Source organism: Neofelis nebulosa, chromosome 16, assembly GCF_028018385.1.
Source record: "Neofelis nebulosa isolate mNeoNeb1 chromosome 16, mNeoNeb1.pri, whole genome shotgun sequence".
NCBI lineage: Eukaryota > Metazoa > Chordata > Mammalia > Carnivora > Felidae > Neofelis > Neofelis nebulosa.
The window spans coordinates 38,401,327-38,958,432 of NC_080797.1; the positions used below are offsets into that span (position 1 = coordinate 38,401,327).

At 44.5% G+C, this 557,106-nt stretch overlaps 9 protein-coding genes, 2 long non-coding RNA genes, 2 other non-coding genes and 1 pseudogene across 38 annotated transcripts; 8 read left to right on the top strand and 6 right to left on the bottom strand.

Moving 5' to 3' along the window:
• The first annotated feature begins 594 nt into the window (after positions 1-594).
• On the top strand, positions 595-31,298 carry SP2 (Sp2 transcription factor). 6 transcript variants are annotated; one of them, XM_058705462.1, is made up of 7 exons: positions 595-610; positions 17,797-17,876; positions 18,593-19,567; positions 26,081-26,393; positions 28,074-28,248; positions 28,492-28,685; positions 30,046-31,298. In XM_058705462.1, the coding sequence occupies exons 2-7, from the start codon at positions 17,814-17,816 to the stop codon at positions 30,144-30,146; spliced, it is 1,821 nt and encodes a 606-aa protein (XP_058561445.1). In that variant the 5' UTR covers positions 595-610; positions 17,797-17,813; the 3' UTR covers positions 30,147-31,298. The 6 variants fall into 6 exon arrangements, with proteins under 6 accessions (XP_058561445.1, XP_058561441.1, XP_058561440.1 ...); XM_058705458.1 differs by lacking the exon at positions 595-610 and adding an exon at positions 3,694-3,796 and having other exon boundaries at positions 17,800-17,876; XM_058705457.1 differs by lacking the exon at positions 595-610 and adding an exon at positions 3,704-3,796.
• A 6,411-nt stretch (positions 31,299-37,709) lies between these two features.
• On the top strand, positions 37,710-43,380 carry PNPO (pyridoxamine 5'-phosphate oxidase). Its single transcript, XM_058705463.1, is given in 8 exon segments — positions 37,710-37,895; positions 37,897-37,975; positions 38,862-38,986; positions 40,390-40,489; positions 41,346-41,399; positions 41,627-41,755; positions 42,054-42,124; positions 42,355-43,380. Coding segments are annotated over 8 exon segments (783 nt in total). The 5' UTR covers positions 37,710-37,839; the 3' UTR covers positions 42,524-43,380.
• A 3,679-nt stretch (positions 43,381-47,059) lies between these two features.
• Positions 47,060-52,615, bottom strand: PRR15L (proline rich 15 like). 2 transcript variants are annotated; one of them, XM_058703646.1, is made up of 2 exons: positions 52,346-52,615; positions 47,060-48,211 (listed from the first exon to the last, which is right to left on the bottom strand). In XM_058703646.1, the coding sequence occupies exon 2, from the start codon at positions 48,180-48,182 to the stop codon at positions 47,880-47,882; it is 303 nt and encodes a 100-aa protein (XP_058559629.1). In that variant the 5' UTR covers positions 48,183-48,211; positions 52,346-52,615; the 3' UTR covers positions 47,060-47,879. The 2 variants fall into 2 exon arrangements, with proteins under 2 accessions (XP_058559629.1, XP_058559630.1); XM_058703647.1 differs by lacking the exon at positions 52,346-52,615 and adding an exon at positions 51,429-52,293.
• A 7,689-nt stretch (positions 52,616-60,304) lies between these two features.
• Positions 60,305-68,968, top strand: CDK5RAP3 (CDK5 regulatory subunit associated protein 3). 3 transcript variants are annotated; one of them, XM_058702498.1, is made up of 14 exons: positions 60,305-60,434; positions 60,660-60,705; positions 62,742-62,873; positions 63,150-63,250; positions 63,614-63,662; positions 64,334-64,512; positions 64,709-64,845; positions 65,063-65,207; positions 65,604-65,714; positions 66,122-66,197; positions 66,836-66,924; positions 67,778-67,983; positions 68,336-68,507; positions 68,618-68,968. In XM_058702498.1, the coding sequence occupies exons 1-14, from the start codon at positions 60,429-60,431 to the stop codon at positions 68,681-68,683; spliced, it is 1,515 nt and encodes a 504-aa protein (XP_058558481.1). In that variant the 5' UTR covers positions 60,305-60,428; the 3' UTR covers positions 68,684-68,968. The 3 variants fall into 3 exon arrangements, with proteins under 3 accessions (XP_058558481.1, XP_058558482.1, XP_058558480.1); XM_058702499.1 differs by lacking the exon at positions 63,614-63,662 and having other exon boundaries at positions 60,341-60,434; XM_058702497.1 differs by lacking the exons at positions 60,305-60,434; positions 63,614-63,662 and adding an exon at positions 60,443-60,572.
• Positions 68,969-84,584: 15,616 nt separating this feature from the next.
• On the bottom strand, positions 84,585-84,691 carry LOC131498695 (U6 spliceosomal RNA). Its single transcript, XR_009255565.1, has one exon. It is a non-coding gene; the product is annotated as a U6 spliceosomal RNA (small nuclear RNA).
• Positions 84,692-105,525: 20,834 nt separating this feature from the next.
• Positions 105,526-115,422, bottom strand: COPZ2 (COPI coat complex subunit zeta 2). Of its 3 annotated transcripts, XM_058702500.1 has the most exons (10): positions 115,277-115,422; positions 114,443-114,517; positions 112,774-112,855; positions 112,136-112,227; positions 111,624-111,679; positions 110,833-110,910; positions 108,476-108,527; positions 107,828-107,866; positions 107,070-107,187; positions 105,526-105,866 (listed from the first exon to the last, which is right to left on the bottom strand). In XM_058702500.1, the coding sequence occupies exons 1-9, from the start codon at positions 115,385-115,387 to the stop codon at positions 107,116-107,118; spliced, it is 657 nt and encodes a 218-aa protein (XP_058558483.1). In that variant the 5' UTR covers positions 115,388-115,422; the 3' UTR covers positions 105,526-105,866; positions 107,070-107,115. The 3 variants fall into 3 exon arrangements, with proteins under 3 accessions (XP_058558483.1, XP_058558484.1, XP_058558485.1); XM_058702501.1 differs by lacking the exon at positions 107,070-107,187; XM_058702502.1 differs by lacking the exons at positions 107,070-107,187; positions 107,828-107,866 and having other exon boundaries at positions 108,488-108,527.
• A 585-nt stretch (positions 115,423-116,007) lies between these two features.
• On the top strand, positions 116,008-119,026 carry LOC131496812 (uncharacterized). 2 transcript variants are annotated; one of them, XR_009254648.1, is made up of 5 exons: positions 116,008-116,180; positions 116,461-116,561; positions 117,812-117,900; positions 118,526-118,657; positions 118,907-119,026. It is a non-coding gene; the product is annotated as an uncharacterized LOC131496812 (long non-coding RNA). The 2 variants fall into 2 exon arrangements; XR_009254649.1 differs by lacking the exon at positions 118,526-118,657.
• A 5,638-nt stretch (positions 119,027-124,664) lies between these two features.
• On the top strand, positions 124,665-136,870 carry NFE2L1 (NFE2 like bZIP transcription factor 1). 7 transcript variants are annotated; one of them, XM_058705566.1, is made up of 6 exons: positions 124,665-124,844; positions 126,660-127,682; positions 132,398-132,613; positions 133,025-133,114; positions 133,340-133,498; positions 134,297-136,870. In XM_058705566.1, exons 2-6 carry the CDS (start codon positions 127,173-127,175, stop codon positions 135,665-135,667), a joined length of 2,346 nt encoding a protein of 781 aa, XP_058561549.1. In that variant the 5' UTR covers positions 124,665-124,844; positions 126,660-127,172; the 3' UTR covers positions 135,668-136,870. The 7 variants fall into 7 exon arrangements, with proteins under 7 accessions (XP_058561549.1, XP_058561548.1, XP_058561550.1 ...); XM_058705565.1 differs by lacking the exon at positions 124,665-124,844 and adding an exon at positions 125,066-125,191; XM_058705567.1 differs by lacking the exon at positions 124,665-124,844 and adding an exon at positions 125,482-125,596 and having other exon boundaries at positions 132,431-132,613.
• A 6,710-nt stretch (positions 136,871-143,580) lies between these two features.
• Positions 143,581-173,531, bottom strand: CBX1 (chromobox 1). Of its 3 annotated transcripts, none has more exons than XM_058705582.1 (5): positions 173,025-173,189; positions 148,794-148,970; positions 148,287-148,464; positions 147,622-147,716; positions 143,581-145,079 (listed from the first exon to the last, which is right to left on the bottom strand). In XM_058705582.1, the coding sequence occupies exons 2-5, from the start codon at positions 148,931-148,933 to the stop codon at positions 144,935-144,937; spliced, it is 558 nt and encodes a 185-aa protein (XP_058561565.1). In that variant the 5' UTR covers positions 148,934-148,970; positions 173,025-173,189; the 3' UTR covers positions 143,581-144,934. The 3 variants fall into 3 exon arrangements, with proteins under 3 accessions (XP_058561565.1, XP_058561563.1, XP_058561566.1); XM_058705580.1 differs by lacking the exon at positions 173,025-173,189 and adding an exon at positions 164,624-164,834; XM_058705583.1 differs by lacking the exons at positions 143,581-145,079; positions 147,622-147,716; positions 148,287-148,464; positions 148,794-148,970 and adding an exon at positions 171,308-172,321 and having other exon boundaries at positions 173,025-173,531.
• Positions 173,532-173,627: 96 nt separating this feature from the next.
• Positions 173,628-183,071, top strand: SNX11 (sorting nexin 11). 5 transcript variants are annotated; one of them, XM_058705577.1, is made up of 8 exons: positions 173,636-173,717; positions 175,988-176,047; positions 177,034-177,088; positions 177,526-177,612; positions 177,917-178,017; positions 179,871-179,966; positions 180,194-180,406; positions 181,523-183,071. In XM_058705577.1, exons 3-8 carry the CDS (start codon positions 177,047-177,049, stop codon positions 181,794-181,796), a joined length of 813 nt encoding a protein of 270 aa, XP_058561560.1. In that variant the 5' UTR covers positions 173,636-173,717; positions 175,988-176,047; positions 177,034-177,046; the 3' UTR covers positions 181,797-183,071. The 5 variants fall into 5 exon arrangements, with proteins under 5 accessions (XP_058561559.1, XP_058561562.1, XP_058561560.1 ...); XM_058705578.1 differs by lacking the exon at positions 173,636-173,717 and adding an exon at positions 174,374-174,506; XM_058705576.1 differs by lacking the exon at positions 175,988-176,047 and having other exon boundaries at positions 173,628-173,717.
• On the bottom strand, positions 182,798-184,901 carry LOC131498366 (uncharacterized). The gene is made up of 2 exons (XR_009255404.1): positions 183,914-184,901; positions 182,798-183,361 (listed from the first exon to the last, which is right to left on the bottom strand). It is a non-coding gene; the product is annotated as an uncharacterized LOC131498366 (long non-coding RNA).
• A 7,702-nt stretch (positions 184,902-192,603) lies between these two features.
• Positions 192,604-473,760, bottom strand: SKAP1 (src kinase associated phosphoprotein 1). 3 transcript variants are annotated; one of them, XM_058705572.1, is made up of 13 exons: positions 473,434-473,638; positions 440,321-440,426; positions 413,892-413,917; positions 395,412-395,528; positions 242,627-242,704; positions 241,689-241,772; positions 238,711-238,835; positions 235,619-235,682; positions 233,268-233,459; positions 223,640-223,690; positions 215,581-215,681; positions 195,602-195,710; positions 192,872-192,999 (listed from the first exon to the last, which is right to left on the bottom strand). In XM_058705572.1, the coding sequence occupies exons 1-12, from the start codon at positions 473,477-473,479 to the stop codon at positions 195,609-195,611; spliced, it is 1,092 nt and encodes a 363-aa protein (XP_058561555.1). In that variant the 5' UTR covers positions 473,480-473,638; the 3' UTR covers positions 192,872-192,999; positions 195,602-195,608. The 3 variants fall into 3 exon arrangements, with proteins under 3 accessions (XP_058561557.1, XP_058561555.1, XP_058561556.1); XM_058705574.1 differs by lacking the exon at positions 195,602-195,710 and having other exon boundaries at positions 192,604-192,999; positions 473,434-473,760; XM_058705573.1 differs by lacking the exons at positions 192,872-192,999; positions 195,602-195,710 and adding an exon at positions 200,868-203,689 and having other exon boundaries at positions 473,434-473,641.
• TRNAE-CUC (transfer RNA glutamic acid (anticodon CUC)) lies at positions 330,176-330,248 on the top strand. Its single transcript has one exon. It is a non-coding gene; the product is annotated as a tRNA-Glu (tRNA).
• A 47,806-nt stretch (positions 473,761-521,566) lies between the features above and the next one.
• On the top strand, positions 521,567-522,023 carry LOC131496970 (phosphatidylinositol N-acetylglucosaminyltransferase subunit P-like; annotated as a pseudogene).
• The last annotated feature ends 35,083 nt before the right edge of the window (positions 522,024-557,106 follow it).

Here is a 557,106-nt window from a genome sequence, read left to right on the forward strand (position 1 = left end):
CCAGAAGGAATCTGGAGCTTCCTAAGGGCAGAGACTGTGGCTCTGCATCCCTTTCTCCCTCCCTCTGGTGCTCTCTCACCCATCCTTGGGGACAGATGCATTCTCTGGTACTGATGAATGAAAGGGAGCAGCTGCATGCCAAAGGGAAGGACAAGGAGAATGTCAGGAAGCAGGAAAAGCAGGGGAGAATGAAGAGGGAAGGGGGTGAAGAGGCAGACAGGGAGGGAGAGGTGAAATGGAGGTGGAGGAAGCTGGGCCTGGAAGAGAAGGGAAGTCCATGAAAAGTGTTAAAAGGATGCAGTCGTTTAGTCAGTCAACAAACACTCTGCACCTATCACATATCACACAATGTGCTGGGAGTGGAAGGTGCAGTGGTGAATAAGACAAAATGGGCTTTAAGGGGTGGCGGATGGGGAGTTTGCAAGTGAGAAAGGGGGAGAAATTGGCCACTTAGAGCAAGAAGAGGCTAAGCATAGTTGGAAACAAGAAGGGAAATATCACAGAGAGAGAGAGAGAGAGAGAGAGAGAGAGAACCTGCCTCCAGGCCCATCATTGGGTGAGACACAGCCAGAACCACCTGTCGGCCCTGGCTCCGTGAAGACCGAGGCAGGTAAGCTGGGCAGGGGAGAAATTCAGGAAGGGGAGGGACAGGAGTGGGTGGGGGTGGAGGGTCAGACTGTTCACAGTTTTTCACTCGGGCACCCACAGTGGAAAGATGTCTGTGCTACGAGTGGTTCTCAACATTTGGCTGCCCGTTGGAGTCACCCGAGGAACTTCCAAACACCATCACCAGGGTCCCACCCCCAGAGATTCTGATTTTCTGGCCCTGGGATGGCACCTGGACTTCAGAATTTATTAATAGCTCTCCAATGAGTCTAAAATGCAGCCAGGGAGAAAGCAAGCATTAGAAGCTGGCTGCCTGGCCTCCTTCCTCTCTGGTGAGAATGGGGGCCGTCTTGAAAGAAGCGACCTGTGGGAAGGAAGGGAAGTTGTACGGTGCTTTGAGGGGGTTGTAAATGAGGCTCAAAGACTCCAGTGGTTCTGACAAAAGGATAAGGGGCTCCTGAGAAAGTGCCCCCTTCCTCGGCTATGCCTCTGGTAAGAAAGGAGCAAGATAGCCTGGAAAGAAAGAGAAAACAAGGCAATGGCGGTCTTTAAAAGGGAAGAACAATTCAAGTAACTCAGACCTGCCGAATTCTCTGTTGTTGCACCCTGCTCCCCCACCCACACACATGCACACTTCCCCCCACCCCCTCTGCAGTCTTCATGATGGGGCCTCTGGGGGTGAGAGAGGCACAGCTGCCACAAAAGGTTTGGCAGTGGCCCAGCAGGATATTCAACCTCACCCCCCCCCCAAACTCCCTGCACCCTAATATAGCTGAGTCACTGAACCCGGGTGGAGTCCTCTGCTTGACAGTGAAGCAATCTGAACTTGAAAAATGGCCTGGGAACAGAATGTATGGTTTATATAAACAAGTCCTATGTAGATGTAATTGTATGCAAATATTCATTCTTTAACTCAACATACACTTCCTGCCAGTCCTTTTGTACAGGTTTCAAACCTTCCACTGCAGCTCACAGTGTATGTAGCAGGGGACAGACGTGAAAATAAAAGTGTAGTGTTAGCGAGTGAAGCCCTCTGCAGTCTAGAGAAGGAAAAAAGCTGTGGTTCAGTGGGAATTAGGTGTTCAGAGTTTGAGCAGGGTCTTGAAGGATGTTCAGGAGTTTACCAGGAGACAGGAAGGATAAAGCAGGAAGGGAAACAGAAGAGTAAGTGTTTAAGAAATGCAAAATATTTCCTTGAGGCAAAAGGGTAGGATCTGTAGAAAGGGAATAGGGTGGGGGAGGAAAGATACGCAAGTGTGTGTGAAGGACATTCTTTGCCCCCTAAAAAAGGAGTTTGGGCTTTTCATCCAGAACGGCATAGGGAGCCGATGAAGGTTCTTAACTAGAGGAGTGATAGCTTTTTTTTTTTTTTTTTTTTTTTTTTTAAATTTTGAGAGAGAGATCAAGCGGGGGAGAGGGGCAGAGGAAGGGAGAGAGAGAATCTCAAATGAGCTCTGAGTGTGGAGCTCCAAGAGCTCTGAGTACTGAGTGTGGAGCACCAAGCCCAACTCGGGGCTTGATCCTACAACCCTACAAAACCAAGAGTCAGATGCTCAACTGACTGAGCCACCCAGGCACCCCGAAGGAGTCTTGCTTTTAGAGTCTTGTTTTTCAAAGGCGAAGGCTGAGAGGGGTAGACTGGAAGAGAAAATTAACATTTATTCATCAATTACTGTGTACTGGGCATTGGGCTCTGTATTTTATTTGGTCACTCCAACCCTTTATGATAGCTTTTTTCAAGCTGCCAGTCAAGATCAAGAAAAGGAAGGAAAAAAAGGAAGGGAGGGAGGGGGGAAGGGAGAATAATAGCATAGAAATTATCAGGGCGTCGCGGGTGGAAAGGTTTAGTATTGTTTTTGGAAACTTTGCTACACATTTTCACCTGAGTTTTAGGGTACTGTGTCGGGATTCAAATGTTATTTCTCACTGCGGCTTATGGTGTTTTAAAAAAGAACGAGAAGCCGCTGCTGTAAGGTGTAGGTGTGACTAGCCTTATTTTGCAGGTGAGGACATAAGGCGCAGGGAGTTTCAGTACCCTGCCCCTCTGTAAGTGGGATGTAAATTTCAAACCCAGGCTGGTCTGAAGCCAGCGTGGATTCCTGCTCAGTAATGCCAGGCAACCTGCCCAAGTTACGCATGTACAGCAGACCTGGGAAAAAACGTACCCGGGTAGCGCCTCCCAAGGGCTGTATGTACTCACACAGCACCTCATTCAAGGAGGTAAATCGGAAAGGCCCAACTCTCTGTCCGCCCAAGGTGCTGGACAGAATGTATATTCCAAGAGTGCCCTAGACGCACAGAATCGGATTATGAGCGGCAGCCCCGGGAATCTCCTTTTAGAGAGCTTCAGGTGATTCTGGGTGGACCGCCCGTTGTGGCGGGAGGGGAGGGGCGGGTCGCTGCAATAACTAGGTGAGGATGAACAGGGGCTTGAACTGAGATGGCGAAATAATCCCTTCTCTCAGAAGTGTCACGTAGCCCAACTCCCGCTATTGTGTTTGAACTCCGATGCCTCGCGGTACAAAGTCACCTGGGGGCTCATTTCCCTCTCCCGAAGCGATAAAGGCGAGGGAAATTAAAAAAAAAAAAAAAAAGGCTGGTGGCTTCCCACTCACCAGCCAAGGGCTTTGAGTAGCCGAAAAGCAGGTGGCTCCCGCCACTCCAGGGCGACACTAGATTGAGGTGTAAAGTGTGTACTATTTATAGGGCATTTCTGGGCCTCACCCTAAGGACTTCTGATTGGCTTTGGGGTAGATCTATCACTCATCTTTTGGGTTCGAGGTGGGTGGAAGGTCAACCACGACCAATACAAAACCACTCCTCAGCTAAGCCCCTCCCCACCTAGCTTCCTGTTGCTGTCCATCAACCACCTCGTAGGCGGGACTTCACGTCCCGCCAATTGGCTGGCGAACATGTCGTTCACTGTTCAGTAGGTTTCCGGTTGGTGCCCTCTACTGTCCATCAGTGACATTTCACAAGTCTATTGGCCAAACCAACGTCGCTCTAGACGCCTCTCTCTGATTGGATACTAGTGCTGTCGGTCCCCAATGTACTGAACTCTTATTGGTGAACGCTGCCGTCGCTCGGGCGGTGGCGGGCTCCGGGATTGGCGGGTGCTGGGCGGGCGGTGTCAGGCTCTCGGTGGCGGCGGAGGCGGCGGAGGCCAGGGAGGAAGATGTCGTAATGAGCGGTGGGTCCTGACCGCTGCCGGCGGGGTCTTTCCGGCCCCCAAGGGTCGGGAACACGGGCAGAGGCCGCAGGGAGGGGAAGCCGGGGCCGGGGGTTCCCCCCTGGGACCGGGCCTGGCGCCGGGGCCCGGCTCCGGGAGGGGCGGGGGAGGGAGGATTCCCGCCCGGAGGAGGAGCGGGGCTGGCCAGCCGGGCGGAGGCACCCGGAAGGGGGCGTTCGACTCCCCGCCCCCTCGGAGCCCGCTGGGCGGGAGGGCGGCGCTTCCGGGGGCTGGTGAGAGGTGCGGGCACCCGGGCGTGCCTGGCACCCCCTTCACCCAGTTGCCTACCCACCTCAGTGCTTCCGGCCTGTGGACATAGCCTGGGTCTGCTCCGAGGAGGCGGCCCACGCTCCTCGCGCTAGCCCTGTGTTGGGGGACCCTCCTGCATTCTGACTCGGTACCTACCGGCGATTCAGGGCCCTCCCGAGTGCAGAGAGGGGCGAGGGAGTGCTTAAAATGCAGACGGCGCCAACCACATGGGCACTGCGGGGCCTAGAAGCCAGCCTGGTTCCCGATATACCCCAATGGAGAGATGGTGTGTCAGGACACGAGGGCACCGCCCCCCCCCCCCCCCCCCAAAGGGCAGATGACCTCTTGCCTTAGACTGCGACGTGGACATAAACCTCGTAATGTTTTCACTTGGGTCCTTGAACACCAGCTAGATACCCGCAAGCTCTTAGCAGAATTATGAGCCGTTTAAGAACTTGCTGACAAAGCTCCCAGCCTGTTAGCTGATGCTCCGTCGGTGGGACTGCTGAATCCCAAAAGCCAGGTGCAAACCTAAGGAATGACAGAAGAAATAAAACGGATATTTACTTTCTTTCTCCACCCTGCCTCCATCCCATTGCTGACTTTTGGTTCTCAGCCTCCTACCCGTGCTTCTTGGCTTATGTTCCCAGTGGCTTTCTAATTTTAGTTGAAAAGGAACTGTGTCTTCTCTTTGGGCAATTGAGAAACCTGTCCTCACTGCATTCCTTGGTTTTGACTCCAGTATACCGTCATGTTTATTTCTTAATTAACTTGATCCAGGGGGACTCCATCTGGCTTTTCTCAGTGCACATTCTCCCAAAGTTTGTTTCTTCTTGAGGCTACTTCTTGCTCCCTTATTTGTGGTTTCCTAGAGAAAGGGAGGGAAGAGCTTGTAGATCTGCTTTAAGCAAGGAATTGGCTCACAGTCCCCCATTACGCTGATTTAATTGCAGAAAAAAAGGTGATGACTGTTTCAAGGTATACTAGCATGCACTGTCTACGACTTGGCATGCTGTACCCCAGAAGGCCTTAAGTATCACAATGGAGGGCTAAGCGTTGAGTTGGTATTTTGGATAAGGTTTTTAGGGCTAGAAAGTTTAGGGTGTTGGCCAGTTCACAGAGAGGTTGTTGAGGGAACAGTGGTGAAGTCAACACCGTAGAAGTCATTTTGATTAATAACACAAAGAAGCCTGTTGTCTGCAATAATGAATATAACTGCAGTGTCTTGTTTTGTTTTAAATTCTTGTGTGCGATGAAGGGGGCGAATCTGTCAGACAACCTATCAGTTGGGCTGATGATGTCAATGTTCCAGTGGCTTCCAACAGGCATTAATACCTGTTGGAAATGGATTCTCATTGGCTGGGGCGATTGGTAAGTTTTCTAATTCTGGTTCTTCCGCTTGGTTGTACAGAGGCTTAACCCCTCTTCATTTAAAAGCAGTAACAACAAGGAAAAAAAAAAGCCGGTCTGACATAATTATAAACTCCCTGAGCTAGGCTGCTAAAGACACAATGTCTTTGCCAAGGAGACCCAAGTGGAATTAGTTCATAATTGGATCCTCACCTCACTGCCCTGTAAGGGGAGCTGGCTCCAGGAGGAAGAGTTTGGCACCAGTGTTGACAGCACATAGACTGGCCGGCTTTTTTCTCTCAGATTCTATTAAAGTTTGGGCCTCCGGAGGCCTGTCGGAGAGAAGCTGAAAGAAGATTTTGGCAAATATCTGGGTAAAGGAGCTTCGTGGCATAATAGCATATAGGGCAGTTCATTTTGATATCTTGTCCTTGAACTTCCTCGTTCTTTCGTTGATTACTAGCAGCCCTTTGGAGAAGTTGCAGGGTCCCTTGTAGCTTGAACAGTCCTTTACAATAGGCATGTGATAATTCCTGACTCTGCTTTCAGAGAGTATTGCCCAACCAGGGCCCTCATGAAGACATCCTAAGCTTGTTGCCACTGGTCGGTAGACCCTGGTAGTGGCTTGAGTTCAGCAATCTTCTAGACCTTTGTCACCATACATTTCTATGATGGAAATGTAGCATCTTCTTCTGTGACTTACCTTCACCCCCTCTGTTCTCTGCTTACCCACAAATTGGAAGGCTTGCTTCCAAGGATAGAAAAATGTAGTAATTAAAGTGTATACAGAGTATTAGAAATTGTAGAGATGTGAACTCTTCTGAGTTTAAACAATTATGGGGTCTAGTCTGAAACCTTGCGGGCTGAAGACTTGAAGTAAAATGTATTTGGAGAAGCGCCAGTACTTATGAGTTTGGATAGCTTAACGGGATTAGGGGACTTCTCATAAGTTCTAAACGAGGAACACTTGACCCACATGCTGGACTGAGAGGTGGACATCATTATGGAATGAATTCGTTGACGTTTTTGCTTATCTGTTTTTTGCTACGAATTAGGAGGGTAAAAACATGGGGCATTACCAACTCCAGGGCACCGTCAGCCTAAGTATCGGGAAAGGATTAGAGATTGCCCTGGAAGAGATGTTCCCCCGTGGTACTGGTAGATTTGTCCTAGTTGACAGGATTCTGAAAGGGAAAACTGGTTTTTCCACTGCCTCACGCGATGCTAGAAAGAGAACCTAGGAGCAAGCTCAGTCAGCACTCACTGCTTAGCTTCCCCCACACGGCCAGGAGGTGCTCTTTCTGGGTGCTCCGAGGCCGTCACCGGCACAGGGCATTACCGTGTGCTTCTCATCAGGACGTGCCCTGGGGAGCCGAGCTCTGCTCAGGAGCAAGGGAGCACAAAAGGGCTGAGTGCCCAGGTTAGATGCTGTTCAGTCTGTCCCCGTGAACGGCTTCGAGCAGTGTTGAGATGTCCAGGCTGTTTGTGTCACCGGAAGAGCATGTGTGCAGGTCCAGCTGTTTGCATCCCTCCTTTGGACGTCTCATTCCTTAGCTGCAGCTGGTGTCAGCTTCAGAGTTGTGTGCTGTACCTGGCCGGAAGCCTCACCACGTCGTAATGCCAACGTTTAGCTTGGGGGACTGTTGTTTTTGAGACTGAGGGCTCTGAGATGCCGGTTTGCCCTTAGGCCATGACTTAGGCTGTTAGGTGGCCTCTTTCACCTCAGCCACGGGGTGAAAAGTGGCCCAGGAACGAACAGCAGACTCTGGCCTGCCCACTGCCAAACGTCCTCTTTCTAGAGCTTCCTCTTTGGCGTATTTGTTAGCTTTCCCCTGGGGTTCAGTGGAGTCATGGAGCGGCTTCCCAGAGAGTGTAACTAGGGACTAAGAGACAGCAGGCAGGGCTGTGTGATTGAAAGTGGAGTATTTCTGCCCCTGGCCAGTGTCGGGCTGAAGGCTTCTCATATTAGCCTAAAGACAGACCAAAACCTTTCCCAGCCTTCCCAACGGTAAATGGTAAGCCAGCCCTCTCTTCCCAGGGGAAATGAAGTCAGTGCTCATTTCACAACTGGTCCGAGCTGGGGATGAATGTGGGCGTGACTCACAAGTAAATGTGCCAAAGCAGAGAAAACACGTGTTTGTACACAGTGGTCTTCTAGGGGGAAAAAGTGTATCTTGGTTTCTTTTTCTCTCCTGTTCCCTAAGAGCGGTCTGGGACCAAGTATTCTTTGTACCATTTCCTGGGACTGCTCTGGGTCCCCACGCACTTCTCCAGTGTCCCTTCCAGTACCACTGGCTGTGACCCAGGCAGGATGCAAACTAGCAAATGACAGTCACATTTCGAGAAGGCATATTCATATAGCCAGCCCTCATTATCTTAACTCATTTGGAAAAGAATTCCCCTTCCCTGGTGCAGGTTCATTGAAAGAAGCATTGAAAATCGGTACCTGGTGTGTGGTGATGAGGTGTGTGCTTTGAGATCTTTGTCCGGGTGCAGGACTGGACTGTGCGGGTCTGCACACAGGCACTTGTCCCCGCGTGAGGCAGTGGGCGGGCTTGGGAGTTCCATCTGGGACAGCATCAGCTGAGCTGACCTGGCGGGTGGATTCCAGCCTCGTGCCAGGACATGCACATCTGTGGGTTTTCTCCTATGGTTCTTAAAACTCCATTTAGGCTCTCCCACTCTGCAGTCTCCAGGATTCATTCACTCATCCATTCAAAAAATATACACTAGGCACCTACTATGTGCCAGGCAGGAGGGATACATGGGTGGGTAAGGGAAGGAGAAGTTCCTTGCTTTAGGAAGCCTACATCTTAGTGGGTGACAATAAATAAGTAACTACTGGATATTAGACAATGAGAAGTGGTACGAAGAAAAAGAGAAGACAGAAGAATGTGAAAGGGTGCAATTTATATAGGGTGGTCAGGGAAGGTTTCAGTGAGAAGGTGACATGTGAGTAAAGCCACAGAAGGAGGGGAGAGATTGAGCCATGCTCAGTCTGGGGTGGGGGGCGGGGGAGGTTGAGAACTCAGCCAAGGAGGACAGCAAGTGCAAAGGCCCTGAGAAGGGGCTGTACCTAGTATGTTGGAAAGCAGCAGGGAGACCAGCGTAGCCGAAGTAGTGAAGAGGAGGGACAGGATAGGTCAGATAGGGTCCTTATGTGTCACGGTGGGGACTTCAGTTCTTACTTTGAATGGGAGACAGGATGCTCTTGGGGGGCTCTGAGCAGAGGAGTACTGTGATTTCACTTAAGTGTGATGGGTCTCATTCTGGATGCATGTTGAGAGCAGACTGACAGGAACAAGGTCACAAGCCCGGCCAGGAGGCTTTTGCAGTTAACCGAGTGACAGATGATGAGGATCTGAATCTGGGTGATAACAGGTGGTGGTGAAAGCAGTCAGATTCTGAATGTATTTTTTACTTTCAAAATGCATTTTCTACCTTGAACCGAAACACTGTTTGGTGGCTGTCATATGTAGAGTGTGGAAAAAAAGAAGGGTCAAGTATGCCGTACAGGGTTTTAGCACCGAGCTGCTGGAAGGACAGAATTCCATTCACTGCACGGGGAAGTTTGAAGGAGACACAGAATTAGGACGATACCAGGCATTGGTTAGATCTGAGATGCTTGTTGACATATCCAAGAGGAGGTGTCAGTAGGCAGTCGGATATACAAGATATAAGTTTGGGAGTCATCGTCATATAGAACCTGTATGTTACTGGTTGTTAAAATGCTGTGAGGCTAGATGAAACCGCCCAGGAAATAGGTATAGACAGAAGAAAAATAAATGCTGAGACTGCACCCTGGGGCAACTCAACCAGTGAGAATTTGAGAGGAGAGGAGGACCCGGCAAAGGAATACTTTGAAAAAGTAGCTAGAGACATAGATCAACCTGGCAAGTGTGTTCCCGAAGCCAAGTGTAGAAAGTGTTTCAAGGAGAAAGAGGGGTCAGCTGTCAGATCAACACATAAAATAAGGTCTAAGAATTAACTGTTGGATATAGCAACGCAGAGGTCACTGGTGGCACAAGCAGTCTTTGTGGCATGGGCAAAAACCTGGAGCACGTTCAAGAAAGACTGGCAGGAGAGGAATTAGGGGCAGCACTTATGGGTACCTCTTGCAAAGGGTTTTGTTTGAAAAGGGGAGAAATAACAGCTTTTAACTGCTGAAGGGATTTTTTTTAATGTTTATTTATTTTTTGAGGGTGGGGATGAGAGGTAGAGAAAGAGACAGAGAATCTGAAGTAGGCTCCAAACTGTCAGTGCAAAGCCCAACGTGGAGCTTGAACTCGTGAACTGTTAGATCATGATCTGAGCTGAAACTAAGAGTCAGATGCTTAACCAACTGAGCCACCCAGGTGCCCCGGGAATTTTTTTAATTTTTGTTGTTGTTGTTGGAGAGAGAGAGAGAGAGAGAGAGAGAGAGAGAGAGAGAGAGAGAGAGATGAGGAAGGGGCAGAGAGAAAGAGAAAGAATCCCAAGCAGGCCTGCAGTGTCACCACAGAGACTGACACGGGGTTTGAACTCACAAACCGTGAGATCATGACTTGAGCTGAAACCCAAGAGTCAGAAGCTTAACCCCCTCAGCCCCCAGGTGCTTCAGACTGATGAAGGGAATTTTAACTTCCTGATGAAATCGTGGGCCCACTAAGAGGCCTGGCCTGAGCCGCCTTTGGCCTGAGGCATTAGCAAGCCGCCACTCAGAGTTGTTCTCATTTATGGAAAGTCAGTGAAGTTCCTTTTACCCTTACTGAGCTCCTTTATATGGTTATTGTGGTGCTGGAGGCTTGCTTGTCTGCAGTTTGGTGTTTTTAACCACCAGTGTTGCTGCTCCCTCCGTGCAGGCTGGTTCTCTCAGCCCATTTATGAACTCCCTTCAAGGTCCAACTTTGTTCTCTAAAACCAGCCCCGGCTTGCTTTTCCCTTACCAACTCTGAATTCTTCCAGGCCAGGCAACTGGGAGAAACTGTTCTGTTGGCTTCTGGCCCAGCTGAGCTGACCAAAATAGCCTGCAGAAGGACTGTTTGTGCAGAGTGAAATTCCTCCAGGGGAAATACCATAGCGGATGGCCAAGAAGGCCATGGTAGGAACCCATGAGGCCAAAAAAGAAAAAAGAAAAAAAAAAAAAAGCCAGGTACCGCCAAGTCCTGGCTATGGAGTTTGACCCAAGTTCTCTCTAGAGGGAAAAGAGCTTCCTAAAGCTTATTGTGGTATTTCTTAGGTCCCCTTCTCTCTCATTCCCTGTGTCTCAAGAGTAATGTTCTCAAGTGAAAGACCAGTGGAGCGGCCCCCAGTCTGATGGCCAGGGCTTCGGGGTCCTGTCTGAGGCCTCCTCCTGTTACCGGTGCTTCCTGAGCCAGGCCATTGGAAAGACCCCTAGGACAGACACCACTCATTGCCCTGTGATAGGGGAAGGGGCCTGTGGGACCTTTACACGGGCATACAGCACGGGCTCTTGCCCCAGACTTGGGGGTTGGGAGGGAAGAGGTCAGGAAAGATCTTCCCTGCTTAAGTGAATTATAAACCGAGCTCTAAGGACTGGAGTTAGCCAGACAAATGCCAGAAAGAGCAAGCTTAGTCTCCAAGTGAGAGAGGGCGTGTTGTAGTTCCAGAAATGGAAAACACTGAAGTGCCTGTGGGGAGAGTCTGAAGAGCAAGAGATAAAGGAGAGGTAGAGGGGGAGGGGCAGAGTGTTTTTGGCTTTTATAAGCTTATCCTAAGATCATCTGAAGCTATTGAAAGGTATAATGGGGGGGGGGTTGGCGGCTGGATGGGATTTGCATTTTATTCTTTTTTCTTTTTTCTTTTTTTTTTTTTAATTTTTTTTTCAACGTTTTTAATTTATTTTTGGGACAGAGAGAGACAGAGCATGAACGGGGGAGGGGCAGAGAGAGAGAGGGAGACACAGAATCGGAAACAGGCTCCAGGCTCCGAGCCATCAGCCCAGAGCCTGACGCGGGGCTCGAACTCACGGACCGCGAGATCGTGACCTGGCTGAAGTCGGACGCTTAACCGACTGCGCCACCCAGGCGCCCCGGGATTTGCATTTTAAAGATTCTTCTGACACTGATAGTGGAGGCTGGATTAGAGGGGGCCAGGCCAGAGGCTGGGGAGCCATTTTGAAGACTCTGGGCAGTATTCCAGGCCGAGCAGAAGGTGGTTAGTGCCAGGGTTGGGGCAAAGGGGATGGAGAGTGGTGAGTGGATTGGAGAGAGGTTTATATTTAGGAGATAGACTCATGAGGGCTTGATGAGTCATAGGCAAAGAGGATGATGTTCAGGTTTCCTTGTGATTGGAAATACCAGACAGAAGTTGGTTGCCCCAGAGACTACTATTATTCATCGAGCCCGCAGGCACTGAAGGGCCCCTGTGTTGTGTGTAGCAGTGCAGTGAAAACCGGCCCGCCCTCCCCCCCAACCCTTCTGCCAATATCGAGAGACATTAAGCCTGTGATTATTTAATGGGTGGCGAGTGTTACCAGAGGGGTTAACCTCATCTCAGGGGTCTGAGTAAATGACAGCTGGGTACATAGTGGGCTCTCAATAAATTTTTCTGGGGAAAAACCAGGCTGAGACGGGAAGGGTGAGTAGGTGTTAGCTAGTAAAGAGAGAAGAAAGAGCCCTGAGCAAGGAAAGGTCAGTGGCAGAGATGAAAGCTTCAAGGATCTGGAAGAGGGCCTGTGGAGGCCGGGGATGAGAACGCTGGGGAGAGGATGGGCAGAGGCTGCAGCTCGGTGTGGGAAGTCCTGTGGCCCGCCCAAGTGGAAGGCTCACAGAGGGCCGGATGTACCCTCCTGCCCCTCAGGAGAGCTGGGCCACATGCAGATCCAGGAGGTGGCAGTCTGTGGACAGTACCTGGAGCCCTGTGAGTGGGCATGGTCACCTGTGGAACAGGTATTGGGTGAGAAGGATGGGTGTTGAGGAACAGAACCCGAAAGGGGAAGAGGAGGCTGGAGAGATAGGAGAAGATCCATGGGAATTTTGAGGCGTTGGGAATAGTCAGGGTCAAGAACTGCTGACGAGGGTCTGTTGGATCTAGCAGGGAGGAGGTCTTGGGTGACCCAAGCAGGAGCAGGGAGAGCAGAGAGCCAGGGTCAAAGTGCTGATGCTGCTGCTCAGGGAAATAAGCAAGTGAGAAAGGAGGGAAACAGTAAAGTGCCGGCAGCTTTTCCACCAGGCCTGTACAGAAAGAGCCCGGAGACTCAGGGGCTGCTTCTCAGCTGGTGTTCGAACTAGACTGGCTTCCAGTCTGGGGAAAGGAAAGTCAGGGGTGGTGCCATCAGGCCCTAGACCCCACCCCACCCCCCAACCCTCCAGTCTGGAAGCCTCCCTTGATGCCCTTGGCATTCCTTGGAGCCTGAGAGAGCTACTGTTGCTTGTGTAATAAATCACTGTAAAACTTCACCAGCCAAGGGACTGTTGGGAAAGTTCTAGCTAACCTGAATTAATGAAAAGTCTGAATGGCACAACTCTGAAAGGAATGCAGCTTTTTCTTTCAAGAACACTTAGGAAATCCCACTCACCAGTGCTGCTAAGTGTAGGTTTCAGTGACCGGATCTAAACTGCTGTTAAAAGCACGCAGTACAATTGAAATGGTCGAAGTGGCATAAAACAATTACGTGGTTTTGCGCAAGAGTCCCTTTGCAGTCTTCATACGCTATTTAGCCTCCCTTTGAATAGTATGAAGACAAAGTTAAGCACAATTTATGTCCAAATTACACATTTTAAATATAAGGTTCCAAATTAATGAGGTTCTAAAGTACCTTTGATCATCGTCTTGCAGTTACACATCTATGCTTGCTTCTGAACCACTTTTCATTTCCAAACACCCAACTGGAAATGCTTCTCTTTTCCCTTTCATGGTTAATCCCAGGATATAGTTCTCCAGTGGTAGGGAGATCAGTCTCTGTTTTGGTTGCCCAAGCCTGCAGCCGAGGGGCCACAAAGCTCTGAGTGACACTAGGAGAGATGCTTACAAACACTGGTTTGAAATCTAGAGGGTTATTTCAAGAGCCAACTGGGGAGGAAAATGAAACCAAGCCCAAATGGTACAAGGTCGTTGCGCACCAGCAGGCTGCTTCGGTAAATGCTGCTGTAACTTCCTAACTGAAGAATCGCTCTGAGCCCAACCTGGTCTCCAAACAGTTTGAGTCCAGGGTAACAACAACTGTAGAGGGAGAAAGGGAGATGAGTAAGAAGCTCGAGGCCTTTTTTCAAGTCGTTTGCACTCTGTCCCATTCTAGTGTCCTTCTATTTCAGAGCAGAGGATGTCTGCGGGAGTCAGTCACCAATTTTAGCTAAGTGAACCTGAGCCCAGGGGAGCCTCCTGGGAGAGCCCCTGCCTTCCCTTCCCATCCTTGGCTGCAAGTAACTCATTTTGTGTTTTTAATCGCAACATGGCCTGAGAATTGAAAAAGTCTTATAAAAGTTCGTTTAGTCCAGCTTCCCACCCCATCTAGACATCCCATCTCTGACAGAGACACACATCCTGCCTCTGTCTAAACGATTCCAGAAAAGGGAGAACATTACCTCAAAAGGCAACGGATTCTATCTTTTGAAAGTTTTCCCTTCTATTAATCCAAAATCTGCCTTCTTCTTTTTTTTTTTTTTTAAGTAAACTCTGCCTGCAATGTGGGGCTCAAACTTATGACCCCGAGATCAAGAGTTACATGCTCAACTGACTGAGCCAGCCAGGCATCCCCAAAATCTGCCTTCTTGAAGTTACCACCCTAAAGTCTTGAACCACCTATGGGATAAGTCCCCTGGTGGATATCACTAGTCTGGCATCCTGGTCATACCATTGCTCCTGTCCTCTGACCAAGCTCCAATTGAAAATGCTCCTTTCAAAATGTCCCTCAGAATGAAAGCTGACACTCCAGATGTGGCCCAGTTGTGCAGAACGCACTGGGACGATTAACTTATTCTTCTGTGATTGAACTTTTGGAAATTCAGTCCAAGATTGCAGTAGCTTTTTTGGCAACCACATCTAGATTCTATTGCCTCCCGTTTAGCTTTGAGAAGAACCCACTGGGGCTTTTTCACAGGAGAGCCACTGTTAAGCTCCGTCTTCCTGTCCTGCATGCATGTGATTTTTTTTTTTTTTTAACCCAAGGGCAAGATGTACTCAACTACAAAGTTTAAACCACTGTTTATTGATTACCCACTGTGTGCTTGCTGCTCTCCGTAGTAATTATTGATGCCTCCTAGAATCCCAGGAGGTGCTGTGCCCTTTGTCTTATGGCGCAGTGAGGCTGAGAGGGACACCCCCGCCACCCCACAGGTGACAGCACAGACCCAGCTCTCATTTAGGTCTGGATGGAGCCTCGTGCTCTAAAAGCACTGCACATACTAGTTTTTAAAGATCTCTGAACCCTAATACTGACACCCATTGTATTTATAACCCTCAGTTTTGTGGCATCTGCGAGTTGAACTTGCCTGCTTGGTCTTTGCATGGTTTTCCAAACTTCAGTGGTGAATCGACTACTCTAAAGCCACGTTTTCCAGCCTCTAGGGCGCAGAACCAATTTAGTGAGTCATAGCCAGCATTAAAAAAAAATGAAATAGAGTAGAAAAATACCCAAGCACATCACACAGAGTAACGTAGATTTTGTTTCAGGAAACTCAGTGCCTGAGCATAGGACAGGGAGGCGTGTGGGTGCGCGCATACTCAGTCTTTATGTAAATTGTTTTTATAACTGTGGTTCGTGGTCAGAATGCTTTGAACATCACTGCTCTAAAGGAAAAATGTTTTTGAGTCAACTTAGATTGTCTTCATTAGAATGCTGCAGCCTTACTTAATTGTGCACAGAAATCTGTTTATCAACTCATTGATCTAGCTCCTATAAAATTAATTAACTACAAAAAAGCCAGTAAGAATCACATCAGCAACTTCCTTCTGGGAGGATGACACTTGATGGAACCCGTATCGCGGCTGTCAGCAGCAGCGTGCCACAGCCTCGACACCTCAGGCTCCCTGAGCTGCAGACGCCTACCCTGCAGCGTCTAGTGCAACACAGCCCTCCCACGCTTCTTAAGAGCCGTCATCCCTCACTTTGCACAAACGTGAATTAAATGTGCAGAATTAAGTTGTCTTAATTAGCCCACGCAGTTAGAGCGGCGCCACTTGGCACTGGTACTGCTGTGAAAACACACACACAGGCCCCGAAACAGGCAAAGCCCGGTAAAGCAGCAGTCACCCAGTGATCTCTATAGCATGCGTTCATTTTTAAAAGACCATCACAGTGAAAACACCGGAATAAAACATTCTGGTAGAAAAAGCACGGGTCTCCCAGGAGAAGCTGCCGACCCTTGCCCTGGGGCCCACCCCTGAGTTTGAGACACCCTGGTGGACCTTGCAGCAAACTCCCCAGGGTGTGTGGATCTCAGCCCTTTTAGGTAGAGGCACATTCAGCTTAGCCCCCAACCCAGACTGTCCTGCCTGTGTTTTTGTTTTTGTTTTTGTTTTTTTCCTTCTCGTTTATAAGGATATTACGAAAATTTCAGTCAGATCCCTTGTTGAACTAAAACACACAGCATAACACCCTTCTCTTGGTGTATCCATGCAAAACCCCAGGAAACAAGCATGACTCATTTTTTTTGCAACCCTGTGCTTATTCCTTACGATCACTGCTTCCTTACTGCAGTAATTGTAGCATGCGGTCATCTGTTCTAGCATTTTGCCGAGGATCAGTGTCTGTATTATTGCAGGATCTCCTAATACGATTTTGCCTAGAGCAGCCCTCTGGCTTCTCATATACTTTGCGAGTGTGCCTGTAAAGTCTTACTCTGGAGTGCAGTTTGTGTGGCCCTAGGGCCTGGAAACCATTGAAGGCATCGGTCTTGCTGGCCCATCGTCTGTCCTGGGCTTAGTTCCTTCCCCTTGACTTTTTCTTTCCCTTCCCCCTACCTTTCCCGTGGAAGAATGACTCTCCGCCAGAGGCCAGCCTAGACGGAATGGTTTGAGTAGTTGCCCTCTCTCCATGACTTCAGTCCTCTTCCCAGAAGATCAGGGGGCTCGCTGCCTTCTCCAGTCTCCAGACTAATAACCTGGTTTCTGTACTTCCTGAAAGCTACTTTCCAGAGGTTCAAGGTACAAGTCTCACTGCCCAGTGCCCTTCTCCTTAGTGACTTATGAACTACAAGATGGCATAGATTCTTTGCCCCAATTCTCATGATTTCCACTTTACTTATATTTCTCTTAGATCGGATTTAAGTTCAGAGTATTGATTCCCTTTGTTACTTCCTCAGCGTTCTTTAGTTTTCTTTATTTAAAATTTAAAAAAGCAGAATAGAGTATATTCATTGTGGGAAAATGAGAAAATCCAGGAAAACAAGGAGAATAATTCTGAGTCAAATGAAATTCTACCACCAAGGGATAATGGCCTTTAACATTTCAGCATTTTGAAAGACTTTTCCTGCTGTACTCCTATTTAGAAATATAACACATTTAACAAAAATAGAGTTTACTCTGTTTTCATTCTTTTTGTTATATTCAGTCATTAGTTCTAGTCTTGGCGACACCTTTGGGGCCATACCTACTATCCTATATAAATTTGCTTAAAGCAGTTCCCCATGTGCTGAAGATCCATACCTGGGCCGTTGTGCCTTTGTAATAAAGGCTGAGAATAAAGCACCTAAGGTTTCCTCATGGAGCAGGTGTGTCCTTGTAGAGATCCTGGCTGAGGGATGCTTCTCTCCCAGGCTGGCTTGGCACCTAGCTTTAGCAAGAGCGAGCAAGAAGCTTGGGTTAGAACTAGGGAGTTAGCTGCGGGGGAGGCGGGAGGGCGCCTCCAAATAGGGATTCCGATCTAGCTAGGGAGAGTCAGCAGTACCCTGTAGAGAGAGCTCCATTAGGTGACTGAAGCTGCCCTTGGTATAGTCTTGTATCGTCACGTTCTCCCAGGCTTTATGATGGCTGGAGACAGGACCAGCTGTCCTCACAGCCCCAGATGGCCAAGTTGGAGGAGAGGAAAGAAGGTCATCTACTAACGGGCACCTGGGTGGCTCAGTCGTTTAAGCATCCAGTTTCAGCTCAGGTCATGATATCATGGTCAGTGATTTCGAGCCCCGCGTCAGGCTCTGCGCTGACAGCCCAGAGCTTGGAGCCAGCTTCAGATTGTGTGTCTCCCTCTCTCTGCTCCTTCCCCACTCACACTCTTTCTCTGTCTCTCAAAAATTAATAAAGTTTTTTTTGTTTGTTTTTTTTAAAAAGAAAGGTATAGGGTTGCTAATCTTGAGTGGGGAGATGTGAGGAAAGGTTAACATCTCTTGGAGAAGCAGCAGCAAAGAGGCGAAAAGAGTGTCTGAGCCAGTGGGCTTGGGTTCTGTTCCGGCATCTTGTGCATTGTTCTGTCTCTTTCCTTCCAGCAGGTCCACAGACCAGCATGGCTGCCACTGCCGCTGTCAGTCCCAGTGACTACCTGCAGCCCGCCGCCTCCACCACCCAGGTGAGTGGGCAGTGGCTTCTGAGGGTTGGGGCTGCATCGGCCTGGAAGCACTCCCGGAAGCCGACTTTAAACCACAGCCAAAAGCTCTGTACTGGCTAGGATACGAGACCCGGGAAGGTTTGGTTGTCCACTTTCTCTGAACTAAGAAGCCAGGGCTGCTTACCTAAGATGACACAGTTGACCCGAGGGAAAAGCAGGGTTAAACTCAAGGTCTCTTCCACCAGACCCCCTGACCATAAAAGGGAAACAGAGGCTGTGTCCCTACACAGAGGCTCTGTCCCTGTAGCCTCAAAAGAGCAGCCCTCCCCACTTTACCAGAGTGTTTATTCTTCCTGTTGGCCCTCCCTTCCTCTTTCCCTGCCTCCCTTCCTCAGCCCTTCCTCAGCTGAGGAATCAGGGTCCCCTTCACCCCTGTGATGGGCCCATGGACTTCTGTCTAAGAGCTGACGATGGCTCCATGAGCCCTAAGAAACAAGGGTAGTGGGAAGTAAGGGTGTTAGTTTACCCTGCCATGGGGGCTTCTGGAGAGTTCCTTCTTGAGGAAGGCATTGCCCATTCTTTCTCCCTGAGAGAAAGCAGAGCCAGCAGGGAGGGGGAGGATGCTGGCACCCTGCCTACCACAGCGGCGGCGAAGAGCCTGCCAAGGGCCACGAAGGGCAGAGGGTGGCTGGGCAGTGGGTTCCCACCTCACTTTCTCTCCGCCTGTTCTCTCGCAGGATTCCCAGCCATCTCCTCTAGCCCTGCTTGCTGCAACATGTAGCAAAATTGGCCCTCCAGCTGTTGAAGCTGCGGTGACGCCTCCTGCTCCCCCCCAGCCCACGCCACGGAAACTCGTCCCCATCAAACCTGCCCCTCTCCCCCTCAGTCCTGGCAAGAATAGCTTTGGAATCTTGTCCTCCAAAGGAAACATCCTTCAGATTCAGGGGTCACAACTGAGTGCGTCCTATCCTGGGGGGCAGCTGGTGTTCGCCATCCAGAACCCCACTGTGATCAACAAAGGGACCCGGTCAAATGCCAATATCCAATACCAGGCGGTCCCTCAGATCCAGGCGAGCAATTCCCAGACCATCCAGGTACAGCCCAGTCTCGCCAACCAGATCCAGATCATCCCCGGCACCAGCCAAGCCATCATCACCCCCTCACCGTCCAGTCACAAGCCTGTCCCCATCAAGCCAGCCCCCGTCCAGAAGTCAAGTACGACTACCACTCCTGTGCAGAGCGGCGCCAGTGTGGTGAAGCTGACAGGTGGGGGCGGCAATGTGACGCTCACGCTGCCCGTCAACAACCTCGTGAACACCAGTGACTCCGGGGCCACCGCTCAGCTCCTCACGGAGAGCCCCCCCACACCACTGTCTAAGACTAACAAGAAAGCCCGGAAGAAGAGTCTGCCTGCCTCCCAGCCCCCCGTCGCTGTGGCTGAGCAGGTGGAGACGGTGCTGATCGAGACCACTGCGGACAACATCATCCAGGCAGGAAACAACCTGCTCATTGTTCAGAGCCCTGGTGGGGGCCAGCCAGCCGTGGTCCAGCAGGTCCAGGTGGTGCCCCCCAAGGCCGAGCAGCAGCAGGTGGTGCAGATCCCCCAGCAGGCCCTGCGGGTGGTGCAGGCGGCATCTGCCACCCTCCCCACAGTCCCCCAGAAGCCCTCCCAGAACTTTCAGATCCAGGCGGCTGAGCCGACGCCTACTCAGGTACCACACTCACCCTCTGCACCTGCCTCCCTCTCCTTCGCGCCGAATGGCTGACGCTCCGTTCCCCCTGGGCTTGCTCTGGAAGATGGTGCTGCTGCATTTCCCACTTTGACCTGAGTGCTAGGATTCAGCATCGTCTGGGGTGGGCAGGAAGTGGCCATTTGGGCCGGCAAATGGGCTCTCTTCGGTTCATAGGGCTACATACAGCTCATCCTTAGAAATAAGCCGAGATGTCCCTATATACCTATACCGTGGTCCAGTTTTTCTTTCAGGGAGTCTTTCGGAGGATGGGTAGGGGGCAGATATATACTTTTTAATAGTAAAGTTCGTTTTTTTTTTTATTATTATGGAACTACATACTCAGAACGGTACAAGAATGAAACGAATTTCAGTCAGAACCATAGAATTTGATGTAAAGCAAGAAAATTCTGGTCATTGTTAATGACAAGAAAAAAAACAGGGAGACACAGGCCAGCTTGATGGCAGGAACTCTTAGGCTAGATTCATCTGTGATGCTAAGAACTTCAACAAGAATGTTCTTATTGGGGGCTTTTATTAAGGTGTTGTATTACTCTGGAATCTCTTTGGCTCTGTGTGAGTTGGTTTTATTCTCTGTGTATGCCTACTAAGTGCCAGAGATGGGGCCTGTGCTGCAGATGGAGAACCTGGAACTCAGGGAAGTTAGGAAGTATCCAGTAGCTCATGGGGCATAGGTGACAAGAGCCAAGATTCAGCTTGAAGTTCTGACTTCAAACCCCACGCTCTTTTCTGCTTTTCACTTTGACTTGCTGGGTCTCAGTGGCAGGTGCTACAATTAAAATTGAGGACAAGGATTTTTTTTTAGTACAAGAAAACAGCTCCTGCCGTCGAGGAATTTATCATGCAGTTGTCTAGAGAGAGAGAACCAAGGCATCACGGTCAGTGAGAGTAGGGAGTTGTGTCCTCTTCCTGGGTGGAAAAGGAGTGCCCTTGAGTTTGACCTGTGGACATGGGAGTCACACAGGAGGAAATCTGAGGTCTGCCTTAGAGTGCCTCCTCCTTTCTGGCACATTCTGTATTGTCAAGTGATTTTCTTTAAACTGTTTAATTTACGCATTATAATATCTATGAGGTTTCATCATCAGATCTGCTGTACAGAGGAACTGAGGTGATACCTGCTCAGGTGCACACATCTTGGCAGTACCTCCCCTCCGTTCCCTGAGGTCCCAGATCTTGAGATTGATGGAGGCAGGGCTTAAACCTAGGTCTTCCTAAGGACATAATCACGCAAATGTGCATAGATTTAGCTACAACATTATTTTATATTTTATTATTTTTAAAATATTTTTTAAAGTTTTAATTAAAAAAAAATTTTTTTTAACGTTTATTTATTTTTGAGAGACAGAGAATGAGCAAGGGAGGAACAGAGAGAGAGGCAGACACAGAATCCAAAGCAGGCTCCAGGCTCTGAGCTGTCAGCACAGAGCCCGACACGGGGCTCGAACTCACAAACCATGAGATCATGACCTGAACCGAAGTCAGACGCTTAACAGACTGAGCCACCCAGGCGCCCCAGTTTTAATTTATTTTTAAAAGAGCGAGAGAGCATGAGTGGGGAAGGGGTAGAGAGAGAGTGGGGGACAGAGGATCTGAAGCGGGCTCTGCTTTGCCAGCAGAGAGCCCAATGTGCGGCTCAGACTCACAAACCGTGAGATCGTGACCGGAGCCGAAATTGGATGCTTAACTGACTGAGCCACCCGCGTGTCCCTACAACATTATTTTAAAGATAAAATAGTTTTCCAGTATCCTCAGGTGCTGTATATTATACCACTAATTCTCTGTTAACTGTAGATGTAGGCAGTTTCCAGTCTTCTAGCTAAATAAATTCCTAAAAGTGGGGCAAAGGATATGGACATTTTTTTAAAAAGGCATTATATTCTGATTCATACATGGGCAGTTCACGGTCAAATCTGGCCCACCCATCTGCTTTCATAAATAAAGTTTAATTAGAAAGCAGACATGTCCATTTGTGCTGCATTTGCACTACAAGGCAGAGACCTCATCATGACCTACAGAGTTTAAAATATTTAGTATCTGCCCTTTACAGAAAAAGTTTGCTGACCCTTGCTCTAGATTATGAACAAAAAATGTTCTAGTAACAGAAACTACAGATACACGGAAAATAGCAATTAATGTGCAAAAGGGGCACATATGAGAAAATTGGGGATGAGAACTGTGTATTCATTAAGAGATGCTGTAAGGTTTGTTTCTTTGCTTTTAACTGAGAAACACAGTCTCAGATAACCCAGGAATTTAAAAACAGCACTAATCAAAATCCCAGCAGGACTTTTTTAACAAATAACTTTTTGCCCCTGAATCATTTGAGTTGCCACCACAATCCCTGTCACTTCCAAATGTTTTATAGAAAGGGTCTCATTATTACATGCAAGGACATTCTACATAACGACAGTACAACCATCACACCTAGGAAATTAGCAAAGAAACATGCTAGCATCTAGTTTAGAGACTCCACTCAGGTCTCAGCACTTGTCCCGATAATTCCGTTATGGCAAAAGAGTCTTCCCGCGTAGTTGGGAACTACATGCATGTAGTTGTCATGTCTCCTTAGCCTCCTCCGGTCTGGAACAGTTCTCCGTCTTAACTTGATGTTCGTGACCTTGACATTTTTTTTAATGTTTATTTATTTTTGAGAGAGGGAGAGAGAGCGCGCATAAATGGGGGAGGAACAGAGAGAGAGGAGATGCAGAATCAGAAGCAGGCTCCAGGCTCCGAGCTGTCAGCACAGAGCCCGATGTGGGGCTCGAAGTCACGAACCATGGGATCACGGCCTGAGCTGAAGTCAGCTGCTTAAATGACTGAGCCACCCAGGCGCCCCTAATTTTAATTTAAAATAATATATTTTTTTTAATTTTGAGGGGGGAGGGGCAGAGAAAGAAGGAGACACAGAATCCAAAACAGGCTCCAGGCTCTGAGCTGTCAGCACAGAACCTGACACAGGGCTCGAACTCACAAACTGCGAGATCATGACCTGAGCCGAAGTCGGATGTTCAACGGACTGAGCTACCCAGGTGCCACAACCTTGACACTTTTGAAGGCTACAGGCCAGTTATTTGTAGAATGTTCCTCAGTTTAGGTTTGCGTGATGTTTCCTCATGACCTCTGGGCTGTGCTTTTTTTTTTTTTTTTGCAGAAATACAGAAGTGATGCTGTGTTCTCACCATATCCTAAAAAGGGTGCATGATTTCAATTTGTCTCCCTACTGGTGACAATTAAAGTAGCAAATATGTTCACCAGATTTCTGCACCTTTTTTTCTTTGTAGTGAAGTAGTATTAAGAGGAAGATACTTTGAGATTATGTAAATGTCCCATTCCTCATCAGACTTTTGCCCACTTGCTTTAGTATCTTTTATTAGAAGAGATTTTCTTAAAATTAATGTTTTATTTTAGAAGAGGTTAGATTTCCAGAAACGTTGTAAAGGTAGTGCAGAGAGTGTCTGTTTACCTCTCACTTGAGTTTCCCCCAGTGTTAAACATCATACATTACCAGTACGTTTGTCAAAACTAAGAAACCGACATTATACAAGACTGTTACCTAACTCCAAACTTGACTTGGATGTCACCAGTCTTGCCACTTATGTCCGCCTTCTGTTCCTGGATCCAGTCCACATACCATGTTGCACTTAGTGGGCACATCTCCCTGGGTCCCTCAGGTGATAGCTTCTTGGTCGTTATTTTCCATGATCTTGACAGTCTTGAGGTGTATTGGTCAGGTATCCTACAGAATGCCCCCAGTCTGGGGTTATAGGTTTTTGCAAAGAATACTACAGAGGTGAGATGGCCCTCTAATCACATTATATGAGGAGTACACGATGTCCATATGCCATCCTGATGATGTCATGTCCCTGATGTTAACCTCTGTTGCTGGTTAAGGTCGTGTTTGCTAGGTCTCTTCATTGAAGTTACTACTTTTCCCATTCTCTGTTCTTTTTTGTTTTTAAGTTGATTTACTTATTTTGACAGAGAGAGAGAGAGAGAGAGAGAGAGATAGATAGCATGTACGCACACAAGTTGGGGAGGGGCAGAGAGAGAGACAGAGAATCCCGAGCAGGCTCTGCACTGTCCATGCAGAGCCTGACATGGGGCTAGAACTCACGAACTGTGAGATCATGACCTGAACCAAGATCAAGAGATGGACACTTGGGACACCTGGGTGGCTCAGCTGGTTAAGCCTCCGACTTCAGCTCAGGTCAGTTCTCACAGTTCATGAGTTCGAGCCCCACATCAGGCTCTGTGCTAACAGCTCGGAGCCTGCTTCAGATTCCGTGTTTCCCCCTCTCTCTCTTTCTCTCTCTCTGCCCCTTTCCTGCTCACGCTCTGTCTCTCTCAAAAATAAATACACATAAAAAAAGAGAGAGAGAGATAGACACTTAACCGACTGAGCCACCCAGGCGCCCCTCTCTGTTCTTTGGAAGGGAGTTGCTAAGTCCTAATATGGGAGTTGCCCATATTCATGGGCAAGAGTGGGGGTTAAGAATTAAGCTCTGCATCCTGGAAGAGAAAGTATCTACGTAATATTATTGGGAATTCTTCTATAAAGATGACTTTTTCTTCTTTATTTACTTATTCAATCATTTATTTCTAGCAGTAGAGGGACTCATGTATATCTATGTTATACTTTGGGTTATAATCCAGGACTGTGTTATTTATTTTGTTACTCACATTGGTCCTACCCTCGGCCATTTGGAGCTCTTTCGGGTTGGCCTCTGTATCCCCTGACATACTCCCATCCTTTTCTCTTTTAAATCAGCTGTAAATATTCACATACTATGAAATGTACCCTTTTAAAGTGTACAACTCAGTAGGTTTTAGTATGTTCACAGAGTTGTGCAGCCATCCCCACTGTCTAGTTTTAGAACATTTTCATCACCCCCCACCAAAGAAACCCTGTACCTTTAGTAGCCACTCCTCCTCTCCCCTTTCCCCCAACCCCGCTGGCGACCACTAATCCATTTTGTGTCTTTATGGAATCGCCTATTCTGGAAATTTCATTAAATGGAACCTTACAATAGGTGAGCTTTTGCAGTCGACTTGTTTCACTTAGTAATAATGTTTTCAGGGTCCATCCCTGTTGTAGCAGGTTCTTCATTCCTTGTATTTTCCTAGCCCCAGCCCTGGGGTGGATCATTCTTCCCAGGAGTCCTGGTTCTGATTGGAAATTGTGTCATTCTCTTCTCCATCTGTTTATTTATGTCAATAGGGACTATTAGGTCCCCATTTTAGCCAGTGGGTTATAACCCATTAGCATTATTATTTTGATGTTCAGGTTTTCCCATATTTGGCCAATGGGAGACCCCTCAGGCTGGCTCCCGTGTCCTCTTCCCATGACACCACCATTCTTGTACCTTCGTACTTTCTGGTACAACAGGTGTTCCAAGGTCTTGCACTTTCCCTGCCCCCAAACCTGGAATCAGCTCTTTCTCCAAGGAGCCCTGGTTCCTTTTAGTGGAGCATGAGTTTTAGAAGCTGAGACCTGGGTGCTGGGTGAGCTCATTATCCCTGGAGTACTGCTGCTCCCAGCCTCTCTCAGTGGACACAGCCAAGAAGTATACATAAATATACATAAGTACGTACGTACACATATATGTAATACCTACATAGATAAAGATACGGACACGCACATACCTACATATATTATCACACATTTCTATCTCTGTTTCTCTATATTGAAACCCAAGAGTTTCCACCATTACCTCCAATTCCTGTCCAGTGCCACACACTTTATTCTAGATTCTCCCTTCCATATTTGTAACCATCTTCTGTGACAGAACCCTTGCTTCCATTAGCCTTAATATACCCCTTTCTGGATCACTGCCCCCTGGATTTCACCTCTCCCGTGTGGACAGGTGCCTGCTGGGGCTGCGACACCCGTGCCAGGCTGCTGTCATCACTGCCCCACAAATGCCCTCCTCGTCCCACTCAGGCTCTAACGTGCATATTTTTAAGGCTTTTGATAGACCTTCCCACATTTCCCTCCGGTAGGCCCAGACCACCTCACAACTCCTGCTCCTGACATAAGAGTGCCCGTTTCCCTGCTGTCTCACCAACAGTGAGCATATTTTATTTTTCCGTCTTTGCCAATCTGAGGTGGAGGACAACTGTTCCTCATCGATCGTGCCTCCTAAGAGCTATTTTCGTTTGGCGGTCATTCATGGTGCATCTTTTGTGAAGTTCCCATTTAGCTCCCTTCTAATTCTCTACTTCTGACGCTGGCGTTGTATCTTTCATGCTGAGGAAATTCGGTGTTTGGTTTCCAATCAGTCGTCAGCATTTGCCACCTTAGTGTGGGGATGCCATCGACAGTGTGTGAATGTAGGTCTGGGCCAGCTGGGGAAGACTTGGGTGGGTGAAGAGGCACCCCCACTTCTCACTTGGGTGCGGAGGGATAACACTGTTCAAAATGCAGGGGCCCACCCTCTGCTGGGGCACTGACCCTTTTTCTCCGGCCCTTCCCAGGTCTACATCCGTACGCCTTCCGGTGAGGTGCAGACGGTCCTCGTCCAGGACAGCCCCCCAACAACAGCTGCAGCCACCTCTACCACCACCTGTAGCAGCCCTGCGTCCCGTGCTCCCCATCTGAGTGGGACCAGCAAAAAGCACTCGGCCGCAATTCTCCGGAAAGAGCGCCCCCTGCCAAAGATCGCCCCCGCTGGGAGCATCATCAGCCTGAACGCAGCCCAGCTGGCAGCAGCGGCCCAGGCCATGCAGACCATCAACATCAACGGTGTCCAGGTCCAGGGCGTGCCTGTCACCATCACCAACACCGGAGGTCAGAGTGGGCCCTTGGGCCAGGGTGTGGGCAGCAGGCCTGCTCGCCTCACCCCTGGGAGCCGTGGGCCAGCCCGGGGTTCCCAGGAACCACAGCGAAAATACCGCCCATCATTTGCCTGGTCCCTTCTAGCTTAAGAGCATGTCCACTTGGTCCTTACAGAAGTCCTAGGAGATAGTTTTTGTTTTTTGGTTTTTTTGGTTTTTTTAAACGTTTGTTATTGAGAAACAGAGACACAGCATGAGCAGGGGAGGGGCAGAGAGAGGAGGAGACACAGAGTCTGAAGCTGGCTCCAGGCTCTGAGCTGTCAGCACAGAGCCCGAGGCGAGGCTTGAAGTCATGAACCGTGAGATCATGATCCAAGCCGAAGTCGGACGCTCAACCGACTGAGCCACCCAGGCGCCCCTAGGAGATAGTTTAAGACGCGTGTTGGCCCCACCTGACAGCTGAAGACCTTGAATATGATGGAGAAATAAGATGTACTCAGGAAAGCTCTCCAGCTAACATACACATGCAAATTAGCATGGTACAGACCAGAGAGGGATGTTCAAGGGAGGTTCCAGGTAAAGGGACTTGAAAGAAGGCTCCTAAGAGGAGACCTTGAGTTGAGTTAACAGTTAGAAGGAAAGGAGGGAGCCTTTGGCAGTGGGAATGGCTTGCACTACACTTCAGCTGGGTGGTAATACTTGGCAGTATTTGCAGCGCCACGGCCCTTGCACGTAATCAAAGGAACATGGGAGCTACCTAGCAGAATGGTTCCTGGTGCTTTAGCTGGGTGTTCTTAATTTTTTTGTTAAAGTTTTTTAGAAATTTATTTATTTTGAGAGAGAGAGTATGTGAGTAGGGGAGGGGCAGAGAGAGAGGGAGAGAATCCCAAGCAGGCTCCATGCTGTCCATGCAGAGCTTGACGTGGGGGCTCGAACTCAAATGGCGAGATCACGGCCTGAGCCAAAATCAATAGTCAGTGGCTCAACCATCTGAGCCACCCAGGCGCCCCCTCGTTGAGTGTTCTTCAGCTGGGTGAGGAGCACTTTTCAAGCCAGTGGGAGTTCTCTCATCCTTAAATGAATTTATGTCACTCTGGTTTAGAGGCATAGGATTGAATCCACTCAGAGAGACACCAGTGTTAGGTCAGTGACACTCCCCATGCTTTGAATGGCTTTATGCACGTTGCAGAGGACTTGATTTGTCCCGTTTCCGCACTCTTATTAACAAAAATCCCTGGGGACGTCCCTGAGGGCAGAGTTGGTACCTCACAAGGGCCTGAGGTTGGAGGCGTTTCTGAAGAAACACTCCAGGACCACTCAAGACAAGACCCTTCCCCACTGAGGTCACGTGGGCAGAGTCTGACACCGAATTCTGCCTGCGTAGTGTAGTGTCCAGGACACTGCCTCGGAGGTCGACTGCCTGGGTTCAGACGCAGCTTCTACCAATTATTACCTATGACCTTGATATGCCGTTGAGCCTCAGCCTCAACCATACAAGAGGGATAACAGTCTCTAACTCAGGGGGTTATGAGGGTTAGATTAGTTAACACCTTTAAAGTCTCTAACGGGGTCTCTGGCACCTGACAGCCTCCCAAAAGTGCGAGCCGCTCCAATGATCATCTGTGTCGAGTGCAGCAGGGAAGAGGGGCGCCAGGCTTCATGACCCTGAACGCTGCCCCCCTCTCGTCCACAGGGCAGCAGCAGCTGACGGTGCAGAACGTCTCTGGGAACAACCTGACCATCAGCGGGCTGAGCCCCACGCAGATCCAGCTACAGATGGAGCAGGCGCTGGCCGGAGAGGCCCAGCCCGGGGAGAAGCGGCGCCGCATGGCCTGCACGTGTCCCAACTGCAAGGATGGGGACAAGAGGTGATTCGAGGGGGAGGGGCCACGCCTCCAGCCCGGCACGGACCCTGTTGCCCCGGCCCTTCTCCGGGACGCAGGTGGGAGAGGGGTGAGGTAGCAGCTGCCTGCCACCCGTCCCCCTCACCTTTCCTGTGCCCTCCGACCTGACCTCTCGTCCTCTCTCCGACCCATCCTGCCTCCCTCTTCTACCCCCTCCCTTTCTCGGCTTCCCACCCACTCCGTCCCCACCCTCAACCCAACTCCCAGGTCTGGAGAGCAGGGCAAGAAGAAGCACGTGTGCCACATCCCCGACTGTGGCAAGACCTTCCGCAAGACGTCCTTGCTGCGGGCTCACGTGCGCCTGCACACCGGCGAGCGGCCCTTTGTCTGCAACTGGTTCTTCTGTGGAAAGAGGTTCACACGGAGCGATGAGCTCCAGCGGCACGCCCGCACCCACACAGGTCTGTCCCCTCCCCTGCGGCACGCTCCGGGCCGCACGGGGTGCTTCCGGCCTCTCCCTCAGCCCAGATTCCCGGCCGCGCTGAGTGAGAGCTACGCTCTCACTTCTCGGGGGGTCCAGGCCTACCCAGGAAATTCTTTCAGGCCAGTCCTTTACTGTAGCGTTTCCCAGAGTGATGCCATTCACGTTACGCAGCCTCGATGACGTCTGCCGTAGCCGCACGGTTATTTATTTAAGCCCTGCTGTACCGTGCCAGCCACTGAACAGTGCGTGTTACCAATGGACTAACTTAATCCTTATAACGACTCTGTGGGGAGGGTTCTTTATTATGCCCACTTGACTGAGACATGGGGAGGTGGCCGGGTCACCAGGCCCTCTGGTTCCCAGGTCAAAATCTCTTTTTTTTTTTAAGTTATTTATTTTGAGACAGCATGAACAGGGGAGGGGCAGAGAGAGGGAGAGAGAAAATCCTAAGCTGTCAGCGCAGAGCCCAACACAGGGCTCCAGCTCACGACCCGTGACATCATGACCTGAACTGAGATAGTTGGACGCTTGACTGACTGAGCCCCCCAAGTCCACGGTCTAAATCACTGTCCCACACTGCCTCTGCTACTATCACTTTCCAAATGATTTTCCTCAGATTGTTTCACTGTTTTTACTCCTTTATGTCTAGTGCAATATTTTTGGCACCACAGGCTTGGTAATAGTTACATATTTTAATGCACTGGCAAATAAATGCAAAACTATAAAGTAGAACAGTGTTCATCCAGCTACTACCTAACACTGTCGCGGGCATCTCCAGTGGCCCGCGGCACATGCTTTGAGAACCACTGCCAGGGCGAGTGTCTCCAGTGAGCAGACCCCTGGCCTGGGACTAAGGATGGGGCACGCGACCCGAAGCTACAGCCCCTGGCCAGCCACCCTCCCGGGGGGAAGAGCAGTAAATATTCAGAATGGCAGCTGACAGGTCGGTGGGCAAGTGGGGTTTTTCGGCAAGTGGGTCAGTCACAGGGACAAAGATCAGAAGGAAGCAGGTGACAGCCCTACTTGGGAAGAGTCCTGGGTGCAGGTACAGGGACACAAGTACAGCATTTCAGGCAAGGGACAAGGGAGGGGAACAAAGTAGACTGGGAAGTGACGTCATGTGGGGGGTGGAGAGAAATATGAGAAGTATGAGCTGCCAGAGGGTTTAGGTGAGTCGACCACAGGGAGCAAGCGTGTAAGCAGGAGGCGGGTAGGTTATGATGACAAGGCAACGCCAGCTTTACAGGGTGCCCCTCACACGTCACATGCACCCCCTCTTCCGGGCTGGGACAGCGTCCGCACCTGGGCTCTGAGTGACGCGCATCTCGTCTTCCCAGGGGACAAACGCTTCGAGTGTGCCCAGTGTCAGAAGCGCTTCATGAGGAGCGACCATCTCACCAAGCATTACAAGACCCACCTGGTCACGAAGAACTTGTAAGGCCAACTGAGGCGGGAGGCCCTGAAGATACAGTCCCCCGTCTGTGTCCTGCCTGGGCCCCTGGTGGAAAGGAGGCTCCGGGTGCCCTGGGCCACCCTCAGCCCCTCCCTTCTGTTCTGCGACCGGTCCCATAGGAAGGGGCTCCGTCGCCCAGTGCTCACCTCCTTCTGAAGCCCCTTGGCTCTGCCCTGGCCCTTCTCTCTCACCTCGAGCTCCGGCCTGCCCAGACTGTGGACAGTGGCCGTGCCCAATGAGACGTTCTAAACCAGGACGAATGGGAACCCTTATTTCCAAAGGAAAAACATGAATTTCACTCCGTCGAGGAGCAAAGTGAGCCCCCCCCCCCCCCCCGGACCCCGTCCTCTCCCCCCCAACACTGCCGGAGTCGCATTGTGCCATGCCCCTCTCTCTCCCTTCCCCGGCCCCGCCAGCCACCCAGGACGCCCCGGGACCCTGTCCCCAGGGCACGGCCGGCATCCACCTCCCGGGAGGCTCACGGGGCTGCCTCACGCCACATGCCACATGCCCAGCCCTGCCACCGCCCTCCTCCAGCACATTCCAACTTTCTATTTAAAAAGTCGAGCTATCCACTGATGCCCTCTTTTTCTATGGAGAACGTTGCCTTATACTCTACTTCAGATGATGAACACTGTGTATTGTGTGTGCTTTAAAGTTTTATTTAATTGCTCCCTTCTTCCTGTCCTCGTTACTTGCCTCCCCCACGCCTGCTTCAGTTGAGGGTTTGGGGGGCCATGAGGAGCGTCGGGGTTTTTTCTCTCTCTAGCAGTTTTCTTTTCTAAAGGACACAGCATTTCAACTCAAATCTGGATTCAGATGAAAACACCTCCACCTCCTGATCCTCTGCCCTCAACCCGCCCTGACCGGCCCCAGCCCTACTTGTGTATAGTGTATATTGTATAATAGACAATTGTGTCTACTACATGTTTAAAAACATATTGCTTGTTATTTTTGAGGCTTTTAAATTAAACAAAAATCCAACTTTATTTTTAGTTGTAACTGCTTGAGGTATGTTTTATGAATTAAGTGACAGATTTGTTATCCTTTATTAACGATGTACTTTGTTGGTCAGCACTGGGCTGACAAAAATTTTTTCTTGCTAATAAATTTAGTTGCCTGAGGCAAAATCTGCAACTTGGCAGGTGCAGCTTCTTTGATCTTTTACCACAGAGAGCTGGAGGGGCGGCGGGGGGGCCTCCAGAGGAGGGAGCCCTGGCTTCTCACGGCAGTCCACGCTGGGACCCAGGCAGGACCTGCCCTCCTGGCCTGAGCAAATCCAGGCCGCAGCCTGAAAAGGACCGCGGCCACACGGACCTCCTAGCATTGGCATGCAGCCCAACAGCAGCCGGGTGGGACCTCGGGGCAGGGCCTACTGTAGGTGTTCCCGCTTCCAGAAGCCAGCTTTGCGGGAATCAAAGCTGGCACGCTCTGCCTGCAGACTCGAGTCACAGCAATGCCTTCCTTATCAGCAGGCGAGTTCCTTCCACTCCCCAGTCTCAAGAGGAAGGCTTTGGCCTCAGAACCTGTTAGTAGGAACTGTTACTCTGGGGGAGAGAGCTTAGTCCCTTCCCAGAGGCTAAAGAGTCTGGAGAAAAGGCAATTTCTTAAGGGCCAAGATCCCTTTCCAGGGCTGGGACCCCAGCTTTACTCAAGAGAGGACCCTGGCCACACATTCCATTTTTCCTCTGTTCCCCGCCCTAGCACCCCAGAGAGAACAGCAGGTTGATTTTGGTTTTAACAAGTGCTGCAACTCTGAAATTCTGGTGGGGATCTTGGGGGAGCAGAGCTGTGAGAAGGACAGCAGGGCACATGTTTAAACCTAGCAGGGGCCAGAAGAGCATCCGGGCTGAAGGGACAGGTGAGTCACATAGACAACGGTACGTGCTTTCCTTTCAACAACGACACCTCTTACGCTCAAAGGGACACAGCCAGGGATGCTGTTTTGCAGGAGTGGCAAGGCTCTTTTTTTTTTTTTTGAGCTATCCATTCCCTCACTCTGTTTCCTTTGTCACTGGTGGCCTGCATTTGTAAGCAGATAGCTTTTACTCAAAGCCAATCCACCCTCACGTCGGAAGAAATAACAAGGATATGATCTCAGACGGATCATGGGTTCTCTGCCCCTGACCACTGTACACAAACCCTTTGGGTGAAACCAGACCTGAATGTGCTCTGGCACAGAAGCCTCTCGACCAGCCCCCATCACTCCTGTATCTCATCGCTGCACTGGCAGGAGGAAGACGCGGGGTGGTTTCTCTCACTCACGTGTGGGTCACAAGGCTGGAAAAAATGTCTGGCTGTGTTCTGAACTGGGATTGGTGGAGAGAAGGGGATTACTAATAAAGTGGCCACTTTCTGCCACATTCCCCCCCCCACCCCCCCCCACCCCCCTAGCTTTGCTCTTAGTCACAAAGAATTCTCCTTTCCTGGGAGTTGATTCCAAGCCATAGGCTTAATGCGTCATGCGCAGAAACTGACCCAACTCCCGGGCATCCTTTGGAAGTGAGGGTGCCAGCCCCCGACAGGCAAAACTGCCTTTTGGCACTCGGGATTTCCCTTCTTCAGGGAGATACTCAGGTTCCACAGTCAGGCCTGACTATCTCTGCTTCCTATGGGATGCCTGAGTCAGATGGGGAGTGGGAGAGTGCTCTCTGCCCAGTGTGGGTGATGGCATAAGGAAAGAACAGAAGGACCTGGTGGCGAGTTAGCCCTCATCTGCCTTAGTTTACTGGAGAGTTGCAGGGGCAGGGTCTGTGGATGGCGTGATGTAGCCCAAGCGCACTCCAGGGCACCTGATAGGCCCTGGTGGAAAATCTGGGGGCAGGCCACCCCCAGCAGCTCAAGAGTGTGGGTCACGCTGCCCGAGTTCCCTCCTCTGCCCCCTTCCCTCCTCAATGTCGTTGGCATCAAGTCCCCCCTTCACTGCCCCCCTCCCTTCTGCTCAGTGATGCTCAATACTGGGGCTCTTTGATCCCAGGTACTAGGATTACAGGCCTGGAAGGAAAGGGGACTGGGTCCCTCCTTTCTGAGACCCTCCTTCCTAAAGGCAAATCCAGGCAAAATACCTTAAAAACAAACAAAGAAAACAAAAAAACAAAAAACAAAAAACCCAACTAAGCCAGCAAATAGAGCTCAGGCTTTCTTCAAACCTCAGTCCATCTTTACAATCACCTTCTGAAGGCCCTTTGAGGCCCCCCGCTGGAGAATGACCGAGAGCCACCTGCAGCCTCTCAGGTCCCCATACCCACTGGGGGCTCATAGCTGATGGAATGCGGCTGTGGTCTACACGGTGGTGGATTCCAGGAACCCTAATTCCGTGATTCACTGCCTTGGGGGACCTCTCGTGACCTGACCAAGGTCTTCGGGGTTGGGATGAAGTCACTAAAGGAAGTGCATTCATGTTGGTACAAGTGGCAACTAGGTTTCCTAGTGAAGGAGCGGAGGAGGGAAAGGAGGAGGCGGGAAGCGAGCCTGGGAAAATGGACTCCAGAACAGGGACGGGCAAACCACAGCGGGCAGGGCAGAGGATCAGGGCTTGAGGAGGAGAGTCAAACACTTGTTCATCGCCATTCTGGGCGGGAGGAAATGAGAAGTGACCACAGGTCAGGCCAAAAGCAAGGACCAACCAGGACTTCTCAAATGAAACTAAGAAGCCACCAGGTCATATTCCTTTGGGCCTGCCTGGAACCCACCATCAGGCCCCCTCCCTCTGCCTGTGGCCCACACTCCAATGACCAAGGGAGCCAGGGCTGATGCCCTAAGCCTAAGCCTTAGAAAGCTTAACATCCCTCCAGGCAACAAAAGCACTTGGCCCTGCTCCCACCAGGCGCAAAACCCCCCAATGTCCCCCCCCCACCCCCCGCCATGCCTAGCACCCAGGTACAGAGAAGCTTCACAAAGGCAGTTTATGCACAAACGTTACAGAAGAGCGTTTCCTGGCTGTGACTGAGCAGGAGCCAGAGACAGTAAGGGATGTGGTCCCTCCCACGAAGGTGCTTCTGATGAGGCCTGGGGCTGCCCATGAATGGACGTGTTTGGGAAGTGACCCGTGAGCACACGCAAGGGTTGTGAGGGCTTAGCCACACAACCACAGGCAGGACACTAGGGTAAGGGACAGCCTCCTCTCCAACCCACTGCAAGCCTCTGACGACCCGGCCCCCATCTAGGCCCCCCAGTGACCACACTACTCAGGGCTCAGGTTATCTGCTGGCTGAGTACCAAGTACCCACCCTCCTGTGTGTCCTCAGTGCACCCCAAGGCTGGACCCAAGAGTGCCTGAGCTTAGGGCCCCCAGCGCACCCCATCTGGCCTGCCATCGGCCTCCTGGAAGGCTGGGCGCTACATTTTACCGCATCACGGCCACCTTCTTGGGCCTCCCACCTCCCGCCATCCTCCTTAATTCTCCCAGGCCCTCTTCCCTTCTCAGACATTCTCATCCTCCCCCATGGCCTCAGATGCCACCTCAGCGGCTCATGACGCCTAACCCTGTCTCATCAGCCTAGACCTCCCGCCTAAGCTCCAGACATGATTATCCAACCTGGCCAAACATCGGTGTCCCATATACCCTCACGCTCCATGGGTCCGACTGGCTTCATTTCCCCCCAAAACCTCCTCCTCCAACATGCCCCACTTCAATGAACAGCACCACCTATGTTTTCTAAAGTTATCATGGTGAGTGGATTCCCTCCCCTCCGGCGGCGCCCCAGACTCCGGCACCAGGCTCCCGGCTCCCAGCTTCTCCTTAGACAACACTGCCGAATCTCTCAACGTCTCCCTGTCACTGCCTCGCCCTCCCTTACCCACCACCCACTCGGTCACCAGAGTCAGATCCCCAAACACAATCACTGAGGTCCAAGTGAAATATATAATTCAACCAAACAATTAGACTACAAGGTGACATAAGGACATAAATGCAAAAGCCCCGGAAGAAAACAGGCGAGGCACAGTCCCCAAACCCGTACCCAGCCCTTTGTTTCATATTGAGAAACCAGTGTGCCTCCTCCGTACAGTGAAATATTACAATACGTTCTCTTTTCATTTAAGACTCTCCCGAGGAAAGATTAATAATTTTACAAAGTTGGGGGAGGCAGGAGGGTGGCAAAGTGTTTAAGAAAAAGCAGTAACCATAAAAAATTCATTTCTCCCACGCAGACAAAACCCCTGCTGGGGTTTCGGCAATAGCAGCAAGGCCAGCCCCTCTCCAGTTTGCGCTGCAGGGCTGTTTTCTGATCCAGACACCAAATCCCACCAGGCAGAAAAGCACAACACAAGCCTGCTTGTTATTTTCAAGACAGAAGGGAAAATCTAAAAAGGCAACCAGTTGCAAACTTCCTGCCTAATCGCCAAGGATGGGAGAAGGCTGCTGGAATCTAGTACTTTTTCTCTCCATCTGGTCTTAAAAAACAGAAATTAGACACTCTGGTTCAACAAGAGCAAGAAGGATTTAAAAAAAAAAAAAAAAAAAAGAATCGTTGTCTAAAAGCCTGACCCTTTCCACTGCCTGATCTTCAGCAGGTGCACGAGCCCTGCCTACTTGTCCAGCCTGTTCCTCACCATCTTGCTCTAGGAGAATCACACTGTTTGTTCCACATTTCCCTAACACTGTGCCTTTACCCACATCGTTCTCTCTTCCCGACATGCCCGTTCCATTGTCTATCTGGCAAACACTCAGTAAGACAAATCAAATGTCTGCTCCCTTTACGAAGCCTTTCTGACTGACCCCTGGAGACCGCTTTCTCCTTTCTGCTCCCCTTTACCTCACAGAGATAACTGTTAAAGTACCTGTAACTCATCAGCCTTTAGATCTGCTTCCCCCTATAAACTACAAACCCCCTGTGGGCAGGAAGCATGTCACTTTCTTCATCTCAGTATTCTCAGACCTAGCTCAGTGCCTGATCCAAAAGAGGTCTTTAACAAAATGTCTACTGAATGAATAAATATCTATACTGAGCTCTTGGCTCTTAAGCAAACCATTCAGATGATCCTAGTCTTGTCCCAGAGTCCCCAGGTCCAGGGTAACATAGCCCAGGAGTGCTAAGAGTGGGGCCCCATGAACAAAACCATCTGAGTTGAAGGGTGCTAATGACCGCTTACACAAGTTCAAGTGCATGCACTTGGAAGGAGTGGAGACAGCAACATTCACAGGTGGGAAGACAACCTCAACAAGAAAGTAAGTCCAGTCAACTCCCTCAGTCATGTTGATGGAGGAAAACGATGTAGCAAAAATTTCCAACCAGCGGAGAATCCATAGATCAACATCATTAGGCTTTGAGACATGTATTATTTCATTGCAGTAAATTGGTCTTCTAGATTCCATTTGGCTCAAGCTACAACCATATAATAAAAGATGATAGGTATCTAATGTTGGGCTTTATGAAGCATCACACTTAGTAATGCAGACACCTGGGTAGGGCAGGAAGTTCCCCTTACCTGGCACAGTCCTGGGGTGCCTGCCTAGATGGCTCTGGCAGCTTCCCTTCCTGATGTTGGTGGAAACCAGGACTACTGAGAAGACTTGACCCAAGGCTGCCCCAGCCAGGTCAAAGCCGGAATGGGTACTGGTAGGTTTTTCCATTTCTCAGCCCTGTGTCCACAGCCTGGAAGTGGCTTTGCACAGTCACTTGCTCCCCTGTGCCCCCAGTTATGGCTGGCATTGACATAGGAACTAGATTCCAACTAGTACCTAGGAAGGGCAAAATGTGAAGAAGGGAGAAACTTGGCTAAGAGGAGGGAGGCCCAGGAGGGGTGGGGCTGTGGTAACCTTTCCATCTAGCAGAACACTGACTAGTGCGAACTCCACCGCATGAAAGGAGAAACCAAGAGCACCATGAAAGGAGAACCCAGGGTTCAGAGCTGGACAGGGAAGATGGCTCTGGTCTGGGATGGCTTGATCCCAAATGTCTCTCTTCCTGCCTTTCCATTCAGCAGTCTTCCTTCCCACCCCACAGCCTCTTCCTGACCCCACTGCATCTCCCCAGACTCCAGAGAACCCCACTCCTACCCCACCCCTGCCCCCCTCCCTGCCCCATAAATACGATCAGGCACAATACACAGTATCCATCCTGTGCGATCCACAACTCACTTCAACCTCTCCCACCCAATTTCTCCTAACTACATTGCCCCTCCTGTGTCTCCCTATCACCTGGCCTCAGAGTCTGGCCCCTAACTCCGTTTTCCATTTGTCCTTTCCCTGCCCCACCAGCTTCCCTCCAGGGACTACTTCCTTCACTAGGCTTGCCTCCAGGCACCTGCTAGGAGCCAGCCATTTAACACTGACCACTCCCTTTAAGCCCCCAGTGACTCATTCCCCGCTCCCAGCCTGGGCTGCTGCCGTCCCTATACCTTTAACAAACCTCCACGTGCATGTTAACGGCGGTGACAGCATTTCCTTGTGTCTCTGCTCCCGCCCCCGGAGGCGCCGCCCATTGGCTGCTGGGTTCTTCTGCTCTCGCTCTAATTGGCCTCGCTCCCGCAAAACTCCAACCAATGGCCTCTCCGCACCTGTCTCCCTCCTCCGACCCTGAGCGCCCATTGGCTCTGAGGACTTAGTACCTGTTAGCCGGGCTTGGCAACTGGAGAATTCTTCCTTCCCCCGGGTAAAGTCCCAGGCTGAGAAATTGGTTCCGAACCCAACGGAACCTGGCGCCGGGCGACGCCGGGTCACGTGGCTGGCGGCCTCATGACGTGCGGGCTGCGAGGCGTCACCGCGACGTTCGGGCAACCTACCGAGCGGCCCCTACCTCCACCACCTGTGCGGTGGCGGTGTCGTCATGGACCTGGGACCGATGCGCAAGAGTTACCGCGGGGACCGAGAGGTGCGGCCGCCGCCGGGCAGGGCCTCCCGCAGGGAGGGGTCCCCGCGTCATCCCCCGAGGGGAGGGGAGTTTGGGGTCACCCGCGTAGGAGAAGGGTGTTCAAAGACAACCAACAGGGGGAGGGGCTCTGGGGAAACAAGGATGAAAAGAGGCAGCAGGTCACAGTGGGTACGCGCGCGAGCTCTGGAGGCGGCCCTGGCTGGGATCCTGCCATTCACGAGGTGCATCTCCTTGGGCGATAACTTAACCCCTCTGGGCCTCAGAATTTCCTCACCTGGGAATTGAGTACCTTACTCAGGGATATCGTGGACTTTGATATTTGCAGAGTGCTTAGAACAGTGATAATCAGCTTCTAAATATTTGATAAGTGACACATGGACGAGGGGTACTGCCTCAAGGAGGTGGGGAAGAGAAAGCTCCAGCTCTCACTCACTGCCTGATTCAGCCCCTTCCCTTACCATTTCCAGAAGTTCTTTTGCTTTTTCCTCCTGAGAGGAGGATCCAACAGAACTGTTTAGGATTTGAGGCCAGAGCCACCGTTTCTAAATCTGGTTGTGTGTGCGTATTTCCAGAAGTACTTGTTAAACATGCAGTTTTTCCTTAAACCTCAGACCTACTGAGAATTTGGGGTGGGGGGGGGGCGGAGCCCAGGAATGTGGCTTTTTTTTAATGCTCCCCAGGTGATAGGTTTGACACCCTAATTCATCGATCACTAGCTATGGGACTTGGCAACTTATGCCATGTGTTTATGCCTCTGTCCTCACCTGTAAAATAGGACTAGCAGAACATGGGTGCTGTTCTTTGTTTTAATGAAAAGTGCCCGGAACAGTACCAGGTACACAGTAAGCGCTGTATGTGTTTATTAAATAAAAGTCTCCTTTCTCAGGCATTTGAGGAGACTCAGCTGACCTCCCTGGACCCCGTGAAGCAGTTTGCTGCCTGGTTTGAGGAGGCTGTTGAGTGTCCTGACATAGGGGAAGCCAATGCCATGTGCCTGGCTACCTGTACCAGGTAGGCATAGCTGTGGGCCCATCTGTGAGTGGGTACAGATGAAGTAGGAAACTTAGGAAACTCTCAACTTAATGGAATGCAAGTTTATGTTATAGCTACGTTATTGGCATGCTGGGTGGCCTCAGGCATGTTGCTTGTCCTCTCTGGGCCTCCGTGCCCTTACCCGTAAACGAAGATCACACTTCACCTAATTCCATTTCAGTAATAAAATGTACTGCCTCATTTATCTCTGCTCTTAACGCACCTCCCCCCAGCACCTCTGTCTTTCTCATCCCTATTTACCCAGTTCCCATCTGCCCTTTAAGAGCTACCTCTCCTGGGGGGCACCTGGGGGGCTCAGTCAGGCTTCCAGCTTCAGCTCAGGTCATGATCTCACGGTTTGTGAGTTTGAGTCCCGCATTGGGCTCTCTGCTGTCAGCGTAGACCCCACTTCAGATCCTCTGTCCCCCTCTCTCTCTGCCCTGCGCACGCACTCTCTCCCTCGTTTGCTCGCTCTCAAAAATAAACATTAAAAAACAAAACAGTTACATCTCCTGGAACCTCTCCATAAAGCTCCCTCCCTCTTCTGAAAGCTAGCACAGTGCTTGGTTGTATTATTTATTTAACAATCGGTCATATACCCCATGAGACACCTCTTGTATTAGCCTGTTATTCAACTCTTCCTTTCTCCCCTTTATCAAAGTGTAAGGCCTTAAAGGCAGGGCTCTTGTTCTGTGCCCCTGGATATCCCCCAGAGCTCTGAGCAGAGACCCTGGTATAACCACCCTTTCTGTGATCACTAAGCATTGGCTGACTGCAGTATTGCTGGAGTCCGCTAGGACTGCTATGATAAAGTACCACAGACTGATAGGCCTACCCAACAGAGATTTTATTTTCTCACAGTTCTGAAAGCCAGAAGCCCAAAATCAAGGTGCTGTCAGAATTGGTCCCTAATGAGGCCTCTCTGGCTTGTAGATGGCCGCCTTTTTGCCATGTCCTCACATGGCCTTTCCTTTGTGCATGCAGGGAAAGGAAGGGAGAGAGAGATCTTTCTGGTATCTCTTCTCCTCTTCTCATAAGGACACCAGTCCTGTTGAAATTAGCGTCTCCCCTTTATGACCTCATTTAACCTTAATTACCTCCCTCAAAGCCCTATCTCCAAATATAGTCACATTGGGGATTAAGGATATGGGGGGGACTCAGGGGAACACAAGTTCAGTCCATAACAGGCCCCAGGCAGTGATGTCATACTTGCACCTCTAGGACAAATCCCCGAGGGCAAGTGGGAATGGGTAGCCTGTGTGCCCTGACAGTGCAGAATAAGGGGGCACAGGTGGGGGGTGCTCAGGGGAGCATCTGTGGAGAGGGGTGGTAGCAGGGACTGTGAAATGGGCTCTGATCACATGCTCTGATCTTTGCCCCAGAGACGGAAAACCCTCTGCCCGCATGGTGCTGCTGAAGGGCTTTGGCAAGGATGGCTTCCGTTTCTTCACTAACTTCGAGAGTCGAAAGGGAAAAGAGCTGGTGAGGGTTCACAGTAAATCCTCCCGGGCCTGCAGGGTCCAGCCCTCGCTTCCTCCGTCGCTTTCATATGCCATCCCTGCTCCAACCCATTTGCTGTCTGTGGTTAGGCACCGTCCTGCCTGCGGGCCTTTGCCCTTGTCCTTCTCTTTGCCAGGAATGAGGGCTGCCTCTGACCATCCCTGTCATCTGTTTACCTAACTACCTAAGTCCCTCCTGTCCCTTCGGCTCTCAGATCCAGGAAAGTCCTCCTCAGTTCCTGTGCTACATCAGTCACTGTTCACTGTCGTTATAACTTGTAGCTTTACTTTCTGCCCTTTTTCCAGTTTATAATTGTGGGTTTATTTATGTGGTCATGTGATTTGTATTTGTCTCCTCTGCTAAACCCCCAGTAAGCTCTGTGGGGACAGAGGCTGCATCTGTTGTTTCTGTTATTCCCACCACCACCACCCCCAGCACTTCTCCTGACGTCAAGCCTAGAGCTGATACTCTGTGCATTCTACTCATGAATCCAAAGGAGTAGCCCTCCCTGAGTCCATGCCAGCCCCAAATGCATTTCTGGGGACTTGCCAATCTATGGATTAGAGACCTGGCAAGCCTCACTTTGGAGTCCACATGGCTTTGGTTCTCAGCATAGCTCTACCACTTACTGTGTGAACTTGGGCATGTTACTTAACCTCTCTGAGTCTATCTCCACACCTGTAAAAGTAGGCACACCTTTGAGGGTTTCAATGAGATGCTGTAGTGAATGCATCCGCTGGGGGCCTGCGTGCTACAGACTTCCTGCCTTCTTTCTGCATAGCGGAGGTGTCCTCCCTGCTGTTCTGCTGGCTGACTGTGAATTCTCTTTCATTTTCAGGACTCCAATCCCTTTGCTTCTCTTGTCTTCTATTGGGAGCCTCTCAACCGTCAGGTGAGTGAGCATTCCCAGGACAGCCTGGGGCTCATGATGGATGAGCCCCGTGGAGGTCCCCAGGCCAGGCAAACATCCCACCTCTCAAATACCTCTCAGGGAGCTGGTCTAGTTGGGGTCAGCAGTGATGGGCCGGTGGGTAAGGAGAAGAGAGAGAAAGGAGGCCTATGTTGGAAGGCAGGGCGGGTGGTATTGAATGCTGTCTAGCCAGGGCCATGCCTGAGCAGGTGCGTGTGGAAGGCTCTGTGAAGAAGCTGCCTGAGGAGGAGGCTGAGTGCTACTTCCACTCCCGCCCCAAGAGCAGCCAGATCGGGGCCGTGGTCAGTCACCAGAGTTCTGTGATCCCTGATCGGGAGGTGAGTTGGGCCCCTCCTTAGTTCTCCGGGTGGCAGGGGCCTTCGCTCCTCCCCAGCAGCTGTCTCCGGGGATGCCAGGGCCCTCCCTCTTTAGCAGAATGAAAAGATGGTCTTCCTGGGGAAGTAAGGATGAGTAGTGGGGAAACTGGCTTCCTTCGTCTGACCCTCCAGTGGGACTGTGCTCCCAGAGGCCAGCCTGCCTTGATTACCTGTGTCCCCAGTGCCTGGCACACAGCACGTGCTTAGTAAATCGTTAGTAAGTGGTCTGGGCCTTCCTCCATTTCCTTCCCCTGGACAGTATCTGAGAAAGAAAAACGAGGAACTGGAACAGCTCTACCAAGAGCAAGAGGTGCCAAAGCCAAAATACTGGTGAGTGATACCTGCTGGTCCTTCAGCAAGGGGCACCAGAACCCTCATGTTTACTCACAACCACCTTATCTGTGGAATTACAGATCTGTTTCCCCCTGGTAATCCTCCTCAGATGCATCCCAGCAACTTCCTTCAAGGGGCCCTGGGATGGGGACTCGGGGCGGGGGGCCCTGGGATGGGGACCTGCTGGAAAAACGCACAGAGCACGAACCCACTGCTTCTCCTTGAAGGGGTGGCTACATCCTGTACCCACAAGTGATGGAGTTCTGGCAAGGCCAAACCAACCGCCTGCATGACCGGATCATCTTTCGGCGGGGCCTGCCAACAGGAGACTGCCCTTTGGGGCCCATGACCCACCTTGGGGAGGAAGACTGGCTCTACGAGAGACTTGCACCCTGACTTCCAATCTGTTCGTGCCAACCAGAGCTGAGGCCGAGTGCTAAGAGAGGGTGTGGGGTCTGGAGCCAGACCCTTCTAAACTCAACCCATTTCCCTCCCTACCCCTTATATTTAAGGCTCTCCAGAGTTCAAGCTCCAAATTCTGTATTTTCAGTTGGCTTTCAAGTAGGTGGTCTAGTAGAGTAGATAGACATTTACAAATGGGAAAAAAAGAAATCCCACAATTATGTTCTTGACCTTGAATGTGATTTATTGGGAGAGCTCCCTCAAGAGGTAATAGCTGGTGTGATTCCCTTTTTCTGGTGACCCTGAGAGGGCCCCCAGCTGCCCTGTTACCAGTGTGACTGAGTCATACTGCCCAAAGCTGATTCATTCCAGCGTAAGCACCTGAGCCAGTCTAGCCAATCGTTTTTTTCTTGTCAACAATTTGAAATTTGAAATGAAGAGATCCAGAGTCTGAGAGGCATTGTAGCCAAGTCGTTAATGGCAGCCAAGAAGATACAGCCTCTAGCTGCTGCTCTTGAAATTCCCTGAGTGACCTTGGATCCCTTCTCCCACCTCTGGGTTGTGCAATTCCTCCTCCCACCTCAAAACACCCACTATCCTGTGGGGGGTGGGGGTGGGGGGAGGAGGAAAGGAAGAGGAAGGGAAGAGGAAGGGAAGGAAGGGAAGAAGGAAGTTAGGAAGGAAGTTGTTTGGCGCTTAAACTACCTAGAATCAATTTCTGTTGCTTGCAACTAAAGGAGACTTAACTTATTTACTTGTGTACCCTACTGATAACTGCCTCCCATTATCTGAAGCACCATGATGTGGAAAAGAGATTAAATTTATTCTCTGGAGCTCCAAAGGAACCATAAGTGGAAGTTGCACGGAAGTAGATTTCATCTCAATGTGAGGAGAGACTTCAAATAGCCAGGACTGCCTAAGATGGAGTGGACTACCTGTTAGGTAGCAAGTGTCTCTAGAAGTATTCAATCCCAGGTAGTCAGGAGTTTTATAGAAGGGATTCATGTGCTGGTACCTATCAGCCCGGCAGATTTCAAGCAAGCTTTACTTTCCATGCTTGTTTATGAGAATTATATCTGCGTGTATATATACATACACATATATATTTCATTTTCCAGATATAAACTTGTTATAGGGATTATACCTTTCTGACTACTCCTACATCCCCTTCACCTATCCCCACCCCCCCCAACTCTACTGATGATGACTCCTAGACACTGGTTTTCTTCCATGCTGGAATTACTCAGGGAGCTTTAATCAGATGTGATTTAACTGGCCCGAGTGTGGTCCGAGCTTTGGGAAATTGAAAAGCTCCCCAGGGAATTCAGTGTTGCCAAAAGTCGAGAGCCTCTGGTTTAGATCCTTGCCACTCGCAGTGTGGTCCACAGACCAGCAGCAGCAATACCACTTGGGAGCCCCACACTCGTGGATCCCATTCTACATTAAAAAAAAAAAAATTTTTTTTTGACCTTTATTTTTGAGAGAGAGAGAGAGAGAGAGAGAGAGAGAGAGAGAGAGAGAGAGAGAGGGTTGGGGGAGGGGCAGAGAGAGAGGGAGACACAGAGTCGGAAGCAGGCTCCAGGCTCTGAGCTGGTCAGCACAGAGTCCAACTGGGGGCCTGAACCCACGAACCACGAGATTGTGGTCTGAGCCGAAGTCAGATGCTTAACCAACTGAGCCATCCAGGCGCCCCCCCCCCCACTTTCTACATTTAACAAGACCGCCCCCCCCACAGGTGACCCTGACCTCCAAACCAACGACCTCCCATCCTCACCATTGGATTCTTCATCAAGGCTGGGCTGAGCCCTGTGCTGAACTGTATTTACTTTTCCTGAGCTCAAGTATGGTGGCCAATGACAACCTGAATGAATGGCTGTGGAGGGGAGCCAGGCTGGGTAAATGTTTGCTGTGACTAAGCCAGGACCAGAGATCTATTATCTGTGCACGTTGGCATTGAACTTGCCAACTCTGTGAACTGCTTCATTCCACTGTGTGGGTGTGTGCCGCGCGTCAGGGTCACGAACCGGCTTCTCCAAGGGTGGCCCTCTCAGTGCTAGTCCCCCTCTGAAGCCTGAGTGCAGGCAGGCTCAATGCTAACCCTGTGGCCACTGTAGGAGAGGGCGCTGGGGTGCATTTCTCTACTTTGCCTTGTTATTGGAAGCTGTGTATCCCCCCCACCCCCACCCCCTAGGTGTGGGCCTGGTTTCAGCTGTTCCTTTCCTGTTCTTTGACAATCACTGTGCTAAGTCCGTAATAAAACTTCATCAGCAGTGTGTGAGATGAATATGCAGCCTGGCCTGGCCTCATCCCCACCACCCCAGGGAAGAGGGGAGTTGGGGAATTTAAGCCACACCTCCACTCCCTAGAGGTTGGGCGGCCAGCAGGGGGAGCCCGCCGCCCAGGGTTGGCCCCTTCTGGGCAGTGCAGGCCAGTTCTGGCCAGCCCCTCCTGCCTCCCCCTTCCCCGCCTTGGGTCATGTCCCAGTGAAACTGTGGTCGATAACCCGTAGCCTCTTGCAGCTCCTGCACATATTTGCACTCTCGGTTCCTCCTCCTCCTCCGGCCTCGTGAAAGCTTGCAGCTGCCTCCCTCCGACTCCCCGGCCAGCCAGATTTCCCTTTGGCTTTTAGTATGCACCCACCACCTGCCCCCAACTTAGGGAAATATGTGGGGCTTCCCTGGAAGATTCCTGTGGACATCACTTTGGGGCTGGAGCAGGGTCTCCCGCACAAGGCAGAGGGGCCGTAGACCCTCTCTCCTAAGAGGGGTAATGGTGGCAATGCGGTGCCAGCATTGGGTAGAAGCAGGGCTTGGTGCCCCAGGGCCCAGCATCATCCCCAAGCCCCACCTCCCTCAAGGAACCTCAAGATGGGCTCAAGTGGCAGGTTCCTATAGTCCGGTGTCTCAGAAGACACTCAGCCTTGAAGGCTTGAAGGCTTTCCCCCATTGGTGCCAGAATCAGGATTCCAAACCCCAGACATTGCCCCCTCCTCTCCCAAGCGGATGAGAATCAAGAGTGGAAGGGGCTGTGTGCAGCAGTCATGTGCACAGGCCAGCCCCGGCTTCAGTCTCAGCTCTGCCATTGCAAGCAAATGGCTTCACTTCTCTCCGCCTCAGCTAACTCAGCTGGAAAATGGGGAGGACAGCACCTGCCTCAGGTGATGAGGGGATTGAATGAGGAACCTCGCAGAGTACTTGCCACAGGGCCTGGCCCATTGTAAGCTCTCTGTAAACCTTGGCTATTCACAGTGGACAGGAAGTCAGCTCCTCCGTGGGACATTTTATGGATTAAGTAATTGGATGGACCCTAGAAAGTTCCATGTGGTGAGAACGATAGGGGAAAAGGCCTTGGGGAAGGCAGCACCTGAGTCAGCCTTCCTTCCCTTCCTCTGGCTCCTGGTGTCCCTCACTCATCCTCAGAACTCCCCCTGGCCTGGGTGAGGCCACCCAACAAAGGCCCCCTTGTATAGGTCTGTTTGTTTGGGTAATAAATTTCCCTGAGCCACACTCCCTGGGGTGGAGTGGCCCAATAGCCTGCAAGGAACTGACCTGGAAGCTGCAGGACCACATTGTTTGGTTGCCACCTTGGTTTCTCCCTGTTCCCACCAAGAGCTCCAGAAATTTGTCCAATTTTTTCTAGTTCCCAGCTCCTGGGGCTTGAGAAAGATCTGGACCTAATAGCACAGGGAGCACACTCTTTCCTCCTCCTTAAACAGAAACTGTGGGCTATGGTGGAGTTCTTTAATAAAGGGAAACCAATGTTAACTGAGCACCTACTATAGGACTATTTATGGGACACTTCATATTGGCCATTCCCATGAAATAGGTACTATAACAACCCTTTTTACAGAAGAGGAAACTGAGGTAGAGGTTCAGAGAACTTTTTTTTTTTTTTAATTTTCCCCAAATCACCATTTTTACTAAGCTATGGAGTGAGAATTTGAATCGTGATCCCAAACCAAACCCCTGCGATTTGGGGGTCAGTCTCCAAAGGTCTCCTCCACTCTCTTAGAGCTCCTGATGCTCTCTCTGTTGACCAGAAGGAACTGACCACTGAGTTGAAACTAGCCCCTCCCTTTGCTATATTTTCACATTGGGGACCCTTCCTTTGAAAGAAAGAGGAAAAGAAAGAAATAAAGAAAGAAAAAGAAAGAAAAAGAAAGAAAGAAAGAAAGAAAGAAAGAAAGAAAGAAAGAAAGAAAGAAAGAAAGAAAGAAAGAAAAAAGAAAAGAAAGAAAGAAAGAAAAAGAGAAGGAAGGAAGAAAGAAAGAGAAAGAAAGAAAGAAAAGAGAAAGAAAGAAAGAAAAAGAAAAAAGATTTTATTTTTAAGTAATCTCTACACCCAACCTGGGGCTCAAACTTACAACCTGGAGATCAAGAGTCACATGCTCTACCAACCAGCTAGGTGACCCCTGGGGATCCTTTCTGATGCTTGATAGGAACACTTTGAGCACAAAGTTCTACTTTACTTACACGAAGGGAGTAAAGGCATTAGAAACGGGCCTCAGTAAATGTAAGACAAAAGCATAAATAGGTTCTCTGCTTTTGCATCATCGTTTATTACAAAGAGAAACCTACAATTATCTTTTTAAGCAAAGTTCAAGGCTCCAGGACTCATCTCTGGGGCCTGTCCCTCTTAAATACTAGTAGGAGAAGGGGAGAAGAGAGTTAGCTGCTCTTAGCTCCTACCAACGCTCCCTACCCCCTCCCCGAGTGCAGCGCCCTTTGAGGATGTGTGCGGGGAGCCATGGGGTCCCTCGCCTGGCCTTCTGCAGCACCACCCAGCGTCCTTCTCTCCCCGCACACCTGGGCACCAAGTTCCAGGAAGCTTCCCTCTTGTGATGGAAAGTGAGCTCAAGTTCAGGGTCTCCACCTCCTCCAGCTCCAGGAAACCACCCCATCATGTGGCTTCTGGAAAATTCACTCTCAGAATTGGTCCAGCGAACAGTTACAGGTAGAGAAGGTAGAGGGAGCAACTGAAACTCACCCTTGACCCTGTGCCCCTGGAGGAGGTGAAGTCTGTCTGCTCCCTCTCTCCATTTCTTGCCATGCCCACCTCCCTGCTGGCACCGCCACAGCGAGGAGGGCTGTCCTTCCTGGGTGGGGCTCTCATCCTCGGACTGGAGTGCTTCTGTATGTGCTGGGGGACGTGGGAGAACCCTGGGATCTCCCAGGCCTTCCAGAAAGCTGGGGTATATAAATACAAACCTAAAACCAGACATTTCCTGCCAGCAGGCATCAACTGCCCCCACGGCTTCAGCTGTGGCCAAGGAGGCCAGCGTGGCAAGCTCCTGTCTCAGATCCGGCTGACGGCAGGAGTGGGGAGGTGCTAGCATCCTCCTTGGCCCCCTTCACTGTCCTTTGTCTTCCCTGTCATCAAAGAGGTTGGGGTTCTCTGCCAACGTGGCTCGGACTTTCTTCTTCTCCTTGAAGCGGCCCGAATTGGAGACTTTGACATGCTTGCCCTTTGTGTTCTTGTCCACAATCTTCTCCAGGCGGGTGTTAAAGTTGCCGTCGGGGCCTCCGCCCTCGGGCCCAGGGGGCTCTGCGCTGCCCTCTGTTTGGGCATAGGTGTCGGGGATCTCATAGAGCACCTTGGGTGTGGATTTCTTTTTCCGCAAGAAGGTCAACTTCCACCAGCCCACTTCGGTCATGGCGTTCCCCGAGCCAAGGGTGGGGCTTTCTGCAAGAGCAGGGTGGGACAGTGAGAGGAGGCAGTGGGGGAGCAGGGGGGTACCTCGGAGAAGCCCTCTCCAAACTCCTAATCATGGGCTATTTCAATAGTCCAGGCCTGAAAGAATTGAAGGTGAAGCTGAATGAACCCAGGAAGAGAGGGGAGAAAGGAGCCTAGGGAAGGGGCAGCCAAGTGGACACCAACAGGCCAAGGGGCCATGGGACAGCCACATACTTTTGCCATGCAGGGTTGTAGGGAGCTTTGAGATTCCAGGCCCCTCAGGCTGCAGGGAGGTGAACGGCTTGCCTGGGTCACCCAGCACCCAGGCCACTGACACCCTTCCCAATTTCTTCCCACTAGGCCACCAGGCCCTGCCGCCAGGAGCCGGCAGGTGGTTGGCTGGTATCAGATGGGTAGAAACACCCTGTGCATTTTGTTTAGTATTCATTATAAAATAAATAGGATTTACAATTTTGAGAGTAATTTGGACTTCCCAGTGGGGACCAGCAGGAGTGAAGGAGCTATTGCATTTTTCCTGAGCGGGAGGAAGCTCAGGCCGGGAGTGGGAAGTCCTGGGGACTGTACTAGCCTGTGACCTCTAGCAAGTTACTTCTCTGGCCCTCAGTCCTCAGCTGTCCCTTCCAGCCCTAACATTTAGCTCTAACGTTAATCCCTGCCCACAGAGGGAGGCATGCTTTGCAAAGTAAAACATGGTAACGGTAGTAATTATCGAGGAATGGTTCCTTTCCCCACCTAGCTTCCATGAGGACAGGAGTTTGCAGGGGAGCCAAAAGCTTGGAAATCTGGAAGGTTTGGTGAGGCCACAAGGTCCACATGAGATACAGTTTAGACCAGGCTGGACCCTCCATAAGGTACCCGACAGAGGTGGGGCTTGGAGGCTAGAATCCAGGCATCCCCACTGACAAGCGATGCGTCCTGGCTTGGCCTTGTCTTCTACTAATTTCCACACAGATGCTGTCTGAGCTAGTACGTGTTCTGGGAGATGAGGTTTCCTGGACATCGTTGCTGGTGGGGGATGGTGGGTGGAAGGTGGAAGAAAGAGACAGCAGACTGGAGGAATTCAGAGCAATGGAAGGGCAGGCAGAGGGATGACAGATCAAGGCATCTGTGGGCCTGGAGAGGGTGGTGGTCTGGTTCTCAGGACTCTGCATGTGGCTGTGAAGGGTCCTGGGGAGGAGCCAGTAGCCACAATATACCAGAAAGCTCGATGGTCAGGCAGCCCAAGCACAGGCAAATCTATCACCTCCTTTTTTTTTTTTTTTAAGTTTATTTATTTATTTTGAGAGAGAGGAGGGGGAGAGAGAGAGAGCATGAGTAGGGTAGGGGCAGAGAGAGAAGGAGAAAGAATCCCAAGCAGGCTCGACACTGTCAGCGCAGAACCCGAGGAGGGGCTCCAGCTCACAAACCGTGAGATCATCACCTGAGCCGAGATCAAGAGTCGGACACTTAATTGACGGAGCCATCCAGGCGCCCCGTGTGTTACCTCCTTTTAAAAACCAATGGTCTTAGCTACATTTTCTAAAAAGACCAGAAAGAAGTATGACAAATGATTAATAGTGATTTTCTTTATGGAAAAGGAATTGGGGGTGTTTTCTCCCTGTATTGTTTCTGGTTTCCAGATCTTCCCTAATGAGCAAGGATTTTTTTTTTTTTTTTTTTTTTTTTTTTAAGTGGGAGAGCATATCAAATTTGGGAAAAACAAAAGCGGGATGCTGGTCTAGGCTTGGAATGGATTGAGTCCCCGCCTCCATGGCCCCTTGCTACTGGTGCCCCCTGTCCCGCCATATACTCAGCCCCCCGCCCAGATCACATGCCTGATGAATTCCTTGCTACCTCTTTGGGAAGCAGATCCCACATGGCCAGCTCTGTCCCTCTAGCTGAGCTCAAGTAGCAAGAGAAGCCCAGGGGAGACCTTGTGCAGCTCCCACTTAGAAAGTGAAAGGGGGTGAGAGTGGCCAGATAAATACTCTCAGGGCACCCTGGAGAGGTGAGCGCACAAAGGGGACAGCCTGAGAGGTTTGCTTTGGCAGCTTGCCCCCCACCTGGGCTTAGCACAATCTTGCACAGAACTTGGTGTTCCAGAATGGGTTTCCGGAAGGAGTTGCGGGGAGGGCACTTGCTTGGCCTGTGGGTGCCCAGTCGCTGCCTGGTCTGGGGCAAGGCCCGTGACCCCCCCACCGCCCATCCGGGGTTGCCAAGGAACTCAGAGAGGGGTGGAGAATCCAACTCCTGAGCCGACGATAACCATCTGACTGCCCACCCCCTTGAGAGAAAGTGCTTCTGCCTGTGCCGGCTAAAATACACCTGCTTTAGGGGCACCTGGGTGGCTCAGTCGGTTGAGCATCCGACTTCGGCTCAGGTCATGATCTCCTGGTTCATGAACTCAAGCCCCACACTGGGCTCACTGCTGTCAGCGCAGAGCCTGCTTTGGATCCTCTGACTCCCTCTCTGGCCCTCCCCCTCTCATGCTCTCCCTCTCAAAAATAAAAATTAAAGCAACACAAAAAAAAGACACCTGCTTTAGCGGGTGCTGCAAATCGGCATCCATGGGGCTTAACTCTCCCTGGAATAAAGGAAGTGACCGATCACAAGGAACCTTATCAGAAAACCATACAGAGAGATGGGAATAGACCTTGGACCCTGCCCTGGGACCTCCACCATGGCACCAAGTCATCAGGGCCCTTGTCTGCCGGCCTTGAACTCTGGGCTAAGATGGTTTTTGCTGTCCGTTCTGTCCGAGAGGACATAGAAGCACCGGTAAGAGATGTTTGCCCCTTTCAGCAAGACTGACGTATGAAAATCCAAACAGAAGAGATAAATTAGAGGACTGTTTATTTTACAAAATAACCAAACTATAAGATTATTTTAAGTGGTGAGTCACCCCAAGATAGTGTAAAATCTGATTTGCTTTCAATCAAAAAAGTGATGTGATATGGGGCGCTTGGGTGGCTTAGTCGGTTGAGCGTCCAACTTCTGCCCAGGTCATGATCTCGCGGTTTGTGAGTTCGAGCCCCGCGTCGGGCTCTGTGCTGACAGCTCGGAGCCCAGATGGAGCCTGCTTCAGATTCTGTGTCTCCCTCTCTCTCTGCCCCTCCCCCACTCATGCTCTGTCTCTCTCTCTCTCTCTCTCTCAAAAATAAATAAACATAAAAAAAATGATGTGATATCGAAAGCTATCAAACATCGGAAAGAGCGATATACTTACAGCCACATGCCCACGCCTAATCACAGAAGGTCAGAGGAAGCAGGGGGCAGGGGGTGTCCTTGGGTTTTCAAGCAGACCCAGCATTTGGTGACATGTGGTGGGGCTATGCGGTCTGCGCGCACAGGGCCCTTAGCTGGCCAAGCTGAGGGCTGGGCCCTCGCCCTGGGGCCCTGCAATCCATGGGATGATAGAAATCAACCCCTGAGGACGCGAGTTAGCTGCATCTCCGCTGTTTGCACAGCTTTGGAGCCCACAAAGGGCCTCACAGGATAGCCTGCCACCACCCCCCACCCTGCCTATGACAGCCAGCACCCTGGTGGGCCTGTGGCCACCTAGGACAGGCCCCACCACCCTAGCTGAGTTCCATGAACTGTTCCAAGGGCCTTGTCCAGACTGAACCAGGCCCCTTCTGAGCTGGGACAAGTTAACCATTGACAGTGTTGGGGGTGGAGGAGTGGAGGGGACTTGAGGAAGTGAGTCAGCTTCTATGCTTGAAGACAAAACCCAGAACCCCCCAGCCCCTATCCTTCTGCAGGGCCCCTGATGCCATTTGTGCACTCTGGGTAAGACTGGGCTACCCTGGATAGGAACAGAGAGATGTTCCTACCAGACGGCCAGAAACATCCTCCAGGCTGGTGGTGGGGGTGGGGGGTGGGTAGGCTCCAGCTTAGTAAGAGTTAATACAGAACTGCTCTGGAGGGAAACTTTCCCAGAAAGAGCTCTGCTGGAGGCCTGGATTAACTCCAAGAGCCAGTGGGATGAGTCTCGAGTGCTGCCTGCCCACCTAGGGGAGAGATGGGAACCAGCCCGCCTGGGTTCCCCCTCCCAGTTAGTCTTGTCAGCCATGGAAGTGGAACGGAGTGCCCTGACTGGGCTCTGTGCCTTGGTTTCCCCACCCCCTCACCCTCTGCCTGTACCTGTAATCCTGGCTGCTCCGGGCTGGAGGTGAGACCTTCCTTAGAGAAGGAGCTGAGCGTGGCAGCTGCCCGGGAGGGAGACTGGAGGAGGTAGGGGTGCCTCCAGGGTGCCGCGCCAGGCAAGGCTCAGGCCAGGAGAGCTGGGTAGGAGCAGCTGGATGGCAGGTGCAAGAGAAACAGGTGCAGGAGCGGGTACCTGCTCCGCTGCGGCTCCAGGAGTCAAGGTGAACCTGAAACCCAGCCCCTCCCGGCTAAGTAAACAGAAGCAGAGGCCGGATCAGGCTGATGAATATTCATTACCCCAGAAATCCAATCCCAGTGCCCCTGCACCCACCCAGAAGTCAGGGTCCTCCGGGGATCGCCTAGGCAGGAAGAGGAAACCCCAAGGGAAGTCTGGGGCAGGAGGAACAAGGGAGCCTCTCTCCTCAGTTTCCCCACCCTCGTGGGCCTGGCTGCACCCCCCAGCTGTAGCCAAGGTCACCCTCACCCATTTCATGCCCCAAAGAGGGTCGGACCCTCTCCATCACGGACCACATCTGGACGTGGCCCCAGGCACAACCGGGAAAGGGTTAAGCGCCGCCGTTGTTCCCCGTTGGCCGGGTGGGACGTGGGATGGGGTGCACCCTAGCTCCTTTGAACTCCGGAGTCGAAACCAGTCCCTGGTTAAACTGGTTGGCAGACCGGTTCCCAGGCTGTCCGCTCCACCCCAAAGCTCAATGCTCCTCTGGCGGGCACTGGGTGGGGGGCTGCGGTTCCCTCTTTACCTGAAGGGCCCCTCCTCAGGGTGGGGGGTGGTCCCTGGCCCCACCTTGGGCCAGGCTCTCCAGACCCACCCATCCTCAGACATGTCCATCACTTAGAGGTAGGCTTCAGGGGCTGTGAAATCAGATGCCAGTTCCACGTGCGTGGGCAGAGGGGCATTTGTTTTTCTGATACTGGATCATGCTCCTACTGTACTCTGCAAAGTACCACTTCATGCCCCTTCCCCCAAACTTCCAGGGGTCCATTGCACGGGCCTTTGGTGGATGTTATAAAGGGGGTAACACCTGGGGCCAGCTTTCTGGGAAGGAGGAGAGATGGGGCTGTGGCGAGGCCGGAAGAGAGGGAAAGGCGAGAAGGCAGAGCATGCTCGGGCAGGGTTAGTCCCCTCACTGACCCACCCCCTCCTGCAAACCTGCATTAGCCAAGGTGGTACACAGCGTTCACCCAGGGCTGCTTTCACATCAGGCTCCGAGCCTTGGAGCAGGTTATTTTGCCGCCCCCCTCAGGTGGCCTGTCTGTGCTGGCATTCTCTCCCCTAGGACAGGCATCGCTGGAGAGTGAGGAACATCCCCTGTGTGTTCGGTGTCCCTGCAGCTGTGTGTCCCAGTGCGGCCTGGCTTAGATGCCCAATTCACCCACCCAGCTCCTTCCTCCAGGGTCTGAGTGTGTGCCAGGCTCTGAGCCAACTACTGGGTAGAGAAAAGGCAGACGATCCCCCTTTCCTTGGGCTCCTAATCCCCTCAACCAACCCCCAAACTAACCACCTCTCACATCTGCCCTACCATTTCCCACCCTGTTTCTACTTGGTTCAACTTCTCATGGCCTTGTGAGTTCATATTCTCCTCCTTCCTCAACAGCCCCCCTACCTCTCGGCCTCAAGTGGACAGTCCTTCAAAGGCCCCCCTTGGCCCATAGTGGAACCCACTTGGCCTGGCCCTCTTAGGATGGGCCTCTGCAGCTTCCTCTCCCAACATGCCATAAATCCTCTCACTAGTCCCTTTCTCTGCCTACCTTCCTGGCCAAAGAAGCTGGGATTAGGAGTGCATGCTGTGTTCCTCCTCGGGAATGACCTCCTGTGTAAACTAAGACAAACCTGGGGGGCCTGGGTGGCTCAGTGTGTTTGTTAAGTGCTGACTTCAGCTCAGGTCATGATCCTGCAGTTTGTGAGTTTGAGCCTTGTGCTGGGCTCTGTGCTGATGGCTCAGAGCCTGGAGCCTGCTTTGGATTCTGTGTCTCCGTCTCTCTCTGCCCCTCCCCTGCTTGTGCTCTGTCTCTATCTCTCCAAAAAAATGAATAAACGTTAAAAAAAATGTTTAAACCAAGACAAACCCCTATTCACCCCTCAAGGCCTGAATTAATTAGTATACCTCCTATGCTACCAGGAACTTTTTTATTCCTTCAGAGTTTGCTCATATGCTATTTAACATGATATATACCATGACTGATCATATGGGTGTATGTACACACATATATACATATATAGTATTGTAATGATCTATTCATGTATTTGGCTCCCTTAGAGAATTTTATCTCCTTGAACCAAGAATTATCTGCCACAGATTCAGACCTGACATAGTATGGACTTAATACAAGCTTTAAAACGCAAATGAGAAATAGAAGTCTTGTCTTTACCCTAAGAAATTCTTAATCTAGCTTGTTTGCCTTTTTCCCACAGTCCCTGGGTCAGGCAAATGTGAGAGAAAGCCCATGTGATTTCAGCTACAGCAGGCTTGCTGTTAATTATCATCTTCCCAGGGGTTTATGTGAACTCAGGATATTATTTTGCAAGGTCCGCCTGCCTCTAGTAAGAAGTCTACTTCTTGGGGTGCTGGCTGGCTTGGTCGGTGGAGTGTGCGACTCTTGATCTCGGGGTTGTGGGCTTGAGCCCCACACTGGGTGTGGAGATTACTTGAAAATAAAATCTTATAAGGGCACCTGGATGGCTCAGTCAGTTGAGCATCTGACTCTTGATTTGGGCTCAGGTCATGATCCCAGAGTCACGGGATCGAGCCCAGAGTCAGGCTCCACACCTGGCATGGAGCCTGCTTGAGATTCTCTCTCACTCCCTCTGCTCCTCTCCCCCACTCACGTGTGCTCTCTAAAATAAATAAAATGAAAAAATAAAAATCTTATTTTTTAATTTTTTAAAAACATTTTTTAATGTTTATTTTTTTGAGAGAGAGACAGACAGAGCATGAGCGGAGAAGGGGCAGAGAGAGAGAGACACACACACAGAATCCGAAGCAGGCTCCAGGCTCTAAGCTATCAGCACAGAGCCTGACGCGGGGCTTGAACTCAAAAACCATGAGATCGTGACCTGAGCCGAAGTTGGACGCTTAACCGACTGAGCCACCCAGGAGCCCCTAAAAATACAAATCTTTAAAAAAATAATATAGCTGTCCCAGGAAGGTGCCCACAGCTTTCTAGATCCATCACTTTCTCTGAAAGCCCCAACTCTTTGAGAATGGACATCCCATCTAGAAGAGAACAAAAGAGGCTAAACACTCATCCCAGCTCAAGTGTTGGGAAGACACTGGAGGGTCAATGAGATGGTCACTACCTGGGGTACAGCAACCAAGGGTCAGGGCACATTTCCATCTTTATTAGAAGGGGCTCCTCCTGGAAGCACTCCTGCCCACACTCCCTGACTCCAAACTCCAGACCTTTCTGATGCCTGGGACCTGGGGAGGGTGGGTGCAGAATCCTGTTCTCTGATTCCCACACTGCAGAAGGAGCCCGAATGAGAACTGCAGTGGGCAGGATTCGGTGGATGCCCACCTGTGGCCGGCCCCTGGAGAACACCACCAGAACCAGGTGTGGGCCGTGGAGTCTCTGGCCCACCCTTCAGACAGGGACCAGCCTGGGAAATCAGGCCCCACCCTTGGCCTTTAGGAGATTTATTTCTGGGAGGAGCTGGGCTGGGAGGGGAGTTTGAGATAAGGCTATAAACTATGAATATTTTCTAAACAGGCCACTTTATTGCTTTATGGTGTTTTTTTTTTTTTAACCTTTAAATGCACCTCCCTAAAACCAAGTTCAAGTATGATATTCCATATACAAACATGCAACGTGCACGTTTTCAGAAATTTGCCCTTGTTGAGTGAAGGAAGTAAAATACACCTAGGGAGCCCCAAGGATCTTGGGGCCCTATTGTGGCACGAAGACACAGGGACCATTGGGTTACAGCTGCAAGCAGTTCAGGGGGCTGATTCTAAGTCCTGAGCTGTGGAAGGAGAGATGACGAAAAGAGCTGGAGAACGTGTAACCCTCCCCACTCCAGACCAAGTGACCCCAGTCCCCACTCATTACTAAATGGCTGCCTGCACATGTCACACCTCTTATTCCTTTCTTTACAAGCAGCCAATAAGCACCTGACTTCAATGTCAGGTGTCATGAAGCTGGGGTTACCCAGATGAACAAGCCTGTCCTCGCTGCCCACAAGGTGCTCACAGATGAGGTACAGAGGCAAACTAAAGAAAAACTAGTCTCCGGGGCTTTTAGCCCAGCAGGCAGACACACACACACACACACACACACACACACACACAGCATGGCTGTGAGCAAACACACAGAAAACATGGACCATATAGTAATAAACATAGGGTGGATAAAAGAAATGGATTATTTGAATGTCAAGGGTAAGCCTTCTTTTTATGGCTATTGCAGGAAGATAAGTAATAGGTGTTCTTGCCCAGAATGAGGTGTGGTAAGAAGGAACTTTGGAAAGGGGCAGGGACTGCAAGGGTGGGGGTTCCAAGCTTCTGGCACAACAACTGGGGGAAAAGATGAGAATCAGGCCAAAGGGGAGGGAGAAAGAGACCCGGGGCTGAGATGGCCAAGCAGAGTGAATGGGGTAGGCAGGGCCTCGGGAGAAGCCACATCCCACGGAGAACAAGAATGCAGGCTGGGGAGCCAGACAGGCCTGGGTTTGAATCGCAGCCCCACCAACTACCAGCTGTGTGAACTTGGACAAGTTACTTAACTAAGCAAGATCTGGCTAATAATAGTACCCACATTATAAGGTTGTTGGAAGGATCAAGTTAGATAAAGGCTTGTAAAACATCTACACTGTCACGTGGCACACGGTTATCACTTAATAAGAAAGCTAACAACAACAACAAAAGATAGTCAAGCAGCCTGCCTGCAGGCTGCCCCAGGGCTCCGTGCTTTCCTGTCCAAAGCTGGCACAGGCCTGCTATGCCCTTCTCCACCTCCCCAGTGTCCCATCTCCTAAATCCTCAGAGGATCATGAGAATCACAGTGAGGCATCCCACATGCCACCTTCCGACCGCTGGCAGACCCCCAGGACCCGATGCCCCAGATGCCAGACCACATATGTTCTTCTCTGCCCATAGGCCCCGAGGTTCTCTGTGGCCTTTGGAAAAGGACAAACACTGCAGAATGCCGCCCCAAACCCACACTCCTGTGCTGTCTAGGGCAGCCACCGTGAGCTGAGGCCAGCGGCCGGGCAGAACTATTCTCAAACATCCTTCTGTTCCACATGAGTCACCCCGGGGAGCTGTGGGTGGGGTGAAATGCTGGTGGTCTCTGCCTCCACCAACTCACCCTGTCCTGCTGTGCCCCACCTGTTGGTTCAAGGAGGAGAGATGCACCTTGAGGGTGGGGCAGGGCCATGCTTCTTGGGGTGTCCCAGGGAGCCAGGAACACATAGTTGGAACCCAGCAAGTGTTTGTTTAATCATGGGGGGGAGTCCCAGCAATTCTTACAGCCTGAGTCAGGACTCTGAGGTGGGAGCCAAATTCCCATGAGAGAGCCCTGAAGAGGCCCTTAGTTCTGCCCAATGAGCTATATCCAGGGAAATCTTTCAATCCATGTTGGAATAATGATGATTAGGGGTACCTGGGTGGCTCAGTTGGTTACGTGTCCAACTTCGGCTCAGGGCATGACCTCCTGGTTCCTGAATTCGAGCCCCTCATCAGGCTCTGTGTTGACAGTGCAAAGCCTGCTTGGGATTCTCTCTGTGTCCCCTTCTCTCTCCCCCTCCCCTGCTCTCTCTCTTTCTCTCACAAATAAACAAATAACTTCAAAAAATTTTTTTTAATTAATGACGATTAATGTTTCACACACACACACACACACACACGGTCTTCAAAGCATGAGAGATATATTAAAGCATGTTGTAAAATGCAAAGTGTTATATACGTCTAGCATGTTTATTTATGTAAGCCTGTAAACAGAAATACCAAGATAGTCAAGATAGGTGCTAGCTCCATGTTAAGGAAACTGGCTGGCAGAGAGGTTATGGAAATAGTCCAAGATCTCCCTGGATGGAAATCTAGGTCTTCTTGTTGCTATAGCACACCACACAGTTCAAGAACAAATTTTTCTGAGCCCGAAGTGCTGTGCTGGGGCAGAAACGGGGTAGGGTGGGGGTGGTCCTTTCCAAAGAACCAGCCAGAGCCTCCTGGAGGAGCTAACATCCTGGAAGAGGAGGGGCCCCAAATGGCACACCCAGCCCTGTGAGGTCCCTGGTAATCTATCCTGGGCCCACCCAGTCTCTTCCTCACTCTACCCACCTCTTGCCCAATCTCATGCCTTCCCTCAGCCTCAACTAGCATGTGAACTTCAGATCAGTCAGCTTGTGGCTCTCCAAAGCTGCACCCTTAGCCCCAGGGCTCCCCCTGAACTCCAAAGCTATAGACCCAAGTGTCTCTTGCACACTTTTTTTACATGGGGGCCTCCCAGCACCACTAACCTGGTAAGTTCAAAGCCAAGAACCCCGCCTCCCCAATACCTGGTCAGCATCCTGCATCCCTGTCTCAGTTGGTGGCACTCCTAATCCAGCCACTTTACATGTCATCCTTGCTGTCTATCGCCCCCATCCACACACCCACTTGATGGCCAAGTTCTGTCCATTTCCCTCCAAAACATCTCTCAAAGCCAGCCCTTCCCCTCCTCCTCATGCCTTGTCCCAGGTCACTGACCTCTGCATGATAACTTCCAGATAGTCTCCCTGTCTCCAGCCTTATCTCCCACGAAACCATCCTCCTTGCAGTTGATTTGAACAGGTCCCTCCCTGCTTCAAAACCCTTCAAACCCTCCAGTGGCTCCTCTCCGTCAGCGGAGGTAAAGTCCAAGTTCCCTAATGAGGCTCCTCCCTATGATATGACCTTTCCACTTTTACGGCTCTTCTCTGGCCACTCCTTGCCACAAACCTTTTACTGCACAGAGGCTGGCCTGCCTTCCCGGCCGCCTTCATGAGTGTGAGACCTGATGCAGGGCCCCTCATGAAATTCTTCAACTTTTTTTTTTTTTTTTAATTTTTTTTCAACGTTTTTTATTTATTTTTGGGACAGAGAGAGACAGAGCATGAACGGGGGAGGGGCAGAGAGAGAGGGAGACACAGAATCGGAAACAGGCTCCAGGCTCCGAGCCATCAGCCCAGAGCCTGACGCGGGGCTCGAACTCACGGACCGCGAGATCGTGACCTGGCTGAAGTCGGACGCTTAACCGACTGCGCCACCCAGGCGCCCCGAAATTCTTCAACTTTTTAACAAGGGGCCCTACATTTTCATTTTGCCCTGGACCCCACCAATTATGTTGCCAGTCCTGCCTGCCTGTTGTTCCTTGCACCCCTCTTGCAGTTTGTGGCCTCCATAGCTTTGTCTGGACGGTCTCCTCCACCCGGAACACCTCTCCCCACAGGCCCCTCTTTGTGTAGCCCTTCCTTTAAGATTCAGTTGAGGTGTTCTCTTTGGAATGCCTCCCTTGACCCTCCTTCCACCCCTTTCCTGTCCTAATCACACAACACATAGCGGTGCTCAACACACGTCTATCAGATAAATTGAATGGGAAGGTAAAGTGTGACAAGTGCCACAAGTGTGCGACGAGCAGTAAAGCCAGGCAAGGCAGGAAGAAGGCATTTCTAACGGCTTACAAGGCTCCAGGGTCGGCGCTAGGACCCTGTCTGCAAGCACAGTAATGCCTGCACCGTAAACCCCGCGCCCACCTGGCCGGAAGCTGTCCGGACCAACTCTCCGGCGCCGTCTGCCGTGATCTCGCAGCCCCTGCAGCCTTTTCTCGGCGTCCCCGCCCTTCTCCAGCTCTGAGCCCGCCTCGCGTCTCCCATTGGCTGTCTTCGGTTCTCCCGCCCCTCCCGAGCTCAGCCATTCGGAGCCCCGAGGTGGGTGGGGCTTGTGGCCAGGGGTGGAGCGCGCGCCCCGATTGGCTCGGAGGAAGATGGCGACGTGGCCCGAGGAGGTCCGACTGTGCCAAAACTGAGGCTCGGCCAGGCCTGCTCTGGATTGGTTGTAGGTGGGGCTGACTTGGGTCGCCGGCCGGAAGCGGAAGTGGAGGAAAGATGCAGGTGTGGAGACAGGAGCTGGGGGAATGGGGCACTGGTCCGTCACCCCTGGACTGAGCTCAACCCGTCGGTCCCAGACCCGCTTCTCCGGCCTCCCTCCCGGGTTCGGCCCTCCCCGGCCCAACATTCTGGCCCCTCAAGGTGGCCGTTGGGCCCCGGAAATAAGCGCGCGGGTGGCACGCCCCCTCCCCGCGCTCAAGCCCCGTTTCTCGCTGTGTTTCCCGCCAGGACCATCAGCACGTGCCCATCGACATCCAGACCAGCAAGCTGCTCGGTAGGAGGGGACGCCCTGCGCAACCGCTGTCAGGGGGAAGCCCGGCCCATTGCCTCCTGTTGCCAACAGCTGGGAGCCGTGACGCCCCAAGGCCCCTTACCACTCGCCCTGTTCTATGCCCTCTGCGGTGGCTACCTGCCGGCGCTAGGAAGAGCGGGAAGGAACCATTCTTAGTCTGTACTTGACCTGCGTCTTCTACTAACACGTCATTCCTAACACGTGTTGTTAAGTCATTCAGGCATCAAGAGAGTAGTGGCTTACTTTAAAGACGGTCAGCTACTAAGCAGTAGATCTGAAATTGGAACTTAAGTTTGTCAGCCCCCAGGGTCGATGCTTTTTGTATGAAAAAAAAAAAACTTACTTTCCTTTCGTTTTAATTCTTTTTTTAAATTTTTAATTATTTTTGAAGGAGAGAGAGAGCATGAGCGGGGCGGGAGAGCAGAGAGAGAGAGAGGGAGACACAGAATTCGAAGCAGGCTCCAGGCTCTGAGCTGTCAGCACAGAGACTGATGTGGGGCTTGAACTCACGAACTGTGAGATCATGACCTGAGCCGAAGTCGGATGCTTAACCGACTGAGCCACCCAGGCACCCCTACCTTCCTTTCATTTTAAAAGCTTCCATCTCCCCTTGATTTTAGGAGGAAGAGAGACAGAGATCCAATTGGGAATAAAGACCTTTTAGTGGCCAGGCCATCTCCCTGCTGCCAGTATCTGATCTCTATACCTCCTCAGTTCAGAGCCAGGCAAGGACCTCTTCATTATGACTTTTCCAGGGCGAGTGCACGGCTCCTGGATTTTAAAATGCTCATTGGATGAATTGATTTGATGCTAGTTTAGTCATTAAGATGACCTCTGTTTGACTACCTCGTCCCCTTCTAGTTCTATGACATCTACAGAATTTTTCTCTCGGAAGATTTTAGAGGAATACAGCAGAAGCAGTGTAAGTGATAGCTAGCGTGGGACCCCAATGTTTGGCTAGTTGGCAGGTGTACTAACAAGGGCAAGGTTCTGGACTCACCACTGTGGACCATTCGGTCAGTCCTGTGCAGTGGCCACTTGATGGAGCTTCTGTAGTGTCCTTTCACATTTGTCCCAGTTCTGCAGCACCTGTGCACTCTTGCTGTATGAGCTTGTCATTGGTCATAGGAAGGACCAATGGAACAGCAACCATTCATTCAGAGTTGGCTCTACCAGGTGCTGTTTTAAGCACTTGACATTGTAAAAATGATTTTTACTAGGATTTCTCGAGTCCTTGCCATGTGCTAGGCACGGTGCCCCATGTTTTACTTTCATTCCCTCTTGTGTCCAGTACCGTATTATCCCCATCTTACATGTGGGGAAACCAAGGCACAGAAAGGTTAAGAGATTTGCCTAAGCAAATTGATAATCAGAAGCCAGGACCATGTGATGGCAAAGCCTAGCTCTTAGTGCTCTCCTCCTGAGGAAATGTACATGGCTCTCATCCCCCCACCCGCTCTACTAAAAACACAAATCTGGGCTCAGATTCCAGGAGGTCAGTCATATTGGTATTCTCGTGGTGCCAGGTGTTACCTAGTCTGTAGGGCGCTGTAGGTATTAGGGGCTTTGCAGTTGTTCATTCATCCGGTACTTGGCATAATCATCTTGTATTTTCCATTGTCACGGTTAATCCCAGCCCTGAGGAAGTGGAAGTTGAAAAGCATCCTCTGTCAGTAAGAAAGATATAATTACTCATGGAAGCAAAAATATTATGGAGAATTTAGAGCAGTCAAAAGTGGCACTTTGATGTCAGGACTAATTCACAGTTTTTCTTTATCCCTGCACGGAGGCAGTTGCTCTATAAAAGTCACACTGCGATGAAGTCAGGTTGCTGGAGTCTGTTTAACGCCAAGGGTCCCTTTGAGGCTCTCTTTATTCCCATCTTCCCGTGATCCCCCACACCTTAACCAATATGAACACAACTTTTAGCCAGTGTCTTAGCGTATTTCACTTGAATTAGTGACGGCGTTTTGGCTGTCATGAGTGGGAATGCTATGATTTGGGTGTTTCTCACATAGACTGGCTGGTCGACAGACGACACTGCAATCTGAAATGGCAGAGTCTGGTGTTGACCATCCGAGAGAAGATCAATGCTGCCATCCAGGACATGCCAGAGAGCGAGGAGATCGCCCAGCTGCTCTCTGGATCCTGTGAGTGATTTGGGACTACATTGCTGGAGCCCCGTCTTTCCTGGAGCACTGTATATCAGCCAACCTCCTCCCTTATTGTTTAGCTTTAGGACTAATCCCTAGAGAAAGATTTATTTGGGGGGGGGGGGTACATGCTAGTTTCTTCCAACACACAATGGTGAAGGGGAAAGCTATGCATGCTAAGATTCTCAGCACATTCATCAGTCAGCCATGTGCCCAGCATAGGTGGGCAAGATACTATAATTCCCAGAGTCTTTGCTCTTCCTTGCTGTCTAGACATTCACTACTTCCACTGCCTAAGGATCGTGGACCTTCTCAAAGGCACCGAAGCCTCCACAAAAAATATTTTTGGCCGGTACTCTTCACAGCGAATGAAGGCAAGTGTGGCTGAAGCCGCTTAATGTGCAGCCAGACCCATCCGGTCTACAGGGTCAGAGCCTCTGGTCTCGCTGAGGGTCCGGTGGAGATGCCTACATAGCATATTTCCTGAGCTTTCCGTCCATCCCCAAAGTTTATACCAAAAGTAGATCCTACCCCTGGGTTTCCATTTTCAGGCCTGCTGCTTTGGGGAATGCTCATTGGCACCACGTTGTTAAAATGAAGTGGGTGGTCCAGCCAGCGTTACGTAGAAAGGCAAGGGGTTTGCGTCTGATGTGATGTGAAGGCTGTGTGCGGCTTGAGCTGAGATGTGGCTGCCCGAGTGCTATTCCGGCTCACTTCCTATTTCCGTTCTTACCCAGGATTGGCAGGAGATCGTAGCCCTGTATGAGAAGGACAACATCTATCTAGGTAAAGTGGCCCAGCCTGGGAGGCTGGAGTCCAGGGGCAGCCCACTCCCAGAGTTCTGGGACACTAGGCTTCCAGGAGGCACAGTCCGTGTGGGGGATGAGGCTGGGGTATGAGTGTTTGCCAGGTGGGCCAAGAAATTCCCCAAAGAGTGTTGGGAGAAAGTGGAAGATCAGGCAAGTAGGGGGCTTTGCCGGGCCTGACCAGGGAAGTATGTATAGACCCAACCCCACTGACCTCTTGGTGACCACCTCCCCCCTCTTCTCCACTGGGCAGAGGAAGCATGGGTCATCGGGAGGCCATATTGGATGCCTGAGAGTAATTACAGGGCCGATTGTACTTCGGGGTATGTTTCCCCCAAGTATTAATAATAATAATAGCTGATGCTTACTGAGTATCTACTGAATGCCAGGAATCGTACTCCTGTTTCATATGGATTCTGTTAGTCCTCGTGGTAAATATTTTGGCCCCTATTTTACAGAGGAGGACTGGATTGGAGAGGATAAGGTGGCTATGTGAGGTTCCACGGCTGGGAAGGGGAGGAACGGGGTGGGCGGTGGGGGGAGCCAGGCCGTGCTCTCCGCTGCCAGGCCTCGGTGTATTTGTGCGTGTCCCAGGGGCATGCTTGCCTTGTGGTGTGGGCGTCTGGGGTGAATTTCCTGGGCCCTTCGCAGTGGAACTCTCTAGCCTCCTGGTTCGGAATGTCAACTACGAGATCCCTTCGCTGAAGAAGCAGATTGCCAAATGCCAGCAGCTGCAGCAAGAATATAGTCGCAAGGAGGAGGAGGGCCAGGCAGGGGCCACCGAGATGCGAGAGCAGTTCTACCACTCATGCAAGCAGTACGGCATCACGGTGAGCAGGGGGGCTCCTGGGGCCTCTTGGCCTGAGCCCAGCTCCTTGGCTTCTGGGAAAGGTTCCCTTCTCGGCCCGGTTGCACCCTTCCTGGGCCAGTGTCTCACCCATCTCCAGTCTCCGGGCATTTTCTTTAACCCACTGGGCTCCGCTTCCCACCACTCCTGTCTTAGCCTCCCTCGTCCATCCTCTTTAGGGAGACAACGTCCGGAGAGAACTGCTGGCCCTGGTGAAGGACCTGCCGAGTCAGCTGGCTGAGATCGGGGCCGGGGCCCAGTCTCTGGGCGAAGCCATTGACCTCTACCAGGCCTGTGTGGGGTTTGTGTGTGAAAGGTAAAGGACCTCTTTCTCTCCAGCAGCGGGGACAGTTGACCTATTTTTCCTGCTGTCCTCTCTTCTCTGCTTGTGTTTTCGGACATGACATTTGAGTTTAATTTTACATACGTGAACCTGTGGAAGCCTTGCCCATCTGGCCGCAGGGCTCAGGGTGGCGCCCGGTGGGGGCTCTGTGAGTGGGCAGTGGGAGGGTCAGTCTGGTGCTCCGTTGCAGCCCCACAGAGCAGGTGCTGCCGATGCTGCGATTCGTGCAGAGGCGGGGAAACGCCACGGTGTACGAATGGAGGACGGGGACCGAGCCCTCTGTGGTAGAGCGGCCGCACCTCGAGGAGCCTCCTGAGCCGGTGGAAGAAGATGCGGTAAGACGATAAGCGAAGTGAGAGCTGCTTCCTCACCCCCCCCCAACACAGCTCCACCCCTCCCCACCCCACCCTGACTGAGTTCAGAGTCTCAGAAGGAAAAAAAGAAGAAACTATACATAGAAGGGTCCAGGGGGGCCCTGTTCCTTTAATTTTCTGGCCTCCTTGAGGCCAGAGTGTAGATGAGCACTGAAGAGGCTCAGTGAGCCTGTTGGCTTTAATCTAGGAATCCTTCGGCCCCGTGAACTCTGAAGTCGGGCGGTCCTTTGGGGAGCGCGGAGGCCACTGCACTTGAACAGTGTGCCAGTGCCCCTTCCGGGGGCAGCTGAGGCCCCTGGGGAAGGCCCCTTTGCTTTCACCCACTTTCTTTGAGCTAACACTTTTTTCCCCTTCTAGATTGACTGGGGTGACTTTGGGGTGGAGATGGCTTCTGAAGGGACGGACTCTGGCATCTCTGCCCAGGCTGCCGAAATTGACTGGGGCATCTCCCTGGAATCGGACTCAAAGGTTAGGACGCTCTCACAGTCCATCCCTCTGAGCACTTTTCTGTGGTCACTGCTTTGGTGATAAAAGAAGCGTTGTCTGTCTCTAAAGGCATTTCTTAAAGTCCCTAGCTTTCAGACCAGATTGGCAGGGGGAGGCAGTTTCCACAGTGACATATCCCAGGTTTGACATTTTTCTCCTGGCATTTGGGGCAAGGTGTCAGGTACAGGCAGGTGGTAATTCTAAGCAGGGATGAGAGTGGCAGCATACATGGGCCCCCTGCCATCTTTACCACCTGTGTCAGGGCTGTAAGTCCTTCGTACAGTTGAAATGTGTAGGCCTTGGACTTATCAAGGGCTTTGGTTTATCCCGGCTCCCTTTGCTGGGGAAGATTCTTGCAACCCTGCCAGGGTTCTTTGCTTTCTACCCAGGAAACTGGGGGCGATGGGATAGACTGGGGAGACGATGCCGCTTTGCAGATCACAGTGCTAGAAGCTGGAACCCAGGGTAAGTGCAGCCCTCCCTGTAGCCCTGGCAGAAGTGAGTGCTCAAAAGCCAGCCACCCTGCCCCTCACCCCAACGTGTCTCTAGAAACAAAGAAGAAATGCACTTGCCAAGATTGGGCTTCTCACACATTTAACTGTTTTCTCAAAATCTTGATGATGACGTGAGTGTGGAGGAACATTATAAGTCTGGAAGCTCTCAACTTTTGAGATCTCAGATATGGGTCACCTTTCCTGGTGGGAGGTTCCTGGAGGGCTGCTGGACTTGGAGGTGTGACCTGACCCCCTGCCCACTGCTGGAGAGGATGCAGCAGCGATCTGAGCCGCTAGAGGGCGGTGCAGGATGAAACTTCGCGGCCTACCAGAGCAGAGGAGGCCTTTCCTGGCCCTGAGCCCAGCTCTGCGGGGGGGCACCCTCCCCCTCCCTCCCGCCCCGTTGTCACAGACTGGCGGCCTGTAGTAGTGGCTGGTAGCAGTGTCCGGTTAGGGAAAGGGTAACCCTATCCTCCTGGGATGAGATCGATAGTAGCTTTAGGGCAATGGGTTTGTGTCCATATTAACCCACCAGAACCTCTCGAACTTGAGGGTCTTTTTCTGTGGTCCTCAGCAACTTTATCACTTCTCTGTCTCTCCTCCTGGCAGCTCCAGAAGGTGTTGCTAAGGGCCCAGATGCCCTGACACTTCTTGAATACCCTGAGACCCGGAATCAGTTCATTGATGAGCTCATGGAGGTACCTTCGTCCTCTGGGAGGACGCTTCCTCTTTGTATTAATCTCCGCCTGTTGCCTTCCCAGTGGACTGCTGGCTGGTGAGGTCCTCGTCAAAGTTCTTAGTCCCCACCTATTCCCTTTTCTTTCTGCCCAGAGAGGCCCCTCTTAGCCTCCAGGACGGAGAAGGACAAAGGGATCAAGTTTCTAAGGTAGAATAAGAGTGACAAGACATGCGGCTGGTTCCCAGATTCTTCCCAGCCTTTTCTTAATCCAGGGCTTCTCAGATGTGGATTCCTGTTCCCTGAATTTCATTCCTCACAGAGAGAAAATACCTTCACTGGGGCAGAGAGAACCCGTTGAATCTGTGTGTCCTTATTATCCATACACTGGGAGGAAGGAGAGGTGTCCAGGGCTTGAGAGGGCCTGAGATAGGAGTAGGGGACAGAAGAATGACAGTGAGAGGCTGCCTCAAGGTCTCACATTATAAATCTTTTTTTTTTTTTTAATATTTTTTATTTTTGAGAAAGAGAGAGAGAGAGTGTGAGCCGGGGAGGGACAGAGAGAAGAGAGAGACACAGAATCCGAAGCAGGCTCCAGGCTCTGAGCTGTCAGCACAGAGCTGGACATGGGGCTCGAACTCAGGCACCGTGAGATCCTGACCTGGCCGAAGTTGGACACTTAACTGACTGAGCCACCCAGGCGCCCCATCAAGCTCTCACATTATAGTTGCTAAGTTTTTAGCAGTAAAAGTATTCAGAGGAAATAACACCTTCTCACCCAGAGTCCAACCCTCACGTCTCATTCTTGCGTTTTGAGCATCTGAGAACGTCTGAGTTCTCTTCTTGGTTTCAACCAGATCCTCTTCTGCCCTCAGCTCGAGATCTTCTTGACCCAGAGAGCCGTGGAGATGAGTGAGGAGGCAGACATCTTGTCCGTGAGCCAGTTCCAGCTGGCTCCCGCCATCCTGCAGGGCCAGACCAAAGCAAAGATGGTTACCATGGTGTCGGCGCTGCAGGATCTGATCGGCCGGCTCACCAGTCTTCGAATGCAACACCTGTTTATGATCCTGGCCTCGCCAAGGTCTGGTTTCCCCCTTGACGTCGGGCTGTTCCGGAGCGTGATGTGGGGCTCTGCCGTCTTGAGCAGCCCCGACTCCTTGTGTTCCTCTTCTCCATGACCCCCCAGAGCTCTTCTCTGCCTCCCATAGCGGTGCTGTCACGGTTGGGATCAGGGGTTGTCTTGGGGCAAGATGGCTGTGCTTCCCAAGTAGGACAGGGGAGCTGGGAGCACTCTACCTCGCAAAGGAGTTGAAGGGTGTGGAGGCTGAGAGGCCTGCTAGGGATTTGGTTTCCTGAGCCTCGCCTTGCCCAGCAGCTGAACGGGGATGCTCGGGGTTGCTCGGCTGCACCCCTTACCTGAATACCCTGCACAGGTATGTGGACCGAGTGACTGAGTTTCTCCAGCAGAAGCTGAAGCAGTCCCAGCTTCTGGCTTTGAAGAAGGAGCTGATGGTGCAGAAGCAGCAGGAAGCGCTTCAGGAGCAGGCGGCCCTGGAGCCCAAGTTGGATCTGCTGCTGGAGAAGACCAAGGAGCTGCAGAAGCTGGTGAGACCGGAAAGGCAGACCTGCCAAGCAGGTGGGGGACTCCCAGTTTCTACACAGCAAGGCACCCCTGCCTCTCTGCTTCCCACCCACTTGGTACCTCTGTCTTTCAGATCGAAGCTGACATTTCCAAGAGGTACAGTGGGCGCCCCGTGAACCTGATGGGAACCTATCTGTGACAGCCCCCACATTCTACCTTCCCGGCTTCCCAGCCTTCAGGAAGGGGGGTGCGACAGCCAGGGCTGATGCGGCAGGGCCCTTCCTGGCCAGAGACCAAGTGATTGGAGGATGGAAGGCCGCATGAAGGAGCCGTCACCTAGATGGCGACCTTGACCCTCACTGTATTTTCTGGCAAGAAGCTATCTTGATTGGCCCTGTTGCCTGTCAGCCTGCAACCCTAGTTTCTGGTCCTTCTCATCATCTAGTTGGACTTAATAAAAGAGGAAGAGACTCTTTCTTCACCACTGACAGTTTCTGCTTCTCTGGGCCTTGAGTCAAGGCCGTGCACCTGTTTGCCTGGGCTTCTTGATCGAGTGGGTTCCCTAGGCCATCAGCTGTTCCTGTGGAGTCCTGGGTTAGAGACTCTCCCTCTTTGCCTCTGGTGACAGGGAGGGCCCCCGATGAGCATCTACAAGTGGTTCAGCAAGCTCTGGGGTAGCTGAGTCTGCTGGGCCCCTTTCTCTCCATGGCCAGGCCAGACTGCCCAACTTGGGCCAGAAAGCCAAGGGGAACAGTCGAGTGGCAGCCTTGTTGGAGCCAGCGAAGCTGTATTTTCCTTTTAATCACAGCTCACCTCCAGGCAGGGGGAAAATGCGGTTTGGGGAGGAAGGGTCTGATAAACAAGGTGGAGACAGGAGTTGTCACCTTCACTAGCCGCCTGTCCGCTTCCTGCCCGTAACTGCCCACACTGTGATTGGGTAGAGCCCACCCCGGGATGGCGCCCCTCTCCCAAGCCACCTACCCATCCCCATTTCCCAGGAAGGGTAGGGGTTGGGGGTGGCCGGCAATTCGATTTTAATTTCATAGCAGAGCAGTTGATTCATGGCTCTTTGTCGCTGGCGTTGACTCCCGTAATGACTTTCCATCAAAATGAAAAGTGGAGTGACACCACTCATTATTCCTGCTGCTTGTTATCTCAGTTCTGGGGAGGGCCGCCCCCTCCCCGCTGCCTTTCAGCCGTCCCGGACAGTGAGTGATGGCCCCTATTAATCACCGACCCCGCGGACTCCGGCGGACACACGCTATCCGAAGGAGAGAGAGATAAGGCAGCATGAACTGCTCGAAGCCGCTCCTATCAATTAATGTCAGCCCGTCGCTTCCCCCCAATCTTTGCCTGTTCACCTCCTTTTGGAGGAATTGGGGGCTGGAATTAGTCTAGGAATTGGAAAAGGGAAAACATCGGTGTGGAATGTCGAGGTAAAACCGTCCTTAGGGTCGAAGGACACAGAGGGGACTGCGCGGGCTGCACCCTGCCCTCGGCCGCCGTGAAGGCGCCTGGCCTAGGGGGCTGTCTGCGTCTCTTCGTCCCTTTCCCTCTGAGAGGGTGGCCGCCAGCTCCTGCCCCACCTGTTCAGCTGCCGGCTGCACTGGCCTTCCGGCCTGCCTCTTGCAGCAGCCATCAGCTCACCGAGGCATGCCGCCCTCGCCCGCTCTCCTGTCCCTCGTCCAATCACCAGCTGCTACACAGACACTATTGCTTCCAGGCACCGTGAGGTAGGGAGAAGCCCTGTGGGCCACGTGACTGCAGCAGGCTGGGTTTGGGCCTCAAAAGCTCTTGCTCCTCGTCCTTCCAGAGGGGCACCTCGCCTGCCTTCTCTGCCCTGCCTGGGGCCAATGGCAGGAAGTCACACAGGCTGAGGTTTGGCCATCTTCGCAGGAGGGGAAGTGGGTTTAGATAAAAAGGGTTCTCTCTGCAGATTTTGGCCACGTTGCTAAGCGGTGTGGTTAGGGGACTGTTCTCTCTCTCGGAGGGATTAGGCCTGGTTCGCTGTTTACCTGGTAAAGCTAAGGCCCACTCCAGGCTGGTGTAAATTGTTTCTTAAAAGCCTTTAATGGGGCGCCTGGGTGGCGCAGTCGGTTAAGCGTCCGACTTCAGCCAGGTCACGATCTCACGGTCCGTGAGTTCGAGCCCCGCGTCAGGCTCTGGGCTGATGGCTCAGAGCCTGGAGCCTGTTTCCAATTCTGTGTCTCCCTCTCTCTCTGTCCCTCCCCCGTTCATGCTCTGTCTCTCTCTGTCCCAAAAAATAAAATAAACGTTGAAAAAAAAAAAAATTAAAAAAAAAAAAAAAAAAAAAGCCTTTAACCCCATAAGGAACCTTTAGCTCCAGCTGCCTTTGGCCCGGGCCTCGCTTCCTGGGGCCTCACTTTCCCGACCACCCTGACACACCGAGACCCTGCCTGGCTCTTTTACCCCGCGGGAGAAGAGTCGTGCAGATCCGCCCCCAGGTCTCCCCTAGCAGTTGGGTTCCTGCTGGCTTTTCTCTGGCTTGCCTGACAGAATCCATCATGGCGATGAAACGAGTTAATATACACAGGGGCCTTAGAGTGGTGCCAGGCACAGAGTAAGCGCTCCTGGGCAAATGCGAGCTCATTTCCGGGGTGTGACGTAATGGCGCGGGACCCTTCATCCCCGTCTAACTTGCCTTCCTGGAAGGGAATGGTGAGAGGCTCCCTTGGAGCTTGAGGACCAACTTCTGAGCAGTCAGGTTTCTGGGGCTGCCAAGAAAATGGCAGAGGGGGAGGGGGAGGAGGTGGGCTGAGATTTTCTGTTAGTTTGATGTGAATTGTAGTGCCAAGAGCTCCCCCTGCTTTTGTGTTCACTTTTACGCCACCTTTTTCCAGAGAAGATTTCAGGCTGTCACCGCTCAGCCAACTGGTCACCCTGCTTCACTTTTTTTTTTTTAAATTTTTTTTTTACATTTATTTATCTCTGAGAGACAGAGCACAAGTGGGGGAGGGGCAGAAAGAGAATGAGACACAGAATCTGAAACAGGCTCCAGGCTCTGAGCTGTCAGCACAGAGCCCGATGCGGGGCTTGAACTCACAAGCTCGAGATCATGACCTGAGCAGAAGTCTGATGCCCAACCAACTGAGCCACCCAGGCACCCCCGGTCACCCTGCTTCAGACAAAGAGGCAGAATCACTTTTCTTAGATCCTCCCTCCCTGCTAAACCCAGCTGCCTAGGCCCCACCACCGGCTCTTGGCTCATGACCGTGACCATGCGCTGAGCGGACTGCTAATGACTGTCCATCTGGGATCTGGCTGCCCACTAAGGGCTTGCCAAGGACATCTAGAACCAGTTTCTCATTGCCAGTGTGGGGCAGGGGTTATCTGCGTCATCCACACAGGAAACCTCACCCATTGAAAGAATTCCCTGCTTCAGAGAACTGGCCTGGAGCTGAGGACCAAAGGAAAGCCATCCCAGGATGGCAGGAGCTGACTGTGGCCTGGTGTGGAGTCCTGCTCACTCACTCGTGCGCACCCGCCCCTCCCCTTTCTCTCCCCCTCGTTAATTCCCCAGATGTTGCTTACACAGTTTCTCCTCTAGAAACACAGGTCCTGTGGCTCTTCCCTGCCTCTCTGACACCTGCTTGTCCTGTTACTAATTTTTATTTCATCTTGTAATTGCCACCTATTATCCTCTCCTCCGCACTCCTGTACACGCACGTACAAAATCTGATAATGGTAATAGGTTAGGAAGAAAGCAAGCAAGGCGTCATGATGATTAGCACGTTGTCTAGATCCGGACGGCCCGGGTCAAATCCTGTCTACCATGTGATGTTGGACACGGCCCAGGACCTCTCTGTGCCTCATTTCCTTCACCTATAAAATGAGAACAAGAGATACTACCGCCCTCCGGGTAGGGAGCTGTGGTGTATACAACACCTAGGCGGTCCCTGGTCCAGTAGGACTCCAATGTCAGCTGTTGTGAGAGGGGATGGACCAGAAATAACCAGGACTGAGGTTAGAAACTTGTGCTTGGGGCCTAGCTGTGTGTCTCAGATATCCCAGCAGGTCCCAGACCAAACTCATAATCTTCCCCATTCTGTCCTTCATCCCTCTCTGATATTTCCTATCTCTGCCAATTGGCAGGCTCCAAGCCTCTGTTTTGTCACCCCAATCATTCCCCTGCTTAGAAACTCTAATGCCCCCTTAGCTCCCTAAACTCCTAAAGTGGCAGGCCAGCCCTTGGTAATCAGATCTCCATCTCCCTTCCAGCCTGGGTATCCATCCAAGACACCAAACCCACATGTGTCCCCAAAGCCCCAACCCTCTTCATGGCCCTCTCAAGGCCTTCCTGCCCTCCCCCCCCCCCCCCCCCGCCCTCCTGGGCTCAGATATGACCCAAATACCTCCCTCTGTGGACATTTCCAGGCTCTGACAGAATTAGCCCCTCCTCCTCAGCAGCATCCCTGAAGCCTCGTGGAGATGCCCTTCAGAGCGCCTGTCACCACATCCCGGTGACCTCCTGACATCTGTGCCCCAACCAGAGCTGCCTAAGGATAGGGACTGGGTCTTGCTCACTTGTGTGTCCCCGTTGGAATCTCAAAATTAACTTCTCCGAACTTCAGTTGTCTTCACGATCTCTAAAGTGACTTTGACCTCTAAAATATTACGAGGCTCCCCATGTTAGCATGGCTCCCCAGTTTCATGTGGCTCCCCAGTTAGCAAAAAGGAAGAGTCCCACAGAGCACTACAAGTTAGGAAGAAAACTGGGTTTAAGTAGGCTTTTAAAATGGACCGGTGGTCAAACTAAAATTCCCTTCTGCATGCTTTCCAGTGAGAGCCTCTGCCCTGAGCATCATCTGGGCTCCTTCCCTCCTCTCTCCCTGCTTAGCCGAGGGCTCTCCTAGAGAGCAGAGGAAAGGGCTGTTGTCCTACCCTCTTGGAGACACCACAGCTTCTGCTCCGAAGCTGGGGCCAGTCCCCAGCCCCCACTACTGAATGGGGCTCAGATGCCTTCCTGCCCCCACAGATCCCAGAGCCCAGCAGGAGGGTGTCAAGCCGGCCCCAGGGCTTCGGAGGCTGGCCGGGGTGCCAGCCGACCGACCCGCAGACCCGCCTGTCCTCCAGGTGCCCTTCCTCACAGATGATGGGCAGGGCCTCCCTGAGTAAATTGGCCCTGAGTAAACTCTGCCTGCCACCCCTCTACTCATTCCCCAGGCTTCAGAGAAAACCAGTTTGAATATTTAAACTTCTCCTGTGTGTCTAATAAAAAGTTCTGCACTATTTAACGGCCCAGCTATCCATTACTGTCGGGAGCTGCCCTCTCCCTCCCAACCTGCCCCTCCCTCCCTCTCGCCCAAACCACGTGCAGCAAAGCCATTTGTCAAAGCGCTCCCGCCGAGGGCTGCGCTCGGCTGTGTCTGGAAGGACAAGCCGCCCCACAGGGGAAGGTGGGAATGAATAAAGGGGCTATGCAAATTGCTGCTTAATCTGCAGAGAAACACCCAGGCTTTGGGGAGACGCTCATTACTTCTTTTAACTGTGATTAACGGGCAAATTAAACCCAAGCCCTTAACTCTCTCCTGGCAGAGGACTTGAACGCAGAGCCCTGGGCTGGTGAGGGTGGAGGGAGGCTCTGACCTGGAGCTGCCGCCCTAGGGGCTGGGACGGAGGAACATGAGCACTGCCCCTTAACCTGCCGCAGTGTTGTCACACTGTCCATTGTCGGTGGGGTTGGAAGGAGGGAGCCCCAATGACAGGGTGAAGATACACTTGACAGGGGGAAGGAGGACTTGGTGGTCTCTTCGGGGATTTTTTTTTCAGCCCCTCCAGAAAGAACAGGTAGTGACCCTGGGATTTGCTGCCCTTCTTTCCCCCACCAAAAAAAAAAAAAAAAAAAAAAAAAAAAAGGACCCTGGGTGGCTCAATCTGTTAAGCGTCTGACTTCGGCTCAGGTCATGATCTCACAGTTTGTGAGTCCGAGCCCCGTGTCGGGTTCTGCGCAGACAGCCGAGAACCGGGAACCTGCTTTGAATTCTGTGTCTCCCTCTCTCTCTCTGTCCCTCCCCCGCTTGTGCTCACGTGCTCGCTCTTTCTCAGTATCTCTCCCTCTCTCTCAAAAATAAATAAATAAACATTTAAAAAAAAAAAGGCAAGAAAATCTCTTGGGCCTTTGCCACAACAAACTGAAGATATGACCTAAAAGGTTCCTGGTCAGACCAGCTCCAACCTGGTCCTGGAAAAGCATGTACAAGGAACCTCCAGAGGTTCAACTCCAAAACTGACCTTGAGGCTGATTAGGACAGGGGAAGGGGGAAGAGGTAAAGGAGAAAGGTGTGTGTGGGGGGTGCTTTCATGGGACTAGAGACCTGGGAATAGTCTGACGACAAGTTACACAGTTTATAGGCATACACAGGGAGATACCGAAGTTTACTCCATCTGTGTGTGTGTGTGTGTGTGTGTGTGTGTGTGTGCGTTCAGATAATCTGACCCAGCTCATAACACACAGTTGACCACTTTAACCCTTTTCGAGTGTACAATTCATGGGCATTAAGTACATTCACATTGTTGTGCAACCATCCCCACCACCCATTCTGTCTGTTTTTGCAGGTGACTGAGCCGTTCTGTAACACCTATCATCACCTCTAACCAACAGCAACAAGCAAAGCAGAACTCGGAAGGTAGGAAAGTTTTGCTTGAAATCGAGACAATTGGGGAACGCCCGGAGGAACTCTGGGGCGGTGGAAGCAGAAGCCTGAGGCTCCAGAGGAGGTTTGGGTGGAAACCCTGTAGGGACTCCCCGTTAAACGCAAGTCCCCTAAGCCTGAGTGATTAGGAGGTGAAAGATGACATACAACGGTGACAGACTGTCTGTCAACCTGACGGGGCCGTGGAGAGACGTGGCCCCGTATTTTATTTTGTCGGAGAGTGGATCAGTAGGTCTGTCATAGAAACCAGGCCTGACAGCACGCTCAGTGACTCTGCTCCTTTTCCTTAACTCCTGCAGCCCAGCTCCACCATCTATTAAAACATCCTGGGCTGTCAGGGATATTAAAAGGCTCTGTCACTCCTTCTTAAAACAGTCATAAATACAATCTGGACATGAGCATTTGGGCAGGAGCCCCAGTGCTGAATGGGAAGAGACAACAGCAGGTAGGCCTGCCTTTCTTGACAGCTGAGGCTCTGGCACCATTCAAACAGGGACCCGTGGACTAATCTCCTTTTTCTCTCCAATACAAGAATCAAGGCCGTCTTCAACATCTGCTGAGGCCTGGCATTCTGAAGCCACTGCTCTCGAGGATGGGATGTGGCCTTTGTTAGCATGAACACAGCCCCCCCCCACACACACACACACCCCGACTTCTCACTGGTGCCTGGTGCACTGAAATAGCACCTGTTCTAAACGTCTGCTTGTGCAGCCCTGCCCCCTAGGCCTCCCCAGGCAGCGCAATGGGGGAAGGAACAAAAAGGTAATAAGAGAGCCCTAAGTTCTTCCTCCATGATGGAGTTTGCCTCCGGTCTCTCTTCTACCTTCCCTGCCCCATGTAACCTCGGGGCTGACCTACCTCGGTAGGAAGAGACTTGTTGGGGACCAGAAGCCGACCTGAGGCTTTCCAGTGGGTTCCCCCACTGGAATGCAAGCTGGAACTTGTAACCTTGCAAATTGGAGGACCCCAGTCAGTCTGGAATCCTTGAGTCTCTCCAAGCTATGAGATCACAGCTCTTTCTGCCCGGGGACTGCTAGCCTGAAAACAGAGAGGCCTCTTCCTTTCTATGTATTTGACAAGAACACGCGGTCTCTGACTGCTTGCTGGGAGCTGGCGCCTCTTTTCAAGAGGATCCTGTTTGATGGAGGGGGTTCCTCTGGCTCGCAGCAGTCGTAGAGCCCAAGATCAGGCACAATCAATCCCCTGGCAAATTCTGACACTGGGCTGCATCTCTGTCCAAGGGGCTGGGTATTCACCAAATGCCTAGTTTGCTAAAACATACCACAGGCCCTGTCCGTGACCTTCTGCGTTGGCATCAGGGCAGCACCCAGGACCTTGGTGCCTTGAGCTGTCCTGTCTTCTGCACCCCCAGTGTGCGATGGCCAGAATCACTTCCCATCCGGGGATTCCACTTAGCTTTGGCTATTTTTTAAACCACGGAATGTGGTGTTTTCAACAAAATTACCTTCTCGGCAGCTTTTTCCAAATAATTCAAGTCAAGAAGTGTCAGATTGTTATCTTTTCTTTCTACAGTATTTATTAAAAGCCTGCCTTATTTTATGGTGCCGCCCCAGAGACCACAACTAGCCCCGTGTGTGGAGGGAAGAGGAACACAGGTTTCTACCTAATACAAGGAAGCCCTTTCTGACAGCCAGAGGTGCCCACAAGGCCCAAGTGAGGAAGTCACCATCACGGAGGACCTTGGGCTGACACCGGATCAGTATCCGGTGGGGCCACCGCAGAGGTTGGGCGATTGGGTGGATGTGACTCTGAGATTCAGTGGTTTGGGGTACTTGGTACGTCCAGGAGCTGGACAAGGCCTAGCAGCTGTTCACCAGCTGCCTTCCATGTGGCCATCTTGCAAATTTACTCCCAGATGGTCGGACCCGTCACCCTCCAAGGTCGTTGGGCCGGCTGCAGGGTAGTGGGCCAGCCCTTCTTTGCTCCAGTAGCCCTCAGGCGGGATGTGGAGAGGAGGAGAGAGGTGAGAAAGGAGCAGAGCTCTCTCCTCTCTCGCTCATGGGGCTTCCACTGCCCCCCTCCCCCACCCCCCCTTCACCTGCCCTGCATTGTCCCTCCCTCTTTTGGTCTCTTAACCCTCCCCCCATCTCCATGGCGATAAAAGGGGAGGTGGGGTAGGCTGTGCCCTGTATTTTGAGTCGCTCCACAATAGCCCCTTTCTCTGGAGACACAGGGGCTGCCTGTGGAACTAATCTCCCCCTGCCCATCAGCTCACAAAGGACCAGGGAAGCCCCTCCCTCAGCCAGGCCGCCCTCGGTGACCCCAAGCCCGTTTCCGGGTGCGCTTCCAGCCCTCCGGGGCCTGCAGCTGGGCCTCTCTCACGGGATCCTGCACGCAGGCGGGGTTGCCCCGGCTGACCTCCCCCGAGGACAGAGGTCAAGCCCCTTCTCGGGTCTCTGATGTGATTGGAAGGTTGCCGAGGCAGGGGGACGGGGAGGAGAGGGGGAGGGGACCTTCTCTTTTAATGTAAAATTGAAAGACTCCCTGTGCCTTCCTGTCCGTGCCTGTCTCCGGCGGGGGCTGGGTCGCCTGGCCTAGGACTCCTTAGAAATCTGGGCGTCTTAGAAATGGGTTAAACCCCTGGCAATGGAGCCTGGTCAAACCCAACCCCAGAATATTAGAATCATAAAAGTCTGGGCATGGGAAGTGGGAGAAACCGTCTAGGGCAGCAAGACTCGGCCCTGGGTTTGATTCTGGTATTTTCTTGCTGTGGTGGGGTTATCTAGACACCTCTGGGCCTTGCTGCGCTCATCTGCAGAGTGGGAACGATACTCGTACCAACCTGACAGGTACTGTAGCAGGTGAGGTCATGCATGTGACATGATCTCAGCCTAATGCCTGGCTCACGGAAGGCACTCGGGGTACCATGGCTGTGACTATATCAGGCAGGAAGGAATTCCTAGGCTGAGGAATCCTCCTTAGCTCAGGCCAGGGCATCCCCATCTCAGAGTTAAAGATGGGGAAGGCACCCCCCCCCCCCCCCCCCCCCAGGGAAGAATATTCGAGGCAGGGTAGCTGGTGGGAACACAGACTGGGAAGTCAGAATGGTTGGGACTCAGTCCTACCTCCCCCACCTACCAGCTGTGACACCTCACTTTCCTCATGTCTACAATGGGGATAATAATAGTAACCACTGCATAGGGTTATTATGAAGATCCAATATGTTAACACACGTAAAGTGCTCAGAAGGGAATCTGGCTTGTTGTCCACGCGATATAAACATTACTTACGATTATTATTGATGTTATGATCATTGGGTCTCTGTGGGCCTGATTTCCAGAAGGGCGCTTATTTCAAATATTCAAAGCCTTTGTCCCTACAAGTCCCCTCTCTTTTCCATGTCCCATGGCATGTTCTGATTTCCGGCAAGGAATAATATATGATCTCTCTTACTTGCTTGGCTGATGAAAAAATGCACATTCTGCCCATATAGACAGCAGCTCTAAACAAGGGACACAGCTAACCCAGAAGGGAGTAATTGGCCTCTTATAAAACAAGGCCAAGTGAAAGATAGGAGTTCAGAAAGGTCGAGGGAGGTCTGGCGGGAGCTGCCGACAGCTCTCCTAACCTGCCCGACTTATTACCGGAATCATTTCAAGGGATAATTTAATGTTCTCCCTCTGTGGCCCTGTTTGCTCCTGAAGGGAAAAATAAATAAATAAACAAACTCAACCACCCCAACCAACACATGCTTTATGAGAACATCACTTACTAGTTTTTAATGGCACCGTTATTAATATAACCGTCCCGGCACCTCCCCTACCTCTGATCATGGGTGAATTATGAATTGTGAATTCTGATCGCTGCTCCCATTACTGCAAACATTTCCACCCGGTCCTGACGGGAAGAGAGAACCAGACTTTCATGTGTAGGGAGAGCTCAGAGGCTGGAGCCTGGTCTGCTCCCCAACCCTGGGAGAAAATTCAGAGAAATGGGGCAGGAGAGTGAGAGAGAACTGGGTGGGGGGGAGGGCGGGGAAGGGCAGGAAGATAGCCTGTCCGGGTGTGTTGGTGGAGAAAGAGCTTGACCACATGCCTCTAGTCCTATAACTGAGCCCAACCTCTTACCTTCCAGGACCTCATTTCCTTCTCCTATAAAATAGGGATTTAAAAAAATTTTTTTTAAATGTTTATTTACTTTTGAGAGAGACAGAGTCCAAGCAGGAGGAGGGGCAGAGAGAGAGGGAGACACAAAATCTGAAGCAGGCTCCAGGCTCTGAGCTGTCAGCACAGAGCCCGATGCGGGGCTCGAACTCACGAACCGAGAGATCACGATCAAGTCGGACGCTCAACCGACTAAGCCACCCAGGCGCCCCTAAAATAGGGATTTTTAAGACTTCTTTTTTCCCTTGGCATTTTTAAGCATTGATGATGTCCCAGGCATTGTGCTAAATGCTTTATCTCATTTAACGAATTCTCAGAACGAATGTATATAATACTAGTTTTGTCCCCACTTAGTCGATGAGGCAACTCAGGCACCAGATGTGCAGAAGCCCGCCTGAGGTCACACAGCTGGGATGCTGGTTTACAACCTGGATTTGTCTGACTCCAGGGCCCAAGCCTGTAACTCTTAGGCGACACTGCCTTTCGGGGACAGTAACACCTGTCCCCCTACTAGGCAGGGTGGGGACAGTCAGATGTGTCCGCAGGAGTGAAAGGGCTCTATCAACCACACAGTGGTCTCACGGTGGTATAGAAGCATTTCCCAAAGGAAAGCAAAAGAAGAGATTGGGCTGGGGTGCACTGAGGTTAGAGCGGGGAAAGACAGCAACATCCCAAGGGGGACTGAATTTAATTTTTATTTTTTAGAGAGAGAGAGCGTGCACATGAGTAAAGGGCAGAGGGAGAGAGAGAAAATCTAGAGAATTTCTTTTAATGTTTATTTATTTTGAGAGAGAGAAAGAGAGAGCAAGTAGGAGAGGGGCAGAGAGAGAGGGCGAGAGAGAATCCCAAGCAGGCTCCGAGCTGTCGACACAGAGCCCCACATGGGGCTCAATCCCGTGACCCAGGGATCCTGACCTGAGCCGAAACTGAGAGTTGGGCGCTCAACCGACTGAGCTACCCAAGCATCCCAAAGGGGACTGCATCATAGCAAAAGTTACTTTGGAAGAATGCGTTATAGTTGATTTCATTTTAAAACTGTGGACAGACAATGAAAGGAAGAACACTCTGTCTGAGTCTCCCCACCCCCACTGAGGGTGTCTTTATTTTGCTCTTGCTAGGCCCTCCTCAGAGGCTCTGAGCTGAGCAGGACTCTGGTCTAGTTGAGTGGATGAGATGCGTCTTCCTGCTACCCGGGATCCTGGCACCACGCAGAGCTGATGGCCTTGAGAAGGTGAGGCCTCCCAAAGGTGAGCTCTGGGAGTTCAGCCACAGTAGGGAGTTGGTGGAGCTGGCACCAGGGCACAGAGGTGGCCAGGAGCTGGGGAGGGTGGGGACAGACCCCCCACATCTTTTCTGGCCTGACCCGGGTTTGCTGGCCACAAGGGACAGCCTCAGGCCCAGGCTGGCTGCTGAGTACTTGGTATTCTGCTCAGGCCTTTGCGTCCTGCCTCCCGGCTCCCTGCCGGTGGGGCCTCCTCCCCCGGCCCAGCCTGGGCCATGCATTATCCTCGCAAGATTGAGGACCTAATGGAGGCGATCAGCACCCGGGGGAGCCACTCCATCCAGGCTCTGGAAGGAGGGCAGAACAGTGCTAGCTGGCTCCTTTACCTACCCTGAGATTGGGGTGCGCTTGGAGGGGGGGTGCTTGGAACTGAGGAGGGGCTCCCTGCAACCCCTCCCAAGGGCTCTGGACAACTTCAGTACATACAGGAGGTGACATTGCAACAATCTTTCTCTTCCTCTCCATGGGATACCCTCAGTATCTGAGGTCCTCGTGGGGAGACCCCAGGCACTATCAGCTTTCTTGAAGCACTTTCTGCTCGCTTTGGGGAGGGCAGGCTCCCACCTTCACCCCACCCCCGCCCCTGCCTGCCAGCTGGCCAGCGTTGGGGCCAGCCCTCCATTGCCCATTGTTCCTGGCTCTCCTCCCACGGTGGGAGGTGGGGAGCTGGGCCTGGTCCCCCCACCCCCCCCAGGTCGGTAGCGCAGGGCAGCCCCTCCCCCTTCCAGGCTTCAAAGGCCTGGAGGGACTAACCCTTGCCACTGTGGGGCCTCCTCTCTGGGAGCAGTGGGGGGATGGGGGGACAGCTGCCCCCAAAGCAGCATTCAGCAGCTTCCTGGGAGTGAGTAGAGCAGGCCAGGGGGTGATCATGAGCATGTAGGAGGTCAAATGCAGGGAGGTCCTGAGGCAGACGGCCTGGGAAAAAGCCGGGGGATGGATGGGAAGCTGCAAAGGTGATGTAATAACGCCAACAGTGCATTCCTACAGAGAGCAGTCAGCCCTTCCCGAACACTCACGGCGAGCCCGGTGCTGTGTTTTCCCCTCGCCTGTCTAATTTCATCCTCTTGGGAGCCAGTACTTCTAGAGAGATTTTGCACAGAAGGAAAAAATCAGGCTCAGAGAGGTTGGGTAACTTACCTGGGCTCACACAGGAAGAATCTGAACATATTTGGACCCACATTGTCTGACTCTGGAACCTTGCCCCTAACCACAGTGCCAGGCCACTGTAACAGGCAGCCCGGAGGAAAACTAAATGAGTGATGGGCACCCCCTCCAAAACACTCACCTGACTTCATGCACATCACCAGGATAATGTGTTTCTTGCCAAGGAACATCCAGGGATCCCAGGGGTAAATGTTTCCACTGAGCCCACATACACAGTGGCTTTTTTATATACTATATTCTTTATACTATAGGGATTTTTTTTTCCTTCTCTTTCCAGCCCTGCCCCCACCCCCACCTCCACCCCCACTCCGCACCCTCCCCCCCCCCCCCCCCGGACTTCTTACTCCTCTTCTTCCCAGGCTAACATTCTCTCCTCTTACCATCTGCTCCCAAGATGACAAACCCTGCCCACCTTGCTTCCCTAGGGATGGACGAGTCCAGGACTCATCCCTCCCCCAGGTGCTGTAATTTGAGGGGCTGCCGAGCTGGAATGGACCCAGGGCCTCCCCAGGCTGCCCTCCCGCCACTGTGAGTTGGCTGGCCTCTGCCCTCTGCCCTCTTCTGCCATTAACCCTGTCACCTGCCGGACATCAGCCCCCGGGCCCGGTCTGTCATCCGTGGCCAAAGATGGATGGGGGGCGGCTGGGAAGCATAAGTGGCGACCCCTTAATGAGATCTGGCGGGGGAGGACTGGGCTGTATCAGGGAGCAGCAGGGCCAGGTTGGCAATAATGGTCCTTGTTGAGCGTGACCCATTTTCTTTCTGTGGAGGGGAAGACAGTGGTGTGAGAAGCCGCAGGACAGGCTTGGGGGCCATAGGATTATGTTGCCACCCACCTCCCTCGACCCTCCCTCCCCTCCACTGGCAAACCAGACTGGAGCAGGAAGAGATGGGCAGAGGCTAGAGGGAAAAAGATGACCCCCACCCCTCATTCCTTCTCCTTGGCACTGTGACCCCAGCTCCTTGGGAAGAAGCACAGTGACAAAGAATCCCTAGGAAACAGGAGACCGGCTGCCAAGGCAGTCCCAGGAGACTTCGGGGTCTCCTATCCATGTGCAGAGAAATCAGAGGGAGGGAGCCTCTGCGGGGTGTTGTCTATATAGTGGGGAGCATCTTCAGAAGTGCAAGGAAAAGGTTCTTTGGAAGCAGGAAAAGAGTGGGATGCAGGAGTAGGGGGAAAACATTATTGGACAGTTGCCTACACATTCCTCCCTAGTGGTTCATAGGATTTTAAAAGGAAGAGATGCTAGAAAGCATCAGCTTTAACCTTTCTTTATACAGATGGGGAAACTGATGCCTAGGGAGGGAAAGAGGCCCACCCAATTGGTGGCAGAGCCAGAGCTAGGATCTGGGGCTCTAGAAGATCAAGCTCCCTTACTTGACATCCACCTCACTCTCTCCTTGCTTCTTACCCAGGAAGAGAATATGAGAGCTGCTAAAATAATCATTCTTGGACTTGTCTGAAAGGGCTTGTTCTTTCCCAGTTCCTTCCTGCTCCCCCCTCAACGACATAGATGGCATCGTTCAAGGAAGGGCTTGCAGCAGGTCTGGGAGACAGACCCGGGGAGGGCAAGGTAGGGTGCCTCCTGAGATCCGAGCCAGGAGTGGGGAACGATTCACTCCCTGAGGATGAGAATGAGGTCGGTGGAAAATAGGGCCCTTTGAGTTTGAGTTTAAAGCTTTATGATTTGGGGTGAGTTTTTTATTTCTGCCCCCACGAAGAGGAAGGAGAAGCACCAAGTAGGTGCCCGCAAAGGTTGGCTTCAAGACCCTCTGACCTTTATCTGGACATATCTGCTGCCACTCTATCCCCGGAGCCGTGGCCTTGGCTCTGTCTGTGATGATTTTTGGCTTCCCCTCTCCCCCAGCTGCCTAGGGCAGGTTGAGGAGGATTGGTATAGTGTGGCATCCAGAGGTTGGGTGTCAGGAGGACACTGGTCCTGGCTAACTGTGTGACCCTCAGCCGTTCGTTTAGTCTCTCTGGGCCTCAGTTGCCTTATATATTATTTATTTATTTATTTATTTTTAAACGTTTATTTATTTTTGAGACGGAGACAGAGCATGAACGGGGGAGGGTCAGAGACAGAAGGAGACACAGAATCTGAAACAACAGTTGCCTTATATTTTAAAGGCAGTGCTAGGGGCGCTTAAGTGGCTCAGTCGGTTGAGCGTCCCACTCTTGATTTTGGCTCAAGTCATGATCTCACGGGTTCATAGTTTCCAGCCACGCATCAGGCTCTGCGCTGTCAGCGCAAAACCTGCTTGGGATTCTCTCCCTCCCTCTCTGCCCCTCCCCCGCTTGTGTGCACGCAGCATACGTATGTGCTCTCTCTCTCTCTCTCTCTCTCTCTCTCTCTCAAAATAGATTAAATTTTTTAAAAAGACAGTGCTAGACGGTGGTCTGCATACTTCTTTTATTTTTTTTTAAGCAAACCTTTTGCCCAACATGGGGGTCAAACTCATGACCCCGAGATCAAAAGTTGCATGCTCTACTAACTGAGCCAGCCAGGCTCCCCTCTTCACACTTCTTTTCTTTTCTTTTCTTTTCTTTTCTTTTCTTTTCTTTTCTTTATTATTATTTAAAACATTTTTTTTTAATTTTTTTTTAATTTTTTTTTTTCAACGTTTTTTATTTATTTTTGGGACAGAGAGAGACAGAGCATGAACGGGGGAGGGGCAGAGAGAGAGGGAGACACAGAATCGGAAACAGGCTCCAGGCTCCGAGCCATCAGCCCAGAGCCTGACGCGGGGCTCGAACTCACGGACCGCGAGATCGTGACCTGGCTGAAGTCGGACGCTTAACCGACTGCGCCACCCAGGCGCCCCTAAAACATTTTTAACAACAGGTGTAGTTACGAAAACATGGAACCCTTCACGAATTTGCCTGTCATCCTTGCACAGGGGCCAGGCTAATCTTCTCTGTGTCCTTCCAATTTTAGTATATGTGCTGCCGAAGCAAGCACCCTTCACACTTCTTTTATTTTATTAAAAAAAATTTTTTTTTAACGTTTATTTATTTTTGAGACAGAGAGAGACAGAGCATGAACGGGGGAGAGTCAGAGAGAGGGAGACACAGAATCCGAAACAGGCTCCAGGCTCTGAGCTGTCAGCATAGAGCCCGACGCAGGGCTTGAACTCACGGACCACGAGATCGTGACCCGAGCTGAAGTCGGCCGCTTAACCGACAGAGCCACCCAGGCGCCCCCACACTTCTTTTAAAAAGAACGACCAGCACCAGGTCTGCCGAGGGCTTCCAAGAGCTTTTGATGTGCATTTCCCAACTTTGCCTCAGGTGACTTCCAGTTGGTAGTTTGAAATAGGGCTTTGGTGGGAGTATTGGCACCACAGAAATTGGCAAATGTGCCAAATCGGGACTTCACAACCACCCACAGGCCGCTGTTCCATTTTACCAGCACACCACAGACCAGAACTCTAACATGCGGTATAAAAACAGAAAAAGAGCAGAACTGCTTTGGTTGAAGCAGGAGAGCCCCCTCCCCAGCAGGCTTTGCCCAAATCCGGGACTTGAAAACTGTCATACCAGGAGAAGCCTGAGATTTGCTCCAGCTCTCAGTTCTGCGGGTCTCAATAATAGGCCACAGAGGATACAGAAGGGAAATGCACAACAATAAAGAGGCTTGGGTTTTACAGCTGCCTTCGGCCTTGTGGCAAGTCAGCTTTGAGGGGCCAGGAAGCGACTCTGGGAGATGCTTGATCCTGCAGGCCCCCGAGGCCTTGTGGTGGCCTCGTGGTGGCCTCCGAAGGTCAGGTCGGGCATTCAGGAGAAGTCTTATACCAGCAGGTGTCTGAGAGGCAGGAGGAGGATGAGACTGCCTGGGGGTGGGGGTGGGAGGCATGCCACCCATCTCCTCTCCCTGACCTCCCCAACCCCGACCTCCTGGGTGAAGGGATGTGACTTGGGTCCATTCAGGCACGGAGAGAGCTGGAACCTTCTTGGGGAAGCCCAGTGGACTTCATCAATATGTGGTGGGGAGGATACCAAACAAGAGAGGCTGAGACCAGAAATCAAAGGCAGGGCTCAGCCCTCAGCTCCAGCGGTCCCTGACCTTGACAACTTCTGTATTTCAGTAATGTTTTGTGGGATGGGACTGCTAAACCAGGGTTAAAATCATATTCATTTTCAATTTGGTCTTTTCAACAAGGAACATAGAGGGTGGTCACCAGGGATCATAACCTCATTCAGCTAGGAGTGAAAGGACCCACTCAGCAAAGCAGGTTTCACTCCTACATTTGCCCAGGTTCTGTGAAGAATATAGAAGTCAGTATTCCCAAAGCTTGCTTTCTTTCAGGTTTATTAGAATCAGCCAGGCTGATTCATTCTTGCGGAGGGGGCGGAGGGGGAGAAACGCGCAGAAGGAAAGAAAAACAAATATTTGCAGCTGAGAGAAACCTGACATTTAATTGAGTTGTTTCTAAATCTGCCAATCACTAGAATTACTAGGAAGATTTTAAAAATACAATGTCTTCCCCCGGCCCCTAAATTTACAGATTTAAAAATCTCCGATGGTGGGGGAGGGGTTCTGGTGTTTGGGAGCCATTACATTCACTCTCCTGGCCGTCCACAGTGGAGACAGAGACCATCAATTCGACTTTGTCTCCTTTCTTTTTAAATATATGTATTTATGGGGGCGCCTGGGTGGCTCGGTCGGTTAAGCGTCCGACTTCGGCTCAGGTCATGATCTCACAGTCCGTGAGCTTGAGCCCCGCGTTGGGCTCTGTGCTGCCTGCTCAGAGTCTGGAGCCTGCTTCAGATTCTGTGTCTCCCTCTCTCTCTGCCCCTCCCCTGTTCATGCTCTGTCTCTCTCTGTCTCAAAAATAAATAAACGTTAAAAAAAAATTTAAAAAAATATGTATTTATGTATGTGTTTATTTTTAAGTAATCTCTATGCCCACCGGGGGGCTCCAACTCATGACCCAAGATCAGGAGTCACATGCCCTTCCAACTGAGCCAGCCAGATGCCCCTGACTTTGTCTTCTTTCTATATCTAAAAAAGATATCCTATGGTTAACTAGCTAGAAATTAAACAAAATTTTTTTTTTAATGTTTTTTTTTTAATTTATTTTTGGGACAGAGAGAGAGCATGAACGGGGGAGGGGCAGAGAGAGAGGGAGACACAGAATCGGAAACAGGCTCCAGGCTCCGAGCCATCAGCCCAGAGCCTGACGCGGGGCTCGAACTCACAGACCGCGAGATCGTGACCTGGCTGAAGTCGGACTCTTAACCGACTGCGCCACCCAGGCGCCCCAAACAAAATTTTTGAAAACAGAAAATAAAAATAAAAGAGATTTCCCTCATTCTCCCTTAGCAACTATAGGAAGAGTTTTAAAAAGTTCCTCCCTGCAGCCAGCCTAACTCCCTGCTGCATTTCTAACGCTCTCATCTGCATAACTTTACTGCTGGCTTTCAGAGTTTGCCTCCATGCTGAGTGTTCTGGGCTTATTTCTTCATTCTGCAAGAAAGGATTCAGTACCTACCAATCGCCAGGTCCTACAGGAGGTGTTGGGGAGATTGCGGGGAGTGAAATAGACAGGGTCCTTGGCCCTTGCCTTTCAGCCTTGGGAGGGAATCAGAAATAAACTAGCAACGTGCGGATGCTGGGAGAGGGGAGACAGCGTGAGGGTTAGCGTCCTGAAGAGAGGAGGGCACGGCTGTGGCCTCAGGATCGTCTGGGGAAGGAGGATGGGAGGGCAGGGATCATAGTTCCTGGCCGAGAGAACAGCATATGTGGGGCTCAAGTTAAACAGCAGAGCGGACCTCCAAGAACCAAGTGGAAATCCATACAGCTGGGCATTGTGCTTCCTGAACCTTTCTGTCATTTCTATGGCCCTTCCCAGAAACCCCTCTAAGCTCCTCCATGACGCTCTGGGCCCTGAGGAGCGAGGAGCCCACAGCAAGACAAAGAACTTTTGTCTGATCAGCTGAGCTATAATGAGACAATGATCCCCAGGACCCTTATTTATGCATCCAGCATGGAGCTTTACTGATGTAAGAGCAGCACCGGATTACTGACTCACAGTCAGCCATGCATTTTACAAGAATTCCGCAATGTCTGTCTTGGATTTTATTTCTGCCTAACTTCCCTTTCAGCTTTCTTTTTAAAAGCCTCGCCTCTTTGCTGTCTTTGTACTTATCTCTTTCTGAAGTGGAACAAGTCGAGAATATGCGGGTTTCGGGGAAATCTGCTGTCCCCAGGGTCCTTCTCCAATGAAATGCAGGTCAAACTGAGATTTGGAGTTGAAAGCCGATTAGTGTAAATGTTCACATCTTAGAGAGTCTAACTAATCTGCCCATCAAGGCTGCTGATCCCATCCTGTCTTATTTGCTGCTGGGGGGTTATGTGTGGAAGGGGGGAGGCAAGGACGGGTGCAGAGTCAGCGCCAGTGATGTGCCAGGCAGAATGGAATCTTTGCACGGTGGCTCCTTGAAAGGGAGGGTAGCAGGGAGGGGGCAGATGCTGAGAGGCTCATGGGAGCCGTGCCAACAGATGGGTCTGCCTGGGTCCCTGACTAAACCAACTAACCCTTCCTGAGCCGATCCGGATGCGGGGCCAGAACTCATTATTCTTCCCTGGGATCCCGAGTGACGCAATAGGGGCCACGAAGGAATTCACTGGTCAATGCTAGTTGGGTGGGTGGGAGTCCGGAGGTTAGGAAGGGGCAGGCACGGGGGCGGGGGGGGGGGGGGTTGCTTTGATTAAGCCCATGGGAGCTGAGCCAGCCGGGCAGAGAGGAAGGATTGCTTTGGCATTCTCCTGCAGTTACCAGGCCTCCCCGCCTGCCAGGCTGCTGGTGTGCAGAGCCCAGCCCCCTCCCCAAAGAGCCCCTGAGAGGGGCCAAGAGAGGGGGGAAGGCCACCCGTGGCCTTGTGAGGCTGAAGCACAAGCTCCTTCCTCAGCTGCCAGGGAAGAATTTAATTACCAATTAAAGCCCCCTCCATCTGTTTCGGGCCTGCCAGAGAGCTCTCTCTACCCTTTAATTACATCTCTGACAACAATTTAACTCAATTAGCTGGTAAACACAGCAGAATGCAGGCAACCCAGGGCACCCTCTTGTCCCTGCCATCTGTCTGTCCGTCTTATGCTTTCCCCACTCGCTCTCAGTCTGTCTGTCCTGCCCCTGCTTCCCCCTCTCCTTTTGGCCACCCCCTCACTTTGCTCTTTTCCTTCTCTCTTCCCCAACATCTCTTGTCTGTCTCACACCAGCTGGGTTCCACCCCCCCCCCCCCACCTTTGTCATGCCACCTTCCTTTCCCATCTGCTGTCTGTCTGTCTGTCCCTATCCCTCTGTTCTGTCTCGTTCCGTCCATTCCGTCCTTCTCCGCAGGCCGGTCTCCAGGGAGCCCACCTGTTCCCTTCCTTCTTCCAGGCTTCTTTCCTGCATTTAACCAAACCCACCCCTTCAACGTGTCTTCTTGGAGTCTCCTCCCTGGTTTGTCTCCCTAACCTTTACCATCTCCTTTTGTTTCGTCCACGGAGCTCAGACAAATGTGAGTCCGAGGAATAAGAGCTACCATGTTTTGAGGCTGTCTTTTGCCAGTCCCTGGCTAAGAGCTTTATGTATTTTGTTTTGTTGAATCTTCGCAAAAATTCTATGAAGTAGGTATCATACTCCCCACTCTGCAAGTGGAATCCTTGATGCTTTGGGGGATTTTGCAACTCGTGTGGGATCGCAGGAGGGGAGCAGCTTTGCAGATACCAGAGAGGGCCTGAGTATTTGGGGAGAGGCTCCGTGTTGCCCAGATGAAGGGCAGAGCAATGGGTCCCCAGATAACAGTGGATGGAAATTAGGGATGACTTTTGAGAAGCTAACCTCTATTTCTGGTGGAGGGAGGCTTCCAGATTCTAGTTTGCCACAGTGTTGAAGAAGTTTCTCAGTCCCCTGAGGAAGTAAAAATAAATAAATAAGTAAATAAATAAATAAATAGGACCCCAAGGAGTAGGAGAGGAGAAAAACAAGTAGGCTATAATTATCCTAGCAACCCTCCCCTGGAATGAGAGCGGGAGGGCGGTAGAGAAGGGCAGCCTGATCCGTCTTGTGGACAGGCAGGGACATGATGGAGACCCCAGGTCAGCCAGGTAGTCACATGGCTGCGGCTCAGGCAGACCCCAGCCAGATAAAACTCATCTGCTTTCTTCTCCCGTCCTTCCTCGGCTGACTAATCATTCTTCCTGTGATTAAAACAGAAAAGAATTGGGGTGGGGGGGTGGTGGGGGGGGAGACTACAGCAGAGAAGGGGAGCCTACTTCTTATCTCTATTTTCTACCTTCCTTTGGTTTTAAGATTTGTAGTCCTTCCCCAGAAGTTAGTTTCACTTGGGGTTTAGAACCCATACGCCTTCACTCAGCTTTCTCCCACCTTAAGCAGGAGTGCTGGGATCCCAACTAAATTCCTCAAGTGCAGGAATTGTGCTCTGAAAGAAATGCCAAATATGGGCCGGGGTCAGCATGGCTAGGGAGACTGTTACATCACCTAGAATTTTCATCGTTAGTAATCTGTCAAGGGGAGTCCTATTCTGCAGGTAGATACGGAAAGTTCTAGGCTGAGGCAACCAAGGGGCAGAGAAGAGAAGCAGAGAGCACTCCAAAGGAGGTTCCTTGTTCAGACTTCCCAAGCCTATGAAAGCACTGGGTTTGTGAGCAGTTTCTGTAAACATGATCTAATAAAGACCACAGAGTAATGAGGCTAGTGGGTTTTTTGTTTGTTTGTTCTAAACAGACACATGATTGCCTAGAATTTCAGAGTTCAAGGGACCAGAGAGGTCTATTCAATCCAGGGTCCTTCCCGCTGCAAGAATTCTTATTACAGTAGCCTTGAAAATGTCTTTCTTTGAATACTTCCTGTGACAGGGAACTCACTATCTCACTATGTATCCCCTTTCTATATTCAGACTGGTTTAATGTTTAGAAAATTATTTCTCATATTGTCTCACCATAATTCCCATCCTTCTGTCCTTATTTTCACCTTGTGAAGTGATGGAGAATGTGTAAACTTTCTCCCCAGTTCCGGAAGCTAATCGAATGTCTAGAAGGCAGCTAATAGGAACCCCGGAGAGTTTAGCCATCCCTAGTTCCTTCAGTCATTCCTCAAATGCTCTCATTTCAAAATCTCACTATTCTCTTTCCTTATGCCTCTTTTCATTAGCAATGTCTTTCTTTATACATACTGCCCCAGGCCTAAAATGAATGCTCTAGATTAAGTCCAATGGGCAGAGGACAGAGAAAGACTATCACCTCTCTTGTTCTAGAGACTGTACTTTTATTAATGCAGCTCTGAATCTATAATTTTTTTTATGGCAACCACAGATCATAGTAGCCTCTATCAGCCTATGGAGGTTACAGTCAACCAAACTTATTTCTTTGGGTACATGCCACCTTTAGGCCATGTCCTCCTCATCCCTACTGAATTATTAATGCTTTTAGTGACAAATAGGAAACATATCAGTTAACCCTTTTAAATTTAATCTCATGCAACTTAATTGAACACAGATGGAGCATTATCACATCTCACTGTGGTCGATTTGGGCCAATGTTCCCATCCTACCAAGGTCTTAGATCCTGAGCCCTTCACCCAAATATTAACCAGCTCTGTATCATCCCCAGGTCTGATGACCTTGGCTTCCTTCCATGTCTTCATCCAACCCTCCATAAAGTGTCAAAGAGTACTGTGCCTTGGGGCGCCTGGGTGGCTCAGTCAGTTAAGCGTCTGACTCTTGATTTCCACCTAGGTCATGATCTCATGTGAGACTGACCCCGCGTTGTGCTCTGCGCTGACAGTGTGGAGCCTGCTTGGGATTCTCTCTCTCTTCCTCTCTCTCTGCCTCTCCCCTGCTCACACTCTCTCTCAAAATAAATAAATAAATAAACATAAAAAAAAAAGAATCCTGTGCCTCCTGAGAGGACTATTTTGAAAGAATCAATGTCTAAATGAGTCTCTCTCCTTCAAATGGAGGCCATAGTTGGGGTGTTTTTTTTTTAAAATAACTTTCAACTTTGATAAATTTCAAACTCAGAAGAATATCAAAAATAGTACAAAGAACTCCCATATGCCCTTTACCCAGACTCATTCACTGTTTACATTTACCTGTTTGCTGTATCCTTCTCTATCCACATGTGTACTTATGTATTTTTTTCCCTGACCTTTTTGAAATTTGGAGACATAACGTCCCTTTAGTATTCAGTTCCTAAAAGGCATTCTCTTGCACAAATAACCTCAGCATGATGATCAAAACCCAGAAATTGAACACGGCTGCAAGACCACTATGTAACTCACAGTCCATATTCAAATTCCATCAACTTTCCCAGTAATCTCCTTTATAACTATTCCCATCCCCACCTTCCTCCACCTCCAGTCTGGGCTCTGATCCAGAATCATACATGGCATTCAGTAGTCAAGCTCTTTAGTAGGAGGCGATGGCTTTATTTCAACACTTTGCTAAAAGCAGTTTGGAAACTTTTTTGAAAAACACCAGCCTACGAAAAACAGTGAAACCATCCCACCTCCCAAGGATGAAGATCGAATACCACCGAGGACAGCAAAACAAATGTGTCGCAGACTCTGCAGGCACTTCCCGTGAAGACTTCGCCAATGTTTTGCGCCATGGAAACATTTGGAACAAGTGCAGCCACCTGATGAGGTAACTTTGGAGGGAATATCCTCAAAGACAGGCAGGACGCCTAGGGCATTTGCTTCTAAATTTGCCTCAATCCATGATAGTCAAACTGCACACCATCTTAGAGTTTCAGTTCCTGGAGAACAGAGACAGGATGATGGGCACACCCTTCTTGGTTCATTTGTTGAAGCGTCCCGCTGCTGGGGCTAAGCCCGGGCTTAGTCCCCCAAAAGGGCTATTTATACTTGCCAGAAGATGAACCTTTCCCCTCTAAGGTCAGTCACGAGGGAGGAAGGGAGGCAAACGAAGATGTACGGGGCTATCAATTCCCAACAACTCAAAACATGTGTCAGGCTGATGGAGGGTGGATAATGTCGACTTTCCACCAGGCTGTGCGGTGGTCGGCTCAACGCAGGCTCCAACGAGAACTCAAGTCAGTGATGACCAGCGTTTCTGTAGATCGTCTCCCTCGTGCTAGGTTCAAAGCCTGAGATTAGAGCCCAGTATATAATTGCTTCCCTTTCTCCCTCTCTTCCTCACACCAGTGAGGCACCAAACCTTTTCACGCATCTCACACTTATTCTTTCCTCTCCGTTCTGGTCCAGGTCCTACTTTGCTGGCCCCCCGGGCTCCAGTCTCTCTTCTATCAATTCATTTGATGTATGTACTACCACTAGATTAAGTTTCCCTTTAAAAAACTCTATCTATCTGTCTGTCTATCTATCTATCATTAATTTCTCCATGTCTATATTCAATACTCCTTAAGGTTCCACGTCCGTCTCTCACCCCATCTCTTATGGGGATCAGGTCCCCATGGCTCCTTTGGGGGAGGGGTGCCTGGCTCCAAGTCCTGCAACCCTTCCCTCTGGCCTGAGTGTTGAAAGCATTTGGCATCCATTGAGCACATAACCATTAGACACAATGCCATACACTTTACTTGGACTAAGTCAGTTGTTTCTTCCACAACCCAGTGATCTAGGGATATTATAATCCCCGTTTTACCGATAAGGAAACCGAGGCTCAGAAAGGCTAAGGAATTTGCCCGTGATCATCCACCTAGGGAGTGGAAAAGCCAGGATTCGACCCAAATGGTCTGAATCCAGAGCCCCTGCTCTGAACCACCCTGCTATGGCTGTGGAGAGGACATTCCACCCACCCCAAGACTTTAAATAATGATGCTGATGATAGTAAATAATATTTTTCTAAGGAAAATAGGGTTCTGATCTGCTCAAGCAGCTTTTCCAGTGTTTAATAGCTTCATTCTCGCAAAGCACTTGGGAAGGAAATATAAATTCAATCCCTTTTTGTATGAGAAGATAAAATGAGCCGCAAAATAACATTAGAATTTCGCCTGGTCTTTAAAGGGCTACTTTCTTCTTTTCACTTTGTGTTTTGGCAAGGGATAGTAATGAGGAAGCCTCTAACCTCAGAACAGTCTAAGTCTACAGACCGTCTCCCGTGTTTCTGAATCCCAGGCCTGGCCAGAAATCTGTAATTTTCGGCCTCCACCATGGCCAACGCCACTCCCCATTTCCTAGTGAGCTGGGGCTTAGGGGAATTGGGTGAGGATGGCAGAAAAAGGGTCGGGTTGTGTTTTCTTCTAATCGAGGTCAAGTTTGGGGTTCCAGTGGGGCCCAAAGTCCCCCCCATGCCTCCAGAAAAGAAGACACAGAAAACAGGAAACATTGTATGTGTTCAGTCTGTGTTCACAGAAGACATCTCAGCAAGGCAGACCCTATCACAGCCAGCTGATGTCACCAAGACAGGAGGGGAAGATGGAAGAAAGAAACAATGGAAGAAGAGACAAAGGGAGGGAAAATGGAGCAAAAAGTGAAGAGTAGAAATACGGTGGGGGAGGGGGCGGAGAGCAAAGGGAAAAGCAGAGGACAGAAAGAGGGACAATTCGAAGCCATCATCTTTTGCCCACTTCCTTTCCCCCATCCCTACCCCCAAGGGTGAAAGCCTCTCGCCCCTCCCTGTAATCCAGAGGGGGACACAGATCCTCAACCTCCGACTTCCGGTGCCGTCTCCCCGGGTCCAGAGGTTGCAAACGGGGGAGGCTTGCAAACAGTTTGCACGATTTCTCTCCGGTTTCCCCAGGAGTTGCCCTGTTCCTGGGGCCATTCCTTTCCCTGCAGCCCTCGGGGAGCTCCATCCCCGCAGACCCCAGCCAGGCTCCAGCCTCCCCCCTCTCCCCCGTTCCCCCAGCTCTCTGGAGGGGCTCGCGTCTCCCCGATGCGCTCCGGTCTCTGTCTGAGCCATCCATCAAGGGTGGCAGGCTGAGGGAAACATGAAAAAGAGCCTATTTGGCTATTAACATCCCCTCCCGCTTTGTTGTCTCTCTCCTCCCCACTCCCCTTCCAGCCCCCCACCCCACCCCTCCCCTTCCCCTTTTGCGGGAGACAAAACCAGACTGACAGGCTGAAGACTCAAACATTAATCAAACTGCGCTCCGGAACAACCTTTCCCTCGCATTAATAAATACATTTGCGGCCCCTCATTGGACAGTTGGCCTAATTTGTTTCTTTTTTGCGGGGAGGGGGGAGCAGCCGCGCCCGCGCCCCCCGGCTCCCAGCAGCCCCGTGCAAAGCAGATGTTCCGCCGCGGACGCGGAGCTGCGCCGAGCCGCGCGCCCCGGAGGCCGCGGTTGTCATGACGACGGCCGGGCCGCCTGCTGTCGCCGAGCACGCTGTCTCGCCCGCTCAGTGATTACCTCCATCTCCGCAGCGTTCGCCATACGGCCCGGCTTCTAATCAGATCCCCTCCCCTCCCCCGCCTCCCGGCGGCCCAGCGGAGCCCACCCTCCTCCGCCCAGCGCAATGGCCCTCCAGCTCCCACAGCCTGGGGACCGGTGAGAAGGGCGGCGGGCGCATCCCTGATGGCCCCGAGGAAAGCCGAGTGGGAGAGACACCCTGCACTCGCTGCTTGGGGATGACTGGCCCCAGTTGGGAAGAGGTTCTGTGCACCTGAAGCCACCTTTGGTGGCCCTGGACAGCCCCCATTCCTCCCACCCCCAGCGGCCCAGCCCCAGTACTGTCCCCTGGAGGCTCTTCCTCCCCCCCTCCCCCCCCCCACTTCTTGGTTATGTTGAGGCAGGTCACCTGAGGTCCCCAAGAGAGGTAAGCCAAGCAACCCTAGTTCCCCTTCCACCTGGGCAGGACTCTTCCACTGCGATTCTGAAAATGCTAGAAATGGTTTCTTCTGCACAGACTGGGGGGTAAGGTGGGCTCCTGGAGCGGTCAGAGCATTTGTCCAAGCCAGGCCCCTTGTGCTAAAACCCAGTGTTTTCTCAGACTAAGGGAGGAGTAGAGAGACACAGGTCTGGTACTCAAATGATGCAGCCTGGCCTGACTTTGGCCCATGGTTGCTTTGACCTCCTAGCCACCCCACACACCAAATGCTTCTCATGCCCCCAGGCTGAGGGGTTTTGTTTATAGGTGATCTCACATGCACTCCCAGCAGGCAGCCTTGCAAGCGATGTACTGGGTTCTTTCTCCAGGCTTGCTAGTGGGCAAGGGGCAGTTGTAAGGCCTCAGGGCCTTGGGGAACCTGGAAGTCTTTCTCCCACCCAAGTACTAACCAGGCCAGACCCTGCTTGGCTTCCGAGACCAGACTCTGGAGGTCTTTCTATGGAAAAGGGAGAATCCTTTCCTTTAGACTCTGAAACTTCATTACAAGACCCAAACATCCCTTTCCAAACATCTGTGGCTTCAGGAGAAACAGGGTAATAACAGAGGCCACAGACAAAAGAGGACAGAGGGGCGAGGGGTGAGGCCAGCCTGGAAAAAGAGCAAAACATGTGGGAGAGTGTTGCGAGGCTGTTGGTGCCGATTCCACGTTCCAGGCTAATGCACGAGCCAGGAAGTCCAAGGTGGTTGGAGCAAAAAGCAATCTGGTTTAGAGGGAGGGACCCCCTTGGAGTGATGAGAAGGAGGAAAGTTCTCCTCCGCACCAGGAACAGCTTACATAAACACTCCCACGGCATCCAATATCAGCCTCCTCCCATGTTTGCCTGCAGAGTCCCGGAGCAGTATCAGCCAATGAGAAGAAATGCTACTCTGGGCTCTTTCTCCCGAGTCTACTAAGAATCCTCATGTTAGAGCTGCAAGGGCTTTCCGAGATCTAAACCAATCCTTCATGTTACGGATGACAAAACAGAGACTCAGAGAGGGACCATAACTGGCCCAAGATCCCCTACCTAGCAGATAGTGGGACCTCGCTTTGCTCTCTGCTGTGGTGGCTGCTGGTGCCCCTCCCTTTCCTCTCCCAGAGGCAACTAACTGACTGGGAAACTGGTTTCCAAGAGGCACAGGCAGAATCCCAAAAATTTCAGGCCTTTTTAGCCGGGTCGTCACTCTGTCTGCAGAAGACCTGTCACCTGAAGGCAATGCCACTGGAGTGACAGCTCCCATTGGCCCTGGCCAGCCTAAGGCCTCTCTCGGGGGTGGGGGGGGGGGGGTGGGGGGTGGGGAAGGAGCTTTGGTGGGGCCTCCCTCAGTCGATTGTCTGCAGCTCTGTCTTTGTCTGTCTGTCACTCAGAAGTGAACCGCTGGGGGGAGAGGTCAGACTGGTTGGTGGAAAGGGAGAAAGAGGCCTGTCCCTGTCAGTGAGGGGTAGGGAAGAAGGCAGGAGGATGGTACAGATTCTTCAGTCTCTTCACCACCCCCACCCCCACCCCCCAACTCCTCAGCTCCCCTAGGGAATTCCAAGCTTTGCTCATTTCAGGACCAGGATAGCAACTGCCGGCAAAGACCCTTCTCTTCCTGCCCTATGAAATCTCGGGTCACCATTGGAGATCTACTCGCTTACCCTGCCGTGTCTGGAAGAAGGGGCTGCCAAGGAGTCTGACTCAAACCTCCTAGAAAGGGGGTTCATTGTGCCCCCCCCCATTCCACATCACCACCTCTTTGACTCCACTCCGGTGCTTGTCGGTCTCCCTGCCCTGCCTGCCTCCTCAGAGTCCCCAGGCTCCCCCATCCCCCCACTGCAATCCCACACAAATCCATCCCCTGAGAGCCCCTGTTTTCAGGCTGCCCCAGCTTCTCCTGTACACTGCACATCTCCCCAGATTGTGCGGTTTCCAGTCTCCCCTTGCTCCCCCTGCACACGAATCCACCTCCCCAGCCTCAACAGTTTTCAGGCTTCTCAGTCTCTGCCCCCCCTGTACACGAACTGTTTCCCCAGATCCTGCTGTTTCCAGGTTCCCCCATGTTTCCCCGGTATACAAATTGGCCTCCCTGGGTTCGGCAGTTTCCAGAACCCCCTTGCTCTCTCACTAGGCAGTTTCATCTCCCCAGATTCAGCTGTTTTCAGGCTCCCCTCATTTGCCCTGTACACGGATACCTCTCCCAGGTTCTGCTGTTTCCAGGCTCCCCTATTTCCCTTGTACACGGATCAGCCTCTAGCTTATGTTGATCCCAGCTGCCTAAGGGATTCAGCAGGTTTAAGGAGAATGGAAGGAAGAGGTGAGTCAGGAAGAGGAGAAAGAGTAAGACTGCCATCAGGGAAGCTCCTTATTTCTCTTGCGAGCTAGAGCCCTAAGCAGCTTGCATACAGCAGTCTCTGGGCCTCTGGCTCTACAAATAGATCCCTTGAGCCGGTCTGCCCTGGGACACCCCAATTCCCTCCTTCCTGCTGCTGCCCAGCCTCTGAGCTTTAAGTTGAGCATCCCCTGGGGGGCCCCCCATCTTGGAGGGGGTGCTCATGATGCGCGCAGGATGCAGGCAGGAACCCTCCTAAGTCCTGGGCTATCTCTCAGCCCAGCCTCCTGGTCTCTCCCCTGCTCCCCCCGCCCCCATGCTTTCCCAGCTCCTTTTTGTCTCTTTCCTACCTGCTGCACCTCAGCTTCTCTGGGTGCATTCAGGTAGAACTTCAAGAAGACCCCAAATGCACTCCCTCAGAACAAAAGAGGTACAGACCTAGAGACGCCCGCTTTTTTTTTTCTTTTAGTTGTTTTCCAGGATGGAGCGGTATTAATTTCACGTCCTGGAAATTCATTCTGTGCCCGGACTACCATCCTGGCACGCTTCTCCAGGCTTTGTAAACACTTGTTCTGTTCTTGGTGCACAAAAGCAGCCTTCCTGCCTTCTAATCCTTGTTGGGGTTTGGGCTAGAAGGGGCGGTGCGAGGCGCAGTGTTCCACAAGGTTTTCCAGGATTCTTACCTTCTCTGATTTGTTTCGGTATTGCCCCCAGAGTTTCTCACGGACCCTAGGGAAGTGTGTTTTGTTCTCCCTCTCCCTCCTGCACTCACATCCCCACCTACCCACCCATCAGCCTAATCCCCGCCATTCTGACTCTCCACCTGGCTGGTTCCAGCAAATATTCTGGGTTCACAGGGAACACATAGGAATGGCAGGCCCACGGAGTCCAGGAGATTGTCCTAACAGAAGAGAGATCTTTCTTCCAACTGAAGCTCGCACCGTGGTTCAAGACCTCACTGCTTGTGCTCCCAAGACCACAGTAGCTTTAGTTTTCCCCAGCTGTCAGTGGGGTGACTCACCCCACAGCCCAGGGAGTGCAAATAAAATTACATATGCAGAGGAAACAGAATTCTTTTACCTAACATGGCAAATAGGAGTTATTCACATAAGTCTTGTAAGAAGAAATCTATGTAAAAAGCTTTATATATATTTATATATATGCTGAATATATATTCTCCTTCCTCTGTTTGAAAATAAATGCAGTGGGGGGGGGGCACTCATTTATTAATTTCATTATTTAAAAATTTCTGTTGGAGTTGCCGTACCTGGAAACCATACAGACTACCTGTACACACTTGTCAATTAACATGTAGTCTTCAAATGGATGATTTTTTTTTCATTTTTTCAGGTTTATTTATTTTATTTTTATTTTTTTTAATTTTTAAAAATGTTTTTATTTATTTTTGAGACAAATCATTTTTTTTAAGCTTTATTTACTTTTGAGAGAGAGAGAGAGACAGAGAGTGAGCGAGGGAGGAACAGAGAGGGAGACACAGATTCTGAAGCAGGCTTCAGGCTCCGAGCTGTCAGCACAGAGCCCGCCGCGGGGCTTGAACCCACGAACCACGAGATCATGACTGGAGCGGCAGTAGGATGCTTAACCAACTGAGCCACCCAGGCGCCCCTCAAATGGATGAATTTTAATGTGTGTAAATCATACCTCAAACAATCTGATTGAAAACATGCAAGGAAAGATGTGAATTGGGATTTTGAGTCAAGAGCCCTATTTTTGTGTGTTTTTTTTAATTGCCCAGGAAGGCAGTCCTTGTGGTAAGTCTATTTGTAAGTGTTAGATTCCAATGTTCTGCCGAAAGCAGGGGGCAGCCGGGCAGAGAGAGGTGAGCAGGGTTTCGGGAAACCTGTCACCTGTTAGCTCTGTGACACTGAAGAAATCACCCTTTCAGCTCCCCTTCCCTCGTCTGAGGGTCTCTAGCTTGCTGTCCCATAACCACCCAATTTCCTTTTTCTACCACAGAGTATAAACTTAGTTCAGTGCCCAGAGCCCCTCAGCCCTCTTGCCCAATCTTCAGCTACCCTAAGGAGTGGGGCCGGGTCTCCAGTGTTGAAAGGGAGATCTGGTTTTCTTGACAGTGTATTTATCAGAGTCCCTGTTTTCTCAGTGCAATTGTCCCTGGTTCCTAGGGTCCTTCCCCCCATCCTTTCCATCAAGAGGCTCAGGCCTCTCTCTCGTGAGATGCCCCCCAACCTCAAGCTTCTGTTCAGTTATCTAGGGATCTCTAGGAACGGACTCCTGCTCAGCACTGCGGGATAACTGCCGCTGGGTAGGTGGTGAAGCCCCTCGATCTGGTTCCTGCAGGCTTTCACTGTCTCATCCCGATCGCAGCCGGGCAAGAAAGAAGTGGGCCTTGTCTTACAGCGCCATCTTCTGGGCAGACCTGTGAGAGGCGATGCTTGCAGCCATTCAGAGAAGGTGGAGATAATTTTTGGTGTCAGAAGTTTTCAAAATCTCATCGGCTTCCCATAACCAAGTTCTGAATTCTGGCCTTTCCCAGTCATCTCTTAGGAGAGAATGTTCCAGGAGGCTCCTCCCAGCCTTTTGAACCCAGGGCTGGACCCTCTGGAGTGGTAGGGATGATTCCTAACCCACCGGACCCAAAGCAGCTGAGGCCAGTCTCTTCCATTCTGTCAGTGAAACCCTGTCTCTACTTAATCTGCCCCGTACGTCCCCAACAGACCCACCTCAGTAACCCCTGTCAGTCACTAAGGAGCTGTTGCCTGGGGGTAGGGGCCTCCACGACTTTCAGAATTTCTTCTTTCCTCAAGTTTTTCTGGATGAGGGCTCATTGCAGCCAGGAGAATAAGATACATATTTCAATGCCTTAAAAATCAGGTGAGGTGTCTGAATAAAAAGAAAATGTGGGTCTGGTCAAACGGAATCAGGTGGCTCTTTTTTTTTTTCAGTATGTGTGTGTGTGTGTGTGTGTGTGTGTGTGTGTGTTTTCAGACTGGGAGTAGGTGAGGATGATAAGAGGGTACCAAACATATAAGCTACACTGTGAATTTATTACTGCTTAACACACATTTTAGGACCTAAATATCCAAATCATTGTCCCTAACGAAGTGGTCCCTTTGGAAGCTCTGTTTTGGAATGATAACCTGGAATTATCTGAATTAATTCAAAAGCACCAACTCAAATTCCGAATCAAACTCTGAATGGAACTCTGATTTTTGCAAGCTGTTTGGTGAGATCCTCAGCCTCAGTGGGTGGCGCTGTTTTAGGTAAAGAATGAGAAGTGGGTGTAGTGAAAACGATTGCCTTCTGTGAGTCATACACTGATCCTAAATTCTTGCCTCTTCAATCCACATTTCACGTTGCTCAAAGAGTCTTGCTCAGAACACGGAGTTGCTATCACTTAACTGCTTGAAAAATCTTCAGTGGCTCCCTATAGCCTTCTGAATATAAGCCAGGCTCCTTGGCTCTGTGACTGGGCAAAAAGCAACGGGCAACGGAGTCAGACCCGTATGGGCTTCAATCTCACCTCTGTGCCATGAGGCAAATTAGCCAAACACTCAGGTCCCTCAGATGTAAAAAGAAGGCTAACGGTATCTGCCTTGTTTGGTTGTTTTGAGAACTATACTGTTTCTGGGGTGGACAGGATAGTAGTAAACTCAGTATGTGGTCATTACTCTTCGGCACATGGCATTCAACACTCACCTCCATCCAGGAGCCACCTGTCTAGGCAGAAGTCTCCTGTCTCGACACACCCCAGTCTTCCTCACAGAGATGCACATACCCATTCCAGCTACATTTACCCGCAAGTCTTGAGCCAAAGATTCTCTGCCTTCTGCTTTGCAGATAATATTGTTCCCTTTGTAGTGTCTCTTTCCCTGACTTCTTTCGACAGAACAAACCATGGTGTAATACACCATCTCCTCTGTCAATATTTACAATTTCTGCATATGTAGCTTTGTTCCCAGTCAGATCAGGAGCTGTGTCTTGCAATTCTTCTTAAAAGCTCCCACCACCTTCCAGCAAGGTGACCTGCTCAGAACAGAGAGCAAATGCCTGTTGAAACAATCTTCTCCAAACGAAAGTGAATTTATTATTATTATTATTATTATTATTTTGCATCAGTACTGCTTTTCTTACCAAAGGGTCCACCTTGGGGAACGCCACTCATCTACCTACAGAGTATAAAGTCCACATGTGCCTCACAACGGCTCTCGTTTCTTTGGATCCTCATCTATGATATTTTCCAGTTTTAGTATTTAGTATTTATACATGTCAAAACCATTTTCTACTTTTACCCTTCCACCCCTACCCCACTGCCAAGTCTGGAGTCTATCACTTGCAAATCAGTCTCCCTCTCTTCTTTCCCTAGTACCTGGCTCACGGCAAACACTCAAACACTTGAATGAATGAATGAATGAATGAATATAATGCACGAATATTGTTAAATGAAGGAGACCCTATCTAGAGGGAAAGGGAGGCCTGTAGGTTTGTGCCAACCCTGTTTTGGGTAAAAATTTCAACTTTGCCTACATCAGGTTCTGGAGTTACAGTGGTATTTACTGGAAATTCAGAGGTAAGATTTCTCTCTCTCTCTCTCTCTCTCCCTCTCTCTCCCTATAGTTTCTAAGGTAGATTTAGGGCAGAAAGTGTGAGCTTAGGCGGGTCTCTAGTTCATCCCCCGCCTGGTTGGCTCCTCCTTAGCGGATCTGGGCCTCCCAGCAAAGACATCCTCTGTTCCGCGACGGTCCAGCCAACGGGGAGCCATCCATCACTGTCTTGACGCAAGCCAATCCGACCAGCTCTGCCTTCCTGCCAGCCAATGGCCAGAAAGCTGGGGGCGCGTGTAGAGGGAACTGGAGCCACCAGCTCTGGGTGGCGTAAAGGGGCCCCGAAGGCCTGGTGGTACCATGTCCCTAGCCCGGTTTAGGTGCGGCGAGTGTTCCTCCTGCGAGCAGAGTCCTGGGGCCAGTGCTTCTGTGTGCGCCCTCTTGTCTGGACCCAAGCCAGACAGTCTCGATTTCTGACTTGCCCCGGTGCCCATTCTGCAGGAGAAAGGGAGCGCCCTGAAGTCCCCTTCCCCTTATATACTCGAGAAACCCGCTGGGTCGCCCAAGAGGGCGAGGGGGAGGGGGAAGCAGAAAGACGGGGAGGGCCCCTAGGGATGAGAACAGACTGGAAAACCAGGCTTCCGCGGCCGCTCCCGCCGGGAACCGCCGGCCGCCCTTCCCGAAACCCGGTCCCCGGCAGACGGCGCCCCCGCCTGCCGGGTGCTGCGCGCTCCCCTCTGCGGCGGCCGGCTCCGGCCCGGGGCAGCGCTAATGAGGCGATCTGCGGGAAAGCGAGTGCGGGCGGGCGGGCAGAGCTCTAGGCAGACCGCCAGGCCCGCCGTTCTGGCGGCTCCGCGGGGCTGCGGGCGCCAAGGGGCCCGGGGACGCAGCAGACTCTCCGTCTCGGCCCCCCGAGGGCCGGGCCAGCAGACTTGAGATCCCCGGGAAGGAGCAGCGCGCCCTCCCTGCCCACACTGCCCGGCTTCCGCTGCCTTCTCAGCGCCGTCCTCTCCCCGCCGCGGGCGTGGGTCGGCTGCTTTGCTGCAACCCCCTTCCCCGTAGTCCTTTAGTCACAGCGGGCGAGAACACCTTTCCTGTCGTCTCTCTGCGTCACTATGCCCCCCTCCGCTCATTCCTTTTAACCCAGTACAGTCCCTGTGTGGCCCTAGGTCAGAGGGCGCGGGAAAGCCACCTCTCTCCAGCAGTTCTCCTTCCCGAGCCGGGCTTTGGGGAAACTGCTGCAAACAGTTTAACTTTCAGAGCCTCTGTGTTGCCCCTCCGTAAAATGGGGATAGCATCGCATGGTCCACAGGAATTCGGTGAGGCTGTTTGTGTGAAGGGTCAGGACTTCCCATTCCAGTCCCTGCATAACTGGAATTACAGGGCCTGGGCAGGCGCGACCGGGTTGCTAGGAAGCTAATTTGCCCCTCTCGACCTTGCGGTCGTTTAGAGGCAGTGGATGGAGCCGGGCACCGGATGAGGCCGCATATTTGCCAAAGTATTCGGGGAGAACTTCTCACTTCCCGTCGCCACACTGGCCCCTGAACTCTACAGCATTTAACTGCATATTCTTTTTTCCCTTTCAGAGTTGCCTTTTTGCATTATTTACTGGAATGGGTTATGTAGACAGTGCCTACAATGTATTTGTTTATATAACTATATCTTTATCATTTTCTCTAATTACAGAAGTAGTCATGGCCATTATAAATATCCAATCTTAGGGTGTTTTATAATGTAGGACGTGGTAACCCGCAGAGACAGCTTCTATTAACATCCAAGCCTCGCTTCTCTCTTACTGTAGTGGCTGGCAGAAATTCGTGTGTCCGAGCTGGCACGGAACTCGCAGGGCGGGTCAAGCGTGCTGGTTGCCAGGGCAACGCCCTGTTGTCAGGGATAGGAGGCCCGGGAGGAACTTAGGAGCAGGGGGTTGGTCCCGCCCTGGAGGCGGAGTTAGGGGAGCAGGACCCGGAGGGAGAACGTTTCCTACCTTTCCCTCCAGGTGGCGCTGTAGGATCGCGGATGCGGTCCTGGGGCGGGGCTCCCTGCGGCGCCGCGTGCCGGCGAGGGGCGGGGCAGGGGCGGGGTTTCGGCAGGGCGTTTACCTGCCAGTTGCTCTTAAAAAGGTATCGAGGTCCCTGAGCTGTCCCGGGAGGGACCCTTAGGCACTGTAAAGGACTTACGTACAGAGACGCAGAGAGGGTAGGCGTCAGAGAAAGGGAAAAACGGACGGTTCTGGGACGAAGCGAAAGAAGGGGAGTCACGTCTCCTAGGAAGTCGCTCCACCTTCCCGTTTTCCTCTGGGATCCCCGCCCCCTGCCCTTCTGTCCTCATCCTCCGGACCTGCAACGCTTCATTCACACCCTCTGGAACTCACTGGGTGCTCTGGACACACACGCATGGTGGGGGCTGGTTGATGCTTCCTCGCCGCCAGCCTCCAGGCCCAGCCATGGTACGCTTGCAGGGCTCAAGTGCCGAAGCTGTATGCTAGTAATAGGAATTACGCAGTACGGGTCAAGCCAAGAAAAACGGGCGTGTTGTTGCTCAGTTTGTCTAGAGGAAGCCTTACGCCCTTCCCTTTTGGAAGCTGGGAATGGAGAAAATGACGTAAAGAATCCCCAACAGGGTCACTATGTGTGTATCATCTTTTGTATTGTTTTCCCCAAATGTGCGCCATATCACCCATTAACACTTTTTAAAAAAATTTTTTTTTAATGTTAATTTTTGAGAGAGAGACAGAGCATGAGCAGGGGAGGGGCAGAGAGAAAGGGAGACACAGAATCCGAAGCAGGCTCCAGGCTCTGAGCTGTCAGCACAGAGCCCGACGCGGGGCTCGAACTCACGGACTGTGAGATCATGACCTGAGCTGAAATCGGACGCTCAACAGACTGAGCCACCCAGGTGCCCCAACCCATTATTTTGTACCGTGCCACACAATCATATTTGGCTCTTCTCATCACACACACGGGGCTCCGTGGTGTTAGTGTCACACCCCCTCAGGAAGATAAATCGTCCCCTTTCCCTTGACCCACCCCCTTCCCGATCGCGACCACAGGGTTACTGCTGGGACACCCTGGCACTGGGCATCCTGAAGATGAGCCACAGGGAGTGCAGGAGCCCTTATCAGAACTTATACACACTTCTCAGGCCAGGAGAGAAGGAGACCATTGACAGGAGACAAAGCAGGTTTATTAGGGTTCTGGGGCCAAGGATGCCTAAGGTCTGAGTTAAGGCAGCTCAGCTGGTTCTCATGGCCCAAGGGGCAGGTCAGGGCAGTGAGAAGGGGTGAGTCACTTCTGAAGCCAAATCTTTGCGTCTCAGAGTCCCTGGCCGGAGACCTCAGGAGTCAGTTCTGGGAGAGCCTAGGGGGACAGAGGGGTCTCTCCTCTCCGGAGGTCTTTCAGCTTTTGCCAGGATTGGGGAAATGCCCTGGGGGCAGGGAGCCCTGAATGCACAGCCTTCATTTCAGTAATGACCATTTTATTTGTTCCTTGGCAGACTGAAGAACCTGGGGGATAGGGAATAAGGTTGAAAGAATTGAGAGGGGGACTATCAAGCGCCTTAACACTGCAGTGAGGGCCAGGTCTACGAGCCCACTTTTCCTAAGTGTCCCTGTGACCCTTCGTCACTAGGTGGCACCAGCTCATCTCCGCCAGGCTTAAGTGGGGCTAGGCCAGCAACAGAGCAGTCCAAACTGGCTGCAGCCAGCTCCCGGCCCAGGCCGGAGCCTGCCGGGCCCTCCACCGATCGTGCCTCTGCCGCCCTGGGTGTGGCTGCAGGCCCCGTCTACCCACGGCACGCCATGCGAGCGCCCGCCCACAGTGCCACGTCTAGGCAGAGACTAGGCCCAGGCCAGACACTTCCTGTGCCCGGACACCTCAGCAAACCCCTAGCTCTGGTCTCAGCTGGCAGTGTATCCTCAACACCCCACCCCAACCCGCTGCTGATGTGGCACAGCTGGCAAAGCGGGCTGGCCCAGTGCTGTCCCGGGACACCTGCACTCAGATGTGGTCATTCTCACATCCTGCTGAGGAAAACTGCCTCGGTCCGGGACTTCGACAAATGCATTCGACTGTGCACACACAGTGGCAACACGGTGGGGACCCCAGGTATGTCCTTCAGTTCATCCCTCCAGCCATCAAGCCTCATTCCCCTCCACTGAAGTCCCTTCTTCCTGCACAGTCCCCCTCCTCTCTCGGAGACAGCCCGGCCCTGGGGTTCTCCTGTAGTCCCAGCCAGAAACTTAACCTTCCCCTCATCTCGCATTCACTACCTACAGCTCCCTTGGTTTTTTTACTCAAGAATTCCATTAACTTGCCAGGTCTTCATTCTTTCCCCTTTCAGAAAAAAAAATAGAGGAGCTGGGCTAAAGAGCTTTCCATGCATTTGCTTTTCTGATTCTCATAGTAACTCTAAGAGGAGCATCCTGTGATTATGTGGGGGCCCCGAGAGGTTGGGTAACTTGCTGTGGGTCACCCAGCTTGCAGGGGGTAGGGCGGACCGTACATCCTGGGATGTACAGGATACATCCCCACCGCGCCTGTGTTCTCAACTGCTCTGCTCATTGCTCTCCAACCTCTTTCTGGCCTGAAAACTGCCATGTGGCTCCCTCTTCCCGGTAAGGTGTGAGGAGGCACCGGGAACTGGGAGGAGGGAGCCGCACGGTGGTTTGCTGGAGCAGCAAAGGCAGTAAAGGAAGGGGGCAGCACACCTGGGGCTCCACACGGGATGGCTTGGGTCCATCTCTGCCTTAGCTATCACAGCAGGAGGTAGTTAGTGCACGAGGGCAGGAAGTTCCATAAAAGCAGGATTAGTCTGGGCAGAGAGACCTGTGGGCAGACAGAATGGAGGTCAAGCAGTCGGCCTGACAAGCAGGAAGTTTGCACAGCTGTGGAACCAGTCAGGCCACAGATCCAGGAACCGGCGCCCGGCCGCACATGCATCCCAGATAGTACCATGCAGGAGACTGGCCGGGACGGGCTTTTCCACAACCAGGTCATTCAGGGGCAAGGTGGCAAGTGGCGAGTGGAGATGGTTAGATCCTGTCACAGATTTGAGGGTCCCTTCACAACCCCAGCAGAAACCCTGAACAGCAAGGGGTGAGGTGGTAGGAAAACTCCTATTTGCTATCCCTTCTGGGTTTGGGGGCCCGTAAGTCCCCAGAATGCTTTGGGGGACAAGTGACCCAGCCATCTCCGGCGTGGTTGCTTACGACCCTGGTTTTTCAGCCAACTACACTAAGCCAGATGAGGTGGGTTGCTAGTAAGGCATGCATCATTTATTAATGCCCAGCTCTGTACCATCTTGGAGACTCTGGAAACCTCCACTGACTCTCTCTGAGAGACGGCCTGTCACTGCCTCATCCCTTCCCTCCTGCACCCCTAACTTCTCAGCCTCGATAGTCCTCCTGGGTGCCCCTGGGAGGCTCCCTCTGTCCCATTCCTGGCCAAGGCAGACAAGGGGGCCTACCTGGGCCACGCTCTGTTCAGTCAGGCTGCTGTCATCTGCCTGCGGGGAAGCAGTGTCAGAGAGTGGTCAGACCAGGAGAGGGCATTGGGTAAAGAAAGGGAGGTGAAGGAAGGGAAAGGGGGCTTCAGAAGAGGTGGTGGGGTGGTGCAGTGGTTAGGGGAGCCAGAACTGCACCTGTATCACCGGTGAGGGGAAGCCCCACGGCCTGCCACTTGGAAGCCAGGACCCCGGGGCCTGTCAATGGGTGTATGGGGAGCAAGGGCATGAAGGGAATAAAGATGGGAGAAAAGGTTTCATCCAGACATGAGAAGCCAAACTAGGCAGGGAGGGTCTATCTGTACCTCCACTGTCCAAACTCAAGGCCAAGGCAGCCATCTGGTGCCTTTTGGTGACTTTCTTTCTTTCCCCAGTCCATACTTGCCACTGGGGAGGATGGTGAGGTACTTGGGAATTCTAAAGGGGGGAGGGCAGGAGGAGATCGCTTGCACCCCCCCCCCCCCCGCCAAAAAAAAAACACCTAGTAGTTGCTTCTGCTGGAAGAGCCTGGGTTCCTAGCATCCCGCCTGCACCAGGAGGATAGGAGGTGGGGAGGGTGGCAAGGGCAGCCTGGGGGAGATGGGAGTGAGGGGCATGCAGGAAAATTCTTACCCTAAAATTCACCTTCTGGATCACTTGCTGGGGGTCGCTCTCCAGAATCACACTACAAGAGAGAAACCAGGAGGAAAATCAATGCCATGACACTCCCCTCTGCCTCTTCTCCCTGCTAAGCCTCCTCCCTCTGACCCCCACCCCCCTCACTGCATCCTGCAGCGGCCCCCCTCCCGGGGGGTGGGGGCCCTCCCCCTGGTATTCCTCAGCCAGAACTCTCCCTTACTATGGACAGCCCTCAGCTTTGGTTCCTCTCCACAGCAAACCTGGTCACACACTTGGTTGTCACTGGGCAAAAGCTTTGAAACGGGGTGAGGGCAGGCTGGTCTAGAATGGTCAGAGGGTCAAAAGCAGAGACCGAAAACCTTTGAGCTCTGAAAAGTTCTATTTGCATTCTGGGTGTAGGGAGGGATTCAGATGCGGTGAAGGGAGGCCCCTGGGGATCCCATTTTGTTTCACTCTTATTCTACACCACAGGGCCATGCTGTACACGAAAGTAGCGGGACAGGTAAAATAAGAATCTGCCTTCCGTTTCGATAGACCCAAGTTTCAAGGCTTTGCTCAGTTTTGCTCAGTCTTTCACGACACAGCGGGGGCACTATGAAGCTGTTGTGAGGATGCTTCAGGGTGCAGGTGTGAGGGCTGGTCACTGTGGGTGGGACAGAGGCAGTGGGATTGACTGAGTGCCCCTCTTTACTCAATGAGGCTCCTCCAATGCAGATGCTGAGTTTTTCTTTCATACCAGTCCCAGGGAAGTGAACAGATACTTCTCGAAGAGCTTCTTCCAGGCCCTGTCACTGGGGCACCTGGCAGCTCCTCACCAGAGATCCTTTCACCCATAAGACAGAAACATCCCGGGGTGCCTGGGTGGCTCAGTCCGTTAAGGGTCCGACTTTGGCTCAGGTCATGATCTCGCCGTTAGGGAGTTCGAGCCCCACGTCGGGCTCTGTGCTGACAGCTTGGAGCCTAGAGTCTGCTTCGGATTCTGTGTTTCCCTCTCTCTGCCCCTCCCCAATTGGTGCTCTGTCTCTCAAAAATAAATAAACATTAAAAAAAAAAATGCAGAAACATCCCAGCCAAGGTTCCAGTTCTGGCACTGTCTCAACTGACATTCCCTGATTTTCCTTGGAGGGAAACTGAGTTCCTCAGGGGGGCTCAGAGACCTGGAGGCATATAAAGCTTACATCCTCCCTTCCAAGGGCTCTTCCAAGGCCCTGCACTTCATTTCATATTTGTAATAGTGTGTGCATTTGTGTGTGTGCGCGCGCGCGCGCGCCCGTGTGTGGCTGTGTTCCTTAAGGAGGTTCCACCAAACTGCATACACTTCCGGTCCCACGAAGCCTGGGTCTTATCCCACTCACTTTGGGGTTCTGGCAATTAGCACAAGGCCTCGCCTCAACGGGCAGTCGACAGAGAGGGAAGGAGGAGGGAAGGAGAAAGGAGTCCCGCCATACCCCATCTCCCAGAGTGTGTGTGATGGTACAGTGTCGTGGAAAGAGCACAGTCTCTGGAACCATGCACATGGTGTTTGATGCTGGCCCTGCTGCTCCCTAGTCATGGGACCTTGGAAAGGTCCCTTGAATTTCTGAACCTCTGTTTCCTCATCTCTAAAATAGATGTTATGAAAGAGGCATGTTTTTAAGGTGATTGGTTTCTGTCATCCTTTGCCCCAGAGCCAGAATTTCCTTTTCTCCCTCAATATCAACGCCCCACCCCATGGAAATTCACTAATCAACCCTTCTCGCAAGAGCTCCCGGCTTCCCACGAACATCCTAGCATAGCGGTAGCATAGCAGTTTATTGAACGAGAGCCCAGAGCCGTGAACTTCACCTGCCTTGCCTCATCGAATCCCCACAGCCTATGAGGAAGGTAGTCAGTCCCCTATCCCCATCGGAAAGATGAGGAAAGGAAGGCTGAGGCAGAATGAGCAGTGGCCCAGGTCACGCATCTAGCTGAGGTTGGAATGGAGCTCTAAGAGCGGGAGGTATGCAGGCAGTAGGGAGCAGGATGGAGATCTTCCAGAGAGGGGCAGGGGCCTGTGCTGCCCCTTTTTTTCTGGGCACTGGAGATCAAACCATTCCCCCAAACCCTGCCTTTCAACAGTCTGCCAGAGTTCAGCATCAGATGACTTTCTTGTTTGCTTGACTTGGGCCAACATTGAAATCAACCTCCATCCTCGTGAGTGGGGTGGGGGGATGGGAGCACTGGGAATATGCCGGGGTGGGGGGCAGGGAGGGAAGAGTTGGCCAGAGAGCCAACAGGGTGCTTGGTACAATCTAGTGCTGTTGACCCTCAAAGGCACCTCCTGCTGTGAGTGTCCCTGAGCAGCCCCTCTTCTCTCCGGCCCTGGTCCTCACCCGCCATCCACAATCTCGTCCAGCACCAGGAAGGCTCCGTCCATGTTCTCCAGCAACCAGCGCTTCTCCACGTTCTTCCTGAAGGTAGACAAAGCTCCTGGCTCTGAGGAGCTGCGTTTCTGCCTAGATGAGGCAGACTCTCGCTCCTTCCACCCATCCCCCCACCCCACCCCCAACAAGCACTGGGGAGAACACCAAGGGCAGTGAGGGAGCGCCTAGGCAAGGGATTCCTGAGCAGAGGACAGGTCTGCTTCCTCAGGCCCTCCTCTGCCCGACCTCCCACACGCGGGACATTGACATTACACCCCCCGAGTGACCCCTAATGCATTTCATGGCTAGGTTAGATGTCACAGCCATACTATACTTGATTGTCTCGACTGTGGACATTTATTGTTGGATTATCCTGGTTTGCTTTACCCAAGCCATGTTCACTGGGATAGATACCAGGTATCTATGGGGAGATGGGAATGGGGAGGCAGTGAAAACCACCCTGGACTTCAAGGAAAAAAAACAAAATGGAATTTGGGTCTCTGTTCTGATGTAAACAGACTGCAACCTCAGGCAAATCACCCAGCTTCTCTGGACCTCATTTTCTGGCCAAACCCTCCGGTGGCTCTGCTCTAGGTGATACCGCAGTGGTCCCGGGAAGGGCAAGGGCCTCGAGGCGGATGCTCTGGCTCCAGTCTTAGTCTTTTGGGGACTTCAGGAGGAAAGCAGAGGAAGGGCCCTGCCTCTGTGATCTATCAAGGCCTGGGGGATGAGGGCCTTGGAGGGCAGAGGACCTCACTCACCTTAACACGTGGTTCAGGGACTCAAACAGGCAGGTGAGGACAGACATGAGCATCAGCTGAGGATGGGTGGAGACGGGAGGAGGAAAACACGAGAGCTTGAGGTCGAGAAGGCCAAACGGAGAATCCAGAGCCTACCTGTGTGGGCAGCTGTCCCTTTCCAGAGAGGACAGGGCTGGAGACTGAGTGCAGCTGGACCTCAGGCGTGCGTGCCTCCCTGGCATGGGCTGAGAAGCACTGGAGTGCCCCACTGTGGGACACTGAGTGTACCCTTCCCCAGTGATATTTTAAGGAAGAAGCAAAGACTCCCTGCAGAGGACTTCATTTCTGGTTCCCAAGGACACTAAGAGGCACCGTGGATATGTACCATCCCAGAAGGAGCCACTTCTGGCTACTCCCCATCCCCCAGAGCCTAGAAGGAGGGGTACCAATGAGGATCCTTCAGAACCCAGCTTCTACCCCGGAGCCCGAGCCGTAGACAGACCCTCCTCATCACCCCAACCTCCTGAATTCACCTCATTCTCGCGGGAGGAGCCCACCACATACAGGAAGAGGTCAATGCTGCTCTTGTAGACGATGGTCATGCCCCCGAAAAATGCAATCTCACCTAGAAGTGGAGGGGGCTTTCAGGTCTGGCCACCTCTGCCGGGTCCCTCTTCCTGATCTCCAGCTCTGCCGGTCTCCCCCTTTTTCCTCCTCTTTCCAAGGAACCCTTGACAGGACTAGCGCAAGGGACACTACCACCGGGCTGCTGTGTGTCCTTTCCTCCAGGCTCTACCCTATTTCTAGAGATCACCTCATTCTGAGGAGTCAACAAATCCAGTGCAGGGTTGACTTCTACCCCCCGCCCCCTCCCCCCCCCCCCCCACTATACGCAATGCCTCGTGGGGACATACAATGCCACTGGCCTCTTCTGCCGAGAGAGAGGTCTTGCCGTGTTGGGGGGTGGGGTGGGGGGGTAGAGCGGGATCGGGAGTGAAGGTTCCCTACAGGAAGGGAGAGAATAACAGCTGGGAAGGAGAGGAAAAAGAACCTCTGAGAAAAAAGGGGGTGGCCTGTGGGTACGTATGGCTGGTAGGGACAGATGTGTCCAGATGGAGAGGACGGTGAAGTGCATCTGAGAGTTCTGAGCAAGGAAGAGGCAGACACTTACTGTCAGTTCGGCTGGTCTTGCTGAAGACATTTTTCTCAAAGGCCATCTGCTCCTTCAAGGAGGGGAATGTATCATCATAATACTATGAGAAAGGGAAGGAGAAGGGGTGACAGGTTTCCACAGAGCCTGGATCCTCCCTGGACGGGTGGCAGAGAATGTAGGTGCTGGCCAGCCAGAGCCCCATCTCCTCTGTTTGTTGCCCTTTAGGCCGTATGCTCGCTGTTTCCCCATAGACACAAATTTTAAGCAAAGAACGTCATAAGAAGTAGAGGAATTTTAAGCCCTGCCTTTCGGAGCCCTCTCCTGATTTCCTGGCGACTTTTGGCCATTTGGCAGATGTGCTGTGCGCTAAGGACTGGGGTGGCAACTAGGTCCCACCGTTTCTACAGGAAGTGGAGTCTGCAGGAAAGATGGCAAGAGCCAGCGGGCCCTTGCGACAACCATCACCGTCATGACAGCTACTTTATTATCCCCATTTTGTTGATGGGGAAGTTGAGGCATGAAGAAATCAGATGATCTCTCCCAACATCTCCTAGTTGTAAGGGGCAGAGCCAAGCATGGTCTGACTGTAGACAGGGGAAGGCTAAGTATTTAAGGGAACGTTCCCAGCACCCACCGGCTAACTAAATCAATGCTTTCGTGTTTGGCTTTGGTGAGCCCGGTTCTCTGACTCAGTTTCTTAATCTGAACAGGGATGGGTCCTGCTGGGAGGAGGCCCTAGAGCCTAGGCATTGCTGATCCACGTCTGATCATCTGCTGGAGCACAGTGTGGTCGGCTGAGCTTTCAGCGTTCTGGATGTGGATTTTGCCACTTGATAGTCCCTTCTGCAGGCATCTTAGTCGCCTCCCTGCTGGCCACTGCTGTGGCGAGCAAGCTCATTTGAATACCAGGAAGACAAAAAGTTTCAGTCCCAAACAAACAAACAAACAAACAAACAAACAAACAAACCTAGAAGGCATTTCTTAGCTAGTTGAGGTGCCATAGCCCTGCTGTAGCTGATTGTGTTGACGACAGACATTAATTTTCTGGATTATCCTAGTTCGGTTCCCCCAGGCCACGGAGGACAGATACCGGACAACTGGATGGTTGGCGTAGTGAAAATCACCCTCCCGAGCTTCAGGTCGGAATACCTGAGTTCAGATCTGTGTTCTGATAGTGATACTTGTGACCTCAGGCAACTCATTTGGCTCTCTAGACCACATTGTCTTCATTTATGAAACAAAAGAGTTGGATCGTCTGGTCTCTAAGATCTCTAAGCTACGTTCTCAGACTTCTCCGACTAAATCCTCAGTGTTTACCAAACTAGGAGAAAAGTGGAGGTTGCCTCTTTAGAGTTGGGGACTAAGACTCCTTGGTTCCAAGCTCAACACTCCACTGACCCCTCAGGAGGTCCATTCCATGCCCAAGGTCCAGCTGGCCAGTGGAAAGAATGGTAAGAAGACATTTCAGGGAATGTGAGTGGAAAGAGGGGACTTCAGGGGCCAGCAGTCTGACAAGGCAGGAGGATGCACAGAATGATCTTTGGAGGGGGTCTAAGACCCGCTGCTCTGAATCACAGAGCCTACAGTGGGGTCCTCCTGAGAGGGGAGTCAGCTGGGATGGGGACTTCTGTTTTGGGGGCTGGAGCACCGTGTGTTCAGGGGCCTTCTGGTGAGGGTGGGAGGTTACCTTGGCTAGGAGGCGGTGTCCGTCATTATCTAGGATGAAAACAGCCTTGACGGTGTAGAGGGAAGGTTCCTGCAACTGACACCAGGGGAGAGCTCCGTTGGCTCCTGACTCAAGGCAGACACCCTGCCATTGGCTCTATGGCATCTGCTGGCCCCAGGGGTCCATCCTCAGGCTCCAGCGACCCCAAAGGTCCGCAGCTGGTTCTGGCCCAACCCTGTGCTACATGGGCCAACTCCAGCGCCTGCTCCACTCCCAGGCAGATGTTCCACTGCAGGCCCCGGGGGGGCGCTGTGCCCAATGGGTGCAGAAGGTCCGTCCGGGCCCAAGTTCTGTCATGCACTGACTGCTCCAGAGCCCGAGTCGGAGTGTATCACAGAACCTGGGCCGGGGGGACAGCGGCGCCGAGCCTCCTCCTTCCAGCGAACCCCGGGCCGAGGCTGGACCCGCGCTCTCAGCGCGCCCCCAGCCCCCTGGCCCGGGGAGGGGGGCTCCAGAAGCACGCACGTCAGCCGACGGCCCGTGGGACCTGGAGTCCCGGACCGCCGCGCCACTCCTCACCCCTCCCGGCGGAACCTCGGGCCACCCCCACCCCCAAGCCGTGCCCATCACCTCTCCGAACTGATCCAGAACTTCACCCCACGCGCGCTCAAGCCAGGCCTCCTCGCGGGTCCGCGCCCGTAGAACTTTTTATCCCCTGCCCTGGCCCGGGCCCCCTCCCTGGGCGGGGGCCCCAAGTTCCCGGGCGCGGGGGCGCGGGCCGTGAGTTGGCGGACCCCCCCCCCCCCCCAGCCCAGCTCCCGCCGCCCGGGACCCCGGCGCCCGCCCGCTCCGTACCCGCAGCCCCGCCGGCTCCCCAGCTCTGGCTGGCGGCGCCGGGCCCCCGGCCTGGGCCGCCGCGGCCCCCTCCCCCGGGTGCGGACGTGGCCAGGCCTCCGGCCGCTGCATTCCGCTCGCCGCCTCGCGCTGACAGCGCCGCCCGCCGCCCCGCCTCCGCCCGCCCGGCCCGCCCCCCGGAGGCCACCGCCTGCGCCGTCCCCGCGGCCCGCAGGCCTGGCGCCCTCCCCCTGTGCCCCGCTGTGCGTGTCTTTTCCTGTTCCCGGTGGTCCTTTCCTGCCTCTTGCCCTCCCCGCTCTGCCTTCCCGCCCACTCCGCGCTGCGCCCCGCAGCCCAGCTCCCTTCACCCCACTCCTGCCCTCTCTCCTCCTCCTCTCCTCGCTCCTCTGGGTTCGGCCAAGTCCAGAGCTCTCCGAAGCCTCAGGCTGCCCCGGGACCAGCCCTGCTTTCCCCTCCTGCCTCCCCGCTGGCCCGTGAGTTGGGTTTGCGCGGGTGTGCGCAGGCTGTCCTGGGGCCAAAGCCCAGTTTTGTCTCTTGACGCCTGGTAGATAACTCGGGGACAAGTATCTCGAATCATCCTTCGGGTCTCAGGGGAAGGGTCTAGGAGTGAAAGCAGACAAGAACAGTTCTGGGGAGACCCTTTTATGCAAAATACTTTCTCCCACTCCTCAGGAAGGGAGCCGAGGTCCCTTCCTCCCCCCCCCCTCCCCCCCCTCCCCCCCTCCGCCGAATCTCTCAAGACACAGGACAGTTTGTGGCAGGACAGATGCCTAGCAGCACGAGTGCTTCACCAGGCATCAGGCGTTGCCATGCTTTGGTTTCTTTGGTCTAAATATGCCGGAGTTCAAACTTTCACTTCCGGATACTTAAGGCCAGTGGGAAATTCACACTCCAGAGGTACAAAGTGGGTGGTACTTACCCGTTTACCCCTAACAACACCATGCAGGTATTTTGCATTTAAACACTGTTACAGGCGTTACCAAATGTAACTCACACGTGTGAGGGAGGTACTGTCACCCACATTTTAAGGGGTGGGGAGATTCAGGTTTTGTGTGACCTTATCAGGATGGTGCAGCTAATAAAGACTTCAGTTGACTGGGGATGGGAACCAGGGTTCAAGCTCAACGTTGGTTGTCCCTTCTTCTCAAGGCCTCTTACCCTGTGTACTGTACTCACTCATCCAGATGCCTGTCAAGGGGACTCTCCCTCTGCTGAGAAAGATCTTCTCACTATTCAAGTGTCACCTTCATCACCAAAGGGAACCTAACCCATGGAATCTAACTTGGTAGGTCTCTCCTGTCACATTCTCTGTCTCAGCACTCTATTTATTTAATTTATTATTACTCTTTATTTATTTTATTTTTTTAAGATTTTATTTATGTATTGTAAGTTTATTTACTTTGAAAGAGAGAGAGCTGGGGAGGGGAAGAAAGAAAGGGGAGAGAGAGAGAGAGAGAGAGAGAGAGAGAGAGAGATTGAGAATCCCAAGCAGGCTCTGCACTGCCAGCACAGAGCCTGATGCAGGGCTTGAACTCATGAACCGTGAGATCATGCTCTGAGCTGAAATCTAGAGTCAGACACTTAACCAACTGAGCCACCCAGGTGCCCCTTATTATTATTATTTTTTGAGAGAGCGAGAGGGCACAAGTGAGCGGGGGGCAGAGAGAGAGAGACTCTGGGATCACCCAAAGTGGGGCTTGTTTTCACTGAAAGCAGGGCTTTGCTCACTTGAAGTGAGGCTCCTGCTCACCCTAAACATGACTTGAGCTCACCCAATGCAGGGCTCGAACTCACAAACCACTCACAACCTGAGCTGAAATCAGATGCTTAACCGACTGAGCCACCCAGTTGCCGCTATTTTTTTAAAATTTTCAGGGGTGCCTGGGTGGCGCAGTCGGTTAAGTGTCCGACTTCAGCCAGGTCACGATCTCACGGTCCGTGAGTTCGAGCCCCGCGTCAGGCTCTGGGCTGATGGCTCGGAGACTGGAGCCTGTTTCCGATTCTGTGTCTCCCTCTCTCTCTGCCCCTCCCCCGTTCATGCTCTGTCTCTCTCTGTCCCAAAAATAAATAAAAAAATTTAAAAAAAAATTTTCAAACCAAATTCATCTTTTTCTTTCTTTTTTTCTTTTTAAGTTTATTTATTCTTTTTGGGGGGGAGGAACAGAGAGAGAGAGAGAGAGAGAGAGAGAGAGAGAGAGAGTCCCAAGCAGGCTCTGCATTATCAGAGAGGAGCCCAACAAAGGACTCAGACTCACCAACCTGTGAGATCATGACCCGGGCAGAAAACAAGAGCTGGCTGCTTAACTGACTGAGTCACCCAGGTGCCCCAAGTTATTATTATTCTTTAAATAGGCTCCATGCCCAATGTGGGGCTCGAACTCATGGCCCTGAGATCAAGAGTTGGATGCTGTACCAACTTGAGCCAGCCAGGGGTGCCTCCCTAGTGATTTCTTACATTGTACCTTTCTCAATCTCTGAATATCGTCTTTATGAATTTACTTACGTACAAATGTGTATGGTCCTTCTCCCCAACAGGCTTTGAGTCCTAGGAGAACAGAGATAATGTGTCTGTGTTGGTCACTGTGGAATCCCTGGGGTCCTGGACAGGGCCTCCCATGTGACAGGTACTTAATAAGCATTTGTTGGGGTGCCTGGGTGGCTCGGTTGGTTGAGGGTCTGACTCTTGATTTCAGCTCCTGTCATGATCCTAGGGTCATGGGATAAAGCCCTCTGTCAGGCTCTGCACTCTGCCCGGAGCCTGCTTGAGAGTCTCTCTTTCTCCCTCTGCCCCTCTCCTCCTGCTCCTACTCTGTCTTTATAAAATAAAAAAAAAAAAAAAATTTTTTTAAAGCATTCGTTAAGTCAATGAGTAAATGAATTCGGGATGAGGAAGATAGTACATAGTCACAGACTACCTATTTTATTTTATTTGTATTTTTTTTAATGTTTATTTTTGAGAGAGAGAGAGACAGACAGAGTTCAAGCAGGGGAGGGGCAGAGAAAGAGGCAGACACAGAATGGAAGCAGGCTCCATGCTCCGAGCTGTCAGCACAGAGCGTGACTCGGGGCTAGAACTCACAGGCTGCAAGATCATTACCTGAGCTGAAATTGGACTCTCCACCAACGGAGCCAGGCAGCCGCCCCCCCACCAACTACGTATGTTAAACAAATAATAATAAAAACATGCTTATCAGTGAAACCAGATTTTACGTGCTGCAAAAATGTTTATTGAGTGCTTACCGGGTACAGGTACTTTTCCAGTCATTGGGATGCAATCGTGGACAAAGCAAACAAAATCTTTGCTTTCGTGGAGCTGATATTCAAGAGTTTGTGTGTGTGTGCACGCATTTCTGTGGGAAACAGAGGACACAGATAAATTAGGTATTACGTGAGTTGGTGATGACTGCTAGGAAGAAAAATAAAGCAGGAATGGGGATCAGGAATGTGAAGGGGTGTGGAGTGAGGGCAGAATGCCACTTTCATTAGGGTCATTTGAGAAAGTCTTCAAGAAGGTGACATTTGAACAAAGAACTGAAAGTGAGAGAGCGAGCCATGCAAGCACCTGAGGAAAACATCTGCCGAACCTCTTTCTGTGATGATTTAGAAGACACATCTGAATCTTTCTTGCAGGCTATCAGAGTTATAATAGTGAACATGAATCAACACTATTTGGTGCAATGGGGGAGAAGACGCAGTCTTTTATTTGTTTGGATTCCAGATCATCAGAAGTTATGTCAACGGTCATGCTGGCTCGGTATGTAATAAAAAAAAAAAAAAAATACTGATTTGATTATTTCAATGCCTTAATGGTTTTGGCAGCTAGTTCATTTTTAGCTCATATTTACAAGGACAGCATTGAAAAGCCTCCAGGGGGCATTTCCTAGCCTCTGTGTGGCATATGGTCCCCACAGTGGGAGAGGGTCAGCTTGCAGAAGAGGGGAGGGAAGGAGGCCAAGGAAGTCAGGGGACTTAGGGAGCCTGTGTGGCTCCAAGGGGAATGGGGGTGGGGATAGGGGTGGAGGTGGGAGAGCTGGTTACAGGACAGTCGACTAGAAGGCACTAGAGAGGGGCATAGGGGCTGGGATGAAAGAGAAGGCCCTGGAAGGAAGCTCAGGAACCACAAAATCCTCCTCACTGCCGCCTCTTCCACCTTGGTTGTTGTTAATCCTTATAATCACCAGGATCTCTTTACGTGTTTACGTGCTGTGGTGAAAAAGTGCGTTCAGAGGCCTCAAGTTGAACTTTTCCGGGAAGAGATTCTCCCCAGTGATGGTTCTTTCTCTAAAGTCTCTCAGCAGAGACCTCAGGATTCCTTTCTGTCCTCCGGGCCCCCAGGGTGCCCCTTTAACGTGGTTCTATGTAAAAAATACCAGCTCAGGGAGCCCAGGGGCAGGTCAGTGTCCTACAGAGCATTGTCCCAAGAGGACTTCACAGCATAAGCCTGGCAGCACCTAAGAAGCCTGCAAATGTAGCGGATGGGAAGCAGCTGGAGAGCCTCCCTGGAATGAGGAAGCCAAAGCTGTGTTCAAAAAGAATGCAGCCTCTTATTTCCCTGCTCTTTGCTCCCTTAAGGGTGGGTGCCTTTGGAGATGGGGGGGGGGGGGAGAGGGGGATGGACGGTGAGGGGCTGGGCACAGCTCTAACCAGCTAGAGTCGGAATGGATTCAAATGGGCTCCCCTCTGGGCCTTAGTATATCTTGGAGGTGAGGCCATTTTGTTTCCTCTGACTCACTCTCCTGCTGCCACATTTCTGTGCTGTCCTAGGATTTGGGCATCTGTTCTTGTGTGACAAGAAGAAACAGCTCCCTTGGGTAACAGCCTCTCTCTCTCTTTTTCTTGCTATAATGTCAAGAGGGGGAGGTGTGTGTGGAATGCGAGGTGTGGATGTGTGAGCTTGTGGCATCTTCCAGAGAGAAAACGAAAGCTTCCACGCTCTGTCTGCAGGATGAATTTCCAGTTGACCATCCTAAGGACAGTTCACGTTTCTTCAAGGCGTTTGGCCTTCTGTGGGATAATAAGGTTGTAGAGTGGGTGGAGAGTTGGGCAAGAAAGGAGCCTCATGCTCAGCGTTACCCAGTCACAGGTGGCTTTGTTCTTTATTAAAAAAAAAAAAACACAAAACTTTTTTTGAGAGAGAACGAGCGAGGGGGGGGGAGGGGGGAGTGGCGGGGGGTAGGGACAGAGGCTCTTAAGCGGATTCTGTGCTGACAGCAGAGAGCCCGATGCAGGGCTCAAACACACCAACTGTGAGATCATGACCTGAGCCAAAGTCAGACTCTTAACTGAGTCACCCAGGCACCCCCATAGGTGGCTTTATACACAGGATCTGACTTTTTTTTTTTTTTTTTTTTAAGTAGGCTCCACGTTCGGGGCACCCGGGTGGCTCAGTTGGTTAAGCATCCAACTTTGGCTCAGGGCATGATCTCACAATTCATGAGTTCAAGCCCCACATCGGGCTCTGTGCTGACACCTCGGAGCCTGGAGCCTGCTCCAGATTTTGTCTCCCTCTCTCTCTGTCCCTCCCTGTTCACGCTCTGTCTCTGTCTCAAAAATAAACATTAAAAAAAAAAAAAGTAGGCTCCATGCCCAACATGGGCTTGAACTCATGATCCTGAGAGCAGGCGTTGCATTGCTCTACCAACTGAGTCAAGCAGGCACCCCACAGGATCTGATTTTTAAACCTTGTGAATCTGTATGTTGTTATCTCCATTTAGCTCAGGAGGGCCCAACAAGTGAGTGGGAGAGCCAGATTTTTGAACCCAGCTCTGAGTCCAAAACACCCACTCTTCCCACCTCACAATAGCACCTCCCGAAATTTACCCAACATTGTTGGGGGACAATGTGGTGAGACATACAGAAAGGCTGAACTCAGCTTCATAAATTGTTACCAAGACGTGAATGAACAATGAGGTGTTTTCATTGGCTAATTCCAGGAGGAGGGCATTTTAGGACTGGGAAAGAAAACATCCTAAAATCAGGTGGGGATTCGAGTCTGTGCTTGTGCATTACCACTGCTGTTCTTTTTTTTACCCAATTTGGATTCTTGCTCCGAGCTAACGATTCTCTACTTTGGCTGCACATAAGAATCACCTGAGGAGCTTTTACAAAATCCTGATGCCCAGGGCTGCTCTGGGAGATTCAGACTTAATTGGTTGGGGGTGGGACCTGGGCATTGATATTTTTTACAAGCCCCCCTGATGATTCTAATGTGCAGCCAGGGTTGAGAAGCAATCTTCTAAGACAGCCGAGGAAGAGGTGCACAGGGAAGAGGCCGGTTTGCCAAGAGCTTTACCTCTTTTGAGGGTTTAATGGTAACAAGCTTGCTAATGATGTTTACCATGTTAAGAAAGGAGGCCAGATGTCTGGATTAGGTGGAAAACTAATTGATTTCTTTGCAAGACATGCTAACATTTAGTATTGACAGGATGTAATCCTAGAATCTCTCAGAAGGGCTGTAAGGAAATCTCAGGCAGTCATCTATTACACTCCCCTGGATTAGATGGAAGTTGGAGAGTGAGGAATGTTTATATAGATTAGCAACATTTCAAAACATTTTTTAAAAAAGGAAAAAGAACGGGCAACCAGAATAGCAGAAAGACTGGATTTCCCTTTAGGGGAAAAAGCAATTCCTGCTATTCCAGAAGAAATGCAATCCCTTCTCTGAGCGTTTCCTGGCAGGTGTCCTCCTCCCAGGATGACTGGAGGATGGATGTGCCTGCTGGTGGCAACAGCTTTTTCCAAGGAGGAAGCCGGGTCAACAGGGATATAACCCAGATGAGTAGATAATTCAGTGTATAGTTAGCGGGCTCTTCGATTACATTAAATCCCTGTGCATTAGAACGAACTCTCTTCCTGGCTTCCCACTGCCTTCTCTCCCAAGCAGTCTCGAGTCACACGGGCAAGGCCTGGTTTTTCTGATGGCTCTCAGCCTCTCCCTTAGGGAGGGGAATGCATGTGCTCACTTTTTCCAGTGGTCTTCTCAGTCTGATTTAATGGATATACCAGGACTGATGACACATCAGCATGGGATTGTTCTTTTGCTTCTTGGGTAATTGTCCTATTAACAGCTGTCCAAAGCAAAGGAGGGGGAGAGGATGCCAGGGGAAGGGAGGGCGGTGGCTTCCTCGCTGAAGGACACACGCCCTGGATGTCACAGGGTTAATCAGTGCGTTCTGGGAAGGAGGTTTGCACCTGCTCAGACTTGATCTGGAACTCTAGACTGAGTAGAAGACAGTGTTTTGATCTGATCTTCTCTTGCTACCCAAGGGGTATTAAATATCCAGGACGCCCACACCCTGCCAGGCCTAACTGCCTGCTGCTGATTGAGACCGTCTCTACATCTATATCCTCCTCAGCCCTTGCAATGGGCTGGCTGTTCTTTGTCTTTCGTTCTTCCTTCCCACCCTTGAGTAACTGCTGAGCAGGAAACTTTATCCAGTCATTCTTTAACCCAATCATACGGTTCCTGATCCACCTCCCTCCCACTGTACGTTCAAAGAATTATTATACGCATTGAAGCGCGGTACTAGAAGTTGGCAGGCAAAAGGAAATGACAGGGACAGAGTGGGCACAAACAAAAGACTTTTCCACACCTCTCCCATCCCTTCTCTAGGGATTAACGAGCCCCTCCGGTTCTCCGTGCTTGCTACTCCCTTGACTTCCAGGACCCCAGAAAGGAAAGGAGAGGAGATGATGGGTGAGTGCTATCTCCACAAACTCGAGTCCTTCAAAGTGACCAAATGAATTCAGGCTTTCAAAGTGACGTGACGATATCATGTGTTATCTCCCCAGCGTGGCCTTCCCACCTACAACTGCCATTTCATTTCAGTGAATATACTGAATATATACTGAATATATATACTGAATATTTACCTTCATGGTCTTATGAATTCAGGGGCTTAACAGTCCCCCATTTCCTTGGCAACGTGCCATGTCCTTTAAAACCACGTCTTCCACGGTATTAATTTCTGCTTTTAGCAGGAACTTTTTAAAAAAATGATCATTTATTTTTGAGAGAGAGAGAGACAGAGGGTGAGCAGGAGAGGGACAGAGAGAGGGAGAACGGAACCGGAAGCAGGCTCCAGACTCCAAGCCATCAGCACAGAGCCCTACGTGGGGCTCGAACTCATGAGCCATGAGATCATGGCCTGAGCTGATGTCAGATGCTTAACAGACTGAGCCACCCAGGCGCCCCTTTTAGCAGGAACTTCTAATCACAGGCCTGCCTGCTTCAGTTCTTCAATTATTCAGTTTATCGTCTATTTCATCCCTGGTACTGCTCTCAGGTTTTGGAGACTCAACAGTTAATGCACAGAATTCTAGTCATCATGGAGTCTACATTCTAGCATTTGCTGGGAGACAAATGGTAAAACGAATAAGAAGATGTGGTCTCTGAATCAGAATCTTCCAGATGCAGAAGTACCTCAGCAGTTTTTTAAGGATTGGATGAATGGACGCTGGTGTACATTTCTGAATGAAATGTTAAAAGTGCTTTAGAATCTGCGAACCGCCCCAAAGCAAGCCTCCTAACTCTAGAAACATCTGAGGATTCCATGTTTTTATCTGAAGAGTCAGTGGTTGGCCTTCTCCTTAGTAGTACAAGAACCAATGCTTTGCCCACTAGATTACAAGGAGCGTCCTGGGCTCAGGCATTTGAGTTGATGCCTCTTTGTCCCACAGCTGAGAACAAAATACTACGAACTTCAACTCAGTGATTGCCTAAAGGTGGTCTTGGGACTAACCGCATTAAAATGACCCAAGTCGCTACTAAGCAGGCAGGTGATCAGGCCCTTCCCGCCGCCGCCCCCCGCCCCCCCCCGCCCCGCCCGCCAGGGCTAAGTGAATCAGGATCTTTGGAGTGAGGCTTCAGAGTTTGTAGGTTTGACAAGCTCCCCGAAGTGATGCTGGGGGAGAAAGCAATGTTTGAAAACCACAAGGTTGTTGGCTAAGCGAGATAGGCCAGCACCTGAACGCGAGGAAAGTTCCTGAAAGGAAAGACTAAGCTCCGTGGTTGGATGGACTCGGGAGACAAGACGGGGAAGAAGAGCTCTACAGGGTATTTATATCACGACGAAAATAGCTAATTATGCCACATCCCTCCCACCGCCAACGTCCCACCAACGTCGTGGAAACCCGCCCGCAGGGCCATTCCCGCGATGCGACCCTTGCCTGGGACCTGCGACGCAACCATCCCTGACTGGCGCGGGTCGCGGTGCCAGGTTCGCACAGAGCGGAAGCAGCGATAGCGGTTTCCGCTGCCAGCATTCAATATGGTGGCTCGAGCGTCGCCGCCGCGGGAAACACATGCTCTGTGTCCCGCCTCGGCCCCCTCAGGTCTCGCCGGACTTTTGCAAGTCACCGTGGGAACCTTCTGGGGGGGAATTCCGCGCTCCGGCAGCGATACCGCCTCTCACTCCCGGCCCCAGGCCCTCATCCCCCGGCCGAAGAACGCACTAGGAGCCATCAGCTTGCACACTTTACTCGGCGCCCAGCCTGTAATACCTCGGGCGGCCGACGCACGGCGGAGAGGCCAGAATGCCGGGCTCTAGGGCCTTCGCCCCAGTTATTGGTGAGCCCACGCCGCGGGGCGGGCCTACGCGTCCACTGGGCCATGGGCCATGTCAGTCTTGGGAAATGGGGAAAGGGAGGAGGAGGAGACACGCTCAGCCATTGGGCTCTTTCGGCTGTCAATCAAAATGACATCCGGCGAAGGCCGCGGTCTCGGCTCGTTGATTGGAGAAACGTGTTCCTAGGAAAGACGCGGAGGGCGGGCTTCCGAGTGAGGTGGGAGGAGGGGGCGGGGAGGGAAGCGGAGGCTGGGGAGCTCTAGGCCGGCCGGTGGTGGCGGCTGCAAGGCCGGGACTCGGGCTGAGGGCCTGCTGTGGCGGCAGCGGCGGACGCCGAGCTCTGCAGCGGGTATCAGGCACACTCCTTTTCCCGACGCGAGGGGCGTAGCGCCGCGGGGCCGAGGCTTGTGGGGTGAAGGGCGGCGGGGTGGAGCCCAGGGGCAGGAGGCGGGAACGGCGGGTGAGCGAGGTTCGCGTCGGGCCCGGGCCCTGGGCCTGGCTGGGAGGGGCCGCGAGGCCGTGGAGAGAGCCTGCTCGGGGGTGGGTTGGGCTGGGGAGGGCTGAGGGCGCGAGAAGGCGTGGTGTGAGGCCCGGGCCTGGACGGGGTGGGGCCATCCGGACGGAGGGCGGGGTGGGGTTTGGCTGTGAGGGTGGGTCAAGGCCGGCCGGGTAGCACTTGTTCGCTGTTGCCCCAGAAGGCTAGAAGCCCAGGCGCCGACAGCGGGCATGGCGACTTGGTCCCAGCCGGACTCGGGTATCCGGGGCGGGGTGGGAGCGGGCTCAGACCAGAGGCCTCTGGCCTTACTCCGTCTTTAAGGGGCCTTGTCCGGTTTCTCGAAGTTAACTGTCTCTTGGGGGGGTTTTAGTCATAAATTGCGTGAGAATGGGAGGGTCGTGCAAGCAAGAATTCTGGGTCGCAGTTTTGTTTACTTTAACCAAATAAGGGGTGTGTGTGTCCGTCCGTCTGTCCGTCCCTCGTCCCCCTTAAGATGAAGTTGGTAGGTGGGTCACGACAGTGAAGAGAGTTACCTTGGTTTATGAGGTTAATGGAAGCTGAAAAGTTGAGACTAGAAACTGAAAGGCAGATTTACTCCCTCCCCACTTGGCTAGCTGGCTTGAGAACTTGGCCTTATCCTTCTATTTTGGCTCAGAAGGTCATATGAATGAAAATAAAACCTGCCTATGCAAATTATGGGTCGAATAATCCTGCCTCACCACCTCACCCCTCAGTAGGCTCAGCCCCCCTTTTATGTGAGAGATAGGAAAAGGAATTAATATTTTAAAGCTGGGACGACAAAAGGCATTATTCTTTTTGCCAAGCGGTGTCCTGAACGTTGTCCTCGTGTCCTTTTGCGCTCTTCTGTCACTAATAGCCTCTCTCTCCCTTTAGAACTGGAAGGGACAGGGGTTGTGGATAGTTTTCTCCTGAGATGGGGAATCAACTTTTCTTTAAGATAGGAAATGGGCTTCTCGGGCTAAAAATAGAAGCTGGGTAGTGTGTGGATGAAGTGGGGGAGGGTTGGTAAATCAGACCACATGTAAAATATTTTGGATGCCCCGGGCATTGTCTGCTTATCCCAAACAAGCTACCTTTTAGGGTATTACACATTTAATATCCAGAGACTGGGATCCTTTGTGAGCAGTATTTTCCTTTCGTAGTTTTCCTGCTTATAACAGATTTTTGGTTTTTGTTTCTCTGGGATATTTTTTCAATAAAATATAAAAGTGGCATTTGAATGTGTTTCCTGCCTTCTGCCTTGATCATGGTGTGAAAATTCTAGAATCTTATCCTGTTGCTCTTGTGATTCCCATTTCAGGTTTCTCTGGAAACCCCCCTGGTAAGTGTGGAGGAGGCGGGACACTCTGACCCAAGACAAAAGGCCTGTAGCTCCAGCCAAAGAAAATAAACCTTAGGGAGAAAGAAAAAAAAAAAAAAAAAAAAATCCATCAGCTGTTCCTGAGAACAGCCTGCAGTGGAATCCACAGAGAGGACAACTGACGTGAGTGAGGAAATGACTGTATGTGGACTGTGGAGACAGTAAGTCACGTGGGCCCTGAGGGCCTGGACTGGGTTAGCAACAGTTGTATGTGCAGAGGTGAGGTATCGAGAAGGGAAAAGTGAATGTGGTCTGGAGTGTGGCCTTGGCTTCACAGGGCGTGCTTTCCTCTGAGGCCATCCAGGAGCTCAGCCCCTGTGTTCTGCCAGGGTGGGATACAGGGTTTGGCCCTGAGGAGGGTACCTTGCTGGCTGGAGCAGCAGAGCAGTGGCCTTGATTTGTCTTTTGGAAGATTTAAAAACCAAAAAGCATAAACATTCTGGTCCTTCAGCGATGCTTTCTCTGAAGAAATACTTAACGGAAGGACTCCTCCAGTTCACCATTCTGCTGAGTTTGATTGGGGTGCGGGTGGACGTGGATACTTACCTGACCTCACAGCTCCCCCCGCTCCGGGAGATCATCCTGGGGCCCAGTTCTGCCTATACTCAGACCCAGTTCCACAACCTGAGGAACACCTTGGATGGCTATGGTGTCCACCCCAAGAGCATAGACCTGGACAATTACTTCACTGCCCGGCGGCTCCTGAGTCAGGTGAGGGCCCTGGACAGGTTCCAGGTGCCCACCACTGAGGTAAACGCCTGGCTGGTCCACCGGGATCCGGAGGGGTCTGTCTCTGGCAGCCAGCCCAGCTCAGGCCTTACCCTCGAGAGTTCCAGTGGCCTCCAAGATGTGACAGGCCCGGACAACGGGGTGCGAGAAAGCGAAACGGAGCAGGGATTCAGTGAAGATTTGGAGGATTTGGGAGCTGTAGCCCCTCCAGTCAGTGGAGACCTAACCAAAGAGGTTAGTGGCCACATGTCGGGGTGGGCGAGAGGGATCTGGGGTCGCAGGGGTGGGGTGGTACCGAAGGAGCTTGGTCATGGTACTTGCCCTGTAAAGATCAGTGGTTGGGCAGGGGGGAGGTGGGGGGGCTCTCAGGCATTGTTCGTTGACAGGAATGAGCTGAATTGTCTGACCGGGGTTGGGGGCTGGGAGCATTTCCTTGTGTTGAACCATTGACCCACCTCTAAATGTACCGTCAGAGCAGTGGGAGGTTCCTAGAACATGCCAGCGTGTTTACTGCTTGGATTTCAACATGACTGCTGGAGGCCCCGGGGTGGGGGAGGGAGTCATGTTGTGATGGGCTTTGATGCGGTGTAGATCTGTTGCTAAGACACAAATAGTTTGTGGACTCTTGCCTTGTACCTCCCCCACGTCAAAACACACATGCATATCCTGAAGTTCTCCTCCTTTGTGGTCAGGCCTGTTGTAAGGTCCTTGATAAGTCGGCTCTCCTGGGCCTGAGCCAAGGGGTAGATTTAGATAGTTACTCTTGGCCAGGAGAGGGCCAAGGCTCCCATTCCTTGCTGAAGGCCTGTTGCAGGGAGTAGGGAGCATAGGGCTGGGAGCTAGAAGCTGCATTCTGCTGCCTAAGTCCACTTCCTTTGAGCCAGCAGAGATCTTTAGCTCCTGACATGTGGCTGACATACTGTTCTGGGCAGAAAGTGAGGCCCTTGCCTTTAACGATATGAATGGCTCCTGCTGCTCCTACCTCACCAACATGATGATAAGACTACTTTGAGCTCTGTGTTTGGCCCTGGCCTGCCGCTCGGCCTTCAGGAGCTTCAGAAAAGGTCCGCTGCACTGTCCTGACCATTAGGGAAAGAGAAGGCTGGATTGCGCTGGCCTGGGTTTTCCAGAGCTGTGAGTCTCGGGGAGGGGGGCTGGGTATGTAAAAAGTTTTACAGGTGCTGCAGATCTTGGCTGCTTTCTGCCCACCAGTCAGACCAGGCTTTGCCTCCTGTCCTGAATTCAGGCCTGTTCCTGAGCTCATTTCTTTGAATGCTAGTGACTGTCAAAGCGTGTGGCTTCCTCTGGGCCAGTGGTCTTCAGCTGGGGGCGATTTTGCCCGTCTAGGGGTATCTGGCAGTGTCCAGAGACGGTTTGGTTGTCCCAACTGGAAGAGCTGCTGTTGGCATCTAGCAGGGAGAAGCCAGGGATGCTGCTACACTTACTAAAAAGCATAGCACAGGCCCCAAACACCGGATCGATCTGGTCCCAAATGTCCGGTAGTGCCGGGGTTCCTCTGTGCTCAGCTGGCTCGTGCTGGGTCTGCTTTGAGAGGGACTAGAATTATCTGAGCATGGGAGCTGTAAGCATTCCTTACCTTGTAGTGCCTCATCTATATTTTACAGAGCCACTGGGAACTTCGGCTTTTTTTCTGCTTTCTCTGACCTTTTCGTTCAAATGGGCTTTAGTCTTGGTACCGTGGTCTGACGAAGTATGCCTCCCAGCCTCTTCCGCCCGCCCGCCCGCCCTGATGTTGCTCCCCAAGGGTGGTGTGACTGGGCTTGCTCCTGGGCGCTCTGCAAGTGTAGCTCCATTCCTGTTCCAGCTGGGAGCTCTCCTGGGATGGGATAGGGTGGGATGTTTGGATGTAATTGGAAGGGTTGGGGCAGAATGGGGTGGGACTTTGACCCTGCTTTCTTCCATTTTTTGGCCTTCATGAAGGTTGTGTGTTCCCTGATTCCAGGCCTTCTCTCCTCCCATTGGGGGGTTGGGGGTGGGTCAGCATTAGGGGCCTAGACTGGGCGTGGGGGAAGGGAGGGTTATTACGTGTCCAGAACAACATTTCCTCAGCAACTCCGGGATAAAAATACCCGGGTCCAGAGCATGTGACAGGCGCTGCTGGAGCTGGTATTATCCCCGGGGTGGCAGCGCTCCCCCGCTGCCAGGCCGGTTCGATGGACAGCCATAGCCCAGGCCCTTGTCAGGGATAGGATTCCCCTCGAGGTTGGCGCTCTGCCCAGCGCAGGGGGTGGCTTGTGTACAGCTCTTCCCCGGCGAGGAGCAGTGTGTGACCAAGGAGAACATACTGTCCCTGACCTGACCTTAGGCTCAAGGGCTGCAGCAGTGAGGATGGAAGTCAGAACCGTGATCCTGATTCTGTTGGCGGCTTTCTCCTTCCTTGCTTTAGAGATGTGGGCCAGGGGTCAGGCAGAAGAGAATGCTCTTGAAAAAAGCTGGGGTAAAGCGGGATCGTGGGACACAGTTGTGGCCAGGATGTTGCAGAGCACTTGTCTCCTTCAGTGCTGGCCTTCGGGCTTGTGTCCCTCTTCTCTTGCTCGGAGCTAGGCCTGGCCGGCCCTGTGTGCAGATGGCTTTCCTTCTTCCTCCCTTCTGGCCTGTCGTTGGGTGACCGAGCCCCTGGCTCACAGCGGGGCCGGGTGCACTGGGTTCCTGCCCAGCCCAGCTTGTGATCCTTGGGCTTCAGGATGACCGGCCACAGCCCTTCTGAGAAACCGGAAAACTCCTTCCACTTCCAGGGAAGAACTAGATGCCCCCAAAAGCTGTGGGAGTGGTTTCTGCCCAGTCGTGAGTGGGCTGGGTGAGCAGGATGCGACAAGAGGGAGAGTGGCACCCCTTCCCCCCAGTGCTCTCTCACTGCGCCACCCCGGCTGGCTGACTGGGCTGGGTGGGGCTGCCCGCCCCTGGGTGCGTCTCCTTGAGGAGACGGAGGCGGCCCAGGGATGGGCTGGTTCCTTGCGGCAGCTTCTCCAGCTGCCCTGGTGCAGAGATTGGCTCCCGGCTGCAGCTAGGTAACAGGCGGTGGGAGGGGATTGGCTCCTTCCGCATCTCCAGCGGAGACTTGGGGGAGGAGATTGGCTCTCGTCGCAGCCTAGGTAACGACAGTGGGAGGGGATTGGCTCTTTCCGCAGCCCAGCTGCTGACCTGGGGGAGGGGATTGGCTCTCCGCAGCCTCAGCAGTGACCTGCGGGGTGGGAGGGGGAGGGGATTGGCTCCTTGCTGCAGCCTAGGTAACAAGTTTGGGGGGCGTGGGGAGGGGGAGAGAGGGAGGAGCGGGAGGATAGGCCCCGGAGGGAGCTTGCTCTCCTCTGCAGCTTGAGCACGGAGCATGGGGTGGGAGTCCCGTCTCACTGCAGCCTCTGCGGTGAGCTCAGGGTGGGGGCTGCCGGGCGCCTGAGTGGAACTGGGGTTGTGAGGTGGGAGGGGGCTGCTCAAGGATGGAGGAAGGGGGCTGGGCTGGGCCGCCCAGGCAGCAGCACGGGCGGGGCACCCTCCTCGGGCCCCTTGGAGCTAGCAAGGGGCCACCCTTCCAGCCTGGTGTGCTCCCTGCAAGCCAAGAGCTCCTTGCAGCCCCCTGTCCGGCTTCCCGGCACCAGCTGCCCTGGGGCTCATCTCGCAGACCATGACCCGCCTGGACCGCAGCTCTCACAGTGGTGGGGGCCATGCCAAAGGGAGCCGGCCCCTTAACTCTTTGCTGGCTGGTCACCGGGTGGCCCAGCCCCCCTCTGCTCCTGGGTCCAGGGCTTCTGTTCAGGTTGGTGTATGTGGGGGAGACTAAAGGGAGAGGTACACCTGGGAGGTCTTAGGATCTGGGAGGGTTTCGGTGGGAAAGGGATACCTGGTCAGGGCTGGGGAGGTGGGTCTACTCTGAGGATGTTGCTTTCTGGAAAGTGCTTTTTTACTCTCTGAATGGAAGGCAAGAGTTCAGGGTTTCCTCGGCCACAGGGGATGGCATGTGTAGGAAGCCCAAATGGCTCTTACTTATTGGTGTTCCGTGCTGGTGGCAGTGGGGGTGGCAGTTGGTGCAGGAACTGATCAGGAGCTACCAGGGTAGAGTGGGAAGGAGGCATTTTGGTGCCTGGGGTGGCAGTTGTGGCTGAGCGGTGATGGGGTCCACGTCCTTGAGTGGGCTGGCTGACGGAGCGTCAGTGAGTCCCGGGGTGTGGCGAGGGAGTGAGCGCGCTCATGTGAGGGGACACCAGGGGCCGGCCTTGGCAGGGGTGGGGTGCCCAGTGAGGATCAGCTGACTGCCTGAGGCTCTCTGGGGACTGAGGCGGCTTGCTAGGAGCAGCTGAGAGTGGGGATTCTGGCAGGGATGGATCTTGAGGTGAGCCTGGGCTTTAAGAGTTGTGGGTGTTCTGCCTTACTCCTTCCTCAGCCAGGGAAGGGAGGATGGCCGTAGGAAGGGCTGGAGACAGCCTGTCGCTGTCATTGGTTGCATCAGGTGGTTGCAAATGCAGGGATTTTCCTCTCTGGCCCACCCCACCCCTTTATGCAAATGAAATGGCACCATAGGCTGATGCAAGCCTGGCCACCGGGAAGCAATTCTGCATGACAGTTCGCCCTTGCTTGGCCTGGCCAGCATCCTACAAACCCAAGTTTTAAGGGATTCCCATTCCCAAAATGAGAAGTGTCTCCTGCTTCCCCCTTCTTTTCTTGTGTCGCCTGCCTGTGTCTCTGGTCCTAAGCCCACAGACTTGTGTGGGGATGGTCACGCTGGTAATTTTTACTAGCTCTTGTTTGTGGGCTTTCCTTCTTTCTTTCTTTTTCTTTTTCTTGAGACCGGTATCTGGAAATGGATGAATGAAGCCTTGTTGGTACAGAGGGGACAGTGGCTGGGAGAGCTGCCCCCCACTCCCAGGATTTACCAGGTTGATGCTAGGAAGGGCCCTTGGATCCAAGAACTAAAGTCATGGCGATCTGTCTTTCAGGACATAGATCTGATTGACATCCTTTGGCGACAGGATATTGACCTGGGGGCTGGGCGTGAGATTTTTGACTATAGTCATCGCCAGAAGGAGCAGGATGTGGACAAGGACCTGCAAGATGGAGCGGAGCAGGACGACACCTGGTCAGGCGAGGGTGCAGAAGCTCTGGCACGAAACCTGCTAGTGGATGGAGAAACGGGGGAGAGCTTCCCTGCACAGGTACCTTCGCCTCCGCCCACTTCTAGAAACCCGTCCTCACAGAAGGCAGGTTCTGTCTGTGGGATGAACCTGAATGTATCTTGCGGGTTGGGTCTCTAAGTCGCTTGGACTGAGGAAGGGGGAGTGGATGAGCAACAGAAGCAGAGGGGCCAGGCCTTGGTAACAAACAGCAGAGGAGGCAAAGCACCTAGCAGCTTCCTGTTTGCGCGAGGACGCTTCCACTCTCCCTCCGTTCTTTCCTGGAGTTTGGGACTCAGGGCCAGCCGTTAGCCCGGGAACAGAGGGAGAGTGCAGGCCTGTAACCATACACGTCCTCCTTCAGCTTCCCCCTTGGAAAGGCTGGGGAAGAGGCCTTGGCCCGCAGGCAGCCAAGGCCCAGGTCAGTCAGACTTACAGTTGCTGTTGCCACAGGTGCCTGGTGGGGAGGACCAGACGGCCCTGTCCCTGGAAGAGTGCCTTAGGCTGCTGGAGGCCACCTGCCCCTTTGGGGAGAATGCTGAGGTGAGCAGGACTCCAGGGAGAGCCCACTGAGCCAGCAGGGTGGCCTGCACACCGTGTCCCCCTCTGCGGCTGCCTGAGGGGCCAGGTCCTGGTGCTGGCCTTGTTCTGGCTGCTGGGGGTGAACTCAAAGGAAGGAAGAAACAGAACCTCAGGTGGTAGTCTCTGGGAGGAACGCAGAAGGTGGTCTTTCCTTCGCCTCGTTAAAGCCTCTGTGTTTTGCCCTAGTTTCCAGCAGACATTTCCAGCATAACAGAAGCAGTGCCTAGCGAGAGCGAGCCCCCAGGCCTTCAGAACAACCTCTTGTCTCCTCTCCTGACGGGGACAGACTCGCCATTTGATTTGGAGCAGCAGTGGCAAGATCTCATGTCTATTATGGAAATGCAGGTAGGATTATTAAAATGGGCCACGATCCTATCGGACAGTGTGGGGAGTGTTTTAGCGCTCAGTTGCTTTTCCACCTCTGGAAGAGAAAGTAACGCTTTTCTCTGATCTCAGGGAAGTGGGGACACTGAGGGGTCATTGTCCAGGTGTCTCCTTGGGGTACGGGGTAAAATCAGGATTGGGGTTTGGGTTAAAACCCCAGGGCTGAGCCTTCTAAAGCAGGACCGTCTCCTTGGTATGCCTTCTTCCTTTCCTTTAGGTAGGCAGTCACTCGACTGAGTGCTTCCGGGGCTTAGCATTGATAAAACTAGACATTCACACAGTGCTTTATAGCCGTTGTCATCTTTCCTGATCCTTACAGTCGTCTAGTTAGCCCTTTGTTGTTTTAAAGGTGAGGAAATTGGAACTCAGAGAGGTTAAGCGATGTGCCCATGGTCACACAGCAAGCAGTGCAGCTAGGTTTTCTCACTCCAAGGCTGGTGTTCTTTTGAATGTGTGGATTTTGCACCGAGGAGGTGGGCAGTGTTAGGTGTTCTCTTCCTCTCTCTCCGAGGTGGGGGGGAGTCTGGCCAAACACAAGCGGGAGCCGGGTAGTCCTGCCTTGGGGTGGGGTCTCCAGGGAGGAACCATCTCCGCCAGTGGACCAAGCAGGGCCAGGAGCTGACCCCTGGGCTCTGGATTCCAGTGTGTCGCCCTTGTACCCATGCATCCGTGCCTGCGTCAGGTGCCCGCTGTGCCCCCAGCCACACTGGGGGAGGGAGTCTGCTCAGAGTGAACGGTGGTGCTCTTCTCCCCTCCCAGGCCATGGAAGTGAACACTTCGACAAACGAGATCCTGTACAGCGCCCCTCCTGGAGACCCCCTGAGCACCAACTACAGCCTTGCCCCCAACACTCCCATCAATCAGAATGTCAGCCTGCATCAGGCGTCCCTGGGGGGCTGCAGCCAGGACTTCTCTCTCTTCAGTCCCGAGGTGGAGAGCCTGCCTGTGGCCAGCGGCTCCACGCTGCTCCCGCTGGTCCCCAGCAATTCCACCAGCCTCAACTCCACCTTTGGCTCCACCAACCTGGCGGGGCTCTTCTTTCCACCCCAGCTCAACGGCACAGCCAACGACACAGCAGGCCCCGAGCTGCCTGACCCGCTGGGGGGCCTGTTAGACGAAGCCATGCTGGACGAGATCAGCCTGATGGACCTGGCCATCGAAGAGGGCTTTAACCCCGTGCAGGCCTCCCAGCTCGAGGAGGAGTTTGACTCTGACTCAGGCCTCTCCTTGGACTCCAGCCATAGCCCTTCCTCCCTGAGCAGCTCAGAAGGCAGCTCCTCTTCCTCCTCCTCGTCCTCCTCCTCGTCCTCCTCTTCTTCCTCCTCGTCCTCTTCCTCGTCCTCTTCCTCTGCTTCTTCCTCCTTTTCTGAGGAAGGTGCTGTTGGCTACAGCTCTGACTCTGAGACCCTGGATCTGGAAGAGGCCGAGGGCGCCGTGGGTTACCAGCCTGAGTATTCCAAGTTCTGCCGCATGAGCTACCAGGATCCGTCTCAGCTCTCCTGCCTGCCCTACTTGGAGCATGTGGGCCACAACCACACGTACAACATGGCGCCCAGCGCCCTCGACTCTGCCGACCTGCCGCCGCCCAGCGCCCTCAAGAAAGGCAGCAAGGAGAAACAGGCCGACTTCCTCGACAAGCAGATGAGCCGTGATGAGCATCGAGCCAGAGCCATGAAGATCCCCTTCACCAACGACAAAATCATTAACCTGCCCGTGGAGGAGTTCAACGAGCTGCTGTCCAAGTACCAGCTGAGCGAGGCCCAGCTGAGCCTCATCCGCGACATCCGGCGCCGGGGCAAGAACAAGATGGCCGCCCAGAACTGCCGCAAGCGCAAGCTGGACACCATCCTGAACCTGGAGCGGGATGTGGAGGACCTGCAGCGCGATAAGGCTCGCCTGCTGCGGGAGAAGGTCGAGTTCCTCCGGTCCCTGCGGCAGATGAAGCAGAAGGTCCAGAGCCTGTACCAGGAGGTGTTTGGGCGGCTGCGGGATGAGAACGGGCGGCCCTACTCGCCCAGTCAGTACGCACTCCAGTATGCCGGGGACGGCAGTGTCCTCCTCATTCCCCGCACCCTGGCTGACCAGCAGGCCCGGCGACAGGAGAGGAAGCCAAAGGACCGAAGAAAGTGAGCCCGGGAGGAGAGGGGGGTTGACGCTCACCGGGACGGAAACTGAAGGGCTGGGCCTGGGCCTGGACCTGGACCTACAGCGGGGACTTACACGCCTTCTTATCCAACAGATCTTCTCAGATGGGAGAAACTGCGGGTCAGTGGACAGGAAGAGGAGGGCGCAGGCGCTGTCTGGCTCCGCTCCCCCCCGGCGGGGGTGGGGTGGGGCGGAGGTGGCCAGACCGTTTGGGTGGACGGGGTCCTCCCCTGCTGTTTCCTTTGAGGGAGGGGGTGGTGCTGGCCTTGCTGGAGGCCGACCGAGGGGAAGAGGGAGGACCGTGAGAGGAAAGGTGTAGAAAGTCTCATTCCTGGAAGGAAGGAGGGATGGTAAGGGGTAAAAACAAAAACAACAAAAAAAAAAAACCAACCCCAAAAAAATCAAAGCGGGAAGAAAATCAAAGGGCAGGTTAAAGGTCGGCTCTGGCCAGGATTCCAGGCAGCGGGATTTAGGTGGGACTAGGCCACAGGCACCAGTAAACCCTACTTCACCCCACGGGAGGGTGGAACACGAGGTGGGATCTGGGAGGGGCTCTGTAGGCTCCTGCTGCTCCTGCCCTGTGGCAGCCCTGAAGGGGAGCCTTGGAGGTCTCCTGGAATGTTCTCAGTCGTTCGGGGAGCCGCTGGGACCCAACACTGGCTTGGAGGGTTTGGGTCCAAGAGCAGGGTGAATGGGAAAGGGCCGCGAGGCCCCAGTGTCGCAGCAGCCCCAGCACCAAGCATGTCACTCACTGCCCCGCCACTCCGTCTCACCTGGTGCCCAGTCCCCCCTGAGCTGAGGCGCCCCCAGTTTCCATCAGAGCCTGCATGCCAATGCTGTCCTCTTGCCCCTCCCCGCCGCCTGGAGCTCTTGTGCAGCTGGGGTGCCGCCTTGAGGAGGGGGGATGATGTGGAGAAGCCAGGCAGCATTCAGCACAACACTGGGGGGTGACCCTTCCCTCAGGTCTCCCCTGCCAACCACTGGGCATGTCACTGGAAGACAAACCACAAAACCCAGCAACAAAAACTAGTCCTCTTAGAATTTCTTGCGCTTTGATTTTTTTAGGGCTTGAGCCCTGTATCACTTATAGGGTCTAGAATGCTTGTGTTGAGTAAAAAGGAGATAACCCCAATATTCAAAGCTGCTAAATGTTCTCTTTGCCATAAAGACTCCGTGTAACTGTGTGAACACTTGGGATTTTTCTCCTCTGTCCCGAGGTCTCCGTCTGCTTTTTTTTTTTTTTTGGGTTTCTTTCTAGAATGAGAAGTGCATGTAATGGGGGCTGAGAGCACCTCCCCCTAGGCTCTCGGCCACGGGCTGCTTCTCCACACCCCCATGTTAGCAAAGGCCCCAGGCAGGAGGACTGCCTGGGGGAGGCAGAGAGGGGAGCGCCAAGGTGGCCAGATGGTTCCAGGACCACAGTGTCTTTATTTTTAACTGTTTGCCACTGCTGCCCCCACCCCTGCCTGGCTCTGGAGTACAGTCAGCCCCAGACGAGCAGGAGTGAGTTGTTGGGGGAGAAGTACTGAATCTCCTCCCCTCCCCGCTTGGCAGGGGTGAGGGGTGCATTCTAAATGAGCAGTAGGGATAGAAGGCACGAGCCTGGGAAGTGCTTTTATAAATTATTTTCCTTGTAGATTTTATTTTTAATTTATCTCTGACCTGCCAGGGAGAGGGGAGAGAGAGAGAGAGAGAGAGAGAGATGCTGTGAGCACATGACAAAATAAAATAAAATAAAATGGATGATTCATTCTCAAGTGCAATTTTTCCCTACTTTGAATAAAAAACCCTGACCCCATGAGGGGAGGACTGGCCATTGTGTGGCTAAGGCAGAGCTTACAGGGGAAGGTGGGTGGAGAACAGGGGAGGTTGACGATGAGGAATTTAGAAAGACAAAAAGTCTTAAGTGGGTATTAAAAGAAATCTTAAGTGGATATTAAACCTTCCAAGCTGGCGTTGGCACCTCTCTGCAGGGTTTGCCAAGCTGAAGCCTCTGGGGAAGGATTCCGAGTCCTTTTGGCCGCTTTCTGCTGGGACTGGGCTAGGCGGAGGTGCCCTCACCTGGTCCAACGGTGCGTTCGCCTGTGAAACGCCGCATTTTTAAATCTTGACCACGCTGTTGCTTCTCTGGTGGCCCCACCTGCCAGAGAGGCGCAGCGCATCGGAGGGCGGTCACGTCAATGACCATGAAAACCTGGGAGGTCGACGAGACCAGCACATGCCAAGCGCGGGCGCTGGCGTGTGTCAGCAGGGCCACAGAACCGGGGAAGCAGGAGGCTAGACTCCAGGGGTGAAGGCATCAGAAAGCCTCCCCGGCTGAGGTGAACAGACTCTGGTCTCTCTCAAAACACCTCCTTTAATACCAAGCTTCCGAAAGAGCTGAATGCCCCCAGGTACTTCGTGCTTGCTGGAACCGCCACCACATCTTGGGGTGGGTGCTTAGCAGACGCTCACCCGGCAGCCTGTGAAATTACTGGGCGAGGCTTAGGACCAGAAGCTGTGATCCCCATAGTGGAACCTGTGATCTTGAACTCCAGTGTACCATCCGGCTTAGAGCAGCAGTCCTTCCATGATGCTACTGGAGTATCCCAAGGGGCGGGACAGAATTCTGGGAATGACATCAATTTGTTTCAGTTTACAATGGCCTTTTAAAACCGCCATCTCTAGTTGGAAAGCGTCGGTCATCTCAAACAAGAGCTCTTTCCTAGTTAGGAGTTAACTAAGGTCTGTAAGCCATACAAAACCAACATTCTTAAAAAGAGAAGGACTAAACATTAACAACTTTAATTCGTGCTGGTAAAAAATACAAATCACGTATAGAAGAGTAAATCGTGAGAAGTAAAACTCCGGAGAGTCCTGTTTTTGTATCCCTTCTAGAAATGTGTATATGCATTTTTGTCTGTTTAAGGACACGATTAGGCTGTAACTTTTACCTTGTTTTGCAACTTTTCTAACCTAACATATTTAAGTATTTTTCGAGAGAAAAATTCCTCTCACCCTGTTTAGTGTTGCCCCTGGCCTGAGAAAGTATATTTTTGTCTCTCCTCCCTGCTGTCCCCTTACGGAGAGATGCACAGTTATGTCTAGGATCCCGCTGATTAGCTTGGCTTTGGGCCAAGTTGGTCAGCACTTGCTGTGGGGTTGACCTCTTTTTGCTGCTGGCAGGTGGAGTGGGTGCTCCGGCTTCAAGGCTTCTTCTGGCAGGAAGATCTGAGGACTCAAGTAAGGCCTGTCAAAGAGCTGCTGCACCTCCGACAAGAAGTGAGAAGGGGTCTTAGACTTGGCAGGGAGATGGACAGGCCTCAGAGTTAACTGAGGACCAAACTTCCGGGTGAGCTGCTTGGGTGGGGGCAGAAGCCTGGCTTTACCTTGGCTTCAGCCTAGGTTCCATTCAAAGAGATTTTTTCCCCCACGTCCTAATTCACGTAAGCACTGGGAAATAGGCCCATTTCCAGCCTCTGCCCTGCACAGATCTCACCAGTGGAGCTGGGGTCACTATTTCAGGGTCAGTAAAAATAGGAGAGATCCAGAACTGAGGGGAAATACAGTGATCTAGGGAAGGTTCAGTGTCACCAAGACTTGGCCTCCATGGCGGAATCCCTGCCCTGACTAGGTAAAGCTGAAGAGCAACTAGTCAAACAGCCAGCGGATGGGAAGTGCTTTCCCTGGAGCCCTGACTTCCTCGGGCAGCCCTCGGCCCTTTTACAAGCCCCAACTACACCAGGCCTTGCTGCTTCTTAGGTTTCTTTGGCAAATAGCTGGAAAAACAAGTGCCTTACAGGAGAATAACATCCCCACCACCTTCATTCACATCTCCTACCTCACCCAGCAGGCAATGGCCTAGAGCTCCGGCTTCAGCTCCAACTAAGCAGTTGCATGGCATGGCCAGCAAGAAGCTCACTTCCTCATCAGCACTACCCACCTGCAAGCACAGGCACCAGATTGCTGGCTGCCTCCCTGGAGGTCCTGTTCCCGACCAAGTGTAGAAATTCTCTAGCGAAACCGACGTGCTTCATTGTCATATGAGTGGTTAACCTTGTTTTCCTATCGTCCATCTGGGACAAGAAAAGGATGCAGACCTTCGGTTTGTCAAGGTAACGAGAACCTTTCTTTCACCTTTTACTTTTTTCTCAGAGGCCAGCGATCCTCCTCGCCTCTAGTTCTGAACTTCGTAATGCAGACGGAGCATGTGGGGACTTGGGATGCACATGGAACTTAGCACCCGATTTAAGTTTTGGTCCTTGCTGTGGCCAGGACTTTGAAGGTTCAGGTCGGCCTGACTCAGCTGAGATACAGAATTTAGCGCACAAAATTGTCTGGAGGAGTGTCTGGGCCCCCACTGAAGAGGTGTGTTCTCAAAATCAGTTGGATAGAAACCCTGTCTTCCTTTTTTGAGTACACAGACATTGCAGAAACTCTTAAAGCTGGTTTCTTTTCCAGTCTAACTGCAGAATGGAGATGGGCCGCGTAGTGCTTATTACTTAATTCCAGACGTTCTTTCAACCAAGGAAAGAAAACCTAGTTGGAGAGAGGCAGAGAGAAGGCCGAGGAGTTGGTGCTCCGCCTTTTGTTTTAAACACAGATTTAATTAGGCTAATTCAGTTGTCTTAAACCTTCCAATCCTCAACTAGGGGTGCCAGCAGTAATTTAAACAATGGGCCAGCGTCCCACAGCTGGGCCCTAAAGTTGCCCAGTGTGACCCGAGGCTCTGCAAACAGGAAATGGCAGGATTGGTCAAAGTCAACTACAATTTTAAATTCCTTGTGGGGTAAACAGTGGCTTTGGTACTATCACAAACCATCAAGCAAACCAACAGCGCAGATCCAGACGTACTATTGAATATGTTAACACAAACTAATATAAACAAAAATTACAGAACTGAACCATCAGCATCTATTGTAAACTTAATGTTTCAGCCTTGCCTCAGAGTCCTGCTGCCTCACTGGCCTAACTAAGCAAAAAAAAAAAAAAAAAAAAAAAAAAAAAAAAAAAAGCCTTTAGAAACAATACTTGCTCTACCTGCTTCCACAGAGCAGAGCCAGCTACACTTTTAATTCCGGCGCAGGATGGTTTTCTTTCAGATTTCGTTGGCTTTCAATATCCAGCAGTGTACGCAGCAGGAAGCTCCCAAGGCCGAGGTCAATTAAAAGTCATCCATAGAAGAGAGATCAGCAATGGTGAACACATTGGTTAAAACAGCAATAACTTTGCAAGAAAATCTCTGTGCCGGACAGTCAAGCCAAGGTGATGCGCAGATCACGGACTGAGGACTGTCAGGGGAATCTTAAGCTCTGCTATCATCAAGCTTCCTTAACCACACACCAGGACACCCGGATGCCTCTACTTGATTGCTTCCTACTGCCGAAAGGCAAGGTGAAGCCAAGACTCCTTCCTTTACTAAGCTGAATGCTGGCTTGGTAGTGGAATTTGTATTTCAGTCAAGTTCTAGAGGAGGGGAAACACCGAGCCTGACTTCATTCAGTCCTGTCAGCTGTAAATACTTTTTAAAAGAGGACATCCTCATGAAAAGATCCAACTTGCACGTGAGATCAATACTAGATCAACCAATCAGGCTAATTTGATCTCACGTTCAACCCGGGTCCCTACATAGTTTCGGATCTAGAACCGTTGTTAGAAAACCTGGATTTCAGAATTTCAGTCCCACCAAATTATTTTGGAGCAGCAATTTCCTCAATCATTTTCCCTTTCTCTGTGACAGAAAAGGTAACTTTGTAGCGCACATTCCCAGTGCCATAGGCCATAAAGATGTGCTAAGCATACAATGGCCAGACACCAAATGGCCATGTTAAAATCAAATTGAGCTGAGTTGGAATGAGTTCTGGAATAGAACACTGTATCTGAAAATAAGTACTTAAAAACTCAACTATTAAAAATTATTTAAAATTGGCAGTCAAGGGGTGCCTGGGTGGCTCAGCCAGTTAAGCGCCAACTCTTGATTTCAGCTCAGCTCACGATCTAATGGTTCGTGAGTTCGAGCCCTGTGCTGACAGCGTGGAGCCTGCTTGGGATTCCCTCTCTCCCTTTTTCTTTGCCCTTCCCCCACTCATGCTTGCTCTCAAAATAAATACTTAAAAAAAAAAAAAAAAAAAGGCTTTAAAATCCGTAGTCAAAACTTCCAAATGACATTGAAAAGCAGAAGCGATTATTCCTGAGCACTGTCAGTTGGTAGAATGCCTCTGTGGTGGTGACACTGTCCATTTACTGCACTAACTTGAAGCTCAAGACCGTGGAGGAGCAAAGTAATTGGCTGGCTCTGCCAGTGGAGGACACCCCAGATGATGCTGTCACCAAAGGAGTAAACTAGCCTCCTCTCGTGATGACTGGGGTAATCCCCTCTCTCCTCTTCAACCCCCGGGTGAGGAGTCTACGATGGCGCAGCTCCGTTGAAGCCGTCCACATCGCTTTCGCACTGCCTGAGGCAATGCTCCCCAATACCTTCTGAAACCGATGTGAGACTGCTTGCGCCTAGGTCTTGTCTTTTCGACATCTCTGCATGCATTTGTGGCTTCCACGAGTACTTGAGAAAAACTTATCCTTGACCCTTAACGTAGACGTGACAGTTGGCTTTCAAAGAGACGAAACTGACCATCTAGCCTCACTTCAGTGAACGTCGCATTATCAATTTCGGCGTCTTCCCAGGGCAAGAATGGTATGGTGTTGCGGGAGTTCAGGAATGCCAGAGATGACAGGTGGGCTCCAAAGGTTAAGACCAGGGCTAAACAGCAGTGTCCTCCGGACACACACCAAGGCTGGGGGCTAATTTCAGTGCATCTAATGATACACAACAGAACCGGAACGTCTCTGTCCACCTCACCCTCTCTCCACTAGCAACTGATGGCTCTGCTGCTGCCAACCACAAGGACGTACCTAGGCCTCTGCACAGAAAGGCCTCCTCCCCAGCTCCATTCTGCCTTGTCTCCCCAAACTCCTAGGAGGCTTTTTTGTTTTAAAAGATTTTAAGTAATCTCTACACCCAGCACGGGACTTGAACTCACAACCCTGAGATCAAGAGTTGTATGTTCTACCAACTGAGCCAGCCTGGCACCCCAAGGAGGTTTTTTTGAAAAAAAATATTTACACATCGGTTCATTTGGAACAAATGCTTTGTACTAGTGAGTAGAGCTATGATGAGCTTCAGTGGAGATCCCATTTTCCCTTTTAATAAATAACAAGGGTGTAGTCCCATTTTGGCTCTAGAATCATAGGCAGAAAACCTGTTAAGAAAGCAGATAACGGGTGCCTGGGTGGTTCAGTCAGTTAAGCGTCAGACTCTTGATTTTGGCTCAGGTCATGAGTTCACAGTTCATGGGGTTGAGCCCTGCGTCTACCTCTGTGCTGACAGTGGGGAGCCTGCTTGGGATTTTGGGATTCTCTCTCACTCTCTCTGCCCCTCCCCTGCTTGTTCTCTCTCAAAATAAATAAACTAAAAAAAAAAAAAATGGATAACGTTTTAATTCAGTGATCAAACACGAGGCCAATTCCTGTAAACTTTGGAGTTGAGCTAAGGTCACATAAATCTACAAAATACATGAGCCAAGAACTAAACCTAACTCAAAAACCCACGTTTCCAAACTTATCCTAGTTTGGAAGTGCTAGCAGGTTACAGAGCTAAATAAACCGTTTGAGCAATATGAAGACAGAATGATGTGACATTCTTTACACAGTATCTGTAGCAATTGTAAATGCTCAATAAATATTTACTATATAAATGATAAGACCACTCAAAGATTCAGGCCAGGCAGGCAGGAGATTTTTAAGTTTACAGTGTTCAAGAAGTAAAACCAACTGTGGAAGTTGCTTCCTTATAGGCTGAACTTAAAGGTTATGAAAGGCAAGGAGGGTTTTTGGTAGTACTTAATCAAGACAGAAATCAACGATTATAAATCTATAGTTTTATTAAGACAAAAACTGACAATGTGATATGAAGTTTACATTTAAACAAAGTTTTCACAGAAACCTAACACATGCCTAAAAAGATTTTACAATGGAGTTCTAGATACAGGTCTAGACGATGTCAAGAACTGATGTATCTCTTGATTCAAGACAGCATTTTGGGTATTAGTTAATTCTTAGGATTAAAAAAACTTTTTGTTTTGGGTTTTAAAGTGAACCACTGCCCCAGTATGAAAGTTTAATCTTCTCCTGAGACCAGGGCTTTTGCAATCACTCAACTCTGTAAGTGATTCAGTGAACTTGTGCTGTCAGTGACTGAACCCTGCCACCAATGATTTCAGAGTTCAAAGTTCAAATAACAGGCTCCAAGAGTTTTCCACCCTAAGAGCGTGGGCCCTTGTCTTTTTCTACTCTCTCACCTTCTATGCCACCCTCTTCCCTTCCCCAAATACCTCAGCCAGTGGCTTGGATGGACAAGCTGACGTTTAAAACTTCATAATTGGAAAATAAAGGGTCTTATCAATTTCAAGAATTAGCACCTCTAAAACAGAACCATCTGCCTCTGCATACGCTCCAAAAAGACCTTCCCTTTTCAACCAGTTTCCTTCCCCAAAATGGCAGCTTTGGTAATTTATTAACTGGCTTAGTCCTCTGCTGGGAACAGCATTAAGCTCAGGCAGGGAACACCTTGGCTTATAAGTTTCAGGCATTCACAGCTTTTGAAGTCTCTCACAGTCCTCATTTAGGTTGCCAATGACCTTTTTGAAAAGATAAAATATTCTGGACACAGAACCGAATCACCACAAGTTTGTTCTTTCCATTGTTTCACCATTTCCCCAATCAGGCCCCAAATTTTAACAAAAATGATCCTACCCATCTCCGTTCCTTCCCACCCCCGACCCTCCCACCCCCAAATAATACACCAGTAATAGCCAAAAACTACACACATGCTACGCTGTAAAAATGCAGAGTTAACACTATTGGGAAGAAGGCTGTGGGTTGTGGAGATGCGCTTTGAAGATCTACAGTATCTTTTGCTTTCCCACACACCCATTCTGCAAGTTCTGTCCTTCATGGAAGGCCCTTTGCCTTTCTCAGCAAAGTACAGAATGGGCTGCCTTGCAACACTTCTCCTTCCCCTCCACTGGGATGGGTGTGCAAACTACACAGCATGGAAAGGCTTTAAAGCACTTGGGCTGCTGTAGGGCACAGAAACGATACTGGCTCTTCAAAGGACATCTTCTCAAGCCACCTCTATGGTGCCAAGACAAGTAGAATTCCTTCCCTCCCCACTTGAAACCCACAGTCAGATGTGACAGGGGCTGGTACTCAGGAGAGTTAATTCTTGTCATCTTTTTTGTCATCATCCTCCGAGGGGTAAGAATGCCACGTCAGCCTTTCCTCATAGAAGGATATGACCACCTGTGGGCACTTGACATTGGCTTCCTTGGCAGGGACTAGGTCAGCCTCATCAGAATTTTTCCTGCAGAACAAAGCAGAGAGACTTTGAGACCAGGTGCTGGTGGTCTCTTGACTTGGATCGCACAAGGGATAGGGCTTTAAAAGTATTAATTCAAGAAGAGTAGCCTAGGGAAGGGTGATAACATGGCCCAAGCAGCATTTAGTGGAGTGACATCCTCAGAGATCTTCTACTGAAAATCCTCTCTGGGTATCTTTGTTAAAAGCTAAGTCACTTAACTCAGTCTATCACATCTGAACCTCGGCAAGGCCACAAAAAAATCATGACTCTCAGATTCTTGAAGAGCAGAGAAAAACTAGGGGCACCTGGGTGGCTCGGTTGGTTAAGCATCCAACTTCGGCTCAGGTCATGATCTCAGTTCATGGGCTCAGACCCCACATCGGGCTCTGTGCTGACAGGCCTGGAGCCTGCTTCACATTCTGTGTCTCCCTCTCTCTCTGCCCTCTCCCCCTTGCACTCTGTCTCTCTCTCAAAAATAAATAAATGTTAAAAAACTTAAAGAAAAAGAGAAAAAGAAAGAAAGAAAGAAGAGAAGAAAGAAAGAAAGAAAGAAAGAAAGAAAGAAAGAAAGAAAGAAAGAAAGAAAGGAAGAAAGAAAGGAAGAAAGAAAGGAAGAAAGAAAGAAACTACTATAATCTTCCCAAAGTCATATCTCAGCTGCCATGAACCCATGGAGACATCTCAGCTTTGTAATAAAATGTAATACCATGTTGGATAATAAGATTTAATACCATTGGCTCTTGCCAATGCACTGACTCATAATTACACTGTTTAACATTACCAAATGCCATGCTCACACAGATATTCCACAACTCCCAGGTGCTTTGAAATGGTGCTTCAACACTGGGAAGTAGAAAATAAGGGACTGTTACATAATTCTTTATATTTTTCTGAATTTAAGATGGTCTCAAAATGTGAAATTCACATACATATCGCAAGGGACTTAGCAGTAAAGCCACTGGGAATGTCCTAGATGGGAGCAGTAGCATTAAGGCAGATAGCAGATATATAATGGGATCTGTGATGAGGCACCACCCAAAACTTCCACAACTCGGCAACAGGTACCAAAGCCAGAGAGCCCCAAGGAACCAGGGTTGACTAAGCTGGTAAAATAGGCTGTTGAACAATGGACTGAAGAGAATGGGAGGGAAAAGGAATATAACAATATGGGAGCCTGAAGCAGGCTGCCCTTATTGACAATTCAACACCTTCTGAGGAAAGTTCAGTCATTTTATGGCCAAGAAATATTTGCTATTTTGGAAATGGACAAGTATCTCAACTTTCCAGGAAAATAACCTTAAAGTGAACTTGGTTTTATAATCACAATCTTACTATTTCAACCTGTAGTGTTACATTCAGGTAGAACCTTTACAAACAGCAGTAATTCAATTAAAGGAGTGTAATCTTAAACAATATGGAGATACTAATGTAACCCAGAATGGTCACATGCAGACAGAAAGTATATTCTAATTGGACTGTAACTCCTGGTATTGATCCTTCCCCCCCCCAGATGCAGCACCTTAAAAATGAACTTTTCTCCTATGGGCTAGCAATATATCAGCTAAAAGATGATCAGATTCAGTGAACACCTAGGGAATGCATAATAAGAAAACAGAGTTTCAGCTAATTGTGACATAGGCTTCCAGTAGTGTCAAAGTTAGGCCTCTCTGGCCACCTTCTAAACAAGAGGAATGAAGAGTAGATATGAGTTTCCAAGAAGGGTCTAGACTCACAAAAGGACAAAATCCTTAGAATGCTGCCTTGACTGGCAGAAGTTAGGAATTATTTACTCCTACATTTTTTTTAGGACAATAATTGAGACCCATGTGGGGGAAGAAAATAGCACAAGCATTTTTCAACAAGCAAGAAATAGGGAAGAAAGCCTTTCTTTTGGATAGAGTAGGGGGATTTTAGAGAATTTGGGATTAATTACAGTTCTTAAAATTCTCAAGACAACTGTTTTCATTAAGCCGTTTCATGGAATATTACTACCATTGGTATTTATACTTCTGGAAGGAAAAAAAAAAGCCTTATTCTACACTCAGTATAGTAAAGGGGACTTGCTGACCCCTACTGGCTGATCCTGGAATTACACAATTGGCACAAATGAGCAAGGATCTATCAAGGACAAAGGAAGAGCTACAGAAATTCTTAACCCTGAAAAGTTAACAGAAAACATCTGATCCTGGGGCCAGCCCGATCTTTATTAAGGAGGTGGTAGAAGGGGAGGGTGGTTCAATCACATTTCATATCTTTTTCCTTTATTTACAGAAGTGAAATGTGATTCCTCCCCACACCTTCTCCATTCTGGATTTTCTCCCACCTCCTAAAAAATGGGCAAAGACTGAGAATCCTAAGGGCCCCTACCTGTATAACTCATGAGTCCAGGTTGGCAGTCAGGCCGAGGGTCACTATCGAAGGACTATGCCATCTTAAAGATTTCACACTTGGGCGACTGGAATTTCGAAGGTCCAGCTCTTTTCCTCTGGCATGGAACAGATGGGGAGAAGAAAAAACCACCACACAGAGCCACTGGCAGACTCACCATTTCATCAGGAACATGAGTTCTCCACTGGAGTCTGTAGCTCCAATAATCCGCTCTGGCTCCAAACCCCGGGCAAAGCCTCGTGGCTTTTCTGACTGTGAAAACCAGATGAATGGAACAATTTTAATTATATGGAATTGTTATCCAGACTGGAGTCATTCCGGTTTCTCTGATTAATATAATGACACTCTTGCCAATATTCCACCAATACCTTGGCTCCAAGTCACAGGCCTTTTTGCATCCTTGGGTGATTCTTCCATCAAGGTCTTAAGGTTTCCCCATATGTAAAAAGGGACATACGTCTTAAGCAAAATAAATGTTCACAACTGTTTCTTCCCCTTCAGAAGACAACTTACTTTAAGGTACTGAATAGATGAAAATAGCTACCTTACAGTTGTAATGATTACAATACTGAAAACGATCTTTTTACGGGAATGAATTTAGTTGCACTTCTTCCTGAACCTCAGATAAAATAAGTATAGATTAAGTGAACCCCCAAAACACTTTGAAAGCATTAGCATATCTAAGATTCCAGAAGGAATGAGAGATGGCTGCTGAGGTCCAAGAAACAGCAGAATAAAAGTATTTAACTTTAAATTTAAAGAGTTTTTAGTTTCTTTGACAGCAGTAGGAATTCTAGACTAGTAAAAATTTTCTCTCCTTACCTCTTCTTTCTTCTTCTTTGGTTTGCTCTCCTCTCCCTTATCTTCAGAATCAGAGTCAGCTTTGCGCTTGCCTCCCTCTGATTTATCTGTCTCATGTGCTGTTTTCTGTGACTGTAGAAATTCGGCAATGAGATCAGGGCAATCCAGGTTCTCTTCTGGCTCCCACGTGTTATCCTCACTGAAATCAGAGGGCACAGTGAGTCACACTTTCCACTCAAAGTTAGCACACTCATACTAAGGAGACGCACAGGATGACAAGAGCTGGTGCCCTTGGAAGAGAGGAGTTAATGATGATGAGGAACCAGATTTTGTCCAAGATCAAGAACTTGGTAATGCTGAAATTTCTTGGTGGGCGGGAGGGGAGATAAGGGACTTTTAGACCATAAGCCATGGAGGCCAGGCCTGGGTCACACTACATATTGGAGCACTCTAGGCCTTGCACATTACTAGACTCCTGAGAAAGTTGGTGACTACATGGATGGATTTAGCCAGGTTAATGAAACTTACTCTGAGAACCCCTTCCACTTTAGGAGGTACTCCACTTTGCCCTTTACCACTCGACGGTCAAGAACTTTTTCCACCACATATTCCTCTTCCTCCTCTTCTAGCACCTCCTCCACTTTCTTCTTGTTTTGTTTCTTCCCCATAGTGCCCGCCAGCTTTCTGGTCTAAAGGGTGACGCTGCTAAAGTGACAAAATAAAAAGGGCATTAGGGCACACTTTTCTTGGTTAGGTGAATATTCGGATGGTTAGAAACCCAGGGGCATCACTGATGACTTTAATAGTGCATCCTTGTATTACGTATTCCACCTTTTCGGCTTCAGTAAAAAATAAAGTTTTCTAATATGTTCTGATATGAAAGCTAGTTCATAAAAAGCCCCAACCAATCTCACAGCAAAACTCCTTTATTCTTGCATAATCACCTAACACTTTTATACCTATTCTAAGTTAAAAAGTTTCCAATACCCCTTTTAGTATAAAGCATGGCATCTAAAATGTTATTCAATTGAAAGTAAGAGTCCTAAAAATAAGGTATAAACATTAAACTTACATACATATAACCCTCTGATTCATACTTTCATCATATCACTAGACTTCCAGCTTTTACAGTGCGAAGCAGCTTGTCCTATTTATCAAACATCTGGTTCAATTTTCCCCTTTGTATATGCATATATAATACAATGCATCCCTCTGCATTGTTACAACATCCTCTCCTGAGTCTCAAGGTTCTTTTTTTAAAAAGTTTGTTTATCGGGGTGCTTGGGTGGCTCAGGTCATGATCTCACAAGCTCATGAGTTTGAGCCCCACGTGGGGCTTGTGCTAACAGCTCGGAGCCTGGAGTCTGCTTCGGATTCTCTGTCTCCCTCTCTCTGTTCCTCCCCTGCTCGCACACTCTCTCTCTTTCTCTCAAATATAAACATTAAAAAGTTTTTTTAAAATAAATAAAATGTTTATTTATTTTGGGGGGGGGGGCAGAGGGAAAGGGAGAGAGAGAATCTCAAGCGGGATCCGTGCTGCCAGCATAGCCCGACACGGGGCTCAAACTCATGAAACATGAGATCATGACCTAAGCAGAAATTGAGTTGCACGCTTAACCAACTGAGCACCCACAAGGTTCTTTAGGTGGTCTTTTCCAAATGCCATCAATGATTTACAATGTGAAAGTTTCTTCTTCGTTTCTTATTCTACTTAGCTTATTTCTGAGGTTCAGAAAGACTTATAAAAATGCCAGAATGACCATGAAATTCTCTAATTGGGGCACTGCAATAATTTGGAAAATGAACAGGAAAAAAAGAGATAGTTATCACAGATAATAAAACCTGAGTTAATTCTTTTGTAAAATACTTCTTTAGGCTGAGTGACTTCTAAGGATTTTTTCCAATGCTAAAACTCTAGTCCCCTATAAATCTATTTTTAGTCCTTCAGATACAATTCGGACAGCTGGCAGGCTTAAAGCCATTTGTTTACCAATTTGCGTCAGTAGGTGGCGCCATAAGATACCAACACATCAGAACTGATCTACAAAACTGGCCCCAAATCTACAAATTCAGGGATCACAGCTGCCACAATGAGATACAAAGAATCAAGAGAATGGCAGATAATTCAAGCCAAATTACTACCATCTATGAATTTAAGATAATGCTGATTTGGGGCTAAACTGGTTGTTCATCCTTGGGAAAAGGAGTCTTACTTAGCCTAGGTAGAAACTCTTCTAAATATACTTTAGGGGTGCCTCACAGCTGGCTCAGTCAGAACAGCATGAGACTCTTGATCCCAGGGTTTGAGTTCGATCCCTACGTTGGGTATAGAGTACATAAAAAGAAAATATTTAATAAACAAACTTTAAAACTGACATGTACAGAATGTCTTTTTGAAAAAGTCCACTATAGTCCATATGAAATATAACAAATTTTCATGGAAGTCAGGATCATCATTATGAATCAGTTAAATTATCCACAGAAATTTTGGTTTATACTGAGATATTCCCATGTCTGCATATATGAGCAATGTGACTTACTGAAACATTTAACTACTAGAAAATCTGGACACTGGTGGATACTGGAGATTCAAGAGAATAAGAAATGCTTCCTGCCTTTCTGATGCTTAATGTCCGATAAGAAAAATGTAGATACCACTTCCACTTAAAGGTATTCTGAACTTTTGCAAGGTAGCACGAAACACTGTTTTCTGGAGTGCTTTTAGTATGGTCTAAGGCAACACCTAAGCCCCACCTTTACAGAGGGGTTCAGAACATTACCTGTGCTCAGGTAAGAGGCATCTTTTCAACCCTATTCCTTCTCCATTTACATACTGAAGAATCTGCTTTGCTTTCCTTCACCCCCCCACCCAGTCCCTCTATCTTTTAGAGAAAATGCCACACGTTTTCCCTTCCTTCTTTTACTGAATCAACTTATCAGTGGATTGCAGTTAGCTTCATGTGCCTTTGATTCAGAGGCTGTGTGTACTTCTTTCTGGAGGGAGATGCTTTCAGGTTTTCAAATTTCTGACTGCTATATGGCAAGTGTTATTTTATGAGGAAAGAAAAATCTAATTTCCCTTCTGGATTGTGTTTCCTTCCAAGAATAAATGCTCTCTATTCCTTGCTTTCTTCCACTGTGAGTTGAAGAGGTAAAGCAGGATTCACTGTCAGTCTTTGGTTAACATGCAGAGAAAAATAAACTGACCATCACCTTTAGATAACAAAGGTTACCACAACTCCCTGGATTAATTTGGTCTTGGACATTGGAAGATACTCCCTTTCTCAATTGATGGAAGGAAAATAATGGGTTATAGACCATGCAAAACAGTAATTGTTCCCTAATAACTTCTCTACCAAGTAATTAAATTTAAGAAAGTAAAGGAAAGGCATTCTATCACTAAGGCTTCAGAATCCAGAGTTATTTAAAGCCCCGTGTTATCCACATTAATAGTTATACTTGTCTCACAAAAAGAAATAGCACTGAATACTGCCGACTGTCCTACTATGAACCAAAAGGATCAGGACAGCTTCTGGTTTATCTCTGGCTACTGTAGGCCTCTTCTCCCTGTATCATTAGCATGGTCCCAAGGAGGAAGAGTCATAGAACAGAACAGTTTAACTAGCTTAACTCACTGTCTTGACAACTCAAGGGGTGCCTGGGTAGCTGAGTTGACTAAGTGGCCAACTCTTGATTTCAGCACAGGTCATGATCTCACAGTGTGTGCTTATGCCCAGCATTAGACTCTGCACTGAAGGCATGGAGCCTGCTGGGGATTCTCACTCCCTCCCCACCCCTCTCTCAATATAAATAAAGAAGCTTTAAAAAAAATAAAAAAGAAGAACTCAAAAAAGTGAAGAATAAACAGACTCCCACTTCTCTCTGAGCCTTTTTTAAGGAGAGAGTGAGTGGGGAAGGGGGAGAGGGAGAGAGAGGCAGGGAGAGAGAGGCAGGGAGACAGGGAGAGAGAGAATTTCAAGCAGGCTCCAAGCCCAAGGTGGCGCTCCATCCCAAAGACCTTGGGATCATGACCTGAGCTGAAATCAAGAGTCAGAAGCTCAACAAACTGAGCCAACGAGATGCCCTTCTCTGAGCTTTTTTTTTTTTTTTAAATCTTTTTTTTAATGTTTATTTATTTTTGAGAGAGAGAGAGAGAGAGAGAGAGCGAGAGAGCGCAAGCGGGAGAGGGGCAGAGAGAGAGGGAGACACAGAATCCCAAGCAGGCTCCAGGCTCTGAGCTGTCAGCCCAGAGCCCAACGCGGGCTCGAACTCCCGAACCGCGAGATCATGACCTGAGCCGAAGTCAGACGCTGACTGAGCCACTCAGGCGCCCCTCTCTGAGCTTTCTTAACTGGCTCATCCCAGCATCTACCTCAGGTACCAGATTCTTTATATTAGAGATTCTCAGCCAGGCTTCCCAATTTGAGTTTTTCTCTTATTTATAGGTAGTTCTATGGGGGCCTGAATAAGCAGTTTGTTAAAATCAATGTAGAAGTTGATTAAAAATGCAACCCACTCTTCCTATAGAATCTATCACCTTCAGAGGAGCCAAGAGCCCTCTTAAATATTACGAGTCAATTCTCCTATGGTTTCCAAAAGGATTATTTCAAGAGAAATCCTCCCTGAATATGACAGTCTCCAAACACTAGCAGGGATATCTGGAATTGAGGACTCTCAATTGGAATTGCTTGGCAAGGAAATTTCAAAGTAACTCAAATCAGTGTAGTAGCACAATGGAAAAATGCCTTTCATCAACACAACTTGCCACTCCCCACCCCCACCCCCCAGGCATCCTGGCAACCAAATTATGGCATCAGTTAGAGAACATGGCCTATGAACATGGATGATCATAGAACATTTATGTCAGAACTATTTATGACAAAACATCGAAGAGGTGTACACAGGGTGAAAAGTTCCTGATTAACTCAAATCTTAATGTTTGGACAGGTCTTCTTAAGGCTTATGATGTTGCAGATAAAAAACCTAGAGTTGGGGTGCCTGGGTGGCTCAGTAGGTTGAGCGTCTGACTTCAGCTCAGGTCATGATCTCATGGTTTGAGTGTGATCTCTGCGTCGGACTCTGCTGTCAGCACAGAGCCCGCTTTACTTCGGGTCCTCTGTCCCTCCCCTCCTCTCTCTGTCCCTTCCCCCATGCTTTACCTCTCCCTCTCTCTCAAAAATCAACAGTAAAAAGAAAAAAAAACCCAACAAACTAGAGTTAACTAAGCTGCTATAACTTTTATCTAAATATTTACTGAGTCTGCCACATTTTAAGATGCCTAAAAAAAATAATACACTTGTATCGAACTTTAGAGTTTACAAAGTGCTACCTCACGTTACATCATTTGATCCTTCAAAACCATCCCGTGAAACAAACCACTGAGATGTTACCGACACCTCATAGATAACAGATTACAAGAAATAAATCACCTAAGGTCACATAATTAACAGAGCAAGCACCTCAGTAAGGACAGCAAGGCTGAGTGAGCTAAGGGCCCTGCTGCACACACACAACTAGGAGCTAGCCACATATCTGTAGGAAGTCTTCCCTTTGGCCTGTACAAGAAAAGGACAGAGGTCTCTTTAAGTGGATCCTTCCTACAGTTTGTCATCAGTAAATAAGGAAGTGACTGATAATGATTTTCTTTTGAAAAGACCTTGTTGGGAATGCAAGCTGGTACAGCCACTCTGGAAAACAGTATGGAGGTTCCTCAAAAAACTAAAAAGAGAACTACCCTATGACCCAGCAATTGCACTACTAGGCATTTATCCAAGGGATACAGGTGTGTTGTTTCGAAGGGACACGTGCCCCCCCATGTTTATAGCAGCACTATCAACAATAGCCAAAGTATGGAAAGAGCCCAAATGTCCATCAATGGACGAATGGATAAAGAAAATGTGGTATATATATACAATGGAGTAATTATTCGGCAATCAAAAAGAACGACATCTTGCCGTTTGCAACTACGTGGATGGAACTGGAAGATATTATGCTAAGTGAAATTAGTCAGTCAGAGAAAGACAAAAATATGACTTCACTCATATGAGGACTTTAAGAGACAAAACACATGAATATAAGAGAAGGGAAACAAAAATAATATAAAAACAGGGAGGGGGACAAAACAGAAGAGACTCATAAATATGGAAAACAAACTGAGGGTTACTGGAGGGGGTGTGGGAGGGGGGGATGGGCTAAAGAGGGTAAGGGGCATTAAGGAATCTACTCCTGAAATCACTGTTGTACTATATGCTAACTAATTTGGATGTAAATTTTAAAAAATAAAAAATAAAATTAAAAAAAAAGAGGGAAAAAAAAAAGAAAAGACCTTGTAAGGTATGGCTGTTAAAAAAACCAATGATTATGATTCCTAATTGGTTACTGGAATACAAAGGTATTCATTGTTAATTAAATCAGGAGGCAGTAACAAAGCATTGGTTGTTAGGGCCCCAGCAAGTCTTTGGAATCTTTTAAATCAACAAGTGCTAGATGGTGCAGATTTTGTGAAGTTAAACACCTACCAAGGAGGCTGAAGACAGCACGGAGAAAATGCCAATTTTAAGAAACCAAAATTTATCTATAGTGTCCCAATGAATCCAGGAATGATGTAAATCTGAAGCAAGAGTCATGAACTCATAGCTCTTTCAAGAGAAAAAAACCCACACATCCTCCACTAAGGCAGTTAGAAGCTAGAAAACAGGAACAATGCTACTTGAAAGCAGAAGGCAGTATAGTATCAGATACAAGGCATTTTATTTTGTTTTTGAGTAGCTGGTACTGATTTCTTGCCAGCTTGAAAGATCAAATTCCAGGTGTCAGTACAAGGTAACAACCACAGACCTCTGAAACCAAAGCAGTAGGGCTTTTAGCTAAATGTTAAGAAAAAGCATTCAGAATGTTGGTCTGGTGAGGTGACCACCTTTACTAAGGAAGAATTCATAGGAAAGCAGACTTTGAATAGAGTTTTCACCCATAAGAATCAGAATGACCTACGGAGTTTAAAAATACAGATACCCAGATCCAATGACATAGAAAGTACGGTGTGTGTGTGTGTATGTATACACACACACACACACACACACACACACACATATATAATACACACATACTAACCATAATATAATGTATTCATATTCAATTACAAAAATATTTAATGTAGGAAATTACAATTCCTTGGCCCAAAACCTGTCAGCCTATTTATGTTTTTTTTTAGTGTTTATTTATTTTTGAGAGAGAGATAGAGCACGAGCGGGGGAGGGGCCGAGAGGGAGACACAGAATCTGAAGGAGGCTCCAGGCTCTGAGCTCTCAGTGCAGAGCCTGGCATGGGGCTCGAACCTATGAATTGCAAGATCGTGACCTGAGCTGAAGTTGGATGCTTATCGGACTAAGCCACCCAGGCGGCCTAGCCTGTTTATGTTTCTATACATAAACACAGATATATATTAAGTGAAAATAGATATTATAATCCTACAATTTGCCTTTTAATAAAACGTACTATATCTTTGACACTGTTCCATAAAGATCTCCATTAAAAAAATTTTTGTAATGTTTATTTGTTTTGAGATTGAGTGCTAGTGGGGGAGGGGCAGAGAGAGAGGGAGACTGGAGAATTCAAAGCAGGCTCTATGTTGTCAGCGCAAAGCCTGACATGGGGCTTGAACCCATAAACCGCAAGATCCTGACCTGAGCCAAAGTCAGATGCTCAACCAACTGAGCGCCACCCAGGTGCCCCAAAGATCTCCATTCTTAACAAGCTGCACAGTATTCCATATTGTATGGACACATCATATCTAACCATTTACCAAGTGATGAAAATTTGGGTTGTTGCCAATTTTCTATTATTACAATGTTCTTTGAACATGGCATCCTCATCTTTAAAACCTCCTTAGCAGATCTGTATGACTCTAGATCTTAGGGTCATGAGTTCAAGCTGGGTGTAGTTTGCTTAAAAATAGATAAATAAAATAAAAAGCTCCTTAGGTGATTTGATGCATATCCTTGGATAAAAGCCATTGCTAGAAGAGGATTGGCAGAAACTACATTCCTCAGGTGAAATGACACAATTACAGATATAAATCAATTCTCAGAGTTAGCTAAAAGGCAGGTGAACATTTTACTTTCTCCATCCAATTGAGAATTAAGACTGGAACAATAAACTAACCAATGTTCGTGAAAACAAAACGATCTCTGTTTCACATTCAACATCATTCAATCTAGATTTTTTTTTTTTTTTTTGCTACTAGCAATTGGAAGAACACTGCTTGAAGGATCCAGGATCCTTATATAGTTCCTTCCACCAAAAGAAAGCTAGTATGAGCACCAGAAAAGTCCCTTTCCTGTCCCTACCTCTCAAAACAACTTTATGCCTCTAGGTAGTTATATGTATTTGCTCAGTTTCCTAATAAGCAAAAATAGTATAACAACCCTCATGGGATTGATGCCTTTGAGGTGAGCTTTTATGACCTTCTAGGATTAAATCTATTTATATATTTGCGTATATGTTCTACTTCATTAGATTACTGCTTCAAGTTTAAAGATAGCTTTCGGAAGCCCAAAATATTAAGACTCAATAAGAAAACGGCACTTCCATCGGGTGTATAGCTGAAATTCATGCCTAAGTTTTTAAAACCAGAGAGCAACTCCAGAACACACTCAAGAAGGACCCAGGTCTGGCTGGAACCAATAATGACGAAAAAGAGAAACCAAGATCTCATTTCTAGAAAACCAAGACAGAAGAGCTGCCAGAGACTGAAAAATCACATTTCATATATCTTAAGTGTAGGAATTTCTTCTGCTCTTCCTTTTACCTGGCCTATACAAGAAAATGGCAAAAGGAATTTATCTTCCTATGAAGACAGATGAGAGAGGTGAGAAAGGAAGTTCTAAATACAATGGAAAATGTCAACAAAATGGTTTATTTGTGAAAATAATTTTAAGATTTCTGAAGATCAAATACCAAATACCAAAAATCAGTTTTGATGATCCAAATAGTAAAGTTTTATAACAAACTTTAAAAGTTGAGATTTCAGGCTCAGTTTTCTTTTTTTTTTTAATATTTATTTTCGAGAGAGACAGAGATAGAGACAGAGCACAAGCAGGGGAGGGGAAGAGAGAGAGACACACACACAATCCAAAGGAGGCTCCAGGTCTGAGCTGTCAGCACAGAGCCCGACGTGGGGCTCGAACCCACAAACCAAGAGATCACAACCTGAGCCAAAGTCGGGTGTTTAACCAATTGAGCCGCCCACATGCCCCACAGACTGTTTTTACATACTAACTTTTTAAAAAAGGCAGCCATCCAATTAAACGAACAATGGTCTAAGTATTCATAGCACATTTATTGAGTTCAAGACAAAAATGACAATCATCCTTGATTTCATTCCACTCATCTTCCATATCTAGCCTCTTATTAAATCCTATTTAGTATGTATCTTAAATATCTTTCAATCCATACATTTTTCTAGCCCTACTACTACTATCATCCTATTTGCAAGCCATCATCATCTCTTGTTTGGGTAACTCCTGACCAGATTTATTCTCAACACTAGCCCCTCATTTAAAATGCAGGTTTCAGGGGGACGCCTGGGTGGCTCAGTCGGTTGAGCATCCGACTTGGGCTCAGGTCATGATCTCACGGTTCGTGAGTTCGAGCCCTGCATCGGGCTCTGTGCTGACAGCTCAGAGCCTGGAGCCTGCTTCCGATTCTGTGTCTCCCTCTCTCTCTGCCCCTCCCCTGCTCATGCTCTGTCTCTCTCTCTGTCTCAAAAATAAATAAAACATTAAAAAAAAATTAAAAAAAAAATAAAATGCAGGTTTCAGGATGCCTGGATGGCTCAGTCGGTTAAGTGTCCAACTTCGGCTCAGGTCATGATCTCATGGCTTCTGAGTTTGAGCCCCACATCGGGCTCTGCACTGACAGCTCAGAGCCTGGAGTCTGCTTCAGATCCTGTCTCCCTTTCTCTCTCTCTCTGCCGTTCCCTCACTCGCACATGCGCGCGCGCTCTCTTGAAAATGAATAAGCATTAAAAAAAAATAAAATGCAGATCTCTTCATATCATTACGTGTGGGCATCTGAGCTGAAGACCACTACACCTAACCTATCAATCACAATTACCTTGCCCTTTGCCTCATTCTTTCATTTGACCAATTCCCTTACCTAAAATGTCCTGTTCAGGAGCTTTCCCGAAGCCTCAGGCTAGGTTTAGGTTAATTCTTCCTATGAACACCCTCCTACAGTATTCATCATTTAACAATTATCTTTTTGGTACCCATTATGGGTAAGGTGCTAGACAAAGGGGGTGAGCAACAAAGACAAAAATCCCTAGTCTCTTAGAATGTGTGCGCGCGTGTATGTGTATATATATGTGTGTATGTGTATATATATATATATACACGTATATATATGTATATATATGTGTATGTGTGTGTATATGTATATACACATACACACATGCACACACACATATACATATACATATACATATACATATACTTGTGATAGTTAATTTTATGTGTTATACTGACTGGGCCACAATGCCCAGATATTTGTTCAAACATTTAGAATTTATTTTCTAATGTGGACGAGTGCCATGAGTGAGCATGAGTGGGGGGTGTGTGAATACATGCATTTGCAGGCAGAGGAGGGCACGGACAATAAGCAAGAAGATATTGTGATAATTGCTATAAAGGAGACAACTCAGCAAAAATCAGAAAAACACACCATGTGTAGGGAATAGTTGGTTCCAAGTCCTAAAGTGAGAAGAGGTTGCTTTATCTGAGGAACAGAAATGTGGCCAGTTAGAAAGAGAGGCTGAGGAAATGGCCAGTAAGGATGAGGTAATTACTGTGCATATCACTCCCCACATCACTCCTTCTCTCATCTAGCCCCTTTTTCCATTATTTTCCTATTGCCTCTTTTGCTTCTAGCTTAGGTTTAAGACCTAGGCATTAATAACTATAAGTTTCTAACTACAACTCTCCCAGCATTTAACACTATCTATTAAAAAATAAATAAAATTAAATAAAATAAAACCAATAACAATTTACTAAAAGCCAGAGTGGAATATAGGGTGACCAACTCACTGGCGAAAGCACTGAGAGGTCCACATTGCAGGAACCCTCTCAGACCCAGGCAAATGGACCTATTTGTTCAGGCCAGTGGGATATGCAGACACACAAGAATCACAGGCTTTTGAGAATCCCTTAGTGGTGAGTAATAACAACATAGTAACAGCTAAAATTTACTGAATACTTAAAACAATGCATATAAAGGCATTCAATTCTCACATCAACTCTATTAAACCCACTTCACAAATGAGAAAACTGAGGCTTATGAAGCAAAGAAAATTTCCCAAAGTCCCCAGAGCCAGGCCTGAAATATAAATACAAGAAAACAATGCAAGCTGAACTTCATTTCAACAAGAGAAATGTAAGAGTATATAATAATTAGCAAAAGAAAATTAAGCAAAAATAAGTAGCCACAAAAGCACCATAGAGGCTTGGAAGAATGAATGACTAGGGTGATCAGGAAAGAGTTTAAAAAGTTGGGATTGAAGCCAAGCTCCAAGAGTATTTGAAAAGGTGGATTGAGGAGGGCAATTTGGCTTAAGGAACGGTGGTGAACAAAAGCAATGAGGTATGTCTGAGGTAGATGGTGTGTAAACCAGTTTGGGCAGAGTAAACTAAATAGTAAAGGTAACCACTAAATAATTTTCTACAAGGCCCCTTCTCCTTAAAACAAAGACCAAACTCCTCAGCGCAACACCTAACACCCTTTCATTCCAACCATTCCATACTTCTACTCCCTCACAAAACCTACACTCCTGTCAAAACTATAAACTGCACACCGTCTCCACAAAAGGCTCTGCTCATTATTAAGTGATCCTGCCCAACACCAGCAGTCAAAATCCTACCCATCCTTAAAGATAGGGCTTAAACAACCCTACGTCCATGAAGCCTACTCAACCTAGCCAACCACTGTTTCTTTTTTCTCAGTTTCCATTGTTTCTACTTTTTGTAATATTTAAAAAAATTTAGACAGAGCCGTGACAAGGGGAGGACAGGATGGGAGGAGAGAGGGAGAGAGAGAGAAAATCCTAAGCAGGCTCCATGCTGAGCATCCCACAACACTGGGCTCATGACCTGAGCCACAATCAAGAGTCGGATGCTCAACCAACTGAGCCACACAGGCACCCCTCCTTCTGTTTTTAATTCAGACACTCAATCAAAGATAGGTCTGGGCCCTGTGTAACATGTTGAACCCTGTATGGGCAGGAAGGATATATGTCTCAGATGCCAAAAATCAGGGAAGAGAAGTCTAAAGCTGTCAGCATTTTAGGGAATAATCAGTAAAATCTGATCTGCAACCCCAAAATGGAAAACAAGAAAGAAGTACACCTTTGTTGAGCATTAGCAACTACATACCAGTCATTAAAAGGCAGGTGAAGGCATGTGTAGTATATACTCAATTTGTAGTCCTCCTGACTCATGTTTCTAAACTGCTGTTAGTCTGTTTGTTAGCTATGACTGTTTGGGAGGTAAATGCTTTCCAGATGGAAAACTTTACTGAGCAGAAAACAACTTGTGCCACAAACCCAGTAGCAGGAATTTCATTTTTAAAGGAATAGCTGCCCTTGAATTCCAGGATCTAGGACTAGAATACTGGTGTGCTAATCAAATTAAAATTTTATCTGAGCTCTATCAGAAAGTTGGCTATCCCCTTTCAGGAGGCTGATGGGGATGAAACTACAGATACAGCTTTGGGTTAAGAGGCCACAGGGATATGCAAATATTAGTAGGACACAGTGATAACTGGCAAGTCTTTTAGTTTAAGATGAAATAAAATGAGAAAGCTGGACCAGAATTACAGCTAAGTTGGAAATTTTTTTTTAAGTTTATTTATTTATTTTGGAGGGGGGAGGGACAGAGAGAGAGAATCCCAAGCAGGCTCTGTTCAACCGACTGAGCCACGCAGGAGTCCCAGCTAAGATGGAACTAAAAGCAGTGACCAAAGCATTCACAGATAACAAAACAAAACCAGATTATTGACACTAACCTCTCAAATACCACAGTTCTGTTAGGCTCTCAATGTGTTAGCTATTATTAAAGAGAAAGGCACAATTTCACAGACAAATTAGGTTACCCCCCCTTGGTCAGCAAATCGTAAAAGTGGGCGCCTGGGTGGCTCAGTCAGTCGAGTGTCCAACTCTTGATTTCGGCTCATGTCATGATCTCATGGTTCCTGGGAATGAGCCCTGAATTGATGTCCATGCTGGCAGTCTGGAGCCTGGTTGGGATTCTCTTTTCTGCTCCCCTGCTCGTGTGCACACGGTTTCTTTCTCTCTCTCTAAGTAAATAAATAAACTTTACAAAAAATCATAAAAGCTGAAAGCAGTAAAGATTTAACACAAATTATTCAATTCAAATACTAACAGGATCTGAATTTTGCCCATATTTGAATAACTTTTCCAATTTTGGGAGAGGCTATTCACTTTTTCAGTAGACATCACTATCTGGAAATACAATTGTTTTTAAGTTTGTTTGTTTGTTTATTTAGAGAGAGAGAGAGCTTGAGTGGGGGAGGGGCAGAGAGAGAATCCAAGCAGAATGCCAAGCTGCACTATCAGCGTAGAGCCCGATGTGGGGCTCAAACTCACCAATTGTGAGATCATGACCTGAGCTGATACCAAGAGTTGGAGGCTTAACCGACTGAGCCATCCAGGTGCCCCTGGAAATACTATTTATTTAAATTTATGCAAAGACCCCAAAAGATTTTTCAAGATACTTCTAAAACAAAATATTCAAATTATATAGCTTGCTGTTAAAATCCAGAACCTGGGGCCTCTCCAGGTCCTCACCTAAGGTATTTTTAAAATGGTCACTTGCACAATCTGCACACCAAGCTGAGTACATAAAAACTAATAAGACAGGGGCGCCTGGGTGGCTTAGTTGGTTAAGCATCCAACTCTCCATTTTGGTTCAGGTCATGATCTCACGGTTCATGAGTTCAAGCCCCAAGTCGGGCTCTATGCTAATGCAGAGCCTGTTTGGGATTCTCTCTCTCAAAATAAATAAAACTTAAAAAAAAAATTAACTGTTAAGACAAACATGCCAAGGACAACAGTTATACTCTACCCAATGTTATTGATCAAAGACAGGAAAACTAATTATATAAATGCACATTAATTCATTCTGCTAACACACGGAATTCTAAGAAAGGATCTCAAAGCCATATACTCAACAATCTATAAACTACCTACATTTAGATGAACAAGAAGCATAGCCCCATTCTATGTGAGCCCACATACTAGCCATTAGCATTTTGTTCCAAAAACTCTTTAGAGAAATAACCTATGAAGTGAAAATCTATCAAGCCTAATGCAAAATCTGTTATACTACCAGAGATAGTATATAAAAAAAGGTGAGATTCTGATGGATAAACTACTAGAGAATGACAAAAGTGAATCAATTCTTTTTAAACGGTATGAAGTGAAAAAGAAACACTTTCCTGGTCCCTAAAATGGGCACAAGGTATAATAGTTGCTTTTTATTTTTTTAAGCTTATTTATTTGTTTTTAAGTAATCTCTACGCCCAGTGTGGGGTTCAAACTCACGACCCTAAGATCAAAAGTCACATGCTCTTCCAAATGAATCAGCCCAAGTGCTCTTATATAACGGTAGCTTCTTTTTAGAGGTTTGGTTAGACAATTACCAGTATCTTCCAGTCAAAAATGCAGAAGTCTAAGGTATTCTTACTTGGTCCCTTTCAATCAAGAAGCTAGAAGCACCAGGCTACACACTATTTACATCTTTAATGAAAAACAATTCAGGCTACAGCAGCCAATCAATGAAGAAAAATGGCACCAAAAGGAAAATCGGAAATGAAGACCCTGAACCTGCCCTAAAGCTTTAGTAAGGTGCTACCAGTTCCAACAAGTTGCCCTTTAACAATACTACTTACAATATAAATGTCTGCAAGCACCTAGGGAGGAACACAGGTACTAATTTTCCAAAATATTCATGCTTCTATTCCAAAACACTGGACCTTTTCAGAGCTATTCTAAACTGGTAGCATGATTCTTAATACAACTGAGGAGGCTATCCTACCCCTGACCAGAGTTTCCAGTACAACTGACCTTTTGTAAACTCCACCTCAATTGAGCTAAACCAATACAAGTCCGCAAATAAAGCCGTCCATGAAAAATCTTCATTTGAAGCTCTGAAGAAGTATTGCTCATTTTGTATTCAAATTTTCCAACAACAAAGAAAGGCTGGCTAAAAATCACAAGAGCCTATGAAACAAATCTCACGATCTCACAAACTTTTCCTCTTTGTCTCCCCACTTCCCACATCATTTCACACTCTCTCTCACTAACTTAATTCCTTACATGTGAACTCATCTACACATTTCTATGATTTCACTGCCCTTTGCGACCAGTAACGATCCCAGATAAAAACTTATGGAACTAATCGTGAAATCAAAGCAGAAGCGCTACACTTGGTATATTAACTCCCTGAAAGGAATCAAAGAGTAAAGATAGCTGAAAGCCTAGACAAGAGGAGAAATCTTGTTTTCATCCTTTCTGCACACATTCTTTTTAACAGCCTCCCCACCGCGTGAGGAGGACCCATCGGGAAGCAAGGCGGCCCCTTTCACACCTAACTGAAATACTCCCGGGGCCTCCGCCCTATTTACCCTAACAGCTCCTCCCCTTCCAGATCCAAGCCAGGCACCTCACCGCCCCTCCCTCTCCTAGCCCCCACTCCAGGTTATCCAGCAGATGATCTCCCCAAGAAGCACACCTTGGGCTGCCCAGCCCCCTCTCCAATTTCCTCGAAGTTACTTCTCCTTAGCCCAGCGAGCGAAATGCCTCTGACGGCCCCAGCCAGACCCGATATTCTCAGACTGCGTTCGAAACCGAAGGTCTCGCAGCCGTCAACCCTCTCCACTCATGTCCAAGCATCAAGGTTGCCCAGCCTGTCCCCTTCCCAATTTACTCAAGTGTTTCCTCCCCAGCCCAACCCAGCAGCCGCGCACCCAACCACGTAGCATTGTCTTGTTGGTCTACCCAGGCCCTGAGGAGAGACCCGCCAGTGCTCGGCCCACCCCGAATCGCTTCTATCTCCAGCTCAGGATACGCCGCCCGCCCCGCCCTCTCCATCCTTCTCGCGCCCGGCGCCCGACCCCCGCACCCGGCGGAGAGCTTCGCGCGGGAAGGGGTCGGGACCCCGCGCGTTCCTAGCTCCCGACCTCGGCCGCAAGCGCGGCCCCTCACCTAGGGCTACCGCTACCGCCGCCGCTACCGCCGCCGAGCACCTCCCCCCCGCTCCCCGCTTCCCCTCCTTCAGCGGGCTCTTCACCTCAGAGCAGCGCCAAAGAGCCCGAGAGGAATCGGTGCCGCGCTAATGGCGCGTCGCGTCGGGCCGGCCGGGGGAGTGGCGCCCAGAAAAGCAACAAGCCGGTGGCCGCAGTCGAGCCCCTCACTGAAGCGGCGTACCGCAGGCCCCGGCCAACGGCCCTCCCCTCGGACGAACAAAAGAGCCTCGCACTCGGCGCTACCCGCCGCCCACACTGCGCAGGCGCGACGACCCTCCGCACAGTACTGTGGGACTTGGAGTCCATCCCAGACTACAAGACCCAAAGTACTGCGCGCGTCCTACACAGCCCCGCGGAGTGTGCGCGGGGTTCGGGGAGTTTTAGTTTTGTAACAAGCGCTCGAGAGGCTCTAGTTTAGAACGTTGCGACCTAGGGAATTAGAACGTATGGTTTTACGAGCGAGCCCCATGATGCTTGGTACGAAAAATCAACCACTTCTGGACAGTTCACGTGAATCCTTGACATTTTTGAATCTAAAGAGGTTTCTCACCAGACCTTAAATCGCCAATAATCTCTGTAATCCTCAATTTCTGCCCCAAATCTCTGTAAGGCTCCTACTTCTCAGTGTTTATAAATTACTTCCCCTTCAAAGTCTTGCCTGATTCTTTAGACTAGGTTAGGTTCCCCAGGTAGTTTCCTCATCAGGGCCTCCTGACTTCTCGAAATTTTTCGTTGGCTGCGCCAAGCCAGAGCTCTAGTGCAGAACCCCCTTATCTCCGTGAGCACTCCTCACCCAGCCACCTCCCAAGACACCGAGAAAGGCAAAAAACCATGCTTATTCTTCGAGACAAACTGTTTAGTTCTGCCTTCAAGTATCTCGCTGTGCCCAACTCTGTTCATATGGAAATTCAGTCTCCCATAACGTTTACCCCACTTTATTGTCATTAATGTCTGTTTTGTGTTTTCTAACCTACTGTAAGGGCAGAAACCTTGCCGCCTCGTGTTGTTCACCACCCTATACTCAATGCCCAGTACAGTCCCTGGCATACAGTTGTCAAGCAATATTTGTTGAATAAATGATTAAGTGAATTAATGAAATGTCCTACCTGACAGAAAGGGCAGGTGATCAAGCTTTCCTTCCTTCATCTCTTCACATCAGATTTGTGGGGTTTTGGTTGGATGTGCTTGTTTGTTTTTTAACTCTTTTGTGCTTCTTTTCCCTATCAAATCAGGAATAGAACTACCAGAAGATGATTTTTTTTTCCTTCTTTACTCTGAATATTCACATATCCTCCTAATCAGAGGTAAAGAGGAAAGGCAACCAGTCTATTGTACTCCACTTCAGAATGCGGGAGCCTGTGTGTATATAACAGTTTTGCTGAGCCAGGCACTGTGCAGGGCTCTGGAGAATTGTCATGTAAGAAACCCAGCTCAACAATATCATAATACTTTTGCTAAGACCGCTGTGGGAGAACAGGGAAGAGGGCAATTCTTCCTGAGACCTTCGGTTGGGTGTCTATGAAGAGGCAAAAATTCAGCTACTTACTCCCTCCTAAAGTGTCCTGTTCTGTGTGTAATAACTTTAATGATGAAAAAATTAATTCTAATAATATAAGCTACATATTATTGAGTGCTTACACCAGCACTAGGAATTCTCTTAAGGTCTTGATTAGTGTTATTTAATCCTAAGCAACGCTGGGAGGTGGGAAGTACTATTTCCATTTTACGGAAAAGGCTCAGAGGTTGTAGAATCTGACTAATAGCATTCATCAAGAAAGTGGTGGGATTGCAATTTGATGTCATGTCTGACTCCCAAACTATAATTCTGTCTACGTGAAATGCTGCCATCCCGAATTCCTCATATTGAGCTGAATTCGGCTTTTCCGTGGAAATACCACCTACTCCTCCTAGTTCTGGGTGTGTGGCTGTACACAGTTCTGTTCGGTAAACGGAATTCCTCTTTCATACTCCTTCTAATATTGAAATTCAGCCTTTATGTCTCCCCCCCACCCAAGGTCTTACTTTTCCAGGCTAAATATCGCCATTTTCTTAAACCGTACATCATAGGAAGACAGTTTTGGGTCTACCTTATCTAGTTTGTTATTAAATCCTGGCTCTTTATATGGGTATTTCAAAATAGGGGGAAGTCATCACTGCACAGCTGTTCTACACCATTCTTGAATTAAGGGAGTCAAAGGTACCTTTTCTTTTTAGGTAGCAGAGCACCTAAAAAGGTGGTTTATGTGAATCTGCAATCAACTCAGAGCTCTCTTGTTAATGATCTATTCTGGAATTCTGCCAGGGATGAATGTCAAACTCTCAAGCCATTAGGCAACAGTTATCTTTTTTGAAAATCTTTTAGGATCAAATGGGTTTAGTTCTTTTCTCTTCCCATAAGAATGGTGGCATTTTAAGTTATTCAGACCCTCAGAGTTTCTTTTCCTTCTAAGGGCAACAGCAACTCAGTCATAGTAATCTTGCTCAAGACAACATTTGAAGTCACATTGCTCATGCCCACAGGAAGTGTGTCTCTCACATGAAGTTCCTAAAATCTCAAGGAATGTGGGGAAGAGAGGAAGTCTGATGCTGCAAAAAAGAACAAGGACTTGGAATCAGGCTGAACTGGATTTAGTTCTGTCTCTACTTTTTGCCTGCTGCGTAACTTTGAACAAGCTCCTTAACTTCTCTGAGCCTCAGCCAACAGAGAAATCTGAAACATGGAAACATTACCTAAGACCTACCTTGCAGCATTTCTGTGGGATGGACTGTAATGTATAAAGGGAATGCCTGTATATACTGGCACTAATAAACAGTAGCTATTTTAGGCACAGCACATAGTTGCTTCTCATGTGATTTAAGGAGTGGGGGAAGTACAGAACTTTTTTTTTTAATGTTTGTTTAAATGTTTATTTATTTTTGAGAGAGAGATAGAGTGTGAGAGGCAGAGGGGCAGAGAGAGGAGTCACAGAATCCGAAGTAGGCTCCAAGCTCTGAGCTGTCAGCACAGAACCCGACGCGGGGCTCGAACTCATGGACTGTGAGATCATGACCTGAGCTGAAGTCGGAGGCTTAACCAACTGAGCCACCCAGGTGCCCCAGTACAGAACTTTTGAAATATTTTCTTCCCCACTGTCTGAAATTCTTTATTTCATTTTCCCCCAATCTTTAAAATGATGGTAAAATATACACAACATAAAATTTACCATCTTAACCATTAAAAAACTTTATTTTAGAGACAGTGCTAGTGGGGGAGACGGATGTGGGCAGAGAGAGAAGCTTCACACTCAGCACAGAGCTGGAGGCAGGGCTCGATCACCACAGCCCTGGGATCATGACCTGACCCAAACTCAAAAGTCCAATGCTCAGCGTTCTGAGTCAGCCAGGAACACCGCCCCCCCATCTTAACCATTTTTAAGTGTACAATTCAGTGGTATTAAATGCATTCATAATGCAATGCAACCATCATCATCATCCATCTCCAGAACTCTTTTCATCTTAAAGACTGAAACTCTATACCCATTAAACAAAAACTCACCATTCCTCCTCTTCCTAACCTCTGGCAGCCATTATTCTACTTTCTAAGATTTGGACTACTCTAAGAATCTCATATAAGGGGAATCGCACAGTATTTGTCTTTGTGTGACTGGCTTATTTCATTTAGTGTAATGTTCTCAAGGTTCAAATGTTACAGCGTGTGTCAGAACCCCCCCTTTTTTTTGAGGCTGAAGAATATCCCTTTGTATGTATATATCACATTCTGTTTATCCATTCATCCATTATTGGCCCTTTGGGTTACTTCTGCATTTTAGCTCTTATAAATCATGCTGCTCTGGGGCGCCTGGGTGGCTCAGTCGGTTAAGTGTCTGACTTCAACTCAGACCTCAGCTCAGATCATGATCTTGGGGTCTGGGAGTTTGAGCCCCAAATCCAGCTCTGTGCTGACAGCTCAGAGCCTGGACCTGCTTCGGATTCTGTGTCTCCCTCTCTTTGCCCCTCCCCTGCTCACACTGTCTCTCTCTCTCTCTCTCTCTCTCTCTCAAAGTAATAAATAAACATTAAAAAAAAAAACATTAAAAAAAATAATGCTGCTCGGAACATGGCCTACAAATATCTTTTTGAGACGCTGCTTTTAATTCTTCTGGGTGTTAAAAGACAAAATTCAACTAAGAAAATTTAAACATTAAATTGGCTTTATTCAATGATTATGAATCGGGCAGCATCCCATCTAGCAAGTAGAAAGGGGCTGAGCATAAAAAATAGAAGGCTTAAAAAAAATTTTTTTAATGTTTTTATTCATTTTTGAGAGACACAGAGAGAAAGAGTACGAGCGGGGGAGGGGCAGAGAGAGAGGAAGATAGAATCTGAAGCAGGCTCCAGGTTCTGAGCTGTCAGCACAGAGCCTGATGTGGGACTCAAACTCACAAACTGTGAGATCATGACTCGAGCCAAAATTGGACGCTTCACGGACTGAGCCATCCCGGCGCCGCTGGAAGCCTTGTTTTTTTTAAATCTCTACGCCCAACACAGGGCTCCAACTCACAATCCTGAGATCAAGAGTCATATGTTCTACTGACTGAGCCAGCCAGGTGACCCCAAATGGAAAGCTTTTATAGACAGAAGGTTGGCAGGGATGAGGAAAAATTAGATTACTTATCTTTCTTTGGGAGACGGAGGGGTCTTTCAGGCAGATTGCCTCACTGGTGCCCACAAGGTTACCTCACTAGCCTGACCAGTTAAGAGTACATTCCTGGGAGGGGCTGAAACAGAAATTAGGTTAGATTTTAAGTCTTGGTTTGTTGACACGCGCTGAGCACGAGTGACTCCATTTTGGATCTGTTTTTGGCTTGTTTAACCCTTCTTCAATTCCAGAAGTGGAATTCCTGGATCATATGGTTTTAATTTTTTGAGGAACTTCCAAACTTTTCCACAGCATCTGTACTACTTCACATTCCCTCCAACAGTGCACAAAGGCTCCAATTTGTCCACATCCCCATTACTTGTCTTTTTCTGTTTCTTTGATAGTAGTCATCTCCTAATGGGTGTGAGAGTCTTTGTTTCATTTTAACTACTACTTGAAATTCTATTGTTAAGGATTTAGTCATTTGGGGCTAACAAGGACTCTCTTTTAAAAGGCAAATATACTTGAGAGCTATCTGTCTTTCTTACCTCCCCTGGTCAGTGTGATTCTCACGTGACTTCCTGGTAGTTACTAGACTCTAGTTAAAACCTATACTTCTCAAATCTTGCACCTATAGCCTTGACATTGATTGATTTTCTCATGCAAAGTGCTAACTGCCTGAAGAAGTCCTAGCATTTTAGGTATAATAAAGATTGGCCCCATTATCAAGTGTTAGAAATTACAGTTGAAAAAATAAGGTCAATAAAACATAAGATATGGCACTATGAAGCCTTATTGCATTCAAATTGTTTAATAAATTATTGTTTAATATTCATTTATTTATTAAATTATTTTTTTAATGTTTATTTTTGAGAGAGAGAGCACGCAAGCAGGGCAGGGGCAGAGAGAGAGAGGGAGACACAGAACCCCAAGCAGGCTTCGGGCTCTGAGCTGTCGGCACAAAGCCCGATGCGGGGTTCAAACCGACAGACCGTGAGGTCATGACCTGAGCTGAAGTCAGACATTTTGGCGACTGAGCCACCCGGGTGCCCACTAATAAATTTACCTAAAAACATTTATTGAGGGGCGCCTGGGTGGCTCAGTCGGTTAAGCATTCAACCTTGGTTTGGGCTCAGGTCATAATTTCACAGTTTGTGGGTTCGAGCCCCGAGTTGGGAGTTGGACTCAGTGCTGACAGCATGTGGAGCTTGCTTGGGATTCTCTCTCTCCCTGTCTCTGCCCCTCCCCTACTCACGGGACACATGCACTTTCTCTCTCTCTTAAAATAAATAAACTTTAAAAAATAAAATGAAAAAAATAAAGACATTTATTGAGTAACATATGAGGCAATGATGCTAAGCCCTTATATTACGTATAATATAAGGTCAGGGTGTTTTCCTGTTTGGCTCACTGCTTTATTCATAATGCCTACAGCAGTGTCCAGACCCATAGAAAGGGCTTAATAAATATTTGATGAATGAATGGATACATTCTGCAGATATACTCTGCGGTTCTCCAAGTGTAATCCACAGACTCTGGGAGTGCCTAAGGTCTAAGGGAGTCTGCAAGGTCAGAACTATTTTCATGATAATATGAAGACATGATTTGCTTTTTCACTGTGTTTACATTTTCACTAATGGTGCCAAGACAACAGCAGGTGAGATGGCTGCCACCTTAGTGTGAATCAAGGTGCTAGACTCACGGTATTCTCTTCTGCCACACCTATGCAATAAAATAATTAAGAAGCCATTTTCAAAAATTAAAAAAAAAAAAGCCACTTTCAGGGTGCCTGGCTGGTTTACTCTGGCTCATTCAGTAGAGCATGGGACTCTTTTTTTTTCAACGTTTTTTTTTTTTTTTTTTAATTTAATTTATTTTTGGGACAGAGAGAGACAGAGCATGAACGGGGGAGGGGCAGAGAGAGAGGGAGACATAGAATCGGAAACAGGCTCCAGGCTCCGAGCCATCAGCCCAGAGCCTGACGCGGGGCTCGAACTCACGGACCGTGAGATCGTGACCTGGCTGAAGTCGGACGCTTAACCGACTGCGCCACCCAGGCGCCCCTTAGAGCATGGGACTCTTGATCCCAGGGTTATAAATTTGAGCCCCCTGTTAGGCATACGGTTTACTTAAAAATCTTAAAAAAAGAAAAACCACTTTCACATAAACTATGAAACAGTACAAATAATTAATTTTGCGAAATCTCTCTTCTGGAGTATGTATCTTTTAAATGTTCTGTGTAATGAAATGGGAGTTTTACATAAAACCCTTCTGCCACTTACTGAAGTATATGGTTGTGTGATTGAGATGTGTGAACCGAACGAGCTTTTTTTTCCCCCCATAGAACACCATTTTTTCCCATCTAAGTACTAACCAGGGCTTACCCTGCTAGTTTCCAAGATCGGGAGTGTTCAGGATGTACGGACATGGACTTTAGAACACAAGTTTTGTGGGGCACCTGGGGGGGCTCAGTCGGTTGAGCGTCAGGTTTCGGTTCAGGTCATGATCGCACGGGTTTTTGAGTTTGAGCCCCGCGTCGGGCTCTGTCCTGACAGCTAGGAGCCGGTTCCAATTCTGTGTCTCCCTCTCTCTCTGCTCCTCCCCTGCTTGTGCTCTGTCTCTCTCTCTCTCAAAAATAAATAAATACACACTAAAAAAAATTTAGAACACAAGTTTTGCTTGAAAGAATGACAGGGAAACTATAGTTATTCAGACTTGCATATTTGAATGAAATGAGCCTGGCACATGAAAGAAAAGTGACTTAAAGTACTTTTGTCAATGATAAAATTTGAGCTTTCAAGAAAAAATTGTAATTTTGCAAAAGGTGTTTGGTATCCACCAAAGGGAGCTTGACAGCTTTCCAAGATTTTTGTGATGAGATCAATGATTATAATGCATGTGATTTTTTTTAATGTTGAGTAGTGAAATGCATCAATATTTGGAAGATCTGCATAATTCAGTAAACCAATATTTTCTGAGTGGTTTCAGATTCCCCATTGCAATTAATCTTTAAGAAATTACCGTTTGTTGAGTTTTGCTAGTATCCACAGTTATTGGAGAAGGCTAAAAATACTCCTTCCTTTTCTAACTATGTATCTGTGAGAGACTGGAGTTTCTTCATTTCCTAGACCAAAATAACATAGCAAATCAGAGAAAATGGGGAGGAAGTATGGGAATCCAGCTGTCTTCTATTATGCCAGACGTTAAAGAGATTTGCAAAATTGTAATGCAATGACACTCTACTAATTTTTTGGGGGAAGTGTAGTTATATTTCATAAAACATATTAACATATATTGGTTTATTATTATTTTAGGTGAATTAATACATGTTCTTAAATTTCTCAATTTTAATTTCTAATCCAGTGAATATCCCACATAAACAAACACTCTTAACCAATTTTGAAGAATGTTGGGGTGCCTGGCTGGTTCAGTCCTCAGGACATGGGACTCTTGATCTTGGGGTCGTGAATTGGAACCCCACGTTGGGCGTACGCTTTACTAAAAAAAAAAAAAAAAAAAAAAAAAAAAATGTAAAGGGATCCTGAGACTAAATGTTTGAGAAAAGCTTTTCTGAGGTTTGTGCATAACCTCCATTCTACAGATGAGGAGACTAAGACTTAAAAAGATTTAGGATCAGGTTAAGCCCCCACAGTCCAGTGTAGTGCTGGGTATTGCACCAAGGCTGTCTAAAGCCAGAGCTTGTATTTTGTGACCCTTTTTCCTTGACATTATTATCTTTGCAAAAATTACCTTTAAACAGGTTGTTAATAGACGTTTCAACAACATAAAAAAATCATGATATCCAACGTATTTTCTTTTTTACTAACCAGCTGCGCGATTCTTCTTTGGGCTTGTTTCCGCGAGTCAAACGGGTGTTTGCTGGGCCATCTCAGTTCGGTTTTCGCTCTGACAATCCCTGGTTTTACCAACGTGAGTTGGTCAGTGGGTTCGCCCGCCCTTGATAACTCCGCGGGGGAACTGCAACCCAGTGGGTTCAAATGGGGAAGCTCTCGGGACTTTGAGACATTCCAGGAATGTGGGCGTTTTCTTCCCCGACCCTCCCACACTCCAGATGGCCCTCGGCCCGACAGAAACGAAGGCGACAACCTCCTCACATCTCCCGGTCCGGGGACCCTCTTTCGGACCTTTAATGACGCCCCCTGGCCGCTGATTGGCTGGGCCTGACGATGACGAGCGGGACACGGCTCTGGACTGGCCGTCAGAGCCCACTCACCGCTCCTCATCCGCGTCCACTCTCCAGTGTCCCGAGTGAGTCTCAGGGGGCCGGGACTCCGGCCGGGGACTGGGCGGAGCGAGCGCGCCGCCTCCGGAGCGGGAATCTCCACTAAGAGCTCCGGCCTGCAGGGGCGGGGCGTCCTGGGCACCCGCGATTGGCGTGGCCGGGAGCCTTCTCCCGTCGTGCACCGGGGCACCGGCCACTTACCCGGAAGGAGAAGCCGAGGCTGGCTCTATGGTGCGGCGCTGGCGGTGTCGCTGTGGGGAGTGGGTGCTGCTCTCAGGTGAGGGGTCGTGGGCGGGACCGCGGGGACAGATCGCTGCTCTCCAGTGAGGCTTGAGCGTCCAGGCTGGCGCTTGGGGTTTTGACGTTTTAGGGAAGAGGCTGTCTCACGTCCCGGGATGAAGGCGGGTGCTTGCTCCGGATCCAAGGAAGGAATCCCGGCTTTTCCATTTGTTTTCAAAGTAGAAAGCATCTTTCCTTTCCACTCCCCAAACTGAATCGCCAAAGGAGAAGAAGGGTCATGGGGCCCTTTTGCTCCTAGTTCGTTAAGAATGGAGAGGGAGTGGTCAGAGTAAAAGAGTTTGGGGACAATTACCCAAACGGCTAGGGGTAGGAGTAGTGACAAGTATTTTACGGGGATGGAGGCGGTTCTTGCTAGAGTGTGGTCGCCTTTGTGATTTACCTTCCATGTGTAAAGAGTGGCAAATTACAAATGGACAGAAGGATGGAGTGGAGCTGCTTGGTTGGGAATACACAGAACTTGGTCAGAAAAGGGAGCATTCTCTACCACGTGTGGGTGTTTAGGCAGGAGAGCTTTTTGAGTTGCCATCTGGCACCAAGGGCTCAAGAACGAGTAAGAAGGGATAGGAGTCTTGGTGGCTCAATATAATTTTATCACCTGATGTAAAATAAATGTTTTTTCATTTATTTTGAGAGTGGGAGAGAGAGAGAATCTTAAGCGGGGTCCGCACTATCAGCGCAGAGCCTGACGCCTGGCTGGATCTCGGGAATTGTGAGAGCATGACCTGAACTGAAATCAGGAGTCAGATGCTTAACCTACTTGATTAAGGTGTTTTTAATTTGTTTTTAACCTCTTTTTGAAGTAGTTTAAATGGGGGTTAAAATGGTGGGAAAGCCTTGAATTACTACCTTGAATTGTTAGGACACTGGAGAGCTTTACAAGGAATCTGCTTTGTATAAAGCAAACAACTGGATTCTTTCCGGAGATATTGGTGCTGGTACAGATGGAGAAAGAAAAGGAAGCTTTGGATATGATTGAAAGGACCCAGGAAATGCAGTTAGTGCGGAGTGGGATGCATACGTAGCTGTAGCTGAGAGGATCGCTGACTTACCCTTATTTAGATGACCTGGATCCATCTCCCAGATCACGAGCCAAAGTTAAAGAACTTCCTCCTTCCCCTTCACAGGCAGAACTGAGCATTTCCTTGTGAGGAGTGGCATCTATGCGGAGGAAGCTGATGGAGAATAGTAGTTACTAGAAATTATTATTTGGAGTCTGGGTTTTTGTATTTGTTCCAGTGTCTCTGTGTTTAAGGGCAAGTTACAATCGAAACTTTGTTGGTGCCCTTTAAAGTTAGATTGAAGTATACAGCCTCTTGGGGGTGCTAGGATTTTTTTTTTTTTTTAAGCGAGTTTATAGCTATTTGTTTCTAAGTGGTTTTAGCCCCAAAGGAAAGGAGAGGGACTTGCACTTGGAGGTGGTGGAGGGCCCTATACAAACTCTACTTGAGCCTCAGAACGATGACCATTTAATTACTAAATTATGGTCCTGAATTTGGCAAACCTTTCAAGGCACAGGAGATGTGTTGAGCCCCACTGAGTGTATGAATGACTATGATTTCCTTGTCCTCATCTTTCCCATCATTACATTTGTGAAAAAGACACTTCAGAATATTGAACCCTCTGCTTCTGTGCTGACAGTTTACCAAATGGCTGAAAAGAGAAGAGAACATTTTATTATTTTTTTAAAAATCTGAGGTGGTTAACTGTTCACAGCTAGTCGGTCTGTTCTTTTCGGTCACAGGCATATGACTGCTTGTATCGGAGATGTTATACTTTGGGCGTTACGGAATTGGAATTTCCTTTCAGTTCAGGACCCCTTTGTGACGGTGATTTCATCAGATGGAAAAATCAGATTGTCGGCAAGAATACGAAGAGGGTATTACGGTCACAAAAACTCTGGTTTGCTCAACAGTGTAGCCCAATCCTGTCACATACCACGCAGTTTTGTCTCTGTGTGCGGTGGCTAGGGTGGAGAGATCTTCTGGTATTCTGGAAAGAATTGGGAAAGTTGTTGGCTCTGCTAATTTCGTGGTGTAAATGAGCTCCCCTTCTCTTGAAACGTTAGCCTTGTGTTAGCAAAACATAAAATACAAAGAAACTCATTACACACTCTTCTAATGGTAAGGCAGAACTAATAAGAGAATGTGTTTCAAATTAATTGTAGGACTGTAAAAATGAGTGGGTGTGTGAATGGGCATGGGGGGTGGGGAGGAGAGGGAGAGCTTAGAGATAGTCTTGTTTTCCCAGGAGCCAGCCTGGATCATTTGTTGGCAGTACATATTGGCTGAAGTCAGTTTTCATTTCAAGGTAAATTGGAAAGGGAAATTAAACCTTATTGTTCTGCTCTTAAGAGAGGAGAAGGGGGTGGAGGCGGCAGCCAGGGTGGATGCTGTTGGAGTGGTTCTAGGAGTAACAAGATTAGTGCTGTATTTTAACAGAAGGTGACATCATGGGCCCCTTTGGACTCGAGTAACCCTGTGCTGTAGGCTTCATGGTCCCCTTGTCGGAGTGGGCGATGTCGCTGCACATGTAAACTGCCACACTGGGGGAAATCAGGGGCTTAGGCTTTAATGAATCTTTACAAAGGAGCGGAAAACATCCCGAGCCGACCTGTGTGCAGCTGTGGGGTGCTTGGGCAGAGGTACAAACCGGATAGCATGTCGAGAGAGGAAATGATTGGGAGCCATTGGCTTGGGTTCCGGAGAATAGATTAGATAAAGGAAGGTTGCCACTGGGCAACCCACTCAGGTGCTCCCGGAGCTCTCCAGCTCTATGATTTACCTCTGGGTAGGCGACTGTAGGCTTAGCAAGACAAAGAGAGACTTTTAAAAGCCTTGGTGTTTGTGGGGCGTGGTTGCCTCTAAACCACCAGGAGGGGGCAGTGTTAGGCTCGCTTGCTAGGGTGTGTAGAGTGTGCCGGTGAGACACTACTGTCACCTGCAATCCTCAAGCAGAGGTTTTACAGCTGAACTTGCCTGTTCTGGCTGCTGGAGGTGCACACTGCACAGACCCAAACCTGCTTTGGCTGGAGGTGGCCTAGTTAAGGGTTCTGGCAGTGGTCTGCACAGGAAGTCAAATCATCTGGGTTTTTTAGCTTGGCACTGAGCTAACAGGGGGCGGGGGGGGGGGGGGATTTTTTTGCTTCCTCTTAAGTTTTACACGAGAACGAAAAAAGTTGCCTGGGTTTTCCCAGGGGTTCAATTAGGAATTTTCAGGGTTTTGCCTTGGTGAAGAGTGATAAGAACAGAGGCATACTAACCGTGATTGTTGCCCTGTCTTCTGTCCCTTATCAGATGTTTTCTTCCAATGGGCTTTTGCTGTAGGATGTTGGAAAACCAAGAGCAGGAGGTAAGCGTGTGGTCTCCAGGAAACAGGTGGGTAAAAGTTTGGTGGGATTTGGGAAAAGATGCAAATCATTGCTCCGTGGTATTGTACTGACAGTAATACCTCGGGGGTGCTGATGAGCTCAAAATAAAGGCAGGAGAAGGAAATCCATAGTAAAGCCATACAGGGAAATGAGACTCCATTTTGACCTTTTCCATTCGCTGGAATATGGTTGAATGTCACATTCACGAGGGCAAGGATTTTTGTCTCTTGTTCATGTTCTGCCCCCAGTGCCTTAGACCCGAGTCTGACACATAGTGGGTGGTCAATAAATCCTTGTTGAATTGAATGAATAAATGAATGAAAGTTGGTGCTGATTGGAAAAATCTGGCCACCTGTGTTGTCAAAGTTGCCTTACTGTGTGGCTGAGCCAAAGCTGAAGGAGCCTTTCTTACCTCCAGGAGGTGATCACTGTGCGTGTTCAGGACCCCCGCGTGCAGAATGAGGGCTCCTGGAATTCTTATGTGGATTATAAGATATTTCTCCACGTAAGTGCATCACACTTTTGCATTGGGATCAACACTCTCTAGCACTGAGGGCTAGTGCTGAGGCAGAACCTTTTTGTGGGTATTTTGACAGTCCGGAGACAGAAGAAAAGGAGGGAGGAAGGGCATGAACTTGAGATAATGGGTGAGAGTTGCTTTCTGGCTGCCTGGTGGCGCCTTGCTCTGGTCACAGCCCTTGATCAGGCCTGATGGCTTGGATCCTCCGTCAGAGGGACCATGGGGAGTTCATGTAAACTTGGTCTTTTTCTACCTGTTTTTTTTCTTTTTCATGTACTTCCTCCTGTAGACCAACAGCAAGGCCTTTACCGCCAAGACGTCCTGTGTGCGTCGCCGCTACCGTGAGTTTGTGTGGCTGAGAAAGCAGCTACAGAGAAATGCTGGTTTAGTGTGAGTTTGCTTCTGCTTCTTTCTTGGATCTGAGACTGGTGCTTATGTGAGAACCAGAGTTTACATGAAAAAACAAACAAACCTGGCAACGTGTCAGGCACTTAGGAAATTGAGAAATGTGTTCTTAAATTATGTTTTCAAGTCAGTGGAAAAAGTAAAGGCAGAGTTCTTATTTCTAGTATTTTTGACCTAACAAAGTCATACAAATATCAAAAATATTTTTCTTTTTTTATATGCATATTCATCCAGGGCTAAACAAGTGTACTGCTAGCATTTTATGTGTGCGTGTCACTGGTTATCAGACACCTGTTAGCACCTGGACTTAACGTGACCAGTGGTGTTCCTGTCCATTTGACCTGTAAAAAATCTTAATTTTTTTTTCTTTTTTGTGCAGAGAAATTTTCTGAGAGACGTAACAGACTGAGGGCCTTAGGGAAAGTAGTACTGTTCACTCCTCACTTACACCATCCCAAATAAGTCCTAAAACTGGAGACAGTTTAGAACAGAATGCTCTGGGGACAGGTGGCCTGTGGGTGCCCGAGCCGGTTAGTTAACATGTGGGACTGATGAAGCCGCTGTCATGGGTCAGGTCCTCGTTGCCAGTTGGGATTTCCTCTGACGGATCCTGCATCCTATTGCCTGGCCTGTTTTTTTTGTTTTTTGTTTTTAAGTCTATTTATTTTAGAGAGAGTGAGAGTGTACGCACGCACACGTGCGTATGGGTTGGGGACAGGGCAGAGGAGAGAGGGAGACACAGAATCCGAAGCAGGCTCCGGGCTCCGAGCTGTCAGCACAGAGCCGGATGCGGAACTCGAACTCACGAGCTGTGAGATCTTGACCTGAGCCGAAGTTGGATGCTTACCCTACTAAGCCACCCAGGGGCCCCTGGCCTGTTGTTTTTTTAAAAAATATGTTCATAATAGAAGCTAGGGAGGTTTAAAGAATTTGTGGATGGCTTGCTACAACTCAACTACTTTTAGAAAATTCTAAGCATGTGACCTGCTTGGGTTGGAGGAGGTAGGTCTTAATTTACATGCAGGGACCCAGCAGGCTCCACATCTCCGTGTCCAGGTTTCTTCTTCTTCTTCTTTATTTATTTATCTATCTATGTATCTATTTAATTTACTTTTAAAAATTTATTATTTTTGAGAGAGAGAGAGCGAGAGAAGGGCAGAGACAGAAGGGGGACAAGGATCTGAAGCAGGCTTTTGTGTTGATAGCAGAGAGTCTGATGCGGGCCTCGAACTCACAAACCATGAGATCATGACCTGAGCCGAAGTTGGACACTTAACTGACTGAGCCACCCTGGTACCCCAAGTCTTTTCCTTTTTAAAATAAGAGCTGACAGGGGCGCCTGGATGGCTCAGTTGGTTAGGTGGCTCTTGGTTTTGGCTTAGGTCATGATCTCTTGGTTCTTGGGTTCGAGCCCTGTGTCGGGCTCCATGCTTTCAGTGCAGAGCCTGCTTGGGATTCTCTCTCTGCCCCTCTCTCAAAATAAATAATGCACTTAAAAAACAAACAAACAAAAAAACCCTAAAAGCTGATGGTGGGAGTGGGTTTTGTAAACAATGTAGTATAGCAGCAATGAAGTTTTGAAGTCATAGATGTGATTCAAATACCAACTCTGCTGGTTACTAGCTGTGTGACATCGGGAAATTTACTTAACTTCTCTGATGGTGCCTGACACATGGATGTCCCGCAGTCGGTATTAGCCTTGCCCCCCTCCCCACCTTATTAAAAGCTATGTGTATTGATTTGTGCCTCTTTTTAGGGGGTTTCCTTGCTCAGGGGGTGGAATGACTGTCTTTAATGTCACACTCATCTTGGGTGTTCAACATTATGTGACCCCACAGCCCTGTACCTGAACTTCCTGGGAAGTCAACCTTCTTTGGCAGCTCAGATGAGTTCATTGAGAAGCGCCGGCAAGGTCTGCAGCACTTCCTGGAAAAGTGAGTGGGCGTGGTGGGCTAGCACCTGCCTCTTGCGGGTGGGCGGGGAGGGGGAGGGGGCCAGGCAGGATGGTCCCTTTGAATAGACAGGCACATTTATGGTAGATGCCTTTCTCGCACCCCCATACCTTCAGTGCTCCCTCAAGCCGGAAGCTCTTCAGCAAGTGGGGCTGGGGAGGGCAGCTGCTCACGGTGATGCTGTGTTGTACGTCCTGTGTTTCCCCCAGGGTCCTGCAGAGTGTGGTCCTCCTGTCAGACAGCCAGTTACACCTCTTCCTGCAAAGCCAGCTCTCGGTGCCTGAGATCGAAGCCTGTGTCCAGGGCCGAAGCCCCATGACGGTTTCTGATGCCATTCTTCACTATGCTATGTCAAACTGTGGCTGGGTCCAGGAGGAGAGGCGGGGTTCTTCTCACCTGGCTAAAGGAGACCAGCCTAAGAGGTACTGGAGCTCTCATTTCTGAGGCACCAAGGGCTAGGACTACTGTAGCCTGGGCCAGTGAGGTGTCCGTTGGATAGAGAAAGTCCTGTCACGGCATTGGTAGCCTTTCAGAAGAGGCCTCCTTCCCCTTGTGCATGGTTTTCTCATCTTGTGCGCTAGGGTCTGAGCATCTGGGCTACCTCGTCCCTGGGTAGCAGGCTCTCCTATTGAAACTTGGGGAAAAGAAGAGAAGACTTTCTCATTCTGTTCTTTATTTCTCTCCCCGCCATTTTATGTAATTAATTAATTTTTTAAATGGTTATTTTATTTTTGAGAGAGAGCATGAGCAGGGGAGGGGCAGAGAGAGAGGGAGGACAGAGGATCCGAAGTGGGCTCTGAGCCGACAGCAGCGAGCCCGATGTGGGGCTCGAACTCCTGAGCTGCGAGATCATGACCTGAGCTGAATTTAGACACTCAACTGACTGAGTCACCCAGGCACCCCCCCCTCCCCCCCGACTCCCGCCCTGTTCAAGTAACAATTTTGGGGCACCTGGCTGGCTCAGTCAGTGGAGCGCGTGACTCTCGATCTTGAGTTTGTGAGATCAAGCCTCACATTGGGTTTAGAGATTACTTAAAAATAAAATCTTATAAAAAAAAGTAACTTTATTGAGTTATAATTTACATATTTTAAACGTCATCCTTTTAATGTTACAGTTAATGTAGTTTTTAATTTGTTCACAAAGTTGTGCAACCGTCAGTCACCATAGTCCATTTTAGAACCCCAATTTTTATCATCCCCAAAGAAACCTTGGACCCATTAGCAGGGACTCCCCATTTTCCCAAACTCCTAACCCCTGATGAGTGCTAGTTTACTTTCTGCATCTGTGGATTTGTCTGTTCTGAACATCTCACACAAGCAGAGTCATACGAGGTGTGGTCTTTTGTGCTTGGCTTCTTCGACTCCGCGTTTTCAAGGTGCATCCGTATTGTAGGGGGTTTCAGTGTTTAATTCCTTTTTATGGCCAAATAATACTCCATTTGTATGGCCGGCCCACCGTTTGTTTGTTCACTGTGCTTATCTATTGATTTTTGTTTCTCTGCTCATGCCCTTCTTTTTCCCGTCCTGTCCTTTCCCAGTTGCTGCTTTCTTCCACGATCGGGCAGGAGGAGCTCTCCCTCACCACCTCCCAGGGAAGAAAAGGACCATTTCGAGGTGTGGGCTCCCGTTGTTGACTCTGAAGCTCCTTCCTTGGAAAGCCCCCCTCTGCCACCCTCCCCCTCGCCATCATGCTGTGATTTTACAAGACCCGATGAGGGGACATCTGCTCCTCAGCCAGTGAGGAGGGCCATGGCAGGGGACCATGCTGTGCCTTTGGACCCTGGGCCGTTAGAAACGGTTGTGGAGAAATGAGCTCTGGTCTGAGCCCTGGGTTCTGCTCCAAGGCGGCAAGGGGACTTGCTGGGGTGGGATCGGGCACAGGGTAGGCGTGGGCAGTTGGGCCACTTAGTGTCTTACGGTTGCCTCTGCTCAGGTTGGTTGCACAGAGGCGGGTCGCAATAGCTCCTCAGGCTTCCTCCGCAGGATTAAACACTGTACAGTTGTAAGGTAGGCGTAAGGCCCACGGGCTGTTGGTTTTGCAAGGAAACACTGGGCGGGGGGGTGGTATATTTACTCCCCTGGGAGCTGAGTTTCTTTAGATGTTTGTTAATGGACCCCAGAGCATTGCCTCAGGTGACTGGTTTTGGGGACCTGGAAGTGGCAGATTTTAAGCTGTCCTATTGAATACTGACCCAACAGAAACACTTGCGTAGTTGTATTCCCGGGGGCTGTGTTTTTGCTGTGGCCCTTGGAGCACTTTGTTTCTGGGAGGCTGGCCTCTTGCCTGCCTCCTTTGGTGGACCAGGGGGTGAATGTTGATTCTCCCACCCCCTCGCTTGCCTTCCTTCACTAATCCCACGGAACGGAACAGTGCTGTGACTCCTCTGTCGCCGGGGTTTCCCGCATATCCTGAGACCTCTGTCTCACCGCGTGGGGCCTGAGATTCATGAAATAGCTCATGGCCATCTGCGGAAGAGAAGCGGTCGGTCACAGCCCGAGGAAAGGCAACGGCTCGGGGTTTTGTTTTAGAAAAGGCTGTCCTGGGTCCTGCGCTGTCGCTCTCTTTTCCGGTTACAAAGCAGAGATGTGACTGTGTTTTCTGCACGGTTAGCGTGGGCTCCTTTCTTTTTTGAATCCTTCTCTTCTCCCTGAGTAATAGCCTCCTGCCCCCGGGGCTTCAGCTACCACAGTGTCCCTCTGCTGTGTTGCTGTGTTGCAGGGAGGCCGTATGTTCAGTCCAATGGGGCGCAAGGGCTTTGTCTGTGCCTGGAGAGAGGGCTCTGGGGATGGAGGTGAGGAACGACACGCCTTCACACAATGAGGCGTTCTGCCCTCCTGCTGCCATAATTCCTCTCCGTGGAGAGCCGAGCGGGTAGGAGCCGAGTGCCGCTGGCGGTGTGCATTGCGTGGCGCTTAGGTGTGGGTGTGGGTGTGGGTGTGCGGTTCTCCTCTCGCCCACCCCCCCCTCCTCTGGCCACCGCGCCCTGTCTGCGGGCTCCTTTAACACCAGCCTGTGCTGTGGGACTGTCATGGCATTTAGTTCAGAGTTGAGGGGCTTTGGCCTGAAATAAAATTCCAAGTATTTAAGACGGTTGTTGCCATTCGTGTCTAACAAGCTGTAGCAGAGGAGGAGGGAGGGAGGGCTGGCAGTAGTTGCTTTCATAAATCATGAATTTATCAGCGTGGAAATAACGGTTCAGAGCCGGGGGCCGCAGCTCTCCGGCACTGTGTGTGCCGCGCTAGTCCACTGCTGAAGGAAGGGTCGTCTTCTGGAGAGCCAGGATCCGGCTTTTCTCGCACTTGTGGGCATGAACCTTGTTAGGGATAATTTACCTGCTGCCGCTTCCGTCCTCGCAGCCTGTCTGAGGTGCCAGGTGCTGAAAGAGAAATAAAGTTTGTCAACAGGCAGATGCAGAGCCCTGGCTGGGACCCATCCCTCTTTCCTGCCCGCCTCCCCTGGGTCTCTCCTTTATATGATGCAGCGGAGCAAGGCGAGGCTAGAAAACCTACAGAGGCAAATCCAAAATGTCAAAAGAAGTTCATTTAAAAGGGGAAAAAAACTCCATACGCAACCCTCACAAAAACCCGACAGATGCTAAGCTAATGGCATCCGCTCTGCCGATTGGTGGGGATGACTCATGAATATTAATGAGTCCAATGCTCCAAATGGTGCAGCTGTGAACCCAGCTGTGCCTGAAGCTCTCTGATCTCGAAACTTCCAGACAGGAGCCGGAGGTGGTCTGTGTCAATTCCCTACTCAGCCAAAAAACAGCAAGCTGGGTTGGCCTTCTTCTGTTCGCTCCTTTTCTTCCTGGAGTTGGTGCTCAGCAGCTAGTTCTGCCAGCAGGGTAGGCTGCTGGGACGGCAGGAGCCGTTCAAAGACACGGATGCGATTTTTGTGACTCCCGGCTTTTTTAACGATCCATTACCAGCAGTGCGTACAACAGCAGCTCAGTTAATCCAAGGCCAGGCGCCATCCCAGCACCGTCTTGTGCACAGTTGAGTGTATGCCATGGGAGATGTCCTAAGAAGGGAGGGGAAGAGATTTTCTGATGCGGGCCTGGAGTTGCCAGGAAAACAGCAAAACCAAAGTTTCCTCTCCATCCAGGCAGTGCCATTGGCCTGTCACGTTTTACTCGGTCCCTGCGTGTGCTAAGGGCCGGCTACCAGGGCTGGCGAGCTCCGAAGGGAAGACCGGGGAGCCCCTGGGGAGAGGGGCTGGCCCAGCTGTACTCAGCTCAGCTTTTGTGGAACTCAAGTATTTTGCGTTTGAACTTAGATTTGAGCTGGGCTCTGTGCCTGATGTAGTCACCTTTTTTCTGACTGCTGCTTCTGTGGCCCAAGTCTGGTCTCTCCTGTTACCCGGGATAAGTGTGCTCATGCTCATGGCTTTCATCTTGTTTGGTGGATGGAAGGGTGTGTGTGTGGGTGTGGGTGGGCGGGGGGGAGGTAGGTTTTCTTGTATGAAAATAAGTCTCCTTTGCATCCTCTGGCTTGACCTCAGTGTCCAGTGAGGAAGGCAGGGCAAGTACTATACTCATTTTCTAGCTAAGGAAACTAAACTGTGGTTTTATGGGGTGGCTGTCTGGCTCAGTCAGAAGAGCATGTGACTCTTGTCCTCCGGGTCATGAGTTCAAGCCTCACGTTGGGTATAGAGCCTACTTTAAAAAGAACAATTTTTTTTTTAAAAAAAGCATGTTTTTAATTTATTATTTAGTTAGTTACTTAGTTAAAATTTATTTATTTTAAAAGTAAACTCTACCCCTGACATGGGGCTCAAACTCACAAGCCTAAAATTGAGAGTCACGTGCTCTACCGATTGAGCCAGCCAGCCCCCCCTAAAAAACATGTTTAGGTGTTGGGAGAGCATATTCATGTGAGAGTTACTTTCCAAGCTCTGAAAGACCGGGTGTTTGTTTGTCCCTCCCTCTCCCCCCCATTTATTTTTAAACTAAAATAAACCCACTGCTACTCAAGGTAAAAAAAAAAAAAAAAGTCTAAGTCCACTTGCACAGCTTTTTGGAGTTGTCTCAGAAGTCAGAGCCCCTCTGCAGTCCTCAGCTTTCTGACTGTGGAGGCCTTAGATCCACACCACCAAGTCCTAGACACCTCTCTGGTAGCTTAGTTTGGGAGGTGATCGTGACTCTGACAGTCTGATCGGACATTAAGTTAACTGCATGCTTGTGAATTTGTTTATATTCGCAACACCTTAGGGGTGGGGAGGACAGTGAGCCAGGAGGATGTGAAATGGGGTCGAAGGGAGAAATGGAAATAGACCAGTGCCTGGCCTGCCTCACGGAGGCCGCAGGAGCATTCAGTCAGGGACCGGGGTGGCATCTGCAGATTTCTGTGTGAGCAGCCAGCTGAGACGCAGCTGAAGCCAAGCAGATAACCAGCGCTGCGCGGGACGGTGACTTCCTCGGTCACGCCTGGGCACTGATCCCAAGCAACCTTCCTGGGCAGCCCTCTGCCAGCAGGACTCAGCTCTGTAGAGGGCATGTCACCTGGCTCAAAGTAACCTGTCCTTGAATTGTGGATGAGTGTCCCCCCCCCCCTTTCCTATTCTCCTCACCCCACTCTACCTTCTTTCCTGAGGGTGTGCCCACCCCATTTTGGGAGCCCCCCACTCACCTCTTCTCATTTACGCCCTGCCCTAGCTCTCTTCTGTACACAACGCTGAGAAACCACTACAAAGACCACGTATGCATTTGGCTTACCAACAGGGCAGTAGGGGCCACTGCTAGCATGTTATTAGAGAAATAACTTCTTGGGAAAAACCAGTTCCACTTTAGAAATGGCTAGATTTGGAGTGGTAGCTGGAACCTCACATCTCAACATCTAATAAACACGGACAGTTTATGCTCCAAAGGATAACAAGAGCCACACTTTTTAGAAGACAGAATGCTCCTGATTCAATGAGCAAAGTGAATAATTTTACTCCCTTCCATTCAGGGGAGACCTGGTCCACTTCCACCAGCAAAGGAAGAGAAAAGGGAGCATTTACACAGCAGTAAAAGGGGCAGGAGTATTAAGTAGAGAGGCATGGGAAAGCCAGAGTGTGAGAATTAAGAGACTACCTGAAAGTCTTTTAAGGTTTTTTTTTTTTCCTCCCCCAGAAGTGCAGGAACATGAGACGCTTCTGTAATCTTTGGATTATGGGAAACCCCCTGCCGAAATTTCTTAATCTATGGCTCTTGCGTCCCTCCTTCCGTCAAGCACCTTTTCCTTCAGACCATCCGTTTCCAAGGGGCCAGCTAGTTTAGATCCTTCCGTAAGTGCTCTAGCCCTGTGTATGGACTTCCCCTGGTGGCTAAGCTGGTAGGGGAGGCCAGCCCCACCGGCAGCCTGACCCAAGTCCCTTGAGCAGAAGGCCCCGAATAGTGAGAGCCCAGGGCAGTTTGTTGGAGGCAATGCAGGTTGCCTGCTATAAGCTACGAGACTTAGATATATTCTACCAATTAGGGCACATCTGTTCAAAGTGCTGAAAGGCGGGCACTGTCTCTTTAAGAGCCATCCCACTCCTCTCCTTGAGTGATGAGGGCTGGGAGCACAAGGGAGTCGAATGCTGATTAAACAGTCCTACTGCCCAGCTCTGTTAGAAAATTACTGTAATTATGATCCAGTCCCAGCAGAGGGATGAGTTCCAATCCTGCTAATAACCCTTCCAGGTGCCTTGGATTCGGAGCCCAGGGGAGGCAGCATTGACAGGGCTCTGGCTGGCACCAGGGCCAGCGATGGCCTTGCTGTCTGGCCCGTGCGGGCAAAAACAACAAAGGCAGTAGACCCCTCATCCTGTCTTGGCCTCCGGAGAGAGCAGTAGGTTTTGGTTGTGTTTTATTTATTTATTTATTTTTAGTTCTTGACAGAGCTGCTAGGAGTTATTTTGCATGAGAAAACTTCCCTTAAAAACTAACGTGAAAGACCAGGAAGGGTAATTGCAGCTGGGAGATGACAGGTGCCCTGACACTTGCCACTTCTGCCTGAGGACCGCCCAGGCCTACCCAGTACAAAGCACAGGAAACCAGCACCCCCCATGGGCTGCACCTGCCCTCGTGCCGTGTTTCAGTGAACTTGGTTTCTTGCTCTGAGGTCGTACACGGCATCTCGCTCAGTCCTGATCAAGAGTTCTGATCACGGCTCCCCTTGTAGATTTCTGCCACAGGAAAGGGAAACAAGGATCACAACCGCAGAGCTCAAGATGTGAGACACTGGCACGCAGCTCTCTAAATCAGCAATTACAGGCCCATTCAGTTGCAAACATTTTTGCACTCAAATGCTCTCCCCCTGAGCTATACCCCCATTTTTGCAAACATTTTTGTAGTGGAATCTGCAGCAGTGCAGGCAAGCAGATCTCCATGGAGCATCGGGGTTGGCCTGCTGGTTCTTAGACCCTGAGGAATTCATGGCATTTTTACCCTAGGTCTTCCCAACGTAGCAGTAAGCTTCTATCACTATAATCCAGTGGCTAAAGCACACACTTCTAGAAGGCAGGACAGTTTCTCTGTGCTTGGCCCTACGCACACCAATGTCCCAAGACCATGGTTTTCAACCACGGGGTATTTTGTTCCCAGGGAACATTTGGCGCTGTCTGGAGACAGTTTTGGGTGTCAGACCGGGGAAGAGGGGGTGAGTGGGGAGGCGTACTACCAGCGTCTAGTAGGTGGAGGACAGGGATGCTGCTGAACATCCTACAGCGTCCCCAACAACATGAAATCACCTGCCCCCAAGTGTCAATAGTGCCAGGTTAGGAATCCCCCACTAACAGAAGAAGTAGTAAAGCTCCAAGTTCTGCCCCGCCCCCGCACTGCCCTAGCGATGTCGAAGAAATGATCTAAAATCTCCAGATGGCAGGTGCTTTCCCATAGGTGGGGTATGTCAGTGACAGGCCCAGCGGGGTGCCGACCCATGGGAGGCATCCAGTACGGGCGGGCGGGTGGTGTGCTTGTGCCGCCTGGGGGGAGGGGGGTGGGAGGTTCGAGGCAGAGTAAGGCAGGAGTGTCTGACCGCAGGTAAGAGGGAAGTGTCTGTAGCGTGTTTTCTGTTCTCTGATCTGATGACGGGATAAAAGAGGGCCAGCTGCTCACCATCAGGTTAAGAGCGTCTACAGTAGAGCCAGATGCCCTCTTTGAGGACCAGCACTAGAAGTCTCTTGGAACTCGCTCCCATCACAGGAGGCAAGGGAGCAGCACACTGTTGCCCAGGGCTACAGACGTGCTTCCCTCCGTGGCGCCTTGCCAGGTGGAGGGGTGGCTGGCCGCGATGGGGCCCCGTGACGGAACTGAACACACACAGCGGCCAACAGCCGGCCAGCCCCACGAGCAGCCTGATGCCAGAGATAGCGGGCCTCTCGGAACAGCCTAGGCATCAGGAAAAGAAGCCTAGTTGGCAGAGTTTGTCTAGGAACTGGGCTGGCAGGGGAGGACTTCATTAGAAGGAATTTCCCAAGTGTCGTATCCGGAGAGCCAGATAATCTGTCTACCGTCCACTCACTCCCCAAGTGACTGGATGCCCCATTTTGCCTGATTTTTAGGGGGACCTCTCATCCTGGTTTATACCTGTGGTCTTGGCCACAATGATCAATTATCAATAACTCCCCCTTTTGTCTCAAAACAATCTCTGGGAAATAAGTTATATGGTCACCTTGTTAATTCTAGTTCAGTTTCCTCTAATACGATAGTTTTTTTTTGGGGGGGGGAGGCATTACATTTATAAAAGATTTTTGTACGAAGTGGGCTACATCTGAAAATGTATTGCTAATTGAATCCTATAGAGTTGCAAAAGAACGATTGATTCACACTAATAACAACAAAAACCTCCCACCAAAACAACCTGTTTTCTGAACAGTTTTTGATAGGGAAATAGGGAGAACACTTCAGATCCCTTGAAGAAGAAAAATCTCTTTTGAGTTGCTAAATTTCAAACTCCCTAACCAATCTCTAAATTCTAAAGGGAAATGAAATGGCTGGGCGGGAGGGAAGGGGAAGGAGCAAGGGACTATGGTAATCCACAACCTAGAAAATGAGTCTGAGTCACTGGGCTGTGTCGCAGGGATAATCCTCTGTGTAGATGGCTGCTTTTTCTAAATCAGCTCCACAGATTTTGCTGGTGCTCCAGGAATTAGCAAATCAATGCCATGTAAGATTTATCCTTCCAGAGCCACTCCTGGTGGGGAGACCTGTGGGGAGGGCTTCTCTTTGGCCAAAGATTAAAGCACCTCTGAACTTGTCATCTGAGAGTTTTGTTCTTATATGAAAACAAAACAAAACAAAACATACTTTGGTTTCTTTCTTTCTTTTTTTTTCTTTCTTTCTTCTCTTCAACTCCATCTTTCTCAGACTGGTTTTTAAAGGCAGGAATGTACCCTCACCCCTTCCCCCCTGCACATGCGTGATCTTGCTCTTTGCACGGAACCACTGCTTCATTGTGATGCAAGTGACTGGCACGAAACGTAGAATTTGAAAATGTGTCGCTGGAGGTGTCTAACTGCAGCCCAGCTCGGGTGATTCAACAAGCAGAGCAGCAGACTGAGAATTTCCGGGGTTGTTCATTGTATTTGCTCTTTCCCGGGCAGATTCTGTGTGATTTTTGTCCAAGTCAACACCTTTCAGATCCTCAGCTTTGCCACTTGCAGAGACTGATGGCAAATGAGGCGGTGCAACTGAGCAAGCTAAAAAAAGAAGTGAACGCTAACTTGAAATCTAGGCAGTTCCTCACAGGCTATGTTGAGATCAAGTATCTGTCTCCAATGGGAGGGGGCGTGTCTCGTCAGGTCCAACTTTTGCCCTTGCTGTCACTTTAAAAGGAATCAGACTGTCTGAATTTAGGAAATGAGCAGCAAGAGGAATTCCCTTCTCTTTCCCATTTTGTATTCGCCAGAGAAACAGGTGCAGTGGGTTTTGAGTTAAATACAGATTTTCTAAGAGAGACAACCGTATGAGAAAATTTAACATTGAGCTGGTGCAAAACAGTGTCTGTGCTATTTTGCTATACGGATGACAGAGAAAACACACTAGGAGAAAGTACTTTTAGTGAAATGTAGCTGAAAGGCTGCTTTCAGAGCATTTAGGATTCTCAGATATCAGCTTGGACAATGCGAGCCAAATGGTAGCAGCCCCGGGTCAGATTATCCAGTGGATGTCACTAAGTTAGTTGTTCTCGGATGTTAGGCATTCTCAGTAAGTTATTACTTATTTACCTGTAAAAGGCAGATATACATTTGCTTCTTAAATTCAGGATCTTGGGGCGCCTGGGTGGCTCGGGTCATGATCTCACAGTTCGTGGTTCAAGCCCCGCGTCGGGCTCTATGCTGACAGCTCAGAGCCTGGAGCCTTCTTCAGATTCTGTGTCTCCCTCTCTCTCTGCCCCTCCCCTGCTCATGCTCTGTCTCTCTCTGTCTCAAAAATAAATAAAAACATAAACATTTTTTTTTTTAAATTAAGGATCTTTCTGTTCTTCTTTTCCTTCCTTTACATAAAATCAGGAAAGGGAAAAAGCCTCCCTCTCCTATTTCCCGGGCCAGAGCAATCAGTGGCCATCAAGAAGCCATCCTACATATAATGTGGTTAGATATGCGGTCTAATGCCCCAGTTATCCAGATAGTAAGGTGGGGCTTTGGTTAGCGGAGTCAGAGAAGTGGTAATCTGATTAGCCAGTTGCTTTCTGAGGCTGTTGGTTAAAATAGTGGCTGTCAAATTGAGTGGGAGCAGTTTTGGTAGGTGTGGCTTAGCTTCAGACAGACTGTAGGAATCTACTGCTTCCAAAAGGTCTCCTTTAGAACTTTCTCCTAAAAGAGAATGTCCTTCAGCCTGTAGATAGTCTTATCAACCCATCCGACTTCCTCTGTCTTTTCCTGTAACCATGTCAGAGATCGCCAGATGGCTATGGACCAAATTCCTGATTAGTCCATTTGTTCATATCTTTGAGGGCCAATCTAATTTCTCTTTCTGCTGAGTTTTACAGCTAGAAGGATCAGAGTCTGAGAGTTTTGTTCTTGCAGTTGATGGGGGTGCCAAAGACCTGCACAGTATGGCATGTGGTTATTTCCTCCGGCCTCCAGGCATAGAAGAAACTATTGCACTAAGGGGGATTTTGTTTTAAATGCTGGAAGCCAATGACCATGATACTGAGAGGTTGCTGAACTGTGCAGAGAGTGAAGTTACCTTGACCTTTCTCCTTTTTCATCCCTCTTCTGACCCTGCCCCAGAAACCTGCTCTTCCTCTTCTGGTTTTCCCTTTTTTGGTGTCTCATTCACACAGCAGTGGCACAATGGTGCTCTCTCCTCTTAGCCACCAGCCTTCTAGCGTTGGGTCCCTGGGGGTTCTTTAAGGGAGGGAACACTCTGGGGGCATAGAGGGGTTTCTATTTGCTTCCTCCGGTGAACACTTCAGAACAATGCCCATTGTGCTTACCTGTAGGTTGGGATTGGTGCAAAGCTTCCTGAAACGGGAGGCAATTGGTTGTTTTTGGTTCATCTGCTCATCTGCTGCCACCTAGTGGTTCAGTCTCCTTTAGCGCCCTGTGTAAAGCAGAGGGCACATTATCAACAGTTCTGTATTGCCTTTTATCTCCCTTTTTTTTGTTTTTTCTGGCAGACCCCATTGTCCCCTTTTCTTACCTCTTTATCTTCTCATACACAAAAAGCTTCTTCTTCTTCTTCTTTTTTTTTTAACTCCCGGGTCAGGCAATCTGGAAATGAATGGCTGTCATAAAATGTTCTGAGAAACTTGGGATGCATTGACAGCTCTCCAGTTTCCCTCTCTTGGTGATGTGAAATGGGTGTCTTACTGCAGGGCTAGAATACGGTTGTGGCAGAGGTGAGGAGGGCTATTGCCATTCCAGGACTGCTCTGAATAGGCAGTTTCAGAGGTAAAATTTCTAGAGCTGCTCAGTTGTACATTTTCCAAAATTTCTTGCACAGTGAGTATGGCCATAAATGATAGCTAAGCCTTATTGAGCAGTTACTACATGCCAGGCGTTGTTCCAAGTATGTTACATGTGTTGCCTCTTTAATTTTCCTAATGACCCACTGAAACAGAGTCCCCACTAGATTCTAAGGTGGAGAAATCAAGGCATAAAATGTCAAGTAACTTGCTTGAGAGAACATATATAGTAAATGGGGAACTGGGGTTTATTCTCATGTTCTCAACCACCTTGCTTTGCTGCCTCTTCAAGACACAGATAACCTGAGCGCTAGGTACAGACAACAGGGACAAGAACGGGGCTGTACACACATAAGACCTCCTCAAAGCACTTCCTTGGCCCTTATCTGGGGCTTGAGGTGCAAGACGCACTGTGGTTGCTCACCGGGGTCCAAAAAGGAACTCTCCAACGTGCTGACTCCAAGGACTTGCTTCTAGCCCTGTCTCATTTCACAGTCAGCATGTAAGGAAAAATAACCAAGTATGCAGCCAGAAGAAGTCTGAGAAGCCAACCAGAGAGCAGGCAGGCCTGGGTTCCAGAGAGGATTCTGCCCTGCAAGATAACTGCAAGTCTCCTTCTCTGCCTGAGTTTTTGTTTTCTCTCAGGCTATCCTTTTGTCCTTTGTTTGGAGGTGGCAAGAATGCCTGGAACCAGCACTTTGGATACCACTGCAAAAAGAAATCTGACACTGTCACGTACTGCAAGGAACCAAATAGGAAGTTTATTTATGCTTTTCAAATCAGCTGAAACAACTAGCAACGTCCTCCTCCAAAGGTTTCCTTTTCCCTCACCTTCTCTGTGACACGCCTGTGGAGAGGGCAGGTGTGGATGTGGGGACACATTTAGAGGTGGGGTGAAAACAAAATAAAGGTGGGAGAAAGTACAAGGCAAGGTTAGCAACAGATCTGCTGACTCCGCCTCTTCCCACTCATCTTGCTGGCAGTTTGCAGTGACCGCAAGGTGTCAGAGGCTTGGGTCCATACAGTCAAGAGAAGAGTCCATGGTGTTGGCGGGGTGGCTGGGGAGGGGGGGCGGATAGGAACTCCTGATGAGCAGTCTCTTCAAAAAGGCAGGGCAGAGACAAGGATATGTGTCCTAAAGGAGGAAAAATATAGAAATTTGCTTTTATGATGCAAAATAAAGAGGGTATAAAAGGGCACAGAGTAAAAAGTGTCTCCCTCCTACCCACAGTCATGCACTTTCTCTGTCTTTGGAGGCAACCAGTGTTATTGTCTCTGTCCTTCCAGAGATATCTTCTACACATAGAGGCAATTGGAGACTCCCCCTGCCCCCCCTTTTAAAAAAAATTTTTTTTAATGTTTATTTATTTTTGATAGAGACAGAGACAGAGCATGAGCGGGGGAAGGGCAGAGAGAGAGGGAGACAGAATCTGAAGCAGGCTCCAGGCTCTGAGCTGGCAGCACAGAGCCCGATGTGCAGGGCTCAAACCCACAAGCCACAAGATCGTGACCTGAGCTGAAGCCGGATGCTCAACCAACTGAGCCACCCAGGCGCCCCTCCCCCTGCCCTCTTTTAAAAAAGTAATCTCTAGGGGCGTCCAGGTGGCTCAGTGGGTTAAGCATCTGACTTTGGCTTAGGTCACGATCTCCCAGTTTGTGGGTTTGAGCCCTCCGTCTGGCTCTGTGCTGACAGCTCAGAGCCTGGAGCCTGCTTCTGATTCTGTGCTCCCTCTCTGTCTTCCCCTTCCCCGCTCACGCTCTGTCTCTCTTTCTCTCTCAAAAAAATCAGTAACATTAAAAACAATTAAAAATAAATAAAAAGTATTCTCCACACCCAACGTGGGGCTCAAACTCATGACCTTGAGATCAAGAGTCACGTGCTGTACCTACTGAGCCAGCCAGATGCCCCTGGAGACTCCCTTTTTACACAAATGGAACAAATTAGTCTACCCTACTTTGCTGCTTTTTTTTTTTTTTTTTTTTTTACCCCCTTACCAACAGTAGTGTAGAGAGCTTCCATTTCTTTTTTACTGTTGCATTGTATTTAATTCTATGAATGTGCTACAGTTACTTGGCTAGGTCTCTCCCAGACATTTAGGGCATTTCTGGTGGTTTGCTATTACAGACCGTGTGTGTGTGTGTGTGTGTGTGTGTGTGTATTTTAAGATTTTATTTTTGAGTAATCTCTACACCTGATGTGAGGCTTGAACTCACAACCCCGAGATCAAGAGTCACATGCTGAACCGACTGGGCCAGCCAGGTGCCTCATGTGTATATCCTTTTGTGCGTGTGCAAATGTAGCTATAGGATTAACTTCTAGATGTAGAATTGTTGAGTCAGAGAGAATGAGGAGATAAACGACACTGTCATTAAATGACAAAGCAAAGTAGAGTGAATCTGTTTAGATTTGACAGCAAAAGCCTAACTCTTCTGCATTCATGGCCAGGAAATGAAGTCCTCAACAGGAAAGTCATACAGTGAAACCTTGAGTGACAGGCCTGAGCTGGTGCTTTACGGTTGTACAAGGGCATCGCAGAGTAAGATCTATACTTATGTATCTCCCTAAATGAATCCATGCAGCCGCTGCTGCACACTAGAGTGGCCCTGGTCTGGAAGGTTCCAAGGACAGTCTGTGTGTCACTGTCACACAAGCTCCCATTTTAGGCCGGAAGATGGAGCTCGCGACACCATGCTAGGGTGGGTACCCTCCAGGGCCATCTTAAGTCTAAACAAAAGCCACGAGGTTCCAAAGCAACTCCTACTGCTACCCCGCCCAAAGCAAGCACTCACTCCACTGTTTTAAATATGATGTGGTTCGGGGCGCCTGGGTGGCGCAGTCGGTTAAGCGTCCGACTTCAGCCAGGTCACGATCTCGCGGTCCGTGAGTTCGAGCCCCGCGTCAGGCTCTGGGCTGATGGCTTGGAGCCTGGAGCCTGTTTCCGATTCTGTGTCTCCCTCTCTCTCTGCCCCTCCCCCGTTCATGCTCTGTCTCTCTCTGTCCCAAAAATAAATAAAAAAAAAACGTTGAAAAAAAAAATTAAAAAAAAAAAATATGATGTGGTTCTTGCTCATAAAACACAAGCCATGTTCTTTATTACCTAAAAGTTAATTTGATTATGTTTCATGGGAATCCTCATACTGGAGTCCTAGTCTTGGCTGGTCATATTGTAATATGTGGGCATTTGGGGGAAATGGTGCTCTGGATTTGGGAACAGGGGGTAAAGAAACCCAGACCCAGTCTTGTGGCAGAAATTCCTAGTTGTTCCCCAGTATGCATTCTCCCCTTTTAATTTATTAACAAATCCTCTCCCCACTTCACTTTTAAGCTGGACACAGGTTCTACCTAGAATAAGTCTTATCTGTCCAACTTCTGGCCAATGGAATGCAAGCAGGGGTGTGTGCGGCATCTGTGAAATGTCCTTAAAACAAGCGGTTGTGCCCTTCTTTCATTTTATCTTTCCTGCTGGGCAGGGTACAGACATGATAGCTGGAGCTGCGGCATTCGCCTTGGGCCGTGAGGTAAGCTTTAGAATGCTGGCCACACACAAGAGGAGCAAAAAAAGAAGACATCTGGGACCTGATACCTTGGATCATTAACCTCCAGATTTTTGCAGAAGAGAAAAATGAAATTTCTATGTCAATGAAATCATGAAGAAAAGCCACTTCACTGGCAATTCTTATTCTTCCCAGAGAAATGACGGCATGGCCAACAGACTCCTTGGCAATGGTTCTGATACCTGGGCTTCATCTTTCTTCCATCTCAAAGGCAGTGGTGAGATACTCCTTTGGAACAATCCCAATGAGGCTGTTCAGTTCTCCTACCCACCAGCCATACATGTTATACTCCTGAAACAGGAAAAGAGGATGGTTTCAGCTGGAATTTGGTCACGTTTCTGTTCATCTTTTATAGCGATTGCATGGGACACAATGTTGGGTGATTTCTTTGTCGACACTATCAGTCTGACTTGTACTGGCACCACGGACCCTTCTTGGGTCCATGATGGGATTATTATCCCATCAGGGATTATCCTCTGATGGGATTATTAAATTAAAAAAAATCATCTAGAGAAAGAAAGCAAACCCTTCATTTTGTTATCTTCCTGTTAACAATGTAAACCTCGTATAGGAAATGCCATTGCATTGTAAAAAGCATGTCTTTTACGAAGCAGAGTGGATTGGCTTCTTCTGAGAAAGTCGGGCACGTCCGAAATGCCAGAGCACTAAAGATACTCAGGGAATCAGGTCACAGTTCAAATCAATAATATTTACCACGCATCTTCCATGTGCAAAGTGCTGTTTGAGTTCCCATGAGGTATGTAATGATGGATCAGAGCGTTGCTTGCTCCCCAGGAGTTTATAGCATATAGAGTAATGGGCTTTGGAGTCAGACAGACTGGGATCTAATCCCCACTTGGTCATTTTGTAGCCATGTGACCTTATGTTCTCCTAGCTTACGCTTCCTTTTCTGTAAGAGCAGGGATAATATCTCTCCCCTCTTGTTGTGGGAGTATAATCGTCTGATACATAGTAGGTGCTCTAAACATTAGATTCTTCTCCAGGAAGAGGTGGGAGGTTGATAGTACCTCAGTAATGACAGGCAGGACATAAGGGCTCCAGAGAGGGGCAAATAAGAGAGGGAATGAAAGGGTTTAAGAGAAGGGTCAGTCACAGGGCTGGGAGTGGAGCATCTTGAATACAGAAGAGCTTTTCCAAAAGCACAGTGGGTGTTAAACATTATGGGAGTACTTCTGAAAGCACCAGAAAATATTTTCTTTCTTTTGATGGAAGTAAAATTTAGGAATATATAGGCAATATTTTGTATTCTGGTTCAGCTGGCTTTGGGGTACCATGAAGCTACCTGTCTGCTTTTTGCACCCTTGGCTGTTGAATTCTAGGAAAAGAAACGAAAAGAAAGAAAGAAAACCAGGTTGGTGACACAATAAAATTCCAGGATAACTGGGCATCTTTCTGTTTCTTTTTTGATAGAGTATCTCCCCACCTCCACCTCTGCCTCCCCCCTCCTTTTCAGCGGATGACCTTTTTTCCACCTTCAAAAAGGAAAGAGAACCTGTCAGATGTGTCAACTTTCAGCCACCAAAGAGGAACTAACCTGTACTGACAACCATCCCTCTTTACCATTGAAGTGGAGGACGTATCCCTCCTCTGGTTTAAAGACTCTCTCCCCACGTGTGCTTGGGTTTAAGACTATCCCTCGCTACGTGCCGTTGTAACTCTTCCACTTCCTTTATTTCTCAGAGATGAGATTCTGTGGAGTCCGACCTCGGCCTCTATTGTAAATGGCTCCTTCCATCAGCACAAAATGTGTTCAAGTTTCTTTTGTCGTTGAAAACACTTATTTTTTAATATTTTTAAAAGCTGAGTTTTCTTTATCTTTTTAAAAAACATTCATTTATTTATTTTTGAGAGAGAGAAAGAGAGAGTGAGAGCGAGAGAGGCAGAAGGAGGGGCGGAGAGAGAGGGAGACAGAGAATTCCAAGCAAGCTCCACGCTGTCAGCACAGACAGCGTGGGGCCCGAACTCACAAACCATGAGATCATGACCCAAGCCGAAATCAAGAGTCAGAGGCCCAATCGACTGAGCCACCCAGGCCCCCCGAAAACACTTATTAAATAGTTCCCACCACATGTCCACTTCCCATTTCTTTTTTTCTTTTTTTTTTTAAACATTTATTTATTTTTGAGATAGAGACACAGAGTGTGAGCAGGGGAGGGGGAAGAAACAGAGTGGGGGAAACACAGAATCCGAAGCAGGCTCCAGGTTCTGAGTTGTCAGCACAGAGCCCCACACGGGGCTCAAACCCACAAACTGCGAGATCATGACCTGAGCCGAAGTCGGACGCCTAACCGACTGAGCCACCCAGGTGCCCCATCACCTTCCCATTTCTACTAGCCTATGCCAACTGCTAATTCACAGTCAAACTTACTGAAAGGGTTTACTTCCCTTTCTACCCCAAGTTCTTGCTTTCTATTCCATCTCCAAGCCACTCTTCTCAGGCTTCTGCTTCTATCACTCCACTTACACATTTTGTCCGTGGTCGCCTACAACCTCCTTAATTCCTCAGACTGGATGGTACTTCTCAGTCCTTAACTTACTTGATCTTTCAGCAGTCCTGGCACCATGGACCCTTCTTGAGGCATTTTCTTCTCTTAGTTTCTATGATAATTACACTCTCCTGGCTTCCCTCTTACCTCTGGTTGCTTCTTCTTGTTCTCCTTTGCAAGCTCATCTTTCTCTACCCCTCCTTTTCATATGGTTGTTTCCAGCGTTCTGTCCTGGCCCTCTCCTGACTTAACTGCACTTTCCCTGAGCAACCTTATAGACGTCCATGCTTTAGCTGCCATGTAAATGACTCACAACAATAGCTCCAGCCCAGATCTAAGTGTTGGATCCTAATACCCAACTGCATATCTATTAAGCTGCTCAAACTCAACATATCCTAAATGTAACCTCTCATCCTGCTTCTGTCTCCATTCCCACCCCCAAACTATCTTTACTTCCTGTGTCCTCTATCTCAGTGAGTGGTAGCACCATGCACTCAGTTAATTAAGCCAGAAAACCAAGAGTCATTTCCAATTTCACCCCCCTCTTCCAGTCAGTCCTTGAGTTCTGCAGATTCTTTTCAAAGCGTTACTGGAATCCATGCACTTCTCTCCATTCCCGTTGCCGATACCCTAGTCATGTCACTGTCATCTTTCATGAGGACTACCGAAACACCCCCCCACACTGGTTTCTGTATCTCCGTTCTTGCCCCTCCAATCTTGTCTTCATTCTGCAGGCAGACTCATTTTAATGCACATTGATAATATCGGTGCTCTGTTGAAGCCTTTAAGTGGCTTCCCAATGACTTTTGTCAACGTCTTGACAAGGTGGACGAGGCCATGCGTGACCTGGTCCCATCGACTTTTCAGCATTGCCGTGCACCCCCTAAATCCAGTGGACCCTTAGTAAAACAGACTTTGTCTCACTATTCCCATGGGCCACAGGCTCTCTTATCTTGGAGCCTGTCCTCTGTCTGTTTAGCCTCTCCTGCCCTCCTCCCTGTCATGGGGCTCCCTCCTAAGCAGCCTTCAGATCTCAATTCCTGGGTTGCTCTAGACTCTCTAGAAGCCTGTCCTTGAAACTCTCTGTGTGGGGGCCCCAGCTCTGTGGTCCACAGTACTGTGCCCTGTGCTTCCCCAGAAATGAGTTCATCACCCTGCCTTGTATCAGTCTGCCTTTGTCTCAGAGCCAGTCACTAGCTGGAAAGTTCTGTGAGAGCTGGGACCTTGTTGGTTTTGTTTGCTGTTGCACTCCCAGCACTCAGCATGGTACCCGGCACAGAATGGGGCCAAAAAATACTTGTTCAATGAGGTTATGAAGAAATGAGGGGAGCATTGGGACTTATTCTTTCAGCTGAGCAGATTTAGTTACAACTAACTCCAAGATATTCCCCTGGTGATTAGACTGGTTGTGGCAGGAAGAGAGCAACTGCCTTTGGAGACACTTTCCCCAAATGGCTCCCTAAATACCATGAGGAGAGTCTCAAATGCCATAACAAGTGAGACTGAGTTGATCCTAAGAAGAGCAGGGAATTAGCTTTTGAAAACCAGTCTTTTTTAAAAAAATTTTTTCTAATGTTTATTTTTGAGAGAAAGAGAGACACACACAGAGACAGAGAGAGACGGAATATGAGTGGGGGAGGGGCAGAGAGCAAGGGAGACACAGCATCTGAAGCAGGCTCTGAGCTGTCAGCACAGAGCCTGATGCAGGGCTTGAACTCACAAACCATGAGATCATGACCTGAGCTTAAGTTGGACGCTCAACCGATTGAGCCACCCGGGCGCCCCTGAAAGCCAGTTTTAAATAAATGAATGTGTCTACCACCCAGCACGCCGTCTCCCCACGCCTTCTCATTCCCTTCGTCCCCCAGGCCAGCTTCTCCCTACTGTCCGCGCTGCCTTGTGGGAAATTCCCCAGAGCTCCTTAGCCTCTGCCTGTCAGGACAATTTAAGCTCCTCTCCGTACAAGTTATGTTACTGTCCATTTTCCAACACTAAAGTTAGGACAGTTTCCGCCTGATGTTTTCTTGTGGTGTTGCCTTTTGTTTAGCGTGTTGCTGGAACACCATTTCCAATAAAGCCTTGCTGTGAAGGGGAACACATATTCTGTCTTCCTCTCTCACTGTTACTCACAAAAACCCTAGCTTTACTCTTCTGCCTCCTCACAGGCAGAGGGTGGGCACAATGTTGTTTGACAGTCTTCTGCTCGAAGTCAACTTTCTGAAACATGTGTGAAGCGTGGTCTTCCACCTGCCGCACGGCGTCGTCTTCATCACCTGAGGGGCTCAGATCGGGCATTCCCTTCCTAGGGACGGGCCAAGACACCTGACTCTGACTCCTGCTTCGTCGCATCCGCCTTTGGCCATAATGCCAGGAGCAGGGACTAAGCCTCGGGAAGGCGCTCTCTGCCAGCTCGAAGAGGGTGCAAACAGGGAGCAGATGAGCCTCAGCAGGACACCTGCTAAGGCCAGGCTCCCAGTCGGCCGGCTCTCGCTCGAGGGGAGCACTGACCCTGCCGACCGCCGATGTAGTAGCCTTACCACAGCGGTGAGACCCGCAATGAGTGAAATCAACTCTTTGCCCTTCAAAACAAAAGAGCAGGCAGAGCGTAAGGAGGATGGCGCCATCTCAGAGACCATAAGCATCCTGCTGTGGGAGCCTAGGAGCTTAATCAAAGCACCTACAGGTCTCGGGATCTGACTGGCTTTTCCAGATTTCATCCCTTGGTTGGAGATGCAAAAAGGGCTGCAGGGCCTGAGATGTGTAAAGCATGAATGGAAAATTTCTAGCCTTCTCTTCCGCTACCACCCCCCATGCATTGCCCCAGCCCAGTCTGAACACCACGAGGTATTTTAAAATAATTTCTACTTTGATGAATTGCTGGGGAGTCCACAATTGCTCATAATCAAAGGGAGAAAAATGCAGATGAGATCCGGCCGAGAACTATCACCACCAAACGTTCATTTCACTGCACAGTGCCAAAAAGAATTAAAACAACATTAAACTCACAGCAATCATGTTTAAGCCCTCGTTTCCAAGTGCCAAATTGCACCACTCTGGATCATACAGATGTTCGTTAATTATGCTAATTTTTATTAAACTATTAAAATGGAGAGAGTACTGGCTCAGCCAGGCAGACCCCGGCTCTGAATGAACTCTGCTCTTGTCTAGAGGTGCTAATTTACTGCATTTTTATGAAGTTGCTGATCCTTGGATTTTAGTTTTGAGATGGGAGAGAGAACTGAATTCTTGGGATCAACGTTTTCAATGAAGTTTGACTTCTTGTGCCCAGATGTTTTGAAAAACCAGAAAAAGTGCTGAGATGCTCCCGGGAGACCTAAAATCCTCAACGTGGAAGTGTTTCTACCTCCAAGGTGGGGATATGTGGCCATGATGTTAAGGAATCAGAACTGTACAGGCTCCTCAGTCCTTAACTCTATATACATCATGTATGGTAGAGCTAAGAGGTTAATTACACAAAATTGTTAACTGAAGATGCTTTAGATAAGAATATAAAAAGCTGTTTTTTTTTTTTTAAAAAGGAACCAAACCCTTAACATAGGCACTTGCTTGTCATCACAAAGTCTTTTTAGAAGCTTTTCACTCAAAAATAGTACGACGTGTGGTTTGTTCTCATCGTTATTATCTTGAGGCTTGATTAAATATCCGTTTCCCTCAACACCAACCCTGTCCCACCTCCTTGAACTCCCCAGATGAAGGGATCTTAAAAGTAAAGGTTGGTTATTTGGACTCCCTTATCTGGCTGGACAAGCTATTGGCCTAGATGAGCAGAACATTGAGTGAACTTGAAATAGACACAGCGCTCACCATCAGCAACAATCAGAAGTGTTTATGGGGATTGCACACTGCCATAAAAGGATTTATGCTGCTAATCTCCATCAACAAGGAAAAAAAACCCAACCCTACCAAACCTGCCATAAAAAGAACAGCAAATTCTATAAACAAAAAGCAGTATGGCCACCAACCACGGGCACGTTGCACAGCTTGACTCTGCCTCCAGTGGTTTCCTATTGCTGTTTATGGTTTCAAGACTATCATGGACCTCCTCAGCGCTCCTCCTGTCACAGGGCCCTGAGTCCCTGTGTGGTGCTGCAAATACCCTGTCAGTAGGTGTCAGGGGATATCAGGGGGAAAACCAGCAGGCGCCTATCATAAGCCTTAAAAGAGATTAAATACCCCTACTCCATGATTGCTACATTTTAATTTCTCTCCTCCCTGCTGGTTCCTATTTGTATAAGCTCTTCCATGGCTCCCCTGGAGTAGCACAGACATGACCTGGAATGACCATCCTGTCTTGGGATAAGAATTCAATTTCTAGGCTCAGTGAATCCTAGGCTGTTCCAACGAAAGGAAAGCACCACCCTCTAGGGCACAGATTCTTAAAATGGAGTCTGCGAACCCCTGGCCTGTCCACGGATGGACACGAAGGGATCTTTGAGTTCCTTGAAATTGGTGTAAAATTGTGCGTGCACGTGTACATGTGTCTTGTCCCTGGGGTGAGGTCCAGAACCTCTGTCAGATGCTCTAAGGGTTTGTGAACCCTCTACAGTTTATGAACCAGTGCTCTTGGGGGAAAATACAATGATCTCTCTGGCCTGGATCCACACTTTGGCCCAGTGTGGCCCTCTCCATCCACCCTCTCCCCAGCCTCCGCGTTTAAAAACACAGCGAAAGGAAATCAGGAATCCTTGTTCCTGCCATGCTGGCTTTCTAGGCTTCAGCCTTCCAGCTGCAGAAGAGTCTGTTCCTTCTTCTAAGGCTGACCAGGCTTGCTCATTCCTTCTAAGGCACCGTCTTTCTCTCTCTTTTTTCTTTTATTATTGACATTTACTTGATGTACAATGTTATATTACTTTCAGGTGTACCACCAAGGCCCCATCCCTTTAACTGTGACTTAAAAGTTGTGCTGTCTTCTCATGGCTCTTGTTCAAAGCCACATGATGGCTTTGGGAACAAGCCGCTTGATGCTGTCTACCCTGAGAATGCTCCTAACAGAGATGTTCTCTGCTCACCCTGAGTTGGGCTTCGATAAGCCTCCATGGAACAAGATTCCCGGAAAATGTCTCACATTTTGTTCTTTTAACCATCAAAGTTCACTGTATCAGCGCTTGTAAGTAAGAGGATTCCTCTTCAAGAGAACAATCAGTCAGCTCCTGACATGAGAGATCGATAGGTACCTGATATATGTATGGGAAGGGCCAATGAATCACAGAATTATTGGTTTATGATTGCTTATTTCTTTTATCAGTGGTTCTGCATCTGACATCATCATAAGTAAAGATGGGAAATTCGAATTCCTAAGCAGAGTAGATTGTAATATCCCATGGTCAGCCAAAAACATCGTATTTTTACTCTTGGGTTGGCCCTCAATTTCTCTACTCCTTAAATCCAGCTTTGGAAATTTAATGCTTTCTGAGGATGTCATAAATTATTAAATAAATTGAGGGCTCTAACTCAGCGCCCTTCCAACTGCTGAGGAGAGCAAGGCGGGGGACAGGGATCGTTCACCAAAGACAAGCAGGTGCCTGCTTTGCAGCATAAGAGACATTTTGCAGAAGGAAAAAGGAAGTGGTCAGTCAGGTGGACGGTGGATTCGTGATGTTGGAAGCTGTCAGAGGACTGACTGGAGCACTCAGCGCTCCGCTGAAACCTTGGGTAGCTTGGCTGCCTCCCTGGGCTGTTTCAAACCATGGTTTAAGTTCTTGGCAATCACTTTCTCTTTTTTCCATTATTCAGGGTTTTGGTCTATAAATCAGAATAAGAATGAATTGTTAAATTTGTCTCATTTGAACCAGTTTTATTTATTATTACATTTCAGGGAACTTGCTAACCTGGAGGTTGATGGGCCTGGACTGGGGAGGAGGGAAAGGTATGTGACAGTGTGAGAAAGGGGGCCCGGAAAGGCTGGGTGGTCAGCAACAGCAGGTGGGGGGGGGGGCGCATGGTGACAACTGTACAGCTAAGAGTTGGTGTTCTGGGGAGGACTGTGTCAGCTAGATGGAGGGTCCGAGAGCCCTGGAAGGCAAAGGGGGAAATTCAGCCTCAAGTCTGGAGCTCATGTCCTAAAACTGGGTGTGAGTGGATAATGATCACGTCGAGGCCAGGCTGGTATGCAGGACCCGCGCACAGACCGGACATTGTTGGTGATGACAGTGTGTGCAAAACACAGACTGTGCACGGCAGAAAAATCGTGAGCCGTGAAGGAAAGAGGGAAGGCGGGAAGAGAAATGAGAGGAAGACACACACGACTTGAACTTTGCCTAAAAGAGAGAGGAAGGATAAAGGGAAGGTAAACACTCCGCAGATGGGAGCAAACAAGGCGCCAAGTGCAGAATTCAGGAACAATAGAGACGGCAGCATTTCGGCGCTGATAGAATTGTGATACCATGTGAGACCGGCGTATTAATATGTATTCCATAAACTGTGCGGCTCGCAGCTCTGCACCGCTCTGTTTTGCTCTGACCGCAGTACCAGCCTCAGGCACCACAACACAATTTGGAAACAATGTGACGGAAATGTTTAATCTGCTCGGCCCATCTGTGCTGCGTATTTCTCCAGATCTCCCTGAGAGAGGCGCCTTGAATCTCCACATTGCCTTTAATATTCTCCTAAATCACCTCCCCGCTGCACTTCAAGGGCCATTGCTACAATATCACAGGTTCATCTAAAGTGCAATGGGGAGGGGGGGGGCAGGGGGAGAGGCGCAGGCCAGGATATTTTTTATTTTAAAATAATTTCCAGAGATCGTCTTTTCTGCTTCCTTAAAAAAAAAAAAAAAAAAAAAAGAAAAAAGAAAAAGAAGAAGAAACGTTATTCAACGATTGCCGTAAGGTTATTGAGGTTGTTTGGTACAAAACAGGGTAGGATAGAGTGGAATCATTCTCCAAAGAATTATTTTTATTAATCTCGATTCCCTCAATTGGACTTGGAAGGGGGGCGAGCAGATGGTTGTTTTCTCTTATCTCTTTTTCTCGCACCTTGCGAGGGTGATGTGCTCATTTGGGGCTGGTGCCTTCTCTGCTTTATGCTTAACTCTGCCCTGCTCCACACAAAGCCATCTTGTTCAGGATAGGTATGCTCTCGGTCCCTGGTCAACTAAATGCCCTCACCAGAAAGGGACGCTGTCTGTGTTATTAATTTCAGCTTAAAACCTTAGGTTTTCTCTCTTAAGGTACAGATGTTGAGCATCAGATTTCTGCCTTTCCCCCACTTGATTCTGCCAGATTCAGTGACTTGGGGCGAGGGTGTAGGAAGCTGGGGTAGGTTTCGGAGAAAGAGGGGATGATAAGTCACCATGTTCCAGACCTTAGACAAATGAAAGAGAGTTGCACATCACCAAGAAAATTAGGATTCCTTTTGCTTTGTGAATTAAAGAAATGAATAATTTAATCCTCAAGATTGTTCCGGCGAGGGAAAGGCAACGTCCCAGTTGCGGAGCCCTACAGCCTGTCGGTGTGTTACATCATCTGCACACATAGGCGTTTCCATGACAACCGCTTATAGCTTCATTTCCTGAATCCCTCTAGGGGGTGTCACAGCCAGATCCACCTGCTTTTCACCCTACCCTCGGTGGGGTCATGGTAAGGTCGCCAGAATAAATGAACGCGGGTACTAATGATCTGTTTACTGCTGTTTATGCTCTGTGTGTGTCAGGGGCACGCACATTTAGAGAGCTCATTATGGTTGCAATTAGAATGCACCATCGCTAGATATTTAACTCCTTTTTCTTTTAAATTAGCATTTTAATAACATTCTTTGAGCAGAGAAACAAAATGACCATTTTTCACGGACAAACTTCTAGCTGTAGGTGCAACTTTAATGGCAAAGTTGTGAAGGGGAAAGAAGGGAGGGGGAAAAAAAAGGCCATTTTTACTACTTTCACCCTCCTCCTTACCAAAAGGATATTTTTATTTGCTTTCTAACACACTCAATTTCCTAAATTTGTTTTGAATCCAATTATTTTGGGTGGTTGAAAGTACCGCACTCTTGTTGGACGGAAATTAGCAGCGATTGAAATTAACTTTCTATGTGACCTGTGAAAGGGGCTAAAATAATTACAAGTGTGTATAAGAAACACTCTCTCCAAAAGACCTTTGCTGCAGGATCAGGCTGTGATCCGAGGATACCATTATTGGAATATCTTTACACAGCAATTGCAAGGGCTATTTTCTTTAAAAAGGTGATTGCAACGATTATTTCTGTTTTAAAATTCTTAGTATTGTCTTATAGAGGATAAATGATGACAAAAACTTGTCATTAGACGGAGGATAAATAAGCAGCAGAAAGAATGAAAATAACAGCACGGCATCATTTGCCCTTTAAAAATGGTGAGGTCTTGAAGCACCAAAAAGCAAGAGAGAGAGAGAACAGGAAAGATACAACGCAGAGACCTTGCCAGGCTCAGAATGTTCCATAAGGCACTGCGTTTTAGGAATCGGCCAGCACCTTTGCTAGGTGTTTACGGATGCTCTGTTTGTGGAAAGTACAGTGAAAAATAACAATTTGAATGTTTCGATTATCTTTCCCAGTCCGTTCCATTTTCGTTATTTATTTCCTATAAATCGGGACCTTGCTGAACATAATTCTACAGACAAGGAGGTGGATGGGACAGCCAATGTGAACGAGGAGATAGATGGTGGGTGCGTGTAAGATAGATGCTATGCGTTTATGAAAAGGAGCAGTATGTCTGCATGTGAACATTCACAAAGTAGAGCAAGCAAGCGTGTAAGCTATAATGGGTATTTATAGGTGGGAAAAAAGGTGCAAGGAAGATTGTATGGGAACAAGCGTACCGCGTCTGAAAAGGGGGTTGCTTTTTTCCTACCCTCTTGGAATCCACGTCCAAGTTCTGCTAAGATGTCCCATGCTTGCTGCGGCTCCAGTGAAAACTCAAGCCTTTCCATGACAACAGATGGGGGGCTCTCACAGCCAGAAGACTCAGGAGGTCAATAGTTGAAACGCAAGAGTTAGAAAGCGAGATCTTTATCGACATCAAAACAATCCCACTAAAAAACCCCAGAACGATAGGAGGAAAATATTTAAAGACACAGCAGGAAAAAAAAAAAAGAGCCTTTATAAAAATGCAGGTTTAAAAACGTTTATGCTGTTGTATCAGCCTAGTTGCACCTTAGAATCTGCCATTTCATAAATAAAATACGGATGGCATAGACTATAATTTGGTGATAGCTACCCCAGGACATATCTAGATGCACTTCTGTTATTTTAATTAAATACTGCATTATGGTTTGTGACAACTACATAGCTACAGCGTAAATGAATTCGGAATTAAAGTGTTACTTAGGCATCCAGTAATTTTTGTTTCATTCCTCAGTTTTACAAAGCAAATAGCTATAAAATCAAGATGTTTGCTCATTTACAGATGGAGCAGGATGGTTGTTGCTGGGTTTTTTTTTTCCCCCCTCCTTAATCCTCATGCACAGAAAGAAGACAGAGCTCAGAGTCTGGCTCCCAACACTCATAGCTTATGAGCCACATCACAAAGAAAAACACATCCTCTTGACTATAATGTGAAATGCTGAATATTAATTGCTGGTATTATGCTTATCTTTCTAGCCGGGTTCTGTCTTTTAACAATTATTCTGATGGGCTGCAGTCTTGCACTGCCAGGAGATTTTTCTCCTTTGTTTAACAGTTAAAAACCTATTTGATTTGATTTTATTAAAAAAGAATCTTAAAGTTCACAATGTTCCTTGGAAGTTTTAGTATCTGGAACTCTTCCCAAATACAGAATATTAGTGGGAATAGTGGGAACGGAGAAACTGCCAAAGATTTTTGCTAAAAAAAAAATGTATATTTCTGCATCTAAATGAAAAAAAATATTTTTCATTCTGGCAATATTAATGTTTCCTTAATGAAACTGGAGAGGGCATTACAATTTGATATAATCAATCGGTTAGTTTAAATGTCACTTCACTAGCAAAATCATGAGAAAGGTTCAGAGTATTCTCATCTAACAGGCACAGAATTTTCACTCAAAATTAATATGGTAGAGTAAAAGGATTTTTGCTCAAATCTGAGGATTTAATTGTATCTTTAATGTGTCATATGTCAAGAAGAAAGTTTTTAAATAGCAAGTTTTCTGAAACCATTGTCTATTATTTCTCGTTTGAGGATCAATATGATCTTTTTATTAGCCCTTAAATACCATACGTCTGGCAGTGTCTGCTAATTCCAGCTTTTCTCTGTTCTCACCAATTGCCCCAAGCCCCCTCCCCCGCTAACTAATCCTATAAACTGCTTGGAAGTTACTGCCCTGTATGTTTGCAATGAGGTTATAATTGGCTTTTAATATTTTGCTAGTTGGGTGGGAGAGCTGGATCCATACACTACCAAGAAATGCTGGCAGGCAGAGGTTTGGGGAGGCTGAGCTCCTTTTGAGAAAATAATTACACAGAAACAAAGCTTTTGTGACTCCTTTTAAATAGAGCATCTCACCGAAATGTCATCCAGCCTCTTTGGCAGATTAGTGAGGAGTTTATTACTAAATCTCTGTCTAATAAACGTGCAGTTGACTCTGGAGGAGCCGCTTGTTATAATACTGGCAGTGGGAAATGGAGAGAATGTCACAGTTAAAGACACAAATTTTCCCCATAATATATTCGAATGGAAACCTCTGAATCCAATACTACATGGGCATATCTAATAAATTCACAATATTTCAGTCTCAACAGCCTTCACCGGTTAGTTTTAAAGATTTATGTGGTAAAAAATTACTCAGTGATGAATATGGTTTATTCTGTGCAGTATTGGAGGTATAAGGAATTAAACTACCGTCTTTAACAGTGAATTTATTATTACCTCTGTCAAAAGACGAAGCCTTTAACAGCATTTGTTATAAATTCACTGCAAAATAAATGGCTGGAATTTTTTTGCACTGGAGCTGGTAAAGCATCGGGCGATTCTGAGCATTAACCTAACCCTGCCATGGCTTATATGGTTCTAGGTAAACATTTCTGTCTGGGCCTCATAGTTAATTATCTGATTTGGGACTTTCCACCTGACTGAAAGGTGTGTGTGTGTGTGTGTGTGTGTGTGTGTGTGTGTAGAAAGTGAAGGCTCCTGTCCAGGACAACAGTTTTAGAGTAAGGAGAGTAAAGTGGAAAATGCCAATCTTACTCTCTTTAAAAAAATGGGTTTTACAATAAATGGCCAGAGTTTGGAAGTTAGGGTTGATATGCAATTGGGGCTCTTGTTAGCAGGTTTATATGCATGCATATGCACACACACACACACACACACACACACACACAGAGGCATCCTCTCCCTTTTGTCCTCTCTTGGAATGGGTGTCCCCTCATTTATAAAAATTACCTGGAAGGAATGAGGCTGCCAGGGTTTGTTCTAGACGATTGGTTCCTGTCTGGGGGAAAGGAATGGCCTCTACTGAATCTGACCGGTGTATGACCGTTGCCTTCCAGCTGACCCCAAATCCCATTCCCATCCTCCTGACTCTACAGACTCCCATTGGGGTTATTAATGAGAGAAAACACCACCATCATCATCATCTTCGTCATCACAGCACAGTGTGGACCTGCTTGTTAACATGAAATGGGGTGGTGGGGACAGGTTCTGCTTCTCTTTCGTATCATCATAAATAAGAAAAGATATTTTCCGATGGTATCCCCCTCACTCTCCCCCTTTGGTTGGGTCAGAGGTGAATAATTGCTCTTTGACAGGCATTGATCAGTTTCATCACACTGTTTGGGCAGCCTGTGCCCCAGGCCTATATTCTCCCCACTTACTACCCCTGCATTACCTCCCAAATAACCCGCCCATCCCCCCCCCCCACTCAGCCAGGCTGAGGGTAATGGTGCCTGAGGAAGTCCTAAATGGACACTAGATGTCACCAAACACCTCCTTTCCCTCAGAGCCCTGAAATTTAAAAACCAAAAAAAAAAAAAAAAAAAAAAAAAAAAAAGAAACCCAACCCTTCATTTAAAGCAATTGAAGGAATTAACTTCTCTCTTTTTATGAGGCTTGTTGTCACATTCAACTAAGCACACTTAGAAGAGCAAGTACGGCTGCATTCAGATAATTTTTACAACATACAAATCTCTTCTGGAGGAGAGGGGGTCAAGGGAGGGGAAAAGGTCTACTCTCTTTAAGTAGTCCTTTGAGGGAGTGGGTGGAGAACACGGGGCTTTAAAAACCCTATTATAACAGACATAACACAGTCCAGGTGTGCCAGGAACAGACCCGCTGCATCCAGATTACAAGCAGCTGGGTTTGGAGCTAGGATCCAGCCTAATTTTAAGTAGTTTCAATCCCTCACTAGGTGCTAAATGTCACTCAGGGCGACAAAGTCGGTCTATCCTCATCCTCATAAGGCCCAAAGCCTTTTGACAGCATCACGAGTGTGATGGTAAACTTCACTTTGCCTGTAAGGCTCTCTGTTTCCATGTTAACAGCACTGGCAGAGAACACAACAAAAGTGTGGTGTGTTTGGTCCATGAGAACATCTTCCCGCCCCAGCTAAGCCACCATATAAATATAAACCTTCCGTGGTACCCAGCTGGTTGCTCCAAGGCCGATCGCCATGGGGTTAAGTAGTTGGGCAAATCTTTGAGGGGTCTAAGGCCAAGAACTGAGGCACAGCACATAAGCCCCAGAGATGTAGCCTATTGACTCAGTTTACCTTAAATAGAGGATCTCATTTAGGGACCTTGTCTCCTTTCTAGTCAATTGAGAAAGAGATTCTTTTTCTCTCTTTAATTTGCCCTTATCTGCTGGAGCATAGGAGGCTTAATTTTTTTTTTTTTTTTTTTTTTTAGATTTTATTTTTAAGTAATCTCCACACCCAACGTGGGGCTCAAACTCACAACCCTGAGATCAAGAGTCCTTCGCTCCACTGACTGAGCCAGCCAGGAGTCCCCAGGTGGGTTAATCTTTAAATGGGCGTTTACTGAAGTTCTCCCGCACAGCAGAACAAGCACCTTTAGTCCTTAAGAAAAAGGTTTCCCTAGTGAGAGACCTAGGAGCCAGTAAGAGAGTCACTTCTCTGAAAGTTGGGACTTGTGACTCATCTTATCCAAGTAGGGGCTTTGTACCTCCCTTTCTTCCACTTAAAATAAATGCCCATAGCAGTGCTGGTCCACAGAAGGGTCTTAGGGTCTGCAGATAAAAGGAACTAAGCCAGGGCACAGCGTTACTGCACGGAGGGTGATTCAGCACCTGCCCTGTCATGCCTGGTGCCCAGGCTGAATGGATTTTTGGAGTACACCTGTTGTTGAACCCCTGCCAAGTACTGATGGCCACTAACCCCCAAATCACTTTTCCCCGCTGTTGATGTTTGGAATGTCAGACAGGACTGAGCAGCAGCCGGCGTGTATTTCAAACACAGCAGATGGATTTTTATATTAGCTCCTATTTCATGTTCAGGCAGAGCGACCGCCACACTAAAACCGCAGCCTCAATGCTGCCGAGTTTGCTTCTGTGAGATTAATTCTGTGAAATTAATTGGGACAAGATTGAAAAGGAAATTAAAATGCAGCTGAGTGAACAGGCCTTTCAAACACCTTTTTCCTGCTCTATTCAAACTTGAATTCTGCGGTGGTCGCAGGCATCGTGGGAAGTAATTTACGAGAGGCAGGCTCTCCGGAGCCATCGGTTACGTATGAGGAGACCTGCACAAGCGCCACAATCTGGAGCCACTGAAGAGCGCTAAACACCCCGCTGTGGCCTGAGCTGCGTCCCTGCAGCGGGTGGAAACGGAGCTCAGTTCTTGGACCAGAAAAGGCTGTTCGGAATATATTCGGGCCCAGAGAACATCCGCTGGACGCACAGATCGGCTTCGTTATTAAAATCTCCCTTCAATATATTTTAAGACCCAAATTGGAACTCGGTGGATTAAGTGGGCACGAAACTGCATGGGGCCTAGGAATGGATGGCTGTGTTAGGGGAGGTCAGCAGGGCTGCTGCTGCCTGCGCCCCGTTAGTTACTGTTTCAGAGCTTGGATATGTGGCTCTGGCCTCTCATCCAACGAGAAGTCTGAACAATCCATCAATTTTGTCAGTGACACAATCTCTCAGACCAGGAAAGGCTACATGGGTTTCCGTGTAGGCCTCTGCACTAGATGGCTTTCTACTTCCAAGTAAGAAGCCTTTGTGCTTTTGGGTGTCTCTATGAAGAGTTCTCGGTGGGACAGGCTACCTGGTTTTCCTCCCTCACTTCACCAATAATTTACTGCACGCCTAGTATGTACCCCGTATTGACCCCAGCAGTTTACTTTATTGTTAGTGGAAAAGAGATGAATGTAATAACAGTTGCCTTTTCCTAGATGCCAGGTACTTCTTGACACACACTCTCTAGGGCAAGCATCAGAACCCCTATGAACGGAAGTTATTCCCATTTTTACAGATGAGAAAGCTGAAGATAAGCAGGATTGAGTGACTTTGCTCAGGGTCACGTAAGTAACTCATCTGTTACTGACCAGCTTCCTTAAGAATAGGACAGGCGATGGGTATTTGGTATCTTTCTTACCCAGCCAGGCATCGTCTCTGGAAATTTTATTTTAAAAAGGACAAATAGCTCTCTTTCTGGGATCATTCTTGCCTAAAGACCCTAACAGTCTCTCCTGGCCCTAGTGTTCTAGGATTCAAGGTTGGGTCACGTTTGGGCAACTACTAACAATAGCAGATGCCCAGGAATAAAGCCCCCACCCCACCCCACTTCCTCATCCAGGGTCCACTGCCTGTTCTTAGCCTGCTCCCACCATATTTCTTTTCTTTTTTTAATATATCTTTTTTTTAAGTTTATTTATTTATTTTGAGAGAGAGAGAGAGAGAGAGAGAGAGAGAGCAAGCAGGGGAGGTGCAGAGAGGGAGGGAGAGAGAGGATCCCAAGCTGGCTCCGCGCTGCCGGCTCAGAACCCCACGCGGGGCTCAAACTCAGGAACTGTGAGAGCATGACCTGAGCCGAGACCAGGAGTTGGATGCTTAACTGACTGAGCCACCCAGGTGCCCCAACATATTTGTTTTATCATGCAAAGAGAGAGGGGAAAGCCAGAGGCATTTATGAGGGCCCAAAACAAAAGAGCTTATAATTGAAATTTTTAAATTCATTTAATCTGAATACATAATTAAAGCTAAATGCATTTTTGTGTGGGATTTCTTTAGCAGTTTTGCGGGATCTGTCTCATCATGTTTACAACAGGAATGCTTGAGGTGGAAGGAAACTTAGAGGTCACCCAACACAACTGCCTCATTTTACAGGTGAGGAAACTGGTCGAGGCAAGCTGAGCTGCCCCAGTTGTGTCTTGTCTTATGTTTCTTGGGGGAAATAGACTTCTCCAGGTTCCTAAACCAGCAGGCCTTTCTTCCCTTAACAAAGGTTTTTCGGTCAGAGAGAAAAGTAACACGTAGATTTCTGGATACCATTTTTCTGGACTAACCTCGACTTGAGTCAGTTCTTTTCCTCCAGGTGTGAGAGGCAGGTTGCAGAGGATAACTGATTCCAACAAATCAAGCCGGTTGGGGTTAAAGTGGAATGAATTTAGGATTCATATGAGAAAAGAAAATTGCGGAGGTTAAGAGTTATTGAAGGTCTGAATAGACAAACAGCTAATGGTAGAGGGATCTCCTTTCCTATCTGTCTGAATTGTTTCATTTGTGCTTCTTAGAGGCAAGGGAATGGATTGGGTGGCCTTTTAAGGTTCCTTCCTGTCCAAGGACTGTTATTGAGTTAGGTGATATAATAAAGGTAAATCCAATCCGAAATGTTCCCCAAGCCAACGTTAAGTGGAATGAAGCTTTATGAGGGAAACTCCAGTTGAGTTTCTAGCTTCTCATTTCCTCCTCTGACATGCAGGGATTAACAACATGGAGAAGGGAGGCAGCTGGTGTGGCTTTTGGGGGGAGAAATGCGCTACAACAATGGTAAGGGATGAAAATAGACTTACAACCCTCCAAAAGATGGAGAAAGAAACCAGACAGAACCAGAACAGCAACGTATTCTCCCTGAATCAAACTTTGATATATTAGCTTTCCGTGAGGGGGGAGGGGGAGGGGGATTGGTTAAAAAAAAAGGTAGGGGAGGCTCTCCATGTTCTTTGGTATCTCTTAAAAATACAACAGCCGTGGTAACTGCAGACAGCTCTGTACTGCAGGGAAAGTCACCCCACAGCCCCTTCTAAATGGAGGAGAGGGACCCCCAGTGAGAAGCCATTAACAAAGGCAAAAAAGACATGCAAAACAAACAAAATAATCATGACCGAGAGAGAAGGCCAGCAGACAGTCTGGCTCTGTTCTCCCCCCTCCTCCTGCTGCAGGCACCTCAGACAATGTAAACAGTTAATTTGTTCACCTGCAGGCTCTGGGCAAACAGAGGCCTGGTCACACCTGAGTGGATAACTCGATTACCCCTGTAATGCCAGCGTGGTAATGTACACAAATTCTATTACAAGGCAAACCTTGCTTTCGGGCATTTGAAATACCAATCAGGCCAATGTCCACTCCCGTCTTTGCTTCCAATTTATTCTTGGTGTATTGGAGCTGCACCAGAATGGCACCAGGATAGCACTGAATTAGGGCCTGGAAGAAATCACTAGAAGATTGTGATTTCAGTCAGCAGGGCTTGCAGGCTCCCTACTCTTCTGCAAAAGGTTGGGGTCTGAATTTGGTCCTCGTTCTAAGGGGACCGGTTGGAAACACTCAAAGGTACGTTAAGTCAGCCCAGTCTGCTTCCTAAGGCCCTTATGGTATATTTCAAATTGAGACAAACCCTTGGCCATTGATAGAATAAAGATAAGTGGCAAACGATGAGTTAAAAATACAATGGGTTTTCAATTTGCCTTTACGGAATCCACACACTAATTAAAGAGCAAGGTGTGTCTATTCCAAAAATGTGTTTGATTGACCTCATAAAGAACTTTTTAGGAAGTTATTTCAGGGACAGAACCTATTTCCTTAGCTCACGTATATAGAATATGTATAATCTTTCTTTATAAAGATGATGCTACTGATCCCTCAAACAGTAGCCTGTGAGTTCTGAATCTTCTTCACATTAGTGATGGATCTGCGATAATCTATCCTTTTACTTTTTCCTAATTCTTTTATGATCAACAACACTATCTGTGAGAGGGTTAGTTGGGGCTAGGGGTTAGTTAACTTTATGACTGAGGAAGAGAATAAAGTTAGCTGGCCCTTGTGGGGTTGGATTCACTATCTTGACCTTATCAACACTTGCTCACACCAGTTGAGCCAACTAGCTCTGAACTCATCATTAGTATACCGCAGTCTTCTTTATCTGTAAATGACATAAAAATGTGGTTTACGGAGCCAGAATGTTTTCAAGAGTATTAATACAGTAATAAATTATGTACATAATGATGACCTTTTAAGCACCATAAGATCCTAAAAAGAATACATTTGATTGGCATAGTTTTAGTGTTATGTCTACTTTATTGCATTTTTAAATTTGAAAATTAGTTCCTGAACCTGAATTTTCAATTAAGCTTTTCCCTAACAATTATAAATCAGTGGGAATTTATGAGTGAGGGAGACGTATAATACACACAAGAGAAATGTATGACATGGAATGATTCTGTAGTTATGGTGACTACATCATCAAGAATGAAAAAATCGACATTTGATCCAAGCCCCACACTCTATGTCCTTACCTTGCTCAGAATGTAGATGAGGTCACCCCGTTGGAAGGATAGTTCATCTGGCTGGTCACCGTGGCAATCCCATAGGCCCTGGTAATAATTGGTATAGTCCACTGATCAAAGAGAGGAGAAATCAAAGTTAAAAGGACTCTGTCTTTTTCCATAGAGTCCACATTTTTGCTGCAAATGGAAACCAGAGTTCTGATATTGCCCCTAGGAAACCTAAGATTCAGAGGGGTTGGGATGAGATACAGCCAAACACTCAGCATGAGCAAAGGACTGTGGGAAAAGGAGATCATTAAGTAACATTAAATATTTACAGATCACCCTTAGTCAGATGCTATTCAACAATATGACAAATACATTCATTTATTAATAAAAGAAAATCAGGCAGGTAAGTTTTTGCTTGGTTTGTAAATAAGCAGTGCAGAGATTTCCTGCCAGATATTTTTTTGATCCAGGGCCTCTAAACTATCCAGTGCTTCTCTTCAATGTGCATTTCAAGGAATGGGATAAATCTCCGACTTTTGCCCGTTTACTGAGAGGCTGAGTCAGCCCACATGCATCTGTATCACAGTCTCCCATGTGGGTCTCTTCCGTTACACGGGAAACTTCATCCTGGGCACTTCCCACCCAGGTACTATATGAGGTAATCCCCAATAAATACGGTTAGGAAGAGCCCAGGCTTTAAGTGGAACCAAGGGGGTGTCTCATCCATTACAACTAAATTCTGGGTGGGCTGGCCCTTTTCCAGCATCTCATTTGTAGACCCTGAACATGTCTGCCAAGATTTATCTGCAAACCCCCAGGGGGACAGAAACCAAAGTGATCTGCATTAAAAATGAAAGCAACTGAAGACGACACACCAAGCTTTTGAAGCAGCTGGGGAGATTTACTGGGCTTCTCAGCAAGACTAGATGGCAGTGATGCCACAGGACAGCCATTGATTCTTGGCAATGAAGAATCTGTATTGATCTTCTTCTACCCGGAAAGGTTAAACACTAGAGCCCAAAGTGGGAGAGGATCTGGGGATTTGAATGGCAGGAGAGCTAATGCCCACCAGACCAAGGATGATGTGGCTGCGCCACCATTCCTTAGGATGCTATGCGTGAGCGCTGTCAGCAAGACACCCACCAAAAATGAGATTCTTATTGATGGCAGTCGGGAGTCCTGGCTTCTGATGAAAACCCAAGTGACTTTTGGGCACCCTATTAGCACCAGTTTCTACCTTTCCCTTCATTTGTTTTGACCCTCCCGGGAGGAAGGATAGTGCTGGTCCCTGAGGATGAGGACAGGTGGAGGAAAGCAGGTGGGTGGTGCGGGTGGGCGGAGGCCCTGGCTATGTTTGCTTCTTAAAATGCTCATTCCTCGCTTACCAGCAGTTCAAACAACAAAGGCACAGGAGAACCAAATCCCTGTATGTCTAAGAACTTTAGTAGGAACCTTAAAGTGCGCAAAACTCGAGGAGGGACAGAGCTATGTAATTAAGGCTCGGATATTGCAAACAGAAGTAAAAATGTTAACCATATAGAAATCAGGCATGTTTCCCTTTAAAAGATGATTGTTTATATATGCAGTAGACGACAGAGGGCACAGCTACACTGGAAATCACAGAGTTAAGAACGTGTTTGGAAGAAAAATACACTGCGAGAAAAATGCTAACTATTGGAAAGACAAGGCATGTGTTTTGGGGGATATCAGGGCATGGAATAATAGAGAAATATCAGTTCCTGAAGAATGAAAATAGTTTTCTCAGAGGATATATTAATGTATTTTTTAGTCATAATGGAGTTGATTAATCACCTGAAGATTTGGACAGAATTATAAATGAAAAGTATATTGACATCAATATTCTTCATGCATTTATATATTACAGAGAAAATGATTTTATAAGAAAAGGTTTTTATTTTTATTAAAATTTTTTTTTAATCTTTATTTTTGAGAGAGAGAGAGAGAGAGACAGAGTGCAAGCGGGGGAGGAACAGAGAGGGAGACACAGAATCTGAAGCAGGTTCCAGGCTCTGAGCTGTCAGCACAGAGCCCAATGCGGGGCTTGAACTCACAGACTGCGAGATCATGACGTGAGCTGAAGTCAGACGATTAAACCGACTGAGCCACCCAGGCACTGTCCCCGACCCCAATTTTTTTAAACTTTATTCATTTTTGGGGCGCCTGGGTGGCGCAGTCGGTTAAGCGTCCGACTTCAGCCAGGTCACGATCTCGCGGTCTGTGAGTTCGAGCCCCGCGTCAGGCTCTGGGCCGATGGCTCGGAGCCTGGAGCCTGTTTCCGATTCTGTGTCTCCCTCTCTCTCTGCCCCTCCCCCGTTCATGCTCTGTCTCTCTCTGTCCCAAAAATAAATTAAAAATGTTGAAAAAAAAAAATTTAAACTTTATTCATTTTTGAGAGACAGAGAGAGCCAGAGTGCGAGTGAGGGAGGGGCAGAGAGAAGGAGACACAGAATCGGAAGCAGGCTCCAGGCTCTGAGCTATCAGCACAGAGCCCTACTTGGGGCTAGAACCCACAAACCGTGAGTTCATGACCTGAGCCAAAGTTGGATGCTTAACCGACTGAGCCACCCAGCTGCCCCTATAAAAATAGATTTTTAAAACGCAACTTGACATTTCTGAATGGTAAGAAGGCTAACAAAGTTGTCTTGGCTTTTTCTGGCCTAGCAGATGGTCACTGTGGGGTACTGTTCCCCATGTGCCTGGATATGGGATAACTCTTAACATTATGAGTACTTTTTGGGTATATATGTAAACATCGATATTGGACACATAAGACACCAGGGAAGAATACCTGGAAAAAGATCTATTCTAAAAGCACATGGAAAGCAAGAAGCTAGGAGGAAAACAAAAGCCTTCCAAGAACAAATATAGAAAATGCCCCTGGTTCTTCAGAAGCTAAAGGCTAAAAGAAGATAGAGCTCAGGGATCCAGCAGATAGTTTACCCAGCCCAAGAATCAGAATCGGCAGAACTAGCACCATAAAAGCAGAGCTTTGAAAAATAAGCCGAATGAAGAGCTAGATATGGGGAGTTGCTCCCCAAACAGAGGTATTCTGGTACTGGGAAATCAGTGAGGAGGAACGCCTTAGCTGGACGAGACTGGGCCGTGTGCGTGCAGACATCCCGTTTGACATATGTGTGACTCACCTTTATGTGAATGTGTGCACACGACCTCACTACATTCCTTCCTTGGCATTCAACAGACACATACAGTGCACTTACAAAGTGCCGGGGACGGTGCTCGATGCTGGGAATTCCGCACTGGCCACACACAGAGTCCCTGCTCTTAGGCTGCCGTCCAGGTGGGCAGGCACCGGGACACAAAGAGTCGCACAGATATTTACTTATTTATGATTGTGATAGGCCTTCCAAGGTGAAGCTGAGGGTGCTGTGTATAATAGGGAAGCTAACCTCATGGAAGGCTTCCCAGAAGCTTTGGTTGTGTTATAAAAACCTGACCAAGAGTGGGTAGAGGTAAGGCGGAGGAGGGCTTCATTCCTGCTGCTTTGCCTCAGGAAGGCCTGGGAGGCCTGGAAGTTTGCAGGGCCAGTCCAGCTTCTCCCTAAACTTGCTCAGGTCATTCTATAAACGAGGGAATGCATGAGGAGGCTTTGATGTCTTGAGATCAGTGAGGAATTGGGAGCCTGAGAGGGAGGATTTCCTCTGTGGGCTGGACCGAGGCTCCTTGAGGGTTACATTACTCTAGCAGCAGTCTGAGATCAGAAATGGTGCAGCATTCTGACCATTTAATTAATTCAAAGCATCCTCATGCTCATTTTGGGGACATTATTCCATCTAATTATTTTTTTTTCCAGTCTGTCCATTTGGAATGAAAAACAAAAGAATAAAGCTTAATGCCAGCATTTCTCAACGTCTCTCCAAAAAAAACGTAACTCTGCACTAAATAAAGCCTGGTAATTCAAAAGCAAAGCACTAATATATTCAGCATAAAACAGACAGAGGACCTAGAGCAATAATGACACCACTAATAACTAAAACAGTTATAACAATTAACAACAATTACAATGATAGAGAAGCTAATGGGTATGATCACTGCATTTAAATTGCTAGCAGAGCTGAGAAGGACTTTTTCTAGAGAAAAAAAGGGGGGGGGCAGCATCTTATTTTCTTTACCCCACCTAAGAGAAGCTAAGCTCCCAGCAAACAAAATGTCATAGGAAGAATAGTGACGGTCTAAGTTTACAAACATATTGTGTTTTTCTCTCTTCTCTAGGTGTTTGTTGCAAAGCATTTGTCATTCCACACCAAGTTCTTTATAACCAGTAATAGTCATTTCTCCTGTAACTGAAGCCAGGTTGGTACTACTGTTGACAGACTCAGAATTTGAAAATAAACCTCTATGACGTGGAGAGTTCTAAGGTAAAAGGACCAGGATACCTTTCTGCCTCTCTTCCTCCTTAGGAAGGGCAGAACTGGACTGTGTTCCTTCCAGAGTTCAAATGTCACCTTGGGCTTTTGTTTGGGAGACACTGGGTAGCTACAGAATTCAAACTGTGAACAAGGAAAAGAGGCTAAAGGCAGGTCAGCATGTTGTTTACATTCGCTTGATGAGCCAAAGGACTGTGCTACTGAGGCCTGGCAGTGGGTGCAAATACTCAGCAAATTATGGAAACAAGAGACAGAATGAGAAGATGGATAGAGCCCGTCCTTGCTAGACCGTGGGTAGGTGAGAAATGGGCATAGAAGGCTAAGGCAGTGACCCATTGGAAGAGACTTGAATATTCTAAGCCAGGCCGGATAAGCCCACCATGTTCATTCAGCCCACCAAAGCAGACTCAGTCTGACACCGTATTAACCATTTCAGAAGGAAAGGTATAAAAAAATCTGCCAAGTTCCACTGACGATGATCCCAGAACAGGAAGAGCAACTGAACATTGCCATTTGCTTGTTTTCATGGCCATTTAACCTTGAGTTTTGAAGTCACTCTGGTCCTTAATGTTGTAAGTAGGATCTTGAAGTGGAGAACATCCACAGATCCTGAGTCTCATCTCCTACGCTCCTTTTATTGGGCCAAAACTGTAGCTGGCTGATGATCAACTCACATTTGGCCTTGGGAAACAAGCTTCAAAAAGTAAGAGCTGCAAATACCTCTGTAGCTTCCCTCAGTTTCTTTCATGTGATCACGCCATTAGTAGATGCTAAAATGGAAAAAGTGTCTCAGAAATGGAAGGTCATGAGTGACCGCTTTTCTGCCCTGCGGAAATTACTACATAGGGGCTCCTTTTTTGGCTGACTTTGCCCATGATTTTAGAGTGAAAACAACTGTTTCGAGATCTTTCTTGGTCAGATATTTGATGTACTTAAGAATGAGCTGTGCCTCCAGCTTGGCTTTTTATTTGGCATGGCATACCCAAGCCAATGGCCAGTAGTTTTCATATAAGCAGCACAGGATGAGTTTTATTTTTGGTTACCTGCACACTGCCTTCTCATGATAGGGGAGATAAACTCTCATCACGGAAGACACTTAGTGTTAGACTGTTAGGCTGATGGGTTGCAATTTAGTGAAAATCTGAGGTGCTGAAGAGTCACTCATTAAAATAACCCTGTTACTAACAGTCATGCTGTAAACTGAGCTCTTTATAGATTGAACAATCAATACGACAAGGCTGTGATAGATTTTCTAGGTAACAGAATAAAATAAAAGAAATTACATCTTACAGGGTCATTAACACCCAATGAGGATAAACTGAATTCCTTTTTTCCTCCTCTTCTGATAAGATCTAGTTGGGCTTTAAAAATGTTAGCAATTCCATTATGGGAAAGCACAGAGTTTCTGGGAATAGGATCTCTGGAAGAGTTCTGGAGAAAAGTATGTGGATTTTAAAGGTCATCCTGCTAGTCATGGTATCTTTTAGGAGAAAAGTCATCCCACTCCCCCCCGCCCCCCAAAGACATGTGACACCTGAGAAAAACTAAGTGAAGCAAACCTGTGTAGCTTGTCTATTACATAAGAGTGCACACTGTCCTAGAAGTCCCTTCATATTCCCTAGAATATGCCTTCAGGGGGCTGCCCACCCTTCCCTTGGACCTCTACGTTTTATTGTTATAAAGCTAAGAGATGCCATTTGGATGCTCCGTATTTGTCGCCATTTCTATAGCTCCTTTGGAGAAAAGGCACTGTATAAATTCAATAAATAAATAAGTAAACACAAATAATAAAAATTCCTGCCTCAGATTCTGCAGAGAGAGCAAAAAGTCCTCCTCTGTTTTTTAATCACTAAGTCACCAATCATTATAACTGGTGGGAAGTATAAACATAAACCATGGAAGCATATTTAGAGCTCACTACACTTTAACAACACCTATTTTGGAGGCAGGAAGCATGAGGAACAAAAGGTTTTTTTTTTTTTTCTTTTTTCTTTTTTAAACCTACTTGAATTAGAGCCATTGGAACAGCTAAGAAATAAACCTCTCACCATCCCCCCACCCAAGACAGAGCCTCAGAAAGAAAGGTGGAAAGAGGAAATGGGATGAGGGAGGAGTCTGAAACTGAATTTCAAATGTTTATTTATTTTTGAAAGAGAGAGAGAGAGAGAGAGAGAGTGTGTGTGAGCAGGGGAGGGCAAAGAGAGAGGGAGAGAGAGAGAATCCCAAGTAGGCTCCATGCTATCAGCACAGAGCCTGATGCAGGGCTCAATCTCAGGACCCGTGAGAACATGACCTGAGCTGAAATCAAGAGTTGGACACGCAACCTACTGAGCCACCCAGGTGCCCCCTGAAACTGAATTTTAGACTTTTGCTAGAGACTGCTGCTTCCTGAATGGAGTTTAATATAAAGTTGGGCACAGGAAGCTTACAGTTTTCCACCCCAGCCTGTCCACATTAGCTGTTTTTCCTGCACTGATGATGGGAGTTGATTGAGAAAAGCCATGGAACATAGATTGGTCAGAAAACAGATTTTCTGTTGGAATTCTGCACAGCAAGTAGGAAACAGTAGAAAATAGGTTTCAGAACGGACTTCATTCTACGTGTTAATTATTATGAAGCGCTTACAGAGCCACACTAATCCCATACCACCCTTGCCCCAGTTCTTTCTTTCTCTCCTGCTTTGGCACATGACTTCTGATGCCATCTCTTCACTGTCTTTTCTCTCCCTGGGAGAAGTTGGGCACTTAAATGAAGTTAGGTCCTTCACTAAGCCTGTTACGTATTCACTTCCCATAGAACATGAACCTTAGGAGAAAGGGGACTTGCTGAGTGGGTAATGAAGAGAACAAAAGGCACAAGAAAGGAAGAGAGAGGAGAATGGGAAAAGGAAGGGCCAGGGAAATGGAGAGGGACCAGGGAGGGAAAGAACTCCTAGGCTTAAGACTTTCATAGAATCTCTAAGAAAAAAAAAAATCAGCTAGTATCCAAATCAGCCACAATTTAGGCTCTGCTGATGGGATGAATGTCCTTGAGGTGGACTTTGTGATTCACATTCCTTTACTGACAAGGACGGAATAGGTCCTTGGTCCACTTAAGAAGGCTTTAGAGGGGCATCTGACCTTAAGAAAAGATGGGCTCACTAACAGCCTAAAGCATGGTTAACAGTCTGGGATGAATAAGATGTGATTTTGTATTCAACAAACCTGTTACATATTCATTTCCAAATGTGCCTGGAATCAAAGCAGGCCATCAGAAGTCAGCATCACCAAGCAATTCTATCCTTCACCCCATGTTCACTTTCCAGATCTGACACATTTCCATTCCCCTCTGAACTCGCAATCTCCGGGCCTCTCAGAGAGGAGACATTTCCATTCTTTCCATTCCCAATCCTCTGATCTCTTAGAGATGAGGCAATTCTATTTTCACTGTACTGATTTAGGAAATACTGATAGGAAAAAATAAATATCTGCTTTGGTTTCCTACCCTCTGTCAGATAAATCTTAGCTGTTCTGGGAACATTAATTAAGGTGAATGGGTGGCTGCTTTTAAGGTTGAGATATTTCCCTATCCAGTCATCTTATTTGGGGCTTCTGAGGCCGACACACCAGCACCCTCTTAATTAGTGAAGCCCGAGCATCCTACCCAGTGCCTATATATCTGCGAAGCTCTCATACCTCCTTTATGTGGAGTCCCATTCTCATCCTCTTCCAGATCGTGCTCTTCATCTGAGGGGATAAACACCAGCAGCATTAGCAATTAGTGGTCAAGTCTTATACTATTTATGCCAACGGGGGTCTTCTTTTTCAGAGCTCAACGTGCTCTTTTCAAGGCACTAATTGGTCTTTTATTAAATTGTTTTTTTTCCACATTTTTATTTATTTTTGAGAGACAGAGAGAGACAGAACACAAATCGGGGAAGGGCAGAGAGAGAGGGAGACACAGAATCCGATCCGAAGCAGGCTCCAGGCTCTGAGCTGTCAGCACAGAGCCCGATGCGGGGCTCGAACTCACAGACTGTGAGATCATGACCTGAGCCGAAGTCGGACGCCTAATTGACTGAGCCACCCAGGCGCCCCTCTTTTTTTTTAACAGTTATCTCCCATCTTAAAATTGGCCCTTCTCCTTCCCTCCTCATTTATTTATTCATAAACATTTTTAAGTGCTCACTATATGCAAAGTGCTACGGTAGGAACTGGAGATTGCTGCAGTGGGTAAGACTGGCGGGGTCCCCGTCCTGTGGCGCTTCCAATCCACTGGATTATTCAGGCACTAAATATCTCTGTCATTGAAATCTTAATCCTTTCCCTCAAGCTCTTTCTCCTCTCCTTCTAGAATTCTCTTCTAAATGTCTTGTCTCTTTGTAAGTGTAAGCATCCAGACTTACAGTGTGTGTGTGTGTGTGTGTGTGTGTGTAGCTAAGCATGTGTTTAAACCCTCCATGATTAATTAGTCCTTAACGTATCAAGTTTTGTTCAGCTGTAGCAGAACCTGGTCATGTAAGTAATTTCATGTTCCTAGTACTTGGGGCTTGTAGTTATCTTTTTACTGTTGTTATTTAGCCTGCCTTGTTCATTAGAGTGTAAGCTCCTGAGGGCAGTTGGAATGGTCTTTTAATTAATTGTTGCAGGTACACAATGGGTTCTAAGTCAGTGCTATTGTCTAACTCTGATCAAGTGTTTATAGGGTCAATGTCACCACATGATTGGCTTGTTTCTTGCCCTCATTAACCTGTTTCATCTCATACTACCTGATAACATGGGAATTGGGCCTTTAGAAAGAAGGCATGAGCATCAGAATCATATTAAGCCATTTTATACGTGGAGTAAAATGAGCAAAAATACAGTTGCTCTTCTCCTTTTCATCACCTCAACTCCCTCACACACACACACACTCTCTCTCTCTCTCTACCCCCCCCCCCGCCACACACACATACACACATGGACACACACACACACACACACACACACACACACAATGAATGGGGCATAATAAGCAACATTTTGAGGGCTGAAGACTTTGGTTTTTTTGTCCACATATACTTTCTCTCCCTGGGAGTTGGGGCACTTATCTGACTGGTTTCCCCACAGTTATGCCATTAAATGAAACTTTGGAGGAGATGGCTTGGGGACAGTTCCTTTTGTTTTATTTATTTTTTATTTATTTATTTTTTTTAACGTTTATTTATTTTTGAGACAGAGAGAGACAGAGCATGAACGGGGGAGAGGCAGAGAGAGAGGGAGACACAGAATCGGAAGCAAGCTCCAGGCTCTGAGCCATCAGCCCAGAGCCCGACGCGGGGCTCGAACTCACGGACCGTGAGATTGTGACCTGAGCTGAAGTCGGACGCTCAACCGACTGAGCCACCCAGGCGCCCCCCTTTTGTTTTAAATATAAGTTTTACAGAGCAATTTGAATTCTGGTATGTCAGAGTGGGGGAAGTAAATTCTAAGCTCATGAGTAAGAAGAAACAGCACAAAAGTATATGAGAGCACTATAGAACATTAAAGAAGTAACTGATTTCGCACACAAGATGGATGATACGGTTTCCATGCAAAAATAAAAATTAAGGGATCGGTATTCTGGAGAAATGAGTCATATGTCACCAAGATTAAAAAAAATACCAGGGTCGCCTGTGTGGCTCAGTCGGTTAAGCGTCCGACTTCGGCTCAGGTCATGATCTCACAGTCTGTGAGTTCGAGCCCCGCGTCGGGCTCTGTGCTGACAGCTCAGAGCCTGGAGCCTGCTTCGGATTCTGTGTCTCCCTCTCTCTCTGCTCCTCCCCTGCTCATGCTCTGTCTCTCTCTGTCTCAAAAATAAATAAAAACATTAAAAAATTTTAAAAAAATACCATACACATAACCTATATTTGCCTTAAAAGATTCCGTGGGGAAAGATCCGTGGGGAAAGAACTCAGCTCCTCTTACCTTCACATATGGCTTCACAGCAGAGAATTTCCTACTTCCCACCTGTAGTGCTCCCCGTCCCTCCCCCATCTCCCCAGGAGGGATAAAGATGTGAGATAATGGAGGAGTGAAATCAAATATCGGAAATAGACCATGCTGAAATAAATCACGTTAAACATCATTCTTTGCACATTGTCTTCCTATCACTTGCCTACTTCCTTCCTTCCTCTGCTATGATGCTTTTCCTTTTTGACATGGGACCAATTTCACAGGATTGAAAACGCTAGAAGAAGAGTTGGTGCGGCATCCGTTCTTGAGATACCCAATGATTTGGACAGGGAGCATCTCTTCTGCTGATAACCAAACAACTCAATCACAAAGACCAATAATTTGCTGTGCTTAGGCACTTTTGCAGGGAGGGTTTATTCTACCTCTGCTGTCTGTGCACAGATGTCTCTTCCTCCCAATTCTAATCAATGTAAATTGGGTCAGATCTCCGCTGTGAATTACAAATTGGATCCGAAGTTGGAGGGTCACCGTGCCTGTGACTCCACCTCCTTCCCACCACCATTAGATGGGAAGCTACACCAAAGATCTTTCCTAAATAAATCAGACTTTATTGTAAAACTCGGCCACTGACGAGACATAACCTCATTAGCATTGATTTTAAAATAAATTATTGAAAGTGGCTTGCCTGCTCTTTGCATTTGTAAAATAGGAGAATGTAAATGTATTTGCAATGATAAAAATGAAAACTAAACTTGATTCCTTTATCCTTTCAGGCAACAGCACTTAATCTAGTCATGATATAAAAATGGGAAAAATAAAAATCTGTTCTACGCAGTTCAATTCCAGACCAGATACTCTGATTTCCATTGCGCCTGTGGAGTCACCTAGAAAGAAAGCAGAACGCTGGCCATAGATCTTGTATATCATTCGCCACCATTACTAAGCTCTTCAGTGATGGATGGGGATGGGGAAGCTGTAATCCCCACATCTGTTCTATCTAACGTTGACCTTCCCGGGTGGCTGAGAGTGGGCTCAAGTCAAGAAGGCTAGCTACCGATGTGAGAGGCTGGGTGCTGTGCCTTTGAAAGTGTGAGTATGGAGGTATCATCAACATAGTGGAGGCAAATGCTCTCTCTATAGCTGGTTGTGAAAGGCAGAACCTCTCAGCACCTTCCCAGCTGCAGGGGGGCGGGGGCGGGGGACAGCACAATACAAACAGAGAGGCATACACTTTACCTCTGGTCCTTCGACCAAATCAAACTGGCATCCTTCAAACGCCAACGCTGAGAAAACTGGTTTCATGGCAACAGAAAGAAATGTCTCTTTGCTCACAAAAGAGGGTGGGTTAAACAGCTAGATTTCTCATTTTTTTTTTCCATCTGTAAAATGAACCTGTCATTTTAAAGAGATTCTTTTGAAAAAAAATTTTCTTTAGGCTAAAGAGCTTGTTGAACTTCTTTATGAGAATATTAGTAGGCATTTTAGTATTACATCTACTGGAATACATCTTCATTTAAGAGAGAATTAAAATTTATGTGCTAGCTCAACTTTAAACAGTAATAGATTATAATGGTCCTTGCTCCTAACAGGGCATATGGGACCCCAACCTTACATAGGTTTTAAACAATTAACCTCTGAAGATTACTGTCCACTTATTACGCTAAATGCTCTACTTGATTCCCAAATATCTCATTCCAACTGGGAAAACAGTTGAGGAAGATTCTGTTAGTTGTGTGAACATGTAAGAGAACCATGGGGCATCACAAATGAGCATCAGTATCCAGAGAGTTGATTTCAATCAACAGTCTTGGCACAGTGTCAGGGACACTAATGAGAGGCTGAAAAGAACAGGACACTGACTCCACCGTGGAGGTGCAGAGAGGGGCTGGCTTCCCATGACACCTGGCTCCTTTCTGAAGCACTGCTGTGACACCGGCTTAACTGAGAATAACATTAAAAAAATGACTAGATCAGAAAGAGGGAAACCACTTCCCCCAAACAAAGCAAGGTGACAGAAGCTTAAAAAATGCCAAGTGTATCAATGTGCAACCAGATGTCAAGGTGCTCTGGTGACAGACGCAAGAGAAATGCAGATAGACTCAGGGTATAAAGAGAACGTGCAGGAAAGTGGAAATAGAAACCACTCCATGGCATGCACAGATATGCTATAAATCTGTGGGTGTTATAGCACCTCTTCAGACAATGCGGAAAAAATGAGCAAGATGCTAATAACACACTTAATCCTCTGTTGTATAGTTGGTAATCTAAACTGTTACTTGAAAATATTTGCATCCTATCTCTGTGGTATGGGTCTTGATGTACAAGATATTAAATCCAATTTGCGCTAACAGCAGCAAGTGGAATGCGCTGAATTTAATTCCACCAATAATAATTGAGCACCTACTAATTGGAGGAGAAAGACCTGAATATAGATCACCGTGGTAAAGGCTAAGACGGCGCTCAATTCCTGTTGAGTATCTGGGGGGGGGGGGTCGCTAAGGAGACATGTTTTAAGCAGAATGCGTAGGGGGGCTTCATAGGGTGAACTCAGGGAAGATATTCCAGGTGAAAAACAAAACCAAACCAAAAAGTCGGCATGATTCTGGTGCTGGTCATGGTCATGATCATGGTCATGTTCTGGTTTTGGTGCTGGTCAAAGAGCCCTTGTGGCTAGGGCCCAGTGTACATAGGAGTGAGAGAGAACCCGGCCAGGAAGCTTAGGCCTGATGATGGCATTGATGCTTTGATGGAGTGTTGCTTTTCTTTGAAATTGAAAAATCTCTTCTTCATAAACTTTGTGGTTTATTTATTTATTAAAACAATTGTTTTCATTTTTATTTATTTATTTATTTGACGGGGGGGGGGGAGGGACAGAGAGAGAGGGAGTCACAGAATCTGAAGCAGGCTCCAGGCTCTGAGCTGTCAGCACAGGGCCCAATGTGGGGCTTGAACTCATGAACCATGAGATCATGACCTGAGCTGAAGTTGGATGCTTAACATACTGAGCCACCCAGGTACCCTGGTTTTCTTTTTTTAAATGTTTATTAATTTATTTTGAGAAAAAGAGTGTGTAAGCAGGGGAGAGGCAGAGACAGAGAGGGAGGGGGAGAGAGAGGGAGACAGAGAGAGAGAGAGAGAGAAATAGAGAGAGAGAGAGAATTCCAGGCAGGCTCTGCACTTTCAGTGCAGAGCCCGATGCAGGGCTCAATCCCACAAACTATGAGATCATGACCTGAGCCAAAATCAAGAGCCAGATGCTCAACCAACTGAGCCACCCAGACACCCCTAAACTTTGTGTTTTTGGTGTCTGTTTCTTTTCTTTTCCTTTTCTTTTCTCTTCTCTTCTTTTCTTTTCTTTTCTTTTTTCTTTTTTCTTTCCTTAGACCCACTATCACCATTCCCTCTTCCTGTGGGTCTGGACAACAGTACAGGGGGAAAAAGAATTTCACAGAATGCTTGTTTTCATTTGACTTAAATTAAAAAAAAAAACACCAGTTATATGCTTTATTATAAAGCAATCTGGTTTCTGGTTCTGTAATAACCCTCCCGGGCAGTGTGGGCAGCATCGGAATGCACACAGAAATTCCTAGGGAGAACTCTATGTCTCTCTTCCCGTTTGCTCTCCTGAAAGCTCTCTGGAGAACAGAGCCAGATTCTGTTGTCACTGCAGCTGCTGTAAGGCCCCAGTTAAAGCTGTACAGTGGTCTCTGGCGTCTTGCTGGATCCCAGCTTTGAGGCCCCAGACAAAGTGAAACCTGATAAAAGTTGTCCTTTTATGGAATATTGAATCACAAAACTGGGCCTGTGCTAGCCTGTAAAATAATTGCAGGGAGGGGTGAGAGACGGCTCAGAAAAGCCTCCTGTCTCCCACACATCGCTTTAAAAGCATTTCTTTGTGGCGGGTCCCTACAGTTTAATTTACTGCAAATGAGATCTTAAAAATCAAGGGCCCCCATATGCTCAACACGGATGTTCAGAAATCCCACTGGATACCAACCTTGAAACCATATTACCCAGGACTAACATTTTTGTGGTCTTGGCCGAAAACCTCGAGTGCTCTGGTTTTCCCTCATGGGAAGGACGGTGCCAGCCACGTAGCAAATGCTAATTATCCCATGATCAATGTGATGTCGCACATTTAATTTGATGACCCATACATTATTCTGATTAGGAAAAAACATTTTTGTATTGACTTGGTATGTGTGATAAGCACTTTTCTCTCTACTAGGAAGCTCACTGAAATTATATTCTGGGAAGGAGACCTCACTTCCATGGTCTTCCCATAGAGACAAGGAGGCTTCTGTAGGCCCCAGCCCAAAGGGGAAGGAGGGGCAGAACCACCAATGCTAAGTATCTTCCACAAAGCACATTTACCTGTTATAATGAGACGAATGTTAGGAGCCCAAGTCATTTGACTTCGGATGGGTATGCAGTGTTAGCACAGCCCAACGTTCCCGCTGGCCGTCCCTCCACCCAGCACCTGTCCTTGCAGTAAAAACGGGCCTGAGCAGAAGGTGCAGTCCACACGCCATCTGCTCAGGATTTTCAATTTCACCTGCTTCGTACGTATAGCTGAAAATGTCCAACTGGACTGTCTCAGGTTTGGTTGGCGGGGGTGTGGAACTAGCCATTCCTCAATTTTTCAAGGAGGTAACACTTCTTACTTACACACCACCAAATTACTAGTAGCCAGCCTTTACTGAGTACTCACAGTATGCCAGGGCTCGGTTCTAAGTGCTTTATACACTACAGTTCCAGGCTTCTCACAGCCTTTCTCTGTGATAGGTACTATTGTTATCCCCATTGTACAGGTGGGAAAATCACACACAGAGAGGGCTAATAACTTGCTCAAGGTCTTACATAGCTAGCAGGTGGCTGAGCAGGTGCATTCTGACTTAGAGCCAGCACTTTTACCTGCAGTATCTTGCTGTCTCTCACCTGCCGCTGCTTGGTAGATCTCGTGAGATGGAGCAGTGGGTAGGTAACGCCAGGCCCCCTCATTTTCCCTTTCACTTCCTCCAGGACTGGTAGTGCGGCACTTGTATAAGGAACAGAAACTTCAGAGGCAACAAGCTGAGTGTGTGGATGGGAGGCTGGGTGATGGACACTTGGGGCTCAAATATTCATATCACCATTCAATGCCAATACAGCCCACCTCCAGCGCTGTCTCTAAAGGCTGTGATGGATAGAGGCTTTCAGGAGAGAACCTGTTGGCTGGGTACAGCACCGTCCTTTGGAAACTTACAAAAGCAAGTAAGTTGCTCTGGCTCTCTGCAGTGTGGTTTCCTCACGTTCAAGGGACGGTTGTGGTGAGCAGAGGCTATGGCTTTCCTGGAGAAAGCAGACCAGTTGCCATGCTCTTGGAGCCCACCCCAACATCTGACCTGGCGTGAATTTTGGAGGAATGCCCTGGGACCCTCGGCAGTGCCGTGATGGCCACAGGCCGGAGTTAAGGAGGCAGGGGAAGAACGGTCTTTAAGAAGCCAATCACACACTCATCGATCCATCGTCTGGAGTAAGGTGATGGTCTCAAACTCATCTCGTTTCCTGAGGCTCCTTCTCTTTCCTCTCCTTTGCTCTGAGCATCAGCCCCCTCCTCTCTGGCCTCTTTGAGAACTAAACGTAGTACATGAAAAGGCCCTTGTTTGCTTCCCACAAGGCTGAGTGGTTCAGTGAGGTTTTCCCAGAGCACTCTTCCACAGCTGTGACCCAAAGCGGAGTGTCACCCAGCTATTTCCCCCAGCCTGGACGGGAGTGGGTAGGCTATGAGCTCCCTAAGAAGATTCTGGCCAACTTGGGGAGTACATCTCCTTTTAGGGAGTGTTGTGAATTAGATCCATTTCTGCACCCTGCTGTTGCAATGGAGCAGCCTGTGAAAGGGAAGATTCTCAGAGGAGCTGTGTTTTAATGTAGCAATTTGATTCAATTTTCCACTCTATAAAATTACCCATCACTGCTCGTTGCTTTCTAACAGACACCTTCACTCTTAATTTAACAATCCTATCGAATTCTGCCAGGGAAATTGGAAAAATTTATCACCTGTGAAATTTTATTTTCCTTTGGTTGTATCTGTTTTTGTAAAACTTCATTAACGACAATGACTTGCTGAGGAAATTATCATTTTTTTTTTTTTTTAACTTCAGACACAAGAAATGGCTCGACCTCAACCAAGATATCATTTGCATAATAAAACACAACAAAAAGGCAGGGGAAGTCGGGGCTGGCAGAGGCTGGAAGTGTGAGGAGGAGAAGCAGGCCCTCCCAGGTGGGTGGGGAGGTGGGTGAGGTCCCCAGCAGGAAGGAGCCTCGCAGCCACAGCCTTGCTCCTTGACTCAGGAAGCAATGACGTGGCTCCCCACACCCAACCCCCGCCCCCCAGGGAAAAGGCGAATGCAGTGCTGACAGGATTGGACCCTCTTCTCAGGAAGCCTTGAAATGCCAGTTGCTTACTGACCGTGCTTTTTAGCAACCAGCCCTGTCTTCAGGGGCCCGAGTGTTAGATTCACCTTAGTTCCTAAGTTCATCTGGGATCGAGGTTTCACTTGCTATAAATTTAGGCTTAACTTGAATTTCTCAGCAGAGCACTGAACTCCTGGCAAATTTCCACAGGAGCGATCTTTCTGAATGGACTTGAAGATTCAGCGTTCCTGTGGTCTAACTACCTCACAATTAAAAGGCTCAGGCTTCGGTTTTCCACAGTCTGACCCCCACTGTGCTCTGCGCTGTTCAACAGCTGCTGCCGTTCCCACAAGAAGTGGCTAGGAGGAAGCAGTGATGACTATACGTTTTTTGAGATGCCAGCTATCACGCCTTTGGAAGAAAAGAAATCTGTACCTGGGCTTGCTGTAATGGTGGGCAGAGGAAACAGGTTTATGTGTAAGAGATGCGATCTGACTTGTGGTGTGTCTGAACTAGGTCCTCCTGTGTTGTGCTCCGTCAGGGTCTTCTCAGGTTACGCAGAAGGTTTGTCAGCACTGATCTATGTCCCTTCAGGCTTCTGATATCCCCTTCATCATTTTGAGACGACTTTACCTTACTCTCACATTTACACAGACAAGAAGTTGAGACTAGAGAGTTTTGATGACCCAGCTCAAGATCCAGAGCAAGCCAACGGAGGCCAACGTGAGCATTCTTGACTCTTTAACCTCGTTGCCGTGTGTGATAAGCTACTTCACATGGCAATGGTGAAAGACACTCCCTGATCACTTCATCCTGCTCCCAGAGCTAGGGAGAGCCTCTGGACTGGGGATCATGGAGGTGCCACTGAAGCTTCCTTGTACTCTTTTCTTCAGAGATTTGGCTTCCTCGGGAGGTTTCAAACTTATATTCTTCCACCAGGTCAAGAATTTCTAAAACTAATGGAAGATAACCAGAAGATAAAATTTCTCACCTGGTAAGACTTCATAAATATCTTCTTCCTCCTCCTTTGTGGGCTCTTTTAGCCCCACACTCCCAGGCAAGATGACGGGTCTGCACTGGGAACTGGAATTCGGGGAGTCAAGGCCATCAATATCGTCATACATCTCTTCTTCTTCCTCCTTTTCCTCCTCCTCTTCATATGGAATGGTTAAGGAGCTCAGATCTGCCAGGGCAGAGATGATAATGAATCAAGACGGGGAGAAAAATAAAAGAATAAGGCAGGGAAGGAAAGAGGGAGGGAGGGAGGGAGGAGGAGGAGGAGGAGGAGGAGGGATGAGAATAAAATATGTCAAAGGAAAATGAAACACCAGGTTAAGTGCTGTTATTTCTAATGTGGGCCTCGGTGGCAGGAAATCTACAGAAAAGGCCAGACTAGCACCGTGTCAGGTTTAAACCGTCAACATAAATCCTTCCTTGCAATAAAACTTGATCAGGATAAAGCAGCTCTGAAAAGTAGGAGTGTGTGACTGAGTGCATGAGGCGAAGGGAAGAAAATAGGCCAGAAGAGGAAATGCCAGTGTGCTGCACACTGTTTGCCAAGTAGAAAACTGGAAGGGTGAGTGATGGCCTGTGCTTCTCCAGGGGGCACAGAGCTGTGGGGACTATGGCAGCTTCCACAGGGTAGCTGGGCTGCCAGAAGCTCATCTCCTCCATGATCTCACTGCGGAGTGTCAGACAAGTTTGTTTATGAAGAGGAAAAACCGGAAAAAGTGGAAGAAAGGGAGAAAGTGAGATACAGAAAAATGTAACAGTAATGCAAGACCAAATAGAATGGCTGAGCTGTGTTGGTTACCATGCCCTTTTGCAACCGCACAGTCTGGCTGACCTCAAAGTAGGTCATCGCACAGAGGATGTTGAGCCATTGCGGCACTGGGGAGCACAGGGCAGGAGAAGGAGATTGGTTTTTTATTTTAATGGGGAACTGGGAAGGTTCGTGCTCTGATGTCTAGGACAGAATGCTCTCTGAAACCCTGCTGAGGGGCCTCTGCAGGATGGGCGAGTGCCGTCAGGGTACTCTGGGGAAGGAAAGGATGGAGAGACATCTAACGTTCATTTCAAAACACTATAAAGCTGTTTGGCTTGATTAGGCATTTAATAAAGATTTTGCAACAATTTTCATCTGAATTCTGGTGCCACCTCATTTGAGGAAGGGATCAAAGACACATTTGTGGCTTAAACCATATGTTATTATTTTGTTTGTTTTAAAATAAAATGGAATGAATAATTTCTTCAATGTGGGATTCTGAAAGTACCACAGGGTACAGCTCAATAAAGCTGCTTTGAGTTTTATTGAGGCTTACACACTTAGGGGTATATTACACGCATAAATCCAAGGCACCTAGATGAGAGTGTACCCTGTAGTCTCGCCATCAATGTTCATGTTTGCCTAGTTCCAGTCTATTATACGTGACGCTCTTGGTAGATGCAATAGTTTGTTTTTGTGATAGCAAAGGCATAAACCGAGTAAAATAGGCAATTCTTGTAATTAAAGCTCTGGTGCTTCCTTCTTTTTCTCCACAATAAAATCTCACAGCAGAATAAAAAACAGAGACGAAAAGGCTCGGTGTTTTTGGGTTGATGTGCTCCTCCTTAGGTCTTGGCCCATGTATAAAGTTGGTGTTTCTGCCTTTCTGCAGCGGCAGGGTCTTGCCATGATGGCGTATCGTGGGTTATCTGATGCCAAGCCACAGACTCAAGTCGGCTACCTCTACCTGTCAGGCCACTCCGGACTAGACTTCCAGGGCCACTGGCACCGCTGTGCCTGCAGGTCGGCCAGCAGAGGGCACTCTAAGAGTGGTCATTTAACATCTTCAGGCAGGAGGACTTCCCATCCCAAAGCAAGGAACGTTTTACTGTGGTTTGGGAAAGAACAATTTGCTTCTAATGTCCAATGGCCATGAAGGCCACTTCGATGAGAATAGATTTCTACTTCTTACTAAGTTTAAAACGAGAAGACTTGGGACCTAAATTGCGTCTAGGCAACTTTATGTTTGATATCACAACTTTCCTTTCCAGAATATAAGGGGTTAGAAGACACCTAATTGAGCTAAGCTGGTTTTCAAAATCTCCTTGTCTAGTGGGTACGGATATTACAGAGGTCATCTCCACGTTGATTCATACTTGAATCAACTTGAATCAACTCCACGTTGATTCATTACTTTCTGATTCATACGTGGTACTATTTGTTGTTATAACATAAGGCTGGTAGAAGGGAGAACAAGCAGATAAGAAGTACAGATTGAAGGCTGTGGATTATATTTATGCAATATAACTTCAACTGCAAATCCACTTAAGTATTGTTTCTGTAGTAATGATACTTACCCTTTAACAAGAAACTTATTTGATCCACCCAGTCTCTGGCCTCAGCTGGATTAGCAGCTGTAAACTAAAGAAAAATTAGTGAATTAATTTATGACCTTCATGAATTCATAAAATTTCCATGAATCCCATAGGGAAGTTCAAAAAGGAGAGCCTTGTGAGTTAAGTTGCGGAGTCAAGTTGAAAGCTCAAGAATCTCTGCTTAACTATTTAGAAAAAAGACCAAAATCTTACTCAGAGTGATATTTCCCTTCAGCAATTCTGTATACCCAATGTGGACTACTATTTGAGTCCGGACATTCATGTTCATGTGCATTCATTCGATTATCCATGCATTCATCAGACATTACTTTCAGAAACGTTTACAGGAAGAAAAGAAAAAGCAAACCAAAATTCCTGACTGCAAAGAACAATGCATCGGTTAGGGAGACAATATACACACTTGTGATGGGAACACTACAAAGAATGTTCATCTGGTAACAGGTAGATGCTGAGAGAGCAAAGGAGCACTTACTGTCACCTGGAGTAAGCCAGAGAAGCTTGTTGAAGTAATACTGTTTTGGTTGGATTTTACTTATTTATTTATTTTAATGTTTTTTTTTTATGTTTATTTATTTTTGAGAGAGACAGAGAATGGATGGGGGAGGGGCAGAGAGAGAGGGAGACACAGAATCCGAAGCAGTCTCCAGGCTCCGAGCTGTCAGCACAGAGCCTGATGTGGGGCTCAAGCTCGTGAATTGGGAGATCATGACCTGAGCAGAAGTCGGACGCTCAACCGACTGAGCCACTCAGGTGCCCCTGTTTTGGTTGGATTTTAAAAGAGTTGGCAGAAACTGCCTGCTGGAGGGAACCATGTGCAGAGGATTAGGAATGAGTCCATTGTGTATGGGGGAAGGAAGGCAGATCAGCTTGACTGGAGGACAGCGACAGGTGATGCCGGAGTGCTGCAGGTCAGGGATGAGTTGATGAGAGGGGCTCTGAGTACTAGGAGTTCAACCTAAAATGCAGGCAATAGGAAACCACCGTAAATTCTAGCAAAAGGAGCAGGAGATTCTTTCGATAGTTGTGGGTAGGAGGGGTTTGAACAGGGAGGAATGGGAGACAGAAGACCAGCTAGAAGGCTATTTAACTAGTCCTCTGGGGGAGGTGATGAGGATGGCCATTGTGATGGCTGTGGGAATAAGTAAGAAGGCAAAGATCCAAAAGATACTGTAGAGAAAGAATCCACAGACCATGGTAATGACTTGGGTTCAATGGGCCAAAGAAAAGAAGTAAACAAACTCTACATTCTGATTCACAAAACCAGCCAGTCAAGCAGCAAGCCTTAGTAATTTTTTATTTTAAATGAATCAACTTGAAGTGACTGTTCCTGAAAAACATTTTTATCATCTGGCCATTAGGGTAAGACAAAGATATGCGCTGTGTAAGAAACCTAGATTCCTGCTTAATACTTATTAATAGACATTGTCATTCTTGATTTCTTAAAAACTCATTTCCATAAAAAATATCTAAGGAAATTGATTTAGACTTGTCATATAAATTTTTATCTGGAGGAGGCACCATCAATACTGAATAATAAAAATAACTTAGAAACATACCAAGTATATTCATCTATTACGTACATATCTATAAAGGATTCTCTAGCAAAGTTTAGTGTTAAGATAAAAAATTTGCGGGGGTGGGGGGCGCCTGCGTGGCTCAGTCAGTTAAGCGTCAGACTTTGGCTCAGGTCATGATCTCGCAGTCTGTGAGTTTGAGCCCCGCGTCGGGCTCTGTGCTGACAGCTCAGAGCCTGGAGCCTGCTTGGGATTCTGTGTCTCCCTCTCTCTCTGCCTCTCCCCCACTCGTGCTCTGTCTCTCTCTGTCTCTCAAAAATAAATAAACATTAAATAAATAAATAAAATTTTGAAATTGCATATTGAAGACCTAGGTTGTTTTATCAAAACGGGAGTTAAGATACTGTAGAAACATAAAACGATGGGTACTGAGAGCCATCTGAAGAGTCAAAGGCTTACTCAAGTGAGTGATATTAACCTTAATATTAACCTTAGCATAGCTTTTCTCGTTTTCCATAAGTTAGCTAAAGAATGGTTTTAGTGGGGTGCCTGGGTGGCTCAGTTGGTTAAGCGGCCGACTTCAGCTCAGGTCATGATCTCGCGGTCCGTGAGTTTGAGCCCCTCATCGGGCTCTGTGCTGACCGCTCGGAGCCTGGAGCCTGCTTCGGATTCTGTGTCTCCCTCTCTCTGACCCTCCCCTGTTCATGCTCTGTCTCTCTCTGTCTCAAAAATAAAGGTTAAAAAAAATTGTTTCAGTAAAATCGTGATAAGATAAAAATTACTAACAACCAGGAAATGATATTTGTACACATACACACACATGTAAAAATATATTTTTGGTGAAAATCATGACATTCCGTTATTCAGAGCTTTTTATTCCTTTAGTTAAATCCACTACTTATTATATTACCTACTATATCATATCAAATATATAAAAATGAACGCAGTGAAGAATCAGCCTTTCCCACCCCAGAGCAGATCCTCTAGTCCCTCCAGTTATCACTGTTACTACTCACTAATCATTGTCACCAACATCTCAGAAATCCTTCCAGAGATACGCAGTGTGTCTACACACAGGAAGATTATTTTGGATAGCGAGATGAATATGGGAAAATAACTTATTTTTCACTCTACAGTCCGATTTTTCTTTTTCTGGATGTCATGGAAGGAAGCGAAGATAATCAGGGAACGAGTAAAGAGAATGGGAATTAAAGCGGTGAAGTTAGAGATGATGAATGAGGAACTGGGTTGTGTGCTGCAACAGACAAGACTCTCACCTATGGAGTGAGACCAGGAAGGGGAGGGGTGAGGAGGTGGAAGCCAACCAAAGGCGGTATCTAGGATGAGAGTGACCACACAGAGCAGGAGGGAGGGCACCACATGGCACAGGTGAAGACATGTCAAGAAAGAAGGTCTTGGTAAGAAGTGAGCAGGTAATGAAGAAAGGATGGAACGCAGCATAGCACCCCCAGCTCGCACACAAACGTGGAGCGAAACTACAAAGCAGTGAGGACCAACCGTCTCCTCGGCTCATCCTACCTCATAGCTGCGCCTGTCCTGGGAGGTCAGTTCAAAGCAGGATTCTTTCTTGGAATCTTTTCGCAGGTGCGGGGCCATCCGGACACTGTAGTCCTTAATGAGAAAGGTCCCTTTGGGCTGCTTGCCTGCAAGACAGGAAAACCCCCTGTGTCCCTAGAGAAGATGCGACCAAGGGAAGGCGTCCTCTCTGGTATGTAAGCTAAAAGCACAGCAACAGCTGTTCCGTCCCCGAGGAGCCACGATAGTCAAGGAAAGGTCATTAAGGAGGCTCAGGAAGGGGCTACTATGACAGTGAGGCAGAGATCACTGCCAAGCTGGGGAAATGCAACATGAAAGGTTATTTTGCCAGAAGAGGACAACGGAGATGGAGAATTTATTAGAATGTTAAGAGATCTATAACAACAGAAAGGAGGAATTATTACAGCAGGGAGAGTGTGGCTGTAAACGTGAGGCTCTTGAAGGCTATTACAGAACCCTGCAGCGTTATTTCTATCAGGGCCAGCAGAGCTGACATTTGAGGGGAAGGGCCAGCAGCTCGGGGGCATTATAAGTTCCCGGGGTCCCCTCCTATGCCTTGTGTGGTATTTGGGCTAGACCGCTCTCTACCTCCTGCTGGTCCGGAGGGAATTCATGCGAGAGGGAGAATAATTAAAACTCAGTATTTTGTCCCCCTTCCCAGAAGTCAGATTGGGAAGTGGCATTGGGTGATGCGGAAGGAAGGAAAGGACCCTAAGGGAGGGAAAGGAGAGACCACCCTGGCTGTCACTCTCTTTCTAAAACATAAAATACTAGGAACGGGAAAAGACGGGGTGGTTCCCAATGATTTTGTGCCCTCCTGGTGTAGTTCAGGCAGAACATACAGAGGAGTGGAACCACAGTGCCTGGGTGATGATTTGTGTCCCGTTATCATGTGGAATGAATTGCTGAAGACATGCTTTTTGAGGCTGATGGTGATAAGGTGGCAGTGGGATGACAATATTAGGAAAAGAAAAGAAAAGAAAAGAAAAAGACTCCATCCTTACCTGGTCGAGCTAAAGGAAATACACACAAACACTCACTATGTCCTAAGAAAATGTCTTGGGCACAATAAGAAGTAACTGGCGAGAAGGGAGCCATGCAACAGTGCTTTCTGACACGGGAATCTTTTTTGTTAAAGTATCTCTCCTTGTTCTAACTGGCCACTAAAATGTTTTGTTGTTTCTTTGGTCACCAGGTTTTATTTCAGCCTGACGGCAAAATGGTCCATAAAAATCTCCAAGTCTCTCCCTCTCCCGCTCTCTCACCTTGAGTATAGAGGATTCGGAATGAATGAACGTGACACCTGGTTTTATATCCAGATATGCCAACCACTTATTTAAATGCAGCTGGCATGAAGAAGAGTTTTACAATGATATACATGGTATATTAGTTTTAAGGTTTAAAATAAGAAAATTGCCCCTGGCGGGCTCGTATATGCCTAGGATTCAGGGAACAGATTGTGGTTGCTGGCTCGGATGGTGGTCTGGGCGTCGGAAGGATGCTGGGGGTGTGTTACTCAGGTTTTGAGCTATGCTGCTAAGATCGCCAGGTAGGGCTTCACACTTCACCCCTACGTGGGAAAGTCTCTGAGGAATATAAAAGGGCAAACCCAAGACGAAGCCAGCGATAACCTGTGGCAGGCAGAGAGGCAGCGTGAGCCGCTGGCCTTGAAGCCCAAGCACAAATCTTAAAGATGCCAGGTCACCTGGCAAAGGTGCTGTTCTTGATGCCAAAGTCACGGCAAGTCCAAAGGCAATTGGGTAGACATCTGATTATTCCCAAGACTGGATATCTAGGCATTGGGAGATGCCTCGCCCTGGGAAAGAAGGAAGAGAAGAGGAACGGGGAGTGACTGGAAGGAAAAGGAAGGGTGTGCTCTGAATCACTGGCCTCTGTGCCGAGGTGGCAGAGCCCAAGGAAAGTCCCCACAAGACCTGATGCTTTGCAGGAGGGTATCCCCTCTTTGCAAGTTTGTGTTCACTGACAGTGATCATTTTTAGGCTTTGTTTAGTCGTCGCTGTCTCCGGTTTATGCTTATATCCTCTGTTTCTTCTCGTGAACTTAGTGACTGTGCTAAGCACGGATGGGAGGCCTTCTCGGGAGAGCGTATGAGTGGTGTGCTTGATTGACTCAGTGGTGGCTCATTTAGAAGCTGCCTCTGGCCTGAGTCAACACTTCACTGCTGCTGCCATCTGGCTGGAGGGTGTCTCCTGGGCACAGCAGCCATTTGGGTCTCAACACTCCACGGCTCTAGGGATGTCCACGGGACTACTTCCCAGCATTCCACAGGATGAAGTTGAAAGCATAATCTTCGAGAGTCTGGACCCAAGGGTTCTGTTTCTGAGCCATTGGCAAGCTGTTTAAATCTTTCTCACAAGTTTTCCCCCCAGTATTTTAACTATATTATTAATATCCATAAAGAGTTTGAGATTCTTTAAAAAAAATAACAAAGTGTTCAACCTTGATAATATTGTGTTATTAGTCATAATATTTTTTTTTAACGTTTATTTATTTTTGAGACAGAGAGAGACAGAGCATGAATGGGGGAGGGTCAGAGAGAGAGGGAGACTCACAATCTGAAACAGGTTCAAGGCTCTGAGCGGTCAGCACAGAGCCCAATGCGGGGCTCGAACTCACGGACCGTGAGATCATGACCTGAGCCGAAGTCGGACGCTTAACCGACTAAGCCACCCAGGCGCCCCTATTAGTCATAATAAAAGACAACCTTTTGACATGCTGACCACACCGTCCTAGTGTTTAAAGTGAAAATAATTTCTAAATTGGCATCTGAGTTTTTGGTGACGGACAAGGTATTACTTAACAGCCTCTTTCAGTCTCCCAAGCATGTCCCTTTATGGGTGTTAGTTAAGGACTGCTATCTTGAGATCTAAGTGCTTGAGAATTTACGAAGTGCTTGCATCCAGGAGTGAGCTGCTGCTGTGCAGATGAAGAACACTTACTTTTCTCGTTAGCATAGTAGTAGAAGAGGCCTCTGCTGATGACACACCATCGTTTCTGCCATTCCGATCCAAAGAAACTATGATCTAAACGGAACAGCAGTAAGGGGACATAAATTCAGGTAACTACAACCACTGAAGAGTCCGTAAAGTCCAACAACACACAGTCCAGTGTGTTATTGTTTTATTTCCTAGGTTAATGGACTGTAAAACCCTCCCGTTCACTCCCGCAGGTTATCCCATATTGACTCAGAGTCCAGAGGGCTCGCTCCGTTAAAGGTCCAGATTCTACACGGGGTTTGCCTGTTCTGACCTCTCACAGCTGTCTCGCTATTTATCTTCCTTGATATCTTTCAGGTTCTAATCTCATCCAGTGCTTTTCAAATTCTCTATGATCCCTTTATGCGGTGCCTTTTAGCAAACCAAACTGATGCTCAGGCCATGGGCACAGGAAAGGCTTTCTTTGTACTAAAGCCAATTTGCTTTTTGAGTGCTAAACTTGGGACCCCGGGCCTAGGATGGCGGTATCTATTCTCATCCAGTGAGCGATGGGTCAAGAGGTGGGTTCCTCTGAAACTTGAAACTGGGCTGCTTCACACAGGATATAAAATGATACTCTTGGCAACGGTTTTGCTCTATGGGAGCACACGGAGAGATGAGAACAAGAGTATCATCGGCAATTCATTCAACAAGGATTTATTAAGCACCTGTTGTGTACCAGGTGAGCAAAGCAGAACCAGTTCCTATTCTGACGAAACTCACAATCTGCTGAAGATTTGGGGGCTGCTGGACTACACCAGACTTCTCTCTTGCCTTCCTTTTGGTCTCCCAGCTCCTGAGCGCAGAATTGGGCATAGAGACAGCACTTTCTACATTAGTCCTTTTTCCTCATTTCCCTTCCCTTCCTGGGCTGTTCTGAGACCTGTGGGTCTGATCAGTACCTTTGCTTTTCTTCTCCAAGTATCCTTGCTTGATGATGTTATCCAGCTCTTGAGCTCCTCTTGTGATGTCTTCCACTCCTGAAAGGAACAACGGCAAAAATGCTTTGTTGAAACCTGGCAGAGTTTTCATTTATTTAGGCCACTTTAGATAATCTACATTAATGAAGAGGGTGCAGAAGGGCAATTGCTTAAGCACAGCACAAAATAAGATAATTTTTATATGATTGGGGAAAAAGCGTAAATTTTCTTTCTTCCTCATTATATCTAATGCTAAAATCACTTACAATGATCTAAACATACATTAGTTTGTGCAAGGGGAGGTAGCCTAAATATGTACTGATTGGCAAGAAAAGGACTCCAGAGAATTAAGAATTTGCAGTGGAGATAAGCTCCAAATTGGATAACCACACTGAGATCATCAAAAGTCAAATGAATAGCTACCAGCAGAGAGACGCTTTAGTGAGTGATAGAGTTCACCATAGACGCAGCCACCTCCGTGAGAGCAATAAACACACACTCACTCTTAAAACACACACACACACACACACACACACACACACACACACACACACACACCAAAACACAAAGCCACCTAGTGAACATAAATTGTATTAAGTTTACACAAAGAAGGGCTATGCAAGCTGCACTGACAATAGCCACCAAATCCTGGTTTTGTCCAAGTATGGGAAAGAGCCTAACAATGGTAGAAGCCTTACCAAGAGAAGACTCTGGAATTGACATCAGCCTTTAATCGTATGCTGCTAACATCCTTGACTTTCAACTAGCCTTGTTAGGTACAAATTTATTGAGAAGTCAAGATCCTCATCCATCTTTCGCCACTAAGGTGTATACTTCTTTTATAGAAGAGAGGAGTAAAGGACAAAAAAAGAAGGGATTTATTCCTTAAAAAATCAAATGAAACAAGAACGCAAAAAACTCTTTAAAAAAAAATATGGGTCCATATTTCTTTTTTCTTTAAGTTTATTTATTTTTTTGGTAATCTCTACACCCAATGTGGGGCTCGAACTCATGGCCCCAAGATCAAGAGTTGCATGCTCTTCCGACTGAGCCAGCCAGGTGCCCCCAAGTCCATATTTCTTAATTAGGAGAAATAAGGAAAGTGGGCTGGCAGGATCCTAATGTTTATTGTTTTTAGTCTCCAAAACCAAAGCTCCTTTGGTTTCCCTTAAAAGATTTAGAAAGCAAAACAAAATACAAACCAACTGAAGGGACAACCACATAGGAATCAACTGGGTCACCTATACAATATCTTGAGACTTTTGGGTGAAGTAATTTTTTTTTTTTCAATTACACGATTGTTTTTTGAAATTTTCAATAACTAACATTTATTCAGTGGTGGCTATGAGCTGGCAGTTTACTTCTTGCTTAAAATATTTCTTGTTTAAAAATATGGGGCGCCTGGGTGGCGCAGTCGGTTAAGCATCCGACTTCAGCCAGGTCACGATCTCACGGTCCGTGAGTTCGAGCCTCGCGTCAGGCTCTGGGCTGATGGCTCAGAGCCTGGAGCCTGTTTCCGATTCTGTGTCTCCCTCTCTCTCTGCCCCTCCCCCGTTCATGCTATGTCTCTCTCTGTCCCAAAAAAAAAAAAAAAAAAAAAAAAAAAAACGTTGAAAAGAAAAGAAAAAAAAAATAAAAATAACTTAAGAATTTTTTTATTTTAGAGAGAGAGAGAGAGCACGAGCATGTGTGTGAGCAGAGGAGGGACAGAGGGAGGGAGAGAGAGAGAGAGAGAGAGAGAGAGAGAGAGAGAGAGAGAATATCTCCAGCAGGCTCCACACTCAATGTGGAGCCTGACGTGGGACTCGATCTCATGACCCTGGGGTTATGACCTGAGCCGAAATCAAGAGTTGGACACTCAACCGACTGAGCCATCCAGGCGCCCCTAAAAATAACATTTTAAGACAATTTAAAATGCAACTAAGATTACCTTTTGCTTCTAAGTTGTTTTGAACTTAGTTTTAAACAGAGATCTGAAGGGCTTTTCTTTTTTAGTGTGTCTAAGTGCCTGATTCTTTCTATTTGTCCTTATTGTCAACTTCCTTGTTCATGGACTATTTTCATTGGTGTGCTCTACGGTTAGCGAACTCTGTGGCTGCTATAAATCCTCCCAGATGGGTCTCAGGGTGCACACGTGAGATGAAGAGCAGCAGAGGGAAGTTCATTTGTCTAGGACCCTTTCATTTCTCCCACCCTTCTGAAAATTCTAATACCTCTCTGGAAATGCTCTCCAAGAAAATAGAAACTGATCTTATGGAGGGTGGAGTGGCTGGGTTGAGGGCCTGATATGGTTGAGAAGGTCCTTTGCAGGAGAGCCTATCCTCTCTGCAGCACTATCAAAAATTGTTCTTAGAGGCCTAAAAATTAAATGAAAGACACGGGAGATGAGAAAAACAGGATCCCCTAAGCTTGGAGTTTCTATTTCTTCCTGCAGTTTTTTTTTCTTTTCTTTTTCTTGTTTTAAGGTCTTGTTAAACTTAGAGACACAGATTCTAGTTAGAGATGCCGAGAGTCTGAATCATAAAAGACATGTTAAACGTTCTATTAGAATTCAAACCTCCTTTTTTAATGCAAATCTAAATGCCATTTTATGGAACATCTATAATTATGAAAATGGGAAGACATTGCCTCGTGTGCGGGGAGAGTCTGTGAGTATGAATATTACATTAATGTGCCCACACCAGCTCACTGATCCTGCTGGCAGGAGCATAAAAAATGCTTGAGTGAAACTTTTATTTAGATGTTAAGACTCCAGGCCCCAGCGGGGTGACAGAGACAGTCCCTGCGAGTTGCCATCAGAAAGAGAGCTTGAATTGAATTACCCAGGGGGGAAGGAAGTAGTGATGAGCACTGCTTCGCTTATTTAATTTCATTTACTTTCAGTACATTATCAGCATGAGGCTTTTCTCTCCCCACCAACCGAAACCCAAGAATGCCACCACCAAGAAAACAAAGACATAATGCTGCAGAGACGTTTGAACCTCGAGTCACTAATTCTAGGAAACTAGGGTCACTACCATCACCGCCTTCTCTCCGAAAAGAGTCACACTCAGTTTGCTGAAACTGGGCAAAAAGGGAGCTGCTGACTTTTCTCTCTTGGTCATTCACCAACAGATTCTGAAGAGCTAGAGATATGGTATTTTATGTGCTGGGTTTTTGCAAGATGTGTTATGTTGCTTTCTTATTAGAGGGAATCTGTACTAAGGAACTCTCTTCCCTGGTTTCCCTTATGGGCAGTGGAAAAAATGGGATGAAGCGAAGGTGAAGTTTGAAATGGCTATGGAAAACAATTAGGAAATCAAATCAAAGCAATCTCTATTCTAGCGATTGTCTATTGTGTGCAAGGCACTGTGTGGGGAGTCTAATGACAGAATTGTTCTCAGTGTAAGTTGACACTGAGCTCAATTTCATTAGCTCCATGATCTATCAGATAAATCCAGACAATCAAGATGGGAAGCCACTGTGGCAATCAAGCTGTCTCCTACTTCGGTGTCAGCTCAGTGTCCTAATGATCAAGAACCAGTGATCTTGAGGACGCACCACGTTGGCCATGGTCCCGGGGTGATGAAGTAGGAGGAGCCTTGTATGCCTGAATCCACACCTACTGGCAAATGAACAGGTCTGCAGAGCTACTTAATGTCTAATAGGAAGCATGTAAATGCTTTGTAGGATGATAATAAAAACAGGAAGAAGCCACAAATAATTGCACGGGTTGCTATTTTAAGGCCAAAACATTTATATGTAAGTATACAATTTTTAAAAATAATCGAGCCTTTTTGTCCATTACCTGAAAAACAGATATCACCATCTTAATGAAAAAAATAGAAATGATTTAGATTTGTTGGGAAGAAATGGCCTTCTTGGACAAACCTAAGGGTGCATCACAGTGTATCAGCACAAAACAGAATTACATTCGTGTCATCATCTCTCTCTACCACTGCACTTAACTAAATCTCCCAGAATAGCCCATATAAAGAAAAGATTCACTTAGCTGAAGGATGTGGGGCCGTAAAGATAAGATCAGCAGAGAAGGTGTTACCTAGAAGTGATGGCCACCCAACTTTCGTGGCAGATGAAGATAAAAGAAATTCTCGGACATCTTTCTCTCCTCATCCAGATTCCTTTAAACCCTTGTATCCCACCCATACCCAACTCTGCAATAAAACACGACGGACTAGGATTCCGTCTCTCAGCACTAAACATGACTCTTCAGTCAGCTATGGACAGCAACAACAATGGGGACCTTTTGAGTGTGATACATTTCCATAAAGCAGTCAATAAAAAAGACATGGGAGCTTATGTGAGTCACGGCTTATTTAATCAGCTGCGTTCTAGCCCACTGAGAAAAGAGAATTGGAGAAATCACTTGGCAACACCACAGCACAAGGCTAACAGTACAAGAGGCCATGCAATCTCGTTGCAAAAAGGTCACAACCCCTGCAGAACCGGGCAGGTGCCTGTGAACTTCCCTTAGAGGCAGCTGGCTGGTTTCTTGCTAAGCCAACCTGAAATGAAAATCGATGATTAAGAAAAAAAAAAGTTTTTTATGTTTATTTATTTTTGAGAGAGAGAGACAGAGTGTGAACAAGGGAGAGGCAGAGAGAGAGGGAGACGCGGGATCCAAAGCAGGCTCCAGGCTCTGAGCGGTCAGCACAGAGCCCAACGTGGGGCTTGAACTCACGAACCACAGGATCATGACCTAAGCTGAAGTCGGATGTTCAACCGACTGAGCCACCCAGGTGCCCCAAATCAATGATTTTTTAAAAAAACATCTTTTGTTCAACTGCCACCCCCCCTCCCCCCCCTTAAACTGTGGACTTCTCCCATTGTCCCTTTTCCTTTTAACCCAAGTTCTTTCCAATTGTTTGGAAAAAGGGACCAAACTCCAGCCTAGAGACTGAGAGCTACCAGGGGTGAATTTCAGGCAGGGTGGAGTTTATCGGGTTCCTCCATTAAAGTACCTGTGATAAGGGCCCCAGGGGATTGGGTGGATGAGGTTGGAGAAAATCTAATATTTGGAGGCGGGGGATGACTATGTTCCATCTGGTCATAGATGGTCTAGATGGTCTAGATGGTTCCATCTGGTCTAGATGGCTGGTGTACGTGCATTGGCAGACGGGTGACAAACACACAGTTCACAATGCCTCAAAATGTACAAAGGGGAAGAAAGTATTGCAGGGAGGGTGAGGGTAGTATTCTGGCTGGTGGTCGCTGGTCCTAAATCTCCTTTGTAGTAGGTTTCTGTGGCCTTTGTAAAATACGTTCATTACAGTTTTCCCTCAGCTTCTTGACCGTCTGGGCTGCTTTTTTGCCTTTTTTTTCTCAGTTTTCGGGAGCCAGTCAGTAAGTGACAGTCAGTCTGAGGTGTCGGGTGTGTTCAACTTTGAAGCATGACACTAACAGGGAAGTTGGTTTCGCAGACTCTTCCTCCCTTAGTCTCTTGGGACAGCCTCACAGAATTCTCTAACTTCTGTGGTTCTATTTGCTACCCGCCTCTGTTGACACCTTCACACTTTCCTGCCATTTTGCTTCACTTATTAAGGAATTTACACCAACACATGTGACACATGTGAGGTGAAAAATTCTAAATCATGAATAATAATTGACTTCGGATCGGAAAGTTTCAGAGATGCAGAAAGACCGCTCAGACGGCTTTAATTTCGTGGAGGAATAACTGGGATGCAGAGGAGAGGAAGAGGAGGGGACTCAAAGTACTTGGTCAAACTCTTCAACAAGCTGTGGCAGAAGAAGCTAGAAAACAAAACAAGGGGAATTAGAGCGAGACTGAAGGTCTAGCCGTAAGCAAACCAGCACAGGAGACAACATTCAGGAGATCTTGATGGACTCTTGTCGGCCCTCAAACTTTTTAAGGTCTTAAAAAAGATCTGTTAATTCAGGTTACTGGATCTGGCAATCCAGACCAGACTATAAAAATCTGTGGAATAAACCTTGTTGTCCTGAGGATAAAGAAAATTCATGAGAGATTCTAGGCCAATAAGTAGTACTAAGAAAAAAGGCAGATAATTGATGAGGGGAAAAATTAAAACTAGGGGCGCCGGGATGGCACAGTCCGTTAAGCATCTGATTCTTGATCTCGGCTCAGGTCATGATCTCAGTTTGTGAGTTCGAGCCCTCACATTGGGCTCTGTGCTGATGATGCAGAGCCTGCTTGGGATTCTGTCTCTCCTTCTCTCTGACCCTCCCCCGCTTGTGCTCGCTCTCTCTCAAAAATAGGGGCACCTGGGTGGCTCAGTCGGTTAAGCGTCCGACTTCGTCTCAGGTCATGGTCTCGCGGTTTGTGAGTTCGAGCCCCGCGTCAGGCTCTGTGCTGACAGCTCAGAGCCTGGAGCTTGCTTCAGATTCTGTGTTTCTCTCTCTCTCTCTGTCCCGACCCCACTCACACTCTGTCTCTCTCTCAAAGCTAAATAAATGTTTAAATAAAAATAAAAAAAAAAAACGAAAAAAAGAATTAAAACTAACGTGTTTTAATGAAAAAACCAAATAAACTTTTAATCTGCATTTTATAAAGCGTGTTTATATCTCATTTGAGCTTCACAACAGTCTGTGAGGTCTGTATTATTATTAGTTCTTTAATAGCACTCTTTATGAGTGCTCTTTATTAGCACTTTACAGACCAGGAAATCTTTTTAAAATTTCTAAAATCTTTAAAAAAAATTTTTTTTAAACATTTATTTGTTATTGAGAGACAGAGCATGAGCATGGGAGGGGCAGAGAGAGGAGGAGACACAGAATTCGAAGCAGGCTCTAGGTTCTGAGCTGTCAGCACAGAGCCTGACGTGGGGCTCGAACTCACAAACCGAGAGATCATGACCTGAGCCGAAGTTGGATGCTTAACTGACTGAGCTACCCAGGTGCCCCAGGAAACTGAGTCTTAGTGAAATTACTGAACTTGCTGAAGCCTGCTCAGTTGGAACACCCCATGCACTTTCCACCACCCTGAGCCTGAGTTGAGGAGATGCACTCAGGGTGGCTGAGGAAAGACAGGGTCTGCCAGCCTCACTCTCCCACAAAAGACCCCATTTAAGTACAGAAAAAGAAGCAGACAAGTGTGTGGTTATTCTAATACTTGATGTCAAAAAATTATTATTACTATTTTTACAAATAATTTTTAAAAAATACAATTTATTGTCAAGTTAGCTAACATACAGTGTATACAGTGTGCTCTTGGCTTTGGGAGTAGATTCCCATGATTCATCGCTTACATACAACACCCAGTGCTCGTCCGAACAAGTGCCCTCCTCAATGCTCATCGCCCATTTTCCCCTCTCCCCCATGCCCCCCATCCACCTTCAGTTTGTTCTATTTAAGAGTCTCTTATGGTTTTCCTCCCTCTCTGCTTGAAATTATTTTTTTCCCCTTCCTTTCCCCCACGGTCTTCTGTTAGGTTTCTCAAATTCTACACATGAGTGAAAACATGATATCTGTCTTTCTCTGACTGACTTATTTCAACTAGCATAAATATCCTCCAGTTCCATCCATGTTGTTGCAAATGACAAGACTTCATTCTTTCTCATTGCCAAGTAGTATTCCATTGTATATATAAACCGCATCTTCTTTATCCATGTAGGGACCTCATCAAGATAAAAACCTTCTGCACAGCAAAGGAAACAATCAACAAAACTAAAAGGCAACCGATAGAATGGGAGAAGATATTTGCAAATGACATATCAGATAAAGGATTAGTATCCAGACTCTATAAAGAACTTACCAAACTCAACACCCCCCAAAATTGTTTTAAGATACTATATTTATTAACTTTTTTAATGTACCGGCTGACTAATCTATGGAATTGCTTTCCAGGGCAGGTCTGTGTAAAATCCAAGAAGTCAATAGATACACAGTACGGAGCACAATAAAAGAACATATGAGAATACAATAAAAGGATACACGGGTAAAGAAAATACAAGAGGAAGCCACCTGGAGCTCTCACAAATGGTGCTTGGTCACCAAGGTTTGGAAGATGTCTTTTGATGCAAGAGTGGTATCTAGAGGAATGGTATCCAGTGTAGGGCTCAAGCAGGAATCTTGAACGTGATGTATTTACTCTTTAGGGAAGAACACTTGGTTTAAAGAGAAAGAAGATTTAGAAAAATGTTTGTTTTTGAGAGACCGCAAGTGGGGGAAGGGCAGAGAGAGGGGGACAGAGCCTGATGTGGGGCTCGAACTCACGAACCACGAGATCATGACCTGGGCTGAAGTCGGATGCTCAACCGACTGAGACACCCAGGTGCCCCAGGAGTTAAGATTTTTAAGCCAAATACCCCAAGTTGGTTCCTTTTCACAAAACATTCCATCAACAATGCCAAGCTACAAGGTAACATATGGAAACTATGACAACTCATGGAGGATGAAGAACCTTCTTATTTCTACAAAGAGGCACCACACTAATCGTCGGAGGGGCCTGTGGTCTTAGGGGATGCTCCTCTTCCATGTCTTCACGTTCAGTGGGATTTTACTTGTAAGAAGTGAAAGAATTAGAAAAAAGCCCTTCCAACTCCAGGTATGCTAACTTCAACACACTATTTCTAGCATCTAAATAAATGGTAATAGTAATCAGCAGCATCTTCTAAGTGTACATATTTCACTTTAAAAAATATATTTTTTTAACGTTTGTTCATTCTTGAGAGACAGAGCGTGGGGGGTGGGTGGGGCAGAGAGAGAGAGAGAGAGAGAGAGAGAGAGGAAGACCCAGAATCCGAAGCAGGCTCCAGGCTCCGAGCTGTCAGCATAGAGCCCAACGTGGGGCTCGAACCACAAATTTTGAGATCATGACCTGAGCCGAAGTTGATGCTTAACCGACTGAGCCACCCAGGCGCCCCTACATATTTCACTTTAAAGAATGACTCACTCAATATAATAATCCACTAAGTCTCAATCATCGAATCATGACACAGTGGTGTTTTTGATCAATTGAAGGTGTTAATCTACAGGGCAGAGATTTCAAATAATTCCCTTTTAGAATAAGAATGGATTCAAAGTTTTTCTTACTAATATCATTCATCTGCATTCTGATATGCTTTCTTAAGGGAAAAAGCCAATCGAAAAATATTTATAGCTTATCTTACTTATGCTACAATCTATGGTACTAAATACATCAGATGCACTATTACAATGGTGGGAATCAAGAGCTCCTCCAGTGCTTTATCTCCTTGAGAAAATCGTGTTTCTTCAAAATCACGGGTGTTCCATGGAAGTGGGCCAAGCATATAAATGTGGGTGGACATGTGTCATGGTGGGAAAAAGGCTGAGAAGTCATGCGATCTCCACACAAATTGTTTAACTCAGGAAGTCTCTTGTGTCTTCTGATTTTGTTCATTATGCGTACCTGTAACCCAGCACCCTCAGCTTTATTTTTATCCTAGGAATCCTAGAACCACAAAGATCCAAGCTACCTGAAGTCTCTTTAGTAGCCAAACCACAGTAACTGGCAATCATACAAAGTGAGAATCCTCATACAAATCCAGGCAGCAAGGCTTCAAATGGCCTTGCGACTCTAATAAGTAGGTAGAGAGGATGGAAAATGCCAAATCATCTTTTTACAAAACTTTGAAGGATCACTGTATTCCCTCAGGTCACCATTAGATAGATATGTGTCATTTAAAAGCATATCTATAAAGTGAATGACAAAATATCGTTTCTAAATCTATTTATTTACTACTCCGCTGGGCTGTGATAAGAACACGGGGGAAAGAAAAGAAAAAAGAAAAGAGCCTTGCCTAGGTTTGGAAGAATTTTTTTTAAATTTTAAATTGGTTTACCTTCTATTTGTCTACCATACTGTGGCCAGAAGTCATTTTTCTGAAACACAGAAGTGGTCATGTCACCTTCCTGCTTAAAGCTAATGGTTCCCCATTACTTATAGGGAACCATTACAGGGTGGTATCGAATATCACCGATCCCTTATAGGATGAAAATCAAACTCTCCAGCATACAAAAACTTTAAAATATTTGGTCTCACCGATTGTCCAGTTTAGTTTTCTTCTAAGCCCCATACCTCCCAATGCTCCAGCAACAGTAAAAGTAACAAACTGCCGCCTGGAACATGCCATGTACTGTACACTACAGAACTTTGCTCATCTGTTTTTCCTCTTTGGGAATTCCTCTCTCTCTTTCAAAGTAGGGCATGCTCCCCCTACCCCCTTTTAAGTTTGTTTGTTTGTTTATTTTGAGAGAGAGAGAGAGAGAGAGAGAGAGCCCTGTGCTCAAGTAGGGGAGGGGCAGAGAGAGGGAGAGGGAGAGGGAGAGAGAGAGAGAGAGAGAGAGAGAGAGAGAATCCCAGGCAGGTTCTGCACTGATGCGGGGCTCTAACTCATGACCTGAACTGAAATCAAGAGTCAGCTGCTTAACCTACTGGGCCACCCAGGCGTCCCAAGGGTGTCTCTTTTAAGACTCAATTCAAATATCACATCTTCCCTGGATCTTTCTATTTTTGCCATGTAGAATTATACACTCCCTCTTCTGTGTTCTAATGCCATTTTCTATAGGGCATTATTATAGCACAGTCTTGGCTCCCAGGGGCCCTTTTCCCCAGTACTCTCCAGTCTTGACTTAGTTATTATGTAAAGCTACTATGAACAAGGGAATTGAAAAGGGGCTACTGCTGCAAAAAGGAATACAGCTGTGGGTCTAGGTAGAAGGCAGTAGGAAGGATAGCCTAGAAAGGGGAATGAGGGTAAAAGTTGGTCTTGCATTCGTAGGTGGAGACATGACACTACGGAGGAAATTAGGTGAACAAACATCATAGCACCTGGATTGAGAGGAGGGAACAAAGAAGAATCCAGTACACCTGTGCACCTAGGGGGACGGGCCAGTGTTTGCACCACAGCTGTCTAGTTAAGGAGGGTAAGAATTAGACTGAGGGGCAACCGGAACATGGGAACAACTGAGACCCATCGCAGGCTAGGGCTGTGCCTTAAGTAACTGCTGGACTGATATGGGATTAAGAAGGATCCTTCCCTAAAATACACCACAGGAAACGCTGAGGAGTTCGGTGCTAATTATTTAATTTCTTGACACTTAAAGAAAGGCTGCTGGTGGGAAATCTGGTCCCTTTCATCGAGGGCAGTACAATTCATTATTCATTATTTCTCCCTGTATCCCCAGGGGCCTCGTACACACAGTAGGTGCCCGAAATATGTGTGTTAGGAGAAACTGCAACCACTTCTAGCCTGATGGGACTTGTGGTCTAAGCAGGCAATATGGGAGTTGAATATTTGTTAGATAAGTCATATTCATCTAAGCCACAAATGGTAATTTTTGTTCTGCTGTACCTCACAATTTTAATCTGAAGGTTGGTAACGTGAAATAAGAAGTTAAAGAGGCAGAAAGAAGCGTTAGCCAAGACAGCAAGGAGGAAACGGGCAGTGCAGAAGCCGGGATGAGTAACAGGACTGAGAATGATAGGAAGGGGGGCAAAGAGAATTTTGGGGGGAAATTGGGGAAAAAATGCCATGAACCTCAACTGGAGAGAATGAAGTTTCTGAGACTATTTCACAGCCTCACCGAGACCCTGCTCTCTTCACCTCAGACCTCATCATCAGCTTCCGGAGAGCGTCAAAGGATGGGATCTGGAGGAAGCCAGACATGGGCAGCAAAGGGCCGAGCCACATGCCAACACCCTGACAAAGGGATCACCAAATACTTCTCAGAAATAGCTGTCGAAGGCAATTTTTGAGCTACAGGCCTTGAGTGGCTGAGAACTTGACCTCTTCTCGTAGCATTTCCCCAGTCTTATTATTTCTCTGAGGAAAAAAATGGTATTTTTCTCTTTGGTCTCCATTTGGTTTGCATCCCATACGCTAAGATCCCATGTGTGTCGGAACACTTCATACTGCTGCTGGTGAACCCCATGTGGGGATTAGCGTACCAGGATCCTGGAGTCTCTATTGTAGTTACTCTCCAAAAACAAAAGATTTCAAGGAGAAGCCAAATGATACCAATTTTGCCTTCTCTGTGTCTCTCTGGTAAAAGACATTCAGATATCATCAGAGCGCTGCATTGAGAAAACTTTTAAAGCAAACAAAGCAGAAAATCAAAAAGGAGACTCAGGAACTAATTATTGTGATTCTCCGGGGGTTTTTCAGGGTGGGTGATCTAATGAGAACTCACACACCCCATCAGGAAGGACTTGATGGGAATGCAATGATCTTAGCAATGTGGCTTTGACCTGGTATGTATCATCTACTGGACAAAGTGTCACTCCCCAGCCAGACCTCACTCCCAGCCAGCTCCCTGGGTGTCTTTGTACAGCGGCACACGATCAGGGACAAAAACGATGCTATGATAAGGAACCTCTAGGGCAAAAATTGCCTCCTTTCCTTATCGCCTCCTTCCCTTGTCAGTTACACATTTGAGATTTAAAATCTTTCTTGAATCTCCTGTTTCACCTGATAAAACTCATGTAAGTTTGAAGTAAGTCAAACTTTGTAAGGAAAAAAATTAAAGAGGGGAAAACGAGGGTGATGTTCCTAGACCCAAAAGTTTCCAACCAAATCACCAAGTCTGTAATTGCAAAATAAAAACACTAAATCTCAATATCTATTTGCACAGCTCATTAACTAAGGGCTCACACTCAGCAAACAGAGAGAGAGAGAGAGAAAAAAAAAAGAACCTTCAGCACCAAATACATTTGGAAAGTTACTATGGAGACCTGTCTTTCCCTGGATCTAAACTAGACTCTGTCACATTCTGCTAGGCTGCTGTCAGATGCATCTGTCTGTCTGTCTTTATTGCTTATTTAGAAAGTTGCAAATCTGGATGACGCAAAGTGTCTTTTGTCAGACCATGCTGGAGAGAGAAAGAGAACATTCCTTTCCCCACTGAGCATTATGAACATTATGGCAGGCACTCGACCTGCTCTGCTACTGGGACAACATGATTTACAATGTGAAAAGGGAAAACCTAAATCACCAAGTAATGAAAACATTAAAGTTAATGCATCACAAGTGAGGAATTTATTACCATTAACTCCAATAAACAGTTATAAAACACTCGTCCTTTCCTGTCCATGCACAGGGACACAGACACTGGACTTCATTAAGCTCAACTTTCTTTTCTTCCTCACTAGACCAGTCATGTGTGTTTGAACCAACCACCATTTATTGTTAAGTGGACTGGTTCATTTTCCAGGACTGCAGAAAGCTGAAGGCACATCCATTTTGCTTCACGGTGCTTGGTACAGACGGATGAAATAGCAAAGTTTAGAAGACATGAGCTCGGTGTTGCTATATAAGTTTATTTAAAAGTCCCTAAAATGTATGTCTGTTAAAAGCAGAGTAGCTCTTCTGAGCGGCCCTTCTCAGAAGCAGGTATATAAGTAATAATGCCTAGCGAGGAGGGTGGCATATTGGATGCCAATGCACGTCAGGTGCATTTAGCTGAATAATTTTTCCCTTGTTATTGTTTGGTTTAGCACCTTAGAAGCCTCAGATGGAAACCCATTTCCTTCCGACATTTTTCTCTGTCACAGGGGCATACCAGTTTATTACCTTAAGGTTGTTCATGAACAAAAGAGGCTGCACATATTGGATGGCTAGGGTACATTGGTTACGGATTCATTTGTTTTAGAGGAAAAAAAGAACCAAAGTGTCTTTTTGGAAAGCCAACTCTAATTGTGGAATTGCCTGTGTGTGACAGACAGGAGAGGCAGCATGAAATTCAGCCTTTCTGGACCAAATAGTTACAATGGTATCAATGATAATAGTAATACTTTACATTTGGATAGTACTTTATTTAGTGTTTGTCAAATGGTTTCCTTTATGGCACCTCGTTGATTCTGATACAGATAGAAAGGCTTTACCAGTCAAGCCTTTGGAGGCTGAAAATAAGGCTCAGAGAGGTAAGTGACTTTCTCACAAAAGCTTGAAAGGAGAGTCAAGACACAGACTGGTTATTTTTTTTTCTTTTTTTAAGCTCCAAATCCGATACTTCTTTTTTTTTGCTACACATTTTACATAATGAATTGTGTTATAGTCATAACTATAACGTAAAGTCAAGATGAAGAATGTGTTTTTAATTAAAAAAAATTTGTTTGATGCTTATTTTATTGTTGAGAGAGAGAGAGAGAGAGAGAGAGAGAGAGAGTGAGGGAGAGGCAGAGAGGGAGGGAGACACAGAATCCGAAGCAGGCTCCAGGCTCTGAGCTGTCAGCAGAGCCCAACGCGGGGCTTGAAGCCATGAACCGTGAGACCGTGACCTGAGCTGAAGTCAGACGCTTAAAGACTGACTGAGCCACCCAGGCCCCCAGAGATGAAGAATGTTTTAATTATAGGTTTCTTGGCCCAGATTTCATGGTTTTTAGGAACCCTTTCTGCTAAGCATGCCTACAGCACCAATACCGCCAGATGGAGCCTGGGAGTTGCTCAGGACGTCAGCCCCAAATGGGGACTTGATCTTTGGCCTTGCTAGGGAAGAGGTGGGCGCCTGGATGATTTCCCTGTCTGAGGCTCACAGGGATGTTTAGCTCTGCCCACCGAGTGGACTTGCTGGGCCTCCCATGAGCCAGACTGCGCAGAACACATGAAAGAAGGGGCTCGAGAGGCTCTGGTGCAGAGTCTGAGCAGCATGTCCTGTGTTGCCAGAGCTCAGGTTTCTGCAAGAAAGACCAACTGCTAAAAAGTAGCATAGTTTAAGAAGGTAGTGATACTTAAGGGAACTCTTTTACACTTTATTTCATCACATCTTTTAGCATCTGTGTAAGGTTCCCTAATGAAGAACTCTTGCCTGGGGAGATCACGGGCTCTCCAGTGGTGACAGAGCAAATGACCTTGCCACTCATTTTACAGATGGGGAAACCAAAGCCCTGGCAGCCAGATTATGTGACTCACCCAATGATGTCATTATGTGACTCACCCAACGATGTCATTATGCGGCATTACCCAAGGCAATGTGACTAATTTGTTGTAGAGTTGAGAAGAGAAATAGAGTTTTCTGACTCCAGCATCATATCACTCTTTTGCTCCCATCATTCGGTAAGCTCGGCACAGGGGGTATAATTTCTGTGGGGAAATGAGACCAGGGAAGTCCCAAAGCTGGGACACACAGTTCGGTGGAGAGTGAGATACCATCCTGAGAACAGGTGAATTAAGTAATAGTCCATGTCCTGAACACCGAGGTCCCTAGCTTCCTTTTACTGCTCATTTCCAAGAACCTTGGTGGTGGTGTATAATGGCACCGCTGGGAGATTCATGGATCTTCCTCTGGAAGAATGAATGGCTTCAGAAAAAAGGCCTACATCTACTGATGGTTGGGAGCAACCATCTTAAGCAAAAAAGGTTGGGTTCTCCCTTATCACTCTCAATCTTAGGCTTTCTAAAGTAAAGCCCATCGGTTGATACATTCCACCTTGGCACACAGAAGTTTCGGTTTGCATTTTGGTGCCTCACTTTTAAATATAAGCAGGGTCTAAGGATCACCAGACTTTGCAGAAAAGCTTCCAACATGCAAGACAAAGACCAAGACATGTAACAGATTAAAAGGTTAGGGGAAACAGAGCTAGGCTGCAGAAAGTAAAATGAAAAAAACAGAGCAAACAAACAAGCCATCATTAATATTCCCAGAGGGATGAGAAGACATTGCATCCATGAGATAGGATGCTTAAAAAGGAACAATGAGAGAGCAAGAAAGGAGGGTCAGAAATTCAATATATGACAGCAGAAATTAAAAACAGAATCAACAGATGAGTTGGAAGATATAATTGAGGAAATCTTAAAGAAATTGGGCAAAATGATCAAGGAAAGGAAAACAGAAGTGATAAAAATATTAGAACATAGAGGGGTGATCTATGTTCTAGATCACCCAACTGGGTGTCCCAGTTGGTTAAGCATCCAACTCTTGATTTCAGCTTAGGTCATGATCTCGTGGTTCGTGGGTTCAAGTTCTTGCATCAGGCTCCGAGCTCACAGTATAGAGCCTGCTTGGGATTCTCTTTCTCCCTCTCTCTCTGCCCCTCCCCTGCTCATGTTCGTACTCTGTCTCTAACACATAAAAATAAATAACTAAACTTAAAAAATATTAGAATACAGAAAGTAAAAAGAAAGGAGTGATCAAAGAAATGATGAAATTTCTCAAAATGAAGAATATGAGTCTTCTGATTGAAAGGGTCCTCCATATTCCCAGGATCTGAATGAAGAGAGACTCATACCTTGGTAATCACTGTGAAATTTCAGGACATGACAAATAATGAGAAGCTCGTAAAAGCTTCTGAATCAGGGGGAAAATAGGTCCTACACAAAGAACGAAGAATCTGAATGGCATTGAATTTTTCCACAGCAACACTAGCAGCTGGAAGTCAATGAAGCAAAACTTTCCAAAATCTAAGGCGAACCAATTTCCATTAGCATTCTTACACCCAAACTGTCAATCAAGTGTAAAGGTAGAATAAGGAGGTTTTCAGACACGCACAGTCTCAAGAAATCTCCCTCCTAGAGAAAGGCTGCCACTAGAGGAGGTGCTCCACCAAAATGAGGGAGAAAGAAGGTGATGTTAAATCCAGGAAACAGACAAAGGCAAGTCCCAGGGTGACAGTTGTGCCCTGGACCTCCAGAGCAGCCATCCAAGAGTGGGGAGGAGGACAGAGGTCTCCGGGAGGGCTGCTCCAAGAACAAAATGGAACTGATGGGCCATCTGATGCATTTGACCATACGGAAAGTAGTAGTCAGAGGAATACTACAATTCTGCCACGAAGCTTTGGGAAGAATTTGGGATGGCGACTTAGAAAACTAATCAAATGAAAAAGCCGAGGCATTTACCAACTCTAGAAAAAAAACAAAAACAAACAAGAAATAAAATGTAATTACAGAAGTTTATAAGGGTTGGCAGTAAATAAAATCTGCATAGTTAAAATAATCTAAGCCCTAAAACTAAACTAACTAAAAATGATGGTATAATCACGTTGGGAAGACGAAGGGAGGAGAAGGGAGGGTCGGGGTGAGATAAGTGTGTTAAATCCTCCTCTGCCACGATATGAAATCAATACATAATGTCTGAAATTGATAAATCAAAAAAATAGCTGTATAATAATATTATTTAGAAATGTGGAAGTACACACCAGAACTGATGAATGAATTGAAAGGGCTTGCCTCTGGAGAGCAGTACCCCAGGATTGGGGAAGGTTGACTGCCTGCAGTTCTATAGTATTTGATTTTTCAAAAAACATTCCAAGTGGCTGAATATACAAAATTCTTAAGCTTGATATGAAGGGTCTCTGTCAGAGGAATCCAGAAAAGAAAGAAGAAATCTGTATAGAATAAAGAGAAACAGTTTTATTAAAAACACTTAACACAAAGCCATGTTTGAATTAGGTTATCATTTGAAGAATATTTTAATAACCTGTAGTCTCTATGCAATGCCAAGACTCATTTGCAACTCTAATCTTGTACTTTGTACCACAGGTCTAAATTCTGCTCAAGCGTTTCCTGCACTGCAAGGGAACCCACAGAAACAGGTGCCTCCTTCCACTGGAGATCTGTTTTATTTCACAGGTAACAAAGGGCATGCAATTCCATGATGAAATTTGGGGTCGGAAGCCCAGGAAATAAACTTGCACTGCAATTTACAGAATTGTATTGTATCACTGGGCACGACCAGAGTTGGATGAAGTACCTGCAGATACAATCAAATCAGGAAAAATTTATTTGGAAACTACCACGTGGAAGGCATTGTGCCAGAGAGAGAATTCCCAGGATGTCCTAGAAAGACAACTTCGGATCAGTGCAAAGACACAGAGAGTGCAGACGTGATTTTAATTTATAGGGTTGGAAAGGCACAAAGCCATAAAACAAGACACTTGTTGTCCTGCCTTTATGTTAAAGGTTTCGCCTTTTTAAAAAATAATCAGAAACACATAATCATCATTCTTGACATAAATTACACTTTAGATTGGGGGTGGAAATCCTGTTTTAAGAATAGGAAGGGAAGGAAAAGTAAAACCAACTGCATGTAATTTTTCAAGTGGAAACAACGGCAATATGAAGATATATGGGCGTCAGACCCATTGATAAAGGAAGGAGGCTGTGCTCTCTTACCTCTTGTAGTGTCACTCCTGTGACCTCTAGCATTTGCAATGCTTTGATTCCACCTTGCCCAAGGGACCTGTGAGTACGGGGGAAAGGGATGAAGGATGCCTATGCCTGACCTCACCTTTACATTGTCTAAGGACTGAAGGTATAAATCAGCTTTCCCCTTGAAGACGTGAGTGTCAGAAGCTCATGTGAAATGCTGGAAATATTAAATGATGTCCCTTAGGGTTTTATTGTTACTCAGTTTTCTCCTGTAACTGGGAGAGCTGTTCACATGAAGAATACTCTCCCCCAGGACCTCAATTTGTATAGAAAATGAAGTATGAAACTCCAACAACTTCTTGCCACTTTGGAAAGAAAATAAACAATTAGTGGAGGTTGCACTTAGTCTACTGGTCCTGTGATCTCTCTGCCTGTTCTTGGAGAACAGTTCACACCAACAAAGGTGTGAGAATGCCTTCATTACACATCCTCATTTCCAGGATGATAAATTTGTGATGGTTAAAAAAAAAAAATCACCATAGAGAATTCAATGTGTTTTTGTAATGAGGAAAAGCAAAAGCTCTTCCTTGAATCTTATTTAGCACAGGAAGTATGCTAATAATTAGAATTGAGGACTAAATGCCTGAATGCCAGGGCCCCATTTCTAGCTCAACACCTTCCTCTCTTCATCAAAGATTTGAAGGACAGCTACACAAAGAATATATTCCCTATTACAGAAACATGAATATTCATTTGTATAGAGCTTTACAATTTTTAGAGCACTTTTCAAACCTCTTATTTAGTTCGATTTAAAAAAAAATTAATGTTTATTTTTGAGAGACAGAGAGAGAGAAGACAGAGAGAGAGAGACAGAGCATGAGCCAGGGGAGGTGCAGAGAGAGGGAGACACAGAATCTGAAGCTGGCTCCAGGCTCTGAGGTGTCAGCACAGAGCCTGATGCGGGGCTTGAATCCACAAACTGTGAGATCATGACCTGAGCTGAAGTCGAATGCTTAACTGACTGAGCCACCCAGGCACCCCTAGTTCGATATTTTAAAAAGTTTATTCCTTTATTTTGAGAGACAGAGTGACAGAGAAGGTAGGGGAGGGGCAGAGAGACAGAGAGGGAGAGAGAGAATCTCAAGCAGGCTCCGTGCTGTCAGCGAGGACCCCGATGTGGGTCTCAAACTCATGAACTGTGAGATCATGACCTGAGCCAAAATCAAGAGTCAGACAATTAGCCAAGGAGTCACCCTGGCACCCCTGGTTCGATTTTTATAATAGCTATATGAGGTAGATATTTACAGAATCTGGGATGAGAGGATAAAAGTAAGAAGAAACCACTTCAACAGCTGAGAAGAGAGACCAGTGAATTATTAAGGATTTACCTAAGACCCTGCAGAATCCTAATAACTCCAGGATTCTAAAACTTGGCCAGATGTATGAAAATATTGATCAGCCTGCCCGGCTCTGTGCTGTAATAGAGAACCGATCTCTAAATGACCCTCTGCTCCATGTTTCAAGATCATACGAAAGGATATTCAGAATAGTGTAATGTGCTCTTTTAACACGAGTTCTCTCGCCATCTAACTTGTGGCTGAATTGAGGATGAATGGCACTACTTCTCAAGGGGGCAAGAGAAAGCGTGAGGGCTGAGGGGGATTCCAAACAGTATTCGAGGAAAAATGAAGAAATAAGGTTCTTCTTTCCTCCAGAAGCCTCATCTTCTGAAACATGCCCAGTGATTTAAAAAAAAAAATTTTTTTTTTTTTTTTAAGTAACACCAAGTCAAATTGGTGCTGCTTAAATAGTATGTGTTTCAGGGAATTGGAAAAAGGTCCCTCTTCCAAAATACCCTCTCAACTGACTTCCCTAATTCCTGATGTTCCACCATTCAGCACCCATTCCCTTAGATGAAAGCATAATTCCCTGTTGGAATACAAATGCCTCTGGGAGAGGTTGTACATTAAACGAGGCATTCTCACCCACTGCGTGGAAACAAACCGGTGCATCACAGATCACTGGCGGAGGAGGTGCAAAGTTCCAGCTCTCTCCGAGACGAGGCACAGCCATTTGTAACTATGCAGTAGGCCACTGAGCAGAGCTAACTGATAGAAGCGTGTCCAGCAGTGACTTATCCATGAAGCGTGTACGGCTGGTGATGCTGCATGGAGCCATGATCAATCATTAGCACCTTAGAGTGGTGGTTCTTAACTGCAGCTGCACATCAGAATCACCGGTCAACCTTTCAAAAGATGTAGATACCTGAGCTGCACCCTAGATATGCTGAATCAAGATCATCTGGAAGTCAGGCTAAAGGCACGTTTGCTTTTGCAAGGCTCTGTGGATGTTCTGAATCTCAGCCAGGGCTGAAAACCACAGCCTCAGAGTGAATTTGTGGGTTGGGCCCTTGCCAAACTAATGGCTTGCTGGTGTGCCTTGGTGAGGTTGGCCCCCAGGTGGGGGGCCTGGACGCTGAGTTCCAAAACAGGCGGTAAGTGGCAAGAGAGGTGCCCTAAGAACAAAGTAACCAAAGACGACCTGGGTAAGAACCAAGGCAACTTGTCCACATCACAATTTTGACAACTTACTTTGGAGTATCAGTACCAAAATTTGAAGAAACAACCTTAATCTATAAAAGTTCCGACTTGTAAAAAAGGTTGGAAATATCAGGATCTATGCTCATATAACTCCAGTTTATTTCATCCTTTCAAATGGCTGAAGAAGGCACTTATAGTCTTTTCCTTACTGTTAGTATGTTTTCTCAACCCATGTTTTTTTTAAAAATTTACATCCAAGTTAGTTAGCATATAGTGCAATAATGATTCCAGGAGCAGATTCCAGTGATCCACCCCCTACGCATAACACCCAGTGCTCATCCCAACAAGTGTCCTCCTTAACGTCCCTTGCCTATTTAGTCCATCCCCCCACCCACAACCTCTCCAGTAATCCTCAACTTGTTCTCTATATTTAAGAGTCTCTTATGTTTTGTCCCCCTCCCTGTTTTTATATTATTTTTGCTCCCCTTCCCTGCTGTTCATATGTTTTGTATCTTAAATTCCACATATGAGTGAAGTCCTATGATATTTGTCTTTCTCTAATTTCGCTTAGTATAACATCCTCTAGTTCGAACCACATAGTTGAAAATGGCAAGATTTCATTCTTTTTGATTGCCGAGTAATATTCCATTGTATCCATATACACCACGTCTTCTTTATCTATTCATCCATTGATGGACATTTGGGCTCTTTCCATACGTTGGCTATTGTCGATAGCACTGCTATAAATATTGGGGTGCGTGTGTCCCTGGGAAACAGCACACCTGCATCCCTTCGGTAAATACCTAGTAGTGCAATTCTGGATTGTAGGGTCTCATCCCATTCTTTAAAGTCACATCCCTAAGTCTTGCCCTACTCAGTATGTCCTTGGTTATCCTCCAAAGGGAGTCCTTACCAGGTGAGTTAGTTTGGATTATTTTGGCCAGGGTGACAGAAAACCCCCAATAATAAAGGCCTTAACAAAATAGAAGACAATTTCTTAGTCAGGTATAATAAGAATGGAGGGAGGCAGTCTGGAGATGGCGGTGTCTCCACTACCTTTAGCATGTGATTTCTTCCTCATGGTCCATGCTGGCTCCAGCTCCAGCCCAACAGGAAGGAGGGAAAGGGCCAAGGAAGAGAGAATCACCCTCCCCTTGCCGGTAAGGACACTGTTGTGTGACGTGTCTCCACTGGTCAGAACTTAAGTCACATGGTCAAATCTAGATGCCAGGGAAGTATGGAGGCAGGGAGTTGCTCTGGGCGGCCACGAACCCATCTAGAAATGCAAAGAAAGGGGAGAAGGGAGACTGGGGGCCAGCTGGCAGTCTCAGCCACACTGGGAATTGTGCACACAGCTAGAGAAGTTCTGGTGGTCACCTTCTGAACCTAGAATATCCCACCGGAAAGAAAGCAAATGAGTGTGGTAAGAGAAGGCTGCTTATTAATTCCAGGTGTTGGGTAATTTGTGGTGATTAGACGAAAGTGTTTTCCACTAATGAAGAGTGAGAATTTGTTGAAAGTAGTTATCTGTGGCCCAGGATTCATAACAGAGGCCTCAAATAAATGAAGTGCCTGGTTTGTCTTTTGAAAGCTTATGTTTCCTCTTGGAATTATGTGATTCAAAAGTCCACCTCTTGCCTAACGAAGGACTGGAATGTGGTCCTTCTTGTCTAAGTCCCTGGAGTCACCTTCTGTAATCTGTCAGGAGCACAATAGCATACTAGGCAGTGGATTTCCTCACCAGCTTCTAGGACACACAGCACTAACTGGGAGAAATGCTAATGTTAATTTCACATACAAATTCTGCTTGGATGTGCTTAAAAAGATTCTGATCAGTGAAAAGGTGTATTTTCCCTTGACTCTAGGACTCCACGCGCACATGGATATGTCAGTACCCTCCAGTTGTGATTGATCTGAGAGTGCAACCAAAACAACGCTGGTCTATCCAAACAGCATGTTATCCGAATGGCATGTTATCCGAAATACAAGAAATCTGTTTAGCTCTATGGCTGTGTTTGGATTGCTTCATTGACTAGGATGGTTTTAAAAGTAAAGCCCTGCTTTGTTTCCCATCTGATCTCCCTAAATCATCCAATAGAAGTGTTTCCTTTCTTTGTGTTTCTCATTTGTCCAGCTGATTGAATTGTATGGCCAGTTAGCTCAGTTAGAGAGGGCATGGTACGAACGAGACCAAGGTCACACGTTTCATCCCTAGATAGGCTGACTGGTGTGCAGAGTAAAATTCTGTTCCATGACGAGTTGATTGCTTCTCTATCCCTGGCTAGCTGTTGTGAAAGAATGCAAGCTTTTCAAAAGGAGGATTTAGTAGGAGAGAGTGGGTGTCTCAGCAGAATTAAGCTGTACTGTTGGAAAAACTCTGCGAAGGCCCTTACACAGAGTTGATGGACCAGAAGTACATCTATACAAAGAGGAGCACAAAGTAATGAAATGAAATGGTCCCTCCAACAATAAGTCATCCTACTTCCAGGAGATGACGACCCAGAAGCACGGAGATTGAACTGCCACATCAGGAACGGGGAAAGAAAGCTGGAGAAGCAAGAACAATCGTCATATTCGCAGGCTAGGGTTCGGAGCCCTTCATTTCCTGCTTCCTGCTTGAGCCAGGACACCACATTCTGTCTCCAGTTTCCCACTCCACCTCCATGTTCCCCACCTGGTGGTGAGTTGTCATGATGATGCGGAGGAAAATCATGTTCAAAACAGGAATAAGATTTGCCACCGCTTTCACCTGTTCCAGATAGAAATGTCATGTCTCACCACAGGAAGACTTCTCCCGCTCTTATCAAAGACCTGTCAGTCTGTCCACACAAGCGGGAGAACAAATGTGTTTTTTATCCCTCTGTGAACAAACGAGACTCAGCACCTGCGCGGCACTCAAGGGTGGCTGGCCCCTCGTCCTGACTCTGAGCCGGCTGCTGCTCTTGGGGAGAGAAAGTAAAAATGATTGATTCAACATCTTAATTAAGATAAACAAACACAGAGGAACGTCAAATAATAGACCTGACAGTTTGAAACAGACTGAAAGTACAGCTTAGCATTTCATAAAAGAAAAAGCGTTTGATGTGAGGACGGCAGTTTAATAATTTGTAAATATCACTGGCTTGGTATTATAGCTAATCCAAATATTTTCATTTCTCGTCATATGTTACCCTCTGCTGATGGCTTCTCCTCTTCAACTTACAGCTTTTCACCCTGGAGCCTTCGACAGGGGTGGAGAGGAGAGGAAGAGAAAGGGTCACAGGTTCTCTGTGGAATGTGAATTATATCATCAACTTCCTTTCTACTTTCTGATTCAGATATTCCCTGGAAAATACCACCGACCAGCCCAAAGGATTTATTGCCCTTTTCATCACTTCCCCCACAAAAGTATCAAAATTTGATCATTGTAGCTTTCCATTAGCTTCGGACTGTTTTACTAATTCTCTCTTCCTCCAAGTTTTCTCCTTATTCCTAAAATGTAAGGAAACAGGGTAATGGGACAGCCATACCACTGTAGGAAAATTATAGTGTCCCTATAATGCTGTTTTTATATGGTAAGAAGTAATCAGCTATAGATCTATGGCCTAAGAAGGTGTTTAAAGGCACTAAAGTCCTAGAAAGAAGGGTAGTTGGAGGTAAGAGTATCCTTTTTAAATTTTTATTAAAAAAAGTTTTTAATGTTTTTATTTATTTTTGAGAGAGAGAGAGATAGAGAGAGACAGAGCGTGAGTGGGGGAGGGCAGAATCCAAAGTAGGCTCCAGGCTCTGAGAAGTCAGCACAGAGCCTGACACAGGGCTTGAACTCGTGAGCTTCGAGATCACCACCTGAGCCAAAGTCGGACACTTAATCGACTGAGCCACCCAGGCGCCCAAGTATCCTTTTATTGCAGTTTATTTATTTATTTTTGAGAGATAGAGAAAGAAAGAGAGACTGGGGGAAGGGTACAGAGAGAAGGAGAGAGAGAGAATCCCAAGCAGGCTCTGTGCTGCCAGCGCAGAACGCGACTTGGGGCTCAATCTCACAAACCGTGGTGAGATCGTGACCTGAGCTGAAACCGAGAATCAGATGCTTAACCAACTGAGCCACCCAGGCACCCTTAAGGGTATCCCTTTCAATGCCTGTGTCTCCCACTGAAACACCTCTGGGTGGGCACTGAGGTACCAAGCAGAAAGTTGTGACAGCAGTCATAAAAAGATGAATATGGGAACCTCCCTGGTGGCCAGAGCATTGTGATTTAGCTCTTGTGAAAAAAATTCAGAGAGGGGCGCCTGGGTGGCGCAGTCGGTTAAGCGTCCGACTTCAGCCAGGTCACGATCTCGCGGTCCGTGAGTTCGAGCCCCGCGTCAGGCTCTGGGCTGATGGCTCGGAGCCTGGAGCCTGTTTCCGATTCTGTGTCTCCCTCTCTCTCTGCCCCTCCCCCGTTCATGCTCTGTCTCTCTGTCCCAAAAATAAATAAAAAATGTTGAAAAAAAAATTAAAAAAAAAATTCAGAGAAAGAGTAGGCAATGTTACCAATCTGTTTGGAATTTCCAAGGGTGCAAGTCAGAACACAGGTCTGATCAGGCAAAGCTGGAGGAACACCACTGGGCAGACAGAGGCTTCTTGGGTTTTTAAAAAGGTATGTAAACAGGGAAAGGTGGGGATGTGGGCCCGTCAGGTCAGCCTGCAGTCAGATGTACTTCTAGATTCGGGACAAGACCATTCTCTTGTGGCTTTTCCATTCTTTTTGCTGAGGTTGTAACAGCAGCATTTAAACAATTTTTATTATTATTATTGTATTTTTTTTTTTTTTATGGCAGTCGGAAGATACCAAGGCCAGGCCAGAGGCCACGCCGGGCGGGTGTGCCGGGGCAGGGACCCACAGAGGGGAGCTGCAGTTCTGAGAATCCTCCACAGGGAAGCAGTATGAGATCAGGGTTTAGGCAGAGGTGGCCCCGGCCTCACCAGCCGTCCCTCATGCGGACTGAGTGTTCTCCTTCTTTCCTTCCACTGGGTGCCGAGGTGAGTCCCAACAGGGCAGGCTCACCTTCCAGGAGAGGCCCGAGCCTCTGCGGCCCTCACCACAGCCCTCCGCCCCCTGGCACTTAAACAACTGGCTCCCAGAACACTGCTCTGTCTGTGCGCTGAGGGAGGCCATGAGGGCTCAGGACGCCCGATTCTCTGAAATGGCCTTATTTTAAGCTGCTGAGTTCGCATCACTGCCACGGAGAGGAAATCTGCACGGGGGACCTTAGCAACACGGCAGGCACGTGTTTTCCTTGGCAGTCTCTATTCTGTCAACCTCTCCATGGCTGGATAACTCTTGACATTTCTTAAAAAGGAATCTGTTCGGTCTTTGGCACTCTTCAGAAAATCGTGTCAGCAACAACTTGATTTTGTCTGAGTTATAGGGAGCAATACAATGTTATGGGTAAAACTCCTAAACAGACAGTTTACAACTTCGGTTCTATCTTGACAATGTCCTGCTGATATATTGTATGATACCAGTAAAGCCACTACTTATCTTCCTTGCTTATAAAATATAAATAACATCTGACACTTTTCTGATAAGTCTTAAGAACTACAGGTGTTCCCTGCTGTTCCTTATGAAACCTTTGGTAAGCTGAGATAGAGTAAAGCCAAGACACGATTAGCATTTTGTAAAAGTGAAAATCTCTTCAGGTTTCTCTCCATTACTGCAAACAGGTACTAATGTAGGTCTTTCATCAATGCAAAGTGGTATAACGTGAACTTTCAGAGATTGGGGGAGACTGGAAACCGGGGCCTGGGACTCACGAACTGTGAGATCATGATGTGAGCCAAAATCAAGAGTCAGACACTCAACCGACTGAGCCACCCAGGCACCCCTATCACACGTTTTCTAAAATACGTTTACTTTAGTTGACAACTTGGCAAATATTACATGTATCGGATTTAAAACTTTTCTAAGAAATTTAAATCGAAAACTCTTCTAATATAGTAAGCAGAAATTCCATGTTCAGCATTTCATATGGTGAGAGTAGAAGGGAGGGAGTAGGGGCTAAAGTCTGTATTTCCCAAAATTTATCTCAGGTAGCCTACCTCTTATCACACAGTTTATTTCTTTACCTGAAATACTTCAGAACTTAAATGTTTCTGCCAAGTTTGAGAAGGTGTGTGGTATTGACTTCTTGCTGATCTCATTTTTTTTCTTTATGGTCTATCCAAACCATTTCAGACCCTCTAAATCAGTTACCTTTCTTTTAGGGACAATCAACAGAAAGCAAGCAGAGGAAAAGAAAGAGAGAGAGAGAGAGAGAGAGAGAGAGAGAGATTAACACTTGCTCTCTCAGTGGCCTCCCTCCCAGACAGGTTGATGCAAATATGAACAAAAGAGAAGTTTCTGGAAAGACCTGTAGCAGGACTGCTCTCAAGACTGGATCAGCAGCAGTGCTAGATAACTACAATTGGACAATTTTATCCCTCTGGGTCATAAACTAAGCTAGAGAGGTAGAGCCTGAGACACATATAAACAAAATGGAGAAAACAAATAAAATATTGACTCTGCTGGGGCGCCTGGCTAGCTCAGTGGTTAAGCATCCGACTCTTGATCTCAGTCAGCTCAGGTCATGATCTCATGGTTTGTGAGTTCGAGCCCCATGTCAGCCTCTGTGCTGACAGTGGAGAGCCTGCTTGAGATTCTGTCTCTCCCTCTCTCTGACCCTCCCCCGCTCGTGCTCGCCCTCTCTCTCTCTCAAAATAAGTAAGTAGGGGCGCCTGGGTGGCTCAGTTGGTTGGGCGGCCGACTTCAGCTCAGGTCATGATCTCGCGGTCCGTGGGTTCGAGCCCCGCGTCGGGCTCTGTGCTGACAGCTCAGAGCCTGGAGCCTGTTTCGGATTCTGTGTCTCCCTCTCTCTGACCCTCCCCTGTTCATGCTCTGTCTCTCTCTGTCTCAAAAACAAATAAACGTTAAAAAAATAAAAAAATAAATAAGTAAATAAATAAATAAACTTAAAAAAATTGAATCTCTTCCCTGCATTTCATCCCCTAAAGATAAGTCAACCAACTAGCAGTGGGAAGAATGCTATCGTCATAATACCAATTCATTTAAATTTTTCATAAAATGCAGTACCGTGCAGTTCTGGGTACAGGCCATGTGCTTTCTCTTCTGGACCTAACATGACTAGGAATTATTAGAAATTTGGGTGATGCTACATCTAAATGAGTTTTCATGCCATGGTTAGGTGATATTGTTAGGGTCTGTGTCACTCATGGTTTTGTGTCTGTCTAGAAAAGGTTAGGCAAAGGTAAGAGAAATACAGACGCCCACCGAAGCATCTCTTATCAAAGGGAAACTTGTTAAAGAAAGATTTTAACAGCTCAAACTACCTTGGAGGCCAATAAAAGCACCAAAACTGATTATTAGACCATGATCTGAGGTTAGAAAAAGGACGCCGGCCCTGACTGATTGGAAAGCTATTGGAAATAAATAAAAAGGCTACATTATGTGAAGCGGAAGGTCACAGCGCGGGAGCATCTTGAAAAGCCATAGGTGCACTGATTACATTTATCACGACATTAGTGAGTGCTTTGTGTGTGGCTTGTTTTTGCAGGTCTTTTGTATGAGATATTTTTAGATAAACTGATTTCACAGAAGGGGAGGAAGGTAATAAGTGTCACATTGTGTTAATACACGGGCCCCGCACCTTTGGGATCACATTTGGTGCAGGGCACAAATGAAATGAGTTTGGTGGCCTCAAGCGAGACCACCACCAATAGCTATCCTTAAACAAAATCACAAATCATTCGCCGGCAGCCAGGATCAGAGACCTGGAGCTGAGACGGCAAGAGTGTTACAGGTCAGGGGGAAGACTTGGGCAAGGAACTAGCTGTCACCTCTGGGTCTCCAGCCTGGTTCCAGCTCAGGCCACCAACAAACCATGAACACTAACATACGCGCTGATTTTACGACCTCCCTTTCCTTGCCAAACCCCAAATGAATATTCTCACAAACATTTCATGAAGCCTCCCTTATCTAAGTCTTCATTGCTCAGCCAATCCTGATAAGAGTAATGTCATAGTCACTACGAAAAGTAGTCTGACTTTTCTTGTGTTACGTGTTCTTAGCAAAATAATGAAACTTGTTTGTTCCAGGGAATTCTAAATCTAAACATTGCTTGCTCTCTCTCCATCAGTGAAAGGCTTCCTGATGAAAACACAGAGAATTAGAAAACAATGACTCTGTGAATGACATTTACAGAGATCTCATACTGGAAAGGGCACATTTTATGGTGACTCTGTGTCAAAAGTGTAGTTTCATCAGAGGACAGGAGGCAAAAGAAACAGGCAATCAATACTTGGGCCTCTGATATCTGAACTGAGAAAGAAAATCATTATCCTGTTACTTTTATTGTGGCATGATGCTTGAAATACTGCACCTTGTTTCCATAATAATCCAATATTTTGGGGGTTGCAGATTAACAGACCCCTCCTACGGGTAGCCATGTGAAATTGGAACATAAAGCAGAAAGGAATGTTCACACACACACACACACACACACACACACACACACATTTTTGGTGGGAACTTGGTGAAAGGCAGATTGAGAAAGAAAAACGTTAACCTTTTGAAAAAATACAATAATCCAATTTCCTATTCATATTTATCTAACAGCATATGTTTAATGTCTGAGTTTTCAGGATTATTAGTAAAGGGTTCCTCATTTCCAATTTTGGGGCAAAAACACACAGATCTCCAAGAGTTAAGAGTCCCCTCAATATTAACAAGGTTACTTGGACAGCATTTTCATCTCTGCATTTATTGAAGATTGCTCCCTTGTTAAGAGAGTAAATGAAACCAAGGTGGGAAGTTGTGGAATCTGACATTTGATTTTTTAAAGATAGCTGTACTATTCACTTCTCACTGGCACAAAAAGCAGTCACTGAACTTGAATTTTTTGCTGATAAAAGGAAAGGAATTCTCATTCACAAAACTCTATGAAACTCTTATGTATCCAACTATACCAGTTCTGTCTACCTGCTTCCAATATGACTGTTTATTGGTCAATATTTTCAAAACACTTCAAGACAATTAAACCCTCCCCTCCTCTAGATTTCAGCACCCAATTAAAAACTCTATTTGAATACATATTATGGAAAATGGGACCATATTAGTCATATGCATGTTGCAAAAACAAGTACAGCTGTCCTCGACCTAACTTGCATACCTTTGTGGGTTGGTATCTTAACCCAGTTATTTATTTATTTTTTTCCTCTTGGAATTATTATTGATGGGATGATCATTGTAGTCATGAAGTCATGACCTGCTTTTCTAGGCTGTAGACTGCAGCCCCACGGAGAGCTAAGTGGGTCCTTAATGAACAAGAAAAGGTTATCATGGCCACGCATGGTGTCTCCCAGTCATCTCTGTCTACAATCTCCAGCAGCCACCGATAACAGTTCAAAGTCATGCAAGTACGGGCAACGGCTACCATTTCGTTCTTCACGGTGCAGATGTTCTTGTGAACCCATGGCAAATGCACAGCAGCAGGAGGAGAAAAGCATATCCTCAGAGGCCTACTCCATCCAGGCAGCTGATTTATTCCAAGTGAACACACTATTCTCCACAAAAATTAAGATTAAGAAAAAGTGACAATACTAAGTGTCACTAAGGATGGGGAGGAACTAGAATTTTCACACACTGTTAGTAGGAGTATCAATTGAAAAACTGTTTGGCAGAATGTATTGAAGCTGAACCGTCAGATCCAGCAATTCTCCTATGTACGGACCCAACAGAAACACCAACATGATGTGCATCAAAAGACAGGTATAAGGACGTTCACAGCAGCATTATTCATACTATCTCCAAAGTAGAAACAACCCAAATGTCTACCCACAATACGCTAAGATAAGCGAAATACTGAACAGCAATGAGAACAAGGAACTACTGCTACATGCAAAAACATGGGTGGTTCTCACAAATACGATGCTGAACGAAAGGATCCAGACACACAGGAGTAGATATTGTGTGACTCTGTTCGTCTGAAATTCAAATACAGGCAAAAGGAATCTAGTGGTAGAAATCAGAGTAGTAGTTACTTTTGGAGAGATAGTAATTGGGAAGGGGCACGGAGAAAAGCTTTTGGGGGTGCTCGTAATGTTCTCCATTTTCATCTGGGTGGGGATTACATGACTGTTTGCTTTGTTTAAAAAATGACTGAGCTCTGTAATTGCGATGTGGGCATATTTCAGTACATACGATATACTGCAACTAAAAAGTTAAAAGAAATTATCAGTGCACTTTATTAATTAATGCCTTTGTCAGGTTCTGAAATACTAGGAAACAAAGGAAGAATCACTAAGGCAGTTTCTCCTTGAGTGAAATTTACCACAGAATTATATTTAAAAAATTCCAGAGAAATTATATAGGCATTGTTAAAAACTTTCGTGTTTCTTTGCCTGGAGCTCTTAAGAGTACGTGGTGATTTGGTTTAGACTTTGATGTATTGTATCGTGCATTATATCAGAGGTGTTATAAGGAGGGTGCTAGCCAGCTATTATGTTTGTGCAGCCATAGGAAACTGGCTTAAATTAAAACAGAAACAACTTCAGCTGGACATTAGGAGGAATTTCTGGGCCAGGAAGTTAAATGATTGTGGAATCAGAATTGCTATGTATCTTGAAGAAAAGAAGGAAAAACCATCTGGCAGGTGGACGGATCATAAGATCTTTCAACTCTTCAGTTCAACAGGAAAGGTGGTGGGGCACCTGGGTGGCTCAGTCGGTTGGGCGTCCGACTTCAGCTCAGGTCATGATCTCACAGCTCGTGAGTTCGAGCCCTGCGTCGGGCTCTGTGCCAACAACTGAGAGCCTGGAGCCTGCTTCAGATTCTGTGTCTCCCTCTCTCTCTGCCCCTCCCCTGCTCATGCTCTGTCTCTCTCTGTCTCAAAAATAAAAAAAAAACAAAAACAATAGCTAAGGTGGCAAAGTTTAAAAACCTACTCTTCACAGAACTTATTACAATGTGTGGTAAGAGTAAGTGTTCAAAAATATTAGTTAGCTTCACTGTGTCACTATTAATAATACTTACAGAGAGCACGGCAAGTTTAGAGTTTTATCCCTAAACTTACTCACCAACAGTGAGATATCCCTAACTAAGTTTTTCTCTGTGAATCTCAGGCGTCTGCCCCTCCTGATGATAAAGGAGGAAGAAAGCCCAACTGGTTAACATGTATAAACTGTACTGAGTCTGTGATGACTTGTGCTATGTAAATATAAAGAATGATTATTACCATAAACCCAGCCAACTGCAACACCGATGGTGACAGAAATGTCAATTTAAATGGTGGTAGCTTGGAACTCTTACCATTGGCTCAGGAATGAAATCGCTTTAGGCACCCTGGGGCTTTAAGTAGAGGGAATCACCAAAGGACTGTTAGGGAGCTATGCTAGGGTAAAGGAAGATGGGGGGTTTGGAGGAACCCGTTAGCAAATGTGATAAAAAAGCATCTCTCAAGGGAACACAAAACAATAATAGTTTTAGCTGTCATTTTGAGTTTTCTAGAAGTTTTCTTCCCTTTGATGATCTTCCTCCATACTCCTAAACTCTTGCTGCTGTTAAAACTAAACCAAACCAAAACCAAACAGTAGTCCAGAGATGTAATTTGGTTGTTACAACAACCACCTGCCAGATGGTTTTTCCTTCTTTTCTTCAAGATACAACAACTTGGTTGTTGTTGTTTTGAGCTGAAATATACTTGGCTAACATAGGAAATGCATCTAGAAAATATTTTTAATGATTTCTAAAATGTCCTCTTGAAAGGTGCATGGTTCGAAGTCAAGGTCTTCAGTGTTAAAGTGCTAGCAGGTTTTTAACTCAATTCCCGTGTGGTTTTAGAGATATTGGCATTCTAAAAACTGCTGATTCTTGCTTGGTAAATGGGAACTGAGTTACAGCAACCAAGGTCTGAAGAATCAGAAGGAGATTTATGTCCATAAAAACCTATGTAAGAGAAAAGTAATTATGTGGAAATCTCAAGGCCCTTCTAGGTTTTCTAACTTCTCTGGAGTGGCTTTCTGACACAACCAAGGCACAGGTGCTCAGTTATAAGCAACGTTGCAGTCCTCTGAAATATATGACCAATCCCCTTACATTCTGGACACTTTCTTAGTTACTACTGAATTTCCACCTTCTATGCTGCAATTATACCCTGCACGGTAGACCGCGATGTCCTCTCCGCAGGCATCCATGAGCTGCTGAACACTGAAGCGTGGGACTAATGTCCTGTGTGCTTGTATATCTATATAAGCCAGGCCACAGGACAGAAACTTCTGCAAATTTCCACAAATCAAGTCTAAAAGAACTATCACATATATTCAAAAATAACCAATTATTAAAAAATAAGCCAATTCAACCGGTTTTTATGAGCTCATAGTGACCCCCTGGTTAGCAGTTTGCTTGGAGTTATTCTCATTATTTCAAAACTTTATTGGCATATTCTATGAGCACAAGTACTGTGTTAGGGACCAAGAGGAAGGGCAGATGGTCTCTAGGAGCAGGCCATCATGTGGCAAGCCGAATCTCTGAGCTTGTTAATTAACAACATAAGAAAGGATAGGATTAGGGGCCCACACAAACACTTAAAGTTCAGAAAAGGCAGTGTCCGCAGACTGCACAAGGGTATTTGAGCTGGACCTTGACAGACGGCACAGGGAGAGAAGAAGGATGAGCTTTCTAGACAGGGAAACAGCATGAGCAGGGCTCAGAAACCTTATGCTGAATATGGCACATTCTTGGCCAACAGGAACTTGACTAAAGTCTAGAGTTTTTGTTGGGTGTGCAGGTGTGGGTGTATTCTGGGAAATAACTCAGCATTTCTTCTATGAGCTTAGACTGAGCTATGAAAGACTCCAATGATCAAATTAAGAAGTTCCAATAATCTAGTTTCCCTTTCAGTGATGCAGAGTCATTGGAAGTTTTTAGCCAGGAAATTACATGATAAAACCAGTATTTTTCAGTGGACATAATTCTTAATATAGCTGTTCTACAACTATTCTTCTATTGACTGAGCTATTCCATTTTTTCAAACAGAATCATCATTCTTAACAAAAAGTTATTTTTTTGCCTTAGATTCCTTCTGGAACAATGTGGCATATTTTTACCTACTTAATTGATAGGAAATGTTATCAAATTAAGATTTTCTTCCAGGGTGCCTGCTGGATGGCTCAGTTGGTTGAATGTCTGACTCTTGATTTTGGCTCAGGTCACGATCCCAGGGTCATGGGATTGAGCCCTGTGTTGGGCTCTGCACTGAGCATGGAGCCTGTTTAAGATTCTCCCTCTCTCTGTCTCTGTCTCTCTCTGTCTCTGTTTCTCTCTCTCTCTCCCTCTCTCTCCTTCTGCTCCTCTCCCCGGCTTGTATACATACTCTGTCTCAAAACAAACAAACAAACAAACAAACAAACAAACAAACAATAAAAGACTTTCTTACAAATTTTTTCCTTATATCCTGGGTTATTTTACTATTTTCCACAGGTGTCAAAAAAAAAAAACACTAGTAAACAAATACACTAATGGGAATTTTTGGAGACCATACTGATCCTGCTTAGTTCAGTGGCCTTTTTTGGGGGAAAAGGGAGATGGGTATACTCCTGACCGAAAATTTATACTGTATATGTATAGTGTGGCCATATTTTATGTTAGTAAAATTGTTGATATAAAATGAATCAAACACATATTTAATAAGGTTTTACCAAGTGCTGGAACACATTTAAGAACTACTGCTTTTATGTAGCCATATTCCAATCTATTCAATTTCAACAGATTTGAAAGGCCTACAGGGAACATTGTCTTTACCACATAGGAATTTATAATTTCATAGGAAAGGGCAATTTACAATGGCCTCTGGCTGATTCATAGTAAAGTAGAATAGTATATATAGCTCTAATACATGCATGTAAATTCTCCGAAGTAAAACAGTATTAATCCATATGCTCCCCGCCCCCTCTAATTTTGACTTAGAATTCAATGGGATTGAGTTAATGGATGCCCCACTGTTTTCTGTTTTCTCAGCTCTTGGCACACATAGTAGGTACTTCATAAACATTTTATAAATCAGTGAATTAAAGGATTTAACATAGCAGGGAGTCAGAGATTTTAGGCCCCATTATTGATTTTGTCACACATTTATTTATCAAATAGATTTGGGTATATAGCCCCTCTGTGCTCATTTTTTTCCCTCTGTGAAATCAAGATGATAAACCTTCTTTTGCAGAAATATGGTGATGCCTGAGATACTGTGTGTGAAATGATTTGCACTTCTTGGAAGAAAGGGATCTTATAAATAGAAGGCATTGTTCACGTTACCCACAGCATTCAAATTTAATTTGTACCACATGGAATATGTGGAAGGTCCATGACCTCAGTAATGAAAGCTGCTGAGCCCTTGATGCCCATGGAAAAAAGCGTTTTCTCCTTGTTTTTCTGGCTGTCAGAGAATGGTTGCTGTTTCCCCTGCCTGCCTATTCTAACTATGATGTACTTACTTTCCTCAGCCCCATCCCAATTTCTCATTACGAATACTGAAATGAGCAGGTCCTTTAAATTGGAGAGGGTAGAAGGTGCATACGTCTGAAAGAGCAGTAATAAGGACCCTTAACTTAGGAATGAAGAGTTGAGGGAGATGGGTAAAGAACACTGACTAGGACGTGCAAGAAGAGACAGATCAATCCGAACGATTCATCATGCCAGGAGCTGTCCAAATAATCAAAGGTATCAGCCAGGGTGATGTATAGCTGATGTCACTTGGCGAGACCCTTAACAAGGCAGCTAGTACAACAGCTGCTGCTGGTCAGTGAGTATCACAGCACATGCCAGGCCAGGGCAGGGGAACACAGACCATCCATCACTGACCCAACTTAATGGCTAGGCTTATTAGTAAACATTCTCTGTGGCTGACAGCCTGTAATGCTACAGGATGTTCCCCAACTGTCCCCCAAATAAACGGACTCACCTGACAGATGTGCGAAATCTGTGGTCCCTCTTCAGATTCTGTGGGTAGGTATAATTTGTTCTATTTTATTGATAGAGGGAAGAGTCCTTAGAAAGAGTGAGAGAGGGAGGATATGTATGCAGCTCTCATTTAGCAAATGCATTCATAATCTATTCTTCACCCAAGATGTTTTTTCTCTTCTTAACCGTAAATCAGAAAAGTGACAGTGTGTGTTACGTACATGCATTATTCCATAGGCACTACTGTAGGTGAGTTTCATCTATATCTTTCCTTACTATGGATCAGAAATCCCCGAAGTGGAAATAAAATCCACTCTCTGTACTAAAGATATCTAAGTCTACTTTAACTACATTATGTTCTTGGAGGGGATATCTTAATGGACTAAGTATGAGGTTTGCAATATCTAGACTTCCTGGAACCACAGGTTCAATTCCCAGCTGAATTGGCTCAGTCCTCAAGTCTTCACTGGCAGATAAATTAAGATACTAAGAAGCTTACTGTGCACAGATCTCTTAGATGAGTTGTCGTAACCCATAATCTCATCTATTTTTTTAAGTGGACGTTAAACTTGGTTCTGCTGTTTTTGACCTTGCTGAAAAATTCTATATAATCTGCATGGTAAATCTAATGCTTATTGTTCAAAAGAGATGTACCATTTATGATATTTATGATGAGAGTGCATCCTCCTCTAAGTCGGGGACTTTTTTTTTTTTTTTTTTTTTTTTTTTTTTTTTTTAAGGCAGCTGGGCTTTGAAATGGGCAGGTTATTGTAATTCCAATTACTGCTTCCTAACTTTTCACCTTTAGTTTTCCTGGACTTGAGCTAACTGTTTCCCCTCACCCTTCAATGCATCTTCTTCCTGGCCTGATCTTGACTTGCCTCTCTAGTTTTGGCTACTGATCTTGCTTTGAATTCCAGCACAGGTGAATTCTTCAAGCCCTACTTAATGGCGTGGATTCTGGATTTCCCCCTACTCTGACTTCTGAGATTGGTGTGATCCCTCAAGTCTTACTTCAGTTTCCGTGCATAGAGAGGGAACATGATACAATGAAAAAAGTTCCAGCTTGGGAGAAATTAAGACAGTTTCCAGCAGGACTGTTTCCTCAACTGCCCCTATTCATTCTTCCTGTGCTCTGGTCCAGCACTGCTACCAAGTGGCTTTCTAATGGTGGGCAAGTCATGTGGTCTGTGTGTTGGTCTGTAGAATGGGTACACTGGGACTCATGAATACATGGCTCCTTCCAAGTTCCAAGATTCTTAGATCCTCCTTTGTTTTACCTGGGATCCCTGTCCCTGGCTTCAGCTCAATAGAGAAAGGGACTGGAAAGCATTTTAAAACCTAAATTTTATGCATCATCATCACACTTGATAAATGCTGATTGAGCATTTACACTCTGTGTCAAGAATTTTAGAATTTTATATAATGCAGAGAGTATTGGCGCTTTGGAGATTTATATTCAGAGAGGAGACTCAAGAAAGTAGCCTCAAAGAGAAATTAATTTTTAATTTTTTGTTATGAGGACTGGAAGATGTGAAGTTTACTGGTCAGTACAAAGTGTCAGGGAAGAGCATGATTCAGCAGCCAAATGGCCTCCTCTAAATTCAGGTTCCACCACTTAACTAGCTGTGATACTTGAGCAAATTGCTCTCCGTGACTCAATTTTCTCATCTGTAGGATGTGGGTAATGATAATATCTACCTTACAAGGTCCTAATGAGGATAAAAATGAGTTACCATTTAAAAGTGCTTAGAATTATGCCTGACACATAGTAAGTATTATATAAATGTTGGCTAGATAAAGAAAAACACTGGAGCTATAAATTCCATCATGCATTTCAAAGTTTCAAAGTATGTTCTATGTATGTCCTGAGCATTCATGAGTAGCAGAGATATTATGGCCCATATTTCACATCTAGAATTAAGTTGTAGGCTTATGTGTATAGAAACATTGATAAGATTCAATATCATTAAGATTGCTGGAACCATCATCATACATGCGGAGTGTGTGTGTGTGTGTGTGTGTGTATGTGTACGTGTGTGTGTGTGACAGAGAGAGAGAGAGAGAGAGAGAGAGAGAGAGAGAGAGAGAAATCTTTCTAATCCACCAAGGAAAAGTCTGTCTTTAAAATACTTTAGACATTTTTCACTGGTGTATTGTGCCTAGCTCAAAGACAGGATATAGAACATTTGTGTTAATAAACCTCCCATAGAGAGCACTGACACTTGAATAGCTCTAAATGTTTTCCAACATCTGGCCAAAGCTAATAACAGCTTCCACAGGTTGGTTTCTGCTTTTGGAGCATCATTCAAGACACTGCTGTAGGATTCTGTTAGCTTCTCAAATCGTATCCAACATAGAGACAAAGGTAGACATAATTTAAGCCTTGAACTAGGTACTATGCTAGAGCTGGGGGAATGGCCTGGCTAACACTTATTAGACTGCACTTATGTGCCAGCTGTTGCTCTAAGTGTTTCAATTCTTATAGCAACCATAGGAGGTAGGCACTCTCCCATTTTATAGATGAAGAAACTGAGGCATGGAGAGAGTAACTTGTCTAGGTGATACAGCTAGTGAATGTCAGAGCTCATAGTCAAGACTTTAAGCTTATTGGCTGGGGTTTTAGGCATTTGAGGAAACGAGAGAGAACGAGGCACCACAGATCTGGGCTGAAGCGGAGGTTAGTGTGGTGGGGTTCTTAATGACAACACAAAAAAGTTGATTTTTGCCATGCCCTTTGTGGGTGCCCAATAAGTATGTGGGGAGTATGAATACTCTCTTCAGTGTTCAACTTTTAATATGAAAAATTGATTTTATTTTGGTTTTTATCACAGACACTTGGAAATGAAGCAATGGAATGATAAGCATCGGTTGTCTGGAAGGATCAACTGAGTTAGCAGAAATGAACTTTTTTTGTGTTGTCATAAAACATTTACAGTTTTTTACTTACAGGTTTGACTCATCACTACTATAACCCCTCCCGCCCCCCGCCCCAGCCCTGAATCTCGAGTACGTGTTTTGCCTACTGCTGAACACCAACATTACCCACCCCAATTAAAATACCAGGAAGACATTTGAACCCAAACATTATTCTTCGGATTAATGAAATCCAACAGCAACTATTTCACCCCTGGACTATTCCAAACCAAGTACTAATGACTGAAGACCATTCCTCATCTTGTGCTTGGGTAGGGAGCTCTGAGAAATGAGTCTTGGGCCCTGTCCAGTTTGTAGTGGAAAGTGCACATGCCACAAAATGTTGTTTCCGCATTTGCTTCCCTGCTGACAGTATTTGTGCGAAGGGCAGAACATCCGGGCTCAGACCTTGAACTGAAAAACCCTTCTCACTTTTCGACGGTGCCCCTTTGGGTTGGAATGCAGGTCAGGCACACTTGTCCAGCCGTGGCCACTACTGGGCTGTCTGCTCTAGGGCTAAAAAAAGACGCTGATTTCCTGGAATATCTGCCCTGCAATTTTTACAGGAACAAGCTTCATTAAATTAAAAATAATAAGCCAGGCAATTTTCTTGTCGAAACCTGTTTCTTAACACTTGCTGTCTGCAGGGGAGCCTTCCAGAATGTTTCCTGTCCATGTCAGGTTAAGGCACCAACAAAGCTTTGTTTTGTGTTAAACTTAAAGGTCTCTTCCTGTAGATTCTTCCAGAACTGCTGGATGGACACAGGCAAAATCGTGTCCAACAAAAGAATGATTTGCTGACTACTCAAAACAAACATGATCATCTCTTAAATTTCTTCTATTAATAAACATATATGACTATAAGATCCTAACCTTTTATTAGACAAGCATATATTAAAATGGAGTAGAATAGAGGTATAATAAAATATTCACTTGACTGATCCTTATCTAAAAATATACTTGTATAAAAAGGACATTGTGTGGGGACGCCTGGGTGGCTCAGTCGGTTAAGCATCGACTTCAGCTCAGGTCATGATCTCACAGTTCATGGGTTCGAGTCCCGCGTTGGGCTCTGTGCTGACAGCTCAGAGCCCGGAACCTGCTTCAGATTCTATGTCTCCCTCTCTCTCTGCCCCTCCCCTGCTCATGCTCTGTCTCTCTATCTCTCTCAAAGTAATAAACATTAAAAAAATTTTTTTTTAAAAAGGACATTGTGTAGTCCTTTATGATAACCAAGTGTCTTACATAGATTATTTCATGTAATCCTCATGATGTAGGGGGTAGATGTGATGTAGATGAGGAAAGAGCCACTAGGACTTAAGTAACATGCACAGTCTCACACCATTGAAGGGACAGGTGCAGGCAGGGCTTGGAGTTCTCTGTTTCAGCCTCTTTAAACCATCTAGGGTTCTCGAGTCAGTGTGTACAGCGGTTTTCAGGTCAGCTGCATTTGCAACGCCTTAAAGATACATTTTCCAGAGCCTACCTCTGTTCCACTGGATCTCAGGATGAATTTCTGGTTGAGGAAATGGGAAATCTACATTTTTTTTCTTTTTTACAAACTTCCCAATAATTCTATCATGCAGGCGTGTTTGAGAAGCATCTAGCACAGACCAACGCTTACACAATTATTTCAGGAAAAACTAGTAATGCAGGGGGTGCTCACCAAAAGAGCTGTTGTAAAAGCACGCACTGTGAAAAACAAAATGCTGAAGAAAGAGGGCTGAGCGAAAAACAGGACAACCCAGGTGCAGAAAGTAAAAGCCAATTAACTTAGCACAATACATAGGTGAGGTTTCAGAAAATGAGTTAATCAAGGAATAGTTTCAGAAAGCAAGGGACTGTAGGCTGGGGTGGGATAACTGTTCCCAAATATTTGAAGGGCCTTCCCATAGAAACGTGTAGAAGTGGATGTACTGGGATCTGTGAGCAAGAGCTAATGAGAAAGAAGGTTAGGCTCAGCATTAGGAAGACCCTTTAAACTCTGGAGTGTTGGGGCGCCTGGGTGGCTCAGTCGGTTGAGCGGCCGACTTCGGCTCAGGTCACGATCTCACAGCTCGTGAGTTCAAGCCCCGCGTCAGGCTCTGTGCTGATAGCTTGGAGCCTGGAGCCTGCTTCAGATTCTGGGTCTCCCTCTCTCTCTCTCTCTCTCTGCCCTCTCCTGCTCACGCTGTCTCTCTCTGTCTCTCAAAAATAAATAAAATAAACATTAAAAATTTAAAAAAATAAATAAATAAACTCTGGAGTGTTCCCCCAACCCCCAGTCCTGGGGAACAACATTGGCCACCAGGTAGGAAGCCCCACCTCACTGTAGGGTTAAGCAGGGACCATGTGACCTCGTGTTGACAGTCCTGTACTGACTGGGAAGTTGGCTTTATCTCTATAATTCCATATTCTTTCTATACTCTCCTATTCATGCTTCTCAAAATATCTATGTAGAATAAATAGAGGCATACATTACCGATAAGCATTTTGCAGTCAGAGAAGTTGAATCGAGCTAAGATGAATTGCCAAAAGTGATGGGCTTGCTAGCAAAGCTGAGAACAGACCTGTCCTTCCTGGCCTTCTCTCTTGTGCCTCCTTGCCCCACCCTATAAACCACTTAGGTGCCTTTTAAGAAGCCCTAAAGCACCTTGGAATTTGGGTTGGCCTGAAAACTGCTACTTCAGGCCAGTCACCTTGGAATTTAAAATGCAGATTCCTGGGCACCACCCCGGATTTACTGAATCACAAACTTTGGGAATGGGACCCAGGAATCTGAATGTACACCATTTTGGACTTGTTCTGTCTGAATTAGGGGGCAGGAAATCCGATAATCTTGTGTTGTACATACTCTTCTTTGTAACTGCAAATCGATTTCTGTGAGTCCAAAAACATCACCAGGTGAGTAGCTTTCCATATAAACGTTTCATCGTCCTGGCTTTATATTTACATAGGTACAAATATTTATATAACGATCCCAGGTTCATGTATTTACAGAAGTAGCAGATGGCTGCAAAGGTGATATGAATGCATCTGAGTCATTGGCAAGGGTTCCCTGTGTACTTTACAGGCCTGGGTAAATGTCAACCTTTACTTAAATTATAGCAGCATAGAGTGTGTGGATATGGGAATAGTACAACGTTCGAAAAAAAATTCCCTGCCCTTCCCATCGGCTCTGAGTAAGTATCCCATTGGATTAACTGGAGTCCACTTGATTGCTACAGTTTCAATAGCTTGTTCAGACATCGATCGCTGTCATGTCACTGGGAGAAAAGGATTAATAATAGGGTGCTCAGGTTGGCTCAATACTGCTGATAGTGCCTGACAAAAGACCGTTCAGAGGACTCCCATGGGGATGCCGCCTGCATAGGAAAGCTACCAGCAACATCATTCAGGATTCCGCAGAATAATGATTAACTCCAGAACTTCAGCCTACGAAACCCAACCAACGGTTTCTATTATTTCCAAATAAATTCACTCCCTGATCTTCCTTCTCTTAGATTCACAGATGATCTGGAGCCAAATTCCCCAGTGGATACCCATGATCGTGATTATGTCCTTGTGTCAGCCTTGTGCCTTGATTATTTCCAAGAGATGCGGCTTTTTTTGGTTCTGTTTTGTTTTTGTTTTTTGCCAATCCCGATCGTGGGAAATGGTAAGAGACAAGAGAAGCTTGGTTCGGTGAGTGCCTCTGGAAATGTTACAGGAGAAAGGCTCCACCCCCCACTGTGCATTCCAGCTCCATTTCAGTGGGCAGTTGTGGCCAGCAGGTATCACAGACTGGGGAGGACATTTAAAAGAAACCCCGTTTCACCTACAGAAAATTAAAGGGAGCCGCTTCACGATGGGGCCCCATGTTTAACTGTAATTAAGATGAAGGGGAATATATGAGAGGCAAGCACGATGACCCTGTTTGGCCAAGGTTTGGAGAAAGGGACTAGAAAGCAGGGGGAAAACTCTGACCTCCAGTGAAAGTAAGAACAGTTTGTAATTTAAACACGTGGAATATGACACTACAAAACTTAAGCCCAACAGCTTTCCTCTCTGGCTCCCCCACCCTCACGTGACAAGAGTTTCAAGTTGTTGGGTCATTTGTTCTTGGCAGTGGAAAGTGTTTGAGGGCATTTATCTCCATAGCCAGCAATTTCATAACTACATGACTTCTTATTCAAGTGCACTTAGATAATTTTCTGAGGTTTCATAACAGCTTTATTTATCTATGCTTTAATGCCTTTCCTCTTAAGAGCTCAAGATGCTGGTTATTTAACATTATAATCCAGATATGAGAATTAAAAAGGCATTGGGTGCCATACTGCTATCTCCAATGATAGTGCCACTAAAAATAACACAATTAACTTGATGTCAGCACTCAGCTTGTTCTTATATATAGGTTTCTTAAAAATATCCAGACTACTTTAATTAGAGCCACAGACTATTTTAATTATTCCTAAAAGACTGAGTATACTCCACTGACTACAGTAAATATATGAGATAGAAGACAGTTCTCTAGGAACTTGTATATGCTAATGACTGTGTTCCTCAGTCACATTCATGGGAAGATAAGCAATTGTTCAGGATGAAGTTGTTACAGGGCTACACACAGCCAGTTGCAAAGGCCAATGAGGCTACATGTCACCTGGCATCATGGAAATGGCATCCAGAGCTCAAGACATCAGCAATGCAAAACTCAAGGTGAATATGTTGTTCAGTTCGATCCAATTGTAATGCGATCCAACCCGATCCTGTAAACCTTTAGTCAGTGTCTGTTATGTGTCAGGTAATGTTCTGAAAGCCCTGGCAGCGGGGGGGTGGGGGGGGAGGGGGTGGGTATCAAGATAAAGAAGAAATAAATTTAACTTTCAAGGAGTTATTTTTCTGGTAGGAAAGACAGTCAAATGAATAACACAATACACATGATGAGGAGAAAGCAACACTATAGACACATGCATTAATACAAAACAGATGAAGGAGATAAGTAGGGGTATCTTATGGTAGAATATGTATTGGTTTTGAAACCACGTGAACTTTGGTTTAAATCATAGATCTTTCAATTGCTTGCTATGAAGCTTTGAGGAAAACATTTTGACTGTCTTAGCCTTGGCTTTACGTTTTCAGAATGGGGATAACACAAACTCTGAAATGCTTTGTGAAGACGAAGCAAGGTAAGATTTGTAAAAGTATCAAACATAGTTCTGGCATGAGTCTCCTAGCAGGAGCTCAAGAAAATGTTAATGGTAAGTGTTTCCTTGTGTGTGTGTGTATGTGTGTGTGTGTGTGTGTGTGTGTGTGTGTGTGTGTGTGTGAAAGCTTCACAGAGGGGGCAGAGATGGGGCTTGGGTTTTAAAGGATGAATAGAAGTTCTTTAAGAATAAAGAAACAATATATAAAAAAGAGATGTAAAAAGTGGGGAACAGCTGGTATGCAAAAGGGAGAGTGAACAGCAAAGGGAAATGAAGCTAGAGAGTGGTACTGGTCTTCAAAGAAACTGAGAAAGGAACAAAAATGTACACACTTAGGGAGCATCACAGAATGTGTGACACTGGAGCATTAAGCACTATGACAGTTGAAGGTCAAGAAGAACTATCCCAACTTGTTATGTTTCTATGAAATTGGAACAGAGTTTCAAAAGTTAGCTTTCATTCTTCTACCGAGTTCATCAATGACTCTCATTAATTTCATTTAGTAGCAAGCTCAAACTACAGAGTGAGATCAATTACAACAAAACTCTGGGCTGGGAAATGCAGCCATTCTATCCTGTGCCAATGTAACAACAGCAGAATACCCACAATGCTGCCGCACAATGTGTTAAATTGGGACAAGCATGATTAGAGAGACATGTTCAACTGCCCATGAAGCACAGCATTTAGCAGCTCAGCAACGCCAAGGACGCCTGGGGAATGTTGGTGTTCACCTCCCAAATCAGGCTCATAGCACTGAGAACACATTCTCTGCAAACGTAAGATGCTATTCCACTCCCAAGATAATATCACCCATAGGCAAGTCTCGTGCACTTGGGACCAGAGATCATAACTCTTGCCCTTGCTTTACTCACAACGAACCTACAGTCAAACATACCAGAGCATACTGGCTTTTTACTACAGTCTAGTATTAGCTCAGGGGACCATATTCCACCCCTCCCCTTTTTTTAAAGTAATAGTTTAGGATGATCCATTGATATTTGTTTTTGAGAGAGAGAGAGAAAGCACAAGTGTGGGAGGAGCAGAGAAAGAGGGAGAGAATCTTAAGCAGGCTCCACACCCAGTGCAGAGCCTGATGAAGGCCTTAACCTCTTGACCATGAGATCATGACCTGAGCCAAAATTAAGAGTTGGATGCCTGAGTCACCCAGGCACCCCAGGAAGATCCATTGACTTAAGAGGGAAACCACCCAGGATTTCTGATGAAGCCCAGACACAATTTAAGGATAAAATTCACATGGACTCACCACAAAAGATGTTCAACCTTTTAAAAATAGTTACATGGGCATGGTATGATGGTGTTCTTTCAAAATCAAGGACACTAAAATCAATCATAGAGCCCATAAAGTTCAATCAATCTCTTTAACATTGAGAACGCTTTCTGGTATTCTTTTCTTTATTCAATAAACATAAACTGAGCGCCTTCAAAGTTATAAGGACTATATAATGAGTCCTTATATGAGATACAAAATAAGTGAGGTAATTGCCCTCGTGGAATTCACTCTAGAAAAGGAGGGGACAGAAGGTAAACAAATAATTATAATACAAACTATCATTTGTATTAATGCTTCTACCAGGTTCCATGGAATCACAGAGGAGAGTCACTAACCCTTCCCCAATCTTGAATATATGTAGAGGCTTATGCAACATAGTAGGTTCTCAATATTCATTGAATTAATGAATGAAAGTGATAAACCCCCAAATATAAATGATCTATATATAATATTAAGTTCTTTAGTCATTTATTGAAATTAAACAAAGAAACTTAACAAGCACGTGAGTTTGGCAATCTGCAAAACACTAAGAGACCATGGAAGACTATTTGACAATGGAGGGGGAGGGACAAATAAGGATGTTAACTTGGGCTATAAAGTTTGAGTTGAATCTTGAAGGAAGAGTAGGAATTCACTAGACATATAATTCACTGGGACAGGATACTGAGCAAAGAGAAAAGCATATGCCAAGGTGTGTTTCTGTCCAGGGGACCACTTGGATACACTCTAGTATATCTGTAGATATATGGTTCATGTCGGGGAGTGATAGGAGATGAAGCCAGGTAGTCATAATAGTAACACCGATTTATTGTCAAGTGCTTACTACATGCCAAACTGGGCGATGCACTTTATATGCATTATACCGTGCAATCTTCAAAACAATACTAGGAGGAAGGTGCTATTACTGTCTCTGCTTCACAGATGAAGGAACTTGAATTCATTGAGGATAAGCAACCTGCCCATGATCATACAACTATTAAGTCATGCATCTGGATTTCAAGTCCAGCTCTTTCCGACTCCAGAGACCATCTGCTTAAACAGCATTAGTACTATCTTACATATTAAAAAGATATTTATTATGCCTTAACCACTCCAGGTTCCCAATTGCCAAATACAATAAGAGAACAACATACAGTTTTCAGGACTACAGTAAAACAAGAAGAATAAGAAGGAACTTTTTTCCATAAGGTTATGTAACTATTCAATATAAGAGACTTTACTTTGAACTTACGTTCTTCCTGTTTTCTGACATGAAAAAATTCTTTTGTGAAATTACGTTGATAGAAGGTGATAGTTATTTAAAAAATATTTTCATCAAAGTTAAAAATTCTCAGTCCTTCTCCAAATCTCGAAATTACTGCTCTAAGCTATGAAGCTATGCTGCCTTACTAATGGTTGTGTAAGCCATGCTATAGCATTTAAATTTGTCCTGTAAGCCATGGACAGTCATTTAAGCATTCTTAGCGGGAAAATTATAAATTTTGCATTTTAGAGGGATTATTTCTTCATGAGTGTTGAGGATGGACTGGAGAGGGACAACGAGAGGGAAGACAGGGAGATCAGCTGGAAGATGAGTGTAACCGTCCAACAAAGATGATAAGAACCTTGAGCCAAGAAAGACTAAGGTAAGAGAATGAAGAGAAGGGCATCATTTCAAGGGACACTGAAGAGGTAGACTCAGTGGGCCTTGGTGACCAATGAGACATGGGGTGTGCAGGAGAGAGAGGGAATTTAGGACAATTCCCTAGTCTCCAAACTATAACAGTTTGAAGGATGGACCCTTCTGTATAAGAGTTTGTATACAGGAAGAAGAGTGGGGTGATAAGAGGAGAGAGTTCAGTTCAGACATGTTTTGATTTCAAGGACAATCAGATACAGATGATTTTTAAATGTTGATTCTACCTTACCAATATAATCATGACACTTGATATAAAGACTCCAGGCCTAAAAAATAAATTTTGCTACATGAAATAAACATTTTTAGCAAATGTACAAAATTAATCTTAGGCACAGGTGTAGTTATCATATGACCACTATTATATTGTGAGCACTGTCATACTTCATTGTTAAGATGAATCAGAGAAATGTTAGTGAACAGGCAAAATGTTTGGAAGGCCAGTAGGTTATTTTGCACCTATCAGAAAGACTAACGGCTACAAAGTGCTTTGAGATCTTCAAATGAAAGATGCCCAGAAGAACACATTATTAATGTTGGCTATTAGGATATATAGAGAGGAATCTTTAGTTATCCAGAAAAGCCTGCAGGTAAAAGACAATGACTAAGGGACTTGGAAACAGACATACTTGATATTATTTCTGAATTTCTATGAGAGTAAATAGTAACAAATCAAATGCACCATTTAAAAAATATGAACACTTGGGGTGACAGCAGCTTCCTGAAGACAGAAATGAATTTAAGACAACATCCATCTCTGGACGATGAAATTCACATTCCCTCCTCACGCCACCCCAATTAAAGGGAAAGAATCTCGACCTGACAATCTGCCCTTCAGTATCTCAGACCCGGGTTGAGGGCAGATCTAGTGACCTCCTCCTGAATAAAAAGGGGAAGGGGATTGGGCAGTAAATTCTGTCCTGGCGAACATCAGCCCGGTAGTAAATCGGAATCCTCTCCGTGCCCTCTTTATTATCACATTCACAGCATGAAGTTATGAGCTTCCTCAGAGCTCCTGCTATAAAAATGTGATGGATGGTAGGGAAACCTCAGGGAGTTAATCTATTCTTCCATTAAATTTTACTTTAATTGGTCTGTGAGTCAATCAGAAACTCACTAGACAGTGAATTAAGAAAGAAAAGAATGAAATAGAAAAAGAGCTTTCTTTTGCAGTTACTATATTATAATGCAGGATTAGTCTTCCATTGAAAGAAAAGGGAGACCATTGGTCCATACAAATAATCCCTGGCCCTGTAAAGAAAATGAGCGAAAAACAGGCAACCATGAATCCTACTCACTGGTGACATTAATACATATGACATTTACACACACTCACCACATACCCCACCAAGCAAAAGCAGGCTTCTCAGCCCCTCTCCACCCCCACCCCCAGTAATCAGAATGAGAGAGAGAGAGAAACAGAATGGAACATCTAAGGAAATTAATGCAGAGAAAAATAAGCTGCTAAGAAGCTCTATCATCAGTAACGTAACTCTGTCGATACAAAAGAAGGTAGATGTTAAAGACCAAGGATGGATCCGCTGAAATTTTCATGGGTTCAGTTAGCAAAATGTTTGTGCAGTATTTAAGGCCATAATGGGCTCTGATAAAGATTCTCAGAATCTAATAATGGCCTCTCTGGACTTCTTGTCTAATTAGTGGAATACGGAGCGAGCCAGCTTGGAACTGAGCATTGCTTGAGATGAAGAAGAAGTGGGGGGGTGCGGTGCGGAAAAAGCCAAAGCTGAAAGAAAAATAAACCAGAGTGAAGCAGGAGAAAAACAAGAGCAGCCAGGGTTTTAAAAACTGTGCTCCCAAGCTGACAACTGAAGTTTATGCCTTGAAATACATGATAATAAGGTTTTATGGGAGTGAGCCCCAGGGACCCAAATGTCTCTCTGTAAACAACGGACTTCAGGGAAAAGCCAAGGTTTGAATAATGTACTCAGTCTCCCTCATGATAAAAAAAAAAAAAAAGCGAAAAGCAGTGAAGACAGGAAATGCTTCCCTTTATTCTGACTGTAGAACCCTGAGTTGCAGCAAATACCCTCTGAGGGTAAAGACAATTGACGACCAATGTAGAAATACAGTTGTCCCATGTTAAGACAAGGGATTTAAGCCTCGGCAGACTCAGAAACCTGCGGTTGTATGAGAAGAACCTAGTAAAGTGCTGCCTGTCCACCCTTAACGCATGGGCAATATATGTCCAGAAACCAAATGGTTTATTGTGCAGTGTAGCTGCAGTGGAATTACTGTGGGGACATCAGAATGACTGGATCCTTGAAGCGTGTACTATTTATCCCCGGTGCTGCAAAGGGTTACACCTGAACGTGCTGCCCATTTCCACTGGTCCACGTTTTGGGCCAGGGTACCTCGTGGGATATTACCAGCTGAACTCTATCCGTAGCGTGATGATTTCCTTTGGAGACTAGGGTCAGGTAAAGCTCAAAGGTAGCCTTAAGCAACTGCTAAATGATCAAAGTCCCCAGTGTACTCTGAGACTGAATCAGGTTGCCTTTAAAATTCTTCATCCTCAAAGACAACAGCTCTATCCTCTTTATATAAATGTAAGGCCATGAGACAGTAAAGTGCTATTTCCATAGGCATTAGTTCCACCTTATATATTAAAAAGGTATTTGTTGTGCCTTAATCACTCCGGGTCCAGGATCATAAGGGACCTTGTTTCTTGGTGGGAGGCTATAGTGTGAGAGGTTACTTAGTCATCACTAGCCTCTAGCGATGCTGGAACACCACACATGGGGCTCCTCAAACAGGAAGTCAAAGCCAGGCATGACCCCTGGATGAACTCGGTGCATTTTCGGGCAAGGGGCCTGATGAATCTCCAGGGACAGTGCTGCTCTGTGTCTCTGTGTCCGCATGTACGTGTTTACTCCTCTGTGTGCGTGTATGTGGGTGGGTGGTGCTGAAGGGAAGGAGAGTGTGAAGGTTCTGGATAATTATGAAAATTAGATCTTTTACAGCAGGCTTCAAGCTCAATTTGGGCTGACAGCTCATGAACAGATCATCTGAAGTCTTAATAGGCCAATGCTGGTTCAATAGTTGTATGGTTAAATCATGCACATTTGTGCCACAGCTGACACACACAAACAGACCCACATGCCTCAGAGGGACCATGTGGATGAGTCTATATTTAACATTCTTCCTCTCTGGGGAAGGCTAAACAAAGCAAAACAAAACACATCTAAAATCCTGCTTGAAACTTTTGCCGGCCAGAGAAATATTCTGGCATTCTTTTCACTCTAAGATGCCTAGTAGTAGGAATGTTGCATGACTAATAAAGCCCTTCCAGATACGTTTGACCTTGATGCCTTTCCAAAATATTTCTGAATCCCGCAGTCAGAGATATTATCTTCCAAGTTGCTTATCTATATTCAAAACCACCTGGCCGGGTCACGGTGGGAAATTTTTTTCCCTACTTTTTAGTTACCTGTCCCCAAAGCAGTGACTCTCCTGCCTTCCGTACTTTGGTGGTTAGCTTTGTAAAATGATGTCAAGATACCCAGGCCCCTGACACATCCTGAATTCTGGAAGAACGTGTTTCCTGAATATTCCCGATAATGGGCTTAATACTAAAGGGGTTAATGAGGTTGCATAAGGCAGCATTTCCTCTTTAAAGGAGAGAAAAAAAAAAAAGTCCAATAACATTAGCAGCAGTTTCTTCTTATTTTTCTCTGTGTTTGCAGTAATGGCTCCTCCTTGCAGCTCCAACATGGGGGGAAGGGAGAAAGCAGTATTGCTAACCTGCCTGGCATCTGGCTTCCAGCAGGGAGAGAGGCTCATCCACCTCACCCCTCAGGCTTCTTTAACTGAATTAGCCGTATTAAGTGCCTTGGTAGCCCAGGGAATGAACATCGTCGATCAGTGCCTGAGAAGGCATGTTTGGAGGGTATAATTCTGCCGGAGGAGAATGGACTCCCCAGCACATGGGCCTAAACTGCAGAGTAACAGAGCCCTAAATCTCCAGTTGCAGATTTACAGCCTCCATTCTCCTTCTTTACTGCAAATACAATCCGGCAGTAATGGTCTAACACAGCAACACCATCACCAACTGGCTGATGGCTCGCATAAAAGCAATGTCAACCAAAAACTATGAGTTTATAAAAGGGAACAAACCCTCAACAGTGACAAGAACATGAAACCCATTAACAATTTAAACACTCTCCATTTTTTATTTCCTACCTTGAAGCTATTATTGCTGATAGAAAGCTTCTCAGTGGAGTTAACCACTGCAAGGGAGGGTTTGGAAGCTAGCTTAACTCCTAAGACAGGAGGTTATGTGGTTTGAACCATTTGATGGTGTGGTTTGAACCTTTGTTAATAGGAATGCCACCTGGTAACGTGTAGCTGAAAAGAAGGTCTCAGAAAATTGCAGGTGTGATAGGACCTCCCCTGGTAGGGCTATCAAATTATTCTCAGGAATCACACTGAATAAATGTGGTTGGGATTGGACGTTGCTGGTCTACTGACTATGTCAAGACTTGGGCCTGCACTGTAGAAGGAGTGGTAGAATATTTTTTTTTGGAGGAACTTCTGCAAAGATCAAGGATCGAACCTTGGAATTATGATGTTCAGTGGGGGTACATTTTACTTGTGATAGTTCCAATCCCTTGAAGGGACACTGCCACCTGAATATTCCACTCTGTGAACTGACTCTACCTGATCTATGATGTAAAATGTAACTCGTCACACACTATGACCTTCTGGTCTTTAGGTAATCAGATGCAAATATTATAACTAATTTGCCCAACTTAACTACGGGGCTCTTCCACTAAAAAAAATTATTACTATGGAATTCCTTGGAGAAAAATGCTTGAGTAAACCATCTTTTCCTCCTCTCCTCCCACCAGTGAACAAGAAGACATGACCTTAAGGAGATATATAAGCCCATCGTTGGGTGATTCACCCCAAAGCAAAAATTCTTCCCTCTGTTCTTTAAATCAGACAAACCCAATGAAAATAGCAAACTCACTCCTTTTGTAATTTTGAGTTTTGTGTGTGTAATTTGGCAAACAGTTCATCTTTTAGAAATAGGTTCTTAGCACTAAAAAGGAAAGAAATCCTGTTTTTGCAAAAAAAAAAAAGCTGTGTTGAATATGGTTACATATATCCACACAAATAGTACCAATGAAGTTAAAGGTTCCTGATTTTCATACATTGTGCTGATTATTTGAGCAACTGAATATAAAATTTAATCTGTACTAATGGGCCTGGGGGAAGTACAAATAAAACTGAGAAATAAATACTTGTTTTGCAGTAAAATGACTCCTATCTATCTATCTATCCGTCTATCTATCTAAAATAGGTTTCAGTGACACACGATATTGTATTGTAAGAATATTCCCATATTTTTGGCACTTTAAAAATGCACTGCCTCACAAAAGAATATCAACCTATCGCAGTCTCTCTTAACCTGGGCTAGCTTGAAAAGAGGGGTCATTTCATGTTGCTTTTGTTATGTGTACATAGATTTTGAACTGAGCAGACATTACACCTGTTGGTTTTAAGTGTCTCCTCTGCCAAGAAAAAGAAAAAAATGTTGAGAAGGAAAATAAGAGAAGTTAAATAAAAAAAGATAAGAAAAAAGGAACTAACAAAAGTTATCCCCCCCCGCCCCCCCCACCGCAGTGGGCAAGGAAATCAAGCTACAGTAATTTTCATTATAATAGTGTTAGAAAATGGTTAGCCTTAATGCTTGATAATGACCAGAGCTAATATGGTTCTGTTTTCAGTGTGGATAACATTTAAGGAAGTAGTGGAATGTATGGCAGCTTTCTGGATCTATACAATCAACTCCAATGAAGCCTTTTCTCTAGCTTTGAGTCATAACCATAAATACTGACCCATCCCCACATTCCAGTAACAAAGTCCTTCCTTCCTCCTGTGCCCCTAAACAAAGGGGACAACAGTGTGTTCGGTGGGAACATCTTGAAATAAGATATCACTCCCCAAATGGAAGGAAGTCACAGGGGAGATTGACGCCATAAAGGCAGTTCTATCCTATTGAAACGCCAGCAGATGGGGTCATAAACATTTCCTTCTCCCCTTGCTAACAGCCACCGAGTCAGCTTCATCTTTATCTTTATCTTTATCTTCCTGTCAGGTCATAAATACCTCTCACTCAAGCCTCACGCACAGCTGGACCATGCCAGGCAAGTTTACTTCCTGTTAAGGGTTCGTTTCAGCAAACATTTAGAAGTAGCTGGGGGAAGAAAACGGAAAACCCTGCTGATGACACACATTGAGCGCGGTAAAGGGAGTCTGAGAACCTCCAAGAAGGGGTTTGGTTAGACTAAGAAATGACCAAATTGTCCAGCAAAAAGCATGAAGATTCACTTAGAAGATGCTGTCATCTTTTAACTAATTAGTTAAAAATTATACTTGCTACAAATAAACACACAAAACAGCTGTATAGTATCAGTGGCTTTTGTTCTTCTAGCACCTCCAAAATGCTGCATGAATTCTTTCCATTGGTTCATGGGTCTGAACCCTGGGCTATAATCATACCTGATGGAAGCAGATTTCCAGGATTAGAAAAGCAATACAAAGTCCTTGCTCAGCCGGAGGTTGGGAGAAAGAATGCACTCTTTTACTTAGTAGAATTGGGGTACCGGAGGGAAGAGTGACTCTCCTTCCCTTCTGAGGAGGAGTTTTATGCGTGGAAAACCATCTGCCTGAGGCACTGTTGGCAACTCCAAAACTGTGGAATCTAAAATGGTAAGAACATGGGAGGTAATGGGTGTCTTCCTCCTTGGCTTGGCTAGAGCGATTGCTCCTCTTGAATTTCTAAGTTGGGTGTACTTTTCAACAGTGACTTTTCTGACTATGGTCTTTGTAACACATAACCGCCAATCTGATTATTAAAAAGCGGCACTTTTATGAACACATTCTGATAAAACGGTTAAGTCTTCTGAAGTAATAATAATCGTGACAGGTTGCAGGTGATTATAAAAAGATGTTTCTTGCTTAGACTGCAGTTGGGTAAAGATGTCCTCACTGCTTTGAGAATGGCTGTTCTGTACTGGCTTATTTTACTCAATCTTTTGTGTTGTTTGTTTGTTTTTTGTTATTTAGTTTTAAAGAGAGAGAGAGAGTGAGTGTGGAGAGGTGTGGAGGGACAGAGAGAGAGAGAGAGAGAGAGAGAGAGAGAGAGAGAGAGAGAGAGAATCCCAAGTAGGTTCCAAGCCCAGCTCAGAGACCAACACGGGGCTCGATCCCACAACTCTGGGACAGTGACCACAGTCGAAATCAAGAGTTGGACACTCAACTGACTGAGCCATCCAGGCACCTCAATCTTTTGATTTTTACATGTGCTTTTATTTTCTTTAAGTTTATTTATTTATTTTGAGAGAGAGAAAGAGCACAAGCAGGGGAGAGGCAGAGAAAGAGAGAGAGAGAGAATGCCAGGCAGGCTCTGCACTGTCAGTGCAGACAGTGTGGGGCTCAAACTCACAAACTGTGAGATCATGACCTGAGCTGAGACCAAGAGTCTGACGCTTAACTGACTGAGCCACCCAGGCGCCCCTTACATGTGCTTTTAGATACTGTGTAAGTTACAGAGAAAAATGAACATAGCATTGATAACTTTTCTGTAACAGTTATAACAAATGGGTTTGACTCTCAGCCCTGACACTTTACTAGTTGTGTAAACCTGGGAAAGTTACTTAACAGCTCTGTGCCTCAGTTTTCTCCTCTACAAAATGGGTACAACCACAGTCCCCCCCCCTTTTTAAAACATTGCTTTATTTGCACTAAAATCTACTTTAAAGTCATAGTTTAAATGAATTTCAGTCCCTAATCCATAGGATTTCATCACTTTTTCCTATTTTATTTCATTTCATTATATCTTTTCTTCCTCCATTGCTTCTAAATTATTTTCCTTTCTATTCCCTTTCTCATTGGGTATTATAAAGATAAAATAAATTAACTTGTGTAAGTCTCTTAAAATGGAGCCTGGCACGTTGTAGGGGCTGTGTAGGTATTAACTTGTGTATAAAATGGAAGGCCTAGGTAATTCAGTCATCTAGATGGCATCTAAAGTAAAGGCTATCAATTACATTCTTTTTAATTTTTTTTAATGTTTATTTATTTTTGAGACAGAGAGACAGAGCATGAGCATGGGAGGGGCAGAGAGAGAGGCAGACACAGAATCCGAAGCAGGCTTCAGGCTCTGAGCTGTCAGTACAGATCCCGATGTGGGGCTCGAACTCACAAACCACGAGATCATGACCTGAGCTGAAACCTGACGCTCAACCAACTGAGCCACCCAGGTGCCCCTGTCAATTACACTCTTAAAAAGCTCCAATTAAGCTGAATATTCGGCCTGAGACTGGCATTCAGTTTTCCATAAATTAGGCCGATTTACCTTTACATAAAGTAACCCTGTGAGACTGGCCTGCGTGGTGTTTTCTGAGCACATCCTGCATTTTCCCACGTCTTCACTCTGGAGTTTGCCATTTCACTTGTACCCTCCCCCTCCCCCCACCCCTTCTCTACCTGTTGACATTGTAACACTGAAGAGAGTCACTCAGCCAAACATTAAGGCTTTATGCTACTTTTCTATCCACCCTTCAAGGCCTGAGTCAAATGCAGCTACTTCATGAATCATGGAGTTCTGGAGCTAGAAGAGCTTTAGAGACTCAACGGTCTACTTTCTTTTACTAAGGACACAAGAGATGAAGTGATTTGCCCAAAGACACCAAGCTACAGCCCGGTCTACAACAAGGGCCTCTGAACTGTGCAGAGACCTCAGAGTAAAGTGCCAAGCTTCTTGGTCCTCATGGCTGGAGTCTGAACCTGACTGGTCTCCTCGGAGCTGCTATGGTACCTATTGCACTTAACAAACATCCCGCCCCTACTGAACTGACGTTATTTAGGTGCATGTCTTATCTCCCCCTATGTCTCATCCACCTTTGACACCTACATTTCTACCCCCAGAGGGCTTAGAACAGAGCCTATCACCAGGAGGCACTTAGTAAATATTTGAATTCGTGTTCGAATGAATGAATGTTACCAAGGGGAGGGAGGAGTTCAGCAGCCTTTCCTTCCCTGTAATTCCTATCTCTCATAGTCTCGAAGTTCTTTCTAACCCAACCGTCTGAGCTGAACTATCAATTCCGGGGCATGATAAATAAATACGTCCACGTTCGCAGAGAAGTTAGTGGAAATGAATGTGCACGCATTCATTTGCTTCACAAAACTTTCTGAGCGTGCATGTCACTATAAGGTGTGCATGGGAGATCTTGGACCAATCCTTTACCAAAGCAGTAGGACAGCAAACCCCGTGTTTCCATTGGTTGGATTGGTGCAGTCAACAGGGAAGAGCCAGAGACATACAAGTAGCACTTTATTAACTAAGCACCATGAAAGCACTCGTCAGGTAGCATGTTGTCTCTTTAATGGGCCTCTGATTTGCAAACTAAGCCCAACTTGTGATTTGTTTCCCTCTGTCACTCATTTTCTTTATTGGATGATTTAAGGATAGCCTTCTTTTCCTTCCCTACGAAAGTTTTAGTCACTGACCAAAGTTGGACTCAACACTGTTACAACGTGTATTTTCTCACCTGAGGGCAGTTAGAGTAACAATACATGAAACGTTTTCAATTTTTCAATGTGTTTTTATAGATCTCTTTCTATCCTTCCCTGCACCCCCTGCCCCAACAAACTCAGGAGGGACGTGCCAAGTGCAATCCATATACCATATATGTATATGTGATGTATATCAGCAATACATCAATTTTGCAACATTGTTGTACTTTATTTCTGGAATCTCCCTTTATGAATTTCCCCAAAGGAGGAAGAGCATATCTCTATGACAATACCCTGCTTATTTTCTTTATCACACTAATCACAATATGTGATTATTCTATTTATTGGTTTGCTTCTTCATTGCCAGTCTCCCCAAAAGAATATAAGACCCCATGAGGACAGGGACCTTGTCTATCTACAGGGACCTTGTCTATCTAAAATTGCTGAATAAATGAATGAATGATTAACAAAGCTATTTCCATTAAGGCATATTAAGTCATAATGATAAAAGAGGCCAATGAGCAGACTTCCTAGTGTAGAACTGCTTAACTGTATTTTTACCCATTTATTCTTCCAAGAAAGATGGTCAGAGGAACAAGTAGGTCCTCGTAGTTTTTAGTTTTCCTAATTCTTCACCAATTATTGAGCGTTTTCCCTGTATAGGGTTCTGCATTAAGAACGGCAGGTGACAAGAAGTTTAAGATCTAATCCTTGTCCCAGAGAAGGCCATGTGATTACAGCAATATGATAGTGATATAAGACTGTAAGGACAAATTCGGAAAAAGTGGTGCAGTCAACATGTGCTCTCAGAGAAGGGAGAAACTGTCTTAGATTGGTGTAGTCAGGAAGGGCTGCCTGAGGGGGTGGGGGCTTTGAGTTGAAGATAAGTGGAATTTCTGTCATGACAAGGGCTCACTAGGGGCGCCTGGGTAGCTCAGTCAGTTGAATGTCTGACTTCGGCTCAGGTCGTGATCTCACGGTTTGTGAGTTCGAGCCCTGCATCGGGCTTACTGCTGTTGGCATGGTGCCTGCTTCAGATCCTCTGTCCTTCTCTCTCTCTGCCCTTTCCTGACTGCGGTCTCTGTCTCAAAAAGAAGCTCACTAGAAGGCCTTTTAAAAAGATACTGTAGCCGTGTTCTGCCTCTATATACCCCAGGTTTAGGTAAGTTTAATTAAAGAATAGAAATACTCTGAGATCCTCCAATAGATAGCAGCTTGTCAATGCAATATAGTTCTATTAGACTATTGGGCCGGCCCCATAGCAGGTTTAATGGCTTTATGTATGTTTAATCACACTTACTTTGTCTAGCTCTCTCAGCTTTAGTCCCATTAGAATTTAAAAGGTCAAGTTGCAAAAGCCTAAAAAGTGATTTAAAATAGAAATGCCAACTTAACCTTAACCACAGTTAAACTAATGCTATCATTGTATGGAAAATCACACCTCGTATAAAATATGTGAGTGAAACAAGAATACTAAAACTTTATAGTTCTTTCCTGAGGTTATATTAAAAAATAATTTTAGTAAAATTTAAAATCACAATTTGGATTTTCCAAAAAATTATGGCTCACTGATAACTGTTGACACATATTGCTTATCTGGGAGAGCACAGAGGTCCCATTAAGTGAGTGAGGAAGGAGACTAGGTAGGCCTAACAACACGGAAAGGGAGCAATCTTTTGAAAACGACATAAATTTGTTATAGCTCTGAAGGGTAAGAGAGCACCTTAGGAGCGTTTTCTCAAGCTTGCTGGTTGCAGCTGTCACTCTTTACCTGGAGTATCCTATCCAGAGCCTCTCACCTTCACTGATGATGCCATTTAAACATCTCCTGCCTGTTTTCATATAGGCCCTTCTATAATACGTTTTATATTCAAATGACCCCAAACTGTTATAATCTATTATGATTTGAGGGATGATACCTTTTCTTTTTTTGCTGCTCTGGAAGTCAAGATGATTTTTAATTTTTAAACATTTGTATTATTACTGTTTTTTTTATTTGAGCATATTTGACACCCAACATTACGTTAGTTTCAGGTGTACAACACAGTGATTGGACAAGTTTATACATTATGCTGTGCTCACCACAAGTGTAGCTACATGTGTCCTGATACATCACCGCTATTACAGTGAAAGGTTGTGAAACTGCCCCTTTTCACTAATGGAAAAGTTAGAAATTAGCCTAAATATGCAATTCCCTCCTTTTTTTAAAAATAGTTTTTTCTGTATTATTATTTAAAATCACAATTCCTTATTTGTATAATAACTTCTGTTATATAACTCCATCTATCAGGAATTAGAGTTCCATTTCTGGTATTTCCACACCTGCAGATATAGAAGGGATTAAAAGTGGATTAAGAAATGTTACCATAAAGCAAGCAAAATCCTGAGGGAGATGGCCTGGGAGACAAGTAACTTAGTATAAGCGGAAGGTGCCAAATGGTAATAAAGCCAAAATGGGAAATCATGAAAATAAAATAACTGCATTAAAAATATATTTGGACCAGCTCCTCTGTGCTGGTGTTTTGTAATATTAACTGTTTAAACCTGCCTAAAATGAGAGCTTTGAGTTCTCAAAATCCTTTAATTCGGTTAAACATCCGCTACCCTGAAAGGGCTCCGCAGAATCCCATAAAACATTATTTATCTGTGTGCGTTAACTGCACGATACTGTAATTTCCAGAATAAATGCTGGGTGTAAATTGTTGTTTATGTTGGATCCTGACTGTCTTTACGAGAAACAAAGTGAAAACGGAATCTTCACAGCTTTATTTCTTCCGTTAAAGTCTATTCTGCAGCAGGAAACATGCCTAGTGGAGTTTCTTAATGAACACTTATAAAGCCTGTTGGTTAAAACCAAGTATATAGAATCACCTCCAAATGTATACCCTCTTTTATTCCACATTCTTTTCATTTAAATCAAGTTCAATTAAAAGGAAAGTAGCACCGTTTGCCTTGTTATGGTTAAGGGTCTGTCAACATCACGCAAAGCCTTGTTGTCACAAGTTTATAACTTGGAAAGGACAGAAGAAAATTAAAAAAACAAACCCATCTTAATAGAGAGAAGCTCGGCCTGGAAATGAATTTTTATTTATTTTTAATGACCTCAAAGTCCCTCTTGGGGCAAAAGAAATGGACATACTAGTGATTTAAGACATTCAGGTGGGATTTTCTTGGTTTTTCCAAAAAAAAAAAAAAAAAGCTTTCAAAGGCATTTCAGCTCAATTGATTTTAATTGATTAAAACATGAGATTTTTTGTGCTTGGATTTTCTAAAGGATATTAAATATTAGAAATTTTGTGTTTCTAATATTGTATCACCTCCCACCTCCTGCCACACACACATATACAAGGTGCAACAATAATCCTACACCCTTTTTTTTTTTTTTTTTTTTTTTTACAAATGGAAACTCCAGCAAGGAGAAGCGAGGAGGGTTTTAACATGGGTGAGACCATGCAAAATTTCAAAATTCTCTTTTTTTATTCTTTCTTTGAATCCTTGGAAATTTTGCCTTCCAAAAACACCATCGTTAAATTCTAAGTAAGAACAGTCCTTTATTGTATGCATAAAGCGCCCATTTAACATTTCTTTTGGAAAAAAAAAAATTGCTGCACAGATTTTAAGCCCAAGAATTTACTATGCCTGCACAGTAGCTGCCCTCACCTGATAAAATTGTGATGATTCTTTCTGAACGATTATGACTTATCAGGTCAGTGACCAACAAACTATAAAATAGATTCTAACAGCCCCCAAAGGGTTGGTACAGACTCTTGAGTAAATAATACATGTAAGAGAGAATGGAACAGAAGGAGGGAGAAAGAAAAACACGGAGAGAGAGAGAGAAATAAAGAGGAGAAGACACACATGAGTGACTTAGTTTGTTTAGTGGACAGAGGGCAGGAAGCCAGGGTCGTTGATTTCAGTCCTGGCTTTCCCACTCAGCAACACCTCTTGAGCCCAAAAGTCAGATAAGGAGACAATCCTGTTTTTTAGCAAGAGCAGAGGTCCCACAGCAGCCCTATAGGAGTTTCTGATATGTGCTCTTTTGCCCTGGATTTGATAATAAGCCACAAACTGGTTGTTACTTTGCCTGTATTTATATGCATATCTACCAATGATAGCCATTGGCTCCTGGGAAAACCTACCAATCCTTACAATGAACTTCTCAGAGAAGGAGTACAAGGGTGGAGCATTATTACCACCTTAGTGTGTTGTTCAACTTAAGACCTTAATGAATAGAACGGATATTCAAATATGTTTACATTAGATTTAAAGGAATCCAAGGGAACCTAACAAAGGGATTAGGTTATCATGATAAAAAATGGTCAAAGCTCTAAGACAGTATGTGTGCGCGTGGGCACACATATGTGTGTGTACAGATCCAGCCACTTACAACCACAGCCAATATGAGGGAGGAACTTTGATCTATATACTGTACTTAAGTCAGGTTTTCCTAATTGCATCAGCTTCCCTGGAGGTCTCTGCTGCTTTATTGCTGCAGTAGATGCTGTAGAACTTCTCTCCGGTTTAATGGCATAGTAAGAGTTGTATTTGCCTTTCAGATCTTGAGAGAAAACCGGATACAAATTGTTGCTTAGGGTTTAAGACCACAGATTGAGTGGCATCATTCTGGTGGCCAGTGGAGACATATCACTGTGCTCCTCTGGTTACTCCTCACTTAAAGAACGACACCATGAAGGAAGCACAGTACATTTCAGGTGGTGAGCTCTCTGGACTATTACTGAAGGGGAGGCTCGGAATCTCGACCTCCCCGGAGATTGGTAAGGTCAGAGTGGAGAGAGGCCTGAGGCTGAGGCAGGAATAAAATGGCTCCTGCAAATCCCATTGAGCCCAAGTCCAAAAGCACTTTTAAGAGCCTAAGTCCCAAAACTTGGAGACTGGACTTTTTTTTTTTTTTTTTTTCTGGGTCAGCATTTGGGTCTTTAAGCTGTGTCAAGGCCAAGAGTGAAATAGCAAGGGGAGGGAAAGGGAGGAAGGACAGATAAATGAAAGAACTGAGATGGTTTTCCAGAGATGAGTGTGGGATGTTTGGCAAACAACCAACACTGTTCTTGACTCAAGACGGTGCTAGCAGTTTTATGAGCAATGGCTTCATTTCCCTCTAAAATTACACAAGTGGCATTTCTTGGTGTGATTTTATAGAGATCATATTATGGTTGTTGTTTTTCTCCAAGGGGACCCAAATTAGGCACGGGATAGGATGGCTACAGGAGGCTTCTCTTAGGCATAGGTGTTGGACCTCTCTCTCCCCACCTAACCAGGACCCTGCTGTGTTCTGTAATGAGTCCTCTTCTCCTAAATGACTGTAGAAGGGACCAAAGCCAATGCCACCTCACACCTTGCCTATCTTCCCCTGAGAGATCAAGAGATACGCCGGCTGCTGCCAAGGGGAGGCAAGGAAGCAGAGTTCAGATAAACTTTTGATAAAGTGCCATAGCAAACCCCTCATCAGAAGGTAGGAAAGGTCACACAGTAAAAAAAAAAAAATAATAAGAAAATATAACTGCTTTCTTATGAGGAAAATATTATGAGTTCTTCCCCTTTTTCAGCTTTTATGGAAGGAGATTCTGCCAGTTCCTTCAGAAAAAAATAAGAAAAAGTAGTTTTAAAATGAGATTATGCACCTTCAGGGTGCCATTAGGAAGTTTTACTGTACTGAGATGACATGAAAGCTCTGGAATTAATATCCCTGAGATGCTTCAAACCTGCAATAGCAATTATTGTACTACGTGTCCCTGGATAAATAATAGAGCCATTCAACTAATTAGCTTCAATGATTTCAGCTCCCTGTAAATTCTCTCTCACTCGGCTATAAAAATAACACTAGGAAAACTTTTGGTAAGAGAAACTTCTTTCAGGAAATGTTTTCTTTTCTTTTCTCCCCCTTCAGTTCATGATGCACCATATGTGTGAAGCAACTTTCAGTCCCCGTCACAAAGCTAGGATGGGGTACACAAAATTTGCACGTCATCAATTGCCGTTTGCTGCTACTGGATATATTGATTTAGCTCTCTAATTCATGCCTTCCGCATAAGGCGTAAGCATTTTGACAAATTTCAACTAGTTTCTTAATACACAGTATAAGCAATCAAGTGGGCGTGAATACATGCCAGGTGCACACCTACGTATATGCATGATTAAAGAGTTACTTATATCCAGACTTCGTGACATTGTCACCATGTTATTGTGGAGAATTTTCACAGCACACGACTTTCTGATAGTGTTCAGGGGATATTAGTTCATTCTTTCGTATTTATTTACTGAGTGTCTATTAGATGCCAGACATGAAGTTTCTTCTTTATGTTTCCTTGGAAGAAAAGTAGCTTTACTTAAACTTGGTATCATACCTCCTTAAAGTGACAAGGATTCCCCTATACTTTTGTCAACTAGAAATACCATTAAATTCTATAGTCTCAAAGCCGTGAAAATGTGAACTTCCATAACGCTGGCTAATACAACTCTAACATCATCGGCAAGGGTCTGCAGATCTATGGTACGATCCCACGAGACCGGAATTTTCTTAAAGCTTGAGGTTTGGTTTTTCTTTTTCCTTTGGGTAAGCTGTTGAGATGTCTTCTTTGCCTTTCACGGCAATTTCTCTGCACATTGAAATGAAACAGAAGCTCCTCCCTGGGACGGGCTAGTACTTCCCTTCCTAAGGCTGAACGTCATCACAGCAGAGGGACCTAGTGAGAGGCAGCTGATGGTGAAGAGCTTCATCCTTGGTGAAGAAACGGAGAGGAAAAGAGTCTAAAACTCTTCTTGGGCTTATCTTGTTTTTAATTAACGGAACAGAATTATAATTAAAGCCAGACAAAATGACTGGATCTTAAATCAGAATTATGTCTAACACTGGAGACTGCAGTCATCTGTTTGCACTCATTAGAGGTGACCTGCACTACTTTCCGGGTCTCCCATTTTCCTCCACCACTTATAGGCAAGTGCTTTTTTATTTCTTAGCCACACGAAAAAAGGAGTTTTCTTCTTTGTGTATGAACACTTATGAAATAAATGTATGGAAACAGATGTACTGCCCATTAGAATGAAGAATACAGAAACGGATGAAAAAAAATCATGACTTTCCTCTGAAGCATCACGTAATTATAAAATTCAAAACAATTCCCCTAAAATTGATAATTATGTAGCCTGGCAAAGAGACTTGTCTTCCAGTTGAATAGTACGGTTTTCCTTAACTGTAAGATGCGGTCAGAGATTCGAGTTTTTGTTATGCAATTACTCCAGGTTATTCAAACATTCCAGTCCCCCTACCTTAAGCTCTACACCCTAAGAGCCATCTAGGAGGTTTGCAGTATCGACCCCCACAATTTTTCCTTCGAAGAGATATGCAGCCTCAGCTTATGAGAAATGCAGTCTGTTCACCCTGGGAGAATATAAGTCATAACGTTTGTTTTGGAAATCTATTTTACCCAATATTTCTCAATGAAATAAATTGTGTAAATGAAATAAAACTGACACCTCAATATTTATACTAAATCGCTACCGTCTGCTCTCTGCTTAACACTCTGACTATCATTGGTTTCTCCTTCTTGTTCAGTGTAGCAGGTGAGAGAGCAAAGGAAAGAGGCTTCTGCAAAGAATGCGTTTTTAAATCAATATAAATAAGGTTATAAAATAGCCAGACTTAGCATGGTTTCCTCCTTGCTTGCTACCCCTATGCATTTGTCCCTTTCTTTATACTCATGTATATTCTTCAGTTTACCAAAATGTGTGTGTGTGTGTGTGTGTGTGTGTGTGTGTGTGTGTGTAGGAGTTGACACATGGAACTAGGTCAAGAAGGTCCACAGAGAAGAAAAAGAAAAATTCCAGTAAATCAGTCCCATATAAAGAGTATTAATGGTCTGCTGATATTACACGATGAAAAGGAAAAAAAAAACCTGTACAAATAATTAACATCCATGGTTGAAATGACTATCCATGAAAATTGAGTATTTCAAGATGAAAACACTTAGCAAAAAATTAAAAATTTCAATGTCAAGTGTACACATGAAAGGAAATAAACATATTTTCAGGGTCACATAACAGTGCATGTTTCTTCCAGTCTGTGGCATTACATAGTCCTACTTTTGCATTGACAGTGAAGGAAGCTAGATCTCCCCCAGCACCGCGGTCCTCTTACTTTTCAGAACAGCTATGAGGCGGTGTTCTTAAAGCCTCATGCAGAGTAACCCCCTGTACTCTTTGGAGATGCTCTGACTCATGGAAGAGCAGGACTGACCGATTTGTCTGTGCTCAGAAAGTCTTCTAAAGGACAATGCCTATGATATGAGAGAGGGAGAGTAAAAATGGGGCAGGAGGCACTGAGGGCTCCTTTGGCAATTGGGCGGTGGGGAAGGAAGGAGCCAAGCTATAAATAAAAAATATTTCTAGAAATGGTATGTGGTTGATGCATTATTAATGATTGTGAAATATATCTCAATATGGGAGGGAAAGTGGCCACATCTCAAGATGGAATAGAGCCAATATCATAAGACACTTGGTCCAAACACCGCTGGCACTCTTGTGATTTTAGAAGGATTCAAAATACCCCCTAAAGTCAAAGAGGGTTTTATTAAGTGTTTATAAGTTTACTTGATTAAGCATATGGATGGTACCAAAGAATTGATATGTAGTAAAGGGATGAAAAAACACAGAATGTTATTTCAACAATTTCAATTTTTAAAGCTACCGGCAATAACTATATGAAAACCTAGCATAATGTAGTTTTAAATGTATTTTATTGTTATTTTAAAATCTCTATCGTAAAACATTTTAAAATAAGTTTCATTGCCTACGGAGTCCAGAAAGCACTTTAGCTTGCTGTAGGTCATGGAACCCAAGGATTTCTGGACTAATGTTCCCTGTTGTAACCACTAGCTGTATTCTCTGTTAACGCATTCTGGGGCTCAAAAATGTTTGCCTTTCACATTTACCTGAACTCACAAATATGTACCCAAACACTATTTAAGCCATTTCTGTCACAAACACAAATCTTCCATGTGGAGCTATGTAGGAAGTTAGCATAACTACAGCAGTAATGTAGATATGGGTAAAGATGACCAAGACAGGTGACACATGGTCGTGAGCTTAAGAATCACAACTTCACAATGTAGTTTCACATACAGGGTATATTTGTGGCACATCCATGGACATTCATAAGATTTGCTAGGAAGTTAAGAGGAAGGGAGAGGAGTAGCGGGTTAATATACTCTTTTCTTTGCTTTCTCATTTTTTGGCTATCTAGATGGGAGATTTAGTTCTGCTGCCTGAATTTGAGGGTCTCTCACACTGCTCATCTGAACAATCAATTTTTACTGCTGTAGAAGATAATAATGGTAATAACACTATAGAAAAAAACCTACCATGACCCATAACTGTAACTTATTACAGTCTTTTAAAAAAATAACTGTAGTGTATGGAGCTTCTTCATTTCTTGAAGCAGAAAAGGAGCTGACAGTTGGAGCCTCGGAAGCTGTCTATATATCTCTTGAATGCTGGCAAGAGGCTGATCTACTTACAAAGGGAAAGCTACTTTGGGCGTGGGCCACGTGGATGAGAAAAGTGACCCAACACTAGGAGTTTGCTGAGGACAGTCACCTTCTGGCCTGCCTGTCTTCTTGTACCACGTGCCAGCAAAAAGCTGTCAGTGTGACGTGCCAGTGTTTTATCATCCTACACCAAGGAAGTCAGGATTCTCAGCCAGTTCCAGTGATGCTCTGAGGCAGTAAATTCAGCATTCCCGCCAGGATCATCCTCTGATGGTGCTTTTGACAAGGAAATTTCAAAGGACTTTGTTTCCCTGAACAACAACCAGAAACAAAATCTCTCACAAAGCTCAATATGTTCTTCTATTGCACTCATCAGAGAGGATGCAAAATTTACTTAATCCTTGTGCACAGATTTCCACATGCTTCAGAACTCACCTGGTTTCTATGTTATGTGAAAGGACTGCCCTTATTAGACAAATTATATTCTAGACACTTTTTTTTTTTAATTTTTTTTTCAACGTTTTTTATTTATTTTTGGGACAGACAGAGACAGAGCATGAACGGGGGAGGGGCAGAGAGAGAGGGAGACACAGAATCGGAAACAGGCTCCAGGCTCTGAGCCATCAGCCCAGAGCCTGACGCGGGGCTCGAACTCACGGACCGCAAGATCGTGACCTGGCTGAAGTCGGACGCTTAACCGACTGCGCCACCCAGGCGCCCCTCTAGACACTTTCAAAATGAAGTGGATTCTCCAAGCTCACCGTTTATCTTTAGATCTGGAAGCCTTCCTTGAAGCATGACTTTGCAACAAAGGAGTTTTAATGCTACTCTACTCTGAAATGCACTGCATACTAACACGGTTTATATACATTATTGGTGCCATTAAGGAAACTTGAATGACTTGAAGTTTCTCTAGATGAGATTAAAAAAAAAAAAACCTTAGCATAAGAGACTCTTAAAAACAGAATAAACTGAGGGTTGATGGGGGGTGGGAGGGAGGGGAACGTGGGGCATTGAGGAGGGCACCTGTTGGGATGAGCACTGGGTGTTGTATGGAAACCAATTTGACAATAAATTTCATATTTAAAAAAAGGGCAGAAGGAAAAAAAAACTTAAAAAGGATGTGCAGCGTACAAATGAAATCTGATGACATTAGAAGTTGTTTAAAAGTACGAGCATAATACTGGTTGTGTACCAGCCAGGGAACACACCGCAAAGATTTGTTGTACTTCTCTTAGACAACCATTCCACAGTCACTGAACATAAACAACCATAAAGTTACAGCTGCTTTTAAAATGTCACTTAGGGACAAACTGTATAGATGGGAAATTAGATGGTACTGAATGCTTTCAGGAAAGGACCAGCTCTGTACTCCCAACAGCCGGCTCCACGTTCATGAGAAAGAATAAAATATTTCTCATCACTAATCATATGTTATCATAAGCCAATACGTACATGTCCAGTGTGAGATCCAAATGATTTCTCAGATTAAGAACAATTAAATCACGCTCCCTAAAATATTCTTAAAAACTGAGCTTTGTTATCTCGTATGAAAATTGAGAAAAGTGAAGTTGGTGAAATTTGGGAAATAATTAAAATTTTAGGTAGATGCTCAGATGCTCATAATTTTTTAAAACGGGAGACTCTAGAGAACATACTGCAAAAATGGCTTAAGCTATGATTTCCAGTTAAATATGCTAAGACAGGGCAATGTACTTTTAGTAGGCTGAATAAAATGCAGAATAACCTGTATTAAAAAAGCGCATAACAATGTCAAATCTTTAAGCTTCCATCTAGGGGATTTGCAATAAAATGAAATCATTAGGCACAGAGTGGTCACTGCTATGATGAGAAGAAAAAATAACTCAAAATTCTCATATCTGTTATTATATTAGAATAGTTCACTTTCTTCTCAACATAATAACACTGGGCATTAAAGAGCCATTTACGCATACCTTATTATTATTTATGAAATTACAAGTACACACTGTGTCTGATAACTCATCTCTCTGCATTAAATAGGAACATATATTGTTTTTTAAAATGTCTGTCTTTTACAATGTGCTAGGTAACAGCTTTCCATAGCATAATCATGAATGCATTATATAACGTGCTTTATAAGAAGTTATTAAGGATTATGACTATAGCAACGTAAACCTAATATAAATATGAATAAAGCATTTAGGAATGGTATTTTCACTTAGACTGTTACCTACATAATTTGTAGCAATACAATTATCATAGAAGAAGACATACCACATTTACAGAAAAAACCGTTTCCACGAATGTTAGTAAAAATCCTATAATGCAGGAATTTTTCTAGCCATTTCACAAAACCCATGTCTTTAAAAACATGAGAAGAATCCACAATGCCACCTACAGTATTCTCGTCAGTAATCTTGCCTTGCGGGAGAAAAATACCAGCTTTATTTGACAAACCAGGTGCATGTAGGTTTCCAAACTGCAAGTAGGTGGCAGTGGAGACATTTCTGGATGAATTTTCTCCGTTGGAATTGTAAAAGGAGGAAAAAACCTCCTTAAAAACAAGTTACAAACATACTAAAATAAATAATTTCCTGAAATGTAACCTTCCATAGCAGATCACCATTAAGAGCTAATAAAATATTTGTCTTCAGGGACCAAAGTCCTACCAATCCCGTAATGAAGATATCCACAGCATAAAGAGTGAACAGCACAGATGAGAAAATTAGAAAAAAATGTAAAGAGAGAAGGGCTGGACAATTGTTTCCCACAAAGGGCTCAGTGTAAGAATTAGAAATTTGATGTGGACAAGAAACTCTGAGGTTGGCAGCATTCGAAACTAGTGTTAGCATTTAAGGAGCCATTACGAAATCTCCTGTTTGAATGTAAATTCAAGAGGAAGGTGAATTAGTTCTTTAGGATCTGGTCTTTAATGAAGAATATCAATTGAGTCCGTCAAAAAAACTGTGTACAACAAGAGGCTATTAAACAACGCAGACATATTTAAAGTGTGCTCAACTCTAAACAAACACTAGAAACGTTAGAATAAAACCACCTGAATTGTCTTTCAAGGTTAATGAGTTGGCACTTAGATTCATTCTCTTCTGAAGTTTACCTGCAAAGACAAGCAGGGTCATTAAGTTGTATTATCAATTTAATCTAATTGATTTGACTTGTAGAGATCATAGTAGAAACTGGGATAGTGCCCAAGAATAAACTCTGGAAACAGGTGTGTGTGTGTGTGTGTGTGTGTGTGTGTGTGTGTGTGTGTGTGTATAGATGGAAGGAAACAGGTAAATAAATTGCAAGAGGAGGGGTTCCTGGGTGGTTCAGTGGGTTAAGCGCCTGACTTTGACTCAGGACATGATCTTGTGGTTCATGGGTTTGGAGCCTGGAGCCAGCTTAGGATTCTGTGTCTCTCTTTCTGCCCTTCCCCTGCTCTCTCTCTCTCTCTCTCTCTCAAAATAAATAAATAAACATTAAAAAAAATAAATTGTAAGAGGAAAAAAGAAATTTAATAATGTTATTCATATCAGAATCACTGTGTGAAAAGAAAAGAAAGTAAATGTCCAGATCAAAGCTTTTTCACACCACGGTTATCTCAAACCAGCTTTTCTCCTTGCCTTAATTGGTTAACCATGCAGTTAACAACAAAGGCATCCAAGAAGTCAAGGGATGCAAGAAACCTGATGAAAGCAAATGTCACATTTTCAATACTACTGTTCCCCCTGCCTGGAACATTCTTCTATTCAGCTTTTAGGATTCAATTTAAAATCCACCTACTCCAAAATGCCTTTCAGAATCTCCCAGGTGGAATTAATCTCTCCCACTCCTACAATATATTAAAAAAAAAAAAAACAAAAAACTTCTATAGTAATTATCACATTGCAGTACTATATTCTAGCATGAAAATCATTATGCCTGTGTTTGGGTCTGGATGATCTCCAAGTTCACAAGTCTCAGGAAGGCAGGGGTCATTCCTTGACAATTTTTGGTGCCATGCTCTCCAAGAAGAGAATGGCTTCATGTGTGTTTATTTGAATTAGTTGAAAGGATTACTTAAAGTCACCTCCCCAAATATGACCTGTTTCAAAGCTGAGGATACTGAGGATTGTTGATCAAGAGAACAGTGGCTTGCTCTGAACAGACCCTTATAAAGCATAAAAAGAAATGTGGCACCAAGCCCCACCATCTCCTTATACGCAGAGTCCTGGAAGCGCAGACTTGAGAATCACTAGTGCACTGGCCTCATAGAAGCAGTAGGGGGTGCTTTACAGCTGAGGATCCTGGTGGACTGTGAACTCACCGACTACGTGGTGGGTGGAGCCTGCAGAAAACCTAGTCATTGTTTTGGTGACCTTTTAAATGTAAGCAGAAGGGGGCATAAGTCAGGCCGCCCAGCAATGATCAGATGCCTATGGGAAAAATGTAAAATCTCTAAAAGTAAGAGCCAGCCTGAACCCATAATTCTCAGATTAACAGAGAAAGTTCTTACGTGGAATTGAGGAGCTACTCAGATTTCCATTATTAAAAAAGACTTAATGCCGTCCTTCTCTACCCCTCTGTTCCTCCCTCCTTGTGACATTAGAGATTACCTTTGTTTTATGGTGGGGGGATCCCCCCTCCTCCCATGAAAGAATACTGAAAATTTGCCTGAGAGCAAAATCTCTGGAAGGCATTCCTCCTCTCAGGCACTGGATCCATTTCATCCTTCTCCAGATAACGCATAAAAATCAGCACCAGGCTACCTAAGTACTATCAAGTTTCAGTAAGGGTTTGTTTCTTGGTGCCAAAGACCTGCTACTTCTAACTGCCTGAAATACTGAACATAATGTTACATTAGTGTTGCAAACAACTAAAACTATTAGGAGTGTGGCTGAGGTGTCAGCGCATCTCACCTTTGGAGCAACAGAGAACCGTCCCATTTGCAGGACAGCCCTCAGTCAGCAGGTTAGAAAAACATATTGAAGAAGAAGGAATTATTGTCTGAGTTTGGCTCCTATCTAGTGTCTTTCCAGTAGCCTTATTAGATACAAAGATTTACCTGGCTAAAGGCATATATTAAAATTGGACCAGGATGCATTTTTAAAGAATGCACAGAAAATTTTAGGAGCGCAGCTTCAGAATAAAAACAGCACACATGGTGTGGTGTTTTTTTTTTTTTTTTTGGGGGGGGCTGGAAAACTAGTTTTGGATTACCTGAATCCAAAGATTTTGTCGTTCACTGTACTGGGCCATAGTGACATTGTATTTTATTTTATTATAAAGTATTATATTTCTGTTTGATAAGTAAGGATTTGAACAATGAAAAGGAACCAGTGTATTGTAATATCACTGCATGAAGATTTGATTTGCCTATTTTATTGTACATTTAAAATTTCCTACCCTGTTTAAAAAAAAGCCATAAAACAGATTTTGTGAACATATGTTTTATGAGTCTATGCCAAAATAAGAGTGGTAAATCCCTCAATCACAGACATAATCTTTAGAAGTCAACACTTAATTATCCAGCCTGTGCATTTTCCAAGCTTGCCTGCCCCTCCTCCTTTCCCATATTTAGATATTTCATTGCACACAAATACTTCTTTTAGAAAGTGGGCAGATGAAAAGAAGAAGAAGAATTGTAACTCAAATCTGGTGATTTGGATACTTCTAACATCACTCTGAAGTGTTGGGGGCAAGGAAAGACAAGTTGAAGAGAAAAGATGATGAAGAGTTGGTATTAAGTAAAAATAAAGAATAGCTTTCATTTCAAAACAATACTCCATGCGCAATTTTTCCAATACCCGTTAAAAAGTTGTGGTAAATTGATTGTGGCTACGATGTTTCAAACTGATGCAGTAAACAGATTTTCATTTCAAGAACTTACCTACTTAGAAACATTTAAATTTTATTTAATATTGACTTTTAGATGGATTCCTCAGCAAAGTAAGAGCTTGTCATTAACTGCCAGCAGGTGGTGGTATTCACAAATAGGGTACAAGAAATACTGAAAGGGCTGTGACTATAACCAATATGTGGTTCAGATTTATGGATTATGGATTTTTAAAACATTTTTAATGGAGTTGTCAGCACTTTGAAACCACTTCCACTCCCATCTGTTCCTTATGAATGCGGAAACTTGGAAGTTACCTTAAACTATGTGCCTGCACACAGTTTCACATTAAGAACATCAGATCTTTTTATAAAGGGGAGAATATTTTCTAGCTCTAAATATTTAGAATTTCTACCTTAACAATGCACTTCAAGACAAGCACAAATATTCAGATTCTTCCAATATGTCGGGAGACTCTAGGTTTAGAATCTGGTCTATTGTCTATTCAGGGCAGACATGTATCAAGAGGGAGCAGTGAGTGTATACTCCAGCCACGCTAACCTGAGCCAATGCTGAATGGCAGACACTGTTTACACACAGTTGCTAGGGAGAAAATATGCCTGTTCTTGTCTCCAAAAATAAAACTCCCAGGTTTCAGAGGATACAGAAGCAGCAGAGGCGGTGAACTCCAGTCATCGAGTCAACAGCTTTAGGGGCTTTAGGAACAGGCTGAAATTATTTGGTTTTGACCGCCAGATGACCTCCATCGCTGCCCAGTCTGATGGACAGTCGGACCATTAGTTCTTTTAACACACATTCTTTTTCCTGAAACACAGACACCACTCTGCGTACGCACAGAGCAAGAGAGGAGAGAAAACGAGAATGTCTGAAAGGGAGAGACAGAGATTCACATCCGCAGAGAACCTTCTAAATTAGCCGTGACCCTTCCACTGGTCTAAGGCCTGGGACCGAGAGGAATTCATTCCAAGCAAAGAGACAGCAAATCTTTTTCCAAAAAAACCCAACTTAAAAATCTGACTCTAGATTACAATTAGGCAAGATTACATCTACTGCATGTCTAAAACAAAAACAGGGGAATGCTTAAGGTTATTTTTTTTTTGTATTTCCTATAGCAATTTGATTTCTAGCTTAAAAATTGTCAATACTATTTTTTAAAAAATATATAGATCAGAAATGAAAAAGACTTACTATGTCCCGTTTAATGTTAGTTCAGGCTTAATGCAATATTGTTTTCTACTATATGCTACCCAGCTCTTTGTAAATCCATTTAATGAGTATAATTCCCTGGCCACATCACTGTGGTGTATGAGATTCAAAATACATTTTATTTGCTTTTTTTGGGGTATGCATGTGTTTTGATGCGTGTGAATAAGAAATGACTTTTGGTCTCATTATTCTTGCAAAACAAATCAAGAGCTAAGCTTTGCTCTGAAACAACCTCTTACTCCCAAGCAAAACTGAAAGGCACAAAGGTTGTATTCCAAAGAGACCTATCAAAGATACTGAACTTTCCCAGGAAACGGGGAGAAAAAAGGGAATAAAAAACTGAAATTTAGGTGGAGGGTAAAGTTTCCTGTAGATGAATCTATCTTTAAATAAAGCAAAGTTTAAGCCCACATTTAATCAGATTTAGAACACACACACACACACACGCACACGCACACGCACACACACATACACACACAAATAAGACCTCTCTCTATCTCCATTTTCTTGTGGCTTGGCTGACAGAATTGCGCTTGTCCCCAGCCTCTTCTGATTTTCCTCTTGGGATAAGTGATGAGCTACGCGGCAGTAAACGAGGAAACATCTGTTTGACTTTCCGAAGCTGGCATGGGGAGCTGAAGTCTGAATCACAAATGCCACTTTCACAAACAGGTTTCCCACAGGAACCTTGCTAAAAACATGACTCTACTGGGGAGAACCACGGCTCTGGTGAGCGATGGGCAGAGCTGCTCTCCTCTCCAGCTATTTGAAACAATACACACTCTTTATAGGATTTGTGTATGTGGGGAGATTTACTGGATTCCAATCTGCTAAAGAGAAAGGGTTCCTGGATCCGGTTTTAATTTGGAAACTTAGTTCACATTAAAGCCCAAGACTTTAAAATGAAGTTTGATTTTAACAAATTGGGAGTCTTTTATTAGCAAGAAACCTATGAAACTGTGGTATGTGGTTACCGTATATTCAGTAAAGGCACACAAAACCTCAAATTATTTTTTAAGCATATTGACATGGTAGTTAAAGGTCAGCATGCTGTTTTCACATTTTCTTTTATTCTAGCTCTGTTGCCATCAGCAATGTGACTAACTTAGGAGCATCACTCTGGCTAGCAGTGTGTCTAACCCACCTGGGCTGTAACCTTTTCTCTCTCTCTTTTTTTTTTTTTCCTCTCGAACTAGGGAGTTGTATCTGCCCACAGACAAACTCCCACGGCAGGTGGGACAAGCTGATGGCCATACTCCCAAATGTCTCTTCCATTAGAATCTTACCATCTGCACATTTTGTTTGTGTGGGGGGGTGTCCAAGTGTTCAGTTAAACTTATTTTTTTTAAACCTCTTTTCTTTAGTGATTTTTCTCTTTATGAAAAATGACTGCTTGCCGTTTGATTCCTCTCCTGGGATATTTACTCATCTCTCTCTTGAACAGGGCTCCCATTTCCTTGTCAGCACTTGATTTGGCTGACATCATCGTGTGATTATTAACCTGTGAGTGAGCTGGAAATATTTTAGGGGCAATCTAAAAAAAAAAACAAACAAGAAACAAAGACCAACCCAGGCTATTCGACTGAAGTATTTACTAAAAATAATAGATTTTATAAGACGTAGTCAGATACGCCTCCATGTAAATGTCAGGCTGATGCAAACATTATGCTGTATATTTATACTTAGCTTTCAAAGGCAGAGAGCATTTATGTCAGAAAGGAGTTTCTTTATTATTTAAAGACAGTTTCCATCTATGGGAACAGATGGATGGTTGTTGCCTGTGAGATACTAATTATGCTACATACATCCACAAATACAGTATTGAAACTGTTCGTGCAAGAAATCAGGTCCATATCTAGAAATCAACTAAATTTTAAAAATTCCGGTTTCTTTTCCTTATTACTCTTCTTTTTCTCTCTCTTTAAAAAAGCTCAAAAATAATATTTCCACCATATAATTACAAGAGAGAATTCTTAGGTGAAGGACACGGAAATTGTTCAAATATATAGAAATTTTCTTTCTGCAAATATGAGTACATTGAACATATAATGCTTTCACTGCTCTAAGGATAGCTTTCATAGAAAACAGCAGAGGACAGAATTAGCACATTGAATATTGTTTTGCCAGTGAAAAAATGTGATAGAGATTGATCAGAATTATTTTTCTCAAATTTGTTTTCTACATCCCTCCTCATACCCAGGGCTCTGAATGTCCTAGCATCTTCTTTAAATAAAATTTCAACTTCTGAATTATGAACAGTAATAACCCTTTCCTAGAATGAAATGAAATCAAGCCATGAAGCCACTATTTAAGTTTTTAGGCCTTAGACAGAAAAAACAAAATTAGATACTCCTCAACATACATGATTTACCCTAAACAATACCTCAATTTTACTTCGTTTTCACAATCAGAAAATAAAGTTGAGCATAAGGAACAGTAGTTGGAGAATTCTTCCAAAATCAATTTTAATTAAATACACGCACACTTTAATGTTGAACATGCCCATCTAATCAACGATTTTGGCTCTAAGGGGTCATGATCAGCATTTACACTTAGAATTACCACTTGGTACTAATAGACATTCTCTATAGAAGCCCTTAAGGTTTATACCCAAATTATTGCCCTATATTAATTATTAATAACTTAGGAAATGATAATTTTCTAAACCTTGCTTATTTTTCTAAAGAAGGGTATGGACACTGGCTTAGCTTCATTTGCTATTATTAAAATGATTTGTAATTCATTATCAATTAATTTAATGCTAGATTGCTTACAAAATTATTTTGCCCTATCTCTATGCTCTTTCCCCATTTGGCCTTAGGTGCTGAGCTGTTGGAGAATTCAGGAACTCCCTGAGGAAGGGGAAATATGGAACCAAAGGCAGGGGTGACTGGCAAGGTTGATCTCAGCAGATAAACAGAGGGAAGGGGGTGAGGGAACAGAGGGAAGAGATGGAGCGCATCCTTCTTGAGTGGTTACAAAGAAGCTGTTTATGGGCACCACTACTTTACCACCTCATGCATGTACTATCATGCCCATTTTACAGGCAAGAAAGCTTAAGATCAGAGAACTTGAATGACCTCCCTGAGATCAGGTAGTTAATGTAATAATCATTCCGGGGTTTGGAACAGTTTACAAAACAAACCTCGCAAAGTCCTGGAAAGACGGCCATTACTCTCTAGAGTTGCAAAGAAGAAAACTTGAAGAAGTCTCCAACCGAATATAATAAGCCGATTATGAAAATGGGAAGAGGGTATAAAGTGTATCAGTCCTGGGTAACCTACCAATTGGTGGGTAACGCTCAGCACGGCAGACTGAAATCACAGGATTACAAAGGACTGCTCTAAAAAACAACAAAACCTGTACTGCATTGTGGAAGGCTCTGAAGGGCACAGTTCTCTAAAATACAAACTTGACGTGAATACGGGCAATCCCTGGACTTATAAAGTCCTGAGTTACCACGTATAACGTACATTCATTGCTGCTGCTGACAGGGAGCGCCTGTGGGAAATGCTTGGAAGACTGAAAATAATTTGTTGGTACCAAGTGGAGAGATTCGGGTCAAGTTTTAAGCTTAGTGCTATACCAACTAAAACTACAGTAACATTTTTTAAGGCACTTGATAAAAACCATTGTAAAATTTACAGGAAAAATAAAAAGAGGAAAATAGAATGTTGACATTTTGAAAAAGAAAAGTAGTGACTGACGTTAGCAATTATTAAAACATTAAAAGGCTACAACAGGTCCTTGTACTGGTGCAAAAATATTCAGATCAATGTAACAGAATAAAGAGCTCCTTTAAATGTAATATATTAATATATGACAAATAAGGCACACAAGTAAAAGAGGGTGATTCAATAAATTATTTTGAGAAAAGTAGCAATTTGGAATGAAATGAATTTAGATGTTCATCTCACAGTACATATCAAAATAAATTCCCCTGAATTAAATATAAATACAGAAGTCAAATTATAGAAAGCTGGAAGAAAACGGAAAGTTTAACAAATCTCTGGAGGAAAAAATGGGCATTCTAAGTTAGATAGAAGTGGTAAAATAAGTAAATAAATATGACAAGCTTAAAAAACAAAAACAACCACAAAAACAACTTTTGTGTGTAACAAGTATCAATCTATGCCAGGACGACCGAATGTCACATATGTCACATAAATGGTAAGAACTTCAGGACACTGACCCTGAAGGGTATACGTTCCCAGGAAGAGTTAATGTGGTCATATTCTTCTCCAAAATTCCCCTAATTCACCCTGCCCAAATTATTGTGCTTAGGTGTTCCTCCACCTTGAATACCATCATTTGGAGAGTCATTTATGTTTTGAGACAATAAACACGTTTTGAAGGATAATGGAGATACTAATCACTCACAAATTGACACATATTAACTTAATCAGCCCAGCTCCTACCTCTAGCTGAGAAAAATCTATGCTATTATAAAGAGAATTGTGACAGGTGGGGGGGAAAGGTAAGTAATTTGGGAGTTTTAAACACTTTGTATTATTAAAAAAAAAATGAAAACCACTTTATTGCATTTTCTTAACCCCAAAGTAATAGAAACATATAGTCAAATTTTAAATACAGAATATAGAAATAAATAGTCACCAAAGTATCTCAACATTTGTGACTTTTCTTTCAGACATCTCCTTTGCATACATGCATATGTTTGCATAAATACACACCTAATTTTAGCAAAATCCAATAGCTTTTTACAGAATGTTTTATAACAAGCTTCTAAAATGTCATGACTAATTTTCTAAGTAGGTTGTTAGCATTACGTTTAATGAGTACATACCATCCATGATTTGGACACATCATAATTTATTTAACAAATCTCCCATTGACGGACACCTAGGTTGTTTGCAGCTTTTCACCATAGTGATCAAGACATCAAGGCTGGGGGCACCTGGGTGGCTCAGTCGGTTTAGTATTTGACTTCTGCTCAGGTCATGATCTCGTGCTCTGCAAGTTCGAAACCCCTCATCAGGCTCTGTGCTGACAGCTCAGAGCCTGGAGCCTGCTTCGGATTCTGTGTCTCCCTCTCTCTCTCTCCCCTCCCTTGCTTGCAATTTGTCTCTCTCTCGCTCTCAAAAATAAATAAACATTAAAAAAAAAAGACATCAAAACTAGAGTATAGCAGGCTTGTTCAGTTTGGGTTGTTGCCTAGTAGTAAAGAGAGCAGTTTAGAGTTTGGTAATACCAACTGTGCTCCTTAAATCCAGCCAACCTACTTGGAATGGAGCTTCCCCTTTGTTCCTACCTCACTTAGAAACAGTTCTCTTTCCTGCCTACCCAGCCTGGACTCCAGGGTCAACCTCCTCTTACCTCTTTGAGATCTATCACTGTGCCATTCCCAACCTCTTGGATCGATCTGAACATTGGCTTTTCCACCCCTCCTGTGCCACTGAGTACATCAGAAAGAAACAGCATACTTAAATGACTGGCAGCTTTATTTATGATTTCAACCCAGGTTCTTAGTGTTCTTTGGAAATCCTTTATTTCATTTTTGCTAGGTTCCATGTTTTTTTCCTGCAGGGGATATGTCAAACTTCTAATATTCTTTAGCTTCAACTCCATCTCCATTCTGTATGATCTCTATTAGTGCTTCTTTAATTTTAGTATGCACTTCTTTAATTTTAGTATGCCACTGTCACCTGTGGCTTTTTAATAATGCACATTCAGGGGCTCTGCCTTCTAATATTCTGATTCACCAACTCTAGGGCAGGCCTGAGGAATCTCCATGTTTTTTTTTTTTATTTTAAGTTTATTTCTTTATTTTGAGAGAGACAGAGATAGCACAAGTGGGGGAGGGACAGAGAGAGGGAGACAGAGAATCCCAAGCAAGCTCCACACTGTCAGCTTGGAGCCCGACGTGGGGCTCGAACTCATGAAACCATGAGATCGTGACCTGAGCTGAAACCAAGAGTCAGATGCTTAACCGACTGAGCCATCCAGGTGCCCCAGGAATCTCCATGTTTAATAAGAGCCCACGTGATTTTATCTTCATCTTACCTTTTCTAGTCCTGACTTCAAAGAGGAAGGGGCTCTATCCCCTTCCAAGGCCAACCATTACCACCTTGCTACAATTTCCACTGCCTCTTTTCTTGTCCGAGATAATGCTTCATCATCTACCACTCTACTAACATTTTCAATCTCTTCTTCACCAGTTCTTCTGCTAGAAAAGGCTCAGTTTTTCTTTTAACGTTTATTTATTTTTGAGAGACGGAAAGAGGCAGAGTATGAGCAGGGGAGGGACAGAGAGAGAGGGAGACACAGAATTGAAAGCAGGCTCCAGACTCCGAGCTGTTAGCACAGAGCCTGACGCGGGGCTCGAACCCATGAACCGCGAGATTATGACCTGAGCCAAAGTCGGCTGCTTAACTGAGCCACCCAGGTGCCCCAAGGCTCAGTTTTTCTAGAGAAAAACCCTTCTTTTAACCCCGAATCCCTTGCTGTTCCTTCATCCCTCAGCACTCCACTAGATTTTCAGTTAAAACAGTCTCTACTGTGGCATCTACTTGTCACCTTCCATTACAGTGTAGACTTGAGCAACACGAGTTTGAATTGCATGGGTTCAGTTAATATGTGGATTTTTTTTGATACAGACAGTACAGTACTGTAAATGTATTTTCTCTTCCTTATGATTTTGTTTTCTCTAGCTTATTTTATTTAGGAATAAAGTCTATAATACATATAACATACAAAGAATGTTGACTTTGTGTATTATTGGTAAGGCTTCTATTCGACAATAGGCTATTAGTAAAGTTTCTGGGGAGTTAAAGTTATATATGAATTTTGACTGTGCGGGGGGTTGGCATGCCTAACCTCTGCATTGTTCAAGTATCAGTTGTATTTCCTTAACCATAGGATTTTGGCTCCCACCTGGAAAGCTACTCTAAATCTGTTCTTTCAAAGTATCTAGTGACCAAAGCCAATCCCAGTGACTTCTCAGTGCTAATTACGTCTGATCTCTCTGCAGTACCTGATATTGCTAAGCCCCTCTTTGAGCTTATTTTCCCCCTAGTTCTCCTTCTACCTCTCTGATATCCTTTTAGGACATCCTTGCTAGTTCCTCTGTCTGCTTCTTTGTATGTTCACATCTCCCAGGGTATTATCTCTGGTCCTCTTGCTTTCTTCCTTTACATTCTCTCCCTGAGTGATCTATCTCTTAGGCTTTAATTCTCAGCTTTAATACAATCTTAAGCCTGTACCCTTCTCTGAAAAGTCTTTCATTTAAAGCTCTAAACCTATAGTGTCAAGCTCCAAGTTCCTTGAACTTGAATGATGAGTTTTGTTTTGGACGTTATTTGCGTAAGAGTTCTTAGCTGCATGACAAAAACTGACTCAAGGTCAGAATCAGGGGAGCTCACGAGGCCCAGGGGACAGGAACCACAACAAATATCCAGCAGTGCGCCAACTACAATGGTTGCTGCTGCTCTGACTATAACCACCAGATGTCTTCCCATCTTTGTACCGCATAGTCAAGATTCAAAGAGGGAGCGTCATTTTGGCTAAGTCCAAATCATGTGGTCAGACTCTGGCAGCACCAGATTTGGCTGAAGAAGGACCTGGTAGTGGAAGGGGACCACAATCTCTCAACTGATACCACATATACTAGGAGACAACACAAAAAGAAATTGGAGAGTTTAATTTTTCTAATGTTTATTTATTTTGAGAGAGAGAGAAAGAGTTTGAGCAGGGGAGGGGCAGAGAGAGAAAGAGGGAGAGAGAGCAGGTTCCCCGCTGTCAGCACAGAGCCCAATGCAGGCCTTGAACTCACAAACTGCTAAATCATGACCTGAGCGGAAACCGAGAGTCGGTCGCTTAACTGACTGAGTCACTCAGGTGCCCCTAGCAACCAGAGAGTTTATAGGGAGGGAAAGGAGTCGACTGCAGATGGCCAAATAATGAAATATACCCACCACAAAATACTATAGTTGATTGGTCCCTAATGACTTGTAAAATAAAGTCTCAACTATCAACAGGAAGTGAAGGGAATGGACCAACAGAGGAGGACTCTCCGTATTCTTTACAACTAACTGCAACCTACTTCCCCAGCCATTCTCCCTATACATTCTCTAACACAGCAAGTATTTTCATACAACTTGCCTTTGTTTCCTGAATATTTTCTCCTTCTAAGGTATCCCTACTTTCCTTCATTTGGCTGAATCTTACTTTTCCTTCAAGGTTCAGCTAAGTATCACCTCCTCTACGAAGCCTTCTCTGATTCCTCTGGGCAGAGTTAATTTATTTTGTTCTCCCTCTACTTAGCACTTTGCTAAAAAACACTCATGTATCTCAATGATTAGGGTTAGCTGCACGCATCTGTTTTCCATTGGATTATTAGTTCCTTGAAGGCAGGGACTGGGTCTTATTCATCTTCATATCTTCAGCGTCTACATCAGTAAGCACATTTTAAGGAAGAATTAGGAAACAGAAGAGGTGAGGTTGCTATAATGATAAGGTCTCTTAGCTTATGGTTTACATTTTTCAGCTGAATTTCTTTTGCTCCATACATTGTACTTGCCTAATCATTTCAAATGAAACAGTCTATAGAGTTCTAGGTCAACTTCACTCTGGGTCAGATAACTTTTCTTATTTCTTATTCTTTAGCTGAAAGAAGGGAAGAGTAATGTTCTCATTGCTCTTCACAACTGAGGTGTCATCAGTACTTTAAGAGATCCAACAAGCAATTCAATTTTGTTTAATTGATAAATGTTTCTTTCAGAAGCACAGACTGAAGTCGTTGCATGCATTTCTCTGTATCTTAGACACTGGGCTTAAAAATAAGAATGCTAAAATATCTCACGCAATAAGTGTGTTGAGATCTTTATGTGACAGACTTCAGAAAAGAGGATATTATCTCTAATAGTGGAAATAAGTGTCTGTGGTTATGAATTAGTTTCTTTATGGTAAAAATGCTTCAATGAGATGTTTGCAAAATAGTATGGCCGGTAAGTTGACAAAGGCACAGAGGGAAATTTAAGTTTTTCTTTCAAGAATATTGATTTTATATTATGAAAATTATCTTAATTGAATAATACATTTTTTTTCCCAAAAATTAATTAAGAGAATGCTTTTGATTATCTAAAAGTTTGGAAAATAAAATACAATCAAAGGCTGAATTTTATAGGGCACTTGGATGGCTCAGTCAGTTACACATCTGACTTTGGCTCAGGTCATGATCTCATGATTTGTGGGTTCGATGTGCATGATTTGTGCATGCATGCTCACATGTGCTTTCTCTCTCTCAAAAATAAACGTTAAGAAAAAGAAGACCAAATTTTAAAGGAAACAGTTATTTAAATTTATCAAGTGGACATTCAGTAGCAACTAAGTATTAAAGTTTCATTTCTAGGGGTACCTGGGTGGCTCAGTCGGTTAAACGGCTGACTCTGGCTCAGGTTATGATCTCACAGTTCGTGAGTTCGAGCCCCACATCGGGCTCTGTGCTGACAGCCTGGAACCTGCTTCGGATTCTGTGTGTGTCTCTCTCTCTGCCCTTCCCCCACTCTTGCTCTGTCTCTCTCTCTCTCTCTCAAAAATAAATAAACATTTAAAAAAAAGTTTCATTTCTAGAAAACTAGTATTTTATACCTAATCTGTCCTTTAGGCAGGCCACAAGACCTTAAAGTGACAGAACTTCTGTCATTTGTAGATAGTCTAATTCCTCTGTTCTAAAATTAATTTACTAAAGAAGGTTGGATTTACATGATGAGTATATGCAGATTCCTGTTAAGAAGCTGTTTAAAAAAGGGGCACCTGGGTAGCTCAGTTGGTTAAAGTGTCTGACTCTTGGTTTCTGCCCAAGTCATGATCTCATGGTTTGTGAGTTTGCACCCCACATCGGACTCCGTGATGTCAGTATGGAGGCTGCTTGGGATTAAATCTCTCTCTCCCTTTTTCTCTGCCCCTAACCCCACTTGTGCTCTCTCTCTCTCTCTCTCTCTCTCTCTCTCTCTCTCTAAACAAAAAAGAAGAAGCAGCTGTTTAAAAAGATTCAAAATCTGAAGATGTTGAATTAATTTCTTTTTTGGTTGATTTGACCATATTCTACAATCAATGGCTTTTCCAATTTCTAAATCCCGATATATGTTTCAAGAAAATGGAAATTTGGGGATATTGGATTGGCCACTTAAACAAGTGGAAAGATTTTAACAAAAGTTGATAGAAAAGTACTCAATGAATAAAGAAGGGGATGTTTCCTTAGCTGTATTTGTTCTAAGAGAAATTAGTAGCTAATGGTAATTAGATATGTAACCTCAGTGATGTGGGAAACTACCCAGCATATCTACATACTCTAAATTTTTTTTTAAATTTTTTTTAACGTTTATTTATTTTTGAGACAGAGAGAGACAGAGCATGAGTGGGGGAGGGGCAGAGAGAGAGGGAGACACAGAATCTGAAGCAGGCTCCAGGCTCCGAGGTGTCAGCACAGAGCCCGACGCGGGGCTCGAACTCACGGACCGTGAGATCATGACCTGAGCTGAAGTCAGACGCTTAACCGACCAAGCCACCCAGGCGCCCCTACATACTCTAAATTTTTAAAAAATATTTATTTATCTTCGAGAGATAGAGGGAGAGACAGAGCATGAGTGCGGGAGGGGCAGAGAGAGAGAGGGAGACATAGCATCTGAAGCAGGCTCCAGACTCCGAGCTGTCAGTGCAGAGCCTGACGTGGGGCCTGAACTCACAAATCGCTAGATCATGACCTGAGCTGAAGTCAGATGCTTAACCAAGTGAGGCACCCAGGCACCCCAGGTCTACAGACTCTAAAGAAGAATTATGCTTTGGGTTTGTATTATATTCCTAAAATATTTTCTGGCATGAAGAATCTGACTTAAAATTACATACATGCACATGATATTCTTTTTTTTTTTTTCAACGATTTTTATTTATTTTTGGGACAGAGAGAGACATAGCATGAACGGGGGAGGGGCAGAGAGAGAAGGAGACACAGAATCGGAAACAGGCTCCAGGCTCTGAGCCATCAGCCCAGAGCCCGACGCGGGGCTCGAACTCACGGACCGCGAGATCGGGACCTGGCTGAAGTCGGACGCTTAACCGACTGCGCCACCCAGGCGCCCCCATGCACATGATATTCTTAATTATCCTTCCAGATGTGATACAGTCACTGTCACTGCAAAGCTTTCTCTGACATGCCAACAGAAAGCTAATCACTCTCTCTTCTCACTTCTCATGTTACATTTACCACTTTTAATCACTTTTTTGTATCTCTTTTCCTCATTAGGTATTGAGCTTATCTTGGGCAGTGAGCAGACTATATTCATTTTGTATTCTCACCACTTGCACTGTGCCTGACTCATAACAGATGCTCAGTAAATGTTAATAATGAGTGAATAAATAAAAAAAATTAATTACATGTATAAATACTGGTACAACAATAGCCAAGAAGAGTGACATGAGGGTGGAGAAAAGAATGAAATCATGCAAAGTCTTGGATGTGTTAATGACAGTGAGTCCAATTCTAAGGATAACAAGAACCTTTGAATGATGGCAGCATGGTGTCTCTATTAAAAGAAGCCAAGGGGCACCTGGGTGGCTCAGTCAGTTGTGTATCTGACTCTTGATTTCAGCTCAGGTCATGATCTCACAGTTCGTGGGTTCGAGCCCCATGTTGGGCTCTGCGCTGACAGTGCAGAGCCTGCTTGGGATTCTCTTTCTCCCCCTCTGTCTCTGTCCCTCCCCCACTCTCTCTCTCTCTCTCTCTCTCTCTCTCTCTCTCTCTCTCTCTCTCAAAATAAATAAATTAGTTAAAAAAAACAAGTGAAAGAAGGCAAGAGTGAATTTGGGGAGTCGAGTTGGACAATTAGTAATCCAGATGAGAAGTGGTAAAGGTTTGGGCTAGGGCAGAGATGGCAGATGGAGAATGACGGATGCATCAGAGAGACATTTAGGAGGCAGAAATGCTGGATATGGTGGAGAGCTGGATGTTGGGGTGGGGTGAATGAAAGAGTGAGTCAAAGATGATTGCACCATTTACCAAAAGAAAGTAGCAGAGCTACAGGTTTTAGGGGGAACACAATTTGAGGCATGTTGAGTCTGGGGTGCTGGTGAGACATCCATGCATCACGATGAGGAAGGGACTATTCCTATCCCCTCCCCTAACACACAAGGCAACCAAGGCTGAGGAGTTGACATAACTTGCTAGCTTGTAGAGCCAGGAGGCAGCCCCAGGCCTGCCTCCAAAGCCCATGCTGTTAACTTCCATGCCATATAGCATAGTGATCCTTGGTTTCGAGAAAGCACCAATACCTATAGCAAGCAGAGGTGCACTGTCGACTTTCTTCCTCAGGAGGCCTAAATGTGTCTCAACTGAAGCAACCATGCTGGAGGGCAAGGCCATTGAACAGCCTCCAAAGCTAGGTGGTGGCATCCTTTCCCACACATGTCTGCCTGAACAGATGGCAGTGAAGCCATAGGCCACTGGAGAAAGACAGGGAACAGAAAAAAAATGGTGGATCCTCAGGGCACCGGTAGAAGTGCAAAGGTCTCGTTCAGGTGAAAGAAAATGTGTAATAAAATTCACCGGTTCAGCTGAACAGGTAATTACAGAGTTAATAAAACAAGAATTCCTGACACAATAGATTCTAACACGGCCATGGGTGTCATAGTCACTAAGTGACTTTTTAGTTTGCTGATCATTGATCCACTAGACACTAACAGCTCCAATCGGATCAATACGGGATAACGTATGAGGAAGACTTTTGCATGTTAAAAATCTACTGGAAATTTTACATGAAAGAGTTCATTATCTGGGTAATGTGACCTGTGTCCAAATGATACATGTGGATCATTCGTTACATTTTTTTAATGGCAAAAAAATGAATTTTTTTCTAAAAGCTTAATTATGTGAGAAATTCCACTGCCGAGAAACTGAAGCCACGTGGGTGTCATGAATGTGTAAACATGTTAATTTGAGAGCCGTGATACCTAGAGAGGTACACTTCATCTTGCTCTCTCAGCTTGCCTTTCCCCAGCAGGGTCACCTCACCCCCTTCTCCCTTCCGAGGGCCAGCCAACGCTCTGTTCTGGAGTCTTCCTCTCTCTGTAGCTTGGGCAGCTCCACTTTTCCTGAATCCCTTCTAGGAGTTTGTCATCCAAGGCCAGTATTTACCTCAGGATGTCTTTTGCTATCTTTATCCCCCTGGAGCCTTGTTGTTATATACAGTCTTAGTAGAAGAAGGTAGATATGAGAATACCATGTGGCAAAGAACTCACATATCTCTTAGTTCTAGAAAGCCATGCCTTAAAGCTGAAGCAATAACAATAGGCTTGTTCACGGAAGCCCGACAAATCAAAAAGGGTTCTGGTAAATGAACGTATTTTATATATTTGGTTCTGAATATTTTATCGAGACATAATTTACATAAAATGCAATTCTAAGTGTACAGTTGGATGACTTTGACAACATATATATAGTTGTACAAGCATTTTAGTAAATCAAAATATCGAATATTTCCATCACTCCAAAAAGTTGCTTCATGCCTTTTTGCAGTCAATATACTCCCTCCATCCCTGGCCCTGGCAACCACTGATCTATTTTTCTATCTATAGATCTGACTTTTTAGCGGTGTTCTATAAATGAAATCATATGATATTTAATCTTTTATGTCTGGCTTCCTTCGATTAGCATAAAACTCTTGAGATTCATCCATGTTATATGTATCAGCAGTTAATTACTTTTTATTGCCAGACAGTCCCTCAGTATATGGATATACCACACGTTATGTGTTTATCAGTTGATGGATGCTTGAGCTGTTCTAGGTTTAGGACTATTGTGAATAAAGCTGCTATAAACACTCAAGGCAGAATCCGTGTTCAGACCTAGGCAGTCCGGATTCACAACCCACGTTTGTAAGTACTCCACTCCACTGTTGCCCAATCAGGAGCCACAAAGCTATTTGCCATCACCACAGCACCCCTTTTCTCCTGTTCTCCTGACTACTCCTGGTTCCTGTAATGCTTTCCAAGTAGCAATTGCCTGGCCCCAAATCAAGCACCACAGAGTTAGGCAAGTGGTCAAAAGCAACATGTCTTCAAATTGTATTTTAAAGAAAGCCTTTGTATTCCCAAACTAATTGAGGAAATTTATTTGTAAGGAAACCCTCTAATTTATATTTTTTTAAAAATGTTTATTTATTTTTGAGAGAGAGAGAGAGAGAGAGAGAGAGAGAGAGAGAGAGACAGAGCTCAAGCAGGGGAGGGCAGAGAGAGAGACAAAGAATCCAAAGCAGGCTCCAGGCTCTGAGCTGTTAGCACAAAGCCGGACACAAGGCTCAAACTCATGAGCCGTGAGATCATGACCTGAGCCAAAGTCAGACGCTTAACTGACTGAGCAACCCAGCACCCCCTGACTTAGATATCTTTAACGGGAGGGTTTAGAAAATAAATTAACATTGTGGCCACCATCTGGTGGTCCATGGCTTAAGTTCTAACATGGCACTTAAAACTTCTCTTACCCAGAAGCGTTGATCTAGCATAACTTATTATCTTTGGAACAACATAAATTCATTATATAAGCAGTGGAAAAACATCTGCCAATGGTGCGACCTTACACCCATATTGTTTAGAAAAACAAAAACCAAAAATAGACTTATAAGAGAAATATTAGTATCGAAAAGTCCATGGACAAGAAAGACAACTTTAACATTTTTTCTAGTTTACTATTGTAGGCATGTATTTTTAGTACTATAACAATAAAGAAAACCTGAATAATAACAGCTAAAAGTAATTAAGAATATAGATTGTAGAATTAAAAAAATTACAATCAAGCATATACTTGATTCTTGGTGCACCGAAGGATAAGAATGACAAAGAAAACTGAAATCAAAAGATAATACAAGTTTAGGGGTACCTGGCTGGCTCAGTTGGAAGAGCATGCGACTCTCGATCTCAGGGTCATGCGTTCAAGCCCCATGTTGGGTGTAGAGATTACATACATACATACATACATAAGTAAATAAATAAGATACAAGTTTGTCTCAGCTAACAATGTCACTTAGAAAATTCTTCTGTTTGCCCAAAGTTGAACTGTGCATAATTGTTCTTACGTCTTTCTTTTTTATTTTATTAGATTAAAAAATTATTATAAAAATTTCAAACATGTACTAATATACAGACTATAATAAACTTCCTTGACTTATCACCCCACTTCAACAATTATCAACTCTTGGTCAATCCTATGTCTTCTATCTCCCATTCACTCCTCACCTCCACCCAAATTAATGCCTTTTTTTTTTAACTTTTTAACTTTGAAATAACTTTATATTTTCAGAAAAGTTGCTAAAATAGTACAGTTCCCATATATCCTTCATCAGCAACCTCTGATGCTAACATATTACAAAACCACAGTATGACAGCTTAGCTGCCCAAACCAAGAAACTATTCTTATTTTTCTGCAAGAAAAACTGCACAGTTTTTGTACTCCTCTGCTGAGTGCAAATTCATCCATTTGAGGGAACATTAACCACAAAACACCATCCATCCATCATTAGCAGTTTTGTAATTCCTTAAAATTATTTTCTTAATTTAGATTAAAAAAAGCAAGTATTTTAAGATCTTTGAAATAGCCATATACTAATGACATTTTTACTTAACAAGATGTTTGGTAAAGTCAAGCTCCTATTTTAGGGACAGAATATGATCCAAACACAGAAGTACCATAGAGTTTTGGCTCAGACACATTGGCTGTTTCTAAAATATAGATAATTAATGTCAAGAGATTCCTGCTCTGATTCCACCATTAGTATGTTCAAGAGTAGGGGCGCCTACGTGGTTCAGTTAGTTAAGCATCCAGCTCTTGATTTTGGCTCAGGTCATAATCTCTAGCTTCATGAGATCAAGCCCCATATTGGGCTCTGCAGTGACAGTGTGGAGCCTGCTTGGGGTTCTCGCTCTCTCCCTCTGTCTCTCTCTGCTCCTCTCCCACTCATGCTCTCTCTCTCTCTCTCTCTCTCTCTCTCTCTCTCTCTCTCAAAAAAAAAAAAAAAAAAAAGAGGGGCGCCTGGGTGGCTCAGTCGGTTAAGCGTCCGACTTCAGCTCAGGTCACGATCTCGCGGTCCGTGAGTTCGAGCCCCACGTCAGGCTCTGGGCTGATGGCTCAGAGCCTGGAGCCTGTTTCCGATTCTGTGTCTCCCTCTCTCTCTGCCCCTCCCCCGTTCATGCTCTGTCTCTCTCTGTCTCAAAAATAAATAAACGTTAAAGAAAAAAATTAAAAAAAAAAAAGATGTTCAAGGGTAAATGAAGTTCTCCCTGCCTCTCAGAATTCCATATTACTAATTATGAAATATAATAAGTTATCTAAGCCATCAAATATTTGGGATCCTAGGACCGAGGACTTTGCAGGGAGAAAGCTTTTCTTAACTCCCCTAGGCAGAGTGAGTGAGACCGCACTTAACTCCTTAAGAGCAAGCAGGGTTGTGATTCTGTTCCTATTTGTATCCCCAGTAAGTAAGTGAACTACAGCAAGTAACATGGCCTAGGCCATTTTGGCGCTTACAGTTTTGTCAAGGTCATCAGAATAGTCACATATCTTTAACAACTTGAGGAGAACCCCAAAGCAGCTTTAAAACAGTGAAAAAGAGTTTAGTTTTTAGACAAAATATGTAACTGATGAGGGAATACAGAGGTGAGCTGTGATGAGGGTAAACTATAAGAGAAGAACTGGAGAAAGTATTCCAAGAGAAAAATCTGCTTAAAATTGTTATCTAACGTTTAAGTGCACATGATTGAGGCAGTGTAACCTAGGGGTTAAAGCCAGATTCGCTCTAGAGTCAAACTGCTTGGATCAAATAACAGTTCAACCCCCTCTTGCTCTGTGGCCTGAGACAAGTTATTTAAACAAACCTCCCTTCCTCCCTCCCTCCCTTCCTTCCTTCCTTCCTTCCTTCCTTCCTTCCTTCCTTCCTTCCGAGAGGGAGAGAGCATGAGTGGGGGAGGAGCAGAGAATGAGGAAGAGAGAAGATTCCAAGCAGGCTCAACGTCAGCATGGAGCCTGATGTGGGGCTCAAACTCATGAACCCCACAAGATCATGACCTGAAGCGAAATCAAGAGTCGGAACCTAACCCATTGAGCCACGCGGGTGCCCCTATTTAACTCTTTCAAACCCAGCTTGACTCCAGGTGCTTGTAATGACCTCTGCTGTTTTCAGGTGCAGCAGGCTTGGGACAAGGAGAACTACACAAATGTTTGTTGATTTGGCCGACTAGTGATACTTCACTCTCACTGAAATCTGCAGACAGGCAGGGGGTGGGGTGTCATTGGTTCCTGAACACTCGTCTACAGTTGTAGGTGAGGGCTGGTTACGAGCTGCTGCTCCCTTCTGTGTCCCTCAGGGTAGGTAAGTAAGGTATCAGAAGGACAATGTGCTCTCAGTCTGCCTAATTGGGCCTTCTGTCTGGGCTTCTTGTACCTAGCTGGTCGCCCATGGGCTTGAACTCCAGCCAAGGCAGAAGCTAGTATTCTAGCCATCCTCCTTCCCTGAGACCAGACTCTACTTCCTTCCTTCCCACGTGGAACTCCCTGGTGAATGCCCCAGGCTCTCATCTGTCATTTTTTAAACAACTCAGTCTGTTTTGATGCCATTCTGTCTGGCCCTTTTACATTGAATACCTTGGAAGTCACTTTGCAATTGTTAGCCCTGCTTAAACTCAGTTCAAGGTAAAACCCAGCTGCTCCCTCTCCACATCCCTAAATCTCCCTCTACCTCTCCCCCTGCTTCCTCTTAGCTAAATCCCACACAGCCCCTTCTCCTAGCGGGGACTACCAACCCGTTGACTGATTAACCCAACACTGCTTATGGCAAACATTTGCAGTTGTTCTGATTTTAATTAGGTGGTCCTTCACGATAATGTTTTTGAAAGTAGGTCATCAACAGAACTGCTAATAAAGGTAAGGAATAATTTGTGGAGGTCAGTGTCCTTTAAGACATTCTATATCAAATAGGAACTTTCTGGCGAACTTGAAACATTGAAAGAGACCACTCATGGGTCATTGTCAGAACGTGTAGGAAACATTGTCTGCCGTCTTAGCACAGGTGATTTATGAAATGGCGTTCCTTTCCTTGTACTCAGAGACACGTGGGCCAATGGCAGCTCGGTCCGTTCTTCAGGTGGTCATCTGTGATGGGGGCTTGGGTATGAGTACATGGGTGATGTTTACGTTCAGTTATTCTCTATCGCCGTGTTCAGAAATAGCTTCTGAAAAGCACAATTGGCACGTTGTGGGGAAAAAAAGATACCTGCTTTTGACAGGTCCCTTTCCTGTAAGTAACTCAGGGATGCAGATATTCTGTGACAATTTCATTCTCACCTTATACTAGAGTCAACCAGTATATATTTTAGGAGTTCTATAACCTTGGAAATCTTAAAGAAAATTGGACATTAGTCAAGTAGAGTGGAGGACCCGGCTTTCATGGGCTGCCAAAGAATCTGGCACAGATCTACATGATAAGACTGAAAGCATTTAGGTTTTATTCCCAATTCAACAAAATTCTCCCACAGTAGTCATTAAACCCCGCTCAGGTTACCCGATCAGTAGTTTTCAGCATCAGATGCCAGACAGTGCACACTGAAATTCTTAGTTGCTTGAGATTTATGGAAGTCATATTGAAAGACATGGAGGTATGGATTAGCCTACAAAGCAATTAAATGCAGAGTTCTCTCACGGTAAGCCTGAGGCCTCTTGTGACACAGAGAGAGGACCATTTTTTATGCTTTTGGTATATTCACTCACTAAGCTCTCCAAATCTTCACAGCCATCTTTAAATATTCTTCTGGCTTTTTGCTCGATGGTCAGGGATGGGGAAAGAAACAGCTAGCAAAATATTTGAGCCATTTCTGAATGAGCAGTAAGATGGGAAGGGTGAGTCTAAGAGAGGAACAGAAAGCTTATTTTCACCTATTGTCCTTTCTTTTTTCTTCCAAACTTACAGAGATATAATTGACATTTAACATTACATATGTTTAAGATATACATGTTGATTTGACACACTTATATATGACAAAATGATTACCACCATAGCTTTCACTAACACCTCCATCGGGTCACATAACTACCATTTCTTTCTTGTTGTTATTGTGGGAATATTTGCAATCTACTTTCTTAGCAACTTTCAAGTATATAATACAGTTTCATTGACTATAATCACAACACTGTGCATTAGAACCCCAGACTTTACTCATCTTCTAGCTGGAACTTTGAACCCTTTGAATCAACATCTCTCCATTTCTCCCGCACCCCACCCCACCCCCCCAACTCCTGGTAATCATCGTTCTACTCTCTGTTTCTACAAGTTCAATGTTTTTAGATTCCACATATGTTATTATATATAAGTATTTGTCTTTCTCTGTATGTCTTATATCAGCATAATGCCCTCAAGTTTCATCCATGCTATTACAAATGGGAGGATTTTCTTCTTTCTCATGGCTGAATAATATTCCATTGTGTGTATGTACGTATGTATATAGATACATTCATCCGCTGACAAACACTTAGGTTCATATCTTGGCTATTGTTAATAATGCTGTAATAAATATGGGAGGGCAGATAGCTCTTCAAGATACTGTTTTCATTTCCTTTGGATATATACCTAGAAGTGGGCTTGCTGGGTAATATCACAGTTCTATTTTTAATTTTGCAGGGAACCTCTATACTGCTTTCCATAGTGCCTGTACCAATTTACATTTCCACCAACAGTGCACCTGGGTTCCCTTTTTTCAACATCCTCATTAACACTGGTTATCGCTGGCCTTTTTGATGGTAGCCATTTGCACAGGTGTGAGGTGATATCTCGTTGTTTTGATTTGCATTTCCCTGATGGTTAGTGATTTTGAGTACCTGTTTGTGTACCTCTTGGCCATTTGTATATATTCTTTGGAAAAATATCTATTCGGTTCCTCTGCCCATTTTCAAATTGGATTTTTGTTGTTGTAATGATTTGTATGAGTTCTTTATATATTTTTGGATATTACCGTATCAGATATATGGTTTGCATGTTAACTCTGAATAGATTAAACACTTAAATATAAGAACTGAATCCATAAAACTCCTAGAAGAAAATGTAGGGTAAAACTCCTTGACGTTGGTCCTGGCAGTGACTTATTTGGGTATGACACTAAAAGCACAAGATAAAAGGGCAAAAATCATTAAGTAGGACTACATGAAACACCCACTCTCCTTCACAAAATACCAACTCCTTTTGCTGGTCATGCTGGGTCTAGAGAGACAGACAGAGCCCATATGTCAGTATTTCCCATGAACCCTTTTTGATCCTTTGGCCCTAAAGAAATGCTACATTTTTATTATTAATTTTGTTCTCCATCATAAATCATAATAGCCACCAAATGTAATCTTATGGCGAAAACAGGAGTCAGGAATTCTGGGTATTGTTGCTTACTCTGTTCTTCATTTTCTCAGGCATCTATTTTTGGAGTTGGACATAAGTTAATATTCCTGTTTTGCCACAGCTGAGTAGTACGGTCTTGGGAAAGTTACTTAACCTCTCTGAGTATTAGTTTTCTTATCTGTGAAATGGGGGTGGTAATATCTAGTTTACAGAACTCCTGTGAGAGTGAAAATGAGATATTATATGGAAAGCAGCCAGGACTATGCTTAGTACATACAGGGCTCTCACTAAATGATTGCAATTTTAATTTTTGACGGTAGTTATTTAGTTTGGGTAAAATCTTTTAAAAGGTAGGGGAAGCTACTTCAAATGCTTGGTGGAAGGAGGAACTATATAAGCAAACAACTGAGAAGAACGACAACCGAGGTATTGGTCACATTACCATATGGAGAGAATTTGCTGAATGATGCTGAATTTTAGGTATTTTTGCGTGTGGGAGAATTGCTAGGCCATAGTAGGGAAGTTGTTTCAATTAAATAGGGAGGCATATAAGAGATGTGAAGCCTGGAGTATGTAAGACTTATTTTCACAACCTTCAATGAAGGGCATTACGCAAACATAAATTACACATTTTTACTTTTGTAATTATACCTAAACCACATACTCCCAGATTTCATTATGTAATTACATACATACTCCAGACTTAACTTCGTTTCCTTTATAAAGCAATGTGCCATAATAAAACCTTCTGTAATAGAAATCATTACTAATCATGCATTTCCTATATAAAGGAAAAATGCCCCCCTAAATATTCATATTTATATTGCCACATTAGCTACTCTGAAATTGTTATTGGACAAAACTAATCATCTATTCAAGGCAGGTAAAATATTTATAAACATGATTCAAATTACCTACATAAAATCTTTTTCAAATAAATTTTCCTCTAAAAACTTAGGAATATATTAATAGCCATTAAATTGTCGTATACATTGTGGGTCATTTGCCTTCAATTCCGGCTCAGAATGGAGTTTATGCAAACTATTTTTATCCCCCAATTCTCTCCATGTCCTGCTAAATTTTTACAAGAAAGTTCTCTGCAATATTGCCATTGCAGTGGTATAAATAGGACTTTTCAAATGGCACATGTAGAATCTCTAAATATTTGAACTAGAAGAGCAAAGATAAAGTCTATGAATTCAGCTCAGAGGTAAACAGCCAACTAGGAATTACTGAGTGGATCTAAGCTACATAAAGACTCAACAGGCACACAACATTTGCAACCAATACCTGTAACACCCATATAACAAACACACATATTTGACTTCTTCTTCAAGAGCAAGAGTTCTTTTTGGCTTTCAATCAGCTTAATAAGTACTGAACCCCCCCCCCTTTTTAATGATCCCTCTTCATATTGTTCATCTTAACTAGCCAGATGATTTTAATTACCTCATCACGTGGCAGATTGTGCCAGCCATAACTAGGACATAGGCGTGGCTCTTACCACCTGGTTCCACGTTTCACTACCTGTAGTCAGCAACCTCCCCCAAAACTACAAATTTCACAATAATAACAGAAAATGAAAAATATATCCAATAAGCAGCTTACACTTTAGGAGAATGGCAGGGTAATTACATTTATTGAGTAGAAATAAAGGCGAGACTATTATATAATATTTCGTTCCAAGATTCTAACTAAAAGAGTGTATACAAAATATTAAGCTTGAAGGTGTGAAAGGAAGTGATATATGATTGTTAATAACGTGGAATAGTGGTATAATTCAAAGCAGAGACACAGTTCCTATTAGCCACAGAAATTTTGGTGAAAGAAAAAAGGGAGAAATTTCTGAAAAACAAAAATACCAATACACAGCATACGAAAAAAGAAACTTCTCAGTACTCATTTTTATGTAGTTTCTGACTATGCGCTATTAAAACAGGGTTAAATTAGTTAGTCTATTTATCAGTTATCAGTTATATGATCCTCAGATTATAGGGATCATTAGTTTATCAACCAAATACCAGCCATCTGCACATAAAGTCTCAGACAAGAGACCAGCTTGCTTATCAACATATATACACAAACTCAAGTGGAAAAGAAAAGTCTATTTTAAAATACATATTTTGAATTGTCCTTAATAAATAGTTGACACAGCTAACCAAAATGTTTTAGCGCACTCTTAACACCTTAAATAGCAGCATGATAAAGCATGTAAATAGACTTTAAAGCAGACGACTCAAATTTAGAGCTAAGCCATAAATGTACATTTTTAAAAAAGTAAAAAGTAAAGAAGATGGACTGATTCAAGACTAACCTGGTATGTCTTTAATTTAACTACTGTATATTTGTTAACAGTGGTACTTAATTTGACAAGTATTCAATTCGCTTACAGATTATTTGCTAGTCTGTCTGATTTCTGTTCATTCCTGGGAGACTCTAAGCCAAGTTGGTAACATTTAATGGAGACATGTTCTGATTAATTATCTCTGAGTGATCTGTCCAACATACAGTGAGTTATGGAAGTTGTCAACAATTTCCCCTTATTTTAAAATAGCAGTAATTCCCTCTGTGTAAAAAGTTATATTTTAATGGATTTATAAGTTTTCACTCTTATCAAAAACAATGAAGCACTTGCTTAGATTGTATCAAAAGTGTGGTTGACTATCAGATTGAAAATAAATTTAAACATGTTAGTACTTGAGGCAGATTGCTAAGGTGTCTTAGTCAACTTGTTATCATAACTGTGTCTACCTAAAGGCAAGCAACAGGAATGCTGGGAAATAGCACAAAACAATGATTTTAAGAAAATACAAAAATGATATATACATATAAAATAAAAGTATATAAACTTGTGCAGTGTATAGCAATATAGCTACTTGTAATATAACGTGAAGAGTGTGGCTTCAGGCAATTGAAGGGAGAAGCGAAGCTGAACGCTGCTGTACCAACCAAATGGCAAATGTGACACCTGATAATGTAAAACAAAGGCATCCCCAGGGCGCCATGTAAAATTATTATAAAGCGGTGAAATAACAATATAAAGTTAATTTTATTAAAATTAACAATACTTCCCATCAGCACGAGACAATCTATATTCAAAATTAAAACAGTAGGAATGTTTATCCATTCAAGCATTCTGATAGGCTAAATATTATTGACTGTTAAAAGAAATAAAGTTTTCAAGCCCCTTTTTTTCTTATACCTTCATAAATACTCATCCTTATGAGCAACACTACATTCAAAGGCCTGAAATTAAAAACATGTTTCCTTATGAAATTTGGTATATCTGGCATGTTGCTACAGTAATATCTCAGTCTACTTTTTTTTTTTTTTTAAACTTGATGTCTTGGGAATTAAAAAAAAAAAAGGACAAATTGGTCAAATTTTGCACAGTATGGCACTTTTCAAGTACAATGAATAGAAACAGATAAAAGAGATAACTTCATGGTATTATCTAAATCTTGATGCTTGCTGATTTCCACTATCTATTATTTGCAGAACTGATCTGCATATACTTGCCAGCTGTGAGGTTTTGTGTTAAGTAAAAATATCAACTTTTAGGCTCCTTTAGCTCTCAGAAAATAATACGGAGAGTTTTTTTCTTGATTACAAACAGAATGTGAGTTCTTTGTAGAAAAAATAAAACTACAGAAAAGTGCAAAGCAAAAACTAAATGTTATGTTATAACCTTTGGCTATTTATTAACACTTTGGAACACATCTTTTCAGGTTTTTATCTATGCAGTAATAAGCATCTATATTTTTTATTCTTAATATTTAATAAAAAGCCTGAATGAAGACTATGCATATTACAAAATGAGTTTTACTTTTTCACCTAAGGGAATACTTCACAGCAGGTACTATGTTTCATCTAAAGTGTAGCTGGAATTATATGATAAATGACTTTTGGTGAAGAACTGAACATTAGTTTAAAATCCAGGAGTTAATTAGTCAATAGCACCATGGAGTGAGATGGGGAATATATTCTCTGGATTAAGGTGAATTTTGTCATTAGGGGGCAGAAGGGTTAACTTGTGAGATCCCAAAATTTCGAGGGGCTTTCTATATTTTAGCACTTGGAAAATCTGTTTTATATGTTTGGAAATCTAAATCGACTAAATCTACTATGATAAAGATTCCTATATGAGGCTAGTTTTATGTCCTTGATATTTATTTAGAAACCAGAAAATATGGATTAAATAAAGTAGAGCAAGGGGCAATTTAAGAATTATTTAAAATTAAATAATATGCTGGGGCGCCTGGGTGGCGCAGTCGGTTAAGCGTCCGACTTCAGCCAGGTCACGATCTCGCGGTCCGTGAGTTTGAGCCCCGCGTCGGGCTCTGGGCTGATGGCTCGGAGCCTGGAGCCTGTTTCCGATTCTGTGTCTCCCTCTCTCTCTGCCCCTCCCCCGTTCATGCTCTGTCTCTCTCTGTCCCAAAAATAAATAAAAAACGTTGAAAAAAAAAAATTAAATAATATGCTTTTTAATATGCTATTTTAAAACAAGATGATACGCTTTTTAATGTCATTATCAAAGGAAAGAAGCCAAAGCATAAAATCTTATGTAACATTATGAAATTTAGGCCAAGAAAATCTAAACTTATACTGAACTCACTCCAATTATTTAAAACCCTGCCCACTGAGCCGAGGCTGTAACAGCGGTGTGTTTTCAGACAACCCACTAGAAATTTCACAAGATCAATCAAGTTGGAAGATAAACATGAACTTTTCTGGCCTCTTTTCTTATTCCTAGATGAAGATGAACTTTTCTGTTTTTAAGAGGGAAAAGGCAAATCTTATGCTTCTATGGTCCATCTTAGCACACTGTCTCCCTTCCCTATTTCATTTCTCCCATATCTCATCTCATCTCAGCTCAGCTCATATCATTTACTGCCACCCTTGAGGAATGTAAACTCCATGGGGGCAGGGTTTTTACACTGATGTATCCCCAGTGCCTAGAACAGAACTTAGTACATAGTAGGTGCCCAATAAATATCTGTTGAATCAACGAATGAGTTTTCTTCAATTGGATAATTAGAGTTAACAGAAGTCAATTTAAACCTTCAAAGCAAAGAAAGACATTTCACAAGAAACGAAAGGTACTTCCGCTCCGAACTTGGATTTCTCTTACTTTGGAAGAGATTTTTATAACTTTTGGTTTCCTTTATAAGGTTATTTTGATAACAGTAATTACTTGACACTACTCCACTGAGAATTTGCAAATTCTTTTTTTTTTTTTAATTTTGGAACCCCTCCCCCCTACTTTTTCTTTTTTTTTGTCACTGTGCTGGAAAAAAAATTGACTCCCTCTGTTCTGTTTCTTATAAAAAATACAATCCTAACCACACAAATCCAGGTAGCTGCCTCATCTATTGTCATCTATTCTGCATCATCCATTCTCCTGCTAAAGACATTCTATATTCTATACTCCTACTGAACAATAGGATCATTCTGAAAAATTTGCGTACTGGCAATCAAACCATTTTGCAAACAGTAACGCAGATTCCAGTGATAAGATATAAGATGAATGAGCAGGATGAAGAACACCTTAAAGATCACCTGCCACACTTGTGTTTGAGGTGCTCAATGGCTGTTTACACCAAGTGCCATCTGGCTCTATAGATATAATAACAATTATTCCATCGAGGTGTGTAGCTTCCTAAATCATATTAATATACAATGATTTCACTAGTCTTATAGGAGTTGATGTCTTTGTGTGCTCCCATTTAACCTGGGTAATGCGCTAAAACAAGTCTGCCTCATCATTAAGAATTGATTTTTTATTTATGTGAATGTCACTGGCAATCCCATGATATCCCTTTGTAATTCAGTTGAACAGGACTGCATACTAGCGTTAATCTATTTTTATGGCATATCTTTAAAAATTTGCAACATCTTGCTACATTTGGATATTTATATAGAGATTTGTGTTCCCGCAGAAAGCTGTTGTTAGCTTTGGAGATCCATTTCATACAGCAATAGGGCAAGTATCTAATATACTTCATTAGCTATCTTACATCAGATAAGGGTTTATTTCCTTAAATTATTTAACCTTGGTAGAACCTACTAAGATCACATAAATTACAAATACACTAATGAAAATCATTAGTTAGCCTATTAAAAAAAAAAAAACCCAAACAACAACAACAACCGGAACAAAATTAAAACATTTTAAAATCAGTCCTTTGGAAACATGTTTTAAAAATAACTTGGTGAATTTACCATAATGGCCCATGTCTTAATGTTGTTTGTCACTTATTTGGATATTGACATAAACAAACTATTCTGATATGCTAATATTTGTATTAAAAAAAGTCACATTGCTTTTTTCTGCCTAATTCGAAATCTGGTTTTAAAAGTCATACTTACAGTTATTTTCAAATGCGCCTTAATGACTTTTGCTAATTTAAAAAATATTACAATAGAAACAATAAGTAGTAATAAAGAGAAAAAATTAGTATTTTAAAGTACTGGGAACAAACACTACACAGCAAAAATAACACTTTAAATCTAGTTTTCCAAGAGTACTTACAGGATTGTTAAATAATTACTGCATGAGGAAGTTTTGTCAGAACACCGTTCATATTTAGATGAGCATTATAGCTTAGAACCTGCTTAGGAAGCAATAGTGAACTTCTTCCCAAAAAATCACAGAATTTGGGGTGCGGGGAGACTATGGTAGGTTATACAGAAGGTTATTGCCCATTTTAGACTGCTGCTTTTTATACTGCTGCCCTTTTTATACTTTATAGTATTGCTTTTATACTATTGAGAGTTTATCATATACAATTAGTGATACAGCAACTCACAGGGAAATTGAACAAGTTCCAGGACACTTGAAGAAATGAGGCAATACTTCTTCAAATCTAAAGGATTTTGCAGAAACGTGTCACTGCAAGCTATAAACTACTTTAAGACTCTTGGCCTACAAAAGTTTCTTGTGCATTGCATGGATTATTTAGACAATTAAAAGAAAAAAAAAGAACACTGGTGGAAATTCATTTTTCTAATGTGACATGCCCTTAAAACTTAATTAAGGGCTCAAACTTAAAGACGTGTTGATAAAAACCTACACGTGAGTTAGAAGGGTGAAATCAGTGTGGTTTTCAATGTAATCCACTAATAACCATACTCTTTAAACTGTAATTTCTACAAATATGTCCCCTAAGAGCTGTGTAAATTACCTCCTTTATGCCCTGCACATGTTATAAACAACTATGTGCTTTTGGATTCAATAAATAAATGCATTAAATGTTCAGATATTTTCACTAAAGATAGTTCCACAAAGAAGCTGGGGACATTTTTCTATACTCTTCAGAACTATGTGTGGTGAGCAATTACCAGGAATAATATACGTGTCGGGTTTTGAGTACAGTATTGCTTCTAAACATTATCAAAAAACCACTCCACAAAGGTGATAAAAGGTGGATTAATCACCTAAATGCCTATAAATTGAGATTTAAGGTCAGAGATATTCCCTTCGCTCACTCTGTTGTCTCACATGGGGTTGGTTGGTTACACATTATACCCTGGTTCGTAGAAGGTATGCACTGTGGTTCAGAGTTAATACTGGGGATTTGCTTCACAGGGCTCACAAGTCAGATTTTAAAACATAATAATGGTAGTATCTATGATACTATTCTAATGAATCTAATGCTTTATTTCCACTAAAATAATTCTTTATTTCAGGAATGAGCCAAGTAAAGAGGGAACATGGAGTCAGTTTGAAATCGACTTCAGGGCTCACCTCAATCGGGTGAACAGTGAATGCTCTGACAATGACATTCACAATAGCATCGCTGCTGGGTATTGCTATAATTTGCTCTCTATGATTGTCCCTTTAAACAAAAAGCTCTGCACTCAGCATGCAAAGAAGTTAGAAGTGGAGAAAGGAGGGGGAACCACACATATAAGAAGAGAGAGGGGGAAAAACTGCAGATCAATCATTTATAATTAACAAAAATCCGATTGGTGCTTTAAATAGAGATCAATGTGTTCCAGGCTGCCTGGATTGTGGGGATGTATTCACCTTCTCGTAACTCTCCAAGCAAGCTGTCACACCTACAGAATCACCATTTGTTTTCTTAACAAAGCTTCAGGGGGCGCCAGGCTCTCATTGAAATTTCATTAATCTAATGGAGTAAAGTCCTATAGAAAAAAATCAAATTCTCGTTGGACGAGATGCTACCTGGGAAAGATAACCTCTGTTTGAACTCTCAGACTCGGATCGCTCTGCTATTAGTCTGAGGAAACAGACAGCAACAACGCTGATTACAGCCACCGGCCTCAACAATTTTTTTTTCTAACTAGCAATTTCGAGTGCAAGTACCACAGTGTCAGCTAAAGAAACACAACTGTGGGTTTTCTGCAGAGCGAAATGGTTCTGAAATGTCACTGAATAGCTCACAAAGGACGCCAATCTACGACAACAGAGACATAAGCATATAGGAGAAAGGGCCCACACATCCTCTTTACAAAGGTATGTTGTTTACATGCATGTAATTTGTGAAACACACAGCTATTCGATTCAGGGGTTTCACAGAAGTCTAACCAAAATCTGTTTGGAAAGCAAGTGGCAAGATTCTTCCAGAAGTCACAGAATTTTGGGTGTGGGGAGATTCTGGTATGTTTTGCACATAAATAGATGTCCTACTCTAGGGGAAGATAGCCTTCAAGTTTCCAAGACATCAATTACAATTGTTACTTGGTGATCATATTTCATTACCACCTCCACGGAAGTTGGTATACAAGTTTGCAAATGTGGCCCAAATGTGTACATGTCAATAATACAGTAGGAACAGGACCTCTGAGAGGGAAATATGAAATGTTGATTCCTCAAAACTCCTTCCAGTAACGTCCCCATGGCTCCTCTGACACATGGCAAAAGTACGGGACGGTAGACATGTACGTGATAAAAGGGCTAACGTGAATAAGGCTGTGTCTATCATCAACTAAAACAGCTCCTCTGTGTTGTTTAGTTTTTCCCTACCTAAATGCCTATTTTAAAAAGCAAAAAATTTAAATGACTAATAGACCACTGGCTTTAGTTACCCTGTACAAGAGTCCAAAGAGAAAATGAAACAACCTGTACCAAGTCCTCCGTTAGGCTCTTATGTGGACATTATGCTCTGCAAGCCGCGACTGGGCAAAGGGCAGTAGACTTGATCAGGCAACATCACGGTCAGGTTCGGCACTGCTTTCGGATTCCATACATACACTCCTAAATCTGCAAGTGGATGTATAAACCTTGTTTGTGTTAAAGGAGAACACCAATCCTACTTTAAAGTAAAAAAGAAATTAGGAGTTTGGATGTAAATGACAACTTTGTATTTACTTTTAAAAAATATCTAAAAATTGTGGCATATAATAAGGAGAAAGCAGCAATACTCTGAAAAAAACAAAAGGAAGATCATGACATCCTCGGTAAGCAATGGAGATAATTGAAAAAATTTTGAGTCCGTCTCTTAGATAATATTTTTCTTTCACAATAAACTTGTTCTTTTTTTCACCTAGGTCACATAAAGCTTACTGCAGGTCAGGAAATGTCTTCTGTTTCCAGAGCAGCTCACAGGAGTGAGTCACTTCCTATGATTTATTTTTTCCATTTCTCTGTTTATAGGTAGATATTTTTCTACTTGGGATAGATTTAATATTTTTTCTTTTGGTCTAAAATTATTCATAAAGACTTATCTTATTTTCATACATAATTCCTTTAATTTCCTGTCTGAGATCCACCTGTAGAATTATACTTCCTGCTCTCTATCTACATCCTATTTAAAGATGCCACTGAAAGCATATCAATATTTTATTGTAAGCAATAGGAAAATGGGTAAATAGTACATTTATGTGTCTGTGTGTATGTACTGCTTATGTAAACATATATAATGTATATAAATCCATACACACAAAAAATTTAGTTTACTCAAGTTAGGATTATTAAAATTGATCCTGGGAACAAAATAATACACCTTCCTAGGCATTCATCCCGACTATAGACACGGAGAAAGGAAGATTGTGAGAAGGAGACACACACATTCAGATGAGCCTTCAGGGAATTGTATGAACTTTTGAACCAGAGGCGGAGAGCCAGAGCCCAGCCTGTTCCCACTTTAATAAACATTTTTTTTCTTCAATTAATTAAGGTTTGGAAAGAAAAAAAACCACAGAAGAGAAGTAATTTAGCATGCAGTGCATACTTTACAGATGGATCCTACCTTCGGATGCTTATTAAATCTATGCATGATTGCGCTGGAGAAAATTAATTGCATTGTTTCTCACTATTCAAAAGGGGGTTGCAAACAGCTCAAAAATAAAAAGGAAAATGAAGCAAGGGTGTTGTTGTTGTTGTTTAAAAAACGACAGCTACAGTATAAAAGTAACACTTTTAATAGTCCTAAAACAAGTAATACCCACAATTGGCATAAGGGTGCAAAAATTCCTTTAAATTTTGTTGATATTTCAGAATTACTGTGTATGCTGCCAGAATACATATATCTACTTTAAGTTTACACAAATTCTGGGCTAACAGAAATTTCCTACTCAGTGGCGTTTGAACTATTCAATTAAGTGGTGTGTTTTTGTTCAGATCCTACTGTGAAGAAAGATTTACATGGGCAGCTGGGAGTACACACTGGCACCCATTCACCGTGTTTTGGTTAGCTGGTATTCCCTCCATACCAGTCTTTGGAAAAAGTGATAAATTCCTAATTTGGGTGGGGGGAGAAAAGTAAAAATATTGTTATAAAGTATTCAGACCATAGGTGATTGTTTGCATTTTTATCAGCTTTAATTTTTAAAAAAGCATAGAAGCTTCAGAAATTCGAGCCATTTTTGCCTTTTCTGAAGTCCTGCAAGTAGAAATTGAACTGTAACCTCTTTCTTACACTGTCCTGAAAATGACCTTCATCAAACTTGAAAGGACCACTCTCTGTCTAAGGAGCTAGGAGAGACATTAATTTTCCTAACTCACTCTTTTCCAGATTAAAAAAAAAAAAATCCCTGTGTTCCTTCATTACAGATGCTCCTTTGGATGTGATCCACCCTGTTGTTGATTTAACTAAACACATTTCGCTAAGAACTTCTAAACTTACTTTATTCCACGATCCAAGTAAATGGTGGTTTTATTTTATTCTTCCATTCTGAATCTATAAATCAATCTCTCTGATCCCCAGTAAACATGTGTAATTATTCTTTTTTTTTTTTTTAATTTTTTTTTTTTAACGTTTATTTATTTTTGAGACAGAGAGAGACAGAGCATGAACAGGGGAGGAGCAGAGAGAGAGGGAGACACAGAATCTGAAACAGGCTCCAGGCTCTGAGCTGTCAGCACAGAGCCCGACGTGGGGCTCGAACTCACGGACCGTGAGATCATGACCTGAGCCGAAGTCAGACGCTTAACCGACCGAGCCACCCAGGCGCCCCAGTTTATTCTGAAATATTTATCATGACACAAATTTTGCTAAGAGTAACAAACTAAGGACATATCATAAATAAATGAATCTGTCCTAGGTACAACAGAGTTTATAAGGTATGGATAAAATATAGACATATTAACATCAGGATTAGCTTATATGCTGTCTTTCACAAGCAGATCTCAAAGAACAACATAGATGACCTTATAAACAGTTACAGATATCATCATCCCTAGTTAGGATGGGACAAACAAGATCATATGGTGAGACAGAGCAAAACTTCGAAGACAAGTATTCAACTTTTCTTCCTTTACTTTACCTTTTAAAATCAGATCCTACCACCCCATTCGAACAGCCACTATTTAAAAGTAGAATCTTACTAACACTCAAAAACATCCGGTTCAGTCCAGGAACTACTCAGAAGAGAAAAATCCACGCTGCTATGAGAAACTCAGGTCAAAACTGAGCCCGTGCTGTGTGCGGCTAGTGTCTTTCTAAATGTGACATAAAATGCGTAGTATTTATTTTACTGGTTATTAAAGAGCACAGACAGGAAATACATGGGGTTGGACCTATATAACTTTACCATTACAAAAGATAGTTGAACTTAGGTACTAAAACAAGGCCAGCTTCAGAAAGCTGGGCAGTTTTACTTAAGCCAAACCACATGATAGTTACAAAAATGCCTGAATAAAAAAGGTGGGAAAAATCCAAGAAGGGAGATTACTCATTTCAAGGCACCTGAACTTATTTCCCTGCCTAGAAAGATCTCTTCCTGTCTGCTGCACTCCAACTTGAGCAGCCACCCCCACAGGGCTAACTGCAGCCGGGACGTGCACATTTGACCTGTCTCTTTACTCCAGATTCTCTCAGATGATCCAATGTTTACCTTTTAAGGTTCTGTGCAGTTAACACAATCCCCACCCACCTCAAACAGGGAGTGTTGCAAATGAAAGTCCTATATGTCATCCCTAATGACTGGTCATCTCAAGTTCTGGGACTTCCTCTGTATAGAACCTGTCACATTAGGGTACTTTATAATCTTCCTGCAAATTCCAAAATGAACACCAGTAAGCTGCCAGAAGCTGCTGGCAAAGCGGTTTTGGTAGCATGAATGACTCAGGCTCTGCTTGAACCAATTCACATTGAGTATGTGAAAAGGTTATCAAAATCAAGATAACCAAAAGCACAAAATGATTCTGGTAATGCAGATGATTAAATCTGCTCTAAGGAGTCCACAATTTTAGAACAAGTTTTGCATTTTGAGATACTTAGTGTAAAAATAAGAATAGCTAAGGATACAATTGTAAAACCCTTAATTGACTTGATCTTTATTTTACATTTCCTACACACCTTATAATGAATGAGTACACTTTTCTCCTGGAGCAAAGAGCTCACTGATGACTAGGGAATTAGATTCAAGACACTATACTTTGATTTAGCAAATCTCTGTATTCATTTATTACATGGGATCCTGTTTTCTCCAAGGAGTTAAACTCCCTCTATAAGGTAAAGAGCTTAATCACTCTGGGATGAGATATTTTTTCTATTTTCCAATGCAATTACTCTTTGTCTTAAATCTAATTGAATTCACTTTCCATGTTAGTGGGGGAAGGGAGGTGGGCAGGAGAAATGCAGTATATGCTAGAAGATAAATAGTGTTAATTGTAGACTTTTGGTATATAGAGGATTTTTTTTTTTAAAGACAAAAAACTGTGACCTGGTAAAAATATTAAAATTTTCAGTGGTATGGTGGGGGTGAGGAGACTTTGGCCATTAGGAACTGGATTTGGGGTATGGACAACATCAGGGACATTGCATAAGGCCTTTTCAAATTTATAATTTATAAAGTACCTTGGGATTTCTCTGGATAAAAGGCACCATATAAATATAAACATATTCAGGGCACCTGGGTGCCTCAGTCGGTTAAGCTTTGTACTCTTGATTTTGGCTCAGGTCATAATCACGGTTTGTAAGATCGAGCCCCGCATTGGGTTCTGACCTGACAGTGCGGAGTCTGCTTGGGATTCTCTCTCTCTCTCTAAAAATAAATAAATAAACTTAAGGGGCGCCTGGGTGGCGCAGTCGGTTAAGCGTCCGACTTCAGCCAGGTCACGATCTCGCGGTCCATGAGTTCGAGCCCCGCGTCAGGCTCTGGGCTGATGGCTCGGAGCCTGGAGCCTGTTTCCGATTCTGTGTCTCCCTCTCTCTCTGCCCTTCCCCCGTTCATGCTCTGTCTCTCTCTGTCCCAAAAATAAATTAAAAATGTTGAAAAAAAAAAAAAGTAAAAAAAAAAAAAAAAAAGTAAAAAAAAAAAAAAAATAAAAATAAATAAATAAACTTAAAAAATAAATATGAGCATTTTCACTTCATGTAGATGATCGCAGATGGTTGATATCTCAGCATAAACATATCTCAGTAGTCCAAGGGATATAAACTCTTACATGGATTTGGTTTTTTCTGCCATTTTCTCTTCCCTGAGTTGTAGCACACACAATAGAGCATGCCCTTGTTGGCTGGCTCTTTTCCCTTTTCTAAAGTTCCTGTCTCTTTCATTTGTCTTTGTGGTGTCACTGTACTGTCCAGTATTTGCCTTTGAACTCACAAGTTATATAATTGAAGGAAGTAAACATTTATCTTGGATCTGTCTGGAATAGTGCTTTCCACCCTCAGTATTTCTGGTGTCTAGGTCCTCCAGACACCATGGAAGCGGGTAGAGAGGGAGGCAGTCACTCTGTGGCACAGTAAGAAACACTGTGAAACAAGAGACTGTTATTATCTCATGGTTCTTTGAAGGCTTTTAGGATCTGACGTAATTTGAGAGTCCGAACCACATAATCATATTTTGTTCAATTTGACAAACACTTACTGAATGTCTAGTCTATGCTGAAACCTGTAAGATACATAAAAATAATTAAGACACAACCCCTGCCCTCTGGAGCTCACAATCCACTGGAAAAGCCAGCACATGTAAGTACTATAATGCGAGGCAAATGGAAGTAACAGCAAAATAGAGGTGCTGATCAAGTAAACTGCAAGACAGGGAGATGTTGAGTATGAGTTGGGGCAGCTAGAAAGCCATGTTGAGAAGAAAAGAGTTCAGGCGGAGCCTTGAAGGATTTGTGGCAAGTGGGTGGCTGGAGAGGTTGGGGAGGGCATTCCAGGTAGAAGGCACAAGACTGGATTTAGGGAAATACAAATAATTCCATAAGGCCAGAGGTAAGAGGAAAGGTAGGTTCAGAAACGCAACTTGTATTTCAGATTGTGATTTCAAATCCTCCTAAAAATAAGCTGAGATGATGAAGCTGCAGTGTAACCAAATAATAGTTCTTAACAATGAGGGTTCCTAGTCTGTTATTCCCCCTGTGGGCTCACCAGGGTCTGGCTACACTGGCTCAGTTCCTTCCCAGGTCTGCCCCCATCCAAGGAGGGCTCTGCTATCCTCAGACAAGTGTCTTGGTGGTTTGTGATGCAGCATGGGGAGGTTGAGGAGAACGAGAGAGGAGTTTGAAAGGACAGGGGTCACTTCGATCAACAGTAAAGGACAGGGAAGCAAAGAAGCACTCTCTGCCTTGCATGGTTGAGGATCCAGAGAGACAGGGCAGAATGGCATGTTTGAGAAACTTCTGGGGCAGGAGAGTAAGAGGCTCTGGGGAGTCGTGGGGATTTTGAAGAGGGGAAAGTTGCCTTGTAAAATATGCTGAAGATATTTAAAAAATCTTTTTCCTTAATGTTTATTTTTATTTCTTGAGAGAGAAAGACAGAGCATTAGTGGGGGGAGGAGCAGAGAGAGAGGGAGACACAGAATCCAAAGCAGGTTCAAGGCTCTGAGCTGTCAGCACAGAGCACGATGCGGGGCTCGAACTCAACGGACCGTGAGATGATGATCTGAGCCGAAGTTGGATGCTTAACGGATTGAACCACCCAAGCGCCCCTAGGTATTTTTGAGAACTGCAATGCTGACTCTTACTGTGTGTCTGTGAATGTGATATGTCTTCAGGACTGGGCCTCGGTGTCAGCAGGGATGATAGGTAAGCAAAGATTCGGGACTGCTTGCCAAGAGATCATATGTGATTTTCTATGGACTGGAGGCTATGGCTCACATTATACCAGCAAAGAGAGAGAGGAGGGCTGAGCCTGAAAATGAAGTTGGACCAGTAACTTTTACCATTTCATACCTCCATGAATTCTCCATTTAATGTTTAATGCTCGTTGAACAGATTGAGATGGTTCTCACTGTATATTATTTACTGCTCAGCAATAATTCTTATTTTCTTGACTATCGTATTTCTTTAGGGAGTTTAGCTGCCCTGAACTTCTACTCCCCATTTTCTCCAAGCCCTGGACCAATCCCTACCCTATGCTCTTTACTCTCAGCACAAGGCTTTGCCCTCCTCTCCCTCCAGGTAAAAACACCCTGTATCTTTACCTCCTTTATCTTTGAACTCCTAGGAGTGAGTGTTTTGCCTTTTAGCTAAGACTGATTCTTGAATAGTATTATCCAACCCACTTCTACCTTTTCCAGGACTTGATTCTATCCATTATTTTTTAGATTGGTTCTTTCTCATTTGCTGGAAAAATGAGCTCAGATTTACCCTCTCCTACAACGAAAACAAAACAACCAAAAAAGTTCCTCTTCCCTGCTGTCATTTATCCCTGCTCTTCTTTTGGCCAAATTTTAAAAGCAGCATAAATCCACAACCTCTAGTTTTTTACCTCTTGCTCACTCCTGAATCCCTAAAACCAGGCTTCTGCCTTCTCTACTCTACTTACTTGCCTCTCAAAAGATTAGCAAATAACTTCTTGTTTTGTTTTCCATTTACTCCCACCATCCTTGCCCCCTAGGCACATATCTAAAAGCTTATGAACATGATGGGGGTATTGTTAATTACTTACCTTTATAACCCCTCAACACCCAGCATTATGCTTTGCATGTGGTAGAGACTCCCTGAGTATGTGAATTGCATCTGAATTTCTTCAACCTTCCTCATGGTCCCCATGGCTCCTGATATTCTACCACATGAGGAACCTAGCAATGGTTTCAGATGCTATCGCTGGTGTCAGGGCACGTAGCTTTCTCTCATGGGTTTAGAGAATTAGAAAACATCTCATCCTCCGTTGTTGACAACCAAATTATTTTAAACTCTTGTTTACCAGAAAGTATGGTGAAGATTGTGTTATTTTTATTTTGTTGCTAACATACACAAAACCAAAACTAAATACCCAACATGAAATGTATATCATGATGATCAATAGTAATGATCAACAGTTCACAAATGAAGAATTCAAGACAAACTAAAAAAAAAAAAAAAAAAAAAAATAGGGGCACCTGGGTGGCTCAGTCGGTTAAGCATCTGACTTCAGCTCAGGTCACTATCTCGTGGTTCGTGAGTTCGAGCCCTGCATTGGGCTCTGTGCTGACAGCTCAGAGCCTGGAGCCTGCTTCGGATTCTGTGTCTCCCTCTCTCTCTGCCCCTGCCCTGCTCACACTCTGTCTCTGTCTCTCAAAAGTGAGTAAATGTTAAAAAAATATATATTAAAGAGAAAAAAAGACAAACTTACTTGCCAAACTTATCAAGTGGCCTCCCGTTGACCCAAACATAAACCACGTTGTAATACAGTACCTGGTTCTATTCAATAAGCTATATTTCTTGAGACTCTTCCCCAGGAAGTTCTACAGGTGGCTGAGACACGACAAATACTAAAACATAACCAGGAATTGAGCCAGTCACTACTAATGTGTGGCTATGACAACTTTAATAAATGTGTATGATTTTTTTTTCTGTAGAGGGTACAAGAACACACTCTTGCTTGAAATCCAAATGCATAAAGACAATCAATGGGAGGTAAGAACTCTTTTTTACTTCTACATTTCCCTTAGGTGTCTTTTTTTTTTTAAGTTTTTTTGAAAGAGAGAGAGTGTGAACAGGGGAGGGGCAGAGGGAGAGAGGGAGAGAGGGAGAGAGAGAATCCCAAACAGGTTCCATGCTGTCAGCACTGATAGCGTGAAGCCTGACATGAGGCTCCATCCCACGAAGCGTGAGATCATGACCTGAGCCGAAATCAAAAGTTAGACACTTCACCAACCGAGCCACCCAGGTGCCCCTCCTTTGGTGTCTTATATTGCTATAGAATTTTACTAACAGGACATGGAGGCCTTTTCTCCCATCTCTCACAAACTCCCCTATTTCACTGAGATCCTTTAGGAGTAGTGAGGACCAGCACAAGTGTCACATGACCTCTTCACACATGCTCATACCAGGGGTACCCTGCCACTTGTCTACACTACCCTGCCCAGCTTATTACAAGCCATGCAAAATGCCCAAGAAAGCCAGCCATAGGGGCTTGTTACAGTTGTTTGCTTGCAGTGTTCCTTTAGAGTGGGTCTATCCACCAAAAATGTAAAGAATCCATGAGTTTCTGCGTGGCATTCTAGTGCTAAATCAAAATCCACCCTGTTTGTCACTGGTTCAACAGTTCAGGTCAACAAACACTCCTGGAGCACTTATCCTGTGACAGGCATCATGCTAAGGCCTTCAAGGAGCCGGAGTCCAGTGGGAATAGAGATTTGTAAACACAGATTCCAATATAATATTGGCAGTGGTTTGGAAAAATCAAATCACAGGGATAAAAAAAACAAAGAATGAACTATGCTTTGGGCAATTCTACATTTTAAGATAAAAATTTAAAAATTACATTAAATTACTTAGATTTAATTAAAAACTTAAGTTTTATCTTAAAATGTAGAATTGCCCAAATTTAAAACTCAAAATTTAAGTTTTTAGAGATCCTTTAGATGTTAACAAAATAAATAAATAAGAACAAAGTAAAAAACAACAAGAACAACAACAACAATGACAAGTCTAGTCACGGAACAGATTCCTTTCAAAATAAAGTTCTTCAAAGGCATTAAATGTTTTTATTCAACAGTAGTAGGGGACAAGGAGATATTAGAGAATCTCACTACCACTAGCAAATTTATCTTGTGATTATGCTAAGAAGTTACCAGATGGTGGGTGATCCAGTATCACTGTCCTGTGACACTGTTTTAGGGAAGGGAATCTTTTTATTACGGTCGTGTTTTCTTTTTTTTTTTAAGGCCCTCTTTTTCTAGATAAATCGCATTTTATTTCAGCCCCTTCATATAACCTGTAAATAGTCTTTACATTAACGCCTCTGTAATCTGTCAAATAATACTCTGCAGTCTTAGAAATATAAATAGATGAGCATTTTACTCTCATGGAGCACTTTATTCAGCTGGTTTCACTACAACTCTATGACCCAAGTTGTTCAGTGAGTACTCTAAGACCATATTGAACACATATAAAGGAGGCAGACTTCTAGGGCCAAATGTTTTCCTTCATGTACCTCTAATTTTGTGGCTATAGAACCATCTTATGTCAAAAAAAACCCCTCCATATGTGTTTATATTAGTTTTCTGACAAAAATATCTGTAAAAGATACAGGCTTGGGAAAAACCTTCAAAATTTTGACTCTTTTTTTTTTTTTTTTAAATTTTTTTTTTTCAACGTTTTTTATTTATTTTTGGGACAGAGAGAGACAGAGCATGAACGGGGGAGGGGCAGAGAGAGAGGGAGACACAGAATTGGAAACAGGCTCCAGGCTCCGAGCCATCAGCCCAGAGCCTGACGCGGGGCTCGAACTCACGGACCGCGAGATCGTGACCTGGCTGAAGTCGGACGCTTAACCGACTGCGCCACCCAGGCGCCCCCAAAATTTTGACTCTTAATGGCTATTCTGAAAATGAAATACAGTCCTCTGAATTTATCATACCTAGGACATATAGAAGATTGTTAGATAATAAGGGGATGTTTTCTTGCCACCTATGAAATAAATTGTTGGTGCTTGTGAAGCTACAAGGCATACAGCTCAGTAGGCCATCCAGGAGTTTGAACACTAAGGTCGTAACTGGGGATAATATGTAGGACTGCCATCACATCTGAGAGGTTTTATGTTTTGTTTTTATCACATCACCTCAACAGACACTAAGGAAACAGAAGCAAACTCTGGGATGACTGTGAGTTTTAAAGCTGAAAGAGGGGTACCTCGGTGAGCGTCTGACTTCAGCTCAGGTCGTGATCTCACAGTTTGCGGGTTAGAGCCCCACGTAGGGCTTTATGCTGACAGCTCAGCCTGGAGCCTGCTTCAGGTTCTGTGTCTCCCTCTCTCTCTGCCCCTCCCCCATTTACCCTCTGTCTCTCTCTGTGTCTCAAAAATAAATAAATGCTAGAAAAAAATTTAGAGCTGCAAGAAAAGAGTTTAAATTCACAACCAGCTATGTTACTTGATTTTAAGAGAAGAGATGATTTGCCACATCTATCATAATATCAAAGTATTATGCAACTAAAACAGTTATGAGTTAAGAATATGGACCCCTGCAAATGACTTATTTTAAGTAATAATGACATTTATAGACATTTTCACATATGCATCTCTTGGGAAATGAAACTTTTAGATACAAAGAAAAGATGTCTTTAACCTTTCCTCTTCCTGATCCTATCATAAAATAGAGATAGAGACATTTTGGAAAGAGTTCTTTGAACATTACAACAGTAGCTAGGAGAATAGGAAAAATATACACGAGAAAAAAATGAACGCCTGAGAAAAGGACTGGAGGTCTTCATCTTCAGCTGCAGAGGTGATGTAGAAGTTGTAGAAGGTGGGGTAGCATCGTGTAGAAGACAGAGACGAGCTCATCATTATTTCTAAGGAGTGGAGAAGTGGGTTTCCACTGCATCGTAAGGGACTCAGCCTAGATATTAGGACTACGATCCCAATAGGAATAGCCATTAACGTAAAATGGCTTGTTAAAGAAGATAATGAAATCTCCTTCTCAAAATATCAATTAAATGAAGATAATTCTTCATCCTTCTGAGATAGTTTAGATATAGTCTATCTAAAGGACAGGGATGGGCAGGCTTGTTTTCCAAAGCAGCTTTCAATTTTTTAATTACACAGTATTGAATCCAAAATGGTTACCCTACTTTTAGAGCTAGAAAGTCGCTGGATTTAAAGTTTTTCAGAGAGTAGTAAGTTTAGAGACCATCTAGTTTCTGAACACTGAGGGGCGTAAGTGCAGTGGAGAGATGAGCAAACTATGACCCGTGGGCCAAATTCGGCCCCACCCTTTGTTTTTGTAGGGCCTGCAAGCTTAGTGCGTTTTTTGTTTTTGTTTTTGTTTTGTTTTGTTTTACATTTTCTTTTAATGGCTGGGGGAAATCAGAATAGTATTTCATGACAGGTGAAAATTATATGGAATTCAAATTTCAGTGTCTATAAAAAATGTTTTAGTGGAATACAGCCACATTCATTCATCCACATATTATCTACGGCACTTTTGCCCTATACCGGTACAGCTGTCACTCTAGAGTTGAAAATCCCAAGATGCCATATGGTACTTTACAGAAGAAGTTTGCTGGCCCCCTGGTGCAGTGGATGAAGCACATAGAGTCTAAAGCCAGACTGCCTGGGAGTGATCCTGGAAAAGGCGGCATGCCTCCGTTTCCTGATCCGTAAACTGGGGGCAATAATGGTACTTACCTGACGGGGTTGTTGTGAGAATAAATGAAGGTGCTTAAAACACAAGGGCCTGGTATAAAGCAAGAATTCAGCTAAGTGTTCAGTGTTCTTACTATTACACGGCAAACTTCTTGATTCTCCTTGCCTAGGTTGTCTTTTTTACTTTCTACATTGCCTGACAAAGAAAAACGTCCTTCTGAAGTTTTGGTTTCTGTTTTTAAACTACCTGAAGGCCACTGTGAATGAGAACTTCAGTTTCATCAGCCTGGTCTCCTATCAATTCTGGGACCTACGGTCGCCCAAAGGCAACTTGTGGAACATTTAAGATTTTCAGGTCTTTACCTCAAACTTCTAGAAATCAAGATTTTCTTTATGCCTTCCAAAAAAAGGACAATCCAAGTCCCCTACAACTCAAAACTGATGAGTCTGGCTTTTTTCCCAATATTTACTGCAAAAACTTCAGAAACCAAGAAGTGAGGCGTGCATACGGACACCAGGATCTGAAGGAGAGCAGATTATTCCATGTGCACTCAAGGGTATTTATTATTCTCGGCAAAACATAACCCATTTTCTCTGGTCACTTTTCTTCCTTATCAACCCTTGCACGTTACCAACACCACCCCAGGTTTTGCTGACTCTACAACACCTGTTAAACCTAGTAGGATGCCCTGGACAATCACCCTTTTGAAGATTTGTTCACAAGGAGTCTTTCTTCATTAACTCCGTTCCCAAATGGTCACTCCATTATATCATGTTCCCTTGTCAGGTGGTATACAATTTTAAACAATTCTACATCTGGCATTGCCGTCTAACTCTGCTCCACTTTTTCTCTTTCTATATAATACACCCTATCTTGCAACAAAACTGGAATTCCTTAGGGCCAGGCACATACCATTTTTTTGGTATCACCTCACAGTACTTCTTCGAAGTTTTTTATGTAGTAGGCATTTGACAAATGCTTCTTGCATTAATAAATGAATAGCCACAAACACCTCCCATGAACAGAATTTTTAACTTTAGAGATGAATAAAATAGCACTTTTACACTACCACCAAGATGGTGGAGATGATGATTTGTTAGTACATGGGTTTAAAGATCAATCATCAAAATTAAAACAAATCAGAAGTGTACAAGCACCTTAATTAAAATGGAGACTGCAACCCACAAAAGAAAGATTAACTCTAGATCCTTAATCCTTTTCAGATACATTAGCTCTATGACACTGGAAAATGTTAGATCTCACGTGGATACGGTGGCCACTGGTAAAACCTTATCTAAGTATTTTTTTAAATCCAGCCATAAAGGATTATGTTGGAATCCCGCACTGGTATAATTCTCATCTGCATGTATAATATACCGATAGCAACATTACTTAATATATGAGTATGTGAAGTATATTTTATTATAACAGTAGACAAGCAAACTGAATGTGTCCCAGGAAGGGGTCTTTTCCATTAACTTTTATAAAGGCTTTCATTTCAAACTTTCATTAACATCTGACAAGCAAGCTGAAAAAGCTTTGCTTGGAGCTTGGGTTGGGGGCAAAATGCATCTTGGCAAAACTATTCCAAGATTACACTGACTGGGTGTGCGAGAATATACTAATTTGTTTTGTTTTGTTTTGTTTTGTTTGGAGTGTGGAGAAAAGAGAGAGAAAGGGAGAGAAGGAGTCATGGACCCTACTTTATGGTTGCCATGGAGGCAAGGTCAGCCTTCCACACTTGGATCTACCAGCAGAGTTCAGACAGGTCAACGTGTGACCGGCTCAGGCCCTGGGGTTAAAAGTTCAAGCAGCGATGGAAAAACCAATATGTCCACGCAGAGTATGCTGTGCAATTTATTTCAATTTACATCAAGCCATGCATATAAAATTTAGATAAATTCCATTCAAATCTGATGTTGCCTGACACACAATGTATGCAAACAGATGTCTGTGGGGCTTTTTCTGTGCTTTGGAAAACAACATTAAATTTAAAAATATGTCTCTGGGATTTCTTTATTGAATTACAAAATGAACATAATTTTAACTTAAATGTTTTCATTCTTTCTTCCAATTTTTTTTGTGGGGTTCTTAATAATTTCTCGGTTCTCAATCTACTCTGTGTCATATTAAAGAGGATAATGTATATTTACAACTACAGCTCCCCTGTTATTGTAGTTATAGATTCTATTTATATCCCTTACCACTTTCTGCAAATATTTAGTGATTGATATTTCTGATTTCTCTCTGGCTTCTACCCTCATCGCCTTTACTTTCTACACGGAACAGAGCAAGGGCTCCAGAGGCTGCTGGGTCATCTTCCAGCCACAAGGTGGCTCCCCCCACCCCTTCTCTCTAGCCAACAGGGCACACACCTTTGCTGAGTACTGCCGGCAGACTAGGATTCAGAGGCTAATTATGATCCATAAATACCATTATTTTCATTGCGAATTGAATGGATAACAACCCGGACGCTGGCACAGTGAGATGCAATGCAAAACTGGTCTTCAGAAAGAGGAGAAGGAAGAAGATTTTCGTGTCCTGCCTGATGGCTCTTCACCTATCCTTTCAAGGGTACAACCAACTAAACTTTGAGAGAGAAAAATAAAGGAAAATAATGACGTGTTCTAGAGGAACCTAATTTTGTTGCCAAAGAAGAGGGACACAGAGCGGACAAGGCAAAATTTCAAGCGAAATATGCAACTTCTTCCTGCTCAAACCGGAGCCTGCATTTGGAGTAGAAAAGGGGTTTGAGTTTTCTGTTCTGGGAACTTCCACACGAGGAAGTTTTTTGTGAGGACTCTGTAGCACTGGCTTAGACGTCCTGCACCGTGTCATAGATGAAGAACAGGGATCTCTAACACTTCCAGGCTTTAAAAGGAAGAGAAATACCACGTATCTACTTCTTGCTGCTTAGGAAACAGGGTCCATATTTCACAAAGGTGATTTTTACAGAATACATCCTAATTTTCTACACATGAAGCAAGCATAGAGAGACAAATCATTCATCTGATTACATGGAAATTCTTTCCAAAAGTCTGAGTCCTAATTTCTCACATTTTCCACTTTCTGTTCCAGGGACAAGTTATTTGGGCAAGTTTCATTTTCCTCATCTGTAAAATGGAGGTAAAAATAGGACCTGTTCCTCATGGGCTTTTTGTCAGGATTAAATGAGTTAATATACATAAAGCACTTGAAAGAGTCCTTGGTACTACACAAGAGCTATATAAATGTTTGCTATTACTATTATTATTCATTTGAGCTCAGTACCTCCTCATTGGCAAGTATTTCGTGAGACAAACATTTGAGACAAATGGACTTCCATGGATTTTGTAAAGACACAAATGTATCATTTTCTAGATACCTGAATGTTCTGATCAGGCGTAACTGGTGTCTGGGCTTTTTCCTCCTCAAGAACTTAAAAAGTTATGTAAGCATTTCCCCCCAATTCATGATATTACTTTCAACATGACATTAGAAAAATAAACTGCCAATTTGCAACTCTAAAACTTGTTTCAGATGTTATTTTACCAAATGCATCACTTTATTCAAGCAAACAACCATACGTGGTGGTTTCATAACTTGGTTACAATGTGCATATTACACAAGTTTTCATTTTCATTTTTCACCAGTTAAAAAAATCTCCATACCTTACTCATGCCAGAATGTAACTTTGTTAAGCCTCTTGTTAAACTTAGAACATATGAGCTCCCTGCTTCTAAAGTAAATAAACAATTTTGAATTTCCTCCTAAGCACTGCCTTGACAATTCCCAAACACATTTTCTAAGGGTACAAATGGTATCCTTAACTTAAGGTGACCTACAATAATTCAACCGTGAGCAAAAGTTTATGTGGACATAAAATCCTGCATTCACATAAATCCTTGTTTGTATAAGGAGAGATCTTGTATACATAGATGTAAATATATATATGCGTGTCAGTGCGTGTGTATACATATATGTCCACGCATATGCCCTCCACATATATTACAAATAGATGGAAATGCATGTTTAGAGACCAGGCGAGATAGGCAAATCAATTTTCAATAAGGCAAGGAAAAGGAGTATGACATTTTTTAATACCTGCTACACTGTCATGCAACCCTTTATTCTTTATTATCTCTGTCAGCTACTACCAGGTGCCTAGTAGACAAATGCTAGTCCCAGTCCCGACCATTTATTTCTATTTGGAATTATTTCAAGCCTAACTCTTTCGAACTGCTTGAAAATGCTGTCCTGATGCGTTGGCCTTGCGCTCCAGAGTGAAGGGAGGGGGTGAGCAGTCCTTAGGCAGAAACAATTTGGCACCTTTTTAGAGGGAAGCTTGCCTTGGCTTTGCCCACACTTGCACAAATACAACTCTGAAAGACCCCTCTTCCATTCTGAACAATATGTATGTGTTACCAGCAGCAGTGTCTTTTGTTGCCAGAAGCAGCTTTTGCTACATGCAGCAACTTTCACTATATTCTTAGCAACTCTTTCTTTTATGCCAGTTTCAGACATCAGTTAACAGAACCCCTTAAAGAACAGATGTACTGAAGAAATGCATCAATTCGTTATTTGTTACAGTTTGGGGGTGTCTGTCCTGTGGGTTTTCTAGCCAAAGGCTTGTATGTTTCCCAAGAGAAATTTACTTTCATGAGAGAAGAAAATTGAGGCAAATCACTGCTGTTAGACCCTGAAGTCAGAGACACTGGTTTGTTGTCCTTCTGTACATAGGAAGAAAAAGCCCACAGTTACAGAAACAGTTGTGTTTCAATCCATCCCTCATTCTTTCCCAGTGTGAAAAATTACAAAGGAAACCAAATTTTTCTCTGTCAATAGAATGTGTATGATTACAGCTGTTCATATTTTCACTCTAATGAAGGGCTGCACATTTAATTGTAAGATTTATTACATTGCTGTGTACATGCAAAACAGTTAATCGACATCTAAAATGCTGGTTGTTTATTCTGACATTAATGGTCATATTTCTTAATTTGAAACAAAAAGCATTTGGGGAAAATGTATTTTGTCCCCTCCAAATAAGAAATTAATAAATTCGATGTAAGAAATAAAAAGGGCTGAAGAAAAAAATTACTGATTTATGTATGTGAGGCTGGGGGAAAAAAATAAAGATGCTTTAAAAAAAAAAAGTCCATAATCCCCCATTCGGCTGGAAACAAGAGAGTTGATTGCCAGCTTTGTTTGATTTCACAGAGATCTCATACGAGGCTGGGTTCATAAACAGGTGAAATGATGGAGTTTATTGCGACGCACATCAACACTGAAACCAAATAACTGTGTTGCCATCTCAGTCCCGCTGAAAGACGGATGGTAAACTTGACCTGCCGCTGGTACTATCCGATCGCCATTTTTTATTCCCCCTTCGCCGCCCCCCCAGGCTGAGCCACGTTGAGTAAATGCATGTGCACGGTCAGGTCAGGCCCCGGGATCGGGTGAAACTCGGTTCACATTTGCATACAGGCGGAGCCTCACAATGAAAGCCCATCTGTTCCTGTCTCGGAGTACAAATCGAATGTCACCCAACTCACTGCAAACGACAGCAGTATGGCCATTAGATGGAGGAACACTCGGCTCAGGTTACGGATATGGAACTGCTGATTTGGGTTTAAATACCTGATAACTGAAGACTTTTCATTATATGTGAACAAAGAATGAACTTTGAACTGCTTAGGAGTTACCCTCTCCCCACATTGGGCACCCCTAGTTCTGTCCATTACTAATACTTTTAACTGCTATATTTGCCACTGACTTTTTTTTTTTTTTTTTTTTGTATAAAAATTAGTCAGGCTGAATGTCACAATGTCCTAAATAATTGCTTTTCTTTTCTTCTTTCTTTCTTTCTTTCTTTCTTTCTTTCTTTCTTTCTTTCTTTCGGAAGGGGGAAGGGTAAGAGGTGGGGCAGCAAGGGATGTTGTAAACAGAAAATGAACTTTGAACTCTATATGCCCTCAAAGGTCATTAATATCATGGCAATGTTGTTCCTTGAACTTCTAAGTTTCACCAGGGTGGAAATTTTAGTTTCTCGAGTTTAACCAAAGTGTGAACTGCCCTAGCCCTTTACCCCTCCCTCCCAAACCCATTTAGTCCAGTGAGGCACCTGTCTCCTAGAATCTTCTCCACTCATAGGATTGTTTATTCCAAAATAGTTTGTCCCAAAATAGTTTATCAATCACGATCTGTGTCAGAGATTGTTTTTCTGTTAAAATCTGGCAAGTATCTTAGAATTTACAGACAGAAATCACATACACTCTGACACAAAAAAGGAGTTGTTCGAGAAGGAACTCCAGGATAATGAGCCCATCCAAGCATTGGACATGATAAATACAAGGAAATTCATTAGCAAAAATATGGGGAGATTTAATCAAGTGTCTTCTTGTCCTGTTTTATGGCAAGAATCTACTTCACTGAATATCGTTCTAAGGATACAAGCCAGTGGGGTTTGGTTACTAGTGTTTATATTTGAAATCTTTCTGTATTCTGTACATGAATAACATTTAACATGAAAATACCATTTCAGTCATTAGCCAGTTTGTTTGAGCCCCAGTCATGTGTGGTGGCAGGTCCTCACACATGGCTCCACTGTAGAGCAGAGAAAACAGATTGGCTAGTTTTTCTTTTACCAGTTATGCTTCTTGGTTTCCAGTCAATAATAATGTCACTTCATGAATTGCAAATGTAATACTTGATTGGGTGGAAAAAAATACTTTTTAAAAAATCTGCAAGAACTTTCTTGATTTGCTTTAAGCAATTTTATACTTTTTTGCATGCATTTCTCGTTCTTAAAACACTTATTGAAACACTCTTATAGAATTTAATGTATTGGGGTTACACATGGAATCCAGAATGTTTAAAGGCCATTGGGTCTTAAAGGCTGTGTCTCCTTAGCCAGGGTTTCTTTACCACTATGTGAAACTATGTTCTTATTGTTTGCCCTTTAAAAATAATACCAGGGAAAAGAAAAGATTTGACGGCTTTTTCTTTTTTTCATCCCATGCAAGGCTTACGGTCAACCTTAATGGAAGTTCTACATGCATTAAAAGGGAGAATAGACCCTTTGTTTCAGAAGAATGACCAAGACAAGGGTGAATTTTGGTTCCACTTTGTCAAGTTTAAGGGGAAACTGAATTCAGGAAAAGAGAGAGAGAGACCCAAACAACTTTCTTAGCTGTCCCCCCACCACCTCTAATCTTAAACTTAAAATATTTTATTGTTATCTTGTAAATGAGTTAGGAATTTGCATTAGGGGACACATAGCCATGTGATCTCTTGAAGATGAGCTGTTCATTTGCATTCCGCGCAGCTGAATGTCTTGTGTGTGATCAGCAACAAAGCAGAAGAAAACAACAAGCAGGAAATATAATACTAGAGGTATTCTTTCTGTCCATATCAGGAGAAAATACCCCGTGAAGGAGATATAACTGCTTTAATTCTGTATCCCTGAAGGGATATGAATGAGAAAGATTCTACTTGTTCCAAAAATGATAAAATAACTGTTTATAGAAATATTGGTTGTTTGGTTTCTTGTTATACACTACTGGTGGGGTATGTGAACAGGAACCGAACCTTGAACTTAATTTCCCCTTTGAACTCATGACCTTTGACAAGATTCCCCATGCGTTCCCCTTCAGACAAATTTCATCACAATTACAGTCCCTTCCACTTGAGTTAAAGATATATAATCATTGATTTGACCTAATTATCTGATACATCCCTTTCTTTGCAAGGTGAAAGCTAAATGTGTGAACAGAAGCTGACCCGTGAAGTTCTGATATCCAATTTTTATTCTAATTATCATAAAACACTTTCAGTCTTACTCTATTTTTCTCAAGTTTTCTTTTGGCCCCTTCCCTGAACCCACTATTCCTTCAAATTCAACAATGCCCCCTAGGTTTCAAGCTGCTTGGCAACAGACCTTCAAATGCATTATGCACTACATGTTCAAAGTGTCATTTTTAAACAAAAAACTAAAGACTAACTCTGCATTAGAAAGTCGTCACTAATCCCTGTCTTTCATGAAAAAGTCTTCTGAGGTGATAAAAGAGTGGAAACTAGAAAGTTCCCACAAGATTCTGAAATTATCTGACTTCTTAGCATCAATCTATTATAATTCAGACTCTCTCCTAATAATTTACAAACTTCAGCTTATAAAATGGACACTGGCAATATCAATAGAGTTAGTACAATCAATTTAAACTATAAGGGATTGTCTTTTTTAAAGGCAATGTGTGTGGGGGGGTGGCAGGGGGGTTATGTCTGCTCAGTTTATTGCAACGAATGCCAAACAAAGACTTTAATAAGAAAGTTTAAATCATGGAATACATTTTTAAAAATTAAATATGTTATTTAAAAGCAAAAGTATAGGTGATAGAAACTATCAACTGATTTTTTAAATGAATTGGTATTTCTACCTCAAGTTACGTCTTTAAAAGGAATAAACTGAAACCACAGAGTTTTCACTATCTTGTCTTAGACAACTGAAAAATAAAGATGAATTGCAAAAAGTTAAACAAGAAAGAATAAACGAAGAAGAGATTGTTTTCATTCTTTATGTCATAGTTTAAACTCAGGGCATCATGTTCTCTTACAAATGAAATGACAATCATTTTCCCCTTATGTCATGTTTACATCATATCACTCCAAATGTTAATGGGCATTACAGGTGGAAGAGGACAAAAGGCTTGAAAAAAACACACACATGAAATTGCATCGTCAATTCTTTTTTGCTGGAGCTATTAGTGTCCCCTCTTACAAAATTAAACAACACTGAAAATGTAATCCTTCATCTGATCAACATGGTGGACAGCATCCCAAGTTTTATTCTCAGTAATTAGTTTTAATTATACTCTGAAACCAAAGGCCTAAGCAAACAGGGAGAAAAAGTATGTGGGCAAACTTTCTAAGTAGGAAATTATCACAGTGTACACTGAGGCAAATCTTAGATTAATGTTTTCTGATGTCAAATGTAACTAGGGTTGGACAGACATTACAAAATAGGCTAGAAGAGTCCCATGATGGTGGGCCATTGGGTAGCGTTTCTAAAGGAAGCAGGTAAAATCTGCTACCTTCCTTCACTTATAAATGTACAACAATTATAAAGAACTCTGAAGAATACTCGAAAAATCCATTATTTCTACTCCCACTTCTGCACAAGGACCTGAGGTATAGCCAAGGAAGGACAAAAGAGTGTCACAGAACTTCCTTGAGGAGAGCAACATATAGCCAGATGGCTGGGATCCATGTTAAAATCACATCACTTATTTATATAAACAGTACTTCTATTTGTGTTTGGCTATCATAAGGACCTTTATCAATATATATTAATTTTGGTCTACCAGGCAACACTCCAGGAAACAGAGAAATAGAGTAGTCATTCAGAAATGGATTTGGCATCATTCTGACCCTCAGGATGGTTCAAATGTCAAGAGGTCATAATAGACAGGTAGCAAAATATAATTAAAGAAACTGGCTCACTTGCAGGTGGGAATTCTAAACTTGAGGAATAAATTAAAAATCTGAACTCATATAATAATTTTAGGATTGAACACAAACATGGACAGAAATACTGGACTAGAGTATTCAGAAAGAAAGGACAAATGGGATATCCCTGGGGGGTGGGGTGCTGTGAAATGATCCTCTACAGTTGAGATTCTTAATGTGGTATCTGTGAACACCCTGAAATTATATGCAAATGTGTGTGTGTGCTTGCCTGTGCATGCTCATTTTTATGGCATGAAGAACCACTGCTACACAGTGATAAGCAAAGGAATAAAAGCACACAAAAAATGATTATTATGTTCCCAAAGAAAAGATGTTGGAAGCCAACTAGCAGCCACCATCATCTCTCACTTAGAACAGCGGTTTTCAAACTTTTAAAAACTGATTGCCCCAATTGTAAATTTTTTATTAGACACAAAAATATATGTATATTAATTTACAAATTATATACATATACTACCAATAAGTCATTAATATTAGAAAACTTTAATTTCACACACACACACGCACACATTCTAGTATTTTCTCCCCATCTGCTGTGGGTCATCTAGTATCTCTCATTCTGGTTTTTCCCCTCATCCACCTCTATTCCCCTTTTAATCAATTCTGCAAAGAGTAATTAAAGAAATCTTTTATAAATATAAATTATACCTTACTATGGCTTCAGAGGCCCTCCAGGACTTAGTTCTTTCTGCCTCTTCAACATTATTTTCCTCACTCTGTCTCATTCATTTAGTGCTGCACAGATTTCTTAACTATTCCTTGAACTTTCCAAGATGGTTTCTACCTCAGAGCCTTTGCATTTGCTGTTCCTTCTGCCTGGAACACTTGTCCTTCAGATCACAGCATGGTTTGACTTCTCACTGTATTTAGGTCTCTGTCTCCAAGAGTCTTACTGCCACCCCTTTCCAGTCATTTTCTATGTCTGTGCCCTCCAGTCTTTTTGTTTTGTTTTGTTTCAGAGTATTTACCATGGCCTGACATTATACTATTTATCTCCCCAGTAAAATTTAAGCTCCACATGGCTAGGGATTTTGCCAGTTTCATTTCCGGGTCCCAAACAACCCGGCCTACAGTCTAGCAGACAGTAGGTCTTCAATGAGAAATGAAGAGTCAAAGCAACTGACAGGCCTTCCACCTGTTGTTCATTTGAAAATGAACCTCAAAGGAATGTTTACATAACAGAAGCCACCAGCTAAGGTGAACCATCAGCTGACAATCAGCTAAAAGTCAGGTCTCTCTTTTCTCAACTCAGTTAACACTAAAACCACACTTCCTTATGGTACCTATTACTACTTCTTTTTCATCATGCTTATTTGCATACAGATCTTATCTCCCCTAGTAGCCTTTGTGGGAAAATCCCAATCTAATCCTTTATCTTACCCATCACCACATCCAACATGTAGCAGGTGCCCAGCCTCTGGATTGCGGGGGGCGGGGGGGGGGGGGCTGACAGTCACATCCTGGCCATGACAAATTGAGGTCCAGCTGCTCATGCAAGAGTGAGGGTTGCCAGCCCCTTGGAGCTACCCTAAACGATGATCCTTGACTCTACACTCAGATGGATGTTCATGGGCATTCATCTGTTGACAAGGCTGAATGAAGAAAAAAGACTCACACTGGAAATGAATCTATGAAAAATCACCAATTCCTTGCATGATAATGGAGGGAAAAACTATCTCAATGTTGATAAAAGAATGATGAACACAAATAGAGACTAAACTTAAATTATCAGATGACCTTCATTTCTTTTTTAGAGGTCAATTCCCAACAGAAGTTGAAATATCACAAACATGGCACTTAAATAACAATGCTTAGAACGGGTACATATACTGTATTGAATAAACTTAAATCAAGATATGCAATAGGAACAATTTTAAGGATGATGAAATGAAATGTGCTCAAATGTTCAGACTAAGCAAAATATAATTCTATGCTTAGATCGGTAGGTTGGTCATATAAAATGTCCATAAAAATCTCCCTTTGAAATAAATTCAAATATACTTGGACGTGAATAATTCTTACATACCAAAAATTCGATAAAACTTGAAAACAAATGATAATAAGCAAGTGACTTAACACTTCTGTAGCTTACTACCATTATCTACAAACTAAAGGAACTGAAATAAATAACTTCTTCAGGTCTCTTCTTATTTGAATGATAACAGTTCAGATATGAATCTAGTTGGGTTTTTCAGGATGCTTATGTGTTTTATGCTTATTAATGATGGAGACTAGAACAAATATTACTCTCAGGAGACATTAACTTAGAAGGTATCCTAGAAGTCCACAAAAACAGAGAAGTAATCAAAAGGCAGAGGACAGGTAGAAACTGAAGCACTTCAAGAATAAAAATAAATTGGAATTCGATCAAGAAAAAAAAATTTGCAATCAACAGGTCTGGGGGAAAAATAATCCAAAATACAAGTATCAATTAAAAGGAAAGGTTTCAAAAGCATAATACTATTAAAGAGCTTGTGGCAACAGAGAAGGGCAAATGAACTTGCAAGATGACACACTAGCAAAGACAATGGTTTTTAAATTTCATATTCATCACCATAATTCATAATGGCCCAGGAAGGCATTTAGGTTTCTATATTCTTACACAGGAACTGCCATATTGAAACAGACCACGGGTCCATCCCCTTTGCCATGTGACTCTGACGGGGAACAGATGCTTCAGAGGAAAGCTCTCCTCTCAGCAACCCAAATCCAATAATACACCTAATGGTGCAATTCTATATCAAGAACATCATTTCTTTTTGACCTCAGATGGCAATTATCTTCTACCCAAAGCAGGAGGCTGACTCACTTTGATGTCATGCTGGGTGGCCCACTTAAGATGTCCCACTTAAAATTACATCAAGGCTGCTATCTTCATTCACTTGGCTTTTCTGACACACTAGACTACTTCCACAATCTGCTGTCATCACCGTCACTATTAGGCTCTCAGGGATTTGGAATCACGTAGGTATAGTACAAACGGTTGTATTTGTACTAGCAACTGATGTCTTAAAAATCGTGGCTCTCTTTAAAAAAATCAAAGTTTTCTAGTATTAGCTTCCATGTTTTCAAAGACTCTAGTATTCCCAATTTAATATAAATAATAACCTTGAAGTGGAGACAAAAAGGAGATATGAACCTTTAATGTTTGAAGGAGGCCATAAATACACAAGAGTGGCAAGAATAACCTTTTGATAGAAATTTCCTAGAACAAATGAATTCCTGTGACTTTGTTGTTGATGGTTCTCTGACAGAGTTAAAAAAAACCACAATAAAATAAAATAAGTAGACTGGAATGGCAAAAGGCAGGCAAGTGATCAGGAGTGTGAAACTAGAGCCAGTTGCCTTCAGGTTCAAATATCCATTGTAGAAGCATTTTCAGCCATAACCCCCAGTTCCTATCACCCCGAGAGGACTCTCCTTTGGGAAAGGTCTTTACCTGCCACACCCTTTCCATAACTCTGGAGCAGACAATTTTAGGAATTAGAGCTAGAACATATTTAATAATTTGAAAGAATAGATAAAGTCTTTTCCCAACTGGGAAAACAATGACAAACTTGGAGAAGCCAATCATTTTCTCCATTGGTGTATTCTGGTGGTCAATGGTGGTGCTTCACAACTTGAACAGAACAGTTCTATTAAAATTATGAATATTGTATTTGAGATGACTCTTTCTGTGAATAAAAATTTAAAGATTTAATGAGAAAGCTTATGACCAAGTGTCTAAAATATCCCTTAAACAAAGAGCATCTACCAAATGGACAAGTATCCCAAGGTCTTCCAAATATCAATAGGTGAAAAAAACTGAAGAGCAAAATTATCAAGATATTTCATGAGATAAGAGATCCAAAGGCATACATAAGGTAACCCAGGAACAAAAATCAAGCCAAAAATAAAGAAGGATGTGTATATTGATTATACCAGGAAATAGTCTCTCATGAACTACAAATAACCACACAATAACTCAAGAGCAGGTCATCAGGAAAAACTTGGCCTTAAGTATGAATTAAATGATCTTATTGGCTCTTTGTATACCTTAAAAAGCCTCTAAATCAATTCTGGGTCCTAAATGATTCCATAATATTACCTTAAAATTAAACTGATATCCTAGGCAAGGATATCTTCCAAAAGTAAAATTTTTCTTTACTATTTTGGAAATAAGGTTGCTGTAAAAACCTGTAACATGGTAGAAACTCATAGTGTCCAGCACACTTATAAAGGTTAAATAAAAATAACTTATTGGGGCTGAACTTTGTAATTCCTAAAAATAGCAATAGTTACACTAGTATAAAAAAGAAAGTAACCTTCTCTTAAAAATCTTATTAAGGCAAAGGAAACACAGTCTAAAAGAAAAAATAGTACAGACTTTTCATCAAAAGAAAAAGGATTTCTTCTTATCAGTAATAACAGTAGTTAAAACAGCAGTAATAAAACATGATATTATATACTTGAAAGTTGCTAGGAATACACCTCAGGCATTCTCAGCACACACAAAAAAGAGAGAGTTAAGTGTGTAAGGTGATGAATATGTTAATTATCTTGATCTTGGCAATCATTCCACGATGCCTATGTATACAAAATCATCACACTGTACACTTTTAAATATATACAATTATATTTGTCAACTATTCCTCAACAAAGTTGAGGGGAAAAGAACAATAATGAATAAAATTCATAGATACTTAAAAACTCATTCAACTGTTATCATGCTGACCAGGGAGGAATAGAAGACAGTGATTACTGAACTCATTACACATCTAATGTTTTCTATTTCTCGTGGAAATCTGTGTATTCAGGCATAGGCTACCCAAGCCAATGGCGGGCATCCAGATAATGGGAACCTTGGTATGTGAGGTCTCAGAATTTCTCCAGATTTTTTTTGGAGGATGTCATACTAATGAGTAATATAGTTAGCAGTCTACAATATGATGGAGAGAAAAAAGCAAGGGACTTAGATAATCAGTAATCCAACCACATTGTAGGAGTTACCATTCGTTCATGCTTTCCATTTGCCACAAGGCAGAAAATGGTCCCTCAAGAAATCACATGGCCAATCCCTTACCTTCCTAGATATAAATATGCAACGTATTCAAGATAGATGATTAGCCATCCTCTTTAAAAATTTTCAAGTAACAATATTCCACTGTCATCTTTGGTGTCTAGTTCACCCTTCTGTTTCATCATTTTACAGTTAAAATGCTCTCTCCAACCCATCCCTTGCCTTTCCCCCCACCAATGAATGACATGGAAAGGTCCTCATCATTGCTCATGAACACCATGGCAAGAGCTTGCTAACCTTGCTTCCTTCCTCCTATAACATAGATCTGACTGTGTCAATTCATGACTTAATTTTTTTTTCATAGATGCCTACCACCTACAAAATAAAATTGAAACACAGTCTTCACAATCCATACCCGAAGTATTTTCCAGGTTTGTCTCCCTCTGTCTTCACCTGTGCAGCATATGCCGCAGCCACCTCCCACTACCACATTCTACCCCAAAAAGCCTCCTTTCATATCCTCGCTCATGTTTCATTATCTGCCTGGAATTGCCTTTCCTTTATTTTAAACTGCTGACCGTACTTCAGAAGGCCCACGGCCTTCTCAAAGTTTCTGTAGAATTTCCCACTCAAGATGGATCTCGCACTCCTTTGTTCTCTTAACACATTACGTAATTACCATATTCTATCTTCATTACATTTGCACAAAAGTTTATTTGTAATCCACTTGAGGGCAGGGATGCTCTCTCCTTTATTTCTTGGCATAGATCTTGCACAGGCTCTATAATAAAGGGAAGTTTACTGATAATTACACTGGAAGACTAACAGAAAGAGTGCTCTGTAGATCTATGTTCTTCTAGTTTTGCTACTTAATGGCTATGTCTAAGGCAAATCACAGTATCTCTGAGCCAATGGCTGCTATGGCTCTAGGCAACAAGTTTGTATTCCAGGTAAGAGGAAGGTAAAGGGATAAAAGGGCAAAGGACTTTCTTATTTTGGAACGGACACTTCCTCTGGTGACTTTACCTTACAACTTGATGGCCAGAACTGTGTCTGGTGGCCACCTTCCTGCAGGTTTGTCTAGGAAGGCAAGGGTTTTCAGCTGGGCACATGACCGCTTGGACAAAATCAGGGTTCCGTAAGTAATAAATGAAATGAAATGGATGCTGATACACAATTAGTAGGGCCAGCAACAACTTAGAAGAAGGAAGATAGTGAAATTGCTACGTTTTCAGGCAACAGTAAAACAAAGCCAGAGGGAAAAAAAATCATGTTAATGTGGACAAATTGCAGAAAAGCCTCACAAGGCTGCATCAATCACAGGCAGAGAAATGGCAGATGAGCTCCAGTGCAGCTAAGTGTTAGCTAATGCTTTTTAGTACTAGGAAAACATACAAGAAATTTTACTCACAGAATCTAAATTATACTTAATGGATTATGGACATTCAACAATTAAAACTAAAGAAAAGTTTCTCACTTAGATCATGAGAAAGTGATGCTTGAAGACATTAGTCTAATGGGCTTCTCTGAGCAAACAGGGCACAAAATTGGAGGCGATATGATAAAAAGCCTTGTGACTTCTATTTTTCAATGTGTTTGTTTTAAAATTTGTTTAACAAGTACATATTGAGCTTTTCTATGTGAAAAGCGCCATGCCAGATGCTGGAGGCTGAAGAAGAAAAAAAACCCCAAAACACAAAGTTTGGATTAGGCATCATCACCGCCTTCAAAAGAGGCGATGATGAAGAGGGAGACACATATGAAGGCCTGGGCAAAACAGAAGGATGGGAGAGATGGTGCTGAGCCAAGGAAGATTCCAAGTGGGACCGTGAGTGTTGGGCTGTCTGTTACTCTAACACTGCTCCAGCGACAGGATGGAGAAGTCTTCTCAGGTCTGGTTGGCACGTTCTCTATGACGTCGAGCTCTTTACAAACACGTGCTGTGACTACCGTTCGCTCCTTCGATGCGCTCATGTCACTGTGGACTCTCTTGCATCCCCTGCTATTCATCGATACTTATTTAATGTCACAACTAACAAGCACGCTCATTAAAACAAAACAAAACAAAAAAACCAATGACCTTTCATTTAAAAAACTAACATGCTCAAAGCAACAAACTTAGGAAATACAGAAATGCACAAAAGGAAAAAAAAAACAACAACAACATATAATACCATAACCCAGAAAAACCCACTGTTAACATTTTGGTAAATGTCCTTTCCATACTGTTTCGTATCCTGCTTTTTCCCTTTAATATATCATGAACATCTTCCTATGACAGTAATGACTCATCTACTGACAACATGACTTCTAATGGCTGCACTGCAGTCCATCATATGGTGTACCATAATTTATTAAACCAATCCCATGTAATTAGACATTTAGCTTGTTTCCAATTACTTGACGTTCTAGGAGCTATACTGGCTTATTTCCTTAGAATAAATTCCTAGAAGTGAAACTTCTTGGCCTACGGCTCTGTATGTTTTCAAGATTTTTGAAAAATAATTTTTATTGTTTATTTTTCATTATAAAAATAATATTCTATATAAAATTTAGAAATAAAAGCATGCCAAAATATTATGGTGAAGAACATTATGGGGGTTTTTTGTACACATATGTATCTATTTTATTTTTTTTTAAATTTGTTATTTATTTATTTATTTTGAGAGAGAGAGAAAGAGCACGAGCAGGGGAGGGGCAACAAGAGAGGGAGAAAAATGGTCCCAAGCAGGCTCTGTGCTAACAGTGTGGATCGATCCCACAAGCTACGAGATCATGACCTAAGCCGAAATCCAGAATCGGATGCTTAAAGCAACCGAGCCACCCAGGCACCTCCATATATATATCTATTTTAAAAAGTGGGGACTTACTGTATATGCTCTTATAACCTTGTGTTTTCACTTAACAGAGTATAAGCATCTTTCCACTCATTAAATGTTCTTCTACAAACATCACTTCTAATGCTTACATATATTCCATTATATGCTGGTAGTTAGACATTTAGCCTGTTTCCAATTTTGTGCTTTCATAAACAAGTGTTCAGTGAACATCCTTACACATACTTGTTTATTTTTTGAAAGCACATTTAAAGTTAAATTGTCAAGTCAAAGGGCACTTACAATTAAAGTTTTTGTTACAGTCCCCCTGATATGTCCCTCCAGAAAGACTATAGTCAGTACTATAGTCACACTGCAGTGTGTGGCCGCTTCCTACAATTCTGCCCAACCCTGAATATTTTCACTTATTGCTGCCCAACCCTTGTCAGCCTGATCAATTCCTATAGATCTTTTACGATGTAACTCAAATATCACCTCCTCCAAGAGGCTTTCCCTGATCTCATTTCCTTTCCAGGTATAGTTGTTCCCTTCACAATGCTCTCTAACACAATTAATGCTCCTCATTTTTAGTGTTTACTTCTAAGAAGTTAAGTTACTCATTCAAATATTGTCTTTCCAACTAGACTGTGTACTTCTTGGAGGTAAGTGTCACATCTTATTCACTGCTGTAGTCTCCGTGCCTGGCTGTGTCTGACACACACTAGGCACCAAGAAATGTTTGCTGGGTGAATATACAGATTACTGTCACAACTTCCCATGCTTTCTTACAGAAAATGCCGCAAGTTTCATTTCAGATTTCAATTCTTTTTTTTTTAAATGCTTTTAATGTTTATTTATTATTGAGAGACAGAGCGTGAACAGGGGAGGGGCAGAGAGAGAGGGGGAGACCCAGAATCGGAAGCAGGCTTCAGGCTCTGAGCTGTCAGTACAGAGCCCGACGCGGGGTTCGAACTCACAAACCGCAAGATCACGACCTGAGCCGAAGTCGGACGCTTAACAGACTGAGCCACCCAGGCACCCCTCAGATTTCAATTCTTGACATAATTAGTTATGTAAGAATCTGTAGGTGTTAAACACAGTAAGTGTCCGGATTTTTAAAGTATAATCTAGCGGGAAGTGTTCATTAGTAATCTTCATGGAAGGGAAAACAAGGCTTGCATTTCCAAACTTTGACCTTCTATTTCAAAATCTCTACCACATATTTATAAGCAAAACATGTCTTAATACTATACATTGCTTTCACTTTAAAGGGGAAAATGCTCATTAATAAACACAAACACACTTAGCACTGCCAAACACACACACACACACACACACACACACACACACACACACACCCTACCTCTGCGTGCAAACAACTAAGATCTACAAGTTCCAGCCAAGCAGAATATGGGGAAACTTAAAAATAGTTATGTTAAACTAATTTTATAACACTTCATAATCCTTCCAAGGGTGTAAAACATCAATAACTCCACTTTTATTATAAACAACCCCAAATATGAACATCTTGCTAGAACTTACATTTTGCTAGAACTATCTTGATAATGAAGGGAAAGGCATTGTTTATTTTAGCATGACCCCCACCGATTAAGATGCTGTCAAAATCTTCCTGTCCATATGATATTCGTGAAACCTCAATAAGTTCATTTGTTTCAAAGCTAGGGAAATAGAGATGATAAAAAACAAAAGAAACTATCATAGCCTGTAGGAAATTCTACAGGTCGAATGGCCCAGCCTCTTCAATCTTCTGGAGCTTTGGAATAGATTGGAAATGACATCTGCAAGGTTGTCTCTCATTGGAATATTTTTTTTTCCCTGCAAACTCAGCACCCCTGTGAGTGAAGGACTGATTTTGTGTTAAATGGTTTACCTACAGCAAATTCAAACACCTGGATGTTGCAATGCAGTATAAGTGCATTCCTTTCATGTTTGAAATCTTTTATTTTTATGTTTGTTTTCATTCTTATATTGATTGTAGATCAGAATTCAGAGTAGGACACTAATAACATATCTAATAATTTCTCCTTACTGTTTTTCCTAGATTATTCCTTGTTCTGATGGCCATAAACTCGAGCATTATCAAGGTTTACCGAACACTAGTAACTGACTACAAAGCTCCTCGATCCAAAATGCTTTCTTTCCAAAGAACCATTTTAAGTGATGACCACAAGGTGTGTGATAAGAAAACTGGTTGGGCAAAGAGTTTATGGCCATTCAGAAAGGACCATTAGGATCAACATACAAAAGAGCAACTCCCACTTTTTTCTTTTTAAAAATGTTTAAATATGTATTTTCCAAAGTGATTGCTAAATATGAAGCTAATGGAACACTCTTTCAACTTAGAAAGGCATAAAGCTCACCATACTAAGTGGCAGACCAGGAAATAAATCCTCTCTTCAGATATATCTGCACCTTAAGTTTTTCTTTTCCTTTTTAAAAATCTTGCCCATGTAAAAAAAAAAATGTTATGTCTCGTAAATCTTTTTGCCCTTCATCCCTTACTTTTCCTTATAATTTATCCACTGAAGAACCTGGGATGTTCAATTGTTTGGAGGTTCCCACTGTCTGAATTTTGCTAGTTGCAGGCTCATAGTTCCCCATGTTCTTCTGTCGTGTTTTTCCTGCAAATTGCCAGTTGGGCTCAAAGCCTTGATGGCTCGTGTCTGGCACTGTTTTGTGCCTCAGTTCCTTATCTTTCTTTTTTTAGGTTATGTTGTGCTTACCCCAAGTGTAGCTATCTGCCATCTGTCACCACCTAATGCTACTACAGTACTATTGACTACATGTTCCTCAGTTTCTTAATTTGAAAAAAGGAGACCCACACATTACAGCTCACTGTGGAGGGAGCTGAAGACCAAGAAACTACCTTGGCAAGAGTATGGTCAGAGAACCCAGACCCTGCTGTTGCCTGGCTTCTGTCTGGCTTCCAGCTCTGCCACATGTGAGGTGATCCCAGACAAATCTCAGGCTCAGTTTCCTTCCCCTCGATCAGACAGGGATGCCACTCACCTCATGAGACAACTGAGGGTTAAATGGGGTGATGCAATCACACAAGAGTTTTAAAGTCTCAAGTACTATAAACATGTACAAATTAGTGACATTACTCATTAGCGGGGGCTTAAACACTTTCATAATGAAAAAACATTTTAATGCCTTGGAGAATTAATTTCTTGAGAAGGGTTAGATGAGGCACTAGCACAAAACAAAAAGATGATATGACTTAATGAATACTTGTGAAGGAATAAATGACAGCCTCCCAGCTGCACCCCAGAAACTTACAGCCCTAGGACTCAGGAGCTCTGCGAGTTCCGTAGGATGAGAGCCTTGCAAGCTTCCACCATGCACAAACATCACGGTACCGTTTAAGCAACCCATTCCAAAGCCACTCATCAAAATGATGAGTAATGATTTATAGCAGGTGAATACTGGGTCGGGGGGGAGGGGGAAATGCTGATTTCATTTACCTTTCAATCTGTGCAAATCCGTTAACTATGGATTCTAATACTGTCTTCTTTAAAGCACTTTGCCAGGTCGCTTTTCTTCTTCCACTCCACATCCTGTTTTCTCCGGGCTTCTCACATAAATTCACCTGGGAACCCTTCTGCCTAGTCACGTACCTGCCACCTCTGACCTTCTTCTCAGCCGCAGGCTGTGCTGGAGCCTTCCTTTCTTCTCTCCCTTGCCCACCCAACTCCCATCCAGCCCATGTCTCAGGGAGTTTCAGAAATACTATTTCCAGGTTGTCTCGATTATCTAATTAAGAAGAAGCCATTTGTCCAGAGCCGTGCTCTTCAATATGGTAGCTACTAGCTACATGTGACTATTTACAGGTATATTTAAATTTAAATTTATTCGAAAAATATGGTTTCTCACGCTTGCTGGCCATATTGTCGAGTGCTCAGTAGCTACATTTGGTGGTGGCTATTTCATTAAACAGTGTAAATATTACAGAACATTTTCATCGCCGCAGAAAGTTCTTTTGGAAAGCATTGTGCAGGAGCACCTTTCCTCTCCCTCTACGATCTCGTTAGACAATGTGGTGTAGCAGAAGAGATATGAGCTCTGAAATGAAATGCCCTCTAGCTTTTGCATATTGGACTGAAAAGGGTGATTATGTGAAGTTGTGGAAGCACCTAGCACAATACCTGCCACAGAGTAGGTGCTCACTCAATGGTAGCCATTATTAATACTCTACTCCTTGTTCAGGTAACTCCAGAGCTTCTACCTTTTCTGTTTAGCAGTATACACAAGTATCTAAAGGAAAAACAACAAAAGTTTTTTTTTTTTCTTGAGGCAATGTGGCATATTGGAAAGATTATGGGCTTTGGATGCATAGAGACTCGTTTAGATCCATTTTATTAGCTGAGGGTCCTGGGCAAATTAATCTCTCTCTGAGGCTCAGTTTCTTCATCTATAATATGGGAATAATAATATTTATGCTGTATTACAGTAGTAATGATGATTACAGGTAATGTATGTAAAACACTATGTCTGGCATATGGTATGGGTTCAATAAATTTATTATACAAGGCAGCAAGGCAGGTACTATTAATTCACCTTGGAGAGTGCCATGCATTCAGCATAGTTAGATGTTAAGTGATTGTTGCTGTTGCTAATGAAGGTCAGGCTAATAAACCTTTTGTAGAATGTGTTAGGTGTTAGGCATTGTTCCAACACTTTTCCCCACATAGGGCTTTCTTTAGTATTCCTGGGATACAGCTAAACTAAACTTTTCCTCTGTGGTATTATCAATTCCACTCATAACAGTTATCTTCAGTTTGTATGATAGGGTGAAAAAACCGAGCATTCACAACTCATCAGATAGATTTTAACTTACTGTCACTCAGTAGTTTTTACTATTCTAAAGGCATTTACAGAGTGGCATGCTGGATTGGCACTGCAAAGATTGGCATAAAGAACTGTCACCATCACTGTCACCAAGAGAGGCTGCAGCTAAAAATTGTGCCTGGACAGCAAGTCTGAAATATATGCCTTCAGAGCACAATCCAAATATCACAACTTTTTTTTTTTTTTTTTTTTTGGTCTTAACAGAGATTAGACGCATGCATGAGGAATTGGAGGTCTGGGGGAAGGAGAAGGGAAACATTTTGCATTCTGAGACCCTCTTACACATTCATGCTGCCAGGAGAAGGGCAAACGAAAATCATATCTCTCTTGCTTCTAGCACTTGGTACACCCTAAGTGAGAGTATATTTCAAGGAGGTGTTCTATTTGCTTGAGTTGTCTTGTTCCTTCATCTGCAATTTGTGGGTCCTTCTAAAATATCCCCGGGGGAGGAGGTGGAGAATAGTGAATAACCAAGTTAGTACCCAGTCGTTCCACAGGAGAGAGAGAGAGAGAGACAGAGACAGAGACAGAGAGAGAGAGACCAACCGACCAAGTAACCAAATAATGAAAGCTCTGAGTTCAATAACTGGGATTATCCCATGGCAAGAGATAAAGGATTCTGTTATCATTGAGCAGGATTCCTTTATCTCTCAGAGACAATCAACCTTCAGCCAGAGGAGTGTAACCTTAAAACCTCATAACTCAATTTAACATAGTGTTAAAGTTTGGGGGGACATTTGTCAGTGCTGGGGCTGATATAATCAGTCTGAGAGCCCCTAGAACAAAGAGCAGTGGGTGACGAGCATGTCACCTCTCTGCACATTCGTTTCCTTGATGAACAAGGAGCTATTAGCTGCAGAGAAAGCATTATCTAGGTGAAGAACGATGCCGATCATTTTAGCTGCTTCTTCCGAAATTGTGGAGTAGAACATAGGGTCCCAGCAAGTTACGGAGCAGTTTTTGTTACTGTGGTGTTGAGGATTTCTTAAAATTTAAGTTTAATTTGGGAGGGTATATAGACACATGCCTCTTCCTCAACAGCAACCAGGAATCAATCTGAGACATAGATCTCTTTGCAACCTCTGCTCTTACCTCATTAGATCAAAAAGTTTTAAAATAATCATATAAGACTTCTTAAAAGTCTAGTTGGGCTGAACACTAGCTTCTAGGCAACATTCAAGGACTAGTTAGTAAAACATTTAAAGAAAGGAAGAATATATTCACTGGGCACGTGGGTTTTGAAGGAGTAGGCACCGACTTCAAAATTTAATTCTCAATAAAATATAAACTTTAATTACGAACTTCTACAAAAAATGTTATTTCTCAATTCATCTGCCCAATAAAATTGTTTGCCACTTGACAGTTTCTTCACGTTATATTTTAACTTAATCATTGCTTTTACTGACTCTAAAGAGAAATGTAACCTGTAATACATTAGCAAAAACCACTTTATAATTTTAGTTTGTTTTTTTTAAACTACAATTTTTAAAATTACATTCGTTTTTTATTTTTATTTTTATTTATTTATTTTTTTAATGTTTTTTATTTTTTATTTTTGGGACAGACAGAGACAGAGCATGAACGGGGGAGGGGCAGAGAGAGAGGGAGACACAGAATCGGAAACAGGCTCCAGGCTCCGAGCCATCAGCCCAGAGCCCGACGCGGGGCTCGAACTCACGGACCGCGAGATCGTGACCTGGCTGAAGTCGGACGCTTAACTGACTGCGCCACCCAGGCGCCCCTACATTCGTTTTTTAAAACTATTTTTCTTTAATTTTATCATTCAGCAGAGTTTATAATATTACTCTAGCTTTAAAATACTGATGCAATTTATAAAAGAATAACACTATTAACTCTTCTCTGAATGTAGGCTTCCTGGCCTTCAGATACAAAATTTTGTTCTTACTTTTGCTGAGTAGGCTTATTTTTATCATTTCTTTTCATATGTTCTCTGGATATGCTGGATCAAAGACCGATAATTTAAGTTAGCATCTTAGAAATCCAGAAACTTTCATGTAACAAACTCATTAAAATATATTTCAGAAACTGACTCAGACAACAACATAAAATATCTGCCTTTTATCATTTAAAAATGACCAGCATATTTCATTTTTAAAGGATAGTAAAAGTTTCTTAATCAAAAACTTCTCAGGGATTTTTCACCACATGGATTTACTGCAAACCTGCTATTTCTGCCAGACCAGTAAACCTGCCAGCCCACCTCAGTCAATATCTCACACTGAGATGCCATGTTTTAAAAAATCTCCCTGATCAGGTAAATATTATAGGATATATTCTTTCCTAACCCTGCAGATACAGCTTTCATGGAGACATTTATGAGACCTGAAAGGACTGAGGGAAAAATAAAACCCATACTGCTTTTTAGGGTTTTTTTTTTTTAATTCTTTATTGGAATTCCAATAATTCATTTAGCAGTGTGCAAAAGATTTCATAAAGATCTTTTCCTAATTTTATACCTTTGCCATATATTGAAAATCATACCCAGCATGCTCTTATATCATTTGGACTGAAAAACAGAATACGTTAAAATTACTGTGAGTGATAAGTTGGGTAAGAGTTTAAAGGACATTGTAACTAAATCAGACAGAACTCAATTCCTGCCCATTTTATATAGGAAAAGAAAACTTGCAAGTTGTGAAACTTTTGTACCTCAGTCTGGCTTCTGCAGTGCTAGACCTGGGTCTCTGCAATGTTGTGTATAGTGATTTATACCGTAGCGGTCATAACTGTAATATACAGTATACCACACTCTAATCATCATAAGTGAACTGTAAAATGTGCCTCAATACTCACTCAACTCTTAGAATTTACCAACTCGCCGCTTGTATCTTTCCAGCAATCCCCCCTTAACTAACTTCCTACAGCAAACAGGTAAACAAAAAGAGTATAAGAAACAACAAAAATGCTGAAGGAAGACCATCAGATGTAAAAGCTAAACATCTTAAAAGTTTATAAATGTTATGTGCCTTCACAAGCTAGTCCCCATTTATTTTTGGCAGACATAATTTAGTGGGGTAACCTAACCTTTCTCACTGAACTAGAATTAATACCAACTTTACCAACATTTGTTCTAAATTTCTTTGCACCAGATATGCAAAGTCATTACTCATGCATGTACTTTTCTCTCCCAATTAGATAAAGCTGGGACCTCTTTCATAGCTGGAAAAGGTTTTCTGCACTGGTAAGACAAGCTATATGTATTGTCTCTTAACGCTAAATGAAACATATCTTTTTTTTCAAAGTTAACATATTTAGAGCTAAATTACAGTACAATTTGATAAGTCATTCATCGGACAGACACAAAAGCACCGAGAAGCTGCTTTTTTGAAAAGCCGGATTTGATCAAGTTAAAAATGTAGTAAAAAAGTCTTCCCTGTTTGGCTCCTTCTTAATGTCTCTCATCCTAAATGAAAGGGAATTTTAATGAATTGCAAATTAAGGGGGAAACACTTAAAAAGCAACACTATCAAATTTAAATAAATTTATTATTTTTGGAGAAACAAACATGCAAAAGATTCCATATGAAAAGCTGCTTGAACTGCCTTGGTGTTCCTTAAGAAAATTCAGAAAGATGCTTGCTTTACAGCTGAAGGTATTTACACATAGAGAGTGACAAAGCAAGGAAGAAACAAACAAGTAACTTGCTTTCTTTTCAGCTTCAATGATATGATAAAGAAAATAACTATTCTTTATAATAAGACACTCAATAAGAACTCAGATGTAATTTCTAGGAAACTCTCTTCTATACCAACAATGACTATGATACTCCCTCTGACACCTCTTTATAGCTAGAAAAGTCAAACTTCTGCAAAAATTTCTCTATTATACTATATTATTATTAACTGTAATTTCCAAGAAACTGATCATTATACTTTCCCCGTTTTAATGCTAAAATAAAGAATTCAAACTCTCAAACTGATTAGTAAATTTGGGTTAATAAATAACTATTCTAAAATAAATCTTCTTCCAAGAGCCAAGGAAAGACAGATCTCTAGGTAGGAACATACATGCCAGAGAGCTTTGTGAAAATACATATATATGACTTAAAATCGATAGTCAAAGAATGTATGTCCAAGAGCAGTCACAATTTTTTGGTGAACAAACCAATCGAAATATACGTGGTGGTAAATAGCACAGGGATAAGTAAGGGCCGTTTTCTGTTTCTCCACTTTCCATTTTTATGAAAATCCACAACTTAATCTGTCTCATGAAAAGTGCAGCTTTACGTGAAAAAAAAAAAATCAGATACAGCTGTTGCTTGAGAAAGCTGACAAAGATCAGAAAATCAGGTTTAAAGATCACCTAAACCGATTACAGAGAAATCTTAAAAATGTTGTCAAATTATTGTTTGTTAAAAAAATATATAAAAATTATATTATTCCTATTAAGATCCATACTTTGTTATTAAGAGGTTTAGGTTTGTTAAATTTTGTCTTCAGAAGCTCAGAGGAATGTCAATACCACAGATTAATAAATAGCTGAGATTAAAATTTTATTCATATATCTTAAGGGGGAAGCACACAAATTGAATTAATTTCCCTATTTAAAAGAAAAAAATTATCATCTCTTCAAGTAGGGAAGAAAAAAAGAGAATCAGTCAAAACTATCAGTTTTTTATTTAATATTTAAATCATTACAATATTCTTGTTTCACCTGTGACCAAACCCTTTTCATTTTGTTCTGCTATGTCTATGCCATTCCTCTCTTGCAATGCCTTAACTGGTGCAATATTCAATATCTCCCTTTTGGAAAAAAAATCTAATATTAAAAAGCATGGTCCCATATTTATTTCTAGAGTTCCTGGAATTTCCTGATAGGACCCCATATTTTCATTAGCACGTGACCTGAGCATGAAGGCAATCGACCTAAACCATTACTCAAGTTTTTTGAGTAGCTCTAAAAAACAAAACAAAACAAAACAAAACTACTTAGGGGCAGTGTTTAATTTGAATCTCTCTCCTTCCTGGATTATTATGTAAGGCATATTAATAACAATCCCTCATTGGTTCTTGTCTATATACCAACTATTCCAAGACATAGGTGTTACCTTTAGTGGTGTCCTAGAATAATAAACGTAATTTTGTGTTACCTGTAGAAATTTCTTTCCATCGGCAAGATACATGACCTTATTTGCATGCCAGTTCAGTCTTCCCTTCAGCTATATGCTACTTACTAGGCCTTTATGAATATCTAAAATGCATCTACCATAGAAGGAATGCTATGGTCATAAATTTGAAAACTGGTCAAATTAATATGTTATAGAGGATTTAGGATATCTGTTTAACTCTGTCAGAAATGCTAACCACATGCATTTAGAATGGCAAAGAAAAAAATACCTATAAATTTGGTTTAAAACTCATATCCAAACCTCCTTTATTTATCTATTTAGGAATATAAAACCTTCAAGATGATAGTTTTATTTTATTTGTCCTCATCCTAACTTACATAATAAGAATATACTGAAATGACAGTTGTAAGAAAGTAATATCTTTTAGGTTTTAGGGCATTAATAAAATAAAAGAACAGGAATTTCTCAGATCTTAGTGTATGTGTACTTGGGTACATATATAGGGATATACATGTGTGTATAATTTTTAATTTTTTTGATTCATTACCTATGCTCATATGTTGAGAACTTAAGCGTTTCAGCCTTCCTCAGCAGCTAAAACAAAATAATCTAGGAAAGCCCAAATGCAGTATTTTCTTTTACCACAAGAGGGGGCTAGAGAATTCTGATCTCTTCTAAGGTCTGTAAAACCCTCTTAACTGCTACTTTATAGACATTCAATTACAACAGGCCATAATACATTAAGGCATTAAAATACACATATATCCCAGCATATGCCAAAGCAAGCACTACACTGGCGTGCCCACCAGATGATCACCACCAACAACATCAAATAAGCACTTAGGCATCTTCTAGTGGTTTATATGAGATTTTACGCTTTAGCACTTCCTCTCCCAAAAGGCAGCTCTCTTGGTTAGGTGATCCCCTTGGAATGGAAAATATCAAGGAGTGTGATAAAATACTCAAAGACTAGAGAGTATGGCAGGGGCAGAGTGAGGCAAGGATTAAGAGAACTGAAATTTATGTAGTTTGGAAAAGTGAAGACTCTGGGGATAAACGTTCACAGTCTTTAAATACCTTCTAAAGGTAACAATATAAATGAATTAGGGGAATTATTCAGTCTCAGAAGATGGTATAGAAAAGAGCAATGGCCTGAAACTAAGGAAGGAAAAGTTTAGGTTAGACATGAAGAATAAATTAGTAATAATAGTTGGGCGGGCAAGATGTCCTGCAAGGGAAGGATACAAAGCATAATCGCTATATTTGATAATTAATTAAATGAGATATTAGTAAGAATGATGTGAATTCATTAGAAGGGCTAGATTAGATAACTCAAGTGATTTTTTTCCTCTAAGCTGTGACAATCTCTAGGCCCAACTGTGTTCTTGGGCATTCATAAATGTCTTTCAATGATGATAATGATCATTGGTAGAGAGAAGAGCTCACGATCCCAGTTAACCCTATGTGTTGTTGATTAAAAAAAAAAATCTGAGTACTACTATAAAATGACTTAATTATAAAATTAACCACAGCAACAATGTTTATCTGTCAGAGCACTGCTTTAAAATATACTGTGCCATATAAGTTATACCCTAAAGTTTTATAGAAATAGATCTATAAATTGGATAAAGGCTTCTATAAGTGAAAACTTTCCATGAAGGAACAATTCCCCTATAAATCCCAATTTTACAAGCCAGAGCAACTACTGTGTATAATCTTTCTTTCCTATTAGACTAGTGTATCTGGGCTTAAGCTACGTAGGGCCCAGCAGAAAAAAAGGCTGTCACTCAAAGTCAGAAAGGCAATCTAGAGCCTAAGTGTAAAATGATCTGTGAATTCAACAATCTTTTCCTAGTAGAACATAATGTTCTAGATTAACAGGTGCTTTCACGTTGTTTTAAACAGCATTACTAACATTTACTTTTACTTGAAAAGTCAGAGTTCTATGACAGGCCAAAGAATTTACGGACAGCTGAAAAACAAAGATCACCAAAGCATGAAGAGTTGAAAAAATATATATGAATAGAAAGAGCATAAATATAACTGTATATTTACATAAACTAAGTACATGTATCTATATCTTGAGAGTATAGAGTTCCTGAGCTTTAGACATGATTGCCCTAGGTCAGTTAGCTAACTCTCAGGTGATTCAGTGTTCATCTATAAGGCAGATGCTATGTTTAATTATAATGCATTTACAGATTCTAAGAGCAAGGTAATTAAGCATGGTATATAAGATTTTCTAATAAACAGCCCACAAAGATACATAAGCCCTCCCCACTTCTGATTGATTTATATATCAATTCGATAAATATGTTACATTAGCAACCAAAACATGGCATATCATGCTACCACCACTGTAATGACCACACACACACATCTTCAATAACCATATACTGGAACTTTCACATTACCATTAGAGTTGCTGACTCTTTTTAGAATTTGGAGAACTCCAAGTTGGAGAGACAAAGAATACTCAAGGCAGTATGCAAAGGCTTAATCTCATTTGCCACGTCACTCACTTAAAAATAAACTGTTTGCACTTAAAAATGGCCACTGTTATTTCACCCCTAATTATAGTGGAAGCTCAATAAAGGTTTGACCTTTCAGAGAATGGACTTCTGTGCACACTCCCAGCCTGGAATCGACTTCTAAAAACACTTTGGCCACAGCGCAGGCCAAATATTATCTTGACTGTCTTCCAAGCTTGCAAGTCTAACCAATTGTTTTTTTTTCCCCCTGCAAATTCTGTGCAAATTCTGATAATCAGCACTTGATTATGTACTGTATACTTTGTTGTGGGGGAGTCTAATCTTTTCTCTTCAACTAGATTATTTGCTCACTTAGGAAAGGGATCATATCTTATTCCTCTTTGTATCCTCCACACAGTCTCTAAACTCATGGCTGAATAAAAGGACATTCAGTATAGGTATTCAATAGCTAACTCTTCATTGGCAGTATATTGAAATCTATAACATGGACAAAAAGGCCAAAAAAAGATAACTAATTAGTTCTATGTCAAATCAATTCAGAGGCTGATAGTATGCTTCTCATCGTTATAACTGCTAGCATTTATGGAACTCTTTGGGATTCTTTATAAAATGTAATACCCCCAAATCATTCTGGGAAGAGAATAAGAACATACAAAGGCCAGAGAGACACCTGTGTGTCTGAAGAACTTGCAAGAAATAGCCTAAGAGCCATGATCAAGTCTCCTGCAAAGCTGTTGGGGACTGCTCTGAAAAGCTTGCTGAGATCATGCAGGTGAGGGAAGGTGTGTAGTGTGGGTCTGGGAAGGCCACTCCCAGGGCAGTGGTCTTGGTTTCCATCCTGGTTCTATCTTGCTAGACATGAGATGTAGGAATTTAGCCTCTTTAGAATTTAGTTTTCTCTTTGGTAAAACAGAGATTAGATTAGGTGATTTACAGCCTCTTCCAGCTGTAAAATGCCATTATTCTATATAAACTTTGGGTTAACTCTATAGAGTATATTATAGTGAAAAAAAGCATTACGGAAGATATCCAGCCATCAACACACGAAAGAATACTTTACTGGGTACTGGACAGAAGGTTAGACTTTAAACATGCACTAACAGCCCAACATGCCAGGCTGAAGAATGAAAAATGGGTTGTTCATAGACAGATAATTGTTATTGTTTTTTTATTCTTCACAAAACATGTATAATCCTTGGTAATCATTTGTTTAAGTTATATAAATTACTGTCAACTTTGAAACCCAGTTTGTCATCTTCATCTGTGATTTATACCAGACTATATAAACGACATGATGTCTGCGATCTAATAAGACATTTATCTTCATGAAGGAGGCCACTGTGATCCTGAGTGACAGCTTACTTACCCTTATCACAGTTAACTCAACATTAAGTCCTTAATTTCTCCCAATGATCTGATCTGACGGACTCACCTGAAGCCAACAGAAACTTGTTCACAAATACCATGCTTATGAAAGTATGTGTTTTACAGTAGGATTTGTTCTTTGGCTCCAAAAACACAGATGTGGAAGGAAGGAAGCTTTGCGTTCTTCCACAGTGCGTACCATAAACACACACACATAAACTCCATCAGGGTTGACAGGAGTCATGTGCCTTTACTAAAGAAAAATATACCTGTGAGCAACAAAGATGAAAGCAACTGTCTGAAGAATAAAAAGAAAATGAGATAAATACTGTTTGAATGCATGTATATATGCACGTATATTTATTTACATATTTGAATATGGAGAGCGTATTTTGAGTCACATGCATTATTTTCACATCATAGAATAAAGAGGAACTAAAAATTCTAAATATCTTCATATAGTTTATGTAACTACACACACACACACACACACACACACACACACACACACACAGACAAAAATAGCGGGCTTGACCCTATCAGTGAGAAGGAAGCAAATAACTTGTTGTATTTAGGCCATTAACTCTCTCCACCTACTAGGGTACCAATGACCGAGCCTGCAATAGGTTTCTAACATTCCAAGTAGAGCAGCCCTAAAATATGCACATTTTCTTCCAAAGTCATCAGCAGGATTTGGCCTAAGATTTACCTGATCAGTAAGGTCACTTACTGCTAACCACTGCGTCGTTAATTCACATACCTCAGTAAACACTGTAAGATGTGCAGTTTATTTATTCTGTGACACAACATGATTTAATGCCAAAATCAGGCCTCATACATGACTCAGAGCAACAGGGGTCTCAAAGTGGCTTGTGAACAAACATTTTTTTTTTTTTACTCCTTGAGCGGAAAGTCTATCAGGGGTGCTATGAGTAGACTAGCTTAATAAATGGAAATTCTAGAGATAGGATTTCAGTTCAGTAAGAGGAAACCTTTTAAAACAAATTACAGGTATTTATAAATATCTAATAACATGACCTTGAGAATGTAAAGCAAAACACAGAAAAATGGATAAATCTACAAGTATAATTGGAGATTTTAATGCAAAACTTTCGGCAGATAAAAGAAAAGCCAGAATATAAAAGATTTGAAGAATACTATTTATAAGTATAAAAACAGTAAGAGTGTGTTAAATAAATACTGGGGGAGCCACACAGCACATAAGCATAAATTGATCATTACCAGGCCACAAAAGAAATCTCAACAAAGTCCCAAGAATCTAAATAATATGTTCTTAGACTATAATGTAATAAAAATTAATAGTCAAAATAGAAAAGCAGGTTTAAAAATCCCTGTAAACTAAAAAAAAAACAAAATAAAAACTGGGAAAACACACACACACACACACACACGTGCGTGTGCACACGCTTCTAAATAACACATAGGTTTAAAAGGATATCATCAAAAGAATTACAAAACACTTAGAAAGGAATTGTCAATTATAATGAAAGTAGCACATATCAAAGGATGCAGTTGAAGTGGTATTTAGAGGATAGGTTTTAGCTTTGAAAACATTTATTTTGTAAATGAACACTATATTTGGTGGAATAAGAGCAATAAGGAGAATGATATGTAAAGCCCATAAGAATGGGTGTTTCAGAGGAAAACTACGCAGCTAACCAAAACTCTTCACAATGCAGCACTCTATTGGAACCCTACCTCCACCCTCTACCGGTGGATTGGGTACTCCATTCTTGGCCAAGTAGTTAATTTCTCTAGACCTCAATTTTTCTTTTTTTACCTGTAAAATGGGGATAACAGGATGTTCTTTAGGCTGGTTTGAGAATTGAACGAGATGGTCCACAACAAGCACTTAGGGTGGCACAGTGCTCAATAAATGGTTCCTGTTACTATCATCCCTTCCGACTCCCAGACGGCATGATTCTAACTTTGGTACAATGAAATTTAAGACAAACATGAATTCCAGCCAAAAAAGTCTAATCAATAAATTAAGTCCATTTTTATTTCACAATACTAATAGAGTTTTATTGAAAATACATTCTTCCTGCCATTAGGGAAGATATTAAAATACTATTCTCTTCCTATTACTATAGAAATGAAACACACAAGGATCAACAAAAGCTAGTCTACTGTTGTTCATAATATCGAATCCAAAAACAGACTTCTATTTCAGAACTAAAATGAAAACAGAAATGTAAAAACAAGGAAAGTGCTAAACATAAAGCTGTGAAAGACGGATTCTCTTCATTTTCAAAATGTTCTATATATTTTCTAATGTACCTTTCAAAAGGGGCCTGGAGTTGAAAATGGCCTCTGTTAAATGGGTCTGCAATTTCTTTGAAATCAAGTAGCATATAACAAATTGATCAAAAACAGGTTTTCACATATTCATTATTACTCTTCTCCAAAAACGGTTATAGCTATTTAACAATTCTGATTCTATTTTTCATTTCACTGGAGAATAAGAACTTTCTCTAACTTTTGACAACCTGATGTAAAACTAAACTCTAAAAACATTCTTTCTTACTTCTTCCCAGATTTATTTGTCCAATATCCATTCATTCCTTTTTCTTTAATTAGAATGTGATAATATATAATACATAATAAATAATATACCATCACAGACTCTGGGTTTCTTCTCCCAGAAAATAATTTTATTTTTTCTTTTTCTTCCAGAAGGAGTCACTATACCCTGTTTATAGAGTACCTTCCCCAACCGATCTGCAAAAAATATATATACGTACACTTGTCTTTTAAAAATGTATACTAATGAAATAATTTTATGGACACATTAAAATCCATCGTATATTTTGGACAATGAAAGCAATTAGATCTTGAGCTTCATAGCTGGCTGGCTTTTGTACATTAATTATATCCAGTGTTTCATAGTAAACTTCAATATGGTAGAAACTACGCCTCCTTAGGTTTAGAAATCTAAGTGTTATTACTTGTTAGTAAGTTTTCATTCCCATGCTGTGACTATGCTCTTATTTGTGGGTGTCTCTCCACAGGGTATAGCCTGCTGTTCTCAGATTGAGGGCATTTGCAAAGGAAAAGGAGAAGAAATTGTGATTAGGTAGCAACATGCTCTCATTTTTATGCATGGTTTAGCCTGTAACCTTGGTTTTCTTTTTTCTTTTCTTTCTTACTTTTTTTTTCTTTTTCTTTTTCTTTTTTTTTTTTTTTGAGCTGTGCACCTGGCCAGGTTTCTATATGCTTCTAGAGCTCTTTGTAGCCTTCACAAAAGCATGATCCAAACACGACACGCACCATGGTTATTGCTTCTCACACTGACGTTATGGGTGGATGGGTCAGACCGTGTGTCCTTTTATAATTGTACATTTAGGATACTGCTCTGGCTGGAGGTGGAATTCAACAAAGCTGAAATATTTTAACAGTGACATTTCATTTTCTAATAAAGATATAAAGTTCCAAAAGTCTAAAACAACGGACACAACAAAAAAAGTCAAAGAATATCTTTTCTTCCTAAAGGATCACCTTAGCTATTTCCCCAGCAAATGAAGACATTTTTATATTTGTTCATTTGTCTGCTCATAACAGTGTGTTTTCCCAATGAGATGGTAAACTCCATAGGACAGGGACTATGTCTGATTTTTTTACTGCATATTTCACTTACTGCTTAGCACAGTGCCTTGGTAGTACCTTGTAATCTCTAAAAAAGTATTTAAAATAATGAATAAGTAGCATATCAAATGTTACTGTTCTCAATAATGGTAAAATCTAGTTATGTCTAGGATATAGCATTTACTGAAAATTTTAACATCTTTAAAACCTCCTTAATGTCACAGGAAATGTATGTATCTTTACTTTTTAGGGGAAGGAAACAAACATTTATCGTGCCCACTATGCATCAGGCACTCAGGTACTGTGCTGGTTTCAGTGCTTTGCAGAAACTCATATTAAAACATTATCTCCCTCTCTCTCTTTTTTTCCCCTTTGCTCCTTTGTTTCTTAGGTTCCACATATGAGTGAAATCGTATGGTATTTGTTTTCCTCTGACTGACTTGTTTTGCTTAGTGTAATGCTCTCTAGCTTCATCTACGTCATTGCAAATGGCAAGGAAAAAAAAAAGAAAAGAGAGAGGGAGGCAAACCATGAAATAGACTCTTACCTAAAGAGAACAAACTGACGGTTGCGGGGCGGCGGGGTGGGCGGGGGTGAGTGATACAGATGAAGGGGATTAAGGAGTGTACTTGTGATGTGCACTGGGTGTTGCGTGGGAGTGTTGAATCACTACATTGTGCCCCTGAAATTAATATTACACTGTATGTTATCTAACTGGAATTTAAATAAAAACTTTAAAAAAGTGAAATTAAAAAAATATTTTAAAATAAACATTATTTCAACATCCTACAATCAAATTTCTAACACATAAACAATCTATTCCTACCTCTGGCATTGACTGTGTCCCTTTGAGAATTCTCTTAACTTTTTTTTTTGAGAATTCTCTTAACTTTTAGGCACAAAACTATAAATTAAAATCAATGAAGTAAGAATTTAATATTACTAATATAGTTAGCTCCTCTCTTATGGGGAACCATTATGGAGCAAAGTTTCCACCTTGGAATTTTCCAGATACTAGGTTTACCTCTTTTAACACTATTTTTTTTTTTAATTTCAACTATTTTTTTTTATTATAAATTTTTTTAACATTTGTTTATTTTTGAGACAGAGAGAGACAGAGCATGAACGGGGGAGGGTCAGAGAGAGGGAGACACAGAATCTGAGACAGGCTCCAGGCTCTGAGCTGTCAGCACAGAGCCCGACACGGGGCTTGAACTCACTGACCACGAGATCATGACCTGAGCCGAAGTCGGCCGCTTAACCGACTGAGCCACCCAGGCGCCCCTAATTTCAACTATTTTTAATGAAACTACTTTTAAGCAAACTTTCCGTATCTGTATAGTCTTAACCAAAATGTCTGAAACATTTTTTTTAATGTTTATTTGTTTTTGACGCACAGAGAGACAGAGCACGAGCAGGGTAGGGATAGAGAGAGAGAGGGAGACACAGAATCTGAAGCAGGCTCCAGGCTCTGAGATGCCAGCACAGGGCCCAACGCGGGGCTCGAACTCACAGACCGTGAGATCATGACCTGAGCTGAAGTCAGATGCTTAACTGACTGAGCCACCCAGGTGCCCCCAAAATGTCTGAGACATTAATCCATCTTCTTTATCTTTATCTTTATCTCCAACATAGATAAGGAGAGTGGTAAAGATAGTAGAGTGGTTAAAAGCAGAGGTTCTAGAACTAGACTGCATAGGTATAAATCCTGGCACTATTGCTTACTAGCTGTGTGATCTTAGATAAGTTAACTTCCCTGGGTCTCCGTTTCCTTCTCTGTGAACTGAGGCTAATCCTAATATCTACCTCTAGGGCTCTTCACAGGATTAAATGGTGATATATGCAAAGTACTTAGAACACAGATGCAAGGCACACAGTAAGTGCTCAATAAATGCTAGCTAAAAAAGTTTTACTTTATTAAGGCACTGAGCTCTTAGTTTGGGCCACTTATTTCTACAGTATGATATGGCCCCAGTGTTTTTAAGTTCCTATATAAATTTTATTTCTTTACAGATTTTGTTTTCTGTATAAGTTTTTAGTGTTTTCTTGTTTCTCACCTCCATATTATTTAATTGATGCCTCTAAAGTGCACCTTCTTCTAACTTGATGTTTCATCCTACTGTGGGTTGAGAAATCAAAACATGCTAATGGTTATAAATTTGTAAGGAGAGGAGGGGCGCCTGGGTGGTTCAGTCGGTTAAGTGTCTGACTTTGGCTCAGGCCGTGATCTCACGGTTCCTGGGTTCGAGCCCTGCATTGGGCTCCGTGCTGACAGCTCGGAGCCTGGAGCCTGCTTCGGATTCTGTGTCTCCCTCTCTGTCTCCCCCTCCCCTTCTTGTGTAGGTGTGTGCGCACGTGCTCTCTCTTTCTCTCACTCTCTCTGAAATAATAAATGAATAAACTTAAAAAAAAAAAAGGAAATTTGTAAGAAGAGGAATCCCAGTGAGGGCCTCAGGGGTCTTCCCAAGAATATGGTATGTAAGTGTTAACACAGCACTCGGGAACATCTATTCCCACTTAGAGGTCTTTCTGGCTAACTTATTGTGTTCTCAGCTGTGTTTGGGAAAGTTGGAAGTACCAAATAAGTGACCTATGGATTAATGAGGTGCTACTGTTCTAATTCTGTCAAGCATTAGGTTAATCAAAAACAAATGGAAGGTTGGTTTTTTAATGTTTTGCACTGTTAATTTTCTAAAATTATAATAAACCACCAGTGCAACTATTAAGCTTTCAATCCAAACAATGTTTTTAAGTGTAATACTTGAGTCAATATACAGATCCTAAACTGTAAGCCCCAATTTCTAAAACTTGGGTATTACTAACTGCGTTAGTATACAAATCTCAAGCAAAATAAAATGTTTCTGCACAATGGAATTCATAGTTCTGATGTGGAGAAAATATGAACTGTCGAATGGACTAAATGAAATGAGATTTAATGGATAAGTGAACTAATATCACACCGTATATTAGCTAACTGGAATTTAAATAAAAGATTCAGAAAAAAAAATGAATTAATGGATATGTTAAAAAGAGAAAGGAATTAGGGATTGTGAACTCTCAGCAAATGCCAAAGTCATAGGGAAATCTGACAGAAAAATAAATTAAAAGATTACAGGCTAATGAAGAAAAATAAGGAATAGTTTACCAACTTTACTCCCAATCCCTAAGTGAATAATATGATTCCAATTTAATATTCAGTTTAGTAGCATCTCTACCTTTTTCCCCCCACTGAAAAGGCACAAGAGAGGCTTTGGTAAGATAACCGTGTGCATCAGTGATGATCAAACCGTCTGTTCAAGTGGCCAGATGCCAGAAGAGGCACAGTGAACCCCCACCGTTGGGATATCTGAGCCTGAGCCAGAAACTAGCAGCCACTAAGACAAAATTTTTATATTCATGTCTCTTAAAAATTAATGCATATTTTGCATCCCACTCTATTACATACCAATGTAATATAAAATTTAATATAAAAGTAATGTTTGTAACAGTTGAATTATTTAACTCCTCTCATTCCCAAATCTTCAAGGAAAATGAATGCTCCATGAAGATTTACATTGTGGTTCTTGTGGCTTCCACTTCCCTTTGAATAACACCAACATGGTCAGAGAGGGATAGGTGAGAAGCATGGATAAAAATCGTATCTTACTATAATATTATCGGTTCAAGGGTCTCAAATAATCCACAATAAATCAATAATCCAATAATCACCAAATGAAAGCTCCAATTCTCATGGCACACTGTGAAACTAAGAAAGCTGTAAGACGGTGAACTGGGCAATCTTAAAATGCCCTCTTAGCTTTTGAGCTACAGTTCTTATAAAAAGATCAATAACGATGTCTTCCTGCTCCAGCATGGAATTAGTGTTTCCCTAAATACATCAGCTTCAGAAGTATTGACTTACCTAGGAAGATCAGCACCACAACTAAACAAATAGTTGTTCTTTGCAAACTAGTGATTACCAATACAGAAAACTCACTGAAGTCAGCTTGGTTCAAAATGACAAAAGGCAAAGACACCAAGACAAAAAGTAACAAAGTGCGGTCAACCCAAGATCCAGGAAGATGACACTCACCCTCATCCTGATAATCGGGCAAAAAAGGTGCATCTGATGTGAGAGAGGGGCCATGAGTTCCACTATGGTTATCATCAGAGCTGTCCTGTCCAAGGAAACTTTCAGCTTGGTCTCCCCCTGAGGGATAAAAAAGGACAAAAGTCAGGTCACACTTGGGACATCTTTATAAAGGTCTTCGTAGATTTCTTCTGCCATTCACCCCAAAACCCCAAAAGATAACATGGCCACTATCCATTAACATATGAGAAAAAAATAAATAAGAACCAACTTACCTGGCTGGGAAATTTTCCATTCAACTAACTAGAACTTAGAAACGGTTATCAGAAAGTGGGGAGACCTCTTGCCACCAGAAAGAAACTTCTCCATCACACTTAAAATGAGAACACAGCTATATAAATATGCATTCGTATTTACTTGTCTTCCATTAATTACAGCCTTTACTCTGAATGCCTGTTTCTCTATATATTTCCAAATAGGATAGAATAAATCACACAAAGGGTTAACCTATACATAATATAATGTAACAAGGCCAGTATTCTTCCCTTCTCTGAAAACTAAGAGCCTTAAAAACAGAGAGAACCTAGACTTTGCTGGATTCTATTCCAATTTAAATCACTACTTGTTTTGCAATCTTAAGAAAGTTCTCTCTTTATAATTCTAGTTTACAGCCCATGCAACCAACCTCTTAGGAATTCTAAAAGCCCTAAGAAGGTAATGTTTGTTCTGTAAAATGGCTTTGATGAAAGGTAATGTATATGCAATACTGAATTATGCAATTAAAACAATGCTAATCCCTTTTGGGTGTTTTCAACATACATTGGATTATATTTTGTAGAAGTGGCCCATGCTATTATGATACTTTAAAAGGTTCAGATGGAAGATGTTCGATCATTCAGAAACCGGAAGAAAAGACTCTGCATTGCAAATGGTTTCCTTAAAATCCCCCAAACAGAGGTACAGTGTGCTGACAAAAGGACACCAACAGCTGCTCAGTTCATTTCACAAACATGAAAAGGGGATTTTCAACTGAATTTAATATTATCTCAAATACTAATTTCCAAAGGAAATCACCAATGCTAATCTCCGTAAACACTGCAGAGTTTTGGCCCTGGATTTCAACGAGGGAGCAGTGAAACCAAACAACCTACATAGAATCTGTATTGCCTCACTTTAAAGGTTTATTTCCTACAATTAAACTGGAAGGATAGGGAGGATATAAAATGATGCAAAGAGAATGGCTGTGGCCTTCTCTTTCCATAAATTAGATGATCGTATCTAGACTCCTCTACGAATACTCAATGGTAGGTAGCTTGTCCATAACTGAGTTGAACACCTGCATATACAGGACTTTAGAAATAAACTATGGGCTTTATTGTGGAAAAGAAAAGTTTAAAACAAGACAACAGCACCCACCACCACCACCTCACACAGTAGTTGCTGGTCAGAGCCAGAAGAAATGCTCTCCTTTATTAGGCTACTGATCAGGATACAAAGCTGATTACGGTTATGCTTAAAGTATCACTGCGAAATTTCGCCTTTATAACCAGAAAAATTTTCAAAACCTGGACTGAAGGTTAAATGACTCAAATTTTACATCACTGCAAATCCACTGAAATTATATTATCAATACAACCTAATGGACTGCTTTGGCAAGTAACCTGAAAGTGAGCTGTGAGGTTAAAGGAATTTTAAAAATTTGAGCCAAACCAAAATCCATTAAAAAAAAAAAAGTAGCAGTTTGGGTTGCCAAGCAAAATTTAACATTTGTAGGATATACTGAACATTATCAACTATCGTTCTAGACTCAATTTTCTGCTGGCTTCAGAAATTTGACAAAACTACTCTTACATATTCTAGCATTCCAGACTTTTTTTTTTTAAATAAGCAGATCAGGAGGGGCTTTGTTTTGTTGTGTTTTAATTACTTACTTACTTAATTTTTTAATTTTAGTAAAAGGCGAAAGATTTATGCGATCTGAAGAGAAACCAGAGCATAATTTTTTAATTTTAGAAAGAGAGAGTGCACGAGTTGGGGAGAGGGGCAGAGAGAGAGGTGGGGGAATGCATCCCAAACAGGCTCCATCCCACAAACCTAGGATCATGACTTGAGCTGAAATCAAGAGTTGGACGCTCGACTGAGCCACCTGGGCCCCCTGTTTTGTTGTATTTTAAATGAAAATTTTATTTTGGTATAATTTTAGATTTATTGTAAATATTGCAAAGATAGTACAGAGGGTTCCTGCACACCCTTCACCTAACTTCTCCCAATGTCAACTTCTTACATAACTAGGCTATGTCTGTCCAAACCAAGAAATTAACATTGGTACACTGCTATTACCTAAACTATAGACTTTATTTGGATTTCACCAGTTTTTCCACTAATGTTCTTTTTCTGTTCCAGAATCCAATTCAATTGGATTTAGAGGCTCCATTTAAAAAATCTCATCCAGGGGCGCCTGGGTGGCTCAGTCAGTTAGGCATCCAACTCTTGATCTTGGCTCAGGTCATGATCTCACAATTTGTGAGATCGAGTCCTGCATTGGGCTCTGTGCTGAGCATGGAGCCTGTTTGGGATTCTCTCTTTCCCTCTCTCTCTGCCCCTCCCCCACTCACACTTTCTCTGTTTCTCTCAAAATAAATAAACTTAAAAAAAAAAATCTCGTCCAAAATACCTGCCTGAATTTGGCATTTGATTTATCAACTTCAAATGGAAAAGTCACTTCCATGTGGTTCCTATGGTTTCTGGACATAGTTACCCAACGGGGGCTTTTAACAGCCATTCCTATGCCAAATATAAGGCCATGCTTTTGTAAAGTATCAACAGCAAAGGTATACAACTCGATGCAGCAAAAACAGAGCCTGGGTCAGTACTAAAAATGGTTGTGGTGGGGGAAACATTTAAAAATATGTTTTACATCCAAGCATAATTAGTTCCTGATGGTGGAAATGTTGCTAGAAGTGTTTTTAGTGTCACATCAAGTGGCCCAACTCCCTTGGGCACACACAGAAAAAAGCCTATAACAGTATATAAATAGACACTCCCGTGTAATTAAAATGATTACAACTACTCAAGATGCATGGGTGAAAAGTTTTATAGGAGAACCAGCAATTACTGTGGTCATTTTGGATTTGTTTAAGTTTAGAACATCATTTTTCCTTAAAACATAACCGCAAGTGGTCGCTGGATTCATCTGCAGCTCTGAGAATCGCAGTTCCAAGTGGCCACTACCGTTGTCCAGTGGGATCAGACATAAATGATCACAAACTATAGTGACAGACACTTCCATTCAGCAGCTCTACAATTAGGGCTTAGAACTCCATCTGCTTAGAGTGGCTTTCTCACAAGCAAGACCCCTTGCCACTAGAGACACGCTTTCCCATTGCAACTTGCTCAGAATCAATATATTTCTACACAGATATATATTCTAACACACAATATCTCCATTAATCACATCCACCACCTCTGGTCCCTTTTCTTTGTATTTCTGTACAAGATCTGGGGAAACTATATCAAGTGTTCATCTGCTATTAGCTGGTAGTTTGCTGCTCTACCCTAAGTGTCATAAGAATTGGGCACCGGATACACTCCTCAGTATATTCAATGGCAGTTCTCCTCTGAGTATCGTGCTGAGGGGCCTATAAGGGGGATGATTTCTCTATTGTTCGTTCCTGAGAGTCAAACTCAATTTCATCCATGCTCCATAGAATGATAAGTTGGGAATTTCTGAAGTTTGGAGCAGAAATATAAAGCAGCTTTGTGTCAGGTGTGAGGTAATTATTTGCTAGGGTTTCTGTGCTATTTGTTTTTATTCCCTGTGTTTTCATTAACAGTTAATGAGTCCCACCCCCCCCCCACCCCCAACTCTGAAACAATAGCTTGGCCACTAGAAGTTGGCTTTTTTCTGCCATGGATTCAACCAGCTGTTGCTGCTCCATAAACTTTATGGAGAAGTGAATTAGACTGCTAAAAACTTTCATTTCCTAATTCAATTCCAAATAAAACAGGGGGAAAAAAATGAACCATGATGATGTTCCCCTTGTAACTATTTTCACTCCTAGCAAACCCATCTGATTCTTAACTTACAGGTACTATTTAGGGACAAAAACAGGCCATAATGACAACTTTACCAAAGAACTGAAAACAGACTGAAAGCAGTTTAAGCATAAAAAGTAACATGACAGTTAACAAATAGATAAAACATATAAGTATATGTTTGCTTATTCAACATGTAAAGGCTCAATGGTTTTTCCACGTTAGTATGAAGCCATCATCTTTTACTTCTAATTAATTGTGAGCTCTATTATAAAGACTTTATTCACGTCTGCAACCAGCTGTTTCTATGGTGTGGTTCAAAATTCCTAGGGTTTGCTATCGCTTCACCAAGTACCTCTGGATAAAATCAGGAAATTGAAATTAATGTAGAATTGTCTGCAATTTTTTGTTCTTTGTTTTTATTGTTGCTGTTGGAAAGGAACACACGACTTCTGACTCTATTTAATATTTAAGAACCCATGAGACACACAGCTCCCTCTTTAAACTAATAAATCCTAAAGAAAATGCTATAAATAAAGGTCCCTGATCCAAATCCAGTTAGTTTTCATGCTTCATAGCATTAATATTGCCAGGTTTTCACAGACCAATTTAATGGTAATGCAGTTCCCAAAGCTGAACTAAGGTAAGATTAGAAAAACTGCTGCTTATTATTCCTTATTATAACCATTCACCTAAGTTATTGAATATAACACCAACTAGAATAGGTTGGGTACATATGTGCCCATATATGTGAAATGTTCCTCACATGTAAATATGTTATGGAGCCCATTTGCAACACCAAAGCTAAAGTTCTGTCAACACTTGTGTTATAAATTAGATAACATTTTGCACACACTCATGCATTAGAAAATGTATGGTGTTTCCCACAGAACATCTTAGAAGCTTCACTGATTTCTAAATATCCATTTGGATTTACGTGGTTAGTCCTTGTGATTAATCCATGTGTAGTGAAGGTCTCAAATTCTTCTCCATTCGATGCAGCCTGACTTCCTGGCCATCCCCCGCCCCCCAACATCTAGCCATAACTCAATGTATAAATATTCTTTTTTTCCCCCAAGGCCCTGGCAGTGAGTGTAATAGTACCGAATGTCATTAAGTCTACAGAACAAATGATAGGTCAGGTAAAGAAAGTTCCCATTTATCATTCTTTTAAAAAGCTGCTCCAACTAGATCTTGAATGTACAAGAAATAAATTGAGCTTAACGTTAAGTTTTTTAGCTCATGATACTGTTTACTAATTGTATTATTTTCAACATGCTGAGAATAACAGCCTTCTTAAGAACTTTTAGGGATATCATTGCAGAGAATAGCAGTCCAAATGATTAGAAATGGGATCAAATTGCTTAGACGCTTATAGCACAGTCACTACAACATCTGTGAATCCAACAACCAAAAGTGCAGCATAGCTTAATAATATTTCAAAAATGAACTACACCTGTCAGTGGGGGGGTTGGACAGGAAAATACCCAGGGGAACAAACTGAAAAGTTTTTTTTCCCCCTCCTTCAAAAAAGTGGTCTTTTATGATGCAGTTTTTCATTTTGACCAGTAGGGTGGGCTGCAGTGTGTAGCATCATCCTAGTTCTTAAAAAAGAAAAAAAAAAAAAAAAAAGGTAGCCACCAAGTGAACCTTCCTGCTCCTACCCCTCCCCCACCAGAAAACGCTGAGATTTTTAACCCTTTTTAGGTTTCACATAAGGCATAACTTCTGGACATTAACAAACTGGAGGGCTGGCAGCAACAAATACAAACCAGATAATTGTATATGTGACAACGCACACTTCATAAAGCAAATTATAGCCTGTCAGCAATCATTCTGGCTTTATAATAACACATTCTATCTACTACTGTTATCGTTCAACTGGTACTAAAATGGAGCCTGCTGGGTTAGAATATTTTCAATAGTAATGAGACTTTGACAGAATTCAAAACATGTAAACCTAAGTATTTGGTATATATGGATAAATACAATGTAAAATAAACGCATTTATCATATGTCAACCAGGCGATCATAACCTGGAATTATTGGTTCGTAGTTCTGTTTTCCTTGGACCACTGTATTTTTCAGTGTTTAATTCTTATTATGAAGCTATTCAACTGAATTCTCCACATGCTTTGACTTACAGGAGAAAGCTATAGCAAGAATAACAATACAACAGCTTACTGAAGGCTTACTGGGTACAGGCTCTAGGTCAAGATTCTTCACATACTATCTCATTTAATTCTCAAGCTAATCCTGTGGTATGTTATTATCTCAAAGCTGCAGATAAAGAAATTGAGACACAGAGACTAAATAACTTACCTAAAGTCACATAAGTGACTCATAAGTGGCAGAGCTAGGCTTTGACCCCTTGTTGTCTGATTCCTAAGCTCTTGTTCTAATCCACTGAGCTGTACAGTCTTCAAAACTGTATGCTTCCTAAATCATGATCATTACTCAAAGGCAAAGCATACTGAATGACCCTCAATGACTTGGATTTATGGCCTATGCTATTAATTAGTGTTTTGTTCTTTACTTGGGTGAAGTAAATCTATAATCAAAAGTATAAATCATTATAAATAGTAGTAATACTAGTAACCACATTAGGCATTGAACTAATCAACAAAGCCAAATGTGGTCAGTGATTTCGCGAAGAAGGAGCTGGTTCAATTCACGGGTTCAAATTTATTGGAGTAGTATTGTTGCAGGGATTTTAATTTTAATTTTTTATATATTTTTTTATTTGACAGAGAGAGCACTAACGCACGTTGGGGAGTGCGGCAGAGGGAGAGAGACAGAATCCCAGCAGAGGGGGAGGGAAAGAATCCCTCCACTCAGTGTGGAGCCTAACCCAGGGCTCAATCCCACCACCCTGGGATCATGACTCGAGCCGAAATCAAGAGTTGGACGCTCAACAGACTGAGCCACCCAGGAGCCCCTACAGTGACTTTTAAAATAACACCTTTGGGCATGGATTTCATGCTTACAAAAGATAGTCTTTTGTAAGTCTTACTGAAAACTTTGGGTTTTGTCCTATTAATATGTTGAAATTTTTTTCCAGCATCTTCTGTTTGATTTTATTGAATCCTGGGTATTTTTGACCCTGCCTCATAGAAAATGGGCCAACATACTCCACACCCAAACGCAGTTCTGACCTGGCTTAATTAGAGAATGTACTTCCTTTCTGGCACTATCATCTTTTAAGTCTCACAGTAGGAAAATGCCTCAAAAAAGATGTAATTACGTATGAATGCAGCAATTTTATGACTGTTGGTTCATCCCGCTCTCTCCTCCCATCTTTTTTGTTTCCTTCTCCCAAATAACAAATTATAGTAGTCCTTAGCAATGACTTCCAGTCCTGATGCATTCTAGGATCTATTACACCTCAGTTAGTTTACCCATATTTCTTCTTCTTGAGAGAAACCGTAAGGCCAGTTGGACCCCAGTATCTTCTGCTAAAGAAGAATAGAACTCCATGATCTATAGGGCGAAGATCAGATGTAAGAAAAGAATCCAAAGAGTAAAAATAAAACAACATATAATAAAGAATAGACTGTGGGTAAGATTAGCAGGCCTGAAAATGTGAAATGACTTTTTTTTAAGTGTTTATTTATTTTTAACAGACAGAGTGTGAGCAGGAGAGGGGCAGAGAGGGAGGGAGACACAGAATCTGAAGCAGGCTCCAGGCTCTGAGCTGTCAGCACAGAGCCCGACGCAGGGCTAGAACTCACAAACCAGGAGCTCATGGCCTGAGACAAAGTCAGACACTTAACCGACTGAGCCCGCAGGTGCTCCTGGACATGAAATGACTTTTAGCGTACTGAAGAGAAGGTGAGTTGTCTTTGATTAATACAGACCTCCAATACCACTGACGCTGAAATGGCAGAGGGTGACAAGGTTCAGCCTTCCCACACCTACCCCACCTCAAAAAGAGGCGTTCATGTATGATAACAACACGTAACAACAACATCAACAACCAAAATCTCTCACTACCAACAATTCCATTCAATGTTTGGTCCTTTTTGGAACAGAAGTTTCACACGGAAGACCATTTCCTTGTTTTTAAAATTTATTTTTGCTTCTTCATTAGGGTATCGCTAACACGAGGAAAGTGCACAAATCTTAAGGAGGGTAAGTGGGTGTTGCATTTTAAGTTTAGGAAAATGCCGTCTGGTGATGAACTGTGATCAAGAACCGGGTCAGGCTGGCAAGTCTGCGTAAGTACACGTCAGCTGACAAGGGTAGGTGTGAAGGTTGGTTCTCTTACTCTTTGCCTCACAAGAGTCAGCAGGAACTGGAAGCTTCATTTTGCATATCGTATAATTCCCTTGTCCATAACTAAGCCATCCCTTTCCTGTATTAGTGGTACTTCGGCCATCCTGGTAAACAGTAACTATTAAACAAGTTTCTGAGAGAAGTATGTGGTGATGGGCAGCACAGCGAAAAATTACTGCTGTATAATTAGGCTCGACCATCACATTATTTAGCCTCCAAATATCAAACAAATTCACTGGGGTTCAAGTCCAAAGACTTAACCTACTTACTCACAGAAGTTTTGAGCAGAAAAGCGAAAAATGTTATGTTCCACTTTACCTCACATTACACATTTCTCTCAATGTTTTGTGTCCAGAACATGAGAATTCATTAGAAGCAGAATTCCTGAAGTAGATTAATTCTTATGCCCAAACTTTCGGTCCAGAAACTACTCCTCACATACTTTTCTGTATTATCCAGGGAAAATACTCTCCAAGAGAAATCACTTATATGTTTTTTTTCCTCAACAAAAGTTCCCAGACTAATCAAACTTAAAGCAGTCATTTATTGATCAGTTTCATTCTTTGCATCTGCATAAAAACAAGAAATTTCATGAACTTTTAATGACCACATATGGAAAAAAAAAGACTGAGATGGGGTAAGAAAGGTGTTCTTTATCGATGACCATGGGTATTATATGATACTACTTTATTATCTATTTTTAAATTGACTTTTAAGTGATAAGTCAACCTAACACACGTATATATTGCTGGCCCTCAAACACTAAACAACAGAGAATGCTGTTATTTCATACCATCATCAGGATTCTGCCTGATGTAAATTCAAATGTAAAAATAAGTAAGTAAAGAAGAGGGAAAAAAAAATCTGAATGGACATGAAACTACCAAATCATGATTCTACTGAAAAAGAGCTCACTATTGTGTTAAACGAGGTCGTTTTGTGAGCTTTTTTTTTTTTTTTTTTTTGCCTCCAGTTTTATTGAGATATAACCGACATACAACACTGTATTAGTTTTAGGTGGACAAAATCGTGATTTGTATATCTTGTGAAATGATCACCACTGTAAGTTTAGTCAAAATCCATCGCCTCACATAGCTACAAATTTTTTTTTCTTATCATGAGAACTTTTAAGATCTACTCTAGTCAACTTCCAAATATACAATACAGTATTGTCAACTATAGCAAACTTCTTTATTAGATTTTAAAAAAAGTTAAACATGCCCAGAGCAAAAAATTTCAAACATTACAGGAAGGTATATAATGAAATCTCATTTTCCTTTGCTTCTCTTGGTTCTTCTCTCCAGAGGTAACCATTCTGGGGGTTTCTGAGCGTGCCATAAATTTTTTATCTCAATGTAACAAGAGTCTGTGTTAGTGGATTTTTTTTAAACAAATGTTAGTATTTGTCCTGTTCTGTAATCTACTTTTCTTCCCATTCATTTATCTTGGAGGTTCTTCCATATCAGCATATATAGATTTATCTCATTTCTCATTTTAACCAATATTTAGTTAAAAATAATATATACACATGGTGAAAATTCAGATAGTACCAAAGGATATGAATAATGAAGCTTCTTTCTTCCGCTCATCTGGATATCCCCTTCAGCAGAGGTTACCACTGTTCATAGATTCATGTGTATCCTCCCCAAAATATTCTATAATATTTTGTAAATATTATAAAAGCATGCACATGTGCAAGATACATGTACACACACAGAGAATTGTACACTGTGTGCCCAAATTGCCCTTTTATTTAACAATATGCCTTGGAGAACTTTACATGTTACACATCTATATGTATTATGTTCTTTTAACTTGTATGTAATATTCCATTAAATGGATGTGACGTACTTTATTCAACTAGTCTCCTAATGCTAGACATTCAGGTTATTTGGAGTCTTTCCTATTCTAAGGAATGCTTACATATAACTCATAGTGTAGAGGACACAGAAGGCAGCAGCATCTGATTCCAATGATTTTTTTCCTTCAACTGTATTAAATCCAGTTTTTTCTTTCTTTTTTTGACCAACAATAGGTTTTATTTTTTATTTTATTCTTTTCCAATTCTTTTTCTTACATCTCAATATCATCTACTCCAGAATAGGGAATTTAGGAAGAACATAAAAATCTTAGAAAACTTTAACACTGAAAAGAAAATTAGTCTTTTCATTAAAGAAAAATCTTAACTCTTTTTGGCAATAGCTACAAAACAGTGTATTAATTTTAAAATATACTGGTGCACTCTTTTTTTTTTTTTTTTTCAACATTTATTTATTTTTGGGACAGAGAGAGACAGAGCATGAACGGGGGAGGGGCAGAGAGAGAGGGAGACACAGAACTGGAAACAGGCTCCAGGCTCTGAGCCATCAGCCCAGAGCCCTACGCGGGGCTCGAACTCACGGACCGCGAGATCGTGACCTGGCTGAAGTCGGACGCCCAACCGACTGCGCCACCCAGGCGCCCCTACTGGTGCACTCTTTTTGAAAAAATGCACCAAACAGTAGATGTATAGGAAGTAAAATATTTGAAAAGGTATCAAAGTCAGTAATTAACTTCAGAAACAACTTGTGTGTATATCCACTTTCTACAGATTAATTTGTATAAAATGTAGCAAAAAAGGAAAGGGGGAAAGGCCTAAAGGAAGTCAAGTCACAAAAGCAGCTGTCAAGATTGTTGATGCTAAGAGGTTGGGCTAAAGCCAAAGGCAAGAGTATTCGTCCTGTGTACATTTCCCGTTATTAAATCCCCAAAAGACATAGCAAACATTCTGGAAGACTTCTTTATAAAAAGTAGTATAAGTTAGGATATTCTAGGTTCATAACCAACACTTGTGTTTATAAAATATTAGCATTCCAGGAATAGTGATAGAAAAGATATTTAACAATAAATTACAAATATTGTAAATTCAGACTTTTTCTTACAGTTGCAAACACGTCATAAATTTGGGCTGTGTTTCTTTGTATAAATCCTACTTACGACTGTGCTAAAGCCTTCTGGCATGAATGCAAAGAGTATTTTCATAAATAAAACTTAGTAAAATCACTGTACACTCCATTAATTTAAAAACACTTCTCTCCAACTTCAAAGGGAGACCCTTTTCTCCTTTTTTAGTGCAAAGATGGTGTTTCTTTGCTGCGTTAATGGTTTGCTTCTTGTAGCTGTCATAACTACATGCCCCAAGTATGTGATAGTAAGAGACGAGAAGTTAAATGACATCTTTGCTTCGATTCAACATGTCTCAGACATTACAGAGCAGCAAGCTCATCAATCTAACCTCAGAAGTGCCTACCAATACAACTCCTGCACATACATCCTTTAAATGCAAGCCTCACAAATATATACACGGCCTTATACTAGGGTTCAGCTGGAATAGATGAATTTTATGGGAAGACATGAGGTACATATTGTTTAAGTTCTATGCATGGATTTACTCACATAGACCTACTTTGAAACAGAAAAATAATACTTTGGTTTTGTGTGTAGTAAGTAACTACCAGGAAGCAAGCACTCCCCCTGAGTTTGTCATAGCATTATAATTTCTTACAACCCACAATAACTATGAAGTAGATATTATTAGCAACATTTTGTAGATGAAGAGGTTATGTCACTTGCTATAGCTCACACAGTTTGTAAGTAGAGGAGCTGGCATTCAAATTTACCTCTGATGTCAAAACTCATGCTCTTTCCATCACAAAACATTAAACTTGCGGGTTTTTTTTTTTGAAAAAGGCTAACTATTCTATGTATTTTGTGCCTGAGACACATAAAATATCTAATGCATTAATGTACTAGTTCTTACAATAGAAATATAAGAATAATGTCACATTTTTAAAAATTCTCAACCTGGATTTCTTTTTCTTTTATCTTTGCATTATGAGAATTTTAAATGCATACAAAAGACAAAGCAGTGTAATAAACCCCCATGTACACATCATCCATCCTCAACAATCAGAGTCAATTTATGATCCATCTGGTCTAATATACACCCCCACCCCATTTCTTCCTTCCTCTCCCATACTATTTTGAATACTATGTCAGACATCTATTACTTTATCTTTCAATATCACAGTGTATATCTCTCTAAGATAAGGACTCTTTAAAATATATATATATATATAAGCATAACACCATTGTCACACCTAAAATAATAACAATAGATTCTTTTTAAATTGAAGTATAATTGACATACTATCTCCTGCTAGTTTCAACTGTACATCATAGTGATCCAATATTTACACATACTATGAAATGGGCCCCATGATAAGTCTAGTTAGCATCTGTCATCATACAAAGTTATTACAGTATTATTGGCTATATTCCCCATGCTGTACATTATGTTCCTGTCACTTATTTATTTTATAACTGGAAGTTTGTACCTCTTAATCCCCTTCACCTATTTCACCCACTCTGGTGACCAACAGTTTGTTTACTATATCTATGAGTCTGTTTCTGTTTTATTTTGTTTGTTCATTTGTTTTGTTTATTTTTCTATTTTTGTTTTTTAAATGTTTATTTATTTTTGAGAGAGAGAGACAGAGACAGAGGCAGAGCACGAGCCGGGTAGGAGCAGAGAGACAGGGAGACACAGATCGGAAGCAGGCTCCAGACTCCGAGCTGCCAGCACAGAGCCCCATGAAGGGCTCGAACTCACAGACTGTGACATCATGACCTGAGCCAAAGTTGGGACGCTTAAGTGACTGAGCCATCCAGGTGCCCCCATTTGTTTTAGATTCCACATATAAGTGAAATCATATGGTATTTGGCTTTCTCTGACTGATTTATTTCACTTAGCATAATGCCCTCTAGGTCGATCCATGCTGTCACAAATGGCAAGATTTCATTCTTTTTAATGGATGAGTAATATTCCATTGTATAAATCTACCTCATCACCTTTAACCATTCATCCATCAATGGACACTTAGGTTACTTCCATATCTTAGCTATTGTAAATAATGCTGCAGTGAGCATAGAGAGATGCATATACATCTTTGAATTGGTGTTTTTGTTTTCTTTGGATAAGCACCCAGAAATAGAATTGCTGGATCATATGGTAGTTCCATTTTTAAGTTTTTGAGGAACCTCCAAACTGTTTTCCATAATGGCTGCACAAATTTACATTCCCACCAACAGTATGTAAGAGTTCTCTTTTCTGCACATCCTCGCCAACACTTGGTATTTCTTGTCTTTTTGATACTAACCAGTCTAACAGGTGTGAGGTGATATCTCACTGTGACTTTGATTTGTATTTCCCTGATGATGATGAGTGAAGCTGATCGTCTTTTCACCTGCCAGTCGCTCATCTGTGTGTCTTCTTTGGAAAATGTCTATTAAGTCCTCGCCCACTCTTTAATCAGGTTGCTTGGGGTTTTTTGTACATTAAGTTGTATCTTTATATACTTTGGAATTAACTCCTTATCAGATGTATGATTTGCAAATAAATATCTGTCTCATTCAGGAGGCTGCCCTTTCTTTTTGTTGATGGTTTCTTTTGCCGTGCAAAAGCTTTTTACTTTGATGTAGTCAACAGTAGATTCTTAACATAAATTATTCAATGTTAAAATTTCTAATTCTCTCACAGATATAATTCTTTATAGTTTATTTGACTCAAGATGAAAATGAGGTCTACACATTAGTTGATATGCCTTTTAAATCTCCTTTTTTAAAGTTTATTTATTTATTTTTGAGAGAGAGACAGAGAGAGAGAGAGAGAGGGGGTAGGGAGGGGCAGAGACAGGGAGAGACAGAATCCCAAACAGGCTCTGCACTGTAAGCGTGGAGCCCAGCGCAGGACTCAATCTCACAAACTGCGAGGTCATGACCTAAGCTGAAATCAAGAGTCAGACACTTAACCGACTGAGCCACCCAGGTGCCCCTTACATCTCTTAAAGCCTACAGTTAATAAGGCTTTATAATAACATTTTCTTTACTCACTTTGCATTATTTGCTTATGCCAAACTATATTTTTAGGCAATTTACTTTGATAAGGGATATAGGCTTGCCATTTCATAACAGGGTTTTTAAGGTTCACACAGTAGAAATTTTTCATATTAAAATATACTGAATAATTTTCTCAGAAACTCTCCACACCCCTCATGAAGATACTCAAAGAATCTTCAAGCTGGCAAGAAATTTCACTGGCTCATAGTGACCACTGGATTAAAAAAATTATTTCTGTTGTTATATATATTTACATATGGTCTTTCTTAAATTTTTATTTAAATATCGTGTCATTTGCTTTAGACTCTGGGTCCATGGTGGGCAATTTTTCTACTATTCATGATAATGTTTTTCCAGTAATAAATTTCTAATTAAAAACATTATACCTTGTAATTCAAATCTGATTAAACTATAACTGTTGATAATTAACTTGTTTTACAAAAAAGGAAACTAAACAAAATGAAGTATATCAGTTTGCTTAATGTCACAAAGTCATACTGTCATTATAACCAAAAAGTAAAACTAATGTTTAACATCTGATCAATATCTTGCTTTAGATACCTGATTCATGAAATGTAAAAGCTCTACAGCAAAGATCCCAGTGAATTTTCTTTGTAACTTTAAGTGAAACATTAAGTAGAAAAAAAAGTTCTTAAAGCAAGCAGGACTTGAATTGTGAAAGGAATCTATGTCTTATTAAAAAATAAAGGGGCGCCTGGGTGGCGCAGTCGGTTAAGCGTCCGACTTCAGCCAGGTCACGATCTCGCGGTCCGTGAGTTCGAGCCCCGCGTCAGGCTCTGGGCTGATGGCTCAGAGCCTGGAGCCTGTTTCCGATTCTGTGTCTCCTTCTCTCTCTGCCCCTCCCCCGTTCATGCTCTGTCTCTCTCTGTCCCAAAAATAAATAAAAAACGTTGAAAAAAAAAATTTAAAAAAAAATAAAAAAAAATAAAATAAAAATAAAAAGCTTTTCCCACATTCTCCAATCATATTTGAGCTCATTAAAAGAGCTCTTTCACTTCTGTTCCTTCCACATGAAAATAAACTATTTGGATTATGTTTTATTTTCCCCATGCTTCATTCTTTGTTAACAAACATCATTCAGGAAGATGACTGTGGGCCAGTAAGAAAATTTGGGTGGAAATGTGAGGGCAAGAATTGTCATTAACACACTCGTAAATGCACACTACATTTTCTCACTGTTCACTATGCCCAGGTACTGTGCTAGGGCTTATACATATTACCATTCGTCCCCGTAACAGCACTGCAAATGAGACAGTAAAATACAGTGACGAAGAGCATGGGCTCTGGGACTATGAATGAGCATGAGGTTTCTTACTGTACTTACTACACTAAAAACCACTGACTTGTATACTTTGAAAGGGTGAATTTTGTGTTATGTGAATTCTATCTCAAAAAAAAAAAGCATATGCTATGGAGTCACCCTGACCAAGTTAGAATCCTTGAGGGGCACGACATTGAGCAATTCTCAACCTCTCTGTGCCTCAGTGCCCATGTCTGTCAAATGGGTTTATTAGTACCTGCTTCATAGGGCTGTTCTGAAAATCAAATAAGAGAACACATATATAGGACTTAGCACAGTGTCTGGAGCATCTCCCATTTTATAGATAAAGAAGCTGAGTTTCAGAGAAATTAAGCAACTTGTTAAGGTCACATGACCTTTAGCTAAATGTTTTGGGTGGGATTTGAACCAGGTCTGTCAAGACTCAACGTCCATGCCCTTTCTACCATGGCATGTTTCTTCTCTAGACTAGGGACAAGACTCTCCCTAACACTATTCAATGGTTACCCTTCTACCACATTAAACCTGGGGTTTAATGGAATGATGGGTAAGAAAGAGTTTGTTTGCAATCTTTCTATCTCGGGGCAGTCCATCCTCCCAAGCATCTTTAAAGGTGACCCTTTCAACACATTGTACCAACTCATCACAGACTTTCCCATAACCAGATGTTTAAATGTGTACTACTAAAGAGATGTGTAAATAAGAGATCTTTTATAATTAAGAACTATTTTCCTCCCAGGCACCAGACTCTAGTTTAGTCCAAATATCCTGAAGAACACAGGTGTGTATTTAGGCAAATGCACGGAGTTAATAAAATTCATCCCATCACCTTCCTGCATGAGGATCCTGCCATAGATAAAAATGGTAAGAAAGTTTGAGGCCATCATTTCTGTCCTTTCTCATTCCCTTCCCAATACTCCCTAGTCTTCCAGGGCTTTTTAAATTCTTTTGCCAGCTGTTCTCTTATTTACATATTCTTATTCTTTTCATACCCCTAAAATGTCCTATAGTGCCTTCCAGAGACCTGTTAGTGCCCCCCTGCCCCGCACACTCTGCCAGTTTCTGAATGTGCAATCAGCTAAGATCTGATCAAAAGAGCAAGGTAAAAGATACTCCGTCAAAAAAATGTCTTAGGGGGAAGAGCAAGGCTGGGGCCAAGACATAAGTATGGGTTTTCCAACTTGATCTTTCCTTACTTGTGCTTCCAAATGAGCAAAGAATTTGCTACCTATATCCAATCATTATTGAGAAGCAAATAGAGTTGTCTGTTCTAAGTAAACTCTTCAATTGTTCCGTTGGTTACTCTACCTCTGTCCTCTAAGAGAGAAAGGCTGTGTAGAAGTTGCCATAAACTGGAAGGTGACTGCAATGCCACCACTACAAGAATCTGGTAAGATCTGCCCTTTGTCTCTGTGGTCCCATATAGTCTCCTGTGTTAAACTCCAAAGTATCTTCTCTGCAACACATTACTATGCTGTATCTCTGACACCAATTCTTTATTTCTCCTTTAGGTAATTAATTCTACTCTCACAGTTCCATTCGTTTCTGCCAGTTCACATTCACGTTCTAGCCCCTGTGGATTTTGGTTAACATCTGTTAAACCCTGAACTATAGAGGGCCATTGCCTGAAGAGCATATTTCATAGTCTGCAAAGCAAACTGCTACATTATTACATATAATTCTCTATTCTCAGTCTATGTTTTTAGCCATAAATGCTTTAAGACAGTGAGATACACAGTAATACATCACATTATTTAAAATACTATAAATTAAAAAAATATTATAAATACTACAACCAATGTACAAGAGTCAAAAGCCTTTAAAAGTGTAAGGTATTTATTTCTGACTGTTTTTAAAGAAAACCTTATATAGACTTGAAATACACTAAAAGTGTGAGCTAGGAAAATTAAAATTTTCATAAAACTAGTATCATTCCTCACAATTTGAATTTCTCTATGGTATTACTGCTCACTGACAATGGATACACTGACAATATTAAGAGCAAAAAAAAAAAACCTGGAAAAGTTTGCAATTGATTAAAAAAAGTTTTAGAGCAAAATAGTTCATAAAACTATTTGCAAGCTTGATCTAAACCACTCTGTGATTCTCTGAAAAAATGAAAATCCCCCATTTATAATAGGTTAATAATCAATATTCAGAATGAGGTTTCTGACATTCTCAGAGTACTAAAAAGGAAAAAAATGCATATAGTTGAAAGACACCCCCTCAAACTGAATTCAGGCAAAAAAAAATCCAATTTTGAACCTTTTAAAAATATGTTCTAATCCTGTCCTTTTTTTTTTTTAATTTTGCACACAGCTGTCTGTTGTAGTTTTTAGAATCATGCCAGATGCTGGGTTCATCAAGCAAAAGCAGGAAAACAATGGTTTGAAAGCAATTAGAAGCACCGAGGCTGCAGTGAGGCTCATATTAAAATGTGATAACACTGTTCTAGTGGGAATTTCAACACCACTCTATTTCTGACATTTCTCTGCTGCCAGACAGGCAGGCTGTGTGGAAGACCACTGTGACCAAGGAGGTAACAAACTGGAATTTATTTCTGGAGCAAATGAAGGATTAGCTGAGTTGGAGCCCTCCCAAGGTTTTTATTATGGACTCGGCCACCATTTTATTTGAATGCTACTGGATCCTGTTGGCATCTAACAAAGCTCAAGGAGTAAAAGCATATTATAGCTTTGGTTCGATAAAATAATCTAGCACCAATCCACTCAGAAGGCAGATGCATCACAGCCTCTTGTTGCTAAAAAGCAGGGCAGGGGAGCCCAGCAGGGTGAAGGTTAATTAAACACTCCACTAACTTTCCTTAGATATGGCTAATACCATTCTGTGTAGAAGCTTGTTTAGAAGACACAGAAGTAAACAATACCATCCACACATTTTTAGTGTGAAACCATAAATGGTCAAAAAGCACTCACCTTGGGGCTGAAAATCCCAATAGTACCTGAAATACAAGGAAAAGAATGGAAATAAGTCAAACATATGGTAGATACAGCACCTAGCCCAAAAAGCTTGCTAAATAGTCAATAACCAGCCACGCCACTACCCACTCTGAGAAAAACCAAAGCGTCCCTGAGATTTGGAAGATTCTCAATGGCCTGAAGGCAACATTTAACTCACTGTAACTCAGAAAATTTTGACCATATTGCTGGAAAGGTCCTAAGAGGTTACCTAGCCATCCACGGTCCAGAGTTTCTCATCAGGAGCCCTACAGGCTTTGAGTATGACAATTCTTTGTTGTGACAACCTGTCCTGTGTATTACAGGACAATCAGCATCACTGGTCCTTGGCACCAAACACCAGTGGCACTCCCACTTATAATGACAGCCAAACAGCATCCCCCCCCACCCCCCAAAACATCCTCAAATACTTCTAGGCATAAATTCTTAATTTTACAGGTGAAACCCAAACAACTGATTTAAGGTCACCTAACGTTTGAGTGTCTATGCCAGGATTGGGGCTCTTACAATTCACTGTGTCATTCCATCGCCTCTTTTATTTTGGGATATCGTTGGCAAAGCCAACAACCCTTAAAGTCTTAAACCTAATGAAATGGCAGTAGCAGAAAGGATCATTTGTAAGTCACCTACTTGGAATCTAATAGCACTTTCCCCCATAGAAGCAATGTTATATATGGCGGCTACCCACAAAAGTCTACTGTACTTTGGATTCCATTTCCTCCTGCCTTCACAGGAACCTTACATTATTCTGTATTGATTTCCTTTTGTATATATTCAACCTCTTCCTCTCAATGTGGCCCTTTCCATCAGTATTTATGCTTGTATAAAAATAAAGCAAACCCTCCCTCACTTTCTTCATATCCCTCCATCTGCTATCCTCTTTCCCTTCATATCACAGTGAAATTTTCAAGAAGTGTTGTCTGTAGTTTCTCTCTGTTTTCTCACCTCCCACTCACTCCCCAACATACTCCAATCTTGCTTATAGTAACCACACATTAATTCCTGTCATGGGCATAGTGAATTCCATGCCACTAAATAGAATGAATATTTTTCTATCCTCATCTTAACGTCTCAGGAATGTGTATGTGCATTTGAGCACCTTTTTCCTTGGCAGAGAGTCCAGAGTTATTTTTTAAATCAAATTCTTAAAAGAAATCCATAAGCCAAAAAAAGATTAAGAAAAAGGCAATACATAGGTAATAATGGAGTGTCTTCCAGCATACCCACAACTGAAATAAGGTGAGGCTACTTGAGAGAGTATCATCCCAGTGAGTATCTAGGTTATTTCTTTATAAGACAAAAATTCAGAAAATGGAAAAGAAGGAGATAGGTGGGGAGTATGTTGCCATAATTCAAGATGAATTTGTGGGAAACTACGAAAGATAAGGAAGAGAAGATGGTGAAGCCTCCTGGTTGACTTCTCGTATTCCTTTCTTTTCCCAGAACAGTTCCGGGCTGGCAATCAGGTGAAGAGAAATGTAAGATACTTGGATGATAGGGCAGGGAAAGTTCAGGACAGCTCTGACATGTGCAGTGGAAAGACAGAGAGGGAATAAGAGGAGGAAGAGGTGGGAAGGGTAAAGCAGCAACAGCTGGGAAGAAGGGTGTCCATGCTGATATAAAGGCATATGGAGATTGAAAGTGGCTGTAACTTAAGTTGCATAAATTAGTATGATGGGTCAATCTCGCCCTGGCAGACAGCGCAGCTTCCCACTGTACCTGGCCACTGTGAAGAGTTTTTCCATAAAACTCCTTTCTATAAAAAACAGCTAATCAAGCAAATCATCAAAGGGATGAGCAACTTTCCACCTTCTCTTGTGCCACAGCTCTAGCCCCTGATTCCTATAGTTACCCAACCTCCAATTCAATAGAAATAGAAATTAGAATGTGAGTCTGTGCAAGCGTATGTGTGTGTGTGTGTGTGTGTGCACATGTATGCATGCATGCGTGTGTGCACTTCTCTTGCCAAAATGTATATGAAGGCAACAGCAGGAACTTTGCTAACCAATGTGGTTCTCATTTATTGACCCAGAAAAAAACTGGAGCCATGCTGTGGCAGTTTAAAGGCCAACTCTTGGCAAATTATTAAGTAGGCAAAATATGTTATTGATGATCTCAACCTCTTCTTTTATCCTCTCTCTCCCACAACCCCTACTACAATGCACACACATATCTTCAGTTCCCCTCTCTACCTACTGTAAAGTGCCCCTGGGTTCCTGCTTTCTCTTTTTAGTTAAGAAGATCTTATAAGTTCACATAATGCTTATGTTTTATTTTTTAAATTTTATTTTAAAGGGGATGGAGATGAGCAGAAGGAAAGAGAGAGAGAATCTTAAGCAGGCTCCACACTCAGCATGGAGCCCAACGCAGAGCTTGATCCCTCAACCCTGGGATCATGACCTGAGCCAAAATCAAGAGTTGGACATTCAACTGACTGAGCCACCCAAGCACCCCACCAAGAGTATTGCTTTTGCCAATCATAGCTGTATCATATGAAGGCTGATTACTAAGAAATAATTCAACTTAATGGTATTAAATAAAGTAGCAGGTCTATCTAGTTGATGTTAAATAGCAGAATCCACTTTAATCTTGATGACGTTGTAATTAAATATTTCTGCCAATAAAAATCATATGTAGAACTTGATGTGGAATGGCATGAAGTGGAATGTTAGTTCCCTTCATTTTCAGAAGGTATAAAACAATCCTGCTACCCTACCTTTCCCCCTTCTTCTTACCCTAAGCCTTAATTGTGCAACAACCCTCAAGAAGTTTGTTCACACACACACCTCTACCCCACAGCTCACAGAGGATACTTCTTTTTAGAAGTAAGGCGAGAAGGTGAGCAACCTCATCCCTCAGTGGAGGGCACTATGGATTATTCTTTGCTGAACACAACACATTTAAAGTTTTGATCTTGTTTCATTAAACATATCCTATAGATGGCCTTCATCACATTCTCTGGAAAGATGGCTCCACACTAGAGAATTCTATGCTCTTTAGGAGGCATTTAGTCAAATCCAGCCAACAGCTTCTAATTCTTTTCCTTCATTCTGAAAACAATTATCCCTTAGCCGGAGACTCCAACAAGTCTGAAACTAGAAATTTTAAACCAAAATGCAAATACCACAATAGAATTATATAGAAGAAAAAGCATAGGCACATGCACACACGCGCGCGCGCACACACACACACACACACACACACACACACACACACAGAGTTGTGTTTATCCTAAAAGCCTCTGAGAATTTCATATCAGGCCTGTGCAGATAGATAACAAACACTTCTTTAATCTTCCCTTTGAAGCTTCAGCTTCAATATGAAAAGGAAGCTATCACTCCGCGGCAATATCCATACTCAACATCATCAGGTCCATGCAAATGATATTTGGAACTGGAAAAAGATGAGCACAGAATGAGCGGAGAGAAAATGCTGCAACCATATTGATGATTATTATTTTCACATTCAGTCAAAACAAATCCATCTTTACTTGTTCCTCAAAAAATGAAAATAGAAGAATAAAATTTCCTAACGGTCGGCTAGGCAGAATAGCCTAGAAAATTTACAGTTACATTACATGTCAGACAAAGTTTGCTATTTTATTTTATTTTATTTTATTTTATATTTTATTTTATTTTCCAAATTTTATTTAAATTCTAGTTAGTTAACATGCAATGCAATATTTGTTGCATTCTACTTGTGTTTTTAAGTTAGGTTTTCAGTGAAACTTAGGGAAAGGTAACAACAAATAAATTGAATTCACCATATTGAGGGGATCTTGAATCTATAGCAGCAGCAGTAGCAGTAGTAGTAATAGCAAGGACAGTAATAACAACATTAAGATTTCTCGAATATATTGCTGGACACTGTTCTAAATACTTCTCTTATATGAACCCACTTCCTCCACACTGTGTAACCCTATTATTATGCTCATTTAATAACTTAGGAAACCAAGGTATTGAGAGGGGAGATAACTTGCTCACGGTTTACTCGGCGCGTAATGAGGCAGACAAGTTTCCAATCTTAGCAACTAGTTCCAGAGCATGCACTCTCATAAAAAATTGAGGAGGAAAGTCTTAAAAATATAATCTAATTTAAAAAACACTCAGCAAAATTCACTTTTTTCTCTAGATACATTTTACCATTGTAACAGAATTCAGTCACTCAATCAACAAATACTTGTTGAATGTCTTGTATATGACAAGTGTTTTGCTCTGGTGCCATGGACAAAATGGTATCTAAAATACATAGAGTCCACCTGCTGATATATTTCAAACTGCAAACAAACTGATCTAGTTTGCTACTCAAGAGTCACAGAACACTAGATGTCTGCTAAAAATGAAGCTACTGACTCTTAATTATTAGACTGGAAAGTTGGGGTGGGTATCAAATTCTTGACTATGGAGCTAACCAATGAACATAGTTATTGAGATTAAAGTACTCAGAGCTTTCACCCCTCAGCTAGCTAATTAGATAGATCCTGGTGAAGTAGGTAAGACAAACTACTTTATCCTTTATTACTGAAAATATCTCAGAAAGAAAAATAATTCCATCTCTTGATTACAGCACAGGTTAGCATATTCAGCACTTAACATATGCTAGGCATTGTGCTATGTATACATTTTATATGTATTATTTTATTTAACCTTCATCAAAACCCTATGAGGGCAGTACTATTACTATTTCCATTTTACAGATAAGGAAACTGAAACTCAGGAAGGCCAACAAACTTGACCAAAATCACACAGCTATTAAATGGCAGAACCAAGATTTGTATCCAGGTCTCCTTGGCTCAGAGTTCAAGCTCTTAAATTCCACATTAACTGTTTTTCTATTTACTGTAATATAGGAAATAAATCTACTATTAAGAGAAGGTATAATTGTTTTGTCAGACAGCTTAGCATCAGAGAGTAGTTAGACCAGACATCTTTAACTTGGAGCCCATAGTTGAGCTTTAGAAGACTCATAAACTCCCTAAAATTATGGGTTAAAATCAATCTATGTTTTCTTTTCCCTTGAAGAAGAGTCCATAAACTTCATTAGATTTCCAAAAATGTCAATAACTCTTTTCCTCCAAAATGATAAGACCCTCTGGGTTAGATGAATAAGGTTGCAATGACATTATAAAATAGCTACCCAGAAAGGCCAACATCTGTAATGTTATAAATCTAGAACATCTAGATGAATTTTTTTTGCAACTAACGTATTAAAGGTGTTATTTTACCTGTGACTTATGGAAATTTAAAACACATCATACATTCTCTGTCTTGTTAAGCCACCTGCTAAACAAAATTGAATCTCTTCTTAAGGATGTAAATTTGAACTTTGGTTTTTATACCAAAACAGTGGTGCCTTCTAAATGGATAGGCTGTCTGCGATACTCAAGGTCCAGAGATGACTTCTATTTCCCTCTTGACTATCTCTGTTCTCTGGTAATGGCTGTCTCCAAACAGACTGCCAAGAATGAAGTGTTATACTGATATTAGTAATGGAATCTTAGAATTCAAATGGAAACCTGGTTGACCAGGGCTTCAATGGCAAGTTGATAACACTAGCAAAACCCTTGCAAATGGCCTTGATCAGCCACATGTAGAGAGTTATATATGACCAAGGAAATGGCTTTTGTGAACAATACTAATAGTCTGTACACTACAGATATTTCCTAAAACTTCATTTCTCACTTTGGAAGATTCACTTGATTTCAAATTTTCTTTCTAGTACCAGTGTTTCATCTACTACCTTGCAAAAAGAATGGACAAGTGGCAAAGGGTAATATGGCCAACGACACCCAAGAACAGAAATGGGAAAAGAGCACCATCTGGTGGAAGTCTCTGGTGGAGGCCTCAGAGGCTGGGACCCAGGGGTTGGGGCACCAGTCTCAGAAATAGGCAGGAATGGGAAGTCCCCTGGAGGGGAGCTGGTGCCCCATCTAGCCCAGTACCTTCAATCCATCGAAAGAACAGGACCTTGTATCTGCCTACAAGAAGCTTACAATCTGGTCTAAACTATGAGATATTTATACATGAATGGATGTCAATCTAAGACAGTAAATAACAAATACTGTGGTAATAGCAGAGAAGCATGTAACTCATGTAACAGAAGGATCTGCCATAAGTTCATAGGTTCTCTTTTTGAACGTAATATTTCTGTGGTCTTGAGATTATATCTACAAATTAAAAAAATTGTTTTTAATGTTTATTTTTGAGAAAGAGACAGAGCATGAGCAGGGGAGGGTCAGAGAGAGAGAGAGAGAGAGAGAGAGACAGGATCTGAAGCAGGCTCCAGGCTCTGAGCTGTCAGCACAGAACCCAATACAGGGATCAAACCCACAAACATTGAGATCACGACCTGAGTCGAAATCGGATGCTTAACCGACTGAGCCACCCAGGTGTCCCTCTATACCCACAAATTTTAGAAACCTACTCTGGAAGACAACACAATGTTTTCTTATGAACTGGTCACAATTCAACTTTCATTAAATAATAAACAAGCATTGTTATCCAATGTTGACAGTATTGATTTTTTGGAAGTCTGTTCCCAGACAATAATAAAGAAATAAAATAAATAAAACCTTACTCACCATTAGAGTCTTCCATAACACTTTCACTACATGAAATCCCTGCTACAGTCAATCCAACATCCACTCGGATTCCAACATTAAGAGATCTACACGCTTTCCTCAATTAGTCAGTGATTATGGTCTTTCACCACATCACTGAAAACCTGCATTCAAATATCCCTTCTCCTTTGTTCTAGCATCAGGACTGCAAATTGTGGTTGTATGTCTCATAATCTCCATGCTCCCTACGTGTAATAGGCAACCAATTATAACTCGATGAACTATTAAAGAAAAATGCCAGCCAGGTATATTGTGACCAAATAAATGACTATAAATGTCAAGTCGGAGTTTAGATTTTTTTTTTCTTTCTGTAGATAAAGGGGAGCAGCTGAAGAACTGGTTGTTGGGTTGGTTGGTTGGCTTGCTTGTTTTTAAGGACAGGGAATGAGGTCCACTGTGATCAAACCAGCAGAAATGTGCAGCCTGGAGGGGAAGGAGAAAGCCTGAGAGACAGTTTACTGAAGACCAAGAAGAGGGACAAGAGATTTGACAACAGATTTGGAGGCAGGCTGGGAATAGACTGTCAAGAGGAAAACCAGAGATATCTTTTGGTTCCAAACTTGTGTGTTGGAGAGAACAAGGCAGCAATCACCTACAAAGAAATCCAGCTGGTCACCATGTTTTAAACTGTAGTATCTTGGGCTCTGCCATTTGTGTCTGTGTTGATGCTTGGAACCTAATTTTATTTTATTTTTGCCTGCTTCAGGTTAATAGCTACTCTTGGACCACCAAGACTCCTAGTTATCTGATTAGTAAATAACTGTTATCTGCATGACACTGTGATTGTGGACCCTATACTCATTGAATTTTACAGCTGAAAGGACACTGAAGGTCATTTAATCCAGGCCATCACTTTATAGATGGGAAAACGAAGTATGGAGAGGTTATCTGATTGCATCATAGAAGTTTAGAAGTCCACATTGTGAAGCTACCACAGTTTATCTTGTGCAGAATCAGGGGGCAGGTTCAAAAACATGATATTCACTCGAAAATTCCTTTGGTATTTACCTTGTTTTGAACATGATCACATTATTCACCTGAGAGCAAATGTTACATAAAAATATTTAAGCTGGACTAGTTCTTAGAGCTCATCTAGGCAGAGTGCATTTCTCAACATTAACATGCCAACATACCATCTATATCTCAAGTTATGAAGGCTGCATTCACTCTCTCAAACATTAATAAATCTCTACGATTTACCAGACACTGTGAGGGACTGAGAGTACAGAAAGCCCCAACTGTGAGACTGTTTGGCTGGAATGGTCAAATTGTGCAGGAGTGATCTGATTGGCACGAAACACACACAAGGTAAAAACTAGGGCCAGAAGAACCCAGGTCTGGCTAACGCCAGAACCTATCTTACTGCTTGCAGATAAGGGTTGCTGAGGGAGGATCTGGGATCAGATAGAGGAGGATGCCTGGTAGGGGAGGGGGGGGGGTCACAGAGAGGCCAGGCCCAGGATGCAGAGGGGCCAGGCCCCTCAGAACAGATGGCAGAGGCCCAAAGCAGGCATGTTTGAGAAGGGGATACGGCAAGATTCTGAGTGGTTTCCAACCTGCAAGCCTCTTTTTTATCTTGTGAAGTAGGCAATGATGTCATTCAAGAGTGATATGATAAATCTGCTAAGGACTGGGGAGCAGGGTGGGAGGAGAGGAAATTAGAAATGTTGCTAAGAGGAAGCATGTAAAGTAACTGCCAGGTGTCATTAAGGGCTCGGCTGGGGTTGGAAACTAAGACTTACTAAGTCCCACTGCATAATTTTTCTTCAGCACTGAGTAGCTGCCCAAGTACAAAAGCAGAGAAGGTGGATGGATAGTTGAATTGATCTGAGGTTAAGGTTCTTCTAGGCTTGTGAGATGAAGGACAAGAAAGTAAGAGAAGACTGGATGGAGGGCATGTCCTGGGGCTTAGGCTGGGGCAGGAGGGAGAGACACCAATGGCCAAAGACTTGACTGTAATGTCTGTACATAGTGGAGACTTTTCACAATCAATTAAAATATCCCAAAACAGGAAATAGCATTATTCTTCTCTTTGCTCTCAGGACTCTCCTCTGTCCCACCAGTCTCAAACCTCTCCTATCTCTTGTTCCCCGTTTTAATGGATGACATCTCTGCCCACCCAACTGAAACTCAGGAACTGCCTCTTCACCTCTTTCTCTATTCCTGTGGACATCCCATCAAACACCAAGACCTGTAAATTCTACTCCCTTTATATCTTTTAATCTAGCTCCTATGTCTACAGATGCTGGATTCATTCAAGCCCTCAAGATGCCTGACTCATATTGATATCACCACATCCTAAGACGTCCACCTGCCATCCTGCTCCTCCCTGACCCATTCTCCCAGTGCTAATGAAGAAGGAAGTGATGAGCAAAGTCTTTGCAGACAAGTCTGGGTCGGAGTCCCAGCTTCTCCACCTTCTAGCTGTCAGACTTTGGCTGCAGCCTCAGTTTCCTCATATTTTTTTTTAATTGAGTTATAGTTGACACACAATGTTACATTAGTTTCAGGTGTACAACACAGTGACTCCACAAGTCTATACACTATACTGTGCTCACCACAAGTGTAGTACCACCGGTCATGACACAATGCTATTACAACATCACTAACTATATTCCCTGTGCTGTACCTTTTATTCTTATGACTTACTCATTCCATAACTGGAAGCCTGTATCCCCCACTCCCCTTCCACCATTTTGCCCATTGCCCCACCCCCTCCTTTGGTTTCATCTTTAAAATGGAAATAAAAGCTATACCTGCCTTGTATGGTTTTGGGGAGGGTTAAGTGAGATAATGCGCATGAAGAGCTGAGCACTAGGCCTGGCACCTGGCAGGCCTTTGGTAAATGTCAGCTGTAATGTCATTACCACCATGTTATTCTAATGACCTAAAGTGCAAACCCAGTCTTATCATTCCCCTGCTTGAAATCCTGCAGTGGTTTACCCCAGCTCTAGCTTTGAGGCTCTCCCCTCCTCTGTTCACACTGCTGCTCTCACACGTCTCTGCTCTCTCTGCCAGCACACTTTCTCCATAGTGCCCCTTCTTCTCCCAGTGAACCCTTGGTGGTCCTCTGGTGCTCCCATAGCACCTCTGTGTATGCCTCTGAGCAACACCTACAATACTGCATCGCAGTCCTCTTGTCTCTCTATGTCACTGAGCCCTCAGGGCGCAGTGGCACAGAAATTGGGCTCAATAAATGCTTGCTAAGGAAGTGAATGGACATGAGAAACAGAAGGGCCGTCTGAGTTCAGCCTAAGTGAAGCACAGAGCGCATTTCAGGGAGGGGTCAGAGACAAGGCTGGAGACACAGGCAGCAGGCAAGGCTCTCCAAGCAATGCCATGGGGTATGGATTTTATCCCAAAGAAGATGGGGAAGGATACTTTCATTTCCCTCTAAATTACTCACACGAAGGCAAGAGGGAAAACCAGGAAGAAAACCAAAGGAGGAGAAGACAAGGAAGAAGAGAAAGAGAAAAAATAAGAATGCTTTGTTAAGTTAAAACCTTTATCCAAATGAAGAGTTTTTCCCCTTCAAAGACTGGCTTCAAAAAATAACCACAATATGACTGGCAAAAATATACTTCAAAAGACACGACCGAATACACATTGTAGTGGCAAGAATCCAATATATAAATACAATCAATTTGTTTCTTCATTAAAAGCTTTCATGAAGAAAATGATTTAATACAAATGCTAAAGCTACTGACACAGATTAATTGAAAAATAACAACAGAATCCTAATTAAAGACATAATATTATTTCACTCATTCATACCACTCCAAAATCTGAATAATTAAATATATAAAAATAGAATGCAGGCTTCTACTGGTAACCACTCTAAAAGCTACAATGAATTACTTACTGAAATTTTCAAAAACCTCATGCCCTTATATATACACTTTCTTCCAGTTAGGAACTGAGATACACACAGAAATTCAGAGATCATTTTTAAGTTGTTTCAGTTTTGCCCTCAACTTGAGTTTTTTTCCTAATTACACAAGATTCTATACTAGAATATCACTTTCCCATTTATTTCTTTGTACCATATCTATAGCAGTCATAGTTAAATCCTTAGGAGGGTAACCAATTATCCAAATCATAAAGAATGGAACTGCTTGATCTAAAGGCTAATGACTAAAAGAAAAAAAAAAAAAGAAAAAAATAAAGACTAGTGACTATGTGACCAGTTCTATGGCTGTATCAATATGAACCAGGGGTCACCAGCAGTTCAACTACAATCAATCAGTCAATCCTAGAACTTACCTGACCCATCATGGGGCCAGGACTTTGGTTCTGTCCCACTTCAAGGGATTTTTCAGCATCAGAAATGTCTCCACATGTTGCCAGGCCACATATAAGTGCAAAAGACAGTAGGCAAACATCATGCCAAAGGAAGGACCAAGGCCAGCTGCTGCTGACCGTATCCCTATGCCCCACCCTACAAGTCAATTAGGTTAAAATGTTGTCAGCTACTTGCTGGTCTTAAGCCCTGTTGGTAAAATTTTCCTGTCAATGATCCTCAATCATACTGGGGGACCCTCCTCACCACCCAACTAACAGCCTCAACTCACACTTCCCTGTCAAATCCTTCTTCCTTCCTTCCCCTTCATTATTAAAATTCATTTGAAAACCAAAGTAGTCCCTTACCTTAAAAAAAAAAAAAAAACAAAACTTCTGATAAAGATTTTTACATATACTTGCCCGATTTTAAGACTCTCCTGGAGCCCTTATTGAAACATGAATTCCCAGAGATCACCCTAGACCTAGTAAATTAGCATCTCCAGGGTAGAGACCTAGAAAACTATTTTTTAGCAAGATCCTCAGGTAATTCATATGATGGGGCAAGCTTGGAAAACATTATAAAGGAAATGGGTATTTTGCCAATGGTTGTCTGTTAAGAAAATTCTAGACAGGTAGGCCCAAGTTCAAGTATAGTCTGTGCTCCATTTCCAGTTGTTTGGACCTTGGAATGCATTTTCCTAATGAAACAAAATAATAGTGTTAAGTATTCTGGGCCAGTTTCAAAAACCCATGAAATCTTAACAACAAAACAAAACAGAACAGTGATTAAATCTTGTTAACAGATCTGAAGTATAGTAGATACAATCTTTCATTTACAAACCAATCACATTTCAGAAGTTGAAGCATAAAGTTGGCTAATTTTTCTGTAAAGTTCCGAGAAATGGTTAGGTTACCTGGCTATCCATAAAAGCTTATTAAGCCCATAACAAACCAAAGCCAGCTATAGAACCAAGGATATAAACATGAGCTTGGTGTCCTCAAAGCAAAAGATAATGAGAAGGAGAAATGATATGCCTTCCTTCTCTGGGCATAGGAAACATAGGCAAACTCTGACATTCTTACCCTCTATTCTCTTTGCAACCATCTCCCACCTCCCAGGTGCCAAGGATTCACATGTTATCCATAGCTCCCTACTAAAGCATCAGCTTACATACCCCTGCCCAGAGCTTTCCTCTCTCAAATTACCTACTTCTCTCAAATCCAGTCAAAGCTCTCATTTCCAACGTTTGGTTCCATCCAATCTTTTCCAGGTATCTCTCCAATTACTTCCTTATGCTTAAGAAACCAAATTACCCTTTGGTTCCCAAACATGGCTAAACTTTACCTTCTCTGTATGTTTGTACCTGCTATTTCTGGGTGCCATGTACCTCACCAAAACCCATCCTTTTCAACCCCCAGCCAAGCCATGATGCCATCTCATAGCCCTGAAGGTTTCTCAGATCCCCTCAGCCAGAACTGACTTCTTTCTCTGGGATTTCACAGTACAATCTATGTGTACCTCTTCTAAAGCTTTAGCCACAGTATATCTTGAGTTATAGTTATTTATGCATGCTTTTACATCTTTCCCATTGGGTTGTAAGTTTCTTGGGAATATTTTTGGGGTATCTAATTAAGTAACATGGGTTATATTAGGCACTTTTATGCAGGACAACAATCTTACTAGATGCATGTATTGTATAATTATTTGGTTTATCCAGCTCAAAAATAATTTACGGGAAGACTGGAATCTGTGCCATATTCACCACAAAAATGCTTTGCAAATAGTATACGCTCAATAAACATTGAATGAATGAATGAATAAAGTTATACTCTTTGCTTTTTATAAAGAAATTGAGCCTCAAAAGAGTGCTGGCCCAACAGTCATACCGCCTGGGTTCAAATCCCAATTCCAGACCCTAACAGTTGTGTAACCTTGAGAAAGTCGGTTACCTCTCTGAATCTGTTTTCTCATCTGCTAATAGGGATTATTCAATATTCATCTCACACACCTATGGGGAGAATTAAATGGGATAATGTGTGTAAAGCCCTTGACAACGAGACTGGCATACAGTGCATGTGCAATGAATGTTGGCTCTGTCATTCTTAAATCGCAGATGTTAGAGTCTCTGAAGCCCTCATTCTTCCCAAGGAAAAGGATCCTCTGATGCTTTGATAACCCTCAGTGTACCTAACACTGTTCATTACACATAAAAAGTTGGTTCAACAACTCACTGGCCACTGAATTTCCCAAGCACAGTCATCTTAACCAAAAGTTACAAGAAAACCATTAAACAGGGCTAATGCACATGCATGTGCACTCAAAAGTCTCTTAACCCTCCAGGTGAATTTGTATTTTAAAATAAGGTGATGAGCCTAAATAAATTTCTAAATGGTGAGACTCCAGGTATGTAACAAATTGAAATCAAACATTTCAGACCTTCTATAGAGGATATCTGTGAGCAGTGGTCTACATGCTGGCTCTGGTCATGAGTCTGGCCACTCACTGGCCCAGTAACTTCTTGAAAAACAGGGTTATGTCATGTGTGAGACTGTCTTGATTGCCTGGCATCATTCCCAACAGAGAGTAAACAAAGAGCCAATAAATATTTAAGCAAATTAACTGCTTCCAGTTTGTAATCTTCATCCTGCTCTTAGGTGATTCCATTTCTCTTTATGACCAACATAAAACTCAATCATGGTGACTGATGTTTTGAGAAGGAGGAAGTGAGGGGTTTACTCAAGCACCATCACTTTGGGAAACTAGTCCCACAAACCCAAATGTTTTACTAGTCACACAAAGTGTAGATAATCCTTTTCTAATGAAGGATTCATCCTGTGTCAGTTCAGTGCAGCTCAAAGAGATAATATCTAAGAAATGAAAGTTGTTCCCAGTCAGTCATACCTCATCTAATGAAGACCTTGAGAATGAACTTCCTTTATTTAAAAAAAAAAAAACCTATTTTTTAGCAAAATCATCATAAATTACTCAAAGGATGGCTGTATTTCATATGGCTCAAAAATAATTTTACTTTCATGTGCATTTATGGGTGTATGTTTGTTTTGGCACAGGGTAAAACACCTCCAAATCTTCACAAGAGTGCCCCAAGGCCATACTACACAATTAAAGCTTAATTTCCTCTTTTGACATCTCTTTTCCCCTCAGTTCCAACTCCTTTCTCACCTGGAAACCAAATACTCTTTGGCTATTAAATCTGTCCCTTTTTAAAACAGGAAAGGCTCTGATCTCAATGACTTAGTATTAAATACATATTCACTGTAGAGTTGGAAAATACAAATAAACAAAAAGGAGAAATTAAAAATCACTCAAACTCCACTTCCTAGAGATTACCATCATTACCATACGTTTTTGGTGGGGTGGGGTACCTGCTGGCTCAGTTGGTAGAGCATGTGACTCATGATCTCAGGGTCTTGAGTTCGAGCCCCATGTTGGGTGTAGAGATTACTTAAATAAATTAACATAAAAAGAACACATTTTGGTGGTTTCTTCAGGCATTTTTCTCTGAGGTTTTATATATATATATATATATATATATATATATATATATAGTACTATATATATATATATAGTACTTTTTTCACTTATAGTATATATCTTATTGCTTCACATCAAGAAATCTTCTATAGCATGCATGATTAAATTATCTTATCTTTGTTGTTTTTTTTTAAGTTTGCCCTTTCAACAGAATGGATAAACAGAATAAACTGGAACGGGGAGAAACCTGAGACAGAGAACCAGAAAGCAGAATTTTGCAACGCTCTGAGTAAGACTTTATGAAGACTGAAGTTTAGCCAGTGACAAAGGGAAAAGGGAGGACAGATTTAGGATGAAGAATCAATAGGCTTGTTGATGGCTCAGGGACTAAAGACAAAGGAGTCAGGAATGACTCCCAGGATTCTGCCTTGGGGGTGTTAGGTTTAGGGGTGAGCAGAATAGAAAATAGTGAGTTCAGCTCTGGACACTGCATCAGGATTTTTCTGACTATGAGTAACAGAACACCTAAAGGACATAGGCTTAAATAAACAGAAGTTTATTTTTCTTTTAAAACAAAAGGTCTGAAGACAGGTGATTCCAGGGTTGATACAGGGCCCCAACAATGGCATGAAGGACCTAGGCTCTTCCTGTATTTCTGCTCTAATACCTAAGAGCAGAGTTATGTCTTAAGGCGGCTATTGCATTTAATGTATGCCATCTCCCAAGCATAAGACCGTCCTGTAAGAGGCTACCAGAAGTCTTTCATGGCTTTCAAATCATGATTCATCCCTAGGCCAGTAGGGTTCTGTTGTCAAGGAAGAGTGGAGGGTGCCTGCTGGCTAGGCATCCAGAAGGGTCTGCCTCAGCCATGTGAGCTTTGAGATATCTAAGACACCCAAAAGGAGCTATCCAATATGCTGTCTGAAGCCTTGTGGAGAGATGCGCAGTGGAGCTGCAGAACTGTAGAGGAAGTCATGAAGCTGTGGACATGCGTGCAACTGCCTAGGAAGAATGTGGTGGGGAAAGAGGCAAGGCTGAGGGGCAATGGTAAAGAGGGCAGGGCAGGAAAATGAGCCCAAGCAAAAACCTGGGGGGGTGGGAGGGGGAGACAGAGAGTATAAAAGCAAGGAAGAAGGAAAATCAGGAGAGACTATTACCATGGGAATTAAGAGAGGGAGAGGATTTTTGGTTTTGGTTTTTAACTTTTGGAGGAAAAGGAAGCTATCAACAGCGTCAGCTGCTGCAGAGAGAACAAATAAGACAAAGACTGAAAAGTGTCTTCTAGATGTGGCAATTAAAGAGTTACTGGCACTTTGGTGCTTTGGCAAGAGTAACTTGACAGAAGCAGAGGCAAGATTACAGAGGAATGAGGAGTGACCAGAGAAGAGGAAACCAGAGTCTAGGCTTCTGTCTGCAAAAAAAGAGATACAGAACAGTAGGGAACCGCTGTGCAGGATGTAATGTTTTTCTTAACATTAGGAGATATTTGAACATATTTCTATGATGAAGGAGACATGTAACAGAGTGGGGAAGAAAGCTAAATTTAAGAAAGAGAGGGTCTCTGGGGCGTAGTGGTAACAGAGGAGGGAAGATAACTGTGTCACTGCTTCAGTCCTCAAACAGCGGGAGGAGGAGCATGATCTCAAAAGATGACAGAGGGGCAGAGACCTGTAAAGCCACGTAGACAAATCTCAAAGGGGAGAGGTTGGGACAAGACTGAATGGGAAAAGTCTAGAAGTGTCAGCAAGGAGTTTGAAGAATGCCGACAGCACTACTGGAAAGTAAGCAAATTCTATTTAAGATGACTGTGAGCAAAACAGTGTCCTGCAGAACAGGTGTGTTTTACGAAGGCAGAGACGGAGCAAAATGGTTGAGGATGTAGTGGTGTTTGATTCTAAAAAGACATGGATGCTAAGAAACACAGGGAAAAGGTTAGAAGAGAGGTCATCGGGGGAGGTGAGAGATGGTGGAGACAAGGATATGCAGAACTGAGTAGGCAGTATGATGACCAGAAGCAGAGGGCTGGTGATGGGTCACACCGATGGTGGAATGACTGGCACCCATGCTCCAGTAGAATGCCAGTGCATGGTCAGCAACCTGGTACCCTTTTACCATAGAACATTAGAGAGATACTATCATAGGAGACTGTACTCCCTAACACTCGGTAAAAAGAAAGCACCCTGGGGTGCCTGGGTGGCTTAGTCGGTTGAACATCCGACTTCGTCTCAGGTCATACCCTCGCGATTTGTGACATTGAGCCCCTCGTCTGGTTCTGCGCTGACAGTGCAGAGCCTGCTCGAGATTCTCTCTCTCTCCCTGCCCCTCCCCCACTTGCGCGCGCGCTCTCTCAAAATAAATAAATAAACTAAAAAAAAAAAAAGGCATCCTATCTTTGTTAAAGAATATGTGGGGCTAAAAAATAAAATAAAAAAAAAAGAATATGTGGGGCTAGCTACCAAATATTAAATTTTCTAATAGCCAAGGACCTAAAAAATCAGTTTCTGGTTTTAACAGTCCCCCTCCCCCATTCATTCAACTCACATTATTTAGCTCACACCACTTGCCAGCGCCATGCTAGAGCTTTTTTTAAAAAAAATTAACATAAGACCATCCATGCCTTTAAGGAGTTTATAATCTCCAGAAATACGTATTCTGAGTTCTGAGAAGATGAATTTGAAATGAACTTAAACGTATGTGTTAGAGCAGTGCTTCTCAAATGTGACTGTGCATACAAGTAACCTTGGATTTGTATTGGAATGCACATTCTGATTCAATAGGTCTGATTCAATGGAGCCCGAGAGTTTACATTTCTAACAAGTTTCCAGGTGATGCTGCTGTGGCTGGTCCACGAGCCACACCTGGAGTAATGAAGACTCGAGTAGAAAAGATTCCTTGCTTCCCCATTTCTATTGACTCTGACCTACAAAGTCCTGAGAATCTTCCCTCTTTTCCTTGCTAACTCTCCTGTCCATGCATTTTTCTTAATAAAAAGGGGGGGGGGCGGTTAAGAAAACCTCACAAAGGGCTTTTTCTTCCAAGCGACTATTAGCTACACACACTGCTTTCGTGAACATGTCAAACAAACATCTATCTCCTGTGATTAAATACTTCTGTGGAACCGCTTATATTTCACACAGAGCACCTAGATATTCGGTAAAAGAATAAGAGACTGGGAACAGCAATTAATTCTAGTTATGCCATATGGCAGTACAGAACACTGGCTGGAGCCTGAAAACTCCATTTCACAGGAGCCTTACTTATTCTGAATTTTAATCATTGTAGGATCAGCAAACATATGCCTACCAACCTGCTCCATTTACACAAAATTCTAAAGAATAATCACACTGCACACTCAAAAATGACTGGTTTTTCCCACATGGACTTAAAATTTCTCTCCTATTGGATTCTCAAAATAAAGTAGGTGCTGACAACTCCAGTTTCATTTGCCTTTTAAATAAAATCTTCAAGCAATTCTTTTAATGAATAGAATCCCTGGCTTTTCATTTCATTATCAGCGCACAGTTTTGCACGGGTGAAATTATCTCTGGTTCTGGATTCCCCAGTGCTGGGGTTGGTTCGGGTGCTGGCTCCCCATGCCTGTGGACCCCCTCCATCATCCTGTCAGTGCTGGGACACCCACTCCGCCATACTCTCTCCATTTCACCTCTCTCCAGAATGGAGACATTATCATTTTCAACACACACTCCACTCCCCTGTCCTCTTAGAGCTAAGATACTTTCATCTCCTGTACATCTAATAATTTCAAGATAAGGACAGAAAAATCAGTTCTTGTTCTGTGAACTTTTGTCTCCAGTGCTTGAGAGACTATCCTAATATCCCCCGAACATGTTTTAGTGATAACATTTACTGCACTAGGGCCAAAATGATTTTCTGCCACTTTCAATTCTAGTTCAATAAAAGAATAAGAGCTTTGTTTCTAACCTCTGTCATTTTTAATACCATAAAGTGATTTTAAAAATGTAAAATTGAGTTCCATTTCCTACTGGACCACCAATCTCATATTAGCTTTCCTTTTATCAAATTTATGAGAAAAGTCAGAAATTGCCTTTCCTTAAAAAAAAATCAAAATTTCAGGATCTCCTGGGCAGAATGCTTGAATTGAATTTTAGCACTCCATAATTGCTGGCCTAGAAGTTTTAAACAAGTATAAAAGTTAGCTACTTATGGCAGAAATAACAAACCAGAGGATTATCCTTTACTTCACTTAGAAAAGCAAAAGTCATAATGCTATTCCTAGAAAATTACATCCTTAAAAATCCCAAATATGTTTATTACATTTCCAAACTGAGGAAGTCTGTGGTTTTCTGAAACCACAGTGAATTAAGTCCATGATTTCTGAATATTAATATAATAGTTTTTTATGTTATGAAAATTTTCTAATATGCATAAATATTAAAAGAACTCCATATATACCTACAGCCTAGCCTCTATGACTCACATTTTGTTACATTTGCTTTGTCACATAACCATCTATCCATCCATCCATCCATCCACTCATCCATCTTCTTTTGGATAGATTCCAAAATAAATTAGTATACATTAGACATTAGTATACTCCACCTAATCAATTCAGTACGCATGTATAATTGACTAAACTTCAATATTTGTTACAATTCTTTTAAACCAATAATCTTTGAAAGACGCCAATTCATTTTTTGTAATGGCTAAGTGAACTAAGCAACTAATTACAAATTCTAAATCCTAAATCCTAATCTTTTATTAATTCTATTACTTTGTGTAATTTCTTATATCTCAGTTCTTTCATCAGCAAAGGCACAAGGGCACTTAATAGACATGGTAAAAGGTCTCAATTACCAAATTGCAAAATGGACCTTGTGGGTATGGCAGAATTCACAAATAAGAGAGACACTCCCCAGCATAACTCAGAGAAATAGCTAATGGAGATTATGCAGACATAAAGTTTTTGGTAAGTTATAATGAGAACCTCAACAAGGCTCACCGACTCAGGAGGGAGTTTGAGTTCGAGCACTAAATAATAATGCATCTCATATAAGCCACACTGTTTCTCCGATACAACAATCTGAAGCCGGACTTTTGAAGACTAGGCCACTCCAGGAACAAATCTGGCAACAAAGCACTGGCATCAAAATGGAGTTTTCTTGGGTTTGCAAAGCTGTGGTATTACTGATTTGTAAACTCCCTAATAATGGACTACAGTAAAAGTTGCCACGGGGAGAGCTGCGCCTTCCTTTATGAGCTGTTTGTTCCCCTACACTGGTCTTCCTTTTTTTTTTTTTTTTTTTTTCTTTCAGAGGATTGGCCCTGGAAGGGGCATCCTTTGAAGCCTGAAGAATCAAAGCTATTGCAAAGCACTGCTGAGAGTTTTGAAAGAAATATGAAGAAACTACACTGGACCTGGGGCGATAGGCTGAGATCTTCCCAAACGGGTCAGCAGTAGGTCTGTAAAATATTCCCATTGCCAAGGAGGCGGTGACATCTTGTGTAAATCAAAAACTAAAACCCTAAGAAATCTCATTTCCATTTTAAATGCATGGGGGTTAAATATGGATATCTAGCACTGGAGAAGTTCCTGTGGGATTGATTTTTTCCCCCGTCTTCTCTGAGCCCTTTCCTGAGCGTGATAAGTAGGACCGCATTTCATTACCAACCCTGCTAGCACTGCACTTTGGGGAGACTAGATGAGTGTACACAGTGGGGGAGAAGATCCGACTTCCAAAGAAGATATGATTCACGTGGTGTGATGATAAAAACCCACTTTAGGCCCAACTCATTTTCAGCAGAATTGTGAAATAAAATAAAATCCCAAGGAAATGAAATTTCCTGCATCATTTTCCAAATTAAAAAAAAAATCATAGCGACATTATAAAGGAAAATCAAATAGAGGTTTCAAACTTTGGTTGGTAATGTTTGCAGTTTTGTAACACTTGGAAAAAAAAAATTCCAAACAATGTGATGAGAGAGGCAACTTCAAAAGACAACATAAGATCGGCGTTAGGGGAATCTTCAATTGAATGAGTCAGCGTTAGAAAAATAACATCCGAACAAAGAGTTTGGCTTCTGACAGCTGACCCAGTGCTCTTGTATTTCTCTCCCCTTTGCTCTACTTTCACAAAGTGGATACAGAGTGGGTCTATATCTGCAATAAGAGAAAACAAGCAAATTAGAGAAAACCACAATCCGGAAGGCCCCACAACCACAAGGTCCCTGGAAATCCACAAATAGATGAACGCAGAGAGGCATTTTTTCATTGGCTTTCTATAAGCCGAGGAAATAGTGCAGGGCTGGGATAAAAGACTAGCTCCAGATAAAATGAGACTTAAAATCAAGGGAAGATGAAGACAGTGATTTTATACAAATGATCTTTTCACACAATGTATGAATTAAGAGCCTCCATTTATAGACAAATATACAAGCTTCCTGTATTAAAAAAAAACAGACACAGGATTTTCTGAGACCTTTCAAGACAAATCCATATTAAGTAGATAACAGGAATGTGCCCAAGCGATAATGATAGCTGTAATTCCATCAGGAATAAAGCAAATTTCAGCGACCTCACTGTATGGCTAAGGAGTAGTGCTCAGCTTATTACTCTAATGAGTTAGTCCAATCTAAAGGGTGCAAGTTCAGTTACTTGCCTGCCTCCTAGGTCACATTTCAAAATTCCTTTCACAATAGAACACGTTATTCTGTTTAAAGAGGGCAGTACTCAGAATTTTTATTAAAACTTTTGGAAGGAACAAATTTATTCATCCATGCTTTTGAAAAAACCCACCTATTACTTAGCATGAAAAAATACCAAAATATTATTATATATCAGAGTTACTTATATAAAAATACTTATTTTATAGGATGCCCAAAGGGAGAAGAAGTTTCTGCTCACTACTATCACAATAGCCCAGTGTAAAAGAAACAAAAAATGGATCAATTTAATCTTGGAGCTGGTACCAAACCCAAGATATCCTCACAAGTGAAAGAATACATAGGATTATCATCATCATAACATCAAAAGGCAAGTTATACACTTCAAGCCTGCTTGGGAAGAGCAGAAGGCTTGCTAGGAAAGAACACATACTGAGATGATTTTCCCTTCCAGGTTAAGCCAAGAGACCAGAAGTGGGTAATGTTATCAGTCTCACCTGCAGAGCATTTCAGACTCAAAGAACAATAAATACAACCCCTCACTGCCACATAAGTATATTCCCCCAAATCTTTTAACACAGTCGTGAAATCTCAACATACACTCACTGAATAACAGAACACTGGTATACAGGAATTCGGCATATAAACGATCAGTTGAGAGCCCTGAAGTTTTGGCGGGGTTTTGTTTCTTTCTTAGTTTAAGGATGGGAGGCAGGGATGGGACTAGAAAAGGAAAAAATAAATTATCAACCTTCGAGATGTGGTCAAATTATTGCTATGACTTTTGAACCTTTTTTAGAGCTATTGAAACTTAGATGGATGGTACAATTATTTCCTACTCTTTCTTTTCTCTGAGTTGGCACTGCAACTCCAGTGTAAGTAGCAAAATGAAACATCAGAAAGATGTTGTGAGCAAATACCCAAACTTGCAAGCAACACAAATGTATTAATTAATATAACAGCACATTACACCTTAGTTCTCTTTAAGCATGCTTCATTTGAATGTGTTTTCTTTTGGGGTGTTTAAGCTCATTAACCAGCACTTAAGAAGAGTGAAACCCTCTATGTAATTAATGGTAATAGTATTTAGGGTATACTATTTTGAAACTTTTAACTCCCAAGAGTTGTATCAGACTAACTTTTTGTCTCTCCTCCTATAAAACAAAGGCCATCCGATGATAATCTTAAGCTAAATCCTACTTTATAGTTAAATCCACGGTAAACCGAAAAGAAACAACTTGAAGTTCTCAAAGAAACTGGAATTGTTATTATGATATTCATATTAATGTATCATGTTTCATGCAGAGCTGTACTAGCCACCCACAATGAAACATGTTCAAGATACTCTGCCAGCCTATGCATTAAATGTCCTGGGTTTTGTGGCTTTTTTGCCGTAATCCTGTTACAGAAAGTTATTTCTTGATTTCTTTCCATTTCAATATGCTATAAATCTACCTGTCTCTTTTTGGAACTCCTTTAAGTCTCACAGAAGGAAACAATACTCCAAGTTTGTTTCCATTGGCTCCGGCCTTCACTTCCAACAGTGAGCATAAATGGTTGTTCCAAAACAGGCCATCAAGAGAGAATATGTATGTCCCTACCTCAGTAATAAAAATATTCTATTTTCTTCATTCCTTCCCCCACTCTCAATGTATCCTTGCTGTCAGATGGCCTCCCCTGAATGAAACTTTTAAGAAATGCTCGACTGTTTCGGCAAATGCATGAGACTGCCATCCAGCTTCTACGTGCAGATCGTCTGCTTCATTCCAGGTGTCCCACATCTGGCGCGGATCCTGCAGTGACCAGCGTAATAAAACAGGAGGAGCCTGTGCCTGGCTTTCATCCTAATCATACTCTAAAGAGCTCAGTGAAAACTTGGACTCAGAATGTGAAAGCTGTTAGATTTTAGGGAGAAGGTTTAAATGAGGCAGTTGGAAGAAGAGCAATGAATATCACAGCTCAGGACACGGAATACCACACAAGGGCTCCACTTCTTCGAAAGCACCCATTTTTTCACTTTGTCTTACGTGGCATACATGATCCTTCATTGGTAATACATGTAGGCCAAAAAAACTAGTATGCAGATGGAGATACAGAGACGATTTTTGTTTGTTTTTTAAAATATTTTTTAAATGTTTATTTTTGAGAGAGAGAGAGAGACCGAGTGTGAGCAGGGGAGGGGCAGAGAGAGGGAGGGAGACACGGAATCCAAAGCAGGCTCCAGGCTCTGAGCTGTCAGCACAAAACCTGGCGCAAGGCTCAAACCCACGAACTGCAAGATCACGACCCGAGCTGAGGTCAGACGCTTAACTGACTGAGCCACTCAGACATGCCTTGTTTGTCTGTTTTTAAGTCTGTGAGGAAAGAGAATGGTCAAGCCACTGGTTCTGGAAAACAGATGAGCACTTGGAGGACACCCACGACTCTGGACACAGCTATCATTTCCTGGGGTCAGTCGGGCTAGACAACAGAAAGGTAGCAAACGGCACATTATAACAGCTGTGACAGTCAGACACTGGGACTTACAGTAATTCCATAGTCATGGCAAACACCACTGAATTCTGAGTCACCCTAAAAATTAGGGCCAGCCCTCTAAAGTTTACCAAGAATCAGAGCCAGTGCTCTTTTCACTCCTCTCTACCCTTCTCATTCTCACGCAGCTCAACTTGAGGAAAGAATTAGAGAAACCGAACCAAGAAAATAACAATAGAATGGAAAGGTGTGTGTGTGTGTGTGTGTGTGTGTGTGTGTGTGTGTGTGTCTGTGTGAAATATATGTGTGTGTGTATATATACATACAGTATTTATATCCATCTAGTGGCTTTCTCAGATTACCTTGAGATTTTTTTACCCACCTTCAAGCCCTGAAGTGTCAGATCATAGTTTTAGATAGGTTCCTATCCCTCAAAATGTACCAAACCCTAAAATATAATTGGCTTAATATGATTAAAGATACAATGTTAGAAGCAACTTTCAGTGATTCTTTCCACGTTACATGTCCACTTACCATATACAATTAACTCTCAAGTTTTATGATTTCCAAATTTCTTTTCACACCTGGCTTTTTGTCATGAGATACAGTACCACACAACAAGAGTAAATGTAGCTGGGATTGTACAAGCTTTCGGTATCCGTACAAATAGTGTATGATGGGGACCAGCCGTCAATAGGACTGTAGAAGCAATATGGCTGAAGAAGAGTGTTCAGTAAAACAAGGGTTACATTAAGGGGATGATGATTGAATGGGTGGATGTAAGGCAATTTCAAACAGCTTGCCAAAGGAAAGCCTCATTTTTCCGTTTTCTGGTACAATATCTAATTTCTGGCTCCTCATTTCCTCCATGATCTGATAATTATGAAATTCTAAATAAAGTGTCATCTTTCTTGCAACAAATCAATGAACAGAAAGCTCCCATCAGATGTTTCCTAAAGCTCCTGCTGATTGTTTCCTGAACATCTATCCCACAAACCGCACAGCAAGCTCTTGGAGAACAAGGAACCCTCTCGACCCCGTACCAAAGACAGCTTCTGTGAGTGTGCATTGGTGTATGTGTATGTGTGTGCATTTAAAAAGAGGACTAAGAAGTAATAAGCAATTGATAATAATGAGTGACCACAAAATCACCTTTTACTACCAATTTCAGATTGAAGTTTAGCCCTTTCCAAACGCTGTGGTACAAATATGGAAAAGGAAAATTCCTCCTCGTTGTATATTTGTCCATACGGATACAGTAACATTCTTTTTTTTTTTTTTTTTGCATTCCTTATCACAAATTTATACCAATAGCACCATCAATACACAATTATGTTCTGGGCATCCGTCTCCCTATAATACAATTTGAAGTAATGCCACCTTCATTCCTTATGCAAAGCTTATAATACTCCTGTAAATACAAAGGTCAACTTGTGAAAATTAAAAAAAAATTCTATGGGTTACTAACTAAACCTTCAGATACACAGGTAAGCCTAAACTTATCTACTAATAAAGTAACATCATGGAGAAACTTGTTTTAAACACTCTTCCAGCCTACCAAAAATTACAGATATTCTCACTTTTGCAAAAAGCTCCCATCTTCTGCATTCTGTTTGTTTCAATTACTCAGGGCAACCCAGGCTGATAATTACACAGTCCCCAGTTGCTGAGTAAAAGTGATGCTTAATTAGCCAGCAGGAAAGATCGATTAAGATCCAGCAGGGCATCTTGTGAGGTTCTCTCACATTTCTGGAGGGAATAGATTCTGGCTGTGCCCTTCCAAAGGATAAAATTCCCTGCTTCTAAGGAGTTTCAGTGAGCTTTAAAAGTAGATGCTAAGATCAGTCAGGCACACAAATTAAATCCCAGTCATAACCCTACAGATGTTCTCCCTTTTCTAAGAGTACTTAGTTCAAACATTCTGAACCATATTGCCATTGGGTTGAGAAAAGCTTAAAATAACATTCAACTTATCCCCCAAATCTCTTTCAGTTACCACATTTCAAGCAAAAGATGGCCAGGAAATACATTGTAAAAGAAAAATTTTATTCTTTCTCCCCCAAGCAAATGTATGTATGTATCTGTCAGACGCTCACATTCTAAAAGGCACAAATTAGGTCAGGACCTCTCATTTTATTTTATTTATTTATTTTTTTCAACTTTTTTTTTTTTTTTTGGGGGGGGGACAGAGAGAGACAGAGCATGAACAGGGGAGGGGCAGAGAGAGAGGGAGACACAGAATCGGAAACAGGCTCCAGGCTCCGAGCCATCAGCCCAGAGCCTGACGTGGGGCTCGAACTCACGGACCGAGAGATCGTGACCTGGCTGAAGTCGGACGCTTAACCGACTGCGCCACCCAGGCGCCCCAGGACCTCTCATTTTAAAAAGTCAATGACCATGATACTCTAAACCAGTCTGAGACTAAAACATTCCAATATGGCCAAAGAATCAACTGGTAAGTCTGGTTTAAGTTTTCTATTAAGGAAGGAGATGTGGAAGTAAAATCAGAACCAAAAATCACAACAAAAATTATGTCATACCGCCTGACATCTTCCCTTTAGTAACTTGGACAGGCATAAATGTTTAGTTTTTCACACATTTGGCCAAAGTATTCAATAAAGATGAACACAACAGTCTACAGCTAAAGGCAGATTCTTTATCTTAAGGTACATAATTATAAAAATATTTTTATTTTGGTATACTAACTACACTAATCATGCCTGCCTACCTCCAATTCAATTCAGTAAATATTTAGTAAGCCTCTATCAAGTATAAAGAACTATGATAAGTACATCTTACCTCTTTAATGTATAAGTAGATTTTAGTGGTTATAAATTGTGTAAAAGCTGACAAAGAAAAATGGAACCAGTTTATACAAACCTAGTTTTGATTTGCTGGAAGCCCCTTAGTATATGGTCTCTGTGGTCCTTTGCAGTAGCACTGAGGTTCTCATTCCGCAAACCTTCTGCCAAGAACTCCTCAGCATCTAAAAGAAATGGAAAGTTGATCAACAGAAAAGAAGAAGTAATAAGGGAGAATAGGAAAATCTGAAGGATTAAGAAATGGGTATTCTTTTCTCTTTAAAAACTTTAAAGTTGCAAAGCAATGTGAGTGCACTTACTACCACCGAACCATACACTTAGTAATGGTTCAAACAGTACATTTTATGTTATGTAAATTTTACCTGAATAGAAAATAAATAAAATTTTATGTATGCCTATAAGTGATGCCTTCTGATAATCCAACACCTTGCTATAAAGTTGGAATGTTAATACATATGTTAATCACAAAAAATAACTATTTTCTAAGAAACATGTAAATATTAATTGTCTCTGATAGCAGAGGATGGATGGTCAATTTCATAAACCTATAAGTATCATAAACCAGTAATAGAAGGTCATACGCCAACAGAAATGAGAAAGAAATACCAATAAACACAGCTGAAATAAAAAATAGAGTGGAACTACAAAATCAGGAACAAAAGGACAGGCACTCAAAGAAGAAAAATTGATTAGCAAAAGCATTATCAATGAAAATGACAATCTAACCAAGTGAAGGAACTCACATGGAAAGAAAAAAACGTGTCTAAGAGAAGGAAACTGCAATTAATGTGAACATAGATTATAAAATAGGGACATGATAGGGACACCTGGGTGGCTCAGTCAGTTCAGCATCGACTTTGGCTCAGGTCATGATCTCATACTTCATGAGTTCTAGCCCCGCATTGGGCTCTGTGCTGACAGCTGGGAGCCTGGAGCCTGCTTTGGATTCTGTGTCTCCCTCTGTCTCTGCCCCTCCCCAACTTGCACTGTGTCTCTTGCTCTCAAGAATAAACATTAACGGGGCGCCTGGGTGGCTCGGTCGGTTAAGCGTCCGACTTCGGCTCAGGTCATGATCTCACGGTCCGTGAGTTCGAGCCCCGCGTCGGGCTCTGTGCTGACAGCTCAGAGCCTGGAGCCTGTTTCAGATTCTGTGTCTCCCTCTCTCTCTGCCCCACCCCTGTTCATGCTCTGTCTCTCTCTGTCTCAAAAATAAATAAACGTTAAAAAAAAATTAAAAAAAAAAAGAATAAACATTAACTAAATTAAATAAACAAAGTAAAATAAGGACATGACAGAAATATATAGCATGAAACAAATCATGTTATGTTGAAAGAAATGGGGGGGCATCTAGATATCTTCAAAGATAAAATACATTGATAATGATTACAATTGTCAGAAATACTAGCTACATACTTAGTATGCAGAAAAGGGTTATTACCCCTAAAATATATATAAATAACACAGTCAAAATTTCCCACATTAAAAAACAGTGCCTGCAATATAAAACTGTGTCATATACACTATAAAAATAATGTTATGAATTTATACAGTTGGGTTACATAAGCATGCTTAAAAATTTGTTTTACATTCACACCATTCAACAACACCAAAGCAAAACAAAACAATCTTAGATAGCCCTCACCAGTACTTTTGATGAGGTATAAAGTTCTGGAAATTAAAAGTTTCACAGTGGACTGCCACCAACTTCCAGGGTTTGCACATCTATTGCATGCGTCATTTACGGGTTCTTTTAAAGTTCTCTGAAGGCTAAAGAATGAGGAAATGGGAAGTTGAATTAAAAGATAAAAATTGGGGCGCCTGGGTGGCGCAGTCGGTTAAGCGTCCGACTTCAGCCAGGTCACGATCTCGCGGTCCGTGAGTTCGAGCCCCGCGTCGGGCTCTGGGCTGATGGCTCGGAGCCTGGAGCCTGTTTCCGATTCTGTGTCTCCCTCTCTCTCTGCCCCTCCCCTGTTCATGCTCTGTCTCTCTCTGTCCCAAAAATAAATAAAAAACATTAAAAAAAATTTAAAAAAAAAAAAAAAAGATAAAAATAAATGCTACCCAAAATTCAATGAATGTAATACACCTACTAATATGGACAAGGACACATGATCATCTCAATAGAAACAGAAAAAAGCATTTGGCAAAAATTCAAGATAAAAAAATACTCAACAAACCAGAATAGAAGGAAACTTTCTCAGCCTGATAAAGAGCAGCTACAAAAAACTCCACAGCTAACATCATACTTCATATCAAAGACTGATGTTTTCCTCCTGTTCCGAAGATCAGAAACAAAATAAGAATGTTCTGTTCTCACCACATATACTCAAAATTGTACTGTTGCTAGCCAGGGCAATTGCACAAGAAAATGAAATTAAAATAGTCCAGATTAGAAAGGAAGAAGTGAAACTATCTCTACTTGCAGATTACATATTCTTGTGTATAGAAAACCCTAAGGAATCCACTAAAAAAAGCTATTAGAACTAATAAATTCAGTAAGTTTGCAGGAAACAAGATTAATGTACAAAAGCAATTGTCTTTCTGTAGAGTCGCAATGAACAAACCAAAAATGAAATTAGAAAAATTCCACTTAAGATAGCATAAAACAGAATTAAACACTTAGAAATAAATTTAACAAAAGTAACACAAGACTTAAACTCTTAAAATTGCAAAAAAAAACTGTTAAAAGAAATTAAAGATCTAAATAAATGGAAAGACATCCATGTTCAGAGATGGAAAGACTTACTATTGTTAAAACGGCAATATTCCTCAAATTGATCTAAAGATTTAATGCAATCCCTATAAAAATCTTGGTTGGGGGGCGCCTGGGTGGCGCAGTCGGTTAAGCGTCCGACTTCAGCCAGGTCACGATCTCGCGGTCCGTGAGTTCGAGCCCCGCGTCGGGCTCTGGGCTGATGGCTCGGAGCCTGGAGCCTGTTTCCGATTCTGCGATTCTGTGTCTCCCTCTCTCTCTGCCCCTCCCCCGTTCGTGCTCTGTCTCTCTCTGTCCCAAAAATAAATTAAAAAAAAAAAAAAAAAAAATCTTGGTTGGATTTTTTGCAGAAATTGATAAGCTACTCCTAAAATTCATGTGAAAATTCATGGAATCCAGAATAGCCAAAACAATTTTGAAAACGAAGAACAATTTGGACAATTCACATTTTCTGATTTCAAAACTTACTATAAGTTACAACAATCCAGACAATACAGTAGCAGCAGAAAGGCAGACACATAAATCAAAGGAATAAAATGAAAACTTCACAAATAGGCCTTCACATTTATAGTCAATAAATTTTTGACAAGGATGCTAAGAGAATTCAATAGGAAAAAAAATTTTTTTCAACAAATAGTGCTGGAACTATTGAATATCCATATGTAAAAACCCGAAGTTGGATCCCTACCTCAAACAATATACAAAAATGAATGCAAAATGGATCAAAGACGTAAATGTAAAATGTAAAACTATAAAGCTCTTAGAAGAAAACAAGCATAAATCCTTGTGACCTTGGATTAGGTAATATTTCCAAAATTAGGTAAGTGTCTTAGATGTGATGCCAAAAGAATAAGCAACAAAATAAAAAATAAATTGGACATCAAAAATTAAAAATCACTGTGCTTCAAAGGATGTCATCAAGAAAGCAAAGAGACAACCCACAGAACAGGAGAAAATTTTTGCAAATCATATAGCTGACAAGAGACTTCTATGTAGAATATATAGAGAATTCTTACAACTCAATAATAAAAAGACAAACAATTCAATTTTTTTATTTTATTCTTTTATTTAAATTCAAGTTAATTAACATATAGTGTAGTATTGGTTTCAGGAGTAGAATTCAGTTCATCACTTACATACAACACCCAGTGCTCATCACAAGTACGCTCCTTGATACACATCACCCATCTGGCCCATTCCTCACTCACCACCCCTCCAGCAACCCTCAGTTTGTTCTCTGGATTTAAGAGACTCTTGTGGTTTCTCTCTCTCTGTTTTTATTTTATTTTTCCTTCCCTTCATCTATGTTCATCTGCTTTGTTTCTTAACACTTCAATTTTAAAATGAGCAAAGGAGATGAACAGACATTTACTCCCCCCAAAAATATACAAATGGCCAATGAGCACATGAAAAAATGCTCAACATCAACTGTCATCAGGGAAATGCAAATCAAAACCACAAGGAGATACCACTTCACACTCACTAGGATGGCTGTAGTCAAAAGATGGACAAAAATGAATGTTGTCAAAGATGCAGAAAAATTGAGACCCTCATATATTGCTGTTGGCAATGTAAAATGGCGTTGCTGCTATGTAAAACAGTCTTGCAGTTTCTCAAAAGGCTAAACAGAGAGTTACCAAAAGACCCAGCCATTCCACTACTAGATATATACCCAAAAGAAATGAAAACAAATGCTCATAACAGCATTATTCTTACTAGTCAGTACGTATGTGGAAACAACCCAAATGTCTATCAACTGATGAATGTGTTATATCTATACAGTGGAATACTATTCAGCAATAAAAAAGAAAAAGTGAAATGAAATGCCACATGCTACAATATGGGTGAATCTCCAAAACTATTATAGTAAGTGAAAGAAACTAGTCACAAGGACCACATATTGTATAAATCAATTCACATGAAATACACAGAACGGGCAAATCTGTGGAAACAGATTAGTGGATGCCTACAACTGCAGGAGGGAGGGGAATTGGGGAGTGATGGCTCAGGGGTTTAAGTCTTCATTCGGGATGACGAAAATGTTCTAAAATTTGTTGTGGTAATAATGGCACAACTCTGTGGATATACTAAAAGCCACTGAATTGTACACTTAAAGTGTAGGGTAGGTTGCATGGTATATGAACTGCATATCATCTCAATGAAGCTGTTAAAAAATTAAATAGATAAATAAATAACAACATCTACAGATATCCTTCTCAACTTTCAAAACTGAAGGAAAATGAAAACATCCCTCAAGGACCCAGACAGAAAAAATAAGTTTCTTACAAAACAACGGAGTCAGAATGTCCTCTCCACAAAATAAACATCAGAAGATGAAAGTTTTACAGAGTTTTAAAGGAAAAATTCTGTGTTCAAGAATTCTAAACATAGCCAAGATGTTGGTTATAAGGAGACCAGAAAAACATTTTCAAACAGTTGTGGCTCTCAACGTCTACCACCTACATTCTTTTCCTGAAGAAAATCTTTTCAACGATACACTCTGAACAGCCAAAAGACACACGAAAAGATATTCAACCATTTACAACACCATTTACAATGATGGAACTAGAATGTGTTATGCTAAGTGAAATAAGTCAGTCAGAGAAAGATAAATACCATATGATTTCACTCATGTGGAATTTAAGAAACAAAACAGATGAACATAAGGGAAGCGGGGGTAAGAGAGGGAAACAAACCACAAGAAACTCTTAATGATAGAGAACAAAATGAGGGTTGATGGAGGGAGGTGAGTGGGGAGATGGGCTAGATGGGGGATGGGTATTAAGGAGGGCATGTGTTGTGATGAGCACTGGGTGCTGTATGTAAGTGATGAATCACTGAATTATATTCCTGAAACCAATATGGCACCGTATGTTAACTCAAATTTGAATATAAAAAAATAAATAAAACATCAGCTATATATGTAATTTGAAATTTTCTAGTAGCCTCATTTCAAAAAGTACCAAAAAAAGATGGAATTAATTTTAGTGATGTTTACTTATTTTTTCCAATCCAACAGATCCAAAATATTATCATTTCAATACATTGTCAATATAAAAATTTTTGTTGAGGTATTTTATCTTTTTTGTAGTAAATTTTCAAAACCTCGTGTGTATTTTATACTTGACAACACATATCAGTTCAGACTAGTCACATTTCAAATGTTCAATAGCCATAAGTGGAAAGCAGCTACTGCTTTGGATAGTACAGATATAGAGGATTTAAATAATATAATTAATAAGGTAGATGTTAGGAGTGAACTAAACTCTGCAACCTAAGAATAGAATATATTCTAAAAACTAACCTCAACCTAAAAATAGAATTTACAACTGACAAAAAATTTATAAAGTTGATTAAACACTGGATTACAAAGGAAACATCAATAGTTTCTTTAAAACTCAAAATTAGAAAGATCTTGTTTTATGACCACAATGAAATAAAACCAAAACTTAAATCAAAAAGAGTAAACAGGGGCATCTGGATGGCTCAGTTGGTTAAGCCTCCAACACTTGATTTCAGCTCAGGTCATGATCTCACCATTGGTGAGATGGGGCCCTGCGCCTGGCTGTGTGCTGACAGCGCAGAGCCTCCTTGGGACTCTCTCTCTTCCTGGTTCTCTGCTCCTCTCTTGCTCTCTCTCTTTCTATCAAAATAAATAAACATTAAAAGAAAGAGTAAACAAACCCTGCCACACCTAGACATTGAAAACACACTCCTACTTATGTCATGGATCAGAAAGGAAACTCAAAACTGCAATTACAACCTACTGAGAAAGGAGCCTGGATAAAACATTATAAGATATAACCAGTGTTGTATTGAGTGACAAATTCATAGACTTAAATATCTCCAGTATTAAATAAGAGAGAATGAAAATTAATACAGTAAGCACCAAACTCAAGAAATCAGAAAAGAGCAATAAAACAAGTCTATGGCAAATAGGAAGAAGGAAACAATAAAGATAAAAGCAGAATCAATAAATCAGAACAGTGGCTGTCGTAACAGTGCTCTCTGGAGTCATAAGCCTCTGATAAGGAAGAGAAAAAGCAGGGGCAGGTCAAGTGAGCGAGACTCTGGGAAATCCCCTCCTTTCCCCTCACTCCCCTTTGTCTGAATCACAAGCACTTGGCTTTTATCTATTTATACACTGTGATTTCACATAATACTTTAACTTTGAAAAGGGTTCCATTGCACAACTTAATGGTTAAAAAAGCACTGACCTTAAAACAGTGGGAAAAAAATGTGTAAATGCTAAATGAGTGTTAACAGCTGGGAATTTTCAGAGGTGAGGGGGAAATCCAATAAGCTAATAAACCATCAGCAAAGGTAATCAAGGAAAAAGGAAAGAAAGCACAAATATACAGAAATGAAGCAGAATAAAAGGAAGCAACAACAAATACATGAATTTTAATAAGTATGAAATATTTCATAAAGCTGGTGAGATTTCAAGTTATTTTAATGTGCTTTTATGTATTCTGCATTTTGTGATATTATCTCTCTCTCCCCTTTGAGAGGTTCTTTTCTTTTTTTTTTTTTTAACATTTATTTATTTTTGAGACAGAGAGAGACAGAGCATGAACTGGGGAGGGTCAGAGAAAGAGGGAGACATAGAATCTGAAACAGGCTCCAGGCTCTGAGCTGTCAGCACAGAGCCCAACGCGGGCTTGAACTCACGGACCATGAGATCATGACCTGAGCCGAAGTCGGCCGCTTAACCGACTGAACCACCCAGGCGCCCCTGAGAGGTTATTTTCAAAAGTAAGATGCTATGCAAACAAAATAAAATGTCATGCAAATAAATTTGAAAACCTCAGTGAAACAGTTTCTGAGAAAAAAATAAATTTCTAAAACTGAATTGAGAATGGAAAACCTGAATCTGGAACATGCTAATAACCAGGGAAAAAGAAGAAATGTTGGTCAAATTGTTAAAAAAAAAAAAAAAAAAATTCAGATTCATACAGTTGTATAAATGTCTGTTTCAAAGTTTTAATAAATCATTCCCGTACTACATGAACTGTCCCAGTGCACAGAACAGAATGCTTCTTTTTTTTTTTTTAAATGTTTATTTATTTCTGAGACAGAGAGAGACACACAGCATGAGCGGGGGAGGGGCAGAGAGAGGGTGAGACACAGAATCCAAAGCAGGCTCCAGGCTCTGAGCTGTCAGCCCAGAGCCCCACGCGGGGCTCGAACCCACAAACTGTGAGATCATGACCTGAGCCGAAGTCAGACACTCAACCGACTGAGCCACCCAGGTGCCCCAACATAATGCTTCTTTAATTATTTGTTATAAGCCAGCATAATCCCAGTTCTAAAAGAGCATAAAAAGGAATCAGTTTAAAGTTAATGTAAATACAAAAATCCTAAATGAAGTACTAGTAAGTCAAACTTAGCAGTACATTAAAAGAATAATAGGGGCGCCTGGGTGGCGCAGTCGGTTAAGCGTCCGACTTCAGCCAGGTCACGATCTCGCGGTCCGTGAGTTCGAGCCCCGCGTCAGGCTCTGGGCTGATGGCTCGGAGCCTGGAGCCTGTTTCCGATTCTGTGTCTCCCTCTCTCTCTGCCCCTCCCCCGTTCATGCTCTGTCTCTCTCTGTCCCAAAAATAAATAAAAAACGTTGAAAAAAAAATTAAAAAAAAAAAAAAGAATAATATAAAGTTTATCCTGGGAATATAACGATGTTTGAATATTATTGATGTGTTACATACTTATTTAGTATGTTAAAGAAGAGATCTATACAAGCAGGTTGATAAATGGCAAAAACCTCACCTCATGATATTTATTATCTATTTGTGACAAAACTGTATTTTTAAATTTTTTTTATTGAAATTCTAGTTAGCTAACATAAATGACAAAACTGTATTTAGTAGAAGTAAAAAAATACCTTCTTAGCCTAAGAAATATATATATCATAAACCATCATCATATTTATGCCTAAAAAACTAAAATCATTATTATTAAAGAAGAAGATTGGTTTGGGGCACCGGGGTGACTCAGTCGGTTAAGCAGCTGACTTCAGCTCAGGTCATGATCTCGTGGTTCACGAGTTTGAGCCTCGAATCAGGCTCTGTGCTGACAGCTCAGAGCCTGGAGCCAGCTTCGGATTCTGTGTCTCCCTCTCTCTCTGCCCCTGCCCCACTTATCCTCCCTCTCTCTCTCTTTCTCTCTCAAACATAAATAAACATTAAAAAAAAAAAAAAAGACAAAGATTGGTTTGCCAACTACTCCCACTATTAATTAACACTGTTCTGGAGGTTCTAGACAAAAAGAACCTTAAGGAGGAAAAATAAAATTGTCATTATGCAGATATTATAATCAAATATATACAAACTTAAAACTCTGAACTTGAAAACTTTTAGAACTTGTAAGAATTTGGTAGGGTAGCCAGAAGATAAATATTTCAAAAATCATTAGCCTGCTGGGTAATAGTACAATAACTTGTGTTGGACTAACTTTTGCAAAGATAAGAATTATCAACAAAATATTTAAAAACAACCATTTTAAGGCACCAAACAGTACCCAAAGGTAGGCAGAAACTGGCAGGAATTTGACTGTTGAAAGAAAGGAACTGCAGAATGAGACTTGCATTTTTACAGCTTTTCCTCTAAGGGTACACCCAACCCGTGTGGGATGGAGTAACTGAGGAATACCCTCAGGCAAAGCTTAATGGAAGGTGGGACAACATCAAATGCCAATACTTACATATATTCAGTGTCCCAGAAGAGCAGAAAGAAATGGGTAAACAAACAAACAAACAAACAAACAAAAACCACAGAAGAAATAATAGCTGAAAATTTTCAATTTTGGTAAAAAGTATTAATTTATAGGTTCAAGAAGCTCAGTGCACATCAAATAAGATAAATATAAAGAAAACTAAATGTAGGCATATTATAGTCATACTGCAGAAAACCAAAGATAAAGAGAAAAATTTCAAAGAAGGCAGAGAAAATGACCCATTACATATAGGAGAATAAGGATAGGAATAAAAGTGACTGTTCATCAAAAATAATAGAGGCCAGAGGACACTAGAATGACATCTTGAAAGTGCTGAGAAGAAAAAGAAAAAAAACAAAACAAAAAAACCTGTCAACCCAGAATTCTATATCCAGTAACAAAAGTCATCAAAATGTGAAGGCAAAATAAAGACATTTTTCAGATAAATAAAAATGGAGAACATTTTTTGCTAGGAAGCCTGCACTAAAAGAAATCTAAAGGAAATTCATCAAGCTGCACCAGTGGGAAACTCAGATCAAAAGGGGCACCAAAGTGCTAAGTATGTGGGTATATATAAAACATTATCACTTTTTTTCTCTTCTTAATTTCTTCAAAAGACAGCTGGCAAGTTAAACCACAGATAAACACTGCATTTTGTTATTTATAACATATGTATGTGTAAAATATATGGCAACAACAGAGGATGGGGGAGGCAGGTAAATGAAACCAGTTTATTGGCACAATATTAACCTAAGCAGACTGTGACAAATTAAGGATATTGTAATCACTGGAGTAAATCTAACAAACAAAATAAAACAAAGAGGTACAGTTTTTAGAAATAGAGAAATTAAAGTGGAATACTAAAAAGCATTTGATTACTTTTTAACAAGGCAAGTGTAACTAAAAAATGTGACAATTGGAAAACATATAGTAAATGGTAGACTCTAAACCCATTCATAACGATAATTATATTAGATATAAATGAACTAGGGCCGCCTGGGTGGCTCAGTTGGTTAAGTGGCCGACTTCGGCTCAGGTCATGATCTCGCGGTCCGTGAGTTTGGCCCCGTGTTGGGCTCTGTGCTGACAGCTCAGAGCCTGGAGCCTGTTTCAGATTTTGTGTCTCCCTCTCTCTGACCCTCCCCGTTCATGGTCTGTCTCTCTCTGTCTCAAAAATAAATAAACGTTTAAAAAAAAATCATTTAAAAAAATAGATATAAATGAACTAAACACTCCAATTAAAAAGCAGAGGGGTGCCTGGGTGGCTCAGTCGGTTAAGTGTCCAACTTCGGCTCAGGTCATGATCTCACGGTTTGTGAGTTCAAGCCTCTCATTGGGCTGTGTGCTGACAGCTCAGAGCCTGGAGCCTGCTTTGGATTCTGTGTCTCCCTTTTTCTCTGCCCAATCCCCACTTCCTCTCTGTCTCTCTCTGTCTCTCAAAAATAAATAAACACTTGAAAATTTTTTTAAAAAAAAAGCAGAGTACGTGGTAATCAAAAAGAATGAAATCTTGCCATTTGCAACTACATGGGTGGAACTTTAGGGTATTATGCTAAGTGAAATTAGTCAGAGAAAGCCAAATATCATACGACTTCACTCATATGAGGACTTTAAGACACAGAACAGATGAATACAATGGAAGGGAAGCAAAAATAATATAAAAACAGGGAGGGGGACAAAACATAAGAGACTCTTAAATATGGAGAACAAACAGAGGGTTACTGGAGGGATTGTGGGAAGGGGGAGGGGGTAAATGGTTAACAGGCATTAAGGAACCTACTCCTGAAATCATTGTTGCACTATATGCTAACTAACTTGGATGTAAATTAAAAAAATAAATTAAATTAAATTAAATTAAATTAATAAACCTAAACAATTTTTTAAAAGCAGAGTACGTTTGACTGAATAAGAATGCAAGACAATTACATGCTATCTACAAGGAACACACTTTAAATATAAACACACAGGCTGAAAATAAAAGAATGGAAGTGATATAGAAGCAAACAGCAAGCATAAAGAAGTTAGAATGGCTATATTAATGTAAGACAAAGGAGACTTCAAGACAGGGAGTATTACCAGAAATAAAGAGGGATATTTCATTATAATAAAAAGGCCAAGTCATAAGGAAGATAGAATCATAGATGTGTATGCACATAACAAGAGCTACAAAATACCTGAAGCAAATTCTGACCAAATTAAAGAGAGGAAAAGACATGTCTACAATCATAGTTGGGGATTTTACCAGCTTCCTTCAGAAACTAATAGAACAACTAGAAGAATAATCACTAAGGAGATAGAGGACCTGACCAACACCATCAGTCACTTTGACCTAATTGACATCCATAGAATGATCTATTCAACAACAGCAGAATATACATTTTTTTTAATGCACATGGTGTGTTCAGCAAAATATACCTATTCTAGGCCATAAAATAAGTCTTCATAAATGCCCAAAGTCTAAAACCTTATAGAATATGTTCCCTGACCACAAAAGAATTTAGAAATTAGTAACAATAAGATATCTAAAAAGATAGATATCAACAGTTTTAGATATCTATCTAAAAAGATAGATTTCAACAGTTAGAAATAAAATAAACCAAGGAAGAAATAGTATTCTTTGAATAAAACGAATATTTCAAACAGAATGACTATAAAATACAACATATTTAAATATATGGGATTTATAGATTCCTGTAGTTAAGGGAAATGTACAGTTTTAAATGTTCGTGTTAGAGAAGAAGAAAATTTTAAAATCAATGATCTAAGTCTTCACCTTAAAAAACTAGAAAAATATAAGTAAATTAAACCCCAAGTAGAAAAAAGAAAATAATAAAGATAAGGGTAGAAATCAATTTAAAAAGCAGAATAAACATTAGTTGGTTCTTTCTAATGACCAATAAATTTGATAAACCCCTAACAGGTTTATCAAGATCCATCAAAGGAAAGAAAAAACCCCACAAATTACCAATATCAGGAATGAAGAAAGGGATATTATTAAAAACCTCACAGAAGTTAAAAGAATACTAAGGGAATATTATCAACATCTTGTTGCCAATAAATTTGACAACTTACATTAAACCGACAAACTCCTTGAAAAGCACAATTTAACAAAATGTGCAAGATGAAATACAAAATCCAAATAGCCCTATATCTATAAAAGAAATTGAATGCGTAGTTAAAAAAAACAACAACAACAAACTTTCCAGAAAGGTTAGGCCCAGATGATTTCACAAGTGATTTCTACCAAACATTTAAGCTAGAAAGAATACCAATCTTACACAAACTCTTAGAGAAAACCGAGCAGTGTGAGCACCTTCTAATTCATTTTATGAAGCCAGCATAACTCTGATACCAAAACTTGATAAAGATATTAAGAGAAGAAACATTACAGATCAGTGTATAATACATTTGACCTTCAGTTTGGAAGCTAAGGCTAATCACAGTGATGTGATCTGAACACACTACTCAGCACTGAATGGGAAAGAGAATTTAAAAGGTCCCTCAGTATATCACCTCCCTTATGTAACCAAGCTTACCACTCTATCTCATGGGCTTTCTGTTAAGTATCAATCATTTTAAAACAAAATCTTTTCTAATATAAATATCATATCACACCACATCAGAAGACATCGGGTTTCCTATGAGGTAGATACTACTGTCCCATTTTCTGGATGAGAAAACAAAGGTTAAAAAAACTTGCTCCCAGGTGACACACCTAGCAAAGATATGAACTCAAGCAGTCTGGTTCCAGAGCCTGAGCTCTTAATCACTACCCTGTGCTGCTCCTCCAAATACATTAATCCAGTAACATAATTATAGGTAAATAAATTATGGTGTATCATATTTGAATATCCAGTAACATAATTATAGGTAAATAAATTATGGTGTATCATATTTGAATACTATGCAACCATTAAAGTATCCAGACAGATTGAGAGAGGAAAAGAAAAAAGAGATATTTCTCAGACTTTAGAAAATAAACACAAACATATTTTACCTTTCCCTCTAATAAAAAAGGTATTGCTGCTCATTGTAGAAAATTTGGAAAATACAGAAATTGATATAAGGAAGAAAATTGCAATTACTTGCAATTCCACCATTCTTTAAGTTTTTATTCTCTGCTAACATGACCTTTTAATCTTCATTTACAAAAATAAGATATCAAATGTCCTGAGGTTGTTACACTCAACTTTGGTTATTGGTTGGGATGCCTGGGTGGCTCAGTTGGCTAAGCCTCTGACTTTGGCTCAGGTCATGACCTCACGGTTCGTGAGTTCAAGTCCCCCATTGGGCTCTGTGCTGACAGCTCAGAGCCTGGAGCTGCTTCAGATTCTGTGTGTGTGTCTCTCTCTCTGCCCCTCCCCTGCTCGTGCTCTGTCTCTGTCTCTCTCTCAAAAATAAATAAACATTAAAAAAAGAAAAATAACGATAACAACTAAAAAAATGAACTTTAAAAAGAAAAAAAAAACATTGGTTATTGGTTATATCATAGATCCACATAATTAAATATTATATAGCCATCTAAACATAATATTCACGATGAAATTTTAAGAAATTCAGAAAATTCTCATAGTGTACTTTTAACACAATAGTGAAGAAGAAAAAGGAGGAGGAGGAGGAGAAAGAGGAAGAAATTGGAAGACTGACTTTACTCAACTTCAAGACTTGCTATAATGTTGCAGTGATCAAGACAGAGTGGTATTGTTGAAAGATTGGACACACAGATCAATGAAACACAACAGAGAGTCTAGGGATAGGCCCACACAGAGTCAACTGATTTTTGACAAAGGAGTAAAGGCAATTCAACGGAGAGGGAATAGTCTTTAACAAATGGTGCTGGAACAATTGGACATCCATTCACCAAATTTTTTTTGAAAAGACACAGATCTTTACACCTTTCACAAAAATTAACTCAAAGTGGATCACAGACCTAAGCGTAAAACATAAAACTATAAAACTTTAGAAGATAACATAAGAAAAAATGTAGGTGACCTTGTTTTTGGCAATAAGCTTTTAGCTACAACACCAAAAGCATGATCCATGGAAGAAATAATTGGTAAGTTAGACTTCATTAAAATGGAAAATTTCTGCTCTGCAAAGACAATAGGAGAATGAAAAGACAAGACACAGACTGATAGAAAATCTTTGCAAAACATACAACTGATAAAGGACTGGTAACTAAAATACACAAAGAATTCTTAAAACTCAACAATGAGAAAATTAAAAATCCAATTTGAAAATGGACAAAAGATCTGAGCAGATACCTCACCAGAGATGATATACAGAAGATTAAAAACCATATGAATAGATGCTCAGTGTTATGTGTCACTAAGGAATTGCAAATTAAAACAATAAGAAATCACTACATGTCTATTAGAACAGCAGTATTTACCCAATTGAACTGAAAATGTATGCCCATACAAAAACCTGTACATGGATGTTTACAGCAGTTTAATTCATAATTGCCAAAACTTGGAAGCAACCAAGATGTCTGTCTGTAGGTGAATGGATAAATAAACATCCAGACAATGGAATGCTATTCAGGACTAACAAGCAATGAGCTATCAAGCCATGAAAAGATATGGGGAAATCTTAAGTGCATATTACTAAGTGGAAGAGGCCAATTTGAAAAGGCTACATATTGTGTAATTCCAATTATATGACATTCTGGAAAAGGCAATACTATAGAGACAGTAAAAAGATCAGTGGTTGGCAAGGGGTCCAACAGGAGTGGGGAAGGGGTGAATAGGTGAAGCTCAGAGGATTTTGGGGGCAGTGAAACCAGACTATATGATACTTTAATGGTGGATACACAACATTATGCATTTGTCAAAACCTGTAGAACTTTACAACACAGAGTGAGCCTTAATGTCTACAAATTAAAAAACAAAACAAAACAAAAAAACAACCAACATTTAGGAGGTTGGGGAATCTCAGGAAAGAATGCAGATTGTAGCAACATAATCTCACTGTATTACCAATAATGGGGGGAAACCTCACTGAAGGGGATGGGGGAAAAGGTACTGACCTAAGTAACTTTGGAAATAAGTGGAGTTTATAAGACTAAAGGCAAAAGAAACTGTACATAAATACTGGTCTTCAGTCAATGAAACTGGGAAACTGGGAAACTGGTCTTTTGTTTCCCAAAGGTGTATAGGTTAATGATTCTTATATTGCTATATGTGTATATTCTGATCAAACAATAAATGGATGATGAATGGTTGGAACCAGGTTTCTCCCTGTTGGAATGGAAAGGAGAAGAGCAGGTATGAAGAATAGCAAGGAGAGGAGTGTAGAATGAATTAGAATTGAAGACATTGTAAAAACTCATGTCTAATTTTATATAGATACAGATGGTTATACAGAGGATTTTTTATAGATATATGTGTATATGGGGTTATTATAAACACATGTGTTTCTTTGCTCTGTCAACAGAGAGGCCCTAAAAGAAACATCCCAGTACCGATGAGCTCACCCAGAACCCAGATCTTGGTTTCTAATACCGATTTTCAATAAAAAGGAAAAAATCTCCTTGGAGAAATGGCTGATTCTAGAACTGGGGCAGGAGATATACAAGATGAGCCTGGAGTATGTTGTAGTGCCAGAAAGTAAGAATATGCCCCGAACACACACTCACACACACACAATGAGCATATCAAAAAAGTCACAGAAGCCACGTAAAAGAGGTCCCAATGGCCAAAGCTGGAACAATTTGAGCAATAAAATAAGTAATATTGGATTACAATTCAAAGTATAAAATAAGTATTCTTCATTAGTCCATACGTTTAAACAAGTAACTCAATAAATTAATAAATGGGAATGAAGAGACAAATCTCCAGTGCAGATGCATTCTAAATAATTTATGTAGATACTTCACTTTAAAGAAGGGGGAACAGGGGCGCCTGGGTGGCGCAGTCGGTTAAGCGTCCGACTTCAGCCAGGTCACGATCTCGCGGTCCGTGAGTTCGAGCCCCGCGTCAGGCTCTGGGCTGATGGCTTGGAGCCTGGAGCCTGTTTCCAATTCTGTGTCTCCCTCTCTCTCTGCCCCTGCCCCGTTCATGCTCTGTCTCCCTCTGTCCCAAAAATAAATAAATAACGTTGAAAAAATAAAAAAATAAAGAAGGGGGAACAATATGGGGTGCCTGGGTGGCTCAGTCGGTTAAACGCCTGACTCTTGATTTCAGCTCAAGAGTTATGACCTCATGGTTCGTGGGTTCGTGCCCCAAGGCAGGCTTTTCATTGCCAGTGTGGAGCCTGCTTGAGGTTCCCTCTCCCTCTTTCTCTGCCCCTCCCCTGCTCACACTCTGTCTCTCTCTCAAAATAAATAAACGTAAAAAAAAAAAATTGTTTAAGAAGAGGGAACATAAACTGCCACCCCTTAAGTGTAGGCTTCACATACAGACTTCCTTCTAAAGAATGCAGTACTGAAAGGCGGAATAAAGAGTAACTTTACAGTAAAGAAACCAGACAAACATTGCATCAACCAGGTGATCAAGGTCAATACCAACAGTCATGAATCATCTTAATATTACATACCCTCAACATGTGATAAGAATGGCACTTTACCACTGTGATATTCCTCACCAAAATTCATAGCCCTAGTCTAGTCATGAGAAAAACATCAAATTCTAATGTAGGCACATTCTACAGTACAACTGACCAGTGCTCCTCAAAACCTTCAAGGTCATCAAAAACAAGGAAAATTTGAGAAATTGTGACAGCCAAAAGGAATGTAAGGAAACTAAATTAAGTAAGGTATCATCGATAGGATCCTGGGACAGAAAAAAGGATATTAGGTAAAAACTAAGGGAAAGAGAATACACTATGAACTTTAGTTAATAACATATCTGTGTTGGTTCATGAACAGTAACAAATGTTATCATACTAACGTTAAATGTTCATAATAAGGGAAACTGGGAAGAAGGGGAAATAGAACAGTGTACTACTGCTCCATTTTTCTGTGAATCTAAAACTGTTCTAAAAATAAGAAGTCTATTAATTTTCAAAAAGCAGTGTACAGTATAATTTTAACATTTTGAAAAAAAAAAAGGAGGGAGGACTGGAGACGTACTTGTACGTCTATCTTCGTTTCAGTTGGTGGTGATGTGCTGAGCTGGTTCATAGTTGTGAGCAGGGAAGGAGGCCACCTGGGCAGATAGAAAGTCGGGAATGAAGAGGAATCCTGTGAGAGAGGGGTGGTCACAGTGTATACTTTATTCCCACAGATTATAAATGTATACAGTTGGCCCTTGAACAACCTGAGTGTGAACTGACCAGTCCACTTAGATGCAGATTTTTTTTTTATAAATACAGTACAGTCTTGTAAATGTATTTTCTCTTCCTTATGATTTCTTTATAACATTTTCTTTTCTCCAGCTTACTTTATTGTTTTCTTTAATGTTTATTTATTTTTGAGAGAGAGAGAGAGAGAGAGAGAGAGAGAGAGAGCGTGAGCAGGGGAGAGCCAGAGAAAGAGGGAGGCACAGAATCTGAAGCAGGCTCCAGGTTCTGAGCTGTCAGCACACAGCCTGACAGGGGGCTGGAACCCATGAACCGTGAGATCATGACCTGAGCTGACATCGGACGCTTAAATGACTGAGCCACCCAGCTGCCCCGCCAGTTTACTTTATTTTAAGAATACAGTGTATGGTGCATATAACATATAAAATATGTGTCAATTGACTGTTTATGTTATTGGTAAGGCTCTGCTCAATGGTAGGCTACTAGTAGTTAACTTTTGGGGGAGTCAAAAGCTATATGAGGATTTTCAACTGTAGGGTTGGGGGGGGGGAGGAGGCAGCAGCCCTAACCCACACGTTCAAGGATCAACTATATAGTATTTTGTACTTCTACCCTCCTTACTGTACTCTTGTAAGTAAAGTATCCTATGTAATTGTATTTCTATACCCTAAAAGTGTTAAAAGAACATCAACAGGATATAATTACCCCCCAATGATATTAAGAAAAGCTTGCCATTTTTGTTATGAGCTTACTTTTTCAAATTACTTTTTTGCAAAGCTTCCTTTCCAAATGTTAATTCACATGCAAGTGTCATCTCCTCAGGAATAAAATAACACAAAGACAATCTCTGCTGTCTGTCTCATCTGTTTTTTAAAAATCAGATCTAAAATTACACCCACAACTTAGTAGATAAACAAGTGTATAAACAAGAAAAATATAAATAAAAGCGGGGCACCTGGGTGGCTCAGTTGGTTGAACGGCCGACTTTAGCTCAGGCCATGATCTCATAGGGGGTTCATGAGCTCGAGCCCCACATTGGACTCACTGCTGTCAGCACAGAGCCCACTTCGGATTCTCTGTCCCCCTCTCTCTTTGCCCTTCCCCAGCTCGCACTCTCTCTCTCAAAAATAAATAAAACATTTGAAAGAAAAAATGAGTTAAAAGCAAGGGCTATAAGGGCTGTATGAGGGATTATATATCCAGTATTATACACACTTGCCTACTCATTTTATGAAGCCAGCATAACCCTGACATCACAACGTGATAAAGATATTAAGGAAACAAAAATTACAGATCAATATATAATACATTTGTCTTTCAATTTAGATGATGCCACTTACAGTGATTACGACCAGAAGGTGCCTGCACAACCCTGATCAGAAACACACTCCTCACCACTGAACAGGAAAGAGATTTTAAAAGGTCTCTCAACATATCAGCTCCTATATTTAACCCAGCTCGCCAAGCTAACTATAGGTTTTCTGTTCAGCAATCAACCTTTTACAAACAAGTCTTCTAACATAAACATCACATCCTGCCACAACAGGATGCCTTAGGATCCTGCAATTGCATAACCCAGTGTGGAAAACACCACTGTGTAAGAACACTCTTGAGGCACCTCTGACCCTGCAGCTCTCACTGTGTATAATACTCAACGTTACAGGCTCTGCACATCGTTACCTTCAATTGGTAAGTGAGCAAGACGAACCACATGGTGTAAATGTCTTCACATCAAAGAGAAAAGACAAAATGAGAAACATACCATCAACAATGCCACTTTTTTTCTACACATCTTCATTCTTCAACAAATATTTGTTGAGTGCTTAATACATGCCAAGTGCTGGAAAAAGTGAATTAGATCTAAACTCTATCATAAGAGTATACAGTCTAGCAGAGAATACAGACTTAAATAGGCAATTAGAATAAACTGTGATATGAGTTAATTGTGATAATATGAAAAGGAAGGGAGGCCACAACCCCATGGTAAAGGCACCTCATCTAGAGAGGGCAGTGAGTCAGGGGAGACCTCTTAGGGAACTGATCTTTTATCTGAAATCCCCAAATTAGCAGGCTAAGTATGTATGTTGTGTGTGGGAGAAGGTAGGGAGTTGGTGGAACTAGGAAAAGAATGGCACAAGCATGGGAATATCATGTACGAAGGTCCTGAGGTGACAGATCTCAGTTCAGCTGGAGAGACTGAAAGAGTCTCAACTTAGCAGAAGGTCAGAGGTGAGAGGGACAATGGTGAAAGATTACTCTGGAAGGAAGGCTTATAGTAGCATATGGTATTTCGTACTAAAAGTAATATACAGTGATTTTAAGTCCCATATTTAAAAGGTAAACTCAGCTCTGGCAAAGCTGTATCTGCATTTCATAATTCATAGATGCTCTAAAACAGACTCCCTCAGCTTCTAGGCAGCTTATTTGGACATCTATTCCAGCAAGTCAGAGTAGGAAAAGAAGACAGAAGGATAAGGGAACAGAAGGTATGTGGAACACTGTAGAAGTAATATGATCATCATACCCCTGCAGGATCTAAGGCCAGCTGAAAAGACTCTTGGCAGGATGTGTCCAAGATCACTACGTTTTGTAGACTGGTGCAAGTTTCCGACATTTTCCCAAATACCTGACCTTGTCCATTTACTCTTTCGTTTATTTTGAGGACGATGATATCTTATGGGTCACATTTACTACTAAGATACTTGGGTATTCTTTTTCCTTTTAGGATTTTAAAAAAGTTTATTTATTTATTTTGAGAGAGAGAGAGACAGAGTATCGCAAACAGGTTCTGCACTGTCAGTGAGTGAGGAACCCGATATGGGGCTTGAACCCACGTACCTTGAGATCATGACCTGAGCCGAAATCAAGAGTCAGGCGCTTACCCGAATGAGCCACCTACGTGACCCTGGGTATTCTTTACATTAAATTAAATATCACTACTATTCCTTTAAATTATATATTCCTATTTTACAGAAGAAACCAGCCTGGGTGCTAATCCAGCTTCTACAAAGTCTCATCGACAGCTTCTGGTAGAAAGAAACCAAAATTTCTGATTCCCTATCACAGGTACACTGAAGATATCAGACCGTTAAGATTTCTGCAGTCACTCTTAAATGTCACACTGAAATTCAATCTTTAAAACTTCAGTGTTTGATTTTTCCTACCCCAATCAATAATGGAAGTCTTCAAGGAAATCTTGTCTATTTTCACACCAATTAAATAAAAGTATAATAGAAGGGGATAATTACTTTCAGTTTGTTTAAAACTTGTTTTAAACCTTGCATTACATTTTTATCTGGCAATTAATTGTAATCCTTAAGGCATATATTTTTTGCCTTCTGCTAAGAGGTAAACTTATTGGCAAGGCTACAATCATACCCACCAGCTTTGTTTTGGCTTGCAGGAAGTTGTCAGCATACAACAGAGAAATTATCAGCATGTTCTGGTTGTGGTTTGCTTCAACCTGCTGATTGTTTCTGCCCCATGACCCAAGAATTGTGGTGTTTATATTTTTAATTCTCTTTCTACCTCCTGGAGGGGGGGAAATGACAATACCTGTATACTCACAGCACAGAGAGAACAAAAACCAGAACCTAAAACACAGCGAGTACTTTAGATTAAGTTTTAGCTAGTGGCCAAACTAAAATTCTAGGATTAACACATCTGCAATCTATTTGAGAGTCTAAAAATTTATCGTACAGAAATATTTTCACATGTACACAAAGATGCACAGAGATAGGTTCTCTACAGCACTGTGGAAATATTTTTAAAAATTGGGAAAAACTTAAACATCCATCAATAGAAAAATAGTTACAAATTTTGCAACACCATGCAGCAATTTATATATATGCATGGATAGACAGATTCACATGGAAAAGTATATAATACTACCCTGTCTAAAAAAGATCAAGTAGTCTTATTTCTATGTTGTGTAAATATTCTATAATAAAAATATATCCGTGAGAACTCTCACACACTGCTGGTAGGAGTGTAAAATAAGTATAATTGCTTTGGGAAACTGGAGTTTCTAATAAAATTAAACATATACCTACCCTATGACCCAGTAATTCTACTCCTAAATATTTATCTGAAAGAAGTGAGTGCTTATGTTCACAAAGCAGGTTATATAAGAGTGCTCACAGCAGCTGTATTCACAATAGCCCCAAACTGAACAGCTCAATGTCCATCAGCAGAAAAATGGATAAACAAAATGTGGAATATGGGATACTACTCTGCATAAAGGATAAAACTGATACACAGAACAACAGGGATAAATCACAAAAATACGATGTTGAGGACAGACACAAAAGAGATCATATTGATTCATGAAGTTCCAGAACAACTACAGTAATCCATGATGATAGAGGTCAGAATAGTGGTTACCTCTGGGGAGGGCTACTAACTGGAAAGGAAACTTTTCAGGATGATGGAAATGTTTATATCTTAATCTGGGTGGTAGTCACACAGGTGTTTACATATATTAAAGTCATCGAGTTGTAACACTTAAGATTAGTGCATTTTATGTACATAAATCATACCTTAATGAAAGAAGGAAGGGAGAAAAGGAGGGAGGGAGGAATGGATAGATGGATTGAGGGAGGAAGAGGTTCATACAAAAAGTTATCAGAAAGGAAAAATTATTTAAAATTTTTAAATGTTTATTTATTTTTGAGACAGAGACAGAGTGTGAGCAGAGGAGGGGCAGAGAGGGAGACACAGAATCTGAAGCAGGCTCCAGGCTCTAAGCTGTCACCACAGAGCGCGACGCAAGGCTTGAACCCACAAACCGCGAGATCATGACCTGAGCCAAAGTTGGACACTTAACCAAATGAGCTGCCCAGGAGCCCCGGAAAAATTATTTTAAAGGCAGTGTGATTTTCAGGTTTATTAGACCACAGCTAAGAGATATTTTCTGCATCATCTTGAGCAAAGCAGCCAGATACATGAGGACATACTGTATGATTGAATAAGCAAAGCTGAACTTTGCTGTTAGAAATCAGAGGCGTGCTTGCCTATAGGTGTGGGTAGGTACTAAAGGACACAGAGGGTCTCTGGAAGTTTTGGTAACGTTTTTGCCTTTGTTTTGGGGATGTGTTCTTTTTGTGAAGATTCACTGAGCTGTATATTTATGATTGAGCATTTTTCTGGAAGTATATTGTACCCAATAAAAACATCACAAAATAGGGGGTACTGGGTGGCTCAGCTGGTAAAGCGTCCAACTTCTGCCCAGGTCATGATCTCAGCAGTTCATGAGTTCGAGCCCTGCATTGGGCTCTGTGCTGACAGATCAGAGCCTGGAGCCTGCTTCAGATTCTGTGTCTCCCTCTCCTTCTGCCCCTCCCCTGCTCACACTCTGTCTCTCTCTCTCAAAAAGATGAATAAATAGGGGCGCCTGGGTGGCGCAGTCGGTTAGGCGTCCGACTTCAGCCAGGTCACGATCTCGCGGTCCGTGAGTTCGAGCCCCGCGTCAGGCTCTGGGCTGATGGCTCGGAGCCTGGAGCCTGTTTCCGATTCTGTGTCTCCCTCTCTCTCTGCCCCTGCCCCGTTCATGCTCTGTCTCCCTCTGTCCGAAAAATAAATAAAAAACGTTGAAAAAAAAATTTTTAAAAAAATTAAAAAAAAAATTAAAAAAAAAGATGAATAAATATTAAAAAAACTTTTTAATAAATAAAAAACAACACAAAATAAAACAAACAAAAAGAGGTATTTTCAGTAGCTAAATACCCCAGCATTCTCCATATATTTGATTTATAAGGTACACCACCTTAATTAATTCCAACTCAACTACAATATTGGTTTGCATAAGTAAAAATATGTGTCACAGGACACATTTTAGCAAAGCTCCTACTATGTGAATAAACACCTTATTTCCTTGTATCATACTAACATTAGAATGTCAACAATGTTAGGAGGAGACCCTAGATGAGAATTTAAGTAACCCATAAATGATTTTATCAAACCCATAAGCTTTCAGTAAAGCTCGCTCTCTGGATGTTAAGACCACTTTGTTCCTGAGCCCACATCTGTCCTATCTTCCATGTAAAAGCTGGATAGTAAAATTAAGCAGTGGAACTCAAAGACTCCAAACCTGAAAAGCCATCTGTTAGAATCATCTAACCTATAATGCAGCACTGACAAACCAGAAAAGCAAGCAATGAACTTGGAAACACAGGGGAAATAAATATGAATAAATGTAGCAGAAATTATAGGATTTCTGTAGGGTGTAATGGCTTATGACGTGAAAAAATGAGATCTATGATAGTTATGTCAATATGTTAAGATTCTCAGATGATGGTAAAACTTGAAACTTATTTTTCCAATATTTAAAGTGACTGAAAATTGTTTAAGTATTACAAGTATATAATGAGAAAAAATGTTATTATCTTAATTGGTGGCACCAAAATTCCTCTTAGAGAGACAACTGTCACCGTTTGGAAAAGTAACTTGTTTCTCTGTGTGGGTGTTGGGGGGGGAGCCTAAAAAATTCAACAGACAGCTAAACTATCTTTTCAGTTGGCCAGGGAAATAGAGTTGTTGTTGTTGTCTTTTTCTTTTTTCTTTTTGGTTTTGTTCCAGATAGGATAAAGGGAGAAAGTGCCTATGAGAAAGCATAGGCTGAGAACTACATCAGGTGAAGGGTCAGAGGGCACTCTCTGATGACTGGGGTGGCAAAGATTTAGGAATAGGGATGCTTAATATTCAAATTGAAATAATTTGCATTACTGCTATGTAAACCCCTCATCCCTCTTCTTGTTCCCCCTAAAATTCCAGTGATGTCTTCTACAATTGCAGGGGCTTCACATGAGTAGGCTTTTGTGGAAACTGAGGAAAAGGGTCTATCTAGGCCAGGGTTTCTCAATCTTGCACTACTGACATTTGGGGTTGTATGATTCTTTGCTTGTGGGGGCTGTCCTATGCATTGTAGGAAGTTTAGCATCAGGCCTGGCCTCTACCCACTAGATTCCATAGCACCTCCCCAGTTGCAACAACAAAAAACGTGTCCATGTGTTGCCAAAAGTCCCCTGAGAAACAAAATCATCCGATTTGGAAACCAAAAGTTTACGCCTACCTGACTCAGGGCAGCTAAGAGCCTGGAAGGAAAAGTACCCTGAGAATGCATGCTCCTTGAGAATTATTAGGATTTTGAGGAGACGTCTGGGCTTCCACAGGGAATAGATCATGCCTAGAGTTCAAAAGGTCGGGGCAGCCCACCCAACACCTAGGGTATACCCACAATGAAGCTCAAATATTTCTACCTATTAAAAAAATGTTTTTTAAAAAAACAAAAAGGAAGAAGAGGAAGAGTAAACTTTCTTTTTTTTCTACTGAGAAGTAATGCAAAAGTACTATTTCACAAACACAAACACACACACACACAGCATTCTACAACAAGGTAAGGAGCCCATATTTTTCCTAAGTTAACAATGAAGCTAATATCTCTCCTTCTTCCATAAATTTTCTCATAGAATGATCACTGGACTCTAATCTAAGGAAGGATAGAAATGGAGGAGACTCGGAAAGAAAGCCTACAAACTTCCCCTAATTTAGAGAGGCAAGGGTGAATCACCGACATAGGTAAAAGGCCACACCTCAGAGCTTTCCTATAAAGAGGCAAAAGCAAACAAAACAAAACAAACTAAACCAAAAAAATCAATAAGACTTTCTCTAAGAAAATAATTTTTTAAAAATTTACCAAATATTTATATGATGTTTAGTCCACGCCAGACACTATTGTAAGTTCTTTTCAAATATTCGTTCCTTTGTTCCCCATATAAATTCTATGAGATAGGTACTATTATGATTCCCATTTTACAGATGAGCAAACTGAGACCCAAAGTCAACCAGGTAGTAAGAAAGTGGCAGTCAGGATTTGAATTTAGGCAAACTAAACACACACACACACACACACACACACACACACACACACACACAAAACCATACAGGACCTGTGAGAAAACACTCAAATTCAAAGAGAAAAGATCATCTTGAAAAACTAGAAAAAAATGCCTTCCTCTGAAGTAGATTTATTATTTAAAAAAAAATTTTAATGTGTCTTTATTTTTGAGAGATATAGAGAGACAGAGCATGATCAGAGAAGGGGCAGAGAGAGAGGGAGACACAGAATCAGAAGCAGGCTCCAGGCTCTGAGCTGTCAGCACAGAGCCTGACATGGTGTTCAAACTCACAGACTGTGAGATCATGACTTGAGCCAAAGTTGGATGCTTAACTGACTAAGTCACCCAGGGGCCCCAAGTAGATTTATTATTAAAGAACAGATGTATAGAAAATTTCTAATTTGTATTCTCAAAAACATACAAAAAGTCAGATCTATAAGCCAGAGCTTTGCAGATGTAATGACAAGGAAACAATGAATGATAAGGAAAAAATACATGGAAATTTTTTTTTAAATTGAATGCTGAATTTAAAATCATGATGAAGTCAGTGACAGATAGAACAATAAAAAAGGTGAATTGGAGACAGTAGTTTAAGGTTTAATATATATCTTAACGTATACTCCAATGTGACAAAATAAAGCAAATGGAGCAGAAGTAGTGATAATAGAAAACTTCCCCAAGTTAAAGACCTGAGTCTACAGGTCAAAATGGTTCATTACAAACTGAGAAAAATTATTTTAAAAATCTAAAACTTTGACACTATCTAGTGACATTTCTGAGAGCAAAGAAAAACATCCTATAAACATCTAGGCAGAGGGTGGGAGAAATGGGCTACAAAAGAAATACATCAGGCTGGCATCAGACTTCTCCTCCACAAAACTGAAGGCCAGAAGATAATGGGATACTTCTAGAGAGTGAATTAGTAGGAAGGGGAAGAAATGGGCAGAGTGCAAGTCTAGAACTTTCTGTACACACGTAAGTTTAAAATTGTTTAATGTTTTTTTTTTTAATGTTTATTTATTTTTGAAGAAGAGAGACAGAACGCAAGTGAGGGAGGGGCAGAGAGAGAGGGAGACACAGAATTCGAGGCAGGCTCCAGGCTCTGAGCTGTCAGCACAAAGCCTGACGCGGGACTCCAACTCACAAACCACGAGATCATGACCTGAGCCGAAGTCGGATGCTTAACCGACTGAGCCACCCAGGCGCCCCTACACACCTAAGTTTATATGAAACTAGATAGACACATTCTTGGACATGCAGGGGATAAGGAAGTGTAGTATCAAAGAACCCTTCTTGAGGGGTGCCTGGGTGGCTCAGTCAGCTCAGTCTTACCTCGGCTCAGATTGTGATCTCACTGCTCATGGGTCCAAGCCCCACATCGGGCTCTGTGCTGACAGCTCAGAGCCTGGAGCTTACCTCAAATTCTGTGTCTCCCTCTTTCTCTGCCCCTCCCTCGCTTGCATTCTGTCTCTCTTCTTCTTCAAAAAAATAAACATTAAAAAAAGATTTTTTTTAAAGGAACCCTTCTTGAGAAATTCACCCAGTATTATATTCTAGATCATCATCTACTAGGGCCTTATGCACTGTCCAATCCAGTAGCCAGCATGGCTACTGAGCAGCTGAAATGTAGCTAGCGCAATTGAGGAACCGAAATTTTTAACTTAATTTAAACGTAAATAGCCACCTATGGCTAGTGGCCACCATATTAGCCCAGTCTAAATATCTAAGAGATAAAATTAAAAGTTCAAGAATGAAAAGCCATGGTACAAAAAGTAAGCAATGAGCAAATCAAAGGGACAAAACAGTATTATATCTATGGCTTAAAAATATTATGCAAATGTCAGAAAATAATTATTGTAATATACATAATAAAATATTAACAATTCTGAGTCTAAAATCTCAGATTATATCAGGAATTTCACATTTCACCTGAGAGGAAAGAGCCAAAAGATACTGTTTCATTCTTAGTGTTGCTAAATCAAAAGGACATGGTGCTTTTTTTTAAGCCATAAGAGAAAAAATATCAGTGGAATAACACCTGAATATATAACTTCTAGATCACTGGCAAGAAAAAAATAATTTTAATGATCTGAGAAAATTCTCAAGAGACCTTAGGAATTGAAAGACTGTAAGTGGGGGGGCGCCTGGGTGGCTCAGTCGGTTAAGCGGCCGACTTCAGCTCGGGTCATGATCTCGCGGTCTGTGAGTTCAAGCCCCGCGTCGGGCTCTGTGCTGACAGCTCGGAGCCTGGAGCCTGTTTCGGATTCTGTGTGGCCCTCTCTCTGACCCTCCCCCGTTCATGCTCTGTCTCTCTCTGTCTCAAAAATAAAGAAACGTTAAAAAAAGAAACACTGTAAGTGGAAAGATCACTATATAAAACTATCCACACACTACGTCCCAACTTTTAAAGTATGTACATACAATAAAAGCTGACAGAAATACATGGAACTTTAACAATTGTTGACCATGGGTGACTGTGTATCATTGTGCGTGTTCTAAATTTTCTACAATGAGCATTATTACCTTTATAATCAGAGAAAATTTTAACATGGAAAAAGAAGAATGGTTAGATCTCACCTGCCGGTAGTCTCTCCTATCTAGAAGACAACCCGGTATCACAAATTAAGCAAAAAAGACTCTTGAGCAGCCAAATGCATGTCACAAAGTCTACACCTAAAGATTTGGGTACTGTGTTCATCTAAAGAGCCCTTCATACCTTCTTTTACACATCTCAATCCCAACAAGCTTGATTCCCTCATATTCCAGTAGCAGTATGGCTCCAGACACACTGAGAGCAATGTAGAGTGATAGACCCGACCTTGCAGTAGGAAAAAAGTGACAAAAATAAAAATAGAAAACAGATGTTGACCTTCACAAGGCAGTCTGGGGGCAATTGGGACAGAAACAGCCCTAAACAACTCAATATGTTTCCACAAAGTTTGATAACCTATATTCACTGTAACAACTCTTGAGTTACAGATTGGCTAGTTGAGGAAGTGAGAAAGTGAGGAAGTGAGAAAAATTCCAAATACGTTTTAGAAAAAGATGAATCACAAATTTTATGATAAAAAGTTAGAGTGCTTCATTAAAGAGAATCAAACTATCAAGAGTAACTCACTCTTACCAGTTCCACAGAGTTGGAATTTTACTGTACTGAAAAGAATTTTAGGGTTGGTTGCATCGACCAAAACAAATCTGGAGAACAATCTAGAAGGAAATGATTAATTACTATTTCTTTCCAAGGAAGTTTAAAAATTAGTAACCATAGGCATATCAGAATTAGTGTTCACACAGCAGTTGCTACTAAATGCAGCTGGGGGGCGCCTGGGTGGCGCAGTCGGTTAAGCGTCCGACTTCAGCCAGGTCACGATCTCGCGGTCCGTGAGTTCGAGCCCCGCGTCAGGCTCTGGGCTGACGGCTCGGAGCCTGGGGCCTGTTTCCGATTCTGTGTCTCCCTCTCTCTCTGCCCCTCCCCTGTTCATGCTCTGTCTCTCTCTGTCCCAAAAATAAATAAAAAAAATAAAAATAAAAAAATAAATGCAGCTGGGATGTGGATGTTGTTTTGGCTTTACTCCACACTCCCAGCAGGATCTAGGTACCTTGTAGGTGGTTGGCACCTATTAGCTCTTAGGGTAAAATCAGTAGGTCCCATTCCATCACACACGGCACATTTTGAACTGAAGAAATAAATATATATTCAACCTCCTTCATACTTGCCTCTTGTGCTTCTTACTTCAAAAGCAGGGATAGAAAGACAAGGAAGAAACTGATTATGTTTATATCTATGGAGCAAAGATTATGCAAACTGCCAGCACACCATTGTTTTTGTTTTCAGTATGGTTATCACAAAACAAAAACAAAAAGATAGCTTCTACATCTCAAGCCTGATTATTTGAAAATAGACCTGAATATTTCCTCCTCTTTCAATAAGGCAGTAAACAAACACTTTTCATTTTACTTATCTGTAAGGTACTTATTTGCTGATATGGACTAGTTACAATTTCTATAAGAGAGCTTGACAGAGTCTGAGGAGGCTATTTCCTGAATTACTCTAAAAGTACTCTCGCTGCTTTAACATTTGCCAAAACTCCAAGAGAGCATTAAAAAAAAAAAAATCCCCACCCTCCACACACCCCCAGAGCTAACAAGAGAAAAACATAATCATAACCTCAGTTAATGGTCCTTTAGCACTCTGACCACTCTGACATCTGCAAGCTTCTTTTTGTCTTTTGTTTGTCCCTTTTTCTTTTAAAGAACACTACTGGGGCGCCTGGGTGGCTCAGTCGGTTGAGCTTCCACCTTTGGCTCAGGTCATGTCACGGTTCATGAGTTTGAGCCCCGTGTCGGGCTCTGTGCTGACAGCTCGGAGCCTGGAGCCTGCTTCGAATTCTGTGTCTCCCTCTCTCTCTGACCTTCCCCCGTTCATGCTCTGTCTGTCTCTGTCTCAAAAATAAATAAATGTTAAAAAAAAATGAAAGAACGCTACTGATTGTTTATCTGATTAACAAAAGTTAATACATGGTCATTGTCACAATTCCAACAACATGAAGGTGTATGAAATAAAAGTAATGATCTCTGTCTCCCCCACCTTCTTATTCCCCTCCCAAAGAAACCAATGCTAACAGCTAGGTGTATATTCTTACTTCTTCCTAGGCTTACAAAATAATACATAATATATGGGAGGGAGGGCATGGCTCACCTTTTTGTTCTCAAACAAAAACAGATCATATATGTTATTGTGCACCTTGCTTTTAGTCTTAAACCTATGGACATTTTCCAAGCCAATATATACAGATACAGTACATTCTTTTTAATGGCTGCAAAATATTCCATAAAATGGATAATTCATTCATACCATCGCCCCACCTTTCCCAACTCATGGACATTCGAGATGGATCTTTGTACGCATACCTCCTGTCCTTTAATTTCAGTAATACAGATTCCCAGAAGTTGAGTTTTTGGGTCAAATGAAACATTTCCAAATGTTTAAAATTTTATCCTTAAACAAAATTAATTGTAGACCTTCAGCATTTCTGTTCCCTTTTTCCTTATGCAAAATTTTGGCATAAACCTTTCATAATGCTTTGCATATTTTATTTTTAAAAGCACACACATTATGTCAAAAAATGCCCCTGTCATTTATGCTCGTGTAGTTATAAATAAATAAATGCTTAAGTTATGGCTGTGATGGCCAGCATTAAATCACCGTGCAAATGCTTATGCCTTGGTTTATGAAAGTAGTAATTCATTGTGGAAACCCCACCACCACAGCCATGTGGCAGCACTAAAGTGGCAGCTCTCTCACCCTGTGACTCTCTCCACTGAGTGACAATATAGAGATCAGGACCTACATATTTTCTAATTGTCAACAGTTAACCTTAAAAAGTGTGTGTGGGAGGGGCCAGAGAAGGGGGGAGACAAGTACACAGTAACAGACGATAAATTGATAGCCATTATGGGTTTCTAATATCCACAAATTATTTGTAGTACAATGAATAATTCTACTGGTCTACAGCAGAGACTGTATTCCATAAAAAACAAAATCGAAAATAAAATAAAATAAAATAAAATAAAATATTACCAAAAAATCTATAACCAATATGTTGCTATGATTACATGAACCTTTCAAAAACATAGTCTTCAAACATTTTTCAATAGAATTATTGGTTGGTTGGAATCCCACTTTTATCTTTTTTCCCCTCTAGCTCAGATTCAGATTCCAATTGCAAACTTAAAAAAAAAGGCCGTCAAGAAATACATTAACCAACAAAGCTCCTTAAAATTTAATCTCAGACTCCTCTGTATATTCTAAAGATGCAAGCACCAACAGACATTGTTAAGACACAGCAAGTTTGATACAGAAGTATGTGACATGCAATTAATCTCCATTCATACCCTGCTCTACTTGTCAGCAAACAAAGGTTCTGCTTTAGAAGGAGATCTGAAGACTTCAATTAAAAACAGTCAGCTAACAAGAAAATAATCTAAGCTAAAGGAAGGTGGCAGGTGCAGAAATGAGTTGTTTACCAAAGTGTCAGTTTTGAACAATAAAGAACTGCACATCAAAAATGTTGAAGGAGTGGATTTCACTGCAAGCCTCTGAAAATAAAAAGGAATTTTCTACGAAGGCTGCACACAGAACGGAAGTATAGTTTAATGAGCTCGTAAAATAGGTTTTCTCTCATCAAATGACAGAAACCAATAAAAAGAATCACTTTATATTTTTTAATGCAAGGGCAGAATTAAACTTTTCGCCACAGTTCCTTGTCTCCCAGGAACCACACTCACAGCCTCTCTTCATACTTAACATCGAATATTCAACCAACAACAGAGGGAAAGGCTGGATTGTTTCTTCTCAGACACCCAGATGATGCTATTTTAGCCTATAAATACTTTTTTACTCTGAAAGTTTAGATTTACTCAGGTCATAAGTAAAGTGGATTTTGGAAGCTTCACCTTAAAAGAAATACCTAGTTGACAGGTTTTACATAGAAGCAATCCAGAATGGAAACAGTGCTACAAACAGAGACCAAAAGGACTGCCAAATATTTGATTAGGAGGCATTTATACCAAGATAACAAGGTAATGGAGATATAAAACCAATTAAATTGAGAGAAACTGGAAAAAAAAAAAAAATACTCCTTGCCAAAAGTCTGACCTGCCCAAAGCAGGCCATCTGTTAAATATGTGTCAAAAATGTCACTCGGATGCCAAAAGGCTTAATTCCGAGTAGTTTCCTCCTGGGGCCCTTATGCAAGCACAGATTCCAGGCCTCTGTCCTTCCAGGAAGGTCAGTTACAGGGAAGCAAGTTTCTTGCACGAGAAAAAGTGTGAATGGAGCAGGTGATATTTCGAGTGTTAAGAAGGATGTGTCGAGTGTTGCTGAGTATGACCTTAACTCTTAAAAGGACTGCTTAGGAACGATAGTTTGAAGGTACACACCCTAGGATGGGGCATTTCTAGAAAAGTTAGAAATGTAATACTGCTTGTCAGCCTGCCCTGGGTGGGCAGCAAGACCTGCCCCCCGCCCCAACCCCCCCCCCCCCCACCCCGAAGTCTGCAGGCTGGCAGAGGGAGGCACGGGCTTTGGGCGCCAGCAAAACTCCCATCAACCCCCAGGCCTTGGCCGACAGCATCCCACGAGCCCCTCGCACCCCCCTGAGAGCCTCGGGGAGCTCTGAGCAGGAGGGAGAGGGACTTCGGGGCTGGGGAGGGAGGAAGAAGGCAAAGCCCACAGGCGCGGTGGTGGGGGGCTGTCCCCAGGAGACCGGGAACGTGAGGAGCGCCCCTGAGGACCTGGCTGGAAGGTGGTTCGGAGGCCTGGGAGGTTACCTGGAGGAGTGGAGACGCCTCGAGGAAAAAGAAAATGTGGAACTGAGCGGGGCGAATGGGACCCTGAGCGGGCAGAATGAAAATGTGGCTCTGCAGAGTTGAGGGTTCTAGAAGCCTTGAGGCTCTAGAAGGTGGAGGGTGATGGAGCTGCAAAGAGAGGCCGGCCTTGGAAGCCTCTGGCGTCCCGGGTGGGGGCCTCCAGCTCCGCACCAGAGGGACTCCCCGGGGGAGGGGTGGGGGAACGGCAGGAGGGGGCCTGGGGCTGGGCCAGGGCGTTACCTTCCATGAGCCAACGGATCTCCTCGGGGAGGGCGACGGCCTGCATTTGGCCGGGCGGTGAGGAGGCCGGAGTGTGAGGCGGGAGAGGGGCCGTGAAGGCCTGATGCCAAGGCGGGCGGGCTGGCGGGCGGCGGTCGCCGGGCGGAGGCACCTGTACCTCTGTCTCCGCCGCCGCCTCCCGGCCTGGCCGCAGGGCGGGGCCGCGGGCCCGGGGCGCGCTCAGGAAGTGGCGCGCGCGGCGGGCGGGGGGCGCGCCCCGGGCGGTGGGGGCGGGGGGGGGGGGGCGGACACCTGTGCGTGGGTGCACGCGCCACTCCCCGGGGCGCCCTCAGGTGGAAGACCTGGGGGCCGGGGGGCCGCCGCACAGGCAAAGCCCCACCAGCACAAAAGACTCAACCCAAAGGAACCTGGTCTCCTGGGAGACTTTCTATCCTCAGCCCTGGACAGTTGACCTCAAGGGACAGGCTTAAAAGCCACGGTGGTGCCCGAAACGGGGCGCGGAGAGGCAGAATCCCAGGAGAGCCGTCCCCTCCCAGCCCAGCAGCAGCAAGCAATTCCCGATCCAGCTCGCACTTCCACGCCCAGGAAACCAGGGCAGAACGTTCACTATCTCAGGCAAACCGGATGTCTAAAGGGAATGGCCGTAGGTCCCAATAAATAATGCAAAGCCACCAACATTTAGGAGAAGCAGAGGCAGGGCTGCAGCAGATACAGGGAGCCCGTGTCCCTTCCTCCCTGAGGCTAAAAGGATGCGAGGAAGGGGAGGGGTAATCTGGAGAGAAGGGTGAGGGAGAGGGGAACCAAGCCTTTTCCCTCTAAGGGAGGGGGGGGAGTGAAAGACCACAGAAAACGTGTTCTCCTCCCCTCATCCGAAGTACAGTGGGGGTCAGTGTCCTGGTTGTGACACGGTTCTGTAATATTGCAAGATGTTACCATTGAGGGAAACAGGGTAAGGGGTAGACAGGATCACTCTATCATCTCTTTGAACTTTTGTGAGTCTCAGCGATCGCAGAATAGTTTTGTGGGGGTTTTAAAGCACAATACCCCCCAAACCAAGAGCACACTGTATACACTGTATGTTAGCTAACTTGACGATAAATTATATATTAAAAAAATAAAGTACGATAAACCCAGTGCCATGAAGGTAGAAAGTGCCATGAGCGGTAAAAGGAGGAAGACTAATATATATATAAAAAAAAAAAAAAAGAGGGAAGTGTGGGTGCATGTGTGTTTAATGGTGCATGTGGCATTCGAGATGGGCTCTGAACAGACCTGACTTTGAAGGGGCAGGAGGGCTTTCCAGGTGGAAAGACCAGAGTAAACAAAGACGGAAAAACCTTTTGTTTGAGGAACAGCTAATACCCCTTTTACCAGACAGTGTAGGGAAATTGTGGTTGTCGAGAAAACTTGAAGTTTTATTGTGAAGGGACTTGAAAGTCAGAATGAGGATTTTGAACTCAGCTGAGTGTGCACTTGGGAGACATTGACAAATTCTGAGCTGGTGAGCAACCTACCTGTGTAGTGTATGATCTTACACATCTCACTTTACCTCTACCGTTTTCCTTCTTTCTAAAACATGAAGTCTCTAGTCTCAAGACTCTGCCTACAGAACGTGTGGGGAGGATTGGGAGCAGTAAGGGAGAGGACACGGGGAAGATGGGTGAAGTGGTTTTGACAGCCTCAGGGGACATAATGACAGAATTGTGAATAGGGGGACGGGAGCCACAAGGAGAAACTGTCCAGAAGGATGTGGGGTGGCACTGCCTGGCATAGTTTCCCAAGGTTGGGGGCTAGATCCTTTTTTTTTTTTTTTTAAATTTTTTTTCAACGTTTTTTATTTATTTTTGGGACAGAGAGAGACAGAGCATGAACGGGGGAGGGGCAGAGAGAGAGGGAGACACAGAATCGGAAACAGGCTCCAGGCTCCGAGCCATCAGCCCAGAGCCCGACGCGGGGCTTGAACTCACGGACCGCGAGATCGTGACCTGGCTGAAGTGGGACGCTCAACCGACTGCGCCACCCAGGCGCCCCGGGGGCTAGATCCTTTAAGGAGTGCAGTGGCTTCCAGCCATCTTTACGCGTCCACATCGGGCAATCTGAAGAGGAATGGTTTGGGGATCACATGACCCACCCACAAGTTGCAGCAAACTGGACTGGGGTTGGGGGGACACGGGCTGGCAAGTCTCTGGGGACTCTAGCTCCCGCTGCTCTTCCTTCTCGCTCTGGAAAAGTTAACCACAAGCAGGCCGCCTCCTCCAGGCTCTGGAGCAAATACCAGGTCCCTGTTCAGGCATTTTTATCATACTGCTGCTTCTATAAAATTGTAGCTGCTCTGGAATCATTTTTGAGTACTTATGACGTGTTAAAAGGCAAGGGAGGATATATGGGAACTCTCAGTAGTATCACCATAATTTTTCTCTAAATCTGAAACCGTTCTATAAAAAAAAAAAAGGCAAGGGAAAACAAAGTCCCTCCTGTATGTAACCCCAGCACTTTGCCTTGCTTTCCCTCTCGGCAGTGGGAGGAAATCTGACAACCTTTCCCACTTCTTCAAGGATATTTGTAAATGCTAATATAGGCTACAAGCTAATGAGTCATTTGGGGAAGAGCAATGAACCCAGGTAATCTTACGACCTCCCAGGCCTTCACTGCCTGGCTTACTTCTACCAAAGGAAGCAGCAGAAACTCGAGGCATAGGTATTCTACATCCATTCTGGGTCTTAGAGAGACAGGGGGAGAGGGAGGTGCAGAGTTGGGTAGGGTGCGGTGGGTGACTGGCAGATTGCAATACGGCATTGTCATGTTGCATCAAGGTTCCTCATTGCAGACAGAAACCTGCCTCCACACATGAGCGCGGCCCCTCCTTAATCATCTGAGGACCCTGGTTCAGCAGTCAGCCTCACTCCTAATGACATTCTGTTAAATGGACAAATTCCTTTGAAGCCTTGTCCTTCTTTGAAATCCAATTTCGCAAGAAGCCAGATCTGATTGGGGGTAGCCATGGAAACCACACCGAGGAGTCTTTGAGAAGGTGGAGAGAGGCAAGGCAAACCGTGATAGTCAAGAGTCCTTTACTGCTCTGTCGGAAATATCAAAGGGATCTGGAGAGGTTGGCAGCCGGCGAGTCCCTGCCCGGGGCCTGTTCTGTGTGGCTGGGTACCATGTGGCTGTCCTGGAAGTAAGCAGCCAGCTGTCTCCTCACACAGGCAGGGGGATGGAGCAGAATACACAAACCCCAGATCTGTCGGCCTCCCTCTTCTTCCCCTCCCCCAGCCCCAATTCCAGCAAGATCTTAGCATCCCCTTCGAAGCTGCCTGCCCCTTAAAGGCAAACAACAAAAGAATGACAAGGTCAAAATACAAGGCCCCAACAGATAAGAGGTCCTTTGGAGCAGAGGCCACGAAATTAATCTGAAATTCCTTGTAATTAGATAAGATAAGGCTATCTAAAGAGATGCATAGCAGCCAGGAATGGAGTCCAGCCGCACAACATGCAGAGAATATACCTCCTGGTCCACTGGGGCCCCTCACACACTGTCAGCAGACAGAAGACACACAAAACAGGGCCCATGCCAGCCTCTGGGCTGCTCGGAGATGCCGTCTACGTGTTCTCATGCCAGGTGGGCACTCACTAAATATGCATCCATGGGGTGTCCAGGGGACTCAATCGGGAAGAAACAAAAGCATCTGGCACCCAGAATGGCATGGGGTGGGAACAACTACAAGCAAAGCAGGAGCCGGCTGTCATCGCGCCACCCTGGCTGAAATGGGTCTGGAGAGGAGGCTGGGGAGGGCAGGCTTTTGGACTTTATTCTGAGCTGGTTATTGATCCCTGGATGCTGGGTCACGACACACGGCCGAGCTGACGTCTGCCCTGTGGATGCACGGCTGCCGCATCTCAGCCCCTCGGTCCCAACCCCATCAACCGGGTTTATTGACTCTTTTATTGACGATGCTGGGGCCTAATGAGGACAAGAGCTGCACACTTCATTAAGGGCTGTGGAAGGAGAGATGATGCATCCTGCCCAGTGCCAAGAAGCAGTCTCACCACGTGCTTTGCAAGGCCCCGGACACCCAGCCTCCTGCCACCCCTAAGGTAGAGGAGCCGGACACGAGGTGTTCACTTGGGCTCATCACTTCAGCGGCCTTAAAATGCAAGGTGTCTACCACTTGCCAGGAGCCATGCTCTTAGTAATTAGCTAACCTCGCGACTTAGGAAGGACCTACGCCCACACTCACCCAAAAGCACTTTGATGGTCTCCCTTGCCAGTTCACACTCCTAGATTCTCTGCACCCACACATACGATAAAATAAGCAGATTCTCATGTCATATCAGGGAACATTCTCAAAGCAGGTTCTCAATGATGTGCAGGCTCAGAACAGAACACGGGACTATTAAAACTCAAAAGGATCTTCAAGTGATCAAATTCAAGATGAGGAACAGACCCAGCGCTCTGCCCATGGCCACTCAGCTCACTAGGGGCTGCGCTGGCATTAGAATCCTGGTTCTTTAGCACTGACCCAAAGCTCTTGTAGACTGAACTCCTGAGATGAATAATTACAGCCAGAGATCACAGACACACTTGTCTGGGAAGCCATGGTTGTTGGGCTCCCTCCATCTAAATAGTAACAGTTCTTTCTTTGTTCTTTATCTTATCTTTCTATCACTCCCCCCTCTTATTATTTTTTTGCCCTATTCCCCAGTCCCCCCCGCCCTTTTTTTTTGGTGTCTTCTTGGCCTATCCCTTAGACCATATTAGACATCCCCCGTGGGCACTGCTGAGCCCAGCAGAAACCCTAAAGACCAAAGAGGTTGCTGACTCTGACATTCTCTGTCTTTGATTGGCTCTCTTGGGAATCCGAAGTGGAGGGGGGCACAGAGAATGTGTCAGCTGTAGCCAGATGAGGCTGTGTACTCTCTGAGTGAGATGTGCAGGCAATCTACGGGGTTAGTCTGCATGGGAGGCAGGTGGGGTTCGCAGACATGATAACTTTGGGAAATTATACAGAAGGAGTAACCATTTCTTTGGGGGTGATTAAGGAGATTGAAGGTAAACAGCAGAGGGATAGCAATTTTTTTGAATTTTTTTAATGTTTATTTATTTTTGAGACAGAGACAGAGCATGAACAGGGGAGGGGCAGAGAGAGAGAGGGAGACACAGAATCTGAAACAGGCTCCAGGCTCCGAGCTGTCAGCACAGAGCCTGGCATGGGGCTCGAACCCACGAACTATGAGATCATGACCTGAGCCGAAGTCAGACGCCCACCTGACTGAGCCACCCGGCGCCCCGCAGAGGGATAGCAATTTTTTAAGGTTGAACAGGCTTTCTTTGGTTTCCTTTCATCTGTTATTTCAAAGGGTGAAAGTTTAAACCCTCTAAGCCCCTTCCTTTATTTCTGCTCTTTCTTCTCCCTCGCTTTATTACCGATCTTAGAATTCAAGATAGAGGTAGGGAGAATCAAGGTGAGAGAAGAGGCGGTTGTTTAGAATCTGATAGAAAGCTCTGGCCTGCATGGCACATATGCACACATGCTTTGGAAGAATAACTCACACGAAGAGGAGCTGATGTAATCTGACCAGAATTGCCTGTATTCACAATTACCAACAGAAGCACTACCTGGAGTCAGAGATAATGCCAGCAAGGGCTGATTATTTCAGTGTAAAAAAGTGGGTAAAAACACCTTTCCCTAATGGGCATCCTATATGTAATGACCTCTGGATCCCCAAAATATGTTTTTTCCTTGCTCTCAGAATTGCATCACTGACTATTTTAGTTTTTTTTTCCTTTCTAAATGTCTGTTCCCAAACATCCTTGGGCTTCCCTCCTGGCAGCATTTTCTGATCACGTAAACCACACTCTCCTTCATATACAAGACCACACTCTTAGTTTTACTGCAAAACAAAACAAAACAAAACAAAACAAAATGAACAAAATCTTTCCTTCAACCCTGCTCCTTTCTTTAAATCTCATCTTTTCTTTTCCTTTCTTTCCCCTGTCGGAGCTCACGTCCTGTCTCCTCGCCTGCCCATCTTTCCGCCATTGAATCCATGCTGAGCTTGGAGCCCGAGGCAGGGCTTGATTCCATGACCCTGGGATCTGCCCTGAGTCAGATGCTCAACTCACTGAACCACCCCGGCTTCCCTCTTCCTGTTCTCCTTAACTAATGTTATTCTGCCTCCTTTCCTGCCAACTCTCTTCATTTCACCTCTGGTCACAGGTATTCACCAGAGGTTTGCATCTGCCTTTCTCCTCTCCTCCTTCCCCTTGGATTTCTCCCTGCTCTCCGAGTCCCCCTTGGTTTCATTCTCCCACTGCTTTAACTTTCTCCTTCATGCACGTTACTTCTCTAATTTATACTGCTGTCCCACATTTCCACCTGGATATCTGAACAGTTCCACCAGTGTGTCATTTCCTCTCTCCTTAATCCTTGTAATGGCAACAAAGCTCAGTGAAAAAGCTTATGAATCAAAAGCTTATGAATCCCAGTACTGGCTCAGCCACCTACCAGCTCTAAGACTCTGGGCAAAGCTCTATGATCCTCAGCTTCCTCATCTATAAATTGGAGATCATAATCCCTACCTTGCAGGGTAATTGTGAAGCTTAAATAGGATGGCATATGCATGAAACATATGGTATATGCTCAATAAATTGTAACAGTTATAAAGGAATGGCTGTTCTCCAGTAACCTAAGCGTAAAACGTGGGACCTTTCTTCGTCCTCATTTCAAACATCTGCCAAGCCTGCCAGTCTTACCTTCTCACCAATGGCTTTTGAATTCTTACCCTCCTTTGCATCCTGAGCGTCACCATGCTGTGTTGGGTTCTTACTATCTTTGTTGAGAAGGGATATCGAAATGGCTTCCGATCTAGCCTCTGGCATACAGTCTCTGCCCCCGTCACCCAAGTTCCAGAATGCACATCCCAAAGCACGATCCTGACCCCAGCAAAGAGCAGATAGGGTATAGTGGCCCTACAGTTGGACAGTCCTGTGTTCAAGTCCACTGTCTGCCTACTGTGAGCCTGGGCAAACTACTTCTCCTCTCCACGCCTCAATTTCCTCATCTGCAAAATGACACTGTTGAAAGTATTTTCTAACTTGCCTTCAGAGAGATGGAAAGAGTGGTCTTCACTTCCTTAGCACGAGGCTCTAACAAATTGGGATAATCTGCCTGTAGATTCTCCCTGCCCACCTCCACAAAGATTTCCTCCCTGACCTATCTGTTCTGGAATACTTGCTGTGTTCTCCAAACCACATGGGGAAAACACTCATCTGGAAGGCACGAGATATTAACTCCTCTTTTCACTCATTGTGGCAGAAACCAAGTTTCCACTATAAACACCAACCCCAGAAAGAGCCAATCAGAAGGCAGATTATGTCCCCGGGGTAGAGTCCGTATGTCTTTACCCTGGAGGACTGCCAGCTGGGCTAAACTCTGCAGAAAGGGCTGGGGCGGGGAGGGGGGGCGGGTGACAGGGAGGGGTGATGGACCAGGGATAAAGAAAACAAGAAAGAAAAAAGTGAATGAGAAACTGGATGAAAACAATGAAGAGATGAAGAAAAAGAAAGAAAACATAAGGAGAAAATAAAGAGATTTCCATGCTTGGGAGGATTAGAAACTAAATCAAACAGATTCACTCCATTTCCTGAAGTTGTAATTTCACGATATGCCATGTTCCACCCCCAAGGACACAGAGAAGCTTCGGGGAGTGGCTGTAAATTCCTAAAGAAAGGTGCATTTTGTGAAGACTCAAGCCATTATTATCTGCTGCTGCGCTTTTTAGCATATGCACTCCCAACACAATGACATGTCTTATTGAGTAATACGTGATATTCCACATCATGTGGCTATTGATGCAGAATTTCCCTTTTCAGAGCTCAATATTCCAATCAAAGCCTGTTGCATCACATCATTGAGGCCATCCACTTAATGACAAGTCGTAAGATGCATATTGCAGAATATTCACGTTCATTTTATGCTCACAGTGCTTAAAATCTCCTCTAAACAGCCTCTGCTCCCGGCCTATTAAGGTGCCTGTGTTATCTACACTCCATTCAATGGTGTGGAAATAATTGTCTTGAGACTAAAGAAAAAAAATTGATGGTCACAAGCCGAGTCAGCACTTGTGTTCCTTTCTTACTCTGTTGAATCAGGTGTTATTTACCTCTTTCAACACCTGGGACTCCTGATAAGTCACTCCCCTGGTAGCTTTTTCCAGGACAGTGCTGTGGGGTCTTTGGAAGAAGCAGGGATCCTTCATAAGCCGTATTGTTATCAGCACAATTCACACAGCCACCAGATGTGCAGAATCGAAACCACCAAGGGCACTCAGGCAGAGGGGGCTTCTCCGGCTCCATCTGGCTGCTCTGAGATGCGCTCACGAGTCAGAGAAGGTATCAGAGGAAGAAGGGCTCCACTCAAGAATGGGGCTCATGTGCCTGTGAGAAGAGGTCTGTATTCTGACAAAGTCGGGGTGCTCTTTGATTCCCTCACTTCTGCTCTCCCCGCACCTCCAGCCCAGAGCCCTCCTCCCCGCAAACCTGGCTCTACTAAGAAGACCTGCCTGTTGGAGAGGCAGGTGGGCTCTTTTCTCCATCTCTTCCCCTTCTTCTTATCTCCGGGATGAAGCCCTAGGACTCGGGCTGGTGCAGGAGAGCAATCGCCCCTGGCAGCTGAGAGTTCGGCAACAGGGCCTGTGACTTTGCCTTTAAATATCAACCCCACACACAGACAACACACTGGCAGCATGAGAGGTTTCCATGGTGACAGAATGCAGGCCGTGACCTCTGTAAATGTAATCAGAGCGCTGGGATTGGTATGTGAGACAGGTTTAATTTCTCCTCCGGTGGAGGCTCTGTGGTCTCGGCTGTACAGAGGCTTCATACACCGACAGACAACCTGTTATCTTCGCCAGGCCAGCTCTGCACATGGCAACCCCCTCTGCCCCAGAGCTGCTTCCTCCCCCGTCTGAGCGGGCTGCAGGATGAGAAAGGTCACTGGGGACCGGAACAGCAGTCATCCCCGCCCAGCATCCTCAGGAGGTGTGACTGGCCCTTCACTGAGGAGCGGCTGTGGCCATGCCGTTAGCCTTAGCTCCGACGAGAGCTAAGGACGCAAAATGTTGGCTGAAGTTTTCATCTCTGCTCTGCTCTGCTACCAACACCGTGACCTTGAGCGAGTCATTTGACCTCCAACTTTCAACATCTTCCCACAAGAAAGAAATGCCCGGGGACGAGGAGGCTGAGGGCTGCCAAAGTCCCCAGGAGAAGGTGGTACCCCCTTACGCAATTCTGCAACTCCCAGTGGAATTCTGCCCCCGGAAGTGAGTTTTTCATCTCACCAGCGCTAGTCACTACGCTGTCTAGCCCTAATTCCACGGCTGTCAACAGAAAGCGTGGGGACTGCCATTGGGGGGGCCTCAGCAGGACTTCCTCACCTCTATGTTGATTTGGAAACAAAACCAGGATGCGATTTTTTTCTGAGCGGGCCTGGAGTAGGAGTCCAGAGTTTTGACAGGAAACAGCCTCAGAGAAAATGTAGCAATCTCAAAGGAGGAGCCCACAGCCTCTCTCTCCTTGAATCCCACTCAGCCTCAGCAAAGAGCTACTCTGGCCATTTCGATGCTGGCGTCCTCTGATTCCATTTGCCGATTCACATGAGACGCTGGCAGATTTCAGTTACAGGTCACCCTGCTTCTCCGATTTCTTTCACTGTTCCAATATAGTGCTCTGGAAACAACAACAACAAGGTTTGGGCTAAGAAGAGATTCACAGGGCTCTGTGACATATTTTTCTTCCCAAAGGGAGCAGACCATTAAGATTTTTCCTTCCAGAGTCTCCACAAAGAACCTCAGGATTTCAGAGCTGGAAGGGACTTTAGAAACCCCATAACTCACAGGGGAAAAACTGAGGCCCAGAATGGAGAGGCGTGATGCCCAAAGTATGGCAAATTAATGGCAGAGCCATAGGGGTGTCAGGGCCCCCGCTCTGCTCGGCTAAGTACGAGTTTACCTCCGGGACGCTTTTGAACCTCAAACCGAAGCAGAGAGGAAGTGGGGGAGGATTCAAAAGTGGTTGTTGAACATTAGAATCAGGAAATGGTGATTTGGCTGAAACTACAGATAATAGCTGTACCACTTCCTGTGTTAGCTGATGCCCAAGAAGGGAAGATGGGGGAAGATTCCGGAGAAGAAAAGAGTTAAGGGACAGGACTGTGGGCTTCTGCACAATCACCCCCAACCAGTCCACACTATTTCTCTCAGGCCACTGAGGGGAGCATGAATCTGATTGTTCAGGGGGTTTATTGGTTAGTGTCCAACAGAGTCATGAAACCAAAGAATAATGGAGTTTATAAGAACTCCAGGAGAATATCTGGTTTGGCACTATGTCTCCTGGTAAGTAAACTATCTAGGACAGGTAATTTGATTGTCTTTCCTTTTTTATGAAAGCACCCAGCTCCTCCACTGTGAACGAGGAAATAAGGTTCCTTCCAGCTCTAACGTCCAGAATTCCATGATCCTAAAAGTGGAGACTTCCCAGGCTTTTCCAGTATCCTGTTACAGTGTTTGATTACATAAATGGCAATGCACATAATGTAAGTGGCTTATTTCCTCTGCCCCAAGTTTAGCAACATCCGGGTGGCAAACACCAAAGGTATGTTCAGCTCCCACAGATTTACCATGGACTTGAGGCCAGAATTGGCACGTGCAGTGAAAATTCTTCTAGTGCTTTAAGAAGGAGGAGGAGGAAACCTGTTGCGTTCTACTCATGTCAGTCCCAGTTGATAATACTCCAGCTAACAGGATAGCTTGAGGCAGGGCAATCATGTTGTTTGGACTTGAGGTTTAGTCCTCAGTAGACCCATCGGCTTCACAAGAAGAGAAAAACAGAAACAACAACCACCGAACACTTCTATTCCTTGGAACTTCTGTTAACATGAACTGCAAAAAGGCCTTGGGAATTCCTGGGGTGCCTCGGTGGGTCAGTCGGTTAAGTGTCCGACCCTTGATTTCTGCTCAGGTCAAGATCTCACAGTAATGAAATTGAGCCCCAAGTCGGGGTCTGTACTGACAGCGTGGAGCCTGCTTGGGATTCTCTTTTTCCACTCTCATTCTCTCTGCCTCTCCCCTGCTCACTTATGCATGTGCTCTCTCTCTCTCTCTCTCTGAAAAAAGAAAGAAAGAAAGAAAGAAAGAAAGAAAGAAAGAAAGAAAGAAAGAAAGAAAGAAAGAAAGAAAGCCTTGTGTATTCCTTTAGTCACAAAGAGAATCAGGGCACCTGGGTGGTTCAGTGGGTTAAATGTCTGAATTTGGCTCAGGTCATGATCTCATGGTTCATGAGTTCGAGCCCTGCATCGGGCTCTGTGCTCATAGCTCAGAGCTTGGAGCCTGCTTCGGATTCTGTGTCTCCCTCTCTCTCTGCCCCTTCCCCGATAATGTGTGTGCTCGCTCTCTCTCTCTCTCGCTCTCTCTCTCTCTCTCAAAAATAAATAAACATTAAAAAAAATTTAGGGGTGACCTGGCGGCTCAGTCGGTTAAGCATCCGACTTCAGCTCAGGTCATGATCTTGCGGTTTGTGGGTTCGAGCCCCGCATCAGGCTCTGTGTTGACAGCTCGAAGCCTGGAGCCTGCCTTAGATTCTGTGTCTCCCTCTCTCTCTGCCTCTCCCCCTCTCACGCTCTGTCTCTCTCTCTCTCTCTCTCTCTCTCTCTCTCAAGAATAAATAAAAACATTTTAAAAAATTTAAAAAAAAGAGAACCAGGAATACTACTGTGGATTCTTTCTTTCCTTCTTCTTTTTCTTTAAAGTTTATTTGAGAGAGAGACAGAGAGAGGCAGAGAGAAAGGGAGAGAGAGAATCTCAAGCAGGCTCCACACCGTCAGGACAGAGCCCGATGAGGGGCTCGAACTCAGAAACTGTGAAATCATGACCTGAGCAGAAGAAACCAAGGCTAGGATGCTTAACCTACTGAGCCACCCAGGCACCCCCTTCCTTCTTTATTAAGCTCCTACTATGTTCAAAGCAGTAGGCCACAAACATGGAGATAGTATGGCTGCCCCTAAGAAGAAATACATGTCCTGGTAGTTGTCAATTATTCCCATTCTCATGATTGGACCCAAACACATGACCTACAAATGCTATATTAATGATATCACCTTCGTGTCAAATGACAATGCCATGCTCTGTAGAGACCAAAATACTTGTCTGTTTAATGCCTCCGTATTAACTGAGTGCCCCAAGATGTCTGGTGCTAAAACAGAGGCTCCCAAAATACATGCTCAATTAATGTTCCAAGTGGACCACGAGATGCAAGCTAAGATCCATTCCATACAGAGCCAGGATGGGCAACGGGCCTCATGATGTGGTTTGAGGAATGTCGAAAGGCCATCTGAACACCATCTATCTCCCCCACTCTGATGTGCCACATGCTTGAAATTCTTACCATGCATGAGGGTCTTACCTTTGAGTAAGGTATTGTCTCCAGAAAGTCTGGGTGAGAAGGGGCATACTCCATCAATTTCATTTCAGCGGACATGAACTGAACACCCAGCATGTGCCAGGAACAGTGTCAGGTAGTGGAATTCATAAATAAATAAGACACGAATTACCTGGCAGGGCCAACGTGTTGTTACATTCATACTCTTTATCCCATTAGTACACACTGATTTATCAGATTAGTAGCTGTCCTGAGGGGCTGATACTGGATACAGGCAGGTAAATTTTGATAGGACTTGAAAGCAGGAAATGTCGGGACCACTGAGGATTACAGAAGACATTTCAGGTCTGGGTGGATATTAAAAAATAATTAAATACAAATTTTAAAATCGCCCGAGGGACTGGGTACCAAAGAAGGATGGAGAACAAAAGGGATCTGAAAGACAAGCAATGCTTATTTCAGAAGTTTCTCCCTAGGACCTCTGATCATTGTCCTCTGGAATCTTCCATTTTTGCTCAGCCTTACAAAAGTCCTGGCTCAGCTGTGGGCTTCCTCCGTGGCTTCTCTTTGTGCTCATAAAAGTTTTTTCGTGTGGGACCCCAGGTATTACCAGGTGAGATCACTTTAACAATATGTCCCTAAGGGCACCAGATCCACAGCCCCTGTGTCTCAAATGTAATTATCTCAGTCCTTCTTTCTGATATTTCCAGGGTCATTTCACAGCTGTGCATCACTTCTGCTTCTGCCAACCCACTGGGTTTTGTTTGTTCTCTTGACTCGTTTTGAAAGTCCTACTTCTGCTCTGCTACCCCTGAAATGTGACACGGCTTACCCTTCACCTGACAGAGAATTCAGCACTTGCAAGGGCTGGGTCAGGAGGACCTATGAATAATCACATGCCGGGGTGCCTGGGTGGCTCAGTTGGTCAAGCATCTGACTCTTGGGTTCAGCTCTGCTCATGATCTCATGGTTTGTGAGATCGAGCCCCATGTTGGGTTCTGCGCTGACAGCATGGAGTCTGCTTGGGATTCTCTCTCTCTCTCTCTCTCTGTGTCTCTCTTCCCTTCACCTACGTGCTCTCTCTCTCTCTCAAAATAAATAAATAAGCATTAAAATAAAAAGGAAGAAGAACCACATGCTGCCTTCCACTCAAATTTTGTCACTGCTTCTGGCCCATCTGCAGACTCTATCCTTACTTTTGTGATTATCTGGCTCTCACTGTCTTTCCAGCCACCTGGCTTCTTTAAAGGGTCCCTTGTATGAATCAAGACTTTTGATTGAATGACACAGAAACCCAAATAAAAGCCTTAGGCAAAAAGGAAAATTAATTAGGACCAAGAATTCAAGGAAAAGTTGAATATTGAACATGGAAGGGCAGGACTATAACTGCATCTTAAATGCAACTGGTCTGGAGTCTCTGATTCCATTGTTGCTTTGGCCATAGGGCAGGCTGTCATTGGCCCAACCTGGCTAGTGGTAGGGCCATGGAGGCTGTGTCACATCAGAACGCAGCAGATCCTACAGAATCCAAATGGGTGGAAATGGGAGACAGAAGAAACTCCTAGACAGCCTGGATCGTTGTTTCCAGAAGTGGGTAGAGTTGTTGAACAGAAAGAGCAACCTATCCACCATACCCCCTATTCTTCAGATCTACCCGTATCCTCCTCAGTCACTATGGAGAAGGTTCAAATTCTCTCTCACGTGACTTCTGGGCCCCTGAAAATCAGGGATGAGGTCACGTAGGGGCCTTAGATCCTTACTCCGCTCACTGGAGCCATAGAGTTCCAGCCTGACCGGGACTCTGATCTTCTAGGTGTTATATTTTTGGCTGTGAAATGCGTAAAGTAGACCTGGATTCCACAGAGATAACAGCTCACCTTTCCTTAGCCAATCCTCTTTCTTCTTCCAGCTTCCCTAGGTCAGTAAACGGGCAATCCAATTGCCCAATCGAGAAACCTGGGAGCCATTCATTCCTCTTTCTCTCTTTGCCAATTCTAAATATCTTTCAAACTATCCACATCTCTCCAGCCCTGCGGCCACCCTCCTGGTCCAGGCCACCATCACCTCTCACCTTGCAGCCCTCTGGTCTTACACCCAACAACCTATTTTCCACCTTATAGCCAGCGATCTCTCGCTCTCCCTCTTTTTTAAAAATCTGCTCGTGTCCCTCCTCCAATTAAAACATCAGTAGCTTCCCAATGTTACACTTCCAAATATGGCTAATAAGCACCCACCACCACCGTGCTTGATGTCCTGCTTAACTACCCTGCCCCACCCTCCGCATGGTCCCCTTATTCTATGTCATCTTCAGTAGCCAACTTCTTTCAGTTTCTCAATGAGTCACACCTTCTCCCACTGTCATTTTTTTTTTTTCCACATGTGCTGTTCTCTTTGTTCCCTGCGTTGCCCTCTCTGCAACACTCTTCTCCCTGCCCTTCATTCAGCTAACCCCTACTCATGCGTCAGGTCTCAAACATCCCATTTCCTCTGGTCAGCACCCTTGGCTCCCCAGGTTGCCTTGTTTCCCTCTCACACATTCCTGTAGTGCTTAAGACCTGCCATTCAAAACTCCCCTTTCAGGCGCGCCTGGGTGGCTCAGTGGGTTGACCGTCTGACTTCGGCTCCGGTCATGATCTCATGGTGACTTCGGCTCCGGTCATGATCTCATGGTTCGTGGGTTTGAGCCCCGTGTCGGGCTCTGTGCTGATAGCTTGGAGCCTGGAGCCTGCTTCGGATTCTGTGCCTCTCTCTCTCTGCCCCTAACCCACTCGCATTCTGTCTCTGTCTTTCTCAAAGATAAATAAACATTTTAAAAAAATAAAAAATAAAAACCTCCCCTTCCATCTGTAATTACTTGTCTACCACCCATCTTCCTCTCCCAATTGTGAGCTCCCTGAGGGTCCAGACTCTTCCTATCGTTCTTCAGTGTATCCCCAGCACCTACTGTGCCTGGCACCTAGTAGTCCTCAATAAATGCTTACTGGGGAAATGCTGTGAGGTTAAGTCTGTTGGGGTTTAATTATACTTTTACTTTGAATTAGTTACAAACTTACAGGAAATTTAGCAGAGTACCTAGAACTCTTATATACTATTTACCTAGATTCATCGATTGTTAGCTTTTGTCACCTTGGCTTTACTATTTCCTACGTATGTAAATTTACGTATTTTTTCCCAAACCATTTGAGAGCAAGTTGCGGACGTCAGGGTCCTGTTCCCCTAAACACTTCAGTAGTATTTCCTTAAATAACACCAGTACGGTTATCAAAACGAGGAACGTTAACAAAGATAAATGAGTTCTAATTCAGACGTCTTTTTGTCTTTTTCTTTCTTGCTTTTTTAGACAAGTACAAGTACCGGGGAAGGGTGGCTGTCCCGGATTAAGCGCATGCGTTCACAAGGTCACATCCCTGTCTCCTTCCTCTCTCTGTCTCACTCTCTGCCCTTGTTCATGGGTTTCTTCAAAAACTGCAGCTGTGGTCAAAGAAGGGGCCTGTGGTGCCTGTTGGTCCCCCCACCCCCGTGCCCCCCACTTGCTCCAGTAACTTCTCTGCCCGCCTATTCCATCTGGCCCCACCCACAGTCCCCTGTGGTGAGACTGGGAGGGCCCCCACCCCGGGGGCAGGAGGCCTTTGTTCCACAGGCTCCGGAATCAGGAGGAAGCCCAGGCTACCGGAAGTGGAAGCTGGAAGGAAAGGTGAGGCACAGGAAGTGGGAAAGATGGCTCCTGGGACCCACAGTCGCGCATGGGCATTTCAGAGCCTCAGAGAAGGGAAGAAGGCAAGTCGTGGGGGTAGAGTAAGATTTGCACACCTTGGGTCCTGGGACCATCCTGCTCGGCTGAGTGGAATACCAAACGAGGGTGTCTCGGAGCCGCACTTCACCTCAGCCAGGCAATCGACAGGAGAAGCAGCGAGCGAGACCGACAGACTGTCACTGGCAAAATGAACTGTCACCTCCCATTTTTCAGAGGCACGGCGGGATGAATTGCAGCCTTGAACCGTGCGGCCCGCTGCTGATTGAGTTCCGCTGTCTTAGAACCCCTTCGAACAAGGCGAGTTCATTTCAGACTGACGTCCCACCGCTTATCAATTTAGGAGCCAGTAAAATTAACCGCTTCGGAGCTGACTTGCTCCCTCCCCCTGCTTGGATTCCGCAACCAGAAAGGTCACCAAATAAATCTCACTGGGTCCCGCTAGCGTAATACGCAGCTTGGAGCCCGGGGTCTCAGAAGAGGAGAGTAAGCGAAATGTAACCTGGGCCCGAAAGGTTGCCACCCCCCCACCCCCACCCCCCCGCAGCTACTGTCCCGTGGCAGTGGCTGTGAGAAGCCAGGCCTGGGCTCGCTCTACTCCTGTCCACGTCAACCTCTGCTCCCCAGAGATACCACGGTTGGCTAGGGTTGGTGGGCAAGAATGGAGGTGCCTCAAAAGTGGCCCGAGTCTTGTGGCGGAAACCTCTGTGCTCTGTTTAACTTCACATCCGACGGACTGAATGTTTGTATCTCCCCAAATGTATATGTTGGGGCTCTAATCCTCAGCACCACTGGTATTTGGAGGCGGGGCATTTGGGAGATAATTAGGGTTAGATTAGGTCCGGAGGGCAGGGCCCTGGTGATGGGATTGATTAGTGTCTTTCTGATTAGAGTAAGAGACACAGATCTTTCTCGGCCATGAGAGGATACAGTGAGGAAGAGAGGCAGCCATATGTAAACCAGAAAGAGGGCTCTCACGGGGAACCCAAACCATGCTGCCCCCCCACCCCCACCCAGACCTCCAGCCTGCAGTACTGTGAGAAATATTTGTTGTTGAAGTTACCCAGTCTATGGTATTCTGCTATGGCAGCCTAAACTAGGACAACATCCTCAGGGCCTTATACCTGGTAGGCACCTGATAAATATCCAGTAAACCAAGTAAGACTTGATATTCGCTTTAGCATCAATGATTAGATGGAAAAGTTTACACAAGATAGCATGGACACCGTCTTGGTGGGGGAAAGGAAAAAGAGATGTTTGTCTAGGGATGTCTTTACTGCCACAGCCATTGATTGGGCCCATGTCCATGTTGGAAACCCACTGGCAACTCAAAGTACAGCTCTTTGGAGCACAGCAGAACAGAGTCCTCACGGGGCGCCTGGGTGGCTTGGTTGGTTAAGCGTCCGACTTCGGCTCAGGTCATGATCTCACGGTCCGTGCGTGAGTTTGAGCCCCATGTCGGGCTCTGTGCTGATGGCTCAGAGCCTGGAGCCTGTTTCTCTCTGCCCCTCCCCTGTTCATGCTCTGTCTCTCTCTGTCTCAAAAATAAATAAACATTTAAAAAAAAAAAAAAAAAGAACAGAGTCCTCAGTCTCCAGAAGAAAAAGTGCCTTATGCCTCCCCCCCTCACATGTATACCCCACTTCTGTTCACAAAGGCCTATCCAATAAGTCTAATTAGCAAATCTTAGGGCTTCTCTCCTCTGCATCTAGGGCACAAATGCTTTATTCAATACTCTTTGAACCTCTTCTCACCATAGACAGTGTGACAGTGTTTGTGGACATACAACTGAACCGCCCTCAGGATGATTTGAAGGTTTTAAAGTGATTTTAAGGGGCGCCTGGGTGGCTCAGCCGATTGAGCATCTAACCTCGGCTCAGGTCATGATCTCACAGTTTGTGAGTTTGAGCCCCGCATCGGGCTCACAGCTGTCAGTGCAGAGCCTGCTTCGGATCCTCTCTCTCTCCTCCTCCTCTCTCTCTCTGTCAAAAATAAATATTTAAAAAAATGTGATTTTAAGTTGAAGGATGCCCCATCTACTATCCAGCAACAGGCCAAATTAATGGTATCCACTGCCCAAAGACAATGTACTCACATTCCTGTTCTCGTCCTAATGGTTTCTTTCTGTGTTCACACTGGGCACTTTTGGCCTAAGCCTAGAGTGAGAAGACCCAGTCTGCAAATCTGGTCCTACCTTCCCTAGCTATAAAACTTGAGTGGATTACTTAATTTACCTAAACCTCATCTTTCTTCATCTGCAAACACACAAGGCTGTCACAACGTGCAAAGAACTTTGCATATGTGAAAGCCTCAGTAAATTACAAAGTTGTGTGCAGTTGCTAGGGTTCATTCATTTTAGCCTCAGCAACAAAAGAAAAACAATGAACATGAAGCCGTACAGCATCTCAAAATTTGATCCAGCAACTCGACTTCCAGGGATTTATCCCACAAAAACGCTCTGCGGGGCAGAAGGATGTATGCGTGAGGAATTTCACTGCAGCTTGTTGAAAACTCGGAGATAAACTGAATGTTGTCAATAGAAGGTTGGGTAAATAAATTATGATGCATGCATTGTAGGCAACACTGCGCAGTAGTAAAAAAAATAAGATAAAGTAAGTAAAAAACCCTTACAGTTTGTTAGAGTCATGCATCAATGTCAACTTATATAAATTAACAGGTGTGGTTATCACATCTTTAGATGCTTAAGTGGAATGATCGGAGAAAACTACGTCCAGCTAAACCTTACAGAAATAACCTAAGCTTTACACAAAATGGGATCATCCTCCATGTAATAGTTGCATTTTTTGGGGCGCCTGGGTGGCGCAGTCGGTTAAGCGTCCGACTTCAGCCAGGTCACGATCTCGCGGTCCGTGAGTTCGAGCCCCGCGTCAGGCTCTGGGCTGATGGCTCGGAGCCTGGAGCCTGTTTCCGATTCTGTGTCTCCCTCTCTCTCTGCCCCTCCCCCGTTCATGCTCTGTCTCTCTCTGTCCCAAAAATAAATTAAAAAAAACGTTGAAAAAAAAAATACTGATATATAAAAAAAAAAAAAAAAAAAATAGTTGCATTTTTTTCGTTTACTATATCATAGACGTCTTTTTATGTCAGTCCTTTTTTTTTACTTTTATAATTTAAAATTTTACATACAAGGGGCACCTGGGTGGCTCGGTCAGTTGTGTCAGACTTCGGCTCAGGTCATGATCTCACGGTTTGTGAGTTCGAGGCCCGCGTTGGGCTCACAGCTTGTCAGCGCAGAGCCTGGAGCCTCCTCCGGTTTCTGTGTCTCCCTCTCTGCCCCTCTCCCACTCTTTCTCTCTCTCTCAAAATAATAAATAAACATTAAATATTTTTTAAAATTTACATACTAAAACATAGGCCGTGGGTTATAAAGATAGTTCTCTGGGTTAACTATTGAGAAAAGGAAGGAGATTTGTAGGCAGCTTACCTGTGTTTTTAGGAATACAAATCTATAATATCCCAGTACTGTAAGAGCAGCCTCTGGTTATAAGTTGAAACAGCCCTAACCCAGGAATCAGGCGTCCAGCACTCTTGTTCCAACTCCATTATTAACTTACAACATGACATCAGCCAAATCACTTATCTGGGTCCCAATTTCCACATCCAGAAAATGAGAGTGTCCGAGTACATGTTCTCTAAGGTCCCTTCAAGCTGAAAATTCTCTGGTTCTATGAAATCACTTTTCAAAGATTCAATAAAGGATGTTTATATGTAATAACGGTCTCTGGTCATTTCTGGCACAGGAAGACTTTAACAAGGCCTTAAATGCTCAACATAGGGGCGCCTGCGTGGCTCAGTCGGTTGAGCGTCTGACTTCAGCTCAGGTCACGATCTCACAGTTCGTGAGTTCAAGCCCCGCATCAGGCTCTGGACTGATGGCTCAGAGCCTGCAGCCTACTTCCGATTCTGTGTCCCCCTCTCTCTCTGCCCCTCCCCCATTCATGCTCTGTCTCTCTCTGTCTCAAAAATAAACATAAAAAAATAAATAAATAAATGCTCAACGTACATTCAGACTAGTATACTGAGAATTTTTTTTAAATGTAAATAAAAAAGGCACCAGCCCTCAAGAGACCTATAATTAAAAAGAGAATAAGACAGTTGAATGAATAGAAACACGGGAGCACCACGTTTTACAGAAGGAATGTACAAAGTAGGGTCATTGAGGGACATGGGTGGGACTCAAATTTGTGTTCCTGAAGCCCTACGAGTTCCTCAGAGGATTCCAAAGCTGCTTCAAGTATAGGGCAACAGAATCAGGAAGCGGGGGCTGCCTGCTCTCCATCCCTGGTTTAATCACATAGATCTGTGTTTCTCTGCATCGTGCATCTAAGAAATCCAAGAGAGACTCTTAGAGAAATAGGGCTGCTGCAATAAAAGTGTAAAAAACACCGGCCTAGTTGCATCTTTAAGGTTTCACAGTCTATGATTCTCAGATGCATTGAAAATAGGTTTGTATATTCTGCGTTCGGTTTTGCATGTACCTAGGAAATTAACTTCATAAAGGCTAATTCTCCTGTAAAACAAATAATTATTTTGTAATATGAATAACGGACCCTAAGCGTATCTGTTTAACACACTCAGCTTTTCCTGTCCTGGTTTTTCTGAACGTAAGACACAGTTGTAATTATGAAAGAATTGGATGGGACCGTGAGACTGGCAAAGAGGTTATAAAAAAGATTCACAAGATCCCTGGGACACCATGGAAAAGCTGTTGGTTTCATCAATGAGACAAGACACCGAACTGGAGCTCCACCCTTGAATTAGGTAATTTCTGTTTTGCAGGACACAGCTCAGATAATACAGGGTAATCGCTGCACCTGCTAAGGGCTTTCCATGCATTATTTCATTGAATCCTCCCAACTTCATGAGATAGGTATTATTTTCTCCTCATTTTACGAAGAATAAAACGGAAACCAGGGTTGGCAGGTGCACTGCATAAGGTCACAGAGCCAGAGTTCAAACCCACGGAGGCTGCCAGCAAAGCCCATGCTCTCGGCCCCCACAGGCGCTACTCCAAGCTGCCATTGGTCACCCGTAGATGCAGGGCAGTTTGCCCTCGGACCACTAAGTGAGTTCAATAGGACTCTGCCTCCGATTTTTCTATAAAATTATTTTGCTGCGTTATCCAATCACAAAGAAAGTTTTTCACTTCTGTTATCAAGGCTGACCCTAGATCAAAATTACAAGATAAGTATAGTTGGTTCTCTCCCGCTGAGCAACTCCTTCATTGTACCAGGAAGGAAAGCAATACTCCTTCTATGAAATTTGTTCTGATGCCTCCAAAAAGAATTGATCGCCCCTTCTTTTGTGCACACACTGAGAGAGAGAAAGAAAGAGAGAGAGAGGAGGAGGAGGAGAGGAAAAAGAAAAAAAAGAAAACTGTCCTGCTCATGTTACATTTCTCCCCAGAGAGATTGTACCTGCCCTAGGAAACAGGACTAATATTTATTTGTCTCTGGATCCATAACACCCAACGTTGTGGGTGCCCAGCACATAAGAAAAACTTAAGAAATATTTATTTGTTTGAAAGAATGAATGGATGAATGAGAACACTCACGGTGCCCCCAACTTGCCTAGTGTATCCCCTGTAGCACCTCACCTAGTCTCTTGAGATCCCCTTCTTCCAGGCAAACTCTGTCAGCCCTCCCTTTCTCTTCTCTCTGCCCTCCAGACTGATAGCTAGTTAGCTAACCCCGTGTGGAATGAGTGCTAATGAGGTTAGTAACTGTGGTTACCATATTAATGTATTCCTTCTCTTGACGATGTGTTTTCACTTTAACTGGAAACAATTCTTGACCTCATGGAGCCATTTCTAGTGGTGATCACACCATGCCAGCATTCGGGGTGGATGAGTGTTGGGAAATAGTTGGCAGCAAGGTTGCAAGAACTCCTGTGTAAGGACTCCTAAAACCATCTCACCCACCCCACTTGTGTCAAAGAGTCACAGAAGTGGCACAGCCCATAGATACTAACGCCGAGAGTGTTGTGTGAGGTCTCTGCCCTGACCCAGGAAATGAACTTGGATCCGCCCCAGGATTGGAGGTTCTCCCGCTGACCTGCAAGCTAGCTTAGGGTCACCTGCCTGACAGACTCTCCCAAGGAGAAAGGAGTCGGCACTGTGTTTGATTGGCATGAGGCTAGACTATCAAGGGGACCAGAGTCAGCTAATAAATCCCTTACCCTGTGCAGAAGGGGAAGCTGTGACCTAGAGAAACAGGTGAGCTTTTCATGGCTAGAAGTCAGAGCTAGAATTGGAACTAAATACTTTATTTCCTTGAGCTACTAATATATGGTAAACCTGTTTTCTCACTTCTTTGAAGCACAAACACATATCAGTGATTGTCAAGTCTCTTATTTGCCACGGGGCTCGGTGCTCCAAAGGATCCAACCCAAAGGAAACGTGGCTAAGGCTTCTGGACAGCAGCAGACAGCACCATTCAAATCTCAGGAAAGTGTTTTTAATTAGGGGAACCTAATTCCCATCCAGAATCTTAGGTGGAAAATGTAATATTTAGCTTTCCAGCCTCTGCAGGACAAGAATAGTACAGCAGAGGGGCGCCTGGGTGGCGCAGTCGGTTAAGCGTCCGGCTTCAGCCAGGTCACGATCTCGCGGTCCGTGAGTTCGAGCCCCGCGTCAGGCTCTGGGCTGATGGCTCGGAGCCTGGAGCCTGTTTCCGATTCTGTGTCTCCCTCTCTCTCTGCCCCTCCCCCGTTCATGCTCTGTCTCTCTCTGTCCCAAAAATAAATAAAAAATGTTGAAAAAAAAAATTTTAAAAAGAATAGTACAGCAGAAACAGTGGAAATGGATCCTGAGGGCTAATCGATCTTATCCAGCACATTAGGTACTACATTTTTTAAAACCTTTGTCAAGTTGACAGAATTGGTATCTTGTTTTTATTTATATTTATGTGATTATTGGTAAAGATGAACTTTTAAAAATGCATCTCTTGGCCCTTCTTTACTTCTTTTGTAAATTGCCAGTTCTACTCCTTACCTGCTTCCTTTGGGGGTATTTGTCCTTTTTTCCTTATAGATTTTTAAGAACTCTTTGTATATGAAAAAGGATTACCCCACTAACCAAAGACCATTTTCGAAATGTCAGATTTTGCCAGGAGCTAGCCGAGATCTGATTAACCCAGCGGATGGTTCCCTTGTTTGGCACCCCTTCGATACTTACGCATTTGGTCTGTTTCACAGATATTCGGCTTTATTCGGTGTGTGCACATCCCCCCACCCCTACAGTCCCAGCAGCAGAATTGAGTTTGTTCGTTGGAGAGACAGGACCTCTAGAGAGCTCTGCAGATGTCAAGGACAGACAAACACCAGTGGTATGGGATCTGGAGTCGAAGGTACAGATGCCAGAATGTGGGTGGTCTCCCTTGTTCAAGAGTATAATGAAGGTCTAAATGCCATGAGGTCAGTTAGCAAGATGGGGTAGGGGAATCAGATCCCAGATGACAGGAGTCTGCTCTTCAGGAAGACATTTAAAGTCACATCACAAGTTAACAAAACACATCGAAACGGCCTTGATCTTCTTTTATATTTCCTGCCTAGGTAGGAGGATGTGGTCTCAGGAGCCAGCCCTGCAGATATGAATAAAATGGCGTTAGCCGCTTAAGGAAATAGTACATGAAGTAGCTGCTATGTTGAAGGCCTTAACTGTTGTTGCAGATTTAATTGTCTTGTATGTCTTATCACACATATTTATTGCAGTTGGGCGGATTCTGTAAGTAGCTTGCCTAATAGTCACCATTCTTTATTTCTGGCAGAACTGCATCTCATGATAGAGGCTGAAAATACAAGATTCTCACTTCCCCAGGTTCCTTTGAAGCTAAAGATGGCCATATGACCCCGTTCTGGCCAATGAGAGGTAAAAGGAAGACTATATTTTTCTTCTAGGTGAAAGGCTGAGTGTGCGCGAGGCTCCTGCCCTTTCCTACCTGTCTATGAACATAGTTGTGTGAGGACATGATTTCTTCAGCTATGGTGACCGTATCACAGCCAGCCTAAAGATGAAGAGCCAACACCGAGGGTAAAGAAACAAAAGGTTGAAAGAAGCCTGGTCAGTTGTAGTATTTTTCAGCTGATAAACCAAAATGGGACCTCAACACTTCCGATTTTGTGAGACAGTAAAGACTGCTATCCAGGCTTTTTGTTAATCTTGTTACCTGCTTCTGAAAGCATGTTGATACATTCAAAATGTAACATGATACAGAAACTGGGGTTGTAAGTACACAACAAGTCCATACAAGGACAAGGACAGGATGGATGGTAGAATGACTGATGGAAGAATATTCTGTAGAGAGGTGTTGGGGCAAAGGGGAGGCAGGTCTGGCTCCTGGACTTTCTGATTTAATTGACCCAGTGTAGGACCCAAATATTGGTATTTAAAAAGAAAAAAGGGCCCCAGGTGATTCTAATATGTAGAGATTTGAGAACCTCTGGTCTAGTCCAATTCTTTATTTAACAGTTGGGGAAACTGAGGCTCAAACAGTGTGACTGGTAGAAACCATATGATGCAAAGGTAAGCCCAAAGAGAATCATGCAAAAATGTCTTGGGGATCATCTCTTGCCCTTACCTCGGCCCCTCAGCGTTCCTCCTACTAGATATCCAGTGTCTTCTTTCTACCTCCTGTCTGCACTGAGCCCCTGAATATTGCACCCACCAGGGAAGGGGAGGCCCTTCATCCTTTCCTAGGCCCCTATCCAGGTCAAAACTCTCATTCTTTCAGGGATCTGCTGAGCAACAAACAAAGTAATCTTAACTGAATGCCAGCCAAGGTATTAATGACAGATAATGGCTGAATGCATTACTCCTCCCAGATAACATTTCCATTTTAATGGAAGCCTTTAAATGCCTTAACCCAAAGGAAACCACCTGAAAAGTGCACGGAGGGCAATTACCTGGCACCTTTGCCCTTCTCTGTCCCTAGAAGACATTTCCAAATTGTCACTGAGGCTTTCCCTGCTAAGCTACGACACAGCTGGAGAAGCCCTGGGCAGTCCCTATCAACCAGTGATGGGAGTTACTGGGCAAGAGGAAATCTATTGACTAACCCTGTCCTGGAACAAATAATTTGTCCTTGAGTAAGGGGAGTTGAATCTTACTTAGAAGTTTTGACATTACCTGGATATGGGAGCTTGACCAAACTATTGAATATTTCCGGGTCTGTTTCCTTATCTGTCAAATGAGAGGATTGGCATCTTGGGTAAATAGTCCTCTGCTAGAGACTCTCAAAGCCTGACCCAATAGCTCTCGAAGCCAGTTGCTTGCTACCAGGTACCTCTTCCCATTTTCGCATCGCTTCCCACCAGGAAGGAAATTTACTCAAAACAGGAGGAACAGCTTTCCTACTCTGTTCATAAAGGGACTTTCCTCCCTAAATAGGCCCTGGGGAAATAACGTAAACCAGCATTTGAGGTGACTGCTAAGAAGCCAAATCTTGTGACACTTGGAGCCCAATCGTGCGGGTCAAGGAGCCAAGAGTGCACGGGCGGAGAGTGAGTACTCTATCGGTGGCGGGAGGGGCAGAGCCTCTGTGCCAGATGCGTCAGGAATGGGTGTGCCGGGCCCGGAAGACACATCAAGTGGGGAAAAATCAGGTGTGCAGATAACGTTTTGTAAATGCCTTTCTAATTCTCAATGCTCCAGGAAGGAATCTCAGAGATTAAATTAAGCTGTTAACCCTCTAGGCGCTCCTGTCGTTTATTGTTAAGGAATTAATAGGAATGCGGGAATGCAGATGGCCTGGCTGTCAGCTCGGAGAGGCGATTTTTCTGATCTTCACGGACGTTTCCAGCATCTTTCATTAAGCGCTCATGTACCAATTTGTCATTTTAACCGAGCAGGAAAGAAACTCCCACTGAACTCCCTAGCTCAGGTGCTGGGCGTTAAATCCTCCCACGGCAAGGCCTGCATGGTTGCATCCGCAGGGGAGGCTGCAGGCCTTAGTGTGTGGCCTCTGCTGGGGGTGGGGGGAGGCGGAGCCATTCCAGGAAGGAAGTCAGCATCCCCAAACCTGGCTGTTCTGGGCACAGGTTTCAAGGGAGTGGGGGAGAACCCACTCTGGTAATCCTAAACAGAGCAGAGACGTAAAGAAACTTCTTCCAGCTTCCTCAAGCGCTCCAGCATGCAGGTAGCGCGCTCAACGAGGGGAGGCGCCACCTACAGGAGAGAGGAGGACCTGCAACCTGATCTCGAAAATTCAACCTCTGGTGGGTCTGGAACCGACTGGACACCGCCCCTCCTCCTCCTCGTAGCCTCTGACATTTATCCAATCCTTTCTCCTGCCAGACGCTCTCCCAAGCGCTTGATGTGTTATTAACTCCTCTAAACGTTACAACAACCCTATGTTATTGTCATCCCCGTTCCGTAGAATAGAAAACTACAGATCCAAGAGAGTAACTTACCCCCAAAAAAGTGGAAGGCTAGGGGCGCCTGGGTGGCTCAGTCGGTGAGGCATCCGACTTCGGCCCAGGTCAGGGTCTCACGGTTCGTGAGTTCGAGCCCCGCGTGGGGCTCTGGGCTGACAGCTCGGAGCCTGGAACCTGCTTCGGATTCTGTGTCTCCCTCTCTCTCTGCCCCTCCCTGGCTCACGCTCGCTCTCTGTGTCAAAAAAAAAAAAAAAAAAAAAAAAGTGGACGGCTGGGATCTCAACCCTGAAAGCGTGTCTCAGAGCCTGGGTGCTCAGCATTACACTAAGGAGGGTGTGGTGGAAAGGTTGGAGTCAGTCCTAATTCCACTCATGATCCTCAGTGTAATTCAGGGTCAAGTATTGAGTTCAATGGGCCCTCAATTCTGCACCTCCGGGTTCCCTATTTTTGAGACTCCTTTACTCAGAGAGAAAATCATTGCTAAGATAATCATAGTCTTGTGTAATAAAAAAGATGGTAAGGGGGTGGAGACTAGGGACGGTAGAGATTGCATAACACTCATCTTCTTTGGTTTAGGAGGGACCAACCATGGCTGATTCTCAGTGATAGGGCAAGAATAGAACCCAGGTCTCCGGACTCCCAGCCCTGTGCTTTCCCCCCATACAATGCTCATTCTTTAACTGTCCATAGCCAGGCTTTATACGAGAAAGAAAGTTAATCTCACACAATGTGGCTTCAGGAGGTTCAGGTCCATCCTCTGACCAAAACCTGCCTTTTTTTTTTTTTTTTTTTAAGTCTGGTGGCTTTTCCCTGCAATCCTACCATTAGTGACTTATTTCTTTCACTAAGACTTTGATACCATCCACCCAGGACCAGTAAGGCTTTCACTGTTGGCTGTCATTTCACGTGTATGTGGTTGAGGTCTAAACCAGCACTACTCAAAATGTGGTCCATAAGCAGCAGCATCCGTATCATTTGCATATTGTTAGAATTGCAAGTCGTGGATTCTGCCCCAGACCTACTGAGTCAGAACTACCCTGACTCCCAGACTTCGGTGTATGTGCTTATGTTGTCACCTACAGAGCTTATTAAAACACAATTTCCTGGGGGCGCCTGGGTGGCTCAGTAGGTTAAGCGTCTGACTTCAGCTCAGGTCACGGTCCGTGAGTTCGAGCCCCGAGTCGGGCCCTGGGCTGATGGCTCAGAGCCTGGAGCCTGCTTCGGATTCTGTGTCTCCCTCTCTCTCTGCCCCTCCCCCGTTCATGCTCTGTCTCTCTCGGTCTCAAAAATAAATAAACGTTAAAAAAAAAAATTAAAACACAATTTCCTGGAACAACCCCTCTCCACTCCATCCCCAGAGGTTCTGATTCAGCAAGTCTTGGGGAGTCGCCCCCAATTTGCATTTCTAACAAGTTGTTCTCAGGTGGCACCACTGCTGATGGTCTGGGGACTATTCTTTTTTTTTAATTTTTTTAAAGTTTATTTATTTAAGTAAGCTCTACACCCAACGTGGGGCTCAAACTCACAACCCTGAGATCAAGGGTCACACGCTGTACTGACTAAGCCAGCCAGGTGCCCCAGTCTGGGGACTATTCTTTGAGTAGTACTTAAAAAGTTCCTAATAGCAGATACTGCGAGTGGAAAAGGAGGAAAAGCACCCTGGGGTAAAAAGAGAGAGGAAGGTCATTATTACAGACGAAAAAAGATACAGAATATGGAAATTTGGAGTCAAAGACTTCTGAAGGTGTGGGTTCACAATTATGCCTGTGTCTTTACCTTTGAATAAGTTCAAAAGTTATACCATTAAGTGATTTCACACACTGTATAAATGTTTGTGCCCTGCATTTATCTAGGGTGGTAAAATCCCTTCCTGCCTTCCCTTTGGCTGAGCCCTGCCTGTTTCCGTTACAAATGGAAGCCTTCCTGGTCCCCTCTGACCATCAGTTAGCTCTCCAATTTTATTCCAGAGTCAACTGCGCTGTAGCAGCAGACAAAGCTGGCCCGATGGCAGGAATACTGTTCCCCGATGGTATCAGAACCTCTTCTGTATTTATGTTTGCTGTGTGACTGTCACTTGTATACAGTCACATAGAGACTCTGATATTAAGACTTGGGCTGCAAATCACCCCCATGGCACAGCTCTGGCGGAAAAGGAAAAGGCACGTCAGTGGCAACCAGATATCAAACACGAATTACATTGCCCTTGTACCAAAACAGGCATCTTTAAGAACTCATGTCTTCTGGTCCCCCTTTGCTATACTTCAGGTAATGTGGTACCGAGAGACACCCAGATAAATGACAGTCTCTTCTATTCATAAAGAGGACTTATGAAGGAAAACTAGAACTTCCCTGTGGTGGAAGGTATTATTATTATTCAGCACATACCCCTCCATGTGGGAAGAAAACTTACCCCGCACCCCGGCTGGTGGGTTTAGCCATGTGACTTGCTTTAGTCAATGGAGTGTAAGTAGAGATTTTCACTCTGCTTGCTTGATTTGGCTTGGCCTCTTCCATTTCTGCCCTTGGCCGTGAGAACAGCATGGTTGTCGCCTCAGCCTGGGTCCCCCAATACGAAGGTACACGGTTGTTCCATGACCTGGGACAGAGCCACTGCAGCCAGCCCACACACCTGTAAGCAAGAAGTAAATGTTGGGGGCGCCTCAGTCGGTTGGGCAGCTGGCTTCCGCTCAGGTCACGATCTCACGGTTTGTGGGTTCAAGCCGCGCTTCGGGCTCCATGCTGACAGTGTGGAGCCTGCTTGGGATTCTCCCTCTTTCTCTCTCTCTCTTTCAAAATAAATAAATAAACTTGAAAGAAATATTTGTTGAATAAATAAAGGAGTGTTCTAATAAATTCTAATAAAGCGTGTCATGAGACCAGGTAAGGGGGAAATGGTGGGAAAAAAAAAGAAAGCCTGGGATATACAGTCTAAAACTCTTTTGCTCCAACACTAGGTGATCTTAGATAGTTCAAAGGGTACTTAGTTATGAAAAACAATCATTTGAGTAACAATAATAGTAAGTCAGTGGGGAGCCACTGAAGAATTTTGAGCTGAGGAAAACACGATCAAGATACCATCTTGGAATGGTGTCTCTAACTGCCGTGTCCAGGGGTGGTTCAGCAGAGAGAGACCAGTTAGGAGGCAATTTCCAAGTGAGGTGATAAGGACCTGAGGCATGAGGTGACAGTGGAAGTAAAAGGGGTGAGGTTGGGATGGGGGCTCCAATAACCCTATCACCTGGTGGGAAAAGAAGGCAGCAGAGAGGGAGGGTCTAAGGTAGCACCCTGATTGTATACCTGTATCAACTGAGATATGGAAATTTGGCCAAGAGGCCAAACGTTTTGTTGAGATGATAAGTTAATTTAGAATTTTCAACAATGGACTGGGTATCAGGTGAAAACACGTTGCCCCAGGGCTCCTGGCCTGCAATCTCAGGGCTGCCTCTTGAGAGAGCGGTCAGAAGAAAAGCACACGTGGACATTAGATCCACGGAGGTGACAGGTATAGGAAGTGAGAAACCAAAGACCGAAGCCAGCCTTGTAGACTGCCTAATTAGAAGGGGCTTCTAGAAGGGGGAAGGGTGGCTGATGAAAGAGAACAAACAGGACCGGCAAAGGGTCTCTCAAATGAGGAAAAAAAAAAAAAAAAAAGGAAAGGGAGGAATTTTGATGTCCAGGCCTGTCTCTTGTGGGAACAGTGTCAGCTGTCAGACTTCAGGCGGCCTCCTTGACGAGTAGAAGGGAACATCCTTTAACCTGACTCCCTGGCCTCTAACCACCTGGGTGGCTGGGGGCCCCAAGGCTTTGTGAGCCTTGAAGAGGAGACCGGAGAAGAGAAAATGGAAAAATGTAATCAATAACAAGAAGCCTTGTGTTGTGTTTCTCCCCCACCCACCCCCACCCCCACTTCATATGCAGGAAGCAATCCAGGGCTATAGCTGGTGCTATGATGGGTGTATTCTGGATGTTCAAAAGGTCATCTGGCATGGAGACAGGCTAAATTATGGCTGGAGTGTATGAATCTGAGGAGGTTCTCCATTAACATTTATTAGGAATTGTCATCGCTTCAACCCGAATGGGCCCCAGATGTGGAAACCTCGGCTGCTCCAGACTTCTCTTCCGGGCTGCAATCTCTCCTCTGATTTATTGTTATTAAACATGACCAGATTTTGTAGAGGGGAAAATTGAAGAAAGCGACACACACATGGGGAGCTGTTAGGCGGAGGCTGCCAAGAGAAACAAACCATTTTATTATTTCTGGTGGCAGTGGGATCATGTGGAGGTGCAGACCATTGTTATAAGACTCCATACATGGTGCCTGTTCCCTAAATCGAAAAGACGCAGTCCAGGGGCGCCTGGGTGGCGCAGTCGGTTAGGCGTCCGACTTCAGCCAGGTCACGATCTCGCGGTCCGTGAGTTCGAGCCCCGCGTCAGGCTCTGGGCTGATGGCTCGGAGCCTGGAGCCTGTTTCCGATTCTGTGTCTCCCTCTCTCTCTGCCCCTCCCCCGTTCATGCTCTGTCTCTCTCTGTCCCAAAAATAAATAAAAAATGTTGAAAAAAAAAAAAAAAAAGAAAAGACGCAGTCTGAACTTCTGGACCGTCTGTCCCAAGGACAGATGTCTTCACCCCGAGGGTGAGAGAGGGGCAAAGTTGAAGGTAATGAGAAATACTGAGAATAGAGAGTCAGTGCTTAGAATTCTAGAAGCTATGGGAGCCACTCTCTTTCCTCAAAATATATTACCTTCCAGGGCAGATGACTTCCTGTGCATCAGTCACACCCACTGGATATTAGGTCATTTTTCTTATCAGTAACATTTACTCTCCCACTGTGTAAATATCGGGAGGGATTCTAAGAAGTCAAAGTGAGAGCCCCACCTTCCGGCAGCTTGTCGTCTGTTTCATTTGTTCATGCATTCAACGTAATTTTATTAAGCACATACTACGCATAAGGCATTGTTGTAGGTGTTGGAGAAATATCGGTAAGGAAGAGAGACAAAGTCTATGCTGTCTGGGCGCTTACTTATCTGTAAGGGAACAAAGTCAGAAAATGCCCAACAATTAGCTACTAGACAAAAGAGCGTTTGCAAGGAAGGGAGTGTACAGAAAGGATCCTATATGAGGCAGGAGTGAGGAAAACTGGATTCCAGTCCCGGCTCCACTACCCAAGGGTCTGGTGGCCTTAGGTAGATTATTGAACTTCTTAGAACCTCAGCTTCTTGTTTGTAAAATGGTGATAAATCTGCCTTGCCTTATCTCATAGGTGTATTGTAAAAATTTAAGGAGGTAATGTATTTGAAGAGTTCCTTGTAAACTGTAAGTTGCTCTATGGTGTCGGGTGTTTTATGACAAGCGCCAAATAAAGGACACAGTGTGTTCAGTACTGTGAACTGAGACAGTCCATTCACTGGCTGGGAGTCTGGGCCCTCATCCTCTCCCGCTTTCTCTTGGGAAAAGGAGCAAGCAGGACTATGCTCAGGCTGCTGGACACATGTCCCCTGGGGAGCCTTTTCCTAGTGGAATCTGGATATCTGTTGCTGATCTTACGAACAGGCCACTTCTGGAAAATCCTCACTTGGCTAGGCCTTTTTCCTAGACTTTTGCATGGAAGTTATCCTATGTGGGAATAGTAGTGAATAAATATAGGTAATGGGGCACATCTTGAAAGTCGCTAGGTCTTTGCTGTTACATCGTCCCTCTTCCAGATTATCTAAGTTCCCAAGGAGAAGGAATTGTGTTAAGCCATCTTGATCCAATTTCCAGCCTTCCGTTCCCTGCCCACCCCGGTGCACTTACCTCATATATATGTGTGTGTATCTTCCTGCGAGTGCACACGCATGCATTGTGTCTGGAATTAATGGGGATACCCCTTAGGGCCAGCCTTTCTTATACCAGGCAACTGGACCCAGTGTCCAGGGGCTAAGCCCACAGCTGCTTCCTCCTGCTGTAGAGGTGAAAACAAGGAGAGAAAAAGGAGACAGGGGAGATTGTAGGATTTAAGAATATTCCCTATGGATTTCCTCCAGTGGAGAGATTTGCCTTCCAGTTCTGGGGGTCTGCAAACCCACATCTTTCTAGTATGGCCTTGGAACAGGGTGGGGAGGAGAGAGAATCAAATTCTAGGTTGTCGTGGATAGTTGGATTGCCCCAGCAGGGTATGTTGGGAGAAGGAAAGGAGGTGGGGGAGGTAGGAAGTGGGAAGGGAAAGACTAAGGGAGTTTTACAGCTCTGCTTTTCTCATAGCTGGACAAGCCCACTAGAGTTTGCAGTGGGGTGGGTATGGCCTAACAACCTCTTACCCAAAGGGTAGCCCACAGGCCAGCAGCATCTTAGGACTCAACCCAGGCCTACTGAGTCAGAAATTGCATTATAATCCCTAGATGGCTAGTATGTCTATTAAAGTTTCAGAAGCATGCTGCTTTGGGAATGGCTTCCTGCAATGAGCCACTGAGGACGTGTGCTGGGTGATCTCTGTCACCTTCCATATCCATTCTTCACCTTCTCCTCTCCTGCTCTTGGTGCTGGGAAATGTTCTTTATGAATTACTCCAACAGGCTCCCTTGTCCTCTGACTTCTGGTTGGGTTCAGTCAATGGCCAATGCTCAAGAACCAGTGACTTTACCTGAAGTTTGGTTTGTTTGTTTTTTTTTAATTTTTTTTTCAACGTTTTTTATTTATTTTTGGGACAGAGAGAGACAGAGCATGAGCGGGGGAGGGGCAGAGAGAGAGGGAGACACAGAATCAGAAACAGGCTCCAGGCTCCGAGCCATCAGCCCAGAGCCTGACGCGGGGCTCGAACTCACGGACCGCGAGATCGTGACCTGGCTGAAGTCGGACACTTAACCGACTGCGCCACCCAGACGCCCCTTTTAAATTTTTTTTTTCAACGTTTTTTATTTAATGGTTTTTTTTTTTTTAAATAATTGTTTTGGGGCGCCTGGGTGGCTCAGTCGGTTGGGCGGCCAACTTCGGCTCAGGTCACGCTCTCGCGGTCCGTGAGTTCGAGCCCCGTGTCGGGCTCTGGCCTGACGGCTCAGAGCCTGGAGCCTGCTTCCGATTCTGTGTCTCCCTCTCTCTCTGCCCCTCCCCCGTTCATGCTCTGTCTCTCTCTGTCTCAAAAATAAATAAAATGTTAAAAAAAATTGTTTTAATGTTTATTTATTTCTGAGACAGAGACAGAGCATGAGCGGAGAGAAGCAGAGAGAGAGGGAGAAACAGAATCTGAAGCAGGCTCCACCCTCCGAGCTTGTCAGCACAGAGCCTAAACGCAGGGCTCAAACTCATCAGTCACAAGATCATGACCTGAGCCGAAGTCAAACGCTCAACTGACTGAGCCACCCAGGCGCCCCGACCTGAAGTTTTTAAAGGAGAACAAGATAACACATTTACGTGTTATAGCAAGTCACTGGAAGTGACGGAAGGTAGAGAGAGCGTGAGGTCAGGGTCTTTATTCCCCCAGCTCCCCACCGGCCAGGCCTCCGGTTGACGATGCCTGTGTTCCTTAACTAAAAAGGCCATGGCCCCAGTGGGACACCCTCTGCTACACTCTCCAGATTTGGGGGAAGGCTCCTTCTTTAACCCTTTGAGCCTCGAGTGCCAATCATTCCCTGCTCTGGCTAACTTCACCAGCCCTTGTGGATGTCTCTGAACCCTGCCCAGAGCTTTATAAATATGCCTTTGTTAAACTCTTCTCCAGGGTACCATCTCTTTCCCAACGGGACCCTGATCCACACTGGATCCTGGAGAACAGACTCTTGCTCATGGTTAGGGAAAAGGACTATTCTTCCAATTTAAGAATATTTGAGATTGGGGGGCGCCCGGGTGGCTCAGTCGGTTAAGCGGCCAACTTCGGCTCAGGTCATGATCTCATGGTTCATGAGTTAGCACCCCGCGTCAGGCTCTGGGCTGACAGGTTGGAGCCTGGAGCCTGCTTCGGATTCTGTGTCTCCCTCTCTCTCTGCCCCTCCCCTGCTCCTCCTGTCTCTCTCTCTCAAAAATAAATAAACATTTTTAAAGAAGAAAAGAATCTTTGAGATCGAAATGGCCATTGTCAATCCAGCATACCATTTCTTGTGAGATTCTTGTTTCTGAAAGAGGAAAATATGTCACAACGGGGCGCCTGGGTGGTTCGGTCGGTTAAGTGTCTGACTTCAGCTCAGGTCATGATCTCCCGGTCTGTGGGTTTGAGCTCCACATCGGGCTCTGTGTTGATGGCTTGGAGCCTGGAGCCTGCTTCAGATTCTGTGTCTCCCTCTCTCTCTGCCCTTCTCCCATTTGTGTTCTGTCTCTCTGTCTCTCTCTCTCTCTCCAAAAATAAACATATTAAAAAATCTTTAAAAAAAAAAAAAAAAAAGATGGGGCGCCTGGGTGGCTTGGTCGGTTGGGCGTCCGACTTCGGCTCAGGTCATGATCTCACGTTCCGTGAGTTCGAGCCCCGCATCGGGCTCTGTGCTGACCGCTCAGAACCTGGAGCCTGTTTCGGATTCTGTGTCTCCCTCTCTCTCTGCCCCTCCCCTGTTCATGCTCTGTCTCTCTCTGTCTCAAAAATAAATAAACGTTAAAAAAAAAAAAAAAAAGAAGAAGAAGAAAAATATATGACAGGATCACTTGGTGCTTCCCCCCACATTCCTCAGCTTCCTAGCACATGGTGCCTGGAACATAACATTTGCTCATAACATCATACTTTCCTGCCTTTCCACTCTTCTTGCCCAAGGCTGTACAGCAAGCTAGGAAAGACATCAGTGTCTCCTAACTCCTCATCCAGTACCTGGTATCCATCCAGCCCAGGAATCTACCCACTCACTATGAGTTCTCGGTCTAGACACTAACTGAATGGCAGAGAGCAGCCCTCTAGCAGACAGACTAGGACATACCCAATCTTTTTAAAAAAATTATTTTTAATGTTTATTTATTTTTGATAGAGAGAAATAGAGCACGAACGGGGAGGACTGTAGACTGTCTTCATGTGCACGTGTGGGTCACACAGGGGTGGTGTGGAACCTCCTTATGCTGGCTTGCGAGCACTGATTTTTAAGTTTTCAAGAATTTTGTTGAACAGTTACTCCAAAAAAACCCTAAAACCATGTGAAGTTACGATGAAATAAATTACATTTAAAGACAAAAGTAATAAATAATAAAAACACATCCCTTCTTTATTTATTTAGTCTTTATTTCACTAGATCTTTTTAAAGGTTTTTTTTTTGTGTGTGTTTATTTATTTTAGAAAGAGAGCACACGAGCGGGGCAGGGGCAGAGAGGGGGGCAGACGATAGGAAGCGGGCCCTGTGCTGACAGCACAGAGCCCTATGCGGGGCTCGAACTCACGAACCCATGCCATCATGATCTGAGCTGGCGTCGGACGCTCAACTGACTGAGCCACCCAGGCACTCCAAGATTTCATTTTTAAGTCATCTCTACATCCAACATGGGGCTCAAACTCACAACCCTGAGATTAAGAGGCACATGCTCTATGACTGAGTCGGCCGGGTACCCCTTCACCAGATTTTACTATATCCTTTTGGGGTTATTTCTTTTTTAAGTCTATTTTTAAGAGAGAGAGGGAGAGAGCAGGGAAGGGGAGGAGAGAGAGGGACAGAGGATCTGAAGTGGGCTCTTCGCTGACGGCAGACGCGGGTCTGGGATCATGACCTGAGCCGAAGCCGGACGCTTAACCGACTGAGCCACCCAGGCATCCATTCTGGGGTCATTGATACCTCTTGTACCTATATGGTGGAAATACTGTATAAGGGTGTGATACTGTCCATCTCTCCCCAATTCTGCACTCATATCATAACGATCGTGTGAAATCAGGCATGCTGGGAGTATTTACACCAAGGAAATTGGCAAATGCTACAAATCAAAATAGGCCTTTTTTTCCCTGGAGGGCTGTATGTTAAATACCACGGGGCTAGTCCCTATTTTTGGAGGGGGCAGGAGAGATGCGTGGGAGGAAGGGAATCCTTGGAGATGATCATGCTATTCGGACTTGGGTAGCTTCAGGGCAGAGCCATACGCTCTCTCCGATGAGAGAAAGGAGCGAAGAACACCCTTGGCACTTGGATAAACTAAACAGAGAGGAGAAATATCCTCTCTGGCTCCTTAGGGCAGGACGGATTAAGCGGACCTTTTAGCATGTGAGATGTGGTATTAATAATAGCTTACTTTCGCAACAGGGTTGTTTGTTTAAAAGCTCTCAAAGTACTTCACATCTATTACCTCTCTCATCTATCAAGTATTTGAGTGACCAAGGAGAGGAGCAACAGAGACATTTCTTCTTAAAGCTAGAGAAACTGGGGCTCGGGGAGGTTAAGTGACCTTCTGAACCTCAGAAAACTAAGGTCCCGAGGGGCAACGGGGCACGGTAGCCGGGGCTAGGCACCCGTTGGAATCCCTTCTCTGGCAGCTACGATTTATGTGACCTTGAGCAAGCTGTCCAAGGTTTCTGGGCCTCAGGGCTATATCCGTGGAAGGTTATAGAGGGATAAATGAAAGAATGTGTATAAATCACTAGAGCCGTGTGATCAGTGCTCCAAAACGGGTGAGTTTAATGGAGAAACCCAGAGACTTTGCAGGGGCACAAGAGGACAAGCTTCTGTTACATGGCACAAACAGCTTTAATGACCACAGTGGGCACCACTGTTCTTAAAATGCCTCCCAGTCCATCTAACCAGTGTGGCATTCAGTAAGCCTGGCCTCTCTCTATCCTCTTGGAGCCTCCCCACCTCCTCTTTTCTCTCTTCTTTGTCTCTCTCATGCAGAGCAATGCTCTCCCTTCTCTAATATTTTGGTAACATCTGCCATATGATAGGCACATACCAACGTGTTCTTCTAAGCAGCGTTCCCTTCCCAAGAGAAATCTGGTTAATAAAATGATTAGCACCCCATTATCCATAAAGAATCATTTGCACAGGGCTTCCCCATCCACTATTTCCTTTGAACTCCAAAGCCACCCTGTAGCAAGGATTGCAATCACAACCACTTCACACTGGGGAATCTGAGGCTCAAGGAATCGCCCAGGGTCACAACTTGCAGGTGGCTTGTAGTCAGGGCTTGAACCTGGCAGTGAATATGGCACAATACCATGCTGGGTGTGATTCTTCCTTCCTCAGAATGGGCATGTTCTAGGGGCACCTGGGTGGCTCCGTTGGTTGAGCGTCCGACTTCAGCTCAGGTCATGATCTCAGGGTTTGTGAGTTCGAGCCCCGCGTGAGGCTCTGTGCTGACAGCTCGGAGCCTGGAGCCTGCTTCGGATTCTGTGTCTCCCTCTCTCTCTGCTCCTCCACTGCTCATGCTCTGTATCTCTCTATCTCTCAAAAATAAATAAACATTAAAAATAATTAAAAAAAAAAAGAATGGGTATGTTCTAGTCTGTCTCCTAGAGGGCTGCTCTCTGCCATTCAGTTAGTGTCTAGACCGAGAACTCATAGTGAGTGGGTAGATTCCTGAGCTGGACGGATACCAGATACTGGATGAGGAGTTAGGAGACACTGACTTCTTTCCTAGCTTGCTGTACAGCCTTGGGCAAGAAGAGTGGAAAGGCAGGAAAGTATGTTATGAGCAAATGCTACGTTCCAGGCACCCCATGTGCTAGAAACTTGACATTAATTTGATTATTTCATATAGCCTTCACTACAGCTCTGTGAGATTAATAGCATTATTTTCATTTTATTTTTTAAATGTTTATTTACTTTTGAGAGAGAGAGAAAGAGACAGAGCACGAGTGGGGGAGGGGCAGAGAGAGGGAGTCACAGAATCTAAAGCAGGTTCCAGGCTCTGAGCTGTCAGCACAGAGCCCAATGTGGGGCTTGAACTCATGAGCCGTGAGACCGTGATCTGAACTGAAGTCTGATGCTCAACCCACAGAGCCACCCAAGCACCCCTCATTATTTTCATTTTAAAGGTGTGGAGACTGAGGCTCAAAGAGTTTGAGAAACTTGCACAGGGTCATCTAGGTGGTAAGTGATGGAGATGCATCTGTGTCTTTCTGATTCCAAATTCCACCTTCACTTCCCATACAAGGTTGTCCCTCTGAGTCCCATTTTTAAAATTAAAAAAAAATTTTTTTTAATTTATTTGGGGAGAAAGAAAGAGAGAGCACACATATGTGAGTGGGGAAGGGGCAGAAAGCGAGGGAGAGAGAGAATTCCAAGCTTGCTCCGCACTGCCAGCGCAGGGCCCGATGGGGGCTCGAACTCACAAACCGTGAAATCATGACCTGAGCCGAAATCCAGAGTCAGACCCTTAACCGACTGAGCCACCCAGGCGCCCCTGAGTCCCCGTTCTCTGAGGTGAAACACTGCATCTCAGCTCTCTGGTTCCCAGCTCACACTTCCATCAGTAGCTGGGTTATATGCTCCTCCTCTGGCAGGGGGCTCAGGGCTGGGAAACCTTCAGGCCGTTATCAATCTTCTCCCAAGTTCAGAGGTCAGAGTGAGGAGTTCTGATCACCGCAGCCCCCCTCCTCCACCTCTAGGGTGGTGCCGCATTTCACTTGGGTCAGCAGCCACACATCTCCTCTTCTGCAACATTCTTCAGAATGTGGGCTCCCACCCACAACTCATCCCTGGCCTGGGGCGGACTGTTCATTAAGGAGCAGGCGGGGAGGAGACGAACCAAGACGGCACAGAGATCCATCAAGGGGCTGAGCGGACAGGTGCACACACCTGTTTCTAGCCAGAGAAACTAGCAGACAGTGGGAACCTGCCTCATAGGAGAGGACTTTATCTGGAAAGGGGAGGAGAGGGGGGAAAAAAAGGAAAAAAAGAAAAAGAAAAAAAACAAGATCGGATCACTCTAATCACACGGCTCTAAATCACAGAGAAGAACCGTGGCTCAAACATCCAAGTGCTGGAGGACAGATTTCTACCTTGACTCCTGCTAATTTTCGTTGATTTATGTGGCTTGAAAGCATTTATTTTCTGCCTAGAAGCGGCCCGGATCCCTCTAAGAAGGCTCAGGACTCCCCTAAATGCTCTCACTGTGGAGAGGCAGGAGGCAGACGTGGGTTCCCGGACAAGGGCTGAGTTCCCTGTTTGGTTTCAGGCTGCCTGAGAGCCGGCGAGGCCTAAGGGGAGCCCCTGGCCTGCTGAAGCTACCTCCCCACTCCTGTCCCCAGAGCCCGCCTGCTTCTGGTCACAGCTCCTTGAGTTTAACACTCCTGGCAGATTAGCACGCTGGCTTTTATGTGCTAGGCCGTAATATTTGGTGAGCTGTGAGATGAGGTTGGAACTTTCGCAACTGGTACTTCCCTTCCGGCCTTGCCCTGCGATTCGGGCCAGTGGTGTGGCAAGGCGAGGCTGCCCCTCCTCCCCGCTCTGGCTCCCACCTGTGGCTGTTTGGCACCGTGGTCCTTCCTCCGTTGTCTCCTCTTCCCCATGATCCCATGTCTGCTGGACTCCCATACCTCTTGGCTTTTGAAAGGAGGTATTCAGCACTCACATTCCAAGCCATCTGCTCAGTTCAACATGTTAAAGAGCAATTCGGAGTCTGCCCAGGACCACATTCCGAAAGGGGAGGGGTGGGTGTCAGGAGGGAGGCTTTCTAAATGTCATAGGCTTTGAAAAAAATCTTGACTGATGATGACAAACTGGTGGGAAGCCAATGGGTCAGCCGGTGAGGGTCAAGTTTTCTCGGGGATTAGAAGCATAAGAAAGCAGTGCACAGGTTTTGAAAAGCCCACTTCCTCTACCGGAGGCTCATGACGAGTCATTTGGGCACCTCTGGTTTATTTCTCCAGCTCTGTGGTCCCTGAGCCCTCCCTGTCCCTTCACGTGGGCCGGGGTCAGAGTTCAGATTCCTGTGGATCCCTCCAGGCATCCTCAATCTACAGCTGTCTGATTTTCTGCTTCTTCTTTCCCCCCATTGGTCTTCGAATTGCAGCTGCTTTCCAGGAATAGAGTAGACTTTGTTCTTGCAGGAAGAGTATAAGAAAATGGAGCTGATTGGGGCGCATGGGTGACTCAGTCGGTTGAGCATCCGACTTCGGCTCAGGTCATGATCTCACGGTTCGTGAGTTCGAGCCCCGCATCGGGCTCTGTGCTGACAGCTCAGAGCCTGGAGCCTGCTTCAGATTCTGTGTCTCCCTCTCTCTGCCCCTCCCCTGCGTGCGCGCTCTCTCTCTCTAAATGAATAAACATTAAAAATTAAAAAAAAAAAAAAGAAAGAAAATGGACTCCTGAGGGACACTCAGTGCAAAGAAGTAATTCCTCAAGATGAAAGATTAAACTTTATAATAAAGATCGCCAAATGCAACATCTCAACACGGTAGAGGTTTATGTTTTTTCTCACAGAACAGCCTGAGCTCCAGGTTGGCAGGGGATTCTCCTCCACGTGGTCATCGGGGACCCAGGTTCCCTCTGCCTTGCTTCCCCACCACCCCCCATGGTGGCCTTTATCTGCCTGGTCCAAGCTGGATGGAGGGTACACTCGTGTTCTGGGTCTCAGGAAGGATTAAAAGTGTAGAAGAGGCACACTCATTTCTTAAGGACCCAGCTCCTAATTGGCCCACATCACTTTTGCTTTCATTCCATTACCGAGAACTTAGTCATCTAGCCATCGTAAACGCAAGGGAGTCTGGGAAACAGATACATATGAGCAGCCATATGTTCAACAGTTCAATTATTACAGAAGAAGGAAAGAATGGATTTTTGGATAACGTCACCACATAAACCTGGATGTGCCCCAAACGCCACTAAATAGAGGATCTTTGTTTATTATAAGCAATTAAGTCAGAGAGTTTTTGTTAAAGCAGGAAATAGGAAAATGCAATTTATAGAAGACATAAAGCCCACAGGGTCCTTTCAAGCAATGGAGCACGTCCCAAGGGCTTGAGAAGAAATGTATTTCATTTGTTATTCCTAATGGGGGATTTGGGGCGGTCAGCAGCAGACAAAAGTGACTGATGCCCTGAATGTTGCTCATAAAATGCTGTTTAAAAAATTTTTTAGTGTTTATTTATTTTTGAGAGACAGAGAGAGAGAGACAGAGTGTGAGTGGGAGAGGGGCAGAGAGAGGAGACACAGAATTCAAAGCAGGCTCCAGGCTCCCCACCGTCAGCACAGAGCCCAACGCAGGGCTCGAACTCACGGACTGCGAGATCATGACCTGAGCTGAAGTCAGACGCTTAACCAACTAAGCCACCCAGGTGCCCCAAAAGGCTTTATATTTAAATATGCTTGAATATGACTTACATTTTACAAGGATCATTTATACACATTATCTGATTGAATGCTGAAAATATTCCTGATTCAGGAAAGCAAGGCTCAGAAAGGTGAAAGATCTTGCACAAAGTCACGTAACCCATAAGCTGCAAAGGTAAGATCAGAACCCAAGTCTTTAAGCTCAAGTCCATTTTACACAAAATGTCATTTTATACCCCAGGAGGGTGACTTGTTGGACATCCTATGGGGGAATCAGGGCTTGATCTAAAAAAAAATATTTTTTTTAATGTTTATTTTTTTTGAGAGAGAGAGAGAGAGCACGTGCGCACGAGAGAGGGAGGGGCAGAGAGAGAGGGAGACACAGAACCCGAAGCAGGCTCCAGGCTCCGAGCTATCAGCACAGAGCCCCACGCGGGGCTCGAACTCACAAACCCTGAGATCATGACCTGAGCCGAAGGTGGACGCTTAACGGACTGAGCCACCCAGGCGCCCCAGGGCTTTACTTTTTTACGAGACTTTACTTTTTCAGTCTCCGTGTGAGTTAGATGCCATTTTTAAGATATCAAGAGTCATCTGAACAACAATAATACTAATTACTACTTGCTGACCACCTACTACGTGCCAGGCTCTGAGCTGAGCCCATGACATATATATCTTACGGACTCCTCATAATGACCCCGCAAGATAGATATTGTTATTTTGTTATCCCTATTATAGAGGAGAAAGCTGAGGAGGCTGGGTGACTTTCCCCAAACACACGGCAAATAAGCGGTTGAGGCAGGATGTGAATCCAAGGCAATCCATATCTTTTCTCTCTGTGCCACTTTAGAAGATGAAGGGTATTTGCTGCTTGCTTAGGCCTTGGGAAAGACACACAGGCAGTACTTGTTAATCTCAAGCCCGAGGCAGACCAGATTCCTTAAGCTTATCCCAGACTCCTGACCACCCCCCCCCCCTTTGGATATCCTAGGAATTGATCCTGGGATTAGGTCTTTACTGGCCATAACCCCCAAAACATCCTTGTCCCTTGAGCTCCTAGATATTTATGGTGTCTGAACCGGAAGTAATCAAAGTTCCTCCGGTTCAAAACGTCCCTTTTACAGATGGTGAAACTGAGGCCTAGAAAAATAAACCAATAATGTGCCAGAGGTGTTGGGGCCAATTCCGGGCCCTTGATGACCCCCCCGGACTGAGAACGGCCCCACCTGCCACCTGTCCGAGCCTCCTTCAAGTGAGTACACTGAGGGGCAGAACTCAGCTGGCTCCACGCTGTCACAGCTAGAACTGTCCCTTCTCCCCTTCCCTTCCCATCCAGCCGGGCCAGCTTGCGGTTTTTCCAAGGCAGGGCCAGCCTGTCCTGAGCTGCAAGATGTATTAATCAATTTGATGAGGATGTTAAAGCTTTCTCTTTGCAACTAATTATGGCCTGATTTATAGGCCTGGCCTTGGTTTGATAGAGCTCTCCTCATGACAGGGATGAATGCGGACCCCTTCATCTCTTCCATTTCTCTCCCTTCCTCCCTCCCTCCCTCCCCCCCTCCCTCCCACGTCTCCTGCCTCCTGCCTCTGCTCTTGGTTCCCACAGGAACACCCTAATGACATGTTGACAAGCTGGTGAAGCATCGTTCCCTCTCTGTTTCGTCTGCCTCTGACACCACCATCCCTCCTGTATTCTCTGACATGGGCAGATGGACGCCTTGGCTGGCTCCAACCACCACGCGGGTGCTGAGCTAGAGGCTGTATACACCCCTTTCTTCTGGAAACAGAATAATAAAATTACCGTGGGCCAACGCAGCACCTTCCTTCCCAAACAATTCAAGAGCTTGTTGAAATGAACCTCACCCTCGGTTGAATTGGAGAGGGATGAAGGGTTTCAGGTGAGTTCCATTCTGGTTATTCTACACAAGGGCAAACTAAGGCAGGGCGACGAACTTGCCCGTGATTCCGCACACAGTAGAACAACAAAGGGGTGAACAATCGGTGTCCTGGCTTCCAGCTCCGAGATCTTCCCATTGCTCGGGTCCTTGAGTCATCCTGCTGTGCTGTTCTTGAAACCCTTGCCTTCAGGTGGGTTTCCTCGTACCTGTGACAATGTGGCAGAAGGGGAGCCCTGCCATATATATTGGTTTCCTGACCTTAGGCATGAAGGTCTTTGTGTCTGCACTACGCAAATGACGTATGCAATAAAATGTAAATGGAGTCTCGGCACAGAGTGTATATGCTGGTGCAGGTGGACATATGGGCTGTTTCCAGCTGTCTTTATCTTTATGTCACACATAGAGATGAGGAACAACCCCAAATAGTGACCTTCCTGAGACACGAAGGCTCTTAAGAAGTCACTCTCCACAGACACAGCGGGGTTCTACAGGGAGATGCCCCAGTGTGGGGCATCTCCTTGTATTCTGTTCCCCAAGAAATATAGCCACTTCCCAATAATGCCAATAATGCCAGAGGGAAGACACTAAATTCATGATATGATATTTCCACAATGCATCTGTAGCAAGGTGCTAACCCTAAACATAACCAACGTACAAATCCTCGCCTGAACCTGAACCTGAACCTGAGCCTTCACCTCACTCCTGACCCTAAATCTAAACATCTTCCCAACCCTCTCGACTAACCCCAATCTAAACACAAACCCAACTTTAAAATCTAAAACAACCTGACTCCAGACCAGAATCCTAACATTAACCCTAACCCTGATGTTAACTGAGGGGTTCTCAACCAAGGGAGACTCCCACTGTTGCCACCCCAACCCCCACACCCAAGGAAGCATTTGACGATGTCCGGAGATATTTTTGGTTCCTAGGATGTAGCAGATACTATAAGAATCTAGTGGGTAGAGGCCAGGGTTGCTTCTGAACATCCTAAAAATGACAGGGTGGCCCCCATGATGGAATTATCCAGTTTCAAATGGCTGTAGTGCCTGGACTGAGAAACATTGCCCTAACCTTGACCTAACCCCAATTCTACATTAAATGAATACTGATCTTGTTTTATTTTTATTTATGTTTAATTTTTTAGAAATGTTTTTATTTATTTTTGAGAGACAGAGCACATGCTGGGGACGGGCAGAGAGAGAGGGAGACACAGAATCCGAAGCAGGCTCCAGGCTCTGAGCTGTCAGCACAAAGCCCAATACGGGGCTTGAACCCACGAACCGTGAGATCATGACCTGAACTGAAGTCGGACGCTTAACTGACTGAGCCAAAAATAGGTGCCTCTATTTTATTTTTTATTAATGTTTTTTAATTTATTTTTGAGAGAAGGAGAGAGAGAACAAGCAGGGATGGGGGGGACAGAAGGGGCTACAGGGGATCCCAAGCGGGCTCCACACTGACAGCAGCAAGCCCCATATGGGGCTCAAACTCACAAAGTATAACTTCATGACCGAGCCGAAGTCAGATACTCAATCAGCTGAGTCACCCAGGCACCCTTATTTTTATTTTCTAAAGGCAATCTCTACACCCATCATGGGGCTCAAACTTACAACCCCGAGATCAAGAGTCACACACTATCTACTGGCTGAACCAACCAGGTGCCCCTGACCCTAACTTTAAATATAACTTTACCCTAATTTCTCACCCCTAACTCTAAACTAAACATATACCCAAACTCAGTATCTAATCCTAACTGAAACCCCAACCCTAACCCTAATCCTCTCCTGGACCCTAATTATAAATCAAACCCAATCGGAGCTCAACCCTAACAACAGCCAGATGGGAAAGGTTTGCTAGGATGAGAAGAGTGAGGCCAGAGTCTGATCCTACTGCTTTTTCCCTTGGTTTTTCTTCACAATCAACACAAGATTGTTCAGACCTTTCTGGATTATGCAGGTCCTCTATTTCTCCTGACCCAGTATAGCACCGCTCATCAGCCCCTTTCCCCAGATGACAGGGTATTAAAGGAGATGAAATTCAGACTCAGTTTAGCCCTTAGCTGCTTATCAATATACCTCAGAGGACACTGGTAGAGAAGGGTAATTTAAAAAAAAATCGTGTGTGTGTATGTGTGTGTGTGTGTGTGTGTGTGTGTGTGTGATTTTGGGGGAAGTAAATCCTCAACGTGATGCTATTTAGGTGGAATTTTCTTTTTTTCCCCCTAATATTCTTTTATTTATTTTTTTTATTTATTTTTTATTTTTTTTTAACATTTATTTATTTTTGAGACAGAGAGAGACAGCATGAATGCGGGAGGGTCAGAGAGAGAGGGAGACACAGAATCTGAAACAGGCTCCAGGCTCTGAGCTGTCAGCACAGAGCCCGGGGCGGGGCTCGAACTCACAGACCGCGAGATCATGACCTGAGCCGAAGTCGGCCGCGCAACCGACTGAGCCACCCAGGCGCCCCCCTAATATTCTTTTAAATTAAGAAGAAGTTTAAATCTGCTCCCCTACTTTATCTTTAACATATCTTAGAGGTCGATAAGTCAGACAATATTATCCTCACCTGATAAATAAGACACGAAGGCACAGAGACGTTAAAGGCTTTGCCCAAAACCACACAGCAAGGTAGCAGAAGAGCCTCGCCAGATGGTTTGTTTCATAATCTATTTTCCACTCTTTTACCCTGCCTGTGATCTTAGTTACTATCATCTCCCATTTCCCTCCAGTCAGTGCCGATACCCAGGAATCCTCAGCATTTTTTTAGAATTTGGAATGACATCAGGAATGAATTCAGGGTTTGAGAAAAGGAAGCGGAACCAGTCACGAGTGTGGAATGAGAAGGATAAATTCAAATGCCCAAGTTCTCAATCACATAGACTTTTTTTTTATTCTAAGATTTTTTGGGGGGGCACCTGGGTGGCTCAGCCGGTTAAGCGTCTGACCTCAGCTCAGGTCATGATCTCACAGTTTGTGAGTTCGAGCCCCACGTCGGGCTCTGTGCTGACAGCTTAGAGCCTGGAGCCTGCTTTGAATTCTGTGTCTCTCTCTCTCTCTCTCTGCTCCTCCGCCGCTCATGCTCTGTCTCTCTCTCTCCTTCAAAAATAAATGAAAACATTTTTAAAATAAATTAATTAATTAAATTTTTTTAAAAAAGATTTTTTTGTTTTGTTTTTAAGTAATCTCCCGACCTCACGCGGGGCTCGAACTCACAACCCCTTAAATCAAGAGTTGCATGCTCCACCGACTGAGCCAGCCAGGCATCCCTCAATCACAAACACTTTCTTTTTTTTTAATGTTTATTTATTTTTGAGACAGAGAGAGACAGAGCATGAACGGGGGAGGGGCAGAGAGAGAGGGAAACAGAGAATCCCGAAACAGGCTCCAGGCTCTGAGCTGTCAGCACAGAGCCCGACGCAGGGCTCGAACTCACGGACCGCGAGATCGTGACCTGAGCGGAAGTCGGACGCTCAACCGACTGAGCCACCCAGGCGCCCCCGCAAACACTTTTAAAAGTTCCAGTCCATGGGGCGCCTGGATGGCGCAGTCGGTTAAGCGTCCGACTTCAGCCAGGTCACGATCTCGCGGTCCGTGAGTTCGAGCCCCGCGTCAGGCTCTGGGCTGATGGCTCGGAGCCTGGAGCCTGTTTCCGATTCTGTGTCTCCCTCTCTTTCTGCCCCTCCCCCGTTCATGCTCTGGCTTTCTCTGTCCCAAAATAAATAAAAAACGTTGAAAAAAAAAAAATTTAAAAAAAAAAAAAAAAAAAAAAAAAAAAAAAAAGTTCCAGTCCTTGGGGCACGCCTAGGTGGCTCCGTCAGTTAAGCATCTGACTTCCGCTCAGGTCATGATCGCGAGGTTCGTGAGTTCAAGCCCCGCATTGGGCTCTGTGCTGGTAGCTCAGAGGCTGAAGCCCACTTCAGAGTCTGTGTCTCCCTCTCTCTCTGCCCCTCCCCCTCTCACGCTCTATCTGTCTCTCTCTCTCAAAAACATAAAAAAAAAAAAAAAAAAAGTCCCCGTCCTTGGGGCACCTCCTGGCTCAGCCAGTAGAGCATACAACTCTTGATCTTAAGGTCGTGAGTTCTAGCCCCACGTTGGAGGTAGAGATTACTAAAACAAACAAACAAACAAAAAAACTTCCGGTCCTGGAATGAGGTGGGGTGGAAGGTGGGGTGGAAGGTGGAGAGAAGGTAACCAGGTAGTGGGGCCAGGTAAAAGCCCTGGATCGTGGCACTGGGTGTCAGTGGACATTAGAGGCACTGGTCCAGAGCCTCGGGAAGAACTCAGGACTGTCCTGATTTCCCTACATCTTATAGAAGGTCAATGCCTCCTGCCAGGACTCTCCCATTCACATGCAACTTGGAGCATTACATTTAGCACCCACGAGCATTACAGAAGCTTGTGACAGAGCTGAGTTTATGCAGGCGGGCATTCAAAAAAGACAGCAGTGTGCTGACGTCGCTGAGTTGTCGGGAGGGGCCTGAGCGGGCACTTCAAGGACCAAGATCGGCTAAGCCACAGGGAAAATGGTGGAAAATTCACCCTCACCATTGCCAGAAAGAGTGACTAATGGCTTTGCTCTTTTCTTAAGCTCCCAATTTGACTTTATTCTTGAATCTTGGCTAAACTCCTTAGGCTGTACCTCTTGGCCTCAACATTGGGCAGAGGCCTTGCCTGCCTACCTCCTCATTAGTCTAGTAATCAATTATGTACCCTTATTTGGAATAAACATGATGAGTCCTCTCCACTCAATTCCATTCATACAATCACAGATAACTATGCTAAAAAATCAACAGCAGAAGAAATTCCAAGAAGAGGCCATCCCAAAAAAAAAAAAAAGAAGAAGAAGCCATCCCAGCACTAAGAGACATTCCTACGAGTGAAACAAACCAAATGTTCTTTCTTGCAGCCCAAGAACTTTATGCCAAAAAAGAAATTGTATATAGACTAACCCCAAGTGCCTATCATAAGTTTTTGACGTAATAATTTTGACCATGATCATTTTGACTATCGATACCGGAACGTAAGAAAAAGTAAGTTGAACTTCTCTTAGATTAAGTTCCATTAATATTATAAATGTTCTCGAATGTAGTTATTAATGGGCAGAATAAACAAAATCCTGCATTACCAGTAAAAAGGGAAAGAAAGAAAGCAGTGAACTGTTTAAGGGGAAGGATGAGTGGGAGCTCAGAACAAAAAGGGCTAGAGAAGGAGCTACCTGGGAAGTCATAGGGTTAGTGACACATGAAGCCCTAAAATGTTGGAAAAAAACAGACATTTACAGATCAACTGTAGAGGAAAGTGCACTGGGCCAGGGCCAGAAAATGTATATTTGAATTTCATCTTCAATGCAGACTTTAGACGTGTAATTTCCCACAATTTTTCCATGTGGAAAATAAGAGGGTTAGACCAGAACTTAAAGTCATTCCCAAGGTTGACATTCTAGAATTCCTGACTCCCCCAGTCAAAACCACCCTGTGCAAGTCTTTTTCTAGTCCTAGCTCCCCTCTGTGTGACTGAACCAGCCCGGCCCTCCCCACCGGGCATTTGTTTGCATGTCACGTTGCATTTGTGTTCTGGTGGGTAGAAGCCTCTGGTTTCTCCTTCAAGACACAAGTCTCTGAAAGACGAAACTGTCTGGAACTCCCAGTTCTTGGAGCCTCCGCTATCGTGCTTTGCTGGCCTAAGAGGCTCTGTGAGGTCCCCAGGCAGGGATGTCTGTCCTAGCACGTGGCCTCCTCTGTGTCCCCAAAGCCGCCCCTGCCCTGTCCCTAGGACCCAAGGGTCCCCGGACCCTTGGCCCGGCTGGCCAAGAGCAGAGCATGTCGGGAGCCCTCCACAACTGCACATTAATCCTCCTGGAGTTGGAGGCCCCAGCACCCCAAGGAGCTGATGTTTCTTGATGAGGAGCCTGGCTGCATTGAGTAGATGAAAAGCTGTCTTCGCAGTGAGGTGAATTCCCTCAGACCCAAAGCAGCTGCTCCTCAAAGTCTCCAAAAACACAAAGTCCTCATGAATAAATATTAGGGGACGAAATGAGGTTTCCTAAGAACAAAAGCAGAGTTGAAGAAGTTACTGAAAGAAGCTGGGATCTTTCATCTCACAAAATATGTCGCTTACGTGTCGCCCCAGACTCTCCTTGCCAACCCCCCTCCCATTCCACTGATCTGGAGCCACATCCTGCTTCTCCCTCACATGGAAACGGGCAGCACCTAGGAGATCATCTGCTCAGACTTTCCTTCAGAGGAAAAGAGAAACCGCAAACAGCTGCCCCATGAGCCCTCCTGCCAAATTCCAGCTCAGACCGGGGGATCTCGATGACCTCATCGGTATCTGAGCTGGAACTCACTTCTCCGGGGACAGGGGGGGGCTGCCAGCACCCGTGCAGAGTCCTGGCAGAAGAAGAGGCGGCATGGTGGGTTCACGTCGGTGCCACACTGGGAGAGGTGGGCCAAGATCGGCACCCGAGGACTGAGCCCTGGGCCAGGCCCTGCTTTGCCAGTTGGCAGCTTGGGGTGAATCCCTCCACCCCACCATGTCTGCCCTGCTCCTTCCAATCAAAAGAGAACCCAAGTTAGAGCCTCAGTCTCTCTCATCTGGATGCCAACAGAAATGCAAATACCCTTGGGAGAAAATGTGTCTCTGCACTGAATGGATTTATCAGAGCCTGTCCAGAACAGTTTTGCTAAAACAGAAGGTGTGAGAGAGGAGGACCCATATAGTCAAGGAGTCCAAAGGTTCAAATCTCCTACAAGGCCAAGGCCAGAGGAGGAGCCTTAGAACTCGTGTTAGAACAAACCCTTCATGCCGCAGCTGGGGAAACCAAGGCCCAGAGAAGGAGACCATCTTTCCCGGCGTCTCATGGCAAGTCAGTAGCAGAAGCTAGATCTCCAGGCTCCAGACTCAGCCCTGCGCCAGCTGCAGAGAGAGCCCAAGGCCTAAAAGCCAAACCTCGCCTGCTTCCTGGGTTTGCCAGCTGACCCCTCCCACAACTCTGCCTCCGGAATACTTGGATCCCCCCCCAGGAGTGACCTCTGCTCTCAGCCCTGAGCCCCCGCAAAGTAGTATGAGCCGGCAGAAAGGGGTTGGGTGAAATGGAAGACTGGGGCAGAGATCTTCCTGAAGAAAGACCTAGGGAAGTCTGCATCTTTAACTGCATCAGACTCTAATTGTTGTTAAATCTTGGGGTGCCTCAGTGGCTCAGTCGGTTAAGCGTCCGACTTCGGCTCAGGTCATGATCTCACGGTCCGTGAGTTCAAGACCCGCGTCAGGCTCTGTGCTGACAGTGGGGAGCCTGGGGCCTGCTTCGGATTCTGTGTCTCCCTCTCTCTCTTTCCCTCCCGCCCCCGCCCCCCGCGCGCTCTCTCTCTCTCTCTCTCTTTCTCAAAACTGAATAAACATTAAAAAAGAATTAAAAGGGGCGCCTGGGTGGCGCAGTCGGTTAAGCGTCCGACTTCAGCCAGGTCACGATCTCGCGGTCCGTGAGTTCGAGCCCCGCGTCAGGCTCTGGGCTGATGGCTCGGAGCCTGGAGCCTGTTTCCGATTCTGTGTCTCCCTCTCTCTCTCTGCCCCTCCCCCGTTCATGCTCTGTCTCTCTCTGTCCCAAAAATAAATAAAAAACGTTGAAAAAAAAATTAAAAAAAAAAAAAGAATTAAAAAAAAAAAAAAGATCTTAAATCTTGACTCGGAGTGGGGCTCCTGGCTAGTATCTGTCTTTCTGGCCCCAAATGCGCCCTCCAGAATAGTAAGGCAGTCATCTTTGGATGCAAAGATTGACATGCTAATAAATTATTCCTCGTCTGGACTCTTCGAATGATGCATTCCTTTCCCTCCTACCTGATAGTTGTTTTTGCAGTGGAAAAGAGTGGGACCTTAGAATCAGACCTAGGGTATATGGGTTAAACTTCAAAAATTATTTTTAACTGCAGTAAAATGTGCATAACAAAATTAACCATCTTCATTTTTAAGGGTGCAGGTCAGTACATTCACGTTGTTGTGCAGCCAATCTCCGGGACTCTTTTCATCTTGAAAAACCGAAACTCTATACCCATGAAACCACCGACCCCCACTCTGCCCTCCCCCCAACCCCCGGCAGCCATCATTCCACTTCTGTCTCTTATGAACTCGATGACTTTGGGTATCTCACATAAGGGCAACCGCACAGAATTGGTCTTTTTGTGACTGGCTTATTTCACTTAGCATCATGTCCTTAAGGTTCATCGGAGTTGTAGCACGGGAAATGCAGAATTTCCTTTTTTTTTTTTTTAATTTTTTTTTAACGTTTATTTATTTTTGAGACAGAGAGAGACAGAGCATGAACAGGGGAGGGTCAGAGAGAGGGAGACACAGAATCTGAAACAGGCTCCAGGCTCCGAGCTGTCAGCACAGAGCCCGACGCGGGGCTCGAACTCACAGACCGCAAGATCATGACCTGAGCCAAAGTCGGCTGCTTAACCGACTGAGCCACCCAGGCGCCCCATCAGAATTTCCTTTTTAAGGCTGAGTGAGACTCCGTGGATGCACACACCACATTTTGTTTATTCATTTGATCTGTTGATGTTCACCTAAGTTGCCTGCACCTTTAATAATGCTGCCGTGCGCAAGGGCGTGCTTTTTCAGTTCTCTTGGGTATATACCCACAAGTGGAATTGCTGCTTCACAGGGTAATTCTATTTTACATTTTTCTATTTTAAATTTAACTGCTATCTGATTGGCTTAAACTTTTGGGGCCTTTAGTTTGAGTATTGCAAAAATCATGTACATAAAGCTCTTGGCTTGAGGCTTGGTACATGGTAGGAATTTAAGAAATGGTTGCCCCCCCCCCACCATGAACTCTCGAGAAAAGGGCTGTGTTTTCTTTCTGTCCCCTAAGCATGTAGCATGATGCCACACATATAGCAGGTGTTCAATATACAACTGTAAGCGAATGAATGAATGACTAGAATAATTTCTATACATTGTAAGCACCCAATAAATGTTGGTGGAATGAATGAATGCATGTAATATTTCCTATAAAAAACCCTCCTCCGTCTGCAGCCTACTACGTGAGAAAAGGAATCCGCTCACATCTCTAAAGTTCCTGGCAGAACAATGGAGAATCAGGTATCTGGCTGCTGCTCATGCCAATGCTGACGAGAGCTCCCGCTTTCTGGGGCCCCTCCTTTTCCTCCACCCTTGGCAAGGGAATTCCATTGTGCAAGGTAGGTAAAGGTGGGGGCGCCTGGGTGGCTCAGTCGGTTAAGCGGCCAACTTCGGCCCAGGCCATGATCTCACAGTTTGTGAGTTCGAGCCCCGCGCCGGGCTCTATGATGGCAGCTCAGAGCCTGGAACCTGCTTTGGATTCTGTGTCTCCCTCTCTCTCTGCTCCTCCCCTGCTCGCACTCTGTCTCTCTCTCTCTCTCTCTCAAAATAAATAAACATTAAAAAAAAAAAAAAGGATGGGGCGCCTGGGTGGCTCAGTCGGTTAAGCGTCTGACTTCGGCTCAGGTCATAATCTCACGGTCTGTGAGTTCGAGCCCCGCGTCGGGGTCTGTGCTGACAGCTCGGAGCCTGGAGCCTGCTTCGGATTCTGTGTCTCTCCATCTCTCAGCCCCTCCCCTGTTCATGCTCTGTGTCTCTCTGTCTCTCAATAATAAATAAACGTTAAAAAAATTTAAAAAAAAAAAAAGGAGGTAAGATGGACCTGCATGTGAAAATACGCAGAACATTTCCAGGCTGCCCTGGGCTTGCCATGGTTTCTCTCTTCCTACCATACCCATACAACACATCCCATGAGCTCCGAGGTGGATTGCAAAACGGACCCGTCCAGTTCCAATGCTGTTGGCCCATGCAACTCAGATGTTTTTTTGTTTTTTTGTTTTTTTGTTTTTTTTTTTAAAGATTTCATTTTTAAGTAATCTCGACACCCCACGCGGGGCTCGCACTCACAACCCTGAGATCAAGAGTCACATACTCCACCGACCGAGCCAGCCAGGCGCCCCGCAACTCTGAGAATTTCAATCACCCGGCCCGAGTCCCACAGCAATGACCAGGCCTCACCTCTCAGCAGCCTCCCCACTCTGGTCAAGCTCCCTCCTTGACCCAGGAGGCTTATCTGCTCTTATGTTGGAGCCCAGGCCCTTTTTCCTCCCCACCAGTTTGGCTTCCACTTTTCTAAGCACTTCCCCCAATGCATCCAACGTAACTACTCAGCTCCCTAGAACCTATTTATACTGCCTTCCTTCTGAAACGTCCTTTCCGTTCCCAAGTATATTGGTCAAAACTTGCCCACAGTGGTGACCGGAAACAGGACCAAAGGAAGGGAAACTCCCTCGCAGGTGCATAGATTGAGGACTCATTTAGGACCTCCACCCATAGGACCTGGCATACAGTAGGAGCTTAATAAATATACGTTAAATGGATAAATATTGGTGTAATATATCATATTCCTATATGATTTTTTAGACTGTAAATTCCCCAAATGTGGGTTTAAAAACTAGGTCTCTCCTGGGGCGCCTGGGTGGCTCAGTTGGTTAAGCAGCCGACTTTGGCTCAGGTCATGATCTTGCGGTCTGTGAGTTCGAGCCCCGCGTCGGGCTCTGTGCTGACAGCTCGGAGCCTGGAGCCTGTTTCGGATTCTGTGTCTCCCTCTCTCTGACCCTCCCCCGTTCATGCTCTGTCTCTCTCTGTCTCAAAAATAAATAAATGTTAAAAAAAAATTAAAAAAAAAAAAAAAAGAACTAGGTCTCTCCTCTCAGATAGGAGGTCTCCTGACCCAGAGGCACTACCTATCTAACATACGTGAGGCTTCTGAGAGCAAATTCTTGCCACTTCTCCATGCTCCGTGAACCCCGAAACTTCACCAAACACCTTGCTAAATGACGACTTGGACCAGGGTTCCTCGGCCTTCACATTATTGACATTCTGGGCCAGAGAATTCTTTGATGTAGGGGGCCATCCAGTACATCGTCATCCCCGGCCTCTACCCACTAGATGCCAGTAGCGACCCCCTCCCCATCGTGACAACCGAAAACCCTCCAAACGATACCAAAGATCTCCTGTGTTTGGGTGGGGGCGGGCCACAAAATCATTCCCATTCGAGAACCGCCAACCTAGATGGAGGCAGAAAGAGAAGCAGTCGCTCTACTTTTTATTGCCTGGTGGGAACAGAAAGTATTTTTCTGGTAGAGGGAAAGTTGCATATTTATTCGATTAAGAACTGATGAGGAACGTACTTCCAACCCCAGGGGGTTTCTCAGCATTGAAACAGCAGGCCCTCCAGGTGAGATAATTCCTGCCCGGGACAAAATTTCCATGTCAGGTCATTGGGGTACAGAATGGAATGACAGGAGAAGGAAGTGGAGAAGTATGAGGACGTGCCCCAGAAGTTACTAGAAATGACAATTAAGTACTTATACTCCTCAGCTAGGACCAGCCAGGGCTCCAAACCTGGGGTCATATACATAAGGGCCTGCTCCAGTTGGATCCTACCTGCCTGCAGAAACTGGCGCCCAGAGAGACTGAATGACTTTTCAGATATTGCACAGCACATGAGAGGAAAAAAAAAAAAAAAAATCAGGGCTTGAACTCCTTTTGAAGATGTCTGAAAGTCAAGGGGATGGGGTATACCCTCAGCCGCCCAGGACCTGTTCTCTCGTCTGCCCTAATCTGACTCTGGAAACACAGACTAGACCAGGACGAGAGGGAAGAAGCGTCTACTGGTGATCTCTGCTGGGGGGGGGGGGGGGGGGGGGGGACCGGACAGTTCACAACACCAGGCCGTTTCCCAGGATGCTCTGGGTTGCTGGCTTCTGAGCCCACTATCTCACTTTCTTGTTGCTGCATGGAGATAAGCTATCAGCTTCTGCACAGGATCAACTGAGGAAGTCAGGAGGGAAGGGAGGCCTTGGCCGCTGGCAGGAAAAGGCTGGCAGAAAAAAGAAAAAAACAAAAACAAAAAAAAGCAAAGCAAAGTATCCTGGGGACAAAACTGCTGACTAGGCTGTTAAGAAGGAGGGAAGAAGAGGCAGAGTTGAAGCAAAGGGGGAAAATGGGAGAGGGAAAAGGAGAGAAAGTCAGAGAGACCCACAAAAACTAAAATGACTCAGCAAAACAGAATGTCAGGAGAGAGTTTTTCTCCTCTTTCTATTAAAATTTTCTCGGGGCGCCCAGGTGGCTCGGTTAGTTAAGCGTCCAACTCTTGGTTTGGGTTCAGGTCATGATCTCACGGTTCGTGAGTTCGAGCCCTGCATTGGGCTTCACACTGAAAGCACAGAGCCTGCTTGGGATTCTCTCTCTCTATGCCCCTCCCCTGCTCGCTGTCTCTGTCTGTCTCAAAATAAATAAACAAAAAAAAAATTTTTTTTTTAAAGATTTAAAACCGGGTTGCCTGAATGGCTCAGTCAGTTAAGCATCCGACTTCAGCTCAGGTCATAATCTTGAAGTTGGTGAGTTCAAGCCCCGCATCGGGCTCTGTGCTGACAGCTCAGAGCCTGGAGCCTACTTCGGATTCTGTGTCTCCCTCTCCCTCTGCTCCTCCCCTGCTTGTGCTCTGTCTTCTCTGTCTCTCAAAAATAAATGTTAAAAAAAAAAAGATTTAAAACTGTTTTCTCATCAGTTTGTAGTGTGCCCTTTTAAAATGTGCTTTCCTGCTGTCTTGCCTTCAAAGAGTTAATGCGAAGCAAATATTCCTAAAACTCATTTGTGATCCCATAGAGGATCAAGCCTTTAAGAGTGATTTACTGTGTGACTTCAGGAAACTCATTCAACTATTCTGAGGCTTTATGCTCCCCTCTTATTAAAAAAAAAAAAAAAAGAAAAAAGAATGCAAAGATTACCCCAGCCAGCTATAAGGAGAGGCCTCATGGTCTAACTCACTAGAAGTGCTAAAGAGCTGTTCTTTCATCTGGAACTACCTAGGGAGAGATTTTCTTACCAGGAGCTTTTACAGGGAACAGGTATTTTTATCTTACTCTAATGGATAAGCAGTGGCATAACCAGTAAAAAAAAAAAAAAAAAAAGTGGATCTCTCCTTTGCTACACTCCTCCGAATACTATGGAAAAGCCCCGGACTTTCTCCTTTGAGCAGGATTCCAAGACTTGGCTGAGCAGACTGGATTTGGGGGCAGGGGATCCTGCTCTTTGGAGAGGAGAGGTACCCACGGACTGGCAGAGAGATGCTTTTTGCTGTTAGCATCAAAAAGCTTGAATCAGGAGCCTCTCTCTTATAGCCAGCCACCTAAGCCTCTCGCAGTTACACGGGTCCTTGGTATGGACTGCCGTGACTCAGTTTCAATGTTGGAACTAACACAGGCGACTACAGTCCGTAACGCTCTGATAGAACAAGTCACAGCTGGGCTGGGAAGCAAGGTTAGGGTTAAAACTTCCCAGGTCTGTGCTCTTATCGAGAAAGAAGAGTTACTTCCTCTTCTCGTTCTGTCTTCCATACTTGCTCTCCTTTTTACGTTCCTCCAGGCCCCCTCTCCTTTCCCATCCAACTATAGGCGGCAGCCCTTTATTTATCCTTTTTTCCAAAGCCCTCATCCTCCAGGGGGCCTCCTCAGATTACACCTGCCCTTGAGGAATCCTTCCTTTACTTTGTTATTAGATCCCCAAATTTGTCTCTGAGAACAAGACCCTGCACACACAGAAAGACAGCAGTAAATTAGGGGTGAGTTATATGTCTAGTGTAATGTGCGTGCTCGTGTGTAAGTTAATACCACATGGATGAAATCTACAGCTGCCCCTGGTGATGCACTGCCTTAGGCTCTGAAATTCCCATTTTTATTTTATTTTATTTTATTTTTTACTTTTAAGTATTTTTTTAATGTTTATTTATTTTTGAGAGAGAGAGAGAGAGAGAGACAGAGCGTGAGAGGGGGAGGGGCAGAAAGCGAGGGAGACACAGAATCTGAAGCAGGCTCCAGGCTCTGAGCTGTCAGCACAGAGCCCGATGCAGGGCTTGAACCCACAAACCTGACCTGATCATGACCTGATCATGACCTGAGTCGAAGTCACATGCTTAACTGACTGAGCTACCCAGGTGCCCCCGAAATTCCCATTTTTAGAGAACTGGTTTCTGAAGAGTGTAAGGGACTATGATTCCCCTTGGTTGTTATTCCTTTTCTAGCTCAAACACGGTCCTGGCCCTAAGCCCCACCTCCCAGGACAAAGACCAAGCTGGAGAAGGTACCCCAATGGATAAGGACTTCATCCAGAACCATCCTGTGATATCACTGTTCTGGTTGCTGTTGAAGTATCTGCCTCTCTGCTTTGAAGTCCAAAACAGGAGAGTCTCCAAAGGCAGGAGGACTCCCACATGCAAAAGAGGAAGGGAAGTTCCAAGTTCAGGTCCAGGAACAGGAATGGAGAGGAAGAATCATCAAGCAAAAGGAGCCTTTCCCTCCCTCGTGAAAGGACACAAAATCACCAAGGCAGGAAAAGAATTTTCTCCTTTCTCTACCTACCTGAAACCCAAGACCCCTCCCCTTCTGCCTTTCCTGACCTGGTCAACCAGAGAATGTTCCCGTGACCTTGCAAGAGTCCCCTGAGCCAGGCTGAATCAAGGTGACTACAACCCTAGGAAGCTCCCAGGCCAGGGAAAGTGTGGGAACATCCTGGCCAGGGGTCCTCTCGGGCTCCTGCAGCTGCTGGATGGCTGCAGCAGGTGTGGGTACCCGGCGGGACGGACGGTGCCTCTGCTCTTGGCAAATTCTTTGCAGGGGTGTGCGCTGGTGGGAGCACGAGTGAGCCTGAGTGAGCCTGAGGAGGAGAGAGAAGCGGGAGGGAGGATGAGACGGGGCGCCTGGGAGAGGCAGGCCGCTAGGGTGCAGCTGTGTGCTGACCGGGCGCCGGGACCAGGGCGGAGCTGGGCAGGACAGGGGCTGGCAGCAGCCGAGGCGAGGCCGTTTGGGTGTTGTGTTTCCACTGTAACTATAATTAGGCAGATTCTGTGTTTATTTAGGCTGAGAGCTCTAAGATAAATGACAGCTTCGAAGATGCTTTTCAGCACTTCATAAATCACCCACCGGCCCAGGCGGTTGGCTTCTGCCACGTCTGGGGTCGTCCTCGCGCCCTGCCCCCACCCCCACCCTCGGGGACGAGGGCACACCCGGGGGACGACCCCCGCGCTCCTGGCGCGACGGGCAAACGGTGCCCGTCCCTCCCAGAGCTCGCCGCCGCCTCCTGAGGTGGTCCCCGCGGCCGCGCGGGGCTCCGGTTGACAGGCAGGCTTGCCCTCCTCCGGGAGAATATGGTCTCTAATCGGCTCTAATTCAGGCTCTCTTCCCTGTGCCTGGCTGACACATCTGGAGATTTACAAGAGACATTTGAGAAGTATTTATAGCACAGGGGACTTCTCTTCCCCCTCCTATGACTGTCGGAGCCTCTCTTGGGGGCTCAGGGTGGAAGCTTCCTCGTCCTTTCCCATGGGAGAGCACATTCCTGGAGAGGGGTTGCGGACCGCAGGCCCTTTCCCAGTGGGACCTCGGAACTTCCTGGCCATGAGGAAGGGCGAAGAACTGGACGGTGGTGACCCACCCTGTCTAGCCAGGCCTGGGTCAGGTCAGTCCCCTTAGCAAGAAGAGGGAGCAGGATGTGGGGAGTCGAACACCGGGCCTATCGAGCTTTGACGAGCCGCGTGCAAGCGGCCCGCGGAGGTGATAAACCCAACGGAGACGTGAACATGGTCTGGACCAGACACCTTCCCGTGCAGGGGTTTCGAACCAAAAACGCACGCTGCAGAGCCTCCGGTCAGATCTCAGGGCCAGTGACGAGGACTCTTCTCCCAGTTTAGGAGCATGGATTTGGAAACATTGGCCTTGGTTTAAAAAAAAAAAAAAAAGCAGACCAACGTGCAGTAGGCAATAAGCCACAATAATCTGATGAGACCCATGCTACCAGGCGTAGCTCAGTCATGGTCTGGGAGGGCCAACCAAACCCGCAAGGAGAGTAAAGGGATTCCCGGCTCTGGACGTCAAGGTACTGCTGAAGGAAGGAGGGGTGTCATACCAGCCGCTGCCCAGTCCCCCCAGCACAGTCTTCTCCCCAGGAGGGGGTCTGCATTACACCAGCCAACGAAGCCATCTTCCCATGCGGGGCACTGCACCGCCAGGAAACCAAGCAAAGGGAGCGGATGTACTGGATCCTGGGCCCAACTCGGGAGCTCTGAGTAGACGTGCTGAGCAACTGTGGAGCCCTCTGATCTCTACCAGAATTGCGCTCCTCTGTTTATTTATTTGGTATCGATTAGGCACCGTCTCTGAGCCAGGCCCTGGGCTAGGTGCTGGGCATGAAGAGATGAAGACACAACCCTTTCACTCCTAGTCCAAGAGGGATTTGAAGTAGGCCCCATGCCCAACGTGGGGCTTGAACTCACAACCCTGAGGTGCTTGACTGACTGAGCCAGCCAGGTGCCCCACGTCCGAATTCCAATTCTGCCACTTACTCACTGTATGATCTGGGGCAAGTTCTTTAACTTCCCCGTGCCTCTTCTGTCAAATGGGCACAATAATAATAATAACTATGATGATTATTATCGGGCTTACCTCATGGGGTTGGAGTGAAGATTGAAAGAACGCATATCGAAGTGCCTGGAACGTAGTAAGCGATCAATAAATGTTAGCGATGGGGAGGGAGGGAGAGAGAGAGAGAGAGAGAATGAGAGACAGAGAGAGAGACAGCAAGAAGGAGTAAGATGGAGAGACACTGAGACACTTCCTGTTCCAGCAGGAAGGAAATCTGAAAAAGTGCTCAGGTCCCCTGAGTAAGAGGGAAGCAACTTTTGCTCAGCCACTGCTATCTCCTCTGTACTTTCTAAGCATTTTCTCGTGACTTGGGAGGTTTTGGTTCTTGTCTCAATTCTTCCACAGCTGCTGATATGTTCTTGGTCTCTGAGCTTCAACTCGTCCTTGGTAAAAAAGCAGCAGGTGACTTTCCTTCTACAATCTTCACTTCTAACATTTTATTTTATTTTTTATTTTTTACATGTTTATTTACCTTTGAGAAAGAGTGTGTGTGTGTGTGTGTGTGTGTGAGAGAGAGAGAGAGGGGGGGGGGGAGAGGCAGAGAGAGAGGGAAACACAGAATCTGAAGTAGGCTCCAGGCTCCGTGCTGTCAGCACAGAGCCCCGACGTGGGGCTTGAAACAGCAAGATCATGACCTGAGCCAAAGTCAGACGCTGAACTGACTGAGCCACCCAGGCATCCCTACTTTTTTTTTTTTAATGTTTTTACTTATTTTTGAGACAGAGGGAGTCAGAGCATGAACAGGGGAGGGGCAGAGAGAGAGGGAGACAGAATCTGAAGAAGGCTCCAGGCTCTGAGCTGTCAGCATAGAGCCCGACGCGGGGCTTGAACTCACGGACTGTGAGATCATGACCTGAGCTGAAGTCGGGCGCCCAACCGACTGAGCCACCCAGGTGCCCCATGAAGTTTATGTTATTTGAGGGAGAGACAGAGTGAGCGGGGGAGGGGCAGAAAGAGAGAGAATCCCAAGCAGGTTCTGTGCTGTCAGCAAGGAGACTGACACAGGGCTCTATCTCATGAGCTGCAAACTCATGGTCAGAGTTGAACGCTTAAACCAATTGGTCACCCAGGCGCTCCACTTCTGACGTTTTATGGTTCTGTTCAAGAACGCACACAAAAATGAACATGAATGTATACACAGGTAATTTTACAAATCAATGGGGAGAGTGTATTGTTGCGAGAGTTTCCAATCAATGCTCTATCACTGATAAATGTCCTTTGTGGCACTCAAAATGATGATATATTATCAGCCATCCTCAGTCCTGACAAACATCTTTGTGGCGTTATCAACAGCACAGCAACCACACTGAGGCTGTAGCAATGCCAAGGTTGAAAAGGTCAAATGTCCAAACCCAGCACCATTTTGGAAGTTTACCCCGGGTCCAGGCTACTCAGAAGAACTTAGACCTGCTGTTTTTCTGAGACCTGATCGCTCTGATTGATTCATCATTATCCTTTCCACTGCCCTGTTCATCCAATTTAATGAACGCTACTGAATATCTCCCATGTGCTAGAAAACTTGGCTTAGGTTAAAAACAAATATGACAGGGTGCCTGGGTGGCGCAGTGGGTTAGGCGTCAGACTCGAGTTCGGCTTAGGACATGACCTCACGGTTCCTGAGTTCGAGCCCCATGTCGGGCTCCATGCTGGTGGGGCAGAGCCTGACTGGGATTTTCTCGCTCTCCCTCTCTCTCTGCCCCTCCCTCTGCACAAAATAAATAAAGTTAAAAATATATATATGTGACTCCTTCCCTTAAGATATTCATTGTCTTTTACGTGAAAATACATGCAAACATAGCAAATAAAGGCAATGAAATGCTGTTCAATGTGGTGACAGAAGTCTGAATGGAGGCCACTGGGGGTGCAAGGAGGAAGTGGTCAGCCTATACAGCATTCTACACGTTAATGCTTGTTGGATGAGTGAATCAACCAGCAAATAGCCTGGGGTAGGAGATTTCATTGAGAGGCGGTAGGGAGGGAAGAGCAGGAAGGAAAAGAAATCTACCTCCCCGCCAGCTGTGCTATGAGACAAACCAACCAACTTGGTTAAAGGAAGTAGGAAGGGGGCTACGCATCTCTGAGAACAACCACTTGAAGTCGGAAATAGACATAGCCTGAAGCTAGTGCTGTCTTTCTTTCTGCTCCAACTCTTCCAAAATCCCAAGGCAGCAGATTTCCTGGCCAAAACAAGTTGAGCAGGGTTGGGGCAAAGGGAGGGCTTTCTTCCACCCACACCAGAAGAGCTGAATCCCAGCCCTACCCACTGTTATGTGGAAGCCAAGTAGTCATTTTGCTGACAAAGGAGTTGGATGAGGAGGAACCAGCCTCTCTAATGTTCAGATGATCAAAGGCCCCATTGCATCTTTTTGCATCTGGGGCTCACTCTGTAGCTTAGAATCCGATGCATACAAAGGAAGACAGAGTTACGGGTTTATCTATCTTATGGCTCGCAGATTTCACCAGCCACCAAGAGGGCTGGATGAGAACATGTGGGTTAAGCAACACAACCAGCCCTACCCAGGTGGAAGAACCCCCAAGTATGTGTCCTGCTCAGAGAGGGTGAGGATTGACAGCTTCCTTGTAAAAGACAACATATTCCTTTCATTTATGTTTTGGTGTAAGATACTAATATGCACGGAGAAGTGTTACAGCTGTCAAATTTACTAATGGGATCTGTCTTTAAGCCCAGATCTTCAGAAAACTTCTTACAGGATAACAATTCAGCCCTCCTCGGAGCTTCGCTTCATTTCTGCTCTCTTGGGGAAGCAAGCAAAAAAAAAAAAAAAAAAAAAACCTAGGCATTTCCTACTCAGCCCTGTGTCAGCTGCGCTGAAATCCTCTGTCTGGTTAACTTTAGGTTTTTCCCATTGTCAACAATCTCGGAGGAAGCCTCAAACTTCAGCCAACTTTTACAGGCAGATCACAGTTCCTGTCACCCAGTAATATCTTTCTGCTGACCCCTGGCTTCAAACTTGGCTCAGTCGATGCTCTTGACTTTTCCCACACTGGATGCTTCCAGTCAAAGAAAATGCGGCAAAGCCTGTTTTCCAGTGTAAGCATGTAAATTCCACACTCATCGACTCCAGGCATTTGCAGCTCCTGGCTTGGTCCCTACTCAGGAGGCAGACACAGACAATGGAATTTGTTTTTAAGATCTGCCTTTCGGGTTAAGAAGGTGGTGCCCCTAATTCTTGTCAAGAGGCCCTGTAATTTGAATGTTTCTCTAGGACGAGAGAGAGGAGTCACAAAGACCCACAACACTCCTTCACCAATGCACCTTGGTAATCAGCAGCTGCAAGCTCTTGCTAATGCTAGGTAATTCTATTTGGCTCAACAAACATTTGTGGCGTGCCTACTAAATGCCAGGCACTGTGACAGGTGATGGCAATTATTGCTAACAGCCTGCACTTGTGAAGCAGTTGGCCAGGGTTAGAGATGCCGTTAGATGGCTGCGGGATAGAGGACAGAAGGGACGACCGAGCTCATCAGCACAACGCTCCCTCCTTCAGAGAGCATCTTACGCGTGAGAAAAACAGACGCACAAAGGGGTCGAGTCTCACGATAACTCATTTGCATTGCATCAACCGCTCGTCTGTCCTTCAGAATCATGGCGTAGTAGACAGAGCCAGGGATCCAGAGTCAAAAGGTCTGGGTTCAAATTCCAACTCCTCCGTGTAGTTGTGTGAGCGGGGGCAAGTAACGTCACCTCCGGGTCTCAGTTTCCACTGATAAAATGAAAATAATAGTACCCACCCTGTCCACCTCACAGGTAGAAGAGAAAATCAGATGAGATAATGTAATATGAACCAGCGCCTCTCAAACTTTAATGTGCATATGGATCATCTGGGGGTCCTGTTAAATTGCAGACTCTGAGTCAGATGTAGGTTGGTCTGAGAACCTACACTTCTCACCAGCTCCCTGGTGGTGCTGCAGACGCTTCGAGTTGAAGGCTAAGGACTGTTTACTAGTCAAATGAAAAGGATGGCAATACCAATGAGCATCGCCGTCTAAGTAAACATCCAGAACTCATTCAGAATTCAGTAGAGTCTTGCTAAGTGATTGGAGATGTATGAGTAGCCATGTTTGGGGCAATGGAAGAAACTTATAGCAGGGCGCCTGGGTGGCTCAGTGAGTTAAGTGGTCCAACTCTTGATCTCAGCTCAGGTCTTGATCTCAGGGTCGTGAGTTCAAGCCCTGTGTGGGGCTCCACGCTCCCCTGCTCCCCACAAAAAGAAAGAAACTTATGGTATGTCTTTGCTTTCTTAGGTGAACCATTAGAGAATAATACCAATCCATCCAAACTCTGCAGCTAGGTGAGAAGAAAAAAAGAGAGAGAGAGAGAGAGAAATCTCCTATCTCTTTCAGTTAAAAACATTTACCCTGGATGTAAAACATTGAGATTAAAATCAGAAGGTCCTTGATCCTGCCAGATCATATCCTGTACGTTGTAACTATCTCCTGCCAAATTTCTATGGAATCTTAAAGCTGTTGGAACAGATATGCTTGAGGTTAGGCACCTCATGTCATCCCCAGTCCTGACTGGGTGTGGGCCTTATCCTAGTGTTTAAAGACCTTCCTGGGGTCATTTCAACCTGCTTCTGAGCACTGACATTACCCCAGATGAGAAACACATATCTGTTTTTCAAATACCTTCAGAAGAAGCTTCTTCATTTTCCTAGTAAGAATGACGATTCACTCACACCCTCAGGAATATTAAGTGTTAGTTAACATGTGTGAATCTCTTACAAGCTCATAGCGTAATCTTAGTAGTATGCAACTTAGAAGAAAGGAGCTTGAATCTGCTTGTCCTACTTACCTACAAAGAGATGACCCATTTCTTAGAATGTTCATGACCAGGTCTCCAAGGGCCAAACCAAAGCATCGGGTTGAGGGAATTACTGAGATAAATAGGAGGGGAGATATTATAATGAAATATTCTTGGTGGGAGGCAGGAGTCCCAGATTTTAGTCTTATCTTTACAACTGCTCTGCTGATCTGGGATGGGGCTTCCAACCACTCTAAACAGAATTGACCCATTTGTAATGTGCAAAGGAGATATGAAGGGAAAAAAGAGTAGTAAAAAGCAAGAAAGCAGAACACAGAAATTTATTTTCACACAATTCCGGAAGCTAGAAGTCCAAGATCAAGGTGTTGGCAGGGTTAATTTCTTCTGAGGTCTCTCTCTCCTCGGCTTGTAGATGGCCATCACTTTGTGTCTGCACATGGTCTCCCCCCACCCCCCCACCCAGAACATGTTTGTGTCCTAATCTCCTCTTTCATATAAGAACACTAGCCGTATTGGATTAGGACTCACGGTAACGGCCTCAGTTTACTTTAGTTACGTCTTTAGAGAACACGTCCACATGGGTGCCTGACTGGTTCAGTCGGTAGAGTATGCGACTCTGGATCTGGGGGTCCTGAGTTCAAGCCCCACATTGGGGGCGGAGCTTTCTTAAATTAAAAAAAGAAAAGAACGTATCTGCAGATACACACTCCGAAGTACTGGGAAATACGGTTTTTTTAAGTTAACATTCCCCTAGTGGTTTTTACCTGTATGTTTCAGATGGTTGCTGGTTTCCTGCTTCTCTTCGGGCCTGAGAGCTGGGTTCATTGGGAGCTAAGGGGAATCAGACAGGCTTCTCGTCGGAGGTAACTCCAGAGCTTCCCCGGTACTGGGGTAACTCCAGAACATTCTCCGGAAAGCAGCAGGCACTGGGGCCCAGCTCCTGCACCAAGTTTGCTGTGCAAAGTGGAGAGTCTTTCCTGGAGAAGGGAGGGCTGGGAGGAGTAAGTGGCGACAGTTTATCTGACGCTGGCGCTGGGTTCATTAAGAGGCCTGGTGCAGTTTATCTGCTTCTTGTCCACAAGCCTCGAACGCAGAGTCCAGGCCCTGTCACCATCCCAGCCCAGGCGGCGTCGGGTTGGGAGAGTGTGAACCAGTGGGTCCCCTCCCCCCATCCTAATCTCCCCTTGTCTCCACCGGTCTGTCCTCAAGGGGTCAGATAGGAGCTGCAGTTGTGGAGACGAAGCTCGAAGGCCTTCTGTCAATGCTTCCTACCCCTCAGACAGTGAGGTCCCGGGAGTTGAATTGGCTGCTCCAATAAAGAAGAGACCCAGAAAGCAGCGGAAAGAGGTAGAGAGAGAAGAGGCATGCACTTACCTTTATCAAAGCCACCTTGCCTTGAATGTAGCTGACACTTATTTTAAGGGGTCCCATTTGTCCTTGTCCTTGTCACATTTTAATGATAGGGAGCGGGATAAACATCTTTGCTGCAGAAGAGGAGGCCCAGGGATTAAGTCAAGCCCCTTTCTTAATGTCTCGCAGCAACCCAGCAGCAGAATCAAAAATGGAACCCAGGGGCGCCTGGGTGGCTTGGTCGGTTAATCGTCCGACTTCGGCTCAGGTCACGATCTCATGGTCCGTGAGTTCGAGCCCCGTGTCGGGCTCTGTGCTGACAGCTCAGAGCCTGGAGCCTGTTTCAGATTCTGTGTCTCCCTCTCTCTCTGCTCCTCCCCTGTTCATGCTCTGTCTCTCTCTGTCTCAAAAATAAATAAACGTTAAAAAAAATATTAAAAAAAAAAAAAATGGAACCCAGACCTCCTACGTCCTAGACCAGCCTTTCCTGGGACTGAGGCCCTGGCCAGGCCTGACGTTCCTTCAATGCAGAGGAGGGTGGTGACTTAATCCAGACAACTCAAAACCTCCGTCCCGGGATGGAGGAGACGCCTTCCCGGAGGGACCACGCGTCATTCAACCATTTGGAATAGACTCCGCAACCTGAGATTATTAACTTCCTGCTCTGTCCGAAGAGTTACCACCACTGAATCTACTATCAGAGTTCATTTTCAAAGAGTTACTGACTTTTTTCCAGGATGGTGGAGGGCAGCAAGTGGATTTGTCCAAGTGAAAAGGAAGCCGTTGTTTTGTTGGGAATCTGCCTCATCAAAACCCCCAACGTTGTCAGCGGCCCCGTGGTCTCCTGCCCCCTCTCCAAATTCAGCTTCCTTGAGGGGCCCGTTTGCACTCCCCCTTTGCTACCTGCTTCTCCGAACTCCCCACCGACGTCTGTTTCCTCAGTCCAGGTTCAAGGACCAGGGTGTCACCGAGTAGAACCAGGCACCGGTGTTCCTAAGCGCACGTCAGTGGCCACGATCTCTGTACTCCCGACTCGGTGGCCCACTACACATGCTCGTTCAAGGTCAGCATGGTCGTTCAAGGCTTGGGACCCTGGAGCCGAGCTATCTTGTGTTGAATCTCAGCTCTTCTTACTGGCTCTATACTTAATCTCTCTAAACCCCTATTTCCTCAGCAGTTAAACGGATGTAATGAGAGTATTTACCTCTTGGGATTAAATGAGATCAAGGGCTTAGCACAGGGCTCGGGCGCATGGTAAGCACCCCATAAACGTTAGTTATTATCATGAATGTCTCTTTATCTTCAGGGACTTTTAGGGAGGGGGCTTCCAAGCCCTCTGCGCCCACCGCCATCCTTCCAGATGGTTATATCTTAGTGGGCCTTTCTCTACGTTGTCTGTCCTTGTCCTTCACAGACCTCACCCTTTGCCTAGTAGATGCCCTTCCTCTCTTACCCCCATGGAGGCAAAAAGAGCAGATGGGTCATTTGGCTACCGATTTCCCAAATCGGTCAACTACAGAAGGAGCACAATGCCTCACCCCCCAGGTAGCTGGAGTCAAGGCCACTTGACCTTCCATCTAAGCCCTCAGCAGCCTCTGCCCCATCCAGCCCTGCTGCCCCCAGACTGGGGTGGGGGTGGGGGGCCGCGGCGAGGTACGCAGGCCTGTACGTGGCTCTCCCCAGCCCTTCAGCAAGCTGCTTTTCGGGGACTGAAACACCAGTCCAAGCTGCCTTGGGCCCAAGCTTGCCGTGACAGCAGGAGCTGCCTGAGAAGAGAGGCTGAGATAATGAAGGATCCTTCAGACCTGTCAGCGTGGGCCAGACAGAAACCAGGTGCGAGGCAGTGAGCCTTCATCTCTTGTAAACAACCTTCCATTGCCCACTGCAGCCGCCTGAGTCCGAGACGGGGATTAGAAAGCACAGCTTCTGCAGGCCTGGGGCCTCTCAGCTGGACAGCAAGTTAAAGGGCTCACAAGATAACTCACTGCTGGGAAAGATGCTTGAGGAAACACAGCCATTCGTCAACAGGGGGTTTGCTTGACCTGGCAGGAGAAAATCTGATATCTAAACAGTTCCCCGCATCCCCAAAGCTCTGAAAGTTCTCCAGCTAAATATTTGATATCACACCGGATAACAGCCCAAGGCTCTTCCCACTAGTGCGAGAAGGCTCGACCTGAGAGAGGCCGCGCCAGCCCTGAATTTGGCTGAAATCAGGCAGGTCTCAAGGTGGATGCGTCCCAACTGGGATGGTTTTGATGTCCTTTAACCTGGGCCGGTCCAGTCAGGGGACAAAGGGTGGTCTCCTGTGAATCCGCGAAGAGACATGGAACCTGGAATCTCTTCTAAAGACAGTCGTCCCCTTCCCGCCCCGGACCACTTGCTTCCCCACGTCTTTGGTAGAAGGTTCCGCTTGCAAGAACTGAAAAGCTAACCGTGACCCCTGTGCTCAGCTTCATCCACCTGAGATTACAAAGCAAAGTTAAGTGCTTGAACCCCCTATGGGAGGTGAGGACAGACAGGCCTGGCCAAATGAAAGAGTACTTCTGTTTCCAAGTCCTATGTCTCCAGCATCGGGGCTAAGACAGTCTCCAATCCATGTTCAGAGTTTCTCATAAGGGGAGGAGAATGAAAGCACATTTCAAATAGTACTGCCTCCAAGAGGGTGCTCCACTGATGATGGTGTGACTCTTGATCTCAGGGTCATGAGTTCGAGTCCCACATTGGGTGTAGAGTTTACTTAAGAACAAAATCTTAAAAAGAAACAAAAAAGGTGGGGCACCTGGGTGGCTCAGTTGGTTAAGCATCTGATTCTTGATGTGGGCTCAGGTCATGATCTCACGGTCCTGGCATCGAGCCCCAAAACAGGCTCCACACTGAGCATGGAGCCTGCTTGAGATCTCCTTCTCTCCCTCTCTCTCTGCCCCTCCCCTGCTTGCACTTGCTCTCTCAAAATGAATTAAAAAAAAAAAAAAAAAAAGAATCGGGGCACCTGCGTGGCTGAGTCGGTTGAACGTCTGACTTCGGCTCAGGTGATATCTCGGGGTTCATGAGTCTGAGCCCCGCATCGGGCTCTCTGCTGTCACCGCAGAGCCGGCTTCGGATCCCCCGTCCCCCTCTCCCTCTGCCCCTCCCCCACCGGCGCGCGTGCTCTCTCTCAAAAATGGACATTAAAAAAAAAAAAGAATTAAAGATACGGCTCTCAGGCTGGACAGATACAAGTTCAAACCTCAGGTGTGATATTTACTGAAGGTGTGGTCTTGGGCAAGTTCTGTGACCTCGCTAAGCTTCAGTTTCCTCATCTGCAAGATAGGGATAGTAGCACAGTCACAGGGTGGTTGTGAGGTTAAATGGAGAGACATGGAAAGAAAGCACTGACCAGAGTACCTCATACAATAAATACTAGATAAATGGCAGTCATTATCAGCAATGAGATCTCAGGCAATCAAGAAGACTTGGAGATAGGAAACTGAGATTTATCTAAGAAGTGTTTCAAAGGGGTATGATTTGAGCACACAGCACAGGTTTATTCTTTTTTTTTTTTTTTCAACGTTTTTAATTTATTTTTGGGACAGAGAGAGACAGAGCATGAATGGGGGAGGGGCAGAGAGAGAGGGAGACACAGAATCGGAAACAGGCTCCAGGCTCCGAGCCATCAGCCCAGAGCCTGATGCGGGGCTCGAACTCACGGACCACGAGATCGTGACCTGGCTGAAGTCGGACGCTTAACCGACTGCGCCACCCAGGCGCCCCAGGTTTATTCTTTTTTTAAAACTTTTTGAAATATAATTTATTGTTAAATTGGCTAACATACAGTGTGTAGAGTGTGCTCTTGGGTTTGGGGGTAGATTCCCATGGTTCATCGCTTACACACAACACCCAGTGTTCATCCCAACAAGTGTCTTCCTCAACGCCCATCACTCATTTTCCCCCTCACCCCCAGCCCCCCATCTACCCTCAGTTTGTTCTCTGTATTTAAGAGTCTCTTATGGTTTGCCTCCCTCTCTGTTTGTAACTATTTTTTCCCCTTCCCTTCCCCCATGGTCTTCTGTTAAGTTTCACAAGATCCACATAGGAGTGAAAACATATGACACCTGTCTTTCTCTGACTTATTTCACTTAGCGTAATACCTTCCAGTTCCAACCACATTACTGCAAATGGCAAGATTTCATTCTTTCTCATTACCAGGTAGTATTCCATTGTGTATATAAACCACATCTTCTTTATCCATTTGTCAATTGATGGACATTTAGGCTCTTTCCACAATTTGGCTATTGTTGAAAGCGCTGCTATAAACATTGGGGTACAAGTGCCCCTATGCATCAGCACTCCTGTATCTCTTGGATAAATGCCTAGTAGTGCTATCGCTTTTTTTCAAGTAATTTTATATTATTGTTATTATTTTTTAAGTAGGCTTCATGCCCAGTATGGAACCCCATGCAGGGCTTGGATTCCCAACGCTGAGCTCTACACCTCAGCTTAAATCAAGAGCTGGATGCTCAATCAACTGAGCCACCCAGGTGCCCCTAAAACCTTTCATTATAGAAAATTTCAAACAGATACATAAATGACAGGATATAATGGACTCTCATATGCCCAACGATACCCCGTTTTGCCAACTTGATCGATCAAGGCCAATCTTCTAATGTCCTTATCTCCCTAGGCAGTTATAGTCTCTTTCAAGCTAGCTCTTTGGGCCACAAATCTAGGTTGTTCTTTTATAGGGGAGGGAACAGGGGATTTAGAGCCTGAAGACGTGGCCCACTCTTGATTCGCTGTATGACCTTGGGTGGGTCACTTAATTCATTAAATTCTCAGATTCTTCACCTATACAATGATAATAATGATAATACTTGCCGTAGGTATGTCACAGAACTCCTGTGGGAATGAGACGTCTTGAAGGGGCCTTGTAAAAGGAAGTGCTATGCAAACACGGGTTAATGCCTCACCTCTCACTGTGTGTGATACCGTTTATGCTGTCAACAAACATTTACTGAGGCTGTTGTGAAGTGCGAGGCCATGCCAAAGAAAAACCTGTTCTTCGATCTTAGGTTGTGCCCCTGAGCCCAGCTGGTCACACTGCAAATGCCGTCACGAAGTCACCTAGGCCAGACAGAAAGGATTCCCCCGTGTGTCTCAGCCCCCACCTCGGGGAAGCCCCTCAGCGTGTCCTGCTGGACCAAGAGAGTCACTTCTCATACCACACGTCCCGGTTCAATGTCAAGGCCTGGAAAATGTCAAACCACGTCAAGTCTCCAGGGCTGTATCTCCGTTAAGGTTCAGAGTGAAAATCGCAGAGACAGTGGGACCTCAAAGGTTAAAAACCTCAAAATCACATCTTGAAAAAAGAAGCTGTTGAGGACATAACCCAAATCACCCTTTCAAAAATTATTTGGAGAAAAGTCTTACTCCCAGAATTTAAAGGTGTGAGGGGAAATGAGGAGTGGATGCCTGACCCAAAGGATGGCCTGGCCTTAAAGCTATTTGGGCGGCAGCTACAGAAGATGCTATTTCTCTCTTGTTTTTCTTCCCTTCAAAAGAAGAGAATTCAGAATTTCATCTTGGCCCCAATCCCTGCCTCCTGGTGGCCCATGAAAACAATATTTTCCTGCTCAGCAGGGCAAAACCTCTTATTTCCCGCTGTCCTTTTCCCATCTCTTAGCTCCACACTGGACTCCTCGCTGCAGACAGATTTCTTTAGCAAGTGATTCTCCCGCCACTGAGCCCTGGCTGTTCAGCATCCCTAGAGCACGTCAGGGCCAGAGCAGAAATGAAAGGACCGAGGCAGTGTCAGCTGCACTGGGTCCCAGGTCACTGGTGATCAAATTTTTTAATGAATATGGAGGCCAGGGACTTGAAAGGAAGGTTGGGGTTCACCAAAAGGCGAGCACAATATGCTTCTGGATTATTAAATCCTGAACGTGCAGACATCAATGTCCTTCCAACACCCATTACTCCCAGGAGCTCAGTGCTGCACTGAGCAGCCGGGCCCCCAGATCTCCTGGAAGCCCTTGACTTCATGCTGTCAGAGAAGTATGAAGGACGTTTGACAATAAGGATAGGCCCCAAGAGTCAGTATCTTGAAGAGATGTCTGCACTCCCATGTTCATTGTGCATTACACACAGTAGTCAAGATATGGAAACAACTCAAGTGTTCGTTGACAGGCATGTGACAAAGATGTGGTTTGTACATTACAATGGAATATTACCTAGCCATACAAAAGAATGAGATCCTGCCATTTGTAATAACATGGATGGATCTTGAGGGTATTATGTTAAGGGAAATAAGTCAGACAGAGAAAAACAGGCCCTGTGTGATTTCACTCCCATGTAGAATCTAAAAAACCAAACCCAAAACAAACCCAGGAACGGAATCATAGATACAAAAAAGAACAAATTGGTAGTTGCCAGAAGGGATGGGAATGGAGAATGGGTAAAATCAGTGAATGCAATTAAAGGGCACAAACTCCCAGGTCTTAAATAAATAAACCGTGGGGATGAAAAGCATAGGAAATATCATCGGTAATATTGTAATAGCCTTGTATGGTGACAGATGGTAACCACACTTGTCATGGTGAGCATAGAATAACGTATAGAGTTGTCAAATCACTAAGCGATACACCTGGAACTAATAGGACATTGTACGTCAACTGTGCTTTAATTTTAAAAATAGTAAAATAATTTTTAAGCTATATATAGATTGCGATGGTATTGAGCCATAAAAAAGAAAGAAAGAGCTGCCATTTGCAGTTCTGGAGGAACCTGGGGGACATTACGCTAAGTGAAATAAGCCAGATACAGACAGACAGATGTTGTATGATCTCACTGATATGTGCAGACTAAAAAAGTTGAATTCACGGAACCAGAGGGGGGAGTGGAGGTTGTTAGGCACTGAGAGGTAGGGGACAGGGGGAGACAGTGCTCATAGAATACTAACCTTCAGATCTAAGACGAGTAAGTTCTGGGCAACTAATGTACAGCATAGTGATTATATATAATTAATAACATTGTATTGTATACTTGAAATTTGCTAAGAGAGTAGATCCTGAGTGTTCTCACCACACGCGTGCACGCGCATACACTCACGCGCGCGCACACACACACACACACACACACAATGTGAGGTAATAGATGTGTTAATTAACTTGACTGTGGTAATAATTTCACAACGTATATGCATATGACATCATCACGTTATACACCCTAGAAAATCACGCCGGACTACCTAAATTCCTACAATCTTTGTCAATTATACCTCAAAGCTGGGGCGGGCGGAGAGAATGAGATAATATATGCCTACATTATCTGATGATTATAAAGCATTGTACACACGCTTTCTAATCATCATCGCTCTCCTTCTTCTTGGTCGACCTCCTCTGGATCGCTTCAGAATATTCGGCTACATTTAATATTTGTTAGTTCAGTCAGAACCCGTGAGCCAAACACAGGAAAACAAGGACTAACAAGATGACCCCTGCCTTAGAATTAGATCCCTGGGGCGACTGGGTGGCTCAGTCGGTGGAGCGTCCGACTTCAGCTCAGGTCATGATCTCACAGCCAGAGAGTTCGAACCCCGCATCGGGCTCTGTGCTGACAGCTCGGAGCCTGGAGCCTGCTTTGGATTCTGTGTCTCCCTCTGTCTCTGCCCCTCCCCTGCTCATGCTCTGTCTCTCTCTGTCTCAAAAATAAATAAAAACATTAAAAAAGTAAATTAAAAAAAAGAATTAGATCTCTGCCGTTAGAATGCATTGCACTAAGGGCTATAGGGGAGGCACATGCAGAGAATAAGGATGTAGGAGAAGAGCTCCTAACTCAGAGTGGAGGAAGTGACAACAGGGCTGAGTCTTAGAGGAGGCATAGGAGTCACACAGACAAAGGAAACTAGGGGGGCTTTCTAGGCGGGGATGAGACCATGCAAAGCCATGAAGTTTAACTGAGATAAAGGTAAGCTACTTTGAATTTAAAAGTCACTGTTGCATCAAAGGACACAATCAGCAAGAGTGATATCATCATATATCTGAGAAGGATTTAATAACCAGAATATATAAAGATCCCCTACAACTCTACCACAAAAAAAAATGAACAGCCCTGTTAAAAGTGGACAAAGGACTTGAACAGACATTTCCCCAAAGAAGATGTACAAATGACCAATGAGCACATGAAAAGTTGCTTAACATCACTAATCATCAGGGAAGTATAAGTCAAAACCACAGTGAGAGGGGTGCCTGGTTGGTCAGTTGATTAAGCCACCGACTCTGGATTTTGGCTCAGGCCATGATCTCACAGTTCGTGGGTTCGAGCCCCTCGTGAGGCTCCACACTGACAATGCGGAGCCTGGTTGGGATTCTCTCTCTCTCTCCCCGTCTCTGCCCCTCCCCAGCGCGTGTGTGTGCTCTCTCTCAAAATAAATAAATAAACTTAAAAACAAAAACCCACAGCAAGATACTATCTCACACCCATTAGGATGGCTACCAGGAAAAGAAAAAAAAAAAGAAAATAACAAGTGTTAGTGAGGATGCAGAGAAATTGGAAAACTTGTACACTGTTGGTGGGAAGGTAAGATGATGTAGCCACTCTGGAAAATAATATGGCAGTTCCTCAAAAAGTTAAAAATACAGTTATCATATACTGCAGCAATTCTGCTTCTGGGTATATGCCCAAAAGAATTGAAAGCAGGGTCTCAAAGAGAGATTTGTTCATAGTAGCACTATTCTTAACAGCCTAAAATTGGAAGCAACTCAGGCATTCATCAGCAAATTAATGGATCAACAAAATGTGACACATATGTGCAATGGTATATTACCCAGCCTTAAAAAGGGAGGAAATTCTACATTTCCCATGCTGCGATATGGATACATTTTGAGGACATTGTACTAAGTGACATAAGCCAATCATAAAAAGACAAACCCTGTATGATTCCATTTATAGGAGGTACACAGAGTAGTCAAATCCATAGGGACAGAATGTGGTTGTCAGTGGCTGGTGGGGGGGAGGGGAAGGAGAGTGATTGTTTAGTGGGTATAGAGTTTCAGTTTTTCAAGATGAAAAGAGTTCTGGAGTTGATTGCATATTATGTGAATGTTCTTGACATTAGTGAGCTGTATGCTGAGAAGCGATTAAGATAGTATATTTCATGTGTATTTCACCACAATTTTTTTTAGAGGTGTTTTGGGAAAGTTAGAAAAAGATATGCACTGGATATTATTGCTGATTTTTTTTTAGGTATGATAATGGTACCGTGGTTATGTAGAACGCTGTCTTTATTCTTAGGAGATGCACACTGAAAAACGTAAGATCGAAGTACAACCTGTTCTGAAATGCATGGATGGAAGGACGGATGCATAAAGTTACACGAAGCCAACCTGGCAAAATGAGTACAAGTGAATTCAGGCAGTAGATGTAGTGTTCCTTGTACTACCCTTTCAATGTTTTCTTAACATGTGAGTGTTTTCGTAATAAAAATTTGGAAAAAGAGGGGCGCCTGGGTGGCGCAGTCGGTTAAGCGTCCGACTTCAGCCAGGTCACGATCTCGCGGTCCGTGAGTTCGAGCCCCGCGTCGGGCTCTGGGCTGATGGCTCAGAGCCTGGAGCCTGTTTCCGATTCTGTGTCTCCCTCTCTCTCTGCCCCTCCCCCGTTCATGCTCTGTCTCTCTCTGTCCCAAAAATAAATAAAAAACATTGAAAAAAAATTTTTTTAAAAATTTGGAAAAAGAAATGTTACAATTGCTGTATGGACCCAGCTGGAGAAAATACAACCAAGCCACCATATATGCAAAAATAGCTAGATTTTTCCATATGCGTTAACTCTGGTATGACTGCCAAAAAAAAAAAAAATCCAACAAAACAAAAAAATAACGATTAGCTGTATTAATAGAAATGGAATATTTGTGGTGTGACCCTGGACAAGTTATTTACCTTTTGTAAACCTTGGACTCCATAGGATGCAAAATGAGAATTCTTTTAATACCTTTCCTCTTTGGGTTGTGACAAGAATTAGATGACACAATGTATGTAAAAGGCTTGAAGCAAGAGCCAATATCCAATAAAGTCTCCATAAGGGGCTGGTGGGAGCAAAAGAATGAGGAAAATATTACAATCCTAATCGACTGTGCTGGTGGTGACACCATGAAACACAGTGTTCTCACAGGGTTGTCCTCTGGGTCCTTCCTGGGTGATACAGTCACGTCCTACAATGAGCAGCTGAAGGATAAGGGGGTTGTTTCACCTGGAATGGGAAAGACCTGGGTGGGGAATGCATCATGACTTTCTTCTGGGAGTGGAAAAATAGCACTAGGAGCAAAGGGTAAAAGTTTTAGTAAAACAAATCCCATCTTAAATAAGGAAAAGCAGTCAAAGTAGTGGTGAACAGAAAAGTAACTATCTTGGGAAGTTGTCAGCTCCCTGTCTTTGGTAATGGGTGGGTGGTAATCAGGCTGAACGACCACTCAGTGACAAGGAGATTGGGGCGGGGGGGGGGCACCTGGCTGGCTCAGTCGGCGGAGCATGCAACTCTTCATCTTGGGGTTGTGAGTTCGGGCCCCACGTTGGGTGTAGAGAGTTCTTAAATGAAAGGAAGAAAGAAAGAAAGAAAGAAGAAAGAAAGAAAGAGAAAGGAAGGAAGGAAGAACAGAAGAAAGAAAGAAAGAAAGAAAGAAAGAAGAAAGAAAGAAAGAAGAAAGAAAGAAAGAAAGAAAGAAAGAAAGAAAGAAAGAAAGAAAGAAAAAGAAAGAAAGAAAGAAAAAGAAAGAAAGAAAGAAAAAGAAAGAAAAGCAGACAGATCGGGTCAGTCTTTATGGTCCCTTCCAAGCCAGAAGGTCTAAGAATGCTTTTAAAATATGGCATCTGGGGCGCCTGGGTGGCGCAGTCGGTTAAGCGTCCGACTTCAGCCAGGTCACGATCTCGCGGTCCGTGAGTTCGAGCCCCGCGTCAGGCTCTGGGCTGATGGCTCGGAGCCTGGAGCCTGTTTCCGATTCTGTGTCTCCCTCTCTCTCTGCCCCTCCCCCGTTCATGCTCTGTCTCTCTCTGTCCCAAAAATAAATAAAAAACGTTGAAAAAAAAAATTTAAAAAAAAAAAAAAAATAAAATAAAATAAAATAAAATATGGCATCTGGGGGGCGCCTGGGTGGCTCAGTTGGCTGAGCAACTGACTTCACCTCAGTTCATGATCTCACGGTTTGTGAGTTTGAGCCCCGTGTCGGGCTCTGTGCTAACAGCTCAGAGCCCGGAGCCTGCTTCTGATTCTGTGTCTCCCTCTCTCTCTGCCCCTCCCCCACTCATGCTCTGTCTCTGTCTCAGAAATAAATAAACATTAAAAATAAATAAATAAATAAAATAAAATATAGCACCTGATGGGCACCTGGGTGGCTCAGTCCATTAAGCGTCCAACTTCAGTTCAGGTCCTGATCTCGCAGTTCATGAGTTCAAGCCTTGTGTTGGGCTCTGTGCTGACAGCTAGGAGCCTGGAGCCTGCTTTGGATTCTGTGTCTCCCTCTCACTCTGCCCCTCCCCTGCTCGTTCCCTCTCAAAAATAAATAAATGTTTAAAATTGTTTTAATTATAAAACAAATTAATTAAATATGGCATCTGAAAGTGAATGCAATGCTATAGATATGAGTTAGTGAGATGAATATCCCCCTTAATGGGGGGCATTAATCACTGGTATTCAAACCTTAAAAATCTTTATATTATATGAAGACAGAAAACCAAAAACTAAAAGAACTTGCTGTTCTGAACAGCTGTTCTAACAGCTGAACTTGCTGGATCTGTCAGTTATTAGTATTATGCCATCTATGCTGTTAGATCCGTCTTATCTTTTTTTTTTCATTTTTTTAATGTTTATTTTTGAGAGAGAGAGAGCTTGAGCAGGGGAAGGGCAGAGAGAGAGGGAGACCCAGAATCTGAAGCAGGCTCCAGGTGCTGAGCTGTCAGCACAGAGCCTGATGCGGGGCTCGAACTCACAGGGCATGAGATCATGACCTGAGCCGAAGTCGGAGTCGAAGTCGGACGCCTAACCGACCGAGCCACACAGGCGCCCCCCCACGCTATAAGCTTTTAAGTATTTTTTGTCCGTCCAGTTATCGCTGAGTTTGAAGATGATTTGCAGATATAACAACCTGGAACGGGTCTCTTCCTGGTTGCCCATTTCGTATATTTGACCCCTCCTGCTTACTTTACATTTTGATGGACTTGTGTTGGATCCTACATTAGATCCAATGTACAAGGTTGCCATGTGCAGAGTGCTTGTTTTCTTCCAAGATCACCTCCAATTAAATGAAATTCTTTGGCCTCCATTGCTTTAGTTAACAAGCAACGCTGATGATGGGGGAGATGAAAGGAAGAGTGGAAAGACTCATGAAGTCATCACGGGACCTTATAAAAAGGAGTGCTAACTGCCTCTCCCCCTCCAGACTCCCACTGCTGTCTAATGATTTTTCCTGATTCTCAGCAAAAATTGATATTCCCTTTGGTTAGGGGGCTAAGTGCCTATCCGCAAAGTAAGTGAAATATGGTGTCCTTGGAGCCCCTTAGCTTGTGAAATTACCAAGACCCATTATTTCAGCATGGTTGTCTCCAGGCCGGCTCCAACACATGACAAAAGAACTGGTGAGATGCCTGGTTCCTGCCTTCCCAGAAACTCTTTAATTTGTTTGACACCCCTTACTGGGAAAAGCTCAGGTGGAAAAGATTCTGAAGCCGGACGAGGGCTGGGATCTCTAAATATGTTGAAAATGTTATCTGTCTTTTCTCAAATATGTCTCTCTCATTCAGGTATTTGCTCTGTGATAGCCTTTTACCTTGACAGCCGCTGAGTCTCTGTGGCTTGTATTTCAGAACCGATAAGGAAAGGCAAGATCCCCCCATACCGATTGCTGGGAGCACCTGGTGAGGAGAAGCCATATGTGACTGGGGCTGTGTGGCCTCATGACCAATGCTGACCCACCTCCCCCTTGTTGTGTGTGCCTCACTCATCTAGAAAGAAGGTAACAGAAAGGAGAAAATAAATGGACTTTCTCTGAGGGGCTCACACACGCACTCTCTCTAGTGATCTTCTCATCTGCAGACTTGGCAAATTCTTTACAACTTCCGATCAAGGAAGGGTTTTTTTTTTTTGATCTGTTTTATTTTGTTTTGTTTCTGCACCTTCTCGATTTACTGCCCTGCTGCTGGGCTATACGTATGACGAGATGCCCCTATCAGGAGCCCCTTCAGAACTCTTCAAAGTCTGCGTCTATTGAAATAAACAGTGAGCCAGTCTCAGAATGTAGCTTCTTTGGGGCTAAAGCAACATTTGCGTAAAGCGAGAGAGTAGATGCCAGACCCAAGTGATCTACTGCCCCTAATCTGGCTCTGTGTGCCTCATGTACCTCACCCCTCCTCTTCCTGTCTCACCCCAGCCTCCCCATCATTCTATCGTCAGGACCCCTGACAATAGGTCCCCAGGACCTGGGCTGAGTTATAGGATAGGAAGCTGCTTATGGCCTCCAGGTTTCTGCCTTCCATCTGCTTTGTGCCTGGCTCTCCAGACCAGTGCCAGGAGGCTCACAGGTGGAAAGGGTTGGAGATTTGGACTTTTGATCTGCTTATTCTTCAAAGTCTTCAAAGCCCTGACTATATGTCTGCCATGACCAGGATCTCGAACAAGGCCTGGGGGAGGAGGATGGCGGCGAATAGAGAATGTAGAAGAAAGCTGATTCCAATGAGAATAGGCACCTGGGCAGTGCTATCGTCTCTAACTCCAGGGCTAAAACCCCTCCTTCTTGACTATCCATGTGTTATGACTCCCATCTCCTGTGAAGTCCTAGAACCCACACACCCATCATAAGAATTTGGCAAGATATGTCCTCAAAAAGACACTTTCCCAAATTCACGTTAAAAGCCCCTTTTCCATTTCCCCCAGGCTTTCTATAATATACCAGACTTGAGCCTTTCAGCTTCAAGATCGGTCATGTTCAAAGTGCCTACATCTTTCCAAACTGGGAGAAGATCATTCCAAGGGGAGGATCCCTAAAGCCAGACCTCCCATCATGGCCAAACTCTGGACCATTGGAGGTTTTCACAGAATCTAGGAGTCAACCGATATTTGATTTGGACTCTATTTGCAGAATTCTCCATCTTTAAAGGTTATACAGAGAGAGAGAGAGATTCCCTAGTTGAAGCTGGTGATCTTGGATATTTGGGTAGTCTGCTTGATATCTGTTCCCTAAAAGGAAAAAGGCAATGACCTACGACCTTGAACAATAGCTAGGGGTACAGTTGGGGCAGGTGGAATAAAAGCCATCATCCTAAATGCATTGCATATGCCAAATATGTGGACCAACATATAGATTCTTTAGGGCCAGGGACAGAAAAAGAAAATCACATGTTGCTTTTCATATATGCAATCTTGGGTACTTTACTTCTCTGAGCCTCGGGCTCCCCTGCTGTGAGGATAAGGATCATACTAACCAGGTTTCTGCGTGGCTCAGATGGTTGGGCGTCCAACTTCAGCTTGGGTCATGATCTCGAGGTTCGTGGGTTCAAGCCCCGCGTCAGGCTCTGTGCTGACAGCTCGGAGCCTGGAGCCCGCTTCAGAGTCTGTGTCTCCCTCTCTCTCTCTGACCCTCCCTCACTTGTACTCTGTCCCTCTCTCTCAAAAATAAATATCAAAAAAAAAATTTTTTTTAAGGATTACACTAACCTCCCAGGGATGTGATGAAAACTAAAGGCTAACAGCAAAGTGCTGTCTACACGTCAATAACAACAACAATTGATCGCAAAAAAGTAACTGCTGCCCTCAAGAAGGGGGGTCAGGGTGAAGCACTGTGAAAAAAAGTAGAGTTACCCAGACAGCGAGTGATAAGGACGTGCAGACCCTGAGTAGCTGGCTTAGCCCAGGTCACCTGCGCTTCCTGCCCTTGACATAATAGAGCCTCTCCTTCCCACCTGTCCATGTGGTTTCTCTACTCTAACGCTCCTTTCCCTTCTCACAAATTACACAGACGCCGCTCAGCAAATGTTTGCTCCCCACAAATGACTGCCAGTCTGATAGTACTGTCCTGGAGCTTGGGGATCTGTATGGATTATGGTACAGACGCCTGATGCAGCCCTAGGGGTCAAGTAGATGGACACAGTTTGCAAGAGATAAAGAGTTCCTCTAATTTCTCACCAGCCACCAGCCTGCCCTGTTCCCCTCTCCTGCCCAAGCCATGCTGCCTGCATCGACAGACATATAGTGGCCGGCCCAAGGGTTACGATATTCTCACTCTACTTAGAACTGACGCAGTCACACTGTGGATTTTCCGGACACTTCGTTGTATAGAAACTGTTAACTAAGGAAAGAGGAGCAGGATGGGGAAAGTTGTGGAAATGAGGTCTTAGGAGAAACAAATGAAGGAATCAGGAATGTGTATCACTCTGGAGAAGGAAAGACCCAGGGGCACACATGAAAGCTGTCTTCAAATATTTGGAGAGGTAGCACGTGGCAAAGGAATTCAGAGTCATTCTGTTGGCTCCAGAGGCAGCAAAGAAGTCAGGTCAGCGGGCGTGGGACCTAAAGAGTCAAATTCCTATTCCATATAAAGAAATATTTCCTATCATTTAGAGCAGTCCAAGTTGGAGGAATCTTCCTTTACAAATAGCAATCTCCCTATTGCTAGAGGCGTGGGAGCCCAGCATGTGGTCGTGAAGACTGGGTGAGGGTGTCAAGTCTATACAGTCTTTTCCATCTCCACGTTTTTCATTGTTCTTTTGCTTTGATTTGCCCCACCCTCATTCGCTAAGGCCATGTCAGGGGGGTACAAAGCGGAGAATTCCCAGCAATTGTCGACTTCAGCACGGTAATGTCCCGGGAAATTCACTCACCGGAAGGAGAAATAAAAGACTCTTGGGCTATGTTGAGGGGGTGCGTGGGGAAAGAGAGAAGGGAACAGAAGAGAGCTAGGCAATGCAGATTCCTCAGTTCTATGAGCTAGGAAGCAGCTAGATGGTCAGCCAAAAGCAACATTGATCTGAAAGCCAGAGTAGTATCTCATTTGGGGGCAGGAACTTCTCTTCACATCTGCCAAAGGCCAGGAGAAAAACACTTCTCCCTGTTGCTAGAAGCAGATTTACAAGTAACTTACTCCTCCTGTCTCCATTCCCATAAACAACAAAACTCCTCCATTAAGTTTACAGAGTTGGGGAGTGTGTGTGTGTGTGTGTGTGTGTGTGTGTATTGGGAGGAAGGGAGAGTCCTTTCTCTCCAGGCACACTTAGTATAGAAACACCTGCTATTCAGACCTTCGGGGACCTGTGAGCTTTTCTCTCTCCTCTCCCAAACAAGGGCTTCAGACCCCACTGGGGAGCACAGCCAGTAACTCAGGAAACTGCTCCCAGAATGAACTGGGAAGGAGGGACTCTGGGGGTGCTGAGTTAGATCCTCTGTGACAGCAGGAAAATTCTTGGCATCTTAAACCTTGCCTCAGTTGAAAGGAGAGGTTGGGAGAGGACTCCCCCAGGCTTCAACTGACCTGAGAGAAGAATCTGAGTTATGCCTCGGCAACTGAGCAAACATTTACACTTGTCACCAAAAATAAATTTGAAAACTAAATTTAAAAGATCTGGGGGGGGGGGGGAAGAGAGAGAATCAGGGCTTCTCTTGTTTTCCAAAGGAAGAATCTGACATTTGGTTCAGCTCAGCACCTGGCAAATGCAGAGGACAGAAGAGCAAGAGGTTTGTGTACTGATCAAATTAAATTCAAACCTAGGATCCTGTTTTTCTGCTCCGCCTTGGAGATTTGTGAACAAGAGAGCTGGAGGCAGAGAAGGAAAAAGAGCAAAATTTGCTTTAATTTTTTTCCAGTCTCCTGTATTCCTTTGACTTAGAAAATCATAAAGAGGTAAAAGGAAGACCCGTATCTATTGTATGGGTCTTTTCTTATTCAAACAGAGGGATTTTTAAAAACGGGGTTTTCTCTAGTGAAATAGAGGGGGGTTTTCATAAAGGCAGGACTTAGGAACACACTGAGGTTATTTTTGTTAGATTAATATAACTCACATTTGATTATCTTGATTTTTTTTGATGTGATAAGTTTGATTTTTTTTTTTTTTCCTAATAGATAGGGATGTTGAAGAACCCGAAACTGAGGTTGGTAATAGGCACTAACCCGATGCTATTTTTCTTGTATTTTTGTATCCGTGCCTTTGTTCTTCATCATTAAATTCTAGGGATATACACAAGTTCTTGCTCTTTTCCCTGGTCAAGGCAGGAAGACACAGGCAAAGCCTCCTAAACTGTGGGTCCAAAGACCCAAATGAAAACCAAGGGGAAGAAAATCAGCTTTGCAGATCTTTGGTATTTGATGAAGATATTGTAAGAGATCAGCCATGTTTGGGACTTTTTGTTTGTTTATCTGTTTTGCTTTGTCTTCATTTTTGCTTTCCCTCTGAGCGCTTAGCCACACATCACCAAACTT

Coding starts and splice junctions, on each gene's coding strand:
- SP2 (XM_058705457.1), top strand. Junction 26,394..28,073: donor CACCATCACCAACACCGGAG/GTCAGAGTGGGC, acceptor TCTCGTCCACAG/GGCAGCAGCAGCTGACGGTG. Junction 28,249..28,491: donor TGCAAGGATGGGGACAAGAG/GTGATTCGAGGG, acceptor CCCAACTCCCAG/GTCTGGAGAGCAGGGCAAGA.
- PRR15L (XM_058703646.1), bottom strand. CDS start 48,182: ATGACCGAAGTGGGCTGGTGGAAGTTGACCTTCTTGCGGAAAAAGAAA.
- CDK5RAP3 (XM_058702497.1), top strand. CDS start 60,458: ATGGGGCACTGGTCCGTCACCCCTGGACTGAGCTCAACCCGTCGGTCC. Junction 60,573..60,659: donor CAACATTCTGGCCCCTCAAG/GTGGCCGTTGGG, acceptor GTTTCCCGCCAG/GACCATCAGCACGTGCCCAT. Junction 66,925..67,777: donor TCATTGATGAGCTCATGGAG/GTACCTTCGTCC, acceptor TTCTGCCCTCAG/CTCGAGATCTTCTTGACCCA.
- COPZ2 (XM_058702500.1), bottom strand. CDS start 115,387: ATGCAGCGGCCGGAGGCCTGGCCACGTCCGCACCCGGGGGAGGGGGCC. Junction 112,228..112,773: donor CAAGACCAGCCGAACTGACA/GTAAGTGTCTGC, acceptor CTCCACTTCTAG/GTGAGATTGCATTTTTCGGG. Junction 110,911..111,623: donor TCCCTGAACCACGTGTTAAG/GTGAGTGAGGTC, acceptor GTCTACCTTCAG/GAAGAACGTGGAGAAGCGCT.
- NFE2L1 (XM_058705566.1), top strand. CDS start 127,173: ATGCTTTCTCTGAAGAAATACTTAACGGAAGGACTCCTCCAGTTCACC. Junction 127,683..132,397: donor GTGGAGACCTAACCAAAGAG/GTTAGTGGCCAC, acceptor TCTGTCTTTCAG/GACATAGATCTGATTGACAT. Junction 132,614..133,024: donor GGGAGAGCTTCCCTGCACAG/GTACCTTCGCCT, acceptor CTGTTGCCACAG/GTGCCTGGTGGGGAGGACCA.
- CBX1 (XM_058705582.1), bottom strand. CDS start 148,933: ATGGGGAAGAAACAAAACAAGAAGAAAGTGGAGGAGGTGCTAGAAGAG. Junction 148,465..148,793: donor AAGTGGAAGGGGTTCTCAGA/GTAAGTTTCATT, acceptor CTCTGATTTCAG/TGAGGATAACACGTGGGAGC. Junction 147,717..148,286: donor CAAAGAAGAAGAAAGAAGAG/GTAAGGAGAGAA, acceptor TGGTTTTCACAG/TCAGAAAAGCCACGAGGCTT.
- SNX11 (XM_058705575.1), top strand. CDS start 175,486: ATGACTGCTTGTATCGGAGATGTTATACTTTGGGCGTTACGGAATTGG. Junction 177,089..177,916: donor TGGAAAACCAAGAGCAGGAG/GTAAGCGTGTGG, acceptor TTCCTCCTGTAG/ACCAACAGCAAGGCCTTTAC. Junction 178,018..179,870: donor CAGAGAAATGCTGGTTTAGT/GTGAGTTTGCTT, acceptor GTGACCCCACAG/CCCTGTACCTGAACTTCCTG.
- SKAP1 (XM_058705574.1), bottom strand. CDS start 473,479: ATGCAGGCCGTCGCCCTCCCCGAGGAGATCCGTTGGCTCATGGAAG. Junction 235,683..238,710: donor AGGACAGGCGCAGCTATGAG/GTAGGATGAGCC, acceptor ATTTTTCTTTAG/TTTACAGCTGCTAATCCAGC. Junction 215,682..223,639: donor TGGGACTCCACATAAAGGAG/GTATGAGAGCTT, acceptor CTCTTTGATCAG/TGGACTATACCAATTATTAC.